Here is a 420029-nt window from a genome sequence, read left to right as displayed (position 1 = left end):
ACACATTGTACGCAGGTACTGCGTAATTGCGGGATTTTTAGTCTATCATTTAATTGCTAATCAATAATAATAGTAATATATATATAAAGTAAAATTACAAAATCGAATTCCTTATTCTTTTTTGTAAGTTACGAAGTTGGGTTTGATTAATGTTTAAAAATAGATCAATATAATCACCGACGCTCGCGTTTCCAGTAGCTGATATTTAGCCGGCATACAATGCGTTAAAAAAAGCTGTGGAGATGGCACGATAATTGCCTTTATTATAATATTCAAAATGGAACCGCGATAAGTCGAAAATAACTGAAAACTCTTAACAGTGATTATCGTTGAAGGTTGAATATTAACTCAAGAAGTACCACGGTGATTAATTTAACCTGCACTTAAGACATAAGTAAAATGAAACCACTACCAGTGGTAAATAATCAAGATAAATTGTACCGGGATAGCGTCTTACAATCAGATTCATTCGTCTAAGGTGATTTATCTATAAGACTGTTCTGGTTACAAAAATGTTTTCTAATAGTCGCTTCTTAATTAAATGGATTGTTTTAATTCATCAGTGGAACAAACACGTAAAAGGTGCAGCGAGGTTAAGATAATTTCATTTCAAGTTTTTGTTCCTCCCAACCTCTTTTATACGCTATATGCAGGACCGTCATAAAAGGTTTATCGATCAAAATCTGATATCATAATCTGGAACAAAGGACAGAACATTTCTGAGAGAATGTAATCTTCATTTATTTAATATTAAGTTGATTAAATTCTTTTTGTTATACCTACAATCCTTACAGAATATCTTTGATAACATTTACGAATAAATTGAAGTTAATTCTTTTAAACTTATTGAGTTTTATTAACAAAAATAGAATTATTGATAAAATATAGTGAGGCCAAATAATAGCAAATTTAAATAGTTTAAGGTATAAATAAATTAATGAATGATATTTAATGTTTAATATATTGTAGAAGATCACTTAGATTTAGTGATAGCAATCATTCTTTTTAGTAATGATTTATATGATTATTTAATCCTTCTGGCTTTAATTTGTTCCATTCACCATGAATGGGTACATTGTTTTAAATCATTAATGGTTTCGATAATGTTCAGTATTTATTATTTTACTAATGTTCCAATTAGCTAATTTTGCAAGCTAACATAGAACATAACTGTTTTTATAAGAGAATACCTTTATTACTGTACTGATAAGTATTTATTTGCTAATCAGTTATTTCTACATACATTTTCCTATTAATTTCTCTGTTCATAAAATTTACATACATTTATCCACACCATCCAATTAACGGCTTATAATCTAACGACACTACTTTCTATTTGGCGACGACGCGAATGCTGTTCTCTTCTTAAATCACGATAATAATAATTAGAACCGTCCGATTCAGCAGAATTAAATTTATTTTCGCCTATAAATACCACACTTTGTCATTTTTGCTTCGTATGTAGGGACATGCTTTTTTGCAAATAGTAATCTTTCATTTACTATTACTATGATGTTGCAACATGGACCGGTATCGGATACCATAGGAAAATAGATGTAAATTTTATTAGCAGAAAAAATGAATAAAAAACTGTAACGGGAATAATTTATCAGGAAATAAATACATATAATGGAAGGATTGTTAAAAATAATTTCGCCATATTTAAACATTTTGACATTCAAACAGTATTATAGATATCGCGAATAAAGGATCGTGCAATTCGATGCAAAAATAAAGTGATTCGCATCGCAGGTTATGCTAGTAATATGCAAGACCATTTAGTTCATCCAAGTTGTAAGGCAAGTGTGAAGATGACTGTAAGGGTGAAGACGGTTGTCAACCTCGACGTGCGATATCGACGCTCAAGAGCGGCAATTTCGAAGCGGAAATGTCGAGAAAAGCCCAGAATTTTCAGGAATCAGAACGTTCAAGAAGATTCAATTGGTCTCCGGTTGAAAGATGATGAAAGATCGAAGCAGCAAATTCGTGGCATCGTCATTTATTGAACGTAACGGATGTAATCGCGTCCCGTACAATAAACATCCTTATAAAATTAAACTTCTTTTCATTTATAAAGATAACCTTGATAATTGAAACATTTGGAAAGAAAACATTGAGCTTCGCTGATTTCCATATGGACCCAGGTGAGCATCAGAAAACATTGAACGCGAAAGTTGTTTCTTTCTAATTTCTTCCTTGACATAATTGTTCGTTTCTTTCATTATACTGTCTACTAATTCATCTGTAAATTATAATGTAAAATAACCTATGGGTTCTTTTACATTATTTGGTAGTTGTGGTCCGGCTATTTCGTGATGTAAGTCAAAATTTATCGTTGCTGGAGGAACGCCTGATACAGTGACGTTTTCCCACTCTTCACTTGACGATACGTTGTCATTTAGCGGTGTGCCTTCTTCCGTATCACTTTCATCGCTATCGCTATCTATGCAATCTCTTCGTCGCTTTGTTGGTTGGACGATATCACTATCACTGCTATCGTTTTCTTCTACATTTAGTCTTTCTAACATATCTGTATAAACGTCTATCTGGAGCTCATCTTCACTACTACTTGGGTCATGAGATTCATTCGTGTTTAAACGTCTTACCATTGTTCTAATAAAAAAATGAATAAATACATGGGTTGAAAATTTCTAATTGTTATTACTAACTCACAAAATGATATTTACCAAAAGAACTTATTTACCAAGAGAAGAATCACTTTTCCGATTTTCTCACTCGTTAGATCTATCTATACCGCTCGATGCTTCAAACCAGACTGAGCTCAGCTTTGAAAATCTTTTCCATTGGGATGTTAAAAAGGAAATTCCATGATTCAACAGATGAATCTGCTATATGTTATCGAAGGGAAAGGTTATGATCTGCTACACTTCAGACGAGAGTACATTAGAGAAAGAATCATTAGAGAATACATTAAAAAAGAAATAAATGGTTCTCTTATGCAGCAACAGTTCATATACCACTGATGGTTCAGCTCATCGTAAACGTGTTACAGGTAATCTAAAAAATTGCATTGTGAATATGGTGGTGAGCGTCACGAAGGAAACAGTTCAACTAACAATAATAAGGTTCCTTAAGAAAATAAAATCAAACATTCTGTACATTATCGCACGGTGAAGCTGCTACCCTTGCGGCTCGCTTGCCAGGGAAAAACTATCTCGAAAGTGCGTGCATGCTTTGACATGTTCCACGCACCTCAAAGACAAAGAGAGCTCCATTCTTGAGACGTGCAGGTCCTAACATCGAGACCCACACCCGTAGAGCACTACGAGTGTACTTTTCACCACTTAAAGTGACCGTGACGAGCATCCACCAGACAAAGTTTTCTAAACTCCAGACAATCTTCTCACGATTTCGGGCCAACGTGGTATGCATACAAAATATACAACAAACTGTAATAGTATCAATGAAAACTTGTAATTTTACGATCTTTTATTGTTTCTTTATAACCGAAAATCTTACTTGAAGTGTCATCGATGCTACAATAAATACTATTGTAGTAGAGAGAAATCAATGTGACACAGGGTTTATTAATCGCCTCTTGCTGAAACAGAACGTTGTAGTTTGAGGTTACTAACCGAGAATTGAAACTATGTGCTATGTCTTGAAACGAAGGTAACCAACGATGTCGAAGTTTGATGCGGTCAGAACGATCGCGTATTGGAAAAGCTGGGCAATGTTGCAATAGTATGGAATCAACCAGTGGTCGTTAAAGGAGCGACCGCAAAATATTGATAACAGAATTGTTACTTGGAAGAGAGATGACGCAGCGATTGACAAATAGAATTCGATATATTTCAAATTGTACACATTTGGCAAATAAACAATTTTACGTGTGATTGCTTTACAATACAGTAACTATTTAAGAAAATTATATTTTATAATATAATTATAAAATCGGACGGATACCATTTTCCATATCATGTAGTTCGAAAGGAGGGCAATTTAACAACAAAAATCAGGGTAGTATTTGACGCATTTGTGAATATAACATCAGGTGTTTTACTTACAATATCCTTATAACAGCTCCAACTATACAGGAAGATTTATTTTCAATTTTAAGCCGAGTTCGTATTCACAAATATGATGTTATTGCAGATATAGCCAAAATGAATTGACAAATGCAATTAGCTGCGGAAGATCATCAATATTATAAGATACTTTGGCGAGGAAACAAATCGTTACCAATTTTAACTTACGTTTTAAATACCGTTACATATGGTACTGCGTCAACGCAATATTTAGCAATAAAAACGTTGCATCAACTCGCGGAAGATGAAAAAATATATTTCCCAAGAGTAGCCGCGACATTAAAATTAGATTTTTATGTCGATGATCTTTTAACTGGAGCAGATACATTCGACGAGGCAGTGAAAATTCGCGACGAATTAGTAAATATAATTCGCAAGGGAGAATTCGAATTACGCCAATGGTTTTCCACTGATTCGCGTTTATTAGAGTCATACATACAGCAGACAGATGATAAACTCTTTAAGATACTTCCAGGCGAATGGAAGAAGACTTTAGGTTTGTTTTGGAATCGAGTACACGATACTTTAGGGTAATACACGGTTTGAGACAATGATCCTATTCCGCAGGTAAGGAAAAGAAACATTTTATCGCGGTTTACTTGGGTATTATAGGTTACTTGGGAGATTATAGTTAGAAGTAAAATTTTTATGCAGAAACCCTGGTATTTATATTTACAATGGAATGCGTCACTCCCAGAAGATTGGGTTTCGGAATGGAAACATTTTGAGGACAGTTTAGTGCATATCAGAAATATATTCATTCCACAAAGAATCATATGCAACAAATACATACAGTTACAATTGCATGAGTTTTGTGATGCTAGTCAAGCAACAGATGGAGTATATATATATATATATATATATATATATATATATATATATATATATATATATATGTATGTATATATACATGCGTTCCACAAATAATTCAAGCAGTCATATCACACGATTAGAGTTGTCTACCGCGGTTTTATCAACTGGGATTTTTCAAGCAACAATAAAATCTCTCACAGTAGAACACAGTGAACAAAATCATCTTCTGGCCTCACTGTATAATTACCCTGCGTTGGATAAATACATTGGCTCACTCATTAAAAACATTTGTAGCTAATCGCATGAACGAGATTCAGCAATTACTCGAGAAAGTTCAATGGCGCCATGTGCCATCATATACTAATCCACCAGATCCTCTTTCTAGAGGTTCTGATCCGCACGACTTGATCCATAATAATCTTTGGGTTACAAGCCACAATGGCTTCGTGACTCAGAAGACACGTGGCCAGACAATCAAATTATTCTCATGGAAATTCCAAAACGACAAAAAATAGTTGCTCTGGCTACAAAAACTACAGCATCTAATAATTTTCTTGATCGATTTTCTTCAATAGTGAAACTGAAACGTACAATTGTGTACTGTTTGAGATTTTATATTAATGTTAAAAATAAAAAGATCGTAGATGTAAAGCTCGACTAAGCATCCTTCCCGCGGTGTATATTGGAAAATGCTAATGACAGCGGCGCATCACTTTTCGACCCTTATATTCCGAAAAAGATTTAAGCGAAAAAGAATTTGTGTATTTTAAAAACATGTAATGTCAACTATAACAGTAAGTAACAAAAAAGGTGGGATTCCATTTAAGGATGTTAACGTTCAACCTTCACAGGACATTTCAACTAAAAGCGCTACGTACGCCCTCGTAGCCATACAACTTTAATCCGAAACATTTTTTTGTAGCATACGTACTTTTTCTAAAAGAGTGTTTTTACTTAAACTGGGCGTATAAAAGATAAAACTTTCCCGCTGTCATGGGATTAAAGAAGTTTAAAATTGTAGTTGGATTTTCCGTTTATTTGTCCCATTTTCATATGAAAGGATAATTATTTGTTTTAATTTTACATTTTTAAGGGCAGTTAATTATTTTACAAAGTCCTAATAAAAACCGCTGAAAATACCTCCAATAAAACTGTGTGCAAAGTTTATTTGTAATTAAAGATTTTATAAAAAGTTATAAGTTGAGCTTTGATAATTTGGTAAGTTAATTATATTTTGCCAGGCGTAGGTTTTTATAGCTTAAAATTTATGCCAAATAAATCTAAAAACCGTGGCGAACAGAAACCGTGGGAAGCGTTTCCGGGTTAATGCTTTCGTCACAGCCACTCCGAGGGACTCGAAACAGTGACAACAGCTTTCATCGTGAGCCCTAACAAGAGGTACTGCACGACTCGGGAATATGACTCTCCTTATCGTTCCTTGGATCGTGCAGGAAAAGTTAAGTAAGCATCCAGATCCCTAGCGACCAGTTTTCCCTGACGATTCGCACTGCTGTGACCAGTTTGCCTACGCGTTCTTGTAATCTTTTGTTATTGTTACTTATCGTGTTAACGTTGTTCGTTGTTGTTATTGTTACTTGTTGTCGTTATTGCTATTTATCGTTGTTATTGTTACTTGTTGTCGTTATTGCTATTTATCGTTGTTATTGTTACTTGCATTAATAAAATATATCATGGTTATGTGCTTGCTTCGATCTGTTGCACCGGTTCCCAAGGAAGTAAAGTATTTTACTATATTTATATCTCGTTTCAGTTGATAATTAGATCGTTTCGTAATAAAAGGATAGAGTGTTTATAAAGAAGAAAAATTATAGGACTATTAATTCTTAACACTAAACGTACCGCGACCGGTCAAATGACCGGTTTCAAAATTTGATTTAAAATTCTACGTTTTCTTTCATTTATTTAATTTTATATCAATTCCTATATTGCCTGATTAATTGGTCTTTCAATTTTTGCCTTTCATTCTGTTTCTGTTTGTAATAAGAAAAATTGATCGTCTAACTTGTTTACCTTTATTTTATAACGAATTATGATGGGAATAAGTATTGAAAAAGTGCTGGTACGTTTAGTGTTATTAACGATGATACTTTTTGTGCATAGCTTTCAAACAACGTACAACACTGTAAACTTTCAGAACTACGTTTTTAAACCTTGAATATATATACATATATAGTTTTATATTTTACTTTTTCGACCATAAAACATAACTTACACTTATTTACACACGAGTTACTCAACACGTTATGAAAATGAGTTTCAATATATTATTGTATATTATCTAAAATTATTAAATACTAATTCATCTTAAATGTAATTTTTTAAGATGATATATTAATAGTATTTCACAGTATTAAAATTACACTGTTTCTTTATTTGTCTATATATTGACCTCTTTTAGTTGTCGATTTTGTTCAATCGATTGCAATCTTAAGCATTTCAATATTCAAAACCGAAGCATAAAATAAAAAATAAAAACTACAGAATAAAAAATTTTAAAATATATAATGGCATCTGCAGTTTCTCGTAATAATGTGTTTTAAAATTTTTATTTAAGCATTACATTTTATTCCATATTCAATAAAAAATCTAGCCATCAGAATGCTTATACTTGAAAGTAGAAATTAGAGTAATATACTAATTGAAAGTCCAAACTTGAATATTTGGCGACTCAACCCTAGTAATTCTGCTTCCTCTATAGATACTGCATAGTTCAATGTTGCTGTCAAACAAACCTGAAAGTAGAAAAAATATTACGTTTAGTATGAAAACATAAAAGTGCAAAGGTTAAATGTATGTTTAAATTATCTTCCTTACACTAACTAATTGAGATTGTTGTGCGCTTAAGTAAAATTTGATCAGTAACTACATAATTTTGTTAGTTTTATTCAAATTGAATTGAAAAGCCAGTAACACTCTGTTTCTCTAAACAGAAATTAGTATAATTTTTTTTTGTAATATGTTTACGAATATTTGTTCATTATATTACTTTTGTTTGATTGTATTATTCAATTGTACAGACATTTTAAAATACGAGAAGAAACCAAACATTTTGGCTCGTCCGAGCAGAAGTAAATCGACGGATAACATGTCACACCTTCACAGTCAACAATGCCTATATGCGTGCTCTACTTTGTGGTATATAGTAGTGCTCGTCTATTGTAACCCCTTGCCTTATAATATCGTGTCAAACTCGTGGTGAAAACTTCAAGCAGAATTTAACAAACATAAATGCCACGCAGCTCTTGTGAGCTCAAATTAAATATAATTTTCTTACATTAATTACCCTGCTTTGCAGAAAACGTAAATATAGAAGAAATCTAGAATTCGCCTTCTTTTAATAGTAAATTATTAATCATTTGAATCCTATGTGCCGCTTTCGCGTTCATCAGATTTCACGTCGAGAAAACCTAGCGCATTTGAACGATACGGACAACTGACGGCGCACTCGCAATCTGACGAAACGCGCTGAACTTTTCAGACACATGTACCTCGCATCGCTACATTTTTTGTATGTACGTAATCCAAGTAATACATTTTGTATTTCGTTGTTACCTATTATAAATTAGTATATGTATATAATAGTATTAACATAGATTAAGATAATCACTGTCGCGCTGTTTGGCTTTTCTCAGCATAGAATAAAAGTAGCGCTATCGCGCCGCTTGTATCTTTTCGCATTTCATTTAGAAAGCGCTGTTGCGCCGTTCGGCTTTTTTCGACTGTGTTTTTTAGAAAACCTCTGGTACTCAAACGGTTAATACCAAGATAGTCGTATCGATTGTAGCTAAGAAATAAATCATAGAAGAAAGGGTAAAAAAGGAGTATTAGGTTTCCCCCACTTTGCTGAAACGAATGTTCGCAGCTCTGCCCGCGGGCAACGGAAACTGCCTTGATTGCTAGAAGGGCTGCGATCTTCTGTAAAGGCCTCCATACACGCTGAAACTTGCAACGATGCAGGCATCGCTACGAGTGATGGATCTGTGCCCGTCAAGGTTTCATAATACATGTTGCACTCGAATAAAAAGTGAAAAAGACTCAAACCCATCGCTTGTACCGATGCATCGTCGCATTTTTCAGTATGTATGGGGGCCTTAAGAGAAGGAACAGTGATAAACGAACAGAGAAAATCCATCGAGAAGGATCGATTTGATGAAGGAACACAATATGAAGAAGGAAATGAATTAAGAAGCTGCGTGTGTAAACATTTACGCACCTAATATAAATAAATTATATGTATTTAAAAATGAGTTAAAATTTACATTTCCAAGAAACGTAAAACTAGTTGAAAATATAACATGTGAGTATTATTATCGTAAAAGTGTTTATATTATTATACATATGACTGAATTTACATTATTATACTTATGAGTGAAATTCTTTATTATTATATATAGTTTTAAACTATTTATTATATACTTTTTATTGAAGGTTAATCTATTTATTATATAGTTTCTATTGACAGTAATATCAGAACAAAAACTCCTTTTTTGAAATATTTGTTGTATGGTCAATTTTTTGTAACAGATTGACTAACGAGTTAAAACTAAGAAATTTTAAAAAATCTTAAAGGAACATCCACAATTAAATGTGATTTTAAAAAGTACTTTATGCTGTTTCGTAATTGTCTGAGGTTTGTAGTGTAGACGGTTCGCCCTTTTTCGCGTCAATACTTGGGGGCCTGAGAGATAGACCAGGCCCATTGACTAATTTATGACCGAGGGGACCACCAGGACCTGGGTCACGTACGCCCTCGTCTGAAAAGGATTCCTTCTTAGAAAAGCGTTGAGGAAAAGTTAGTTAGTCGCCGTTCCTCGTTAGAGCCACATCGCGTAATAAATATATTTAACCTGACTACGGACTTAGTTTTTATTTTAGTAGCCCTACAGTAGAAATTATTTATTTCGAAAATTTTTGAATGGTATTCGATTTTAGATCTTTCAACTGAATAGATTATTCCGCAGATTTGACAAGTATGGGGAAAGATGCATGAAGCATTAAATTCTTTCTATTTACTTATATTTTTATCTATACCTCATATAATTTATATTCTGCTATATTCGTTAAAAAAAGTGTAAATCGCTGCACTTATATGTTACGCTGGCATGCCATATATTAGCGGCGAAATTCGCATGTTTTATTTACATAAACGTAACACTGTATGGTCCTGTTTTGAAAACTATGTTCTGTTTCTTTTGTTCTACGAGATTCGTCAAATGTGTTTTCTTGTGTACCTAATAATCAGTAAAATTAAAAAATGAATGGATTTTTATCAATACTTAATGTTTTATAAACAGAAGAAAATGTAATACTTATTAGAAAAAGGTAATATAATATAGTGAAATATTTAATACAATATTGTATTTTAACACATTCCGTGCCACGGAAATTTCGGTTATATTTTGCTTATGAATTGTATTGATTTTTTAAATAAAATATTAGCTTATATTCAAGTTTTTGGTACCTTTTATATATTTTGATATTGTTTCTTTATATTCTCGCTGCTTTGTAACGCTTTCCATGTTATTTACGGTTTATTTACATTTATTAATTTACGTTCGCTTATCAGGTAGCAATACAGGCCTGAAAGATTTTATTGATCTTTCAACGAGTATATTTGAATGTTTACGTAAATAATTTTACATATTTGACAAGATAAACGAAATCAGTAAATTCCTGATGGTAAAACACCAGTGGGAAAATTTGTTGTACAATAAATTCTGGTTTCTGTTTGAAACGTGACTCTATTTTTGTTTTATGTATCTTTTTACAAACCGTGTAAGTACGTGCAGGTTTTGCACAGTAGGAAATATCCAAACTTATTAAAAAATAATCCACACGTGAAATAAAATTATTTTAAATATAATTGGTAATGGATGTAGGCAAATCAACTGATAAATATTTAGTTTACAAACGAAAATCTAATGTTTCTCGAGTGAAATTAATGCAAACAACTCATAAAGGAAACTTAACAATTTAATCTATAATATACATATGTATATTCTCATTACGTTGCTCAATGAATTGGGTAAATATATGTAACCCCGGATCAAAAAAATAGAGCCATCACAGTTTTTACACAACATTTTTCACAGTATTCATAGCATTGGAAGTTTAAAAAGTAATTTAATAACAATTTCTTCGTTGTGAGAATACTTTGTACTAAAGAAGTGTAGAAGTTTCAGTGAAAATATTCAACATTTTATAATGAGATACAAATGACATTTTTCGAAACTAACTTGAGAAGAATGGAACATAAATTGAGAAACAAAACTATTTTATTTCAATATTTCACATATTAATGCATTATATAATGTGTAATATTAAATATCGGACTTTACAATTTTGCTGTGCCAAATCAATTGGCGATTGAAATATGTACGTCTCTAGAGTGTAAAAGATTAAAGTTAAGAGTTAAGCAAAGAATTTAAGCCTGAGCTATAAAAAATTAATATCAGGAAACAACCAGACAAGAATCAGATTGCCGATTCATTGTAACTCTACTCAAAGATGACGTTAATGGTGTGCCTAATTTTTTTATGAGGTACAGTAATGTGTCTCTTCCTCGTCCATAAAAATAAATACATACAATAGCCAATTTCTTTTCCAGTTATACACAAAAATATGTATCGTACGGTATATTGGTTTATCGTACTTAATTTATTGGTTACTTCGTATAATATATACAAAACAGTTTCATTCAGATAATAAAGATTGGCGTTGCTAGGGTTGGTTTTCCTGGGGTGAGGTGGTGCCCCGCCTCTCTCGCGCCCACGCTATCGCTTCGTAATTGCCAAAAATCTCTCCAATCTGATAGGAAAGGCCCCCGCACTTTCATCCGAAAAAAGTAAACCCCACTAATAGCAATCTCTATATCTAAATGAAACTCGTGGATATATATTTTAAGAAACAACTTGAATAAATAAAGGTGATGGCAACAAATTTTGGCGTGATGCGAAACTTTAATGTTTCATAAATTTTGAACCAATAGTCAATGCCCAACAAATTTAAAATGCTCATAACAATAATATTAACAATATGTGTTAAGGTCAAGGTCATATGAGAGATTATTGTTTCTATTTATAATTACTATATCTCCCTCTTTTCAAATACATTGTTTGGAATATCTCGAGAACTAAAACCGTTGTTATACGTATAGGGAAACGTTGTTCAGAATGACGTCCTTAACAACATATTTCACAGGCACTGAAATTGGCAAAAAGAACACAACTAAAGATTTACCTAGTTTTGGTTTAAAAGATACCACTACACAACTTTTTGTATCCATTCATATATGTAATTCTTCATTCTTTGAGTGTAAAAATGTTTTTAATTTACGGATGACTCCTTTTCTGTCATTTATTAATAGATTTTTGACCGATCACGAGTTAATTCGTGTTTGCACTTGCATTAGCCATTTCAACTTTTGAAACGCAGGACAATATAGAATGTTGCAAAAGAAACATATTCAAAGTTATATAAAAGGTATGTTCAAAGTTTTATTTCAATTCATTATGTATAAATAAAGTATATTGAAGTTTATTTAGATTGCTTCAACTTTCATATTTAATTGCGGAGTAATAACCGGTGACGTGGGATAGCTTCTGCGTAATTGTTGGTCAACAATGCGTTAAGTTTGATGAGTACCTTCCGTATTGCTGAAACTGATCTGGCATGTTATTCTTACTTTAAATTACAAAAAACTATGAAGGCGGTTTTGTCTGAATTTATGTTGATTTTTGTCAAAATAAAGGAACGTCTACATTTCACTCTACTCTTATTTCAAAGTTCTGTATATGGGATATTTAAATACACCAAAATCCGTCAGTATAACGCGTTCATTAATTTCACAGTTTATTACAATTATGAACAAAAATTGGCCAAGTGCATATAGGACAGGTCGGAAATTGCAGGAACAATTGACCCGTGACAAATGGGCCAATCATGACTTTATATACAAAATAAGGTACGTCGACGGTAAACTTCGATATCAATTTGAATTTGTTACCGGTAGTTGACAAAACGAAATTTATTTGCAACAAATATTCTAAACAGTTTGATTCTAAAAGTGAAAAAATCAATATAAAATCTTAACAATTTTCGTAAGTGAAAGTTGTTTTTGTTAATTAATTATATCTACTCAAAAGAAATGAGAGATACTGACAAATAAAGAGACTCTCTTTAAATACCTGTCAAATTGACGATACTAGTAGAAATAGAAATAGCTATTTTCAATGCTGCTTATTTTAGTGTTAAGTAAATAAAATGCTATGCGTTAGATAATCAATACATTAAAAAGTTACAAAAATTCTTTTATTGGTGAAGAATATGTTCCTGCAAGTAGCTATGATTCCGCCAAAAACGGCCTTGCAAGCAATTACGAATAAGAGTGGCAATGATATCAAAGAAATGATAGTATATATTCACTTCTCAGTTGTTTTGTTGCTCAACTATATAACAAATGTAGTGACAAATTTCTATAAGACTAAGAACACGTAAATGTACTCTTAGTCTTCATTGCAATGCATATTTTAGAAGAATTGGGAAATACCGGTATTTCATTCGACTTTCGGTATTATATCGGTTTTGGTATTACCTTCTTGACCTTATATCGATAGTAATATTATTTCGGTTTTAACCTCCAGGCCTAATACTAGTATCAAAATTATACCGGTGTTAAATCTTTGATTGCACCACTATGGCTTTTCATTATATTTTCTATAATCTATAACATTGCACCAGTTTTGTTCTTTGTTCATCTATTTCATTTTTATGTTTTTGTGACCAGCGATAACTTCATATTCGAATTAAAATTAAAGTAATAAGAAGGATAAATGACATGTAAATTACGGTTAACCCCTGTTGCCTGAAGAACATATCACACAAGTGAAAGAACAATATGTTGAGCGTTTTGGAAAGATGTACGACCCAAACTCGTTAGATGGAAGGGGATAATACCTTAGTATTAACCAATGTGTTGACAAATGAAATAAATTTTTATGCACGTTCTTTATACATCTTTTTTACAATTCATGTTTTCCTATATTCTAATGCTTAAACTGAAAAGTGATATTTAACGATCGTAACGTGCATTTTTATTCATTTCACCTCTGTTTTAGCAAAATTGTAGCCAATAAATAGAAAATTAATCTAAAATTAATTCAATGTATTGTAATAAATATAATTTAGAAACTGGAATTGATTCTGATTTAATTAATGTATTGTAATAAATATAATGTAGAAACTGGAATCGATTCTGAGTTAATTAATGTATTGTTAATTTTAATAGAAGCATTGCCTTCGTTATAAACTCTGATAATTGTAATGGATAACAGAAGAGAAGTTTGTTCATTTTATTTCTCTGATGACATACTTCTATATACTTCCCTTTGTGAACGTATTAATTTTAATTGTAGAAATGGATCTTTAATTAATGTTGCGACACGTGCGAATCGAAAATGGGATGTTTATGGATTGTAATAACATAACAGAACATGAATAATATTATAATAAAATTCATATTATAATACTGAATAATATTAATCATTGTAGTTTCTAAAAAAGTTACCAATTAAAAGTCATTTCGAGGGAATATCATTAGAAATGTTAAAATTTCAAATGGTCCTTATGCTTTTGATCCATTTCTTATTGTAATTACATTTTTCTATCATATGATTAAAATATTTGCAATACCAACATTATTCTCATTATCTACCCTCAACGAAAAAAACAGAAAATGGAAAATATACCAAAGATAGAATACTTCATTATGAATTCTATGAAAGCAATGCAAAAATGTGTGGGAGAAATATAGCGAGAAGTTAAATTAACAATGTTATAATATCTTGTAAGAACTTTAAAGAAAAACCTTGTGTTTATATAAAATAGTCCAATAAAATCCATTAAAGAAGTGTAAACACGTATTTTATTATTATATAAGTTATAAAATAATATCAAATTGAAAGTAATATCAGCCTTTATGGACTAATGTCATATTTAACGTGTTAACAAGCAAGTCTAGGTTGCAATACTATAATCAACACACTTTAACAGTAATCTCCTTAATAATTTAAATGAAATGCTCCATACGTGATTCAAAAATTTGGAGATCAAAATGAGAATAGTATCTTGCCAGAAATTAATATATCGGACCATCGTTACGTTCACAGCATAAAAAATTACATTTTTCTCTCTTTCTTGATGATTCTTTTTCTGTCTCCTGGAATCCGTGAATCTGTTACATCGAGATTTTTAAGTTTTTATCGGCAATATTTAGATTGACTCAATGATGAGAGCGAACTTTTTAGTAACTGTTTCAGAACGTATTAAGTATACCATTTCCCGCATTAAATCTATATGACTGATGCAAAAAACACAGATTATACTTTACACAACTACGATTACAGAGTAATTATAAAGATTATCCAACGCTGCATTCGTTAAATCCAATCAGTCATATAAACAAAAACAGTAACCTTCAATTAATGGGATTGAGAGTCAATTCTGTGCAATTACAGAATTCGGGGAAGCAGATTCTGTGAAATTAAAAACCACCAAGTTCACAAATATTAATTTAAATATTACATTTAATTAAATAATTTGATATTTGTCAGCGAAAATGATTTTGGTTACTTAATAACTCGGTGATTAAAAGAACCATTGATAATACAGGATGAGCTACGCAATCAAAACTCTGATTAAAGTAGCAAACTAATGATTTTTCTCTATATATCGCTTGTAGTATTTACTTTTCTGTGGAGAATATCGCGCAGAAAAAACTCACTCGTATCGGATGATGTAGGGTGAGAATAAAAGTTCCGTTTTTCGTACAAAGGATTGTAAAATTTAGAAATAAAAAAAACAATCTGGCGATATCCTCTTTCATTTTTTGTAAACCATAACTACCGCGGTTTACTTTTACACTCTTTTTTGATTGATACTGTTATTTTTTACTAAGTTATAGTATGAAATGTTTGTCAATTCAAAATGGACTTTTTGCTCTAGATGCGAGGTAAGAAGTTCCTACTACTTTACAACTTACAATTAGCAGATATTTATTAAATAATTTCTTTTCCTCGTAGACGACTGATTCTCTACCACTTATTCTTTAGCAACTCTACGTTCTTTTATTTTGCTCTCTATTACCCCCTTTGCAACATATTTCATTATATTTAACGGTTTAACACCGCGATTAGTTTATATTATGTAGTTGAGCACTCGTATAAATAGATTGTAAGTGGAGGAATGATAAATCGCTATGCGCGGTAATAAATCCAATAAGATATCATTGCTCCAATGATACTTCTATAACTTCTTCGATATAGACATTGAAAAATATCATCACCCAGAAATAAAGCATAGCATGCACTTATTGCTGAAGAAACATACAATCTTAATACAATTACTTAATTCGCTGTTCAACAATAATTTATGGGGAATAAAAAAACGCACGACGTACTTTTTTTATTCCTGGCCACACATAACCAGAAAATCGTTATACAAGTTGTAAAAATGCCCGAATAGCACTGCCTCCAATGTTTTCTAATACATGTCATTGACTGAATTCGGTGATGCAACACTCAGTCAACTGATAAATAAATAATGATTTTCAATTCGGGACGTGTTGCCCGCCAGACTTTTAGTACCACTCTACCCTACTTCTTGAAATGATATATTTCTGTTCGACATACTTTTCAATATCATCAATAATTTAAAAGGTATGAGAATAGATCGACTTAAATAAAACTTCTTACATAAATAGGAAAAGTGTTTTAATAATCTTTAGATAGTAGCAGTAGTATCTACGTCATTATTTCACTAAAGTACGCTAAAAGCAGAAGGAGAGTTTCAATATTTTCCTTGTAAGGGAGCTGGATCGTCAATGATCTTTCTCCCCAAAGTTTATGCAGGGAAAATATAAATACATAACGTAACTGTTACGCTCTGTTGCTTAAAAAATAAACAATACATAGCTAGATTTTTGAAAATTGAAATTGGTACACTCAAGATACAGCGAAATGTATGGAGATAAATATAAATTCTGTTGAAAGTAGTATATGTAGGTATATTTAAAAGACGTAAGACCTTTAAATACGATATAAAGGTTAATAACAACATTTTTTTTTGTAATGTATATATATTGATAAATAAATACCTATTAGAACACATTTTGTAGTTGCAGATTTTATTTTTGAAGAAAATAACATGGAGACATTTATCTATATGTAATAATTACAATATTAATTTTATTTTATTAATTCGCATCTTTGTACCACAAATTCTATAAAATTATATCACTCGTAAATTCCCAAATCCCCGAAAACGAATTCCCAGAACATAAAATACAATACAAGGCAGGACACAAGAGGAAACGAACAATTTTCTGGTTAAATTATGAAAACTAAAGAATACAGTAACGCCTGTTAGTTTCTGACATATTTCACCTTAAACGTTTTAAATAAAACTACACATACCGTTTGGATGTTAAATAAAAAATTTCGAAATCTCTGGCAATATTTAAAGAGTTAGTAATATGATGTTAATGAGAATCTATTTCCAGTATATTTGTAGGGAAGCTGTTACTACAGTAACCAACATTTCTTCTACCTGAGTAATTTCCAAGATTTTCGATCAAATTAGGCTGTTTTCACTTCTTGAATCATGGCTGATGGAAGACGTATACGTTATTTACTTTCCTAAGAATTATTTTCTATTAAAACTTTAATAAAACCAGTAGTTTACACCTTAATGTATTTTCTTGTATACAAATGTATAAAAGTCTCGTATAAAAGTTGTCAACAAAATATTTTCCTGCTTAATTTTCAATATTCACAGAGAGAAGAATTACCAAAAATGTCGCTGAAATAAGTTAAAAATCACGATATGCATACGAATAGACACGTATATAACCGGTGATACAGTGATTTGATAAAACTACATCGACGAGACATTCCTTATGGAAGCAAGGTAGAGCGTTGAAGACATCTTTTCTTCGTGTAAAATGGAAGATTAACGTTTTCTGGGATAAGGGGAAACGGAAGATGAAAACGCGTAGAGATGATACAGAGTGTTGTCAGAATGGCGCAGCAACTTCTACACTGTGAACGCTGAAAATAGCATCTGACATTCCAATTAAACTTACTTTGCCTTCCGTTAAGTATTACTGTACCACGTAATACTTTATCAGAACGCGCTGCATAGAACATGTATATACACGAGCTTAGATGAACTTAGTAGTAGAAATCGTTTGAAGCTTTCTTTTTTATTTCATCAGAATCTAAGGAAACACCCTCTTTAACTTGAAAAGTAATACCATCATGTACAATGTAAATTCAACAGAAGATTACTCTAGTTTTGAGAATATAAAATATAACATCCAATATATAAGTACATACATTTTTATATAGGTGAGTGAATTAATATTTTCGTTTTCAGAGGTCATGGGGCAAAGTGTGTATAGTGGAATCAATTATTAATGATATACAACTTTTTAAAAAAGCAAATAAGTATAAACGACTGTGAATGAAAATAATTGCGATGAGTACATACTTGTAAGCAAGATAAAAATTCAGATAGAAAAAGGTGTAAAGTTCAAAGTGTGACAAAAGTTACAGAAAGTATTACGACAATAAGAAGGAGAAACGGGAACCGATAAAGGTTGTAAGGCGTGAGAAAAATCGTGAAGAAGAAGTTATACATTAGATATATAAGGTAACGTTGAAAAACGAGACGATTTTAGAAAGGGTGGCGCATATGCGAATAAAATGTTAAGAAATAAAATGGTGATGTGTAAAAGTCAGAATGAAACGAATAAATATATGAAAAAATATGCATAAAACCGAAAAAATGAAACAGGAACTTCTTAAATGCGAAGGGAACTTGAAATGGATCATATAAAAGTAATTTTCGAAGATTAAATTGAAAATCATTCTCTTTTGGATCCTTAGAAACAAGATAAACAAGAAAACAATGCATATCAAATGATGAGTGAAGAAAATATCGTACTTAGAAACGTTATTATTTCGTGAATATAAATCTTATAGGAATGAATGCACCAAATATGAGTAAAACAGTAGTCTACTGCCTTTACTCAATTTTAGATATTTCAATATAATTTTACTTTAAAGATCTTCATTTTATCACTAAAACGAGAAATCAGTCGGAAGAGATCTAAAAGTATATACAGAATTCAGTGAAGTAGTAGCAGAAGTTTTTCGCAATTATCTCGAAAGCTTCTGTATGAAACATATAAAGAAAGAAGATGTTTAAAATCATGCTCCTAACAAAATATTTAACAATCTTCAAGATTCGGGAAATGCGAGTACATCAGCGGGTTAACTATAATAGTTGGAAAACTCGTTTCGTACATGTAGTGTCGTGTCTGTGTCATCATGTTTTACCCCGATAAAGCCCATGTGATTTCAAATTTAGAAAAATACCTTACAAAAATCTCAATCTTGTTTACCTTAAAAAAAACTGCCGTCAAACTGAAAGGATTTTTGGTAATTATAAAGTACAAGCGTGGATGGGGGAGAGCCTCTGTCCTTCCCCCTGCACCCCTACACCGTGAAAAGACAAGCTTTATCCGTACCAACCTTTATTACCTACGTAAAACTTATTTCTATATGTACGAAGGAACGTATGAAACTACTGGAACTTTTGGAATAACAGCATGTATATGAAGAAACTTATTCCAAACGATGACCTTGACAACATATCTCTAGGTCATTCCAATGATGTCCTTGACAACAAATATCAAGGTCAATCCCTTTAGTAAGATTGTTTTATTTCTGTGTAATTATCAAAAGGTTTCACATTCACAGCTTGTTTTTAATTACATAACAAAAACTACATTTTTTTAATCACTCCCGATTGACTTTTCGTTTCTATGATAAATTAATAAAATTAGTAAAATTAAGAAAATTGGAGAATTGGGAAACGGCACTGAACTACAGTTTACCCAAATATGCACTATTTCTGCAACAATTAACGTCGCGCAACTAGTTAGACAGCGGAAGTCTATGAAACAATAGATTCCACTTTGCGATTGTCTTCGTTGGCTGGTGACTCGTTACAGACGCGCGGTCGAAGACAAAGAAAGATATTAACCAGCGCGCGAAAGAGAAGGATGTGATCATGAACACTTGTGTAATTGATCACGTGGTTTGCTTTACTCTATCTTTCGTTCTCGTCCTCATGTTCTGTATCGTATGTGTGCGGCTCGCCAGTCGGGTTAAACGAAACACGACACTTACCTTGCACCATTCGCGTTGTCGCACTTTACATTCGGTGTATCATCATTGATGATAGATCATTGAAAACGTAACACTGAAGTTCTTTTGTATAAAAAGTAAACGTATAACTAATTGAATATTGTCTTCAATTGAGCATGTCCTCAGATATACATAAATACATATAGTAGCATACAACATAGACTACTTTAAAGTCATTTCTTATCGTAAAAAGAAAGCGGTTCAAAATGAAATTTAGTGATAGCAAAAAGTTAAGTATGATTTTAGTTTACAGTTTGTGCAGTAAAAATGCAACAAGAGTCAAAATTGTTTACGTTGAGAAATTTCCTAATCGAAATCCACCAATACGAATAATAAGTACTATATATAACCAGCTGTGATCCGTAAATAAGTGGTTATTTCATAAACATACAATTGAATTACATTAATCATAGTAATTTAAGCTTATAAGGAAAAGAGTGTGGATAAGAAATATCAAGATCATATCCCAAGCGTTGGTTGGCGAAATTAATGTTAGTTGCCCATAATTACCTATATCATTTGCGTGTAACACAGAATTTCATGAACCTGTTTGAACCAAATGAAAATTCGCTATATTCTCAAACAGTTTTAATCAGAATTAAATTATTACATACAGAATTAAAGTATATATTACTACAAAATGAACTTTACATTGCGATAATTCTAAGTTTTGTGCTTCTGGACATCATACTTCCGCGATTCGTATGTTACTATTATTATACAGCTTGGAAAAATCGAACGTTAAAAACCTATAGCCTTAGAACGGAAGGAATGAAAATAAATCGATTGAAAACTAATATAGATGACTGGATTTTGCAAGGTAAAACTTGTTTTTATTGTTCATGATAAATAATACTATAACTTTAATAGAATAAAATATTCCCGACATTCAGGTTTGATTAAAAAAGACTTTGCTTAAAAAACATTATTCTTTAACACTTTGTCAAAATTACTTAAATTAATACTATTTAAAACAAGTAAAATTAGGAATTCAAAATTGCCTGGTTCGATGAAATTCAACCTTTCATACGCGTGAAAGGTTGCTTCAAATTAATTCTGAGGATTACTTCTATACTTCTTGACAAAGCTATAATAAAACCAAACGAAGCAAAAGAATTGGAAGCAGTAGAAAGTGATTAGCGTCTACAATACTACGACAACTACGACTTCAAAGGAGGCTGCAATTTTATTAATAATTCGTCTTATAGTAAGCTCATGAATAAACATTTAATAATACATTTAGAAGATTTCTACACAATAACAGTATTTAAAACTATAATTTACGATTACCGTCCTTTTATCTTCGTGATTTCAAATGGAATGGAACTGCAGTAGGTGAGTGCTCACAATGAGTTAAACTATCCGACAAGATCAAGCATCCCGACATTTGAGTATATCGGATACCTGCTCGAGCACGACGGATTTTTTCAACCCGATACAAATTCGAAATTTGGGTATATATTCATCTCTAATGCTCACCATGTCGTTTCGTTTCTGGACCATTGTCATAAAAATCACAATTTTGAAACCGAACTATAACAATATGAAATTCGAAAAAAAGTAAAAAAGATACCTACTGTATGTAATTTGTAGATTTATCTTAAAAAACAGTTTTATGAGCAAAACCGTTTTCATTTTGCTAATTTGTTTGCAATTCTTTTTATAAAATATTATAAGAAAACAAAAATTACGAACTTAGTATATTACTGTAACAGTTAAATAATCCAAAAAATAAATCAATAGTTAGAGAATCGAAAATACTGCATATTGACACAATATGAATTAACAGTTTAAGAGGTGAAAAACTGAACGACGAAACGAAAACTTTACAAGATTTTACAACACATATGTGGTAAATATTTCGAGATAGTTTATGTTACTTTGATACAATTTCATTTTGTACTTCCGTTTTCTTTTTATCTGTACAATTATTCTCTACTATACAATTTATTTTACGGTGCTCGGTATTTAGATGTATATTTTATTCTTTCTACACGTAGAAATTTGTATTCAACGAATCGTTTAAATTAAATGCTATTATTTAACATGATCCAATAGATTATAGAAAGACGTTTACAATTGGGTTATTTTAATGATTTTAAATATTCATCAAACAATTAGGAAATTTCATAAACGGAAATTCGATTGATGCTACTTAAGCTATGAAAATATCGATTGCTCAAATTTAATTGCTTTAATGTATTTCTTTCTTCAAACTGTTAATTTTTTATAGGAATTAAGCAATTCTAATTATTTGAATGTTAACAACATATCTTCAAACATATATCTTATACACTATTTCATACAAAAAAATATAACACAGGTCTACAAAATTTCACATTTTTTGGGTCACAAAGTTTAATGGGTGATCTTAATACTATTTTTTGTACCGAATTCAGACATGAAATCTGTGTTTTCGATCTCCCTCGGTTTTTAAAAAAAAAATTCACATTTTCAACGTCTTGTTGACAATTTGTATTATAATTATGAAAATTATTCAAACTTTCTTTGCACAATGTTGTTCCATGGATTTGTATGAACGCAATGATGTATATTTTAATAACATTATAAACATTTAAACATGTTTAAACAATGTTCAGAATTAAAATGTTATTTACTCGAAACGCTGCAATTTCTATGGACATTTTTCAATTTACGTTAAAAACTAACGTCCAGGAGGAAATCCAATTCGAATGTATAGTAGGGCTGACATTTTCCTTGCAGAAACTGCTGATAAAAATTCCAGGACTTTCTTTTTCAATTGAAAAATAGAAATAATTGCGACAAAAAATATGGTACCGACAGTATCCCTGAATGTCAACGATGACTTCGCAGTTAATTCATTACGGCCCCTAGAATACTGTTATGCAGAAACGTTTGAATAATTTTCGTGATTACAATACAACAAATATTCAAAGTTAGAAAGTTCAATTCCTCTTCAAAATTGATTCTCTCAAAAACAAAGGGTGATGGAGAAAAACTGATTGCATATTTGAATTCAGCACAAAAAATACTATTAAGATCACCCATTGAATCTTTTGAAACGAGAGTCATGTAGACTAGTATAATCAATGCACCGAATGAAAAATAATTGTTCGATCAGAATAACATGTCACTTTTCTGTATAATAAGTTAAGACTTTAACGGAACTTTCGTTAGAGCGGCCCTTTATATTAATTGTAAGTTAAACGTGCTTTATGCCAAACGAATGGTCAGACTGTATTTTCACGAGCAAGCGTCGCTGTCGAGTTGAAAATTCATTGATCGGAACGTTTCTACGTGTTGCGTCCACACAGAGGGGTGGAAATTGTAACCTGCTTCAGGCAAGTGGTATAGAAAATAGAGGCAAAAAACACTGAGCGTAGAAAGAGCTCTTCGTGGCACAGACACGTGAGGTATTTTTGCTTGCGGGTATTTTTCAAGCTGAAACAGAATTTTTGACGCGACTCGTGCATGAGAGCACGTCGAAGAGGTCGATCGAAGCCAGACAGCCTGAGAGTTAACTCTTCAAACTCCGTAACCACTTGAATCAGCATCAGAGAACGCTGTGTTCCCATACCGTATGAAACTCTTTGTAAGATGGTTTACAGTAGAAAATATATTACGTGCATAAGCACGTTTAATTATCGCGTACACAGGTGACAGGGACGACAAATTTCTAGACATTAATTGTAATAAGTTAAAAAAAATGTATACTCAGTTCAAATATCTATGTACAGTTTGACGGAATTGAATTTAACCGGTTAACTGCGTTTGACGAGTATACGCCATCTTAAATCTTGAAATGATACTAATTCTTTTAACGACGAATTCTTTATTTTTTCACATGAACATGTAATTTACTTCTTTGTTTTTCTGTAGTTTTTCATTAAAATATACCCTAGTCGGATTCGTTCTGCGTTTGACGAGTACATCCTCCATTTTTTTGATTTTATCACGCGCAGAACGAGAGACTTTTGAAACTAAATTCCACAGTTAACAGGTTAAAAATCGGAAAATAAACCGAGGAAGAATTGAATAAATAAGAAAGTTAAATAAGTAAAAGATTGTGTTGTTCATCTACAATACTTTAGGATATTCTGAATACCAATCATTATTGAGATAAAGTTTCATTTAAATAAGCGTTCGTATAAAATTTATATTTTTCTATTATTCAGTATATTACTTTATCTTAGTTAATGTTATTTGAGTAATAATATGATCGTGAAAGATTTTACCGGATAATGACGATATTCTCGCGTGATACGCGAGATTTGTATTACACCATGGACATGTGGCAATGTTTATATTTTGCGTACTGATAATTATAAAAGTGTAAATAAAGATTTGTCGGAAATGAAGTGACTTTTTTCTATCTAAAATTGATAATCTGTTATCGTTCAATTCAATTTTCATGCAAGATGAAATCATTAAATCAGATTCTAAATACCATATGCTTAGCGAAGAGAATATTTTGTAAGTCTTCAATAACCGAAATAAAGTTTAATGTTTTCATGGCACTACAATTTTTAACACTCAATTTACGTGTGGCATTTATCATGTAGGGTAGACGAAGGCGAATAGAACTACGGGGCGAAACGGATAAAAATAAGAATATTGAGCATATTTGTTACGTTGTTATAGATATCAGCATGTTGACTGTACATATTACTTCGTGCACCTTCCCTACACTTAATCCAATATATCTTCAATTGTTTCAAACTGTCGTTTGCCACCAACACGTGTTAGAACTGAAACGAACGCAACAAATTCGTGGTAACCCTAAAATACGTTATTCGAAATTTTACATTTAAAATAGCAGGTTAAGCTTGGAAATTCAAATGTGTTTATTATTATTAATCTCTAAGGTGTCTAAATTCAGTATTTAATGTGCTTTAGATTATTATATTGTATTTTTTCATTTATCGTATTCATTTAGAAATCGTTAAAAACGAGGCTATTCTGATCAAACCTGGCGGGGCGAATCGGATCTCTGGTTTTCACATTTTTCTATGTCTATGGTTATACATATCATGATTATTTATATATAGACATACAAAAAGACAAATCAGAGAATAATATTGCATTTATTGCAATGCAAAATTTATCCACATACCATCAAAAGATTGGGTTTAATGTAATATTTGCGAAGAGTCGGGTCACGAAACCTTTGCTAATAAATGCAGCGTTAAAAGGTAAAATATTTGTGACAAATGTGTCAATTATTAATTTTATTATTATTAAATTGTAATTGATTGTATCTTATATCGTATTATACATAATTTGAACTGATCCGATTCGCCTCGGTCTACCCTGTAAGAAATTATTATACGTATTGTTGTTTTAAACGAAAACTGCCTGCTGCATACATGCTATTTATATTTGACAGGTACACTGTGTTTTCATATATTGTGTTTACATATAGGTTGAAATAGCGTTGTTTGCATCGTCACGTACTCGCGTTGTGAAATTTTAATACTATATCGAACAATATAATCCGCAAATTTTGTATGTATAACCGATAAAAGCAAAATAAATAATAAACATTATAAATACAATATTTACAGGATATTATACTGTGCGCAATAGATATTTTAAATCGTGACTGTGTGAATTAAAATGTATGAAACAATGAACCAGCGAAATTGTATTTTTCGTTTCAGTTTTCGGTTAACTAATTGTCAATATGAGCGTGGTCAATAACGTACTTACTATACAAAAACTAGTGAAGAGGATCTAACAAATCGAATTTAACGCGTTCACGGCGGGCTGTACCACCGGTGGTACATGAACTACTATTGTGTCATAGCATTTAAATAACTGGTTACTGTAATTAACAAATTTATTTACATCTTTATACACATAAGAGAACTATTCTCTGAGGTCTCAAGTGTAACACCAAGGAGAAAATAAATGCATACATAATTTCGAATTAGCCTCGCCAGATGGAAGAAAGTACGAAAAACAACACCGCCCCACGGTGGGTACGCTAAATTCAAGCCCCGTCGCGAACGTGTTAACTTACTTTATGAATTCAATAACCCCGCGCTATTTAAGAGTATTTAAATTTGTTATAGTACTAAGGTATTATAGCACATCTGTGTTAATTACTTATATCAAGATAATATTATGTATTATACTAAACACGACAGAAAGTCCTTGATGTGCTATCGTTTGTTTAACTTTGAAAAATCTTTGTCTTCCAACCAAAAGTATACACCTTATTGAGGTATTGAATACAACCAAGATGACGAATACACCATGAAATTCGACATCGGAAATAAAATAGTGTAGGAGAAAGAGAATTTTATTTGAAACAGTATAATTATCTCATGACAACTCACAATAAAACAATCCACGAATCAAACAACTCACACACTATTTATACGCTCAGATGCTCTTGTCTCACTCGCACACTTTCTAGAACATTCATTACCATACATTAACTTCACGTATATTTGGAATATTCTAGATTCATAAAAAACGAACATTATTAACATAAAAATCAATATAGAGAAAATCAATTTAGTCTAGAATATTCCAATGCCTTGAACATCCATTCAAAACGCGATCACACACACAGTCGCGTCATTCATCTATTGCGCACACATTCATCACTCATCAATATATCTATTCACACACTCAGATACATCCATTCCCGCAATAGTGAAATGTAACAGTTAAATTAGAAGATAATATTATGTTTTATATTATTACAAATAAAATATTTTAGGTGTTTATAAATATTTTCTGTTTTCCCTATTTTAACTGTATCTACACATACAGAATATTAGATGTTAATAATTACGATCACTTCATGCAGTTTCGACATTTAGTTCCCTACATGAATATTTTAAGCCTGGGTATTTTAATAAATTGAAAATACTATTGTAGATAACGTTCTAACAGATGATAATTAGCTGTCAAAAATTAGCATCCAGAAAATATTTTTACGATTGGTGAAAGTTCCAGAATTTCGAGAATGAAATTCATAATAATCCGTTTAGTAATAATTGTCTTCGCAAGGAAGAACGCACACGTACCTAAATATGCCTAAGTATGAAGTTTCCTGAACAGAGGTAATTTATTTGCTGTTTCGTGTCGAATTATTTAATCTCAATTATCACTGCATATGCCTCAGGAAATATTATACAAGCTTGGACAAATAGCGTATTTTAAATGGAACAGATTACAAATTTCATCATATAAATACAACAAATATCCAGAAATAATAAACAAAATCGAATTTACACTGAATATACACGCATTCATTAAATAAATTTATGTTTCGAATTTCTAACATTTTGAAACGAGGTTAATGGAAAGGAAATATTATCACAAAATATGGCTGTTTGAACTAAACAATAATGAAAATATTTGTCTTAGTAACAGATCCATCCTATTTTATCGGATCCAATAATGTTAAGTGCATAATCTTTTTGTAGCGGCTTTTTATGTATAAAATATAAATAATTTCCTGAAAAAATAGAAACAAGTTTCTTGAAAAAAATATTCTTTCCAATATTTTGTTTTCTGTTGTACTGATAGACTCTATTTATGCGATTTTCAATCGCGTAAAACGATTCGATCTAGAACGAATACTTCACACAGTTAATACCTACATGTAATAAAATTTCCTCACACGTTAATGAAATTCAGTTAATGGACAAAACAATGATTAATCGTTTCGTTGTTTGTAAATTAAGGTCAAACTGAAATTAAAATAAAATTGAAACTTGCCAAAGTTTATGGAATTCAATTGTGATACTTTTATATACTAAATTCATACTTTCTAACAAAGGTTATGGTATTATTAATACAACGAAACTACAAAGAATACGTTATATAGAATTCTGTACTTATCAGTAAGTCGACATTGTATAACGCAGTTCCCTGGCGATACAGTGTGCAAGGATAATCTTTGCTTCATAACATTCCTCCCTAGAGTTGTTCACATAAATTCCAAGTTCGGGCGGAGACTTCGCAGTATGTCATATACGCGTAATGCAGTGGGTGAATAATAGAACGATGGAATAATCTATTGTGAAGTTCCGCGGTACGAGATTGAATCATAAGTAGTTATACGGTCTTACTTTTGTTATCGTCTAATCTTATAAATTATTCCATAATATTTGAATTTCTCAAAGTCGTTTAACTTACACGTTATTTAATATTATAAGCATGCACTACTGAAATATATATTAACATTTTTATGATATTTTGATCTGTTTGAAATATTTATACTTATATAGTAGTTCAGCATACTATGGTCAGTAGGTATCTTCCAAAAGGAATCAACAAATTTTATTAGATACAAAATATATTTGAATACTTCAGTTTGAATAGTTTCAAAAGTTTGAATATTGAAAATATTTTAAGATGTATAATATTTGAGAAAGACAGCTGTTATTGTAATTTTCTAAGAGTCATCGTGAAAGTATGTGAATTTTCTTAAAATTAGTCCCTATAATAGGAATCTCTTTTAATATATATTATTACTATTATATTATTACAAGTATTAAATGAGATACAATGAATAATACAAAGCACAGTCTCATAAAATACAATATAGTTGCATATATTGGTTTTATTCACTTGTTTATTATAGAAATACAGATTTCTTTTGTCATTATCATTATTTTTGTATTATCCCTAAAATTACATTACTCATTAATGTATACTCAAATAAGTGGACAAAATGTTTCCCGCTTTCTCTTACATTCAAAGTTATTTTTCCTAATATTAATGGTTAACAATCTTAATTGTTTTTAAATATATATTTATAACCGAATTATTTAAATATATATTTTTATGAAAAATATTTCTTTTTTCCTTACTTAATAAAGCTATGGTACGTTCTTATTTTACAGTACATTTCAACCATTAGGTCATTTGATTTAACCTGTTTATACATTCTGATTTTACTTACAGTTGAAAAGGTTTCTTTGAAATCTACGCGCAGTAAATTACGTGCAACTCAAGTACAATAAAATCAGCTCCAATAAAGAAAAAGTTCGCACGCATTTTTGCGTGTTAAGAGACGTAAAACATAGGGGAAACAACGTATATAAATGCACGCTATCTGATAGCGAAGAATTTTTCCCGTTCCTGACGTTGATGGATGTGAACCAACGAATGGGACCGCAGGAAGGAGAAGAGTTAAATATCAAACGGGGAAAACATTTCGTAAATTTGTCGTCTAAGGTGATTAAGTTCTAAGTGTTGTGTAGAAAGAATTAAAATAATAAATAAAAAACATATATAATATTATATGCAAGGAGTATTTGGTAATTGGAACAGACTATAATCCTATCCTTGTTGAAGTTGAACAAAAATTGTGAAAGAAATTTTTGTACTATTTAACAACCTCTATTATACTACATTCCATAAATGCATTGATGTAGTTGCAAAGTGAAATTACACTTTATTTTACATAGTTCGACGTTTCTTTAAATAAATTGTGTCTGTGCTCTTCATTTTACGTAAAAAAGGTTTGAGAAGCTATAATTGGAAACTCTATTTTTTTAAAGATATTATGATTATGATATTTGAACTCTCAGTATTGTCCGAAAACGTTATCATATTGGAATTACTACCATACTATCTTATTTATGAATAACGCGTTTTCAGTAAATTACATAAAATAACGCAAAGAAATGATTAGGGCGTACAAATATACCTTCTAAAGCTTACAGACTTCCTAGATTCGAGTTCATGGATGACCAAGTATTCGAACTTGGACTCGCGATCAGTGGACATTCATATGTAGATGAAACTGCGTCTCTTGCCGTCCTATACTCTGTGATAAAACTATAAGATACCCTACAAATTCATATGTATCAGTACTATGCGAAGAAATTCGCATCTCCTGTCGGTGGATTGTGTGTCCACAACAAAACCGTACGAAAATCGCTGTTTAGCGGTGAAACTGTAAATTTCTATCGAAATTTGTATGCCAGTTATCTTACTTGTTATTATAATTGCTATTTGCTGGAATATTTTGTATATTTTTCAAAATGCTACGCGGCAAAAAGTTAACTAAAGTCGAAATTAAGTGAATTGATAATTTAAGAAACGAAAATTATTCAATCAAAAAAATAACACAACTAGTTGGAAGAAGTCATTGTGCATTACGTAACTATTTAAAGAACGAAGCGAATTATTTGAGAAAACACCATGAAGATCGCCTAAAAGCAACATCGCGGGAGAGGCGTACCATTTTACGACACGCATTCAATCGTACTCTCACAACACGTCAAAATGAAGCTGAAGCGGAAATAAATCCCAATATCCGCAATGTTCAATGAATCATACAAAAGGCGGCGTATATTAAACAGCGTAAACTAATGAACAAATCGCCCCTAACTAACCAGCATATTGGAGTTCGCAGAGTATTGTGTACATTGGCAGAAGCAATGGAAGAAAATGATTTTTTTAACGAAAAACGTTTCAATTTGAATGGGCCCGATGACTTACATTACTGTTTTCACGACTTGCGGAAGGAGGAGATAATGTTGTAAAGGAGGTAAATACGTGGAGGTGGAACTATGGTATTGGCGGCAAAAGGCTATTACGATAAGACCGAACTAAAATTTATTAACTGGGAAATGAATAGCCATGGTTATGTGAAAATCATCGACTAGCTGATGATATAACCAGCATGGCAACTAAATAGCAAAACAAAAATAGATTTTTCAACAAAATAATCCAACAGTGTATAATGCTAGTATAGTTAAATGGTACTTCGAGCAAAAGAAAATAGAAATGTTACTCAAATATTATTACTCAATGACTCAAATATTATGGAGAATTGTTGGGGACGTGTATACATGAAGTATGGAGGCTCATTAAACAGAAAACGATAAAGAAAATTATATAAATCTCTTCTAATATATTATAGGTTGTAAAGCAACAAAGGTGCTGGCATACATTATTAACAAGAGGCAATAACGAAAATTGTATTTTGCTTTTCCATGAGAAAAATAGCCTGTCTCATACTTCTGTTACAGGTCATCAGAGGTATTTCTATGAACATCCGAATCAGCTCAGGATTTTGGGCGAATCGGATATTTCTCATTTTTTCAGTTTTTTGCTAATAACATGAAAGCTTTAAAATTTTTTAATAACTTTGTTTACCGATCTTGAAACTGAATGTCTATTAATAAGAAACCTATGGAAAAAAATATTGATTCCAAGTTTTAACTATTAGTTTTTCACTGTTAAATCTGAATTGATCCGATTCGTCTCGGTCTACCCTACTTAATAGATATATACACGTGAACCATTTGCGACAATTAAAGTAGCGCAGCTTTAACTTGAAGTATAATCAACGTCGTGCGATAAATCGTATTATCGTCTGGGAAAAAGTGTAATTGCACTTTATAACTGTATCAATCCATTTTTGAAAAAATTCATATCGTAGTATTTGCAATAGAGCTTGCTAAATACTGTAATAGTTTGTTTCACAATCTTTTTTAACTTCAACAGGAATAAAGTAACAATATATTTCAGTTATTAAATATGTACTCCCTATATTGTATACATATAATATTAATAAACATTAATATGTTTCTTCCATTTCTGACCTTGTATGACCTTGAAGGTCCCTACGGAGTATACGGATGAATTTGTCTAGACACACGCTTTTATGTGATATAAAAGAATATACAGCATTTCATTAAAAAAAAGAATGAAGGTCACCTTCATATCTAACAAAGTAGTATAAACACAAAAATATTACATATGCCATTGTATCGCGTATAAAAAACAGTACTAACTTTTCCTCTTTCATTTTTTTCTAATATTTACTATTTACAAGAAAAACGCTGGCTTACCAATATATCTATAGACAAATGTAATTTATGCACTTATTATTACGCGATGTTCATTGTTAAACTCTATTACGAATATACATATATCATATATTCTAATAATATTAAATTGAAGAATTAAACTATTAAAATCTCTTAAATACATGAAAGTTTCTCCAGTGCAACTAAAATTGCTTTATATAGGTTTGTTTTATTTTGGTTTTCGAAGTCTGATTCTGCATAAAAAATAAAATTATCTAAAAGATCGCTTGTTGTGTAAAAAGAACAAATTTTTCTTGCAGAGGCATGACACACTAAATCTCTGTAAATGAATAAATAATAAATGCACTCTATGTACCGTCACAGATCCGGCTCGAAGGACCAAAAATGTGTTGCGTAGTAGATCCGGCTCGAGAACCGAAAAATGCGACGTCGCACGTACACGAATACTAACGCGGATTAAATTCCTCGGCTGGGGTTGTAAATCCCAGCTTTAACTTTAGGTCTCGTTAATACTCGCGACGCGTCGATTTACGAATTTCTTCAGAAATCGACTGATTCAATTCTGATCTCCGACTGGTTGAGATCAGATCACTAGTTGTAGTTGTCCCGAACGATGGACTGACTACTGTTTGAATGAATGAATGATATCTCGTTACTCCGAACGATTGAGTATCTGAGATATTGTCACTCCGAACGATTGAGCGACTTATGTGTCCCGAACGATGGACTGAACGTTGAATGAGCGAAAAAACCCGAGATATCGTCACTCCGAACGGTTGAGCGACTTATCTTGTAATGAGCGTAAAAAACCTTTGAGATATGTCACTCCGAACGATTGAGTGAAAAAAAAAAAAAACCTTTTGAGTGCGATCCTGTAGGTGTTTTTATACGACACCTACAGGTTTTGTGTCGGGTGCGCTGATTGGGAAATTGAAAATACCCAATCAGCACACAATTCCAAAAATCGGGGGCGTCTTGGACGACGCCCCTTGGCCTGCCCTCTTGATGTAAGAGTGAGGGCAATGACCACGTGCGAGGGATCCTCGAAGATTTGCCGATGCCTTGGAAATTTCCTCCAAGTTGACGCATGGCTGGCGGAACCGTTACGAACGAGGTTCGCGTCGACCCTTCGGAAATTCCCGGTTTATGATATGGTCGGTTGTCTGTACGAACGACAAAAATTCCAAAACTATTGTCTGGAGATGCGCGGATTAACTAAATGATTTTCTCATGGTTTAGGGTGCGATTGCCCCTTGTAACTAAAATAAATAAACTGAGTTCGAAAAAAGCTAATCCCGAAAGTAAATTTGTTGGCACGTCCATATCATAAACGAACCTTCGAGGATTTTCTCCGTTTTGTTCCGCGTCGGACGGAACACTCTAGTATACATAAATTGCTTACATGCTTACTAATAAAAGAATTATAACCTTTTTTTTACTCCTACAATATCAGAGTAATAAAGACATATATTAGAGGTAATAGTTTTTCTATTTGATTGTTGTCAATTTTATCTCTTGTCTCAACAATGTTATTTTATATCTTTTCATTGCTCTGATTTTTTTGTAAGATGAAAAGAAATAAAAATTGGTTACAGCAGAGCCGATTGCAAATCTAAAAATCACAAATTAAAATTTTGCATTCAAATTCTAAAGCCTCTTGTTCCGATACAAAAAAAGTACAACACATTTCCGTCTTCCTTTTTTATTCTTTCAAACACGTTACGACGTTATAACGTGCTTTAGTGTCTTTTATGATAAGAGAATTCTCTTTCAAACTAAAAAAATGGTTGATATGACTTTCTTACATGAAGTCGATGTTTTGAACGACTTTTTATCTACAAAGTAAAGGTATCGCCATGACTTTGACTGCTGCTTCCTTCCGGAAGTTTGATGGATCACCTACATTTAGTCTTTTATCGGTGTAGAGGCAAGTAAGTCAGTGTCTTCTTGCACGTAACCCAAGGTAGATGTGTTTTCGTAGCAACCATTTAATTTTTTGTTTTTCTCGGGTAAAACTTTTAGAATGTTCGTACAACAACTTGTAGTAACTTTAGAGTATTTTTAAACTCTCGTCAAAGAAAGAGTCACAGAAGCTAGAAATTATTTCACGAAGTTTTCCTGTGATGAAGCATATCTTCATATTTAATGGGTAAGTTTCTTACGGATTTCTGCTTCTTCTTCTTAACACTTCACCGGCCGGTCGGGTAAAAATACCCGTTTAGACTTTATTGTAAATCGAAGTCGTTTCAAAGTTATTGATCATAACAGTTATCAATTTCTTTATAAATTTATGTATTAGACAATAGCAGCTCAAATTGGCAATCATAAACAGATATTGACAAATACGAAAGATACTGTTCTTTCTGCAGACTTACAAAATATTGCCATCGAAAATTTCCTAGCTTAATCATCGGCCGGTTAAGTGTTAGATAACATTAAATGAATGTACTTGGTATATAAAGGACCTTTTAATTGACATAGCTGCGTCAAGTTCAAATAGGATCCTAAAACAATATTTACCATGATGATTTTCCTTATCTTATTGTTAGTAATTTACATTCGTATTCACACGAATTTATACGAAAATGAAGTACAATAGTATCCAGCAAAAGAAATTACAACAAAAATCTTAAATTTTCAATACATTATTTAATCAAATTACTTCGTAGTAATGGTAATTTATGGACAAATATCTCTGAATACGGAATTCTTGTGTAATATGGTCCGCCGGAAGTGCAAAATCATAGGTTCAGTAAATGCATTACAAAGGCTTCGACGCGATTGCTTCAGTGCTACGTAACTGGATACGGTAAATTAACTTTGAGTAAATGTTTGTTTTGATTAAACTACATTGGACCGTGCTTACGACGTGTATTTGTGGTATAAAGTTCAGGTAATAGTATCCAATAAATTGATTCTTGATAATAAAAAGGTGCAATGATAATTGCTGTGAAATTGTAAAAATCAGTATTTCTAAGACTTCATTTCTTAATATTTCATGTATCGAGACATTGTACAAAGTTCAATATTAAATATCAGATTTTATAGTTTTACAGCGTCAAATCAAGTGGTGACTGGGAGTCACCTCTCGAATGCAAAGGGTCAACCATACGGAATTACCCCATTTGGAGGTTTCGTCCATTTCTCAAAACCAACTAATTTGTTTGTCTGGATAAACTATTGATTTATTTTATATGGCACATTTTAATATGATTATGATTATTAAATTATTTTTAAATGTAATTTTCAAAGTAATAATCCAAGTTAGTTTCTCTTTTCATAATTACTCACTCATTTTTCAGTTTTGTTCTTTCGGAAAACAATTCAGAAAATTTTCCTCTATTTCGTAAGTCTGAATTGAACTTTTTCAGAAAAAAAAGAAAGCAGCAATCATAGTGTTGGAGCCCATTAACTATTATTATTTTTTTTCCTTCTAAAAATTCCGACCGAAGAATAGTCATAATTGTATGTCGTTAGAATGTAAATCCTCCGAAGGCAGAACTAAATTAGATTAAAACAAACTACCAAAAAGTAATACTGTCACCTCGACCTGTTGCCGAAACATTGTCGAAATAAATACAGAAGAAATATATACTCGGTTGAGAATTAACCTCTTATTTAATTCCTCACCACCGGCGTTAAACTAAACGTCGGGATGTGACACATAGTATTGGATTCATGATTAGGTCAAGAAACTAGCAAACACTTAAGTAAATATTTCTATAAATCGAAAATGTGTTGATATTTTCGAGTAGAAAAAATTGAAATCAATCTCAGCTGATATTCAAGGTTAGTTGATGCATTAATGTAAAAAATCTCACTGAAACATTTGTAACTGGTTACAAACAAATATTTTCAAAACACCGTTAACGATCCAATTTAGGAAACCGGTTTTCTGATTTAGACAAGTAATATTTACGGACAATAAAAACATAAAAACCATTCTGATAATGTAAATTCTAATTTAATAGTATACCGAAGAAAATTAAGTAACATTTTCATTTAAAACTAAAGAAATAAACTACACGGAAATGACAATAACACGAATTCTAAGCGAGAAATATAAAATAAAATTACATTAGTCAGCGTCGAAATAAAAATTGCATCAGACTAAAATTATGGAACTGTTATGGAAAGTATAATTTCACGCTAAAAGATATCGTCAAAATTAATTTATATATGAAAAACAGCTATGGTCTAATGTAAGAACCAATCCAAGTTAGGCTACTTTACTACGTATGTAAGTCAGTATTAGTAAATATAGCTATTATATGTATAAATCTGTGGACTTTCTCCCGTTTTTAATTGTCTCGTTACTGTATTATTGTCAGTAAGTTTTAAAAATGATCCATTTATTATGATTCCCGAATGTAGCGTATTTTCATTAACATTCTTGTAATATAGTTAATTTTTTGATCTTCGTATAAGTTGACATTATTAATCAACCAGGGAGTTACAAATACTATTCTCGAAGCTGTAGCAGAAAATGTGAGGTAATGGCATTAATATTTGAACATTTTAGATATGAATTCTGTACGTTCGGATTGGTATAATGATGGCTTCTTATTATAACAAGAACTTATGAGATAACGGCAATGAAAATATTTACTTGACTGTAAATAACTTATGAAGTTTTATTGCATATACTTCACGACGTGCATGCATTTAAAATTATTCATCCGTATTGTCTATATATTTTCTGCTTTGCAGTTCATATGGCTATCTAAAGAGATTTCTATATAACTTTGGTTGGCTTAATTAGATCTTATCGTGATACTCTAAGTAATTATGCAATATCAACAATTTAATCTTGAAATGAGTTTCAGTCTGAATATTTAAACTGTTAAAGATTCAACGTAATACAGTTGCATAGAGTTTTGTTCGCGAAACTCACTTTTATCTAGAAATTTCGTTTTCTCAAGGAGAATTTCTTGCACGATTTAACAAGAAGAGTACGCTTTTAACTTGATTGCATAGTTTCAGATTGATTGGGTGATTATATTAGGAGCATTTAAGAAAATTTGATCAAGACGAGAATTACCAACGGCTTAGTGACATTAGGTGTCATTTCAGTGGATACCGACGGGCAGTAAAGCAAGAGGAAAACGTTAAAGCATCATCAGCTAATGTCTACAATGACAAGCACGCTTCGATCCAATGGCGCTTCTCGGTGGTTAACGACGCTCGTAACGAGCGATCGCTCACAATTATCTTGAAGCGGATGCGACGTTCCCACCGGATCCGATGCGCGATGCCGACATATCGCGAAGCGTTATCGTTGCCAGTGACACGTGCGTTTAATTACGGTACGAGGAAAGTGGGGTACAGCGACTGGGTTATTGCAGTAACCACTGTTGTCAATACTGCATGGACCGACATGTATCAAACGCAACAAACACATACATTGCTATCAGAGAAACATTTACAAGTTTATTTCTTAGGTATTAAAAATAGTTCTTCGTAAGTTTACAAGTAAATAGTGGAGAGGCCCGACCGCCCTTTCTAATTTCCTTTTCAGACATTTTTTGATAGCGACGTCAATGAGACGTCATCTAGTATTATGGTTTCCTTTTTTAGACCTATTCCTGATTTCCTGTTTTAAAATCATTGAGAAGATACAAGCGTTTCTCAGAAAAATGACTAAATAACCCGACCTAGTAATGTACGAACTAAAATATAAACCAATGAAAATTTTAATAAATACACTCTTATAATATCTCCAGAAGAATAAAGCGAAGTTAATTTGTCTATTCAGTCGTTCTAGTGTTATTCTGTCGTTGTTCGAAGCAGTATCGGGAACCTCGGAAATAGAACTTTGATTTTATAGTATTTGTCAATGTTCGTTGTAGATTCCTGATTTGAATCCGTCGAATTTGGTTGAAGACTGCGACTGTGTGTACCGACTTCAACTTCAAACGTTCCGAAGGACTACCCTTCACTATTGCAGGGAATATGCAATTACGAGTAATTAACTAAAAACTACTGCCAAGGTGCACACACTTCTAACTATTAAACTATATTCTTGAAGAGTCGTTTTATGACTATTCTCGAGACTGTACTAGTGGGACTACATTAGAGAAACTATGCCATACCGGGGTTCTTACATCTCTAAGAAAAATGAATTTCTTGATCATACAGTGAGACCTAGATTATCCGAGTCACTATTTTTCACGATCTAAATCGTCCACAGCCTTGGTTCTTCAGAAAGTCAATAATTCGGATTCTTAAATTAAGGCAATGCCAGGTGAGATGACTTAATTTCATTTACATCGTCAAACACTTATATTTTTAATTGTTTTCAGTATTCTACTGAATCTTGCACAGAGACCTATTTAACTATTACTTTCATACGTATCCACTTTCAAACATATATTTTCTTTTTGTTAGGTACGTGGGTTGCTACAGAAATTTCGGGAAGAATGAGAAAAATCATAAATATGTTTCAACTGATAGTTTTATTGTTTTGTCAACACATTCTCGTTTAACATTAATACATTTTCCATTGTGTTGTGTCAGTACTTTTCAAACTTAAAAATGTATTTTTGATTCCAGAAACTTTTAGAGCAACCTAATGGTATTTGCGATGTACCAATTTCTTTAAAAAAAGTGGACTATATCTGCTTGACTTGCCCTGTACCTCAGAAAACGTACAACTGAATGTCTCAAATAGGCTTTGAAAAATGTTTCCCCTAGTCTCTATTCATCACAATGGTTAGTGGCTCAATTAAATTGGATAATCGAGATCATACTGTACCTTTGATTAACACTTCGCATGTGGAAGACTGTAATTACAGTCTGGAACAGGAGAAACGTTGAAAACGGGGGACTATAATCTCAACTGCGTCGAGGCTTGCATGTTACTATCCATTAATTAAATACTAGGTATCTGTTAATGTTCATCATGAATTCCTTGACTTAAATCCGCTGAACTTGTTTGAGGATCGCAGTATATGTGCCGACTAAGATTTCTAGAGGTTCGAAGGACTACCTTCCACTATTAGAGGGAATATGCAATGACGTGAAATTGACTAAAACCCACTGCCAAGGTTCCGACGCTTCTAACTATTAAACTATGTTCTTGTAGACTGGTTCTATGACTGTTCCTCGGGAGACTGAACCTCACCGGTGTTCTTACACTCCTAAGGAAAATAAATTTCGCCCCCTTTCCCAACAATGGGAAGGGGAACGACTGAAGAGTGGATGCAAGACGCCGGCGAGTCCTTTACGGGAAAGACCACGAGATTTCACAACGAAAGGTCCCGCTACCTCGGACTCGTATACGAGTGCACATGACCGCGAAATTTGCCTGGCTTATGGCTTAAGACACTTTTTAACGTAACAAAGAGTGCAACACTGGTGTTCGCGAGGGCCTGCTGGTCAGACTCCGATTTAACGCCCTCAATATTTTACTGTTCGTAATTCATTAGAAAAGGAGGAAAGTTCTATACTTATTCTATGTCTACGTTTACTCGGATGTATTGCAATTAATAATAGAAAAATTCAATTCGAACGTGGAAGAATTAAAAGATATTTATATTTGTTAAATTCTATTTGAAATCTTCATCGTGAGTTTGATATGATATTGTAGGGCAAGGGGTTAAGTGTTATATACTCCTTTCCAAAGGGAAGGTGGTCCTTCGAATTAGTTGGAAACGTAGTTGGCCACCATCCTGCAACTACCAAAATGCTCGACGGATTTTTTACCAAAATCCAAGACGAGCATTCACACAAAGTATACAGCGAAGGAGCCCTTTTGCCTCTGTGTCGTCCCAGGTGCATTCTTTTCGTCAACGCACGGTATTTTGTGCCTCGGTTTTGTTGAAATATTAAAATCTACTTTAGAGATGAGATGTATGACATTTAACAACATCTAAAAAATGTTTCTATGAATACATTCGTTCACATTGTAGGATGTTTAGTCGCAGTGAAAGTTTAGTTTAGTCGGAACAGATGCCATAAGTTAAAGAACGAGTGGAGCTAAAGGTTTGGGGAAACTTCGGGTGTGAATAAAGGCTGTCTGGGATTGAGTGGATGGCTGAATGTGTAGACCAGGGTATGTTGCCAAGGTTCTGCATAGGAGTTTGGGTGGTCGAGAAAATGAGAGAATAAGGAAGTCTGAAAGTGAGAGCAAAAGCAAGAGAATAAGAGGGTGAGTGAGGTCCATGAGGATGGTTGGCGAAAGCGTAAAGGGGGCATTTTCTGAGAGTCAACAAGTGAGCGAACACCGTGAGTCAGTGAGCCTTGTTATATAATTTTATTGCGTTATTTTATTAATAAACTTTCCGTGTTTTATAACCTGCGAGTTTCGTGAGCTCCTTCCCCTTTTTCATGGGATCACGTGCGATTTTCAAAAAAATCTCTGCAATATATTTCAATAATTTATACTATGCGGTACTTCCGCAATGTAATAAACACACATATATGTTTTATTGTGTGCTTCATACGTTGTTGTTAAAGAGATTTACCATTGCGAATTCAACGTCTAAGAATTTCAACAACTTCCATTAATGTTGATATCGTGAAATTAAATAATTCATTTTAATGTCTAGTATTCTTTTTTGATAACATTGTCTTCTTTTTCTTTTCAATAACTTTCAAATCTGATTTAATGATCTAATAATTTTCTGGTCATAAATACGGGTAAAGTATCATTAGATGTAATATAACGGATAATTCGTTCACCGGACGATAATAACACGTTTGCTCCTTTTCCTACTTTAACACATCGTTGACCGACAATTTTCCACAAAAGCCATCCCATGTCACCGGTTATTATTTTGTAATCAAGTATGAAAGTGAAACAATCCAAATAAACTTCAACATACTTTATTTAAAAAATGTGGGAATGGATGTATTTGAGTGTGAGAATAGACATATTAATGAGTGATGAATGCTGTGCAATAGATGAATGACGCGACTGTGTGTGTGATCGCGTTTTGAGTGAATGTTCAAAGCATTGGAATATTCTAGACTAAATTGATTTTCTCTATATTGATTTTTACGTTAATAATGTTCGTTTTTGTGAATCTAGAATATCCCAAATATACGTGAAGTTAATGTATGGTACTGAAAGAATGTTCTAGGAAGTGTGCGAGTGAGACAAGAGCATCTGAGTGTATAAATAGGGTGTGCGTTGTTTGATTTGTTGATTGTTTTATTGTGAGTTGTCATGAAATAATTATACTGTTTCAAATAAAATTCTCTTTCTCTTACATAAATAATGAATTGAAATGAAACTTTCGGCATATCTGGTATATAACTTTGTATATTTTGCTTTTGCAATATTCTATATTGCCCTGTGTTTCAAAAACTGAAATAGCTAATGCAAGTGCAAACACAAGTTAACTCGTGAGCGGTCAACAACGTTAGGGTATGAAAACGTAAGTTAACTCGTGACCGGTCAATAGCGTGTTAAGCAAGTGAAGTTATCTATGTGGGATTTCTGCTTTTATGATTCAATTTTACGATCAAGCGTTACAAAATTGATTTCGTGGGTAGAGGTATAATTAACGACTACAATCAAGTTAATATTAACATGATTTAATGGACTATGAATAAATGGCATACGATCATGATGCTAATAAACAAGCAACCGCACTCTATTTCAGCTGTGGCGACCGATACACGCACAGTTTCATGTTTTGTCGATAGCTCCCTTCGCTTGTTCTCTTGCAATGTGTCTTTTGTTTTGTTAATGTTTATGTTTTGGCAAGCTGAATATGTGATCTGCAGCTCGCACACATCTTGCTTATCGCCAACGTTCGAAAATGTTGTTCTCTATCGTTACGTCTCGCTTCCATTCCTTGTAATTGCCGCGCGAGTACCGTAAGTGGGAGAATACTCTTGCCCCTGTGCACTTTCCAGCTCGTGGGTAGTTTGCCAATTCGTCGAAGCTGCACTATAGTCAATGGAGCTAACGTGAGAGGCGTACAGTACATACGTATGTGTTTTCAATATTTTAATATTAATTCTTTCGGTTTTTCATTAATTTATGGTACTCGTTCCTGTAACTAAACACACTTACAATTTATCACATGAGAAGAAGGGTGATTTTTTCAACACGATCTAAGGAAATTGTCATTATATTTAAAGATTCGTAGAAGCGATAAGAGGGACAAATTGTTAATACAAACGAGTAATATATTGAATATTATATGTATACTGTACTGTGTAGGCTGCGTTTGTGCTAGATTGGAACTGATGCTTCCATTCATCAGTCTAATGCATATGTTTTGTTTATGCAGAACCTAACCGAGCAGCCTTATGATAAGTTTTCAATATTGAACTTTTCACGGTTTTTTATAAACAGTGTGTTGTGCAAAATTTAATACTTATGGTTAACGTAAGTTTTGCAACAGCTTGACGTGTAGGTAACTTATATTTTATTGCTTCAGTTATAAAACAGCTCTTTTCCCATTTTGTTATCTTCATAATTCGTCTTATAGCAAGCTCCTTTCCATAATTTTCACCAATTTTATATTACAACTTGCTACTCTGAGAATAATAAAAGTACAGCAACAGAATAGTCAGTACGTAAAATTCTGACGACGCTATAAAATGAATAATGCTGGAATGAAGAACTCGAATCATTATTTATGATAAACAGAGTTTCAAATGGAGTGTTAAATGTTAAACATTATTTACAAACAAAATATATTTAAAGTAAAATGCAAAAATTTAGTCATTTTTGTGTCTGACAATGTTTCCGAATTAAATCTTTCGGTTCTCGACATACTTTTTACTGTATCTGTATGAAATTTAAAAACAGTTTGTAGATACTCGGACAACATTCCATTAACACTACCTAACCCAGACCCTAATAATAAAACCATTAATTAAGCACGATTACTCGTCATGCAGTAAACGAACGCAAGGGGTGGTTTGCGTCCTATTAACGGTGTATTGTGTTTTATAGAACAATCAATATTTCAAGTCACTCGTTCTCACACTACAGAAAAAATGTATTATTATGTTATGCGCAGATCAATGATATTAAAAGAATATAATTAAGTCAACAGAATTTCAGTTTATATAAGATTATTTCCTTCAAATCAAATGTTAAATTAATTGGAAAAATGTATTCATTTATAGATTTTGTAAGGATAACTTTTTAATCTTAGAATTAAATTTGTAAAGATAATTCTAGTACGTAAGTAATACCAGTATCAAATTCTGCAGCCTCAAAAATGGCTGCTAATAAAAGACACATTGTAGTACGTGTGAAACGACAAATTTCGTGGAGGTTTGAAAATTAATTCAGTTGCCGAGGAAATTATACATTTAAGTAATAAATATAAAAGTACGCCAGACAATTATTCTAACAACTAGGCTAAGGAACTTTAAACAGTCGATCTACATCAGCGACTGCACGGAAGAAATCCTAATGATACACTTAAAATTATTTAATCATTGATGACTTCTAATGAGCCGACATTTGTTTCGTTTGTCTATACTGCGCTCACTGACAACTAGTTCCACTGTTACGAAGGAAATAAACATTTAACAGCTAAAGAAGGGAATTTGAAAAATATTAACACGTTGACTGCCGTACAATTTTAAAGTGTAGAATATGCGAAACGAAGAAGATAAAATATTAAATTATTTCATTGAATTGCGTTGTTATTATCGCAGCTTTGGTTTGCTGAATGTCACCGCAGTATGTAGCATTATTTACAATAAAGAAATGTTTTCAAATAATCATCGTTTAATTGAGGAAATTGCAGCAATTGAATTTCTCCGGGAGTCACTGGTGACCCCCATGGCACGCAACGTGTTAACATAGTCATTATTGCCGATTTATATAAGCTGCTTTAAAATATAAATTGAAAACAACGAAAAATATGAAATAAATGTTTGTTTTAAAATGAGAATATCACTCCCAGGCTCAATTATCTTAACAATCACAAAAATATTCGGACACTGATACAATTTTCACTTCTAAGTTCTATATATTCAGTGAATGTACAAGAAATAACAAAAATGTATTATATTGTGTGATATTATACTGAATAGATGGCAGCAAAAAACAATTTTAATTTACTATGTATTGTTGCCTCAATATTCAAAGAAGCATTGAAGAGGAGCGAATTTTAATGTCACAAAAAGTTTCGAACATTGTAGTAATTATACATATGAAACTATAATACTGGTAAATACAAATAATTCTTTTTAAGGAAAGTTTAATATTTAATTGGGTATCCCATATGTTTGATAGCATGGCATAAACGTTTTGGCATGGTAGATATTACTTTTTTAAAAGAATTCACCCTGATTATTTTCCATTCTCCTTGGAGATGTGATTTTAATTCTTCTACTGATGTGATCGAGGTTTTGCGAATCCTGCAATCTAATTTGTCCCATACATGTTCGATGTGTAAAATAATCTTAGTGAAGAGATAGCCGCACGCTGATCGTCCGCGTTTTGTCAATCGGACTACGATGTGAAATGTGACTTTGAGTAACATTTCAACTTTTTACTTAAATTTTTTAATTATTTCATTTTGCATTTCCAAAAGTTTTTTCGGCTTTTAAAATTTGGACCCTATAAACAAAAACAATAACATTTTAATCATTCCTTTTATTCTCATAAGTGACTCAGAGTTACAACGTTGTATGATTCGTTATAAAATCACGTGGTACGATTAGAGTTAAGGAAAAACGTCCTCGAGTCTCGGGGCGCAATAAACAGAGTGAGAGCTACGCTGCCAAGAAGGGGTCCTATGAGTAAACAGTAACCTCCAAACGAGGAACATCAAACTGAAAAAGTAATATTCAAACCAACTTTTACCATTTCATTATTCAGCCCACAAAGTCCTGTCCTACAGATGGGGTAATTATAGAGAACGAAGCTGGGGGTATTGCGACTTTGATTTTTATCGTTACGTTCCACCGCGTCGCGTGCCGTCTCGCTTCTGCTCTGTGTTATTGCTGGACGCCGATGACTATAAACCGAGGCGACGGAAACATCGTGATTGCAAGAGTCTCCTTGCCTTCCTCACTTCTCATCGCGAAAAATAACCGCCAACACTTCACAGTCGGAGAGTACGTATATATTTTGTCGCTTTCACGAGAATAACACACTGACTACTCGAAGTTATATCTACGTCGTATGGATGAACATTGTTTGTAAACATTACATACAGTTAAGACGTATTAAAGCGTCCAGAAGCGTGTATTGTAGTAGGAGACGGGTATCTCGAAAATTTCCTTTATCCATAACTGGAAAGCTATATAAGGTACATACCTTTATATGACATTTTTTACTTGTCTTAGAAAATAGATTTAACCTCTGAAGTATTGACACATATTTATGAATCACCCTATATACATATAATATGTAGTGTTCGTTTTAATAAAAGCGGTCGTTGAAAATAAGTAACGTCGTAAGTTTACCTTGCTCGAACTGTGTATAATTTCATCAGTTTATAGAAACAGATTTTCATGTTCGAAGGGTTGTCACGGAAAATCACGAAAGTAATCTAAAAATTGTGCAACTATTTAACGGAGAAGACTAAACAGATAGTAACATACGAAATGAAAAATGTTAGAAGGTATTGCTATAATCGATCGAAGCGAACTAGTCTGAAGAACAGTTGCACAAATTAATGCTAGTCACTCCAAGATTGTTCCGTCACTTGGAGAAGATTGACGAAGCGTAGAAGATGGATAAATGGATTCCGCTTTACACGAGAGACGTTCGGAAGCTTCAACGAAAGACGGATAGCCTCCTCACTTATTTCAAAGAAATAAACAAAATATATTTTCAAATAAAACTATATTTAATTACAGATCAATTAGTTTCTTTCTTATATTTGATAATACCTAAATGTTAACGGTTATAACGTTAATGTAAAGAGAAAGAAAATTGCTGTTTTCTGTAAAGAAAAAAAGTGCCTGTATTTTTGTTGATGTGTCTATACACTTATTAAGCATGTAAAATTATTGTCAATTTTTTAAATTCCACTTCCAATTATATTAGAAAAATACTACGTATAAATTCTGTATAAAAATATTTTTTCTGAGTGAGAAAAAGAGGGAGAGGGGGCGAGTTAAGGGAGTAGTTGGTACAAGTGATAAAACATCATATTTATATTTATAATATTAATAAAATATAATGTTAATGGAAAGAAATAAAATACAATAGTATCTTTATTACAACAATTACTGAAAAAATTATGAATGACTATTAAGGAGTTAAAATCAATACCAACAAATTAATATTAAATGTAAAGCACTCTGACTGTCACAAGCACTTTTGAATATATGCTGAATGTTTCTACTCGAAGGACCACCCAATGTTGGGACTAAGTCTTCTAATGAGTAATTGACTGAATGAGTGACCTCCCTAAATGGAGGTTTTCTAAATTGTTTCTAACTTGTTCCTGAATGAACGTGGTTGTTAGTTGAACGTGTTTCTGTTTCTAATTCTCAACTGATTCTGGTCTGTATCTGATCTGTATTAATTCTTAACTGTCAAGGGTTTTTATAATTCTCCTGGGCCCACTCCCTTCCTCTCGATGTACGAAGGTGGGCCTCAGAGGCGGTTTTTTTACCCCTTCCTAAGTATGATAACCACCCCTGTATCATCGCCTTCGGGTTAGGTCAAGATCCTCGAGGACACTTTTTTCTGAAATTCTAACGTACCCTCTGGAACACGACCTTACGATGTCTACGTTGAAGTGAAAAAATAAACAATGGTTGATCTCTAAGCTGAACCCTTATGCGCCGCATATTGGCTGCAGGCTAGCCTGCTAAAGTACCGAACGGAAAGTTAACGGTTATGAACGTCTCTATGAATATTTTCCCGTGCCGTAAAATTGTCCCCTTGTTGTCCTAACAGTAGGTACTTACTGTGTACATACCTATTACACTGTGGAACATAATTTTTGTTTTGTAATAACCACTAGGTGGTCTTTATAGAGTTCCTTACCCTAAAACCCACGTCTCGTAGAAATGTAACATAAGTGTGTACAATAAAATGTGTACATTTAATGATAAGCAAAATTCAAAATTTTTATAGCTACGTGTTCGGACAAGTCTCCTTTATTTTATGCGACAAATTTTAACCGCCTATCGTTTTTAGTTTTCATGTAACACTTGGTTTTCTGAAAAATTCGACCGTTTTTACAAAAACCCATTTTTTCGAAAACTGGACGTGACCCAGCAGTTTGGTTGTCGAATTCGTATTTAGGGTAAGGATCTCTATAAGGTTTGCTTAGTGATTATTGCAAGACACAAAGGAAGTTCAAATTTATTCCATAGTGTCATCAGTACCATCGGAACGTATTGCTATTCGTCTCTCAGGTTACGACCGCCGGCCAGAGGCTTAAAAGTCCACAAGGGCAAGGGAAGACGGCCACTCTCAAAAAATGAAACAGCTAATGACAAAGACGTACCGAAACTAATTCCGCCATTAATATCGGGCCGAGCGCTGCAAGTGGACGTCTCCCCTTGCCCCTCTTCACTTTTACGCCACAGGCCGGCGGCAGTAACGCAGGAGGCGAATAGTACATATTTCATTTATCATATTAAATATAAACAGTAAAAAGCAGTACAGTAAGGTCAGTGAAAGTAAGATCAAAGTGCTATATGATCAATAATTTGTAAATGCTTTATGTTTAAGCGACAAATATAAGAAGTCAAGAAAAGGATATTTTTGTCTTTCTATTTCAAACTGTCAGTTCTTACCAATGCTAAACTAATATCTATGTATGTACGTACATAATACTGAATTTATTGTAAATTATATTTTACAATTATTTTATTACATTTTTCTTTGAACTAATTAACATCGAGAAAGTACTTTTTTATTGTACCGAAGTAAAAGGAAGAGTATTATCGTAACCTTTATATTTCATATTCAGAATATAATAAATTGCTTTTAGTAAAGCAATTCATACGCATTGGCGAAGTTTTTATGAAAACCTTCGAAATACCCTGTATATTAATAGTTAGAAGCTAAAATTTAGAGTGCTGCAATTCTAGTATTTAATTACCTTCGCCAACCTAATGGCGATGCGATAAATGGGCATTCTCACACAACCTACCCAAAAAATCAACTTTATATCAATAATACAACGCTTTAAAAATGTGCTTTTAACATTGTAAAGTTGTATTCGAAAAAATGAGATAATTACCAGCTGTGAATTCAGAGGATACATACTACTATGTGTATTCCATCAGTTTAAGCTTGAACTTTTCGATAACACTGGAGATTTTTACTATCGCTTACGACTGAGAGAAATAAAATAAATCTTTAAGATATTATTTATTTCGTAGGTTGTTGGTGATTATTAATAACACTTGTTAGAAAATTAACATTAAAAATGATAAAGTGTTAAAAAAAATGAAACATACATATAAGAATTGGGAAGCCAATTTATAGGCCACCTGTCGATAAAGCTCAGCGGTATAAAATCTATTAATTTGCTACTAAAACATAATCGTGATATGATATACGCGACAACAGTAAGAAAAGTGAATGTGTTAGGTATGTTGGGAAACCAATGTGTACCCAACTTAGAAATATTAGAAGAAGTAAACACTTGAAGAAACGTAAAACGAATGTACTTACTACTGAATTTAATTATCAAACTGTAATTATTCTTTAAATGAATAACACAACAAAAAATTGCACAACTGCCAAAGTATATGTTCTCACGCATCATTTAATTTTTATTAAATATTTTTGTCGTATATCCAATATTTTGTATATAAGACTGTATTATTTAAAAAGTAAGAAAGTTAAATCAACTTCTTAAATGTTGTAAATAGCCACTTTCACAAAAATGTATTAATTATACTAACTGCAAGTTAGTGGAAACAGAAATGAAAGAAAGGATAAAAATGAAAAAACTGATTAAATATAAAAATAGATATAAAGTTAAATGGACGGAAGAAAATTCAGATCGAACGCGGTACTTTTACTATTAAATAAAGTACATGTTATTAGTTCTAACTGTAAGACTGATGAGAAGGTTACTGATAAAACTGGAAAAAGTGGCGAATAAAAGAAGCGATCAAATGATGTTGACACTATTACATAAGTAAGTTTTATCTTATAGACCTCTTTATTTTTTAGAAGTTAATTATTAAGTTAAATAGCTTCTTTAAACATTATAAGAATGGTACAGTCAAATAATAATTTAGCAATGTTGCAAACGTTGAATAGCGCATTCTAAAATTCAAAATCCACAAGTGATTAATTTATTAATTAAAAAATAATATTTAAATAGCGTATTTGGGATGCAGATATTCTGTATTATAATGATTCCTTATATTCGAATCATTATGGTCGTTGAAATAATTAATTTCTGACCACTAATGAGGCGGTAATATTATAACATGCTCACACCTGAATGGAAACCAAATTTCCAAATACCGTAATGAATGATTATTTATACCACGAAACGCGTTCAATTTGTGAACTGCTTAATTATTCTATAAATTGCATCGTCTATTCATCGAATGACTAATTAAGTAATTATGAGAATTACGGTTTTACTGCACTAATGATAATTTTTTAAGTTTTCTAAATGTCATTACTCACTATTTGAATATGCAGTAAGAACTCGTATGAAATTCTGTAAGGATGGCCGTACAGAGTGCATCGAACTGGCTTGAACCCGTACGACGCGTGCGTGCGTGGATGAGTGCGTATGACGTTCGACGATCGGCGGCGTGCTTTGAAATAAGGTCAGAGACTGCGAATCTTACCTCGCGAAGATGAGATTCAAGTGACAAAACCAAACTCGTAATGACAAATTCATGAACGCAATCGATATACTGGACGTTTGAATTCGCAAGCGAGAGGCAGTATAGAGAGAGACGTCGTACAGTTGCGAACAAAGAGTTTAGAGAGTGCAAGAAATGTTAAAGAGAGAGCGGGAGACGGAGAAAGAGAAAGAGAGCGGTATAAACGCAGCGTTTTAATGTTTTTCATTGTTAAGAAATAACAGATACCGTTTTAAGTCTCAAGATCACTTAACCCTGCAATTGTGTTACTTCTTTCGTTTAACGCGATTAAAAAATTACTGTTATATGAAATCGTAGTATAGTATAATAGTAATATAATACTCCATAAGTAATTTCAAAACAAATTGAGCAGGTTGTTAATTTCTCAATAAAAATCATAAATCGTAAATACATCAGCTCAAATGTTGTTTCTTTCTCTATCAACGTATTTTATTTCAACAACATGTTCTCGTTAAATAGAATTCATAGATATATTGTTATCTACGTCAACTAAATACGTATCGATATATAAGTATATGTGTATAAATGATGCTGCTAATAGCAAACGTCTTCGACTATGAGACAGATTGGTTTACGGAATCGCAGTAGCACTGTGACACAATAACACGCGGCTCGACAAGTGGACCGGTCGTGGACCGTACGAGGGCCGACAAGGAGGAGTTACCTTCCACAGCATTTATATAGCGTCCGGCCGGTGGTCCGCATAATATAATACATAGCTCAAGCGCATGGGTTACTTCAGTTGTGGTGAACAATGAATCTCAGGATACAAAGTGGCTTCCAGTTACTAAAGTTGAAGGTTCTCCTGTTCCCCTCTTCAGTTTATGTTCGCACCGGGTAACATTCAACCGTTCTCTTTCAACCTGCTCTTTATTTTGTCACTATGCATCACAGTTCTCAAATTCAATATGTATTAACAAATTAGCCCTCCGTTGATAACATGGTTTTTTACATTTTATGGTCAGGCTTGATTTTTCATTGCTGTGTGTTCTGTAAAAATTTGAAAAAATTCTAAGGTACTTGTTATAGTAAGTTAACATACAAATGACACTTTAACCAAATCTTCATAACATTTTGTTGTAAAAATAAAAAATTCTGGTAACGTAATGAAAAAGTGAGATTTTCGGTAGGACTTTAATGGTCCATGTTGCTGGCAGAGAGTAAAGCACCGGATTGATACAAAAATATTTTTACAAATTAATCGTAGCTTTTTCTAAATAAGTTACTTATTTGAAAACCATAGATTTTTTGTATGTTCTCTGGAAACAGTATAGGATATACGAGATATCTAAAGAGTACATTTTCTATCTCTAAATATACGAAATATGTAAATATGTATAACGCGTTATTGGCGATTGGTTCAATTAGTAATCGATTTAATATCAAAACATTATATTTCATTTAACACTTGGCGTAACAGTTTTCGAATTTATCAATGATTCGACATTTGGCATTTATAAAGACTAGAACAACCGAGCGTTTAATATGATTAATATGTAATTCTTATAATAATTGTAACAATAGATTTTGTTCCATTTCTTCACATATTCATTATAATGTTCCAGTGAAACTATTTTTTTAAATCGTTTCAGATATTTAACACTTTCAAAATACCAATAATTATGAAATAAGAAAACTGAAACCCGTCATTTTGATGACTGTGATAGATTTCAGAATTGAATCATTTTTTGTTTGACATCAGAGATTCGAAAAATATTGGTCAGAGTGCAGCCACTGGGATCAACATTACGCAGGCAAAGTACCGCCAATTAGTCGAGTAAATACGCGGCAACGCCGCAAAACGCCGAGCCAATCCCTCTTCATCAAACAAACAAAGTATAATAATATGAAATTAGATTTTCCAACCAATTTCACTTAAAACGGTATTATCTGCTCAGAACTTTGAAAAATAAGTACTTTTCTTTGATTTTCTTACGACACAACCGCTTCATAGCAGATTTGTATTTTTTATTACAGTAGTACAGTACTACGAAATATTTCAATGGAAACTTTGTCAAGAAACATTTCTTATGAAAGTTTTATCTGTAATTATGAAACTTATTTAATTTTAGATGTTTGCACAATTACTACGAAAGTGACCGAAAATTACATTTAAAATTAAGAAATTACATATTGTTTAGCGACCTATATTAATTATTACTTAAACCTTTTTTTAAATATTGACAAGTAAAAAAAATACTAATAAAAAAAGATAAATGAAAAAGTACGTTCTTCATACAAAAAATCTATTCTCTTGCGATATAACTATGAAATAGAAATTCGGGTTAAAACATACTCTGTTAATCGATATAAAATATTATTATGGAGCAATGTAACATTTTCAGACCTCTATACGAGTAATAATACCCACTGTAAAAAAATAGTTACTAAAAACGCGCATAAAGTTGACTCTAATTTTTGTTATAAAAATCAATTTTGTCTACTTTATTCTTAAACAGCCATTCGTCATGTATAAAATAAATCTTTGAGGAGAAAATAGTTTCTTGAACAGCTGACTTTGATAATAGTTCGGTAATTTAGAATTTTGATTGGCCTGTCACTTTCGAGCGTTGATCTGAATAACGTGTAGACCATTTCTCTCCACGCTTATTTCATAACATTTGCGGTCAACTATTGTATTTATAATATTCTTATCTTCAACACTTTCTTACTCATGCAGTGATGTTAAAAAATGTTTTTTAAATTAACTGTACATCAATAAAGCTTGTTTCTCATATATTTTGTTGCATGATATTTTTCGTAAATCGTTTACAAATAAATATATATTAAATATCTTGTAATTAATCCAAAAGATATTAATATATAAGTATTCATCTTCTACGATACAATAATATTTAAACAGCAATTGCAGGTTAGGAATTTCTACAATGTAAGCCGATTAAGTTTTCGTACAGTAAACATATTTTATGTACATATGTATTGACACATAGTCGATCAGCATTTTTGGTATCGAGCAACAAATTTTAAAGGCACCTAGAGTTACATTAATATTCGAACATTGCATTATCTCTATATTTGTGGCTGTGTATAAAACGATATGACTTAATATATATGACTTAATCATATAGCTTATTTAACACACAAATGATTTTTTCCTAACTATTATATTTAATTGTAAAATAAATTTTAAACAAAAAGTTGCCTTATTTTCACGTCACATTAATGTCTAAATATTAATGTGTATACGTTAAAACATATTGCAATGCAGGCACAGCTAAAAAGATGGTGTTAGGTTTTTTCCACTGTTTGTACGACATACTCCCATGTTCACATTGTACAAAAAATGAAACAGACTTAAACTCATTGCTTCTAGCTATGAATGCATTACAATGTGTTTTAACGTATATAGGGACCTTAAATGATGACGTACTTTGCACCAATTTTTGCACAAACATATATCTGTTTAAGAAAAATGTTATTTTCATTTGCTTAGGTTTGAAAAGACAATATCCAAATGACAAATTTTCATCAGTTGACCCAGGTGACAATCTGTTACATGACAAATTTTCGTTACCTAGTTAATTGCATATTAACATTCCTTGTTTTGCGATAATAAGGCTTTAAGTTACAATGTAAGACATGATTTCGAGATCGAAAGTAATATAAACATATCGACGAGATAAATGAGTTTAAGTAGGTCGTTGATCTATAAATCTCAGCTGTTCGAGAAAATGTTGAATGCCTTTGAGAGCTCTAAGATTATCACAGACAATGAAACTGCTATTATAGTGAATGGATAAGGTTACTATTAGGTCAGGGCAAAAAATCAAATGATGACAAGTGGCTTATTCTGCAATGCGAAACATGTTTCTATAAAGATAGATAGGTGCATACTGTTTCTTTTTCGAAACATAGTTCATAGATAGGTCAAAGCTCAGTAGGACCTCGTCGTAAACAATGTGCATTTCTAATTGAGAATCGTTTACTGGGTCATTTGTAACAGCTTATTACAACGTAGCTCCTTAGGCTGGATTCACATATGCATGTATTGTGTGTCGATAGAAAGTTTACGTCCGTGATAGTATAGGGGCACGAGGGATCTTTCGCTGTCTTGTGTTTGTAGTACCGACTGACTACTGTGTAATTGTACTGACGAATAGTATTCCTCTTTCAGGGGTGCTGAGTTACGTGTCGCTTTCTACTCTGACTAATTAGACCCGCATTCCTTTCAGGTAGCTTCTTTCTACCAATGCACCGAATCAAAACAGCGGGTTGCAAAATGGTCCATTTATTTAAAAATCTCGATTTTATAAGAAAAAATGTACAGCAGTTAAATGACATATAAAGTATTTCAAATGTTAATTAATATTTATTAGATACTACAGTTTTCAAACATACCGATATAACACGCAATTTAAAAAATTGTTATTTTTCAATTTTAAATTATATTTTATGAACAATAACATGTATGTAATTATAGGTACATATAAGCAACATAATAGGAATGCAAGCACAACAAGTGGGAATAAAAATAAGCTAATGAAGTTTGACTAGAAATTTCATGTAGAAGTAAATTGTATTTAATGAATAAGTCTGTGGCGACTAAATACCTTCAAGCTAAAAGTACAGAGACGAGGGAAAATGTCTACTTGCGATAAGAAATTGTTCATATAAATATTATAAATAATTAATGGTTAATATTCAATGATATCACATTTTGTTTTAGACCCCCTGTACACAAGTCGTCGCATCGCATTAGTGTAATGTATTGAATTGACGATCACATATACCTGGCGTACGAAAGCGACTATACGCTTACGCTTTTCGTTCTAAAAATTTGACGATTAGACGAAATGTTGACAACTTTTTTTTTTCTCTATGTGTTCTTGATTTATTTGAAATTTAAGTATTTTGAATTTTTGTTAAGTCTTCCATCTCCGGTTCCTTTTGTTCCAGGATTTCAACAGGGGAAAATGGAATACGATTTGATGACGTCTCGTTGCTATTATTGTATTGACGAATGAAGTTAGCAGCGAAATCAGGAAATTATTATGATAATTACCTATTGTTTTTACATAACTGTATTTATCATTCATGACGCGACGACTCGTATATGGATGGCCTCTGTCGCCATGCGTACAGTGCGAGTAAATACTAATCGTACATTAACACGTTGAATGTCATGAGGGTCACTGATGACCCCGAGCCAAATCGAATTACTATAGTTCATTCAATGAAACGATAATAATTTGAAAACATTTCTATATTATAAGTAATATTACCTAATGCGGTAACATGCAAATAAATGAATGTGCAATAATAATAATGCAATTCAATCAAATGATTTAATATTATGTTTCTCTCTTTTTGTATATTTTGCTCTATGAAATCGTGCGGCATTCAACCAATTAAGCATATTTTATCGTAACCCGACGACTCGCGTGCAGAGAGATTTAGCATTACTGCCTCTAAACATCATGCTATGCTACTAATTAATTGTTTTTACAAAATCTACAAATATTTCCTTTCAAGTATTGTGTATATGATTTCATTGCCTATTATTCACTAATTTCCAGAAAGGATTGGTATTCATTAGTGCAGGATTTGTGTCTTGGTTTACGTCAATTCAAACCAACTTTGTACATGTAATCATATTCAATTCTCATTTCTCAAAGGACATAACAGGAATAAGGAGGGTATAAGTCCCGCGCGCGCGTGTGTGTGTGAAGCAGGCAATGTGTAAAAATGTTAACGAATCCGTTGCACTTATTATAATTAAATGTTTTTACATAAGTAACAATTTTATGATAAAAAACAAATTTTATGGTACCAATGTATTTTCTTTGTGGTCTGACATTTGTAAAATATAATATATATATAATCATAAATGGGATTTGTGCGTGTACAATAAGTAAATAGGTAGTATGTACTACATGTTAAAAATCCAACATAGATCTCAACAAATTAAGAATATAACAATGTTTTCAAAATACATATAATACTACAATACAATATAGGTACGTACACATAGCAAATATAATATTGACCTAAGACATATTGATTATGCAATGGTTAATACCCATTTGGGAGATATAGGTATAACGTACTATTAAGATTATGTGCACATCGGATCAAGTTTTGTTTCCTGTCATGTTGGAATCTCATTACAAACTATTTATTGATATGAGAGCTTACAACTACTTGTTAGTCGGTTGAAATTGCATCAGCATTCCATGTTTCTGGACGTGAATTTCGAAATTCCAACTATTAGTCATGAAATTAGTTTCGAAGATTACGTATTCCCGAATACTGAAAGTTTAATGTTTGCGAAGTAATAACATTGGTTATGTCATTCATTAATAAAACGAATGACAGTGAAGAGAACGGGTTTAATCCTAAACGTTTACATGGACTAAAAGTTTTCAAATAATTAATAATGTATTCGCTACATTGGATACGTAAATTTACTTTTGAAATTTGTCAAGCTGCAATCCATTTAGTTATTACAGTCGAAATTGATAAATAAACATTGTTTAATCAAATGACATTTTAAGACAGAAGCCTGTAATATTTATCAAAGAAATTGTTTGTTTCTAACGGTACATTTATAACAGAGTTGCGATACTCGGTAAGAGCGACAACGAGAGCGAAATATTTACACTCTTCCGTTTCAAATGAAAGTGTTGACGTTGACGCATAGAACTACATTCAGTGAATTGATCAACGATGCAAGTGTTGTGAATTGACACTCTCTGCATTTGTCACAGTTCTGATATAAATGTACTGTAAGAAAAGACGTAAGAGGTCTAGGAATTGTATGATATATTAATAAAGATATTTCAACGTCGTTGACAACAGATACGCTAATTTCTAATTAAAAATCGATTCTACCTTTGTATGTATTGAACGCGTAAGTTCTATTTTATTTATTTATCTATTACACAATTATTAAGAACGTGCTTCTAAAATTTTAAAGTGATATTTAATTGGTTATCACGATATTTAAAAAATTTTCATACTGATCGCGTTCAAATTTTGCATGCGTCATCAGCACATACATGGTCATCGAGGAACCTTAATCATGCAAATTAATATTATTAATGTTTTTATGATTTTTATAGTTATTTAAAGACAAGAAAAGCACCAGAAAAGAGAGGTTACGTGTAAAATACTATCGATCTTTAATTTTAAATATATTTCTTTTTTTTTTGGTACGTGTGGAAATTATAGTTTACTCCTTAAGAATCAATTAGATTCTTTCCTTTTTAGGATAAGCAGAACAGTTTAAATCGTAACAAGCAGTAACCATTTTCTTTTTTCATAGTCAACTTTGATGCGCTCCATGGCAGCCACTTTAATTCGTGAAAAACGTAAAAAAATAATTGTCACACTAAAATACGTATTTAAGACATCAAACTTTGTCAGTATATTCTATCTTTCTGAACAAAAAAAATGTTACATGGATATGGTTATTTATTACTATACTAAAAACTTATAAATAAAAAAAAACATTTGGAAGAGAATTCGAAAAGAAGAACAAGAAACACAATTACAAATTACCTAAATTACGTAACATGATAGTTTGTGCTATTTTCCAGCTAATAGGAAAGTATTTAATTATTAAAACAGCGTTAACAATTATAGCGAGTATTTTTACTGCTTTTGGTGATAGTTATTTGAAAGTTTTTTCAATTATCAGGTCAGCACCAGGCGTCTTCTTACCTTGGGTTTCTTTAATTTTAGAGATCTCTTTAGTCGTGGTTGATGTGATGTTTTGGGCAAAGTTCATCCCAGTTATAGAACTCAGAGTTTCATTAATTATGACTGCAGTAGTCTCCCTTCTCGATGGCTAGAAGAGCAGTGTTCCTTTCCAATCTTTGGTAGCTTCTCAAAGAGAATAATTTGTATATTTCTTAGGTAAAAGATTTGTTATGTAGTCATGAAATTTTCCATTACTGTTGTTTCGGTTATTTTACTTCTTTAGTGATTGCATTTGATCTTCTTTTATTAAGTTGTGGTTTTTACTTTTCTTAGATGCTTTTTATTTTACGTTGCATCTGAATTTTCTGTTGTACATAATTTAGCATTTACAATTAGCATCATATTACAATTAGCATCAGATAGTAATGACGATTATTAAGTGGTCAGTAGTAATAATTAGTATTGAACAAAAATGATTATTAATTTAATAACTATAGCATTATTCTCTTCAAAATCCTACATAACATTTTTTATATAATTTTTTATCTATAACAGTTTATATAACATTCTTTCTCGTTTACACTCACAGAATATATTAACAAAAACTGGTATCTTAAACTTGGAACACCCTGCATATGAAATTTTTTGTAGACAAAATTATAGAACAAAATTTCGTAGAAACAAAAAGTAACATGTGAAATATTCATTGAACATTTCATTGCATCCAAGGTATATCGTAAATCGTTGTATTCAACATCATTAATTCCGAAGAAATGTATTATCAATTTTTTTCGAGTACGCGTACACTGGTTCGGTAAACAAAAGTCTGTTAAATATATTTCACCACAGCTATCCATTCTATGCAGAGTACTATATTTACACAATATCCTAGAATATTCATTATAAACATAGAATATAATGTAGCCATTACTTTTATTGCCCAGTTTACCTAACACACATTTTAGCGTATGTAGAACAATGAAATTCAATGACTGGAATTTGTATTTTTATACTACTTGCAGAAGAATTTGTTTCGTCCATGTTCTCGGACAGATTAAGCAGGGTGGAAAGTCAGACCACTTCCCGCTTCACTAGGGAAACCATCCGTTTCACTTTAACGGATGTTGACACCGTCATACTGTTCCTGAAAGCCTTCGATACTCAGCGAGGATTTGAAGAAGGGAATTCGTGTGGATGCTGTGACATTTTATGTGAACTTTCCATTCAAAGTATCTGTCTTCTTCTCACAGCTGGCCTCTTTGAACATTCAACGTATGCCACAGTCTTCCTCTCGTTCTCAACAAGCTTACCGTAAGCCGTGTAATCTTTATTTCTTGCTCTAGCAATGCAATTTACGATAAAATAATACTGCGTATCATTGTTACGTTTAACCTGTTGGCTGTGGAATTTCATTTGGAAGATCTCTGATAATGCTCGCAATTAAATCAAATAATGATGTTTATGCTTGTCAAATAATGACGTTTAAGCAAAACGAAAAAGAATTACACGTTAAAAAATAAATAATTGATCGTTGAAGCAATTAATATCATTTTGACTTTAAGGTGACGTGTATACTCATCGAATGCAATTAACTGGATAATACCTTTAAGATTATAACAGAACATATGTCTGTATCCATACACTCTCAAACACGTGAGAGCGTGTGCTATCTTTAATTTCTCGCGTTATAAATATGGCATAGGGAAGGTACAAATGATACATAAAGACCATCTACTAATATGTAAACATAACTTTTATTGACTTTTCTTCAACGAATTATCTTAGGAAAAATACAAATACCCAAATGAATACAAACAAAATGATAGTACGTCTGAAAAATATTCCATATTATATAAATTTAAAATGGACAAATATGAAAATGATATTACTCAATTACTTCTATCATCCTTTTTGATAAAGATTTATACAATACTTTAATTGAAGATTGTGATACATTTTTCCATTCCTCTTTAACCCCTTGTCCTACAACAACAAATTAGACTCGTGGTGAAGATTTTCAACATGATTCAACAAATATATGTATTACTCAGTTAAATATTATTCCTCTGTAAGCAACTATTATGCTTAAAAGGAAATGTAGGCATAACATATACTTAGAATTTTTCTCTTTTTCCAATAAATTTAAATTTTAAAATTGTCTATCTCCTGCGTAGATAACTTTTGATAATAACTCCCAACAGTTCTCAATTATATTCAGTTAAATTTTCTTTTTTCAAAAATGTATTAACATGAATTTTAATAATTGCATACTGAACAATGAATTTACAAAATAATAATAATGATTTATTGATAATAAACAAATCATAAATTCAAGGTAAACATAATTCCACTTTGAAAGTGTTATCGTTTTTTGTTTGTATGTATTTTCGTGTTGAGTGTAAATTTTGATGCATCAATAAATATAATATAATAATTTCCCAAAATTTTAAAAATTATTCGTGTATCTTCTTAATAATATCAGTCAAATGTATGCATTAATTTTAGTTACATGTGCATGTATGCAGAGCAAAGTTAAAGGATTCATACTACATAGTGTTAAAAAACTTCTCATCTTCTTAATAGAATTATAGTGGGAAAGGTGCTAAGTTAACATCTTAAAAGCTGATTTGCAAGAGTGTGTTTAAAACTTTGACTAGAGTGGTCGTATATCTCGTAACAAGAACTTGGCTCATAGCAAAATTGCTAATAAATCTTCTGATTAAACCAATATTAAACTACTATTGTGAACATCTTTGACTTCAAATACAAACTGCATCAAACATTTATTGGATTATAAGGTAGTCGAAATTATTACTACGAAACCACTAGTAATTTGGTGGTGTATACATTTTCCGTAACATTCGTTTATCTCCCATAGACAGTAATAACTTATTCTATTCTAAGTGTACAAGTTTGGTTGAATAAAATTTCATCATTTTATATTGAAGATTAGTCAAGAGGATTTAACAGAAATATTCTGAATATAGTAATTTCTAGTGTTATAGATATAAAATAATTCTATAGCAAGGAAGATACACAACTGGTAAAGTTCAACTTCACTTTTTAAACAGAATTATTCAATATCTCGCTGCTGCAAATATCGTCACGCGTGAGGAAAATGTCAAGGTGTTTTTGTACAAGTGTATGTATGTACATAAGGAAATATATGCTTCCTCGAATTTACACGTTTCTCTCAGAATCCTCTGAATCTTTGTAACTTGTTTGAGCTTGTAAAAGAAAGCAATTGGTTGTACAGTATCGAGTTAGATTTTTTTTAATCGTCACCCGACCTTTGTGTCAAACATTTTTCCAGTGAAAGTATAGATCCTCTTTTGTTGTTTGTCAAAAATTGATCTGGGATTTCGTGATTCTTATTTGTTTAATATGAAATATATATTACCATTTTTATGGCAAAACATGTGACAAAAGGGTGAGATAATAGTTATTACAGAAAAGTCTCTAGTGTATCAATCTGACACATGCATGTCTTACGTTTTATTACATTGTGGCTAATTTATTGTTTTATAAATGCTGTATAACAGTTACACATTCATTTAAAACCTTTTTAGAATGTAGCTGGAATGTAGACATATACACTCCTGAATGTCAAAATTCGTACTTAAATAGAAGAAGAAAAGAAGAAGTGTCATGCTACTACATTTGTACAAGCAAATCCCGTGCAAATGTAGCTCTTTAGATAGTGTACGCTGTAATAGTTGAAAAGCAGCATGCTCAGCATATTTTACTTCATGCAAGAAATTCTACAAATTTGCCGTATAAATATATATTTCAATAAAATAATTAACAAAATTAATAATGTAACTTTTTATGTTATTGGTGCTGTATTTGAGAAATTCATTAAGTTGCAAAAATAATAGACGGGTGAAGGTTAAGATAAATAAATGCAAGTAAAGCAAGTTGAATCCTTTATATTAATAAAAATCATATATTTTTGAAGCGACTTTTTTATAATAAGTTAATACTAAAGTATAACTTCATCCATTTCCACACTGAAGTACTTACTTATTTCTTTGGAAATAATTTAATGGTGGTGAAAAAAATATAAAGCAAAACGACGTCTTAATATTCATGTTATTTCATGACAATTTCCTTCTCGAGTTCCGCCTATAAGATGACGAATTTAATACGCAGTTCTTCTTTTCCTTTAACCTCGATAACCTGTTATTCTACGTACTTAGTTATTCGTTTTGTTCGCATATAAGAGATGTAATTTGCTGAAAATGGCACACCTATGGTCCAACGAACGATGTCTGGAATATATGAACTTCAGGGAAAAAATCATACCTTAGTAATTCTTCAAAATTTCTGCCAAACTCATTTTATAAATGGATTACATGTTATTTAATTTCTATTGGTAAGACAAATGCATATGTAGAGGAAAGTTGTACAGTAGACATCACTCTAAATTGTTTTATTATATATTGTACTACAGTCCATAAAAATTGTAAACTGAAAAACGTAGATGTTCCAATTAACAGTCTGTTACTTTATATTAAATGGCATAGTTGGATGATCGGTACATATGACAAACATGCGAAACAATTTTAGACCACAGTGCTTCATATTTAAAAAGGCATTGCTAAATTAGGACTTTATATTATACTTAATATGTTAGAAATAGTATACCTGATAGAACAATATTATTTACTCATCTGAAAATTGAAAGATCAAGTTTATTGAGTATTGACATATATCAATATCTAATGTTTCAAAATATCGAAAGCAATAGAATTAATAATTTAGCGCCGAGAAATTTTACACAGAATTGTGATATTTAATTATTAAATCACATAAAGTATTATTGTTATTAGTGAAAGAAATTAATATACATATATATAGGGTGTCCTGCAACTCATGGTCAACCGATTAGCAGATCATTCCACATGTAAAAATGAGTCGAAAAAAAGAATACAATTTTTTTCTGCGAGTCTTCATTTTCGAGAAAATCAAAGTTAAAAATTTACTCGGTACGTGTACGCATTCGTTACATGTGCATCTCACTATATACTCTTGTTTTAATTCTTATTTGTATTTAAAGACATAGTAATGACTTCGGTTGAAAGTTTATTTATATTTATATATACATAATATGTAATATCAATATATTAGAACCGGACATGGTTTGATTCCTTTTGAAAAAATAAATCCAATATAGAAAAAGTGTTTGTTCATAGCTTCATTTTCATGAAAATTAAGTTCAAAAGTTTTTCATGACTGCGTGCACCGATTATACTTTGTAAAAAGTTATAAACTTGCTCAAATGCCTGTATAATCTTCTTTTGTAATTATTTACAATTTTCAGTATTCACATTTTCTGTTAAAAATATTCAAAAGTGCATGCCAAACTTCAAAACATTCGTTGTTTATTTTATGAATCGATAACAGTTTTATTTTGTTTGATATCGTGCTTTTGTCTCTATGAATTGGTTAAAATGTAATTTTATCTGTTTGAAATTATTTATTTCTTTTGATATATTTTATTAAATGATCATCCAGTTATACCAATTAAATAAAGTTTGTATAAGAAAATATTTCGTTTCAACAGTTTCAATGTGAACCCATAATAAATCTAATGGAATGAGGTCACATTATCATTGCACCAGGATAGAACATACACTCATGTTGGGGACTTAAAACATTTTAAGTCCTCAAGTGAAATGAGGTGGTGATTTATCATGTTGGAAAGTAAGTTGCACAACATAGGTGTACGTTTTCCAGTAATCCCGACTTTTTGCATACAAATTTTAACAACGATATCTCAAGAGAATTACTTGTTACGAAATATGGACTGGATTGAGATGAGAGACGAATTACCTACTACGTTCTCTAGTGAACATTAAATAATTAAAAGCATCGTCTGTTGTAAATTTAGATTCGTCAAATTCTAAAGTGTTATTCTGTGTTTTCTACTCATTTCTTTTACAGGGAATACATTCAAGTTGATTCGTACAACTCATACCAAAACTGTATAATTCGGATGAAGGTGATTCACTTGATAATAATTTGTTGTCTTTTATTATGACTGATTTTGATTTTACAATAAGCAGCTTCAGAAAATCATTATTATTATATAAGAATTGTGGAGTACAAAAAATACTTCATGCGTTGTTTGTAAATGTTTACAATTGTACTAACCCTTTGTCTTACGATTTATTTCGTCTCATATGTTTATGGTTATGCTATTTCATTTTGTCGCTACTTCGAGGACATAACTGTTATAATGAAAACTGAAATATTACAGGTTCAATTCAATTTCATGACGAAAATAGGAAAATTGTTTTGATTATGATACGGCAGATTTATAAAATAAATTACAAATCATGTTTCGTACAAAAGGCAAATGCGAGAGAGACTCATCATTTTCATTCAAGGGATTAAATACGGTTTGATAAATGCGTAATTTTCTCTATTAGTTTTTTAAATTCAGTTACATTAATACGCAGTAATGTAAAATAACTTTTAAAATACTACCAATTTAATCATTAAGTAGTAAGTAAAATTTATTGTAAACAAATTTACTGTAGAATCATTAAAAGTATTGTATAATATTCTTAAAAGAAACATTGAATCTTTCTTCTCGCATATAAACTGATATGCATATTAATATATATTTTATATTTTTTAGATATTGTATATTCAACAGGTGAATAAAATGAAGAAAATGTCTTCTCTATAAATGATAGAATATTGACAATAATTATTTAAAAATAATTAAAATCCCTAAAATATTTAAATCCTATGCAACTAAGGAATATTAATTTTTTATTAAAAATTATTAGTATAATTTTATAAATTCTACTTATGTGCTACCTCAATATGTAAGTATAAAAATTGGAAATTTCTTCATTTTTCTTATACTAATTAAACAATCTTGATATAAGAATATTTTTGTGACCGCCTATATGAACAGTTTTAAAGTTAACAAACGTATACATACTTATAAACCTTGTGAATACAATATGTGTTACATATGTAAATTACAATAGAAAATTTCATTATTGAATTTAAAAAATTTTTTTATTGCATTATTTAATTTATAATTCATTTATACTGATTAAACTAAATTTCCAAACAAAATACTTCATGAGATTAACTTTCCTTTGTAAATGTAAATTTCATATTGCAGTAATTTAAGAATATATATAAATACATGAGAGTTGATCAATTATTGGTTAATGGACCGTATGTTCTTGTGTAATGAATTGGAATTTTTCATTTAAACCATTGAGATAAAAAAAAAATACCTAAATGAAACAAAGGTTACATATCTGTATTTATATTTCAAATATTGGCAAGCGAGAAAATGAATTGGCTTTTAATGAAAGAAACGGAAAACGTACTAACACATGCTATATTACTGTAGTTTTGCAATAAATACGCTTTTTGTATGACAGTATTACAATATTCGAGTAAAATGTTTCAGGAAATGATCAAAAACGTAACATTAAAATACCGCCACGTTTTCTAACAACAGGATTGTTTTAAATACATGTTAAAATGAAATGATCGAAAAGTTTTTAAATATAAAACAGCAGATGCAAAAAAAGTATAAAAATTTAACAGAATGTACGATTATGAAAATAACAAAAAATTATTTCACTACTTTTTGCAATTAGTCTGACGGAAAGTTAGGATTATAGATATTAACGTACAAAGTGTTACGAATTCCTGTAGTAAACATGCTAGTTTTTTTAATCATTGTAACATTTACTATGAACGGTTTCAATTCTCCACACAAAACCATATTTCAATTAAAAACGAGGTGAGGATAACTTGATTTTTCAAAATTACAATCTTTAATATTTCTCTATATATCTAAACGCATTGAAAAAAGCGGAAGCAATGAAAAGTCTGGTTAATGACGTTGCAAAGGGAACTAGCCATCGGATCGTATTTGTAGTGGCCATAAACCAACAGACAACGCATCTAACGACATTGCGTATTCCTGGAAACATAAATTAAGAATGTGTATCTCAAAGCCATATATGTGGTTTTCAGTTTTCCATTAGCTTTCAAAAATTTACGATTGTTAACATTTCTACAATACGCGTTTTATTCTCTCACTAAGTCTGACTTTATACCATTTCCATCGCCCATATAGAATCGTTAGTAATAATATTACCAATAAAACAACAATCAGACTTGTATTGAATCTTAAGCATAGCCAGTCAGAAATCAAGCATAGCCAGGAGAAAGTTCATTCTTCGAAGTTTTGATATTTTTCTAATCTTTGATATTTTATTACCAATTTAATGGTCAATAATCCGTGTCGTGTATTTACTTTCCAATACAATGGTGGTTTGAAAAACATTACCGTTATTGTTGGACACATTGGCAAATGAAATATGAACAGCTTTCGTTAATGTTCGCGGTTGTTTATCCTAAATAATATTTTCCATAAAATACGAGTGCTTATCAAGAAGTTGTTATAATTCCTTCGCAACTCCAAAGAATGTGATTATAATCTAAGGCACAGTAAATAACTAGTTTACAAATCTTAGTTTACTAATATTATTCCGGAATCCTCTAATAATAGATGATTAGCTATTAAATTATAGATGAAATCAAATAAAAACTGAAAGTTGAGTTATTATTACGTGACGAAAGAAACTAAAATATCGAAATAAAGTCCAAAGAGAGTACCTATGTACTGTCCTCCAACGACGTTTGGTAATTTGTCCGTCGAACTGAAGGGGTTAAATGCGACAAGGAGACACGTCCACTCGCGATGAACGTTGTCACATCAGTTTCGGCCGCTTTTGTTATTGGCTGATTCGCGTAAACAAAGCGCGCAAAGGGAACAGAATACGACAAAGTGAAATAGAAATAAGGGTAGAGCCATCGAGAGTCGAGACGCGGGACTTCAAAGCGACTTCAACGGGTCAAATATTAACATACGATAAAACAAATATCAATTTGTTGAATTTTTCAATTTTATTTTCTCAAAAGTAGTGCCAATCACTTGTTGAGATTGTTGTGAATAAAATAAGCCCAAAGACGATGGAAATCGGAATAGTTTTATCGATTTTAAGAAAATAACGCTTTAATTTTGTTAATTACATTAAGTCGGTAAGGCTAGTCCGATTTACATCGGGTTTGGACTTGTTTTAATCACAATAATCTCAACAATTTACTTGCATTACATGTAAGAAAATAAGATTCGAATTAATCAAATTGATAGTTCCTTTATTGCATGTTTATATTCGACTCGTTGAAGTCCTGCGTCTCGATTCTCGATGGCTCGGAGAACTGTTTATCTCGCTTTTTCTCATTATACTCATTCTTCGACTTTGTCAAACTGTGCTCGAAGGGAAGTAACGAAGAATGCAAATGAAACAGAATACGCCAAAGTGAGATACAATGATAGGGAATAAATATGAGCGTCAACTTCTTAGTTCCATCTCACTTTGTCATACTCTGTTTGATTTACTATCTTCGTTTACGCGAATCAGGCAATAACAAAAGCAGCCGAAACCGAGGTGTCACTGTTCATCGCCAGTGAACGTGTTTCTTTGCCGTACTTGCCCCTTTAGTTCGATAGACAAGTTACTAAACGTCGTTGAAGGACAGTACTCAACTCTTTGCGCTCGAGAGATGACTCTCAGTCACCACTAGATTTGATATAGCAACATTATAGTTTTACATAGAATACTGTGGGATTGGAAGATTTTCGCGAGAACAAGCACAGGTGTATTTGTATTTTCATTGAAATGGACTATAACTGACTAGAATTAAACTAAATTATATATCTTAATCTATTCTACGGAATACTACACTGTTCCACGCTAGTCCACTCTGTCCTGCTCCTCTCAACTCGCCAAACTACAGTATTCTAAACAAGGCCTTACAATGATCTTAAATAATAGTCCCGTCACACGGGGCATGATTCTACAGGCTATCATCGGCCGCCTGCGAACCATCTGAGTTCAAGTGGCCTGGCCGTAACGGTCCGAATATACGGTATTAGGTATCCAACCTTACACATCGCACCCCACAATATTATAATTCGTATAATAATTCGATATGTGGAATGTTGAAATGAAATAACCTTGTTTCTTAATTTGCGTACGTTTTCTCGTTTGTTAGTTTCAAAGAACGTCTGTTATATGTCATCGGGGAATATTATACATTTCTAGTGAAAAACTTTTGAGTGCAAAGGGTTAAATATAGTAGGCCTACCAGGTCTGTGCCGACTACCCACAAATTAAAATGACATTGCTCAAGACGTGAAAACTGTACTGTAATAACAACCAAACATTTCTTGAATGAAAATTATGAGTAATTTATTGACGGATTCTTGTATATAGAAAACGTGAACTTATTATTATTTGACTGTTGTTGCTTCTAAACATAAACCACATCTTTTTAAGCATATTATATTAGCCTGAACTTTCTACTAATCATCGAAATCTGTTTTTGTCTTCGTAAAAGAATAAAAGTTAACGTATAATGAGATTAAATATAATAATTTGTTTACAAAGTACATGTTATAGTTTTTATCTTGTATGTATATTGTTTTGCTCTATTATATTTAATTTTTGTAATCGATAGAATAAAAGTTAATGTATAATGAGATTAAATACAATAATTTGTTTACAAAGTACATGTTATAGTTTTTATCTTGTATGTATATTGTTTTGCACGATTATATTTAATTTTTGTAACGAATCTTTTAGGCAACGTTCATACCGCGTTCTAACGCACCGGTTCTCGTCCGATCACCGAAGTTAAGTAGCGCTGGGCGTGGTTAGTACTTGGATGGGTGACCGCCTGGGAATACCGCGTAATGTTGCCCATACTTTTTTCTTTTATCAACAAATAACACGAACAAGTGCGAAGTGTTAATAAAATAAACTGCGGAAAGATTGAACAAAGTTTCTAATATATTGTTACGTCCGGGTGTGCTGGCCGCGACATAATTATTTAATGATAATGAAAAGAACTATTTATTTACAAATATACCTGACCCTCAATTTACGCGGACTTTTTTCACGCGAGTAGTTCACTTTTTACGCGCGATATCTAAAATCTTTCCTTTTAAGGGCCTATATACATGAGCGACGCGATCCCGCTGCGGCGCCGTAGCGATTGACGCTGGCGATCCCGCCGCGATTGACAAAACGGTAAGGGATCGCGACAAGGATGACAAATATATGTATTTCTCTTGTTTTAATGGTGTATATTGGGTAAGATGAAATTGCTCTGTATATGTGGTGCATGTACGTAAACTTGTCAGCGTCGCTGCTGCGAGACCGCGGCGGGATCGCGTCGCTCGTGTGCATAGGCCCTAAACCAATATTTGTGATCAAGTACAACTTCATGCACAGTCCAGCTCTCATGCTTAACGCTTTGCACTCGAGAGATGACTCTCACTCACCATTTGATTTGATGTAACAAAATTATAAAGTGTTATACATAATATTAAGTTTTGTATAACGCATCAATACGTGAAATATTCGTATAAAATAGCTTGCTTTCTTAATTTACGTATGTTTTCTCATAATTTCGTTTCAAATAATGTTTCTGTTTCATTGGAAACTGTCGAATGTTTCTAGTGAAAAGCTTCCAAGTGTAGAGGTTAAGCCACGTCCGCCAAGCTACACAGGGACAAGGGGAATCAGCCGCACGTTCCACCTCGGTCCTTCCAGAAAACAATAGCCGAGCCTCTGTGTTCTCAGGATTCGGTAAGAAGCCGCCGCGAGTGGACGTTTCCCCTTGCCCCTGTGAAGTTTTAACCCTTTGTACTCGAGACGCGACTCCTGGTCGCAGTTTCATTGAACCGAGTAAAATTTTAAAATGTAAAATTCAATATTAAAGTTTGTGTAAGGTACCAACGCGTGAAACATATAAATAAAATAGCTCTGTCTCTTCATTTATGCAAGATTTTTCTTTATGCTAGTTGCAAATAATGTTATCGATATTTTATCAGGAAGCAACGAATATTTATAATATCAAATAATATTGAGTGCAAAGGGTTAAGCCTCAGGTAGACGACAGTAGTGCCGACGGGTCCGGCCTTGAAGGCTAAAAAGAAGAAACCATCCGCTATGGACACGTTGGACATCTCGTCCATCGACAATGGCGAATTGTCCATGGACGTAGATTTACCATAGTGTATATTTTGTACACAGTACACTGAATTAAAAACAATGAAATTTAATCTAATTTTGCTTAAGTAACATAAAAAGAAGAAAATATAAAATAAAAGAAAATGAACGTTTCATAATTTAAAGCGAATGCCACTAATAGATAATAATTAAACATTTTAGACACGATTTGTATTAAATTAAAAAAAAGAGCTTATGATTAAATTTGTTTTGTTTTGTTTTGAAAGAAAAATGAACAAACTGATTCGAAAAATGAATGTTTCATCGCAAAAAAATAGTTAATAATACGTTATTATTAATAACATTTAGAATATACGAGGACAATTTCTCTAATCAATATCTAAAGTTTAGAGTTTTTGCCAAAAATAAGGGAATGAAGTTGTCGAAACAGAAGTTTATTATTATCTACTTAGCATTCGAAATAGTTTTAATTACATCTTTGAATACACAGGTTGACATAAAGCTTGAATACCTTTAGCATTACAATGTATTGTATACAATATCCATTCAAACTTTATACACTAATTCATGTTAAGAAGATTATCCGATGAACCGGATACAGACAAGTACTGCACCTACTTGAATATCAAACCAAATGACTGCAATGATGATATCACTAGAAAGAACGTCTTATTCCCTCTTATTCCCTTCACGGAGGAAAGTAGTAAACATTGAAGCCGACGTTGCCTGTAGAAAGTGTTAGGTTTAAGAAACAGAGAGGGGCAGATGGTCCGAGCATCGTGATATTTCAAAGCAAAAGTCTTAATTACGTTATCACGGCCGGGTGCATTTTGTCTTACGGTCATATCGCGGACCGGTTGATCTTGGTCGGATGCCAAGAACCGTCGCTGCCAGGAATTGTAACGCGGAAAGGAGGATGCTTCGAAAGAGAAGCCAACCAGCAAGCAATGGGTGCACTAGACGCGTCGTAGTTGGAAGATTTTAATTAAACCCACTGCCAAGGGCTGTTTGTAGTTTGCAGTCTTGGAACAACCGAAAAGGTCGGCAATGACAAGCGAAAAAATGGATTCTTATCTAATTGTACGTACGAAAGGGGGGATTAGTTTCCGGTGGACGTAAGCTGAATCGGAAATTTTATTACTTATTATGCACCGCTGTTTACCACGGATGGAATTGGACGGATGGTAATTAAAAGTTCAATTGATCTATTAGAGACACAAAAGCAAACGAACAGGATGTTCGTTACAGTTTTTAATCATTCACTGTAATGGATATTCCAATCTTAAGACTATTATTTTTAAACAGAAATGAAAAATGATGAGCAATTTCAAATTCGAGTTTATATTTGACAAATCTCACATCGTATTAAACTATTTAGCGTTCCACAACTAGTGAAGAGTCTAAAAACCGTTTTCTAAGACAGCGAACCTATAAACAACATTCTCATGCACGGGAAAGCAATGTTAAATAATATTTCAAATGAAACGGGTTTTAACAAAGGTTTAGATGGAAATATAGACACGAGGAAGCTCGTTGCTGAGGTATGCAACGCATAACGTATAATCTAATCAATATTGCTTCTTATATATCCCTATTAAAAATAGAATTGGCAATGACAGCCATCTATGGATTCGACTGGATAAAAGTATAATCAGTTAAAAAGAAAAACGGATATCAATCTCCATGGCAATATTTACAAAACAAGTTAATGTAGTTACTTATTAGTTAAATAAAAACTCATTCATTATTCCATTGTAAAATCAACACTCTGTGGCTATTGTGAAAGATCATCTGATATGGAGCACCACAGTATCTCGACAAATAAATAACATATTGTATCGAATACAATGAGAAATAATTTATTAGTTATGGGAAACAAACATATTAATAGTTGACTATCAATTGAAAATTTATCGTTGAAGACGAAGAATTGGTGTGTTCGGTAGTATGTAAGTAGAAGTTTTTCAAACAAATGATTAAGTTTGTTATAACAGATAAATTAAAAAGTATTACTTTTTCATAATTTACCATTAAATATGTTTGGCTTTAAGTATTTAAAGACAATTCGCTGCAAAATTTTCTTCTTGTTGCTACTATGTATAATTATTACTTTTTTACAAAAATATGTGTATACCCAATGTGAAACACTTTCCATTTTAGGCGTATATTCTTTGCTAATGTTATATAATATTCTATCGTGTCTTTATTTTGTGATTAGAATTGTTAAAATGATAATAATCGAGAAAATAGCTCCACTGTATTGGATTCACGAGAAATACAATGTTTCGAATGCGTCATTCATGTATTCAAGGTGTAAGACAAAGTAAAAGAAGAAATTCAATATAATAAAAGTTTAAAAAAGTTGGAAGATTTGTTTATTTATCCTTCCTAATCAAATAAATATTTACTTTTCGTAGTAAAGAAGACATCTCTACTAAAATTTCTGTGCCTCTACGTTTTCAATGGGAAAAAGTTAGAATTCAAAAGTGAACCATTCAAATCAGACCGTGAGAAATCGTTCAGATTTGTATACAACACACCTCTATCATTTAATAACATTTAACGATCATTCGATCAAAAATAAAGTCTTCGTCTATTTTGTTTAAAACATTCATGCAAACTATCATACCTCAGCGTTCGTAGATATAATAAAATATAAAATTGCACGCACATCGCTCGCTCTATCGCTTTAAACCAATCAAAAATTAATGTTGTGCGCACGAGAAACAAAGTCGCAATGCTCGCCATATAATATCTAGTATTATCGTTGAACATTATCGTTTGATATTATCGTTCGACACTATCGTTTGATATTATCGTTTGATCGTAACATTATCGCCACGTACTGGTGTCGAGGTATCATACACTGCTAAATGAAAAAAGTCACTATAGTGCGGCAAATCGATCGTCACGAAATGTGTACTTTATTTATATATCTACGCTATTGGCGGGAGCCTTATATTTGCAACTTTTTACGTTTTCGTCATTTAAGCGAACTACATTAAGTTATACCTCGTGACTAACGTCACTTAACACATTCGCGACCGTCAAATTTTTCACTTTTCCAATATTCATTGCCGGTAAAAATGAAGAAAATCTAATTGGTGCTTTCTGCAGTTGAAACAGAGACAAAAATTGGAAAATTTCTTTTGAAATACTAGTCTTATAACGTCCTGTTGTTTGAAATGAAGAACTTTCCGTTAAAAGGGTCGCAAATGAAAAAGAGCAGAAGAATAAACTATTTGGAAAGAAAATATTTGAAAAGAAGTGAACTCACGTTATAGGATTATCACGAAGATTATCTTGAATCCGTTAATCTACTTTATGCATGATATTCCTTCGTGTCATAGTATTCTATCTATCGCCAGTTTTTTAATCAAATATTCGAAACTCGATGAATTAAATAGACACTTACTCCGTGCGTGTGGTCCCATGAATCGTAGGATTTCATAACTCCAGGTTTATGTCTTTGACAGTTAATACAATAAATTATTTGCCGTTGAACTGCTTATTTCATGACGAAAACAAAACAGAAATTAAGAGAACACCATTTGCAAAGTACAGTTGCCTGTAGAAAGGCAGTATTCAAAAAATAAGCATCCTAACTTAATACTACATAAAACAATTTATAACTGAATTGTCATGTCAACGTAAATTTTGTGACACGTTTTCCTGACAAGTTTCCGTCGATCCAAAGCCGTGGAATTTATCTGTGACAGCCTCGACATAATATTTCTTAATCTTCTATATAAATGAAGAATGTTGCGGTGGAGTTTGATTGGTTTACATTAAAAGACGCAAATATTACTTCTGATATTACCATGGAAAGAAACGTGTTAAAAGGTGAAATCATTATTTAGAAAATAACGAATGCGAGTGGCAACAGATTGTAACAAATAAGCGATGTATTCTTACGCCAGAAGAATTTATCTCTTCTCAGTGCAAGATAATTGAGGTTTACAACGAACAGATTCACGAACCGTTAAAAAATTACTGAATAACAGAAATCGATGTGCGAGGATAAGCAAAATGATATGAACGTAAGCGGCCCGGATAGTGAATTATTACTCGTACCGTTTGTTCCATGTCGGGAAAGAAGAGATACGTTACATACATATTACCGTCCATGATTTATTGCGCAGCAATATAATGCGAGAAAACGTTTCTCTTTTTGTCAGTTCGATCATTTTAGCAGAGAAAGAAAAATGATTGAGACAAATCCGGTTGCATCGATTGTGTCGTTCATTAAACAGAGTTACGGTAAGGTAGCGTTATCTTTTATTCCTAATTGACATTGAGACCAATTAAAGAAGGATAGATGTTTTAGGTACTACTTTAAGCGTAGGATTGGAATTTCATCAAATCCCGGTCGCCGAAGAATTAATTGAAAACGGTCTTTATTATTTAAGAATTTCGTTTAGCCTGTCTAATTCCCCAGCTATGTTTAATTTATTGTCCGAATGGATGATACGTAGAAAGCATACTTGCATTACCGTAATTATTTTTTTCATATCTATCTCATTGTTGAATTGCAATTATTGTTGACAATATTATTCAACGATTACACAAGATTTTCTTGTTAAATATCCCAACGGAAATACTGTCATCCCAGCCGGCCCGTGGCTCAAAAGTGAAGAGAGGTAGAGGGAAATTCTTTTAGAATTAGTTTTACTTCCAGGTACCTGCCATTCTCCGTGGTCGCAGAATTGAGATCAGGCTCAATCAGCCGAGGCCGAAGCCTTACCAGTGTTGCCTCCTAAGGATGACGACTCCCGTGGAGATACAATGCGTTACTGACGTGAGCCAAGCCGGCCTGCGGCTCAAAAGTGAAGGGGGCAAGGGGGACGTCTACTCACGACGGTCGGCCCCATAGTAATGGCGGAATTAGTTTCGGTACGTCTTTCTTATTGACCGAGCCGCGAGCGAGAAATAAATCAAATTATTTATCTTGAGAGATACTTATTGTTAGACACACTGAGCATATCGAACGTTGTCATTACGTTCCAAACGTTGGCTCGAAGGGTATTTGCAAGTATATGTACCGTTAATTTTGATTAATAATGGACTAATTCATGTATTTTTCGATTCCAGATATTTAAAGATTTGTGCTTAAATAGATTAAAAAGTATTGTTATACTACGTGACAAAATATTTCAGGAAATAGTTAATCTTGAAAAATAAGAATTTATTATGACTGTAATATTGTGTCTAACTTATAAGGTAATATGATTTTTCATGCTTGAATGTTAGACCATTTTCAAAATTAAGGACACATTAACATAAAAGTTTCTCCCAAATATTAACAGTAAACATTGAAATCAACGAATAGACAGAAAACGATATTTCTGGCACAACATTCTTTGTTTGCACACGTCGCCCAAATGCGGTAAAATGTTCCGTTTCATAAATATCTCTAAAATCAAAAGAAAGTATACACACAGTTAAACAAATAAATACTTGGACCATAATGTGGTATGATCTTTTTCATATCTATCAATCATTAATGCGACTACACAATTTTAAAGAAGACAACCTTGAAAAGATTAAAAACTAAAGTAATCAATTGCAACCTTACTGTTTTTGCAATTTAAGTAATTCCAATTAGGATTAGGTGTATTATGTATTTGAATATTACTAAATTTCATGTCAATATCAAAACGTTTTTTTTAATTATATGTTATTTAACATTTTTTATGCTCACTCTCAATTTCAAAAACGAGTTCAACAGAGTTCAGTGTTCTGTTTGGTATCACTGGAAAGGGACAAGCCTAACCTTTAATAAAAAACTAAAACTGGCTGATACTAACTGTTATTGAGGTAGCTACGGTAATTTTTACTTAAAATTTTAATTCTAAGATTTATTTAGCGGAGTTCAGACTTGTTTTTGATATTGATCGGAAGGAAAGAATCTATTATTTAATACTGCTCAAAAATTATATATTGCTATCTGCAACTATGATGGGTACAGTAATTTTTATTTATACCAAATAGAATTTTCAATAACAATCACAATTGCAGTTAGTAGCAGCCAATTTTTATTCTATTTTAAAGAATAGGCTTCGCTCTTTCCAACTATATCAAAAAGGACACCAAACTTTACTAAACAAGTCTTATAGATGCAATTTCATTCGAAAAGTACTTTTTTACCGCGTTTAGGATGTAAATACTCTGTAGTGCGCCGGCGAATGACTGCCTGCATAGATTTACTACTTACAATTAATCACCAATATCTGTGTATAACACGAATTATAAGCATGAAAGATGTAGCTATTTATTTGAACCGAGAATATTGTTTATTTTTATTAATTTAAAAATAATAATTGTATCTATGTAACACTAAAATATTAATTTGTATTTTTATATTCATATTCGCATTTTTCTTAATGAAACTGCATAATTTGTTGTGTATAGGAAAAAGGACTAACGATACGTAAGATACTTCAGAAGAACAAATTGAATTATATTCTTTTCACATAAACGATGTACAAAGTGACCTACTTAACTAGATTCACTCCAATGTCCTGAAAACGATTAACGATAATTAAAAAATGTGTCAGATAAAAACAGTTTTAATGCAGTTTTAAATGCAGGGATTTATTAAATTTCTAAACGATCCATCAATTTTTCATAGCGTTTTTACAGAAATTCGCTGACATGGAAAAGCTATTATCATTTAACGAACGCGAATAATAATGTAGTGAATACTGAATAATGACCCGAAAATCGGCACATAAATTGGATAGTTACGAAGAGATACTTTGAACTGATCCTAAATAGCTCAAACTGAAGTTAGAGATAGAAAAAGAAATCCGAAAGTCAGAATGATAAAAATATATCGACGGGACAATACTAACTATAATAATATGACGACAAAACTTTTTTATTTTTCACTTTTGTCGATTAAAGCATTTATCAATTGATACCAAAACACTAAATGATATCAAATACGATATAATTTGTGACATACTTGTATATTTAATAAATGATTTATTGTCTCTGATTCAATAAATATGTAAAAATAATTCAAATTATATCATATTTTAGCGTATTTAATTAAAATTTTCCGATTCGAATGTAACAGAATACTTTCGTGGCACCACTTATATTTTTCAAATTGAAACTCTTAATTTCCTTAGATAAAATATAAAATCACGAAATCATTAATAAATTAATGTGCAAGATACATAAGTGAATAATTTAATTATCTGATATATCTCACAAAGAATATACCCAAAAATACTGCTGTTAATATATTAAACGAAATACGAAAGTAATGTGATTTTTATTTGGCGCGCTGATTTCGCTATTTATTACATATGAATGATTTAACTCATGTTATTTCTCAATTTCACGTAATTGAAGTCTTAATGAACACAATAAAAGTTGCATTACCGTGACGTGTATCATTCCGTCTACAGTCTCAAAAATTTATCATACGATGAAATGAATTTCACTGCAGTGTCCTCGTGAAGCAATTAAATCTTTTTCAATAAATTATGCCGGTAATTACTTTGAGTTATATTTCCTCGGCTCAAGGAGTTTCGATTTTGTCGCCAAAGCATAGAGTTATTCGTGAGAATTAGCCGCGCCCGTGTCGTTGATATTGGATTTCACTATTTCTAAATATATCAATTATTAAAATTGTTTTAAAAAATGAATCATCGTCAGTTCTAACAGTACGTGCCATACAACCTTCAATCCATCACATAATTAGACTGCTGGCTCTAAAAATACGAAAATTTAGTTAACCGTTGCACTACCATTTAACCGAGCAAAATCCGGGCTATAATTATAGTAGCCGATATTTCATTCGTGTTGCGACGTCGAGTCTCGCTCGTGACGTTCATGATTGGTCCGAAATATCATTTACGAAATATCCTTTTCATTATAGCACAGTCTTTCGATCGGTCAATATTCAGTTAAATAGGTATGTCAAATTTTATTGGCTGACAGGCTAATTCAATTTCATTGATGCTTAAAGTGAAAAGTTTGAAGAGTAACTGACAAGGTACAAGAGTGAACGAAATATGAATATGGTTGTGCAGTCTTACGTGAAATATCTAAAATACGAATTACCTGGATGGAACGCATACGCTTCCGTATTCTGTGACACGTTCAACGCGTATACGATTGATTAACCGTTTGAGTGCTGAGGAGCGCTATAGCGCTCTTCTTGTGTTGTATCAAAATTGCGGGGAGCGCGAAGGCGCTTCTGTTTATCAGTATCAATTATAATTTCCTTACTATGTTTTTCAAGAAATAAATCAAAGTAAATTTATTTGAATAAATGTTATTTTTTGATATTTTTTTTGTAATAACACAATATTTGCGATCTCATTAGATAAATACTCTTATTAATTTTTTTTTGCATACACACCCAATCACTTCCATTTGGTAATATCCATTTTGGCAAATATTCACAAAAGTTGTTTAGCATCCAAACGGTTAAGAGAAATAAAAGTTATATTTCGCCGGATCAAGTTTGGTTATTAAGTGCAAAAAGGCCGCTCACTCTTTGTTATTTAAAAGTAACAGCGAATAATGGTGACTAGCAAGTGCACAATTATATATAAAATTCATAATAATTATGAATTATTCATAATAAATATTTACAAACCTAATGGCTTCTCGTACTTTTCACTTTTACAAGAAAAGAATTACACTTGTTGACGAACACGTTCAACTGTAATGAGTTTATGCGATATGACAGTATACGGATTCCTAATGATGTATGGAAAACATTAAGTGCGGTTATCCACTGATTATAAACTTGTAAACAATAAGAGATACATTTCTTCGAGTAGTGTAATGAATTTTAAGTCAGGAGTTATGAAATAGCACGGGAAAAATAAAAATGTATATAAAGCTAGCTAGAAAGAAATGCCATACATATTACAATAAACAAAAATCAAGTACAAGCAATTCATTTGAAGGCATACTATGCATATTTTATCATTGTTTAATAAATCGATGCTTATATTTTGATGATATATAAAAAGATATACTAAACGTAAGTATAATTTTGTAGCTATTTATGATAAAATCATGTATCACCATATTTACTAAATAACGTTCATTTGGTGATTATTACTTTTAAAGTGGTTGCTGATGAATCATTTTTGTTCATAAATTATTTATCACATATTTCGGTGAATTGTTTGATTTCCCCAGGAGTCGATAATCATCGGGAATTTATTCTTGTTCACATACGGTTCAATTATGTATATGCTCTACGCATGATTCATAAGTGTTCTTTTTAATTCTTGCACATTTTGTGTCTACCACATAAATATATTTACATTTTCCACATAATTATTGAACTTCTCTGCAATGTACGATCAAACTTCTCTATTTCTTGCTTGTAGACATTAAAAAACATTTAGTATTGGTGATATTATTGTATAGAAAGAAATTTTAACAATATATAAATATTGTTAAAATCATTCTTTCATTATTTTGTCTGAACTTCAACAGGAACAATGTTTCCCACTAACTCGATGTACACTATGTAGATACAATAAATATTCAATATGTAAGGTAAAGCTTTGGATTATTTGACAAGTTCTATCATACTACAATACCAGTTTGTACATAAATACACTGTTGCAGTGATAAAGCTCAATTTCTTTTTTAAAGTGAACCCTATGATTTTTACATAAACCGTTTCTTTGCATCATTTTACATAAAGAAGGTTTAAGATACTATCATTGAAAGCTCAATATGTTTTGATATATTTTACTTTGAGTATTCACTGAAAACACATTGATTCTGAATCTGACAAAGTATTCGCACAACACTGAATATTATATATTTGATGATTATGTTTTATATTTTATACAAAAATATGTATATTTTTTTCTAACTTCACCAAGATCAAAGTTGTAGCCTGTTCCAGTTAATAAATATACCCTATATATGATACTTAGCATATATAATCTTATACATTATTATATACCTCGTAAAAAATAGAATAATATTTAACAATAATACTATATATCAAGTACATACTCGATAATTTGAAATAATTGGAGTTATGTACTTTCTAACTGTACTCTAAAATTTAGCTATCGGTGTTGTTTAGGAAATTAGAACAATCGAAAAATATCTGATTTTATTTATATATATACTAAATGTTCTACATATATCATTAAAAATTTGTCTAATCGTCTCACAAAACCCCCTGTAACTGAGGTTGGACAACCAAGATCTTTCTCCTGCCAGTGCCCCCCTACCCACTGTCTGCACACTGATAAATACCTAAGAGCTCTTTACCGCTGAGACATGGATTCATCTATACATACCACGGCTGAACGAAAATTGGTGTTAGAAGCGCATCCGGTTGTCTGCGAGTAATAAACCGCTATATATAAATTCATCCTTAAATTCGTGCCACTAAACACGACTTGCAACACCCGCGTTCCGGCATCCTAATGAAGAATAACGAACAGCATTAACGCATAAAAGTTCTAGCTTTTATTTAAACATTAAATGACGGAAAAAACGTTTCAAAACATATATTATAAAATATTTAAAGAAAACTAGCAACTTTTAAAATGCGTTGAACTATGAATGACAATATAAAAATCGAATTACGAAAGTAAATTTAGAAATTCCTACCATTCCACGTATTCTAGGCATACCTCGCATGCCAAATGTCCCATACGTACCGTGCATACCAAACATTCCAAAGGACCATATAAATAAGGTGCTGTTTCTTCCTTAGTTTCTCCATCATTCGTCACCCGTCAACAAGAGTACAAATAAACGCACTTCTAGTTGTATTACAATTATATACATGTACAGGGTGGTCCTTTTAAGTAAGACCACCTAAATATTTCTTCAGGTTGTTGTAATACAAGGAATATTTGTTACGTAATGTGCGTGATGTCAATGAACCAATATCTGGGAAAAACATTTTCTCCCAAGGTCATCTTTTCGGACTAATCAAGGTCATCGGTATTTTTGACATATGTCTAGATTTTGTTTACTGCATCGTGTAGTCAACCTTGAAATAACCTTGAAGTGACATTGACCTTCGAAAATTAAAGTTTCACCTACAACTGATGTTTATCGAGGTTGCAAGCTTTGATCAAGATCCGACAATCTAGAGCGTGAATGTAAATAAACATGTTTACTACCGCGATACTGATGTTACCTAATGGTTTGAAATCCTCGTTACTTTCAATTTATCAGTGTATCGGAGTACTGTTTGCAATGAATTATTCAACGCAAGAGAAAACTGATATGGTCTTCATTTATTTCTTACTTACAGGATTAATTATAAATTGTTTACACATTGATGAAAAAAAAATTGCCTTTCTTGCTAATTAACATATTAATTATTTGTTTTCATATAAATTAATTGTGTATTATATAAATTACATTTATTTATTGTATTGATAACCTGCAATTATTACATTTGGTAATCGTTTTTGTGTGTCCATCACATATAAGCATGTAACAAATTTACATGTTTTCCTTCGTCTTTTTATGGAAACAGCCACTTTCACAATATATTTTCTTTTAAGAACTTTATTATATAATTCTCTTTATTTTTTATTGCCTTACAGCACATGTAGTAAAATAAAATGAAATGTATCGAAGGCAATGGGAAATGAACAGAATTATATGATAAAATACCATTTTTGAATACGTTATTTTTTACGTTTCAATATGATGAAAATGTATTATCAAATTTTTTTACAACAATTCCATTCACATATAAATGTTCTTGACAACAATTAATCTCAGAAATGTGTACTAGGCGTAATGCAAATCTACAGAATGTCGATATTGAGTGTCTGACTGGTAGATTGATGGTGTCAAAGTAGTCATTAGTTATCGAAACGTAGACAAAAACATAATGAACATAAACTCCACACGTCCATTCTTATGACGAAAATAATATATGAACATACGGAGCAAGCTTCAACTGTAGACTTTAACAGTAGATCATTTTCTTGTCATACATAAGATTTTTTGTATCTAAATTAGTAAGTAGTAAAATATTATCTTTTTGCGATAGTAATAAAGTCTAATATATTTTTCAAAAGTTTCAGCATAAACTCATCATTTTATATAAAACCTGTTTGAGTCAAGTGCTAAACACCAATACCTAACAAAAAGAAAATATATTTATGAAAGTAGATACATACAACGTGGAATTATTTATTCAAGGAATATACATACTGAAAAGAATATTTATTTAAGTATTAAAATGACGAACACGTTTAACACAATAGCAGATCGTATCGCCATAATTAGAACATAAAACACTCAAAACCAAATTCATACAGTACTTCAAACCTTGCACTGAATAAAACATACGTACATCGAATTTTTAATATATAAAAAAGAATATTTAAGACGTTGAATGTTGCATGATCTCACGTAGAAAAATATGCAAAATGAAAGAAATATAATATCAAATTATTTCGTTGAATCGTTTTATTATTATTGCACGTTTATCTTGCTGAATGTCACCGCATTAGGTAGCATTATTTATAATATAACAATTTTTGCAAATAATCATAGTTTAATTGACTGAATTAGAATAATTCGATTTGGTCGGGGGTTGCCGTTGACCCCCATGGCATTCAACATGTTAAAAAGACCTCTGCATAAGATTCAATACACCACAGAAAACAATTGAAAACGTAGATATTTGAAAATGTAAATGAGATTGGACCATCTCACTGAGAATTACATTAATAAGATATTAGAAGAAAAATTCAGTACTTACGTATTATACGGACTACCTTTATTTTTAAGAAATAAAATATTAATAATATGTTATAATAGTAAGTAAATACTGACCCAGACCTAACCCAAATGACTAATTAGCGTGACTTCCAATTAGGAAACAGAAGTGTTTCGTATCATACCTAAGTACCAAAGATTCTTTCTGGGTCCATCTTCTAGGTAACTTCTTAGAAATAATAAGATATTAGAAATAAGATTCTTCCCGCACCCAGCTGAGAGGTACCTTCTTAGAAATAAGGAGATAAAAATAAGCGTATTCCGATATTCAGCTGCTGCTAGGTGACTTTTTCGAAATTATAAGATATTGGAGGTAAGACTTTTCTCGCATCCAACTCTAAGGGGACTTTCTAGAAATAAGACTTATATAAAACGCAAGCAGGATTCAATAAAGCGCTCAGTCCGTCGGTCGGACTACTTATGTGAGTTCTTTATTTAGTGAACCTTTGCCTTCAGAAAGTGTAACGTGTGGTTGTGTATTGAAAGTTTGTTTTCTGTGTTAAGTTGTTCTACACCGTGACATCGTAATCGCCCACCGTTAAGAACTCCGAAGCGAAATGCTTTTAGAAGGTCCGTTGCGGTAAAGGTCTGTGTGGAAAATTCTACTGGAATGAGATACGTTAAGCCCAGACGGAAAGTGCACAGGAGTAGCAGACCCCTGGCTGACATATGCCTAGAAATATCACTAGACCGTAGAAACTCGTGGAACTGTCACTAATTTTTAGAAGGTTGTGGAATTGTCTCTAAGCCTTGCCAGGGTATCTGTTCAACCACCGCACACCGATTTTAACCCTAATCGTACCGCGTGTTTTTATAACGAATCATACCACAATGTGACTCTCAGTCACTTATGAGAATAAAAGGAATGATTAAAATGTTATTGTTTTTGTTTATAGAGCCCAAATTTTAAAAGCCCAAAACAAACTTTTGGAAATACAATATAAAACAATCAAAAAATTTATGTAAAAAGTTCAAATGTAAGTCAAAGTCACATCGTGGTCCGATTAGGGTTAATAAAACTTATGTGAAACATAGCTCTCAAGAAAATATTTGACAAGTATTCTTTCTTATCGACCAACATCCACTTTGAAATACTGAAAATACCCCTCAATATTGAGAGTTGAGAGTATATTTTTTACTGTATCTTTAAAACTGGGGGGGGGGGGTTGGAAAAGAAATTTCCTTTTTAATTTATTTGCCTCAAAATGGACAATTTATATTTCTTTTCTGTGCCCCCTATTTTCAGAGACATTATAAAAAATATATTTTCAACTCTCAACTTCGAGGGGTGGTTTCACCCGTTCAATGTAGAGATGTTGATTGATAAGAAAAAATACGTATAAAATATTTTCTTGAAAACTATGTCTCACATAAGTTTCATCAAAATCAGCGTGTGCTGGTTGAAAAGATTCCCTTGTTAGTAGAATATAGAATATTGAATGTATATTTTTCATTTTTTGCTACCCTACACTTTTTCATATAATAAATAGTTCTGGTTTATTGCTTCAAAGATCTATAACCATCCTCATAGCATTTGTGAACGTTTCATTTCGTATCCAACAATATCTGTAAATACGAGCCGTGAATGTAACTATCTGCAATTTCTTTATGTGTTATTATGATCATGATATTAAGTAACTATTCATATATGTTGAACGAAATTAAAATAAAAACCACTACTGGTGTTCTAAAAAATTAATCAATGACACTATTACGTATGCTGCATCAACTATCTAAATCACATCATAGATTCGCTCATACCTATCACCAGCTGAAGTACTTTAAGAGAATGAATTTTACAATCGATTTTCTTCTTAAAGCTCGCGTCAAAGCAAATTCTATTATATTATAGAATAATTGACAGCTCGGACGATAAAGGAATATCTTTTCCCTGAAAGTTATTGATAATTAATACTCAACCTACCGACATCTCATGTCTACCTATTCGTACCGTGACCGGTCAAAATGACTGATCCTTTAAGAAAGCTATATTTTTTACAATCTAATGTAAATAATAATAAATTTGGTATTGGATTAAATTATAAATACAACTTTCATAACATGACAAAATAAATTACTTTTTTTTATTTTAATTATAACTTTGATAAGAGAATTAACAGAGACAATAAAAATAAAGAACTTGTATTATTTTTTAGAACTATTTTAAACATGGCTGTCACATATATATATATATTACATTTTTATAAACATCATTTATAAATAACAAAATAGTAATTGCCTTAATTGTGTTTATTGTACGTTTGCAAATTATGAATCTTTCTTAGTTTTATTGTCTTTATCATATCTTATTTGGCAAATTTTTCACACATTTGAATCTGAACTTGTAGTTGTTGAATTTTCGCTGTATTTTCTTCTTTCCACGATTTTCGATATTCAATTGCAAGTTCTGTGTAGCTAATTGAAATAAAAATTCCTGCCTTGAAATTTTTTCTCCTGTTGTACCTTTATATAAAATCCAAACATTTATTCAAGTTAGATCCAGAATATTGAAAAAGACCTGAAGGAAACATCTATTAGATTTTGATTTTACGCTGTAGAAAAACGCTGGATAGTAATAGTGTGATCACCCTGTATAATGAGAGTTATATAATTTGATCTGTATAATTTTGTTGAAAATCGCACCATGTTACCTTCTACTTGTTCTGCAAATTTGGGTAATTTGCACTTGTTTCCTGGAACGATTCCAACAGTAGCAGTTCTTTTTATAATTAATTTTTGAGCTAGTGGAATGCTCATAAAAGGATTGTCTGTAGTTACCGGTGCACACCATGTTTCGCTACCCATTGTTTTATCAACTATTCGTGTAATCTTCCTTCAAATAATGTAATATACTAATCCGCTCTCAGGCCATACCACATTCAGATAACCTTTCTTTGTAACGAGTGTGTAAGTTCATAAGACTAAATATCACAAACGCTTAGATCGAGTCCCTTATGTAAATTTCTCGAGAAAAAAAATGAAAGGAGGAAGTAAATGCTGAAAAGTAGCGTGTATGTATATTCTAGGAAAAGTCGTAAAAAGAAATTGCAATATGATAACATTTTATGTGAGAAATTGTATGCAAAAATGTGGAACAGTCAATTTGACCGGTTTCGATAGGTTTAATGTTAATTACGTATCATGGATCTACTTATCGGTATAATAATATTTCTAATTAATTTCCATTAGTGTCCGTTCATCTACACAAAAGAATTATAAGACGCTACATAATAAAGATACATACATATAAAAATTGAAGATAACCCTTAAAGTCTCAAGAGATAAATAAATAATGAAAAGCGTACATATATAATCATTTTGAAAGCAAATTGTTGCCATCAATCCGCTAACAACTGAATAATTTAACCTTTTCGTTGTGGCCAGGTCTAACGTAGAGCGCGCGTGATAGACTGCAGACGTTCATCCGTGACTGATGTTACAGACAGCGAAACTTCGCTTCGACGCGCATTTCGTATTCTGTAGAAAGTATAGGGTCGCTGAAATACGGAATTGCATTACGATAGAGACAGAAGTATGAAGAATTCATAGTTTTCATTGAATTTTAAATACAAAAGACTATCAACACGAGAATTACAGAGCTGGTCAATTTGACGCATATTAAATGTCATAAATATTATTTAGTAAAGTTTCATGTCAATTTTGATTGATGCAATTGTAGGAATATGTACCCTAATACCCTCTTTTGAAGCTCTAATTTCCAAGATCTATGTATACGAGTGAACCTCTATTTTTCAAACAATAATACAGTAAAGTGTACAATGGATGTTCTTAAATTTAACTGTAAATACAATTACTGAAGGCATTTTAAGCATTGGCAGTTTGCTTTGAATGAAACTGTGCAGCGATGTCAATAATATGGCTCGTGTGCAATTTCAAAACTGCTACAGACAGCTTATAGACACAACTATTTAAATATTACAATATTTGTTTATATATGGTTTGCTATGAATAATACATTCACCATTGTAATAATTCAGAAATATCAATTCGTTGATAGTAGTTAGCAAATTTGTCAGGAATAACATTTATAATTATCGCATTAACACGAATGTTCGCAACTATGTCTTGATCAATTTTGACATCTCGGAATAATTTGTCAACTGAGCTTGAAAATTCGTAATGAGATTGATGTCTCATCATATGATAATATTCAGCACAAAAATCAATGTTTGAGTCACTATTGTAAGAACCGTAATATCTGACTCCTTAAGCGGACCTACGTGTCAGAAGTCGTCATGAATTCTGATTATCTGTAATAAGCCGCAATATAAGGTTCTAGGCGAATTAACGTGACACCAATTCATGTCTCATCGATAAGATCAGCGAGGATACGTAAGTACACGCTAACGAGGACATCACTTTCAGCAGTTTATTTAATAATGTAATGGTCATTAATATTGGTCATATTAATAAACGTATGAACCTGAAAATAGTCCAATGCACGTGCACCTATTCGATAGGATATTCAAAATCGATTTTCTGGAAAATAGGGCTTCAAATGAAGAGATGAAGTATGTCCGTTTTATTCGTGAACAGTGGAATATTTGGGTAATTATCGCAGATACGGAAAAATGTTTCAGATAAGAGTTGTTCGGCAGGATGGAGGATATTTAGTGAGCTATTTCGATTTTTGTTTAGATTGTTGTTTAAAGACATTTAAATTAATAGAATTGGTAATATTGAGACGATATTCAATTGTTTAGATACTCGCGGGACATGATAAAAATAGTCGATACAATTAATAATTAAAGGCAAACAGTTAAATACACACACCGTTGAATTCGTCTTGAAAAATACAATAAATTGACATTAATAAAATTATGTATTTTCATTTCAAAAGACTGCATTGACCTTGAAATCTCTTTAACTGACAGTATAAAAAAATCGAAACAATTTACTAAATGTTTCCTAACATGCCAAAGAAGTCTTACTTGAAACATTTTTTGTATCTTTAATAATTATTGAAATATTCGACCGTGCACCAATAGAGCGCACATACTGTATGTGTATGTGTATGTATATGCAAATATATGTATTTGCAACCATGCTATTGAGGTTAACTTAGTTTCTTTAAATAGTGCTATTTCCATCTTACTAATATAAGAACATTTCACACGGTTGATGTTAGACACTGACCAGTTGGTTTAACATCTCACAGCTTATATATTATTCGAAATTGTATGATATTTTAATTTAACTTAGATAGACTTCATGCGAAGACCATAATTTCGAATTGTGCTGAGTATAGAAACAGTATTAGGCCAATGAATGTGATGAGAGTGACATACAAAATTTGAACGAGTTAATTTAAGGACTTCTTACCGCAAGAAATTTTACTTGCCACTTAATTAAAAAATACGTTAAGATTACAATAAGAAGTTCGACTACGCATGTTTGCGCGACCCCCACACATCACGGTAGTCCTTTTATTGAGACTAAAATATCAAAAAATACCCAAAAGCATTAATGACTTCATTGGGAATAGATGGCTAAAATTAGAAACGATAAAATAAACCATAACATTTTTCGTATTGCCATAATAGTTCAACTAGATATTTCAAACTTTTGATTTCATAATTTAGGAAACTAAATCATACAGCAATTAAAAGTTCTTTCCTGCAATCACAACGTAAAAATAGTTAATTTACAATGCAATAAAAATCAAAAAAAGAGTCCACAAATAAATTTTTTAAACGAAACATAAGTCCAAAATATAAGTCCAGACTTATAAATACAATGTCCAAAAATATTATAAACTTACAATATTTCTTCTTTTAACGATATAATTTAAAGATAAGGACATCTGACGCTGTGGTTCCAGTACACATACGTAAGTAATGGTCTTAACTCTCAATTAATTACACTTCTATACTTATGTTTACTGTAAATATATTTCTATAAGTTCTTGATTTACCTATACACATTTCTGAAATTCTTTACCCATACAAATTCTTTACTCAAATGAGTTTCAAACTGATTCAGTTAAAACTAAACAGATGTAGCAAGAAATATTGGTTAAAAACAATTGACTAGCGCGTTACATAGAGACGACGTAACCGTGAAACGACGTAAATCGGGAGGTCGTAACTTGGGGCCCCACTGTATAGGTACAGATCACCGACATTGATGACCTTGAAATATATTGTCATAGAGATCAGTTTTAATAGCTTTTCTCTACATACATAACTGTCCCTGGAGTTTAGTTTCAGGCATACACACAAAAATATATGCAATATCGCATACTGTGCTTTGTGCGCCGTATTTAAATTAGATTTTGCATGGTCAACTTGCCACAGCCGACTGCCTATTAAATTTCAGAACTACAAGTTGCAATTATTATTTTAACATGTTAAGGAATCTAAATATAAGTAAAATCTAACCCGAATGTAACTAAAATTTAACACAAACCCTCTAAAGAAGGCATAACGTTAAATAGGTAATGTTAAAAATATTCTTGGGTGCCTATATGTGTCGTGATCCATTAAAAAATTAACAGGTTGCATTTGCTGAGTAGGTGTTTAAATGAAAATTATAGTTTACTTGGAAGTCGGTTTGTTTTCTACGTTAGAGAGTCTTGGCTCTACGTGTATAATACATACATACTATACATGTATAATACTAACAAGGAGAGTTATAGAGACTCATATTTTTCTCTGTTTTCGAAAAAAATGAGTTTTAAGATTATGTGTGTCACTTTAATAAGACGATTAGAAGAAGTTTACTACAACAAGGTGTCGCAACAGCAGTGCTAGCATCTTCGACTATGACGCTGAAAGTCGTAAGTTCCGAATCTCCGTACTTGGAAATATTTTTTCCTCCGTTTTTTTTGTTTCCTTTTGAATTATAATTTCTAAATGACTTGTATTTTATTATTATAATATTATTCGTCATCTTATTGCAGTAACATACAAACTGAAAACGCAATTTTTCTCGAAAACGGAAGATCGTTATCAAGAAAGCCGCGAGGGTTCTTCATTTATAGATGTGTACTATGGCATGCATAGGGTTTCATTCAAACACAGATTTTTATATCTGTCCCTCTCCTTATAAGTCAGAGTGCGCTTGACGACCAATCAGCGTCGAGCACACTTCGTCAAGAACGAGTCGCAGGGGTCAGTCACTTCGGTAATCTCAAGAATCGTAGAAAAAAAAATCAAAGTCTGGCCCTCCCTTGCATGCGTCACCGCGTGAACAACATTCAAGACGAAACAGGGTGACTGTTCAGTTTAGTTCATAAAAATTTGAAATGATAAGCGACCAAACGGTCGACACACGATTGGTTACGAGGTCGGTTCGATCTATAAAGCTAAAAACTTATTATTTTATAACGAAATTAGCAGCATCTAAGTAGCACATAGTTTAAACATATTTATTTAATGGTCCAATTACCATTCATTTGGTGCATTCTAAAGTGGAAAGATACAACCTTTGCTTTAATAAAATAATAAAACATGATATCGTGTTACATTTTATATTAATATAATTTATATGTTATATTATATTAATATTCAAATTCGGCTATTGTAGAATACGAATACATATTGATATATATCTAGCATAGATAGTTAACTGTTAAAGTAGAAGTTTGACAATAAATATTTGTTTCATTATTACGTACTTATGAGTATCATAAGGTATAACTTACATAGGGTGTAACTTATTTTAAGGAAAATTATTCTTATGCTAAATTTAGTGTTTGTATAATCCATTCTAATCAAAAGAACAGCGTTCTGTAAGATGAAGTCCGTTTGTCGATAAATCCATTGCATACATACATATGTATGAATGGCTTAGAATAATAGTGGTTTAACTCTTACTTCTGAGTTCTAACAAAAAAATATATTTGTGAAATATACTTGGATTAACTAAATACTAATATTGCAATTATTAACATTCATAATTAATAATAATTAATATTATTAAAAACGTACAAATATTAGTGTTTAATTAATGTAAAAAACATTTCACGAAAGCTTTTTTTCCGAGAAAACAAAAATAGGAGTTAGGCGATTGCTATTCTAAGCTACCCAAATGCAAATCTAAAATAAAATGCCCCTTTACTTTTCACTTTTCTCTTTTTATGCCATTTTTTTTTAATCATTTTAATAATCATGCAATTAACTCTTTCGCTACGGCGGAACTGGTCGTAAAAATGCAGACGTTATAGCAACAACTCCATCGCAATGGGCGAATTAAAGGTACTGACATATTAATAGACATTATCATATTCATCTGAATGTTAACGAACAGGTGAATAAATTATAATATTTTAATTCATTTCCATTTAAAGAGTTACTAAGAAGAGAAATATTACAAAAGCCATTTTACCTGAAACATGATTTAACGGAAAACTATTATAGTGATGCTTAACTCTGAAAAATCTTAATGAAAAATTATTTGAAAGGAAACCACTATGGTGGCGCTCATTTTTAGTAGCTAAAGACTCTAAAGACTTTAAAGGGTTCATTAAGCTCTCCTACAATCTTCCCTCGGATTTTAAAAATTCAGAAATCAGTTACGAAATCATTCTTATTATTGATTGAAGTGTATTTACTAAGTTTACTGTTATTCGAACGCATCCATTGTATTCATATTCATTACAATGCATGAACGATTTGTGCGGACCATAATTGGAATATCTAGACCGCAAGAGAAATAACCAAGCAGAGATGAATTCCCTTTGTTCCGGTGTTACAGGAAATAATATCGATTAGTTTTACTTACCAACATTCGGTATTCTTCCTTTTGAAGGAAGTAATTACAATCCCTTCAAAGAAAATAGGTGTAAAAACTAAAATTGAGGATGATACAGATTTGACCAGAGAATATTTATAAAAATGAGAAATTTCCAACTACTTACGTACCAGTGAACATTGGATAATTGCAACACTCAACGGGACCGGAAGATTGTAATTATGAAGAGGTAGAATCAAATCCACCCGAGAAAACGAAGATTTTAGCATGACGGACGTAAAAAAGGACAATGCGAGTGAAAAAAAAAGAAAGACTGACGGTTGAAGCGTTCGGTATAATTAAAGGCTCGCAATGAGCTTCAGACTTTTAACTCAAAAATCAAACTTTTTTATTTTTGACTTTTGATAAATGAAACTTTCCTCGTTGTGTTTGTTATGTTCTTCTGATTAAAATGACTCAACACACGATAGAATTACGACCATTATTATTTGTATAATAAGCGATTGAAGTTTCGGATATGGAAAAGGACTGCGAATAGGAAAAAAAGACGTTGAAATTGGTGAGTTCGATAATAGTCAGATCATGTTACACCCTTCAATCCTAGTTACTTGTCGAGCATTATGGTGTGTTACAAGGAACCTGGTAGGGATGACCACATACTTATGTACAAGTATGTAGTATATTTGATTGGAGCAATAAATAGACATTTTAATTAAAAGATCACTAAAGGTTGACAAGAATGAATTTAATTAAACGATTTGATTCTTAAAGCATGGATTAGTCGCCAAACGCTTATAAATTGGTTAGTTAAATCTTCAAATTTGATCGCTGTAAATTTAGTCCTACTGAGTCATCTGAAAAATCATGATTCATCAAATGCAGCTTATTGTTAGAATTGCTAAAGATGTGTGTTAAAGAATTATTAACATTGAGCAAAAATATATCTATATATTTTGTAGTAAAGTTAGATAATAACTAGATATAGTTATAAATAAAATATAAAAAACATATTGTCTTTCAAAGACAAAAGTTTTGACACTTTTCATGAAGTATTATAATTATTTTACCAGAGAATAAAATGTCGTAGATCGATTATCTAACCTTCTTAGTAACGCATCTAAGGTGTAGTTACCATTTTTTAAAAACTGTTTACTACTCATTTCAATACATATAAATTAATTTCAGTTAATATTGTCCATTGTTTTCGTTCGAGAAGAAGAAGTTTGAAAAAGAAGTTTGAAGTCCTGTGAAATGCCTGAAATAAGAAAGAATCCCGTCGAATACTAATGTAATATTAATTTGAATCTATCATTACTAAAATCATTAGTTGAGTATTTACTAACCGAGGTCGACGGCCGAATTGTTTCATAGTTCACAATCCATAGATCATTTTATTCGTAACATATTAATCTGTTGAATATTCAACACTTTTGAAATTTTATATAAAATATATCGTTAACATTAACCCCTTAACCTACAATATCGTATCAAATTCATGGAGAAGATTTCGTACAAAATTGAACACATATGAAGGTCAGTTAATTCGTTTTAGTTGAAAGTAAATATTATTTTTCTATTGATATAAAGGCAGTAATTAATAGAAATTGTAGACATAGAAAAAGCATGGATTTTTTTTCTTTTTCTAATGAAGTATGGACAATAAAACAGTTTCGTTGAACGCAATTGTGAAAAGCTTATACTGCAAGGAGTTATATAACAAATATTTTAAAACCCACACAAACTGACAAACTGAACACGTTGTGTGGGAATGTTATTATTATATACAACATGTGAGTATTTATACCTTCCGTATACCTCTGCATATTCGAACTACTGGAATAGCAAAACTACTAAAACTTCCTTATCCGCTGTGTATGAAATTTAAATTTAATTTAAAATTGTTCAAAGTCGATTTGAATGTGTCACTTGTTATTCAGTGATACTTATTTGGAAATCTGCTATGTAATGGCTGGTTCCATAAAATCCAGGCACCCGAGCTGCTTCGTAAGGCCGAAAGTGGTCGAATCAGAGAATCTGAACGTAGGCATGCAACCAAACCAAAGCGAGGTATTAAGCCGTGAAAATGCAGTGCTGTTTCTCCAGAGACACGGGAAAATGAGAACAATTCCATGGAAGTAGTTGTACGAACGTGACTTGGTGGAATTATTTGAAAACTTTACCATCGTTAGGCGGAATAATTGGGTAACTATGCGAAAAGAGCACATCATAAAGTAACTTCTAACCAGATCTTGATATCTTCTTTTTAAGTCGTCCATTCATTCGTCAAAATACTTGATTACCCAGTTTTATGGACTTGGTAACCCTAAGAGAAAGTAAAATTCAGACGTTTTACTGCTCAATTTCGCCCTCATTAGTTCTCTTTTACTTTCTTTACTTTCAAAACTTAGGGATATAAAGAGTTGTTATGTGAAATATAACACCTACGTTTTTTAATATGTACACCACTTTTCACTTAAAGGAATCTAAGATTTATACAAAAATAATTTTTTCTTAAATTTTCATGTCAAACAAAGAGCAACTCACTTTTCCCAAAAGCAGTTTATATTTTACCTGAATGATTAGAGTATACAGTAGTTTTTCATTGATCGACGATTTATAAATACAATAATCGAATAATTACTTATTGGTTATTTCATATGTAATGTTATTAGCATGTAAGTGTAATAACTGATGTGCGTATACACACTCTATTTTATGTAGCGTTACATTAGTATTTATTATTTCATTTTTTCCAAATAATTTTTGTGATTTTTCTTTTCATATAATAGATAAAATAAGAAATTAAACATGTTATTTCATGATTTATATTAGAGAAATAATTAGAATAATTGTTAATTTTCACATTTTAATCATATGTACTATAACCTCCAATATTAATTTGATTTTCATCTTGAACTAGTATGCAGTTCTATCATAAGTTGTTAATCAACAAAATAGTTACAAAATATTCTCAAAACATTCATCAAATCACAGTTAGAAACTCTTAGCTACAATGAAATGTAATTATCAAGTAAGTAGTTAGTTACCCATTTTTATTTAAAAAGCGATTTACCAACTAAAGAGCGTTGTGAGATTTAAAACGTTAAAGTCTTTCGTAATTGTCCTTCTGCGAGGACTGTAACAAGGCAGGACAAACGATCTCAATATCCTGATGGTAATTTGTAGTAGAATCCACTTTCCAGACTACTAACAAACGTAGTTATCTCAGATAACGTCCTTTGAAATTCTTTAGCCGATTACATTTTATTAAAAAAAATATTTTTTCTATACGCATTTAACTTAGTTGCAGACTTTTAGAAATTATATGTTCGCATTCAGCTAAACGTTTCGCCAGACTATCACTTGTTAATTAATCAGAACTTTGATTCACTTCTTTTTAAATTAAATCGCAGACTCAGCTAACACTGTGTGTTCGTGCACGCTGCCCAAGCAATGTTAGTGGACGTTGCGTAACACTTTCACGAATTAACTTCGTGTAAAATAGTTGAGATGAAAAAAGGTCTCTTCCTTTTTTCGGTTGAAAGTGGACTGTATCTGATGATTGATAATGAGTGAAAGGAGTGTGTATGTGTGTACAAAGTTGATGTATGTGTTTGTCCAATGAGCACAGCGTGATTTGTAATTAACTTATATTGACTATGAGGTGATTACGGGAGAGTGCGATATACTAATGAATGTGGATTCGTGGTTTCTCTATAACACCTCTTTTAATCGTAGCGAGGAAGGAACTGCCCTAGTTCGGTGTGTGTGTTGACGTCGTGAGATACGCGGTACAACAAGGGGTTGACTGGCGTTCGGGCAGCGTAGCGTCTTAGCGAGGTTGAGTGAGACTGTCCCTGTCCCGCCAGTCTTCCGGGTTATATCCTCCTGTCCTTAGACAAGAACAGGAAGCAAGCCACGCTAACACAAAAACCGCGGGAGGAAAAACACGCGTAAAAAAGGGCGCGAAAATCCATATATATAATGTCCATATTACTTGTGGTAGAGGTAAGGGGTACGTCGTCCCTTCTGACTTGCAAGGGTATCGGTGACTGCGCGCTCGGGGTTCAAGGGGTTGAGCAAGAAAATATAATCTTGAATAAAATTTCTATTCTCCATAATATTTACCCCTCTGAACCAAACAATTCTTCCTTCGACTTTTGTCTAACATTAAATATTAAAAATATGATGAGAAAATTATCTATCAATAAAGTATCAAAACTAATTGAAAATTGAGTAGTATAAGAACGTATTACGAACATATTTTATCGATGAAAGCAAGTATATTTTAAATATGCAACATGCTGCAAATATATCGAAATTCAGAAGTTTCAAAGACAAGATATCCTTAATAATGGAAAAATAGTTACAGTAACACAATACTTGCATGTACATTGCAAGGTTGAAGCTTACAAGGATTTGAACACTTGACACTTTTATTTAGACTGAATTTTGCAATCACATTATGTGCGATGATTTGAATATATCAAAACTCCATTGAACGGGAACTGTTTAATGAGAAGAGAGATGAGAAATAGTTTTATAATGAATTTTAACTAGTGAGTAAACATAATATAACACTGCGTAAACGTGAATTGTATAAATATATGATTTGCTTACTAAATAATACAATATATGCATTGTAATATGTTTTGTAATTGGACAATAATGTATAAGACAATGATGTACGTATAAAAGATGCTTCTGAAATGGGGGAAAAATTAAGAAATATGAAACACTAATACAATCGCCGTTTCGAAATTATTACAAATATATAATAAGTTAGTCTACGTAATTAACGAGATATGTCTGAAATCAATAAGAAATTTTGAAAAATTTAATTATATAATATATATAATTTGCATTCTGTAATGATTACATTTTCTTTTTACTCATTATACTGTTATACCGTTTTCGCAATGATACTGATTATATTTATAATTATTTCAGATCTGAAATTAAAAGTACCACATTGTAGAATTATATATGAAAGAATTAATCAATTAATTAAGTAAATTTCTGGTTCTTAATTTAACATTGTTCACCACTTTCAATTTATTTTATTCTGTACGTGACTGTAATAAAATTGAAAACACTGTAGGATCAAAGAGATTGAATATACTTCTATGCAATCATGAAAGTATCAGCATATAGAGTGCAGCAGATACAGATTTCGCAATCACAAAGAGAATCACTAATTGATTGAAATATGTAACTCGATACCATAAGAGGACAGTATGATAAAACATTGAAAAGTACATCATTGATTGCTTCCACTGCTTTTACAATTGAATTTTATTGATTTTACTATACTGAGAAATGTATTTACAAATTTTACTTACATCGTGTAAAAAGTATAATATTAATGAACATTTATATCAGAATAATAAACTAAATAGTTATGTTATTCTAGTAATTCGAGTAAATATAAAATGTTTCACTGTATAGTGCTATGGTCATTAATAATCACTCATTATATTTGTATAGTAGGTAAGTATCTATACACGAAACGTAATGCAGCTTAAAAACCAGACCAATTATTTAAATAATTTACTAATTTAAACGACCTTCAGTATAAAATGAAACAAAGCAGTTGATTGAATTTGTTGTAATTTTCTTTCATATTCAAAATGTAATAGACAGTTTTTATACATTTTTGTGCACTAAATACGAAATAGAAAACAGCTTTTTTTAGAGGCGCACTTTTAAAAAAATGTAATGTTAAAAAGAAATAAAATTTTTATCTTCTAGAATGATTTGCGCAAAAACTATAAAAACTGTACAAATATTTCTTGCACAAAATGATTCTACAAAAATATTTTACCAAATAAAATGATATACATTTCGATAACAGTATACATAGATAAAAACGGTTATATAGTTTTTAAAATGAGTATCTATTACCCACTAATTGTTACAGATATTTGTCAATTAATTTTGAAAACTAAAGGTTTGAAAATAAATCAGATTATATCACGCGATAGAATAAACCTTGTTTGCACGGACACAATCAAAGAAAACCACTACAGAAACTTGTTTTCGATAGAGGAGATAGAATAGCTTCGCAGAACACGAGGTACCGGCACTGATCGCCAACATCAACGATTGCCTGACATTCCCCTCAGCGCAACGTTGCTCCCTTGAGAAGAACGTCAAGCCGTCCGTTGACGTTGAATATCCCCGTCAGCTCAATTTATTATACACCACAAAACTATTTTATTTTCACAATAGAAAACAAAACCTGTGTAGTATTTTTTTATGTGATCTTTATATAAAAGAGGTTTGCTTGAAAACAAAATGAAAACATCTACAAGAGTATATGCGTAATGGGTGCTTTACTTCGGAAGTTCGAATGATTTACTGAAAATCACTGAACATTTGAATTCTTCAAAGTTAGATTAATTCAAGTTAAATTTCTCTTCAACTGCGATAAATTTCTTAATAATTCTGTAAATAGGAAGTATAACATACAAAGGGTAAGTATGAAAGAATAGTAGTTGCAACGAATATATGTAGAGAACTTTTGTTTAATGCTCACTCAGTTTTTGTTTTAAGGGATGTTCTGCTTTAAAAGGTTAGAGATAATCTATCTTTTCACGGATTTCCGATCTCTATTCTGTTCAGAATTAAACTTAAAAGTGATTCTATATAAAATGTAAAATACTAAATATTATAAAAGTTTAGAGAAAACTATGTTACAGTGCAGTAAATTGTCAGTTGTCATAAACTGGCCCTTTCTATCGTTCTGTCCCTCTATATAATCGTTTTTTATTGCCTGTATCCTATATTTGCTTCCTGAAAATGTTTTACGTAGTAAAAAAGTCAATTTTATTTGAATAAAGTCTATACGGAGTCAGTTTATTCTAGTCTTTCACACGAAATATACATGTCACAAATATTTCCTGACGATGGAAACGATGACGCATGAAAGAGGTAACAAAGAACTGCGAGCACATGTAAGAAAAACTACGAAAAGATCCTTGAAAGTGAAAATTGCTAATATTAATTTTACCACTGCACGAGTAGAGAAGTTGAAACAAACAAGCGATGAAATTCTCATAAACAAAGGACGTAGATATAGTAGATCCACGGTGACCTTTTTTCCAATGAATAAGATAAACCCTTGGAATAATAAATTGGCGTAAATATCGTATCTAAAAATTTGTTCTAAAATCGTTTGGAAATCTACAGACTCATTTTTCATGAAACTGATTGATGAACAGTTTTCTGCGCTATACTCACAAAGTATTTACTGAGTGGGTTTGATCTTTTAAAACATAATATAATATTCTATTCATCCATCGCCACAGCCGTATGACTAGAATAACTACAATACGACAAAAATGTTTATTTTTTCAGGGTAGTTAAATGAAAAAAAAAAACAGTAAAATTCACATCACTTGCGTTACGTTTCTTGTAATTTTAACAAACGTTTCTGTAAAAAAATAGTACGTTTCACCTATTGGAAAATGAATTAATATAAACATAGCTCACCAATATATTTCTCCCAGCACAAAACTTTATAACTGCTATAATAAACAACGATAAAGAATATAATGATCTAAAAACATCTTCGAAATAATAAAAATATAAACGCGTGTTTATTCGATTCTCTGAAAATGAGTTTCTCCAGAAATGTAAACCTGCAGAGTTTACGGCAAATTAAAAAAGGAAAAGCAATAAATATAAGGAACAAGAAAGATGCATGGTCAATGTGTAGATACTGGAAAGCGCGGGAAAACACAGAGAAAGTATCAAAGCAATAAAGAGAGAGGTAAACGTGCGAAGATTCGTGAGCACTTGGTCGTCAAATGCATACGAAAGTTAACCAGGCCGCGCGAGACATTCGGAAAGCCTATTGGAAGAAGACAGAAATATAGAAAAAGTGAAAGTTATTCGAAACATTATATGGCGTAATCTGCAAAAACGTCGAGAGTATTACGAGTTACTACAGGCGCAGAAACAATTCGCATTAAAGTATTATAAGGTGTATGAAATGAATGTAACATGACGAATGTAACACGCGACACGCAGTGAAAAGAACGCTCGTGTAATTCAAGCTTTATGCTTGGAAATTATAGTATTCCACTCGTCCGTAATGTCTTCATAACAAGATTACAGGAAACAGTGAGTACGATTCTGCCATTCACTTTATTTATAAATTATGTTTCTGCCTTGCCAATGAAAACAAACGGAAATAGTGATCCGTAAGAAAATGGAATAAAAGTTTCATGTTTCAGTGAGGATGCGAAAATTGAGAGTATGGTTTATCAAAGTATAATTTTTCAAAACAAAATTAATCCCTGTAGAAAAATTGTGATTTCTGGCAAGATAGAGAAAAGAAATATTAATAGAAATAGAGTGCAATAGAAAGACGTTAATAAGAATTACTCTATCAAGTGACTATTCCGTAACAGTTAGGTATTTTTCACTGTATCATGCACAATCACGTTTTTGAGATTGCTGCTCAACATCTTTCCCTAAACATAAGAAAATCATGAATTTTCATGTTTCGGTTGTATAAAATCTATATTTTTTTCGTATTTTATAATCTGCCGTATTATTAATGAATATGTTTAGATATAAAAATTTCAATCGCTATGAAGAGAGACATACAATTCTAATTGATAGAAAAAAACGAAACACTAGATGCAGGTTAACATAAATTCGGTCATAGTCAGAATTTACCAGCAGCGTTGGGCTATTTGTGAATCAAAGAAAGCTTATCGACGCAAATCAGTTAAAATAACTGCCCTCGGTGCTGCTTTACTTTGGTAAATTCAATAAGTACTATTTTTCGAATGGCACTAATGTGTGTTTGGAAAGTAAAACATCTGAAAAAAAGAGACGAGTAAAACGAGTACCTATATTTTTTATTTTTTGACGTGAGAGTACCAGACGGAACACACATCAACAAATCGATGCGGTCAATGAATAAAATTATACTATTGCATAATGTGTGGAACGTGGAAGAAGGAAATAAATGATGCATGTAATTTTGAAATATGGAGAGAAACTCATAAAAGACCTAGAGGGAAAACGTAAATAGATGCTATTAAGATAATCGCATGATGCTTCGCTCATTAGATTGACATTAAGAAATTATTCGTTCGATTTAAAAATACTTGTTATATTTCTAAAGTTATGCTGAGGCGAAACATTCAATGGCTGGTCATAACAATCCACACCGAAACATTTACCACTCGCGGCGAAAGAGCAGTACAGATACTCAACAAATTTTCTAATTTTCATGTATTCAATGAAATAAAACTAAATTTAACGTGTACAAGAGCAAATTTGTCAATTTTTAGACGTCTTCGCCGCGTTTTTTATATTAAATCGAAGAAATTTTTAAATTTCTGTGAAAATAATTCTGCTCATAGTTTAAGACAAAAAGGGAGGACCCTATTTCGAATTCCACAGATATGAAAAGAGTAAAATTTTCGCTTGATAAGAGCCATGTGCGTATAAAATTGCAATGAAGGCGCATAATTTTGGTAAGGGCAGATCCCATTTAATTCCTAGTCTATACTCGCAACGCTTCTGCTTCTGTACATTTTTTTATGTGCTCAATAATATAATTATCAAGAATCAAAGAAAATGCCTACCAAAATTCGTTCTACCAAAGATAATGTTTCTATTGACGCACGCCGTTGGACCTTCTTTCATTTGTTGCCAAACAGTTCCATCAAGAGCCATTTCAGTGCTCTGGACATTTTTGCCACTCTCATTTTCGGAATCTGATGAAATCTATCGGCGTTTTTGTCACGGAAATCATCTGTAGGAAATACTAGAGGGTGCTACAAGAACGCTGCTGTGTAGCACTTCCAATAATGTATTACAATGTAATATAATATAATATAATAACTTTTGACAAAACTTCGTATTTAGCGAACGCAAATGCTCGTACGGGTACGATCACAAAGATGCCTGTCTTCGCGTTTGGCGTCGAACGCGAGACCTTCGTTGATCAATTTTTTTCTCCCACCGTCCTAACCCGACCAATCGTCTAATTTCGTGACAACAGAGTTCTCATGCGCACACGCATTCTTGCAGCGGATGCGAGGAATCCGCCGATCGTTGTTTGCTTCTCCGCTTTTACATCTTATTGCTTGGAACCTTCTCGACTCTTGGCTAGTTTTCCGACGCACAGTGGGGTATTCGCCCTATCCAAGCTGCCAAAAGTCCATTTTAAAAATATTATCTAAACCGAAAAATTGTTGCTGTTTGAAATAGCTGAGGAAATATGTGAGAAACAATGTCCTACAAATTTTTTTATCCTTGGAGCACTCATAAAGTATTGAGCTATCCCGAAAGTTACTTGTTTTACTCTTGAAATTCCTTCCAGCACTTTCCATATGTCTTGGAATGTGTTATGTTTCCATATGTTATGTTTTGAAAAAGTTTAGAAAAGAAAGCTACTTTCTAAGGTCATTAAGTTTAATACTTCGGAACAATTTTTTTCTTATAAATTTATATCATTTTCTACTCAAGCAATTTTTTAACAGAAATTTTGTGATTCTTTAATTTTGCTGACTAGCATAGAAAATTTGCAGAAAATCAATAAATTATACAATTATATATTATTTATGATGTATTATATTATTGTGCATTACATCATGTAATATATGATATATAAATGTATATCTTTTTTTTATATACTTATATGAAATTATGTATAATTTACATTAAGAAATTTATTGTTATATGCCATATAATGCTCATATTCTCTTGTAAAAAGTCAATATAAACCTGTCTTTAGCCGCTTAGATCGGGCAGATATCCCACTGTGTATTGGAGCAAAATACTAACATGTATTCTATCTGTCTTTTTTCATTTAGTGCCAAGACGTCAAACTGATTATAATAAAAAGTATTTAATACTGTGTATGCTTAGAACCCATATTCTCTGAGAATATCGACAAAATATTATTATGTTGTAATAGTAAAATTATTTATAATCTGAAGCGGTTTTGCATTTCCCGCTACAGTGCTGAAAGCGATCAGCGTATTTTCTGTTAAACGATATAGTTCTGTTTTGTTTTATTCTAAATATGTGCGTATATTGTTCGTTGCTAATGCACGCCTGTATAATTACACAAAATTTACCTTTCTTTTGTTTGTTCATTCCTTAAATCATACAAGTTCAAGTAAAATAAACTAAACATTTATGTCAATATTAAGTGCGTGTTTGAAACTCCGCTCACATAATATTTTAAGAAGTGTGAAATGTTATAGAAAAGAGAAAACATGTCGTCTAAAATGAGTACCAATCATGAACAACGTGCAATTGTAAAAATTGTATCAAATTCTACAACTGCGAGAGAAATTGCAGCAGCAGCTGGAGTAAATACTAAAGTACCTACATAATAAACAACGCATTATAGAAGAGTAAATAACTAAATACATACAACGTCCCTTTTATAAATCTCCTTTATAACTCCCCTCCTCCTTGTAAACCCCTGTTGAAGCAGCGCAAAGAAATTTGTTTACAATTTGCTAAAAAATATGTCCACGGTAGAAGAAATGTTGAAGAGTTATTTTACTCCTTACTTGCCACGCGCCCTTCCCACACACCGCTCTCACAGACACGACACTCGCGCGCGCACCCGTCGTCTTTCCTGTTGCGTTAGCTAGACTACCCCACATTAAGCAGAAAATAGTAACAGTATAGTAAGTGACCATCTTCGCGTATTTTCACAAGATTGACAAATGTAATAGAAATTCATATTTTAAACAATTTTATCCCCTAAGAAAAATGTTGCTCTCATTTTGATTCCAAGGTAATCGAAAAAAACTTTTGCTACCGCTCTACGACCTAACCGAGACCTATATAAAGTACACGAGTGCATCTCTAATACGGCCTCACAAACAAAGCCGTACGGTCATCACACCGGCCGTCACCTTCTCAGGTTTCACGCAGGTAAATACATAAGCACAGTTCATCGATCGCGAATTGGCCAACTACTCACAAGCTGAAAAGTCGTAGGGGTAACGGTGATTGCTCTTTTCCACCCAGAATGCTTGCGTTAATAACTATAAAACAACAGTGGTGCCTCGTGTGTGACACATTGTCATTATTGACCGAGCGGTGTGACGAAGAAAGCAAACGGAATAAAACGCGATGAAGTGAGATGTAACGAACGTTGGCGTCGAATTTCATTTCGGCAGCTTCTTATGTTTCTGAAATCCTGAGGATACAGATGCCCAACTACCATGTTTTAGAATCCGCTTGAGTCCACTTGCCAACTCACGATCTGTGGCCGTTACAGTGGACCCGCCACGCTGTGCAGACTACCCACATGATAAACATTACCTAAGTAAAACTCATTTTTATGTATACGAAAGAACTTATCAAACTATCGCGATTGACTGGAACTGTTGGAACTTTTGTCGGGGAGAGTACGTGAAACCTGAGAAGATCAGGTCTTCTCCTAAGAAGAAAATCAATGAGCTCAATAAATGGCTCATTGATGTAAGCCGCAGCCGGCGCTATGACCGTCCGACTGTGCTTATGGCCGTTTCACAGCAGACGTCCTCATGTATATAGAATAAAGGTGTCTAAATCGGTGACCGTGAACACTCTAGTGACACTCCCTTTACAAAAAGCTACTCTCTCCATGACTACTTTTAATTCTTTAAACTGCTCACATACAAAGTCTCAGGTAACTCTTTAAGTAGAGGTACTGAGGGAACATTGTTTTCGAATTACTAGTGCGAGGAGAGTAAGTTATACACTTCTGATATAGAATATAATGTAGCAAAAGTTTTTCGTGATTATCTTGGAAACTAAATGAGAGTGATATTGTTGCCAAAAGGAAAAGTTGTTTAAAACATTCATTTCTATAACATTTGTACTGCAATATTCGGGCAGCTCGAGACGTTCCATGCGTGACGAACGGTTGAGGATCTTGTGAATCTTTATGTTAGAGTATCAGTAACAAAAGATAAAATCTCAAACCGGTGCACTATTTGAATTTTTGAAATTCTATGAAAATATAATACGACTGAAACGTAGTATATTAAGCTAGAGTTACAAAACATTAATATCGGAAAATGTCCAAACATATTAAATAAGCAAAAGTTATTTATTTCTCATCTACTCAATAATGATAACCAATACGAATAAGATATCGTATAAATGTAGGTGTCTGGCTTCAAATAGTGCAGAGACAAGCTAATTTTATAAAAGAAGATGCGCCGAAGAGGTAACCTGAATTTGTTGATTAGGAACTGTAATAGACGTATTCCATACTGACACAGTCGAACTTTATATTGCTGAAAAAAACATAAAACGACCACAGAATCCATATACATTTGAAAATTGATTGTGATTTTATTTGTAAAACGCAAACAACGTAACAGTTCACTGAAAAAAGAACGAATTCGCAGAATGTGGAAATACTCAGCTTTAAAAACTAGACAGAATGAAATATGAGATTTTCCCAAAGTGTTTATTTTGTGAATAATCGATCGCCAGTTATATATTTAGCAGTAACGACAATTAATATGAATTTTTTAAAATCATCAAACAGTTGAAACAAGAAAATCTACATTGATCACAGAATTTTATTAAGCACAATTAAAACTGTGTATCGCGTTTGACTGTTTTAGCTGCGTTTATTATGTGAAATAATTATAATTACCAATATTCAAATATATTTTCAGTATCATAAAAGATTAGTAATCTGTAACTACTATTACGATAATAAATTGTTACATAACTGTTTGCACGCACACGCATTAACGAACAAAGACTGTAATTGATCTCGAATGCTTACAAATAATTATTTGGCAGAGTACTTATTTTTATAATATGATAGTTCCAGTATCCAGACAGTAGCAGAAGTCGCAATGCACGTTTCTCTCCATGTCTTCTACATATGCATATGAATGGATTCCATATTTACCTACAAGAAAAACAACAACAAAATTAATAAATCATTCCTTTTGAAATTCATTATGTGATGCTTACATCGAGTGCATTCGTTATGAAAAAATAGCGAGGTTTTGTTCTATGACGAGTATACTTGTCACGGAGAAAACAAAATTTTTATTTGTTCTTTAATACATTAAACGCGGTATCAGTCGCCAGGGATTGACAGTAAATTTTTCGTTTGAATACATTTTGAAAGTAACTTCCTAACACAGTGCAGCTCCACGTCTTGGCCGAGTTGACCGAACCTAAAAGTGCACAGGGGCAACGGGAAACGTTCATTCGCGGCGGTCAGCCCGATAGTTATGGCAGCTTGGCTTCGGCATGCTTTGTTATTGGTCGAGTCGCGTAACAAAGAACGCAAGCGAAACGAAATACGATGAAATGAGACGTACGAACATTGGTGTCGGATTTCGTTTCGGCACAGCGGTGGCTTTTTATGTTTTCTGAAATGACCGAAGTGGAGCGAGCGACCGATACTTTTTATCTCGTATGTATATTGGTTTTTACGTTTTACTTCAGTTTTGTATTCAGCTTTTCAGGCAACGTTCATACCGCGTTCTAATGCACCGGTTCTCGTCCGATCACCGAAGTTAAGTAGCGCTGGGCGTGGTTAGTACTTGGATGGGTGACCGCCTGGGAATACCGCGTAATGTTGTCATAGTTTCCTTTTTTGTCAACAAATAATATGAATAAGTGCGAAATGTTGATAATCGAAACTGCATAACGATTGAACAAAGTCTAACACGTAAACAAAAATTTATAATTTCATCCATACTCTTCCTTTTTTGTCAACAAATAATATGAATAAGTGCAAAATGTTCATAATCTAAACTGCATAAAGATTGAACAAAGTCTAATATATAAACAAAGATTTAACATTTAACCTAAAATCTTCTCATTTAAACCAATGTTTGCAAACAGGTACATTTTTTCAAACTTCGTGTACAGTGCAGCTCTCACGTCTAAAGCTAGGTCCGTCAAGTCAAGCTAAGAGTGTACAGGGCAAGTGGAGACATTCGGGAGACGCCGCGTCATTTGTGGCGCCCGGTCCGGTAGTTATGGCGGCTCAGTTTCGGCATATCTCTAATTGAGAATTTCTAATTTAAAATTGTGAATTTCTAATTTGGAATGTTTTTTCCGAGCCGCGCTGACCGTGCGGCCGAAGAAGCCTTAATGGGACATGGCTGGCAGCGTTTATGGTAGGGTAGCCTATTCAGCTACGCATGTGTAAAAAGTGTAAAACATTTTCGCCGACTTACAGACTTTAGGGTAGGCTTAATTGCCTATACCTAAACGTCTGTAAGTGGTCAATGCTATTTCCTACCAACGCTGCGAGCCACGTACCGCAACACTTTTAATTAAAAATATAAAACACTACACACTTATTTCACACATTAAGAATGTTATGTTCAATTATTATTAATAGTAAAAATAAAACATATATTTTATTTTCACTGTTCAGAATAACTAGAAAAGCTTTCTAAGTAATTTAAATACAGTTCGTCTGTATTGACAGAATTCATTTCAAGGGGTCAAAGTTGGTACAATAAATAATAAAACACCTTTAATATTGTCAGTAGAAATACCATTCATAAAAATTGTCCAATTTGCACTAGTAGTGATACTTACAGAAAAATCGATTATTATACTTCCTTTGTGAATCAGTATTATTCGCTATTAATAGATTACGAATGTTTATGCAAATCTGGATTTTTATAGAGAAATTTAAGGATAACAAAATTGACTATATTCTATAAATAGTCCTAGTAAATTAGAAGCAAAATGAAACAGTATTAGAGACTAATAGTGGTTGGAGGTATGTATTGGTATACATCTATTATGTTCGATTCGGATGGCAGAAGATAACGTCATATTTAATGTCTCCGCCTGTGCGCCTCCTTAACAATGGAAGTAGAGTAGGCGAAACCCGTTTTACTAACTAAAGCTTGGGAGCACAATTCTATTGTGCAAAATGTGAGCGGATTCTAGGATTGCGTGCTAAGTACTATGCGAAGCATGAGAGACGGAATTTGCTAAGAATGTGCCTCCAACTGGTCTTAGTATAATCTTCCTGCCACATCCTACTTGTCTTCGGACCACTCTAAAAACAAGGCAAAATGTACTTTCACTATCGATTGAAACGCTAATTAAGATTATGAATGTAAAATATAAACTTTCTTATATCTAGAATGTATACGAATCTAGTCGCCAATTGCTTGAAAACGCAAAAGACTAAATAAAAATTATATACAGTCCTGAAAACAAAATCACTCGTATGTTCGTCTTGACATACGTTTCAACGAAAAGCATACATGACTTTCATTTAAACGTAAATAGTTGCGACTTGTTTAATAATTAAGAATCTTGAAAGAATTAATAGATAGTTTTCAGACTATCGGTCAGATTTGCTAATGCATCCACTGAAGTAATTTCGAATGGACGCTAAAGATTGCCATACGATTGTCTTGGAATGCAAAATTTTAAATATACTTCGAGAATTTTTTAATTAATGTCTGTCAGATGAATATCCTCTTTGCCTTGCAAAGAGATGAAATACAGGATCCCACTAGCTCATTTTGGAATATTTTAATTTAAAATCATGATGGAAAAGGACTGTGCATCTACTTTTCCTATGGACCTCATTTTCAAATAAAGTACATGAAAAGTTCAATAAAAAAATACGCAAAAAAGTTCAATATAATCACAGCGAGTCTGCGTGGTAGCGGTAACAGTTTATTCTTGCATTGCACCGCGATTCAGCGGTAGCAGCCGGTACGTATGGAATCCAATCCTATTTCACATACTGACTGCGAAGCGATATTTCCAAATACCAGTGTCTATTGTGGAGCATATTTAGTAGATGTCCGAAACTGCTTTGGAAGGTGTGAATTAAGAAAGACATAGATGTGTCAGGTAAATACGAACGAGGTATTTTTGCAACGAAACACAGAATATGTTTACAGAACTAGTATCAATAGTAGGTAGACCAATAATAAGTAGACCTAATAAAAATAATTCTAAAACTCTTTTTTAACTTTTTCTTTATCCTTATAGATACTTTTTTTTACATTTTCTTTATCGGATTTAAATTATGGAAGAGAAAGAAATAGTTTTGGACAATTTTACAATAAATATTCTTCCACTATTGTTACTTTGTGTTTCGGGTCATTGTGTTGATAGTAGTTAAAATTACCATAAATACCTACATTCACAGCATTTTTTAAATTAAATATTCTTTTACAGTCTTTAAATACTCATTTTTAATGTGAATATGACTCTAGTAATACTTTGGGATACTAAAATAAAAAAACCAGTTCATACTAATGTATACTCAAAGTTTCGTCTTAAAATTCAATTGATGCAAAGCTGCATTCAAGAGTAGGTCAAGTGAATGCTATAAATTTTAACACTGATTATCTGACGGAACCACTGAATTGCACTTACAATGCCAAAAAATAGGATCTCAGTGAAAACCAGTAAAAATAAACAACTACATTAACTATAACATCATTTTCGTTCATTAAATCTATTGAGCAATAACACTGCTGCAATCTGTTCGAGAACGATCAGAATATAGTCTTCAACAATGTATATGACCCTGTTTCCGACATACAGCCTTTTTTTTATTTTATTGGTTATTTATCTGTGCTAAATTCTGTAAGATAATCCCTTAGATACATATCTACAATTTCAGAGTTCTTATAACCTACCATTATTATTGTAAACTCTATTCTGCGAATAATACAACTCAACGGATTTAGAACCAATCCAGGCGAATGTTCACACAATATAAAGTGTTGTAAGGTGCTTATCATATTCCACATTATTTTAGGTACTGGAAAAAGTTCGTCCGGTTTTCTTGTTAGCAATTGAAATCCGACTTCAATCAGTATTTCACTAGTTTAATGGATGAAACTGGTACTTACAGCAATTTATGTTTATGCAGTCGGTATTAAACAAAATATAATTATTTTACAAAAATATTCTGTGTGTTTAAATTTTGGTTTAAAAACCCGCAGGAATGTTTTCCGATGCTCGTTATATCAAACATTATTTATACACAGTGAAAAGAAGTAGTCGGGTTTATCAAAAGAATTCTGAAAAGGCAAGCATTCCACTGTTCTCCGAAGATAAGGTCATAGGGCAAATGTACCGTTTGTAGTTACTGTTCCATTTCTGGCCATGTGGCCGACTCCTACATTTAACGCAGAGAATTTTAATATATTAATAGTTGTCTAAGTTTAACAATAAGAAACAATTTCTAATTTTGTTTCGTTATGATAAATGATAAGAATACACAATAAGTAGAACTTCATTATTTACGAGTTAAAACATGCTAATATCGAAAATTGCAACACAAACACTTCAACTGAAGTTTTAAACGTATTCTGAAGGTTTACTTAATCATAAAACTAATATCATTTTATGAAATAGGTATACACTTTTTAATAAACGGTGACTTTCAGCTATAGCCTTCTAAATATTACTTACTTAATTCTTATTATTTCCTGCAAATAGAATTCAAATTAGTTGAAAATTTTGTTGAATTGTTTAACTTATCAACGCTACTGTGCAGAAATTTAATATCATTTAAAGAACTATATATTTGTGAAGACTTTATGAAATAAGAATGACTATTGATCTCCGTGTAACCGAAAATTGTGTATTAATGTTTATTCGAGTTTCAATCGTTAAGAGTTTCGGATGACTTCTTGAAGTAGATTCAGTTTGAGTAAGCGCTACAGGTGTAATTGTATAAGAATCAGATTGCACAAATTCGATGAAATCATTATCGAAGTCTAAAGAATTTTCCAAATATTTAAATAATATGTTTGTTGTGTAAACAACAAGGTTCTAGGTGTCAATTCGTGTAATCATATTAATCAGCTTATAATGGAACATGATAGATGATAATCATTTCTTGCTTCACGAGGAGAGCTATGAGTTGAATATATATGTCTATTTTTTATAATTTCTACAAGATCTTTTGCACCGATATACACATGAGATTATGTAAGCATCTTTTGAAGAAATCGCCGTCCATGAATGAAGATGAGATTTCCTCTGAAGTATATATAATTGATTCAGTTTTATATTTTTTCACGTTTAAAACTTTCTCACTCTTAGTATATTCAAATGTCTTATATTACTTTCACAACATTTCTTTACTCCTTTCCGCTAAACGAGAGGTATCACCTGTCCGGAACAAACTGTACAGGGCAGGTTCGTGTTTTCCACGTCTGACCCGTAACAGGTATCGCGAGTCAGACTCGTGGTTTTCACATCGAGCCGGTAACAGGTAAATACTAGGAGTTAGACTCGCGGTAATAACGGAAGAGGTTAACAACTTACAGGTGTAAAAGAGGTAAAAGCGTCGTAAATCAATTCATCAGAAAGAAGCTGTTATATGAATAGCTTTATTTTTCTAGGTCTTGGACTAATTGAACAATTTTTGAAAATCTTTATTTCGACGAGTTTACTTTTCGATTAATCTATACGGAACTTGAAGATTGTATACGGTTGCTGTTACAGATTCGAAACCAGAATAGGCAGCGGTAATTTTCATTTCTACAATGCAACACGAGAAGTCAAAGCGTGTCTAAAGCCTTTTAAATTTCTATGCATCATGTATCGACAGGGACTATTTCATTGTTTGTACTTTATGTTTATTACTTCCAAGAGAATAGGCTGTGGCTTCTCATAAAGTCATCTAACACGTGCCGGGAAATTCCGAACGATTACTGATGACACTAGCGCGCCTAAATATTAGGCTTACGTGCGTAGTCCATTTGACTAATGACAAATCTGTTTAGTTGAACCGCCAATAGGAAAAGTGCTCAGGTCCAAAATTTTTTGAAGTCGCCGAAGACACCCCCGCTTTTCCTTTTCTCGACGACGAGACTTTTCAGGAACTAGCAGTCAGTCAGCAATGAGAGTCCACAAGCTCAGGAGCATTTCTAATTTACATTTATACATTTCTCTGTACATTAATTTCAGCGACTAAGATCGCCATATAATCAAACTCCAAGCACCAGATAACTATACAGTTCACTTTAATTGTAATAAATAATTCAAAATTATTTTGAGTTTAGAGTTGCAGAAAATCTTTTTCTATTTATGTCTTGTTTTGCTTAAAACGCTCGAAGAACCACTTTTACCCTAGGAGGACAACAATGATATATATCGAGAGTGAGCCTCGTTGCTATCGCTAGGTACAGTACTAATAATTCAGATCACGTAGAAACTGTTTGAGACTACAAGACGTTAAATCAGCGACTAACGATAAGTTTCTAATACAATGGCTAAGTAACTCTAGCATTCATCAACGACTGCTTATTTGCGATTAACTTACTACAACAACTTGTGACTATTGCGAGTGTCAATCAACAACTACAACATCTAAAACAAAGGCAGAGTGTTCACTTTGGTCCCTCTGCAATTTTATTCTGAAACATATTTTTTGGCAGCGGTGGTCAGGTCCACTGGGAATATGCAAAACGACAACTGTCGTGGTTTTTCTTCAAGTCGGATCAATTCACTCGCTACGAAACGAAACTATTTAACACGTTGAATGCCACGAAGGTCACCGGTGACCCTGAACCAAATCGAATGACTATAGTTTACTCAATTAAACCATGATTATTCGAAAACATTTCTATATTATAAATAATGCCACCTAATGCGGTGATATTTGGGTAGATCAACATGCAATAGTAATAATGCAATTCAATTAAATGATTGAATATTATATTTTTTTCCATTTCGTGTATTTTGTTGTATGAAATCGCGCGGCATTCAATGTGTTAATAACCAGGCCCTTCAAAAGTAGCCAGGCTTACAACACGTCTAGTTGTCATCGAAGGACGCAAGAAATTTAGAAATGTGTGAGGTCCGTATATTTATATATGTTACATATAACACATAATATATGTATACTATACAAAACAAGACTTAAATGAAGCAACACGGAACAAAGCTAGAATATAAGGTTTAATCCTTTGCACTCGGAAGTTTCTCACTAGAAATGTTTAATATTTTTTGACAAGGCGGAGACGATATTCCTTGAAACTAACTCGAAGGGAAATCACAAGTAGATTGAGGAACAAAGCTATTTTATTCCAATATTTCACGTATCAAGGCATTATACAAAGATCAATATTAAATATCAGATTTTATAGTTTTACCGCGTCAAATTAAGTAGAGACTGAGTCGCCTTCCGAGTGCAAAGGGTTAAATATGGAAGAAGTGCACTGATCCTTACAAGATTCTGTATCAAATAGTACGTACCTATTGTTTTCATTAATGCAGACAAAAAGTTTGATTGCTCATCTGTAGTATAAAATAAACAGACATAACAGTGAAACACAGATAATAAAAAATAAAGTGCGATAAAATAAAAAGTAACTCTTGGACAATTACATAGGGAAATGTATACTAAAAATATTTCGACTGTTATTCTAAAAAGCACCTCTCGCCGATCAATACGAAATTTTTACGGATAAAGGGAGAGGAATGTAGGAACCTAAATATAAAATATTACCTGTGGAAATGAATAATTTCTGTGATAGTAATAATGAATCTTTGTACAATAAATGGAATTCCGTCTATTCAGATATGAATAATACAACAGTCTTCACTGTAGGAATAGCAGTCTTAGTATTTATTCAGTGTCCAAACTACGTTTTTAATTTTGACGCTTGAGAAATATCAGTTTTTGTACTGTACTTACTTTACTACGTGAGTGGGGATGCATCAGCATGACTCGCGGCTCGCCCACCCTCGCTTTGGCTTCATAATCGCCAATAATCATTTAAGTCTGAAGTTATAAAATACGGAAACAGAACATAAATCATCCTTTAAGGCTTGAGTGGGCGAGGTTACGATAACCGATTTTATATGGGACACCTTATGGATGATAAAGTCGGTATCACTATTCACTGATCGACTTACCGACGAGAATTATTACACCGGGGACTGTTATCTGCGTTATGTCTGTATAGGTAAAATTCGATGTACCAAAGACTTCCATTAATATCGCAGAAGTTATTAAATATACAAAATTAACATTTGATGCTTCGGATCCTCCGTCGCTCTCTTGTATTTCTACAAAATTTCATGTAATTCGGTGAAAGAGGCTTTTCGAAACAATATCCAATATTTCAGTTCATAAAAATACGGAATTTGGAACTCAAAAAATATTTCTTATTAATGATGGAAAACTTTGAAAGCTTTCTTTAATTCATTAAGCATTAATTTTTAAATAAATGATAGCAATAATTCTAAATTGGAGTTGTGAGTATCTAAAATATTTATACATGATTGTCGAAAATAATAAACATCTAGTAAGCAATATAGTTTCAATGAATATCAGTGTGCAAAAATTAATTTTTTAGCAAAAAACTTGATTAACAAGCAAATTTGAATCCTGCTCGACCATGCTGAAAAAAAGTTTATATCATGTTGTGCATGAATAGTCTAGATTTTTACCTATTTTAATATGAAATATATTTTAATTGTAGTTTATAATATTTTTTTTTCACGAAGATTAAGTATTTTATATTTACATTTTTAAAATGTACAGTATACGATTCAAAGACCTTCTGAAATATATTTTCCAGCATTAAAAATTAACTAAATAATTTCAGGTAATCTGAATATTACTTTAATAAATAAACTAATGATATATAACTAACATTTGTTCTGTAAAGTTTTTCAGATAAACCAGTTAAAAGTATTTAAGCCTGTAAATCAAGTGAAAATATTCAATATAAATTAGAGAAGAATTTAATAATAAAATGCACAATCGTATTCGTCTATAAATGAATAACCATTAAAAGAACTATTAAAAAATTTATTTCGAAATTTAATTTATGAACCGACAAACGACCAATAAAAATTATAATCGCTTAATACCGTAAACCTATTATTTCATACAAATTACATTTTCCTAGTAAATAAGAGTTATGACTCAATAAAAATATAAAATAAAAAAAAGTAACATCTATAGGAATGATTTTCAATTCACTTATAATTTTATTACTTTAGCGGCTTTTACGCTATAGGTATCTCAAGCGGAGTTAGATTATCTTCTCATGGCTTTCAGAATAATGAGGCAATGGATATTTGCTTATTACTGTACACTAATTATCTGTAGGGTTTCATCAAGCCTTCATGTTCTGAGCAAAATGCATAGCATTATTTTAACGATACCATAAAATATCGGTCAGGCATGGATCATACTTAGTTTAGTGAAAACTCTCAAGTGCACAATTCCATTGTGTAAGTAATTGCAGACGTGAGTGTAGATCTAATTATACACCATAAATAAACAAGTTGAACATTGAATTTACCTAATAATACATATGCTTCATTCATCGATGGTTATATAGTAACACATCGTCTATTAATTGCTTAATATGTTTTAGGTAATACAAATATTGTTTCTCGATAATGCTTATTGTTTTATTACAATGCAGTTACAAACAGAGACGTTTATATCCCAAACTTTTGTAAGAACTTCATTAACACTAAAGCTACTCAGCAGTCAAATTGACATTTTCAAATTTTTCTATAAGAATCCCGAGAACGCAGCTACTGAGATTTCAATTGACTTATGATTCAATTTGCGTATTACTAAAACAATTTCTTTAGTAATTTCGCAGAGAAGCATCTTTTATTTTTTTGGTCCCTGGGAAAGAAAAATTTAGGAATCGGCCAATTTGACCCATTTGATAGTCCTAATGTTAATGTATACTACGTCTAGAAATAAAACAATGAAATCATGTGTAGGTGCACTTGCAAAAGCTTTATTAAAAAGTAACGATAATAGAAGTGAAAGGAAAAACCCGTTCAACTATATCTATAATTATTGGCAAACGCAAACAGGTTGAATGTGCAGTCGGAGCAAATTTGTTTATTCTGTTTGCGCATTCTCAATACCTCTTGAAATATTTCAATCCACAATCGCACGCATTATAGGATCAGTAAAAAAAATATTCATTGCTGAATTAAGATACCTTCTTCACAAAACAGAAGTTTTAATTGCCAGTACATTGTGTAATAAAACAAAAATACTACATTAAAGAATTTGAATTTAATGAAGATCAAAGTATTATATATTGTATATTATCTATATGGACTATTTATGGATCATCTTTAGTACAGAAGAAACCAAGCATTGTTTATGCCAGTGAGCATACCATATCTGCGAAATGTATATTGAATATATATGTTGAACACATGCTAGACATATCTAAATGCCTATCTTTTGGTAAAATTTAAGTAAGTAAGTAAATATTAGTAAGCGTAAAATTTATTTCAATTGTGTTACGTTATACGCGCAAAACATTAAGTACAAGTACGTATGTTGTACGGTTGGATAATAAGTTTGATTATGAAAACGAGAAGATTAAAAAGAACCAAGAACTATTTATTTTTCGGTTCGATTAACATCGAATGTTTGATTAAAAACAAAAATGGAATAATGTGACTTTTAAATCACAATGATCACGCTTTGCTATTGCGTTACATTCAGAGCCATCGGCGTATTCTCCGGGAATGAATAATCGTTTAGATCGATTGCTCAATGAAGAACTAACGAACTAGGCGTTAGTTAACCTGAAGTTAACCTGAAGTGCTCGCAATAGCACAACCAGTGATTCTCATCTTTCCCGATATTTCGGATCATCAAATACAAACCATACAATCAACGTAAAAGGAATGAACATTAATACATAGTAGAAAAGCTAAAAGATGTGGCAAACTAATATTCATTGTTGTCAAAATAAAATCAGAAAATTTGAGAATCTTCGAAAAATACTGTTTATTAAAGAACTCATTTCGTTACATCTTATTATTTCAAAGAAATATTTTCTATAAAATATAATTCAATAATTGATATATAGGAAGATAAGAATTCATAAGTAAAAATGTAATACAAGTTTTGGTATTGTCAGTTTCCCGTTAACTTTACGTTTTCGTAATAACGTAACGAAAATCTTTATATGCGCATTATTTCTTCTATCCAATATACGTATATGATGTATCGCTTTCGAATATTAAATATGACGGATACTTGAATTTCAACGTAGTATGAAATATTCCAAAAATGTAGCTCGAGTAATGTCAACATATCCCATATCTCGGAACTATGCGAAATATTTCTTGAGAAACACATACTTATCTGTATGTTATGGGCTGTTATGCAGAAGTTCGACAATCGAGTTTTAATTTGGATTGAAAAATGTCAAAAACAAAAACGAGAAGGAAGTATTAAATTGCATAAAATAGTTTTTACTTAATTTCTAATACCCACTTCCTTCCTGTGAATTTGCAAGAACATTTTACAATTTGAGAAAAACATATTATTTAATTCCTGAAATGTAATTCCTGAAATAGGTATAATTAAAATGTGCTGAACCATCAAAAAATTAATTTCATTCTTTCAGACAAAACTCTATCAAATTAAGCGAATGTATTTGAATAAAAATACACACACACCGCTAGTTAATTTCTCATTTACGTTTTAAACTATTTAAGTATTAATGGTACAATAAACAGAACATTTAATCCAACTTCAGGAAAAATAATTTTTGCTTCACTTGAACTTAACAAAATATATCTAACGTTATTCTGTTGATATCCATTTAATTTATGTAATATGCTTCATATTCTATTAATAACTCTTCTTATGCTTTACTAGTATTAGTAACAAAGTAACTGTACTATAGCAATTACAACTAAAAGTGTCATCAAAAATGGACATTCTGTATTTTATGTACAGACTCCAATTAGGTATCATCAAAGAAAACTCCTAGTAGGATGCAGATATACTTGCACATGTAAATTGTTCTTGAAAATGCTTGGTAAGTAACGTTCATCTGTTCATTCATACAAGTACATAGAGACGTAAACGTAGGAACGACGTTAAAGGATTAGCTGTCAAAGGACGGTAAATGCCTTCGCTAGTACCATGCCTTGTATTGAGAGTACAAAGCATAAGGGTCGAACAATTGTGCAGCTTGTGGTGAGTAAGAGTTAGTGTTTGAAAGCAATGGAAGGAAAAGGAAAAGTTTTTACGGCCTTCTAAGATGTACGAATTAGATTTATCAATAACATTTGCTTTCCACGATTCTTTATTTTAAAGTCGTAACCTCTATTTATAAGAACTTGGTAATACATGTCGCGAAAATTAATCAGAATTCCAAATCAGAGTTCCAATATTTTTAAGAAAACTCAAAAATATGCTTATATTATCTAATATACAGACCATTTAATTAGAATCTAGTATAAATTTTAAGAGATGCTTTTACATAACAAAACAAAATAAAAATTCAGAGTAATAAAATGACATATTCAACTTCATTTTCATATAATTAAGGATTCTCGTAAAGTGAAATTAATAAGATCGTGATCAGTGACGTGTAATTTCGCCATAAGGGACAACCTTTCATGCTGTTGTCATTTATATTCTGGAAAAACTAACGTATTAGACTAGAGCGAAATACTCGAGCAAGGATTAATTAACAGGTAGATCGATATCGCCAGTCATCTCATGACGAAACAGGATAATTCAACCATAAACCGCGATCTCTGTAATCACGCTTAATGTGCAGTACGACCACTTGGAATAAGTCCCTTAATTGAGTCGAATACACCTACCGCCAAAGAAATATCAGTTGATCAGTGAAATTTTGTTTCTCTTTCGATCACTGATACTATAATGCAAACATTGCACAAAAGGAAAAGAATGATTGAACACGGGAGATTACAATTATTCTGTTTGAGGATCCATTTCAACCATGTATAATATTTTTGTTTTTCGTCAATTTAACCCTTCAGCCAAATCAATATTAAACACAACGTGTGTGATAAACGCGAGAAAAGTTCGATTGGAACATTCTGTGTTTTGTAAAAGGTACACATACAGTGAGTCACAAAAGTATTCGTACCCTTCCCATCTTCAACTGTAAATGATTATTTGTATGTTTAACAAATCGTAACAAAAATTTTATTGATGGATTAAGATAATAAATTTAATAAGCTTTAAATTAATATAAATTTTATTTCAAAATTAACCTTCCGAAGTAATATAAATATTCAGAGTAAATGTGCTCGAAAACAGCAACAGGAAAGTATTCGTACCCTTAAATTCTAAGCACGTACAAACTAAGATATTTACCAATATAGCTTTCTTCTGATTCCTACAATGAGGCAAACGATAGATTATTCCTCACTAGACAACATTACGTTGACGAGGCAATATTCTCTCGATAATTATAAAAATGAATCAAAAGGGTAGTGAAACGTCAATAGCAGAAAGAAAATTAATTTGGAAATGGCATGAAGAAGGGAAGTCGTACAGTTAAATAGCAAACACTATTGGTAGAAGTAAATCCACTATTTAATATGTCATTAACAGTATAAAAAGGAATGATACAAAATTAAGTACTATTCCTAATATAACTTTTAAAAAAGACGTTAGTGCCGTAACATGCCGAAGAATCTTACGAAGATAAGATTTTAATGGACGAGTAGCTCGGAAGAACCCTTCATCGGTAACACCAATGGACGCAAACGTCTTCTATGTACAAGAGAACACGTGGACAAAGAGTGTGTGTTCTGGGAACGTGTAATATTCTCAGACGAATCAAAATTTAATATATTTGGTTTAGCTGGACGCTATATGGCGCGGAGAAGAGCGTATACAGAGAAAGAAGAAATCTAAAACATACCGTAAAACATGGAGGAGGTTTTGTACTCATTTGAGGGTGTATGGCGGCAGACAATCTTAGAAATTTCGTTTTTATTGATAGAATAATGGAGAAGAATAAATATTTAAACATTTTAAAAGAAAATTTACCACCTAGTGCTAAAAAATTACAGTTAGAAAGTAATTTTTATTTTCGGTAAGACAGCGACCCCAAACGGCCCACACTGTTAAACAATGGTTATTACATAATACGCCGCACATGTTAATTACGCATCCGCAAAGTCCCGACGTTAATCCTATACAACATTTATGGGTCGAGATCGAAAAAAAATTAAGAGAAAATATTATAACAAGTAAAGATATGTTAAAAGAAAAATTTGGAATAACATTTAACTCCATTATACTTCAAGTCTTGTTCAAAACATACCAGATCGTCTCCATAGTATTATCCAAACTAAAGGGGGTTCGAGTAAATATTAAGTAAGAAATTAAATTTGTGAACTGTATGAATTTGGAGCAGAACGAATACTTTTGTTGTACTGATTTTCCACCTACATCTAAGAAGTCAGGTTTATATAATACTAATTTGTTTATTTTTTAATAAAATTTGTATTAATTGAAAGATTATTAAATATATTATCTTACCACACAAATAAAATTTTTGTTGCGATCTGTTAAACATGCAAATAATCAATTATAGTTGGAGATTAGGTGGGTACGAATAGTTTTGTGACTCACTGTACATACATAAGAAACGGTTCTATAACTGTTATATTTTTGTTCTTGAAATAGTTATGAAAAACCGAAAAATAACAGCTATTATATCTGTTACGAAAAACCGGAACAGTTGACTTATTTCGGTTCTTCATAACTGTTTCAGTCAAAATCGATATATAACAGTTTGAAACAGATATTTTTGCAACTTTTTCAATCCCTGGCGTATATTCGTCATTGGTTTATTTAATTATTCATCCTACGAGAGATTTTTTAAATTAAATTTTACTGTAAATAATTTAAAACCGAAAACGGAATCGTAATTCTGTTACTCCCGATTTTATGAAATCAAGCGATAATAACGATAATTGCTTACAGACTAGTGACAGAAGAGAAGCATAGAAACTGAAAAGTGAACCAAAATTAGTCGCTCAACTGGAGAAACTAGGTCATTTACGTCGTTACTCCTTTTACAGTGTTTTTACGTTTTCGTTGAAGTTTCTTTTTATTAACACATGTTTTCTTAAAAGTTGTGTATCTTGTTCTTGAAGAATTACTTGAACAAAAGTTCGTTACGCAACTATTCTCGATATTGAAAGGACCAATCATCAATTTCGCTAGGCAAAAGTAGCTTCAATGGCTATTTGAAAAATTTTTGTTGTAACCTTAATCGTTATTCATAAAAATTGAAACGATTAAAACTCACTTATAAATTCAGTTTAAAAATCTAATGTTCCTAGCACAAAATCAATTTTGTGAACATACAATTCGATCTATATAATTTTAAAACAGCATAAAATGTGAACCATAAAAATTCTTTAGTATCATAATAATTTACTGCCGAAAAATTAGATACATGTATCATGTAGAAATATTTAAAAATCATAACAAAAACATTATAGACTTGTATTAAAGTATTACTTTATCGCATAGTTACGTACTCTGCAATTTATATTCATTTATTTTATATTCAGAAATATATAAATAATCTGAATATACAAATAATCGATATGAATATAAAATATACGTATCGATTTGTGAAAAATGTCCTATCACCTTCTACAGGAGTTATAGTTGTTATATTACAATAAGAAATATTATATTCCATGTTTACATTAATTTTGTCGTATTTATTTAAAAATTACAAAATATCAAAAATGTCAAACCAAAATGAAACATTAAATAAAAGGACAGAAGAGATATTGCCAAACTTTTTCGACTTCGTGTGGTTTCGACAGTGAAAGTTTAGAAACCAGGTATTCAGACATTATTAACATAATTTTCTTATAGACCAAACAGTTTTTGAAATATCCAGGAAGATATATATTTTTCACCCCATGTAGTAAGTAATAGTAGTAGCCCAAGTATGCAAATACCTTGACATATTGTATTTTGTTATCATAGTTTACAAGTACAAGTAACGAAATCATATACCATATGGAAATGGATATTATTTCACAACTATAACTGCAGACAAGAAACAAATTAAGGATATCATAATCTGCATCTAATTGGAAGTGAATTCTCCGAATGTTCAGACCTTGAGGTGCAGCAGAAATACTGCAAACTACACGAGTGGAAGGTAATCAATATGCTGCATGAAATAATTTCACAGCTGTAAGTGTTCCTTTGTGCAGTACAATAGACACAATAGCAGTAGAAATCATGCTGCCACGTATAATGTGTTTTCTTTACTCCACATAATTGAAATATCCTGGAAACTTACCAAAAAGACATTGGTGTAAGTTGTTTAGTGTAAGCTTATACATCATACTATGCTAATTACTTTTTTGAAAGTTGAGTGATGGAACAGATTTCATGGATGGAACAGTATAATTGCTTGAGTAATATGTTTTATCCAAATGAAATCAACGATCCGCCATATCAGGTCACTTATTATTATGAAATATTATAAAGCATGTTATAAATACGTTAGTTTCTACGAAGTCAAAGAAACTTGAGTTACTGGTTAACGGTTACTAGGCTGTACGTTGTAAAGAACGATCGAACTTCTTATCTCTTCTTAGAGTTCTTAAGTTATAAAATATGTATTGACTTTTATCGAAAATTCAAAGCCGCAAAACTTAGAATAATAATTTTGCTCAGCTTAATTGGTTTCATTCATTCTCCGATTTTTATTATGCTAGTTGTTTAACGTTAAAATATTCAATTCGTTAAAATGGCTCAACTTCTCAAGGAAATACCGAATTCATTTTTTTTTTTGTGGTGGTAAGCATTTATCCTAGAAAGATGCTACTAGATAATCAACAACAAAGAAAGTTGTTAAATACCTAAATAAACCGGCAATATTATTAACATAAAAAGCATAAAATAGAAATTCAGTTTTTGTTTGTAATTGTCAACCAGGAATTTAGATTTATTTAACTTTACAGAAACCCATGAATTCATAATATAGTTTTTGATGTCTTACAATAACGAATTGACTCTCATGGTAGGCCGTTGAACTCAAGGCACTTGTAAAACATTCATGAAAACATTTCTTGATAGATTCAGTCTCTCAAGGAATATTTTAACATTATGTAATAAAGAAGACACCCTGTTCAACAAGCCTATTCGCAAGTCAGGGTAGCTTCGGATGTCCACGGGCAGAGCTTTAGGCAAAGCCACGGGTATACGTTCTCGAAGAGGGGGAAATATACTAGTGTTAGTGTCCGTGTGTTAGGGCCTTAACCGTTTCGTTCCTGAATGCGTATTTTTCTCCTAAATCAGAGATAGGGTCAAGAACAACTGCTTTGAAGTAAAATTCAAGCTTTTCAATGGAAGAAATAAGATAAGCACTGATAATAATAATTAGCATTAAGCTGTCAGTCATAAATAAAGACCTCTATGTGGTACAATTATCATTTATCTTTAAGCCGTTTTCTAGATTTTCGGTTGTTAGAGAGTCAAACCATGGGCAGCGGCGATTTCCAGACGATTCTTTAATTTTTATAATGTAATACGAGGAGTCACAGCTTATCTAAAGTCTGTTAAATTTCCATGCATCCTTGTACCAACAAGGACTGTTTCATTATTTGTATTCGCGACTTTATGTCCATTTCTTCCAGAAGAATAGGCTATGGATTCTCGTAAAGTCATCTAACACGTGCAGGGAAGTTTCAAACGAACAGCTAGGACCCTTTTCGTTAGGAGCATGGTCACTCACGCGCCAAAATAATGTACTTATGCGCGTAGCCCGTTTGACCAATGACAAATTTATTCAGTCGAACCGCTAATAGGAAAAGTGGTCAGGTCCAAGATTTCCGGAATTTGCTGAAGACACCCCCAACGACGATTTGTTTTTCTCAACGACGAGATTTTTTTTTATGAATTAACAAGTCAGTCAAACAACGGGACGCCGTGTGCTAAAGAGCACTTCAGCTTTACGTTGTACATTCATTGCACATTAATTCTAGCAACTAAGGTCGCAACATAAGCGAACTTCAATGCAGAGTACTGTAATTTTAATAAAAAGTCGGTTATTTGGAGTTTACACCGGTAATTTCAAATGTTCGTGGTACCTATATGTAACATTCAGGGGCGGGCAGAATTGCGCCCGGCAATCCGCAGGCTGCCCGTACGGGCAAGTGGTTGAATATATATATAGGCCTGCCTTACAGATTTTCTATGACTATAGCTTTCGGTACATGAAGTCGTATTAGAGAAATCATACAAGTTGCACGCAAATTATGTAAGACGCATTGATACAAAACAGGCATCAGAAAGGAATGCGGGTGTAATTGATCATAGCGGAAACAGGCACGTCTCTTCTCACATGCATTTTTGAGTAATGCATTATTTGTCTATACAGCCACAGTGTAATTAACCATTTCAGTGCAAATTTGATGAGTATATGCCAAAATATAAACAACATTAAGTTATCCAAGAAACTGGAAGGCTTTATTAATTCAATTTTTTTTAACACAGCACATAATCACATTGCCATTGAAATGGCGACTCTTCGTATTTTTGGCACGCAATGTGAGAATCGAAATATCGACCCTAGCACTAAGTAATTAATCAGTGCTTTAATCAAATAGAACCAGACACCTTCTTCCGGCGTTGCCGTCCTGGGTGCCAACTTTCCACCAATGCATGATATGCACATTTTTATATAGAAGTACACGTACGAAATTTAAACCTGAAGCAGGTTTACGCATATACAAATTGGAAGAAAAGATAAACTTCCCCTTTTGAAGTTTCAAACCGCTTACTCCATCCGGCATGTAAATTCCTCAGTATAACACCACTTTCTACTGAAATACCTAAACGAATATATCCTTAAACGTTTCAATACTCTGTTATAGAGAATAAATACATCTCATAAATATCTCAAGAAATACTCTACCATGATGTAACGTTATATCTATGACGCGTATGAAATACAGAAATCAAGAGCTGCGAACCCGACTACGAAGGTAGAACATGAATAATTCAAAATATTTCAATAAGTTATTAGTTTCTTAATAAGTAATGTAATGACGTAAATATTAACTGCAAATTATTTACGAATGTAATATAACTGGAACTTGCTATGTAGTTAAGTATAATTTATATTCCGGAGTTTGAAATAGTGTACAAAAATAAAGATACACGCGGTAAACAAAATTTCGGTATTAAATTCGGTATTAAGAGAGATTTCAATATTTCGGTCGAAATGTCCTATTTTTAATATGTTAGGAGAGATTTCAATATTTCACTCGGAATGTCCTATCAAAGAGGACTTCTGAGCGCAAAGGGTAAAAAATATGATGTTCTAGATGACGTTATTTTGTATACAGAGTATACCAGAAGTCGAAGTACAAATGAGATTTGGAAAATAGTACCTACCTACATATTTCCATATTTTCGGGATAATAGGAATTTTAGAAAGAAATGATAACTTTTAAAATAATTAATTTTCGATCTACATAAATTGAAACCCAAATTTAACATTTTTTCAAACTTATTAAACAAAAAACAATGTTGTATTATCAGAATACTTTTTTATATTATAGGTACTATAATTAGATCTGATTCTACAATGAAACAATTTAATAAATTTTCAGGTACTTTAGGTATATTGTGAATGGTAGTCTGTAGCCAATGTAAAGTATTTTCTTGAAGCATCTTATTTGCAAATAAAGAATAACTAGTTTAATAACGTTTTTCAGCGTGGTATAACAAATATAGATAGTTTTTGATGATTTTCTTCCTAATAAGACGCTGCATACGTTTTCGTATTTTCGATTTCATACGAAATCGTTCATATTAAGTGCTTTAACTTATATTCCTGTCTTATTAATTCCGATGATTCCTTGCTAAATATTAGTTTGATTGGTTACACATAATCGTATATACCATTCTCCCTTACGGTTATATTTCTTTCTAAAATCGAACTTGTAACTTAAACTGCTTGAAATTTTTGCATAAAACTGGTAAAGATAAATCTAATATATACAAATAAAAATATCGTTAATCGTCAATGTCTTTACGATAATGAGGGGACCGGTAGAAAATCATATCACCACCCGTTCCTCTACTGCCTGCTGAACATCAGGTCAGAAAGCAATGAAAGTTCATGATGCATAATTAGCATTAGGAATTCAGGTCTTAAAACTTACAGTTCTCAACAGTAGTTTTGAAATTCCCTTGTAATAAATCAATGATGAATATTTATATTAATATGATCATAATTATAGTTACACATATTTAATTGTCGCATAATAATAATTTATTAAATCTTCCCATCTATAAACTGCGCAACCATGTGTATCGATAATATGATGTAATTGAAAAACATTGAGAGATACAATAAGAAAATATACATCCTTATGATATATATGATGTACGTGCTTTCCTTGGACATAATTCCAAATTTTTAATAGTAGTCTGTGATAACGCGTTTCTATTTATAGAAGGCCTATGTGACGCTGTCTACGACGCGTCGATAATCAGTTAACTAGAGGAACAGCTCAAGAGCAAGAGAGATACTTCGTTGGCTCCGCCTGTTCCTACCTTTGTCATTTTCGTAGGTCTTCGTAGCGCTTTATCGATTTATACATGTGCCTGTTTCAGCCAATACCAAAAATGCGTGTAAAAGAAGCTGTTAGATCATAAAGTAGTGGATTGTAAGATAACTATCAATTAAACTGTGCCAAATCCTTTGCTCGAACAATTTGTTATTAATACACACTGATTTCGCGTTTCCGGGCATTCCACTAATCAACAGTTCGCTTGAATCTTTTAACTCCGTGCCGTTGAATTCTTAAGAACGTCCTATCTTTGTCGCACATGGGTTACTAACTGTTTTTACAACGGTCCCACTTAAGCAATTTCCCCAGTAACTGCTAACGTGTCAATCTTTAATTCGAGAATGCGGAAAGCACGTGTCACACATAACGAACGACGGATAATAAATTCTCAGTGAATGTGGACATTTTATGATAAGATTCAAAGGAATTTTCAGCGTTTTTGCTTAGAGTTTTCAAATATAAATTGCGTAGCTACCTAAACGCGATAAGTATTCTCAGGAGTTAGAACATCCTATGCTCTCATGTTCTTTATTTGATAATGAAATTTTTACCCGGTTTAGCAACAAATAAATGTATCTACGTGGTCTTTAAACTTTTTCTTATAAAATTATACGTTCAAAAAGCAAGACATTTCCAACGGCGCTGTGGCTTAGTTGGTTAAAGCGCCTGTCTAGTAAACAGGAGATCGAGGATTCGAATCCCTCCAGTGCCTGACTTTTCCAAGTGGGGAAAGTTCGTGAATTGAATTTTCTATCTTTTGAATATTTAGGAAACTGCGAATATTAGTACTGGTCATCATAAACGAGTGCAGAATCCTTTTTTGATCAAAATTACCATATTTTAATTAAATGTGGTAACAATTATACAACAGGTTATTAATATTTTAAATTTCATTATGATCTATATCGTTCAGTTTGCGTTTCGTGGAGAATTTTTCATAGAAATTCATTACATTTATTTCGCAGCTTAAAAATAACATAATACTGCAGAATTTGGAAAGTAAAGTTGATTTTCATACAATTGATATATGTATTGTAGAAATTGATGTTTTTAAAAAACAGCTTCCTGTACATAAAATACTTAGTCTTTAACATATTTTCGAAAAACTGTTATATTATAAGGAATATTATACTATGAAAACAGTTATATGTATAGATGTTCAAAATACTGATTTCTACAAGATATCCAAAAATTATTCAAATCAGTGAGTAGCTTTTCGATAACTTTACTTAAGTTTCTATCAAATACTGCCTTATTACTGTTAATAAGGAGCATAATTAATACAACAGGTAGATCAAAGTTGTAAGTTCAAGAGATATATGTGCTGAAATATATTTGATAAAAGGTTCGTAAAATCAATATTTTTATTAATGTTTAAATATAAACGTTTTTATATTTAATTTATATGTTTTACGCAATTTATATGTTTAAATATAAAGTTTTCCAAACTAGGGGTGCCCATATATATTGCCCCTCCCCCATAACAGACAGTAATAAGGACTCGAAAAAATTTATTCTTATATTAACATTTTTTCAGTTTACAATACAGAAAAATATAAATTCAGTACCTCATATGCATCCATACTTCCTCATCGCCACATACTGAGTGCATATCATAGGAACAGAAGAATATTGCAAGATTTTTATATATAAACAAAAATGTTCTTTTGATTTATCTACTTTTATGCTTGTAATATTACTTAAAATGGTTTCTATGATTTATATTACGGGTCATACTTACATATAAAAGGGTCATAAAGGTCATATTAACCTTATTTTTTTAAAGCTAACAAAAAATGACTTATTTACAAAATCTGTAATAAATTCGATTAAATTATTTTTCTTTCATTTGCATCTTTCGTCACAGGTAACGGTAATGCATTGTTTAGCTATATTTTTTCGAAATCATTTAAAGTGTATCAGATTTTAGAAAAAATATAAAACCTAACAGTCACATTAGCACCTCTTTCAGTACATTCTTGAGGTCTATAAGTTACATAGATCATATATAACGACTACAAAAAGATAATTTACACGGCATACGGTATATTGTATTCTGCACGTAGCTATATATATAAAAGACATTTGTAAGCCGAGTTTTAATAATAATAAGACTAAAATATAATTTATAAGCTCAAAAATGTATTCTCGTGCATGATAATTTCATCAAACATGCTATGCAGCTACCTACATTAATAAAAAGTATGAATGAGTACTATAATAGGAAATATTCGAACTATTTCTTTCATCCTTAACGTCTATAACTTTGAAAACTTTTTATCGAATACACTTAAATTTGTCTGGGCATAAACTTTCATATGACATAAAAATATATCCAAGTACTAATAGTATAATAGAAGCTTATAAAAAACAGCAAAGAACCTTTTTCTCTTTTGCTTTTTTGTATTCTTATTGTGATAAAAATTTAGTTAGTAACTCAGTGAACACCCTGTACACCTTTTTTAACCAATTATCGGATATTCCCACCTCTAGCACAGGGAGTCTGCTAGTCAATTTTATCGATGAGTCCATTGGCTGGCCCTGCTTGAAAACACACCCTTCCTTCCTTCCTTCCTTCCTCTCTCTTTCCACATCCGCACATTGATTTCACATACCATTTGAAATATCGTTAATCTAAGTGTATTAACGCCCAAGGTAATTCTTTGAACCTTTTACGGTGGAATTACTCGCCACGCACGTCGAGATGTTTTTGTTAAAAAATTGCCAATAACACGACGTGTCATATACGTCGATAGTCTTGTCGCATTACATATTCCAGATTAGTTTAAAATGTATCTCTCTACACAGAATGATTCATAAACAAAATTATATTCCTATACCTTTGTAAAATAGCTGAAGGTAAAATTCTTCACGCGAGACTCTGCCAAGTGTTTAAATTGGTTGCCAACTCAGACGGTTCAAACATGAAAACAATGCATGTTGTTTCTTCAGTCTATTCCAAGATCTTTTCAATCGACCCATCTACCTATTTACAGATTTAACCCTACCAAATAGATAAATGATATAACACAGAATAACAAATCTCTATATATTTATAATGAAAGAAGTTGCAAATCGACGCTTTTTAAAAATAAATAGAATTATAACGGAAAAAAGTTTGTTGGTTATCAGTGGATGTTGAATCGTTTTAATTCTACCACTCTTTCAAAAATTCAAATGAAAAGTACACACCACAGGACGCAATCGAGCTGCATGTTATTCAAATGGTTAAAACAACTACAACGATGTTGGCGACAAATATAAAGCACCCATGCGAGTCTGTAAAAGCGGTAAAAGTGCAACATACAGGTAATTGTGCGACTTTAGTAACATCGTTTGTAGCATGAAAAGCATTTGTGTTTCCCGAATTAAAAGAGAAGAGCGATCGATCAATCTTTGTACTTCGTACGTAGACAGGAGTGCCTGTTCCTCTTCGTCTACGCGATCTCTATATTAACATATTCCTTCCTCAATTCCAGAGTCCCCGATAACAAAATTCTTATGGAACTGATAGTGTTGAAGGTCCAAAAGGTAATTTAATAATAATTTCTTCGTCGTAGTGTTAAGGCCAAAAGTTAAGCAAAGAAGTTAAGCGTGAATTGTAAACAAATAATATGGGAAAACAAGGAGAAAAGATTCAGATTGCTGGTCTTTGCTGATCTTCTCAGAGATAACATCAATGATGACCCTGATTTTTTGATCAGGGACTGTATAATCACTGTAAATTTAAAAAAAAATGCAATTTAAATAGAAAATATTTTTAAGCATGTACACACTATTCTCTTAAAATAAAAAAAATGCAAGCTGATGGTTAAATTTGTAACATAAAAGTATAAAATTTCGTAAAATAACTTAACAGAAGAGTTCCCATTCGAGACTCCGCAATTTCAAGTGATACATAAACAAAACAACCAAATTTTTAGTTTATTGTAAATTAGGAGTCTTACAATTTTTTTTCGTGTTTACTAATATTTCAAAATGTAGTACTATCATTTGTATGTAACTGTCTTTATTATTTATTAAACTGTACTATCTTTTCTAACGCACGTTCATACCGTGATTTATGTCGTATTTATTTAAGAAAACAGAATTAACAATAATCTTAACGTATGTAAAGATAGCTACATTGTGAATTAGAATTATGACTACAAAGGAAATTTTTTTTCTTTATTGTGTAACGAAAGTCCAAACTGAAATCTTGCTACATATGACTGTCATATTGTTAACAACATTTTTTTACTTCATTCTAGTTTATAGGATAATCAAGTTTATATAGATTAAGATTATTTTCGATCTATTCATTCCAAATAAATACAACAACATAACTGATCATACGTCAGAAAACACAGAGTAATTTAATGCATAATATAGAAAATTGCATGAGAATTGCAGTATATCGTCTTTAAACGTAAATAGATATATGTACAAAATAATATAACTTAACTTATAAACAGCCTAACAATTTTATATTGTGCAAATCATTTAAGATCGGTGACCCTGAATAAAGATACCCATTAAGAAAAAAATTATTTTAAAAAAAGCATTTCTCCACGACTAAGCCTCGATTCACACTAGCGATCAATCACGATTGAGGATTTTGCGGAGGCATTCACATTCAACGATCAAAGATAATCAAATCCTGTAAATATACGTATAAATACCTATTTTCAAAATATAATTCAATAAAAAGCGCGTTAATTATGAATGAGGAGGAGATTGTATTACGATAGAAAGTGATTCTTTCGATGCGACGAGTCAATATTTTTTGTGACTAAAATTATACAATTTACTATTTTCCCCAGCAAATTTAATTAAGTACTCGTTACCCATAATCTTTTTTACCATCAGTCTTTCACGGTTGCTGATTAAATCAAATAAGATCAGAAGTGGCGGTAGCAAACCGATCCGACGATCAATAAATTTTAATTTAATTTGAGCATATTATCAACTGTAAATGCTTTCGTTGAATAATATGTCATTAAATGTAATAATTGCTCATTGCACATTTGCAATGACCATTATGATTTGACATGATCTAACCGTACTGTTGACTGCTAGTGCGAATCAGGTTTAACACTAGAACTATCGGACAATTAAATTGACCTCTTATTTTTTTTACAGAAACGATAGAAATTGGATCTGTTCAGATTTCCACTGATTTATATTTTAGAGTTGAGTTATATTGCTAGTATTCAAGCAAATTAATTTTTTAAATCATTTCAGATATTTAACAGTTTCAAGATGTAATAATTGCGAAATAAGAAAGCTGAGACCCATCAGTTTGATGGGTGCGGTAGTTCTAGCGTTAATAATTTCACAAAGAACCGTTTGTGTCTGTTTAGTAATTGCGAAAAAAGAAATAAAGAATGGGTCATTTTGGTTCATTGGTAGTTCTAGTGTTAATAATTACAACGCTGAGAGTTCTTCGATGACACTAAAATATGAAAGCTGCCACTTTTGATGGTCTACATTGCTTAAATGCTTTCTCCTACATTTCCAAATGATTGGTAACATATTTCAGTTTAATTAAAATCCCATTCATCGCATACAAAGTGATCAATTTAGCGTAAAATAGCCTATACATATGTATGCAAGGAAGTGAAAGTGGAAAGTAATAAGGTTATTTGTGATGAGTGTACACGATAGAGCTGATTAAGGTAAATAATTGATGTAATTAATTCATAGTCAGTAATTACTAATAAAATAATGCAGCCAGTAGAAATCTCAATTACAGTTTAGTGTCATGTGTAAGTGTTGTGTTTACAATAAGTTTATTCTGTACCAGCAACTAATATATTCTAGAATGTACAGTTGAAATTTCATTGAAAAGTCTATTTTTCAAAAAATTTCAAAGGCATTGTTCCGTTACGAACTGTTCAGCACGGCAACCTTCGTCCTTTTAATGTACATAATTTATGTATAATGAACGGTATTTAAGAGGTAATGCAGACTATAAGATACGATCAATTCGATGCGCATACTCTGCAATTTTCTAAATTAAAATCTAAAAAGTAACATCAGTTTACAGAGCGAGAGATAAGAAAATTATTGTGATAAATATCTTAAAACTGGAAGATGTAAGTAAGTATATAGATAAACATTTTATGTAGATAGATATACGTGTACGCATATATTTACGACATATTTAAAAAAAGATATCATAACGTAAAACATTCGAAAACTGCCTGTGTTCTAAGAAGAAAAAATTGTCTCTAAATTCATTTATAAACCTTTACGAAATAAATATAAAACGGGCATAACAAGTTAAAAATTGGCGAGAAGTTTATATGCAAGCCATTGTATCATTGACAGTATAGCTACTGATCGTGTCACACGAAGTAATTACAAACGGTCACGAGAATCCTTTTATAGTATCTATGAATAATCTTCTTTATACCCTATAAATATCATGTGGGAATATACTGATAATTGCCGAAGTTATAAATTGTTATTGTCTTGAATGACCTGCCCGCAGTGCGACGAAGCGCTACACTTGGGTCACCACTGCGCAGATCTTCCACTTAGGTAAACAAACTAGAATAAACAATTAGTTTAATTTAACGAGTATCTGTCCAAATTCGGTTAGTCGCAATGCAAGCGGATTTCTTCATTCTCTACGTTCCTGCGCAAATTGCGCTACAAAAGTGCAGTGGATAACAATAAATCAATAAATACTACTTACATACTTGTGATGCTTGTACACAAGGAACACAAAGAAATATCAGCAAATTTCTCCATTCCGTTCTTATGGATTGCCTCAAGACACTTGAATGTTTCGATCAGACGATAAACACCGCCTCGCGGTGAGGAAGATCGAATGATAATAAACAGTTTATTTCAAACAGATGCAGACACTAAAGAAGAAATAATTCTAAAATATAAAAGTCGCATTTCCTTGTGATTAAATCATACCGTTAATGCTAATGTGACGGCTTAGAACGGATTAACTCTAAGTACATATACTCCAGAATAAAATGGTAATATACTCTAAAAATGATTAAATCTCTTTGTATTCAAAAAATGATACAAAATCACTCTTATATACATTCTTCCATAGTGCTTTTATCATGTAGTAATATAAGAAACATAAAGTAAATTTTGTGCAATACATTTTGCGCTATTAAAAAAAATAGAAATATTATATTTAGTAAGTCAAAATGATGCATAGCATATTTCGTGAAAGACAATGAATGGAAATAAAAGAAACGAAGTTGATAATTGTTTAATACTTAAGACGACTCCCTTTGTATTTAATAATAGCAACTATTCTTAGAGGCAAAGATTTATATATTGTTTTAATACATCTTTAGCTTAATTTCTACCACTTCTCCACAGTGAATTTTTTAAACTCATCAATAAGTACGAATTCTTTCCCCTTTTTGCATAAGGACCTTGTTAAGTTTCCCCAACAATTTTCTATGGTATTTAAATCCGAAGACTTGTCTGGCAGTCCTAAAACCCGAACATTTTTATTTATAATGTACTGTTTCACTGCTTTTGCAGTGCGTTCTACCGCGTTATTATGTTGAAATATGCATTTATTTCCAGCAACTCGTGTCGCGTATGTGTTAATTTGTTCATCACTTTAATAAACATTTTATTATTTAACGTTCTTTTCATAACTTTTATTTCCGTCTTACCGTAAAAACCAATTCATTATTACTTTACAACTGCAATTAACTATCTTGCCTATTTTTGCCACAGAAAAATGATCTACCTTTAATTTTAATATCGCGTGTATTTCAACTGGAATTAATTTTTCTCCGCGAACCATTTTTACAAATTTATTTGTTTACTGCGTTAATACAGACATGACTGACTGAATTTCACAGAAATATTACGTTTCCAACAGCTTCTGTACGACTATAAAGCGTAGACATTCGACTTATGCTATCATTTTCTCCGTCTTGCGACAGCACAATATTTATATTCTCGTCTGTATCTTTTCGGAACATTGTGTGTCGGTAATGGCATTCAATAGATTATACGTACAGCCACGCCCAAGAATACTGATCTAATAATCTACGCATTCTGCCTACTTTACTGTCTTTTTATCTAGGAGCGTACATATGTTTTAACCGTTTGAGTACCATGCAGCGCAATCACGCTTCTCCGTTATACTCCTTAAAAGTGCCAGCCTATCGGTTCGTAGAATCAGATTAAGCTTATTTATTCGTTTTCCTTCACATTATTTATTTTTATTTTTGTTATTGCCTGCTCAGAAATATAAAAATAGAACAATCACACTATTTAGAATTATTCTTATGTGAAAACAGGAAAGTGTATTTCAGTTTCTGAGTCGAAACAAAGGAAACGCGATCGCGTCTTGTATTTTTTAACAGGTTTTTTGGAAAGACCCGTGGCACTCATACAGTTAATGTATCCTACAACGAAATACTATTAAGTTTTAATCGCGTCGAGGAAGGAACTATCCTCTCTCCGTGCGTACGGAGCCTAGTGTAATATGCAGCTAAGGGGGTGACTTGCGTTCGGGCAGCGTAGCGTCTTGCCGATGTTGAGTTCGACTGTGTCTCGTCCCGCCGGTCTTCCGAGTTATATCCTCCTGTCCTTAGACAAGGACAGAAAGCAAGCCACGCTGATACCAAAAACGCAGGAGGAAAACGCGCGCAGAAAAGGCGCCAAAATTCCGGTGAAAGTGCCCGCATGGTTGGCCGGAAAAATCCTGACTCATACGAATATGGCTGCCAGATGCGTGAACTGACCGTCGCCAGACTCGCAAAGGTCTTGGCGGGACGCGAAAAAATGTACGTAGGTATATAGAAAATAAAACTGCCTCGCTACACTATAACAATCGAAGTTCGGAAACCAGTTACCGTCCGTTGCACCAAACTTGGCACTCTTGTCTGAGTGGTCGGATTCGAAGGCGCACGCTCTCATCAAGCGAATTTTCAGTTCTGGTATATGATTGGTTGAGACGTTCATGAACAACAATCGGGTCGCGGGACGAAGAGCGCTCAGAGTCGTCCTGTAGTATAAATATAGTGCAATGTAAATCAGTTTCGAGACTCTTTTAGGCACAACGTTACAACCAAAATTGTAATGTCGGTTCCGGTTTTTAAAACGGTTATGAAGAACCGAAATAGCTTCACAACTCTATTAAATATATCGGTTTCGGTTCCGATTCTTTAGAATCAATATTATGTCAGTATTGTGTCGGTTGTATAATCATTACGTTTCAGTTCTGAATGAAATGCAGAAGCCGATATACCTAATAATAATTATGCCTTTATTTCAGTTCTCCATAACTGTTTCAGTCGAAACCGATGTACAGTGAGCATGGATAATTTCAATACTCATAAGAACTCGAATGTTGCAATTATGAAGAGGTAGAATCGATTCGACCTCAAGAAATGAAGATTTTAGAGAGTGGAAAAGGACAACGCGAGTGAAGGAAAAAGAAAGACTGATAGTCGAAGCATTCAGCAAAATTAAAGGCTCGCGATGAGCTTCCAACTTTTAACTCAAAAATCAAACTTCTTTATTTGTAGACTTTTGATGAATGAATCTTTCACCAGGTTTGTTATGTTTTTCTGATTGAAATGACACCAAACGTTATAGAATCACGACTATACTTACTTGCATAATAAGTAGACTGCGGATTTTTATGCGTTTATGGAAAATCTGGAAATGCAAAATTGCATAGAATTCACGAAAAGCGAAAAAATCTATAAAATATCAAAAGTTTAGTGCTCTCTATAGTATTTGTTAAGAATAATCATTTTCCACAGTGATCCTATTTTTCTAATTATATTCTTAAAATTTTGAATTTGCATAAGGACCCGCTGTCTAATAATAATCGATTGAAGCTTCAGATATAGAAAAGGACTGCGAATAGAAAAGACAAGACGTTGTAATCGTCGAGTTTGACAGTAATCGGATCATGTTATACTATTTAATGCCGTCTGCTCGTCGAGTGCTATTGTGTGTTAGAAGGAACCTGTGGAAATGACGCTGTTGTAATTAATTTATAAAAAGGTATCCGATGTTGTAATTATCTAACGTTCACTGTATAACAGTTTAAACAGTTATTTTCGAAAGCTTATCAATCTTTAATTATGACTGCCTTAAACAGGAGGTACCAAATAGTAGTTAACAAATCATTTATTTTCTACTAGGTATTGGTGTTCAATATTAAGATAGAAACAATGGTATAAATTTATATTTCCACGTCGAAGACTTCAGTTATTCAGAATATCATTCACCGCGAGATCTCATATTCAAACGAAAAATCATCGCATCTTTTAAATTATTGGAATAGATACTTGAAAATTTTTCTAAGATAAAGTTTCTATATTTTTCTAATGCTGTTTACAGCAAGCATGCAGCACCTGTCTTGACTGGCTACAAGGTAAATGCTTATATGGGCAAGGGAACTCTTTCACTCAAAAGATTGCGTCAATAGCTATAGAACAACAGTGATGCCTTGGGTGTGATACACTGTTGTTATTGCCCGAGTTGTGTGACGAAGAAAGAAGGAACAGAATACGACGAAGTGACGTATATTGGCGTCGGATATCAATTCTAACGCTTTTTATATTCATGGATCCTTGAATCATAGAAGCCTGACTGCTATGTTTCTTTAACCATTCGAGTCCCACCGGTTTTTGCAAAAACTCAATCGAAAAATGCCAAGTGGCGCGATCGCGCTTCTTTCGATTCAATTTAGAAACTGAATGACGCTTTTCTGTTTTTACAAAAATAAATTTCAAATAGGACGATCGTTACATTTTTCCACTTCTAAGCATAATATAACAAAAATAACAGAAATAAAAATGAATAATTAGAAGGAAAAGAAATAAATAAGCTGCACGTGATTCTACGAATCGAAAGACTGGCACTTTTAGGCAGTGTAACGGAAAAGCGCGATCGCGCCGCTTGGGACTCAAACGGTTAAAGGACTGAGGTGAAGGGTACGACCCAGTCCATTTCCCCTCCGTCTTTTTAGATCGTGGGTAGTCGCTACACACATGGCATGCGTACTGTATGTATACTTTAACCAGTCAAAGATTCTTTCAAAGAGATGACTCAGTTGAAGCTCTTCTGGGAAAACAGAAATGTTACTGATTTTGTATCGGTTTTCAACGAAAGACAAGTGTGTTAAACGATATCTTCTAGAAAAAGTCCAGTATGCATTTAAAAAGCAAGGAGAAACGTCTACGTGCTGCGGTTTGTGAAAATCTTGTCTAATAGGCAGAACATTTGTAACAATAATATGTACTTCATAAGATTAACAATTCCGCGCGTTTCAACATAATATTTATAACGTGTTAGAAAATTTTGAAAATTAAAAACGTTACTTAATGTAATTAAGGTCTTGCCCTATGATTTCTTTCCCAATCACGCTCAACAGAAATATTTTATTCTTCATAATTCATTAGAACAAGAGAAATATTCTACACTTATTCTATTTCTACGTTTCCTCAGAAGCATTACAATTAATAATAGAAAAACAATATTCGATTCGTACTTGGAAGATTAAGTGACATGCGTATCTGTTAAATTCTATTTAAAGTCTTCACCATGAGTCTAACACGATATTGTAGGGCAAGGAGTTAAAATGTACACTGTCGCGTACAGTATTTTTAAAAATAATACTTCAAAGTTTCGAACATGAAACGCCATTTTCCTTTACATTAACATCTACACTCGAGTGCATATATTTTTTCGCATAATGATTTTTTTTTAAAGAAACAGTTGACTTTTGCTGCTTGTAACTAAAAAAGTTTTAGTAATATCAAAGGATTCTGTATTAAACGTTAACTCAAATACCGACTTTTACGAACGTATGTAATTTTATAAAAAGTCAAAGAAGTTTGTAAACTAAGAACACGTATAACGTGTCATTACTTTTCGCAAAATAGCTTTGTAATGCTGTAGGATTGGGTCGGTGCAAGTAAGGGAAACTGGAACAGAAAAATATTTAATTTACTTTAAACAAAGTTGAACTTACGATTTTAACTATCACAAAACAAGAGAAGAGCAATAAAGTACGCAAGGAAGGTTCCGGAAAAATCTTGAGAAAAAGAACTAACAGAAGAAATATGGAAAGTAATTACTCAGGCAGGACGACATTGCAACTTGTGAATCGCATTCAGAAGATAGCTCAAATGAAGATGAAAGTTTAGATGAAAAGAGTAATTAATCATATTACGAACTAAATTACTAAAAATGTTATAGGACCAAGATATAAGTATTTGTAAATTATTATATTAAAGTAATACTAATATTGTAGTAGTGATAGAAATATTTAATAATATTTTTTGGGACAACAACATAAAAGAGATTGAACAACCGTATACATGGCATATAAGCTAAACAGAAATGTTGCAAATTACATTATCTGAACCCAAAGCAAATACGTATCACCATCCGACATATTTCACTTCATTATAATGAAGTGTGGAAGAGAATTTGAGAAGTTGTTTATGCAACAGTTTTATATTGAAATGGTAAATACAACATAGAGGAGTCAAAAACATTCTAAATTGAGTAAAATTTAATTAAGTGTTTAAAGTGATTCTCTTGAACTTCTAAAGACTTATAGAGTTTTCCCAGATATTATTTTAAATATTTAATTTTGCAACTGGTGTGCAAAGATAGGTAGTTAGAGGAGAGATGACCATCACTTTACGTTTTGTTTTATACAACCATATAAAGAGAAAGGAAAGTACACTTTCCGATAAAACTATTAAATATATATGGAAATAAATAAAAAGGGTATACCAGTAAGAATTTCCTCCTCCCTTCATTTCTAATGTCATTGTTTAGTAGCATTTTATGCAGTTCTTTTAAAGCCACAGTTTTAGGAATTTCAATGTAAAATGGAAATACGTTCTTGCAGCTGTGCCACAACTGTACGACATCTTCTATTAAACGGGTAAAGCTACTAACTGTACGCGAAAAGTTTTCGGCACGAAATGGTTCATGTGTGACGTAATTAATTAGTTCAACAGTGGAATGTTAGAAATAATTAAAGATATTGCGTAAAAGGAAGCTAAATTAAACTGAAATGTTTACTTTCATTTTGTAATCAGTTATTCGACTGGTTATTTTAAAAATAGGTGGAACAGAATCGCGCCACTTGGATCTTTTCGCATCCCATTCAGAAAGCGCTATTGCGCTGTTCAGCTTTTTTCGGTCGTGTTTCTATCTCACTTTGTAATATTCTGTTTTATTTGCGATCTTCGTTTACGCGAATTAGCCAATAACAAAAGCGGTCGAAACCGAGGTGTCAACATTCAGCGTGGGTGGGCGTTTCCCCTTGCCGCACTTGTCCCATCAGTTCGAGAAACAAGATACCAAACTTTGTTGGAGAATAGTACTCGCCTTCAACTCGCTCGATTTTACCAATCCGAATCGAACCTTCGAGTACCCGATACATTTGAGTATTCACAAAGACTCCTGCATATCTAAAAATTGGATCAGCGCTAAGTCACTGCAAACAGGATAACCCCGTTTCTTATGATTTATTTCAGGATAATAGTTGCAAAAGTTTCTTTATTGTTAATAATCTCCTTACAGAAAAACAAATTACAAATTTATTGTATTGTTCATTAGCAACAACTAGTTCATGTGTTTAGTATAGTGAATTAAATATTCACAGTAGCATATTTTCTCTCAATGTGTGTATGTATATAAATTAAATAAAATTCATATGTACTAAATTTAAATTAAAATTCATTCATCGCAAATGTGATTCAATATAATATGGCAAAGAATTAATTAATCCCCCAGCGACCGAGATTGGGTTTGCTCATTTTCCTCGTATTCTAAAAGACTTCATATTCATTCATATTGAGCGACATCGATATTAACACTAGAACTACCAAGCGTTTAATATGATTAATATGAAATCCTTGAGAAAATGGTAACAATAGATTATTTTCGGTTTCTTCGTATATTTATTATAGTATTGTAACGAAACATTTTATTCTTAAAATCATTTCGGCTGTTTAATACTTTTAACCCTTAGCACTCCAGGTTGTTTTGTAATTGATCAGTAACTGCAACTAATTTTTATAGTATTCCTAGCGAAAATGAGAAATGCTATAACATTTCTTCGATCTTTTATTTTCCTTCTCAGTACAAAATTTCGATTTATGGAAAATCTAATAATTTTAGGACAGTTTCTTTAAGATTCATTAAAATATTTAATATTATAACTGGTGCAATACTGGAGCCTACAGAGTTCAAAGGGTTAAGATATCAGTAACTGCGAAATAAGAAAATTGAAAACCGTCATTTTGACGGATACGGAGGTTCTAGTGTAATACAATGTTAGTTTGAAAGGAGCTAATCCAAATAATTTCTAAACATACGTAAATATATTAAGTCTCCAGAAATGTAATAAAAAAGCTAACAAAGCTTAATGGTATGTAAAAAAAACAGCAATTCATTCGTTTATGTACATACGAAGGTTGTTCACTGAGGAGTGGTTATGCACATGTTTCGCGGATCAGTGCAAGAAACTAGCACGAACGATATTCGACTCTTCTTAACATATACTGACTCGGGCTTATACACGTGAATGTCGTTATTCATCAGGTAACTTGTAAAATTTGTACTTGGTAGTTGATGTTGAAATGTTTAATTAACATATTGAATGCCACGGAGGTCACCGGTGACCCACAACCAAGTCGAATTACTATAGTCCATTCAATTAAACGAAGATCACAACATTTCTGTATTATAAGCAATGCTACCGAATGAGGTGACATTGAGCAAGATCAGCGTGCAATAATAATAATGCAATTCAATCAAATGATTTAATATTATATTTTTTCCATTTTGTGTATTTTGCTCTATGAAATTATGCGGCGTTCAACGTGTTAATTATTAAGATAAAATGTTGCTATTTTTATACGTTCTCCTAAATAAAAATTGCAGAAATCAATAATATCAGATCTAGTTTGAACCTTTGTTTCTTAGAATTCAGTTTGCCTCTATTTTTAAATGAAACTAAAAACGATATTTTTTATAACATAAATTGCAGGATCAATCACAACACACAGCCCTCCTTTCTCTCTCTCTCTCTCTCTCTCTCTCTCGACTAAGTGCACCTCGCAAGCCAAAGTTAACTCGCGTGCGCCTTTCTTTCGACTATCTCGTCGTAAAAATGCATCGGGCTTGCACCCCCCGCAAAACACACACACGCGCGCACACATACACACACACTTCGAGGCCTTGGTTAGGTCCTAACCCAACTATTTTCGCTTCGACGCCCTCCACTGTGCCCTTCTTTGCCTTTTCTTTCTTATCTTTGATTAAAAGATTAATTATGTGATAAAATATTCGCGAAAATATCCTTTCTCTTGCACATTCTAAGCGTATGTTGCTCCACAACCGCTGTACATTGATCGATAAGAATTCAGGGAGAGATACTATAACTACTAATTAAGGAATAATTTACGGAAGTAGTATTTAATTGTTTGAAGAATGATATTTACTGCATTGTAATTAAATTATAGAAAATTCTATTTCTTTAACAAAATTAATGTAACAAGGAATGTGTAACCATTACTTAAGAATGAATAAAATAATATCATTGATTTAAGTAATATTATTATTGACTATAATATTACAGTTGAAGAAACGTATTCCATCTTGTTTGAAGCGACTGTAGACGAATTTCATCAAAACAATTAGGTTTATTTCTTATTTGAAAAAATTATAATTACTTTCAAAATGATTGATACGCCTATTTAAAAAGTCGTGTAAGATTAACTAGAAATTTCTCAATTAATTGAAAGCCTGCAGAACGTGAATCGATATCTAAAGAGCTACTTGAATGTTTCTCATTCCTCATATCAGTTCAAATCTATCGGTTTGAAGTGCTGCTTTTTTATAGCATCATATACTATGAATTGCATTCTAGCGTACAGCCTTTATTGTATATATATGTACTTTCTATTGCGTATTTGTGAAGTATGTTCTGCTGTGTGGTTCTTTAGTAAGTGATATCATCGACTGCTTTCACTGTTGCCACATAACGTCTAAAAAACTGAAAACAATTTTCATTCTTAAATTATCCTATTGGTCCAAAATGAATTAGTATTTTATGTGAAAAATTCTATACCAATAAATTCTACAATTTATTGTTGTTGAATGTGATATTCCACTTCTTTTTATCTTAAGACATTTGTTCACTTTATTTGTATAATTTTTAAATACTAACTGTAAATGTATCGTAAGTAATCTGTTGTAATTAAGGAAAGTAGCATCCTTTGATCCATTATGAGACACGTTTATCAAGAAACTGATCAGTCAAATTGGTATTGGACAATTAATTAAAGTGAAGAGCAAGTGGTGTTTTATGATGTTTGTTATTATTACAGCAAAACTCTAAAAAAAACACGACTTTATACAAACGATTCTCAGGCATTATATGACCAATTTTATCTCTTATTCTTTTATTGAACGTCAAAAATGTACCATCTCAAAACTATTGACAACTTGCTCGACTATATATCCGTTGTAAACTTTTTGATTGTTCATACAAAATTGAGTGACCGTTTATATAAACTCGAGCACTTCATATTCAGATGTTTGCATAACGAAGTCCAAGATTGGAAAAGGAAAATTGTGCGTCATGATCAATCGATGTTTCCCTTGAAAGTAAAAAACGATAATTTCTCCAAGATAAGATGGTACGCTCTCTCCTTGATCGTAACCTTCACTTTGATGTAAACTTCAATGGAGGGCAGTAAGATGCCTTTAGTACGACTGTAAAATCTAATAGAATTGAAACGATTACGGTTTTACTTCTACAGGGTGTAACATTCAAATGAAGTGTTGGGAACCATTGAAGAGATGAAGAAAATGTTTATGTAAAAATTGTTTGGGAGTTACCATAGTATCCGGCCAGTAAAACTATCAGTCCAAATTTATAATTTTGGCCTTTTTTCGGAAATAAACGATTTTATAAGTGTTATGTTTCGTTGGGTCGACGCTTGGTCGCGACTCGAATGTTTTAGCGATTTTCCGTTGATCGCACGTGTGATGCCCGCCAAATTAATCTTGTGTCTTCGCGATACGTTTGTGTTCGGTACGACATTTGAATGGGTGACTTTACCCTTAAACGTTTCGGTAGCGAGATTTTTGTGAACGAGTGTTTCGTCGGAGCTCTAGCACCGACAAGTCAACATTTTACGCCTCCTTCAGATGTTTGGAAGGGGATGCTGACGGAGTGGGAACAAGAGAACGACGAAGTTTTCGAAAAAAAATGAATTTGGCAACAGCGGGAAAACCCCGCTAGTTGACTGACATGCAAGTGTGTACTCCGTGCCGCAGTCCTCGGTGTTTGAACGGGCCCTTGTTCCACGACGGAACAATAAGCATAGCACAATAGATAGTGGAGAGTAGAGAAAAACGGAACACCAATGTTTTTCGTAGATAACACTTGTGCATTGATCTGCAGTCGATCGCAAACTATACCAAGGATTTCTTAGGTTTGTGTCATGCAAGACGAACTCCTTATCTACGAAATACATTAGTGTTTCGTTTTATCCATCCATTCCGTTTTACCCTATTCTCCACTAATTAAAGAATAACTCGATGTATGGTGGCCACATTGATTTTCATGAAATTTATATATGTTCTAAAAATGCGTATTTTAAATAACTCTTTCCTGTGACAAAAATATTCACGTTTAGTGCCTGAAATAACCGCAAAGACTGTTAGTACCACTACATTGAATTCTACAGGGCGGGCCATGAAAAAGTAGTCCACCTTTAATATCCATGTTACGACAGTCTGCCGTCGCATCTGTAATGTTCGAGGTTTACGCCCGATACACACTTGCGGTCCGCTTAAAATTCTTTCCTTGTCTACCGTTTTCGATGAACGAAGATTTCGAGATCGGACCGAAATTCATAGTACGAACACATGCGTTGTAAACAGCTGAAGAATATTTAATCGAACCGAGTGCGGATTGAGAGCGGATCGAGACATGACTGATAGTGTATATCGAGTTTTATTTTACTTTTTACCACGTATTTAGTCTTTCTGTGCACATCGTGTCGAAAAGGTGGTAATTTTCTTTTGCTCCTTCATTTTGTCACCTTACCGACGGGAGCAGAGTACTTTTCCATAGCCCACCCTATATATGCATGAGCGTATGCACACACCCACGAGCATGGCCGCACGTTCGTCGTTTCCGTGGTAATTACTCATGGAAATGAGTTTCATCGATATAATAGACATTGGTATCGGTTTCTTGAGCTGAGGATGCAGAGAAGCCCCTCTCCCGCCCACGCTTTTGTTTTTTAATTGCCAAACTAGCTATTAACAAGTTGAGTACTGTTAAAGTGACATATTTAAAGTACAGATTTTTTAACTACTTTTATATTCTAAAATATTCCCGAAATGAAAAATTTTAATGAAAAATTTGGCTGCCTGAATACTATGTATAGTTAAAAAGGCGTTTATTTTTCAATAAATGTTTCTACAACCTTGCAATGCTCAGTCAGGGGTGCTAACAGCTATATGCCTACATGGCAAAAGTGACTAGATTCTTATAAATTAGTAAAATTACATCACAAAATATGCATTCGCCGTTCAACAATAAATAATCAAATTTAATATGGCTAACAAATATTCTATAATTAAGCAACAACAAAGTATACCACAAGGGCAACTACAAATGAAGAACAATATAAACAGTCAATAAAAATTAAAATAAAGTTAACAAAGAAATACAATAAAATAATAAAATATATAACAGTGTATGAATGAGCCAGTATAAATAAATAAGAAGAATAAAATAAAATAAAGGAGTAAAAATAAATAAATAAGTAAAATCCATATATCGTACGATACAGTGGGTGTAGCTTCCAGTGGTTATCGCGTGGCTAAAGTGATATATTTAAAAAATTCTTGTTGCAGAATTCCGAAGCACAGCTATTTTATTTCCGTATTTTCGGACCTCGCCGATTAGAATAGAAATAATAAATAAAAATAGCCAATATATCTATATAAAGTTAGGTGGCTTAAGAATAAGAGAAATTTAAACGAAAAATTTGGCTGCCTGAGTACAATATATAGTACATTCGTTGTTTTATGTGAAGGGACACGTTATATGTTGAAAATCATTTATGTGGGTGTAATAATGAAAGAAATTTTTGAAAATGTAACTTTAACAGTCTACCGTAATGTAATTACGTTTAGTTATGCCAAGAATAATTGGAATCGAATTTGTATTCATCAATTGACATCAAGCGTGATCGAACCATCAATGATCGTTCATAAACGAAGATCAATTTCCTTATCTTTCCTTGTAGCTCTCTTTTTACATTTATCCCTTTAAATTCGATAAGTCAATTTAGTATATGTCTTTGTTATGTCGGTGCTACATCTGACATCCTGTTAACGCCCGTTTCCAATTTTTCAATGTAATGCGTTCAAAAATAAGGCAGATAAGAAACTTATCAATCTTATTAGTATTTTAAATTCTTATTAGTATTTAAATTTCGATACTGGAAACTGAAAATTAAAATGTACAATCAATACCATCTGATATTATTTTTAATTTTGAATGTTTATTAGAGCATTAACATTTTCTTATGCTCAATATATTTGCTTAAAAATTGAACGAATCTACTTATTTATGGCACTAAGACGTAGAATGATATAATAAGCAGATTGTTGATTTTTTCCTAAACGCCCACTATCATAATTTAAATCCAAAAATTTAGATCTTTATCTAAAAAAATTAACCGGGAAATATTTTCTATAACTATACCTATATAGAAACCACAACCTCCACATAATGTGCCCGTTCATATCAAACAACTTTTTTACAAACACATTTCTCATAACTTCAATTTCTCGCGAAATATTCCATTTTCATTTAAATGTAACATCCTGCAGTAGGATATACCTACTTTGCCGATTGTAAATGGAAAATAGACGAAGACCAATAGTTATCGTAGCAAAAGGAAGAATAGGAAAAAGTTGTACAAAACCAGATACGTGGATCGAACCGAGTACCATTGCCTTTTATAAAATAAGGACTGCAAAATGCAATCAAAGCGTTCTATCATATTCGGATGATCCTCGAAACATTATCAAATAAGTCCCAGAACAGAGATCATCATAAAGTTCCATACAGATAAATTAAAAATTTTGAAGTGTTGCCTTGTGACTGGTTTTATTTATCTTGGTAAGTATCCACTCGAAACAATACTATTTAAATTCTACCTTATTCACCTTTCTATCATGTACTGAAATATGAAATATTAATGTTTAGGGTTTTACAAGTTTTACCCCATATTACCTACAATGGCGGACGAAGGTAATATTTTCTAACGTATGGCAACAAACATGACGATTTTTGTTTCGTTAATAATTAAAATTAATATTAGATGTAGTTAAAATAAACTAATATTGTTTATACATACGATAAAAATTCTTAATATAAATTTCGATAGGTTGCCCTAAATTAGCATAGTTTCGTATATGTTAAAATTGTTGAAGATAAATTTCATATTATTTTTTTCATTTACGGAAACAACAATTTCATAATTAGATTAGATTTTATACATCTTTTCAAAGTTATCCAGTTCTACCCACCTCTATAGGGCAAAACCGCATTATTGCATACCTTTGATAAAAATTATCTTTTCATGAACAGAACAATTTTTTCCAAAAAGAGCCGTCATTTTTTTATTCTTTACAGTTCAAAGGAGAGATCCAGCATTGTTCGAAGTATTTTTGCCATCAGATTTTTCGGTACAAACAGAAATACGCCACAGCGTTGGCTATATTCCACTTTTCTCTACAAAATTGTAATTGTATTAACTTGGTATTCCTTTACACAGTGTTGTTACGAAGGAATTAATCGCGTAGGTAATGTTTTAAACACATATGCACTATTTGAAGCAGAATCTAGAGCAACACTGTTAACGAATGGGACCCGTTATATCCGCTTTAAATCAGCCTTAGACGTTATTTTTTGTACGTTCAATTTGTATAGGCTGTACACGCATAGTATTTTATCTATATGAATAGCGAGAAAGAAACAGTGGACGCGGAGTAGAGCGAGTAACGGTAGTTGAATGGTACAAGTTCTGAGCTCCGGAACTTCCTATTGAAAGAACAAATATAGTGACTCTTTCGAGAATCTATTAAATGGCCCTACAAGCGATATCTTTCACACAGAAAAGATCGTCTAAAATACTTTTCGCAACGGAGAATGGGTTTGTTGCTTGAAAGAGGAAGGTATGTAGATATACAGGGTGTTTACACTATTACTAGCTAGAGTTTTTCTTGTAATTCGAAAATATTAGAAAAAAATGAAAGAGGAAAAGTAGTACTGTTTCTTAAACGCAACACAATGGCGTATGTAATCTTTTTGCGTTTGTACTATTTTGTTAAATATGAAGGTAACCTTCATTTTTTTAAACGGCGTATGTAGACGATTTCATCCCTATACTGCACAGTGACATTCAAGGCCATGAGAGTTCAGAAATCGAAGAAACATTTTGAATATTTCATACCAAATAATAGCAGAACCGTAAGAAATTATCTCAACGACATGTTTCAAAGCCGATGGATTGGAACATACGGATCTGTCAAGCGGCCAGCAAGATCTCCAGATTTATCACCCTTGGACTTTTTTTTATGGAGTGCTATTAAAGAGTTCGTTTACGATACACAGCTCAGAGACGTAATCGACTTGAAAAGTAAAATAAGACAAGCATGTGCATTATTATCTCTGATTACATTAGAGGAAGCTATCAAAAATGTATTAATAGAGCCGAAATGTGCATTCATGCACAACGAAGTCATATTGAACATTTACTGTAGCTTCACCAATAAAGAATACTTGTAAACACATTGGTATGAAATATTCAAAATGTTTCTTCCATTTTCGACCTTGTATGACCTTGAAGGTCACTCTGCAGTATACGGATGAATTCGTCTAGACACACGCTTTTATGTGATATAAAAAAATATACATCATTCCATTTAAAAAGAAATGAAGCTCACCTTCGTATCAAATAAAATAGTATAAACACACAAAAAGATTACACAAGCCATTGTGTTGCGTGTAAAAAACAGTGCTACTTTTTCCTTTTTCATGTTTTTCTAATATTTACTACTTACAAGAAAAATGCTGGCTAGTAATAGTGTGAACATCCTGTATAGTGGGTCCGCGTATTTTGCTACTCATATATAAAGGTGAAGTGACCTGAGATTTACTTAACGTTAATGAAAAATACTTAAAAGTAATATAAATTACTCGTTCACACGCAAAGAAGCATGTAAGAAGAACATAACTATTTTACTGCTAGGAACTGAATATACAAATATATTTATAAAATTAGTATCTGGCAAACCATTTAAATCGGTACAGTCGAATAACTTGAAAATTATCGATGACAGCAAAAACTATATCGCAGAAAAGCTAAATGGTTTCAGAAGGCACATTACCTGATGTATATAGATTTTTTCTGTTTGAACACGTAGATAACATATGAAAGTCAACTTCGTTTTCTTAAAGGGAGTTACATATTTTTTACTATAGGTTCTATGCGATGTAAGACGCAATTTCTTATACGATAATTTTAAGTAACTCATGGCCGGAAATAATTAGTCTACAAAATATTTTAATTTGTGCATTGAATATTGGCATTATTATGTTTACTATGTAGCCACATGTATTAGCACTTACCCTTCTAAAATTGTTGCTTAAAAATACGTCCTGCGACCTGAATACGGGTAATAATTTAGTATCTAACTGAATTACCAAGTCTATGTAACATTTCCATAAAAATTTGTTCACAAACGTGGAAAATTTTGTAAAGTATGTTAATTCCAACAAATATAACATTTTTCAGTGAATTTTTATTATAACTTACTCATAAATACTTCAAAAATTGTTTTCAAAATCCACATCCTTTTTCAACTACTTAACTATACTTTCCTTTACGTAATATTCAGAGAATTGTATTAACTATTATTTATTCGTTAATTTGCAAGAAAACTTTTAATGTTTTTCATACATTTATCCTTCAATTTATTTCAATTTATCTACATATTAATTAAACTTTTTTTTTCTTCAACCAAATGTACTTCCGAGAGTTTGATCAACTCAAAGTTTCTTTTTATTTTGTAAAATAGATCGTACCCACCATTTTTCATTGTTTATACGACAACGTATATGTCGAATATAATTTTATCTCACATCAATTTGTATCCATTTATTATCCAATCTGTTATCCACTTTCAATTTTGCGAATAACGGATAACTATTTGATTTTAGTGTCTTAGCAACCGTATATTGAAAAACGATTTGCAGGACGTCCCATTCAATAATAACGCCAGTTAAGCTACACAGACCCGCGTAATTCGAGAAAAATCGCTCCACGTGCGCACCGTTTTATGCAAATAAAATACTTCTATAATACTTTAATATTTTCACTTTTACATAACTTCTTTTTAATTATATAATCGTTAAAATATGTGTATATAACATACATTACCTTTTTACTTTCAAATACATAAACCACGTGTATTTTCCTGGAAATTTTCAATTCTTATTTACGAATACGTTCTGTATAGTTTAGATACACAAATATCTGTGTTACAAATCAAACTTTTATAAATTACTTGTAAAAATCTATTTAACGGGACGAAGATAAACGTCACTCATTTACGGGTGACGGGACTCCTGCGGAAACACATACACGTCACTCAGTGGGTGACATGACGACGAACGTATTAGAGTAAACGTAGACATAGAATAAGTATTACATGATTTTCTTTTCTCAATAAATTATTAGCGATAAACTGGTTTTCTGAAGCACAGTTGTGATAGAAATCGTAGGACAAGTTTGTAGTGTGCAGACTTTATTTTGTGTCAATTGCCAGTGTACTCGACTAATTTTTTAGGTAAACATATAGGGTGTACAATTTACTTGTCTCAACGATTTTTCCAGCACTTCAAGTCATTGTAAAAAAAACTGTTTTGAACAAAAGGTAATTAGTTTTGTAATGGGTTATAACATTCAATGCAAAACATTTTTAAAAAATGATCTTATTAATAAAACTTTAAGATGACCTTCACTTGTTCAAGTGACGTGACGTATTTTGGATCGCACACTTTTGTAGCTATTATTAAAGAGAATTCGACAGAGTACCACATGATGACTTTGCTTTGATTTTGATCGAAATGCAATAATCTTTGAAACTAATATTTCCCTTGATTAAGACAAAATTTCGGAAGCAAAAGTCATTGCAAGATCATGTGATAGTAGTTCGTTGAATTCTTCTTAATAATGACTGCAAAAGAAGCACGATACAAAACCTGTCAAGTCATTAAAAAAAATGTAGGTCAACTTGAAATTTTGTTGAAAGAATAATTTTGTTTAAACTTTTGTTATTAGGAATGATAACCCATTAAAAACTGATTGACATTCATTCAGAACATTTTTTTGTACGGTATTTCGGAAATATATGTTACTACCTCGACAATGTAATTCTATACTTTTCATTTGATAGAAAATTGTGTAAGAAAGTACTCGTAAAATTCACCCTGACTTTGAAAAAAAAACTATTAAAATCGACTGTTTTTTTCTGTTACACGAATATATAGTAGATTAATTGGGGTAGCAAGTGCAATGACTGCGTCCTGTAATAGCGCAAAATGACAAAATGTGATGCAATTTAACACAGGTCAAAGTCGTATGGTGTCGAGTCCGGTGGCCCATTGTGTAACGTAAAAGGACACTGGATATCGCGATCATTTACTTTCCCACATGAACTTCAATAGCAATTTGCAAATAAACTATTCATTTCTAAGCCATGATTCCGTTCAGCCTATTTACCTTCGCCATGAGTAAAACACGATATAGTAATATAAAAATGTTTATTTTTCTTCAATCTGAAATGAATTTTGTGAGCATTTTCTTACATCTTTTTCATCAAATGAAAGGTGTATAATCACGCTGTGGTAGTCGTGACATAATCTTTTGAAACACTCGTTACAGTTCTCGAAACACCAGAGCACAAAAACCGATTGAACAAAGAACCCTCTAAAAATACTGGGAAAAAGATATAAATTGCATCAATGCCTTCCGTCGATATACTTCCCTCCAAAATGTGCCAAGCTTGTGTAATACTATAATCTTTGATAAACGATGCCATGCATGCTCACAGGACTGCAAATCATAGACAGCAGAGGACCTTGAGTGGTGTGCAAAGATCGCTGCTGGCTTATAGGACACAATGAACAAGCGAACAATATGTAGTTATGTAGAATCGTGCCACAATGCAACACGAACTAGAAGGGAAGACAAACCGGAGACTATGCTGGCAAAGGTGAAGGGTGAGCATGGTGAAAACCATAATCCAGTTTATCACGTCAAAGTGCGTAAGTTCAATCTAATCCACTGCACTAAATTCCACCCAATGGACGATATTGCATGTCACGTAGAAGTTTTCTATTTCCACTCGCAAGGTTTATGTACCTTTGTAAATCAATTTTACGAAAAATTCGCAGCATTTGAGAAATCAAATCTCTTGAGAAAGCTAAATTTACTTCAAATACGGTTCGCGTCTACGAGCCCGCGGTACAATTCCAATCGGTTTTACAATCTGAGATTCTATCAAGACGATATTACTTTATAGAGTCTTATTCTGGCCGTGAGCGGGATCCTAAAAGTGAACGAATCGATGCAAACGGAAGGGGTTTAAAGTCCTAAACCTTTAAACTGTTTCACAGATTTGTCCATAAAAACTGCTTATGTGTGCACATTAAAGAAAGATAGGACATTTATGTCAAAGTTACAGTTCATCAGAGTAATAATATTTTATTTTGTACTATTCAATGCTTAATTTCAGAAATTCGAATATTAAGTACATGGAAAATATTTTATAGCTGACGGATTGTATGTAGTAATAAAATGAGCACTGAATAGTACAAAATAAAATATTATTACTGTGGTGAACTGTAACTTTGACATAAATAAACAGCGAACGTTATATTCATGTACAAAGATTAAAATATTTCATTCACATTCTTCAGAACACTTTGAATGTTCAAATAATATTTCTAGAGATCTTAGACCAAGATTTGGATTTATTCAGACACTCTTTCTGAACGTCCGTAGAAAATCGCAACTTCCACAAACGCTTCCGAGGGATTCATCGAAAAAAAACATTTCGCCCGAACTGATTACGTATCGCTTCGAACCGATCATTCGGCCAAAGAATCGTTGGGGCGCTGGTGCCGTCGTTGGCCGAGTTTATGGCTCGAACGTGACCGGCCATCTTTGAGGAAAATTTTGATTTTTGGCTGACTTATTCTTTTCACCTTTTTTTAAATTTCAGTCCGGGAATTCCGAAGGATACCGTCACCGTTCAACGATTTTGTTTCGTTTCGAGCGAATTTTATCCTCGGTAACTTTAATTTATAATCCTGTGAAATATTACGTTAGAGGATGTAGTTTAAATTCATTGCATGGTTAACTATATGGATATCGATCTTATTATAAAAACATGTTAAGACGAAATGTAAATAACTTTTTTAATAATAACATTTAAATCAAAAGAGTTAGTTTTAAAAAGGATTTAAACTTCTTTTAACCATTTGCGGACGAATGTCGACATTTCAGCGAGATCAAGTTTCCGTATTTGAAAGACTAAGTAGTAAACAAATGATGTAATTATTCAAACAACAAGAAACCAGCATGCAGTTCCCTTTCTTTCTATTGTTTAAGCAACTGATATGTAATGTAGCTTAATCTACTGAAGGTTTTATTAAAAAGTGAATAAAAGGGACTTCAGTTGTCTGTGATCAAAATGGCATACTAAAAACTTAATGGCCTAAAATTATAACGTATGGAAAAGGGAAATAAAAAATATGCTTGCATATGAATCATCGTATCTTAAAAATGTCGAGCTGGAACTTTTTCGTCTTTTTAATCTACGTTAGCATTTTTTGGGATGTGCAACTTTGCGACAGAACATTTTTTCAAGTCATGAGCAGCCATGCTAGCAAATTCAGCCTTGGACAGTACTTGATTTTCTCTTTCTTCTTCACTAAGGATGAAAATACCACTAACGGAAGAGCGCGAAAGACGAGTACTGGATGCCAAGAAAATTTCAACATGCAATATGCGATAATAAAACCAGAAAGATTGCAAATGTTGAATAGGTTAAATCAGTCTCAAGATTCTTACGTAATTATCATTTGAATACAAAAAGGAGACTCCGCGGCAGTGTTAAGATTCCCATCTGATACAATCTAACTTTTTGATATATTTGATGATTTAATGGGATGTAAATTGTACGAAACGTTGGAAATCTTGCTGAGAAGCGAGAGGATCCCAGGCAATGAACAACATCTTGAGGACTGGGAAAGCACGGACGGTTAATCAGCGTGAACAACGACACTGTGCAGACACAGTGTCTTTCGTCAACGCCGTCGATGCTCGTCAAGGACCTGCAAGTGTTGGAGTTGCAACGAAAGATAAACAGACGAGGATAAGGATTCTTTTCCTGTCCATCTTTCCAGGGAAAGCTTGCGATTTTGCGAGACTGGGGATCGATACGCGAAAGATCGATCCTCCTTAACCCCCGGTCAGGCGCAATCTGCGTAATAGGCCATTTTTACAAAAACAAACTTTTTACTCAAATAAAAACATGTTTATCATTCTATTTGCTCTACGACATTGGCGAAAGCAATTTCTGAGTATTTATTACAATAAAAAGTAGCATGTTCCATACATAATGCACGTTTACACTTGCTGCACTCATATCTTGATAAGCGACGTCGTCCGCTATCCGTAGTGCATGTAATGCACCTTCCCCTCCTGCTAGGCGTTTCCAAAGTTTCCTCTTTATCTTCTTCTACATTTTCACAATTACGAAATCGTTTCAGCTTTGATTGTAAATGTAATCGTCAATGTTACCAAATGTAATCATAAACATATAATGGTTCTACTGCAATCGGGCGCAATGTGCCCAAGAGACACAAAGTGCTGCGACTCGCACAGACAAGGTTCAAATGCGTACTGCACATTGTAGATCGCTGAAGAATGTAAAAACAAAAAGCTACTGAGGCGACCGGGCAGTAACGAGCACTCGCTTTGGTAGGACAAAACAACAAACATTAGCTGTGCCTGTTGGATCAGTTACGCTCGACTGAGGGTTAAGAAGAGGTGACAGCGAGGACTCGGGGCAGTCTTGTAATCATACTTGTAAGAGAGAGTCCTTGCCTCTGTACGCGGAACACGCGACTTTGTAAAGATTAGCAGAAAAATATACGTATTATAGCATTTCTTACAAAATACTGCTCTATTCAAAAAGTTCGGAGAATAATTTTCTTACGATCTACCCGACGATATGATGTCTATCATATGATCCTGAATCTATTGTTCCTCCCCGTGGTGAGAGGAATCGAATAATGTCCAATTTTTTAGCGAAAAACGAATTAACACATTGAACACCACACGATTTAATAGAGCAAAATACACAAAATGGAAAAAAATATAATATCAAATCATGCGCCCGGGTAGATCGCTCCAGCGTTGCCAAAACAGCAGTAAGAAAATCGTTCCACGAAATTTTTGAACAGAGTGGTATTTTGAAGAAATTTATAGTGTGCTAAAGGGACACCACTGAATAGTATTTGCAATACGCATATGTTTCTGCTAATCTTATTTTATTTATAAAAAAATTCTGATACAACAGTTTTAAAATTGCATTAATATTGTCTCGCTGATATCGATCACCACTGAACAGCGTATCATATTACAAATACTCGACCGTCGAATTCCGCTTAGTTTGGAGGCTCGTTCCTCAGTGATGAGGATGACGACCGATCACTGATCCTGCAGATCAGACCGGGTGCTAATCGCGAGAATACTCTATTGAATGATAATGTTCACTTATATGCTGGTACCTTCGTACACAAGTAACTAAATAACTAAATAAAAATACTTGATTACTAAAATTTACTAATTTTTAAAATAGAATAATTTAAGATACCAACTGTCGTATATAATAATTACAAAGTTAGAAATTTCGTTAAATTTTGAAATACATTTACTTAACTTTTAAACAAAAAGAATAGAATATTATTGCATATAAATATTAACATGTTATATAGAGAAGATTCGACACATCTCAACACATGTATATGCCGTAAGTAAATAATTCGCATATATCATTATCATGATCGAAAGCAGATATCTAACAAAATCATTTAAAAAGTTTTACTTGCAATAAAAACAAATGTTTCTATTACTCGCGTATAAAACATCAATTAACTTTAATTTTTCATTTTTAAGTCTTCGACATACAATATTCAGTACTTTATGACGTTTTTATAAACTAGATATCAAGTCAATCAAACGTTTATTTAAACTGAAACTAATTTTATATACAATCGTTGTAGTCGTTATATTATTAAGGAATAAAATAAAATAGAGTATACTTCAAAGCAGCTAAACAAATTCCATGCATTCAGCGTTTACAAGATGGTTATAGAATGCGTTCGTGTGATATATTATTTCACTAAAAAAAAATTCGTTTGAAGTTTCGCAAAGCCTATACGGGATTTACCGAATTACTCTATGTGAGCACATTCGCTTTCAATAATACAGTTGAATGAACGAACTTGGAATGCTATAGGAATTTTAAATTTCAACCATCGTTTCATGACTATTTCGGTGGACATTCTAAAATAATTGCGAACTCGTATGGAAAAATGTTTCATATCAAATTGCTACAAAATTCCGTTTTTCCCGGTTTCAACGTGAAATCCGAATCTGTCAAAATTTGACGGTAGAATTTTACTTCTGAAACAAAAGATTTTTCCCTAATGAAGAACTCGTCTCTTTGTTTGCTTACGTCGCATCGGCCGTTTCCTCGAACAAAAGTTTGAAGCTTCTTTGTCCAAGTAATCATGTTACAACGGACTATTTCTCCACAAAATGTTGCTTAATCTGCAACTTCGAACGTAATATGTACTTTTAAATTCCATAACAGTAAATAACGATTTACTGTCAAGAGGAACGAGATTCTACAACGTTTCTTGACGAGAAACTTTGATATTAACATTATTGGGTAAAATGTAAAATCAAAAATGTGATTTCAGAGGACACGAAAATTTAACTTTATTTAAATAAAACTGTATATTATTAGATATAAAATCTAAAAATTATAATTATCGTGACTCGTAACTACGCTTCTACCAGCTGAAATTAGACATGTAAGAAACAGTTTATTTAATATTACAATTAATTTTGTTATATAAATATATTCGAAACATCCTTATTAACAAAAATAGAATTACTGACAAAATATAGCATATTTCAATAAAAACGTAAAATGTAAACAAGTTAATGGATGATAATGTAACGATCATTTAATTTAATGTTTAATATTGCACAGGACCTCTTTTACTTCTAATAATGACAATAATTCTTTTTAATACAGATTTATGATACCTTTTACACTTCTTCTTCCTTATATTTCTTTCATTCATCCTAGATACATTACTTTATGTCATTACTGTTTTTAATAACGTTGAAATCAGGCAGTCTTGCCAACTATTCTAAAACCCAGTTTCTTCAATGTGCATTGCGGCGTTATTTTGTTGGAAAATGAAATTATTTTGGTCATTCTTTCGGCATATGAGTTTATTTCCCAATCAATCACTTGTGCACAGATTTTTCTATTCATTTTTCGATGGTAGCCAATGCCGTAACACCACCATCTTCCATTTGATAACAATTTAAATGACATTATTATTTTCAAAAATCACGAAGAAAATAGAACAAAATTTAATATTCACAGATCAAAAACGATTTAATGTAGATAGACCTGGCTATTTCAATTACTATTATCATAAGAGGAAGAAAGAAGCAATATTATGTGAGTCCTCATCAAATGGAAAGTGGTAATATTATTATATGGGCATTAAATATGCAGAACAGATGCAACGTTTACTGGCAGAAAATTAATACGAAAATGTATGTAAAAATGATTGATCAGGAAATGAATACGTATACCAGAAGAATTATCATATATAACTTCGTTTTTAAGTAAAATAATACCGTAATGCATACTATAATATAAAATAGTAAAAGAATATTTTTATCAAGAAAATATTCTTATTTTAAATTGGACAACAAGACCGACTAATCTCAACATTATTGAGAATTATTGAAGCTTGCCTAAACTGTATATAGAAATTGTAGTCGATTAGAAACCGATAATAGCTCAAAACAATATATCCAGGATGAACAAAAAAGACTAAAACAAAAAAGTGTTGAAACTTATATAAATCTTTACCAAAAATAATGACTATCATTTTCAGAAGTGAAGGAGATCATACAAAATATTAAACATTAAATATCGTTCATTAGATTGTTTATATTTAAAAATTTTGTTTAGATGTGCCATACTTTTATCCCATTAGATTTTATCAGTAATTCTACTGGTAATTGAACGGGAGTTTAAAAGAAGCGACTTTGTGACAAACTTTTCAGAAGTTGTTTTTCTTTAAAGGATAGAATGTGATGTAAAGGACGATGTAACGATAGAGGAAGAAGTTTATAGTACCGCCAATTTCGTTTTCTATTGTTACATCTTACTCCGTCGCATTTAGTCTCGTTTCTGTCTTTTGCTACTGCCACGCGGCCAATATTGACTACGCATCACAGTCCGGGGACACCCGAACATCGTGAGTGGAAGAGTTCCCTTAATCCTCTGTCTTTTCAGTTTAACGGTAAGTCGGCCACCTCGTTGGAGCATTGCTACACAAACTTTTGTTCCTTAGTTATTATTCTAAATATAAAAAAAATTAAACATCGATGACTACATGGAAAATGGCCAATGTAACAAATTTCGATCAATACACAGATCAGAACCTAATAATCTACCAACTCATAGGTAACAAAAATCAATTTTATTCGGTGTCAATAAATTCAGATCGCGTAAATAGAGGGTCGAACGTACTTTTGATCGGGAGAATTTGGACACTCTGAACAACTACCGATGGGTATTTTGAATGATAAGCTGTCCATTGACACCCTAAAGTTCCTAGTGCACATTGTCTGAAATACTAAACGTCTACCAGTATACTTTTATGTATAACTTGGAAAACAAGGTCGATCGGTGGTAATATCTATAAGAAAAAGCTGTTCAGAATGATATCTTGACAATATATTTGAAAGTCACTGAAATCAACCTCTTTTCGAAATAATTACCATTCTATTTTTCTTAATCAAACTAAATAGATTGATAAGGATCAAATTCGCCTTGTTCATAATAGCTAATATAGAAAAAACATTGAATTGAAATAACAATTAAATTCATCTCAAAGTGTCCTCTATATCTTTGTTCCGGACTGTACACATAATACTACCGCACGTATCTGCTAGTAAAATACACGCAAAGCAATGTGCATGTTCCCATATAAATATTGATTAACTAGATATCATAGAGTATAGAATGAATGTACTCAAGAGGAATGACACAGAAAAGAGAAACAGGTGAAAGTGTTGACAATACTTACTGCTACAGTGTAGCTGTTACTCAAACTTGTGTCACAATGTTATAGAATGTGTGGGAATCAACTCGAGAATTCTGTACACAGCGGTTTTACATACACGAAAATACGACAAGAGAGAATATTTCATTTGTCAAACAATATTCTTAACGACATAACTTACAATATAACGCTACAACTCGCCAAATCGTACAATGTCCGAAATCCGATCACTCACACAATCTATACATTCGCATGCTTCCATCTCACTCACACACCTTCCAGAACATTCTTTCATCACCACGCATTAACTTCACATATATTTAGAATATATTAGATTCATTAAAATGAACAACATTAACATGCAAAAATCAATATCTCAGATAAGCAATATATTCTAGAATATTCGAAACGTCGTGAACATTCACACGCACACTTACAGTCGACGTTCATCTTTCATTGGTACATCTTCTCCCACACATGTATATGGTAGTTATATGATACTACACGACTTGATGTGTCTAGAGGAAAAATGTTTGTCAAAAGATTGCTTCTTGTGGATTGTGCTGATCTTTAGCGATGTTGTAGAAGTCGATACTTTGAACAACTTTTTCTTCTTCGAAAAACGTCTAACTCTTTCAGTTTTCGAGGTATGTATAAAAATCTGTTGGTATTAGTACATCAAATTTGACTCATGCGTGATACACTCGCAAGCATAGCAGGCACGTTCTCCACTTGGCAAACTGTTTCCTTCTATCAGAAAAAAATATCGTTCCCGGATTGTGTGCATAGTCATCGTTCGTGTTTATATTTTCCTTTGGTAATACGCTCAAATTTGCCAGCCTGCATTCAATGATATAGTTTCTTACAATATATAGAAATGAGTCTCATTTAACCTTTAACTACCCGCGCTGGTATAAAAAATACATCAATATTCTAGGAAATGCTGCGGTAGAAAAAAGAATTGAGTTATAAGAATCATCTGCGGCAGTTGCAATAAATCAGTATGCAAACAACATATGACCACTGTTATTACATGCGATTGGTGCAAGAATGGCGAACGAAGCAGCGAATGAAGCGAATAATAACGTAAAATCAATTTCATTAGTTTCTCTTTGTTTATCATCAATTATTATGTTCATTTATGGTTATATTCCTAATAAATAGCATAATTAATCAAGACGATGTATTTTCTTGTCTTAATACAATAATATATGTACTCAGTCACACAGTGATACATGTGGTGTACAGAATACACCGCGCGGTTAGGTGAAAATTCAGGCCGCGGGTAGTTAAAGGTTAAAAACCATATCATGCAGATCAGATGAAGCCGGAGCTAATACGTACATCTACATTACTTGAAATATTGTAAACACGTAAAACATTTAAGTTAGATTTTACTGTCAAGGATACATGGATGAATACTTTTAAGGCATGAAAATTCAAATAATAATGTTACACTTAATAATGATAATAAAGTGAACAGTTATCAGAAATTTCGAGTTTATAAAGAAAACATTTTTATGTAATAACAATAATACCATTCATAACACGTAACTAAATTTTTTAAAATTTGCTTGTCAGTTTAAATGTAATTTTGACAAGATTAAATGAAAGGTTAAGTAGCAGAGAGTAGTATTGTCGGGGATTGTTTTTCAGCAGTAGGAACACAAGAAGAATAGCACAGCCCATGCGTTTATTCCATAATAATAAAAAAACTTGCCATATTGCATCCAGCAGTTTTTGACGAATATTTCTAAAACTAAACGTATTCAACAATTTTGTACCAGAAAGAAATTGTTCGAAGTATCGATTTCTGCAACATATTTAAAAATCATTAAAATCAGTGAAAGAGCCATCCTTCGACAAATTTACCCTTTTTATTGCCGTCAAATCAATATATTACTTCAATAGAAAGTTTCAATTTCAAAATTCTGTAATCAATTAGCACCGTCACATATAAGATGATATGAGGAAGAAGAAATAAAGTTTATGAACTATGCATGCATATTTTCCTGGCATTACACACAAATACATTAAGTATATTCTTAAAAAATAACGTTACAGATAAGTATAATGCAGTTTTGACGAGTTGGCTGACCAGCGGGAAAGTCCAAGCGACAAGACAGCTCTTCCATTCACAATGTTCGGGTCGTCACGGTCTTCAGCGATCGGTCATTATTAGCACGCGGCAGTAACGAAGGATGGAAGCGAGACTGACAAGGAGACCTTACAGCTGGTGTATCGGAGATTTTAATCAAACTTTTTGTGGTTAATTTAGCGGAAAAATAACCTAACATGTATCCGATCGTTTTTCCAATACGCATTATTTATGAAGGTATTTAATATTTTAATTTTATGTTCGACGAATACATTTACTTATTTATCGTATCCTCAACAGATGAAATAGCGGAGATGGTAAAACGACGGTTTCATGTTCGAAGAATCCCCAAGGTCAAATCCTCTTTCCGACGAGGGTGTGAAGAAATTTCTTTTTTTTGTTTTTTCTTCTGAATTTCTACACTATTCTCTTCATTTATCTGTTTTTTTCTTTTACCTGATTCCCTATTTGTTTCAATTACGGCTTCTTGTAGCACTAGGTAATTAATGATCTTATTTTGCACTTTAATCGCCACAACGATATTTGCTTCTTTTTCCTTTATTTGTGCTTTTTTTCTTATTGATTTACTGTCAGTCTGAAGGGTGATAGAAATTGTAATATGAAAGAGAATATGATACCGTCGCTTTACCACCTCCGCTATTTCATCTGCTGAGGATACGATAAGTAAGTATTTTCGACGATCATAAAATTAAAATGTTAAATATCTTTATAAATAATGCGTATTCACAAAAATAGTTGGGTACGTGTCAAACTATTTTTACTCTAAATTTACCACAAAAGGTCTGATTAAAATTTTCGACACATCAGCCGTAAAGTCTCCTTGTGTGTGCGGCGGAGTCAGACGTAACGAAGGGAACGAAGTTGGCGGCACTATGAACTTCGATTTCTACAGTTACATCTCACTGCGTTGCACTCGCAAGGAACAGTATCGAACTCGAAAATTCAAAGAATTATAAAACTTTGTGTGTAGGTAAAGTAAGTTAAGCCTAACACATTGCAATTTCTTTTCGTACCGAATTTCACTTTGAAGGGGTGAAATCAGCCCTTGGAAAAACATTTTGCTTTCCCGTAAATTATCTTGAAAACGGTAAGAGATAGGGGAAAAAGTTTAAATAAAAAACTCGTTGCTCTTTCACGTCTATAAAAGTGCAGAATAAAATGTAAAAAAAAATTTATTCATATACAACCTGGAAATTCCGCGCCGTTTATCCCCAGCAAACATAGTGTTTTTGCGTCTCCGCCACCGACGGCGCTTAGAGCACAGCGGAAGTGAAGGTCGTAGAACTCGGTTTTCCCGATTGTCTACCCGAGTCAGCAGTAGTCAATTAGTGCAAAATTAAAAAAAAAATTAACTGTTTGGTTCTCGCCCCGTAAATGGGCCTCATCGCAGCCATTGCATGTTGCAGAAAGCAGACGGTTGCGTTGAGTGACTCCGTGTGCACAACACGTAGCCATCGCGTGTTGCAACTCAGGTCATATTTCGTAGCCATCGCGCACTAAACCAATTCAAAAAATGTAGTCGTGGAGATTTCACGCTGCCGGGTATGTTGAATAAACTTGATCGTTGTTGTCGTTGAATCAATCGTGTTTTTTTCTCGTACACCAGGGCAGTCCTCCGAGACGAGGAAAAATCCTGGTCCTAATAAATTCTCGACAGACATCAGTCTATCACAAATCGCAACAGTGAACGTGACGTTGATTCTATAGATACGATCTCTACTATACAGCCTTCACAGCTCATAGGTCGTTTCTCTCCTATATTTCTTCAGAGTTAGTCATTATAATCATTGAAATTCATTTTAATATAATATAACTTCTTTACAGTTTTCCAAGTTAAAGATTTAACGAACGTTTGAATAATATCAATTAAGTATTCCCGAGTGGAATATTTCAGGTGATTGGGATGATAAAAAACATGGATTGCGATCATTCTTTATTGTTTTTTATTCAAGTGAATACAACAAAGTAAATTGTGTAAGCGAAAATAATAAATATAATTGCATAAAGACGACCATGTGTTATTTCGAAGCACAAATAAACATGTATACAAAATTATAAAATAAAAAATTATTAAGTTACTATTAACCACGGACTTTAGTCGTTTAAAACCGAGGTTCTTTAAAAATGATACATGCATTGACAGCAAAAGGTACATGCACGTTCTTTGCACAAAATGATTCTGTAAGCTCTCCCGAACTAAATAATAGATATTATAAGTATAATGCTGGTAAAATGGTTAAAATTATCGATTCTTTCTGTATTTGTAACTTAATAAGTTTTTATGCGGAACGAGGTGACAAATCAGTCTGCAGTAAAAAATAAATTACTTTATTGTTCCATAAACCTACCTTTTTTATAACAATAAACACAATGGTATACCTACTTTCAAAATGTAGATGTAATTCTTTTTTAAATGAAGTAATTTATTTTTTACTGTAGATTGATTCAAACCATTCAACTTTCTCCTGTATAATAATAATGTTTATGTATCTTACCATTTTTGAGATATGATCTGTCTCACTTGCGAAAATTAGCCTCTATGGAAAGTATTAAAGAAAGCACTAACGCAGATTTTCATTTCGTGAATTGCAAAAATAAAATGATTCTACAAAACACGAAATATTACTAATAATATAATTATTGGTAATTCTTACCAGTAATGAATACTTAATTACAAATATTAAACAATTAATAAAAATGTTTATTTTGTCATTTCATAAAAACATAAATTATTTCATATTGAAAAGAGGGTAGAATTATTTTCAAAATAGAACAAGTGTACAAAGTTTTTATATTTAACGCATAAATTATTTTCTGCGAAGACTGATTTTTTCGAAAATAGAGTATTTTAGAACTACATGATAGGAAAGTACAGTTTCCAGATTTACATTCTGTAGATGAAAAGAGACGTAATTTATCTATAGAATGTTGAAACATAAGAAGAAAAGTAAAATACGGAACAATTCAGTACGTATAACAATACGTATGCTTTCTAATTATGACAACTTAAATCATGAATAATTCTGGTTTGTTTGGGGCAAATTGAGCAAAGAAAAAATTATCTTGGACTATATATAATAATTGTCTGCAAAAGTTTCAAGTCAGAAGCTGTCTGTCTGATCGACAGGACAGTAGATTGAATAAATATTATTTAATGAATAAATAATGAATTAATTATAAAATTGTTAAATGTAAGTAAAAAAGAAAATATTATTAATATTCTGTAGACAATTTTTTCAAAGTATTTATATGAGACATTTATACATGACGAAAGTCAACACAAATATAAATAAATGTTTTTGAACGTATTCCTATATAAGCACATACTCAAACGGATAAAACTGTATATTGTTTTATATTTATATTTGTTTATATTTATTTATATTCGTGTGGCGAGCTAAACATAAATATGTGGTTAAAATATTTATGTTCTCTCTAACTTGAAAATATATATCATACATGCCATGAAAATTTGTTGGTGTCCAATTATAAATACGGTAGTATTGAACATGATATGTCCAAAGTAAAGGCTTCGCCAGTCGACAGAGTATCATGGACAAAATTATTAATTTCATTTACATTGATTAATGGACTGGTGATGAAATACCTTTCATAAAATGTAATCATGATCTATTGTCCATTATACGAGACAAATGGGATCGAAGTAATTTTCGTGTATTATTAGAGCAATATAAATATAATATTGAGGAGTAGGTTGGTTAAGTAAAGTTATTTCCAACATTTCTCAAACTTGACCTGTAAGTATCTTGGTATTTGTTAATTACGACTTCTGTGCCGACGAAGTATTTCCAAAATGTGTTTATATTTCTTATTACATCTATTTGTTTCTTTCGATTTAGTCTATTAAAATAAAACTATATAAAACTGAACAAACCTATTTAAAGTTATATATAAAATTATTTAACATAAGTATATATAAAACTAAACAAACCTGTATAAAGTTATATATGACATTGTATAAACCTATATAAGATTTTATAAAATTGAAAAGTATCGATGCAAAAGGTTTTCCAAATATTTCTGAGACTTATAAGTTTCTGATTTTTACGTAGCGTCATAAGACACGAATACCTGAGGTTTTATTTACTTTATTGCCTACCAAATTAATACCGGACAACTGTATTAGTTTTAGATGTATAATAACCGTTACAAATACAAACACAGTAAGCACTAACCTTTCCACATATCATTATTACCATTTTCATTCGAATGAGTAACCGTTGTTGATGTCCATGTTTGGAATCAATCGTAATGGTAATAAATAACTTGTAAAAACTATATTTGACGTAGACTACACGTGTAACTATAAACAAAATTATAAATTATTGAGGTTTTGTTATCGTTACACGTTCGGTGAGGAACTTGGCGAGTAATTAGATGGAAGTTTGTTACGCACGTCCGTGTATTTCCAAAGAGACTGGAAGGTATGCTAATAGATACTTGGAGAGCGATGTGAACCAAAGTCAGGCTCCTTGTATCAGCCTCCGTTAGTCAGCTGACGACACGGACTGACTTCGGAAATCCAGGTAGATAGTTCGTGATGCACTAGGAAGTGCATAGATAGCAGTGTTTGGGTTCCAAGGTACAACTGGAGGACAGGAACCGACGTAAATTCGAGATTCTGAATTCGAATCGATTGGTTGGTTCTCCGAGGCGCCTGTTCGCTCGTCTAATCAGATCCTGTTTGTAGGCGGGCCACGATCGAGCCCTCCAGGTTGGAAAATCGAGGGTCGAAGGGATATTCGTCGACCCGCGTGCTCCGACGAAACAAAAGCTTACTTGTATGTAGGCACCGCACGGTTCTGCACGCTCGACTTCACCTCCGCTTTCCTTGCCGTTTTTCTGTAGCTTAATTAAATTTTTTCATTTTCCTGTGAAGTGTTAAATAGAAAAGCACGCCTCTCATTGAAACGTCATTTCACCAAGAGATAGACTATACGCAGTCGTAATGTATTTGTAAATTCCCTATGCCCAAATATGAGAGATGAACAAAATATAATAGCTGAACGCATTGTATTCAATGAAATAATTCCAATGAAGCTTTATACTTTACTTTACTTTGTTACCTCATAACGGTTGATCTTATTCTAGTAATAGAATATCAGAAAACTATATTATTTTAATAGCTTTTGGTTGATCATGTTTATCAGTGATAATTAGCAACGTTTCATCGAGTATTATGATAATTCAACATTTGCCAACATTGTGTAAAAACATTAGCTACTGTGAAATATTTGTATAAAATATGACAATATTTTTACAACTGAAAGTTATAATTCTGAACTTTACTAACTCATGATTTTATAGAATATACGAGAAATATGCTTGAATTATAATTAATTAGGTTTTTATACAGTTGTGTTTTATATAAATGCATGTAATACATAATCTGAATTACAAGAAATCATTAAAAGTATTACATTACGAAGAATTAATTAAAAAGAAATGAAGGAAGTAGTTTAAAAATTGGGAAGTATTGTTTATTTGATTCACTTTGCTGTATTTTTTCTGTTCACGTGAACACTGCGCCTTGGGAAATATTTATAATTTCAGTCCTTAAAAAGGTGTGGAAATTTATACGGTTCCATCACGTTGAAGTAATGTGGTAACTCATTCGTGCCGTGAATTTCAATATCTATTATCAGCCAGCCATCTTATAGCCTGTCTGCATTTTTATGATTCCGTAACCTAGTGGCTTACATAAGAATGGAAGCAGTTAGGTCATTGACCACGGTCATTTTTGTGCCTGCGTCATTACTATAAAATGAGTTTGCAACAGCTTAATTTTAATTCTGTTTTTCACTATTATCATTTCTGCAAGCGAATATATTATGATAAAAAGAACTATTATAAATACCAAGGTAAATCTTGTACACATGTTTCAATGTTTGTGAAGTTCATACGAATAACGGAAAAGTAAATTTAGTATCTACAGTGAGGAAGACAAAAGATAATAAATACTACATAGTCTCAGTTACTTTTATTTTTAATAAAAACAGTATTATTAATTTCTGAATTTTCAAATAGTGCTTGTTTAATGCAATACTCAATTACAAAAACTGTCAATGAAAATGACCACTCTGCGTATTTGTACAAGTAAAAACATATTTACATTGGAAACATACACTCCGGGACAAAAAGATAGCACACTCTTTATTTTCTTATATTTTGTATTATAAACGGTAAGAAATATATATTGTATTTTATCAATAACTTCGGGCACATCTGTATGTATAACCTGCTAAATATCACCCACAATACTCGCTTTAACAAAATTCTGCGAACGCAAATAATATCATACTTAACATATAATATTATAAATAATATTAGAAATTGAAGTATTAAAATTCACTCCTCAAATTCGTGTACTTGTTACTAATTTTTCAAATACGGAAAGGTTTTTATAAAATTACCCACTTCCAAAATTACACAAAGACTAAATTTGAACAAAATCTGATGTCTGGAAAAGTACTGCAAGACCTGCAAATTGACGATTGTTCTAAATTCTATAAAATCTTAAATGAAATGCTTCCTATTGGAAGTAATTCTAATAATCTTGGCAGACAAGGTGAGACAAATTAGATGATAGATTAGATTAAATTATGGTTTAGACAAATTAGGAATAAAGTAAAATCGGGTCTGACAAATCGAATCACAGCTAAAATTATATCCTCCCGAGTGTTGCGTTTGCTTGGCTGAGATGATTTTTGTCCAGTTAGCTATACCTTCGCATCTGACTCGCATTCAATGATTCTTGCTTAATACCCTACTCACTCAAATGCAAGGTAACCAAAGAAAAAAGTATACTTGGTAATTCTTGGAAATCCAGCTTCCCACATAATTGAAGCAACGAGGTCCTGAATCGGCCACAATTAAATAATCACTGCTGTATGCGTATGTGTAACATACACGTGAGTTTTATTATGTTAGTTACGATATGCATAGGTTCAAACCGGTTCTGCAGTTATCCATTAGATCCGTTTTGTTTCTCGCACTTATTACCAAAAGAGCAACAAACTATAAAATTGGAGAGTTCAAACCTTGTGCTACTTTTGAAATAGTAATTAACTTGTTTATTACTACTTTTCAAGAACTATGAGTCGGATGTTATACAAGAACGTAATGCATTCGTATTCAATGAGTGAACCGCACATATTCGAAAACGCAATCGCTTGTTACGATTGAACTTCTGTAAGTGGTTGTTTCAACAGCATGATGACGATAGTTACATAGTTCATATCCAATATCCGATAATGAACAACCGATGAATCAACGTGTACACGAGATTCTGTTACCAATGGTCAATATACACATTAATTGTCATTCACGAATTCACATATAATATTTAGGAAACCCGCTTTCAAGGAAAACACTTTACATCACAGTATTATACTTCCTGTCTGACGAGCTGAGTGGAATATAAATCTTTCCGTCCAAGCGTTTAATTGACTCTTATCTCCTTATATTCAACATTTTCCATATTGTTGGGTTTAACACTACGAAATAACAAAATTTCAATAATAATAACGAATACCTCAAGGACACAGACTACATTTTACGCGTTTCGCACGTTCGTTAGATTAAAATTACACCTCTAACAATACCTTTCATAATGTTTACTATATAGTTGTTTTATATTTTTATTCTTTTATTCCATTCCGTATTTTCTTTTTATTTTGAAAATCAATATGTGTAATTCTCTACTTTCATCTTGTAGTTCAGCCATTTAGCCAATGCGCGGCTCATATCCCATTTAAATTTTGTATTCAATGAACTACCGCCATCATTCACAGATGTAAATACTTTCACTTAATCATTCACCGAGAAAACTAAATAGGAAACAGAGAGACTATCATCACTGAAAAGGAAATTTCTGAGGAGAGACAAACCTTCCGTGACTTTCAATTAATGCACACCTGTCCTTCCATTTACGCATAGTATCCGTTCCACGCGGATTTGCTTTACACGAATGAAAAACGCGCAATTGGAGTCACTCGGTACAAAAGAATGCAAAATATGGGAAAGAAAAGTTGAAATAAGTTTTAGAAATACGTAGCCATCTCACATAGCTTAACAAAGACATAATGATAACACGTCATCTTAAAATCAAAATGACCCAAATTCTTTCAACGATAAATATTTATTTTGTCAGATAAACATGTAATTCTCCTTCGTTTTGCTTTAGCTTTTCGTTAGAATATATTTATAGATACATTTGCCCTGCGTTAGACGAGTATATACTTCATTATTTGATTTCATTGCGAGCATTATCAGAGATCTTCCAAATTAAATTCCACAGTTAACGGTTTAAATAGCGTTGGAATCTTCTGCGTAAAGAAAGTGCCGTGTAAATAGAAGAACGAGTGGAAATACATCGTAAGCATTCACCAGTTAATTGAGAACCTAAACGAATCTCAAGGAATTTGATTAAATATGCTATGATATAATTGATGGAAGCGCCGCAGTTGCAATTCCGATACAAGATTCAAGGAAGCACAGCTAGCTACTATAACAGTCTGTTATCACCTGAGTCTGAACATCTAATATTACGATTTTAATAATCGAAATATTGTCATTCGTTGAATTCTGAATCACCTATAATATTCTTCATTTTCTTTCATTTTCCGTTGACATGGTTAAAAAGTCATGTTAGATTGAATTATTAAACGACAATGCGGAGTAACTCAGATAATATGAATATCGGATTCAACTGAATGACATGTAGAAATAAAAAAAAATTAGAATAAATGTTTTTTGTTTGAGGGTTAATTTTCGAGAAAATCTGGTTTGAAGATGCACTGCGTGCGTATGCAGCTACGATTAAGATATGATTCGCCGTACAACATCCATAACAGCCATCCTAATCATTCTATATTTTCTCACGTTAAATAAGGAACCGTCCATTTGTACTCCGTATGCCATGTAACTTGGTTGTATTCTGTATAGCATAATCGAACTGGAGAGTTCACATTGCGTATAAAATTGTTTGTATTTGGCGGAAAGTTCGAATAACAGAGTTCTTACGACACAGTTAAATCGATGGAAAGCGAAATTGTCCTAGGTACACGGTATTGCTTCAGACATTGATTACAGGTTGAAATTGCAAGTCTTATTGGTACGTTTCGCGCCCTATAAAAGATTTATTTGGTAACATAGTCGTGGTTGGTAAAACGGTATAATCAACCGCAACGAATCATTCAAACTGATTTCAAATCGTTTGCCAACTGTTTCATTATATTCGGCAATGCTCAGCGGTTCAATAATTTTTATTTCGGTCATTTTCGTTTATATTTCGGTTCGAAACATTATGTTAATTCGTTTTCTTATATCTACGTTGAATAACATTACTTGGCGATAATATGATTATTCTTTGAAGAAGGACGATATATCACGAGTCAATACCCAATTTGCTGTAAAATTCATTTCATTAAAAAATGGGAACAGTTCCTAAGTTTTCAATAAATATTCGGTTTAGAGAAGTGGGAACTGATAAATTTTCTAGCAATTGTTTAAAAATCGGACAATCCAGCAGGAAACGTTACATTGATATCTACAAGAAATATCCGTAAAAACAATATTTTAGTAATATTCCTCCATCAAATTCATTATCACTTTTCTTCCAAAGTATTCTTACGAAAAGATAGAAAGAATTCCCGTAATATTGGACAACTAACGCCGGCTATTAGCATTCAGTTGAATAATCGAAATGTAATAGGCAAATTTTGTACGCGAAAAAATAGGCAGAATAGAATAAAGAACATTAAGTTTCGCTTTGGTATGCTATGACAGTAAAGAACATTGATCGTCGGGAGCGGTGAGTTTAAATAATATCAGATAATTTGAAATTGTTACGACTTTTAATACTATTTTTGCCGGAAGTACCAAAAGACGCACATTTTAAAATTTTAACTCACAATTAAACTTACTTCCCACGTTTAATTTGTTTCTTCAATTGACTTTTCGACTCTTCCTTTAATTAGTACAAAATTAATTTCGCGATACATATTTTTATCGGACTATATTAAAGTATTTATTAGATTGCACTGTAATGTAATACATCTGATTAAATTACCATTTGGTATTAACAATAGGTATATACGAAAAAACGATATAAATAGTGTTAATTTTCTGGATCTCATATACCAAGGTCTAATCAATTTTGTTGTGCATTGTTAAGTGCTTCGTAAAATATTATTGTTTGATTTACATGTATACACTTATTTATCAACAATTTCAATTTGTCTCGTATATACTGTTATCCGATACTAGCCAAAAATATTTCAAATATGATCTTTTTCATTTCTTGATACATATATTTTCGAAAATATCTATGTCAAAAAATTCGTTCAAATTCTTAAAAAAGAAGTTACAGGTATTTACACTGTTACGTCACGACGCGACGCAGCGTGTAACGGCTGGTAAATATACTCTTTTCCCTTTTTCGGTATACATTCTATCCCTGTTTAGGAAGGGTCCTTTATGTCTCCTTTTTACCACCCTATATGATCCCGGACTTACTAATCAACTGCAAATATTCGATACATAGTTTCCCAGTCTATAAGACTATCCCTTCCATGTGTAAACGATACAAAATTTTAAACGCATTTTACTCAAAATTACGTTCTTTAACATGGTTGATATAATATCTCAAAATTCACTCGTCCGAGTGACCTGAACTTTCGAGAGTTTCTTCACCAGATGCTATCATTAAAAAATTTTAAATTGTTCTGACTTTTTATTACGCTAAAAGCAAAAAATGTCCAAAAATATGAAAACTTTAAATTAAAACTGGCGTCATTTTTTAAAACAATGAAATATTTTATTCCTTTTACTAAGGGGCTACAACCACATTCATACTGAAGACAATCACAACTCGTGTTTTAGTTTCGGTCTACTATAACAGCCGAGTTTTTACAATGCCGTATAACTGATACAGTTTTATATATTTTAAATTAACAAAAATATATAATGTGGTTGAAATATTACAACTACATTTTATAAAACTGAAATAACAGATGAACAATTAAAAGATGCGTATATATAAATTCTTATACGAATTTAAGATCTGTAAACGAAAAAATGGATAAATGAATCAACCAAATGTTGCAATGCGGATGTCGAATTCGAACAAAGCAAAAGGAAACGATTCATGTCTTTCTGCATTTTGGACGTGTATGTTCTACTTAGTTTTGGTCCCGACACACTCGCTTGCAACAGTTTTGACAGAACAATAATTTCAACTAGAACGACTCTTTCGTAGGACCGTGCAAATTCGTAATATTTGTAGAAACAGTTTTTGACGTGTCCCACATTGATATATTTTAGCGAAGTCCTGGCTAAAAATATCGATAATAATAGGATAATATCGATAATAGCTATGGTTATATAATATTTTCAAATGTAACGTAAACTTTGGGGATAAATTGTAATAACATGACTTTAAAATGATAATAATACACCTTTTTAATATTGAATGTTCAATATAAAAATAATTTTTATTAGACATAACAATAATATTTATTTATACGAGTACAGATATATTCTGTACTATGTTTATAAGTTTATTAGTATTTCCATACTAATTATATAAGTATATAACGTTGAATAATTGACAACTATTTTTGTACTTTAAGAGATTCTCGGTTTGTGACGGTCGCAGAATTCCATAAAATTCTAATAGAAACACAAAAGTCTCAAAAAATCTCGATCATAATTTAAAAGCATTGTGAGTTTATATAAATTCTTATCTCGATTTGAAAAATGCTTTTTTATACAAATTTTCTTCGTAATTTTATAAATAATATTTTAATTAAATTAGAAAATAAATAATACTTTGTGTATCTAAATGATATTATTCAAACCTCATCAATCGCGATAAAAAGTTGATTTTTAATCGGATCCGTCATCATAACTTGCGAATTACGCGCAATCATGCGAATACATAAGGCGCAAAATTTATAGAAAAAAAAACATACAATTACAATATATCTGAAAATACTAAAACCTAAATAGTTCATATTACTCCCACAAAATAGGCGGCTTATTGAAATGCTTTTGTTATAAGCTTTCAAATGAGGTTTAGCGGAAATTTCTCTACTACAGGGAAATTCCTTGCATCGCTATTAACACAATGTTTGCAATCTGTTTAGACAGTAGCTTAGAAAAAAGCTGTCCGAATATTAAAAGATGCTGTACCTCCATTTCGTAAAAAATGGCATTAACATATGTAAAGTTTCTTTCCTTTCATTGTTTAATGTCGTATCAACTCCTCTGTCATTAGCGACAATGCTCATCTAGTTGTTAGATTTTCTTCCATAGGTTTACCATTTTGATGAATTCTATGAGATTGTTTCTGTTGTTCCGCGTTATGAAAGTTTGGTTTTTATACCGCTGCGATGTGTGTTCATTTCTGTACATTCTGATAAAAGGTCCTTTATTGTTAAACTTTTGTTGCATATATCACACCATGGACTAGATTTGTTGGATATTAGATGTTTGTGTGTCAGCCTAGCGTGTCCAATTACTGCTTTAAATAATTTTGAGCTGGTTATGGGAGAGTGCGATATACTAATGAATGTGGTTTCGCGGTTTCTCTATAGCACCTCTTTTAATTGTAGCGAGGAAGGAACTGCCCTAGTTCGGTGTGTGTGTTGAAGTCGTGAGATACGCGGTATAACAAGGGGTTGACTTGCGTTCGGACAGCGTAGCGTTTTAGCGAAGTTGAGTGAGACTGTCTCTCGTCCCGCCGGTCTTCCGGGTTATATCCTCCTGTCCTTAGACAAGGATACAAAGCAAGCCACGCTGATACCAAAAACGCAGGAGGAAAACGCGCGTAAAAAAAGAGCGCGAAAATTCTGGTGAAAGTGTCCGCGTGGCTGGCCGGAAAAAGCATGACTCGTGCGAATCTGGCTGCCAGATGCGTGAACTGACCGTAGTCAGACTCGCACAGGCCTTGGCGGGACGCGAGAAAACGTACTCAGGTTTGTACAAAATATATTGCCTCGCTACATCACGTGTTTGTGTTTTGCGAATTTGCTACAGGTGGAATAGGTGCAGTGTCTCGCGCTGTTTTAGTGTCGGATGGTATGGGCCCATTAATGGGTATTGTCTGTGTTAGACCCGGTAGGGCCGCTATGTCGTCGGCTATGGCATAAGCTGGCTTAACCCTGTCTATTGATACTATTCTAAGCTTATTATCTACCTTAATTGTAATTGTCATATTGTCCCTATTCACTACTTCGCTGGGACCGTCGTACGGGGGTTGTGAAATTATCTTCGTTGAGTCCCTACGAAGAAACACGAACTTGCACGATTGTAGGTCTTTATACACGAACACTCGCGGGCTACCGTGGCGCGTTCCGTCGGTCAGTCCGATTTCTCAGAAATGACGGCGCAATTGTTCGGCAAACTTTTCGGTATCGTTGCCGTGCGACGAAAGTGTTATAAACTCGCCCGTTAGCCACATCGGTTCTCCGTACAGTAGTTCCGCGGACATAGCCTTCAGGTTCTCCTTCCATGCTGAGCGGATGCCCAGCAGAATAGTCGGAAGTGCTTCCGTCCAGCGGTAGTACTGATAGCAGCGGATTGCTGCTTTCAATTGGCGGTGGAGGCGTTCCACTATGCCATTAGCCGTGGTGCACAGGTGATTCGCACCTAGCAAGGAATTTATTTCCTTAAACAGGTGCGACTAGAACTGTCGGCCCTAGTCTGTGGTAATCTTCAACGGCGCTCCGAACCGGGAGATCCATCCTTTGAAGAAAGCCCTGGCGACGGTCGCGGCTTCCTGGTCGCGCAAAGGAATTGCTTCCGGCCAGCGGGTAAAGCGATCCACGCACGTCAGGCAGTATCGGTACCCCTCCGAGACGGGCAAAACTACGATGTCTATGTGGACATGCTCAAAACGCGCCGATGGTCGAGCAAAAGACTCGAGGGGAGCCGATATGTACCTGTTGATCTTATTCCGCTGGCACGGAATCCGCTTTTACCGAGGATCAGACGTATCGATGGGTTACCAGCTTGACGGTCGCATTGACCCCTGGGTGTGCAAGACCGTGCAAGACGTCGAAGGCAGGCCGCCTAAAAGGAAGCGTAAGGAAAGGACACAGCGAATCGGTCGAGACGTCGCAAAAAATTTTTGCAGTAGAACCGGGATGACCAAGCGTTTGATGTTGAGTTCTGTTGGGCACTGCATCAACGCCTGCAACTCCACAGTCGCTGGACTGGGAAGCTGCTGGGGCTATGAAGTCCATCGCTTTCTCCACCAGCTCCACCGCTACTACGCTTTCGTAGTCTGTAGTGAATTCGGTAATGAATGACAGGTATCGGATTTGTTTCGGTGTTCATCTGTCCGTCTTGTCGGAGAATATGAATGATAAGGGTTTGTGATCACTGTATACTATGAAATGTCTACCCTTGATGAGATGCTGAAAATGTTTAATCGAGCGGTAGATTGCTAACAATTCTCTGTCGAAAGCGGAGTATTTCTGTTCTGCGGGCGAGAGTTTGGCGGAGAAAAACGACAGGGGTTCCCAGAGGTTACCGTTGCGCTGATGCAGAGCGGCGTCGACCATAAAATTGAAGGCGTCGCATGTAATAGCCAGTTGACTGTTCGGCTCAGGACGCGCTCATAGCGCAGCCTGCGCCAGGTCTTACTTGCACTGGCTAAAAGGCTTACGCGCCGCCGGTGTCCACGAGAGAGGTTGATGCCTTGAGTATAAAACGGCGATAGAAGTTTATCATACCCAAGAAACGGCGTAATTGCTTGGCTGTGACTTCGGACTTCCCAAAGACATACTTACGCGGATTTATTACGATGCCGTATTTCTTTAGACGCAGAAATAGGGCATCCAAATGTTCTAACTATTCGGCCTCCGAGTTCGATGCTACTAAGATGTCATCTATGTATGCGTAGCAAAAGTCTAGCCCCCGTAATACCTCGTCCATAAAACGCTGGAACGTCGGGGCGGTATTACGGAGACCAAACGTCATATAAGGAAACTCGAGGAGGCCGAAAGGGGTAGTGATTGCCGTCTTTGGGATGTCCTCGGTCGCTACGGGAATCTGGTTATACACCCGGACCAGATCAATCGTAGAGAAGACGTTTTTCCCGCACAACGTCTGCGCGAAGTCCTCGATGTGGCGGACCGGGTATCGGCCAGGTATCGTGCGAGCGTTAAGCTCACTATAATCGCCACACGGTCGCCAAGAGTCACTGTTCTTTTTAGGCACCAGACGTAGAGGTGAAGCCCAACTACTCTGGGACGGTCGCGCAATGCCGAGTTGGACCATTACCTGAAATTCCTTTTTTGCAATCTGGAGCCGGTCCGGTGGAAGCCGTCGTGGCCTGCAAGCGATGGATGGCCCCGGTGAAGTCCGTATGAAGTGGCGGGTGTCGTGTCCGATGTCAATCGGCGTTCCGCTCGGCCTCGTGATGTCCGCGTACCGTTGCAGAAGTCCGTGGTACACAGAGCCTCCGTGGATCGTTTTGATCGACGGAGAGGCCTCCTAGACCGGCGCGTCCTTGATTGTGAGGGTCGTGGTTTGGTCGATGAGCCGTTGATTTCGGACGTCCACGAGGAGGCCGAAATGGGCAAGGAAGTCCTCCCCGATGATCGGCTTGGACACATCGGCCACGACAAACCTCCGAGCGAAATCGCGGCGGAAACCCAAATTGAGAGTTAAGGTCGTCGTGCCGTAGGTCGCGATCGACGTACCGTTTGCCGCGGTAAGTTCGTACTCGGTTTTCGCGACCGGGTCGCAGGTCAGTCTCCTGGAGAACACGCACAGGTTGGCCCCGGTATTGATCAGGAACTAGGTATTCGTCTGTCGATCGCGTCTAAACAGACGGCAAAACGTCGGGCCAGAGTCGTTAGCCGCCATCAGTGACTGCCCATCGCGTTTCCGTCGGTGGGGCAAAGGTACACGGCTGTGTGCATCGGCGGCGTTGCGGCCGTGCCGCTTATGGTACCAGTAGACGCCGCTGGCTATGTGGCATCGGCTCCGCGAACTGGATCGACGCCTGGAGGTGTTGCGTCTCCGCTGCGGGTTCCGGAAAGGCCGATCCTGACGAGAGGCACGGAGTTCCGATATTTGGCCCGTCATTACTTCTGCCTGTTCCTGCATGGTGATGAGCATACTCATCATGCGCTCCGTGACTGTGTCCATCAGGCTCGGTAGGATGGGTGCGACCTGTCGCGTCGCTTCCGCGATTGACGGACGTCCAGGCATTGTTCTGACGATGGCGTCCGCCAACTCGGCCACCTTTGTCCAGGGCTGTGTTCTTCTGTGTGGCGAGTATCGCCTGGACGTTTGCAGGTAACCGTCCCAACTACAGAGTACGCAATAGAGGTTCGGACACACAAGTCCTGGCCAGAGCTCGCAGGTGCCGGAGGAATTGCGATGATCGGCGGTCGCCGATCTCTTCATGTTCTAGGGCCTTCTGTTCCTGGGACACGCTCAGGCACCGGTTGAGTTTCGTTTTCAGGGTTTCGAATAAACCGGTGTCCGGAGGGTTGAGGAGAACATGTACGTGAACATCAAGAACGTTACCTGTGGCAGGTAAATGTGGACAATACAAAACAGGGAAAAGCTGCAGTAAGGATCGCGGGCCTTATGGGTTCATAGCTGCTACGGACCCTTCTCGTAATGCCGAAAGGACGGTTGAAAGGCGCAACGGAACGAAGGCTCTTATTGTTAAAGAAATCGAAAGAATGTACAAATAACTCTTAAGGAAAGATAAAATGTATACAAATCTAGAATTATGGTAATCTAAGGACCCGGACGAAACGCGAAGACTATAAGTGGCCTTAACAGAGATATTTAAGATGCTCAAGTTACACTGGACACCTTGTATTTTGAATGTGGCTAGGAAGAATAACACGTTTCAGATTAAATTGATTTCTTATAAAAATTATTTCAACTCGAGTGACCAATGTGCGCCCACATAACATAACTTTAATTCGAGTTAAGTATAACTTAAATAAACGCAGCTTCGAAATAAATATTTCGAAATGTTTCAAGACAGCAAATTAAATAGTATTTATTACAATATACATATAACTGCGAAATCTAATTGTCGTTAGAAAAATAGCCGTATATGCAATGGTATCTAAAGATCACATGTCAAAAGAACTTGTCAATTCAATTTTATAACGACATCGTTGATAAAAGAAGTGTGTTTATGTCACTGCGTTGACTTCATTCATTAACTGATTGTAAGTTTTATTTATCTTATTAAAAAAAAGTTAAAAAAACACTTTCGAATTATACGTAATACATGAAGCGTGATATTTTTCAGGGCAAAGGACAGCGAGTGTTATTTTTCCCAGCAAAGTACTGAAATGTGGTATGTTTCATAGCAAAAAACGTAACGTGCTATTCTTCGTGACTATAAATGAAAACACTACCTTTCAACATTCAAAATCAGCATATACTACTTCTCCTGGTCAGATGAACCAACGTGCTAGACTCCATAAGACAAATAAGATGTGCCACGTTTCGCAACGTATGTCGATTAAACGGTACAAAAGTATTCGAAGAATGTCAAGTTGACTACATAAAGATTGCGTAAATATAAGATCCTCTGCACGCGAGTTGTCACATCGCTTTATCGTAGCGTGGAGCTGCCTACCATCTCCCGCTAAGAAGTGTTAGCGGCTCCCCATGAAGACGAGAAATCAGGTTGACAAGGGGACTCTCTTCCAGTCCCGATGCACAGGACGTCATCGTCTTCAACGCATAGTCGCCTTTTGGCGCGGGGCAATAACATAGGACGGAAGCGGATTAAACGACGGAGTAAGACGTAACGATAGAAATCAAAGTCGTAGAGCCGCTAGTTTCGTTCTCCTGCGTTACATCTCACTCCGTCGCACTTAGTCTCGCTTCTGTACTGTGTTATTACTGCGCATCAATACTGATTATGCGTCGAAAACCGAGACGCTCGAAACATCGTGACTAGAAGAGTCCCCTCACCGTCCTGACTTCTCGTTGGGAAAAATAATCGCCAACACTTCTCAGCCGGAGAGTACATGGATACTTATTAACGTTTGCAATACGTTATAAGTATATATAAGCAATTGTCTCGTTTCAATGCTTTTGTAGTGTCTGTACTATTGACTTTTTCAATATGTATTTTATAAATATCGTTTACATTACCAAGTGCTCTTTAACTTTGCATATGTGATCATAACGCTGACGTACATAGAATAAAATGATAATGAAACTTGTAATGTGACATCATTCTTTCAGGTATAAATTATTCCAATTTTCAAATATCTTTATAACTCACTCTATACAGGGAGTTAAAAAAAGGGTTCGCTATTTGGAAATTGCATAATACTAAGAGATGCGAAAAATATCTGATCGAAGTGGATTCTACATTGTTTCGATCAAAAATCAACTTTTACTATTTATTACCGCTCTGGTTTATAAATAAATTTCATTGCAATACATACTAAATATCGAATTGAAAATATAGAGGAATTCAATGTATTAGTTCAAGGTTGGAAACATAAACTTCTTCTTAATATCAACAATGATTGCTCATAACCGAAACATAATTCATTCAATTCAAATTGTAACGTTCATTCAGCAAATGTACGATAACCCATGGTAGGTAAATGTAATATATATATATATAATAATATATTGAGATTATCCTTCACAATGCTTTGATTATTTACATTCCATAAACATAAACATACAATAATGTTTCATAATAAATGTTCGGTACTCCTTCCTTTCATTTTGATATATATATATATAATAATCAAAGTATTGTGAAGGATAATCTCAATATATTATTGATAATAAATGAATAATAAAAGTGGATTTCATCTCAAAACAATTACTCCTAAGTCCTATGTTGATTAGATATTCTTTCACGCTTCAGATAAGTATTATATGTATTCCAAATATCAGGCTCCTTCCGGAAATATCCTGTATATACGAGGTAATGAAAAGATTTTTATATTTGCGAAGTCGGAATTTTATTTTCCTATCTGAACCACGTATTTTAGAATTGTAAAATTAGAACATCAGGAAAGTTGAGCAAAGGAAATTGAAACATTCCAAGATAATGTCTTCAATCGTAAGGGGGAAAGTTTCAGAGATCTGTTTTCTATCCTAAAGAGAAAGCTAAGAGTCTGGGATCCTCGAGTCACGAAAATGACTTTATTACAGATTTCCTGTGAAAGTCCAAACTCCAGGAACACAGACATTACATTTTTCTAAGAATTCGCAATAATCACGAACTTTGTAATGAAATACAGTAATTAAGGGAAAGCCCTTGAAACACTAAAAGTTGAGGAGTTTTCATTTTCGTCAAATACAGTTTCACACAAATACAATTCAGTCTCCTACAAAAATCTTCACGAGATTAATTCGAAGTTTCATTTTAAACTGAATAGTAGATTTATTGTCCCTTGGAACTTTACGATGTGGTCTGTTGTAAGAATACTAATAACACTGGTCAACATAGATTTTATCTGAAAAGATTTAACGAAAGAAGTTGATTTCTTATTCAAATATGCAATCCATCTTTCGCCATCAATTTAGACGTTTGTTGTGTCTCAATTACGAAGGTTCCCCAAACATTTTTTGTACATTATTCTATGGATCTTTCTGAGCATACTGACGTATATTTCTATATTATAAACACGTATATACAACGTTCAAAGGGAAAACAGAATTCAAAATGCGCCAATTTTTGTTGGTATTTTTCAATTTATTTTCAAAATTAAGCATGTAGAAGAAAAAAGTTTCAGAACAAATTTTTAAATTTCCTTTTTATTAAAGTTCTGAATTCGGGATCATATCTAGTAAGTATAATGTATTTAATTAACCCTAGGATAACCAAGCCTTAAGCCGTTAAGCGAGTGACCAAGAGGGTTGGGGCTCGCGGAACTCACTATATAATTATTAATTCACAATAATTATAATCCAAATATGTCTTGTAAATATATATATAAAGTAAGATTCACGTATATTAACTGTTTAATATGGTTTATTTATTAGGTTTCTGATATTAATCGCGGCTCGACATATTTGACGCTATACATTCATTACACATTACTGTAGTATTCGAGTGCTTATTATAAACACGTCTTTTACATCTAACACAGAATTGTTTCGGTTTAGATACATTACATTTAATTTTTTTATTTGTGACTTCTAATACACAGTTGTTGCTCTCTGTTATCATTACAGGACTACGTTTCCTTTTTAATGTGATTCCTTTTACATTTTCTATATTTTCGACAACATGTTTTTGTAATCCTCCTAAATTCGTACATTTATTATCAACACGCATCTTAATTAATTCGTTTCAATTCGAGAAACAGTCTCTAAGATTGTAAACTTTTGCCGAACTAACAATACTTCCACGTCCATAACTACGGAATTTACCATTAAATAACATATAAAATATTTAATAGAACCAATAATGTGCGTACAATTGAAATTCAATTTTATGGATATAACTTCCATAAAACCATTGCCATTAACCTTATATGTTCAAAAAAGGGAGCAACAAGTATTAAAATCTCGTAACTGTCAGTGTTCATGATTTGTAATTCTTATCGCCAAATTATTTCATTGTATCTATGTATTCATTGTTGACGTTAAAGTCATGTCACTTATTCTTTGTAATGTACCGGTATCTGCACTGATTCTAAGCGGATATTTGAAGCTTTAGCGGACCATCCAATTAAAATCTAAGAAAACTTTCAGTTTTTAAATTTAATACTAATAGATTTATTATTATGTAACAATCGAACAGTTCCTTTCCAATAGAATCAATTAAATCAGTCATATAATTGAACCAATCAATCGCAAAATCACAATGCTCAAAATTTGTAAGAAATAATCATGGACGATTTTCAGCTTTTCGAACGACATAAAGTTCAAGTTCAAAAGATACAGTATATTCTTCATAAATGTCCGTGTGATTTTTTAATACCTGTAAAAACACAAGATGCTACGAATCAACGCACATAACAAATAATCTCAACAATCACCGAGACTTTAGATCCGCTGTATAAATCCAAGAAATCGTAACACAGATATTTACCAAATAGAATGAACAATCGAAGGTACAGATACTAAGAACAGTAAAAAAGATAATTTTAATTTCAGAGATTCACCACACTTGAAGCGTTTTCCATTTTTACAATGAAAGATTGCATCAACCATGGCACTAAAATACACTACAAATACAAAAGAAACTTAAAAATACTTGGTGTTACTCAAAAAACTGTTTCATGCCGTTTACGCTAAATACAAAAGCATACAAAGAAAAAGAATAGATACAATAGGAATTTAACAAATAGTATAAACCGTATCGAAACCAGATAATATTATACTAATTATGTTAAGACGATTCAGTAAAAAAGTTTTATCACATCATTACGGATGATAAGAACTGGATGATATTTAACAGTTCTAAGCATGAAAGATTGCATGTAAACTTTAACCAATCAACGATACCAATCGCGAAATGTAAGATTCACATTGCCAATATTTTTAAATCCAAGAAAAACAATAATTAATAAATGAACGTTGAAGTATAATGAAAAAACAGGGACTGACTAAAGGAATCGTAAACTCATTTTGCTTCGTAGCAACGTACGTCCTTCATGCAGCGACGCCGACAAAAGGTGTCACTTTCTCTTCGGATTGAGAAGTTCCCACTTATGCGGATAGTATGCCAAGAATGTCAATGACTCGCATAATTATCAATTGGTTAGATCGTTACAACAACATTTAGAATATACACGCTTCAAACCAACTGATGATGTCCGAAAATGGCTCGAAAAACTTATTAGTTCGCAGTCATTCAGAATAAGAGTCATTCAGATTAAGAGTCATTAAGAATAATATTTCAACGATAGAACCCTTCTGTGAAATACAACAACGAATAGGGACACAAACATCGTTCACATTTATGTAAGTAACACATTCAAACACACTAAACAAATAAGACACAATGTATTAAAACATCTACACAGACAAATAATTCGTAACACTTTCGTTGTAATTATTAAAGTTTAATGACGTTACTTATATGTGTCTCATTAATTAATTTATTCAAACATTATATCTTATATATTAATTTGTTAATGACAGTTGTGGTTAATGCAACTAACTGTAAACGATCGATAGTTCAAATATCCCGATATTTGCCACACTGCGAAGAACAACTGAAATATATAGAACTTCGCATACGTTCAACGTAAACGAACTGTTGTAAAATAAATGCAAGAAAATCCTTGTGTACGCGTAGACTCATTCAGTTTGTAATCAAAAGTTTACTTTAGCAAAAACTACGTAAATACTTTATTTTAACGAGACACAATGTTCCTATCTCAACGGTGGAAAAGGATTTGATCTGTGCAGTTGACATCTGCTCGGAGAAAATTTATACTATTTCTACTTAGCGGGAAATGCTAGTAGTGAAGGTGGTTGGTCGAATATTTATGCGGGAAAAATAGTAGTAGGTTGTGTATACACTTTTTCCCAAAGTACTTGCGGCGAAGGTGCGGACGTGACTTCGCAACCCGTACCAAACGATGAAAAATTGACACGCGGCGCTTTGCCACATTTGATGATCAGCAGACTGGAGGTTCTGATAGTTTCTGGTAATACGTCTATTCGTAGCAAAACAATTACAGAACTTTCAGTGTTGAAACCTTCGTGTCACAACAAAAATTTTGTTTACAAAGAACCATGATATTACTGTACAGTAAATATGTACATAGGTATTGTTTTTTCACGACAGAAAATAGCGCTTTAAGAATCCTGGATAGTGAACAGGTATTACACGATAAATCACGATTTGTATTTTTTCACTGTAATTACGTAGCTTGTACGAGACGATAAATGAAAACAATTGAGTGAAAAAGAAAACGAAGACAACAGGGTATGGGACTATAACGCGGAAAATCGATACTGAGAATGGAGCAATAAGGTTTTACGGCTTCGAATTAACATCGACTTTTATTAGCTAAAAGAAAAGTATCGATGCGTGCATTAACTGCACAAAATCGTTGAATAGATGAAATTTTTATAAAAACTCTTTAACATCTTATATATTCATATAAAATATATGAAAGTCGATGTGGATCAATTGAGTAATGTCTTTTCTACGGTAAAAGTATTAATATTCAAAACATTTGTGAGTTTAGTAGGAAATGAAAGACGTTTTGGGCATAACTTTGAAAGAGATCTTAAGGCATATGAATGCGAAGACAAACGAAACAATGAGAGGAAAAGTAAAGCACATCCAAAATCAGGATTTAAAATAAGACGCGTGAGGATAACAATGATAACATCATTTGAATCTATAACTTTATAAAACGGAATATCACGAAATTGTTTTAAGGATCGTGCTACGTTTAATCTTAGTTAATAAAATGTTTCATCAGTGTAAGCACCAGTTAAAGAAAATACTTATTCTCAGAGAACGTGACCTAATTATATTAAGAGAAAAACGATGAAAGGTATAAAGCATCTTGAAAAATATATTAAATTAATTTTAAAAATGAATCACTAAATCAGGAATTATATTAGCTGAAACTAAAACTCAGCATATTACTTTCCATGGACAACTAATACGTCAAAATTCGGACCCAGTGCTATTGTTAGAATAAAGTTAATTTGTAATTGCGACAAATACTTTACGGCATATCAAGGATATGCGAAACTGCAAAACACGCCACCATGGGAAATGGTGATTGAATGTATCATCAATAGAATCCAGGATGAAGAGATCAATAAAATTGCACTATGCGATGGTAAAAACACATGAGAGTTAAAAGAGAAATTTGTGTAGCATTAAACTGTAAAAAGGAAGGAGGGCAGTAACAATGAACGTCATTGAGGCAAGACACTAAAAGAGAGGAATTGCAATAATGCTGTGCACAAAGTAGTACGACAGTATCTTTTTTATACTGAGATAAAACTCATCCGATTATGAGTTATCGTATGAAAAATAAGTGCATTAAGTAATTTGAATGCGAAGAATACGGGCAGGTCGTTTCAAAATACAGCAGTACGGGTGATTTGGTAAAAGAGTTGCGTAAAAATTATTTAACACAGAATATTATAAGCAAGGATTAATCTCTTAGGTATATGCCATTCGCCACTATAGTAGCTTTCGCGAATGGCATATTTTCGAATAATGCGCCACTATAATTGTATCATGTATTCAAAAAATGATATAAGACCAAGCATACGGTCCGAATGTTAAAATAGTGACGCCGGACAATATATCGTACCGTACTTTAAAATATATCATACTAAACTGTACTATTAATTTTTAAAGCACGTGTGTTCCTGTTAACTTGTTATATTTAAACAAAATTATAATTTATTCATTGAAAAATATATTCTAATGTACCGTGTAATGAAGAGCATTATCAGACAAATTTGCAGTGCTGCATTGTTTGCGCGCAGTTCGAGTCGAATTCAGAGAGACAGCTGTGCGGAAAGCCCAGCTGTATCTAAAAGGTTAACAGCGGATTTTAAGTTGGTTACTCTAATAGATCCTACTATTGAACTAGTTGTTGCGAACGGAATAATATATAAAATCTTATTCACCTACATAAGGAATGGAGTTTAAATATTCTGTAGCATAGAGTAAGTACAGCATAGGTAGTAGATATGCATCAACTTGTATGAATATTATTACATGAGTGTATTGTGAATTTAACATAAATGAAGAGTAAGACAAGATTTTATGGGGTGAATAATAGAATGGCACAAACTTGGTTTGTATATTACCCTTTTAATTTGATGTTCCTCGCTGGGAGGTTACAGAAAGAATGCCCTGAGGACACTATTTAGCCTCTCTTGTCAGCGCAGCTCTCGCTCTGTTTATTGCGCCCCGAGACTCGGGGACGGTTTCCTTTAAGAGACGATTACCGATTGACTAAACACAGACGACCAGCGTTCGAATTTCCCTTCACTAAGGTTATCTTACAGAAGGTGATTTTTCAATTCACAAAATAAATGAATAGCTATCTTAACCCTTTGCGGACGAATGTCGACATTCCGGCGAGATGAAATTTTCATATTTCGAAGACTAAGTTACAAAAAAATGATTTAATTACTCGAATAGCAATAGATCAGCACGCAGTTTCCTTTTGTTCTATCAATTATACAATTGATATATAATTTAGCTTCATCTGTTGAAGGTTTGGTACATTTCAAAGAATCTTCGTTCGCAAAGGGTTAAAAGAGACTAGAATGTTTTTAATATCAACTGTGAAATTCAAATACAGAGAATAAGATTATCATTCTATTGCATGTAACGTATTAAGTATAACGTAAACATTAATGAATTATTTTATCAGAATGCAACAGTAATATGGTATTCCCATGGTTAGCAACCCGAAAATCGGGACTGCAACCGGGTAAATACAAACCGTGGAGTGTTGTTGATTTGAAGTCGAGATAATATCCACGTCGAGTTCCCCTATTTGTCCTCTGTAGAGAAGGACAACACCAATGAAAGACCGAGATGCCCGACTTTCGGAACGATCAAAAGAAACAGATGAATGAGGGGATATTAATGCGATGTTAAACTTTTTTATTCCTCACTTTTACTAATTGAAACTTTGACCAATCGAATCGTAAGGTTTTTCTGATTAAAACGAGACCAAACACGATATATTTTGGAACATACTTACTTATTTAATAAATTATAATAATCCATTTTCTTCTTGTAAATTGCGACTTAAAGTATCTCATGTTTGGTATTGTTTTAATCACGAGAATCTCACAAATGCGTTGGTAAATGTTTCATTTACAAAAACTCCCTCTTAAAAAAGGTTTATAATTGCATTAATATTGTCACACCATATCTACCCAGCGTATAATGTTACAACTGCTTAACTGTCGGACTTTGCTTGCCAAGGGGACTCGCCTCCCGGCGGTGGGGATGACTACCGGATATTTACACATCGTGCAGATCGGCCGGGTAAATACGAATCGCGAGAATACTGTGCCATTAAAACAGAATATAGAAGAAACTGTATTACGAACTAGAAGCCAACAGACGCAGAACACATATGTGCTTTTTGTTTAAGCATTGACGCAATTTTTCGCTATTTTGGAGATTTATTTAAAGAATTTTGCCGTTAACTGAAATGTCTGTTTCAGTCATCAAAATCAATAGAGATTGACATGCCATAAGTTCGTGAAGGTTCCATGACATTTCCAGCCTCCAATCTACGTTACGCATAGCTACCTGTTGGAAAATTACTAGCCCAGTAGACGCATTCCTCTGTTCCAATGAAAGGTGACACCTGCTGCAGATGAGCGGTTTGCGGTATAAACATGACGGCAAGTTGCAACCACGACGATTTGCTGCAAACTGCTCTTGTCTATTGAGCGTAAAAGAATACATCGACAAATTTTAGACAGACTGGGTCTATCATAATCAGATGCCATGATCTGGCAGCTATTTAATTTCTAATTAATCTGATGATATTACATGTAATATGCTACATGATATTTCATAATAACAGAAAAACCTATTATCTGTGAATCCTGCAAGTGAAAAGCAATAAAAAATATTTACATAAACGTATAACCTATATGAGTTTAGCGGAAATTATTTTTATTTTTCTGAGCGCGCACTTAGTCAATTATTTCCTAAAAATAAGATAATCTATAAAAGTTTAAAATCAGTTATAGAATATCATTTTTCAGTTCCAATGTTTTTGCCGGAAATATCTTGTCGGAAACACCTTGTCGGAAATGTCTCGCCGGGAATATCACAACGGAGATACAGTTTTCCTAGGAATATCCAGGATTTCAACTGAGAAGAGTTAATATTGATTGTCTCATCCTGTACATTCCTTCATATATTATTCGGACTTTTTAAAATCCTTGTCTAATTCTCTTGTTACGTCGCGTAACATTTGTCGGCGACATAAGATTATCGCTGGGAGATCCATTAAACTCGATACGGTCAAATGCGCACCGGACGCTTTGATCAATACTTTTACGTTTTTTTAATGCTTGGCTTCCATGGCCTAATTTAACAAATCCAAGGTGAGGCACAGTCTATTAAACATTTTCTAAATTTCTACCCTTCCTACACCGACAGAAAGTTGCTCATTGTTCTGTATCGCGACTTTTTGTTTATAACTTTCGAGAGAATAGGCTATGGTTTTTCGTAAATTTCTTTAACACATGTCAAGAATTTCAGGAGTCGCGTGAGTCCCTTTCTGTCGGGCGACTGCTGATCACCAAAGACGCGATCACTCATGTGGACAAATCCAGTATCCGGACGCATCAAACTCAGCCAATCAGAGGGCACCTTCCGTTGGACCCAGCCAATGGAAAGGTGTCCTGCTGTCAACTCGCCTGGAAACTGCCAACGACACTTCGTCATCTTGAACCACGCGCGTTTCACCCTGAAAAAGGGACTTCCTCCACCGCTAGGTCGTAGGAATGTTTCTACTGTATATACCCTACTCTTTCAGGTTGAAAAACCAATCAAAGACCTAGAATTTCAAAACCGAAAATAAGACACTCTTCGAGCAACAATAACAAAACAGTTCGTTCAGAAAACTCATACGATGCGGGTCGCGAAAAGTCTTCATCGTCGCTAACTCTAGCGGTCCTAAAGGTGATAGTGACCAGGAAAGTTGACCGTATATATACGCTAATGATGCAAATCGGTTAATCTCACCATTAATATTTCGTAATAGTATTACGTGCGGGAATAAATCATTCATAATCAATCATCCTCATCGCTATAAGAGGCTTTGAGGAACGATCATGCTTCAACATTTCTCGTGAAGTATTTCAACATTATCACTATATGTTGTGTATACAATAGATTTCAAATAACCTAATGTAAATATCTTTTCAGACTTATCATGAATACAATAAACTCCTGAAAGTACACATACTTTTTCTCTTCCTGAATAATAACTTGAATTCTGTTTTGGTAGCCAATGAACACTCATACTTATTTTTCGTTATGGGTGTTACTATTAAGAAACGAATATTTAATTTCTTAAATTTGTTAAATATTATAAAATGATCATGAACATGAACCTTTATAAGAATCTGATGGAAGCTTATCAGCTGCATTTTAAAATGCTACTTAAGGTTCAGGAATTCGCAGCAGAATGAAACCAACTTAGATGCGCGTTTGACTTCCCAGTACGGTGAATCGAGTGTTATTGCCTTTGTTCAATGACAGTCTCATTTCCCGGTATCTGTAATGAAATCTTTGCAAACGGGTGTTCTGTACGTAAGGTTGTAGTTCAGACCTCATTGTTCTGGTCACCTTATCTTTGTGTCTCTTACATGAAACGCGAGATTTTTATGTACAGAATTATTTAAAGAAAAAATTGCACTAATTTTGCTGATGAAAACTTCATATTTTATACCTTTTACCTCATTTTTTCTTATTATTACACGATTTTACTTTGAAAGTATCTGCTTCGTGTATAGAAAATATGGCATACACGAAAGTATTTAAAATATGATGTACAATGTAAATAGACGCAGAAGCTACTGTATAATAGATATTTTGAAATTTTTATATGTATATTACATAGAGCATATATATAAAAAATTTGTATTTTGTAGATTTAAATTGTAATTCAATAAAATTTAAGGGGTATTTATTTTATTGAATAAAATTTTAGTTTGTATTTAAAATACCTAATAAATTTATATAATTGTTTAATTATATTTAGGTTTTTAATTTTAGGATATTAATTAATTAGTTAATTTAGTTTCAATATAAAATTTTTTAATAATTAAAATTTTAATAAAATTAATTACTTAATTATTAGGAGTTAGTTTTTTTAAGTTAGTTTATGTTATAATTAGGAATTATAACTATATATGGATTATGTATACAGATTTTATTGAAATCGAATAATATACATCTTGGATAGAATGATTTTATTAAGCGAATAATTTCCTTCATATTTTAAATATTTTTGTGAACTACGGTAAATAATTTACTTTGAATAATCTATGAATTATGCCTTAAATATATAAGAAAACGTGAAATGATTGACAAGAAGATGATAAAAGTATATACAAGGTAGATAACGTAACTGATTACATAATGATTTTAATGAAAAACGTTTGAAATAAAAATGTATTGGCTAAAATGGGAACATGATTCGATGTAATTGACCTTTCAATAGGAAAACGTATAGAGGTCATTTTTTTATTGAATCATACACTTTTTATTATACAATTCGATTGATCTTGCAATATTTTATAAAAAGGTATTAACCTATTCATATTAAAAGATCACTGGTTCAGAAGGTATTTTGTGACTGCACACAATAATCGAAAGTATACGAATATAATTCTTTTATTGGGTGCATGCGGCAGTAATGCTTCGGCCGTAGGTCTTACAAAGACCAATATTTAAATCGTCGACATCCCGATAGGAAAGTTATTCGGAGAGCAGGATGAACTGCTGCGAAAAACTGTTGAGAACAAGCTTCTAATGACCGACAAGCTTTTTAAGAATTTTATGGATCGATGAAGCAAAATTCACGGGGGACGGAATGTTCAATGTTCATAACTCGCATCGATGGGTATCTGAAAACCCACATGCTATATTGCAAAGTAATTTGAAGTGAGATAGAGTGTGAACATTTGACCTGGTATGATAGAAGAACAAATGATAGGAACTTATTTCTTTCCTGATACTGCAGCGAGGACGATGTTCCTTATGAGATGTGATTAAATTTGATCATTCGACAAGATGGATCAACACCGCACTTTAATCGAGCAGTAAAAAACTTGTTAAATGAAAAGTACCACTGTCGGATCGGCCGCGGAGGTAAAATATTTTGGTCACCACGATGTCCAGATCTATCACCGTTGGATTCCTATTTCCGAAGTCATGTTAAATCTACTGTGTACACTAACGAAATAACGAGCACTGAACAGTTAAGAGAATGAATTACACTGTGTAACAAATTTTAACCTATTTTTCTTTCCTTACCCTAAATACGAATTCGAAAACTAAATTGCTGGGTCACGTCGAGTTATCGAAAAAACTGAGTTTTTGTAAAAACGGTCGAATTTTTCAGAAAACCAAGTGTTATGTGAAAACTAAAAACGATAGGCAGTAAAATTTGTCGCAAAAAATAAAGGAGATTTGCCCGAACACGTAGCTATAAAAATTTTGAATGAACTTGTCATATTCGGACAAGTCTTCTATATGTTTTGCGACAAATTTTAACTGCCTATCGTTTTTAGTTTTCACCTAACACTTGGTTCTCTGAAAAATTCGACAGTTTATACAAAAACCCAGTTTTTTCGAAAACTGAACGTGACCCGGCAATTTGGCTTTCGGATTCGCATTTAGGGTAAGAAACTCTAAGAGTCACCTAGTGATTATTGCAAGACACAAAAAAAGTTCAAATTTGTTCCACAGTGTTGTCATACAAATACTTATTTTGACGTTCCGAAATTCGTTATTTAAATTTAAATAATCATATTTAGTATTAGTAATCCTTTTCACTCTGCTCACCAAGTTTCAATAGGAGACAGAAGACTAAAACATTCTCACCGCTTTTTTTCTATAATAATGTAGGAATAACCTCAGAATACAACGATACGACTGACAATCTTTGTACACGACTCGACAAACGACAAACTGCTCCCAAATTCAATCACACTCTCCATTTATACTCGCATCTTTCATCTTATTCGCACACCTTCCAGAACATTCTTTCGTCACCATGCGCTGACTTTATGTACATTTGGAATATTCCAGTTTCATTAGGCTGAACGTAGAAAAATCAATATTAGTATCAATATTAGTATAATATTAGTACTCAACAAAAATATATGACAGAATTCCAGTAATAATGTGTTAATTCGAAACAAAATTCTTTATTAATACATTTTCACAAAATTTTTAGAATTGTTTTAATGAATACCCTCGACAAAAATAAGTCACAAAGTAATGTTGTATTCCACTTTTTTTAAATTTCCATCAGACATTGATATGGTAAGGAAAATTCAATTAAAAATGGTCCACCTTATAAGAGTTATACTTTCATTTCAGCAAGTTTTCCGTGTGACGATATGAGTCAACAAAACATGTAGGTACTTCTCAGCAAGAGCAATCTCACGATGGTAAATATATATATATATACACACACACACGTGAACATGCTTGTGTGAGTACCTACGTGTTATGAAAAAGTCATTTTTGTCGGATTTCATCTCGAGGTTTCTATAGAACGTCTATGCATGGTACACTTACATGCACAAATGGAACAATCATGGAGGTGCACGTGTTCAGTTGAACTGACGCATACAGTTTTCTGTATATTTCTGCGGCTATCTTTGAATTCTATGAGCAACGAGATGAGACTACGTAGTACTCAGTGTTCAACCATAAATTTCGATTTCTATCGCAACGAGAGAGTATTCGATTCTCCTCGATGATCTATGTTTCTGGCAATGTAATGTACCTAAAGCAGCCACAACCAGAAAATCCATTCCATGCATCCTGAGAAATAGTGTGGGCCTTGGATAACTTATGGTTGCCTTATTAAATACGAGCGTTCGTCTGAAATCTTCTAGTTGCGCTTTATTTCCATCTACTTTCCTTAACGAACTGTTTCGTAGTATTTCACAAATCATGACTATAAGAATCTAAAGACAGATTTTTTTGGAAGCCTTTTCTAAGTATTGTATTTATAGTATTTCAGAGTATTGATATTAGTCTGAGTTGGAGAAAATTTAAATAAAATACGTTCTAAAGTTATACGCGGTACTAATAGTGTTTGCATACAACAAATACATATATCGTTCAAATTTTGCATTCTTTAAAATTAAAAATTTTTAAGTAAAACCAATCTATTGTCAATACCGTTCCAATAAAATATTATATATCCAGAATTATATGTACGAAGAACTATAAAATCAAATATAAATAAAGTATTTGTTATGTACTATTTGAAATAATACTTTATTCAACTCTCATAACTGTTTACGTGTCTTTTCGCGAAAAAGGAGTGGTACTAATGAAGCTGTTTGTGTGTTTAAATATAGACGCAGTTTATCGTATAACGAACTTGGATTTTTATATCAATAGAGAAATTATCAAGGCAATTTTGTTCGTTTACACTATATGATTAAACTAGACCTCTTTTTGCCCTCCGTCTTAACAGTTATACGCATACTACTACACGGGGAAACTGGTATAAATACATGCAATCAGCCAGAACGGGAAAAGTCAGAACACATATTTTCATGTCACGAATGAAATTAAACATGGGCGTAGGTGGTTACATCTAAGACTTTATGCAAACGAAAGGGAATCGATTAAACGTAATAAAATCAAACTGTTAATTATAAAAATTAACGATATAAATTTGACAGAAAAAGTATTAAAATCTGTATAAACGCGTATCGAAATGGTTATTAAATGTGACATTATGAAGGAACACATAAATAAATGTTAATGCATTTTATATACACTTTTGTAACGTCCATGAAAAAATATTGCAGAAACGTACAGTTACAATCATACACTGCATAATGCATTAGCAAGACAATTTGTGCTAAGCTAATAGCAAAATATTAACCGATCGGTTATTATAACAATTGAAGCTATTATATTGTTCTATTTTAATTTTTCGTAATCCTAAGTTATGTGTTTCTCCCATTCTCTTTCTGTCGACGGTAATCTAACGTCACCCTGCGAAATATCATACGAATGTTTCTATCGTTAGATTATAAGCCCGTGTGCATATTAACATTTTGGAGATTCTTCGCTGTGCGAGGTAAAAAAAATGAAACGCGAAGGGGTGAACAATAATTTGGTTTACAGAATATTTCTTCTACGAAAAATGTCGGGAGAAAATCATGACATTTCTCGAATCGGAAAACGATTGATTTCAGTAATTTTTCCAGATCGTTACACTGTAATTAATTAATTGCTAACGATCGAGGTGTACAGACAACGAAATGAATAAAATTAAATTAATAAAATAAAAAAGCATATAGTCCAATTATAAATGTATAGTAGCTTACAAATCTCTTTATCCTCTAGTACAAACATCAAGAAAGTCAGGAGAGGTGCACAAACTATTGAAGAGTTTTGCACACATTACACGGCGAGACCTTTCATTTTAATATTCTGTATTAGATTTATAACTGTCTCACTAACCAGAAAATTTGATACATATTATAAACATCGTGTAGGTACGTACGTATAAATAACATTAATAGTGTTTTCATTTTATTTCCTCATATCATGTGATTTCATTCCTTTCGGTGCTTTAACTTTTAAAGTTTGTAATATGTCATCAGGATGTATTCCTAATTTGTTATTACATGTTATTTCATATTTATGAACCTGTACTTTCAAATACATTATTCCTAGATCTTTACGAACAGTTTACTCCTTGAAGTGTATGGCGAAGCAACCGCTATTGTTCTTAAGACTTTATTTAAATCTCGGTAATATATTAGTAATTTATTTTTCCAGTGTCCCGTTTATTGGAATAATTTAACTGCTGTATTGTAGTAGCTTATTTTATGAAAATAGTGAAAATTTATATTCTATAATATAGTATAATCTTCTTATTCCCACGTGCGTAGCAAAATGAAGATCCTCAATTATCAATGTTTTAGATCAATGTTTTAGATCAATATACGTATAAATCGATTGATATTGCGAACGATATAAATTTAAACCCGAACACGAAGAAAAGGCAAAGCCTGAATGAAAAAGAAAAACACTAAGACAATTTATAGAATAGGAAAGTCAATTATAAAAGTTTTATAAACACTTCATAAACAAATGGGATGCGTAAAGAAAAACGACTGTACATGTGAAATGATAAATATGTTGCAGGAATTACCCTAGTTACTAAAATGATGTTTTTTCAAATCCTCTTCGGAAAAATCTAGAAAAATGTAGTGACGCATTTAAGAATACCGGTATAGAAGTATCCATATACAGACATTTGGACTCGGAGAAGTTTATACATACCCACGTACGCGGGCCAATAACTTTAGAGCTACCCAAAGAAACTAGATCTTCCATCTTCAAAAATGAAAAACGCTTCTGTTACATCCACATACTTTCTAAAATATAAAGCTAACGTTCTTAACCGTTTTAAAACTATTAAAAACTACCACACTCACAATACGGATGGACAAGGTTTAAAAGTCACTGCATCATTGAACATTTTGAATATAAGTATACGCATACCTACATACATCATGATGAACGGTGATTGCACCTTGAACACGATGATACCTTCTAGAGAGGTCCAAGATCATGATTCGTCAAACATACCGTCATCCTACTCTACTATTTAGCATTTAATAAGACGAATATCGATTAGAAGTTAGAAAAAAATCTGAAAATAAATACACAATCGACAAACTTATTTATATTCTATCTATACGATGAGAACGCAAATAGTGGTCAGATAAGTATACATGCACGATCTACTCAAATTAAATGGAAAAAAGAGAACATGAAATATCAGTAAATGGTAGAGAAACATGTCATAATCTAAACAAGCAAAAGACGAAGGATATATTACCTAGAAAAATGAAATAATATCAGTAAAACAAGCAGAACAGAATTGTGAGCGTGAATACATTAATTTGAGAAAAATAAACGATAATTGACAGCAGAATATTTTACAATATTTTTATTCTATTGGTGAAAAATATACACAGAATATTCATTCAATACGTTTAATCCATGCGAAAACTATCAACTGTTGACTGTTTGAACCAGGAATTGGTCGACCAAAAAGTATCTCTTTTCATTATACACTAAGACTTGGTGTATACCTCAGAATATATGGTTTGTAAAAAAGCCTTTTATTCTATACAAGGTGTATCAAAACACAGAGTAACTTATTGAAGTTTTCGAAGAATTTGAAAAGAATTTTCAAAATTAATTGATTAATTATTAATTTTACTAAAACATTCAATCGAATCGTCCTATTACAATAAGCAAGTTACTTCCGAGTTAAATATGATCAAAATGTATATTTAATGTCTTGAAAAATATAAACCTACTAAATACGAGCATTATAAAAATAGAAAATCTGTACACCCATTCCTCCATGCACACGGAATATCTCTTTCACGTGGATTCATTTTACGCGAATGAAAACTGCGTAAATAGAGTCTGGCAGTACAAAAGAAACTGCATACACGTTTCTTGGCGTGCGGCCGTCGGAGGGTTAACCCTTTGCGGTTTTATTAATTTTACGTATAAACGAAGTTCATAACTTGTTTTCAAATTTTAGACAAATTTAATATAACAATAAATCTTTATTGTACATAAATTATATTAATAATAATTATTGCAATTTCTTCATTTTTATTTATAATTTATAATTTTATATTTTAATTGTTTTCATTGTATACGATAAGAGTGGTGAAAGTGTTCTGTCAGGCATAGTTCGCTTAACGACTGCAAACGGTTAAATTAAGTATTGCCTTACCTATGCTTTTTATGCAAATACTGTATATACATGATGACTAGCGCAACGTCATGTGTTTTTACCCTTATCTAATACAGCACTGACGTGCTTGAACATCGCGGAATATCATTACCAGCATATAAAAGATAAATGAGCTTCCTTATCGGTGTTACTATTATTGTTACTTTTACAAACTCTAGGAAAATATATTATCATTGTAAATTCAGATTGCGCAAACTGATATCGCGTATAAAAAGTACTACGTATACAGTGTTAGAATTTATATTAATACACGTAAATGTAGAAGCGGGTGCGCATGAAACATTTCATTTCACATTTACTTTATATTACCTTGTAATTAAATTCAAGCATTGTATGCACGTGTGTATGTATGCGTAAGAGTGTTTACGTGCCTTGGCGTTCAGCGAAGATCTACGTATCTATCCATGGTTTGTTTAGTAGGTTCAATGACTTCGGAATTCGAGTGTAATAAAACAATGAAAAACGAGTCAGCGACAGCGACCTGAGTGGGCGAAATATTCAGCGAATAAAGAACCGATTTTTTATCATGCGCGTAATTATTATGTTGTATTTTTATTGTAAACATAATAAAGAAAATGTTGTCTTCCTATATTCAACTATAACATGGGTTGCGGAATCATTACATTTCAGTGACTATATCGTTTAACGGAATTTTATTTCTAATAATAATATAAGATGGCAATGTTTGTAGTAAAATATCTCCTAAACATAAGAGGTCTTCCAACATAAATAATTAATACTTCTTTATAGGTTATGTTGAAATAAATCGCTTAGTTTCTTCAAAATACACAGTTCTATGTCAGAAAACAGGAAAGACTTTGAAATCTTTTCCACTGCTTGGTTTATGATAATAATGAAGAACAGGATTTAACGTATTCCTTCGAATGAAACAACTGTTATACAAATATGTTTGTGACATCTTTACCCCTTCTCAGATATTTTACCGGATTCGGTTAAAGGAAACGTCCTGTATATTCCACTTTCCACTTTTAGAAATATCTTATTTGGTATGCTGTGAATTTCTTAAACATTTTTAAATAAACTAGAAAACCGCGGCAAGCCATTCTTTCTGTGTGAAATTGACGACTTTCGTTGCAAACGAAAGTTGAATCAATTTTCTCTTCATCTGAATCACGCAAATTCATAGTATATTGACAAACTACAGAGTCACTAGTTACTTGTGCATTATACATTAACAGTTTCGCCGATAAAATCACATTTTTTAAATACAAAACCGTTTAGGAATTAGGTAGTCGCATTTGTTTAGATATCAACTATAAAGTTGAAAATATACGATACCATTTACAAAAGCATCAATGACTTTCAAATAATCTTGAAAATGATGTCAAAAAAGAAGAATTTAGCGTTAAAATCACTTTTCAACCGTTTTAGTATTACTACCACCATATTCGAATACTCAAACAACACAACTACATATTGTCTTGGATATTTTCTTGTACCTTCAATTTTAACGAAAATATTCAGTATTGCATTTCCCTGAATCAGATCTATTGTATAATTATGTATTTGAAAATACTGGTTATAGATTCACTTGTTTCTAAAGTCAGTTGCACTCTCGTTTTCGTAACCAAGACTTTCAAGGTGATTAGATAGCAATTACAAACATTGACGTTAACGCAACGTCGTAATCTGCTCTAGGCGCATAAACCAAGTAACCTTGTGTCATCTAACAGTCGATAATCCAGGTAATACAGTTTATACTGAGAATCTCGCAATCTGACACAAATAATTGCAACCGTGTAAGTAATGAACAGATAAACGTTTATTACACGATTCTCCAATGATATATCTAAAGAGTGAAATCTAACTAATTTATTTCTTAAACAAAAACTATGCAAAATCCACCTTCTTTGCTGAAGGTATCTTGTGATTTTTTCCTTTCCTCAAAAATGATAAATACGTTTACGGAAACCCATACTTACACTGTGCAGGAAATGTAGAAAAAGAACCCCTCTTTGAAGAATATGAATGAATATAATATATAATATATATACTTACACACGATGAACAAGTAAACATAAGAAGTATTCTAAAAAGAACCATTATTAAACTGTTACTTTTTAATAGACTACTTCTGTTACGTCTTTTACATTTACTTATCAACTTTATTGACGCAAAACAACCTTTATTTTATAAGAAGTCCAAGATTATATTGGTCTTCGCTTCACGAGATTTTCTAGTAAAATAGAAAAATATTAATTTTAATATATACATATAACTGTCCTAGAGAAGACATGGATATATTATACGTATATTAAGTTTGTAATAACATTTTATATACCGGTTGGTATACAAAAGGTTGTCCTAACTCAAATTAGACACAAACCACAAAGTTCTTCAGCATTGTCACCAATGTCAACAAGTGGCCCATATGCCTTAAAGTTCTAAAAAAACTAATACTAATTCTACTGGATAGAATATTGTTACCTTCGAGGGTGTCTTTAACGTCAACCGCCACGGTGGTTACCGATGACCGATACTTAGAATTGCTCGATAACAATGACAATATGCACGATGAATGACACCGAATAAAAATGTTTAATAGCCTAACTAATTAGATAATAGTGTTAAGTAAAAATTGTAATGTCAAATGATCAATAATTGTTTTTATTTACGTTTGCTACGAAAGGGTAAGCAACATGTAAAACTCTCAAAATTCTCGTGGCAGTCAACGTGTTAAATACATTTATTTTCTATTGGTTATAGAGAGAGTGGGAGAGAGCCATTGATGCATACAGATATTTATCACACGCACCGTATGTACATTCACTACTATACTTTTAGTTAAGACGGATACATTGTTCAAAAGTGCTCGATACCTTAGGCTTATAGCGGCAAACAGATACTTGAAGCGAGAACACTTTCTCTGCTTTACTTTCTCTAGGGAAAAACAATGATTCCGTGGGAGCAAGGATCAATAACGATGAATCGACCTTGACTGAAAACAAACGCTGTGCTACTTCAATTGAAGACTTCAACAACGTTGAACCTCACAAAATCTCTTACCGGATACAGTATTCCTTGAAGGATTATCCGATGAAAGTGTTCAATAACTGTCGTTTATGACAATAGAATTTATTTAACAGAGAACAACTTCATTCGTATCCATACATTGTAAATGGGGTTAAGTACAGTGCAACTCTTACATCTTGAACCAATCCACGAAACTATAATGTCACAGGGGCAAGAGAAAGACGTCCATTCTCGGTGATCGGCCCCATAGTTATAGACAAAATAAGATCCAAATAAAACATTGAAGCTCATTCATTCTCTATCGTTGTATCTTACTTTGCCGTATTCTGTTTCATTTGTGCTCATCAGATACGCGATTCGGCCAATAACAAAAATGAATCGAAATCAAGATGTCAAAACTAGCTTGGTTTAGCTTGGTGGATTGGCTCAAGACGTGAAAGTTGCACTGTACTTACAATTAATACAAGAGTCTGAATGTTTTTATCACAAAGATATGAATTTCATGACAAATTGGTCACAGAACCTAACTAATTAAACTGATAGTGAGTCTTGTAATATCTAAAGAGTAAATCAATGCAATATGTAACAAAAGAAATTGCACAGCCTAGCATAGATAATAGAACACTAATACACCGTCTCATAAGTAATGCTATTTTTTAATATTTTTTAGCGTAATCAACGCAGCAATGTGATGCGTGTCGATTTTTATAAATATTATTTAGTAAATCTTGACGTCTATTTTATTTGATGCATTAACACAAGCGTGTATTTTAACTGTCTATTTTAAAATTTCTGATTTTTAAAATCTAAATGAACGAACATCAATTTCTGTAAAACCAATAGAATAGACTATACAATAAACGTTCGTAAACCGGATGTTAATGCAGTTCGTCGCTGAGTGTACATAACAATTCCACTTTCAGAATGTTAACATTTCCTTGATTTGTTGTAAATATGATTATATATTGCTAATACTACCATTCTCTTCCCTATTACTACTGATAACTGCAGAAAGTGATGTACTTCCATTGCAGTCTTTGATAGATCGAAATCAAACATTGATAGAAGATTATGAAATTAGTAAAATTGGTGAAAGATTAGCAATACCACTTACAGGTTTTCAGAACTATCGTTAGAACTTATGTATATTTAAATCATACGGATTATACCTACACTTCAAAAATCTCTGCAAAATTTAATTGCATTAAGTTTTTTCACATTCATGCTGTTCCGTTTCAACGGACACTTGTAGTTTTCCGATTCATCATTATTTGTATTTAAAAAAATCGGTGCATCGATTCAAAAGCAACACGTTTGAGCAAAATTTAATTACGTGTACATCGATTCGGTTCCGCCACGCACTTTACGAGCCGCAGGACAGTGCCGCTATACACCGCGACCCCCACAAAATATCCGATCCTTTAATTGGCTTGAAATAACTTTGTGGGCGGTACTTCTCGGAAATATCACTGTCCATTTTCAGAAAAATACTGACCAATCAGCATGCAAAAATTTCATTTCGTTGTTCGCTGATTCTCAAAGACATTTCACCCCTCATTCTTTTACACTCATAAATTTCTACGTCCACCACTGCACAAACACTGTATAAAAAACCCGTAAAATTACGGTGAAAAACAGTTACGTTCCACACTCTTATCGCACACCGTTACTCTGTCCGTTGCTCTGACAAACAGTATAAGTCACATCATTGTACATCGTAACTCGTATCGCATAAAATCTCCACTTGGCATCAAGACATTAATTTATCTCGAAGGTGGAAAAATGGAAAACTGGGAAATAAATCATCAAAGGTCACTAATTTCTCGATAAGATCAATTATCCAATATTTTGGCACACGATAATTCCAAGAAATATGTTCTACCGTAGGTTAACCTTCAGCCCTACAATCACAAAAGGATTTAATTTAACATCTGCATCGTCATCGAAAAAAGATGCCATGTTGAAAAGATGAATGTACAGAAAATTAGATATTGCTTCTTGAACATTAAAGTATAAATTCGCAAACTAACATTCGATAGGCGGAAGTTAGAACAGCGACGTAAAGGCGAGATACCTAATAATAAGTAATTAAAAAAACAGAGAGTATAGGTATACTTAGGTATAATGTGTAAAAATATACAGCGCATAAATCAGAATACAGTGTAAGAAGTAAATGTATGCGTGTTTCGATACGACTTACAATCGATAATATGTGACATTGACTGAAATGTAAAGTATTGAATAAACGCACGAATTCTAACGAAACTGTGCTCAAAAGTCAATAATTTTTTACTTTTATTTTAAAAATCTGTACTGACATGTATCTGTATCTGTATATGTACAAGAACAATATAGCTTCTACGTTTTACTAATAAAAATGTTTTGAAAGCAGTAAAAAGCAGTGAGTATTTGTCTGCATCGCTGTCGGAGTGATATGTTAATAACATAGGATAACAATACTAACAATGTAGTTGTAATCATAATGACAAATTCAATATTGTTCATTAATAACAGAATATTATTTTCTGTAATTGTAACATCCTGGCAGATAAAAATCACGACAAATATATCACTTTTATTAGGAATAATTCTGTAAATATTCAGTTTCAAGTATATTTTGTATAACATTAGCAAATTGGCAAATTTTCTGTTTCTTTAGGTTAAAACACCTTCTACAAGGGTAATTAAAAATTACTAACTTTATAAGAATAATTGTTTATCCAAGTAAAAAAATAACACCAAAATCAGATTCTGTGGCATCGAAATCCCTTTAAATCGAACTGTTTGTAACGAATAACATGTAACTAAAAAATATATTAGTTTTACGCACCATTTCTAGTAAATTCAAAAACAGTTCAATAAAACACTGTAGATGGGATGAAAATTTCGATGAAATGTGAAAATTACATATAACAATTACAATTACAATGACATAATTACATAATACATATAGTACGATTTGTATAATTAAATAAGTGATTTAAGAAAATAATGGATGCTTTTGTATATTAACTAATTGTAAAAAAAAAGAACGAAAAACAACAATTTGATGTGCAAGTAAATATTTAATCAGTTAGAAAAACTCGAAGGAGGCATAATCAATCAATAAGTATATTAGATTACGTTAACTGAACATTTGACGATAAACTAGAAGAAATATAAAATTTAAATAAAACTCGTGGAGTCTTTACATTATGAAAGTTTAAGATATCAGTTAAACAAATAGTAAGTGCTGAAAAAATTGAATAAATACAGTATAGATACTATGAGACTTGTAGCATTTTGAATATCTGAGTTTGAAATAAATAGCAAATATATTGTTAAAGTACTGACACATCTATAAATAAGAAATTCAAAAAGATGGAAAGTCTGAAGAACATGAAGCGTGTAACCTCTAAACAAATAAGCGGAGAGTGCACAAAGAATTATTCTAATAATACCGTTAGAAATCGATTGAGTGACATAGTGTTTTATTCTGTGAACAAAAAACGAAATCTCTGCTTTCCTAACATTATGAGAAGTGACGCGTATAATACCGCAAAAAATATGCAATTTAGATAGTGGATGACTGGGATGATGTTAGTTTCAGTGGTAAATCATGCATATGCACTGAAACAGAAGGTAATGAAAGAAAAATTGCCTGGAAAAGGATCAATGAAAAATTTCAGCATAAACGTTTGAATTGTAAACAAAATCATCGAGACTTTTGCATGGTATGCAGATATATAACTGACAATGAGAAAGTAGTACGATTATACATATCATAATAGTGCGTAAATTCAACAACATGTATAAATACATTCGTTAATGTTTTAGTCGCGAATATAGAAAATTGATTTCAAAGGTGCCAAAATATTATTTTTCGACAAAATAACACCTACAATAAATGATAATACATAAAAGAGACGTAAAATAAAAATGAACCTCGGAGATCATTAGAATTACTGTAGGATGACATTTTAACAACAGTTTATTAAAATTGTATACATCTGTGATATAAATCAAAGTGCTTATACGTGACATAGAAATATTACAAAATACTAGATACTATAAATACCCGATAAGACAGTGTCTATTTCCTAGAAAAATTATATTAACAAATTTCATTAATTATTTTCTTCCAGGCTTCCACCGTCTAAGCACTGTTCCCTTGTAATACTAGTATTTCGTTTCTATGAATTTCAAACGTGTATAATAGAACGTTTTAAGGTATAAACTTTTAAATCAGCTTAATCAACTCCAATTTATAATTCAACTCGAATGTTTTAAGTAATTCCTATAATTTTTTTCTTAACTGAAAACTTTTATCCAGGCGTAGTAATTGCTTCACAAGAAAAAGGTTACGAGACTCGAGAACCAGAGTGTCACTGGGCATCTCGGTAAGCCGTGCAGTCTTGTTCGCGTTTCTTATTTGATGGCTCGCGTAATTTTTGGTAATATCAGGTCGTATGCTGTTTTGTAATTTCGTTTCAGCGTATAACAGTATGCGAGGCGCATTATCATTTGTTACTACACTCCTGTTCCGTGCGCACCGTATCACTAAGAAAACTCGCAATTTAGTACCGATTATTTTAGAGACGGTCACAGCCGCAACTGTAATTCTGGAACGACGTTACATTTTCACGGTGTTAGATCGACTGAGTTGGATCTAACGCGTGGCAAAATTTACGTTGTGAAATACACAGTTACTGATAAAGGTATAGTATATCTTGTCAAATTTAGTCATGCTTTTTCGTGAACTGTGTACGATTTCTTCAATGAGTACACTTGTTGCAACGAAAGAATTTACATCCAGATTTATAACAAATAAAAATTGTACTTGATAATTCAAACTTTAATATTCATTAAATACTACAGATGTGTATATTACCTAAGCAAATTGGCAGGGCTTTTTACGAGTAATTGCAAGTACTGTAAAAATTAACCGCGTTCGTGACTTTTTCGTAGGTTTTCTCTCATGTAAAGTGTCATTCTCTCTTTCTCGCAAACGTTTCCCCAATCAAAGTCGTGCATATCCAAATAATCCCGTGGTCCTCATAATTCTCCACGCCTTTTGGTTCTTCATTTACGTTTTCCAATTCATTTCATAGGTGGTTACCGCCTGATTATTATCGCATTTCGTATTTAATGGCATTCGGTGTAATTCCCATAGGATCGGAAGAATTCACGCTTTGTCCGAGATGTACAATGTATGCACGATCATTCAAAACCCAATATCACTGCTCAGAAAAATCTCGAACTGGTGATTGTTTTGTTCTCTTTAATCCGAAATGCGGAAAAATACGTGACGTGATAACCTTTTATCCAGTTTTCGACAGTTTAAACTCTGTTGACTCTGATAGCTTACATTATTTCGTGCTTTACAATGTTGACTTCAATTATTCTCATCGTTACTACACCTTGTTAGAACGAGTAAGTACTTTGTATTCATCCTAAATTAACGTTAAATTTATATACCACTCTAAAAAATTAAATGATCACTCAATTATAATCGAAAAATATTTAATCTTTGAACTCTTGTAACTTTGTAATAAAAAGTCTTACAATATTCTATTTAAGTTCACATTAAAACATCAAATTTTTTCTTCTGCTTCCTCTGAACCATTTTTCCGAAGATATCTTTGCTCTATGCAATGAGTTAGAAAGTAGACACACTTTTTCTGAAGTTTCACGAATTCAAACGTCTCTGTGGACATTAAAAAATTTTTTCAGGATTGAATTCACCGCGGAGTTGACTGAACTTCCCCCGCTTTTCAACGATCCTCTAAAACTTGAAGTACATTTTTACGCCGTAATTTTATTGAACTTCGAATGAAAAGTGTGCCACGGACAGTAGGGTAGCACAAGGTACGCCTCGAGGAGATTACACGTTCGGGCATGTGCCTCATGTGTGGCGTGTATGGTTAATGTGCACGTAACGCGTGTCTGATGTGTCTCATATGTGAATTTAGTGTATGCGCGCACAATGTTCAAATTCAAAATGAATTCAGGACAAGTTTTCAGTGTCCGTAGACACGTTCGAATTCGTAAAACTTGAGAAACGAAAAAGTATTATATACAAATTTCCCACCTCGTTAGATAAAATAAAGAAATCTCAGAAAAACGGCCTATTGGAAACAGAAATACTAAGACACATCACGTTTTGAAATACGTCCGCACAAAATATTGTAAATTGTTCTATTACAAAGTTTCAGAAATTCAAAGTCGGACAGTTTTATGCAGCGGTGTATATCAAATATTGATGACAGGTATTAAGAGTATTTTAGATATTCTCGGGCCCTACTTCCAGAGTATTCAAGGGAATAACCTATAGCTTCTCATAAAATAACTTAACACATGTTGGCAAGTTCGCCCGTTCCGTGAACGACACTTTTGCAAACAACGAGCAGTGAGAAGCGAGCTGATCGAGAACAGTGAACAATGAACAGTGTTCGCTTCCAAGGCAATACATCCGGCCTAATTCAAATTGAAGAGACCTGTTCTTGAAGAGCTGTACGAACTGCTCGGGAACCACTCGCCAAGAAAAATAGTATCGCATTCACACACTTGAGCTCGCTAGTTGATCACAAGCGGTTAGTGGCTTGTTCGTTCGAAATTTAGTATTACAGCCACGTTGTAACACATTTCGATCTCATGAACAGATTCTTTGATCTACCGCCTCTCGAGCAAACACTATTCGCTATTCGTTGTTCGCAAAACTGTCCACGCTGTCGGCGAACATGTTTAACAAACAACTCGCGAACAGCAGTGTGGATTCGACCTCAAAGGATCTATTCGTAAACTGTTCGCGAGCTCCAGTGTGGACGCGATACCTCTGCAGTTTACGACCAAATCGAAAACAACTCGCGAACAGCTTGTAAATAGCTTTAGTCAATGTGAACCCAGCATTACCTGCGAGAGCGTTCTTGACAGGAACAAGGTTACTCGCGCGAACAAATTCGTGCCAATGGAATAATTCACTTCGAAATTCATCAATAGAAACATTTCTTATCAGCTAGAAACCTATGCTAATGTCTTCGCCGTTCAATGCCAAACAAAGCTCAATTTTAGAAATAGTCAAGCAATAACAACTCATTCTCGGTCGAGTCTCCAACATATTCAGAACGTCCTCCGTTCAATAAATTCTTGGCATAATAACTTCGTTACAAAGACAACCCCAAGTATACGATGTACAATCCAATTTATACATTACTCATTTTTTATTATTGGAGTCAATAGTAGGAGGTTAGTGTGTTATTTTTATTTAAAAGAGGAAACGTATTATTTAATATCCAAATTAATTAAATTATGGTTGAAATTTTTTATTTCGAGTTTGATTCCCCCATTAAGCGATACATTACTGTTCCATCTTAATTCTATGTGTTTATTGAACCTAGTTCACAATTTTTAGTTCAATCTTGTATGAAAACTTAACAATTGTTCTGTTTCTATGTGATTTGCAAAATACAGCATTATTTATTTGAAAACAGGATAAATATAATTTCTGACTGAGTAAGTAAATACCAGTAAAAGGCTTCAACATTTATAGCACATGTTTATATACTTTTCTACTGTGGGTACTCGTGGTTTAAGGTAATTATATCCTGTTTGCATAATGATCACAGAACAAATTTGTTCGCTGAAAGCTTTATTTTCTATTGCTATTATATAATCGTATCATTGCAAATACTTTGATTTAATATTGTGCATTTAGTTATGATTCTTATATAATTTTTGTCTATAGTCTCGAAAAAACAAAACAATTTCTATTGATGTCATGTGTTAGATATTCAGCTACTAGGTAAACGCATTTCTCTTCTCTTTATTGCGACAACCCTATAGTGTGCAGATAAGAAATCGATTAGGCAAAGAAATGCGGATCTAATGTTTAATATCACTACATTTCGTCATACGTATTTTCGTTATTGACCGAAGCAATCGCTTCTACAAATCGAATTGCGCGACGTAGCGCTGCGAAGGATTACGAAAGCCTGAAAGGACGAGGTCAAGCGGCATACCCCTCTAGCACCTGTATCTCGTATACGTCGATAGAATACATCGTTCCGTCTCCAGAACTGTTGTTCTGAATTTTTCAATTGCTTGTAATTCAAAAATAAATATTATTTCGATATTTCTGATATTCGTCCCATGTGTCATATGCTTTTACAATTATCCTCATCTGTGATCAGACAATCCCTTTTCTTATAATAATAAATAATTGATTTGAATGAGCATAGCATCAGTTCTTTGATATCAATATTAAAATTGATATGTCACCTACAATTCACAGTTCAAATTATATAATTATAATTACGTGTAATCATACGAGCTCTCGTTCAATGAAAATTAATTAATTACTAATTATATCTGAAATGAGTAACTACTAGAATCGTTGTTCTTGTAATAACACGAATCATGCATACATATAATACACATATACAGGGTTTATCTAATAATAATTGGAACAAACCAATAACCTTGTTCCTGTTGAAGTTAGAAAAATATCATGAAGGAAAGCTTTGCACTATTTGACGGGCTCTATGATATTGCAATATCAGTCTCTTCACTCAAATGCACTGATGTAATTGCAAAGCGTAATTCTATTGAAGACTCAGTATTTTTCAAGATATTTTATTTTGATATTCCCCGAAAACACGCTATTCACACAACATGAAGCATTCAAAGTAAAATACCTCGAAAAATGTTCAGTTTTTAATAATATTGCACACAAAAAATGCATCAATTGATGCACTCAAAACCATAGACATTTTTTAATAAAAAGACATGCAATTATATTTTCCACATACACTTTATTATACTTTATTCAGTACTGTTTAACTTTATCTCATAACATTTTCTTCTATCTCTGACCGTTTGGAAGATACAGGTTGCTCCAGTTGTGTGAGACACTCTGTACATATTGTAAAAAACAACACCAGCAAATGAAGTTGAAGGAGAAAAATTTAAGCATGATGCAAATTTTTAATGCTTCATCACTTTTGAACCAATAGTCACAGACAAAAAATTTAAAGTCCTAAGCACAAAACAATAACCTTAACAATACAGATATGTCAATGTCAAGGTCATACTAGAAGTTGCCCTTTTTCTAAATAATTGCGATGACTCCCCTTTCCCGAACATATGTATTTTTGTGAATATCTGGGAAACTAATGATAACATGTACGAGGAAAAGTTCTAATATAAATCTGCTGATTCCAATTAATTCCTAACTAAGATGTGGACACAATTGATGCCAATCATTCTTTCATCAGTGTTCACCACACTTTCAATATGTTTCTAGCAGAAATTCTCAAAGCTGATCGAATACTTTGGTTATTGACCCTAGGTAATTAAACAATCATCTGAATAGTCTACCGATACTTCTGCGAATTCGAATTCGGCAGCACGCCTTTAACATCTGCAAAGACTACAAACGTCAATCTTGACCAGTTTTCTATTTACTAATTAGAATTTAATAATATACCTCTTAAATTGTGCTATTTTGATTGAAATAAATAAAGGAAATATAAAAATATACATGTCTTTAATTCGTAGTCTATGGGTCAAATGACTAGTAACAAAACAACACTAGTTTAAGTTTAGTTATCTAGAATTCAGACGGCCTGATAACTAACCCTCCATTTTTCATTTAGAGATATTCGCTCATTTGAATATTGACTTATCGCGACGTAGATGACCTGTTTAAAATGATAACGACGTGTTTATGAGTTACTTGACAAACACAGAAAGTATTTTTTAATTTTTGAGTTCAATAAAACGTTTTATCTTCGCTATTAACTGTATTATTATCCCCTATTCTCTTCAGATATTATAAAGTTTGTTGTACATATTATGGCACTTTATGTTCCGTCGCGAAACAATACCAGCGACATAAAACCTTACCGTAAGCGCGACTTCCAGAGCAATTCACGAAATATAAGACGAGGAGACACTGCCTACCACAAACTTGTTAAATCTCCATCCTACCTGCTCCGGAAAGTAGCTGTTTATCGTCTTCATTGCGATTTTCCGTTTATAGCTTTTCTTCCGTCGCGGAAGAACGCTTGATCCGAGCCTGGTGCCGGCCTGGTTTCGCAACAAGTACGGGAAGCATTAGAGATTAGGGGCGGTAATCGGTGACCTGATCGACGGACCTTCGCATTTTTGCCACGAGACAGGTATGTTTTCAGGTGATGGCGGGGCTCACTTGCACGTGTGCTGGAATTAACGAGGCTTATCGCCGTTGTCGGATTTCCTGGATTTTTCCGAAAAAACGCTCGTCAGCTTCTTGCATCCACTCATTGGCCCTCTCCTTTCTATTCGTCGGGGAAGGGGGTGAAGTCTGACTCTTCCTGAGGGATGCGAGAACGCCGGCGAGCATCAGTCGCGCTAAATCTTGCGAAGACATTTCAATTCTTTTTCCTAACCATCGGGTAATCAGATTCACTTCAATATCTTGCGAGACGCTGATTCACCAAAAACTATCGAACAGTTAAAACCATACGTCCAAAACGCTACCACTGCGAATATATTGTATTAAGATAGTTTATAACTTTTGTAAACTTTTGATCACACAGTACTTTAAATATATATACAGCCCGCTATATCGTTATTTCATTGAATCATCCGTCACATCTTAAAACGTATTTCGGAACGTTCGCGTAAGAACAGCTTTCGAGAAAATAGGGTATGGCCTTTCGTAAAGTCATTAAACACATGTCGAGAATTTTCTAGCTGACGATCTCCGAGTCTGATGCAATCAGCGAGAAAATTTCATGTCTGATGAAAACCCCAAGAAAATTTCATTTTTCAGAAATACGCCTGGAAGTCGCCGAAAACGTCATCACCTCTGCCCTTCAGGACAAACGGTCGGGATAGTCGGCTACCCTGACTCGCGCGGTTAACACCGTGCTACATCAGGATAATATACATTTCAGATTTAATCTGTAAAAAATCCCTACGTCACATTATTCACTCAAATTTACATTCCGTAACGCATCGTTCACTGCACATTTCCAACAGCATATTTGAAATAAACCAAATACAGTCCACTGAAAATACTGTGTCATTTTAACCCTAATCGTACTACGTGTTTTTATAACGAATCATACCATGACGTGACTCTCAGTCACTTATGAGTATAAAAGGAATAATTAAAATGTTATTGTTTTTGTTTATAGGGCCCAAATTTTAAAAGGCCAAAAATGCTTTTGAAAATGCAATATGAAATAATTGAAAAAATTAAGTAAAAAGTTCATATGTGACTCAAAGTCACATCGTAGTCCGATTAGGGTTAAGCATCCTTAACACTGTAAGTTTTAAAGAACGTTCAAACATGCGAACACTTTGACCATGGCCGTGTCTTTTTTTTCATACTTTCTACTTTATTCTTTCTCTGCGTTTCTCGTGGTTTCGGGGAAACCTGGTTAATTTTAGTGCACCGTTAGCGAGCAAACGAACCTTAGTCAGTTGCACCTTTTCTGAGTTTTTACAGTTTAAGACTTCTTCTAGACCACTTTTCCTTTTCGCTGAGATATGTCCCGCTTCTATTGCTTTTCTTAAGGTGTATGCGAGCCTCACTACCCTTGGGGTACTTTTACCAACCGGACCTTCACAAACCTCTGGCACCGCCTGTGTTTATTGTCTTATTAATTTCTCCTGGCTTTCTTCCGTCCACCTTACATTTATTTCCTTTTTTAGCTGTCTTATTTTATGATATTGTTCTCATTCCAATTTTATTATTATGTAGAGGAGTTAATTGTTGTTTTTTCTAATTAAAAATTTCAGTTACTGGAGAACTTTAACCAAGATATTACATCTCGTCACCAAAATTTACCTTTTTATCGCGTGTTTGAGCTGGTATCGAAAAACAGTCTGCTACTCTACAAGTTTTCATGTTTACATCTAATTATTATATTATGTGCAATCATAATTAACTATACTACATTTTTGTATCTTTATATGTTCTTTTAACTCTCATAATCGAAATTATGTATTTCAAATTTCTAAAACATTAATCTTTTCTTGTTATTTCGAACGATTAACTGCCTAATATCTACGTATTAAAATATGTTACACCTTCTTATCTACGTAAACGAAGATGAAGAATAATTAGTGAAGTTTATTATTTTATTTCAGATAAAGTGGATTGTTTACATACCACATGAACTCGACGAAATAAGTAAACTAATGTTCTTATCGTGCAAAATAAGAGAATGCTAAAAATTAACTGAATATTACCAGTATAACAACAAATGTTTGATATGCATGTATGTATAAATACCATATGTTATTGTATATTTTTAGACGTTTTGTATGACTTGGTGCACGTAGTTGGTTGAGCAATCTTTGCCCGACCGTCTAGGTACGTTGACACTCTGTGTCAGAGCTAACTAACCTTTGCATACCATGCGCCAATTTTGTTCACAGACGAGTTCGAATGCGCCATGCAACTGAAGCACCTCTTCGACCTTCTTACGTTCACGATTGTGGTAGGAAAATAGGGATAGGAGCAGGATCTGCTTCGCTTAGAGGAGGAAAAGGAATAACTCAATCTCGCAATTAAATTAATTAATTTACGTGAGTTCAAAAGGCTCACGTTTATTGAAGCACTTAAAAAGAATAAGTCGGCGCAAGGATGTAATGCGCCACTTGTAATCATCTAATGTGCTACGTTTGGCGCATGCGCCACGGTTTGGCCACCTCTGCTCTATGCGATACAAGGCAAACCATAAATTGTGGCCTGCATGGAGTGTAAGGCCGTTGTGGGCCCTACAGCAGGGCCGTGCAGCAGGTTTTCTGACGGGCCAAAGGCAGAGCTGTGGCAAAGCCGGAGGCATTCGTTCGCGGAGTGGGGGAAACGAACTCGGTGAGATAGGCTCGTGTTGCGCGTTGGATCCGAGCTTAGGCGCTTGTCCACTACTACGTACTAGGTAGTCACACGCATAGGCCGGTTCCTCATAAATACGACTTGGTTTGCGACACAGATGCATGGCAAGCACGGGTCAGTGACTGAACGACCCAGTACGGTGCGTTTGCCTGTCAAATGCGATAAAAAGTTTCTTTTCATAAATATCCCGAAAACTGAAAAAAGTATATTCAAGGTTAAATAAACACTTGGAACATAAGGTAGTATGATCTTTCTTCATATTTGTTAATTATTAACACGATTACACCGTTTTAACCCTTTGCACTCAAGCGGTGACTCTCAGTCGTCATTTAATTTGATACAGCAAAATCATACAGTTCGATATTTAACATTAAGTTCTGCCAAAAGCATCAGTATATGAAATATTGAAATAAAATATCTTCGTTTCTCAGTTTATGCGCGATTTCTCGGTAAGTTAGTTTCAAAAATGTTCTCTATGTCTCATCAGAAAGTGCTGAAGATTTCTAGTGAAAAAATTTTGAAAGCAAAGGGTTAAAGAAGACAACGTCGAAAAGATTAAAAACTAAAATAATCAATTGTAACTGTACTGCTTTTACAATTTAAATAATTCCAAGTAGGATTAAGTGTAAATGTCGATATTTATTAAATTCATATCGACATCAGAAACATTTCTTTATTCCAAGTAGGATTAAGTGTAAATGTCGATATTTATTAAATTCATATCGACATCAGAAACATTTCTTTAAAATTATACGTTTCTTAACATTTTCATTTATTTATCTTCAACCTCAAAAACCGAGTTTAGTAGAATTCAATGGTATGTCTGGTATCACTAGAAAGGGACAAGCCTAATCTTCAATGAAAAACAAAAATTGGCTGGTTCTAGCTGCTACCAGGATAGGTATAGAAATTTTTATTTCAAATGACGCTCAATGTATTTTAATTTTAAGACTTTTATTTAGCAGAGTTCAGAGTTATTTTTAGTATCAGTGGAAACAGGAAGGTCTAATCTTTACTTTGAAATAGAGCAACTGGACTGCAACAGCGCATCATACAGCTACCCCCACTCATTTTTCGGGGTATATAAACCAACTAATTTTTACTGTTTTTGGTTCAATCTGAGGAAGACTCCCGCGCCATTACGTCGACCCACGACAGTTATAAAATCGGCCAAGTCGATTTCAGTGAGATTGGATTAAAGTTCTCTTTCAAATCCAGTTAACCTTATAGAATCAGCGAATCTTAGAATCAACTTAAGTAATCATTTTATAATCAATTAAACTTATCGTGACACTAAACGCGTTTATAACCATAATTATTCAGAATATAATTGAGTCATATTATAAAACGTCGTGATTCCCTAAGACCCTTAATTATCATCCAAAATCCTAATCAAGCGATTGAACGTTCCCGCACAAATACAAGCTTAGCGCTCGGAATTGTATCGAATAATTACAACTACACAGTGTTACGAAGCTTACTAACAATCCTAGCGACTACCTGATTTCGTATTAGGTTCGTTCGCGACAACACTTACTCCAACAACTAAGGATTACTCCCACCTTAGTGGCTCAACAATTTCACATTAGATTCGTCCTCGTCGTCTATAATCCTAGCGGCCCCCCAATCTCGCATTGGGTTCGTCCGCACACTTCACTAACAAACTGACTCCATATTATCAGGGCATAAACCCAGCCACCCGGTCTCTCACGCTGCTCGCGGCCCTGGCTTGTAACAACAGAATGAGAATAAAGTGCTACTAGCTGCAACTCTAAAAGTTATAACAATTTTGGTGAAGTTGTCAATGTGCTACCACCTCACCGATCTTGATGATTTTTAAATATATTGTTGGGGGCATGATTTTGAACAACTTCTTCTGTATATATACATAATCGCGCAAAACTTTTTGTATTACTACACTACTTGTGTACATGAGCACGTCCGTGAGTCCGTTTTCCCTGAAAAGGTCGATAGGTAAACCTTCTTTAGTCTTAAATTTTATGATTCATCGTAATTTCAGGCAACGTGACCATAATTTTTATTCGCGTTGACCCTCGCAGTGAGTCAAGCGGCAATTGCATGGGTATGGAATACTTCAATTTTAGGACTTATTTAACGAAGTTCAAAGTTGATTTCGGTATCAATGGAAAGAGAAAGGCCCAATCTTTAATACTACATAAAAATTAAGCGCTATTGTCCGAAACTATGGTAACTACAGCAATTTTTATTCGCACTGTCGCTCGTGGTGCGTTGTGCGCTTTTTGTATGGACGTGAATTTTTTCAACTGAGATGAGACATATTTGGGGAGATCAGAGTTGTTTTTGATGTTGATGGAAAGGAAGGGCCTATTCTTCAATACTGAACAAGAATTACATATATGCTATTATCTACAACTGTGACTGATATAGTAACTTTTATTTTTACCAAATAGAATTTCCAATAACTATCACAATTGCAGCTAGTAGCAGCCAATTTTTATTCTATATTAAAGAGTAGGCTTTGTTCTTTACAACAATGCCAAAACCAACACCAAATTCTACTAAATAAACCTTATACGCATGATTTCATTCGGAAAATGCTTTTTACCGTGTTTCGGAGGCAAATATCCCTTTTACTGCGGTTCTGTCCTAGAGAAAATATGGAGGAAAGGTCCTTGTTTAAGTTTTAGCTTGAGTCGATTTTCCTCGACTCGGGGAGTTGAAATATTATTGCGGTACCGAACAGTCGCAAGCAAAAACCTAGCCGCTTCCGCGTCTTCGATATTCAGTTCCTTCATATTTTAAATATTGTTGCGATATATCGAAGTGAAAAACCACGGAAGTGTTCAGATGTGCTAAATATTGCTCTCGGATATTCAAATTTGTATTAAAAAAAATACTTCCTTGTTATTCCTTATAAATATATAGGTAGCGAGTACCCCCGGTCGCAACAATATACTCATTTTTAATATAACCCGGACGTTTTTTGGACGAGTTTTAACTCTGTCCAAACTTTGAACAAAGAACAGAAAATGGAATTTGGGGACGCGTATTGTGTCGAGATAAACGTGAATTGAACTGGGTGTGCAGCATTATAGAACTTTTATTATTCTAGACATTTTGTCTTGTGTTTTCTTTTAATCGTGATCGGCGTAAGTGGTTGAAGAAGAAAGGAACGACACAGAAGTAACGCGTATTGATGGAACTTAACTTTTATTATGCCGAAAAGAAATGCGAAAAATGATCAACGTATCGAGAGATATATGTTTAGATATCTGATTATACAATGGCAGAGTTGAAAGAATTTGTATGTGCGCGGCAGTTATCCGTATTGGAGAGCAATGTGGAATTAATTAACCGTTTGGAACAATACGATACGAACATTTGGGAGACTACCATGAAAAAGAATCTAAAGGAAACCGACTAACCACCTCATGATAAGAAATTGCTAAGGAAAGAAGGAGCCAAAAGATTGGAGGTTCAACAGAGTAACTTATTGAATGACCATCTGTAACGGGAGCTGGAATTATTAAGAAGACAGAGGTGTTGGATGACCAATCCACGTTATCTGCAACGCGCCGCATTGTCTAACGATTCAATGTTTTCGTGGATCTTCAGTAAAGTTACCTTTAAACCGTGAGTCTCAACGCTCAGGATTCATCTCTAAGGCTTGTACGTACATACTGAAACTCTGTCGAACTTGCTACTGAGCAAGCTTTGTACTTACGTTGTTTTCATTAATAATAATTTATTGTATTTACTCGTGCAACATCAGACTTGAAATTTATTTCTATATTAGTATATTCCTGCTTGTCCATATTTTCACTCGGTATGCAACAGAGGAACCTGATGCAGCAAGGGTTGGAGATTTTACGACGGGAGTCAGGATGGCAGGACAACCCGTACGCTGATTCATCATGGGCGGACATTGCAGTAGGTTACGGGATAAGAAACACAGCATCCGTGAATTTAAGCATTCCAGCAATTGGAGACCTTTTGTGTAACTTTGACAGTCATAACAATTCATTTTGGAAGTGGGAACAGCACAGCTTTTGCAGAGCACAATAATGTAGCTCGAGTGTTGGTAAATTCCGTATAATTTTGCGTCTGTGATTCGCTTCTATTTTGGAATCGAATCGAACGATTGCTTGTTTTATTCCATGATGGAGTGCCACTTCGCGTCAAGTTTAGTGTATTAAAAACTATTCGAAGTTGTGCCGTGGAGGTTTGATGTAGAATTAATTACACTGTGGAACAAATTTGAACATTTTGTGTCTTGCAATAATCACTAGGTGATTCTTATAGAGTTCCTTACCCTAAATACGAATCCGAAAACCAAATCGCTGGGTCACGTTCAGTTTTCGAAAAAACTGGGTTTTTATAAAAACGGTCGAATTTCAGAGAACCAAATGTTAGGTGAAAACTAAAAACGATAGGCAGTTAAACTTTGTCGCAGAAAATAAAGGAGACTTGCCCGAACACGTAGTTATAAAAATTTGAATTTTGCGTATCATTAAATGTTTTTAAATGATGATCAAAATTTAAAAAAGGGTAGACAGGTTAAGAAAATGTCCGCGAAGAGCGCGTGCACGGAACTTTGGCGCCACACGGCCATCGCTCACCGGCCACAGTTATTCAGGGCCGTGACTACGCGCTGTATAGACACTTGTTATATGTATATATAATGTTTAATTGTTTTATAAATTTTCATAATAGTTATGAGAAAGCTTTTCACGAGGGTTCTGTTTTAAATAATTTGATGTTTAATATGTGAATACACATATACGAGTAATATTATTACGATGACTAACGCTAAAACTATCAAATCAATCAAGGTGGCCGGTATAAATTTTATTATCTTTTGATTATTAATATCTTGAATATTAAGTGACAAACCGCGGAGTTCTTTGTCTAGTTAGTAAATAAAACGATAGCGATCCGATTTGGACGGCAAGAGGCACAGGCTTTCACGTGAGACCGACCGTCGAACGTTCTTACGCTCTAAGAAGTTCAAAACTGAAAGGACGTGTTACCCATTGGTTTCAGTCAAAGGCTCAAGACTTCACTCTAAAAATTGACGATTAATTGAGCGAGATAAAGGTAATGTTTCACTACCGGCAGAAAAAATTATTGCTACGAAAACAATTTGAAAACAGTAAATAGAAATCGAGTGAAAATGTTGTATATCGCCACGACAAAATAATTCTGAGCAATCGTTTGCCCATGGCTGTTGACGAACTGATTGACTACACAGTTGATAGAGTAATCACTGAGCAGCTGCAGGATCAAGCGTGCATTACGAATTCTCAAATCATGATCAATCTACTGGTGGAATTTGGAAAAATTTCGCTAAACCCCAAGAGGATGAGTGACCACGAGAAGGAAGAAGCGAAAGGGCACAGTGTTAACCCGAGGAACCATCTTCCGTCTAGCTCGTAGAAAAGACTAGTGTTTCAATTGGCACGAAATCGGACACATTTTCACGAAGTGCACGAAATCCAGGTGGCAATACTGAGCGTGGTTTGAGTGTACGAACGTTGCATCAATTGAGCGATTATCCATGGCGAGCACGGAATATGCGAGGTGCAAGCGATTGATCAAAGTAACTTTGCGCGATATCAATGAACATGATCCAGCCAACTACATTCAACGCCCCGTATATGATTTGCTTAATTATATTCTCTTTGATAAAACCTGTTAAATACTATGCTAGATTCAGAATCACCCATCAGTTTGTTCTGAGGTCTAACGATGACTGCCATAAAAATGCAGATATTTGAAAACGGCAAAATTTCTAAAACAGTTTGCACCATCTCCACTATAAAATTGTTAGCCCCTAATTGGAGACATTTTCTCTAGATGTAAAACACATCGCTTCGCCTTCGATAATCGAAAACATCACTGGTTCGACTGTCAACCAGTGACCATTCATAATAAACATAAATGCACACCGTCAAATCACGTCCTTCGTATTTCTATCCTTACCCTTCCAGATGTGCTCTGTTGGAATTCATTTTTTAAACGAACTTCGGACCTCGCTGATTATTTCATGCAAATTGAAGCACGCCGTGACAAAACTCTGAATCAAGTACGAGTACCATTCGACGCGTGTTCACCTTTGGTAGAAACAGAACAGGAAATTTATGGCATTAATGGCGCTTGTTTATGGATTTTGGATAATTTTTATCATAGAGTGGAAAATTGAGGACATTGCGACTGAATTGAAGTCACCCGACGATACCATACCTTTTATGACTATTATCGGGCGAAATTCTTTATCGCGCCAATTCATAAAAATTATACTTGGAGAGAAAACCGTGATCACAAAAACAATAGTAGAATCATCGATAAATAAATCGAATTATTCAATTAACCAAATTATGACCATTCAATATGTGAACAAAGCAAGAAAAATACAAAACACCCCACAAATAAATACGAAAGTTAATGTCGAAGCGACTGAAAGAATGAAAAAGTTGCATGAGCTTTATTGCGTTAGGATAAAAGAGTTTTGTCCGCGTAAAATAGACTTTAAAACGATAAAGATAGTAAAAAAGAAAGTTGGAAACATCATTACACTGCAATGATAGCTGTAACAATGGTAAGCAGAAAGAAGTACACAGATATAATAAAAGAAATTATACGAAGATGCATGAGTGTGACCAATCGGTTAGTATCAGTGGGGAGTTATTGATCAACAGGTGATTGAAGCAGGTAAGAGAAGAATTGAATTTCGACATTGAACCAGTTAACTACGTTTGACGAGTCACGTGAGCTTAAAACGCAAAATGGTACTAACTTTTCCACATAAACGTGTAATTCTTCTTCATGTTGCTGTAGTTTTTCGTTAGAATATATATTATAGATTCACATGCTGTAGGTTTGACAAGTATACGCTTTATTATTTGATTTTATTTCATGCACACTGAGAGATTTTTCAAACTAAATCCCACAGTTAACTGGTTAAAAAGCTAACGACATTGGTTGGGCAATTTGAAACCATGGCTCAATAGTTTAGTACTTAAACGTCGGATATTTTATACGTTGTGTATATATATATTTCGTGTATTCTGTATGCGTATCGCTTTGTATCTGTATGAGGATCCAGTTCTGTCTATTTTTTAAGAGCGATAAGAAATTAATGTTAGTATTTACCCCGGACGCCAAAAATAACAAGATGTCTAAATTATAGACGTTTTATATAATCTGAGGGATACATGTAGTCGGTCGAACGATCCTCGCCTGAGCGCCTACGTTGACATTCCTGTGCAATACAGGGCAGGCCATAAATTAGGGTCTGCGAAGAGTATGAGGCCGTTGCAGGCCCTACAGGAGGTTTCAAGGAAGGTGTTCTCATTTAGGTTATAGCTCGAGTTGATTTTTCTCGATACGAAAAATGGGAAATTTATTGCTGAAGCAACCGAACGTATATACAGATTCTTTTATATTTAAATATATCTATTCTGTTAATATAATCCGAACGTTTTGAGTGTAATTTAATCATCATCATGCTTGCTCCTCCATCCCCAGCCTCACAGATATTATATATTGTTAAATTGTATTAAATAGATTAGATGTATTGAAGTAGCACAATTCAGAAACAAATTCTTATTATTTTCAGTTTTTGAAAAGTATAAAACGCAAATAAAGGAGAAAATGGAAAGAGTCTTATTGAATTACATATTCCAGATTGTTCTGAAATCTACCACTTCGTACAAAATTATTGGTAAACGACATTTGTGTACATATCTGTATATAATATGCGAAGATAAAATTCTTCGCGCGAGATCCTATCGAGTTTCCCAATTCGTTGGCAGCGCAAGCTGTTAAAGAAATTTTAAGATATATTAGTGAAAAGTGAATATAGTAAATGAAATTCCTAAAGAACTAGTAGTAGAATGAATATAATTACTCTACAATAATATGTAACTGCTAAATGATTGATTCATAGTCTTCATGAAATGGTCAGATTTCTAGTTTTCTCTAGGTTCTGCTCCTTCCCTCTCCAGAGGAACCGGCCCCGCTAATACCAATCTCTATTATCTAAATGAACTTCGAGTACACACGTTATAAGGAATACAACCTTAGAAAATGAAAATGAAGACCGAGCGACGGTAACATGTATAAGGAGTTGTTTAGAATGATGACCTTGATAATATATTTCAAGGTCATCCGAATCGGTGAGGATTCAAAGTCCCAGAATATATTATCTTAACAAAACGAAACAATAAAAAGTCCAGGACATTTTGAGCTATTTTTTTAAAACCTTAACTGAAGAATGTGAAAGCGAATAAAATTTTGTTTTTCTATTTCGGTTCAAGTGTTATGTTATATAAAATATTAACAAACTTTTAAACGTGCATTACGATTAGATATAAATACCATGTACGTCATTCACCATAAAAATTATTTTATTAAAGATCTTTTATTTGTAAAACAACAAAAACAAGTTACGCTGTAACTGTGTGCCTTATTTAGTCTTCTCAATTGTGCATGCAACGTATGCTTGTAACAAACCACCTCCTTAATTTTAAAAATTTGTTGTTATCAGATATGATTATTTGGGCAGTTCAACGCGAGTTAACAAAGCTTTGGTTCGATATTAAACTATAACTTTTCAACTTTATCCACGATTTGCCCCATTGTGCGACGCGACTGTGCAACTATGCTTTCAACCATCTCACGATGCGCTCACACATGTAGAATTCAATGTAGTCGTAACAAAAGCTTTTTCACAATTATTTCAGAAACAGAAAGTAAGAACGCAACATTCTTGTCAAAAGAAAAACTTGTTCAGAACATCAATTTCTACCAACATTTATTAATTCTATAAAAATAGATGACAATAACCAAACAATAAACTATTTCCAATGCTAATGTCACAAACATTGAAGATGAGCTAACTTGTTATAATAATTGTACTAAAAATTTACTACATATATGGATGAAAATAAAAAATAGATAGAATAAAATTTGTTCATATTATAGGATTTATTAGACAATAATTCAATTAAATGTTATAACAATGTCTAAAAGATAAATAATTAATAAAATTACGGTATCAGAATTTCACGACTCAACACAATAATTAAAAATCAATTCACGTTCTGTATTTATGCACTCAGACTCATTTATCTCATTCGTACAAACATTCGAGTACTTACATTCATCTCACTCGCACACTTTTAGAACATTATCGTTTCCATACATTGGATATATTGCCTAAGTACTTGAGTTACGTTAGGAACATTCAAAAATCCGCTGATACAAACCGAAAAACACTGTCCCTACAATATATAAGCTTTATTTTCACAAAAATTAAATTTGAATATTCTTTCAACGATTTATAAATACGCGACATTCTTAATTTTGAGGTTTAAATGTTACAATCATGAACTTTAAAAAATGTAATATTTGAACACATGGAAAAAACAATTTTCTGTGCAAATTCTCACATACAGACGTTCTAAATAACTTTTAAGAAATGAGACAAGTACTGTATGTGTAGATGCAGAAAGATTAACCACTCATTATTCCGTTCATAATTGATTCGCTATTAAATTATAGTTTTCATTTATTTCACTTCAACAATTACATTCCAGATAAATGTGCTTGTAGTTAAATTCATGAAACTAAATTATAATTGCTGCAAATTTTCATTCACTTTAAAAGTAAACTTGAACATATCACAAATGCAGAATCAAAGACTTTCTTTGACTCCGTAGGGATGCGAACAAGCACCGTCACGCTTACTAATCGAAGATTGGGAAACACATAATATAGTTCGAGGTTGTTGCTTCAATGTATTGACCAATAGCTACTAACAAAAACAAATCAAAATGATTATAATTTTTTACAATAAGACCTTCTTGATTAGTAACTGAGGTTGCTGTTTGAATTAATCGCCAGTTAATTTGATAAATATTCAAGAATTCATCACATTTACCAAACTCAGTAATGATTATATATAATAACCGGCAATTATAAATAATCACCGGATTAATCACATTTACCGTAACATATACATCATTACTAATAAACAAGTTACGTTGCTGATGCAAGCTTAACAGAAAATACCCTTAATATTTACGTCGTCAGTAAATTTAGTTAACAGAACAGGAATAAACTGAAATAGTAGCCACCAAATTTATCATATAAACAGCGAATACAATTTATTTGTAGAGCCATCCCAGAACCAACTTCATACCACAATGAAACTTTGTTACTCATTGTCAATATAGCGAACTACCGGTCAGTTATTCTGAACTCTCACAATCAGTGTACAATAAATAGACGATTTCATACCAAAACTCCTAGTTTAATTATAGTAAACAACAATCTACCTAGTTCGCACGTTAATATAATTGCTGCGTAAAGTACCCGCGAACAACTTCGAACGAATAATAAAGATCACGATACGTAATAATTAATATACAGTCTGAAATATGTATTAAAATGCAACAACTGAAGTGAAAATTAAAATACACTATTAACACCATCCGAAATAATCATCAATTAGATATGTATACTCCGTTATTATGTTATCTTTCTATCTATGCATTTCGAGCGTTGGAGTTAGTGAACTGGCTTTCATTAATGATAGTTTAGATAAAAACAGATATTTCGACATTTTAAAGACAAATTTAATGAAAAGTGTAAAGAATATGGGAATACAACGTATTTTCGAGTTTTGTCAACATCACGACCCGAAACATAAGGCTCGAATAGTATATTATATTCCATAGAGAATCTATGGAATGAATTAGATCAAAGGATCCGAAAAACAATAATAAAATAAAAAATTGAATTACGAACGAGACTGAAAGAAGAATGATAGCCCTTAGAATATTTGCAAAAAACTACATTTAAAACGCTTAAACAGTTACATGTGATTATTAAATAAAAAAGGTTTGCGATGAAATATTAAAATTGCAGTTCTTTTTAATTTTATGTACAAAATATTTATTTTTCATAAAATGTCCGAACATTAATGTACCGTGAAAATGGGACAATTTTTTATTTAAAATTCATTTTATAATTAATCGTAATCGTTACGAAGAAATTGTTTATGTATTTTTGATCTATAAAATATATTCATGTTCCTGTAAAATATGCAATGTGATATTTAAATTATATTGTCTTGTATACAGCAATAAATATAGAGATAGTGCAGTGTCCAAATATTTATTTGAGTAACTGTATAAAGTAATTTTAAAGACTTAAACATTGCAGCTGTGAATTACAATTATGAATTAAACTGTAGTACGTAACTATCGAGAATTGGTACAATTTGGAATTGGATTAAAATATTCGAAGCTATAGCAGCAATCCCAGTATCCATTGTATCCTTTGAGCACATCAAGAATTCGTGAAAGTCTAGACCTTGTTCTTCAATCTCTTTCACAGTATCAAGACATGTAAGTCAGGGTTCACAAGAGACCTTCACAATTACATCAGAACAGATTAATGGAGTATTGAATCCTTAATACAGATTTGAAATTGAGGACTTATGAGATGTAGTCTAAAAATATAAAACTTCATATTTTAATTCGAGGTTGATTTTTGCTTTGTTACCGAATTGCCAAATACAATAACAAGGTCCTTTCTTACATGATATTTATTGGATATTTATTGAGTTTTACAAAAGTGTATGTATAAACCGTTATATCGTTTCAAGTTCTCGTAAGCCAATGTCTTTTGTGAATGCTACAGAAAGAGCTTCGGTTAGAAATTTAGAACGTCATATCGTAAAGAGTAATCAATATTTCAAACTGAAACTTTATTAGCGGCTAAATTATAATGTCAACAGTCGGTTTCAACAGAATGAAGCGACACGGCACACAACCGACGCTTCCATTGTTCCGAGTCAGGAATTGTTTCCCGGAAGACTAATTTGAGACAGGATGACATTAATTGGCCTCCAAAGAGTTCAGATTTATGTTCACCGAACTTTTTTTGCCGAAGTATCTTAGAGACAAAGTAGTACTTTTAAAAGTTCTGCAGTACTATCACAAAATATATTTATACATCTGCAAACTGTTTTGTTTTATCAGTTCACTAACAAGAGATATCAGCTAACTCAAGTAAGCTGACTTGAACAAAACTTGTGACGCCACTATGGTCTTGGAAACATCATGTTTATTTATGTTTTTAAAAGTAATTAATAGTTTCTGCTAGAAATTTGTTTAATATAAATAACATATTAATACAATAAAAATAAAGAGTTACCACTCGTAAATATTTCGTAAACGAATTTTTATTTATTAAAGGTTGTTTGGTTAAAAACTTTTCAATCATTTATTACGAAAATTATTTAATATAAAACTGTACTATTACATAACATATGATACATAAAGATTGCATTTAAATAATACTTAATAAATTTAAGAAAAATTATGACTGAAAAGTGGTTATACATGTTAAATAGTCGCCTACTATCATTCCTTAATTTATAAACTAAGTTTTTTATACCTAAAGTGTATGGCAGGATAAGGGGGTCGAAGTGCCCTTAGACCGACTTTTCTTGCGAAAATTTCCAACGATATTTTACCCATAAAAAACATTGTACGCCAATTCTCAACCCTCTATCTCAACCGGAAGGGTAGTTGTAGGGTAAATTCGAATTACCAGTTTTTGCTCTATTTTTCTTATTTAATGGCACGCAAACATTGTGAAAAATTCGGAGATATTTTTGGCATAGCACTGTATGCCTGAGAATTTTTAGAGATTTTGTCGTTCCAAATCTAATACTTAGCATGAAAAATGAAAAAACTCCCAAGAGACACAAAAATGTAGGTTTCGTAATAAAGCATTCGAACGACTTTTTAATTTTTACAGTAGAATTAGAAATTTTTCACAATTCTTACGTATCATTAAATAGGAAAAATGGGACAAAAACTGCTAATTCGAATTTACCTTACAATTATCCTTTTGGTTAAAATAGAGGGCTGAAAATTTGTGTACAGTGTTTTCTGTATGTAAGCTATCGAAGAAAACTTTCTCGAGAAAAATCCATCTAAGAGCACTTTCGACTTCCTTATTCTGTTATACTCTTTCGAGGTCATTTTTACTCTATAAACAATATAGACTTCTGTAATAAATAGGTTTCTGTACTCTTTAATACTTCGTACATGCACATACTGTGCAACTTTCACGTTCTGAATCCTGAAAGCTAAAAAGTCAGAGAGGCAAGGGGACTTTTCCACTTAGAATGCTCGCGTGAATAGCTATACAACAACAGAATGCGACGGGGTAAGATGTAACGAACACTGACGTCGAATTTCATTTATATGTAGCAACGACTTTTTATGTTTACTAAATCCCGGGGACACGAAGGCTGGACTACTGTGTTTCCTGGAAGGACCAAGGTGGAGTGTGCGGCCCATTTACCTTACCTCTGTGCACTTTTACCTTCTAGGATTGACTCAGGACGTGAAATCTGTACTATAGTTCTGTTCACACTCACGTAGGTACCTATTCGAGTTAAGTGACGTTCTTTATAAACTTTTATTGTTTCACAATGACTCTTACAGTAGACCAAAATACAAGGTGCGTCGGAATTTTCTAATGAAACTGTTGGAAATAATTGTATAGACCAGAATAAGAAAAAAATTTGATGCATGAAATAGCTAATACGCACTATACAAAGAAAATGTCAACATGAATACACAGTGAAGGGAATTTGACTTTTCAAGGTTTGATTTTTTGACTTTCTAGGTTTTACAGTACTGTAACTTGTACTACTGTACTTTGTAGGTTATGTATGGATTAGTCTTAAATGAGCAGACATAATTCGGCCTTTCGACGGCCGGTGATCCATTACTGACGTTAATATAATTTAAAAGTTGTGAATCGTAATTATTATCTTACTTACTGGTAAATCTAAATAGGAGTCAATCTTAACCCCAATTTAACTTATATTTAACCCATACTCGAAAAACTGCATAACATTAAATACATAACGTTAAAAATATTTTTGCATGTATCTCGAAAACTAAGGTCAAGTGACGGTAACATGTATAACAATAAATTATTCAGAGTCATGTTCCAGACAACATATATCAAGGTTATCGAAATCAGTGATGAAGCCCTTATCCTAAATGATTAGCAAAAGTTCCTTTAATAAAAACTGTACGAATTATATAATATCTTATTTACATGTGATTTTTGCTGATAAATTAGTTAATTTTATATCTTATTATTTATAGTTACGACAACTGCCATTTTTTCAAGCGACAACTCAACAAAATTAAATCATTTAATCATTTGATGTAATTTTTTTGGAATGGAATTGTTTTAACCTTAAACTAAATACAAGTGGCTTTATATTAATTAGTAATATTATAATCATTTGTAAAGAGTCGCAATAAAATTCTTAGCATCAGAACATGTTTATAGATGCGATCAAAGTCACTTATATTACAGCTTAACGAATGCTTTCTTGTTCAAGATGATCACATGTCCAAATATTTTTAATGATTTTTAATCATTTTTAATCATTCTTCAGTGTATTATATAAGTATTACCGGTTAAATAATAAACAATTCATTTTGTACATTCTTCCACCCTCTCTATGACAACATGTTCGTAGTAACCATTCATCAGTGTAGCATAATTATACAAATTGTACACAATATTCGTAAAGTATTATCGTTCTTGATTACCAATTATTCAAAAGAGTTTTGTTTCAACGAAATAACTGTTCGCGATAACTATGGAAACTCTGCGAGCAACCTTTATATACATCCTTCAATATGATGAAGAAGGCTGGAGTTGAAACTGCTTGAATGTATAAAATTATTTCGAACTGTCTTCGCGAGGAATGGTATACTCACTTTCCAGTCCATTTTCTGCGAGGAAAACCAGAAAGCTAGCAGAAAGCCAGAAATACAAGTTTCAAACACGTTTTCGAATTTCTCAGTTTTTTATTCAACGCCGCGGTGCTCCTCTCTGTAACGTTTCCGCTCTTCTAACGAAACAAGTTTAGCATGCGAAATTCAATTTGGACAAGAACCGGTAAACTTGAAGCACTTCACAGGAAAGTTTCGCGGGTAACTTATCGAGTTGTAAAATCAAGTAACAGGACGCACCTTCCTATCCGCTCGTTCGATGGTGGCTATAGGATACTGGCCCGTGATCCCGATCGATAAGATGCAACCTAGACTCTACACCGAACAAGAGGTTTCATCGAAACGAAAACGGTTCGGGTATTACTTAGTACTTACCCTAAAGAACTTCTGCAATTCCTTCGAGTATGAGAGCAGAGCGCAATAAGATCCAAGCCAGCTTTCGCTACGTCGGTCCGGCGTACACCATTTCTATTGCCTTTTATTTATCTCATGGTTCGTGAAATAACTAAAGTGCGATACTCTCTTTTATCCGACATACTTCACAATAGAAATACGATCATGCAACGGAAGCTTTTATTGTTTCAAACCCTTCTAGATATTTCAATGCAGGGTACCATCAATAAAAGTGAATCTCATAAAGGTAGAATCGTACAAAAATGTACAAAATTTTGTTGTTACAACTTCTTCTACGATCTCTTTAATTACACTTGGGTAAACGAGAAAGTAAAGTAATATAAAGTACACCATTTGTGATACAAGTAACCCCAATTGACATTCATATGGATCATACAGAAATCATAGTGTTCTAATTGTTGTGATCATTACTTCATTAGAATGAAACAGTTACGTTTTAATCATACTGGAACGCTGTAATGCGTAGTAAGTAGCCTACTATACAAATATACGTGAAAAGTATTGTATAGATATAAATATTTATACTTTTATAAGATCTTTATCAAAACTTCTGTTACCGAAAATAAAGCAGAACACGACTCGTGCATTATCATTGGTTAAAATCATATGTTCACGAAAACCTAACAAAAAAGGAAAACATTTTTGTGTTGGACTAATAATGGTACAAAAAAATTATGTGCCAAAGCCAGTGAAATATCTGTGAAGTAATTGTGTATTAAGTTCCATAAGGCACTTCTAATCGATAGTCGGCAAAAAGAGTAGGAAAGATGATAGGCTTTCATAATAACCGGGGCCACAGCTACGTAATTGAGGAAAAATGGAAGATATCAGATAAGTAATTGTGTTTTACAAGTAGGTCAACTATACCTCATCAAATTCCCTGTTGGTTACAAACCTATCTTCATTTTGAGGAACAGAACAGTTCGCTTCAAGTGTTAATATAAACTGACAACAGTTGTAACCGAATTTCAGCAATATTTAAATATTATATATTATTCATTAATGTTCTTCTCTACAGTCAATGAAAGATATTTTTTAAATCGATCATGTGTTGGAAAGTAATACACGAAATTTCAAATAAATCTAAATATTTACTTTTTATAACTCTTGTTAACACATTGATAGGGAATTTACTCATATACAGCGTGAATCATAAGCTGATACAATATTTTTCAAATAATTTCAGTTTAATCATGAATCATAATTCTTGAGACAATATCAAAATTAGAAATGGAATGATAGTTATAAAGTTTTTCGTCTTACATACGAATTCGAGGGCGGGATTTCTCGATTTAAAACGATAGAAAGTTCAAGTTTATCGTAACAATGAGAAGAAAGTTTCTTGAATACACAACTATGCATAAAGTAGTTATTATATTTTGAGTTATTTAATACCTGTAAATGATGATTGCGCATTGGGACAAAATAAAATGTTCCTGAAATATTTCTACAAGACAAACATAGTTAAATTGCTTTTTATGTAGCTTACCAGTCTTGGTCTATAAAGGCACTACGCATTGTAACTGCTCTTACCTGAAACAAGAATAGAAACAATAATTACTAAAGCAGCAGCTAGTAAAATTAATATAAGCGATGTTTGTGAGTTAACTTTTCAATTTAAGTAGAAATATTATTCATCACCACTTATAAGATTATAAACATTACAGGCAAGAGAATTTCGGAATGATGGAACAAATCTTCTTAAATCAATGTTCATAGAATTTGTACAAAGAAGGCTAAACTATATCAATAATTACTGTTCTTAGAAGAAGTAAAGAGTACTTCTTCACTTCAAAGTTTAAACCCTCTTTAGCTGTTTTTGCACCGGATTTATCTATTGAAAGTTTTTTATTTACAAATATTTAATTCTCATGAAACGTAATAGTAGCATTTTATTTAGCTTTTCTTAAATTCCGAAACTAAACTTGTATATTTTACAATCAAACTACAATACCTGTCACTATCTGAAGCACAATATCTGAAGATACATTATTTCATTGCCTCAATAAAAGGATTATGAACTCCGATTGGCGTAAGAAAAGAAGGTTTAATAGAACGAAACGTGTGTACCGTTCTCAAGTTTCTCAATTATTTCACGTTTACTCGCTATTTTTAACACTACGCATTTCTGCTCTGACGTCATTAGAATACAATATCACCAATTACAACTTCAATTTGTACTAAATTGTGTAGATATTTAGTGTTCCACGCAACTAAGATTAACTGTATTCTTAAAACAGTTAAATATGCAATAACGTCATAAATTTGATTTTTGTATACATTTTCGTACTTTATGGAAAAATTCAACTACTTCCTTTCTCTATAAAAAAATAATATAATATTTATACATTAACACTACTAATTTAAGAGAGTCTCACTATACAAGTATCTTAATCTTTCTTTGTTGAAACTTTGTCTATTAATGTATACAAGAGAAAATGTGTAATATTATCGCCTATTTTCTATCTCTAACCATTTTAAAGATGCGGCTAGTTTTATTTACTTTGGAAACCATGTATACATCTTACAAATCTTTCTATGTTGAAAGTATACTTACAAGTCATATTTTGAGATTCAATTAAATGATTTATTCCATACCACTATTTAAGTAAAGATTCACAGATTGAAATTAATTAGTTACGTTTGCATAGTAGCTTCATACTTAAACTATTAATCATAGATTAACTATTTAAAAATATTTAAACAATGAAATATGCATGTCAAGAAAACCTGTATATAGCTGAATGTTGTAAGTTCAAGATCGACGCAATATTACGCAAGGAACGCAACGACTCAAAGAAAATAAACAGGTAATTTAGTTGCCCGTGACACGATTTATCAAGTAACTGTGTTACTAACATACACCATACACGTTGTCTGCATTCTGGTGTAACGGAATTACGAGAATGGTAAGAAATTTCACGAAGTCTTCCACAAAAGTTTAAATAAATAACAATTTTGAAATTAAGCTTGCGAACGAATATATTTACAACATCACAAAAAATGTAATAACTATTATCAGTTTAAGACGCGAGACATAGATTTACATACACTCCCAGACACAAGCTATCTTTAATTTGTCATGTTATAATTATGGTAGTACAAAAACTGTGAATAGTGTACGAAAAGTATGTACCTTCCATTTATATATAATATGAACGTATAATATCCCACATACATTGTAATTTCTTCAACAATGTTTTTTGTTAGTAGAAATGGAAATACTAAGTGATCACAAACAACACGATATCACACTTGAAAGATATGGACGTACGCATCACATTACGTACGTTGTAAATACAAACATAAAAATGTTGCAATTATACATGATTTTAATAATGTATATGAGTCTACTGCGTCGTCTCAGTCATTTGACATAATCTAATTAGTAGACTGGATTTCTATACAAATATATAGTTTTCATATTACATATGTGTCGCATGATCACATAAAAAACATACGTTGCATATTTTGAGTATCTTTATTCTATTGTAAATTTTACTTATAAAAATGTACGAACTTAAATAATTCCATCAAAAACCTTAAGTACGTAAACACTATCGTTTTCTGGCTCAGTTGAATTCTATCATTCTCCGAGTATTGATTTCGATACTCTTTTAATAGTTTATTAATTCTAATACAATGTCAAAATCAAGAAGTTCTAAATAAATTGTGATTAACAAGTGAATTAGTGAAATATCAAATATAAATTTCGTTATAGAGAGAGATGTTGTTAAATGTCTAGCGTGTGATAAACAAATTGCGTACAATAAAAAGTCACAATTAACTCAACATGCAAGTACTGAAGAAATTCGCAGAAGAAATGTGCAATGGTATAATAATGTCTACAGAAACAAGCACAGGTAGCCAACAATCAAATGAAAATCAAGTGTACAGTGATGTATGTCAACCGATGGTAGCTACAAAAATATTTTGGCAATGTCTGAATAATACAGTGACACAAAACTTACTTCAAAAATATATCGGATGAATCGACAGTTAGAAAGATTTATCTATACGATTTTTGTGGAACTACTATTCAAGATATACGAAAAGATATTACAGAACGGAATATTTAAATTTCGCTGGATAAAACCACAAATAACGCTAGTCATTATAGATTTTGAATTTAATTATTGGAAAAATGCGTGAGAATGAGGCATTGACCTTTCATTTAGTCGCCTAAACCAAGTGACAAAAAACAATTATGATGCTATCGTCCGATATGTTGATTCAGCAATTTACATATTATAGTGTCATGTTGAAGATAACTGTTACGAAAGAGTTTGGGTAGTTTTGACCTTTGGTCTTATATTTTAAAGGCAGGTAGACACCTGAAATTTTTATTCGAAAATGTTGGATGTAACATATTACGTAATTACATGGACTGCATAAAATAGCAGAGGAAGTACGGAATCCACATTTCTACAATTAGCACATTAATAGCCTCAATAAAGCAAGTTTCTCTAAAAGCTCTTCATTGCATAGTTTATGGGCAAGAAAATTCAAATTTTCTACTCCCGCTGCAACCAATTATAACAACGTGGGGAATCTGGCCAGAGGCAGCATCATTTTACGCAAAGAATTTGAAGACCATCAACGAAGTATTCATTTATGATTCTTAATTTAATCTTATTTTACAATATTATCCTTATATATTCATATTATCTTTAAAATAAGTAATTGATGAAAATAGGCACAACGTTTATTGCAGTTGCTAAAGAAACTTTAGACAGAAAATTTATTACAAAATTTAGCATATATTGATAGGATAGCTCACCTTGGTAGCCATGCAATTTATGTAAATGCAAAAATTAGAAACAAAATTCCTTTAATGACATCAGTTGAAGTACTACCTCAAATTTTTGAAAATATAAAGAACATACCTAATGCTTTTGGTGAAAAAATTAGAAATATATTTAGTGGTATTATAGAAAAGCATCCTGATTACGAGAAACGGTTTATAGCAAGTGCGAATATTCTCAGTGGTAAATTTAAATATGCTCTTACAAGATCCTATAATGTTAAACGAAAATGTCTGCCTATAAATTAATTTCCTTCTGATAAACGATATCAATTTATAACAGGAAACCTTGAAAAAAAAATGTTTATATACTGTAATACAAATTACAATAAATAAGGTGTAACAATAAAACTACTACAAACATTCTACGTAGTATTAACACGTTGTCTAAATGTTTCTTGCATATCTGAGTACGTGTTTAGAGCATAAAAATCCGTTATTTTACTAATTAATAACTTGTGACGTCCATATTACAATACAAACTACTTGGTATAATACTATTATACGTAACACGAAAAATTAGTATTGGTCAATCGGAAAGTTCCGTCCATTTTTTTTACAGAAAGTGAATTTTATTTAAGAAACAAAATGAAAAAATACATTAATCAAAATATTGTCCATCGTTAGCGATGACTTTTTCCTATCTTTCGGCAGCAAGCGAATTCCCCGGCGAATGAATGAGTTATCTTTCGAAACTATCCAGTCAGAGATCCATTTTTCGACATCTTCATAAGAATTAAAGCGTTCCTCGGCAAGTGCGTGTGCCATCGACCGAAACAGGTGCTAGTCGGAAGAGGCACAGTCTGGTGAATAAGGCGCAAGGGATAGCACTTCCCAACGAAGTGCTTCTAACGTTCCTTTGACAAGTTTTGTGACGTGAGGCCGAGCGCTGTCATGAAGCAAAATCACTTTATGCTGTCTCGTTTCATATTCTGGTCGTTTTTCGTGCAATGCTCGGCTCAAACGGATAATTTGTTCTCGGCAGAGATTTCCTGTGACTGTTTAACCAGATTTTAACAGCTCATGATACAGCACACATTTTTAATCCCACCAAATACAGAGTAAAGCCTTCTTTCCGTGGATATTCCGCTTTGGCGTCGATTTTGAGAGTTAGCCGGGGTCACAAATGGTTTCCCGACTTTTGGGGTTGTCGAAATAAATCTATTTTTCATCACCAGTGATGATACGATCCAGAAACTCCTTCCTTTGTTGCCTAACAAGCAGCATTTCGCTTTTTAATGTCTTTTGGCTTGAGTTTATATGGACCCATTTTCCTTCCTTATAGACCTCTCCTAAGGTTTTTAAACGATCGGAAATGACAGATTGAGCACAATTTAATGCTTCTGCAATTTGTTTTTTTTCTTTGTCCTCCACAGTAAAATCACCATTTTTAAAGCGTCGAAACCATTCTCTACATGTTTTACCAGAAGGAACATCATCGCCATAAACTTCTACAAACATTCGATGAGCTTAAGTTGCAGTTTTCTTCCAATTAAAGCAAAAGATTATCACTTCGTGCAGATGACGCTTATTTGCCTCAAATTTAGACATTTTCAATGCAGAAAAAAACAACGTTATTAACGCAAGAGTATATTTTTGTGTATTGAATTTTATTGAAAAATGTCAAAACTAAAGAGTCAATCTTACTTTAGACATTATAATTAACGACAGTTCTAGCTACTGCTATTCGACGCTAGATGGACGGAACTTTCCGATTAATCTAATATACTCTATGCAAAGAATTATTGTGGTGACGGATAAAAAATTTGTTACTTCTGAATTGAAAACTTTTTTTATATACAAAGTTTTATACTTTTGTCAACCTCAGTCTGACTAAGATCTACTGTTTCCTTGGGAATGTGATTTAACCTTCATATGACAGATAATAATTTTAATAAGAGAATATGTACTAGAGACATGTTTAAAGAAGGAACTCTTTAGGTACTAAATTTTATGCATTTCTGCCATCTGTTAAAGGTGAGAGCATTACCTTTAAATGTAAAAGTCTTACGAGTTATGAAACTATGACTAAAAATGCTTATACGAAAATTATTCAGTGTGGAGGAATATATTATACGGCATAAATGATTTTTGTAGTATGTGAATGTAGTAGTAAAGGAGATTTATTAACACTTTCTTCACAGTAAATATATTTGATTAATAATTGAAACAATATGATACAAAAAAAGTATATATTAAAGCTGTAAAATATTTCGATAACTGACACTATTCGATATGCGTCGAGAAAAACTGAATCCCATTTATTTATGACATTACCACATGGAATGATGTAATATAGCATATTACATTGAATTTGTTTCGACACTTTATGCTGTAAACAAAAATATATAACATTACTACACTTACACAAAAATCATTTGTACCGTATAATGTGCTCCTTCGTATTAAACACCTTTTGTATAAACATTTTTTCATAGCTTTAATATTTCGCAAAATATTCAACTTTATGCATTTAAATGTAACACCGATTATAGATACACATAATCATATAAGTAAATTAATGAGTAAGAAAATGGCATAAATGTAGCAGTGATTACTGAATCTACAGACCGTAGAGACAGTGCATCGTTCCTTTCATACACATAATTAATTATAGTCATATATATATAAAGTAATATTAAAGTAATATTAAAGTAAGGTGAAAATCGGACAGAGTTTTATTTAAATCGTGTTATTTAACAACTGTTGTAAATTATGTAAATAAAACCTATACTATTGTTTACTAGACATATACCTTAATATAATACTTGACTATGTTTTTTGTTGATTTTGTTAGAAATGAAGTAATGATGCAACACAGTAAAAATCTCGTAGTGTACGAATATTAAAGTTACTAAATGTATGTATTACTATAATTAATTACTTATTCAGCGAATCTATTGTATATTTGAAGACAGAATACAAAATATTCCATAACGGACGTAGAATGAATCTGAAGAAGTGAAAATAATGAAATCAGATATTTTAACGTCATAATAATAACTAAAAGATAATATTAATATAAATAGGTTCAGTACTAAAAATAATAATGGAAACAATTTACAAATACTGTAATTTAAACATACCAGTCAGTTAACGTGATTATTTTATTTCTACAAAGATTCAATGTTCTTACTTTATAATTCATATCAACATGTTTATTGTATATACAATTACAGGAAAACGTAAAAATGATTTGTTGTACACTGTAAAGCAATGTATTAACTGTAAATAATCTAATAATGAATTGTTTTTATAAATGTTTTTGACAATTATTAAACCCTTAAATTCTTTTTAAAAATGTATAACAACTACTCTTTTAGACATCCATTCAATTTATATCGTGTGATCATCTGTTTCTTGCATAGTCTGACAATAAGTGTGACTCATCTTGAAAATCAATGAACTCAACCTGCTAGTGGAATAATTAACAGTTTAATTGAAGTCCTCGCACCCGGAGACACGATTGCGCGCAAATATTTGCGAAAAGCAGTGCGATTGGATTGCAATAGCCATGAGCAGCACGGATTCTGATTTCGATTCCGATTCGGATCGATCATAGGTTACAGACGAATTAACGGGAAGCCGTACCGGGGCGCAAGGATTACCATTATTTTCGCTCCGTACAAATCTAGCAAATCCGCTCTATCGTACAAATATTCGCTTTCCCGTAACTGTCGAATCATTTGTTCATAAATATTGATACGTTAAAACCTTGAATTAAATGAGCCATTTAATGTTTTAATTTTTTCTTCTAGACCAATTCGAACTCTCAGCAATATTGCAGAATCACAGGGCGCGACATTGATATTGTGACAATTTGTATTTAATTTTTTCGCATATATGTAACTTTCCGAATTAATTTACTATTCTTAGTCTAAATCGTTGAAATGCGTTTTCACTGGATAACTGAAAGCATATTTTGACGCGCAGTCTTAAACACTAATTTTAAAGTATATTACACAAGGAATGGAAGCATTTGTCGTTATAATATCGGATGAAAATATAAATGATCGAATGATGAACAATATTGGTACTTCACGAAAATACACTATTGATATTCACGTAAGAACGCAATTTAATACAAACACATACAATATAAAATATAGAATATACAAAACATGAAAATATATTAGCGTCGAAATTACGAAATACAAACACAACTCTCAGTGAGGGTAATCCCAAAGTCAATATGACTACTGGAAAGATTAACATCGAGATTGATATGTAGATGAATTCTTATAAATTATTGAGTTCCGTGGTATTTTGAAGAACTGTTTGACCAATAGTCATAATTAAAATCCATGCCGTGGACGCCAGGATGAGTGGAAGAAGATTTAACAAGTCTTATATAGAAATTCACACAGAATTAGCTAGCAGCGGAAAAGTCGTACGGCGTGTTGGCCCTCTGTCGGCGGAGAGTTAGAACTGCCGCTTCACAGTTTTCTTGTTAATCAGTATTAAATAAAATAATGCTGAATTTTCGCAATGCAAAAATATTCGGACAGTTAACGAATTATTACGTTTTTAAATTAATAATGTACGTATACTTTAACAAAAAGATATCGATTCTAGTATTTTATTGGATTGCCTCTTTGTTTAATTACACGGCTCAATCTTTTAGGCATACTAGAAATAATTTTATTTAAGTATTCTAGCGGAAAACGTGACCATTCTTCGATTAATCGCAGTGTTAATTCTTCCTTCGACTTTACGGGTGATATTCTGATTCGACGATCTAAATAATCTCACTTTTTGGTCGAATTTGGATCCAGTGACTGTGGAGAAGGCTGAAATACTTTTGAGTAATTATACAATAAATATTCCTGAACTATGCATTATTTGAATTTTGGATTATTATCCTGATAAAATTTGAAACCGTGGTGTATGTTCATATTAATAGCACTTTTTATTAAATTTTGTTTCAAAATATCTAAATATTTATTTTCATCATCTGCAAGGCTTCCGAAGAGCCTGCTTATGGGGATTTCGACTTAGACACATATCCATGTATTACATGATGATTACTAGATTTCTCAAGTGAACAATTAAAAACTATTGGTGATTATTGACCTGGAGCATAAGTATGAATCATATATTCAAAGCGTCTTCTTAGATGCATACCGATATCAGTGCGTCTTCGACCTCCGATGAAGCCAACTGCAATGATGGCAAAACGTTGGAATAACGTGCAATTCACGTTACTGTGATTTTTCATGTTATAATTGCAAAACCAGATCGCATTCTAGTAAATGTATTCTGATACATATATGGTTATTATCTATCATTATGCTCATGCAATGCAAATATGTCTATGAAGTCGATATAACTAGTTTTCAAAGGTCAATTCTTTAAATAGATGGAATCTTTATAATTTCAATGTGAATGCCTGCTTGTACCTATTCCGCTAAAATGTACCAAGAAGATTTCATTTTACTGCACACAACTGACAAAATTCATCAATTTATACAGTGTAGAACATCACTGAAGATATATGCTAAGTAACTGATTTAAATTGTTAGTTGTTTATATTGGTTTTGATCAAGGAATCAAGAAAATTCGGAAAAGTGTGTTCGAAACTATGTATTTCTGAAAAAAATGATAAATAAGGATATAATTGGATATAGGCATTGTTCCTTATAAAGTTATTCAAACCAACCAAGAGGCCAAGCTTGCGAGCAGTAAAGATTCCGACAGAAGTTTCGCCTACGTATAAATAATTTGCGGTTGTGTGCTCGCTTCATTAGTATCACGTGAATTCTCTTCGCAGTTTACGGTACATAGTACTTTATGTTGTTTTTGCAGGTATGTACAAAGCACCTAGTAGCGATACTATGAAATTCCTCTTACATTCCTTTCTGTATCTAATGAGTATTAATAGAAACTAACTTAACTGGTACACGTAAGTAGTAATTGTAGGTATTTACTCAAACACATTTCAAGACGTTCGCGAGTTTAATTTAGATGAACATTTATTACAAGAAAAGGAAGAAATAGATTTAACATCTTAACATCTGAGAGATATAAATAAGTGAACAAAATATAGTCAACCCACAATGAAGAGTAAGAAGTGTCTCGCTTCCTTTACATTATCAATTTTCATTGACCAATTGTTGTTGCATCAAAAACGATACCAGACCTCTGTCATTTACGAGTCCAGACATCCACAAACTTAAATACATTGATGTATTCTTACTAATAACTTATTTCGTAGTCTGTTGGGTGTCGGATAAATTAAATTAAAGGACAACTGATAATGAGTATTATCGCAAAAAATCTTATTAGTTGGATAATTAATATGGGAACTACTTTGCCGTATAATATTATACAAAATGTGCATTCGCGATGACTCTTCTCGAGGAATCATGAAAGCCTTAAAAGAGACTTTATATAAAGATCTCCTCATCGTGACAGCAATTTGTAAAGTGTATTTTTAAATTAAACAATGAATTGGTCTGTTAGTAAAGACTGGTGAATCTAAATTACACCCGAAGATTTCGAACGATAGTAGTTTTAACTAATAGTTAGCTGTGTTCCCTTCTTTTAAAAGTATGCACCTACCTTGTGTATTGTATACACAGTATTTTGGCAGAAACGTTATATATTTCTTTTTTTTGTACATTTTGTTTGGTCTGTTTGAAAATTCTTGAAATTTATAAATATATCTTACTTTTCACAAAAATTTTAATTTTAATAGTACATGGTAAATAACTACTTCTTACACATAACAAGTACACTCATCATAATCCAAAAAGTTGCCACTTCTTCATGACGAGTATACTCGTCATACACAATTAACTGGTTAAGGGAAATTTAGAATTCAACCCGAGAATCCATTACCTGTAAGTAACGTTCTTGGCAATATATTTTAATGTCATTTAAATCTGTGAGCAGGCAAATCTTTTAAATAATTGTCGAAATTTTTTGTAAACATCTCAGAAACTAAAGTATGATAGAGAAATGTACTCCTCATATAGTAGTAGATGATATGTACAAAAAAAAGCTTGATTAGAATCGGTGAGAAATCGCTAATCCTATATAATTACCTTAACGTCTTTGATGGATTTCATCGATGCTAAATTGATTTCTACTCATAATTCACCCAATTGATAGGAATAACTGACGATATTATCAACATTTCTGCATCACTAGTTGCCGTCATACTACGTTGTGCAGTGTCTCCGCGTGAGTGCATTATATTTATCAAAAATCCTTCTCTATTTTAGTAAGTTATTTTTCCAATTTAGAATTGTGTAGATTTTGTGATGATATAGGACCATTGGTAATTATGAAGTAGAAGTGTGGACTTGTTAACAATTATTGACATCGCTCATTTTGTGGGTAAAAGATAATCTGGCGTCAAAGTAAATACACTAAAAATGATACACTTTATATACGCGTAACTTCCAAACTGATTAATTCCTAGACTTAAAAATTGAAAAATAATCCTCCGAGGTAAAGTTTAACCAAAACACGGATTCATAATAAAAAATCAACGTTAACTTATTTGACGTTACTTTATACATTATACACGGTAGACATCACAACTGTACTGAACACGACACATACACATTCGAAGACCCAAGGGAGGCAGTTAATATCTTATAAAAACACATACTATCGCTCGAAAACTGGCTGACAACGCAGTGTATAAAAATTAATTACAATAAATGTAATTGTATTACATTCACAATTCGCAAAAATACACACCAAAGATTACTCTGCACAATAACGAAATACCACAAATAAAAGTACCTAAATACTTGGAACTCGACCTAGATTCAAAGTTAGCCTAGAAGCAGTACATACATAAAAGAGTACAACAAATAAGAATTAAAAGGAAGAACTTGTATTGAGTAACCAACCGTCACTCACAACTAAGCATGGAAAACAAATTACTAATTTACAAATTCATAATAAAACCAATTTGGACATACGGAATTCAGTTTTGGGGAACAGCAGCAAACATTCATATCGACAAAATGAAAGTCATGCAGTCAATTATACTTTGCACATCAATGGGTGTACCTTGGCATATAAAAAACGAAGGAATATGTAAAGATCTACAGATACACAGTATAAGAGAGAGAATTCGGCACACTTGACAAATCCAAATCAAGAACATTAAACCACCCACATTCGCTAACCAATCATTTTTACATTGGCGACACTACTAGAAGGCTCAAAAAGAAATAACCACAGGACCTAGTGTTGCAAGACTAAACACTCGTGTACTTTATAACAGTGCTGATCTGATGGGATTAGTACACGGACGCAACTTTTAAAATGTTACATCATCTTGCCGAACGTTCCATAAGAGAAATTGCAGAAATTTTTTAGAGGTTAAATAAAAGAAACTCGACTGATATTCCGAGGAAAATATAAGCTAGTGTTCGTAATAGTTGGAAGATGCTAAATTAGAATATGTAATTCGTTTTTCTCTATCAGCCACACATTTTGAGAAAATTAATTTTGAGAAAATTAATTTTGAAAAAAAACTCAATTTTGCAATTCTGAACATTTGCTGTGTCTTAATTATGAAAACTTATCAAACTTTTCGTACACAATATTATTCTATGGACCTTTCTGAGCACACTGATGTAAATTTTAATAACATTATAAACATGTTTAAACAATGCTGAAAAGCGAAACGGCACCTAAAGCACACCGATTTCTCGGATATTTTCCAATTTATCTTGGAAACTAAGTATCTTGGAGAAAATCTAATTTCAACATGTGATAGTGCAAATATCTATCTTGCGAAATCCGTTGAAAAAAGTTCCATAACACATTTCGTTTTCAATTGAGATTGAAAAATAGTTGCATGAAACATAAGGTACCGACAGTGATTCTCAATGTTGTTATCAAATTCCACAAAAATCATTTTCCTTCATTTATTAGATACTATTTACTGGACGACTCTGCCTTACATTTAATGCTCGAGGAAAGGAGATTTAACGGTTTTAAATGAAATAATAAAAGAATATAGATCTGCACTTCTTGTATAAAGAAATAGTGTCAAAACAAAATATTACGCAATGAAAAAGAATTCTACGTGGCTAGGGAAAATGTTAAAGAAAAATAATCACTTTATAAAAATATAATATAATCCTTAACATTTAGTTACGTTAAATCGCTTTTAAATTAAATGATACCATCTTTTAAAGTAATAGAAACTGATACCAAACATAGATATAGAAGAGTTATAGGAAGCATGCAGCTTCTGCTCACGTATTATGGGGACGTATTTCTAGCGACGTTGTCACATTTATGAAACATAACGTTGAGTCTCTTTCTCCCTTTTAGAACAAATACGACCCTCAGCTGTCCGATAAAACAGATTTTTACTTTTATCGAAATCAGTTTTTTTATTTCGAGAAATATTAATTATACGCGGATAGTTCTGGTTTCATACCGATCATAAAAGATTGTAATTTTTAAGGAAGTTTTACTTGCAGTTTAAACATTACTTCTGCACTGTATGGACATGAGATATTGGATCACTATCGTCAAGCTAAAATAGCATAGGGGAAAGAGGAATCGTCCATTCGCACTATCCGACTGACTGTGAGCAGACATAATTCACTCGGAATCAATAGGGATATCCCTGTTGTGCTATAGCTATTCGTAAAGAGACATTTCGGTGACTTGAAAATTTTAATACTCTTCACAATCCATTGTGTAACACGGTTCGTGCCACGGAAACTTCAGTTATATTTTGCTTATGAGCTGTATTGATTTTTTACATAGAATAATAAGTTCTATTCAGGTTTTTGGTCATTTTTAGGTATTTTCATATCGTTTTTTTATGTTTTCATTACTTTGTAACGCATATCACTATCCGTAACCATGTATCCATGAAAAATATTTTCTTACAAAAATTGACGTGTACCGTATGTGGTACACGTGGCACGGAACGTGTTAACACATGGATGAATTCGTCTTAATACAAGCTTTCATCTGACATATAAAAGTATGTAGCATTTCATATAAAAAAGCAATGGTCACTCTTGTTTTTTGAAAAATATGACAGATGTAAAAAAACTGATAAACATTGTTATGTTAACTATAAGAAACTATACAACTACTTCCTCTTCCATTTTTTTCTTATACCTACCATGTTCAAGAAAAACGATGGCTAGTAATAGCATGAATACTCTATATACTGGACATATATTTTTCGATCCAATTTTTCGATTCTTCAGAGTAAAATCAGCCCATAAATGGAAATAGCTGTCTGTACACTAATATTTACTCCCGAATTTGTTGACATTTTCTTGTGTATGTTAACTGTGGTTCTAAAACGGTCAGATTCAGACAAAGAGTGAATTTTCTGATCAGCTTTTTCATCAGTTTTTCGAGATATTGCGTAACTGGGAATGTTGTCTACTGTTCCATGTCGTTTAATATACCTTGTAGCTTGATAGCAAACCATAACGGATATCTCAAGCTGAGAAGCAATCTTCTGATACAACACACCTTTCTTGCAGAGATGCTATATTAATCGTCGTTGTTCCAGCGTGATATTCTTTCCTATACTGATTACTGTAATATTGCACCGCGTCTATCTACTCGCAGAGTTTACTAGATACTAAAATAATTGATTTCGTCGCAAGTGATTCGAATATGCTGGGTATAATCGCAGTGTAAGTAAATGGCCAGCACAAAAACGACAGATTGAAACAAAATATCTATAAACTGCTATTATATATTTTTTAGAATAAATAAAACTCTAATGCTAAAACTCAGTTTCAAATAATCTAAAGGAACGTAGTTGGTTTCGGATGACAATCCAAATAAGTGTTCAGAATCAGGTTCAACAAAGTTTATTTTGTTTAGTATAACAAAACGTAACGACGGCGCGTACCGTGTGCATAACTCGTACTCGAAGTCTCAAATAGTGGAAGTACTAGAAGAACTATAAGAACCGAAGAACATAGAACGAAGAAACGTTTTGTCGCCGCGTGCTCCTTTATAAAGGGAATTTCCTTTACGGGGGGAGTTTTAACGGCTATCCCTGATTGGCTGAAGTCACGGAAAGTGACTTCCACCAATCGGGAAATTTTGCACACGGCTGTCCACTCTTTATGCCCCTAACACGCTGAAAGAGTGTTACTTAGAGGAGCAGTTGTTACTTAGAAATAGTTTTGGTGATGCAGTTTCTGTTTTCCGGACCCAGCATAAGTGCGATGTGTACCCTTGTGCTCACGTGACCGGGCTCGAATTTTCACCGGTTGATGGAAACCAGTGCACACGTTGCTGAAACATTTGGAGCTGCAAGCTTTTCAACGAGCCAAGATTTATCGCGTCCACTTGCGCTATTGAGGTGGTCGTGAAAAAACTACGTGGACTCATATATCCGTCAAGTGGCCAAAAATACTAAGAACGCTTTCATAAAAATGGCGTCCTATGCATACTATAAGTCCCGCGTATACACTGAAAGAGAAACTTCAGCCGCTACAAATCAATCTGATAGTAAGCTTCATTATTTCGAAAACCAATCTATGAAAACGGGCCGTAAAAATAAAAATACGTCATTTAAGATTCAACAACTTGTTGTTTATCGTCGGGAGACAGAAGAATCGTACTCAGAAATTGAGAAATTATTAAATTTAAGCAACGATACGTTTAGAGACATTGAAAGACGGTTCAATCAAGAAGATCGGATTGAATCTATTCCGCAAAAAAGACATCCATGTGTTCTTGATGATTACGATAAGCAGAAAATTATACGAAAAATGCACAGTAATCCAGGATTGTGCTCTAACTTTAAATGCAGAGTTGTTTGAAGAAAGTGGAAAAAGGGTACTTCTCGACAGTTCGTAATGTCCTAAAAAATCTAATTATAATGGTAAAGAGAAGCGTTTAACATTCGCTAAAGAATTTGTTCTTTAGAAATAATCATGATGGGGTGATGTGATTTTCGTGGATGCCTACATTTCGGTTCTAGTTACTTATGTGTATATGTAATATTTATTTTTTTTATATTAATCTTTCGAAAAACATGCTATAGTTCGATAATTTCGCTGTTTCTCGGTTTATTCTCTTATCAGAATCTACATTATCCATGGAATAAATTAGGTTTCAGAAAATAGCCAGATCAAGTCAAACCATAGCTAGTCATTATCGTTGCCACTCTAATAAAATATAAATTAATGAAAGCATTCATAATTGACAGTACAGGCGAATGAAATCGAAATCTATTGATCGTAGAATCGGTTTGCTAGTAGAACTCTTGATCGACTTTCATCTAATCGGCTGACAGTTACAAAGTATCATCACTGACGAGTAATTAATAGAATTTGTTCCAGAAAACGGTAAATTGTACGATTTTAGTCGCTAAAAATATTGTGAAATATCGCACAGAATAAAAATATGGATGAAAATCGAAACTAGACAAAGATACATAGTAAACAATTTGGCTGCTTCATGGCAATTACGATGTACGGAAAATTATCCTTTTCTTGATCACAATATAATTTCCTTCTTATTTGAAATTAACGCGATTTTTATTTAATTGTATTTATAACACATTGTTCCTTTCGAACGAACGAATAGAAATGAAAGATGTATTAACAAAATTTGATTGTTTTTGATCTTTGATTGTGAATGGCTCAATAAAATCCTTGAACGCGAATAATTGTGATATGATCATACCATTAGGGTTAATTCACACTAACGGTGAATGGTATGGTCAGGTCACAATCAGTTACGATATAAGATTTTACTGAGCCATTCACATTCAACTATTAAAAGCAACCAAGTACCGTCAGTAAGAAAATTGTGTACTAAATATAGTGCAATAAAAATCACGTAAATTTTTTATGACACGGAGATTATATTACAATAAAAGAAACGATGGTATTGAGTAAATTAAGTGTTATATAATGGCTACAAAAAAAAAGCGAATTTTTTATTCTGCACCCTAACTTAGTTCCGATTTTCATCCATATTTTAATTTTATACAATGAGTCACGATACTTTTGTGACTAAAATCGTATAAGTTACTGCTCTCTCGAACGAATTCTATTAATTGCTTGTCACCCATGTTCCTTTCTGGTCATCAGCCGTTCGTAGTTATCGGTCGGATTAAATTGGGTGAAACTTGCCGTGGTCTGTGATCGTCGGCAAACCGACTCGACGATCAACTGTTATTTGATTTGACCGCTCCGCCAACTGTGAATGCGTTCTTAGTGAGAATTAAGCTTAGCTGACTTCATCCTAATGAAAAATCCTCGTAACAGTGATCAATAATTTGTTCAATGAAACGGTAGCTGATTACTCTCGCAAAAAAACTGTGAATATAAGCTACACCTTCTGGGATATTTACATATGTAAATGGAAGAATGCGGAAGCATACATAAACATGTTTATTGAATAGTAGATTTTGCGCAGAAAAGTACTAGTTGTTACCATTTTAAAACAGGTTTCTGATAACCTAATATCTATAGAATGAGAATAGAGTAGAATTATTCAAATAAGTTACATAATATATTTTCTCATAATGCACGTAAACATATGCATATATTTTATTATACACATATATACTACATATGTTCTATACATGATGCAGGGTGATGTTTCATTTTAACTTTTCTCGAAATTATCTACCAAACTATTCGTTATTTTAAGAAATGATTTAAGTAAAACTTAAGTACTTTGTTCTCTATTAATTATTTATTACTGTATCCTATAGTAGTCACATATCATACCTAGGTAAACGTACCTCAGAAACTTCAACGTAACCTTGGCTTTTTTTCCAGATGGAACTACGCTTTCACTTAAATAGATGCGTAACCCATGTTGCGACAACGCCAGTAAAATATTAACCCTTTGCACTCGAGAGGCGACTCCCAGTCGCTACATGATTTGATACAGTAAAATTATAAACCTTGGTATTTACCTTTGTATGCTGCATTATTACGTGAAATATTGAAAGAAAATAGCTTTAGTTCCCTAATTCATGTGTGATTTCTTAATACGTTCATTTGAAAGAATCTCGTCTACATCTAGTTAGAAAGTATTGAACATTTCAAGTGAGAAACTTTCGAGTGCAAAGAGTTAATACGAATGATTTTAAAAGTCATTATTCATTGAATATTTACAATACTGCATACTCGCGAGATTTCTTATGCTTGCGTATTTTGCATATGTGATCGCAAATATAATTCGGAATGTGTAACACTGTACTATCCACCGAGATAAGTCAGCAGAGCTAAATGTCCGTTATCCAAGTGATTCTTATAGTTACAACCAGGGAATCACATAAAGATGCTAAACAGTTAAACTGAGTTTGAATTATGGTTGTTTCGACGGAATGAATATTGTTATGGCCAGCATTATGTATTCTTTAACGTCTAATTTTACGTTTACCAAAATTGCCGATACGCCCTTGACTTTAAAAGAATAATATCACTACAATTATAGAGTAGCTACACGATTATATTGCGAGAGATTTCCAGATTACCAACGCCAGAGTTACATAGCAATCCCAACGATTGAAACATCGTAGTTCATTGAACAGCAGTTTCACTGGAAATACTCAAATTTATTAATGAGACACAGACGACATTTCTTGAAACCAACTTCACGAAAAATAGCGCATAAATTTAAGAACGAAACTATTTTATTTCAATGTTTCATATATTAATGCGTTATAGAAAGTTTAATATTGAATATTAAATTTTATAATGTTGCTGTGCCAAATCAGTTGGCGACTGAGAGGCGCTTTTGGAGTGCAAAGAGTTAACACTTCGTAATTTGAAGTATGAAATACGCCAAATACCGCAAGTTTTATGAAATCATTTAGTGACAATTAATATTCAATAAATTTTTAACTTTTTCGATTCACCGAAAACAAATCAATTTAAAAAGTATAGACAACTGTATAGTTATTACATCAATATTACTTTATTTCATGGTACGTAAATTAAGAAAATATTCTTTTTAAGTACACATAAATATAAATCCATTTAATCAATGGTACAAGCTAAAGGAATTTTAGCTTGTTGTCTCCAAACAAATCACCAGCCAATCATCTTAACCTAGACATCAATTTACAAGCTACTGATGATCTCAACTCCTTTTAATCCTACATACTGGATCCTATTTTACTCTTGGTAGATGGAGTTCTTACCAGAGGAACCATTCTCTGTCATTGGCAGCGTTGGTTTGGGTGAATATTTGACCCAGAAATGGCTACGTACGTCCATCGTGAATGTCCAAATTTTTAAAATAAACCACATACAATTGTTTGTGATGGTACAACAATTCGAGCATCCTCTTGAAATGTAAATCAAGCTATCAAATATCTACAAAATCACCCAGAAAAAATAACTACATATTTCAATCACTGGAAACTCAATTTAAATCCAGAAAAAATTCAAGCAAGTATAATTACCAGGAAAACTTATAAACTCAAATCTCAGTAATAGGAAAATCAATCCCATGGCTCAAGTCGGTCAAATAACTGGAAATAATATTCGGCAGCATGTAACTATAAAACATAGCAATCCAGGAGAGAGTAAAAAGAGCAATAGCTACACTTACAATACTATACCCACTAATTAACAGGAAAAGCACATTTAACATAAAAAATAAGGAATTACTGTACAATGGTAGCACAATCCACTCTTACCTATGAATATCAGGAATGAGCCCCTAGCAGCAAAAAACCACATCCCAAAAATCCAGGCAATTGAAAACAAATTCTTGAGATTAGTTCTAAATAAAACAAAAGATACTCCAATCCACACTCTTCACGAGTTAACCAAACTTCTTATAATAACTGAATTTATTAATTTAAACGTGCACACAACCACAACTACGAAAATCGACTAGTAGCATCAACAGGCAACTATAGCAAAGATAAATACTTACCTACTTCGCATAAAAATTATTGTAGAACTACCAAACTAATAACATAAGTGTCGGGATGTAATGTGTTATTGAATACTCGCGACAAATATGTTTACAAGTTATTTATTTACGTAGGCGCGTGTTCGGAGGCAGAACGGTAATATGCTTCCTCGCGCCTTTCCGCTTTATTTATCTTCGTCTTCGGAAAGGCGTTACCCCTTGGAAACTTCGAGGGTGGAGCTAATTCCCTTCTCCAACGTCGCCTCGATTTTTTTGGCAGGGGAAAAATTGTGAATTTCTAATAAGGAATCTTTTTCCGAGCCGCGCTGACCGTGCGGCCGAAGAAGCCTTAACGGGATATGGTTGGCAGCGTTTATGATAGGGTAGCCTATTCTGCTACGCACGTGTAAAAAGTGTAAAATATTTTCGCCGACTTACAGACTTTAGGGTAGGCTTAATTGCCTATACCTAAACATCTGTAAGCGGTCAATGCTATTTCCTACCAACGCTGCGAGCCACCTACCGCTACAATAATAATAACTAATTTCTCACATTCTTCATCACCTCGTAACCTCACGACTCTAACTCTACAAGAAATCATATATTTGAAACTTTTTCCTAAATCAACGTAGTAAGCAACACGACATGATTACAAACCACATGTACCATCCTAGAAATTGGATATCACACATAAGGTAATAAATAAGGAATAAGAAAATAAAGCCAGTTTTTATCTAAGCACACGCAGAGCTAAGTCTCTGTTCAGTTGTTTCTTGAACCTAAACAGAGCCGAATTTCTGCAAAAACGTAGAATAAATAACTTCAAACTATAACTAATATTTTACTTAACCAGCAACTGCAGCCCGCTAATAATTTATCGGAACACGACACCCTAACAACACCTGTCATTAGTGTGACGGAAATCAGTATTGGTATCGGACAGTTGAACCTGAACTTCAGTGTTCGTACGTTTAGCGCCACGTAGTAAGTAGTATACTTACAATTAGTGGAACCTATATAATTATTTTAATAGTACACTAACAGAACCCAATACAAAAAATAACTAATAATACTATAATAATAATAAAAATAATAACAATAACAACGATAATAATAATACTATTGCAATTTTTACAATGATTTTATAATCACTGCATGGACATAGTGAATAAGTTCCTAACTTTTTTTGTTGTTGTAAAAAACGATAGATATTTACACATTTGTTTACACTTTGTCGATCACCACTTAATATTTACACACATCTTATTATTTTTCCTACTATCCTATAAAGTCCCACAATGAAATCCTAAATTATTAATATCTGTTCATTTAATACCGTAATTCACTTTTTGTACTGAAGTCTTACTTATGTATATTCTAAATACATAATAATTTGTTAATTAAGGAATATAGGTACAATTTTTATTATACAATAATGTTACATCTAATATCTTGATATACAGGATGTTCGAGAAAGTGTTGCAATATTACAAAAGAACTTTAGTGGATTTAGGTTAAAATTTCAATTGTCTTAAAAATATAAATGTTCTTATATGTTAACACCCTTTCCAAAAACTGTAAATCGGTTAGTTTCGGATTAACTTGTTATCGAGATATCGATATCTAAAAACGCGTTACCGACATCGATATGTCCAACCGAGTAACCTCCCCGCGATGTACATATATAATACGTCGGGTAACATATCGCCAATACCGACAATATACCAACTTTGGATGTTCATATCTTGGTAATAGTGTATGCGAAAATAGTAAGTTTACAACGTTCTGGAAATGTCTGAATGTCAGCTACAAAACTATATAATAGAAAATATCGAGTACCATTTAAGAATTTTAACGTGATCTTTGTAGGACATTTCAAAGCCATTCCAAGATCAAACAAATAATAACTTACTATTCGCCTCTTTTCGAGCATAGTAGCGACCGTAGGTTTAAAAGTGAAGAGGGGCAAGAAGAAACGTCCACTTGCGGCGCTCGGCTCGATAGTAATGGCGGAATTAGTTTCAGCACGTCTTTGTTACTGGCCGAGTCACGAGCTGAGGTGGAGCGTGCTGCGGAGTCCCCTTGACCCTCTAAACTTTTGAGCCACATGCCGGCTTAGCTCACGTGAGTAACGCACTATACGAACATGGGCGTCGGATTTCGTTTCGGCGCGGCGGCGGCTTTTTATGTTTACCGAATCCCGGCGTCGCGGAGGCTGTTATTATGTTTCCTGAATGGACCGAGGCGGAGCGTGCTGCTAATGCCCGTTACCCCTGTTAGCAAAAGCACACTACATGATATAAAAACAGATGAAACGACAGAATAGCCATTGTGTAACTCAGGAGTGTTTAACTCACACAAGCTGAAGAGTGATAGGAGAAAGGGAGTTCTTACATTCACGATGTCCTATTAAGTAGCTACAACAACAGTGTGTAGACGGTTCACCCTTTTGCTTGTCGATACTTGGGGGCCTGAGACATAGTCCAGGCCCGTTGACAAGTTTATAACCAAGGGGACCACCATGACCTGGGTCACGTACGCCCTCGACTGAGGAGCTTTCTTTTTTGGAAAAGCAGTTGAGGAAGAGCAGTTAGTCGCCGTTCTTCGTTAGAGCCACATCGCGTCATAAATATATTTAACCTGACTACCGACTTAGTTTTTATTTTAGTAGCCCTACAAGTGATATCTCGATTTTGACTTGGCATATTGTTATTATTAGTCGAGCCGCGAAACGAAAACTGCAGACGAACAGAATACGGCAGAGTGAGATGTAACGAACATTGGCGTTGAAGGGGACATTTCTATATTCCTACGCCCCTGTACCATCCCTCTCGAAGGATGCTTCAAGTCTGCACCACCGAAAGGGTGCCACAAAAAGTCTACGCGGAAGACGGCGACCAGGCCTGGCGTTTTGGAGACGCATGGGTTTTCTCGGAGCAACGGAAGGAATAACAGAATCGGCCTGCCAAGAGGAACCGGTCGATTCCCCACAAAACGACGCCATTCTAACTGCAGTTTTTGCACGGGACACATCGCGCTTTTACATTCGTACCAGCGTCATAAGAGCGGAGTTATTCGTAGCGTCTGAAATATAACGCTACAGAGTTGAATTTTGTTTCAGCGATTTCTGATGTTTACCGAACTCCGGGGAACCGAAGATCCCACTACTATGTTTCCTGTCAAAACTGAGGTGCAGTTGTACGGCCCAGTCCCCCCGTGACTTTTCAACTTGTGGGTAGTCAACCACCAATACGTCTGAGCTCGTCTATAGATCGACATCATAGACACAAGATCAATACTAGCAAGTTATAAACGTAAAATATAAAAGGTACGGCAGGCACGGAGAGGTGCTTTTTGCAGATATCTCAAGAATTAAGCGAAATCACTGTATACATATACATATATACTCTTCTTCAAAATTCTTCTTCTTAATTTCTCAATAACGCATGCAAAATTTTACGCCTGTGACAATTACTTTCAATATATTATGACCTCAAGATACGTGATTTATTGAAAATAAGTTAAGACACCATAAGGTTCTGTGGATAGCGAAAACTAAGATTCTTTCATTCAATATAATGTTTCCTATTTATTATATAAATATTGGAACATATTTTATGAATCTTATGGACATCCTGTATAAGAATATAATAACTTATATTTTGTGAATTCATATAAGTGAAAATAACACTGGCATGACTGTAATCGTCCCATATTTCAAAAATGAAAAGATACATATCGTCGCGATCGAATGGAAATGGAGTATTGAATTCATCTGTGTACACCGTACTAATTAGTACAGTAACAGAACCCGAAATCTTCGTGGTCCTCTGCTCTGGACTCTGTTCAGTCGAGATCGAGTTTACCATGACTACCGTTGTCTATTCAAACAATCCCTCGTAATCAATTCGGAGCGTTTTCAGTGGAAACTATGACAAACCTGTGAATCAGCGGACAAGGAATACGGTAAGACGATTATGACGTTTATGACGATTAAAATGCTTATTAACAATTAATGCGATTATTACGATATTTGCCAAGAAAACAAATAATTGCAATTATATGTCTAATTAGAATATAACGATGATAAAAAATACTATAATGACATATATTTCTAGATATTTATTCCGATACCTTCACACGGTCTGTGAGATTCAATTGTATAGAGTGTAACAAAATTATTGCGTACGAATGATAGGATGTGTACAACTTACTAAACTGAGTAAAAAAACCTCAGTGAACATGAGTCCAAATCTTAAAAATATTTTCTGAGATAAAAATAGATCTTATTTAAAAAAAGGGTATGGAGGCCGAATCAAGAACATCGAATTTTCTCGTAAAGTAACAGTCATACGAACAAATGTGTCAAACACGTTACAGCGTATGAAATATTACGAGCCACGGCGGAAGGTATTTGACTGTGACATGACCCTGAAACGTTCTGCAAAAGTCACGTTACAATTCTTAAATAGGACTCTATCTTTTCTATTCCATATTTTTGAAACTGACAGTCAGATATTTCCAAACCATAAGCATGAAATTTTTCGTGTAAACTGTTATCCAGATATTAGCATCCAAAGTTGCCGGTTTGTCAATAGTGATGGTGGCCGACGGACAGTGCATGAATTCATCAAAAATTAATAAAGTTTCATACTTAAAATTTAAAAAAATCAATTATGAAAGATATAAATTGATACAAAAGAAATAATACGATAATGCACATTAGTTGCGAATGAAAATACGATTTTCCAAAAGTATTGAAATAACGGCTTCGCTAAAAAAACAAAATTTGTATTAGTATGAAATGCAAATTGTTAACTGACACAAATAAATTATAAATGTATACTATTTTATAAGCAAAAATGTAATGAAGTAACGGGTGTAGTTCTTTGTCTTTCAAATAAGGATGTTCTCTCGTCGAGGATACACGTTCTTTACAAAAATTTCTTTTTAAAATGGACTAGGGTGTAGAGGCATACTTTTAAAGCTCATAGATTGCCTGACCCCAAGCTCAGGGACGATCAGGTATTCGAACTGTGACCTTGCGATCGGCGATCGGTCGCATGTGGAACAATGCGCCACTTACTGCTCTAACACGAGCACTGTTATTTTATAACTCGAGGAAGAATAGAGGAAGAATTAGCTAGAGGAAGAATTCCACAGTCTGACACTTCTTAATGTAATAAAAAGTACCGAGCAGTAGAGACACGTTTGTTAACGTCACGTACGGACAGTAAAGCCGCAGTTTCGTGGTTGTGGGTTGTACCAAGTTCTCGACCGCTTCCGGGGTAGCCGAGAGTGGGAAGTCCGTCTATTCCACCGATTTCCCCCGCGTTTTGTAGCTTCCCCAATGAAAACCCGCATCAGTTAATCAGTGTCCTCAGAATTTACGTTAAATGATATCTTCTTAGAGGACACTGTTTGGCACCTTGGCGCATCCGAGGTTAACACTGTTCCTACTGCGACCAGTCAAATGACTGATCTTTAGTACAACTTATATTTTTTAATATAGAATGAAGGAAATAGCCAATTTGACAGGATACAAATATAGTTTCTTCTATTCAGAAGGTATATAATATACATTTTATTCGTTTTCACCCCTTTTTTACAAATAGGTTTGTCGAATGTACATTTCCCGCACACGTACTTTTTAACGTGTTTCCGTTTGGATGAACCTTTACTTGTATTTGTGACGGGTATTGCTTGATTTCCTTTGCCTAACTGTAGTTCTTATTGATATTCAATGACAATTTCTTCTGCCAATTGAAATAAAAATTCCTGCCTCGAAATTTCTTCTTTATATAAAATCCATGCATTTATCCCGGCTAAATCTAGGATATTAAAAAATATCTGTAAAGGCCATCTCTGACATTTAGATTTTACCGATTTTATCGAGGCCGATAGGCGAGCGAGAACTGCAAACACTTGGAAGTACCGTAAAGCAGTCCCTGAAAGGTAGTTTTTGGCTAAAATCATGCCACAACTACATTACCTTTCGTTTGTAACGACTTTATAGCTTCGGAATTGAGTCTTTGAGAGAATACTATTACAAAAAGATATAAATCGTTTTACCAGTCAAATGACCGGTCGTGGTAGGTAAGACAGACTACAAAATCTTTCTCACAAAATAAACAACAAAAAAAGGTGTGAATATTGAAAAATGTTTAATACATATATTTTAGAAAAAATCGTGAAGTATAAAGGCGATTCAATTACGTTGTCTACAGGAAATTCTAATCGAAATTTTAAAAAGTCATTTGACTGGTCGCGGTAGGAATAGTGTTAAAAGAAATAGTCACGCTGAAACAACTACGCGAACATACTGCAAGTGACTTTAAACGATACCGCTGTGTTTCGCTCGACAAAAGACTCGCGACATCTGCGATAGTTTATAAAATTGTTTCGATTAAACAATGGATCCATTGGAAATTTTATCTATTTAGATGCTAAGGAAGAAGACGAAAAGAAAATACTGGGATCGTCCTGAGAATAAGATATGAGAAAAAGGAAATTTGAATAACGGTTTTGTTTTCATATGAGTCAGTTTGCCCCCCATTCCCGCGAGTCTTTTGCAACACTTCTTCATTCAAATTCTTCTGAGTGCTCGCTCACTTCTGCCCTGACTGCAGCACCGTTTAGATCAACTGTCTCTATCGCTCTAACTGTAACACTGTCTAGAGCAGGGTCATTTAGCAAATGGCCCGCATGGACCAGGCTAATGTATTCGTAGGCCAAATCGTCTCCCTGAGTAACCGGCGCGTGCGTGTGACTGTAATGCAGCTCTGACGAGATGGCAGACTACTCACGAGCGGAAAAGTCTGAGCGACAAGACGACTCTTCCACTCACAGTGCTCCAGCCGCCTCGATCTTCAACGCACGGTCGTTATTGGCATACGACAGTAATAAAAGGCAGAAGCAAGACTGACTGCGACAGAGTGAGATATACCGATAAAGAACGAAGTTAGCGGTACTATGAACTTTGTCTCTATCATTATATCTCACTCCTGAAGCTGAACAATTGAATGTTCCGAATCTATCACTGCAGGGAAGTAACGTGCACTTTTTGAAGTTGATTGAGAAAATTTCAGCTTTTTTTAAAAATTTAAAACTGTGGGAAAGAAAAATGAATGAAGACGGAGGCAAATAATGTTTCTCTTTATTGCAATAGCTTTTGGCCCCCAGTGAAATTGGTTTCTCTCGAGATATGAAATCTATTTTTGAAGAACACTTGTCACAGCTTATCACCTGGTTTGAGAAATATTTTCAAAACGGTGACATTGAAAAATTTGCATAGATTCAAAATCTATTTAATGCCAGTGCTCCATCTGAATTTACTGCAGAAGAAGAAGAGAATCTTACCGAGTCGTCTTGCAACAGTACGCTGGGAACAAAATTTAACATCATGGAATTAATTGAATTTCAGATATCAGTAAAAGATGAATACACGCTTCTGACAGTAAAGCTCAGAGAATTTGTATTCCATTCACGACCTCCTATTTATGCGAAATTGAGTTTCCGGCGGTGGTAGGAATCAAGACCAAGTATCGAGCCAAAATCAATCTGAAGAAGGAAATGAAGGTGACTGTTGTGTCCAGTATTATTCCAAGATTTAAGAAACTATGCGGTGATCAACAGGCTCATACATTCCACTGATTATACATAACTGAATTTGGCAAAACGTGGCATTTATCTACATACACTTTGAACTACTGTCATTTTTAGTACCATCAGCGGCTCATGCAGAGTAAATATGTAGAATATGCAACTTAATTTAAGAAACTGTTTATCGACTTCATTTAATAAATATTCGTAAATATTGATTTGTATAGTTCAAGTAGTAGATTCAGTAACCGAGAAGGACAAGGAAATGATTCAATTGAAGAAGTGGAGGAAGTTTTATTTTCACCTGCCAGAGCAGAGTCAATGGTAGAAAACTTGAGGAAAAGAAAATATACTAATTCCGAATTAAATTTAACGGCAGTATTAGCAGAAAATTGTAGACAGGAGTAATTATAACTCTTTTAGGGGGCAGTCGCTTGAAATGTCCGAGACCAGCCACCATAAGAGCTGCGATGGTATTCGCGGTTGTATTATTATAGATTGCATACAATATCTAAACATTCGGCGACATCTACGGGGTCATTATACCTATGCTAATTTAAAAAGCAATACGCCGCTGCTACTTCGTCGTAGTCGAGAGTAGTTTAACCCTTCTAGTGGGTCCCATCGCGAGTACCGTTTTCGTAAGAGTAGCTAACAGCTGCCTCTGCGCTCAATATCCGTAATGGGTTGCATCCCCTGCGGTTGTCATTAGTTGGCCCAAAAACTAAAAAGAAGTTTCAAATGGAATCGAATATCAGTGAGTCTACTGAATTTACCGAACCAGTTACTCACTTGCGGCAGAGCAGCGAGGAGTTGTCCTCCGAAAGAAGGATCTCTCACTACGAGTATCCAGACTGCAACCGAGTTTTTAAGTTCAAGACTGGTAGAGGTGTTCACTACCAGAAAGGCTACAAGGACTGGTATGACGTATATCAGCCTGTAGAATAACCAAAGTCAAGATGGAACTCTGAAGAGATCTGTTCGCGCGCCAAGAGGCAAGGCTTCTGAAGCAGGGCTCTAGGTTTATTAATCAAAACATAATACTGTTCTTTCCAAACAAAAAAATTGAGTTAATTAAAGGACAAAGGCGCAAAACAGAGCATAAGTACCTTGTGTTAAAGCTGTTACAGGAAATGAATACCGTTCAAGAGAACAGCAGCTTAAGAACACGTTTCTTCTACTCTCACTCATGAATCAAATGCATACTCGGTAGATGAGTCAGATGTAACGATTACTGACCACCTGGAGTCTCTGGTTCAACCCAAGACCGAGGAGTTCAGTGCAAAGTGGCTCGACACCATATGTCGCTCATTGAGGCATTGTAGCTTTATCTCTTTGAGATATATCAGATCAAACTTCGAAAAGAGCGTAGACAAAATGGATCATCAGCAAAGAATCGAAAAGACGTGCTAGACGAACTCAGTATATTATAACACAAAAGATGTGGCGGAAGAACCGCTCCAACTGTCTTAGAATGCTTCAATGGGGCAAACAGACGTCTTTTATCCTGTGTAAAGAAGTGATAATTCCTTTTTGGGGGAATTTCATAACGTCTGAGTGCAGGACCACACGTGGCGCCAGGGAGCCTATCACGATCTATAATGAGCTATCGTCTCTAGTGACTCTACAGGAAATCTCAAAAGCCATACAGGTTGCCTAGGTACAGTCTGTCTCTCACATTAGCTCCATCGGTCTTAGGTTTAAAAATGCACACAGGTAAGCAGACTCCTTCACTCACCACGCTCGAACCGCCTCGGCTTTCGACGCATGGTCATTATTAGCACGCGCCGAAGCCCGAGTGTTGTGAGTGGAAGAGTCCCCTCGCCCCTGTGCACTTTTAAACCTAAGGTCGGTGGAGCTAACATGAGCGGCGTATAGTAATTACCGCAGCACCTGCTGGAATCACGCACCATCTTAATTCCAAAGAAGGGAAATACAAATATCCTATGAGAATTCAGGCCCATTACGATCTCTTCGGTTTTAATCAGAACTTTCCAAGGTTCTCGCCAACAGAATGAGTCGCCTTATACCTCTTAACTCAAGGCGAAAGGTTTCAGACCGATCGATGGGTGCGCTAAAAACGTTTTCTTGCTGGATTTTGTCTTCGTCTATTGTAGGTAGAAATTTGAAGCTTTATACGTTGCCTCCGTAGATGTCACAAAGGCATTTGACTCCGTGTCGCACGATACCATCAGAAACACCCTGCATAACGTAAAAGTCTCGACTCAAATGCTCGAGTATATTATGAGTAGTTATAAAGAGTGAATCACGAGGCTTCATTGCAACGAATGGCTCTGTCACTCAAAACGTTGAGGACGGGAAATAAGGCAAGGCAAATCACGCCAATGATCTTTAACTTAATCATAGACTACCTATTTTCTAAGATACCCGAAGAGGGAGGCCTTAAGATTGGTAAAATGCAATTCAACGCAATGGATTTCGCTGATGACCTTATACTGATTGTCAGTACGCTTATAGGACCGCAGAAAATGCTCGATGCATCTGCCGACTACCTAAAACAATGCGGGCTCATTGATGCTGAACAAGTATTCACCTGCCTCGGTTGAATGATGCCGGCTCTGAGACTATCAGATCAAAGTGCCTCGATATCCCATTTACCCCAGAGGGTAGGCTATTGGATAAACTCTTAGATGTGCTAAGGAAAGACTTAGACACACTTACACGAGCTCCGCTAAAGCTGCAAGAGCGACTTTTTGCATCAAGGACAGTAGTGCTTCCTGAGCTCTACCATCTACTAGCCCTAGCCCCTACCAACTTAAGCCTTTTGAACAAACTAAATACAGTTACGAGACTGTACGTCCGGAGATGGTTAGCGCCCCCCACCCCCCGCACGATAGCACCAATATATATCTCCACGTCGATGCCAAGGTCTTTCACTTACGACGATGAGATGGAACATACCATTACAGAGGCTGCACCGCCTTAAAAGCCTCAAAGTTAATGAAGGAACGGAGATTCCCGAGCAAATAAAAGCGTTCATGAAGATAGAGATTAAACGCACTGAACTTCGTCAACAAGATCAGAGGTAAGTTATAGAAACGAAGTCGGCCCATTGGAAACATCTGACGACATCATAAGCCAACATAGTTGGGTGACAGACAGTACCACCTTCGTCTCTGGAAAGAACTCCTCACAAATATACAACCTGCGCATTGATACTGTTCCGCTAAAAGCCAGAACAGCTAGAGGCAGGCTTAAGGATTGCCATTGCAGATTTGGATGCCTCGACGCAGAAACCCTTTATCTCTGTTATTATTTAAAGGATATATCGCCAGCAAGGAACGAAAATTTAAAACACCCAGTGGGATATTGAAGCCTGATATGATCATAACAAACGACCAAACGACAATAATGCTAGACGCACAGGTTGTCGGAAATAACACTGACCAGGACCTAGCGCATCAGGCCATGATCTCCAAGTATAAAGTCCTTAAGAACCAAGTCAAGGAAAAGTACCCCTCAAGCAACACATATTTACATTTCTTACGCTGTCAGCAAGGAGAACTTAGTGGGGTAAGTCCTTTGAGTACCTGGTTTTTAGTTCTGATAAGCGGCCTCTATGAGATCAACATCTTCAAAAAGTTCGCCAAAATGAAAGGATGACACTCTCGTCTGATGGGAGTATAATTTCTATGCTACCTGCCGCTTCAGGAATAATGTAGGGGAGTTTTTACAGGTTAGTGGGTATTAATACATGAAGTGAGCTCCACATTCCCGGTCACTCGTCATCCTGACCGGAGTTAGTGCGTAAATTCATTCCTTTCCCCTCTAGAAGGACACGGAAGAAATATTAAACAATGATCGGGACAGGCTGTTTTTATTGTCCTTATTAAAAGAATAGAAATAACGTGACACTTGCTTTGATACGTTGTATCTTGAATATTTTGTTCAACGTTGTAATTTATAATATTCTTCTTGATCTCCTCGTCATCTTATTCCCTAAATACTCGACGAAAATTAAGTCCAAACTTATCGATCACATGGATTGTTCTCTTGGTGCTAGCAGTAACACTCGCGTATAGGTATACCATAACGAGAAAACCTCTAAAACTTGATTTTGTCTTTTTTTACGTATCGTTTAATCGGAAAATCAATCATCCTGCAAAGCTCTCGTACTCAAAAGCTTTATAACCCGAAACCTTTGTAACTTGAAGATTTTTATTTCTTTTCTTGAGGTTCGAATTATCGAGTTTCGATGTTATATACGACGATATTTTAATCGTTTTAATACATTACAATAACGTAGGTTCCAGAACTAGTATTTATATCAAAAACTACAATGATCGAACCATTGAAATATTTCATTCTTTACTTTGATCAATGAAACCCTATTTTATTCTACTTCAGTTTCATTATTATGTATTAATATTCTATTATGCAGAACCAAAAAGTAATAAAACCTACAGAGTTTGATTAATGTAAATACGTATTGCATCAATATGCAAAACCGAGATCCAGCACTTACATTTTTAACTTCTTGAAAAAATTCTTAAAAGTTAATCGCAAAGCAGCACATGGCAAAGTATTAGCGGAGGTCTCTATTTTCATGGTAACAGCGACACATATCTTAAGGTACGTGTACCACGGAGTTACGAAAGAATGTAAGAAAGCGTCGATTGACAACGCTTGTATGGTTGATCAGTTAACAGAATATATCGTATATATCCCTCATTGCACAAGAAATAAGCCTTTGGAAGCATATGGGCCTAATTGTTTAATTTTCATCTTTTCTCATCTCATTTTTTATATTAATTTGCTCTTCGTCAGTATGATTACGCATAACTAATCAAAACTATAAACAAAAGACATACCGAGAGACTCTTATAGCCTCTATCTCGTCCCGGGACTCATTTTCTGTGCAACCTACAGTAGTTATGCAGCTCGACGGGTCTTTAAGATAAACGCTTTCATTAAAACTTTCGAAACAAAAGTATGTATTTCCTCGCTTTGCTCTTATCATAGCTCAGATCGATTATCCCATTTCCGCTGCAAATGTACCCTTAGCGGTTCTCAAAAGTTGCGAGTACGATAACCAGAGAAATCAACTAAATAATATGATTGTAGTATGGCATTATATGTATTTCATTTCTATTAAAATGTTTATATTGCATTTAATATAGTGACTTCTTTATCTTAGAAAAAAAAATAAAAATACGAAGTGTACAAATAAACTAATGTCAATTATATTTTATTTTAGTTTAAATCTGTCTCCGGCAAACTTTTTATATCTTTTATCTAAGCAAAGTGAAAAAAACAGGAAACAAATGGATGCCTCTGTTTACAAAACCAAACAAAACAGTACTCCCTTTTTAAAAATTATGATCTCCCTGATTAAGTAGTTGGAAAAATCATTATTAAATTTTTTAATCAAAACTGCCGTCTTTTATTTTTAGAAAGGGAATCCAAAAATATTCCAATAGGTAGAATAAATAACATGATGCTGATTATTTTTGGGAAAGCATGCATTCTGGTAATTTAAAATAAACGAAAAATTTACGAAAAGCGGCTTTGTACATTTAATATATATTTTGAATACATTTCAATTGTTCCCAATCCTTCATAAATGCATGTTTACATAAACAAAGGTACCGTATTATTTCCATAAAATTTGGTTTTCAAGGAAACTAATAAAAATATATCCGTCCCATATTTGTATAATATATATAAACTTATTAATTATTTGTTTATTGAATTTACCATCAATATTCTAGTCACATGTTTTAACAAATTTTATATTAAACAGAGTAAGAGTTAAAAAGCACGTTTTCAACGACGACACGTATTATTATATGTGCTGCGTGCGTGCGTGCGCGTGTGTGTACACGTATTAACCACACTATGCATTGTAATATCTATATAAGTATATATACGTAAAAAATTAATAGTGCTATAGAAACTGTATTGTCGTCCACAGTATACTATACTAGAACAAATACATATTAAGACGTACACATTAGTAAGCCTTATCAAAGTAGAAAATTACGGTCTATCTTTTGCGATCGATAGCACATCCCAGATGGATCGTTCTTTATTAATGGAAAAAGGGGTTGAGGTTGGTCTACCAGCAGAAAGCCGTGGGATGTTTCGAGTATGCATGGCTATGCAATTCGTGTAATCCCTAGGGGCGCGAAAGTTGGACTGATAAAAACCGAACGTAAAAAGAAAAAAAAGAGAAATGACGGGAAAGCGAGAAAGAGAGGAAGGGGGTGGAGGGGGAATGGGGGAGAGTGCAAGAAAAGAGGGACAAAATGTTTAGCGCCACTAAACGGCCGACAATTCATTTTCATTCGTTTACTGAAGGGCCGACACTTTTAGGGACTTTATACGGGAAAAAGATAAATGCAAGTGTAATTAACACGGTCGCTCCCAATACTGCGTGTTTAATGTACTTTTGTTTTCTAAAAAAAAAAGCAAGTAGTAGATAAATACGTGTTATGTGAGTTACTATTTAAAGATCACAACCCGGCGCAGAAACCAATAGATCAATTACTTCAATAATACAGTATTACAATGTACTTCGACTTCGGTTGTTTCCTTATCTATACAAATTACAATAATAATTGAAAAACTGATGAATTGCAACATTGAAAATGATCCAAGTACTCGCAGCTTGAATAAGTGTAAACGTTACATAATACTTCTACCCGTTCCATAAGTCCGATTCTAATTGGAATTGGAATTATTCAAACTGTCTCGAATAAATACATGTCTAAAGTAATTTTATCCAATGAATTTTTGTTATTCAAATAATTATATCATTCGAGTAATAATTAATCTTCTTTTGCTGCAGATTGTTCTGTCTATGTGCTCATTTATCTACAATAATACAAATAATGTTATTATTGCAGTTGTACTATACGAAGCGAAAGTTTTAAATGACCGATAAATAAAATGTTCAACATTTAACTATTAAAATTTCAAATGTTCCCAAATGTTTAAAATAACTTTGCTAAATTTTGTGTATATTGTAGAAGAAGGGATTCTGAATAACACTACATTTATTTACATACAAGTGATTCTTGTTGTAAGGAATTATACATATTAACCTCATTTTAAGTAGTAGTCAATGTTTACATTTTTAATTTTAGAACTTCACTTGTTATCGATCTCTAATACATCTAAGGTAATGTCATTTTTGATTCTTACAAAGAAACATACTGAAGTGTCAAGCACCAATTTTTATTACATTCATGTAGAAGGTAGTTTTTATAAGAATATTTGACACGTATTTCTTTTCATCGATAATTATTTAGACTGAAGGGGTGAAAATGTCTCTCAATATTGGGGCTGTAGAATTTATTTCGATGAACATCTTGGAACTACTAAAAATAGAATAATTATGTAAACTGATGGCAATTTTTCGACGTACACATTAATGAATTAACTTGAATATTTGTTTATATAAACCGTTTATATACTTATTTTATGGTTTATCAGTCACTGGTATGAGCGAAGCTAGAGTGGGTGGCGTCTGAGCAAAGCGAGTCAGTTGAGTGGGTGTAAGCGGAAATGAAAAGGGAACGAGAACTGGTAAAAGTTTAAATACGCAGCTGTACAGATTAAGTTCATTTTCTTGTTGCTTATTATTATCTTATTATTTTTTTCTGGGCTGTATCTTTTTTGCAACATAAACTACATATTAAAACACGATCTACGGATAAACTGTAATCCGATATTTGTATCGCATATAAAGTTATTTATTTAAAATCTTCTCATTCGACGTGCGACGCGAAGTACGCGAGTCGTTCATCGTTACCATATGTGGTAACTCTCGGGAGCTGATTTTATTTACAAATGCTCACCGCTATGATTGAATAAAGATTGAAAAAGCAATTAATATAAATTATTTCATATGTTTTTCACAGTACTGGTACTGTATTTAAGCCAAGAATACCGAACCAAATTGATGTAATTTAATAAGGTTTCAGAAAAAATCATAAAAAAAGTAGTGTTACGTTGTAACAACATATTTTGTTACAAGGGGCAATTTCACCCTAAACCATGATAAAATCATTTAGTTAATCCGCACATGTCCAGACAATAGTTTTGGAATTTTTACTTCGTACAGACAACCGACCATATCATAAACCGGGAATTTCCGAAGGGTCGACTCAAACCTCGTTCGTAACGGTTCCGCCAGACATGAGTCAACTTGAAGGAAATTTCCAAGGCATCGGCAAATCTTCGAGGATCCTTCGCACGTGGCCATTGCCCTCACCCTTGCACCAAGAGGGCTGGCCAAAGGGCGTCGTCCAAGACGCCTCCGATTTTTGGAATTATGCGCCGATTGGGTATTTTCGATTTTCCAATCAGCGCACTCGATACAAGACCTGTAGGTCTTGTATAAAAACCAGTACACTCATCACAAAAAAAAAGTTCTTGTAAATTCGTTGTGCAGTAAGCATCAAACGAACGCTCGTGCAACAATACTGTACCAAAATATTAAGTTTAATGTTAAATTTTATTTTTAAAATTAAGTGTGGACTGATTTGCACCAACCCCAAATATTCGAGTGCCATTAAGTTGCCGCTCAAAGCGTACATATAATAAACTTTAAAATTAAGGTTTAAAAATTCATTGTGCACGCTGAACAAGTAGTAAGAATGAATTAATGTCCATTGTATTTCAATATTTGTTGAAAATCTTACTAATAATACGCATTTAAAACCATTAGGGAAAATGCAAAATTCAATTTTCTTTTATAAACAGTATTTACAAATAAGAAACATCATCATTTGTTCATAGTTTAATGTAGAATACGCGGTATAATGCATAAATATTACATTCTCAATTATTTGTAGCAATTCCCTCGTGACGACTTTCTACTCTGTCACTCTAGTAATGCGCTAATGTTTTTCTATTGTTTGCTTCAATGAACTTTTCAAATTGATCGATATGAGAGCCACTTCTGGTCACTTGGTTCTGCTGTTTATAAAGTTACTTTAATTCGTCCATGTCGTTAATTATGTCGTCCTTACATTCAACAGTAATCTCACCTTAAATAATTATCTCTGAATTACTTTCAATATCAAATCAACTTCCAGATTCTGCTTCAATTGTAAGTAATCCCGACGTTGTATAGAAATCAATTTTTTCATCATTCTTATAGTCAAATTATGTAATCACTTATTCGCGCATTTTGTCATTAAACGACAACTCCTACACTGTCCCAATTTCCACAAGACTAGCAAATTAAGAGTCCGATTTGCACGATTAACTATCTAAACTAGTATATCCTAATTGCAAACCATACAAACATATAGAAAACAACAACAGGAACAAGCGTTGAAGACCAAATTTTCGATAAGTTATATTTTTTAAAAACACAACACAACAACTTTAAAGTTAAATATATGTTTAACTCTTTGTCGATAAACGTTTTTTACACTTCTAAAACTTCTTTCCATAAAAAATGCGCTGCACAGCGAAATTTTAAATACAAAAGAAAAGAAAACCATGTATGAATTATTCGGTAATTGAATAATTACATTATTTTTCCACAGCTATCGATTTTAGATAGTAAAGCTTGAAATTGTCATTACGACCGCAGCCAAACGCAAAGCTGAAGAAAACACGATATGAAATCTTCGTTCGTGATTTGGTTACGAATTACAGTGAGAGTTCGCGTTGCGATCTCGAAAGTAGGAGGTCGGATCAAACAGACGTTATAAGTTTCCGCCAGGATTAACGTTGAACTTGGACATTGAGTTAATATAAGTTCTAACTCTCATGAGTGTTATATCAAAACTCGTGAAATGTAAGCTATGAATCGCTTGTAGGAATACTCAAGATCGACTGTTCCGTCGGTAGACTGACTTTCTGTAGTGAGTAAAGAGTGGTATTTAGGGCGACTTTCAGAAATTTCTAAACGTGCGAAATTTGGCTACTGAAGGATTTAAAATGAATTTTTGTTGTTAGTCGGTATTTTATAAATTAGAATTCGCAATTAGGAACAATAAAGAAGTATTTGCTGGTACAGGAATTTATAATGAATTTGGAAAGTTTGAGATAGACAGTGACTCTTGTATTGTACCATTTTATTCTTTGGAAAAATATTCTGAAACTTCTATGTTACGGAATGTTCTGGAATATTTTGGAAGTCACATTACGAAACATAAAAATGATAAGAAACTAGCATTGTAGACATACTTCCGTTGCCATGAGTCGCAAATAATCGCGCGCCCCTTTTTTAAGTCTTCCTAAAGTTATAAACTCCAGACCCTCCCTCGTACAATGACATTTACTTGCAATTATTATTGTTCGCTAACTTAATATTAGGCAATTGAATCAGCATGGCAGATCAAGTGACGGACGTCTGAATTTTTGAACGAGTAACAGCTGACTACCTAACTAAATGTAAGAACTTCTGGTAACTCAAAAATCAACACTCGAATTTGTCTGTGTATTGAGCTTGAATGTATATATTTTATAAACAAATATCTATTCAAGACACTTTGTTAGCATATAACTGGTAATACGCCTACAAAATATTGTTACTTTTTAAGTTATTATTGAAACAAATGGCTTTTTTACAAAATAGTTCACACATTCGAATTTCTCATTAGAAAATACTATTGTATATAATTACATCAATTCATAGAATTACTCGACTATATTGAGGTACCTAGGCAACAAAACTTTTCGTTCAAATTTTTTCTTTTTAAAATGCAAATTTGTACATACATGTTAGAATTTATAGATACACTGTGTACATTCTCAAATCAATGGAAATTCACAACCGGAATACAGAACCGACAAATAACAGTTGTAGGACATAATATCGGTTCTAAAGAATCGGAACCGAAGCCGGCATAGGTCAGAACAGATATACTATAACAGTTGTAATACTATTTTAGTTTTCAATAAGTATTTCAAGAACCGATATCATACCTGTTTTCAATCCGTGATTTTTTCATGGAAATGAGCAGTTTTATAAGTACAGCACAACAAATAGTTCGGAAACTTGATAGTAGTGCAGAAAAGCCGATTTTCACAAAATAGACACGCTGTAAAAATGCACATTTTAAACAACTTTCGCCTGCGGCAAAAGTGTCGCTCTCTTTTAGTTTCTACTCTTTTTACTGTCACTACATAGAATTCTGTGTACAGGGTGATCCTAAATTAGATATCACGCTTTATTGTCTTTGTTGTCGTTCTAATTTTGCTTGGTCTTGTGTTTTATTGTTGTTGGTCTTTATTGATATGATGTTAGGCCTACAAACGAATGAGCAGTATTATTGTTTTACAAACGATGATTACAACTATGAATCATCAGATAATGATAATGCATTAAACAGCGATGCTGAAATAAAAATTCTTAATTCTGAATCTAATGAAGAAGATGTTCAAAAGAATTAAATCGCATCCTATCGTGTTTTCCAATGTATTGGCAATGTATTCCACCTGATAAAACGCCAATTCCAAATTTTTCACGCCATTCATCAATAACAAATAAAAGTGATCATGCTGCAACAATCGATAATTGTTTCCATGCATTTCACAATCAGTTAATTATTCATAGTATTATTTTGTATATAAATAAGAAGACAGAGGAGGAAGCCGGTGGACCGCATCGAAACTGATGCATTTTTTGGCCTGTCACTGTTAACTGACCGATTTAGAGGATCGTGCGAAAATAAACGCGATTTATGGAAGGTGAATGAAGCACTTTCACGACAAATTTATGCAGTCATAATATCGCGTGATCGATTTATCGAGATATATGCAGTTTGGCGATACAACGATAAAACAGATGTACCACAAGTGGTTTTTTACTGATTTCACTTTAGGAGAAGAGGCATTGAAAGATAATATTTTTCTGGTAGGAATAATAAGAAAAAATAAACGCGATTTGCGAAAATCACTTAAAGAAGTAAACAGTCATGCACAATATTCGTCAGAGTTTCTTTTCACGGATAAATTGTCTCTGGTATCCTATGTACCGAAGCCTTGGAAAAATCTGAAGAGCAAAACAGAATGAAACGAAAAGTGGCGTAGATTTTTTAAACAAAACTGTTCGAAGATATACACTCTGAAATGAAAGATAGCGCATACGTGCTGCATTTAATTTCTTCCGTTATAATTATGGTACAAGAAAGGTGCAAATTATATGTAAAGGCTACCTTCTACCAGTATGTAAACATTATCTATATTGGTAGTTATACAAGAAATTCTCTTAACGCGAATGTAAACGCACAAATAGGCAGGGACAAAATGACAGTGCATTCAAGATTTCTTCCTTATTATTAAGGAAGTTTATTCTTTATTAAGCTTTATTAAGATTTATTCCTTATTTTAAAAAGACGAAAAGTAAGAATTACGGAAATTGTAAAAGAAATTAATCGAAGCTGAAAAGTTGTATATAACGTATTAAAAGATGTGAATAACTATGATAAAAGGAAAAGCACTACAAGGCCAACAATCTTATCTCACCGTGACAGAAGAACAATACTTTGTGCTGTATAAACTTCTTGTGCTACTACAGGAGAAACTGCTCGGAAAGCTAGTGTAGAAACCAATATTCTGTGTACTGCAAATGGATAATATTATAAATCGATTAAAAATAAAAGTCAAGCCATGATTAACGAAGCATAATGAAGCACACCTTGAATTTGCGAAGAACCACATACACCGATGGAGTACCTGGAGGAATGTCTTCTTCACAGATGAAAATCGGTTTTGTCTGAACGGTCCAGATAGTGGTGCATATTATTATCGTGACATTTGAAAAGGACAAAAATTACGCTGCCATACATGCGACAAAAATGATTCAAGAATATTTTTCAAAGGAGAAAATTTCTGTTTTGAAATAGCTGGTATGCTCCCCGACATACCATCATAATATAATTGAGAATTGTTGGAGATTATTATTACAAGATGTCTACGTCGAAGGTAGACAGTTTGAAAATTTAAATGATTTACAAATCCGCATTAAAAAAGAAAAGAATAATTTATCATAATCTTTAATTAAAGTTTCGTGTAGTAGCTGTTTCTCCTTTTTATTTACTATTTCCGGAGTGTCCACGGTCCTGGCAAGCCTAGGCAGTGTCAATCTTGCACATCTAACAGCCAGACTGCGGCGGCCTTAAACTTTCGCGGGCGAAAAGAGAAAGTTGGAATGTTTAGCCCTTTCCCACGATTTTTCCGGGAGAATTTCGGCGACCCAGAGGAGTAACGTTCGGTTAATACATTGTTCACCAGTTACGAGTTAACTCGTGCTTGCACTTGCATTAGCTTTTTCAATTTTTGAAACGCAGGGCAATATAGAATATTGCAAAAGTAATATATTCAAAATTATCCAAATGTCATTTCAACTCATTATGTAGAAATAAAGTATGTTGAAGTAAATTTAGATTGTCTCGCTTTCATATTTAATTACGGAATAATAACCGGTGACATGGGATAGCTTCTGCGTAAAATTACCAGGCAACAATGTGTTAAAAAGCCTTCGGTGATCGTACAGAAGGGTCAGTCGTTTTGCCCTGATGCGCGTTGCTGTCCACGGCAGTCAGTTTCGCGATATTTCTTAAATTTAGTCTAGTATTATTGTTTATAGAAAAACTACTCCTCCGCGTAAAATAAATTTTGAGTGTGGTGAATAATTCAGTATAAATCCTTACCAAAACAGATGACAGAAGTAACTGAGAAATATGGAAGTCCCATACATTATCACAAATAAGTACAGTTATATTATTTTCATATTTGTTTATTTTAAATTTACATACTATGAAATATTTTTCAGATGTGCCATCATTTTGTCCGTATTTATTCGAATATTTGTATCTTTACTAAGAAAATTCATTGAAGAAATGTCAATAAAAGTTATGTTCGCATACTAGTAGAAGGTAGTCTTTACGTATCATTTGCACCTTTCAGTGTAGATGCAGACATTGCACTCGACGATGGCCCTTACCTTTATTCATGAATTATTTAGATATCACTGCGTATAATGCATTTGTATTGTAGAACGCAAAAAATTCTACGTGGGAACATAGACAATTACTACGAAAAGAAAGAACTATCTTCTTTCAAGGATTAGCTCAAAAATTGTATACCAAAAATACAGACAAAAAAGCCACTAAATTTGAAAATCAACAAAAAGGAGTATATAAAAACGCCATAAATGCAATAGAAGCGACAGAAAGGAAAATTATTAAATAACCGAAAGTATCAGGTCAAAAACAAGAAAAACGTTGCCTTTGTGTAGGAAATAACAATATTTGCCGAAACAGTCATACACACTAGTCCGTCGTGTTACGCAGTGCACACAGCGAAAGAACCTCCTTGCCCCTGCGCCGTCTTTCTTACGGCACACGCAGTATGTAAAGAAAGAACATAAAGTTCTCTTTAACTTTATAAAAAGGGTCAAGATTCTCTATTACTGCATCATATTCTACTCGTCGTAAAAGGTGGGTCAGAGCCACGGGTCAGAAATAATTCGTAGGCTTGCAAATTGCTGTTGAAGATTGCGTAGGAGAGTAAAGGAACGTGATATTTTTGTGCAGAGCAACGCGCGAAACGGACCGGAAAATAACTCATGATAACTGAGTAGTATAGTCATGCTCGGTTAAATTTTAACGAACCAACCCTACTCTTCCTCCACCACTAAATGCCTCGAGCTCACACTGTCGGTGTAACCTGACGTCAATAGATTGGGAAAGTAACCGAATACAATTAGTAGAAAGGGAACAAACACACTTCGGTAAGGTGTAGTGAACGTAAGAAACAAGTGTGCAGTGATGAAAATTTCAATTTTATCTTTTCAAATATAGCACCTTTAACCAGTTAAGTGTGTTTGACGACTATATCCGTCATGGAGGTGTGGCAGAATTTCGTGTCATGACGATTATATCCGTAAAATTTTGTTACAATTTGATATTTAAATTGTAATTCTGGCGAAAACTAAATTATATTCGTAAATTTTAATAAGTTTAAAATGTTTAGAGGTCAAGACGAAATGAAACAAACAAATGAAAATTATAAATAATTTGAGTTGGATTCATAACTTCCTGAGAGCTAACTCGTAAGCAGTGCAGTAACACTGAATCTTCGATTATCCCGATTTTCATCTTGATGTGTCAAAACCTATAAATATTTGATTTTTTTCTAAGTTTTCCGTTCATTATGTATAAATATATGTTCATGTTGAGCGACTGTGTAAATATTACTAATAAAATTGTTCATTTTCTAAAATAAAGTCGTCTTTTTGACCCAATATTTCAACAGCGCCACTTACTCTGTGTTTGACGACTATACTCGTCATCGCTTGATTATCGCGACACACACTGGTGGGTGCTTTGCAAAGAGATCGCCACAGTTAACTGTTTAAGAAAATCTAAACGAAGCGAAAGTTGAACGCTGGTCGTCTGCCTTCCGTTATAACTCTTCAAGGATACTCGCACATATGTGTACATTTGATTTAGTTGAACATTAACGTCCATCGAACGGACACTTGTTTTTTTTCAAATGTTTCCCATAATTACTTGCGGCCATCTTCGTATCGTTCGATTCGTGTCAATTTGGCAGATAAACAGAAACTAAAGTCATCTTCGTCTAGTCTCAAAAAGAATTCGGCTTTGAAAAGGTTAATGCGTGCCCTTTTAAGGGAAAACGTTCCCGAGTCTCGGGGTGAAATAAACAAAACGAGAGCCACGCTGGCAAGCGGGGTCTTAAGAGTGGACAGTGCTCTTCTTATGGCACTCGTTTTGTTGTCATCGGGACGACAGCATCAAAGTAAAATAGCTTTCCAATACACGCAATTTTGCATTTACTTTACGCCCACGGCCTTGCAGTTCGTTATTCAATAATTAATAATTCGTTAAGTAACAGGCGTTTACGCAGAAAACTTAACCTTACAAATCAAACCAAGTTGTATCATCTCATTATTCAGCCCACAAAATTCTGCCATGCAATAGTGTAGGGACAATATTCTTTTCTTCTATAATGTATAATTTGAGAGATCAGTGCATACTACTAATCTCGACAGCACAAAAAGTTATGAATCTTTATCTATATAGATCAATATTCCTTCAAAAATGAAGACGTCATCCACGTATGGCATACAGCAACGAATTTAAAAAAAAAGCAAATGCTGTTTTTGCCTTTACTTTTAATAAAATAGTAGAAACTGATATTCCTGGAAATTATATAATTGTAATAGAAGAGAAGATTCGATTATTTTATAATAATTTAAGTTTAAGGTGGAAAAGATATTATGCACGGTTGGAAGGACATTTCAGTGTAAAAAAATGTACCCATAGATACATGCATTTTAAAGCTTCGACATGAAGAAGTCATCTAGGCTCACTGTAAGCAGCCTGGTACGTGAATCAACCCACGGCTGTCAGTGAGAACGTGCAGAAGATCAACGAAGGAGAGCAGCAATCTGCAGCAGACCAGCCTAGAGGTGACTGTGCGTAATAGTTGGACTACGCACCCCCGTGGACTTCAAGACTTCAACGCCACAGCTGGAAGAAGCATCCAAGCAGTGCAGATCCAATCCCTCTGTTATTATGTGAGTTCGTTCCCTTTTCTTTAATTTGCGTTGAAATAGGAAAATGGAATCCCTCAAAGCATTAGTGACCGAACGTGCAATTTTAAAAAACAAGCTGACGCTATTCAGAAAGTTTGTCGAGATATGCGCTGTTGAAATAGATGTATTGGCATTTGAGAAACGCGTGAAGGCAAATGAAAGTTTATATGCAAAATTCGACAATGTCCAGTTTAGAATACAGACCCTTCTAGTAGACCCAGAAAACGAAGAGGCACATGACCAAGAGCGATTGGTTTGAAGACATTTATTTTAGTGTGCTTTCGAAGGCCGAAAAGCGTTTAAATAGTGTTCACATGGTAGCATCTCCTGTGCCGTCACAGGCAACGGCCGCTCCATCGGCATCAGCTGATCCGGGTAGTATAACTCGCCTCCCCGTGATAACGCTCGCAACGTTTAACGGCGATTTCGGCCAGTGGGTTCGATTTCGCGATACTTTCACGTCCCTTGTGCACGACTGTGACGGACTGACGGACATTGACCGATTTAAGTACTTAGTATCGGCGTTGTCAGGTCCCGCGGCACGCGCCCTAGAATGATTTAGTTTCTCGGCCGCGAATTACAACCTCGCATGGTCACGCCTGAAGGAGCGATACGAAAATCCGAAGCCCACTGACGTTCACGTGAATGATTTACTAGATATACCCCCTGTTCGAAGACAGGATTTACAGAATAATACGTTTTAATGTAATGTTTTTATGTAAAAATTATATTTTATAGTTCTCCATCGTGTTATATCTTTCAAAGCAGTCTCCAATATGAACCGCTGGTTTTCGAGAACATGTGTCGCAAAAATAATTAGCTTGGCGTCTTCCGCCCTTGATTTTTCTGTTTGAAAAATCTAAAATCTCTTCAATTAATACGATTTCAGCCACAGCATGAGTGGATATATGTATAACCCCACACCATTACTGATCCGCCACCGTGCTTCATCGTTGGTTGCAAATGCTTTGGTGCTAATTTTTCTCCGATCTTTCTCCAAACTCTTATCCTTCCATCACTGCCATGAACATTAAATTTACTTTCGTCTACAAAAATAACGTGATCCCACCACGCAAGCTCTTTTGATATATATTCTTTTGCAAATTGAAGCTTTCTTTTCTATTAATTGTGTTAACAAAAGGTTTCTTCCTAGCTATTCGACCTAGTCTTCGGATCTTAAGATACCTTCATATATTTTCTGCATTTATTGACACACCAAATTCTTCGTGTACTTCCATTGCTATTTTTGGAGCACTTACTTTTCGATTTTTTTTTATTTTCCTTATAACAAATCGTCTTGCACGTTCGTCAAGAATTCTCGGACGACCTGTTTGACACACAGAATCGATACTATCTTCGTCTCGGTATATTTTTGTTACATTCGGCGAAACTTTTCGGAATTTGTAAATGTTTTACTATCTCCCACACAGATTTTCGGGTTTCTTTTATGATTCAATCACCATTTGGTTCGTAAAATTAATTAATAACAATTAATGACACAACAAAATTAAGAAACAGATTAGAAAAAGAATGGCACAAAATTAGTACAAAATATTTACAAAAAACAATTTATAATATGTCAAATCGACTAAGACATGTTATTAAAAATAAAAGATATCCTACAGAATATTGAAAAATGATATGAAAGATATTATTTTTGCTTTATAACCAAAAATGAGATAAAGTGTCACAATATCTTTGTGGCATAAACTATAACATTTTAAAATTTTTTCCTGTACATTAAAGTAACCACAACTAATAAACTAGTCATTTTTTATGAATACATTCTTTATATTGTTCTTTAACATAATTCAAGTCATTTATTATTTATTTATTTATTTGTCCCAAATACAATGCTTAGAAGTCAAAATCATACCGATGTCCCAATATTTTTGTGACCAACTGTATATGTATCTTTACTAGTATTTTCTTACAAAATATTTATATAATAAGTGTTAATTTACAATTTATTCGTCGAAGTGCCTATATGGAGCAATATTCTACACAGTGTTTTGTATTTGTATGTGAAACACTGTTTTTTAGCGCCGAAAATGGGAGAACTCACTCCTGCAGAAAGATCACTATTATTTAACAGAAGAACGAAAGGAGTTTCTTTAAACGAACATGCAGCGAGTTTTAATATTTCCGCGGAAAGTGTTGGGAAGATCATAAATATATTAGAAAAAAAACTGCAAAAAATCTGTCAAAATCTCGACGTCCACGAAAAACAACACATAAATAAAATCGCATTATTTTACGAGAAGTTTTTTAAAACCATTTCATTTCGGGCAAACAGTTAAAATCTGATTTCAATTAACCGATTCAGGAAACTGAAATCCAAGCATGAATAAGAGAAGCAGGATGGCACGGGCGAATATCGAGAAAACGACCCTGCACAAGTAAAACTAATGCTCGAAAACATTTAATATTCGCAAAGCAGTTTATAAGTAAGCCATTAAATTTTTGGAAAAACATCACATTTAACGATGAATCAAAATTTTAACTTCGCTCTCATAACAGAAGGAAATATGTATGGAGAAAAGATGACGAATACTTTAAACCTACACAATACCACCTATAGTTACACGTAGTGAGGGCTCGCTCGCTGTGTGTTCGGGGTTGTTTCCCAAGCGGCGTTGGCAATTTGCATTTTATACACAGCATATTGACAGGTGAAAGATATCTAAATATTTTACGGCAAAATTTGCAAGAATCAATAATAAAAATGAACATTCAGAATAATTACATTCTGCAACAAGATAACGACTCCACACATCATACAAAGTAGCAACGCGATATTTTACAGAAAATAACATTCAGTTATTACCATGGCCCCTACAAAGTCCTGATTTAAAACCAATCGAGCACTTGCGACATCACTTAGACAGAAATATTAATCAAACTTGTCGTAACAATAAAGTAACATTCAAACAAGCACTATTACAAGCTTGGTCTAATACTGACCAAAATACTATAAATAAACTTATTGAAAGTGTGCCGAAAAGATTTGAATAAGTTTCGTTAATTCTGTTCCCTTATTGCTATCAATGTACATTCCACAAGCAGGTAAAAACAGTTAAATTTTTTCAATAATTGTTCTATATTTTATTTCATCTATAATAGTAAATATGTTAATTAGTATTATGTTAAAAAATATTTGGGAAATTTAAACGGGAATTACTGACGAATGCAGCTGTAAGTTATATTGTAGCGCAAAATTGCGAAGCCTTCAATCAAAATCAATGTTTCATCTGTCATTTGTTTTATTTTTACAAGTTGTTTACAATTTGTTTTTACAAGTTTAGAATGCTGTAATGAAATTATTGAAAAATCCAGAAACTATTTGAACACTCAAAATAAAAATCAGGAGTAATATTTTTAATTTATGGTTTAATTTAATCTAGTTTCGTGATAATAAATGTTGCGTTCTATATTTATTTTCTTTTGCTAGTATTATTATGGGATAGTAGAAGTATATATGTTTTACTTATCGGATTATTTTTGGATTTTTATTTATCTGAAAAAAGAAAATATTCATTTTCGTGTGTGTCAACATACTTTCCACGGCGATTATATATAAAACCAGAAAGAATTACGAAAATCAGGCACACGTCGAAAACGAGCTCCTTTGATTTCATTGGAACAGTACCGAAAATTCTTTTTAGAACGTTAGGTAGTGACGACGCAGATTATTACACCAAACAAATTGATAAAGTCGTAGAGAGCCATTGTTTCACACAGCTACAAAAGTACTTGTAAAATAGACCTATTGTTAAATCCCAAGGCTATCGACCTTTCTACCTGCGATATACGGGTCGTAAAAATGTCCACTTCATTTTGGACATAATTAACGGTACCAATCCACTCCTCAGAATAGTCTATATTACGTAATAATTAATAATGTACATTTAGACAATGAGTACTTTAATATTACCACCGTATATTCATACTGAAAAGATACACAATTAGGGTATGCGTCTTCCACTTCCAAGGGGCGAGGCGTGTAACATCCTAATCCACTAAGCATCCTGTATATTCATAATAATTAATAATTGTTAATTCTGTAACGATGCAATTTTACACATTTTCTCGCGTCCTGTCAAGGCTTGCGCGAGTCTTGCCACGGTCATTTCACACATCTGGCAACCAGATTCGCACGAGTCAGGGTTTTTCCGGCTAGCCACGCGTTCACTTTCATCGGGATTTTGTCGCCCTTTTTTTACGCGCGTTTTTCCTCCCGCGTTTTTTTCGTCAGCGTGGCTTGCTTTCTGTCCTAGTCTAAGGACAGGAGGATGTAACCCGGAAGACCGGTGGAACGCAAGGCAGTCAGGTCTAAGCATTGGCAGGACGCTACGCTGCTAGAAATAGGGCAATCCTTCCCCGACGAAAATAAAACGAGGTGTGAAAGAGAGTTCGCGAGCGCAATTTTATTTACCATTGCTTTTCTCTCTTAACCCCTCAATTCTATCTCCAACGTTTCTATCATGACATCATACTCCTGCTTGGGCAGCCACCTTGTCGTAGTGCGGGGGCTTAAGTAGCCGCTGTGACGCCCGAGGCTATGCCGGCGGAAGCTTATGTTTCCGGCGGGTCGCCCCTGCCGGACAGGCTCGGCCGAAACTAAGAGCTGCTCTTCTGCGCGAATACGTGTGTGAATGCGTGAGTGAATGGGCTGCGGCCGGTGCGCGGTGGATATTCCTTGCAGACTAACCAAGGGGGTAGTAGTAGCCCCCGGACCGTGGCGGGACATGATGTTAGTACCTAACCTGTGTATGAGTAATAAGGATAAACGTAAGGTCGACTCTGTGTTCGGCAAAGATCCTGTGAAAACATATGTTAAATGTGTGAGAACCGTTCATGTCCTTGCAGTACGGAGCTAATGCAAGGGTTGAAGCCGTGTCGCCGGGTGCAGGAATGGAGGATTACCTGGCCAGTATTTCCTCATACCCTGTGATTTGGGGGGCAAGCCAATGCACCGCCTAGCCTGATGAAATTAAACCTTTAGCATCATATATGGAGCGGGCCTATCCCGTAATATTCTTTTTTAGTAAAGTCACTCGGTGTCGATAGGAGTGGCCCGACAAGCCGCTTCTCGGCTTCGACATCCATAATTAGGGTTTTTAAACGGCGGGGACAGCAGCCACACCGCGATGTGACTCCCATGATGGGCGAACCGTCGTTAGCAGACCGAAATGTTTGATATGGCAATCAAAAAAAGTTTGAATGATTAAGTTGATGCGGGAGAGAGGAGCCGTCTCGGGATACAAAGGATCTCTAGGACCAGATCATTTTGAACGAAGAGTTGGCGTTTACGCCGAGGAGCAGTTTGGCGCGGAGTTCTTCACGCCCTGATACACCGGGGAACGTGGTCTGCCCCGGTGATCTTTGCACACCTTAAGACTTTTCCGCTGTTAAAACACAAAACATCCCATCCTCTTTTTCGGGAATATTCCTCTCGTGTGTTGTGGCACCATAACAGTGCTACATTTCAAAGATATATATGAAATACAACCGGATAAAATTCATGAATATTTGAAACCTAAATTTATTCGGTAATTATATGTAAATTTGCATGCAATATTTATATGGGTCAACGCAGAATGTGACGAGCCAGTTTTAATGAAATTTGCAAGCAAAGCAATAATTCAACAATAATTGTTTCACTCGTATTTTTGTATAGATGCTGATATTCATATTTACATGATGAAAAAGTATCCTAGAAGTTGAAATTAATAAACACATTTTACAGAAAATATTGGGATTTAACTGTTTGTGTTTTTTCGTAAACCGCAGCTCCATTTTTGTATTTTCTTAAAATAAATTGTAAACCAGTATGAGAATTATGAACACTTGGAAAGAGTGATCCAAACATTTACTCGTTTTGAGACCCTTGATTTTGAAACTGACTTTTGTGGCAAATGTTATCTTATGCTAAGATATCAGTAGCCATTAAATTGTAACTTGTGTAAGCGGAAATTCGGAAAGGTCAGGATGGTTTTTCTCAGGATGGTTGATTATTTAGTTTATTAAAATGACCGGACTGGTCTTCGACGGAACGTGACTGACGATCGGAACGCATGGCGATCGAAGATCGCCACCCTTTTTAAGCACCCTTGTGTAAATAGAACAGAAGAACTAAGGCTACCGAAGAGAATTTTTATGGACAAAAGGCGCGAACTTAGAATTACGGCAGGCATCTTTGTCGCCTTCGAATGCTGCGACGCACTTTTCCGATGACCGAAGAGACCTGGTCCTTCGGTGTCAAGTTACATCCGAGTCGTTCACGTAAGTCTCGTGCGTCTCATTTCGAGGGGCGCGTTAACAATTCTGTGAAACCGTTTCCGCACGCGTGTCCCAATTTTTCGGACGCTGTGTGTCGGTTTCCGACAGAAGAACTATATGCTGCGACATTTACGGAAATTAACACCTGCGACTTGAAGGACAGCGCACGTGTCCTGTTGGTCCTCGATAAAAGAACGCACCGCGCTGATTTCGGAAATCGCTTCTGCAAATGTGTCCCAATTTCCAAGCGCTCTGACAAAGGACACCGTGCTACGCACAAGAGTCGACTCTTACACTTGATTTGACAATTAGTTTTCGAGACACGGGATGCCAAAGCTATCGACATTCATCAAGGCGTTAACGCTTACATTTCCATATACAGCTATGTATGTCACTTCAATAATAGAAAAACTGTTTTCAAACTCTTTACCATATTGGACAAATCAATTAGAATTTATGTTTTCCAAATTTATTTAAAAATTATGCACTTATTGTTATCTATTTGGTACATCTAACTTTATGTAAATTCTTAAATTTGACAATTTTTGTTTTTTTTTTGCTTATTGCTTCACTAAGAAAAATTCATCACCTGACTTGTTTACCGCGCCCGATCATGCGACCGGTCGACAAATTTAACAACAACGCAGCCTTATCGAAGACCCTCAAATTCGTCATAAGTAATTCAATAATCTGACAAAGTCCATATCAGGTACATAACAGATACATACAACGGATTCTTAACGATGAGTTTAAAAAAATACTGTACTCTATGCAGGATATATGTGGATTTGTGTGTGGCGTGTGTATGAAAACCCAGGTGCCGCAAAATTAAACGATTGGTTGCGCAGAGTGGTGCGAAAAACAAATGACGATTGGCAGAGGTCTCGCGTTCGCATAAATGCGAACAAACTAATAAACCGAACTGAACGATATTTACAGTGAGTCACCCAATTATTGTCACACGCAGGAAGTTAACGGAAATATGAAAAATAAAAAGATAATAAAAGAACTTTCAATACTTTTTAATAAAAAAAACATAATATTTAGACTTTGAACTAATAAGACTATTTAAAAAAAACAACAATATTATCACTTATAGTTATGAAAAAACGAAATATTACAATTTCGTGCGTTAAACTAGGTCACAAAATTATTGGCACACGTAATGTATTCTATTCGTATCAATTTCATTTCGTATCAATGGAATCTGAAATGAGGACCTGCCTATTTTTCTAAAACCACGAGCAGAATTACTCTTACAGAAATTTTAAAATTCCTCCGATTTGATAAACAAAAACACAGCGAAGCCACCATCTGAAAACTGTCAAATTTGCTCTAATTTCCAATATATAGAACATATTTATCAAGACTAGTCAGAATAGCTACAAGCCCGGTATCAATCTGACTACTGATGAACAACTTCGTTACAAGAGTCAGTTGTAAATTCATACAGTACATGCTAACCTAAAACTCAATAAATTTGGCATCAGGTTTTAGCTAGCGACAAATGTCAACGGTAAATATGTTAAAAACCTAGTTTCCACTTGGGGAAAGAAGAAACGGGATCGTTGTCCATATCACTCAGTAAATTTGTTGACCCCAAATTAGTCAGATCATTTACCCAACTTCTTTTACTGGAATGGAATGTTTCTCGGCAGTGATTTACAAATCAGATGATTGTACTCTAACAATTTATAAGACCAAACCAAGTAAAAAAGTTACAATACTAAGTTCAAAGCATAAATGTGTAAAAATGAAAAACAATAGAAAGCAAATAGTTAAAACAATTACGTACTGTAATAAAACCAAATTGAAATGACACCACTTTGCCGATTAGAACCTGCGAATTAAAACAAATGAAAGTTTCGCGACGTCCGGTTGTAGCTCAAAGGAATATATCAGTCGAACGGACTGGCCAGAAAGGCGCCATTGTGGAAACAACTCACTTTTCAGCGTATGGAAGATGGCGGCAATGTATGCGAACACGTAAGCAAATCTTTCGATGCGATAGACAAACTAAACGAGATAAAGATCGCTATAAACCCAGATGTACTCGCGATCATGCTTCTGTACAGTTTGCTATCGAGTTTCGAAAACTTTCTGTGTGCAATCGAATCTCGTGACAAATTACCGAATCCGGAAATATTTCACGTAAAAATTATCGAAGAGAACGATTCTCAGAAAAACGACGCGCAGAATACGACACAGAACGCCATGATGGTAAAACGGGGGAACCAAATGTCGATTCGATTCAAAGAAGAAAAACGAATCGTGGAATCGAAGGAAAAGTTCAAATTTCAGTGCCACCGATGCAGAAAATTTGGGCACAAAGCTGCAAATTGCTGGAGCAGACACAGAAATCCTCCACAGGATGCGAGAAATACCGAGGAAGAAGTCAGCTTGCGAGTATCTGAAAAAGTCGTGGAAAACACGGCGACATTATCAGCGAGCAGACAATACGACGAACCGAAATCGTGTTTGGACAGCGGTGCCACCTCACGTTTTTGTAAGCAACTGCAGGATTTCTCGGAAATTCAAGATGCGGGAAACGGCAGACTGAATCTAGCAAACGGCGAGTCGACGGAGATAAAAGCGAAAGGAACTATGGCGTTTTCGACAAACAACGCAGGAAAACAAAACCAAATTCGGTTGAGCGACGCGCTACGTGTGTCTTATTTAGGTACCAATTTACTCTCTGTCAGTAAAATAACGAAAAATAATTACGATGTAATTTTCAGAAAAAATATGGAGAAAATCAAGCGGACTTTATTTTGTCCCCGAAAATTAATGCTATAAAATTGTAATTAATACATGTACAAAATTTCTTCGGAATTTTCGCGAAAATTATCGGACACGATCATAAACTGACTTTATCGACTCGGTCATTTGAACTTCAAGGATCTCGTGAACGTGCAAAGCAACGGAATCTTGAAAGAACTAAACTTTGACCAAGTTGGGTTCGAGTGCGACGTATGCGTCCAGGGAAAGATGACAAGAACACCTTTTCTTAAGAACTCAAAAAGTAAACCGACTTGCTCGACATCATACATTCGAACGTTTGTGGATCCACTCACGTAGAATCACTCAGCAAAGCGAAATACTTCGTCAAGTTTGTTGACGACTGTTCGAAATGGTGCGACATACATTTCTTGAGATCGAAGAACGAGGCATTTGAAAAATTCAAAGAATTAAAGACAGAGATTAACAATCAGAAAAAAATGTCAATAAAGAATTTGATACTTACCCGAAGGAACACGAAATTTTTAGAAGACTCGCCGTTGCTTACAATTCGGAGCAAAATGGCACTACGGAAAAGAGAAATAGCACTCCTTGATATGGCCTGATGCATCTTGATGAAGTCTGGACTTCTTTCCAGCTTTCGGGCCGAGGCGATTTCAACTGTGAATTATATACGCAACAGATTCCCGATGAGAAACCTGAACGGAAAAACGCTGTACGAAATCTGGACTGAAAATATACCACACGTGAACAACTTCACAGAGTTTAGCTGTCAAGCATTCTTTCTCAATTCAAACCTTGAAAGAGGGAAATTTGACGAACAAAACAAGAAAGGAATCTTCCTTGGCTATTCGGACAAATCCAAGCCCATCACATGTGGAATCCTAACGAAAAGAAAACCATAACTAATCGAAACATTGTCTTCAAGGAAAACCATAAAATTTCATCGAAGAAGTATAAAGAATTCCTCTCGGAAAACCTCTTCGGAAAGCAGAGAAATGCAACTCAGAACCTGACACCAAATCCTCGTGAGATCATCATTGAAATCGTCTTTTCAAAAAAATCTCAACGACGAAATTTAATCCGAGAATAATCCGCACGAAATTATCGCGGAACAAGAAGAATTCGAGGAAAAGAATCCACAACTATCGGCTGCTCCAAAGTGAACACGGGGGTGACTGACATTTCTACCGGATCAAGGGGGAGACCGCACAAATTGTATCAGACGATCGACGTCAGATACGCGGACGCGGAATTTGCTTTCGTCGCGGAGATCCCCGTGAATGAATCCGTGACTGGACCGTATTCCGAAGAGTGGGTCAGGTCAGCGCCATGACCACTGAATTGAAATTCATCATTAAAAACTAAACCTGTAAGATCGTAAATCATCTACCTAAGGGCGCAGAGATCATCGGAAATCGCATGGTCCTGCAGAGTAAATACAAAACGAACGGAACAATCGAGAAGAAAGCACGCCTCGTCGCTCAAGGCTTCGCTCAACGCCCAGGAATTTATTTCAGTCAAACGTTTACTCCAGTGGTTCGCTTGAGCTCACTCCGATTGATTGTAGTGGTCGCAGTTCATCGCAAGATGAAAATACATTAACTGGACATAACAACTGCCTATTTCTACGGAATTCTTCAAGAGGAAATCTACATAGAGCATCCGAGTTTCATCCTCGAAGCTCTGGAGGTTCACATTGAGAAGGAAAGACGAAGCAGCGATATACAGAAGCAGGCCAAGGCTGCATTCAGAGAATTTGAAGCCAGTCACAAAGTATGCCTCCCGAAAATGTCGTTGTACGGTCTCCGCCAAGCCGGAAGGTCTCGGCATGCGACGCTAAACAAATGGCTGAGGAAATTGGCGCCACCTTCACCAACGCGGGTCCATGTGATTATCAACTCGGAAAGAACGAAAATTTCATCTTAATCGCGATGTATGTCGACGACATAATATTTGCGTCAAGAAACGTTCTTAAAATCGAACAACAAAATCGAAATCAAAAATCTCGGAGATCCATTATTATTTGGGATTCGAGTTTTCACAATTTGAAGACATCATCGCTATGCACCAGTCGAGCTATGCGAGAGCCATCCAAATCGCTTCGGAATGGCAAAGTCAAACGAAGTAAAAATTCCGGTGGATGCAAACGTCAAGCTCGTGAGACCAGACAAGGATTTTGCACCCGAAATATCGCAGATGCCATATAGAGAGATCGTAGGGGCATTGATGTACCTCGCCATCTCGACCATACCCGACATCGCCTTCGCTGTCAGTTTATTGAGTCAATTTAACGATTGTCACGTCGAAACCCGTCGGACCGTGATGAAACAGGAACTACGATACCTCAAGGACACCATGAACATAGAGATATTATTCAAGCCGAACAGAGATCCCCGAAATGCTTTGTGGACTCCGATTGAACGTCTTGTCTAAATCACCGCCGCTCGTACACGGGGTTCGCAACGATCTTGAGTTCCGGAGCGAAGCAAAGTACCGAAGCAGGGTATAGTACATAGGGCATCCAGAAACTGCAAAAGAATGCATCTATCTCCGAAGTTTCGTGACTGAACTGGGATTCAGAGAACTGGCAATCGTCCTGATTTTTAACGACAATCTTGGATCGCAAAAACTTTACTGGAAACCCTTCGTTCCATTCCAGAAATAAGCACATTGACGTGAAACAATTTTATTCGGGAGGTACTGCGGGACAAGAAGGTAAGCGACAAGCACGTTTTCACAGAAGATATGACTGCCGACGTCCTGAACAAGGGATTACCTAGATTAAAGCACGAGAAATGTATCGAGCGTTTAGGAATGGGGTCTAAATCAATCGCCCTTGTCTCAAGGGGAAATGTTGAAACGTGGTAAATATGACGATACACGGGCGCTGACACTGCCATCTGTCAGTCGACATTTTCGTTCTTTGATCCACGATCGACGCTCGTTTTGGTTGGTTCACTCCCGAAAGTCGCCATTAATGTACGACGCATGGTACACGATAATAAACGGCATTATATTACAAAAGAATCAGCTCAATTTGATTAACACAAAACCTGTCCCAAAAGTCGCTCATAGAATATTTAAATGTATTTATCAGTTCGTGCTTTCCATAATGTGAATTATTAAAAATACCTATCAACACAGTCGGTCACAAAAAGATTCGGACACTGATACAATTTTAACTTCTAAGCTCTATATTTTCAATGAATGTACAAGAAATAATAAAAATTTATTACATTATGTTACATTATACTGTATAGATAGGAGCAGAGAAAAAATTATTTATCGTTGAAATCCCTATCCCAATATCGTTGAATGATAGTGGAAATCCCAAATTTGATACCATAAATAAAATTCTCTGTGAGACAGTTTCCATATCTGGCAAATCGTCATAAAATATTTCCGAGTGCAACTTCCTTTTCCGTAAATATCTGAACCTTCACCACTGGGGACAGTGGTGGGGACCTCCTAACCAAGGCCTGCAACTGTCAAAATCGGGATCACCAAGAAAAAGTGTAACTAACTCTACCAAGAAAAATTATAAAATTGTGAAAATCTCCACGCTTCGCTTCCGTCAGTGAAACAAGAAATATTCTTGATTTCATAGTCAACCAGCGATTAACTACCACGGTAACAAATTAGTTCACAAACAGCAAATCCCATCTATTCCGTTTTTTATTAAAATATCACTCTTTCAAAAGCATTCCGACGAAATTAAGTTTTCGGAAGAGCATCCAACCTCGCAGACATTGTAAGAGAACTAGAAGCGACACTGCGAAACAATCTGAAACAATGGCGACTGACGGTAATATGACCGTATCGTTAACCGCTGAAGCGAGGCAAGCCTAATGCTTTTCCTTATTATCTGAACGAAGCTCACCGTGATGTTTACTTTATCTATTGCTTTCAGTGCGAAATCATAATGCATTTCTTCCTTGAGTTGACAAATAGTACCGTTCAAACAATACTGTTCGTCTGTATTGACAAATTCATTGGATTGAAAAATAGACGACATGCATTTCTTTCTTATCATCCCATTTCATGGAAAATAAATGATTTGATATTTAAAAACATGCATTGGAAGATTAACTCTATACGGCGTACTGTTGAAGAAAATATACAAAATTCTTGTCAGAATTAACTCGAGGCCAGAACTATTGAAAGGTTAAATTTATAACAACGACCGCGTGCGCTGCGGTCACTTGCTACTTGACTTTTCATCAAGAACGCTATTTTCCTAAAAACAGTTTTCCTAAGCCCGAGAACTATTCAGATATACCAAATCTTCCTCCAAAAAAAATGTTGTGGCTGTAAAATAAAACTATTGAAATTTGAATAAGCTCAATATATTAATATCATTACTTATTTCATCTTTGAACAGTTAATTAATCCAATTGCGATTAACTGAGTATATAAGGTGAACATAATCGAAAGTTATGTTTCTCAAATTATACCGTATCGATTCAGTAAAAATTTGCTTATGCGTTAATAAATAATATTTTGAAAAATATTATCTTTTCAAGAACCCGGGGCAAAAAAACTTGTCTGCTGTCATAATTAAGCGGACACCAAAAATTGTATCGCTGGCTCAATTTTAAAAAATAGTCTCGATGATAAACCTGTCGATGCTAATTATTTCAAAAAACGAAGTGATTTGATACAATTCAGTATGGAAATGTTATCGTTCTGATGCATTTATGAATTTATTACAGAAAAATTTAATTTAATAATGTACAGCATGTTTAATTTAATAATGTACATTATGTCGCACATTATAGAAGAGAACAAGAAGAAAATAGTAAAACGGAAGAAGAAAACATTTCGCAATACCTTAAGTCTATTTCCAAATCGAAATATAAAAACAGCGTCTTTCATTAAACTTTAAGTGAAAGACTTTGAAATCGTAAATTAAATGCTTGCTAATACATTATTTCGAATGTATATCGTAGAAAAGATAATGGTGGTAAGTACCGCGACTCGTGTTCGAAGAAAAAAGAATTCAAATCATTATTAGATTTGAATTCATTTATCGTTTCCCATAAATTCACAAAACATAAATTCCTCGATGGAGGAAACTGTCAATTACCAAATCATGTAGCAACGATGAAAAGTTGAAATCAAGGTTATAATATTTAATAGAATACCTCCGCTCCAAAAATCAAATCACAGTGAAAGTGGATGAGGATATTTGTGACATAGTCACAAAGACTGCACTGTCCCAAGAAACAGCTGCCATTATTCACGCAATTATTGTTCATATGCAGGAAAAAGCTGCGCGTTGTTTCACGCATTCAACACCAGAGTCTTTTTCTAATGATGTCCCCCAGGAAGTTGACATAAAATCATTGCTTTCATCATTACTATTCATTTTTTGTAACCGCGACGCTCTTGGCTATGTATTGCTTTTCTTGGAGCTTAACTTGAAACCAATAAAAATTTTAATTGTTGCACATTTTTAGTTTTTATTATTAACTAGTAAAGTAAGGAAGTTTTTCATTATTAACTAATAATAGAAATTCATGATTATTACACACTAACACACCGTGTAATTTGACTTTTTAGCTAGAAAATGCATTGACGCACAATATGCAATCCATCTCGAATGAGTTAAATGCAAATTACGAATACCTGAGCGAGGCTCAATTAAAGCAGGCAGAGAGACGCTTAAGTTTCAGAACCTTAGTAGACGTGCATCTTTATCTGGGGATCGGTAAAAGACTCATCGACGGATTCTCCATACATCGAATCCGAGGGTCGGCAGGCCTACGGTACCAAAGCCCTTCGCACCCGACAAGACTCTTCTGGCCCATTAACCACGATAAGGAATTAGGGTAAAGATCTATTACACGCTTATTGATCTACCACCTTTTACATTTCTGTTCTGATATGACGATACTTGACTTCGTTGTGCAATGCGTGATAATGAAGGTTTCGTCAAAAGATAAAACACCGAGCTTTCGGATGGACAAGATGATGTGGCTCCATCGATGCGCTACATGTTTGAGAAATGTTGCGAAGTATGGTGCGAGTAGTTGTGACACAGTTGACCATCGCACATCGAGAGGACTCGACATACTACTACTATGTATGAACCCTAACTAATTAATAGTTTTCTCAATGTTAAACACTTCAGAAATTACTAAATAACGCAACTATAACAGACAGTAAATAGACCACGATGCCGCACTGAGTACCGTCCACCTGTTATAAGTTGGCCGACTACTCACAAGCTACAAAGTTCCAGGGGTAAGAAGACTTCCACTCAGAATGTTTACGTCAATAGCTATAGAACAACAGGAACGCCTCGATTTTAACACATTGTTGTTGTTGGCCGATCCATGTGACGAAAAAAGCAGATAGTATAGAATGCGATAAAGTGAGATGTAACGAACATTGGCGTCGAATTTCGTTTTGGTAGCATCTTATGTTTATAGAATCCTGAAAACACAGATGTCTAACTGCTACATTTCCTGGAAGGGGCAAGGCGAAGCTGCAGCTGAATCCTCTTGCCCCTGTGCACTTTTAGCTTGTGAACAGTCGGCCAACTTACGATCGGTGGACAGTATAGATATTTATAATGCACTCCACGAACGAATTGTACAATACCATGGATTTGCGAAATGCAGTACCATTGTTACTGGCGGTGCGAAGGTAATTGTTGAGAGTGAGCATGAAATATATTTTTAATGGCTATAAAGTATCCGTTGGTGCAGTCCTCTCCCTCGCAGGAGTCGGTTGTTTTTGCTGAGAAGGACAGCCATTTTTATTGCACGCGCCGAGCGTCCTTTTTTTCTCTTCGCGTCGTTCGGCAGTTCGTAGCAAACGCTCAACCACCGAACAGCGTTTCGTTTTCAGTCTTTGTAAATTACCTTACACATTGAGCGCCGGCCCCGTGGAAAGGGGGATTCTAAATATAGGGAAAATTAAATATTAATATTTTTGTTTTTTGTTTATGTTATATATATGTAATAATCCACCATGAAACAAAAAACTGTATTTTTTCTATAATTCTAAATTAAAAATTTCGATTTTGTTTCTATTTTTCATTTCTGTTAAATTGTTTATGACGAATATACAATTAAAATGTACTATTTCACGAAAATGTATAATGTTTTGAATATTTTTTTTGGCTACTCATTGATCAGATATAAGCGAATGAAGCCGGCGTTTTGGCTTTAAGTGGCCGATACGTTGCCGTATCAGGCTTTAAATGTCTCTTAGGTCGCCGGCGCTCAATGTGTTAATACACACTAATAAATATACATTTAGTTTTTCCAAACTGTGTTGTGTTTATTTTTGCAAATAAATATTCAACAGTAATGATTGGATCAGGAAAAAGGTTAAAGGGAGTTTTAAGGAAAAATGGAAGTCCGTGTTAAATGTTTCATTGTATAATCCCCCAAGAAGCACTGTGTGCCCATGCCTGCAGGTAAAAGCAGTCACTTTCTGAGTCATAATAATCTGAGGACCGTAACACTTGCCGCATACATATCCTCCAAGTGGAAGTAACACTTGTCGCGTACATATCCTTCAAGTTTGTAAGGTTTGAAAAGAACGGGAATTACGTAGGACGATACTCCTTTACCATCAGACAAGGGAAAATTGTCTCAATCATACCTCCATCCGGGTACCCCGAATTGTTGCAATTGATAGACAGCGCGGATATACCAGAAAATCTTCGTAAGTAAGAACCAAGATGAGATTTTGTAAGAGATGCCGACGCCCGTTTGAATTGCGCCGAAATGCGCATCGGTAATTTCGAGAAAGTGTTAGAAGCGCCGACGCCCGTTTGAATTGCGCCGAAATGCGCATCGGTAATTTCGAGAAAGTGTAAGAAGCGCCGACGCCCGTTTGAATTGCGCCGAAATGCGCATCGGTAATTTTGGGGGAGAAAAAACAAACGCTTTAGACGTTATGGGACATCGGGGCACTTCTCGTCGAGCCGTGGTCGGGATCAGTCGCTTCGACGGAGAACGTATTTTCGTTTTATTGCGTTTTTTATGCAGTCGTGAGCCGACTATTTTTCTATTCATTAAAGCTAACTGAAATATTAAAACTCGTTTGAATACTGGCCTAAGTCTGCCGAATTTTTCCTGACACCTTACAATCTTACATCGGCTTGCCTCAAACAAACTCTTCAGGGACGCATTCCATATGGAAGCAACCCCAGAAAGAAAAGAAATCTGAATATCTCTATTTCTAACCATATTTCATCGTCAACATATTATAAAATTGGGAGCAAAAATGACATTTATTTTTTATTTCGCTTACATCGCTATTATCATTGCTTTTGGTAATAGATTAATTTAATAATAATTAATTTGATTATAATGTGAGATTTTTTCTTACTTTTCTGCCTTCTACCTTGATGAAATAATAAAAATAAATGAAAATCTTTTAAAAAAATTAATTAATTACTTTTTGTTTATCGAATAGTCAGAAGTGTAAAATGTTGATTTTATCGACTTCGAGTTATCTTGCCTTTTTATTATCAACTATGAAGCTGAAAGAGAAATGTTTAATGATTTTCCAGTTGTTTGCATCGTGCGATCATTTTCAATAACCTGAATTGCTTTCCAAAGAGTTTCAGAAGTCCATTGAGCTTCTTTAATTTTTCTGAAGCGTGTTCTTATTATTCACCCAATAAAGTTGTGTAATAAAGAAAAATATATTTATAACACGCTAATAAGGACGGTCACGTTGCGAGTAAGCGATCATCAGTGCTCATAGATGCATTAGTCGACAAAATTGAATATTAGACATACAAATAAAAATATTTACATGAAACCCTATATATATATTTGTAATATGTCTATTAATAATTAAAGTTAATTAGTTACATCAATCATGCTAAAAAAACAGATAAATGCTACTAAACAGTATAATCAACCCGAAACTAGAAAAATTAAGAACTTCCGATGTGTTACTTTTTAATAACAATACTGACCATCATTGTCAACTGATCGCGATTATACTGTTCTTCTGACTAAACGTTAAAGATCCAGTCATTCCATCAGTATTCGTACCATCAAAGTTCAATTTGTATAAAATAAAGTGATAGTTGTTATCTCTCGCCTTGTCTTCTTCCTTCGATCGGGACAAGAACCTTTCCGTAAGTTGCGGCAACGTAACATCCTGTATTATTTTTTTCTAACTTCAACCAGGAAAAAATGTTATGTCATTTGAGAAACAATTCGAGAATAGATATGCTGTTCGGTGGACAATTCGGGAATAGGTACGCGGTTCGAAAGGCAACTTCAGAAAAGATATCTATAATAGTACGTTTTAAATGTGTCTATGTATCGATCAGTTTGATTTTTCATAAAAGTAAAGTAAAATAAGTTGATCTGGTCCGAATTATATCATGTTTGATATCATTTCAATGGAAAAAGTCTCCACATGTTTAAAAAATGTACAGACTAAAAAAAGGGCAATTAAACAAAGTACATTATTCTATTATTAGTTATGAGGATTGCATAGGTGCAGGAATTATAAATTCACAGGCGTAGGACTATGCATACAAATAATTCAAAACTAGAGCGAAAAGGACAATTCGGGAGAGGTTACTGTACTAAAAAGTCTTACTAGTAAATATACTAATACTACATTCCGCGCGAAATGCACTCCTTTAATCTGTTCCACTTTTTCTTCTCCTCCCATTACTGCTTCAATTTCAGTTCTGCGTAACTACCAACAAATAAACACTAAATCTCGATATCGGTAACTTCTAACAATGGAACGGAGTTTTACCAACAAATTTCCACTCCTCAATGGTTGTCTAAAACTATTCCAAACACGCTTACTCTTCAAATTTTCCAACGATCAGTCAAACCAATCAAATACGAAATCACACAACAATCGAAAATGTGGAACAACGGGATCGCGACAATACAATATATGGAACACAATAAAATTTCTCATCAAATTTCTTTCCTCCCTTCTGCTCTAATGTAAAAACTTCAGCAATTCGAAATACAAAAACTTTGTAACTCAAACTATCTGTATTTCCTTTACAAAATTTTACGCCTCAATTTGAAAAGAAGCCTAGCCTCTATAAGTCGAAATTCAGATTTACGTGTAGATCAAAACCTTTATGAGTCGAATTTATGTTAAAAGTTCTTATTTAAAATAAAATCAATTCGAAAAATAGTTTATGGTATAATAAATGAAGGCATACAGTTTTCAATAAAGATTTATTTAATAATCGGAATTATACGAACGATATTTTGCCGTTGGGTAACTCGGCTTTAGTGTCGTACACACGATATTGTGTCGTGAGATATATCGTTTGTGACGTCATACGAACAATATTGTATCCCAGCATAACTCGTCTCTAGCATTATACGAAGGATAATGCGTCGCAGGATAAATCGTCATGATTACTGAGAGATTAAACCTCGTTTATTTAAACATTTGATTAAACATGATACAAGCCAGGCCTACAAGCAGTGCGAAAGGTCGGCTGTGGGGTTATTATTCTCGGAATATGGTTACAATTTGTTAGTTAGATGCGCGAACGAATCTAATACGAAATCAGGGAGCCTCTAGGAATATAGTTAAGCAGAGACGAACCTTTACAACTTCAGGAAGTTGTAAAATGGCGTGAACGAACTCAATGAGGAATTTATGAACCACTGAGAGGTTACTTAACTCACAGATGTACTTGATGCAAAACCAAGGAGTCGCTCAGATTGTTAAATAGTAGGTCTCGTAACACGAAAATATAATTAGGTGATATAATCCGAGCGATAAAATTGTATCGTGTAATTCAGATGTTTGCAGAAATGCAGCGTTTACCAAATAACTCGGTTATATTTTGAATAACTGTTGGTTATAAAAATATTCAGTTCGTGGTTAATTTTAAATGTAATGTACACGAATAGGTTTCCCAATGTTAACGTCCTGACAATGCAGGGTCTGAACTTATTGAACTTTAATATGTTTTTCCAAGACGATGGACTTATAACTCATGGTTTGTACAATGCTAGTATCAGTGCAATACTACTCCAACAAGTTGGCCGACTATCGACAAACTTAAAGTACATAGTAGGATCTCTATATCCTCGGGATTCCGTAAACTTAAGAAGCCAACGAAACGATATGTGACGCCAATACTCATTCTACATCGTTACATCTTATTTCGTTACATTCTGTTTTATTTTCGTTCTTTGTTACGTCGGTCGAACAATAACGGTGATGTGTCGAAAGGCGTCGGAGGCGTCACTGTTGTTGTAGCTACTCAATATGGCATTGTGACTGGAAAATCCTTTTGCCCTTATAACTTTCCAACTTGTGAGTAGTCGGTCAAATCGTTGGGGCAGCACCGTACTTATTTGTTTCATTCGATTTTAATACAACCGTATATAGAATCGCACATGTATTATCCGTTGCTCGGAAGATGGCGAGGGAAAGAGTCCTCGTGGAATTATTGCTCTGTATACTTACTTGAAACATAGTTACGGAATTTTCTGGTTCGTGATGGGTTAAAGCACATATTTACAGATGTAAAAAATCAATTATTTTATTTTTTATTGTTATATAGAAGAATATATTGTAAATGAAATTAGATTTCATTTCAACATTAGATAAAATTTACTTGCTGTACACAAGTACGCCTAAAAAAGATTACAATCATTTTAATACTTTGTTGGATATCCCAAACGTCTAACTACATACCGCAGGCGTAATGGCATATTTGAAACGATTTCAGTGTGACAGATAAACACTCTTCTATTAAACGTAATTTTAATTCTTCTTTTATTCTTACAGACTTATCTTTAGTATAGTAACTATATTTATAAGAACTTTTTATTCAATTTTCCTTTAAAATGTTTAAGTGCTTCTTTTTATCTAAAATATCATCAATAAAACCAACTCTCCTACACCAGCTGTTAAAATACAACCTTAAATCATCAAACTTCTGGCACCGTGTTTTACCGTCGCTTTGACATTATTTATTTTTAACTCGTAATTTGGTTTACGGCACATTAATTTTAGTCTTTTAATGAACCGTCTCGAACTGTTAAATGTTTAACATGTATTTTATTTGTATAATTTGAATGAAGAAAAAGTCTGACTTCCATAAGTCAAAGTTTGCTTCTAGATAGATATCAGCCAATCGATTCAATAGGATCACTGGCTCCGCGATCGTCAATTGTTTAACTCTAATAACAATGCACGCGTCTTGGCTACAAGGGCAATTCGCCGTGAAAGATTAAAGTAACGACTGAAGAATAATTCTCTTGATTCTCAATCTCTTCTTCAGATTATGAACTTCAGTAAATAGTGTTTCATACAAGCACATTTGAATGTGGCAGAAATTGACGGGAATGTTTGAAAGAGATAATGAACAATTAAAATATAACTTACTTTAACAGTTTTTTAGTCCAGAATACAGTAGACACAGATGTAACGAAATAAGTCGAAATCATGTAATAAAAATAGAATTAAAACAAGACGTTATAGATGTAATCAGAAAGGACACTACGCATCAACCTGTCAACAAAAGATTGAAGACAAAGGTTGCTGTGTTTATAAAAAAAAACCAATCACAACAAGAAACAATGTTATTTCAGAAATATTTTGGTTTTTAAAATCAGAATTTCCTCTCCCCAAACCATTCTTTTTCCATCGACGCCAAGTATGGTAAATTTACATTCACCCGAAAATATATCTAACATTTTCCCAAAATTCTATTGGCTCATTTATATACATTTTTGCAACTCCTAGCTGTATTACTTGTAAAAGTTTTTCTTTGTGGCTCTACTGTGTCCCCATATGGGCAAAATGTAAAATATTTCTGACGATTTGAGGGCAACAACTTTTCCACATGGTGATGTAATATTATTAGATAACGAACAAGCGCTTAGAACAGAAGTTTTTGTAATTTTCCACGCCAAGAGATCATGTCTACTGACGTTTTCATTAATTTTCGTGTTATGGTTAAAATCTCGTGTTATTTTCAAAAATAAATATTAATATAAATGGATTCGCTCACCAGTATTCTTGTAATCTATCCCTTTACATTTGTTCCATTAGAATAAATATTTTAAATAATTTCTTCATTTCTGAACCTTAGACGCCATTTTCTTTGTTTCGGTACCAAACGTTCCGAAGCGAGAAAAGTATTCTTCTTTCTTTAATCTTCAATTGTAGGCTTATCAGGCTTTCACTTTTACGTGAAATATTACAGTCCTTATTCACTATTTTTCTTCATTTCATAACATCACTTACTCAAAGAATATCGATATCATCACAAATTCTTATTCAGATGAAATGTCATTCGGTATTTCTGACAAACCATTTGCGACGATCTGCGCGGCCAGGCTACTTCCGGCTACGAATGTGGCGCAGCGCAGCGCTGACCATTACGAAAGTCGACCGATCATCGATCGTCAATTGTCTCCAGCGTGGAACCCAAAAAGCGCATAAGAGGACGGGTCCACGCTGGACGACTCAGTGTAAATCTAAAAGTCGCGCAAATCACAAATAAAACATTTTTCTACGTACTACTTCTTTGCTGCATTTTTACCTTCACTACACATTAAACATCATTATCATTAAATTATCAATAATTAATATTGACTTTCATTTTTCGCATTTCTAAAAGACAATTTTTATGTTATAAATTAATATAAAAACTGTTTCTTCGCAAATTATTAGGTGCAGAAATGAATTCGGTGCCTTGATATTAAATTATTTATAACCCTGTTTAAGTACCAATACTTACAGTTATGAAACATTTGACATTTAGCCAAAACAAAAGCTATTTGTAAGAAAGATGGCGGCGTCTTCAAATAAAGAAAAATGCCTCCAAAGCTGCTGACATGATTTGTTCTGCGTTGGGTGAAGGTGCAGTAACACATAAACACCAACTGTAAAAAGTCGTATCATATGTTACAGTAACTGTAAAAAATGGTATGAAAGATTTCGAAGCGACGACTTTGATCTTTCTAATCGAGAAAGTTCCGGACAGCTAAGAAAATTTGAAGACGAGGAACTTAAGGCAGCTGTTCTGTGAAAATTCCGCACAAACACATCATGAGCTAGCAGTGCAACTTGGGATGTCACAAAAAGCAATTTCCCATCGACTGAATAAGTTAGGATTGGCCAGAAACAAAGTCAGTAGGTACCGCATAAGCTCGGTTCTGAGAACAAAGGACGACGACGTGAGATGGCAACATCGCTGTTAACAAGGTTCAAACAGGAGTACTTCTTACACAACATCATAATGTGCGACGAGAATAGGTATTGTATCACCACTCTGGGTGAAGAAAATTGTGGGTTCACCCTGGAGAATCGTCGACATTCACTGCAAAACCAAATATCCACGCTAAGGAGCTTTTGCTGTACGTATGGTGGGATGTAAAGGGAGTAGCATACCATGAATTCTTCTAAGCTGGTCAGACTGTCAATGCAGATCGCTACCAGTAGCAATTGATTCGCGTGAATGATGAACTTCAAAGAAAAAGACCGTTTACAGATAACGTGTCGTGCTAGGAGGCGATCTCTCCGAAGTCGTAGTAGGAGATTCGTTTCGAGCGCCTGGCGCGATACAGGACTGTTTTTGAGAAATGCTTAAAGCACGTAGCCCGATGGTGGACCATAAATTGAGTGTCCCATCGTTGGCGAAAGCGGGGCTGCACTCAGTCACAGCCATCGCGTAGAATAGATCTTGTATTTTAAACCGTATCACAATAAACGTACTCCTTATTTTCCATAGCGATTTTACTGTTTCTGCTCACTGCACCTCTGATATAAACCTCAAAATTACTACAGAACGGAACACGGCATGTCATCTTGGAATAAAACAACACCTGATCACACGTTGCAAAAGCAACAAAGGATGTCATTTGTTCTTTGGGCTGGGAAATCCTGTCACATGCGGCATACTCCCTTGATTTGGCCCCATTGGATTTTCGTTTATTCCGACCATTCCAACATCATTTAACAGATACGAATTTCCAAATATCGGAAGAGGTGCCAAAAAGTATTGACGCATTCATTGCCTCAAAATGGCCATCTTTTTTTTCGTCAAGAAATTCGGCAGTAGCTTGAAAGATGGACTAAAGTCATCGAAAATAATAGACTATTTAAAAAGAATAACAGATCTGTGATGACTGTTAAGGCCACTTATAGCCTTCGCGTTTCGTCTGGGTCCTTAGATTACCATAGTTTTAGATTTGTATACATTTTATCTTTCCATAAGAGTTATTTATACATTCTTTAGATTTCTTTAACAATAAGAGCCTTCGTCCCGTCGCGACTTGCAACCGTCCTTTCGGTATTACGAAAAGAGTCCGTGGCAGCCATAAATCCATGAACCCATAAGACACGCGACCCTTACTGCAGCTTTCCCTGTCTATTGTTTACATATGGCGTCCAGGCATCAGCATTTCTAACTCTCTAGTCCGTCTGTTTTAGCATGTGTTATTAAGGCCAACGCGTTTCTTGCCTTTTACCTGCCACGGTCAAGGATTGCAAACGGGACGAATTAATTAGTAACATCAGCAACTAGGAAGGCCCAAGAAGGGAGGGAACTTTGTCTCCCTTCAACAACCCTCTATACTTACAAAAACCAACCAGAACGTCTTCACTCCCGCTAAGACGACTCGACCGAGGCATCATCGAATACGATTCTGGGAGGTTCAGGCAGTAGGAAGTCAGATCACAGATAGTACAATATCAGAACATAACGAGTCACAACAAGAACCAAGTCTACCTTAGCACCTACTCATTTCTTAAGTTCTGTTCCCGATTATTCGGATAGTTGTTCGAGAAATATAAGTTTATACGTCGGCACATCACGTGTAAAACGCCTACAACGCTCGAACACCCTTGCGGTAAACACGAGTACTTAATAATTACTTTATACATAAATACTAAATTTCTTTTAATATCTACGCCTAATGAAACGCTGACTTCCATTAATAAAATGTATTAATAACAATAAAACGAATGAAATGTTTTATACATCACTGATAATAATGACTAATTCTTTTCCACTTTTTCGGCATTTTGACATGCACTTGTTTTGGGATTTTTTGTCACAATTTACTGTCTCCTTAGCTACTAGGTATATTTCTGATGTTTCTGATCATCTGTATTATTTTTCTTCCCGGTCAGCAAAGCAGAATCGTCGGGATATTCTTTTGTTATACCTCTCTCGATGTTCTACTGACGACGCGCCAACAATGTCGATCGATAACAATGTAAAAATTTAAATGCCTTCAAGCCACGGTAAAGCCAAATACATTGGATATATAAATAACACATCGAAATCACTACATTCTTCGTGAAGACATACGTTGGACATATTTTTTTCCAATATTATCATTTCTGTAATTGTCACCATAAAATCAAAATACACAATAGAATAATATGTAACATTAACAAAAAATATGGTACATGTTCCATATTAGACACCCACGCATTTCGATAGAAAAATAATAACTATTTTAAGAAAAGAATTAATTTGCAGCAAATTGCTTTTAAGTACTGAAAAACAAATGTATTCAATGATAAAATATGTAAACATACAATTTTTTAATCTATCTATATTAAGAAATTTAACTATGTCATTCGTATTTTAGAAAATTTAATATATTATCAAATACAATAATGCTACATAACCAATGACAAATTCTTAATGGATGTCTAACTATTAATATGATCATTTTCTATTACTAACAAAGTGTTTCCCATGGTAAATGACACGTCCAGCTATTTATTTTTCGAAATATTGTGGCGCTCCATATTAGGCGCCGTTACCCTAACAGTGAATTAATAATAAATGATTTAATTAACCATTCACACACGTCCTTCTCATAAGTTGCCACAAGGCTTTATTATACTCGTACACCTAGTAACATAACAAACAGATCAAGCTATCTTTAATTCGTCGATCGTCGATACTCACGCACAACGAGCATTAAAATTGTATATCTCATGACCTGGCATCCACGTTTGGTTAGCTATGTACATATGAAATATCTCCAGACTCGTACGCAATATGTCAACATTAATGACTAACCATTTGTCTCAGGAATAGATTTCCCAATGAAAGGTTTCTAAACTAATTTTTGTATTTTTTGAAATTGTCATATAGGTTGTTACATTTAAGTGCAAATGATTAATTATCTCGCCAGGTATTGAAGCTATGAAAAACATGTTTAGAGGTAAAGGTTATTTGGTATGAAGGAGTACATTACACAATATAAATAATTTGTATGTGATTGTGGTAGTGGGGGTAATCCAAGAATAAGTTAAACTTTTTTTTTATGTAAAAAAAACGCAATTTACAACGCAATAGCAGATGCTAAGACAAGTTCAATAATATGCTACGTCATGTTATTTCATCTAGTAATGCCGTAAATAAACGAAATGTGTAATAATTTTTATCGATACTGATCGGACAGTGTTGGTCAACGGAACGTGTTGTAATTTTATTACGCATCTTTTCGTGCTAGACTGATTAATTATCTACCAGACAAATATGTTTGTATAAAAAACGCTAGTGCTGTAACAAGTATAAAAAATTTAAGATTATTTCGAACACTGCTATATTAATAATGCATTTAAATTTTCACTTTTGACTTTTGAAAATAATTTTTTTACTTACTCTATCCTTCAATATGCCCATCATCGTTAAAAATACATTGCTGTAGGCGTTTTAATAATTGTCTTTCTATAATTGTTGAATATTTTATCCGACAATAATCTACAATTTATTTTGATAGCTCATCAATAATTGTGAACATTTCTGGAAAACAGAGCTTCTTTCAAATATCCTTATAGAAAAAATATCACACCTTGAAGAAAGTCGATCTTTATTTATAAATGGTCATCGATGGTTCAGTGACTTTCAATGGTGACGAATGACAAAGATCTGTGCATTACGTGTTGACGAGATTTTGATACCATTTATTCGTGATATTACGACATGATACAATGTGATACGGCATACCGTAGAACTGGTTTCAATGCCTGCTATCATGCTATAAATAAAAAAATGTAAAATTATATTAAAAAATTAAATTGACTTCGAAATCTCCCCCATCATAATACTTACATAAAATTCATTTACACCATATAATGTGCCCCTTCGTATCAAACAACTTCCCTGTAAATATTTTTTTCATAGTTTCGATATCTACTGTGCAAGTAACACGCCGTATGTGTATTATGTTGTAGTGGGATTACAAATACTAATATAGCAAACCAGCCAGAGAAAAATCCTGAGATACTCCTGTAAAATACTTAACATCAAAAAGACGTCTACCACTTCCAACATCATTAACACATTATTTTACCATATTTTGAATTGACTTTTGTTTTAATCCTATATAGAAACATAACAGGAACCATAAATCAGTCTATCATCACAGCTCGTCATCTTTTCATGGTTTCTGAAACTGTAGAGACTGAAGATGAAAACTAAAAGTGGAGAGTTTATCTAACTGGTAAAACATATTTAATAACAAGCAACAGAGAAATTGTCAGTAAATAAGCATATGATCGCGCACGTTGAAAATTCAATAAAACTAGCTATTATGTAATGCATATTTAGATACATAAATACATACATATGTACATCGTTATATCTGGCGTACGTATGTGCGGAAATATTTCTGTTTTGTTACAGAAATACTATTAAATCGATGTTTTCTATTGTAGCAACAAATTAACTGTGTTTATCACTTGCAATATTTCCTTACTTTTGGAAAATAGTGCTCTACGCTCGCTGATGTTGCAGGGATACTTAAGTATAATATATATTGAACTGTTCATAGAACCCGCAGATTGTTAAAATATATTTGTCTACTTATCGAGTGATTCGTTTATTTTGCTTATTCAAGTGCATTCATCTTCTCATTAGGCTTGAAGGTGCATTTATCTCCTCATCAATATATTCTTATTATGTATTTGTGATAAATTCTTGTATTTGAAATCATTACACTTATTATATCTTTAATTTTATTCTCAATCATTAAGCGTTTGCTTCTAGGTTTTGGAAATATGTTAATGAATATACGCTTTTACAATTTGTGTACACATCAACTCTGCGAATAAGAAATTTCTGCACAACATTTTTAAATCTTTTTGTCTCAATCAAATCCCAATCATTTTATTTGAAGTAATTAGACTATATATGTTTTATAAATAGAATTAATAATTTTGTAATATGTTTTCTGAAGTAGAATAATTTATATAGTCTCGCCTTTCTTTTCAGACTCCGGTGTATTAACGTTATTGTATAATGTTGAAAATGTACATTGTAATATAGGAAATTGCATGTCTCCCGTGTGCGGCTAGAGTACGCTCGCGTAGACTCGGCGTTCTTTGGGGCGAACCAGTTGACGGAACCGCGAACATTAGCGACGAGCGTTTTGCACCTGTCGACAGAGTCGATTTGAAAACGCGTGACAAATCAAACGAAGTTGTATATCGAAAAATAAACTGTTACTATTTTTTCTACTACCTTCAGAATTCATTGCTGGAATCCCAAAATTATATATAAAATCTGTATTTTGCACAATTATGTTTTTTATTCTCAACTGTTTACTTTTGGTTTTGCTGGAAGTATTAAACAAGTAAAGATAGTAATAAAGACTACCTATGACACTTATAACACGACGAAAATAATAAAATACTTTTCAGTAAAACCAATTTATAAATTATTATATTTCATAAACGATAATTTCATAAAGATTATTGTGCCACGTATAAAAACCAAAGAATAAATGCATTCATGTACCTGAAAATCGTTTGAATAACTTTAAATATCTTCAAACAAAAAAACGTTGTAAAAAGTTCTTTATGTTATTGCTCGTTTGAAAGCTTCATTAAAATAATCTCTTTAAAAAGCCAATGTATTTATATTTTATGCAAGATCGGGATTTAAGAAATTATTTAGATATTTTTTTACGATAAACTGACCTACATTTTATACGTATACCTTAAACATGACTTTATCTCGGTTATATAGGAGGATTAATTTAATAAACCAGTAATGGTGTGAACCTCTTGCTTGTACTTTTTTAAAACTTAATTGTACAGTTCTAATGTACAATATAAAACGTAATTAGAAGTCATAAATATGTAGGAAAACTGATGATTACAAGCATATATAGCAATAATGTGTGAAAATGTGAACAACGTGAACATTACTTTCGATACGTTCTAATTAGCTGGTAACGTAGATACATCTCTGATTCTTATCAGGGGGGCTGTACCGAGCGGTACGTATTATTGTACACAAGGAAAGAAGTTTGTACCTGATGAAATTCACCGGCTATGTGTCAACTTAATAATTTTCAACTAAAAGAGGTCGATTGAAATGATTGAAGATACTATTATATAGAGTAAAACGGAACACCAATTTTTTTGTTAAACGAGTGTTTTAGGCGAGCTGGTACCGCGTACATACAAGACTTCTCAACAATTTATAGAGAATTCAAAACGTTGACGGCGGATAAAAAAATGTATCATTCCATTTAAAAAAAGAAAGTTGACCTTCACCTCACCTTGGAGTGTTCACGAGGAAAAATAAAAGTTTCACCACATGATGTCCCCCTCGGTATTGAACAACTTTCGTCTGAAACATTTTTGCGTACAATCAATATTTTCGGAGATATTGGACTGTAACGCTTTATAATTTCCACCCTATATATATAATTAATAATATTTAATATTTAATATTTATTTATTTATTATATACTTTATAATTGATTATTATATATATAATCATATTGTGTCGGAAAAATTTGATATATTGGTGTTTTCAATTTTGGGCAGTTAAAACGACCAAATCTACCGCTTCGCACGGGTGAGCGTATACGTATAAGATCAGTTATCGTCAGATCTAACACCAAAAGACTATCTCGATGCCATCAAACGATTTTGCCGTAGAAGGGTGAAACTGAAAAACATTTAGTCAGATAATGGCACAAATTTTGTTCAGGAAAAAAAACGAAATTCTTAAAGCTCGAGCCTTCCTATTAAAAGTTGAAGAGGCTCACAAGGTGGCTAAACACTGCCCAACAGAAGAAATAAATTGGCATTTTTTTTCTCCCCGATCGCCTTATTTTGGCAATTTGTGGGAAACCTCAGTAGTCATTTAAAAATCAATTCCGAAATCGATGTTTCCGAGGCAAGAGTTAACACTTTGTGAACATGGCAAAGAATAATGCAACTCAAACAACACTTCTGACGAAGATGGTACATGCAGTATTTAAACGGATTGTACACTGAAAGAAGTGGCTTCATGATAGTGCTAATGACCTCACAGTGGCAAGCTGGTAATTGTTACGAAAGACAACCTGTCACCGAGGCAATAGATATTGAACCACATTCTCTGGCCGTAATCACTCCTTGCGGGCCTTATTTTTGCCAGTAACATATGCGGAAACAAAAATCTCGCATACACAATCAGTCTCATTACTTTAAAAGGTTTTGTGGAAAATTGAAATTTGAACAAATATTTTGATCCTACGAACCGGAATGTTCCAGTAAACACGCCGTGTTTGGACTCATTTTAATCAGAAAAATTTCTGCAATCCATCGATACTACATTTGAGAAGGTAAGGTTAAAATTACTGCAATTGAAATTTTCTTCATTGCATGTTTACATTTAACACGTGCGGTATCGCTTTGAAGTCCCGCGTCTCGACCCACGATGCTCAACGGACTACATCTATCCAGTTTCTGCTCATTGTACTCATTTTCTGTCTCTGCCTACTGGGATCGCGTTACACTGAACTCGAGAGACAGTAAGCAGTGGGGAAAGAGTAGGGCTGGTGCTATGGAATTTAGCCGAGCAGGTTTCTGTGGAATTTAAGCGAGCGTCATTGTACTTCTTTGGATGTTCCAATTTTTAAAAATCCTTTTGCCAAAATATTCTGTATACCTGACATTTTAAGAAAATTACAAAAAAAGAGACGATTTTTTTATCCATCAGAATGGTCTCCCCATTAAACAAACCTAACTCAGACACTCTTATCATTTGAGTTGAGCAATGATTAACACTATGCTATCCGGTAACACCACGTTAGTGTCGTGTGAGAAGCTATCGAACAAATACAAAAAAATATCTTACATTTATTTACATATATCCTCGAAATTTTGTGAAAATGGAGGAACAGAATTGAGAACTATTGAGATTAATAAAACTTCCGAAAACTTCGAGAAAACCCTGGTGACAGACGAAATGATCCGAACGAGTCCTACCGGCGCCAAACAAAAGCTTCTTGATTACACGTGCGGATGGCACAGTGTTAATTGAATAAAATGTGATATTTTAAACCTGACAAATCTTTAATTATCTAAATCTGAGAGAAAAAATCTCAGTCTGTGAATCTTGACTAATTGAGGACGTACTATTGGCATTTAGCTATTTAAGTATTTTCAACTAAACTGCGGAATAGTGTACCGTTTAAAACTTGGCGAGTTTTTCTGATATTCTCTGACCTTATCAGCTTCCTATTTTCCTAGCATCGTTTTTGAATTGAATTATGTTTTCGTTGTGTCGCAATTTACCAAGCGAATTTTAATTCTGTTCGGGGTTGTAAATCCCGAAGTAACCTTTCGGTATGCGACTCGTCTTGACACTTGCCCGCCAAATTAATATTGGACACTTAAATCGATAGCGTTAAATCCCGACTGATGGACTGTAGTTCCCGAAATTGAAAGGAGTATTCACGTTGTCCCGAACGATAGATTCGTGATTACTAAGAGCGTATGATTATGAGTCTCGTATGAGTGACTCGCTTGAACTTGTGTATCTCCCGAACGATGGACTTGTTGCAAAGTATTGCGATAAAAAGAGTGTAAAAAGTGTCCGAGTGCAATCCTGTAGGTGTTTTTATACAACACCTTCAGGTCGCATCGAGTGCACTGATTGGGTATTTTCGACTTTCCAATCAGCACATAATTCCAAAAAATCGGAGGCGTTTTGGACGACGCCCTTTGGTCAGCCCTCTTGGCGCGAAGGTGAGGGCAATGGCCACGCGCGGGAGATCCTCAAAGACTTGCCGATTACTTGGAAACTTCCTCTAGATTGACTCCTGCCTGAAGGAACCGTTGCGAACGAGGTTCGAGTTGACCTTTTGGAAATTCCCGGTTTACGATATGGTCGGTTGTCTATACGAACGAAGTAAAAATTCGAAAACTATTGTCTGGACATGCGCGGAGTAACTAAATGATTTTACCATGATTTAGGGTGAAATTGCCCCTTGTAATAAAAATAAATTTCGGACGGAACATGCTCCCCCCGTCAATCGGCACGAACGATCAATGTAGATACAACGCGACGATTATCCTAATTTACTTATGAGTCTCTAGTATTAGCGGCACTGTTAATGAGATTCTGACTCAGGTAGAGGAGCCAGTTGCCTCACGTTTCGCTTGTAAATACCATTCGAGGTTCGTACGGTCACCGCTCGGATGATGCCATCCCCTCCTGGATGCACTTGTTCGATGCGTCCCAAGTGCCAGCAGAGAGGAGGTAGGTGATCTTCTTTTAACACGACCACTGCCCCTTCCTTGAGGTCATGGGATCCCTTTGTCCATTTGTGTCGCAAGTTGAGATGGTGTATGTATTCTTTGTGCCATCTGGACCAGAAATCCTACTTAACTTTCTGAATATGTTGCCAATTGGAAAGTCTATTGGCTGGCGTTGTCCTGAAATCAGTCTCAGCAGGACAAGTCAAAGAATCGCCAATCAAGAAATGACCAGGAGTAAGGGCAGATGGATCGTTGGGATCGGTGGAGAGAGGGGTGAGGGGACGTGAATTTAAAATACCCTCGATTTCAATGACGAATGCATTGAATTGTTCGAGAGTGAAAAGTTCTTCGCCGACTACCCGTTTGACGTGGTGTTTAAACAACTTGACGGCCGCTTCCCGCAATCCGCCGAAATGTGGCGATAACGCCGGCATAAAGTGCCAAAGCCCCTCGTCCTTCGATAATGTTTTCTGCAGTTGCTACCTCTAAGTGCACCGCCTTGGTCGAAAAGCAGGTAAACACTGCAACATACGTTTTTACGCGCGCTCGGTTTCGGTGGCGCCTTTCCTTTACATAGAACGGACCGCAGTAGTCGACGCCGCAGTTGTAAAAAGGTCGGTTTTCGGTGACACGTGCCGCAGGTAGGTTGCCCATGGGGTATTCTACGGCCAGTGGATTTACCCGAAAACACCTTCCGCATTGACGGATAATCTTCCACATTGTGTTCTTTCCGTCAATGGGCCAATACTTCTGGCGTACGTTATATAATGTTGCTGTTACACCTGGCATGATGGTTCTCCTTGTGCGAGTCGCGAATGATGAGCTCGGTCACATGGTTCCCCTTAGGTAATAAAATGGGATGTTTTTTCGAGAACGGTAAGGTTGAGTTTTGTAGTCGTCCTCCCACGCACAATATTCCTTGATCATCCAAAAACGGATGCAATGGCCAGAGCTTACTTTTCGAATGGAGTTCCTTGGTTTGGAGGTCCTTGATGTCTTGTTCAAATGCGGTGGATTGAACCAGTTTAATGACGCGAAGACTGGCGCTTTGAATTTCTTCAAGTGTCAGCGGTCCTGCGGTGCGGTATCGAATGCGGGGACAATACGCAACGATTCGCGTGAGCTTCTTGATACACGAGTATCGAGTGAGAATCTGGTCACTCCGAACGGTTGAGTTTACGAGACATATAACCCTTTTCGTTTTAGGTATCTCACTCGAGACCGTGTATCTTGAACTTGGCCACTTTGCTTGATCCGTCGCGAGCAAGTTAAAGTCCAGATTCGCGACGAAGGTCTTGCGTGTCGTGCGTGCGGCAGCGACGGTTGGGACGTTTCCCCCGATGATCCAACCCAATTGGGTCTTTTGTAAAATCAGATTTCGACCGCTTCAATCTGATAGGTCGTGTTATCAGATGCTGAGACACGATAAAGCTGGACCAGCACCTATCAGCATATCGATTTTTCCCGGCCGGTGAAAATGCGGATCTGCTAATTTTATGTTTGGCGGTATTCGTAAGGTTGTTCGGTCTATTTGCCTTTCCGATATTAACTCTGCTATTGTAGGGATTATAAAAAATGTTAACATCCGCTGGTAGTTAGTTGGATGTCAGCTTTTTCTAATATCTTCGCGTGCTGCAATATCCCGATGAAGCTTTGTATTGTGGCGCTTGTCGCACACCCGACATCGTCCAGCTCGGCAGTCATCGGTCGCGTGATCCGATTGAAGGCAATTCTCGCAAATTTTTGCCTTCTTTGTTGCTTGAACCCGATTCTCGATCGTCATGTCGAGGAATTTCGGACATTGATAAGCGGCGTGTGATCCGCCGTTGCATATTTTGCAGTTGGAAACGATGGTTGTGTAGGTCTGCCGTGTTTTCCGCGATGATGGCGTCGACCATCGGGACGACGTGATTTGACTCTTCGCCGGTGGTGGTGGTTTCCGTTTCGGAACCAGAGATCGTTGCGAACTGTATGTCGGACGATCGCGAGGCGTATTCGTCCGCTGATAAGTTGGCGCGATTTCTGCCCCCTTCGATTGATGCGACGCGATTCGTAGATGCTTCAAGATGTCTACCGCTTTAGGGACTTCTGTGTCCGCGAGCGTTCGTTCCCAGGCCCTTCGCGTCTCCGTAGACATTTTTGAGAGCATCATACTTGTGAGGAAATCGCTGGCTATGTCTTCCCAAGTACGGCCGAGTGCTTGGAGAGATCTGATGTGTAATTGTATGTGGTTTACGAAGTCTCGTATGGCCTCTGGCGAATCATTGACCATCGGAGGAGTATCGCGTAGCAAGGTGGCTTGTTATCATATATCTCCCGGAGCTGATTCCAGGCGGCGTCGTAATTTTCCTCGCTGATGGTAAACGCGTCGATTGCTTACTCCACTCGTCCGGTTAGCGACAGCCGGAGGTATTGCAACCTTTGGATGTTGCTCAATCCCGATTGTGAATGAATCATTTTTTGAAATGCGTCTTTAAACGTAATATATTTTTTGATCCGTGCGTCGAATTTGGGCAAATCAATTTTCGGGAGCTGAACTGGTAGCGCGAAGGATGGTGGCGTGGGTGAAGCTGTACTGTTCAAAGTTCCACTCGTTCCGTTAAATTGTGGAGCCGGTTGATTTAAACTATCGAGCAATACGATCGCGGTAGCTATTGCGTCGTCGAAAGCTTCGGTTGTCGCTTCGCGTTCGCGCGTTCCGCGTCCTCTACATTCTCGAGTAGGGCGAGCTCGTTTTGAATATCTTCGAACGCACCGAAATGTTTTTGCAGACGTTCGATGCGGTTGCGAAGCTTTACTCGTTCGCTCGCGGAATCTTCGTATATGCCCACGAAGTTGGTGAGCATTGTTATTTGAGCTTTAAAGGCCCGCCGCTTTTGTTTTAACGCCGGTATGCGCGAGTCGTCGATTTCGGGAACTCGTTGCGTGTTTGGGTTTGCCATTTTTCGGTTGAAATGAGGTTAAAATGGGGAATTGGAAATGTGAAATATTTGATTGGCAAATCTATAACGTGCCTACCTTGATTGAATTTCGACTGGACTCGTCTCGGAACCGCACGTTGTCGTTGATTATTCCGGAATCATGGCAGCTCCGTTTCCAATCTGGATTCCCAGCGTCAGACCTCGAATCGGATGGTTGACAGCCTTCCTTGGATCCACTTGTGCACTGTACTTTCACAGAACGCGGGATCCGGCTCGAAGGATCATACACTATGTACGAAGGGTAGTGTGTCTTCGTTGTGTCACGAATTACCGCGCGAATTATAATTCTGTTCGGGGTCGTAAATCTCGAAGTAACCTTTCGGTACGCGACTCTTCTAGACATTTGTCCGCCAAATTAATATTGAACAATTAGATCGATTGCGTTAAATCCCGACTGATGGACTGTAGTTCCCGAAACTGAAAGGAGTATTCACGTTGTCCCGAACGGTGGACTTGTAGAATCTCTTTGAATCTGATCGAAAGTTTGTCCCGAACAATGGACTCGTAGAATCTGATAGGATCTGATGATCTAACAGAAAAAATGACTGAATGTCTGAATGTTGACTGGTTGAATGTTTGTCCCGAACGATGACTGAATGTGTTTGTCCCGAACGATGGACTTGACTGAATGTGTGAATGATATCTCGTCACTCCGAACAGTTGAGTGTCTGAAAATATCTAGTAATATTTTCACTTCGAACGGTTGAATGTAGTATATGGTAATATCTGATGCGAGTGCGATCCTGTAGGTATTTTTATTGAGTCGACCTTTCGGAAATTCCCGGTTTACGATATGGTCGGTTGTCTGTACGAAGTAAAAATTCCAAAACTATTGTCTGGACATGCGCGGAGTAATTAAATGATTTTATCATGATGTAGGGTGAAATTGCCCCTTTTAATAAAAACTAAACTGAATTCGAAAAAATTCCACAGCCCGGTTTGGCTCACGTCAGTAATGCACTGTAGCTTTCTCACTAGAAGACATTGCTGCTCATCACAAATAATTTAGGAAAGCGTTGTAACACGATCAGTACCACGCCGGTCCCTGCGGACCGGCGTAAGACTTTTCGTTCGGGCCCCGCCGATCCTGAAGGATCGGTCACAGATTTTAGGTTCATATTACAGCACCGTGCGGATCTGCTCTTGCATATTGATTGAGACTAAAGATTTCGCTTAAGGGACATCAGTTTTTGTTTAGTCAATGCTTTAAGAAAAATAATATAATATAAAAAAGTGGGTCTGAATGGAACGGCAAGCAAAACGGCCTGACGGCACAAGGAGTAAGCCACTTTTCGGAACATCCGCCAGTCGGCAAAAAACCAATCGGGCTCCTCCTTAGAAAGGAGAAATTTCCTTATAAGGTGGGGATCGTGTCAGCCGCAAGAGTTAGGATAGATACGAGTTAACCGTCCACTACTAACGTCGATAGACAGTACGTCATTAATACTCACACGTGCAACAGATTTTGTATATAACTCGCTAGAAATAAAACACTGAAAACCGACACGCTAGATGGTAAATAACCACCACCTCATTCTACACATTCATTACATATTACATTTGGCCCACCACGTCCATACCGAGCTCCGCCAAACTGAGAGCGCACAGGAGCAAGGGGACTCTTCCACTCAGGATGTTTACGTCAATAACTATAAAACGACAGTTATTATTGTCCGAGTCGCGCAACAGAAAACGCAATCGAAATGGAACACGATGAAGTGAGATGTACGAACATTGGCGACGGATTTCGTTTCTGCGTAGCAGCGGTTTTTTATGTTTACCGAATCCCAGAGACATGGGAGTTCGGCTACTATGTTTTCTAGAAGAACCAAGATGGAGCGTGCGGCCAAGCTCCCTAGCCTCTCGTCCCTCAGAACTTGTTGGAGCTTGGCATGGACGTAGTGGGTCAACTGCACTACATTATGCGAATGTTTGTTACATACGTATTTCTTACATCTGATACAAAATTGCTTCAGGTTAAATAAATTATATTTAATTTACTTTTATTTATTACGTTCAAAATGGGAAAGAAGAGACTTGGAATTATTCTAATCACGAGGATCTCATCTTTGACGTCCATTTTCTGGTAGTCATCTTCCTGAACCGTGGCGCAGTGATTCACAAACTGCTACAGAAAAGTCACCGATCCTTTGTAGCTGTAATGCGGATGTTGTGCGGGAAATGTAATATCCGAGTGGAAGAAAGAGCCGGAGGTCAGAGAAGAGCACAATACCTAGGTCCCGAGGTGATTACGTTGCCAAGAATCTGTGCTGTATTTAGTCAAATGACAGTTACGCTATTTCATCGAGGTTTTGGCAGAGCCATCACAAATTTCTCGCTACTCCCTAATGCTGCACTGGCTATATTTTCCCCAATGTTCCTTTCCGTGGTCTCGCGATCTGTTGTAGGATTGGCTTCGGAGAGAAACATTCATCCCCGGCTTATGTATGTCTCTGTACTTGTAGACAGTGTCCTGCATCAAAGAGACCGTGTCACCCCTTTGAACCAGATTTGGGGATATTACCTGGCCTCATTTAACTCACCGGTTCTAATAGTTCTAATAATAATAATACAGGAGAATCGCTTTGATATAAACATTGTATAGCAGAGAGAGGCATGCAAGGCCGCCATCAAGGAAGTGCGTCCGCATGACAGAATAGAGATTTTCCGAGAGATGGATGATGTCTAGTAATTTCTTCGCAGAATGCTTAACCCTCTTCTCTATAAATTTCTCTAGATTTTCCTGTGAAGTGTGTCTCTGTATGTTCTTTTCCCCAATGACCAGAAAATCGTAAAATACCAAACGGTACATTTGCAACTCACATATTTTTAATAATACAATTAAAAGTGCAAACAGTAATAAATGATTTTATGAAATTTTTAAAAATCAGAAACAATATCCCTTTCATACTTTCAATTTGGTGGGTTCGATTAACTCTAAATTAGTGTTTCTAGCATTAATACCGCATCGAGTCTATTATATTCGTATCAGAAATCTTTCGCAGACTGAATAATATGATACTCATCATTCGATTGCGACGCTATTTAATATGCATGGCCGCCAACACTTAAGAAACCAGTAATGGCTAAGTAGGTGTAAAGTGTACAGTAAGCACATACATTTAATCAATGAAATTTATTAGTCAATGCACGAGGAGAAAGATACACTTCACGAAGAGCAAATGTCACAGCAAGTCAAGTAGCTACATACCTAACGACAATACCACTAATCATAGATTACATTAACTCCCCTACGTGACTGCGTAAGATCTGCAGGTGCACCATTCAGAAAATCGCAACAGTACTCATCCCACGGATAATATACATATTTCAAAAGAGTATTCACTATATGAATCTAAATGTGGGTTTGTTGTGTTTGTTGTGTAACTTGATTTGTAGGATATTATTTTAACCAGCAGATCCATCAAAATGTAGGAAATTAACACACCTTTCAAATGATGTGTAGTTTATTAAGAGTTAAACATCTCATTACAAAGTATGAAATGAAATTCTTGATGAGTACAAATATCTGTGGGAAAAAAGTATTCATACAGCACCTTTTTTCAAAATAAACAAATGAAATATACGCGTATGAACAAATTAATATTTCGTACGATACCCTTTACTACCTATAATGGCTTGTAATCGCTTGAGCATCGATGAAACCAAATTATTTGTTGTACTTTCATCGATTTTCCCCCATTCTTGCATTAACGTATTCTTCAAATCATTTCTGTTTGAAACTGGGTATTTTTGTACACGGCGTTTTAAATCTTCCCATATGTGTTCTATCGGATTTATATCGGGGGATTGTGGGAGTGTTTCTAAAACATGCGGTGTGTTATACAATAACCATTCTCTAATTAAATGAGATTTGTGCTTGGGATCGTTATCTTGTTGAAAATAATAACAATCTGATATATGCAATTTTTCAGAATATTCAGATAACCATATTTGTCCATTATTCCATCATTAAACTGTAAATTTCCCAAACCACCAGCACTCGTGCAGCCCCATACCATAACACTACCACCGCCGTACTTTACTGTGGGTTTTATATTTCGAATATTTAAAGCTGTTCCACTTTTTCTCCACACTAATTCCCGTCCATTCGACCCCCAAACATTAAATTTGCTTTCATCCGAAAAAATTACATGTTTCCAAAAATTTAATGGCTTATTCAAGTAGGTTTTAGCAAATTTAAGTCGTTTCTCCCGATTTACCTTGCTAATATATGGTTTTCTCCTAGCAACCCGAGCAAAATATCCAGCTTCTTTAAGCTTATTAGATAATGTTTTCGAGCAAACTTGTTTTCCAGTAGCTGCCTCCAGTTCTTTTGCAATCGTAGGAGCACTTCTGAAAGGATTTTCCTTTACTTTTCGTATTATAAGTCTTTCGTCCGTCTCACTTCATTTAGCCGGTTGTCCAATGCGATGTTTATTTTCGACTGTTTTTAATTGTTTGTATTTATTTACAATGTATTGGATGGTGGCATGACTTTTTCCCACTATTTCATCAATATTTCGAAGAGATTTTCTTTCTTCTACAGTGGTTTCTTTGCTTTTAGTACTCATTGTAACAATGTGACGTTTGACTACCACGGAAAGCAGAACACTAAATGAAGTATCATCAGAATTAAGAAACAAAAGAATGTGCAAAGTGGGATTCCCCTTATTTTATTATTTTAATTCCAATTCTTTCATTTGATGGCAACTGTATGAATACTTTTTTCCCACGGATATTTGTACTCATTAAGAATTTCGTTTCATACTTTGTAATGAGATGTTTAACTCTTAATAAACTATACATCATTTGAAAGCTGCGTTAATTTCCTACATTTTGATGTATCTACTGGTTAAAATAACATCCTACAAATCAAATTACCACTGTTCAAACTAGAGCGTATAATGGTGTATGAATACTTTTTTCGGTCACTCTACATCGTGGTAATTATAGACATACATACATCAAAACATACTTGTATAGGCTTCAGTTGTTTGTAGAACGTTGTGTCAGTGTCAAATGTCTGCGAAATTTTTCACAATTTTTACATGCCATTAAATAGAGAACATGGGAGAAAAACTAATAATTCGAATTTATCCTATGATTACCTTTCTAGTCGAGCTAGATGGTTGAAAATTGGCGTACAATGTTTTCTATAGGTAAGCTATCAAAGGAAAAATCGGTTTAAGGGCACTTTTGTCCCCTTATCCTGCTATACCCTTTATGTTTCTTATTAAGTATAATGAACGTCGTTTGTAATCGTATTGTCTGTAAATACCTAAAAATATGCAAAGTGTGATTGTTCTAATGATTCATAAGAAGTTATATAAATAACTGATATAATTTTATACAAATGTCTTTTCATATTAAAAATATAAACGATACTTGTTACAGGAATGATTGTTTTATTGCGCACAGTTGTTATTAAACGTGTAAAAAAATGTACATACAAAAGCGAACCATTAATTTTGGTTTAAATCACAAATGTGTAAGTGCTCCGCGTTGTCCACGAGATAAGCCTTGAACGGAACGCGTGTCTTATTCGTCAGCTTTCATCTTTCCGTATCTAATTTTTTATACTAATTAGATATTCGTTAATATGGTTACACGTAAACACAGCAAGAGACCTCTCTTGACCCTGTCTCGTTCCGAGGTTCTTTTTGTGAACAACGCAAAGTACATTCGGTGAAACATAAAATCAAGTCCTGCTAATAGGTTCAAATATTATACTGATAAGTAAAGAATGCAAAGGAACAGAAAAATTCCTTATCATCAAGAGCGTTAAGAAAGTTTTTAAATGCGTAAGTCAAATAAACTGATTAAGAGGCGACGATGGAATTGATTTGAAATGTCCAGTTTTACCAGTAGTCTCATTCCCTCGTCTTTTCACTGAAGTTAAAAGATAATTCTCAAGATACTTAACGAATGGCTCCACCATTCTTGGGTACCTCTCAAATGACGCTACATGCAATACCTTTTGTAAGCGAAAACCGCAGAAATTGCTTCTTACTCAGAGGTGCTTTCACCTAGGGACTATATAGTGATTAAGGAGGATCAGCCCTGGATCGTTGCTGAATCGAGGCCCTTCAATACCCAAAAGCACTTCTTTATGGCACTCTCCTCTTTTTACACTCAAATCTCCAGATTTGTTGCATCGGCAGCGCATGAGATGGATTTTTTCGAGTGAGTTTAAAACTTTAAAGGTTTACAGTACTGATTTAGATAAATAAAAAGGTCTTAATTGGCATATGTCAAGTAATCAAACACTTCCATTGAAAAATAATTTCTATTCATTTATGATATTAAACAATATAAATAAATAACTATATTTGGGAATATAATTAATTAAAAATTAATTAATAATTAAAGTAAAAATATAGACACATATTTGATGCGCAATTTTTATGTTCAACAAAATCGTGGTATTATCTTAATTTTAAGCCTCTAACTAATTTCAGGACAACTAATAATTACTAAATCACAATATCTCAGAACATTTACAAGTCTTACAGAGTACTGTTTAGAATGCTGCGATAAGCTTGTCTCACACTTCATTTGATTCGATTTTACTCGATATTCAAGTTATCAGATATCCTCAAATAATTTCGGAAGCGAATAATTTCATTGTTAGCAAGCTTATTCATTTACTTGAACACGTGGAACAATAATGAACATTGATATAAGGTCAAAATCGAATTTAGATTTATTCACATTTCGTTTTTCAACAGCCGTGTAACGGCTGAGTACCAATCGCATATGTTATCACATACGTACACCCGTTGACAAAATACAATGTGCTTACTGGTACTGACAATTTTTCACAAATATCTCTTGTTATATATAAAATTCTGTATATTTGTGTTATAAGAAAGAGAGGATTTCCTCTTTTTATACATAGAATTATAATACTTACTTCACATTTATGGTGATATTATGTTGTGTCTTATGGGTATGTGCGTTCTGTGGCCCGCCATTAAAGTGTAGAGTAGAGTGAAACACGTTAGACCCGAAAGATGTCAGCATGAGCGTATTTCGTCAGACAATTTTCTTTTTTGTATTGTTATAAATGTATTACTATTAAGTTTAGTTCGTAGTTGTACAGTAAATAAAATGGATCTATAAATATTCTACACCCATATCTACCATATCTTGCCCGATCCCTTTCAACGGTGATGAGCACAACGACGCAAGTGACTAATATAACCTAAAATCTGCCACGTGGTTTCAAGTACCAAATTTTTTTTCTTTCGATGAGTACGATAGCAAGTAGAATAGAAACAGAAATAAAAAAACGGGTGACAATTCAAAAATAGGCGTGCAAATTGCAAAGTTATCAGATTATTACTACAGTTCTGAGTAACGTCACTATAAATAACAAAGATACGATAGAGCTAAGGAGATTACAGAAATTCTGTGACGTTAGGGCGGTGCAGCAATAAGCGTGCATATTGAAGTAAACCAGCAAGTCCATGTAGAAACTGCATCGCCGGATTCAAAGTATGGCTAGCGTTAGAGCATGTCCGTCAATCCAAATCAAGAGTAAGGATTATGCAATTGAACAAATAGGTTATCAAACAAAAATAAAGAATGAAGAATTTATATTGGCGTACATATCGAATAGAAGAGTGTAGTGGTTTTGTTGCTACCAACTTCCTCTTTTTTATTTTTCCATTTTCGAAGTACCCATGACCCTGGCAAGCCTGGCAACGTACATCTTACATATCGGCTAATGAGGCTCCGGCTGACTAGAACTTTTTTGGACAAAAAGAGAAAGTTGGGATTTTTGACTTTTTTCCCGCACGTCTGGCCGCGTTTATTTGCCGCGCGATTTTTCTAGAAGAATTTCGTTTAAAAAACCTTCAGCAATCGCGCAAAGAGTCAGTTGGTTTTTACCCTGCTAACTACTTTTCGCGTTTACGTTAGTCTATTTTGTGATATACTAAAAATCTAGGCGAAATTAATAACTATACCCCCAACCACCGCAAGAGGTTTGGCTAACAATCTAAGTGAAGCTGGTGCCGAGACTCGGAATGAAGATCTAACGAAATTAAATATATCACTAGCAGGGTTACCAGACAAATAAATTTACATGGACTGAAACAAGCAGAGTATTATTACCCAAGCTTGAAAGACCCAGGAATATGGAAGAGTGTGTGAACCACAAAGGGGCCATTACATTCAAGAGGTCCCAAACAAGTACCACCAAAATAAACAACAGCGTTCAATAGGACAAAGACAACATGCTGCTCGCATTGCAAAAAACAAAGGCATAATTCAAAGAATTGCTGGCAGAAGATGGTCAGTTTAAATCAGAAATCATACATAGAATCAATAATACGAAATTATAATATGCGTGAATGCAGAATACAACAACATCGTTGGAGACAGAGTTGAAATTATTTAAAGACAGAAAATCAGACTTGTTAAATGAAGATAGGAAAACTTCATACCGAGAACTTATCGATTCATACAGAAAATCGATTACTAGATTTTTTCGTCAATAGGAACCAAGACATCTATGAGAGAGGCATTATGAAGCTACCTTTAAAATGGCAACAAATTATAGAACAAAACGGTGCATATTTGACCCAAATCGAACAATCCGAAACATGTTAAATAAAGTCTCGAAGTTCACGTAAAAATAATGGATTTCTTTTTCCCCGACCCAATATTTCACTGAATTAATTCTGCTGAAAAAATTATGTATAAAAACACAGTGTCCCATATTTACATGATTACTTTCTTCTTAAAACTAATTTCACTACAACGTGATATCCTAGGGCATGCCTTTTTGATTCATTATTCTTGTTAATAGTTTTTTCCTTTCCATTGCAAAATCAATAAAAGTTTAAACAATATTTCAATGATTTGTCGTATAGCATTCAAAATTTAGATAGCACGCCGATGATATTTCTTATTTAGCAGATATTGAGTGACACTGAAATAACAAAACGCCCTTACTGATAACCTGTTGATGGAAAATTCTTCATGTGTCGTATAACATAATTTAAATATATTATTTAATCAAATTTATCGCGTGGGTCATATTTTTCGAGGTTAAACGGAAAACATAAATTGTCATTTACCCATGTAGCTAATAAAAACATTTTAAGATAATCAGAATTTCATGCAAACATTTTCTGAAATCATAGTATGTTTTGCGAATTGTTTGTTCAATACGAATGAAATGATAAGTCGTTTGGTAATACCCACTTCCAGTATTACTAATGTTGCTACCAATGTTGTCTTCATCTAACCGATTTCTATGTCTGTATTCCTGATGGCTGTCTCCCTGTAGACGATTTCATTAACTGTTTTGCGTATTTATTGGTTTCCTCGAACAAACAATGACCATAGGAAAAGATCAAAGAATATTTCTATGTTTTCGATAGATTCACTATCTTCAAAGAAACACAACGCGATCCAAATTTTGCCAAGTAATTAGGTTATACTTAAATCACATTGGATATGTATTTTTTCAGGAACTATATTACATTAGATGTCAAATCACTTGATTTTAAAGAATTAACAAAAGAAAAAGGAGGGATTTTCGAATCCTCACTATCAGGCACGATAAAAATATCTAATACTGTAGGAAGTTAGACGTTCTTGGTGATTGGTAATTGCACGAAACTCAAAGTAAATAACAAAATAATAACAAAAACAGTTTATTAATAAAAAGCTATAACAAGGACTACACAAAATACTATTGCTACGCTAAACACACAACAGGTCGCTCGCTAATCGCACCAAAAAATCACGCGTCCACGCATTCTCACTTGCTTTTAAAGCACACCCCATTCGCTCTTTTTTTCTTACATTCACAACCTTCTCGCTCGCACTGTAATCTTTCGTCCATAGTCAAAATTCGCGCGGTCGCGACCACCCGCAGGCACGTTCGACCATCCATACTGTTGAGAGTGAGCATGAAATATATTTTTAATGGCTACAAAGTATCCGTTGGTACAGTCCACTCCCTCGCAGGAGTCAGTTGATTTTCCTGAGAAGGACAGCCATTTTTGAGACATGTAGTATTTCATACGCTGTAACTTTTGTTTGACACGTTTGTTCGTATCTTTCATATTTTTTAAGATGATTCGGTGTTTTGGATCGGTCTCCATACATTATTTTTAGTGTTGCAACAAAATCTATTTTTATCTCGGAAACTATTGAGTTTTGAACCCATGTTCACTGAGGTTTTTTTACTCAGTTTGGTGAGTTATATACGCCCCATTATTTGTGCGCAATAATTTTGTTACACCCTGTGTGTGTGACGCTGTTAATCACTTTTGCTATGGTAATATTAACACATGCGTGCCGGCTAATTTTCAGAAAACTGAGTTACGTGGCTGACAGTTCTCAATGAGATTAACTTACATCGCTAAACGTAGAAAAATATAATATCTTATTGTTATGTAACATATTTTAAACAAATAATTGATTCCGGTAAGATTTTACATTTTTATAATCATGCGGTAATTAGCGAAGCTTCATAAGTAGGTATTTGTATAAAAACATTTCCCATTCTTGGTACGCAATGTGTCAACATATATTTAACGTATGGTATACTCTATTCCCGTCCTGGCTGCATCGAAATATCATATGTATGAAACATATATGTAAAATGCTGTGTTTGATTTGTTTACTATATTCTAAATGCGCAAAAATCATATGAATAACTTATCACGTAAAACAATTGCAAGAAAGGCACGGTCCACAGCGAGGAAGATAAAAATACAAAAAGAAAAATAGAAATTATATAATTGAAACCGTGAAAGATGAAATAATCAATACTGATAAAATGAAAGCTTTAAATAGCGGTTTCTACTTCAATTTGAACTTTTTCTCGTGTTTGAACAGGTTGCGGGAATCAGAGTTTACCTCTAAAATAGAAAATATGGCAGGAGTGACTCCCCAAGGATACGATGAAACCAGCAAATCTCTTTTGAAGTACATACGGCTCTTCCCCAGCTGTTATCTCTTCGTGACTACAATAAATCGAATCTATATTGACCACGTGCAGCAATACTTTCTCATTCCGTTTTATCGGATTTTAACGTATTTCATTGTGTATTTATAGAATATACAAAGCGACAACTAAATATAAAACAAAACCTACACAATAACATTGTCTACTTAACATTGTACCAAAGTACTTATATACATGTAACATACATTCTATATTAGACATGCATACTACATTATGTATGTAACGTACAAAATATTCTTATGAAAAAATATTAGAATTGAAAATATTAGTTATAAGTGAAAAATATCATATACATTATAAAATAATAAAATAAAGTTTTGTATGGGTCAATCACGACACATCACAGGGCTTCGCGAGAACGTTGAACCGATGCGTAGGTACTCCGATGGTTAAGTTGACAATGAATACAATCATAATATGAGTTCATGCCATATTGGTAGCTTGAGATGCGGGTTAATAAAATAGTTACCATGAACTATCGTTGATCAAGAAAAGATAACTGGAACTCTTCCACATATATGAATACATCATTAATTACAGTCTGGAGTGTAAATTATACGATGTGGAATAGTTGCCACCACACTAAAAATGTTGATTATATTAAACTTAAGGAGAAAAACTGGTACCACTTATTTTTTCGTACCCGTAATATTTCAAACTGTTAGCATGTTTATGTGTATATTTAATCATTAAATTATAATAATAAACCCGTACATGAACTATTCGATGTACAAATTACAAATGAATATCTTAAATACAGTAATGCTCGCTTAAATTCCACAATTTCTTTCAGATGCTCCAAGGTCTGCAGATTGCTCGTATAAACGTTTGGCTTTAAATATATTTCTACAAATAAAAATTTGTAATGGTTAAAGCTGGTGGTCAGAGTGTCCAAACGATATCGTCGAGATGTATAATTAATCGCAGTATCGTGTACTTAACAATTTTAACGTTTTATCGTGAACTTAACATGTTCCTCTAATATGTTTCAATGTTGTCCAAATAGTACTTGATTCTACGATGTTATCTTCATAGGAAGCAAGTAAACATCAATATCTATACTACAGTATAGGAAAAATTAAAGTAAGTTTCCATTTCAAAAATCAATCTAGAATTTAGAATAACAAATTCATTTGGAACTATTATATGAAGATAAAACCGGGATTGAAAAATTAAACCAATGCTACATTTATACAATTACATTAAGTGTAATTGTACTCTTTTTAAAATAAATACTTTATTCTTGGGTACACCCATCGATGCAGATTTTAATTTCTACAAAAGATTATTAGAAGTTTATACACAAAGTTTGCTATTTCAAAACACGATAAGTACCTCTACTCTTTAGAAGGCAATATGATTAAACCATAATTTGAGGAATAGACAAATTTTAACTTGTTTTTTGTATAATCTGTCAAATTATGTTATTCTGAATACGATAAAATTTGAAATCTTTAACTATAAGAATCCGTTAACTCCTTCAGAAATTAATTTCAAAAACTTCATGTGAGGTCCTTGTTTTCTGATACGGAAGGAATCTCCACCTTATTGATCTTGACCTTCACACATATTGTAAAGGACATTCTGTTGAGCACTCTCCAAGCGATTTTAATTGCCATTCATTGTTTGCTAAAAAGTTATTAACAAAAGAACATATTTGTGATACGTATACCCGTCCCTCCACTTACACGGCATTATGTATATGCGATCTGAATTATGTGACACCGAATAAAATTTACTTTTGTTTTCTGAAATGTTGTTATTATTATTAACTTTATGTTAAGCTATATGAAGGAAATCTGTATTTCTATAACATATACCAACTTTTCTTTTCAATATTTTTTCTTCTTTTGTACCGAGAGATTCTATTTGTGCGATTTTCTTTCGCATAAACAAATCCACATGGAACAGATACTTCGCGTAAACGAAAAAACGGGTATAATCAAATAAAAAACTTGATAATCATAATATAGAGTGTTCGAAAACAAAATATTAATATAATAAATTTATTATTTTTTACATGCACCTTGCTTATTATATAAAAAAGTTGCTAAACGCTGTCCGTACCATTACAATTTTTTCCTTGTAGAACAAAATATCGGAATTTTCCCCATATAAAGTATACCTGTGACATGTTTTTGTAATATTGATTACATAAGGTATGAGAAATATATTACATTTTTATTTTAATGTGTATAAAATTTGAGCGATTATGAACTAAAAGCGAGGGCGAAGCACCTCTCCATGCATCACCGCACCAGAAAAACTGGCCCCAATCATGCTAACTTATATTCGAGATTGATAATTAAAGTGCCATCATTATTAAAAATTACAATTAATACAGTAAAAGTTCTTGTCGAAAACATTGTCTCTATATACAGTCGCCGCGGAAAGGGCGTCGACACACTTTAAAAATATGTATTTTACCATTAAAAGCAATCTGTTTACATTTTTTGGAGCTTTAGTTTACGTACTGCTTACACCTTACCAGAGAGTTTCAATCAGACAACTGTGAACGGCAGATGTGTAATTCTAAGTTTACGTAGAAACTCACGCGGAAAGTAAGTCGACACATATCTTTACTAGTATTTTCCTACAAAATATTGATACAATAAATGTTAATTTACAATTTACTCGTTCAATTAGTACACAACATGCAAAATCTCTTTCGAGCTATAAGTAAGGCTAAGGGGGCCTAACCAAATATTAACCAGTTAACTGCATTTGACGTGTATACGCATCAATTCAAACCTCTATTGCGGTGCGGTTGACGTGTACGCTCGTCGTGCAAAATAAAAAATTATCATTTACCATAAAAACTGAAAATTTCAATAAAATGTAATAAAAATATCGTTCGGTGATGTGCTTCCTTTATATTAACAATAAAACTGCTATGTATTTAAAAAAAAATTGATTGTTCTCTTTGGTTTATTGCCCGTACAACATATTACTTTTTACAAGCTAAATTGATTATTTTCTCCAATGCATCTGGTATTCTCCCAATTGTTTCATATACTTTACTTTGTAGAGATATCGGATATTCTCCGATTAACATGAGTTGCGCGGGCTATGAAGGCCGCTTAGTATTACTGGTTCATTACAAGGTGATAGTTATAAGATTCAAAAAAGTTTTGCTCGGGTCCCTTACCTATGTATTTCTTCAGTTATTATCAACATAAAGTATAAGGCAAGTATAAGGTATACAAATTAGCTAAAAAAAATAGTTCGTTACTGCTAAATTTTACCCTCCAGATGGGTGATTCAGACAACGATGGTAGTGAAGTTTTGCATATTAGAAAGCGAAGAAATGTCTCATCTGTTGACATTTTCTGACGAAAGCAAGAGTGATGACTTAAAAATGGATTTTTGTAAAGAAAATGAATCAGAAGAAGATTTGTTCAGTACAAATGAACTTGAAGACGACATTTACAGTGACAATCGATCAGAAGAAGAGAATCAAACTAAAAGTTCTCAATGGAATACACAAGAAAATATTAAAACTCCATTTGATTTTTGTAGAAATTCCAGTTAAAGATTTAATATGCCCAGATCGTCGAGAGAAAAGAGTTTATTTCATTTCAATAAAATTTTATATAATGGATTAGTATCCATAGTTGTGGAGCAAACGAATTTGTATGCAGCACAATATATTGAAAGTCATTATTTAAAAGATCAAAATACAGAAACGAGATGTTTTATTGCAATGTTATTACTGCAAGACATTGTCAGAAAGCCAACACTTCAACTGTATTTCTCGAAATGTGAAAGTATTCCACTCCTTTCATCAACAAAGTGTTGCCTGCAGAAATATATTTATTACTTTCAAAGGGTATAGCAGGATAAAGAGGTCACAAGTGCCCTTCGACGGATTTTTCTCTAGAAAGTTTTCTTCGATAGCTTATCCATAAAAAACATTGTAAACGAAGTTTCAGCCCTCTATTTCAACCAGAAGGGTAGTTATATGGTAAATTCGAATTATTAGTTTTTGTTCTATTTTCCGTATTTAATGGCACGAAGAAATTATGAAAAAATTCCGAGACATTTCTGGCATAGCAGTGTATGCCTACAAATTTTTGAAGATTTTTCCAGTACAAATCCGTAGCGTGAAAAATAAAAAAAACTCCAAAAAAATAGAGTAAAATAGAAGCATTCAAGCGACAACTTTTTAATTTTTGCAGTAGTAGACATACTAGTATGACGGACATTCTCAAATTTTTTCAAATTTATTATCATGCCGTTTGAATACTTTCTTTGCTTATTGTATATAAAATATCATATACATCGAAACCTAACACAATTCAAAAGCATTGAAATCGATGAAGTTGTTTTCCTAGAACTTTACCAAAAAGAAACTAAAGTGAAGATTTACTAAAAGTTATTTTACAAATTTTTCATTATTTTATAGCTCTATTCTTACATCTGCAAAAATGAAATTAAAAGAGTATTTTGATGTATATATATGATTCTTTATTATTTGGTAAATTTGCAAACTTGTACTTTCTAGTCGCCGTTTCGTCGATGGTTACAATTACAATAATCGAAAAATAATTACTGATACTTCTCTCCTGTCCACGCATTTAGTGCTTTGTGTATAAATCACCGGAGAAGTTACCGGCAGTTAAACTATCAGTAAAAATCCATACATTCTGTGCATTTCTAAATTAAAAGATATTTTCCCCGTATTCAGAACAATATAATAGAAAAGATTATATAAAAAAGGTGACAATTCTTATGTCTCCGAACTAAAATATATAGCTTAGCTGTTAACTTATTTTTTACTTTTTAAATAGCAATTGTACTAACGGATTAAGTGCGTACTTCGATACCCGATTAATTTAATTTAAATATTTAAATACAAAACAATTCGAAAATAAATAGAAGATTTTTCACCGCAACACACAACAACGAAATAAAGGCGTGAAATGACTAAAACCATTTAAATTCACTTCACATTTTCCTGCACGTTCAACCGTTTCAAAGACAGATCCATCCGGTTATGTGAAACATTCAGTATTCTTACAAGTGAAACGAAGCGCGAACAGTGAAAAGTATAATATAACAAGACACGCTGGCACGTGCTCGCTTCAAAAACACGTGGTTCGCCGGCGTATGAAACAAGTTCACGGACACCATTCCGAACGAGATCAATGTCACGTGCTAAATGTACATTATATTATCGTACTAACGAGCAGTATTGTTATAATTCAGACAAATATACTCGTATCATTGGATTCCTCATTAACCACTAATAATCTTAATCGCTCCGAGGAAAAAGTACGACACTGCGTAATCCTCGAACGTGGTCGATTCACGTTAAGAATGCAAGAAACAAGTTTACAAACTCAGAGAACGATTTACACCATTTTCCGTAAGAGCCTGAGAAATATTTCCAAGAGGTTTCTAACGACTGAATGTTGTGCAGGGTGAACAAGAATGTCGACCATGTGTCGGCAATAGTGTGTAACGATTAAAAGCGCAATAATGTGAAGCATTTAAACGACCAATAAATAGAATAGAATAGAATAGAATAGAATAGAACAGAACATAGCATAACAGAACAGAACAGGACAGTTGCTTATTGGTTCAGAGCAAAGTGGGACGCACGCGAGATACAGGTGTGCAAGAGAGACAGCGGGAACACGTGACACGTGAAACGCACGCTTCGCCAAAGTCACGCGATTTCTTCCCTACAGGAACGAGGAGCAAAGAACAAGGAACAAAAGACATGTTCGATGTAACGGAGATGAGCGAGTTTTGCTCTTCGAATGACAGAGAAAACGGTAGATAAGAAGGTAGGAAGAATTACGAATATATTTCGATGAAGAAATCTGTAGAAGGGAAGGCGATACTACGAAACAAGTGTCGAGTCGGTCGTTCGGTAGGACGGCGTGCGTGCCTACCAAGCGAGCGTAGAGACAACAAAAGTGAAAAGAGCGAGAGGGAAGTAGCGAAGTAGAGAGAAAGAAAGAGTGAGTGTGAGTCAGTCGTCCTTTTCGTGTAAATGCTTACCTCGTGCGCCCGGGGATGTTGGTGAGTGCATTGTCGATGCTCGAACATTCCACAAACAAGATCCACACTACACACCACGACAATAACGACGAGCGGCAATATAACGGTGCCGCATTGCATCTTCAACCGCACTAGAACCGCCATCACAGACGACACTCGCGCTTCCAAGGCATGACACATACTGAGCGCGCCCGCCGACGCCGCGCATTTATATAGGCGTCGCGCGTCGCGGCATCCAGCGCCACACCACTCACGTTCGATACCTCGAGCACGGCAGACGCTCTCTGCTGTCACCCCAATAACTCCTTTAAGAGTAACCTGTAAAGAAATCGAAGACATACTGCCGTAAATACAATAAATATTGCTTCTCCCTTACTTCACTACTTGATTGCAATAACAAAATTACTAATTTACTTGTCAGTACAACGAAATTCCAACAGTCGTTTGTTTACTATTAAACACGGAGTTCTTTTGCCACTGACGCTTAACAAATAATGCAGTTTATTCTTGGTTTTATTTTTAATTTCATAATAATTTGTATTCTATATTTGTTTTCGTAACAACTTACAGCGCCTTCATGAAAACAACGATCGCTATTTTCTCGTTCGTTACTTAATACGTAAAAAACTACTCGCGGGATTTCTGATTTTCATTTTTGTTTCGTGAGTAGTTACTGTTAAGTACTTTTTATTCTCAAAAAGAAGTTATCAAACTTATTTTTTATTTATTTATCGTTCTTAAACAAACGAATTATTGATTTAAAGAAAGAGTACTACGTCCACCGTCATTTCAGCATTAAAGACGCTTCAATTAAAAAATATATAATATTAATAAAAATAAAAATTTATAATAATAATTATAAAAATATAAAGGCTCAAGTACAAGTTATTCGTTGAGTTACGCTTCGTCTTAAACGTTGATATATGGCAAAGTATATAGAATATTATTATGTATATATTATATAGGCTATTTATACAATATTATTTGTTTAGTAAACTTACAACAAGTATTTTCATCATACTAATTTCATTCGTGAAAATAATATTACTCGTCAGTAAACACAAAATCATATTTATCATTTTCATTGTGATAAAACAAACAAGTGTTCACGAAAATAAATCAAATACATATTACTCCAATCTGATTGTTTTCGATGGTTTATTTCTAAATTGGCAATTACATTGTTGTACAAAATTTTCAATAAAAATGTATATTTTTATTTAAAAATTGAAAACCGAGATACATGCTAATACAACTAAAATAAAATTCGTGTTTAGTGCTAATAAACACATTGTATTGTGTTAAATACAAATTGTTATGTATAATTAAATTTATATATTTTATTTCTATTTTGTATTTACACGAATGAGAGAGTGTCATCTAGCTAAAAAAGTATACAATATAATCTACTATTATAAGATGAATATCCTCAATTATGCATGTATTAAGTTTATAATTGAATGTAAACTTCTTTATAATATTCTGAAAATTATGGAGGGAAATATATTTAAAATTATAATCCCTACTACTTGAAAAACTTTATACAATAATGCGCTAAATTATAATTCTCCAAAAATAATGATCAATTAACTTTGTGACACATTCGGATGGAAATATCCATTGAAACTAAAATAGAATAATTTCAGAAGTGCATTGTTAATATTTTTCAAGTTTTCTTGTACCTTAAAAAATTTGTTCAACATTATTGAATTAACTTTAAGAGGTATAATAGTCGTATTTAAAATTATTATAAATATAATATCATTAAAAAAAAAGACGGAATGCTTTTGCTCTTTTTCGTAAAAATTTCGTATTGTATATTATAATACATTTATAATATATATTACCTAAATTCTATTTTATAAACCCTATAACTACCTATTAATACTATTTATCTAAAGCAGGTCTGTCCAACAGACTTTTCGCGGGCAAGGGCAGCCTCGGTTACCTACGGGCAAAGTTTTACGCAAAACCACGGGCATACGTTCCTGAAGTGGACGAAATACACTCGTTTAGTGTCCGCGCGTTAGGGCCTTCAGTATCACTACAAAGTACTTACAAAGTAGTACACAAAATAACCACCTTTGTCTACGGCGGCGTTATGGACTGCCCGGCGGGCAAGATTGTACCTGGGCAAACCAGGAGCTGCCCGTACGGGCAAGTGGCGGGACAGGCCTGATTTAACACATTGTATGCGGGAAACGTAAAAATATTATTTTCATGTACCGTAGTATTAAAGTACTAAATAAATACTTATATAACTTCATTAACATTTTTGACAAAAGTAGATGGTTGATTCCTTTTGCGTATGATTGAAATTATTCCTATTTGCAATGGCAACTCTTGAAAATATGTTGAATAATAAATAAATGAATTGAATGTAACTGATATAAGTTGAAATGAATAAAATGGCCCGCTCGCAATGTGTTAAAGTAATGGTTCAACTATAATGTAATGCAATCATCCGAATAATTTAAATTTCTGCACACAAATAATAACATTTGATTTTACATACAGTTAAAAGTACAACAGCTTTAACATCTACATATTTTTATTATAAAAAATATCCAGTTTGCAAAATTGACTACAAATTATTTTCTTTTTAGCTACTTCGTTCTTAGAATACTAGAATTGATGTCATTCTCAATATTATCAGTTAAAACTTAAAATACAAAATTATTACGTTAATAAGAAATAATTTGTATGTATGTAAAGTATGTTTAAAATTAAAATATACTTTAATTACTATTTAATGTTTACGTTTATATAATATACGTAATTTATCGGGTTTATATTAACAATTATAAATGACTAGACTTTAGAAACGATAACAAATGACATGATCCGCATTATTTATTAAAATCTATTAATATTTCAATAGGAATGAAATTCTGGTACATGATTGCAAAACAAATCGAAATAAATATAATGAAAAAAATATTTAACACAATTATTTCTTGTTTCAGCTCGTAATTTGTACAACAAAAACTGAGTGAAATACATGTAAAATGAAATTAATTAAAAACGTAATAAAGAAAAATGTTAGCATCAAATATTAAAACTACACTCATGATGATGCGTCACTTAACTATCATTGATTTTTCATGATAAATGTTTTTGTATTATACTAAATCTGTAACTATTAAAGATATATCCATATTGTTTTGCATTATATTTAAAAAAAATGAAAGGTTATTAAACAACAAGAAGTAATTAATAAGTTATAGGAATAATTTATTACAAACCATGTATACATTATTTATATTCCTAATTTTAACTTATAAGTTTAACTCGTACATGTTTTCGCGTACCAATTTTTACTGCTTAAACAGGTTTTATTCACGCAATGTGGACAACGTGTTAAGAACTTAGGATTTATTGATCGTTTTGATTTTAGATGAGAAAGCACAATATCTGTTAAGGCATCTATAAACATAGGGTGGTCATTTGGAGCGGAAGCTCTTCTTATTTTCTCAATACCAAGCTGCAAATAAAAAATTAAAGTTTTTCCTTATAACTTTATACAAGTTATACGAGATGATTGCTTACTTCTTTTGCTAAATCTGTGCAATACTCAATGTCCATCTCATGAAGAGTTTCAATGTGTTCATTAACAAAAGCTACTGGGACTAATATAAAATTCTTCTTCCCTTGTTTTACATATGCTCTTAGAGCATCATCGGTAAAGGGAGCCAGCCAAGGCAAAGGTCCTACCTAAATACATATCATTTATACAATTCAGTAATATTAAAAAAAGAACTTTTAATATTTTTATACAGAATAAATGTTAAAACAAAATTTATTTATTAGAAGATTTATTTTCAAAATTAATATAACGAAGGAAAAATAAAAATAGTATGTAAACTCAAAATTATTCTTTTAATAATATATCTGAATATGTTAAAGGAATCGTTACTATAATATTATTAATATAATAAAATTTAAAAAACAATAATAATTCTTCTATGATCAAATATTTTATATAATTGCTCTACATTTAAATATATATCATAAATAGAATGCATAATTTTTATTTTTAATGGTTACTTCCAAATAGCTCTTAATTGAATTAATTAAAGCATTGAACTTTTATTAAAGAAACTAGGTAGATAGAATAAATGATATTAAATTACGAAACTTAATTTAAAAAATTTTTATAGTATTATAAATGTTTATATAGAAAGTAGTCTAATAAATATGTATAATGTAGTATAGTATGTAATCATCTGTATAAATATTATATTTGTATTATGCATTCATATTTTCTTGAAATTTACAAATTTAATTCATTGCATTAAAAATAAATTTTAATTTTTCCAAATTAGTTTCAACGAGAATTAAGTATTTAGTAATGTCTCCATTTTCAATCTATTATTTTCATCTATATGTAATATCTGAAACTTAAAAAGATGTATAAATAACACAGCTGTTGTTTTATATCAATACTATATATCCATGATTGAATTTTAAGTACTTAACTAATGTTAATTAATAAATACTATATTACATTTGCATTCTTTTTACATAAGAATTTAATTAAAAAATATAAATAAATTATCTTCAAAGTATTAATATTTAGAGATAAACTACGTATTTGTTGTTGTAATGAATAGATCATAAAAATTCAACATTTTAAAAAGTATTTAACATAAATAATTAAAAATTATACGTACAAAAAAATCGATAATAACTAACATTATTGAGTTTCTTAATTCCCTTAATTGATATTAAGCAATTTGTACAACTGACGTTTCTCAAATTTGTACAACTATGATGTATGAGAAATATGATTTTAAAAACTCTTTTATACTTGTGTATTATACTAAAATCTATGAAACAGTATATCTTGAAAAATGAAATGTAATTCTGGCATGTTTTATTAAAATTTATGTTTTCTGATTGATTACATTAACGTTGATAAAGAAATTGATATGCAATATCTTACTGAATTTAAATCACATCTGAACTGAATAATTCAATTTAAAATAAATACAGAAAATACATAGTCTAAAAAGTATTTTTAAGATATTCTATTAAATAATAAATTTCTGAGATTTTACTAAATAAATAATTTTACAAACAGTTAGAATATTGAATCAAAACAATTTCTATACCTTTGACTGCCATACTAAGTTGTAAGGATTACAATAATTCAATTCTTGCATTACTAAAGCAACAGTTGCTCCAATTTCAGATGGGTAAGAATCTCCTCTATTCACAGCCTAAACACAAAGATTCAGAAAGTTTCCTCTTTCAAAAATTATGATTTCATTGCTTACGCTTGATGCTAAGATTTAACAACCTTTAACGGAAGTGAATGTGCTGAAAATAGAATTATAACATCATGTCTTATTTCCATAGGAAATTGAACTAATTCTTCTTTAATCCTTTCAGCAATTGTCTTTATGAATAGTGGATGTGTTGCCCACCTATCTATTATGCTCCATTTCATGTTAAGAGGTAGTTGCCTGAAAATTTCAAACTTCTAAACATAAGGTAATTAATTTACTAGGAGCGCTATTTAATTACTAATAGAATTATATAATTTTTTTATATTTTTGAACAGACTATACTGCAAGATTTAAAACATGGAATTCAAAAATGCTATTGACAACTGGTTTTATGAATTAGCTATATTGTTATGAAAACAATTGTCTTTTGTTTCTTCTGAAAACTTGTAACAATTGAACATTCTAACAAGCATCGGTTATCTTACTCTGAAAAACTCTTTGTCTTTTTTTCCAGCCCCCTTTGGACTCCTCCCTTTCTCCTTGTATTGCTAACTGTTTGACCTTTTGAAATGAAACCAATTTACAATAGCGTCTTTAAATTATATTTTCCTAACTCTTATACTATTAATAAGTAAACACCAATAACTTAAACCATTACTGTGCCATTTTATTTAATTAATTAGAAAATTAAGTAATAACAACGGTAACTTTACATAGACTTCTAGTTCAGTAAGATGTTCAACAAATCTTAACTACAAATAATCAATAAATTATTCTGAACAGAAAATATCTCATCTTTTATAAGTCTATTTTATTAACCCCTTGCCGTACAATACCGAGCGTTGAAAATACTATGAGTTGCTCAGAAGCCAGAGCGGTTAAGTCCAGAAAACAAAAATTGAGATAATTAATGTTTTGGCTTCTGAAATTATTATACAATATATTCAAAAGCTATAAAAAGAAGGACTTTCTGACCTAGAAAAAATGAAGAAACAAGTAAATCCTTTAATAACTTAAAAGAATATTATCTATTCACTTAAAATTTACAAAAATTAGAAAATATCAAAAAATGGTTAACTGGATTGGTTTTTGAGCTACTCATATATTAAACATATGTATGTAATAAAGCATGTGAATTAATTTTCATGCACATGTTTTAATTTTATCATTAAAAACCCCTTATCTTAGCTCGTAGAGCCATGATAAATAAGACTGATTTTAATGATTAAGTAAAACAGATCTATAATATGTATGATACTTTTAATTCAGAATGACCTGCCGAATATATAGGTAAAATTTACTGAATATCTTGTATCTATGGAAAGTTATAGTTATACAACATTAAATAATAGCATTCTTGACACAGTTAATGGATGAAATTATAAATAGACTTACAGTTAATATATAATGAAAATTTTTAAGATAAACCTGCAAAATCGACTAAAACTTACATATAACTTGTAATCATTAATGTTATTTCAGTGTAATTTCTGTGCAATTATATAGACTTGTCGAATATTGTTTTTAAGAGTATTCATTTCTTGATCTAGATATCACAGACATTAGTACCCTCATAACAATTAACTCTCTGTTAATACACTGACAATACAAACATATAGCAAAATTACAGTATACATAAAATTGTAAAATTGAAGATTATAAACATCTAAGAAAGTTTACTGATTATTACATTGTGTTTTACAGCAAGAACAGCTACCTTTTCTTATAATATTTATATATTGCATTAAGGCTGGATCCAGTTGTAGCACAACTATATTGTGGATATTGAGAAAATATTATTGTATGTTCAAGGCCATCTCTGAAACGAAAGCATTCGCACAGTATGAAAATTAAAAGAAACAGTACATTATTTGCAATAAATCTGCAATGAAATTATTACTATTCAAAAATATGTAAATGTTCTTACTGTTCTAATTCTTGTAACGTGTTTTCAGTAATAGGGTCAGCATACCGAAAAGCAACATAATACTTATGAGGTGCAGTTTCTGGCGAAATATTATCCAATTGTTTACACATAAGTGAACCTTGAATGTTTGTCCATTTTAATATAGGAGACCCACCACCAATTTCTGCATATTTTTTTTGTACTTCCGGTGTACGACGTTTTGCTATCCAAGGACCCAGTTGACTGTAATATGCATTATAGTATAGAGATATATTTATAATGTTTCTTGTAATAATAAACAATATTGGTTTACGTAAATCAACCTTTGAACAGGTAGTTGAATCATATCACGATCAGTCATTATGCGTAACAAATAATCGTGCACTTGTTCAATAGTAGTGGGTCCACCCATGTTCAACATTAAAATACCAGTCTTTGGTTTAAACTTATTCATTTCCTTTGGATTTGTTGCTAGGGACATTGGACGCCAAGGTAAAACAAAACTTTTCCCATACTGTTTTCCTAAGAAAAAATTCATAAAAGAAATATCAAGTATATAAAATAAAATAACATATAAATAAAGAAATAAACCCTAATTAGCAATACCTTTATTATATAAACGTATATTAAACAATATAATAAGAAAGAATGTATTATTTCCAATTATATTATAAAAAAAATATTGTGTAACATAAATTTCAAATATTGCGCTATCATACACTTCAAGGATTCTGTAACTATTTTCACGAATTTTATAGTCCTAGAGTTGTTTACATATGTGTAAATAATATAATGGAGTAAATATAATTTTTACTTACCGAATTGCAGTAAAGTTGATAAATTATTTGTCATTTTTAACAGAAAAATCACTTCAAAGTAATCAAGGAAAGTATGATGAGACACCGAATATGTGATTACAAATGTAGAAAATTTGTAGTTTATGCACTATCACGATGGCGTCAAGCTGGCAGTACTACTGCTTACAGGTTAACTTCAAAAGTAAGGTTATGCTTGTTCCGTAAAATATGTTCCGCACAACGTGATTACGCGGCAAAAGATTGTTAACATCTTTAAAATATACCGTAAGTGTTATCAGTGTTTACTATATAGATATAACAGTAAGCGTGTTTTCATACTGTCTATAGATAAAACAACTATCAAACTACACCTTCAATAAACTTAAACTAAAATCATGACAGATCAAACTACTGAGGAATTAGATCCATCAGATTTAGGTACACTTGATTAGTAAGTATTACATACCGTATATATAAATATGGAACTCTCTATTAGCATTACTTTATGTCACAAATGTATTTTATCAACAGTTGGGAAAAATTTTACACGGAAGAACTCGATAACTTCAAAGACCACGGGGATGTCGGTGAAATATGGTTCGGCAGAAATAATTCACACAAAGTTATACGGTAAATTACTTAAATAATACACAGAGTATTTAGTATAAAACCCGTTGTCTACACAAAAAGTTAAGTTTGACATAAGCAATAAAACATTTTAATTCAAGACTGTGGCGCTATCTTTCGTAAGCCGCAAGTATTCAATTATCACACAAACTTACCTTTAAGTTTGTACTTATTATGAGCAGAAAGAATGAGTATAAATCATTATTATATCAATAACGTATCTCTTGTCGGTGATTATACGGTTAAGATTATATAATAATTATAAAAATTGTGTAAGTATAGTTATATAATAATAACTATAAAATTATTTAATTATTAACTTTATTTACAATATTTCAGGTGGATTACCACAAAATTGAAGCTTACTAAAGAGGATGATAAAATAATTGATATAGGATGTGGAAATGGAATGACCTTGGTAGAACTTGCAAATAAAGGTTTTACAAATTTATTTGGTATAGATTATTCACAAAAAGCAATTGATTTAGCCTCTGAAGTTTTAAAGGAAAATAATTTATCACATATTGATTTAAAAGTTTGTGATATATTAAATTTAGAAACACATAAGTTACCAACAGATTTTAAATTAGCACATGATAAAGGAACTTATGATGCAATCAGTTTACATCCACAAGATCCAGCATTGAAACGAAAGATGTACATAAATAATATATATGAAATTCTCTTGCCTGATGGTTATTTAATGTTAACATCTTGTAATTGGACAAAAGAGGAACTGGAAGCTCATTTTCAAGACAGTAAGTTATTTTATTTAATAACTTATTGATTAATAAGTTTTGATATATTATAATTCTTCGTATAAAAAATAGACTGAATTTGTCAATATGTTCAACATAAAGTGTTATTACTTTCTAACAAAACCTTTTTGATTTTTAAAAATTAATTTTATTTCGTAATATCATAAATTGTTTTTTGTTTAAAATAGATTCATAAGTATTTATTTTAATTGATTGGTTCTACATACTATTTAACACTATTTCTACATACTATTTAACACTTTAGCACAACTTATATTTTTTTATATAGAATTAAGATAATAGCCAATTTGACAGTATAAAAATATAGTTTCTTGTATTCAGAAGGTATATAATGTACATTTTATTCATTTTCACCACATTTTTTGCAAATAGGCTTCTCGATTGTACATTTCCCACACACGTACTTTTTACATTTTAGACAGATTTTGTTAGTCTTATTGTTTGTGCAATATCTTATCTAGCATGTTTTTCGTTCGCGCGAACCTGTACTTGTATTTGTGATGGGTGTTGGTTGATCTTCTTTGCCTAGCTGTAGCACTTTTTGATATTCGATGACAAGTTCTTCTGCCAATTGAAATAAAAATTCTTGTCCCGAAATTTCTTCTCCCGTGGTTTCCCTATTTAAAACCCATGCATTTATCCCGGCTAAGTCTAGGATATTGAAAAATACCTATAAAGGCCATCTCCGACATTTAGATTTTACTGATTTTACCGAGGCCGATAGGCGAGCGAGAACTGTAAACACTTGGAAGTGCCGTACAGCACTCCCTGGAAGACACTTTTTGGCTAAAATCATAATCAAAATAAAATTATAGTTTCGGAATTGAGTCTTCGAGAGAATACCATTACAAAAAGATATAAATCGTTGTACCGGTCAAATGACCGATCGTGGTAGGCAAGACAGACTACAAATTTTTCTTAGAAAATAAACAATAAAAAAAAAAGTGAATATTAAAAAATGTATTTTACGTATATTTAAGGAAAAGTCGTGAAGTTTAAAGGCGATTCAATTACGTTGTACATAGGAAATTCTGATCGAAATTATAGAAACGGTCATTTGACCGGTCGTGGTAGGAATAGTATTAATAAATATGAATTATTAAACGTATTATAATTAAATATAATATTTAATTTTTCTGTATTTTATTTTAAATTATACTATTTAATAATTGTTTTGACTTACTGAATTATTTATGATAGATTTATATTTTTTATTTTGGAACTATTTATTATATTAAATGAAGTTGTAAACATGTATTTTTGAGATTCAATACTCTTTTAATAAGAAAGTTTAATGAATTTTGTAATATATCTTATTTGTGTTATTATGAGAAGATGTCAGAGGTATGAACTTAATTCATTGTACAGAAACTGACACTTAGATAATAAGATTCTATTCCAGCAAAAGGTAATTAATAAAGTATTTTTATTGTTAACAGTCACAGAATAAAATTCATGAAAATGTATTTATTTGAATATCTGTATTGTAACATCTATTTAAAAGTGTTGCAGATTATTCTATTCAAGGCATACAGATTGTTAATTTATACAAATATCTTAACTTGATTAATTTATTTTATATTGCTAATGTATTCTTATGTATCATTATAATATATTTCTATGCTTATCATAAGATATATATGTTACGGGCAATATGATAAAGCGGTAGTTACATATAATCCCACGGTGATTATGTAGAATTATTCTCCAATGTTATTTGCGATTACGCGTAATCGCCGGGCGGTTATGTATAATTTCCGGATTAATCGAATTTACCGTAACATATATATGTTAATGTAACTTTAATCTGTAATCTTAATCTGTCCAAAAGCAAAATCATTTTCACACTTTCTGCGGAGGGTTTCCTCTTCAGTAAAAATCTCTTCCTGTAATTATTTGTTGCTTTTGTAACCAATTATGTATTTTATGTTTTATGTCTTATGTAGTTACTCGAAGTGTATTGTAAAAAGTGTATCTAAAAGGGTTTAATTTAATTGTCTGTTTTTCCTCAAATTTTTTGTGTACAAATTGCTACTTATAAATTATCAATAAATTAAATATCTTTTCTTTTCCAAAGTAACTATTTAGAAATGATTTCTAAAAATTGTTATTTTAATAACTTTAAGTTATTATTACTTTATGATTATAATGCAGCATTTGTATTTATCTTTCTCTTATGCTTTTAATTACATATGTATTATTGTTTGTAACATGTATCATTTTCAAACTTAATTAAAGTGACATGTATACTAGCAATATGTTTGTAAAGCACTAACAGTTATGTCAACTAATGTAATAAGAAATGTAAGTCCTGCAACTAGAAATACTCAGAACTACTTCATCTAATTACAATAGGCAGTATGTATAAATATAAAAATATTTTCACATGTTTAATTAAAGTTTCGTTTAACAATTGCTAATTACATAATTAATATGACAACAGTAACTATTTTATATTACATGGCACTAAATATCTTTATCTTGTATAATATTGATAGTAATAATAATAATGATAATGGTGAAGATAATGATAAATATAATGAATAAATTATATGTTTCAGATTTTAATGTTCTGGATGTACTTCCATCCGATTCATTCTCCTTCGGAGGACACGCAGGAAACACTGTTACACAGTTAGTTCTACAAAAGAAATGATGAATAAGAAAACTAATAAATTACTTACATCAAATTTCTTGCATATATCTATACTTACTATCCTGAAATTGACAAGGACTAAACAGCAAATCCTGTAATATTTACTTAGATTTAAAGTACAACAATGAAGCACACAAAAGTTAGTTAGTTATGCCAAAAATATATTTTTATAGTAAAAGTAAGTGATTCACTTTACTATCATTCATGTTAAAATGTTGTACATGTAATACTTTATGTTATAAATTCCTTTTATTTAATTATTATATATATTGTATACAGTTATGTCGATAAGTAGTGTGTCATTGGCATACAAAATTGTTGCACATGCTTTACTGCTCGAAAACATTAAATTACTCCATTCTAACAATTAAAGAAAGAGATTTTCTGATTATATAAATAAATTCAAGTAGTTATAAATATGTAATTGAATATAATCGTTTATAGAAATAGAAGTGACTGCAAATTTTGTTTGCTATGTTATCTTTGAAACCGAAGAAGATTTGTTATACAGTATACATCACACGAAAATTAAACAAGTGATTTCAAAGCTTTCATCATATGTATATATACAACAAGATTTGTATTATTGCACTTCTTACCTACATTGTGCAATATACATCAAATCAATAAATACCAAATATATACAAAATAGAAAGTAGAGAAATCATTGAAGGAAGTCATATGTCTTTGTTAGGGCCTATTGAACTTGAATCATTGGATAAATTATAGTATAATAATGAACAATAATAAATCATAATAGATAAAAACGAAAAAGTCCGGTTTGCTTCAACTCGGCTGTGCTCATCGTGTTACGTTATGGACTTAATCACTTTATATAGTTCTTGAAATAAACATATCATTTCATGGTAAAAAAAGTTCCTTTCATTTTGTGATGCTAAAACAATTATCAAGAAAATTTATTTTGGACACAAAAAGGTAAGCATCAATCAAGTGCTTTGGCATTATAATCTCGAAAAATTAAGAAAATTGAACTTTATCAACTTGGCCTGAGTGTGGCTCATACATATAGGTATTACAGTCAACTTTCAATTATATGGTTTCTTTAAGATCTACTTTTTAGCGATTCTTTACACCAGTATTTTACGCCGTTTATTAAAATCTTATACAATTAAGAAAATACTGAAGTTGTACTGTAGTTTGTACTGTAATTATATTTAATATAAATTCAATTTTTGTCATTAACCCTCGAACCACGGCTAACGTGGAATTCTAGATATTTTGTAAAATATTCCCGCTTAATTGAGCTTTAACCACTTTTAAGTGTTTTATCAGGCTATTGTTAGTTATCATCTGTCCCGTTATTTATCAGTTCCGTTAGTTTGTTAGTTTTATCTATATAATTGTTAAGATGCATCTGCATAACAAACAAAACTAACCCGCGATTTTATATCGAAAGATCAAAAACTAGCTCGCGGTTAAAGGGTTAAAATACATAATACTAAAAGATATACAGGGTGAGGTACAGTTTATGAAAACGTTGAGACATGGGATTTAAATGGCATCAGAGAGCACATCGTATAAGATGCGTGCTTTTCTTGTAACTGAAGACGTTTGAGAAATTTCAAGATCACCTTAATTTTTTTAAATGGAATGACCTACTTTTTGTACCATAGGTCGATAGAATATCAAATTCTGAGGATAAAAGTGTTGACCATACGTCTTAAACCTAATAGTGAGCGAGATATTAGCAATAGTTTGATTCACGTAAAGTCGCGTTGAATGTACATATAATACAATGTCTCCGGGTGATTCGCGAAGATGGCAGTGTTTGTCTGACAATGTTTATCAACATATTACATATTCTTACTTTGCGCTGTAATCTACGATTTCCACAGTTTAGTATCGTTTCATTACTGAAGGCAACGTACTGTCGAAGAAAAGCGGTTCAAAATGAAATTTAGTAATAGCAAAAAGTTAAGTATGGTTTTAGTTTACAGTTTGTACGGTGAAAATGCAACAAGAGCCAAAATTGTTTACGCTGAGAAATATCCTGTTTTTGATTCACTTCAGTAATTATATTTATTTTCATTCGCACGTTATCGCTCTTGTTTTAAATAACTGTATATTGCAATTTATAATTGCACGTTATACATAATGTAAAAGCAAATTAATGAGTAAGTATTTCGCAGTATGTATTTTAAATTTAGTTTATTAGATAAAAATAAGGACTACACACACATATGTATCTCTATCAGCAGATTTACAAAATGTTATCAGAAAATCAAAAGCTATTATTAAAAAAAAATTTTATTACACTTGAAGAGAAAATTAAGATTTTGAAGGAATTCAGTGATGAAGTAAAAATATTAAGTGTAGCGAAATCAGTCAACTTAAATGAGATAACCCTTCAGACAATTAAGAAAACGAGGGAACGTAGCTGCACCGGAGGCGACGAACTCGGGAAAGGCCATTTCCTTACAGAGCCATTGCCTCCAAAAACGTAATACCTGACCGCGCTAAAACTTATGTGACAGTTCCGAGCGAACAGACTCGAGAGCCCGCTGCCGAACAACAATACTAGACGTCGCATACGCAGACGGCAGGCGTGCACGATACGTAAACAGCTGAGGTACGGCCAATGAACTCGCAAGGCCGTGAACTAGCATGTATAGTACCGTGATTGCCCGTGTGAGAATGTTTAAAATTGCTTTTTTGGCAAAACGTACATACGATAATGATTACTACACACACGATTGTGACTAACGGTACACAACTTCACGGATAACGATTTCGGATAATGATTTGATAACAATTACGAATTATGAAACGGTTACGACTACGGCATACGCATTACGGAACACGGTTACGGAACACAATCTTATCCATTGTACCGGTTTTCTTCTATTCGTTTTACGTAGTTATATTTCCTGTCGCGGATTCTGTAATAAAAGGCAGATTTGCAATCCACCAAAAATATCTGTTCCTACAAAAACGAGGAAAAAATAAGGAATAATGTTTGTGCAATTTTAAAAGTAACAGGTTGTGCACGAGACTTAAGTATTGTCAAAATGGAAGATGCTCTGTGCATTTGGATAGAAGATTGCATTAATAAAGGCATTCCTTTGGATGAAAATATTATTAAGAAAAGACATTGAAAACCTACAATTGTTTGAAAAATAATGGACATTCTTTTATACAACACTAAAAAAATTCATTTTCTGCTAGCCTGAATGGAAGAATTTAAAAAAAGATATTTTCGTCATAATTGCAAACTGCACGGGGAAAGTGCTTTTGCGCATGATCTAATGGAAATAATCAATTCTGGCATAATAAACGATGACACATGATTCCTCTGAAGAATTATTCTCTAATTTTCCCGTAAACGACATTAAAAAGGGTTTAAATTTGGCAAAGAAGTTGGAGTTTGATCTTCAGCAATACGATCCTTCATTATCTTAGAAAATGAAAAGGCATCACGTTGTAACTTCAATGATCTTAACAGTCCGTGTTTCCAGCGATAAAGATTGAAGAAGCATAATTTCCAGCGATGAAGAATAATTTTAAAAAACTTGTGTAAATACAATTAAAAGTATGTTTGTTTTAAAAACCGCATTTTCTTTTAATAAAAATTTACTGAATAACATGGAACCAATTAATCGTGTTACACACACATTTTCTAGTAAAAATTGCAAAATTTAATTTCATTGAATATACTTATTACTCGTATTTATGCATATTTACAAAGAATTCGCAATGAGAAAGTTTCTTATATTTTGTTGTGAAAATTTATTTATGCAAATAAAAAAAAAGTATAGTGTACTTCCTTTGTTTAATTATTTTGTTTCTCAACTTTTATTGATGAATATATAGTTAAGAATAAAGATTTTTCTTTAATTCATGGTTTAACAGATATTTCTTCAGTTAGAGTTTAAAAATACAATTATGTATGCATATTTAATATATTAATAATGTTGAATTTATTGTAAACTAACTTTGTACAATATTTTTCTTATACATATTATTACAGAATAAAATCTCTTATTCTCTTTTTTCACTAAATGAAATTTGTTTGATCTAGTATATGTTAAATTTTATTATATTTATTCTATTCTAAAAATATCTTATAACTTTTGTGGAAAGAGAAAGTCAATAGTAAAAGGGATACTTTTGTTTCAACCAATTTAATATGTTCCGTCCCAAGACTGACGGAAATTTGAAGGCCTTCGACGATCATCGCCATCGCGGTTTATGGCACGGACGTGCGCAAATGGTTATTTTTGAGATTAAGGACTTTAGCTTACAATTAGCATGTTTTTAGTGTTAAAATATGTCCTGGCGAGAGAAAGCGAATTATTATTCAGGGTCGATGAGGATTCGAGGTTCGCTTCTTTCGCCTCTCATTAACCGTGGCCGTATCGTAAATCGGGAAGTTCTGAAGGGTAGTTCGACATGTGTTTGTAACGGTAAAGATACCAAACAGTCAACCACCTGGAGGAATTTGCGCAGCGTTGCCAAGGTTGGCATCCCCATAATCTCCGCAACACCCCTCCCCGAGGGAGCGCGCTGAGGGCGCAAGGAGGTGTGTCGGAACTCTTAGGCATGCTCACTGATTGGTAATGTTAGAAATTAGACAAACCCAATCAGCGATCAACAACAAAAACCGAGACTTCGTGATCGACACAGCCGGTCGCGACAATCAGTTGCAAAACACACTTCAACCAGTTCTCAAACACACTACAAGCACCAGCTCCGATATCATTTGAAATACATAATTTTTCATCCGTACAACTGTGAGTGCCAGTTCATTTACCCAACCGATCCCGACTGGAATCAGTTAAGTTCGTTCCAGCCAGCGTCTGATTTACCGTCGCGATCCGCGTAAACGGGATCTAGAACCCCGCGAAATTGTACAAACAATTGCGGTGCTAGGACGCTACATAATATGAAGGGTAAAAAACAATATAAATTGTGAATGAATTGTTATGACATTTAAGTTAACTAATTATTTAATACAAGAATTTGTAGATCTAAGAAAAATATTCAAAAGTGTCTCGCTTACACAAAAAATAGTATGTAACTTGTGTCTTTTAAATGACACTTTAAGTTTTCCTTTCCATATCCTTTAATTGTATAAAAAAGAATTTGGTAACGCAATATAACGTATAATTTTAATTATTGTTAGAGGTAATGGATTAAAGAACATTTATTCAATAAAACATTTACAGGAAGACGGTTGTTTCTAAGTAAATAGTAACATCAACTGTTTAGTGTAGATCGGTAACGACTCACTCCATTTCTCGCATAAAAATATAACTTTTAATCTCTTTCACACCACGCCACAAAATAAGATTTTTTTTGTAATCTTGACATCTTCAATCTTAAAACCTCCATGAGAATATCAGCTGGCGTCTCCGTTATTGGAATATATTCAATCTTGATTTCTTCTCTATGAATCGAATCACGGATGGAATGTTACCTTATGTCAATGTGTTTTGTGCTCTCATAGTGAACTATATCTTTTGACATTTTAATTGGCTTTGATTAATTATCGCTGTACATAGCGATAGTGTCCATTTTTCCCTTAATTTTAGTAAGACAATTTTTTAAATAAGGTCTAATTTTTTATACCATTGACGACCCGATTGTTTCAATCCATATAACGCTTTTTTCAGCAAACAAACCTTATTCTTGAATATATTCCGCAATTCTTTTTCATCCAAAAAAGATAGTAACTCTTCGGGAAATTCCATTGATGCGTTTTCATCTAAATCCTCGTTTAGATAAACATTTGTAAAATCGTATTGTTGGAGTTTCATTCCATATTCAACAGCAAGACCCAATATCATTCTAATGGATGACATTCTGTCCACGGGAGAATACTTTGGCCACCTTTAAATCCCATAATCGATAAGTCTTTGACTCAGTTGAATAACCAACAAATACACACTCGGCTGATCTTTCATTTTCTTGTTTAATATATATGCTTTTGTACTAAAATTTTAGTAATGTGCTGCTATTGGAGTTTTCTCAGTCCAAATTTTGTGTGGGATTTTACCGTTTAAACTTTTCGATGGTCATCTATTTTAGAAATAAGTAGCAGTTAAAACTGCTTCTGCCCAAGATTTAATTGGAAGTCCAGATTGCAACAACATACATCGAGAAATATCTAATAATGTTCTATTCTGTCGTTCAGCAACTCCGTTTTGTTGAGGAGTGTATTTTACCAAAAGTTGGTGCTGTATACCTCCTTTCTTCAAGAAATCTTCTAACTTGCGACTACAATACTTGTTTTCATTATCGAATCTAAGAATTTGTGGTTTTCGTTCCGCTTTTCTTTCCACCTTTGGCTTAAATTCGAAAAATGTTTCAAAAACTTCGCTTCGTTGCTTCAGAAAATAAATCTCACATCATCTTGGCTTATCATTTATGAAAGTAACTACATTTCAATGGTCCACAAATGTCCGTGTGGAATAGATCCAAAAGTCCATTTACTTCTGAGTATGATCTCGCAAAGGGCATTCGCGTCTGTTTTTCTTTAATGCATACTTCGCACACTGCAAGTTTTTCATCTTCCTTGAAATTAATTCCATAAACCTCTCGTGATGTGCCAAGTCTTCAAAATCAGGTTCGTTCAAGTGTCCAAATCTGTAATGCCAATCCATTAACGATGGCTTACCTTCCAGAGTTACTGCAGTTTTCTCTGTCGTTTTTTTTAAAGAAATAAAGGTTTTCCTTTTTGTCCCTTTTTGCCACCATAATCTTTTTTCTAGTCCTCGGATTTGAAATGTTCGCCTGATCTTTTCGAAATGTAATTTTCAATCCATGGTCAGTCATTTTTGAGACTGATTATAAATTTGAGCGTAGTTTTGGTACCAGTAGAGTATCTGAAAGTTTTGCCTTGACATGTTTATTTGGAATGATTTCAACGATACCTACCCCTTCGATTGACATTGAGTCGTCGTTTGCCAGTTTTAGGCTGTTAATTGCGCTCATACGAACTTGAAATTTTCTTTCGACGCAGCACATATGTGACAATGCTCCCGAGTCCAGACATCATATATTTTTACATTCTGCTTCAACTGTCATTGCTATTTCAACCCTTTTTAATGTCTCCGATTGATTTTTAGTACGCTTTGACCTGCAATTTTTCGAAAAATGGTCAAGGTTTCCGTAATCATAGCATTTAAATTGCGGTGGCCCTTTATTTCCCTTTTCGGTACTGTCTCTTTGGTACTTTACTATCACCGCATTCGTATTTTTGCTCTCGGTTAACTTTTGCCTTGCTCGATATTTGTCTATTAATTTTACTTTCAGTTTTCCTGCCGTAGGCAATTCCTTCCGAGATTTGATGACCACTGCATCTACCCTTTTTTAAACTTTCAAACTTTGATCATCATGTAAAAACATTTAATGATATGCAAAATTCAAATTTTTATAGCTACGTGTTCGGGCGAGTCTCCTTTATTTTCTGCGACAAATTTTAACTACTTATTGTTTTAAGTTTTCACGTAACACTTGGTTTTCTGAAAAATTCGACCGTTTTTACAAAAACTCAGTTTTTTCGAAAACTACTATAAGAATCACCTAGTGATTATTGTAAAAAGCAAACTAGGTTAAAATTTGTTCCACAGTGTAATCATTTCCTGTGGAATCATAATATCCATGGACTCTACTTTATACGGTACGTCGATATAAAATATTGGGTTCTATTTAAGAATTGTGACGTGATCTTTGCAGGACATTTCAAGGTTAAGGTCAAATACCATCTGCCGCAACATGTAGTATTTCATACCCTGTAACATTTGTTTGACAAGTATGTTCGTATCGCTGATACTTTTCGAGGTAATTCGGTGTTCTTGATTTGGTCCCCAAACATTTTTTTTTACACTAAACCTATTTTTATCTCGGAAATTATTGAATTTTGGACCCATGTTTACTGAGGTTTTTATTCAGTTTTTGATCGGTTGTACACGTTGTATCGTTTGTGCGCAATAATTTTGTTGCAGTCTGTATGTTATTTGACCGAAAACTTTAAAAGTTGTTATGAGAATGTAAACTTTAATACATATATGTGTATAATAAATACTTACCAGTATCAATCATCGGTTCCGACGTAAACTAGATCAAATGGACACTTGTTAATCAACTTTACCTTCTGTATTGTTATACAGTAATCTTGGCATACCGATAACAGGGGAATTATTACGAAACTTTTACACTTTTTAACTGTAGTTTTTCTGCTACATAATTTACAACTTTCCGTTACGGAACCGACAGTTTTAACATGGCAGCAAATGTATTATTAATTTTAAGTTGTAAAACAATGGAGTTATTTGTACCATAAATGACATTAATATCTAAAGTTTTAGATTAATACATAAATAAATTTTAAAAGGTAATTCGTGATTTTTGCAGGAGTATATCATATTATACAAACAAAGAGAAAACTCTAATTCTTAAGCAACACTATACATCATTGTCTGCATATAGTTAGTATTTGTTTTAATTAATCCAAAACCAAATCGATTTAGTTATATATTTCAAGGAATAATCGGTAACTCTCAATTATTATTACAATTATATTCATCTTTAATTGTATACAATTTCAGAAAATAAATACCTAGTAAAACGTTATGTTTTACATACAGAATACGATAGTAATAATAGTACAAAACTATAATTATTAAGTTTAAGAGTAATCGAAATTATGTAATAAAACTTTTCGTGCGAAGTTGCGACCAAGTGCACGCATAACTGATCGTGAGTAGAACTTGAATATTTTATTTCACTATAAGCACAAATATATGGAATACCAAACAAATCGATATTGGCTTTTTGGAAACTAAGTTTATTTAAAAAATTGTTGTTCTAAATATTCAGATTCTACATTTTATGTTTAATGAAAGAATAAATTTAATAGTGCTTGTAATATCGTTGCTGCCGCACTCTGTATAGTAATTACACACCATTCAGATTTATGGATTCACCGAGAAAATTTGATCTTCACATAGAAAGGTAGAGGGATTGGGTAGAAAATAAAAATCTATGATTGATTGTCAGCCAATTATGTTAATATTCGGCATACTTGTATAATTAATCAGACGAATTTCTAAAAAATTTCAATAAATATTTGCTTTAAGAGATACTACGCCAATAACCTTGATCTTCACATACATATGTTATTAAGGACACGTTTCTGAGTAACCTTTTCTGATCATTTAATCAGAGGTTCTTCACAGTTTTTAAGATATTCGTGAAATTTGACACCCCTCGCAGTTTTGGACTTAATTTGGTAATTTTTTACAAAGAGATACACCTGATCATCGATTCCTTGAAATATGTTTTTTATTATATTTATTACTAACAGCGTGACGGCTGAATTAAGTAAACTACACTTAAAGGTTGTCATCTATTTAATAGTACAACACAACTAGCCTGACATAAGTAGATCATTATCGACATATTCAATATTATCACCCACTAAACAGTACCACGACATTCAACTATTCACAAGTCGGTAACACATGCAATTGTACTCTCGAATGTAGGGTGTTTCTAAAATCTATCGCACAAATGATAGGAGGTATATAACTGATCAAACAGAGTAAAAAAAACTTTAGTAAACATCGGTCTGAAACTCAATAGTTTCCCAGATAAAAGTAGGTCTTGTTGAAAAAAATGTATGGGGACCAAATCAAAGACACCGAATTATTTCGAAAAGTATCAGAACACGAACAAATGTGTCAACCTAAAATTACAGGGTATGAAATACTACATGGTGGGAGGGTATTTGACCCTGATGTGACCTTGAAACATCTGAGGCATGTCGTAATTTTTAAATAGAACGCTACAGTTTCTATTCCATATTTTTGAAGAAACTGACATTCAGACATTTCTAAACGTAAGTTATTATCTAGATATCAACATCCAAAATTGCCAGTTTGTTGGTAGTGATGGAAGTCACCGGACAGTGCAACTGTCATGAGAGAGTAAAGGAACGTAATATCCAGCGTCCTTGTTCGTTCAATCATTGCATTCCCTCCCTACCATCTCTTTTATCCTCCCATGCATCCTTACAGGAACCTACACAAGCGTTTTATTCACTCCGTCACACCTCAAGATTAAATCACTACGGAGTAGTCGAAACTGAAGCGTTACGGTTGCTCAACCGAGAACGCTCTTATCCTTGTAACAAACTTGACAGTGTCGAGTCCGACTGTCTGTCGGCTGCGATCACTATCGGGCAAACGGACAATTTTTAATGCTGAAATAACGGTGTAAGCGAAAAATCTCAGTTCTATGGTTTGGAAACGTCTGAATGTCGACTTCAAAAATATGAAATAGAAACTATAAAGTTCTGCATAAGAATTGTAACGTCACCTTAGTAGGACGTTTCAAGGCCACGTTACAGTCAAATACCCCCCACCGTGATATGTAGTATTTCATATTCATATTCTACAGCTTTTGTTTGACACATTCTCGTTCGTATTTTTGGAAATAATTCAGTGTTCTTGATTCGGTCCCCATACATTTTCTTCAAAACAAAACCTATTTTTATCTTGGAAACTGTTGAGTTTTGGACCCGTGTTTACTGCAGCTTTTTTACTCGGTTTGATAAGTTGTACATGCTCTATCAATTGTGCGCTACAATTTAGGAATATCCTATATATCAAAATTCATTATTAAAGAACTGACTATAATGATAATGTTACTTAATTAAAGGAAAGCGAAGGTGATCAAACAATTTATCGTGATCTATCCTAGCTACCAATTCGTTGGCAGCAGTATACCGTCTAGCCGTGAACAAGCGGGCAGCATATAAAGGGTATGTAATCGTCGTATAACCGGTAATAAGGCGTATTGATGCTGCGCTCTGTTATCGATAAGTGGACACTTCTAAATACTATTGTACGTGTAAATAATGTGAATATGTCAATGACGGTCTGGTACCGAGCTGGCGTTGTGTTGATAAGTGGGCAACGACCTTAACTCAACATTTGAACCCACATACATATAACCCAAACACGCTCTACAAAGTAGTTTTACATATATCCCTGAAATTAAGGCTGAGTAACACTACGTATATATAAAGAAAAGTAATTCTAAATAATGTCCTTAATACATATATGAAGACTAAGATCTTCAATTTGGTGCCCCTTTAAATAATTACCGAAATTTCTATGTATTTAGTCTGACTTAGGATTGCTTTCCAATATAATAGGAAGAGTCTTATCTACTCCAAAATGATTTTGATTTGCCTATTCCCTCAAATTGTTTCTTTCATATTTATTTTGAAAGCCACAAAGGCATGCAATTAAAAGAAAATCAATATTTCTCTTGAGAAACTGAAAATAATGATTGTCACCCGCTCTTACAGATTAATCCAGTTTAAGTGTGCCTAACGCGTCAATTATTATATTTCATACAACGTCAACTGACCTTACACAAATATTACAATTTTTCTTGATTGACTTTTTATACAAACGATTCATTCAGATATTATTAATATGTAGCTGAATAAGACCTATTATAATTTATTTTTATTAGGGAAATTTCTTTAACTTCATGATAACGGTAATTCTTGGTATTTCCTTTTAGTAATATGAAAGTAAAATTTGTATTGGTTTAGATATAAATCAAATCTAACATTGGTTGCCAGCCAATGTTATGTAAATATATTATACTTAGTCAAAAAGTATTAATCTGTACTGATAGAACGAAAGTAATATATTCGTTAGAGATGTTTAAGAGAAAAATTAGTTGGCCTTCTCTATTCTCTTATTAATGATAGTGAAACCAGATTAGAGTACAGTAGAGCTCTATTTATCTGACTTCCTGTTATATGAACAAGCTTGCAGTGAGTTCCAGATATATAAACTCAGACTTGATCTCTTATTAGACAGGATGTATCGTGTAAGAGTATCCACCATTTCTTAGGCACTTTTAATAGTTCCATAAAAAAATGTTTTAACAAAGTTAACCGATATGTACTTTGTTATTAACTGTAATAAACAAATTCTGTAAAAATGTGGTTTTCTTAATAAATATTCAAGATCACCTTACTTTCTTTAGATGACACCATTTATTTTTTATTTAGCAGGATTATAGCTGACGACACGACGAATTCAACAACCCATATTACATGGCTTTGAACTCAGAAATTTTAATTAATATACGATATGAAACAATAAGAATTAAGACAATGTTTTCTATCGATCGTTCATTGCTTACATTTCTCTTCCGAGAATTCATCGACCTACTGAAAATTACACATATTATTCAAAATGCCCTAACTGGATATAAAACATTGCGCGCAAAACGTATTATTTTTATTGAATTAAAATATTATTGAATTTAATAATTACTTTCATTTACCTCATAAACTTATTAATCTGATTACTTTTGTATTGTTTTGAGTATGTTACTTACAATTAGTTAAAATACAATCATTTTTCATATTAACGTTTCTAATCATTTTTAGTACAAATTTTTGAGTTCAAGGTCATGTGAAAGTCATTATATAAATCCATTCCGGCGTCAGCTATAACTCTACTAGATTAAAAATACGTAATACCATTTTAAAAAGCTAAGGTAATCATGACAATTTATTAAAACAACAAATGGTAATTATTCATATGCTGTTACGTATGTAACTTTAAGCAACTGTTTCCTACATACATACATACATACATACATACATACATACATACATACATACATACATACATACATACATACATACATACATACATACATACATACATACATACATACATACACACACACACACACACACACACACACACACACACACACACACACACACACACACACACACACACACACACACACACACACACACACACACACACACACACACACACACACACACACTACATACATACATATATATATATGAGGAGAATCCTTTTTTAAATAATTACCACGTGATCGATACCACTTGACTGTTATTTTTATAAATTGTGCATACGATACATCACTTGTAATTTGTAAATTTTAGTTTAGCTGTATCCAGAATACACATAGATGTACGTGTTGGACTCCAGTTGTCTAAAGTCTAGCTTCGATTATCTAAACTGATAAGCATTGATAGTGAGAACATTTGTTGGGATTCTAATATAAGAACCATTCAATTGTATAAACTACCTGTCTTGTAACTTGTTCTGCCGATGAAAAACGAATTCTACTGTACTTTCTGTCTCCCTACTGAATATAAACGAATAGCAGAGATCAAATTAGCTCGGTATAACTATACTTAAATTTACAATCATTTGCATTCCGTATAATGTGTAGTTATAGTCTATAAATTTATATACTTGTGGCTTTTGTATCCCGCAGTTTTCATTATTTCCACCTACTAAGTGTCTATAAAGTCCTTAAGTTATGAACTTTTTTGCTTTCAGTATACCAAAGGCAATATAATATCGCATGATTTGATCATTTAAGGTGTACGATCAATACTCGACGATAATATACAGATGGATATTCAACAATATAGATTAATCTTTGTATGTTTTTTGCAGAATATTTATAAATATATTAGTAATATGCCGATAACGTCTTTTTAATAAAAATAAATTCAATCACAAATTAATATTGATCATAATGCTTGTAATAATATCGCTCTATAATATTCTAAAAATTAAACAAATGGCTTCAATAGAATAATCTTCAAAAAATATAAGAAGTTTTAATTGTTGAGAAACTTGTGTAGAAGTTACTATTGTGTATCAGTTACATGGGGATTTAAGTAATCGAGTTAAGTTCTTTAAGTATTTCTAAAATAAAAGTACAGTATATGATTTGACACTGTAACAAGAATAACATAACAAACAATTTGTGGAGTCTTTTTACTTCGTGGTACTTGAAAAAATAATACGCACAACTCACGAATATACGCGTACTTATTCGTGCTGTAAAAATGGTATGGATATGATACTGCGATCAAAATTTTAACCCCTTGCAGATAAATTCCGTCAAATAAGCGCATCGTGTCCTTATTTATAGAGCTGAGATTTGCTAGTATTTTCACAAAAAATTAATATTATTATTTAAAGAAGAATAAAATGGCATGTATTTACTTTGCTACTCCTAATATTGAAGTCTTCATTATATAGTCTCCTATCACGTGTAAAATACTTTCAACATTCGGAAAAATTCACATCCGCAAAAGGTTAATAGATTACATTCTTACGTTATTCTATAATAGATTTTAGTATATCATCGTTTTAATTCTTAACTGCTTAAAGCATTTCTAGTTTTCAAATCTTTATAATTTGAAGAATATAAAAAAGTAAACATGCTGTATACTATAATTTGTTACGACATTAGAATGTTTTTAAATTATAAGAGTCTTGTATTATAGATATGTTACAATACTGAAGTATTTTGAAATGTATTGCTTGTATAGTCGAATAAAGTTTGATATGTAATATAATTTAAACTTTACGTAAGTATAAACTTTCAAGGCAATTAAGAATTAAAGCACATGTAATTGAGGAACGAGCGTTTACGTTACACGTGTTCTGTTTTCAAATAATGTATCCAAAAATACAGTTTTATAATTTAAATATATAATTTAAGATATATATATTTATAAAGGCATCATGTAACATATGTAATAGAATATATTAGTTATAAATAATTGTATACTTTCTTCTATTTTTAGATATAATTCTTGAATATAATATTAAGATGAGCTTCAATGAATAAGCATTACTTCCTATTATTATTACTGCTACATGACATATGTTTAATTTAAAATTCAGAATTTTTTATATTGTACAAGATTGTATTTTCGAGAAATCCATTATTTTATGTCTCAAAGTAATCTGTTTAAATAACATTTCCTTTTAACAGACTTAAAACAGCTAATAAAATTAACATGTGAACTGGAAAGATGGATGGACTACCTGTGGAAAACATAAACAACGTTTAGAAAATTATGGAATCTTGCTTATTTTTTCAGCATATAAAATATTAAAAGTACATATTATATCTAATCGTATTGTTACAGAATTCTAGCTGCAGCATTGATTTTCATAAAATTAACGAAATGTTGTAGAAATGCACATATTAAAAAACTCTTTCCTTTGACAAAAGTATTCCACTTTTTTATTTTCCGAGATACATAATCGTGAAAAACTTTCGTTATCGCTACATTGAATTCTATATGCATGAGTGTGCTGTAAGACGGCCACAAACATAGCCGCACGTTCGTCGCTCCGGTGGCGATTTATATCAGGTATCTCTGGTTCCACATACCCTCTAGAAAAGCTTCAATAGTTCTCGTCAATCCTGGTAGTTTCCTACGTTGTTTCGTACATGCATGTAGAAATGATTCCTACTTACAATAGATAACAGAAATTAGTATAAGCAACATTATATTCTACAAAGTGAGAGTGCTTCGTCTACATTCTATATTCTCATAAAGCCCACGTAATATTAAATTGGAAAATGTAACCGGCATTCTTTCGAATGTTACCGATGGCCGATCGATCTAAAATTTGACTTCGGGTATTTATTTATTTATTTATTAGTTTTTGAGATATCGTTAAAAAACCTTCGGTGCAATATATTGAACTGTACCTATACAAATGTGACTAATACAACAGTTCTCGCTCTAGTGATCAACATCAGTGATCCGTTGAATAGATTGCAGTGATGGCCGCACTATATAAAGGCTGTTCCACGAAAAATTAGTTACCGTTAATGCGGTCACCCAACAAATTTTGCTGTTTTATAATAATATAATGTCTTCTATGGAATTCGCTTAGTGTCTTTTTTACTTTCTAGCAACAAGGAACAACAGTAAATTAATATTTAACGCCTGGGTTATATATTCGAACATGGATCTGGAGAATGTCATAGTTGCCGCAATTTAACCGTCTCCAATTTCACTGATACTTGAGATACTGTCGCTACGTGGGAATCTATTTCTTTTAGTATAGTTTTTCATCGTTGTTCCTGTTTTTCTTTTTGTTGATTAAGGAAGTAAAGGCGTCCTTCATTTGTTTTTGGGCACCTCTACCCCGTAAAATACAACGCTACTTATCAATTTCTATCATCTAAATTAGGGGTGTGAAATTTGGATCTCACGAGCTCTCTTAGAACTTCTCGCCTGCATAACACAATCTTGGACAGTTTCTAGGAGCAGAAGTAGTAAGAGAACGGTGGTCGAGAGTTACTAGATTGAGAGGAGGCAGTTCTTAACACCTCCGATCTAGGTGAATAAAACTCATTTCTATATGCATGAAACAATGTAGGAAATTACTGCAATTGACTGGAACAAGGACAGGGCCAAGAGGGTTCTTTCGCTGTGAGCTTCATATGACGCAACAGAATCAGCGTGTGTGACCGTTTCAGAAAATCGCAAACTAGAGCCGTAAATACGTGAGATAATGGGCAGACCACCCTGCCATTTCGACTACTCCGACCTGGATTCGTTTTAGAGCTCTTCCGCTGAGCAACATGGTATTTGTGAAATCCGTAAGGGTCGAAAGTCTGAGCGACAAACGTGCGACTATGCTTATAGCTGTCTCACAGACACACATGTAAATAGAATTAAACGTACTGATAGCGAACGTTTCTCGCGATTATCTCAGGAACTAAAAGAGTTTACTATTTTTATCGGAGGAAAGAATTGTTTAAAATGTGCATTTCTACAACATTTAGTAATTTTATGAAAATCGGCGCTACAGCAAAAATTCTGCTATATTGCCAAAACCAAATACAACATACCATTACACGCTAGAAGACCATCTTCATCATATCCATCCTGACAGTAACAACGTTTTCCAGACGTTGTATTATTCCGTTGAATGCAATGTGCACCATCGATGCATTCAGAATCTTCGTTACATGGAGCATGTAGTGCTAAAAGAAAATGAAGAGATTAGATTTCGGATATTTTCAATGATCAATTTTTTCTATGCAGAAACAATATATAGAACTTATTTTATACAGCTATTTCGCGAATTATTGATCGCATCCACATAATTATATACTTAACCCTTTGCACTCGAAAGGTGACTCTCAGTCACCACTTGATTTGATGCAGTAAAACTATAAAATTTGATATTCAACATTGAACTGTACATAATGCATCGGCGTGTGAAATATTAGGCTAAAAGATCTTCGTTTCTCAATTCACTTGCGATTTCTCTTTGAGTTAATTTAAAAAAAAATTGTCTGTCTAGTCAAGAAATGTTAAGTATTTCTGACGAAATACTTCCGAGTGCAAAGGGTTAATCCTTTGCGGTTCTACGTCGAAGTAGAATCGACATTAAATTTGATTTCAATTTTATCCCGAAGTATTTTACCGATCTCTACTATAATTATTCGTAATATCATAGTTATACCATATAAATACAATTTTAGTGCCTCCCAAATGTTTTTAAATAAATGATTATAGCGCCATGTTAAACTGTAATTGAATGAAACAACACTGATACAAGTTTTAAGATAGAAAAGTAAGAATGCTTCGGATCACAAAGGGTTAATTGTTAGAACCATTAATCCTTTGCTTTTTAATAATATTTTAGAAACCAAACTCCGTTAGCACTTTTAAGAAAAGAAAAAAGGTTGCACAAATTATTGATTTCAACACTCATTGAGATTGGAGAGGAAGTAAGATTTTTTGCAACTTTGCTCGCACATCTATTAAAACGCTGTTTACACGGTAACTATTTGAATTTATTTTTTAAATAATGTGTTTATCGTCTATCGAACAAAGGACGTTTGTCGATCGGGTCGTGGATTCACAGTTAAGGACGCAGTCATTACAATCGCTATCTTTCTTTACCCTCCCATGCATCCTTATAAGAATCTACAGGTGTTTCACTTACTTCGCCACGTCTCAAAATTAAATTACTGCGGAGAATCTTATCGAAACTGAGGCATTACTGCCCTTCTAACCGAAAGTGTCGAGAGTCCGATTGTTCGTCGACTACGATACCTATCGCGCAAACTAACAATTTTCGATACTGAAATCTTGATAATGGCTTACACGAAAAATTTTATTTCTATGATTTGGAAATGTCTGAATGTCAGTTTCAGAAATATGGAATAGAAATCGTAGGATTCTATTTAACTATTGTGATATGCTTTTGTAAGACGTTTCAAGGTAATCGCATTGTCAAATACCTCTCGCTCTGATATGTTATATTTCACATTATGTAACTTTTGTCTAATGTGCGGGGCTTTTTACTCAATTTATTGAGTTGTACACGCCCCTTGATTTGTGCGCAACAATTTCCAAACGCCCTGTATTTAGTGAAAGCTACATTGAAGGGGAGAATATAATATCTGATGAATAAACAAATAGTTTTTAAAATACATAAAAATTTCCGGAACTTTTTAATCACGCTTCGTATGTTATCAACAGTTCTGTTGAAATTGATTTCTTATTTCTGTGTAGAGAGTTGTATTTGCTTAATTACTGATACATAAATTCTCAGTAATGTCTTTTTATCTTTTAAGCCTCCAAATGCAAATCAATGTATTGTATTAATTTATCTAGGTTTTCACTGTTTTCATTGTAAGCTCTCTATTTTAATATGAGCTAATAGAAAACCGCTAACCGTGGATTATTCTACGTTCGGTAAAATGAACCTAATACGATGCGCGGAATATTTATGCGAATGAACCAAGCAGTAAAGAAGAAAAGTTAAAGAGGAAAAGTTTGAATTAACAGGAAATGGGGATACGTAATGGTAATTCTACGGTCTCCATTTGCTACAACGATGCATGTGTTCCATTTTCACTGTATCTGACCTCAAAATATAACAACATTATGCATAAAACAATCTGTAGAATTTATTAAACCTTTTTTTCAGAAAAGCGATTGAGTTTCGACCCCTGGTTCCTTTGAGATTTTTTCCTCGTAATGAGTAGAATACATTGCAGTAATAAACCTTGAATTTCAAGGTCAAAGTCACTTTTGCACAGACATTTGTTATCAAATCTGCACCGATCTGGAGGTGTAGAATCACGCTACAATGTTCTTTACGCATAATTTTTATAGACTCTCCACAAATAAAACCTCGAATACGTCGAACAAACTCATTTGTCGACCTAATACGAGTGTAACGGACGATCCCTGGCGCTATACCTGACGAGATCGAACCGCTCGATACAGCTGAAAAGTTCGAATGTTCGAATGTCTCGGGTAAGTAGGTGTGTACATACTTGGCTCGAGCTCGCTCAATCTTTATCGACCAGATTCGAGTCCGATACGTCGAATATTCGCACACCCCTAGCGGGTACCCGAAAGTTTTGGGCACGGCTCTAGTTAGAATAGATCGGACGGTCTCGAGCCAGCACCTGATATATATATATTATAAATGCATGCACCTAAGTAGAAGACCAACCTTCTCAGGTCAGATTGGAAGAAATCAGATAAGCCTAGATATATATAAGTTCATTTTCGTAGTAAACAATATCTATGTTCTCGTCTTCCTGGACGTTTTGGCAAAAAAGTTTTTCATTTTACTGCCACTCCTTGTAATTTCTAAAACTTTTATGGTCTGATTGGATTGATCTTTTATTTATAGTTTTACTTTGCGTAGAGAAAACGTTTACGGGACGAATTTTTGGCAACTCGAAAGTTAAGATCCAAAATATTTATAAAGATTCTTGTACCCCCTCCTATAAGTTACATGCTTTTGAATTAAAGTTAAAAGTGTTTCGTCAACCCATTCATTTTCAGAACAAACAGGGCGAAAAGTTTATTTTTTAAACAATATTCATGTCTTTTATGTTCTGTAATACGCATTAATAAGTGAAAATTAAATATAAATATTTGCGTAGTCCAAAGAGGCAGACAAATATAAATATAGTCGGGAGATGGTCTTCATTCCTCCGCCTGTAGTTATACCCCGAAAAATTAAGCCCACACATAGCCGAAATAAAAAATTGACCTACTAGAGAATGGCTTGAACCTATGGCGCAAGATAACTGATTGCCCAGTATATACCAGGTGCGAATTCATGATGCGTAAATATTATTGAAAGTTAAGTGTCAAAGCGCTTGATTGCGTGATTCCTTTGTTTGGAACTCACTATTATAATGTTTGCAAACGGTTAAAATGTGAAAACAAAAACAGATATTCCTATATGCACCATAAAACGGTGTTTTTCCTATATTATATCGATAATGGTTAACGGGGATATTGCAAGCTTCATAATGACTCTCCTTTTACTTGGGATGTTGCAAGCTTCATAATATCTACTTTCACTTGCTTGTATTGAACACTACATAGAACTGCTACATACACAGTCTGAGGCGCAGTTCCTAGAGTAGAGGTAGTAGAGAAACGTTGATAAAGAGTCACTGGTTTAAGAGAAGGTACACACATACATAATTCGACACCTCTGACGTAGAGTGATACTGTATTGATAAACCGTTTCCACAAAATTTTGTCTGAACTTTATACGGAATATTTAAGAAATTAATTTTGTTCCGTGTATTATTAAATATGATAATGTTATATGAGTCATAAAATTCTACTTACATATTTCGTATAATACGAATATACATGTTATTTTGAAGAAAAATCTCATTCTAAGTACCTAAAGCTATTATCAATATTATTATTTTCACATAAAGATTAACTGACTCTAAACTTTTACATAAATCAAAATTTTGTATGTTTGCTGAGCCCTACTTGCTTTACTGACAAGAGTACGTTAAAACATTTAACTCGAAAATTCTAATTTTTCAAAAACAGATTTGTATGAAATCCTTAAAACAATTATTGGACAACGTCTTTTAGCCAATTTTATTTCCTCAGGGCGAAATCATCTCGTGGATGGATGTACACATCTATTATTGCATTTCCCTATGTATTTTCAAAACTATAGAAGATATTAAAAAATGTATAAAATAAAAATTGAATTGTTTCTCATACTTTACAAGAAGCAAACAGTGCCGTTCGTATTTTTCTAAAGAAGTAAGTCTTATGGTGTAAAATCAAAACAATAACATTTTGATAAATAAAAAATTTTGATCTGCTTCTCAAACTCAAGATGAATTTTGCCGCAGAATCTTTATATCAATCCCTCCTAAATCGAAATTGTAGAATCACATTTTACACATAAAGCAAATGCATGCGAAGTGCAGGAAAAAAAGTTGAAAGAGCACTGACTACGCAAGAAATATTTAACTCATGCAATTCTTAAAATAAACTCTTTCAGGCATTTATTAGGTATCAGAAATCGTGAATGTCCCTGTTAAGCGTATAAACAAAAGAACTGATTGAAGGTAATCTATTTAAAATTGTATGAAACAAAAGATTAGCACTAACACGAACAAAAAATATTTAATACATAATTGCATACCGATACACGTATGCTAGGTGTTTGTAAATTATTGCGCACAAATGATAGGGAGTATACATCTCACTAAACTGAATAAAAAAAACTCAGTGAACATAGGTCCAAAACTCAATATTTTCCAAGATAAAGATAGGTTTCACTTGAAAAAAACGTATGGGGTTCGAATCAAGAACACCGAATTATCTCAAAAAGTATTAGTGATGCGAACAAATGTCTCAAATAAAAGCCACAGAGTCTGAAATACTACATATTACGGTGGGAGGTATCTGACCGTGACGAGATATTGAAACGTCTTGCGAAGATCCGGTCACAGTTCTTAAATAAAACTCTATGGTTTCTATTCCATACTTTTGAAGTCAACATACAGACGTTTCCAAACTATAAGAATGAAATTGTTCACCTAAACCATTATGGAGATATCAAAATTCAAAGTTGCTGGTTCGTCGGTAGTAATGGTGCCGACCGCCTGCGAATAAAGGAACGCAATATTCAGGGTCCTTGTTTATTAGACTGTGGGGTTTCCGATCTGAAAATGCGAACGACTTCGTCTATCGATCGAGTCGTGGATTCAAACGCAGTTATCGTATTCGCTACCTTCCTTTACTCTCCCATGTGTTCTTATGGGAGCCTACAGGCGTTTCACTCGCTCCACCACATCCGAAGGTTGTGTCACTACGCAGAATCTGTCGAAACTAAGGCGTCACAGTTGCTCAACCGAGAATTCACTTGCCCTGTTGTTGACAAGTGATGAGTCCGACTTGTCCGTCGGCCACCGTCTCTACCGACGAACCAACTCTGGCTGTCGATACCTTGTTAACGCTTTAAGCGAAAACTTTCATTTCCATGGTTTGGAAACGTCTGAATGTGTGTTTCAAAAATATGGAATAAGAAGTATAGAACACTATTCAAGAATTGTAACATGACTTTACCTGGACCTTACAAGCAAACGTTACGGTTACATACCTCCTCCTACCATAACATATATCATAGTATTTCATACCGTGTATATCTTTTGTTTGACACATTTCTTCGTATCACTAATATTTTTCGAGATAAAATCGGTGTTCTTGATTCGGCCCTCATACATTGTTTTTTCAAACAAAACCTATTTTCATCTCGAAAACTATAGAGTTTTTGGCTTATGCCTATTGGGGTTTTTTATCCAGTTTAGTGAGTTGTATACGCCCTATCGCAATAGTTTAGGAACACTCTGTACCTATCAGCAGATATACTTCTTTCATCGAAAGAGTTGATTTTGGAGCTCATGTTAATGAATATTTTTTATTCCTTTTGGAAAGTAATATAAAATGAATTTATAAAGTTTTAGATCTCTTCCCTAACACCGTGTGTATTCTAATACCACATTGGGAAATGGTCACGTATTGGATGCTCAATATTAATTTTATTGCTACAACTCAATATTTAATGATCCAAAATGTAATATTTAATATCCGATACAAAATTAAGTAAAAAAGAAATATATTTTCAAGAGAAAATGTCGATCACCTTAACGACCTAGAAAATAATCTTATTATTAGTCAAAATTTTGTTTGCATCTTACTTCATTTTTTTAACTATTTGAGTTATATGAAAACTATGCTCCTGCATTTTTTAAAAATAAACCTAATATTTGCGCGTTTAAGTTCTGACACGATACCCTACATAAACTACATTACCTGTCTTCTACGTTAAAATATTGGTCAACGACTTCCCCAAACAGTATCGAGATATGATCGCTAAATGGAGGAGGTTGGTCCCCACTATTTAGAAAACACGTAATGGGTTTTCATTTGGTCAAGAAGAAATCTAAAAGTAATGAATCAGAAAATTCTGACGTTTTATTGAATACGGTTGCCTTAATGACAAAACCTAGAACATTCTAGGTAGAAGTTATAATCGCATTGTTAGACAGGTGAAATGTGAATATAAAAAAATACACACAATTATTATATTAGTGTAACAAAGGAATACACTTTAACATACTAAATGTCAAGTTTAACATTACCTCTTCCTTTTTTGTATCTTTTATTACATTTTTATTTTCTGTTATGGGAGCATATTTGCAGTATTTATAGTAATACTATACCTAGTTGTCAGTAATTTATTTTGTTTCCTGCAATGTAATCTAAACAAATTAATCTATGTAAATTCATGTCTGAAAGAACTTAATAATTTTCTTGAAAATTAGAAAAAATCCGTTCCATCCAGAATTATTTGAAGGGAAACACTAATTAATTCTGTAACACCCAATATAGCTTGCACTGTTTGAAAATTATTTACTCAAAGTAAAACACCGTTTCATCTTATATTTGAAAATATACTTTATTTAGTGCAAAGCATATGTGCAAGTAAGCCCTTATTTTATTTATAGTTTATTAACACTAAACGTTCCGACACTTTTTGTATGTATCTATTTTTACCGTAACTAGTCAATTAATAGATTATAAGATAACGGTAAACAAGTTAGACAAGAAATTTTTCTTAGTGGACACAGAACTAAAAAAAGAGATAAAAACTGAAAAACTGATTAATCGGATAATGTAGAAGTCGATATGAAGTAAAATGAACGAAAGAAAATGCAGAATTTTAAGCTGAATTTTAGAACCGGTCATTTGACCGGTTGTGGTACGTTTAGTGTTTTATAATATATGTTATAATTATGAAAAGTGTTAAAAATGATCTTATGTTATGTATAATTATATCACGTGTAATGTAAATATAATATCAGTAGACGATATTTGAAGATCCTGAAATCCTTGAAATCTTGAAAAATTTCAACATATTTTTGAAATATTTGAACATACCTATGTTTCAACGTTTACTAATGACTGTAACGATGTTATTTCATTTTCTATATCAAATATTTTATATTTCCTTACTGCAATTGAACTTACGCTATCTTATACTATGCTTTAAGCTTTCTCAGTTTGAACAAAAGCTCGATGCGTTTTAATTTCACGTTAACACGCAATGTCACGCAAACGTGTTCCCGACATGACACTTAGCATTCGATCAATCTTCAAGTTACGCGGCAATGTATAATTTTGCTTAATATTACTTAAATTATCAAAACTTTATGACCATAATAAGAGAAAATATACACGGTAATACACTACGAAATACAAAATATTTCAATTCTAAATTGTTTTAATAAGGCCGTCTTTATTATTTGCTAAAATGCGGATTATTTTTAAGCTCTTCTTCTGAAAACTTCCCCTAACTGGCATTTTATTACTAAAAAATAATGACAATACAATTTAAGATGATCAATTGTACAGTCCAGAAAATAGTATATATTGCATATTAATTAATAACAATAATACACATGCAAAATATGTACATATACGCGTGTATATACGGATTACAACCGTAGTTAAAAATTCGTTTTCTGAACTAACTTCGTCAAACGTCGAGTGTTGCAAAGAAAAAGACGGGAAAATTCGAGGTACAGTATATGAAACTCCGCAACGATATTCTTAAAGCTTTCCAATTTGCATAGATAACCATAGACCTACTACTAACACCGTAATGTTTTCACATATTGCAACAGAACACGTGAGTATATGCAAATGACAGTAGCGGCTTGTGCGCTAAGAAATTCAATTTCTTTTTTAGAATGTTTACCATTACTTTTTCTCGACAACTTTGGCTGACCTCAAATAAAGTCAAATATTAATAATCTACTGTGTTATATTGCCTATATTTAGTCAAAATTGTAACGACAAGTATTTTACATATTACGTATACTTTAATAAATGTAGGTGTTAATATTGCGAATTATTTTTATGCGACTTTGTAATTTGAGTTTTTAAAGATGACTTACTTTAATTTCATTTAATGAACGATTTAAAGAAACAGGCTATATAGTACATGCATGCATGAGGTTTTTTTTTTAATTTAGTTACCTTTGAATTTGTTGGTACACGCGCCGTTAAGCGGTGGACTGTAATCTCCACATAGGCAACGGGTCCTTCCATCTCGGGAATCTGACAGACACGTAGTATTCTGTATACCAGCACAATCAGTGTCTAACTTACATTCGCGAGCCTTCCCAACTGAAATTATAAATTCCCGCATACAATTATCAAGAATATTCTACAATTATATATGTGCTGCTTATAAATAATATAATGATAAATAAATAATATATATATATGTATAATTTATTTATCTATATATGTTTACGTATTTATCATTGTCAAACGTACTTTCTTGGAAGAATTATGTTTTAAAAGCAAAATTACGTGCACATACTTTATTACAACTGATAATTTCTTTTCCTTTTTTTGCATAACGCACAGGCATCACAATTTTCTAATTACTCGTTTAAACGTTCAATATTTAAGATAGTAGGTACCATCGCATACCTGATTTTTGAAAACAATAGGCTCCTATTGTGTAACAGTTTTCATAGAATCAAAGAACAGCAAAACATAGTTGAATTTTTTGTTTACAATGAAATGTGTGATTGCATAATACACAAACGTAAAGATTTAAATAATTCTGAAACGTCCATTTTGGTTAGTGATTAAAGTGAAAATAGGTAATACAACGAACCTGGCGTAGGTGGCGGTGGTGGATTTTGATTTTGATTCTGAGGATTGGTTTTACCAAAGGTCGTCAAAGCGTAAGTGGCGGATGGCGACACGTAAAATACCAGTAAAAGGAACGGCGTAAATATCTGGAAGATTCTTCCCTTCTTCATTTCTTTCGATTTTTCTTGTTGCAGCTTTCCAAAAGAATTATCACTGAATATATTCACTAATCACTCAATTACGAAATTTTCAAACTCCGAGAAGAACAAAAAAACACACGCTTTTCTTCACTGAATCCTATTATTCCGTTAGAATGAAGTCAAGATACACAAGGTCTTTCTCAAACTTGTTGAATACACTAAAATATCTTTTCAGATGACCGTTATCCTTGTTGTTATTAGAAATAGAAACCAAATGTAACGAAGTATTGAACCGATTTACTTGCCGCACTTTTAAGTAACTTACTTATCAAACGGAATACTCTTAGGTGCTATTTGAGAACTGCGTGTTACAAGGACGTTGGAAGGCCTTTTAAGCCTTTGAGGCACCCCCTCCTCATACCCCATGTGCTGCCACCACCGACTACCCAAGCAAAAAGTACCCTATACCAAAACGTAGTTGGCCTACTACGTCGCCGAAGAATCGGAGTATGCTTTGGTTCCTTCAAGTTTCGATCGTTGCTTGTGGCCACAGAAAATATAGTAGTATTGTGATATACTGAAATAAAGTTCCCGCTTCAGAAAGAATATCGTACGAGCACTTTTGCTATTCATTACTTAATGCTGCATGAAACCTCGTCCGTATACCGTTTAATTACAAGATAATTTACGAATAATCAGTAAACTTTCTTTTTCACTGTTTCATTAAGCATTATTTCGTTGATCTTATTTCACAGGTACCGTCGGAAGGTAGACAGCTATAACACAAAGCAGTATGTATTTTTTATCACCTTGTTTGTTTCACGTAGAATGTGTTTCCTTTTCGGGTAATACATGTACTAGGAATCGAGTTCACCGCGAACACGAACCGAAGGTTTTATCTTGTAAAAATAACCGACTTTGAAATTACACACTGTGAAATGATTACTAGCTCGTATTTCTGTAGAAGATAATTCTGTAAGAATAAAGCTATTCTGAATCACTTGCAGCAACTATTTTCACCACTGCTCTATTTTAGCATGAAATTCATATATCTATGTATAAATGTTGTTTCTACATCTTTTACTTTCTATTAATATGCATTTTAACAAACCAGTTCAAAGAATACGAGAAATATTTACAGCAAACAAGTTTCTTAAACCACCGAAAGATTAGTAAATACTTTAGCTAGACATTAAATAAATATAAGGAACTTCCGACCCTACATTATAGAAGTAATTAATCATAATCGTCGTCTAAATTACCGTACGGACGTAGGGAGAGATACAGCATTCTGGTTAAGAAAGTGAGAATATTCCATAAACGCGAAACGCACCTATACAAATTGCTCTGATTTCAGTTGTAGTCTCGAAATAATTTCAAAGAATCTTTATCCTTACCGACTTAAGATATTAAAATTAGTAAATATATCGATTCTGGTTTCAGTTGGACGGTGCATACTTATATATATATATTTTTTTAACAGTATCGTGTCGCTCTTATCTACATAGGTATGTACCTACTTGTATCATTACGAAATCAACACTGTATTGATTATGTATTTGTTCATTGATTTCATATTTGCTCATTGCTTATTATTTGCTGTAACTTTATTATAATTTAAAAGACTCATTAAAGTATTCATCGTTCATAACTAAATTCAATTCAAACGATGTTGATGCAATTTTTATATTAACATGTTTGTTACCGATATTATTTGGGCATTCCGTTCATCATAAAAAAATTTAACAGGGATTACCGACATTTAGTTTTGCTACACTAAACTGTGCTATACAAATTTCTTTTTACATACATGTGTAACTATGACACTGGCGTTCGTGATAAACGTGATAAGATATAAAATGACTTTGTTTTCTGTAGTATTTGCATGGACAGTTCTATTTCTAAATTTAAAACACCCTTTGTGTTAAACGATACCGTCATTGGACTTTTAATATTGAGCGGTCTACTTAAAAATACTGGCGATTTTCGAAGACGTTTAAATCGTTTGAAATCAGATATAAGCAGAAACAATTGATATTACGACGCAGAAAGAAATGGTTTTGACAAATCACTTTCCGATCCCTTTTAACTGTCTCAGGATTGATAGTTATTTTAATGGTTATACATATGCCCATGCAACAATTACAGCTATAATACGAATCAGTTTTAATGCATCTAAGTATGAAACTGATTCAAAATGAATATGAAAACAATGTGTTATGGATAACATCATTCTGGTTTTTCATAAATGTTTCAGTAAAAATTTTATACGAAACTCGTTAAGAGATATTTTCAAAATATTTTCAATCTTTGCTACTGTATTACGAGAATTTGAAGTTTTACAAACATAGTGGCTACAATTTGAAAAATATTGTAGTGGTAGTAATCTAAACTATATCTTATAGGTTAATTTAATAGTTGATATATTACAAAAAACATCGTACACGAAAAGGGAAAGAAAAAGAAACCAAAGGGATTTAGTAGATTGCGGATGCTTTCGTGTATAATATATATATGTTATTAGATTTTATACTCTTGTTATAAAATTTCCACTTGCTTCAATATTTCGTCATTTTATCTGCAAATTGTGCAGTTGCGTTAAAAAATGAGAAAACTTTGGGACAGTTAAGAAATGCTGGTTAAAGTTCGAATACAATCTCTGATGCAATTTACAAAATATTTGGAAATATGTTTTCTCAACAGCAAGAAATACATTAATGGACAAAATATCTATACTAGTGGAGAAAGTAAAAACGTATAAAAACTGATTTTACAATGAGAATATATCAAGTACGCAATTATTATTAGGAATTATGCAAATTTGTTACTTTGTCTTGCTTAATTTACAAGTATGTAAAAATGTTCAAGAGATTAGAAACTTTTCAGTGTCGACGAAGTAGAAACTGTAAATAATAAACAGACGCGTATCCTTGCTCTACTTACAATTGGTAAAATGCACATTTCATAAGTAGAAGCTTAACACTAGATTTACGGACGTTTGTTCTACACTTTATTCTATTCTTCTTAAAAAACTACATGTTCGTCTATATAAATCGCGAAAATTCTAGCTTCAAAACTAGAGTATTGTAATACGTATTCGCATAATTGCACGAAGCAAGATAGACGAAAATTGTTAATAAATAAGGTTTGAAAAATTCAGTATCTGTCAGACTGACGAGTTCCGTAAATCTAGTGTTAACATTTTTTAATTTCTCAAAAGTTATTTTTTTCTATGCATCACCAGGAACATTTTTGAAGGACAATTGTAACAAAATATGTTTAAAATTATAGTATAGCAGGTCAAACCTCATCTGCTGAGCTACCGGTTACTACACACGAACAAAATCATAGACTTTATCACTGTCCCCAGGGTAGGGAGCACGAAAACTTGTGTTTCATTTTACACAAGTCACGAAAGCTTAACGGTCATACAACTCCCTTATCCATTAGAAAATCAAGCTTCATTTAAAACTGTGATTGCTATCTGAGGTTATTAATCTAATTACGAGCGATTCATTCAACACAGATTATACTTCTGCAAATCAGTTTTAAAAATTCGAATATATTTTAAATAACACAATAATAATAAAATATAACACGGACAAATGTCGGTTACTTTAATTATAATACAATTTATTCAAATTAGTGGGGAAGAGAAAAAGATTGAACATATTTTTTTATGATAAATCGTTTTTCTCCGTATCGTTTTACGTAAAAAATGATTTAACAAACAGTAATTGAAAAACACGCTGTTAGTAAATAAGATATCAGTGTGGTGATTTCAATATGACAAAGAATTTGCATTAAACAGAATATTCAAAGTAAAATATTGCGAAAAATATTGAATTTCCAGTGATAGTATCTCGAATCTTTCTCGGTCAAGTGATACGAGGAAACTATTTATGTAAAAAAATACATACAGCTTCGTTACAAAAAGAAGTGAAATTACTCTTCTTTATTAAATAACCTTGTTTTTCTCGGATTATTTAAATACAGTTGTACTACAATTTTTGTGGTATGTACGGTTTGTTGTTTATATTTTTTCATTCAGAACGTTATAATGAGACAAAAAATCTTCAGGATAAACTGTGGAATACCCATTATTATTCTAATCATATAACATTTATATTTACTTTAATATCGCGCCGAATAACCTCATACATGTACATTATATTATGTTATCTCAAATACACTGTGTGAAGCAACAATTTTAATCACTGAATACGATCAATCTCAGGAACTTGATTACGACAACTATATTAACGCTTCGATTCTTGTCATAAAAAGCAATCGAAACGGTGTCCGTGTATGTCGGTATAAAGGATATTGCAGAATAAGGAGTTCAAAAGTACCCTTAGACCGACTTTTCTCAAGAAAGATTCCTTCGGTAGCTTACCCATAGAAAACATTGTATACAAATTTTCAGCTCTTTATCTCAATCATAAGGATAGTTATATGGTAAATATAAATTGGCGCGAAAACTGAACCCCCCCCCCCTAAAATAGGAAAATGTAGATTTTGCATTGAAGCTTTTGAGCGACAACTTCGCAATTTTTACAGTAGTGGTCATATTAGTATAAGAGATATAGTAGCTATATTATGCGAATTTCAATATTTAAAATTTTTTTAAAATAACGTGCAAATAAAAGAAATGAAATTAAGTGAATCTAAAACGAACATGAGTTATCTATCAAAATTTCATCGCTGATTTCAGCGACGTGTTTGACATAGCCAAGACCCAGCTGCCAAATGAGTGAAAGATTTTTTGCAGATTCTCGCTTCGCAAGAGTTCAGTTCTTTATAATATCTTTTTTCAGTTATCAACTACATGATGATAAGTGATAATCACTTAAAAATATTCTTAAAATATTTTAAAAGTGTTAGAATATATAACTTTTATAATAAAATATTTTTCTACTGTGCTGTCACATTACTAAGGATAGAATTGTATCAAATTGTAAATTAAATACAGTGTATTCTATAATATCGTGGAAAGCAGCATTGTTATACGTTTTTGCTAAATTATAAAATCTAGGTTCTGCAAGTTTTATAATTGTGAGGTATTATTATAACACTGATGAGCATAAGACCATTATTTATATCACAAAAACACATTTTAAACATTTTCGAAAATAGACAAATTTATTATTTCATTTTCACCGTTTTATTACGAATTTCTTGTTGTCGACTAACTGCGTTCTCATAAATAAAAAGAATTTACCTCCTCCTTTCCTCACCATTCTTCAGCCACTCCCTCTCACCATGTAACTCTATCTCTCACTCTCTTTCATGTTTCCGTCTAAAATGGAAGTTATCAAGAAGTAGGTCATGAATATTCAGTTACAATCCTCGGTCAGTATATGTTGCTCGATTGCAATTACTCTTACGTGGACGAGATAATTGATTTCCTTATAACTTATGTATTCTAATCGAAACATCAATATGCAATCTGCCCTGTCTCTTAAAATTAACGAGATACAGTTACACTGCAGTTCATTTAACTTCGAATCCGTAGGTATTGCAAGAGATAGAAGCAGTGATGTACATAGATACAGTTGCTGTGAATAAATATGAATGTTTTGAAGTACATGAAATTTGTAAAAGGAAATTGCCAAACGCATACCAATCACATAACATGCCAGTTTAATTCTTATTACTGCATGTGAACTCAATCTACTTATGTATATTAAATAAATAAGCAGTGGAAAATAAAGGTAAAACATTCGCAGATCATATCTTGCTTTGTGCGTGTTACGAACATCTGAAAAAATTGGGTAAGATTAATGTGACTTTTTACCAATGTAGCCGATGATTATCTAAAATAGCGGTCTGCTTTTCAACTTTCATATCGAGTTGTATAATATGTAAAATACCTTCAATTATTACTTGCAGATTATGATGAATATATTATGCTTTCCATAATTAAGAGTTATTATACTGTTGTATACCGAATCAGTCACGCTACTGTAAACAGCAAACATCCCAAGTCCTTCCTTCTGTTCCTCGTAACTCGACCGAAGAAGTCATATCTGAACCTTGTCCCCACCCTCATGACTCGACCGATCAAGTCATTCTTGAATCTTGCCCTCATCCTCATGACCTCATACGTTACAGACCACCAGGCTCGCATTACTGCGGGTTACCCCCCCCCCCCCCCCCCCCTTCCTATTTTTCCGATCCTTTAAAAACACCCAGCATTTTTCCTGGACAGGCAGATTTTCTCTGAACCTTCTAAGGACTAGAATCTACGCTATTCTAACGACGAATATTGTATCCAGTATTACTTCGTTTGTATTTTACTTTAATAATAAACATATTGAGTGGAATACAACAATACCTACGATATAGCACTTTTATCGATGTACATAAGGATATTCCATTTGAATTATTTATCTCACAAATTATTCATTATTCGATAAAGTATTGTACTTCAAACAAAACTGACCTTGTTTCGAATCATAAGTTTCGTACAGTGTAAATATCAAGATTTTAGAGTGTCTTTGATTTCGTAAATAATACTAATTGTTAGTAGCTCCATTCAGATAAGCGTATAATACACTTCTAAATAATTTCAAATTATCTTTTCGTTGAACGCCTGCAAAACTGTTCTTACCGACGTACTTCCTTCGTATATTTTAAATCTAATGATGTACTTTGTTATCACTCGTGTTTACAAACATGGAATATATCTGTTGATAGAGCATTACATCACAATAATTTCGGTGAGGCTCTGACTGACGATACCAAATTATACGTTTAGTGAATTTCTATTGGAAAAACTATAAGGTTACTACACGGCTGTCCAGTGCAAAGCTGGTAATTTCACTGGTCGCTAAACAGAAGAACGTGTACTGTTAGTCACTGTAATGGTAACTTCTTCAAATCAATGCAGTATACTGTTTTGGTGACAAATATTTCATACTTGTAAACAAGAATGACGATGAAGCGTATGATTAATGTAAGCTTGCGTAACATTCGCAGTCAATTCGAATTATTCTAACATAGGCGAGGATAAAACACATAGCTGACGTAAGTTTAATCAATCAATTACACTGGTCTACACAATTTAATTTTTTTTTGTCTCAGAATTTTTCATAGGTGATTTGAATAATATTTTTTACGGCGAATTCAAAGATATAGCTCGTTTTTTCTCACCACTATCACTTTTTGAGAAAATCAATTTGAAAAAAAAGACTAATTTTCAACTTTGGATATTTGTTATGTCATAACTATTTCTTACATACCATTATTCTACGGACCTTCCTAAACACAGGCATGTCTACCTTAATAACATTGTAAATATATAAACATATTTAAACAATGCTCAAAAGCAAACCGGTACCCGAAATGCGCCTAGAAAAAAATCTAATTCCAACATGCGATAAAGTAGATGTATACCCTACGGAATCCATTGAAAAATTTCCGTGACACGTATCATTTTCAATTGAAAATTGAAAATAATTGCGCGAGACATGAGGTATCGGTAGTGATTCTCAATGTCAACGATTGCCTCTCTTGATTGCAATGTAGCTAGCCGGTTTATCCATGTAACTGTGTTACCCTCCTTTACTTAGATATTTGTGCTACCTACATATTCAGAATCCCTTATTATTTATGTATTGTTTTGCAGAAAATGGATTACAGCTCTATATACATTTGGATACACATTTGAACAATGCCTTAAGCAGGTGGTGTGTCAATATTTGCATGAACTTTTATTAAATATTAAATCTTGTATTACTTAAGTTAGTAGTATTTAGTTTGTTGTTTCAAATCGTTGATAATTAAAAGGTACAATTAAATGTATAACGGTTTTATATAATCGTAAGATAAATGAAAATAATACAATAAGAATTAATAGATAAACTTTTTTTATTTGCAATAATTGTACGACAGGAATAGAAACAGACACAAATAATAATAAAGTTTATGGTTACTTTAACATCTTGTTTCATTGCGTATTTTTAGTTCTCAAGCGTAGTAAACATTTTCGTGGTGTTAGTATTTACATAGTCTTTACCAACATAAACTTCAATCAAGACAATGATCCATAGTGAGATCCAATAACGTGGCATGGTCAAGTGCACGTGTAACCGGCGAATATTCCAAATCGATCTATTCGTAAACAAAGTCTCATACCCTGAATATAAAATTTCATATACATGTAGAACTGGGACACAGTAGCAGGCTTTAATATTAACAAAAGTTTATTAAACTAAATAATCAACAAATAAGACAATTGTGCATCTATCGTATGTTCGCCCAAGACTCCTTTAAACTACGTTATACTACGAATATATACTGAACTCGCACGCATTTTTAACAGTTATCCCCAATCATTATTTCCTTTTCTTCACAACCATCCCTTTTCACTTACATCCGTAGCCAGCATTCTCGCAGTCACTTATACATTTTCCAAACATTCTTCTTCAGCCACTCGAGATCATCCTGTCTGCAGTCACACTTTCCTTAAACATATCAGCGTCACTGCGCCGCAAAACACCACCAGCCATACACCCAAACAGTCGTCCATTCATACCTTAAGAATTAAGCACTACTATGTAGGTATTGCAGGCAGACGCTCGAACCGATAATATATGTGTAGTATCTAGAATTTTTAGCGTAGGTTAAGGTATTTTTAAGAAAAGTGAATGTAAGAATGAGTGTGAGTGAAAGACAGGCTGTAAAACGGTCGAGGGAAAGTGGCCGGCGCAACGTCGCGGAGCCAAGATTGCAGGGCCAGATTTCCAGGGGTGCATTCGAGTGTTTGTGATGAGTGCGAGTGAGAAGAATGCTTGTGGCGGAGAGAATGATTTTTGGGAGAGAATGCCTACGAGAGAGTTGCGGGAGCAGAGTCGTGTGTTGGCCTCCGTGGCATTGAGTTACGTACTTTTTACGTGTTGTCCGTGTTGTTTCCATATTTTATTAAATACATATATTTATTCCTAGCTCTCGATTACTCAAGATCCACCTTTTCATTATCTATACTATAGTAACACTATATATGTATCATATACATTGTACAAATATTTGAATTCTAGTACAGAATGTAAAGTAATCTTAGGGAAGGGAAAGTCGAACACAGATCGTCTGCGTTTCGTCAATCGGTGCCTCCTTAAAAGGGGAAGCGTCCCCGAGTTACGAGGCGCAATAAACAGAGTGAGAGCTACCGTGAGAAGAGGGGGTCCTCCGACTAAACAGCGCCCTTCTCAGGGCATTCTTTCTGTAGCCTTCGAGCGAAGTCGTTGCAGTAAAAAGAGTATTATTCAAACAAGTTGTCACCATTTTATTATACGCCTACAAAATCCTATCTTATAAGAGCTTCTTGAACGATAATATTTGAACTTTGTAAATTAAATGAAATCAATACTGCTTTTTTAGTATGTTTACATGTAGCGTTAATATTAAACGATAGAATATAATTTGCTGCGAGGACGCTCTTTTCCGAGTGTTGGTCGAAGAAATATATTCAGTGCTAGAGTTGCAACAAGAATGAATCGTTTTTTGAAAAATCTGCCAATTCCTCTCGGCAGGCAGATTCCGTTATCCCTCCAGCGGCTCCGAGAAAAAACCCATGCGTTCCCTCGAAGATTTAATTGGCACCCTTTTCGGGGGTGCAGGCAGTGGGTTCGGCGTGTCCTTTGAGAGGGATGCTGCAGGGCCGTAGGAGTTTTAAAATGTTTCCTTCATATACTACATCAAATTATTTAAGAAATAGGAGATTTAAGTATTTGTAAATCGTTTTTATTGTTTCATTAAAGGATCAAGTAAAAATGAGAACACAAGTACATTCAGACAAATACGTTAGATTATGTACTATAGTTAAAGAATATTAGAATTAAAGAATTATATTAATTATATAAAACTGAAACAACTTTTGTTAATTAATCACTGTCCTATTACTATTAATAAATAGGAAAATTCTTATTTTTATGCTGTTTGTAAATTTTTGTATCAAACAGTTTTACTTTATTTCCGTGTAGGCATAACGGTTAATTCATCAATTCTTAAATCGATGAATATTTATTCTTTTTATGAATGTTCAAGAGAAGTATGCACCGTTTGTCGTATATTTTGATAAGATATATAATTGGCGAACATGATGATTTCAAAACTTAGTTATTCTTGCTTGGAAACTACTTTTCTGTATTTTTGCCGTCATGCTTTCGTATATGCCTTTTTGTTGAAATATGGACAATAGAATATGGTTACTCTTACAAATATTGCATCACAACCAATAAAATTTAATTCAATATAATTTCTAATCTGATCATCGAAAAGGAAGTAGATGACTTTAAAAAGAGGTAGCAACACTTAATAAAACTGCAAGAAAAAATATATGAACAGCATAAATAGACAAATTATTCAATTGATTAACGTTAATGGAATAAATTACCAAAGGAAAGTTTGTTGTATTAAGTTCTCAAATGAATGTTTGGTTTTAGAGGAATTTATTTCATTTTTTATCTTAGCGAATGAATTGCAATAAAATCCAAAACGCTGCAAACTCAGAAATAGAAGTTTTGATGATTTTCAATTTAATTCGAGAATGCCTGAAATTACCGTAAATCGTGTGAGAATTGAAATTACTGGGATATCATATATCGTGCTTTAACCGACTTAAAGCAGAATATGTTAACCTTTGGTGCATATAAAAATAGCAAAAGTACATTAGCGGACAAGGCGTTTTAAGCGTTATATAGTGATATGTACACCAAAAAACTTCGTAAGTGAATAACTTAATCCAATTTACAGTTTTTATTCTACAAATGTTCTTTTCATAACAATAAATTTGAATAACATTCATTCAATTGTTTTCACAATGGACTCATGATACAAATCAAATACATCAGTACAAATAATGTAAACGAATGGAATAGAATTAAATAATTTCTGCGTAGAAAACACTTGGTACTGAAAGGGAAATTTATACTAAAGTACATATATCGTTCAACATTCATTCAGACTATACAGCCGGATTAACGCAGCATGAAAGTACGCATAGCTACTCTGGTAAAGGTAATCAATTTATAAAACATCGTAAAAAGTTGTAATTGTAAGGGTTATGTGCGTTATTCGATAAGGATCTCTTTCAAAAACGTAGTAAGACTGACCTACTTCACCACTTCGTAATCGCCGACCAACCAATTGTAATTGCCTATTAGCCGACGTATGGAAACGTTATCAGACTAACTCTGGTGTAAATCGTTACATATTAGCATAAATAAGTTCAAGGCCCATGCGCAGTTGCGCAAGTGATGCATTAATTATTTTGTGATATGATTTTGTCAAACAATGGTAAATTTTGTGAGTAATATTTGCAGTAATTAAATATGCGCAATGCAAGAAATGACCATAAGAATAAAACGCTTGTTTCAAAGACTTTAATGCGGATAAAAGATTATGGTTGAATAATGAATAAATAATTAATCATGAAATGCATAGAAATTACTGTGATAATCACTTCGATGTCTTGAATATTTTTGCAACTCCGTTATTTTATAAATACGGCTCTAACTGTGAATATTGTATATGATTTCATTCTTTGGATAACAAAAGGAATAAGGAGGGTAGGCTGTTCCTTATGACCCGTGTTTTTTCAGAGATCCTTCGAGTTACAACTGTAACTATACTTACAACTGTACCTTATTCCATTTAATTTTGTATTTTAAGTAATTTTACAATGAACAGTTATCTATCTCTATCATTGCATTTTCAAGTCAATATTTATTACACTTCAAAATCATTCGTGTATATATTATAGTGTCTTCCAAATTGGAAACGTGTTAGTTAGGTATGATTGAATAAGTTTCCTGAAATATTGAATATTCGTTATTTCTACACTTAAAACAGAACTAAAGATTGACAGATAAAAGGTAATTTATTAGCTAAGCAATGCGTTACTATAGTAAAAATAAATAGCTATGTAAATAAAAATTATTTCTTTCAAATGAATTATATGAGCTATAAAATGTTTTGTTGGTTACGATGTTACGATACTTGTGACCAAAAAATGACAGTATAGTAAAATTTTATGGAAAGGTAGTCAAATTTATTATTGTCTCTTCCTACCTGTTTTAAGCACAAGTATGTAATTTGAGACATTTATATTGATTAAAAGTTTACATCAAAAAGAGGAGCTGTAGTTTCAGGAATTCTTTGACTCTCACTTGAAGTTTCAGTTTCATCTAAAACCTCCATTTGTTCACTGATCTGCGTAAGTAGAATTAAAGATTTAATCAATTGTACAGTATCTCTGGTATCTTCAATAATAGCTGAGTCTGCGTTTTCAAAAAATTCTTCAGAACCGTATTCGTTATCATAATTTTGTGAATTGTCATGAAACAGTTCGTCGGTTTTAAATTGCTGTGATTCTTCGTCATACTGATACTCATTTTCTTGTGAGCTCAAAGATGATACTGTACTTTCCGAGTTCGTTGTTTCTTTTCCAATTAACGGAGTTGTAACATCGAATGTCTTTGTTGATGCATCGATATTATCCTCTTTAGTCCGATGTGTTTTTAATTCTGATTTTTCTGAAAGAACGGTTTCAGGTGTCGTAACAAGTGGGGAAAGGTTTTCTGATCCTGATTTCTCATTGTCGTTTATTGTATCCATTACGTTCTGAATCTGATTATTCATCAAGACAGTATCATTTTCTGCTTCATTAATAATATCAATATCAGTGGTCATACGTTTATTCCAATCGTCGTCGGACGATGATATCACACTTTCATTCATGTTTTTCTATGGCAATAGAATTTGTATTTTTAATCGAAATTCTTCAGAAGCAAATAGTTATTCAAGTATAATGATACTTACATCAGGTATTAATTCTTGTTCAAATAAACGGATGTGAGATATTTGCCATACTAAATAACAAGACCATCCAGTGAGGGATAGTGATGCTAGGTATAAAATTAATACAATACCTAGCACTGTCCTATTGTAAACATTATTTACTTTCACAATTTCTACGCATAAATTTTCTGCCTTATAAGGCAATCCTTTTTCTAAATTTAGCAGTTTGTCTGTGTAAATGAGAAAAAATAAAAGAATGAAACTCTGTCAATGCATTACATCATAGTATGGTAATAAAGTAATATAGATATTGACTAATACATTGTAAGATGTACATATGTATGAGACTGGAATAAATTGATACATTTTTCAGTTTTTAATTTTTGGAATTTTTGTTTGATTTAATTTTCTAATGCACACCACGTTGAACTATACTTTGAACGTTTCTCTAGATATAGTGTACATAAATAACACTTGTATGTAACGATACAAGTCTATCAATTTCCCCCCTTTCTGGCGGGGCAAATTGATATATGTGTAAAATAGTTTCATACAATTGTTAATAATTGTTTTTATTATACAAAATTTGAGTTTTTTTAAGTAGTATAAGTCCATTTATTCATATATTGAGATATTTAAAGGTTTTCGTTTTTATCGACTAAAAGAAATTGGTAAACATTAATAAAGTCAGATGATTTTAATACAATTGTAAACACGTAAAATTTTATTATGTAAATATAGTTAATAAACTTGCTGAAGGAATTTAATCGATGTTTTTAGTTTTGAATTGCATTTTTTAAATGTTAGAAGTAATGATTAAAATAGAGGCATGTATATAAACGAATAATTGACTTTATTGAAAAATATTTCAGTTATATTAATAAAGAATTACAAATAAACAACTGTGAAAAATAGAATACTTCGGTAAGATAACAAATTATTTATATTTAATTAACAAAAATTAATTATTATCTTTTCTGATGAATAGGCGGTATGTAAAGCAGTAAACTCATCATGTCATTACATTTCTCTCTTGTTATTAACTTTGCAGTAACAATAATTAAAGAGTGTTGTCAACTGCTGATTATTAAAAATGAATTTATACTACTTTAAAAACATGGCTCCTACATTGTTATATCATTCCATAAGTAAAAAAAATACAACACAATATAGAATAAAATGCAGGTATTTCTTCCATTTAAGAGCGATGTAAGGTTCAGTTGAGCATTACATTGTTTCCTTCACTATTGCTGATTTCTTCTCTTCCTTGCTTCTATTATTATATTTTTCATAAATATAGAAACTAAAAGTTAGCATGTCAATAATCAATTAAAACATGCTACTTTATAGTGTCCCGTTATACAAGAAACAGCACAATTTCCTATAACGCAAATTCATACAACGCGTAACGTATTAACCGCGTTATACGGGGGTCTATCGTATAAAAGATTTTTTTTAAAAATTCATCTAAATCAATTTTTTATAGGATATGTATAGTAATATAAATTCCTTCTAAAATGATTTGAGATATTTCACGTCGATCAGCTTTTCTTTATAATTTCGTAAAACTGTTTTCCTAAGAACAAAATGAAATAATGTGCTTAAAAGTAGTCCAGTAAAACCGATCCAATCTATTAACCCTTTACGATTGGCACATTTTTCTGGTGACAGCACCAACTAGTCGAAGCAGATATATACATATATATATATATATATTCTCAAAGTTATTTTTCTATAGATGGTTTATAATAAATGTATGGATATTAAAGAATTGTCGAAGTTAATGTGTTTTGTTGAATATAAATTCTGTAAAGAATAATAAATACAATACCTCTCGATCGTAAAATAACACTGTATTCAGAAAAAAGATCATGCCGCCATATTAGCGACGCCGATTTCGAAAACAATTGTTAAATATTGCCACTGTTGTGGCACCGATCGCAAAGGGTTAATCTTCCCTAGCGAAGATGTATCAACTTGCCTCGAACAATGTCATTCTAGCAAAACGTCTCTATAACAAAATGTGAAGCATATAAATAAATATAATATCCTTACTTTTAAGTAACTCTGTCAGAACATATATAAATTCAAGATGTAAAATTAAATACGGTATTTCTAGAAGGATTGAAAACTTAATCCAAAAATTTACCTCTCCACCATAAATACAAAGATGTCTCAATAATAATTTCTAATGACAGACGAATTTACGTTCAAAATAAATGAATAGAATTTCACGTTTAGACATGCTGTTTTGATCGAACTACGTACACTCAGTATTTAGAAAATTGCACTGTATAAACTCGTCTCTTTACCAACATACTCCAGTCTTCCCTGCTACAGGTTTAGTTATTTTATTGAAATTTTCTACAAACTATTGATATAAATGTTATCATGTTGCAAGAATTTCTGTTTATTAATATGTACTGTGCAAGACGAAGAAAATAAATTTACCGTTACTGACACTCCACTGTTCCTTCATGATGAACGATCAGCTGTAAACTAGCTGTTGAGGAAGAAAGATCATTAAGTTTTAAACGCAAAAATACAAATTAACCTTGAACTGGCAAAGTTTAATATAAAGAGGAGAAAGGTCGCTTCTACGATAAAAGTTACTCTCCTACCACCAGTTCCACGATACAGGAAGATGTTCACAGGTCGGATTATATCGCTTACAGGTCACGCAAGATTACTTTATACTTCTTGTCAACGACAAACCTATTTTCTTCTTAATGTTAATCGTAACTTTAAAGTATCCATTCTTCATACTAACACTTCAATAGTAACTCGTATAATAGGTTATCTCCTTATGATTTAAAAAAAGTATTAAGTATTTACAAGTATTTAAAAGTCTTATTAAAATGTAGGTATCTACTTGAAAAGTAATACTATTCTGGGATAGTTTTAATATAATATTCATTTCTTTAAACATTTTTATATTTCCATGTAACGAATCAGTTCGATAAGCACAATAAATAGAACAATCAATTAAATATTGAGATACTTAATCTTTACTAATCTCTATCTGCAATATGAGGATATCTTAATTATTGATTGTGTTAAGACATTGAATACGTCGACAGTGTGTTAACACACTGAATTTAATAATTCATCAACTACAAATTTGTTTAAATTTACATGCACAAATGTACAAGAATTTTATTTCTTAATATGTATTTTAAGTTATCATAAATTACGTATTTCCTAGAATTATATTATGTATTATGTAGTATGTAATAATAATTGATAAAATCGTTAAAGAATTGTTTTTAGCTACGAACTGATTTATACCAGTTCCAATAATAACTAATTATAAAGATATGAATAAAAGACGTTTTTTAATATTTTAATCGACGTTGATATTCTATTTGACTGACTGTGTTATTATAAATAGAAAAAGAGAACATTTACGTCTCACTAAAATTATTAACTCATTTTTTTGCTGAAAATGGACTTATATTACTGTAAAAAGAACGCCTTATATCCCCATATGTGTGAGTGTGCGTGCGTGCGTGACTTTATAATGTGTAAAATACTATTGTATAATTTCCTCTTTATTTATTTAGATAATAATATGTTTACGAAAACTAATCCTTTTCAGTTCTTTAAAACAATTGTATCGGATGTCTTTATACTTTTTACTTGATACTGTGATCAATACACTGAATGATTTCATCAAATTTCTCGTTTCAGATAAATGGTATTTCTATCGATAGCGATGCAGGTGTTCATCTTCTATCAGATACGGCTGTTTTGATAAAAGTCTTGGCTGAACTTCACATTATACGTTCTTGTGTTTTGATCAGAAACATCAGTGGCAAATATGTTACGCGCCCGAAATATCGTATTCTGCTTCTTCCTTGCTTTGCTGGGATATCCTTTGAATAAAGGTAAGTACTATTGCATTTACTATTTTAGAATCTGAACTATTACAATTAGAACAAATTGAAGGGTTTATAATTTGAGTAATGTCCCAGAAATTCAAGACAGAGATTTGGAACATGTTAAAAGAACGTGATACAAAATACGACAAATTATTTATATATGAAACGAATGCCGAAGAAAAAGAAAGCCAAACGTTTCAAATAAAGGGTATTTTATTTCAATAAAACATCATTAAATGAACGAATACTTTTGTTTTTTCGAAGATACAAAATAAAAAGGTCTAACATTGTCTAATATGAATACGTATATTTACTCGTCAGTGAATGTAAAAAACTGTTAATAACTCTTGATATTACTTAACCTATACAACTGTTATTATTTTTATTTTAACTAGTAATGTTGCGTTAATTTACATTTAAATAAAGAGGAATATGTATTAATTTTTTAATATTTTCTTCAACTATGTTGAACTGATATTATACAATAAAAAAATGTGTAGTATGACGGTTTAGTGAGGTTACTGGAAAATGAATAAAAATGAAGTAGTATGGAATATCGAATACAGACATGTAAAAGGTTAATAAGCACAGGATGCAATTCTCTACGATTAATGTTTACATACTATATAAATAAATAATTATAATATTGTTTATAGCAATTTCTAAGGAATTGCTTCCCTACATTTCTCTCTAAAGGAATTTCGTATGAATAGTGCTTTAAATTTTGAGATGTTGATATCTTTTATTTTAATGTTGTTAGTTATTTGAAAAAAGGTGATGACAAATGTCGAGAAACATTAATGTTACAAGTTTAGTTAATAGTTCATATAAAACATAATTTAACAAAATACGTTTTTAAGTTTTTTAGGAGGTAAGAATATAAAAATGAAAATTAAAAGCTTTTAAGAAACATATAAATAGATGGTACTTTCTGCCTAGAATAGAACCTCAATTATCTAAAACCGTTTATCTAAACATCGCTTAATCCGACACCTGATTACGGAAACAATGTTATCTTAATAGATTTGAAACGGTTCAGATGATACAAAGCAAAAAGTGTAAATGGAGATTTTATGAAATGTCAAATTATGTTTCGTATCTACAGCAGGATTTGGCTATATCGAATTGAATGGCAGTTACCATAATTACTTGGTCAGAGATAATTGCTTACATATTAATTAAAATTATTCAATTTATACCCTAGAAATAGATCGAAAGTTCATATAACAACATGTTTGACATTATGACAATAAAGCAAATAGGAATTATTACTAAGTAATTGGAACATGTATATGTAATATCACGTTTTATTTAATTTATATCTATAAAATGTCGCCAATTCAATAGATAAAGTTATGTATAAAATGAATTTATATTTCCCCTTTCTAAAAATTTATGTTCCTTTATTTTAATAAATATAAATATTTGCTTTTTAAGTTTATATTTCTTATCAATATACCATCTTACTTGCAATTAGTGAGAACGTGGATAATGTCTCTCTCACAATCAGTCATTCATAATTTTTCTGTATTAATACCTTATTCTAATTGCGATCGGGAAAAAGTAATTTATATCAATTGTGCGAATCAATTTGTATGTAACAATGGCGATGTAGGAGGACAATAAGAAAGGAAGGAAGGAAGAAAAGTGCGTGAGGATAAAGGTGGAAATGAAAAAGTTGCAGTTAACTATATTTATTTAATATAAGCAATTTGAACAAGAAAACCAAACAAAAAGTGTTTTTAACGAAGTATGTATCATACCGATTGTGTTGATATGTTATTTAAATAACATATCGTGTAATTTATAAACATAGCAAACACTGTTCTTATACAGGGTGTAACAAAATTATTGCGTACAAACGTTAGGGCGTGTACAGCTCACTAAACTGTGTAAAAGAACCTCAGTGAACATGGACCCAAAATTCAATAGTTTCCGAGATAAAAATAGGTTTAGTGTAAAAAAAATATATGGGGGCCGAATCAAGAACACCAAATTATCTCGAAAAGTATCAGCGATACGAACAAACGTGTCAAACAAAAGTTGCAGGGTATGAAATACTACATGATGCGGCGGGTGGTATTTGACCGTGACCTTGAAACGTCCTGCAAAAGTCACATCACAGTTCTTAAATAGAATCCCATATTTTCTATTCCATATTTTTGAAACCGACATTCAGGCGATTCCAAACCATTAGGAATAAAATTTTTCACAAAAGTCGTTATCAAGATATTAGTAATGGTGGCCGACGGATAGTTGAAATAAAAATATAATGTAGAATTCTAACTATTATAAACTGCATGCAAAATAAGTAGCTCATATGTATATCTAATAGTGCTTCCTGTAAGTTCGGGAAAAGGAGAATATGTTTTCATAAATATCTTTTATTTGTTTTATTTCTCGTCGCGTTGACTGTCACGAGAGGAGCGTTTTACAATATAGAATATTATTTATTCTTTTACAGTAAATATACGTAGTATTAAAAATAATTATTAATAATTTGATATAATAACTCTTACATTATACTATTATATAATTTCGTCACTACCTAAATATTTTTATTCGATATTAATCCTCTTGTTTAATCGTTTTGAAACAATTCGGGAGCTCCGACCATCAGTGAACAATATGTCAAAAATGATTGATCTTTTATGAATTATAGGATCTGTGGTTAGTACAGAATCACAAGGAGATGACGTTGCTGTCCATCAAGGCTTCAGTAATGAACAGAAATGCGATGGGGATTCAGATTGTCCTATAAAAAACAGTGTTTGTATTAATAAGATATGTCAGTGTGCTTCTGGTTATGTTATCAATGGAAGTTTGACTGCATGTATTAAAGGTAAACTGTACAAAGTATTAACTATTTAATACAGAAATTGAAAGTTCTCCAAATAGTTCTAACACATGATACACACATGTATTTCATGTATTTAAATTAGTTCTTATATTATTTACAGTCGTCACTGCATATAATGATGATTGTGAAGAATCAATACAGTGTTCTAGTTATTTACACAGCGGTGCTGCATGTGTAAATAAAGTTTGTACGTGTATCGATGGCTATTATTATTTACATGGAAGATGTAATGCATATACAGGTATTTCGTATGTTTTATAACGTTTCTTAAATGATATCACATTCGTTATTTTTTATGTTCAAGTTGATATTTTGATTTTAATATAATTAAATAATCTTAAATCAATTACTTTTGAAGGATTGCTCGGTAAATGCCGCCTGGACGAGGATTGTTATGTGCATGCGGAATACGGAGCAGCATCCTGTGATAATGGAGTTTGTAAATGTAGTCCTGGATATTATCAACGTGAATACAGGACATGCCGCCCAGAAGGAAAAGGTAAACATTTTCTCACTTCCACATTTATTTATTTCTTAATAAGAATATATAAATATTTTATAATTATTTGAAATTCGAAATGTTCTTTGAATTATATTATGAAATAGTGTAAGTTTTCATTATCTTATATCATGCTATAATTCATTCATATCTATTGTGTTGTTATCTATATGAAGTATTTTAGAACTATTGTATAGTTGTCATAGATAATTTCAAAGTAGTTTTATATACATATTCATTTCTACGTCTGAGTCATCACATTTTGTATATCGTTACTGTTAAATATGATAGATAATGGGTAATGATAGATAATGCATAAAAAACGTATATGCTTGTAAGTATTATGTATCTATACGTAAAAGAAAATTTTAAGTAAATACTACAAGTGTTTACTTCATGATTTTAAAAAATATCGAACAAAAATAAACAAACAATATATAATAACAATAATAATATATTCAGTAAATCCTAGAGATATAGAGTGAGTTATATTGCACATCATAAATGTAATAAATAATAATAACAATAATACATTATTACAATAAGTAATAATGCATTGTTACCAACCATAATTAACAAATAAAAATCAATTATATAATATATAATAGGTCAATAAATATTCGTTATAGGAGAACTCGGTGGGAACTGAGTGATCGAACGTTTCTGCCACAAACTAGGCCCGTACGAAGCTTTAAGACTGAGGTTTTATATGTTCATATGACAGTTTTTTACTTATTTACTTATTAGTTTTTTACTAATTTATCCCCTGAAGTATTGACATGTATTTATGAATTAACATGTACATACATAACTATGAGTTTTATGTAGGTAATAGAGATTGGTATGAACGGTGGTATATTTGACGGGGCAAGGGTGCAGAGAAATGGTCGAAGCCAAAGATTCGTTTACTTTAAATCAAACGTTATTTTCTGAAAACTAAATAAGTTTGAGATTTTTTAAATTATTTTTTCCTTTGCGATTCTAAAATTAAATGGTAAGTATTTTTTTGAAAAACATTTTCCACCAATCGACATGAAATTTTGAGGGATTGTTATGCTGAGTAGCCTCTCTAGGTGGATAAAATCGTCAAACTTAACTTAACTAACTGCTACAGTGTATTCTGTATTAACCAGGTATTAATAGTACCATATATTAAGATCTCAAATCCCATTTTTGAATAAGGATCGTTTAGGCAAACTACGATTTAAAGACGGACAATTCGATAGCTAGTCAACCGCATTTCCGTGGCTAATAAAAATGTCTTGCAGGTTTTTTATGATGCATGGAAATATTGATATTAGTAACCTCGAATTATCAATAACTTTTCTATATTTTCGTAAATTGAATGTCGAATCAAATAATTGATTCTCAATAGATACTTGTAACTTTGTAATCTTGTGTTAGTAATTTAATTTGACTCCTCGTCACGTCACACGATGATTTTTGGATGAAAAAAAAGTTGAGACTTCCTAGTTTGTATTAATCACAAATTATTTTTTTCATTTTTCTCTTACTGTCCACGCACGCGACAGTCGCACTCCTCATTTGACGGTTTGTTTCTTCTATTCACTAATATTTTTAAATCAGTTCTATTTGTTGTATATTGAAGGAATAAACAAATGTAACATTTTTTATTTGGGAATTTATTAGTTTCTGATATGTTAATGAAACATTTTCAGTACAATATATTCAATTCTGTCTATACAATTACGACTAATCAGCGATAATCGCTGAGTGGCAATATCGACCTCAGATTTATAGGGTTCATCTATATGATTTTCTAAGAAGAATTGGTTGTTCTAGCTGCAGAAAGATTTTTTGCCAATCATGAAGTAAAAGCGTGGGTGTGCACCTTTACTCTGGGGAAACCAATCCCACTAATATCAATCTCCGTATCTAAATAAAACCCATTTTTATATAGATGCAACATGTATTGTAAGAAACTGATTGTAAGTACGACGTTCTATAAATATTTAAGCCGAGGTTATTACTATTTATATATTGAGAGTTTTTCGTTAATATCTCGAAAACTACTAAATACTCGAAGTTAACATTTTATATTTGGAGCTTTTTCTTCTATTCCCTGAAAATTTCGCGTCAATCGACGAGAGATGCTTTTTAAAAGTTTAGAAAAATAAAGACTGAGAATCAAAGTGTTCGGCAACGGTAAAAGCTGGCGATGAGCTTGCGACCTTTAACTCAAAAATCAAACTTCTATATTTTTGAATTCTGATGAATGAAATTTTCACTGTTGCATTCCTTACGTTTTTCTGGTTAAATTCACACCAAACACGATGGAATTATGATCATAATTACTTGTATAATAAGCAATTGAAGTTTCGCATAAAAAAAAGGTCTGCGAATAGTAAAGAAAAAGACGTCGAGCGCTATAGTCTGTTAAAAGTAACCTAGTGGGCATATAGCGGAGATGACGATATGTATGAAGTAAAAGCGTAATCGGAGGAAGTTCTCCACCCCTCACTCTGAACCTTCATTCCACTTTCAAAGTGCAGCCCTGTTCAAACCAATCCGTATTATCTAATTGTGACCTTATTTTAAAGTGAAACTTATTTCTGTACATGTATGTAAGAGAATCTCTGAAATTACCACAACTGACTGAAAATGTTGGACCTTCTGACAATACCTACTCAGTGTTGTTCAGAAGAGTCCTGAAAGAATACGGATGTAATTGGTCAGTTTTCATCTTTTCTCGATACTAATTTGCTATTCGCCAATGTAGTTATATGTAACTCACCAAAACTATGAACAAAACACGCAGTGAGAGATCTCTTTTATTCCCGTGTCATCCCGGAGATTACCTCGTATGCAACGTGTCATAAATATGCAAAACTCAAGAAGGTCGAACAATCGAAGCGACTAACGTACTTCTATATTTGTGACTGTCCCACAAATGCGTTCATGTAGTAGACAAAATGCAATGTATCTCGGAAACGGAAAGAGATCGCCGCTTTTGTTGAAGAAAAAAGTTTTTATCGATTTCCACAAGATTTGTCGATGAATCTTACTCTTATGTATACTTGAATGCTTAGTATTCACTAAAAACATCCAGTAAATACTATTGTAATTTAAAGTATACTCCTTGCTTGCTTTAAGATTTTTCTGCATTTACTGTCTAGTAGTAGAAGATTATGCATTAGACATCTGGCATTTGCTTTTATTTCTTTTCAATACTTGTCCGCATTTACTTTTTGATGCGTTCGGCCCACTGTTCTGAATTCTGCATTATCAATGTTTCCTTTACATCATTTTGTATACGACAACACACATAATATAATAATTTGGGAAGACTGAAAAATACGGTAAAATTAAAACCTCCGATCCAGCTTACTTTATAAAAATGCATCTTTAATTGCAATTAGTTTTTCATTAATGTGACACTTCGTTAAGCGTATATACTCACTCTTTAACGCGTTTTAATTTTTTATAGTACTTCGTATCATATACATTACAACAAAACTATAAAGCACTCATAGCTTTAGAATTATAGTAAAACTATAATATTATACAGTATTTAACATAAAATATTGTGCAAATATTCCATATTTTCTAATTCGAACCATATCGATGTCTGTAAATATCAGATTATATTTTGTCTCAAGATTATTATTTAACCGCGAAACAATTATAAAGGAACCGAATTTTACTTGTCTGTTGTGTGCTCTAATTGTACACGTGCTTAAAACAGTTATTTGTATAAGATTAAATCTTCGACTATGACGTACTCTATATACACGTATAAATAAATACTTACTTGGCACGGTATTTGTAGGTTATTCGATGTGACCAACTGTCACACATCATTAAAAATATGCAAATTTTTCAAACGTCATTTAATATGAAGAAGAAAATTCGTATTGCACGATACATGGGTCAGTAATTACGTAGATCAATTTCATAACAGAGTACGTATTCTATTGTAATTGTTCAATAGTAAGGAAAATTTGAAGAACGTATTCACAGCCCTTCCGCAGACATTGATAGATCTTCAAGAGCGTGTATACAGAGTGTTTCTAAATTGTAACGCACAATTGATAGGGCGTACAGAATTCACTAAATTGAGTAAAGAAATGCAGTAAACATGGGTCAAAGGATCAATAGTGTTTGAGAGAAAAATGGGTTTTGTTTAAAAAAAATGTATGGGGATCAAATCAAGAATACCGAATTACGACTATGATTACTATCGGCGAACCGACAAGTTTGGAGGCTGACAGCTTACACGAAAAATTTCAATTCTATGGTTTGGAAACGTCTGAATGTAAAAATTCTAACGTGACCTTTGCAAGATGTTCCAAAGTCACTTAACGGACAAATACCACCTGTCGTGATATGTAGTATTTCATACCGCGTAGCTTTCGTTTCACACATTTCTTCGCATCACTAATATTTTTCGAGATAATTCCGTTTTCTCAATTCGGACGCCGTACATTTGTTTTCAACCAAAACGTATTTTTATTTCGAACACCGTTGAGATTTCGACGCATGTGTTCTGGTTTTCTTCTTACTCAGTTTAGTGAGTTGTATACGCTATATTATTTGAATATTATTATTTCCAAACACCCTGTATATTACGACTAACAAGGTGTGATTATATTCTTCCGATTTGATGAAGGTGGTTGTAAGAAAGTGATCGTGAAATTCACTATTCAGTATTAATTCATTATTTATAAATTGCTGTTGAAGTTTGCGTGGAAGAATACAGGAACACGATATTCAGTGTCTTTCTTATATGGTGGATCACAGAATTTAATAAGTACCGTAGAACTTCTTCCTTTGGAAACAACGCTCAATCACATCTTTCAACAAATTGCGTCACATTTTGTCATTTTGCACGGTGCCAGAACATAGTCAATGCATCCGTTATCCTGACTAATCGATATTCGTGTACCAGAGAAGGACACTGGATATTGCATTAGTTTACTCTGCTATGCGAACTTCAACAGCAATCTGTAAGCAAATCAATTATTTCCGATCCATGGTTCCTTTCCATTGGATTTTATTCAAAATTTTCGATTTGCCGAAAAAATAATTTAAGATCGTGTCTGAACGACAAACGATATGTTCAAAATGAATTTTTCCCATTATCTGCAACAATTTGAACTCTTTTAGCTGTAGTATGTACACATTTACGTCTTATAACGTTATTACGGCATTACCACACGAAATGACGATGGAATTAACTGGACTTTGAAATCTACTCCACTACTACATGCACATAAAACGTGACTGATTCTCGCAACTTTAAACATATGATCTGTATCTTTGGCTTTCTTATGTATCTAGGTAGAATAAGTTTTGTGTTTTATTTTTGTATGCATCATAAATAAAACGGACTTGAAACACTAATTAAAAATACTTCAGAATATGATTTACAGAAATGTTATATTGTAAGGAATTCCAACTGAAAAAGTCGAATTTTTTAAACGACTATAGTAGAGGAGCCACTTAACAGGAATTTTTAGTTTCAACTCGCTAATATACGTTTCAAGAATTCCATGTACATACCTGTATCTCTTTATTACTCGTTTAAAATGTCTAATCTCTAGTTCGAAGAAAGTTGAAGTCTTACCCAATATACTTGTGTACATAACTTGTTGTCGCAATTTACCTACTTGAGTTCGTATTTTCTTCCATGGAGAATCGGTTTGTCATTTCCATTTATTGTCTTTCATTCGTATAGTCGAAGTTTCGAAATATTCAGCCATTCGGATCAATATCTTGGTTTGGTCCAGAATTACTAGTTCTTAAACGGGTAGTATTACATTAAGCATAACAGTGCTCGTGATATTATACAATACATATGTAGGTACGTTCCTACTATGCGACTATAAGCATTTGTCTGATTTTATATAATTTTGATTCTTTGTATTACACAGTAGTTGGAGACGCTTGTGTAATAGATAACGACTGCAAACTTGACAATGCATACTGTGACGATAATAAATGCAGTATAAAAAAAGACAAATCAATTTCTGTACATAAGGAAAACATGCTTCAAGAATCTTATGAATTAGAACAGATTGCAACAGGTTTGTATTATTTTTTGTTATTACATTCTACACATGTCAGAAAGTTGTAAATGTGAATACATTTTTTTCGTAGAGCTTAGAACAAATTGTACGACAAATGAAGCCTGTGGTGAAAATGCATTGTGCAGTGAATTAGGCATATGTATCTGCAAACGAGGATACTTCTTCGATACAAGCACAACAAAGTGTGTTCCTGGTATGTTTAATTTATTTATAATTTATTGATTTTTTATTACAAAATAATGAAAACTGTCAGTTCTTGTTTTATAGTTTTTACATAAAAATTGCATGAATATGCAGGTAATAGAACACTTTCGCTTAGCAGTTCGTGATTAGAAAGATCAAAATTCGTTTCTGTACTTGAAGTTTGCATTAACATAATAACAATAACCATGTGAATTGAACATTTTATATATTTATTACATTTTTGATCTTCTAAAACTCAATGTAAGTGAACGATTTTTTAAAAAATGCAATAGAATATGCAATAGAATGAACAAATCTTTTTCGACCTCACTGTTTCGTTGTACACTTATGCTCCGGATCTGTTCTAAAATTGTGCAAGTTAATGCAATACAATAACATAAACATGGAACAAGAATTTTAGCTTCTTCCAAAGAAAATAGTAGTCTAAAAAAATTCTTTTATAACAATAATCTCTAGCATATACATGTATTTAAACAATTTTAAGACAGAGACATACACGCTTCTGTGATCAGTCAGTAGACACATGGAAGCAGTTACATAGGTTTCTGATAGTTCAATGCACAGGATATCAAGAAAAGGGTTAAATATTTGAACGGTAGATAATACTTTTCCAAGAGAAGAAACAAATTCTTACGAACATGAGTTGAAAAATTAATATTCCGAATAGTTTAAAAAAAGGACCTCGTTACCGATTTCAGTGATCTTGAAATATGTTGTTACGAACATCATTCTAAACAACTTTTATGTTACCATGTTACCACTGATCGGTCTTAGAATTTACACCGTTATATTCGAAAGCGCACGCTTCAGTAGGTTTTGGTTTTCTAAATAATTCGCTTCATTAAGATGTTTCAGTAATAACACTGTGGAACAAATTTTAACCTAAGTCTCCTTTATTTTCTGCGACAAATTTTAACTGCCTATCGTTTTTAGTTTTCACGTAATACTTGGTTTTTTGAAAAATTGGACCGTTTTTACAAAAACCCAGTTTTTTCGAAAACTGAACGAGATCCAGCAATTTGGTTGTCGGATTCGTATTTAGGGTAAGGAACTCTATAAGAATCACCTAGTGGTTATTGTAAAAAGGAAAATAGGTTAAAATTTGTTCCACAGTGTAATGATTTCTTTATTTAATACGAAGAAGCAACGCATCATAGAATGGTATTGTTGAAAGAGTCACTCATTCATATTGTTCTTTAAAATCCTGAAAAGTAGGTGTCATATAGATAACAGGGAGAAGTATTAACAAACTGGTTTCTTTAGCGTGTGGATGTAAGGGGGGGGGGGCAGAACCATTGTTATTTCATAATTACCAAAATTTCCTTCCAGTCAGAATCCTGGGTTTTGTTTTATAAATATGTATATTGATAATAAGATACGAAACGTTCATTTGTAACAAAGTTCATTTGAAATAAATTGAATACAAAAATAGACAAGTAAACGAATTACATATAATGGACAAAATCACTCTTCGAAAAATAACCGTGTTTCTGATCCTGTATCGCGTATAATCTTTTGTTGTTCTCTTCACTCTTCACTCTCGTTTTCAAACTGCCCTTGCCTGTTATTTGTCATGTTCATCGCTCTCACTTATACGTTCTGTTTTGTGCACGGAAAACGCCTAACCGCTGAACTCGAACTGCAGCGGAATTCGTGGAGGTGACGTTATTATTCATTATGCGACACATTAAAGGTCTTCCATACCGGCAAGCATAGAGTTCTACATTTTTACGAGAGAAAAAGATTATTAAAAATATTAATTTTTACAACAGATTTAAAAATCATTAAAATCGCGGAGCATGTTTTCTTTCAGGTTTACAAAAATTTTCTTTAAAATTTGGATTTTTAATAAAAAGTCAAGATTACCTTATTTTTTAAAATAGCGGTATGTATTTTTAATTAGTGTTACAACTAATGATGTGACGAATTCAACGACCAACTTATATGATCCTTACATAACTTTAAACTTAGACATTTTTACATAGTAATAACAATATGAAACAGCAAGAAATACGAAAGTATATGTGCAATATAAGTGAAAAAACCATAAAAGCTTGAATTCACTAATCTATTGGACGTAGTATATATTATTTAAGTGCAGTAAAATGATTTTCTATGTTAATATTGCTAATTGATTAGTGAAATTTTGTGAGGTCAAGGTCCTGCACAGATCATGACATAAGAGGTCGTTGAATTTGTGACCGTATCAACTATAACATTACCGAATTACAAATATATCCCACTATTTAGAAGAAAACGTAACCTTGACATTTTATTATAAGAAAAAAGATGAAAAAAATTTGATTTAACTTGGCAGGGCGAGTATTAAATTAGTTTCAAGATCTCAATACCGACAATGGTGAGATAATTGAGAAAAATCTCAAATTCTAAATACAATAATAATTAGCATGAATATTCAAACAGTAAGTAATTTGTAGCTGCATGTCTTTGGTTTATAATAGAACAATCAATTTTTTATTTTCATTACAAAAAAGCTTCTTTTATATGTTACAAACGTAATCATTATTCGTTTAATTTTTATATTTTTCTTATTAGTAAATAATAAAGGAAATAATACCCAATTTTACCGTCGCAAAAACATATATACATTACAAATATATCGCAGTTTGTTTGGTAGGTAGGTGCTTTTAAATTACTGGATTTGGTATATTTTCAATTTGACATTAATATTTATTGATACTGCACTTATTAAGTGAAAAGAGAACATCAAGGTGGAAATACAGTATTCAACACATGGTAAATCGTTGTTTTACATTTCTGTACTTTATTTAAAAAAAGATCATACTGAAAAATTGGTAATTTATTAAATTTAAGTAAAGGTATGGTGGCAAATATTACAATCATATGTTATAATGGTAAATAGTATAATCGTAAAGATATGATTGAATCAATAAAACACTTAGTGATTAAGCAAGAGAATTAATTTTCTAATTGTAAGATTGATAGCAGAATTGTACAAGTCCAAAGAGATTCTAAAGAAAGTTCGTAGTAATACAGTTAATCGATAACTCAGAAATAGTAGATACAATGTTAAAATTCCTTTAAAAAGCTGCAAATAAATCAAACAAATCGAAAAGAGGCAGTACACTTAGCTAAAAAATAAATTCCCAAAAACGACACATGATAGAAAAATGTAGACAATTTTCGTAAATGGGAACAAAAACATTTTCGAATTAGTAACCTTATTGTTAGACCAATCGTGAAACACGGAAGGGGTGGTAAGTATAATAGTTTGGAACTATATCTTGACTGTTATAGTAGGCAAATTAGTTGAGATTTTTAATGAAAACGGATATCTAAATATTTTTGAACAAAATTGATTGATTAAAATATTTAATAAAATCTTTACTTTTTCCAAGATAACGATGTAAAAGCTAAATCACGTTCAGTTTAGGAATATTAACTGTATACATAACTACGTGTATATATATATATATATATATATATATATATATATATATATACGTATTACACATCTGTATATAATTACTGCAGTGTACTACACCTTTTTGCACAACCATCAGATCTGAATCCTATTGATTTATGGAATTAAATAAGTACTTGGATCGTTAAATCCGGACGCTATCATCAAAGCGACACAGAAATTAAAATTATAATTACCCGAAGAATGGTATTCCGCTAGAATATGGAAATAAAATGGAAGAATAACCGAGTATCGTTAATTTGAACATCTCTGTAATAGCAATTTGTTGAACACGCGAATATTTTTGAGATAGTAAAATTTGGTATCATTTATTTTATTATTTACTCACTAGTAAAGTAAAAATGAAAAAAAATTAAATAAATAGTGTTATGTTAGTAGTATTTAAAACGAGTGTTGTAATATATTGAACACTAAAGAACTTATTACTTCCATAAATAACACAAAAACATAAGCAGTAATTCTTCGAATTACGTGCATCTAAATATTTATGCCGTTCATTGTAACTTTTAAATTTTGTAAAATCGGCAATAATACGAAATTGCTGTGAATGTACCAACTTTAAAATATGTAAATATAAACAATTTTTTAGAGCTTGGAGAATCCTGTCAAGAAAATGATAATTCTACTATTGAATATGCAGAATGTAAAAATAAAAAATGGAATTGTGTCTCAGGACGGGTTTCTTCTGCAAGCAATCAACAGTGTTTAAAACGTATGTTACTTAAGTTTATAATGTTCTTTAGCACTCAATATCCTTGTAACAAATAATTCTTTGCACATATTTTAGTGACCAGGGTCTACAACAATTCCTGCCTGAACAATGAGAATTGTCAAATTTTTGGACCAGACAGTATTTGTGAAAACAAGAAATGTATTTGCAATGAGAATTCTCACTTTGTTGAATCTGAAATGTTTTGTTGGCTTAAAACAGGATTTAATGGGACTTGTCAGCGAGATATAGACTGTTACATTGATGGTATTAATACCAGTCTGTCTTGCACAAATAAAGTCTGTTCTTGCCCGGAGGGTACTCATGCAAATTCAGATTACACAGATTGTTTGGAAAATTACATAGGTAGTATAATATACTTCTATTAGGAAGCTTATAACACCATTTTTTTCGTTGTTATATCATTATGTATTCAATCATATAAACGAAATTTAAAAATTTTATTACTAATTTACCAAAGGTATCAACTCCAGTTGTACTATGGATAGTGAATGTCAACCAAATAATTCAGTATGCAGAAAGAATTATTGTACTTGCAAGGAAAACTATACAGCAACCTCATTTAAATCTTGTAAGCCACGTAAGTATTAACCGTTAGAAAGTTAAATAATATCATTAAAAAGTGTAAATATTATTTTGTTCATTTTTGAGCCTGTATATTATAGGTAGTACAATATTGGTATTTCAAATGTAATAGTTTGTACTTGTAAATTATAAATTTTTAATAAGTTAGTAAGTAAGTACTTTATCTTTCAGGTAGAATATATGAATATTTGTTTGTTATATTTATTGACACAGAATGATCGTTTGATGATTAAATAATAACAAGTTACTGTTTGTGTTTTATTGTCAGTATCAACCAACATATCTTACACAAATTAACATTTGTTCTAAACATTCACAATAACTTGCTAATTTAAAAAATATAATATCGAAAAGAGTAGTGTGTCTATTACAAAATATTTAATTCTGCTAAAACAATTCTCTGAGCGTTTTTTATGTTATTAAAAGAACAAGAAATTATTATAAGAAAATTTTCTACTTTAACTGACAATATTTATTCAATACAACAAACTAAAAACTAATTTAGTTGTGTAAAATTAAATGTTATAATGATTGCAACAATATAACAATATTAATATCTTGTAATTTTCAGTTCGGCTTTTTGGAGAGTCTTGTGATGCAGATGTTCAGTGTTCTACTACAGTACCAAATGCAATTTGTTCAGCAGTTGATACCTCTACCACAAATAAAGTTTGCAGTTGTAGTGAGGATTATCATTACAGATTTAATAAATGTAATAAACGGAAAGGTATAGATATTGAGATTTATATGTACAATATTCAAAATATCGCAGCATTTTAAAAATAGAAAAATTACAGTGCACAATTTTATTAAAAACTTACGCATTACGATAATAGTATTCTTTTAAGTTTTTATTAGAATGAAAATTTGTAAAACTACGAACTTCACTGAAAACAGTCTGTTCACGGCGCAAAACAAAAGCGGAAAGAAATAAAAATAGTATTAATATATATTTATCAAATTAATTTACAGAATCTAAGAATTATATAAAATGTAAAAGTAAGTTAGTTAACATTCTTACATAGTTTAAATTGTTCTACAATAATTGTTTCCCAACAGATTGTTAAGCAGTTGCAGAATTATATTATTTATAACAGTTTGTGCATATGTACCTCTATATTTAATCATATAATTTGATTTAAAAGGCTATGGTGTGTTGCTTACCATCTTTTTCAGTCATTTGCAAAATGCTTATTTGGATAACACTGAATTACATTTGCAAACCTGCTAATTAAATGAAGTATTATTATTTTATCAGTTTCTGCAAAAATATACAGGACGTTTAGAAATTTCGCCCCATGTTTACTGGGAAATTTTTACTCAGTTTAGTGAGTTCTACACGCTCTTTTGTAACTATTTAGTATATTAGTATAATATATTATTACACGAAAATAGATGAAGGCCTTTTTCAAAAACAAGCATTGCTCACAGTTTCTTAAAAAGATGAAAATATGCAAGAGTAATAATTATGTGTTCATGTATCCCCATACAGATAAAAAACAAAATCACAGTGAAAATGTACATCCACCTGTAATATGTAAAAGAATTTCTTTTTTTACATTTTTTCATTTGCATCTGCACGAAAAATAGGTACCTAGATGCATGATGCGATCTATTTACACAACTTGCTCAAAAAGAACATTTTTAAAACAGTTGCACGTCCACCAACAAATGTATTAAACATAATTTTGTTCTTACAGTTCTTGGTGAAATCTGCTTGGATCTTGGGGAATGTTATCTAAATTCCAACCAACACCGGGTAAAGTGCAAGAACGGGCAATGCGCATGCGATTGGGATTACGTTAAAGTAAATGATACTGTGTGCGAAATGCATTCGGACACTCGATATAACAATAACGGTAAGTAACCTTGACTCGTGACCGATCGAAAGGTTTCCTTGCATTTGATTCCCGACGATGCTGGAGGAATGAGGGTCGAAACTTTAACGAGTAGTTTTTTGAATTGCGCATGAAACATTTTTATGCGGCAAGGTAAAGTGCTTGTAATTACGTACTGACCGGTCGCATGCCATTTCTGAAGTTGCGTTGTAATTTCTGCGATTGTGGTTGCCGATAAAACATATCTGCAAGGCGACATAACCTATCTAAAACATGCCTTTTCGCAGAAAACAAGGTAGAGAATAAGGATGTTCCTAGGAAGCATTACTATTTCCTTCGCATTCTATTTTAAATCGTTTCTAAATAAGTCAGGAAAAGTAGGGTGAAATGAAACGCTTCTTTTTGAATTGTAATAACAAAGTATTTGGAGCAATAAACGCATGAATCCTCTTCTGGAAGTCTTAAGTAGACCTTTCGCTATAAGGAAGTCAAAGGTTTTCTTAATAAAAAATGTTAAATGAGATATTTATTGTATATAATGTAATACATTTAGAAATGATAATATATGTAAACTCAGTCATTGTGGTCCATAGTGTCTTCTTACACTTATACTAGTTACAAAATAGAAATCATAGAAATACGCAGTTTTTAACGAGCACGCACACTTATACTGTAGTTGGATGAGAACAATTGATGCGAGCATAGGTGTCGCGAACTTCCTTCAAAAAATATTTAGTTACCAAAGAAGGTACGATTTTCTGAACGCATTGAAAATAATTTAATGCATTGAATAATTTAAAATAGCATTTAAAATTTACAGTTTGGCATAAGATAAAGAAATAACTGAAATGTCGAAAATACAGCTTAAGGAGCATAGAATCTACTGTAGTAATCTTGCTCAATTTTTTAATCAAAAGGTAAACAAAAATGCTTCAAACATCTATGTAATATGAAAACTTTTTCATTGAATATCTTTCGAATACCTTGGCTCGAAAAATAACTCATGCACTGTTCTGCAGTCGATCTCAAACTACATCGAGGACTTATTGGAATCATGCCATGCGATATTAATTCGATACTAGACCTTTGTCCATGAAAAACATTACTACCCTGTTTTACTTAATCGTCCCGTTTTACCCTATTTTACCCTACCGATCATATGTTATTAAGATTTAAGACTGTACAAGACTGAATGGGAAAAGAATAGAGCCACAGGCACCCGAGCCTACATCTAAACTATTAATAATTGTTCTCAAACCAATGAATCATACGATTGAAAATAACACTGCATAACGTTACATTTGTTCCGGGTAATATGATAAAGCGGGCGTTGTCCCTCGGTGATTATGTATAATCATTCTCCAATGTTATTGGTGATTATGCATAATTTCCAGGGGGTTATGTATAATTGCCGGATTAATCAAATTTACTGTAACATATTTAATGTGTATGTAAGTATTAAGTAATTTTTATAAGTGAATGAATTAATTTAATTTTGTTAACAGATACATACAATTGCTTTAAACATTTTAAATTGCACAATAAGCTTAATAAAAAAAGGAAGTAAATATAAAGGTTCCAAATATATTAGTCTTCTTATAACAAATTGTAACAAATCGGTGCGATCGCTTTTAAGTTTCAATAAGAAATACCAAATGTAACATTTCTTATTTCCCACATCTCAGATTTTTAAACAAAAGATTGAACAAAATTTCCTGTGAATAAATAAAAGCAAATCATTCGGTTTTTGCTAATACTACTTTTTTATCAACGTAAGAAATTAAAGCTTGATATAAAATGCTTGTTTTGCAGGATATCAAGTAATCAATCACAAGCTTAATTCGATTTAATTCTGTAAAGGTCAATCTGTAATAATTCTGTAATCATTTCAAATTAAAAAGGCATTAGAAAGAAATTAAAAAGATTATTGTTAAAATGATTCATCTATTCTTAATATAATGTTTAGATATATTTTGTAGGTTTCACTGTAAGAAAACGATTATAAGATTCACCGAAATATGAGAAAAGTTTCATTTATAACTGGAAAGAAAGAATAACTAAAAATTGTCTAAATTCTTTTCCGTTGACATTAGGGTACTTATTTACTTAAATATCCTTAGTAAATTAATATTAATGTAAAATAAAGTAAAAGTAAATTCCAGGGTTTTGTGAACATAGAAAACGGTTACGAAATTTGCAGGAACATCATAAACGAAATAAACGCAATAAATAATCAAATGAAACGCACAAAAAACAATGTGTTTATCATATACCTATTTAGAAGTGAATACTTTAGGGTATTGCTATACCAGATACGTAGAGGCTATTTCGAAGTAATTGCACTTTATTCAAAGGAATCCTTGGATTTTTATAAAATTGCATAGGCTCATAGAACTCAGCACACAAACCTATTCAAAAAGACAATTATTCTAATATGTATTTGTAAAGAAATTTGAGTTTCTATGTCGAGGAGTTTAGTTGTCCTGCAAAGTGGTATTTTCTACAATCTCGTGTGATAAAATGTCGAATGATAGAAGAATGTCGAATAACCAAACAAGTCCTGTTTTGCTAATTAAGGTATTATTTATTTATTTACACATAAATTAATTATATATTATATAAATTACATTTATTTATTGTACTGATAATCTACAATTATTATATCTTGTAATCGTTTGTGTGTGCTCGTCGCATATAGGCTTGTTACAATTTTAGCAATAGTTACGTGTTTTTCTTCGTCTTCTGATAGAACCAGCCATTTCCTCGATATCTTTTCTTCTGAAAACGTGTTAAGAAATGGCACTTTATTATCTAATTCTCTTTATTTTCTATTGCCTTACAGAAACTGATCAGAATTATATAATAAAATACCATTTTCGAACGTGTGGCAGGTACAACCGTAGGAAATGTCTTCGGGGTTCTGGAGACTTTCCCTGGTTAATGTTTTCAACATGGCTCTTATCAACTCTTGGTGACGCGTTATTTTTGATCTATTAATATGGCAAAAATGTATTAACATCAGTAATTTACAAATGAAATACTTACTTTGTAAATTTTATTGGTCACAATTTTTCTATTTTTACATACAGTTAATCACGCATATACAATGTTCTTGGCAAGAATGGATCTCGAAGACGGGGTTTCTCTGAAACTTGAACAATACGTAACCCTGTGTACGAAGCGAATTTACAGAATTTCGATATTAAGTGTGTGATTGATAGATTGGCGGTGTCAGAGCAGTAACTAGGTATCGAAAGGTAGACAAAAAAGGAATAATTTGAATTTATTCTTTTTCCATACGTCCATTCTAATGGCGAAAATAATGTATGAACATACGCAGCAAGCTGCAACTACAGACTTTAACATTTAGTCATTTTCTGGGCACACATCAGGTTTTTTGTATTTAAATTCATAAAATATTACTTTAGTTATAACACTAACGATAAAATCTAATACATTTTTCGAAAATCGGATCACGAAATCATTATTTTATGTGAATTTAAGTGCTTAGGGTGCCCGAATATCCGATTGTGGAACAACGTGATTATATGGGTTATATACATTAGGGTCATTTCTGATTAAAATACCAACAATTTTTAAGTAATATTCAAGTGTCTAACGACTTACGCTCGAAGATGTACGTAAGTAATAATATCGGTTCAATAAAAAATGTAAAGATGCGTTCGTATGTAATATAATATTAGAAGTTCTTTGAGAAATTCTACAAACAAATTTACTTGTACATTATTTAAAAAGTGAAGTGTTGCACTTTTTATACCGCTAGCATAATAGATCTCAGTAAGGATTCATGTTTCTCATTACACAGATATCACTGTAAATATTTTTACTACATCAAATACCTTATCCTTTTTTTTCAGGTAACGCTATCAATAATGTTTCTGGAGGACTATTAACAACAGCACTATTAATGATAAGCTATCTTGTTACCTTAGTTTAATTAAAAATTATTGTATAATTAAATATAATGCAGAAATGATTATAAATATTGATATATGACGAATTTTGTTCAATTCGAATTGATAAAAATACAAATTACAAGATAAGGTATAATTTATCCAACATATAGAAGAATTAATACGATATGTTAATAGTTGTAAATGTAACATGACATGGGTGCTTTATAAATTATTATAACAATATTATATAGATTAAAATAGCGAATCAGGGCTACCTTTGTTTTGAAGAAATAAAATATTAATAATGTGTTATAATATTAACCCTTAACGGGCCGGAAGTATTTCAAATTTACTTACCGCCAAAACATAACATAGATAACATAGATAACAAGCGGAAACCGATTCATAGAAGTGACCTAGCACAATACCTAACGTGTTATTTGTAAATATTACAGCCATAACAGTGATAAAAATAATAAAATGACTTTTGTCGCCGTATACCGTATTAGATCCAGTAAGTGAAAGTGCCATGCCGCTTATCTTGTAGCATTGGTCTGTTAAGGGTTAAATAAAAACTAAGCCAGACCTAACGCAAATCATTGATTAGCGCAACCTTCAGTTAGGGAACAAAGCTAGGCCGTTTAATACGTAAATACCGAATCAGGTATGTAGGGACGGAAACGCACTGCGACGCAAGCAACGACAACTCGCAGTCAAAAGGGTCTGTCGATCAGTCGCGACGAAGTACCTATTCGTGTACATTGTAATGCTTAGTTTCTTAAGGTGTGAATGGACGATTGTTTGGGTGTGTGATTAATATCGCCTTGCGACGAGATGGCGCCGGTATGTTTAGAGAAAGTATGGCCTGTTTCACAGTACGATTTCTGAATCGCGCTATGCAATTCATGAATCCTACATATGGGGAGGGGGTGCTACTGTTAAATACACTCGAAAACTGTAGAGTTTCTTTTCAAGCGGACCCCTTGCAGTAGTACAGTAGTAGTAATAGTAGAATTTCGGAAAGTCATAGATTCTTTTCTAGGAGTGTATGAGTCTTCAGAGTGAGTCTTCAGCGAGCATTACCGGATGTACACATGTGTTTACCTTTTTATCGTCCTTATCTTATTAATAAATGTTTTGTTAAACGTTAAAATACCGCTATATTGTCATAATCCTACATATATGTATTTATATATACAAAGTAAGGTAGAAAAGTGAACTAAAATAATATAAATATGCATAAAAGGCGAAGTATCTTAAGTACATAAAATCATTAAGTGTCGCATACAATTAAATTCTTATGCGTATTCATAATATAAGAAAAATAAATGTAGCGGTACGTGGCTCGTAGCGTTGGTAGGAAATAGCATTGACCGCTTACAGATGTTTAGGTATAGGCAATTAAGCCTACCCTAAAGTCTGTAAGTCAGCGAAAATATTTTACACTTTTTACACGTGCGTAGCTGAATAGGCTACCCTACCATAAACGCTGCCAGCCATGTCCCGTTACGGCTTCTTCGGCCGCACGGTCAGCGCGGCTCGGAAAAAGCTTCCGAATTAGAAATTCACAATTTTTCCCCTGCCAAAAAATCGAGGCGACGTTGGAGAAGAGAATTAGCTCCACCCTCGAAGTTTCCAAGGGGTAACGCCTTTCCGAAGACGAAGATAAATAAAGCGGAAAGGCGCGAGGAAGCACATTACCCGTTCTGCCTCCGAACACTCGTCTACGTAAATAAATAACTTGTAAACATATTTGTCGCGAGTATTCAATAACACATTACATCTCGACAATAAAGTTATAAAATTGTTGTTTCTAATTCATTCGCACAATGGTCTACTCCTGTGTTTTTCAATTTTCCTTTCATATCGTAAACAATATTTTAGAAGATGTATAATTCATCATATGTTGTTTTCTGTACAAACAGACATTTTGTAAATTTAATGTGATGCCCAGATGGCTGTATGCATTTCCTTTTGTTTGTTTGCACTTCCGTTTCCGGCAGACATGCTTGGCGTGTTGTGTTCCCGCCCGGTGCGTCAATTCATTGTTCGAAGTTAAATTGGCAACAACGATCGAAGATCGTCAACATGTTCCATAACTGCAAATGTACTTTTTCAATTGAAGATGCATAATTTATCTTTTTTTGCAATTTAATAAAAATGTTTAATATTATATTAATCTTTATAGCATTTTTATTCGTCGCAATACAATCCAAAAAAAGTAAATGGTTCATCTAATTTGAGATTATTTGTAAATTGAAAACATTTAATTTGTCTATTCAACATGACGATACTTTTTTAACATCGTACGTATATCGCACTGATAACATAAGGAATTTCTGTTAAACACGTTATTTGTACCAGTATGTGATCAGTTGTATTAAAAACCTGCCCGCGTGATGCAAGGTCAATGTATACTAAATAATTAATCAAAGTTTTCTAAATACAGTATTAGTTGAATGGTTTTGAGAGAGAAAGTGATGAAGGAGTATAACCGACATTCTATGTGTTATGAATTTTACAAAGGAAACAATGCTACCGTTTCAATAATCAATATTAATAGTGTTTATACCGAAGTCCTAAGTGTCTGGAAAAGTCAACGATGGTTTACAAAGTTTTGGAACGGGAACTTTCATCTGCGAGACGATGAGAGATCAGAAAGTCCGTCTTTTTTTAAAAACGATGCGAATTGAGAGCTGTAGGTGAAGGAGATTCGAGTTTGACAATAGGAAAGATTGCCGAAGCGCTTAGTGTAGTGTGGTCTAAAGTTCAAAAACACCTTCACAAAATTGGGTCTTTTAGATCATTTCTTGGATCGTTTAGTTATGGAGGACGAAAAATGGGTTATGTATAATAGTCCAAAGTGAAAACCATGATTACCTCTAAGTAATATACCGGTTGCAACTCCAAAACCCAATATTCATAGGAATAAAGTGTTTTGTGTATACGGTCGAATTTGTAGGAAATTATTCATTCTGCACGTTTAAAGTCCAGAAATACTGTTACTGTCAGCCTTTATCGAGGACAGCTAACACACTTAACAGCGCAATTGCAAAAAAGCATCTTGCTTTGGTTAATAGACAGGCTGTCATACCGCGGCACGACAGTGCAAGGCCGCACATTGTAAAAGTCACGTAGCTAAGGATCTGAGAACTTGAGTAGAAAACTTTGATGCTTACATCCGTGGTACTCTCCTGTCTTAGCCCCACCTATTTTCATTTATTTACATCCCTACAGCATGTTTAGATAGTACAAAATTTTCCAATTACTATGATGTCAAATACAAAGCTATTTTAATGAAAGATGAAAGGATTTTTATGAAAGGGGCATACAAACGCTCGTTTCCTCGTTTCCCCCTAATATTTCGGAAACCAAAAGACTTCGAGATTTGTCTAAGTTATTTTTTCTGTACTTTAAATATTTTAAGGGATATTTGTTTATACCTACCTGAATATTCATAAAATATTCAAATAGAAAGAAATTACCCGAATATTTCATGAGATATTCAAGTATTCGAATACCCAGGTGCCTTATCAGATAGTTAAGAATAGAGTTAATAGTTAATACAAAGTTAACGACTATGACTAGAAAATATAGACTTGTTAGTATTTTTACATAAAAATAAAAATATCTAATTTAAAATTATTATTTCACTGTCCTATTGTTTATTGTATAACTATCGTCTGTACTTTTTTTTATATGAATCCATATTGTTTGTTCCATACTCGTATACAGATTAAAAAAAATGCAATTTAATGACTTAAACAACCATACTGTTTCTATTATGCAGTTTCGAATTTACGATAATACGTCTTAACGTCTTCATGGTATCACTTAAAAACCACAACTTCGCAATACCACTATAACATTAAAACGTATTATTATAAATTCTTTGAAATTGTATGATCGGCACGATATGGTCATCAAGCTCATTAAATTAACCTTTTCAATCTGTATACAAATATGGAACAAGCAATAGAGAATTCCATTGGAAAAAGAAACAATGATCTTGAAACTTCGAAAGCCTGATCTTCAGAAAAACATTTTTCCGCTATAAAATTTGTTCCTTCGTCTAGTATACTTTCGCGCTAGAAATTTTGTTCTAAGTCTACACACAACGGAGGTATTAGGGTGTTCCTATTTAGGTAAGACACCTTGTATACTAACAGAATGTAATGTATTTTTATATTTCCAGTTCTAACATTCTTTCTACGTAACGGTATCATACCTGTAAATAAATTTTCAGCATTTATAAGTGGGGCATTTGTGGTTTTTGTTTTAACGTTTCAGTACTAAATTCTTTGTTACTAGCCTCATGATGAGTGTGTAAATGCTTCCTGTTTTACAAAATTTTAATTTTTTATATCATCTACGAATAATAAATTTTTGCGTTTATATACAAGTATATTTTTCTATTATATAAAAATGAACAAATTTTAATTGTAATAATGCATTATCTTTTTACCTAAAATTATCACAGAAGATACAAATACTTTTACACAGAGTGTACGTCGATATTTCTTTGGAAAATACTACTTTATTTCTTGAGTTTCATTCAACGATAGATATGTACATTATTCTTATTACTATAAGTTGTTGTTAAAGTTCTTCAGAATTATATATCCGATATCATTACTACGATATACTTGTTGAAATTAGCTTACTTAATATGAAAAACAATCCAAGTAACTGCAAAAATTATGCACTTTCCTAAAAATATGTTTCAAATATATTCATTAGTGTTCTTTTAGGAATTACTGAAATTAAGACTATGTATTATATTGATGTTATCACTATATAACTAGGTTAAAGATGCCTTTAAAAGGTTTACGTAAAGCACGTCATTGATTTAGTTAAAATGTTTCTTGGTGTTGCGAGATAAGTTTAAAGGCTCGATATGTCCCATATTTTAAGTTAGTACTAATTTAAATTTAATCATTTGTATAAATACTTTGAGCTATATTTTGTTCGGTTTTACATAGAGTGATATATCCAAACAAATTACTTTGAAAAGAAAAACGGTTCTTACAGACGACTATTAGCATCAAGATTTAATATACAGAGAGTAATAAACATATATATTATCTATATACAGATAATATTATTTGTTAAGTGACTTCTTTTAAATGTTAGCATTTCATTTAATAATTTACTTTTTATATTAGGTACTAGTATGTATAATTGTGTTTTACTTAAATGCGTGAAAATAATATACTTAAAAGGCCAATATCTGATTGCAGAATAAAAGAGAACACGCAATCATAAAGTTAACTGCAGACATATAGGCCTTAACACTATTTTCATCGGTAAGGCAACGCTTCTGAACTATGCCTTCGATGACGTCCTAACTCGAATGCGTCACGATAATGACGTTACGAAGAGAAGTGAGGTCAAGGTATACGATTTATATACAGTCGTCCACTTATCAACTGTTTATGTTACCTTCTGTATCGACGGCAGGAATATACAAGATATTCTGCAACAGGTAGGGGAAATTGTTATAGGTTGGGTAAATCTTACATAACAAAATAGAACGAAAGGTAATAAAAAGAAGAATTGTAATTTTCAGTTTATTTGCAAGATATTACGAATTAAAAATATTGATCTAGAAATATAATCTAGAATCTCGTGTAAGTCTTCTTTTTAAAATCATATATGAGCCATCACTTAAAAAGAAATCTTAGACACAAATATTCATACACGGAATAAGTATTGTCCACGTGTTTATGCGCTATTGCTGGTAATTACAGAGAACAATGGAAACTGAAGAAGCTATTGACGAATTTTAGAAGATAAGCAGATTTAATATTAACCCGCATCGTTTGTATGTGAATTTATTAAAGAATGGTAGATGGAATTTCAATTACACAACACAAAATTAATATACTTTTGTTATTAATAACTCAATTTTGTTGAAAGATTGTATAAATAAATTTTATACATTTATGGGACTGACTGTACATACATTGTATGTGCTTAGTCTTAAGGTACGAATAGACGACTGTTTGAACGTGTGGCTGGTGTCATTTTGCGGTGGGATGTTTAGGGAAAGTATGACTGCAGACAAGATGATCTTAAGTGGCAGAAGGAGGAATATTTGGAACCAAGCGACTATACCGTGTGAGAATCACGTAATTTGGAAAATATATACGTGACTGCGCGAGACTGCTAGCTATGGATGCAAGAGATGCAGAGTGTAAGTGAGAAGGGATGTTTGTGAAGAGAAGGAAAGAATGATTGGGGATAACTGTTAAAAGTGCGTGCGAGTTCAGCAGCAGGACAGTATGATAGAAGATGGTATGACAGGATAAGCTAAGAGAATGTTACGCGAGAGTCTATTGCGAGCGATCTACCAGATTACATTCTTTTTATTAATCACTTTATTTTAATAAACTATATTTTCTGTGTTTGTTAAAACACCCAAGTTGTTATAATTGTTCGCACAGTCACATCCTACATACACAGTATAAGAGCCTGAGCACGTAATAGAAAATATAATTTAAAATGTCTTTATTGCCCAAATAAAAGAATTAATGTAAAACACATTATCTACATAAAATGTGAAGTATTTATTAAAACCGAACAACAAAAAGTTATGTAACTAAAAATGAATGGAACGAAAAATATTGATTGATTTTTTACGTTTATATACGTGTACATTATGTGTTATTGGATAAAATATACTGTGTTCTATTAATTTGAAGGTTCGTTCCACTCTACAGTCATAAATAGTATAGTGCGCAAGGATGCAAAAGGTCACACGCCAATCAGATACATAGACAGTCGATAGTAGCTCGACCTGGTTTCTTTCCTCGTAAAATAGGTTAGGAACCACTAGTGCTAGCAGGGCATGACGCTGCATTTGAGTCTGTGCACTGGATATTTAAAGTTCTTTCGACGTGTGACTTTAATCTTAAGAAACAGTCACAAGAACCACAAACTTTGTTATGTAGGGAATAACGACCGGGTTGGACCAACCATATGGTCGAGCCTGGTCGTACCATATAAACATATTAAAAGAAATAGGAATGATAAAAAACTCGGAAAGCCGTGTGGCTTTTCGAAATTACGAATGTGAACATACAAACTGTCATAGCGTGAAGCGTTCTGAGTTCTTTATGTACATTTCCGCGTTTCAGCTTTTCTATGAGAGGCAATGAACTCCGAAATTTACCGAACGCCAAAAAGGCAAAAACTTCAGAAATTCGAAGTTAATTAATATAATTGTTACGTTGTTGTTACGTCCGACTTACTCATCTCGAATCATAAACTAATCGATAGCGAAGCGATTTAGAATAATCCCATAATTACAGACAAGGTACGCGAGTACTCCGAAACTTTGCTAATTTTCATGATGGTCATAATAAAACATTTGGACGCCAAGTGTGACGCAGCTACAAGCTGCAACCGTAAAAACCCGTAACCATAAACACCAAATAAATAGTAATAAATCACCACGACGACGAAACGAACCTAGACTTTTGACAATTTTCCACTCTAAGGCACAAAATAGACACGTCCGCGACCAATGACAAAACACAACTTTTCCCCACTCAAAAATGCAACTGACCAATCCTAAAAAACCCAAATTTACGTAAAATATGACGCTACGACAACCGAACAGATCGCTACGAAATCTCTCGAAAGACAGAACTCTACAAATGCATTACTTCCACAAATGTCGCGAAACCGAACTTTGTACTAAAGTCCTTAACTATCTGTGTAGTTACGATAAAGTGTTTCTTTTACACTAACATCTCGCTGTGTATCATTCTCCGATCGAAACAAGAACTCAACCATTTTTACGGAAACCTTTCCGTGTGTTACGACAACGTAACAATAGTACCTATTGTATTATTATTATTATTTATTACGTGACATATAATATCACATATTCTATATAAATGTACAACTTTTTGTATATGTATACTTAATTAACAATATTTACTTATTTACTTATTTACTTATTTACTTATTTACTTATTTACTTATTTACTTATTTACTTATTTACTTATTCATGTAATTGAGTATCATTATGTATTATTATATTTTTATCGAAAAAAATACAATATATAGCGGCTCTTAATTTTGGCCTGCTAAAATGGCAGAATTGCCATTGCCCACTGTGCTTCGGCTTTTTACGTTTACCGAATTTCGTGGATACGGAGGCTCAGCTACTATTATATTTTTCTTGGAAGGATCGAGGTGGAACAATTTTCCTTACTCCTCTGCACTCATATAGCTTGGTGGTCATGGCTATAGAGAAAAGAGGCAAATTCGGTCCTCAAGCTTCTCGGGGGTTACACATCAGTCCACCTCTCACGTTAGCTCCATCGGCTCATGGTTTAAAACTGCGCAGGGGTAACGGGACCCTTCCACTTACAACGCTCGGTCGCCTCGGCTTTCAACGCGTGGTCGTTATTGGCACGCGACAGTAACAAAGGATGGATGTGGGACTGAATGCGATTGAGCGAGATGTAACGATAAAGATTAAAGTTCATAGTGCCGTCAACTTCGTTCTCTGTCGTTGCACTTCACTCTGTCGCACTCAGTCTCGCTTCCGTCTTTTGCTACTGCCGCGGGCCAATGATAGCCATGCGTCGAAGACCAAGGCAGTCGAAACATCATGAGTGGAAGAATCTCTTTGTTTTCCCAGATTTCTCACCCCGAGAAATAACCGCCAAAACTTTTCAGCCAGAGGGTATAAACATGCAATGAAGGAAATATCAATTTCATTAATTTCCCTTGATTTTCGACAGACTGTGTCTATCCCGCTATTTACTATATGGATTCCCTGCCTTTGTCAGACCGTGCTCGAGTTAGTTCCTAGGGGGAAATACATACATGCATACATAGCTTCCTCCTGTTTTTTCTGTTTGCGTAAATTTCACGGTAAAAACCCGAAATTGTGGAGTTTACGCGAGCATTGCTGTATAAGGTTAGAAATTTTCTAGGCAAAGTTTTCCCCAATGTGGAGTCCATATATGTACGTCTAGTGGTTGTACATCAGGTATAGTATTTTTCCTTATTTTTAATACCTCGTATTGTTTACCATCTGGTATTGCATTTTGTATCCATTCTAAGAATCAAGTAGTAAAACTGAATTTTCGGGGTTTGCGAAAAAGCAATTCTGTTGAATCGAGTCTGAAACAATTCTTTTGTCAGTTTACCGAACGTCGAAGCTTCTATGTGAACATTAAGAGCCCGAAACACACTATTTCGTACAATGCGACGCAACGTTCAGCTAGTTTCTTTCAAAACAATAAAAAGTGGTGAAAGCAGTTCACCATTCGCCGAAACCGCCGATTGTTGTTCTACCAGAATGCATTTCCAACTGGGACCCATTCTGGTCACTATTAAAGATGTTGCACCTCTCATGAGTTTCAAAGTAATTCCTTATATTTCGTACAAATTCCTCATCTGCTGCATTTATACCGGATAAATTACTATTATAGTGACGAGTTATTAATTTTGTTGTCCTAGACACGATGTTATATGTATGCTTAAAGTTCCACGACCAATAATCCGAAGCTTGAAATCCGTCCAAATATACCTTCTGGTTTTCACTTGATGCCCACCCTTTTAAGTCTATGTCATGAATAATCATTTTTCGATTTCTCGTGTTAATGAATTTTTGTAACGTGACATGTGCAGTTTCTTTCAGTTTATCGAAACGATATCCACCTTTATTAATTTTTTCTCCCCAGTAATAGAGTTGCCTGCGATTCTTAAGTTTTTTAAAGTTTCTTTTCACACTTTCCAAACCCAATAATCTTTTCTTTCCACTTTTCTAAAAATAAACGGCCTTTCTTTTATATTCAAAATTTACGCCTTCAGTACCTCCGTCATTGAGATTATTATGTGAACTTGATGATGATGTTTTCGCTGACTTTGAAGTAGAAGCTTTTTCTAATTCCTCTTCATTCGCAGTCAAAGGAAGTAAGGTCGGTTCGTCTGTTATATCCTCATATATTAATTCCTGATGCATTTCTATTTTCGCATTTATAGTTTATTTGTTATAGAAACATTTTGATTTGAGTTTCAATTTTTCGTACTAAAACGTATCTATGTATTTATACATATGAAGTGTTTACTATAATTTCTTAGGCATTTTCGTTAAACTATTAAAATGTTGCCAGGCAAAACTCAGCCAATAGACAATTAGCAGCAAATTACGATAATGTAAGTTCGTAAAAAAATTTGTTATTCCATACAAACCCGGATTGTCATAACTTTTTAACTGAAAATGTATATTTTTTGTATCGCAATCGTACCAGCTATTTATTCTTCATTAAAAAAGTATTAAAGTATTTAAATGGAAATAATAATGTCTTCAATTCCTTTTGTTTCTGTTTTCACTAAGAAAAAATTTATCATCTGACTTGTTTACTTTTTTTCTGTAGCCAATTATTTGACTACATAGTTATAATAGGAATAAATATGTACAAAGTGCTGATACCGTTAGTGTGAAAAGAAGGCCTAATGACAAATATAGGGGAATGTAACATTACATATTGTAGTAAATTTGTTCGTAGGTCCGGTACGTACAGAGCGTCTTCTATGTTCAAATTCATTTTCGAGCCTTCCTGATCAATGACCACACGCAAAGTACCACTCGTGTTAATATTGGTCGATGCGTTGCTAGCGAGATTTAATTTTCCGCGTCGCCGTTTATCAATAGTCTTGAAACAACTTAAATCTTTGCACAGGTGAGATATGCTGCCACTGTCTAAGCACCATTGTCCGTCTCTTACCTTGTTGTTCACTTTCGTTATCTCACAATTTTGCCCTAGTTCTGACGTCGTATGAAAAGAGAGATCGCTGCTAGCACCTTTTGCTGAGTGTCTTGGGCTTCTACCACCTTTGCGGCATTCAGATGCTATGTGACCGAATTTCCGACATCGAAAACACTTTGTTTTCGAGCGATCGTCGTTGGTAGTGTCCATAGCTCTGTTATAATTATTTCTCCCGTAATTTGATATTACGTGTCTTTTAGCAATCATACCGTTAGTCGCTACTTCGCGCATTTCGTTTTTACGTGCGTCGCTTTCTTCGATGATTTTTATTCGAAGAGCATCGGGGGGTGCAACTCGTCACGCGACTCATCCCACAGCGAAAATTTTCGAAACTTTGTGGCAAACTATATAATAGCAAAATCGCCAATAAATCTACGTTGACGTCTACGTCCATTTCGTATAGTTTGTCGACAGCATCAAAGAAGCGTAGCTTTACGCACTGGATCCCGTGATTGATATATTTGCTCGAGTCGTTGCCATACCTCGCTCGATGTTTTACAGTTCTTGACTTGCTTCAATTCTGACAGATTAATTGACAGTATTATGTCGGATTTTGCCTTTTCGTCGTTTCCAGCCCATGTGCGGTACTCTGCTTCCGATGTTAAATCGTTGGCCGTCACTATCGATGCTTTCTTTTCACCACCGACGTAACACCATGCATCGTTCTTCACCAATAACGCGCGCATTTGAATTTTCCTCGTATCGTAATTTTCGTTGTTGAGACCTTCGATTTTCACGAGACTCGCCATTGTACACTTATAACTCGTAGGCACTCGCACCAAACTCAAACAAGAACATACACGTTGCACTGATACTTTTATTTTCAGTTATTTCGCGACTTTCCGAATTTTACAATTTTTGAACTTCACGATTCTCTGGGCCCATAACCTGTAGTAATTTTGAGGTTTGTATCAGAGATGCAGTAGGCAGAAACAGTAAAATTGCTATAGGAAAATAAAGGGTACGGTTATTGAGGTGTGGTTTAAAATACAAGAATTATTGTACGCGATAGTCACAGCCGAACCATCGCGTAGAATAGTTCTTGTATTTTAAACCACATTTCAATAAACGTACTCTTTATTTTCCTATAGCAACTTTACTGTTTCCGCCTACTGCATCTCTGATACAAACCTCAAAATTACTACACATATGACATGACATTTATAAAAGTTGGACACTTGTATAATATTAAAATGATATAATAGATATGTTGGATGAATGGTTCGTTGTGCGTGCGTGCGTAAAGGCGACCAGGTCGTATTGCGACGGACTGGCACCAGGATGTTTGGAAAATAGTGTGACTGCGTTTAGAAAATCTTGAGTGGCTGAAAGAATGCGAAGAAGAGTGTCTGGAACTGAGCGACTGGATCGTGAGAAAAGCGTGTACGTGACTGCGTGAATTTTGACTATGGACGAAAGATGCGAGTGAGAAGGGTGCAAGGGTGAGCAAGACAGAGCGAATGGGGTTGTGTATTAAAAGCGAGTGGGAATGCGTGCGCGAGGAACATTTTGGTGTGGGCTATACGAGCGAGACTTTTGAGCGAGACGTTAGTGCGAGACTTGGTGAGCGAAACTTTGCGTAATCGGCCAGCAAGCGTTTAGTGATCTGCAAAGATCTTGCAACTTGTAAGGGAATATCCCACCGCATTGAGGACTCTTCCAGGAGAGTTCCTATAATATTGGGGCCTCGTCCGGGATCATTCCTACAGATATAATATACAGAATATATCAGAACTGTAAACATATACCTTGGTAGTACCTACATAAGTATATCATGGCTACAACATATTGGAAAACAAATTGGAATACAGGTTCAATTATAATTAGTCAACGATGCAGATCTCTAACAAGATGTTCGTGTGTGGTATCAAGGCATCTGTGACAAAGCTCCAAGTGAAAAAGACGTCATCGTTGAGAAATTTCAGACTTGCCTTGCAATCTGTAAGTGCAAATTGCAACGCGTGATCGTGCCTGAAAGGGCATGAATCTTGGCTCGCTTTTATACAAGGTGTGGTACTAACAAAACTATGCCAGAATATTCCTGTAATTTCATAAATACAGTAGTGAATAAAATTGTATTATTTATAAATAATCTGTTTTAGCTAACGAAGTCCGTTAGTAATTACTCGCAGAAAAGCGTAATTACTTGTTTAGGTAGCATTTTATTCTATTATATTTACATTAACTTGTTTCTTTCTTATTTTACATTAGACGTCTACGGAAATGTCTAGTACCTTTTTAGCACGAGAAGATTGTGGTTATTAAGTTAATACTGCTTTGAAATTAATATTATCAGAGACTATTGAAAACAAAATCGAAGAGTCTGGCTTTATTAAAACAAATTTTATTTGTAGAGAATATCAGTGCTAATGATACTTAGATAGAATGTTTATATTTCCTTAGATCATGTTTCATAAATACATTATATTGTAGTTTATTTCATTCGATAACGATTTTAGTAAATACAAAACAAAATTAAAATTTTATAAAAGTTCTTAGTGTATTATAACTTATATTTCGGGTGAAATGGTTTATTTAATTACCAAATGTTTTCATGAACAAGTTAGAAAATAATATTTCTGGAAGTATCCTATGGTATCAGAATCCTTAGATACTTCAGTGTATTATAAAACATATAAACATTACAAATCTTACAAAATACTTATAAAATCAATGTTTCAAGTTATTTTCTTAACAATTTAAATAGCAATATCATAAAAACAACATACCTATTGTTACCAAACAGTGTCAAAATGCACCTTCCCTATTTCCAAAATTAATAAAAAAACACTTTATGTATAATATTTATCCAATAAAAATATTGGACACATTACATTTTACCAATTTTTTTCACGAATTTATAGTTATGTTTCACATTCTTAGAATGGTAAACAATTATATCTGATAATATTTGTATGATTGAAAAAGGATTGAAAATTTCTTACGTATAACCCTTTAAATATCTCACCCTGTATGAATGTTATATGTGTATGAAACGAGAACGCGGAACGAACGAAGGATTTGTCGCAACGATTTCCTTGCAGTCCAGGTTATACACATCGGATCGCGTGCCCGGTATTAGCACTCCTTACGTGTGTCTTGCGTTATGTGTTACTCCACTACTACAGAGGTCAAGGTCGCAACTGACGATCCTCGACTCGTCTTAAGGAAGTATACAAAGATCCTTTCCATAGATTAACGTGAAAAAACATTTTACCTTTATTAAAAGACGTTATACAATGTTAGTTTTACTCATGGTTCCTGTCAGTAAGATAACATCGATGAGAAATCATGTTTTATTTGAAATTCTCTAATGGACCTTTCAACGTGATATACAAACTGGAATAGGAAGCAATTTCTAATTAACGTAGTACGATTAAATCTGCCGAATAAATGTTTGACACCTATGCTCGACACCGTTCAATATTTATGTAGTGTTGTACAATTTACTTTTATGTCTCATGAAACGGTCCCAGCATGATGTAATACTTATTTAAATGAATTTTGTATGTGCAACACGCAAGTACCAGGTATTCTTACGAATGTATTACCATGTTTTTAAGGTGAATCAGAGATATACAGTTATATAGGTTTCACAAAAAAAGTCTGTGTATCTTAAAGTAAGTCTTTCAGATTAAAGTAATTTAGGGCTTAATTTGAAAGCAACTTAATCAAGTTGAAGATACTTAATGCCAAACAGTAATAAGTTATGTATAAGGATATATCAAATTGCATGTTTTTACATAAGTTTTATTCTTTCATTTACTTATTGATTACTTATAGGTAATAATATATAATATTAATAGTAATATACATATATGTATATGTTATTATATATCTTTCATTTATACACATATTATTATTGTTGTTATTATATAAAAACATACATTGAAAAGACGTGCAATATTTATAACACGTTTAGTGTTCACGTCTGGAGCACGATCTCATACCATATCTCTTACAGTATAGTAAGTCGTACAATGCATACTTCAAAATATGTATATCAGTACCTTCAGCTACGTATTGCGATATTTATGTCTGTACGTGCATCTACATAATATGAATCAACACCGTCTACTGCATACTATGTACAGAATAGTGAACGTGTTAACATATTCTGGACGGGTGACGTATCTCGTACTTCGTGTGTAGTTTTAACATGTAAATATTTCTAAATAGTTTGTGTTTTGGCGAAACACGCCAAAGGTTTATGAACGCCACCTTATAAACCTTTCCCGGTATGCGTATATGTGTATTACACGTATCGCCAGGATGGGAACCGAAAACCAACACCTGGATGAGGTCTGTGATCACAGGAATCTCATCCATACGGTAAACGATCAAAGACCCCAAACCATCAATGAAACAGATCCCAAACCTTCTTATGCGACAGCTACGAAAAGTGAATACATACCAAATAAAGATCAAGCCATAATCTTACAATTTGTAGATGGCATTATCACAGCCATAGGAAATATAATAGGACCGAAATTAATAAAATATATATCGCGAATCTCAAACGGAAGAGTTTGCATTTACTTGGATAATAAAACGATGGCTACGAACGTAACAACGAAATACAAGTCAATAACAATACGTAACGAAAACAGAAATCCGTCCTATGATACTACCGGCCTAACGAATCATCTTCTCGAATGTCGCACCAATAATCCCTAACTCTATATTTAAGGTGGTGACGCACTGTGCGACTCCTTACAATGAATCGAAAGTACGGTGTGTTTAATTTCTAAATTACTTTTGCTGGTGCACAAGGAAATGTTAAATAAATAATTCGTGGTGCACTGTGCAAAGAATCAATATAATTGTAAGTATAACAAACTTAAAAGCAATACTAGGATAACAATTTTGTGGATGTTGATTTGATGTACCACGATGATGACCCTCAATGATACCCTCCAGGTATAACCGGATGGCCCCGCCACCGGTTCGTCGAGAAAACTTCCACTCCTGGGCCTCGTGGTATCCGAAAATCGTCATCTGGGGACGTGCCTTGTCGGTGGTTGCTCACAACTCGCCATTTGCGCCTCCGGGGCATTGTGGCCAACCCCGGCAGGCCCGCAGTCGAGGGATAACGCGATGCGGGGGAGCCTGCTTGTACACTCTTACCCGCACCGGTACTGGGGGTTCCGAGGCCCCCTGCACCGTAACCTTTAATTTTGTTCTTTTTGTCAGCCATAAGTTTAATAAAAAGGTTTGCCAAAAGTCGCGACCATGTGTCCAATCCCCACTAGAGGTGGTCTCGCTCCTCCGTGTCAGCCTACCAGGCATGGTTGCACCTACCGGTACAGCCTGACACATCATGGGAGTTACTTCCTCTGGAGACCCCTCACCCCGTTGGCATCCCCAGAAGGGGGAAGTACCCAGGGACCACCACGAGGAGGTGGAGTGACAGGAGTTTTAGGAAGCAGAACCCATTCAAGAGGATCGAGATCAGAATTGGATGAGCCCTACTTCCCTCCGGCCCCCAGACCTAACCAAGACCTAACCAAAATCTAACCAAAACATAACAAATACGCCACTGGTACTTAAAAAAAAAAAAAATTATGATGATTGTTATTAATATATACTGATTGAATATTCGCGACAAATGTTTACAAGTTATTATGTAAATAGTTCGAAGGCAAAACAAGTAATAGCTTCCTCGCGCCTTTCCGCTATATTTATTCTCGTCTCCGAAACTTCGAGGGTGCAGCTAATTCCGTTCTCCGACATCACTACAATTTCCTTTCATAAGTATAAAAGAAAAAAAAAGAAAAAATAAAAAAAATATATATATATAAATATATAAATACATGTCTATCTATACAAGCTTGTGTATCTGTAGTCGCTTGGATCCAGTGGATGTTTGGACACTAGGACGTGCCCCACTGGTGGACACCGAATGAGTCCACATGAAACACAATGTCCACAACTGCGACAACACCACAGAACGTCTCAATAACGAGAAAGTAGAGAGAACAGCGAGCTCCTTCTCCAACAGTAACTCACGGTCAAATGGTACTAAAATTACCGAATCATTTTATCGCTGATACTAGGTCGTTTCCGCTCCTACTCGCTACCTGTCCGAGCCTTTATTACCTGTGACTATTCATCTATTGCAAGCATCCAAACAATTTTCGGGGGATCATTCGCATCTGCGAAATCAGTCCCTCCTTTAATCCGATTACTAAGGATTATCCCAAAGACAGTCACGACCGACGAGCGATTATTAAATTCCTGGAATTGAGCGTCGATAGCCCGCCAGGAATACGAAAACATTTCACTGCCTGCCCACTAATCACCGACCATCACCCCTTACCGTGAGGATCTAACAATTCGTGACTAGGTAAACCCCGACCATCCCGAACCAAACTTGAAAACAACACCCCCTCTCCCAACCCGCGTCACATAACATGCGACGGTCGACATTTTTCTACCTACGTATCAGGAATCTGCATAACCGCGGGGAACTAAGGAACGCGCCATATTGGTTACTTTCGGAATGCATGAGATAAGACTTTTTCACACAATCTGCCGCATGCGGAACGCCCTTCCCCACGAATGACCCGAATCTGGCCAAATTTCACCAGCCACGAGCTAAAGTAACCACAGAAAACTCATGTACCCGCCTATAGGGGTTAGTTTCGTCCTACAGGCGGACAGGACTTATGGAACTTATGCGGTTTATGGAATTCACTCAGTGTGACTTGTTTCTTTATCGAGTATCCTGAATTACAAACTATTTGCAAAAAAAGAAAATAAAAAAAAAAGGATATCACGTTTATGAATTGTAGCCAATGAATCGGTATTATCAGCTCCTGGTTGAAGAGAAAGTAAAAGTAAAATTCCTTTTGTTGTTTGAAATCGTACAACTATACAACATAAATTCCTTTGTTCGTGTCCGTGATATTCTTTTTGTAAATATTCAGTTAGAAACAAGCCCTCCTACAAGTTGGGCGACGACATATTTCACGACTAGAAATTAGTGAATTTCCCAAGTTAATCATGAATATTGTGAATATTTATTACCGCAGAAATTAGGCTCGACCCTCGGGAATATACCGTAGCAGTTTCAACAGGATTCGAGCAAAATTAATAAGTTATTAGCGATTTCCGGAGATGCACTGAAACCCGTGTGGACGTGTGGCGCCATCTATCGGGAGAACGCTGAAACTTCTGGTCAATTAGTACCATTTCTCGGTCGCTAGATGGCACCACCAATCGACATTCCTACCGACACAGCGAACCCACCAGGTAATCGATAATAACTTATTAATTGTTACTTGAATGTGATTCAAAATTTTACTGAATATTCTCTAAAGTATAGCATAATTTCTACGAACTATAGTTATTCACAATTTGTCGCTATTAAGTGAAGAAATTGATTGTTAACCATTCATCTTTCAAGAAATTCGACGTTACCTCCTGACATTGTCTGAGTTTATAATTAAGAAATAATTAACGCAACACAAAATCTCTTCCGCTGTGAAACAGGAAGTTAGGGGAAGGTTCATTCTACAATCTTAAATTGCAAAGGTTAAGAATTTGTTCATGATAGTATAGATGATAATGAATTAGCTGCTGATTACGTTGATTTCTTCTCCATTGACATGTTGCATTTAGTTCGTAGCTGTTGCCGTTAGATGGCACAGTTTCGGATACCTCCTTAGCTCTGATGCTTCGCGCGTACGTACCAGGAATCGATGAGATGCTTTTTCATGGAGGTGTCTCGTGAAAGGTATTGTCTTTCCTTGTCGCACACTGTCTCCTTCCTTGTCTTACACATTGCGGGTATAGGGAAGAGCTTCGGAAACGCCCGTCCGCTAGATGGCGCTAGTGTCGCCCGCCAAAATGTTCCCCCTGCCGAGCTGCGACCGTCTTTGCACATTCATTAATATATCCTTATAATTGTATTCACTTTTCTATAGCTTTCGGTGGGCCGATTTCGGCGTACGACTGCTTACATTAGAGCTTATGGAACAAAGATAATGATAGCTCTATTGAGAATTGCAGATAGACACGAGAACAGACTGAAAATCACGGTCAAGTGAATAATCATACTTGTCTTACTCGTTACGTTCTTACGGACGCAGAGAACCCATCCGAGAATCGCCAATAACTTATTAATTACTTTTCGAATGTGATTCAAACTACTACCGAGTGTTCCTAAGGGCTTACCCTAATTTCTTCAATCGCAAATGTTCACTATTTATGCCTAATAAGCGAGAAACTTAATTGTTTACTGGGCACATGTTATAAGATTCAAATTTATCCTGCGACATGGTCCCGAAGAATAGTTAATAAATAATTAACGGGGCACGAAATCCTATCCAAAGCAACATGAGAAAGTAGGGGAAGGTCCGTTTTAAGATTGTAAATTACAAATACTCTTTAATGATTCGTGGTAGTCGAGTTATCAGGACTAAGGCGGTATTATAGGGTTCGCGCCATCTAGAGGTGGCAGCTGCGAACTAAATGCGACGCGATGATGTAGGAAAACAAGAAAATTGACAGCGAATTTATTAATAACTCGAGTATCACATATGATTCGTTAACATTTGCAATTTAGAATCATAGAATGAACTTTCCCCTACCTTCTTGTGTGGCTTTTCATAGGACTTTCGTCCACATTAACTATTTATTAATTATTCTTCGGGACGATATCACAAGACAATCTAGAAATATTTAACAGGCACCCAATAGATGATTAAGTTTCTCGCTTAATAGGCATAATTTGTGAACATTTGAGATCGAAGCAATTAGGGCAGACTCTCAGGAATAGGAATAGTAATTAATAAGTTATTATTTAGGTACCATTCTGTTACAGCCAATTAGCCTAACGTCATCCTTTACATAAAACATTCTACTCGGGAGAATTTTAGTTGCCCAGGTCTCACCACGTGGAGGTTGCTGCGAGGGACCCTGGGAGGTCGATGGACATTCAATTCCATCGACCTCCCTTTCTACACCGAAATCTTATGTTTAACGCACTTATTCTAAACTCACTTATTCCTATCGCAGTTAATATTATACTAATCCATCGGCGGCTGTCTTCTTTCTTGAGTCTATTCTGAAATAGAATACGCATTTGTAAAATGGTTACAAGGGAATTGTAAATGAGCAGCAGTAACATTAAATAAAAATTCCATGCACAATAAGTTCATAGTGTGTCAATGTTAAAATAAAATTAGATTAATATTGCATTAAACATAGATTAGAATTAGAGCTGAAATAAGTGGATATGAATTGTGAAATGATGCCATCTGCAACGGAAACAATTAAAGTTATGTAAAGCAGAAGTACAATTAAATTACACTGAAAATAAAGTTATACAGAAACGATTAAAGTAAATGGAGATAAAAAGGGAAAGAACTTTCGACCGAACGTATTCTTTGAACAGCAGAGTTGCATGTTAAATGGTTGCTTCTACCTTCTACCTCCAGAGAATGCCATCTTCTAATCCTCTCAGTCCTCTCTGCAACAGAAACTGTCTTATTCGATTAGTAGATGAATATAATTTAAGAATTGGAATCTAAGAAGAGGGATACAATTTTTCCTTACCATTATATTTATAACATTCCCTGAAACAGAAACACTATGAGTTAAATAAGTTGCATGAAAATAAAAATTAAAATGTATACCACTTTTCCTATCCCACTTAAATTCCTCTGAAACAGAAACTCACTTGATTAGACAGGAAATTTTATTCAACTACATGAAGCTGAATAGAAGAAGGAATGTTTAAAAAATGGGACTGTCCACTCTGTATACTATATGTGCTATAAAAATCGCAAGAGTGGACCATTTCTTTCGCAACACTAATTTACGGAATTTACAAATCTTTGAATAATAAACGCGAGAGGTGATAGAGATAGAGATACGTCTGAAATATGATTCAAGGCATTTCCAGAATGTTGCCAAGGGCACATTCTAATTTCTTCAGTCGCAAATATTCACCAATTATGCATATTAAATGAGAAACTTGTTGATTTATTGCGCACCAGTGAAAAAATTCTAGGTTGCTTGGAACATCGTCCCGAAGAATAATTCATTAATAATTAACGCGGTGCAAAATTCCACGAATGGTGACGTGAGAAAGTAGGGGAATGAACATTCTACAATCTTAAATTGCAAAGGTTAACAATTTATTCGTAATTGTTTAGTTGATAATGTATTCGCTGCTGATTTCAGTGTTTTTTTCTCCATCGACATGTCGCATTTAGTTGTTAGCTGTCGCCGCTGGATGGCGCGCTTTCGGATACCTCCTTAGTCCTGATGGTTCGCGCGTACGTACCAGGGACCGATGAAATGCTTTTTCAAAGGAAGTTGAATCGGGAACGCTGTCTCTGTCCTTGTCTTACACATTACAGTGTAATCATCTGCCAACTGCTCTTTACAGATATAATGATTATGCTACGGGTCTGTGCAAATAAATACAAATAAATAAAGAACGTGTTATTTTTCATTTTTTTCTTTCAATATTACATTCAGTTGCTTTACAGATTTTTTT

General features: G+C 33.3%; 6 protein-coding genes, 2 long non-coding RNA genes and 3 other non-coding genes across 15 annotated transcripts; 6 read left to right on the top strand and 5 right to left on the bottom strand.

The window, feature by feature from the left end:
- Positions 1–4139: 4139 nt before the first annotated feature.
- Positions 4140–4583, top strand: LOC143174272 (uncharacterized). Its single transcript, XM_076364981.1, has one exon. It carries the CDS (start codon positions 4140–4142, stop codon positions 4581–4583), a length of 444 nt encoding a protein of 147 aa, XP_076221096.1.
- A 2896-nt stretch (positions 4584–7479) lies between these two features.
- LOC143174269 (uncharacterized) lies at positions 7480–324054 on the bottom strand. 2 transcript variants are annotated; one of them, XR_012998079.1, is made up of 3 exons: positions 323904–324054; positions 112591–112677; positions 7480–7615 (listed from the first exon to the last, which is right to left on the bottom strand). It is a non-coding gene; the product is annotated as an uncharacterized LOC143174269 (long non-coding RNA). The 2 variants fall into 2 exon arrangements; XR_012998078.1 differs by lacking the exon at positions 112591–112677 and adding an exon at positions 300944–301014 and having other exon boundaries at positions 323904–324052.
- On the top strand, positions 68057–68176 carry LOC116430781 (5S ribosomal RNA). The gene has a single exon (XR_004235784.1). It is a non-coding gene; the product is annotated as a 5S ribosomal RNA (ribosomal RNA).
- LOC116430782 (5S ribosomal RNA) lies at positions 105400–105519 on the top strand. The gene has a single exon (XR_004235785.1). It is a non-coding gene; the product is annotated as a 5S ribosomal RNA (ribosomal RNA).
- TRNAT-AGU (transfer RNA threonine (anticodon AGU)) lies at positions 125939–126012 on the top strand. Its single transcript has one exon. It is a non-coding gene; the product is annotated as a tRNA-Thr (tRNA).
- Positions 324055–327122: 3068 nt separating the features above from the next.
- Positions 327123–332008, bottom strand: FeCH (ferrochelatase, mitochondrial). Of its 2 annotated transcripts, XM_031985305.2 has the most exons (8): positions 331859–332008; positions 331364–331562; positions 331062–331283; positions 330852–330953; positions 329206–329371; positions 329018–329125; positions 327453–327617; positions 327134–327387 (listed from the first exon to the last, which is right to left on the bottom strand). In XM_031985305.2, the coding sequence occupies exons 1-8, from the start codon at positions 331890–331892 to the stop codon at positions 327190–327192; spliced, it is 1194 nt and encodes a 397-aa protein (XP_031841165.1). In that variant the 5' UTR covers positions 331893–332008; the 3' UTR covers positions 327134–327189. The 2 variants fall into 2 exon arrangements, with proteins under 2 accessions (XP_076221083.1, XP_031841165.1); XM_076364968.1 differs by lacking the exons at positions 330852–330953; positions 331062–331283; positions 331364–331562; positions 331859–332008 and adding an exon at positions 330586–330824 and having other exon boundaries at positions 327123–327387.
- On the top strand, positions 331973–339544 carry LOC116430759 (EEF1A lysine methyltransferase 2). 2 transcript variants are annotated; one of them, XM_031985306.2, is made up of 5 exons: positions 331973–332122; positions 332186–332288; positions 332369–332467; positions 332804–333222; positions 335805–337153. In XM_031985306.2, the coding sequence occupies exons 2-5, from the start codon at positions 332233–332235 to the stop codon at positions 335897–335899; spliced, it is 669 nt and encodes a 222-aa protein (XP_031841166.1). In that variant the 5' UTR covers positions 331973–332122; positions 332186–332232; the 3' UTR covers positions 335900–337153. The 2 variants fall into 2 exon arrangements, 1 of the variants encoding a protein (XP_031841166.1); XR_012998077.1 differs by lacking the exon at positions 331973–332122 and adding an exon at positions 338119–339544 and having other exon boundaries at positions 335805–338034.
- Positions 339545–348811: 9267 nt separating this feature from the next.
- sosie (oogenesis-related protein sosie) lies at positions 348812–362278 on the bottom strand. Of its 2 annotated transcripts, none has more exons than XM_076365287.1 (4): positions 361774–362278; positions 361122–361271; positions 352622–352756; positions 348812–350793 (listed from the first exon to the last, which is right to left on the bottom strand). In XM_076365287.1, the coding sequence occupies exons 1-4, from the start codon at positions 361919–361921 to the stop codon at positions 350717–350719; spliced, it is 510 nt and encodes a 169-aa protein (XP_076221402.1). In that variant the 5' UTR covers positions 361922–362278; the 3' UTR covers positions 348812–350716. The 2 variants fall into 2 exon arrangements, with proteins under 2 accessions (XP_076221402.1, XP_076221403.1); XM_076365288.1 differs by lacking the exon at positions 348812–350793 and adding an exon at positions 350988–351224.
- Positions 362279–367401: 5123 nt separating this feature from the next.
- On the bottom strand, positions 367402–367982 carry LOC143174254 (uncharacterized). Its single transcript, XR_012998063.1, has 3 exons — positions 367765–367982; positions 367515–367652; positions 367402–367449 (listed from the first exon to the last, which is right to left on the bottom strand). It is a non-coding gene; the product is annotated as an uncharacterized LOC143174254 (long non-coding RNA).
- A 4644-nt stretch (positions 367983–372626) lies between these two features.
- On the bottom strand, positions 372627–377261 carry LOC116430742 (uncharacterized). The gene is made up of 4 exons (XM_031985274.2): positions 377144–377261; positions 374714–374922; positions 373964–374638; positions 372627–373704 (listed from the first exon to the last, which is right to left on the bottom strand). The coding sequence occupies exons 1-3, from the start codon at positions 377169–377171 to the stop codon at positions 374006–374008; spliced, it is 870 nt and encodes a 289-aa protein (XP_031841134.2). The 5' UTR covers positions 377172–377261; the 3' UTR covers positions 372627–373704; positions 373964–374005.
- A 179-nt stretch (positions 377262–377440) lies between these two features.
- Positions 377441–400479, top strand: LOC116430740 (uncharacterized). Its single transcript, XM_031985273.2, has 13 exons — positions 377441–377552; positions 378383–378579; positions 381236–381415; positions 381534–381674; positions 381792–381932; positions 387827–387979; positions 388053–388175; positions 392242–392364; positions 392440–392727; positions 392843–392962; positions 393539–393694; positions 394668–394826; positions 398684–400479. The coding sequence occupies exons 2-13, from the start codon at positions 378513–378515 to the stop codon at positions 398761–398763; spliced, it is 1731 nt and encodes a 576-aa protein (XP_031841133.1). The 5' UTR covers positions 377441–377552; positions 378383–378512; the 3' UTR covers positions 398764–400479.
- The last annotated feature ends 19550 nt before the right edge of the window (positions 400480–420029 follow it).

Source organism: Nomia melanderi, chromosome 2 (assembly GCF_051020985.1).
Source record: "Nomia melanderi isolate GNS246 chromosome 2, iyNomMela1, whole genome shotgun sequence".
In the NCBI taxonomy this organism is placed as follows: Eukaryota; Metazoa; Arthropoda; class Insecta; order Hymenoptera; family Halictidae; genus Nomia; species Nomia melanderi.
This window is presented reverse-complemented; position numbering and strand designations above follow the sequence as displayed.

What these genes read in the sequence shown, in the direction of transcription:
- LOC116430759 (XM_031985306.2), top strand. Translation starts at nt 332,233, where the DNA reads ATGACAGATCAAACTACTGAGGAATTAGATCCATCAGATTTAGGTACA. An exon ending in AATTCACACAAAGTTATACG is followed by an intron (nt 332,468 to 332,803) that starts GTAAATTACTTA and finishes ACAATATTTCAG; the next exon opens with GTGGATTACCACAAAATTGA. An exon ending in GGAAGCTCATTTTCAAGACA is followed by an intron (nt 333,223 to 335,804) that starts GTAAGTTATTTT and finishes TATATGTTTCAG; the next exon opens with ATTTTAATGTTCTGGATGTA.
- LOC143174272 (XM_076364981.1), top strand. Translation starts at nt 4,140, where the DNA reads ATGCAATTAGCTGCGGAAGATCATCAATATTATAAGATACTTTGGCGA.
- FeCH (XM_031985305.2), bottom strand. Translation starts at nt 331,892, where the DNA reads ATGACAAATAATTTATCAACTTTACTGCAATTCG. An exon ending in ATCAACTTTACTGCAATTCG is followed by an intron (nt 331,563 to 331,858) that starts GTAAGTAAAAAT and finishes ATTTTTTCTTAG; the next exon opens with GAAAACAGTATGGGAAAAGT. An exon ending in ACGTTACAAGAATTAGAACA is followed by an intron (nt 330,954 to 331,061) that starts GTAAGAACATTT and finishes CTTTCGTTTCAG; the next exon opens with AGATGGCCTTGAACATACAA.
- LOC116430742 (XM_031985274.2), bottom strand. Translation starts at nt 377,171, where the DNA reads ATGAAGGAACAGTGGAGTGTCAGTAACG. An exon ending in ACAGTGGAGTGTCAGTAACG is followed by an intron (nt 374,923 to 377,143) that starts GTAAATTTATTT and finishes TCATTTACACAG; the next exon opens with ACAAACTGCTAAATTTAGAA. An exon ending in AACAAGAATTAATACCTGAT is followed by an intron (nt 374,639 to 374,713) that starts GTAAGTATCATT and finishes CTATTGCCATAG; the next exon opens with AAAAACATGAATGAAAGTGT.
- sosie (XM_076365287.1), bottom strand. Translation starts at nt 361,921, where the DNA reads ATGAAGAAGGGAAGAATCTTCCAGATATTTACGCCGTTCCTTTTACTG. An exon ending in ACCACCGCCACCTACGCCAG is followed by an intron (nt 361,272 to 361,773) that starts GTTCGTTGTATT and finishes TTATAATTTCAG; the next exon opens with TTGGGAAGGCTCGCGAATGT. An exon ending in GTGTACCAACAAATTCAAAG is followed by an intron (nt 352,757 to 361,121) that starts GTAACTAAATTA and finishes ATTTTCTTTTAG; the next exon opens with CACTACATGCTCCATGTAAC.
- LOC116430740 (XM_031985273.2), top strand. Translation starts at nt 378,513, where the DNA reads ATGTTACGCGCCCGAAATATCGTATTCTGCTTCTTCCTTGCTTTGCTG. An exon ending in ATTAGAACAGATTGCAACAG is followed by an intron (nt 387,980 to 388,052) that starts GTTTGTATTATT and finishes TTTTTTTCGTAG; the next exon opens with AGCTTAGAACAAATTGTACG. An exon ending in ATTTAAATCTTGTAAGCCAC is followed by an intron (nt 392,963 to 393,538) that starts GTAAGTATTAAC and finishes TGTAATTTTCAG; the next exon opens with TTCGGCTTTTTGGAGAGTCT.